Raw genomic sequence first — 576,716 nt, 5'->3', positions numbered from 1 at the left:
TACACAATTATTACTGCAGTTATAACCAGCAACATTTAAGTATGTATAGAAAATCAATTTAAAACTGCCGCTGCAATAATTCACTAAGATGGCGGCTAACATAAGACAATCACTTATCGATTCTGCTTCAGGCTGCGTTTTACTCGTAATAAATAATATATATTAAATCTTTTCTCCTCTTCACTATATCCATTAACATTTGAAAACATTTCTCAATATTACAAGACACATTAATATTCACCAATTACCAGTAAACTGCGCCGTAGATCAATAGCGCTAATGGCTGCTCTCTTTCGTAGCTGAGCAGAAAACTTAACATTTATATAGAAATTGCAATGAAATAAAACTACAAACAAAAAAGTTTCATAAAACTTTGAACATAGCTGCTAAGGTTCAGTGACCGTGTCAGAGTTATATTAGAACAAATAAGTCACAATAATTGTGGAAGAAAATTTACTTCAATTTAAAAAGATCTATCAGATCAACAGATTACCGATTTTATGAATCTCATTAATGTCGTTGTCAAGTACAATTACTTTGAATTCAACGGACAACTGTACCAGCAGTCTGATGGGCTCGCTATGGGCAGCCCTTTAGCCGGCATCCTTGCCGACATCTTTATCAATTCCTTGGAAAAAAAAATCTGTTTAACCGTGTCTCAGCCGCTTCACTAGGTATCCTTTCTTACACAAGATACGTTGATGATATTCTAGTCATCTATAACGGACCCGCCGATAGAATTGATCATATATTTAAACTTTTAACGACCTCCATGAAAAAATTTCTTTCACTATTAAACTCGAAAACGAAAGCCGCCAATTACATTATTTAGGCTTGACGCTTACAAGAGAAGACAATAACATCACATTCAATATTTTTCGAAAAGAAACGTATACTGACCAAATCGTGCCTGCTTCCTCTTTTCATCCACAGTCTCAAAAAATGGCCTTTTTGCACTCTGCCGTCCACCGAGCCACCTCCATACCACTTTCAACAGAAAAGTTTAATGAGGAGATTAATTTACTGAAAACCATAGCAGTCAATAATGAATATAGGCATAACATAGTGGACGATATCCTAAAAAAGAAAACGGCAAGAATTACCACGCTCAACAGCTCATGCACTGAAATTAACCAAAAAAAAAAACGTTTTTCTATTCCTTTCATAGGACCCATTTTCTATCAGATTCAGCACATGCTTCGCAACAAATACAACTGCAATGTTGCCTTCTCTACTAATAATAATCTAAAGAGAAACTTCATTCATAATTTGAAATCCATTCGATCCCCTACAGAAAGTTCTGGCGTTTATAAGATCATCTGCGATACCTGCTCCTCCTATTATATAGGGCAAACTGGACGTGCTTTCACCATCAGATATAAAGACCATCTTTTGAGAAAGAACGGCACCAGTCCCCTAAATTCATCCTTTGCCGATCATCTCTTAATTACTGGACACGTGCCTAAAGCCATAGGCGATAACAATATTCTGCATACCGAAAAGAAGGGGCGTAGGTTAGATGTGTTAGAGGAATTGGAGATTTTCAAACATCTCTCTCGTCAAGATGGCCTCATTCTCAACGAACAGCTGCAGCTGCGAAATAAAAACTTTTTCGACTGTATTAAGCCATTGCTTGATCTTTGATTCAGATTTCCTCATGCAGTTTACCGAAATGTTGTTTTCCTGTCACATCTTTGCTGTTTTCTTGTATGTCATAACTAACGTTTTTTACGTTACAAAATGTACCTCTATTTAAAGCATATAAATATGTAACTTCATCCTATTATTTTTAGTGCTTACGTTATGCCTGAATCAGCTGCATCACAGTTTCATGTGTCTAATTTTGAATGTACAGTAGCCTAGTTGTTTCTGCGGCTGCTAGATGGCGCTCGTAACAACACCATGTTTACTTGCCCACACTTTCTAAAGTGGGCACCTCAGTCTTGTTGCAACCCCTGTTCACAGTACGAGCAGCCCTTAGCGGCTCGCCATCTCACAACTATTCATGACGTCGCCTTTCCGGCTTAGATCTTTTTTAATATGTGACTTGTAAGTACTGCATCTTTTCCAGTCAGTACAAACTTTAATTTTATTAATGTATTATATACCTAATATGTTTTAGAACAGTTAGTCTAATTCTGAAGACGACGCTCATAGTAGCGTCGAAACCTGGTCAATTTTGACTTAATATTTGTGACCGAGGGCTTATTTGTTCTAATATGAAAAAAGGTTCATTTCAGTAACAAATAAACTCTTTTTTCAAATATCGGTTAGCAACATAACAATATTTTCGTACAGCTTTTTACAGACCTCTGTGTTACGAGACATCAATCAAAATCTATGAGACTATAGTTCGAACAAGAAGGAGGATTTTTCTACAAAATCATAGATAACAAAAGATTAAGCCTTTCAGTATCTACTTACACGGGTATTGCGTGAGATACAATTTTTCACAAAATATTAAATTATGTAGTTGATAGTAATTATTTATTATTTTATTAACGATGAAGTCCTTTGTATTAGTATTACAAGAGTAGGATCAAAGCTCAGTCATATTTCACTTACAATGCTGTCGTGAATACTATTTTCAGTAAAATATAGGAATGGATATTACAACGGCTGTAGAAGGAGTGTGACTCAGTATTTATGCTGGGGACTTCAAACGACTTGTGGAGCCGATGCCACGCCGAATCGCTGCACTACTCCAGGCAAAAGGAGATCCGACACGATATTAGGAAGTATCCCATGACTGTCACTACAACATTGTATATGTGGTCTACTTTACACATGAACTACGTGTGCCTAAAATTCTGCCAGTAAACCGTCAACCATTCACCTTCCCTATCACAATCCTCAAATGCTTGTTCCATTTCATATCGCTTTGCAACAATACGCTTAAATATTCAAACGACGTGATTGTGTCATGCATGACACTACTAATGCCGTATTCGAAGATTGCAGGTTTGTTTCTTCTACCCATCCGCATTAATTCACATTTCTCTACGTTTAGAGCTAGCTATCATTCACCACAACAACTAGAAATTTTGTCTGTCATCTTGTATCCTCCTACAGTCACTCTACTTCGACACTTTCCCGTACACCAAGCATCATCAGCAAACAACCGTAGTCTACTGTCCACCCTGTCCGTCAGATCATTTACGTATATGCAAAATAACACCGGACCTGTCAAACTTCCCGGGAGGACTTCTGACGATACCTTGTCTTTGATGAACACTCGCCGTCAAGGACAATGTACCGGTTCTGTTACTTAAGAAGTCTCGAGCTACCCAGATATCTGGGAACCTATTCCATATCCTAGTACCTTCGTTAACAGTGTGGAGTGGGACACTGTGTCAAATGCTTAACGAAATCTAAAAGTATGGAATCTGTATACTACGTTTCATCCATATTTCGCAGGAAATCATGTGAGAAAAGGGAAAGCTGAGTTTCGCACGAGCGATGCTTTCTAAAACTGTGCTGATTCCTGGACATAAGTTTTTCGCTCTCTAGGAAATTTATTGTATTCGAATTCAGAATATATTCAAGAATTTTGCTTCAAACCGATGTTAAGAACATCGATCAGTAATTCAGCGGGTCCGTTCTTTTACTCTCCTTATATACAGGAGTCACTTGTGCTTTCTTCCCAGTCGTTTGTAACTTTGTACTGGGCGAGAGATTCGCGATAATCTGATTTGATCCATTGTAAATGGTTTCTGATAAATGCGGGGTAAGTGAGGGGCTAATGCCGTAGAGTTCTCTTTGTAAACAGAATTGGTATTCCATCCGTACCTGGAGACTTATTTGTTTTCAACTCTTTCAGTTGCTTCTCGAAGCCAGGGATGAATATTAGTACGTCGTTTATAAGGGAGTCTGTGCGATGGTCAAACGACGGTATGTTTGTACGATTCTCCTGTGTGAACAATTTCTTAAACGCGAAGTTTGGGACTTTGTCTTTCGTTCTGCAATCTTCTACTGCCACACTAGACTGGCCAACGAATGGCTGGATGAAAGCCTCAGAGCCGCTTAGCGAATTTACGTCGTGCCAGAAATTTCTCTGAATCTCGGTGCTAATGCTGGTGATATTTGTTTTACGCCGCGCGTAGAACTTTTCACATACTTGCGAGTTTCTAGTGACTTTTGTCTGTCGTCATTTGCGCGTTCTCCTTTGAACAAAGAGTACAACATCATTTGCTTCCTCAATATTTTCCGAATTTCGTAGTTAAACCCCAGTGGGTCTTTTCCGTCCTTAATCTGCACACTTGTGCAGAGCACGATTTACGATCGGTTTAAACTTTGCCGATAATTTTTCTATGGTTACCATTGTAAAACTAAATGATTTCAGTTCACCATGTGAGATGCTAACAACTGCTTATCTAGTATTTCTAGCAGAAACACTCTCCTAGCTTTTTCACTGTTTCATTAACTTTTTAAATCATAGTCCTATGATGACATGAGAATCACTAATCTGTCTCTATACTTCCGCCTTCGATAAGGTCCGGCCTGTTTGTTGCTACAAGCTCTAGGTTTATTTCCATTGAGAATGGGCTGCCGAAATGGCTGCGCAAGACAGCTTTTGGAAAACGTGATGCAAAATACTTCGCAAGACTGTCTGTCTGTGCCCCTTGCAATGAATCAATAGACGTCCGAATCTGTATGTGGTAGTTTTTAAAGTCGCCTCCAACTAGTATTGCATCATCTGGGTATTTACAAGATATTGACAGTAGACTTCCTTTGAGTGACCCTAGAACTGTCACTGCGGCATCGGGTGGCCGGTGAAAAAATCCAACAATTAACTTGGTTTTACCTAGACAAGTTATACGCGAGCAGATGACTTCACTGACACATTCAGTTAAATACTTTTGTCAGCTGCAGCGGTTTAAAATTCCCTTCAAAACCGTGGAGGACCTGCAATTATCTCTTCCGAGAAAACTGGAAGCTGTTTTTAATGCCAACGGTTTTCCAAAACCGTATTGGGCATGATAATTTGTTGAGTTCTTGGTGTTGCCAGGCTTTTTGTCGACTCCCCGTTGATATTGTTCGCCCATTAGCGCAGAATCGTACAGCCACGTGACACATCTTGAGTCAGGAAATGGGAATGCTTGCAACAAGGCACGTATAGCTCCATGGGCAGTGCGACAACATCCGGAGCGCCACGGACTGTCAAACTGGCGACCACTGATGCAGCTTTCCCAGACGCGTCAGCAGAGAGAGAGAGGCACGCCCACTGTGGTGCGCCCAGCGACAGCTCTGGACACAGAAGTGGCGCCCCCTCATATTTTTAGACAAAAAATGGCTCAAATGGCTCTAAGCGCTATTGGACTTAACATCTGAGGTCATCAGTCCCCTAGAACTTAGTACTACTTAAACCTAACTAACCTAAGTACATCACACACATCCACACCCGAGGCAGGATTCGAATCTGCGACCGCAGTAGCAGCGCGGTTCCGGACTGAAGCGCCTAGAACCGCTCGTCCACAGGAGCCGGCTATTTTTAGACATGATACAGCTCTGCGTACAGGACCACGATGGATGTAGCCGAGCAATATTGAGGATATTCAGCCCAGCTGTCGATCTTGTGATTGTTGCCTAACATGTTTCGGGACAGCATCATCCCATTTTCAAGTGCTAAAACCAAGGAAACCAGATAAAACAATCCTCCTTATACCAACAGACGTATATGGATTACCGCCGTCCTGAGTTATAACCTATCTTAAACATTTTTTATGCCATTAAGCCTCGTCACAGCTAATAAATAAGCTGCATAAGTGCATTATCAACACAAATCATAGGCAGTTCTAACTCCTTTCTTGTTAAAGAACCTCGCTAATTTAGAGAGATGGCCCTTCAATACGGCATGACTGTACATCTATCTGGATTTTAATTATTTATCTGGTTATCATGCCTAACTGCTACATCCAACCGATCTATCAAACCAGCGTCAAAACCACTTTCTATCGCTATTTGTCTAAGGGTTTTCGTTTCCTCATTCTTGTTTCCCGTACTCAGAGGTGTGTGCACCGCATATTTGCCGGCCAGTGTGGCCGAGCGGTTCTAGGCGCTTCAGTCTGGAGCCGCGCGTCGGTTCGAATCCTGCCTCGGGCATGGATGTGTGTGATGTCCTTAGGTAAGTTAGGTTTAAGTAGTTCTAAGTTCTAGGGGACTGATGACCTCAGATGTTAAGTCCCATAGTGCTCAGAGCCATTTGAATCATTTGAACCGCATATTTAAAAATGTTAATTTTTGTTTATGGGGTGGGCGTGAGGACTTGGAAATCAGGAGTTACATTTCTGCTGCGTTAAGGCCGCTCAGTGTGTCCTATTTTCGCGTTCTTCGTAACGCAAGACTACCCGTTGCCGTGCTGTCTTGACCTACCCCAATACATTGGAGTTCGAATGTTGTCCCGGCCAGCTCGTTCTCTGGCTCTCCCACCCACTGAAAACATGGTCACGGGTTGCCGACAAATTTGCACGCCATCACTCGCCAGCCACTACGATTGATGAACTCTGGTACATGGCTGAGGCAACATGGAACGATATATCCACAGCTGTCTTCGAAGCCCAGTTCGACTCGATGCCGTGCCAGGTTAGAGCCATTGTTGCTGACATGTGTGAAAGCACTGTGGACTAAATTTCGAACCCTGTACACCTTCCAAATCAGTTACACACTTAACCAGGCCTTTTTCCTACGGTGTCGTCCGAAGAGCCGGGCGAGCGACAAATGAGCGCAGTCGTCGTAGACACGCCCAGAAGAGTTTCACCGCATCTGCATTTTTGCTTGCGCCTGAGCGCAGGGCCGCTCAGCCCATATCCAATCGTCTCCAAAGACGACGGCAATAATTTTAAGTGACAGTAATAAATACTCATGTCATTCCTGTGGATACGGATTGTTACAGTATTAAGTATTTTATCTTGTTCAAGTTGTAATAAATCTAATATGTTGTGCGTTGTAGTATCATCTCAGCCTCCTCCAGCAGTACAGCTAAGAACCCACCACTATATCGATGAGTGTTACTTCGTCCGATACAACGTTTCCCACTGTATTTTATATACACAAGAAAAATTTCGTTTTATTTGCCATCCTTCCTGGTGCAGCAATTTTAATGACCAGATTTCTCTACCTTAGAGCCACAGCAGCGTTACACCTTCCAATACCATTCAGTTTCTTAATCCAGCCAAATCCTCTTCAGCTACACCGTGTCGTGAACACGTACCCACGCCTTTCATCAAAATTACAAACTGTGAACAAAGAAGTTTTCTATCCCCAGTTAACAAACAACTACAATATGGATGTGGCCTCTCTTTTACAGCGCACCGAACGGCTGCCGTTATGACATTGTAGTCGTTTTCAGTAGGCCTTTGTTGGTCCAGAATTAGGTTTTTCATTGTTTTGGTAATTCTCTTAAGGCAACTGCCGAAATTTTTCCTTTGAAAAAGACCAGATCGACTTCTTTCTCCATTTCAAAGATGTGAAATGCTCATCTGCTAGGGAATTGATCATAGAAGATTGTCGAGAATATGTATTAAATGATACTCATAAACTTACTCATCGGCATATAATTCGAACCACACACCCTTGTCGCTATAAAGCAAAATAAATTGGCAACACCGACAAAAGATGATAAACGCTTCGTGCTGAATCATGAGTGATCTTCATAGTGGGTGTGGCATTTTCAAGAAGACGTTGCTAGTCTGCACCAGCCATACACTGATTATGAATGTGATGTATTGAAATTGTGGCCTATGTTATACAGCGTGATTCAGCTACCCCTACCAATATCGTATTATGCAACTCGCAATTTTATATCTGGCCTCCAAATCCACTCGCGAGATTTTCATATCTTTCGCTCACTAAGCGAAAACTATTAATCCTGCAGAAAAAATGGGCAGGACCTTTTTGTAGTAGATTTAACGTACTTAAATTTTTTACTGGCATACTGGAGGGCCGGCCGGGGTGGCCGAGCGGTTCTAGGCGCTACAGTCTGGAACCGCGCGACCGCTACGGTCGCAGGTTCGAATCCTGCCACGGGCATGGATGTCTGTGATGTCCTTAGGTTAGTTAGGTTTAAGTAGTTCTAAGTTCAAGGGGACTGATGACCTCAGAAGTTAAGTCCGATAGTGCTCAGAGCCATTTGAGCCATACTGGTGGTCATAGACTTCGAATTATTCAAGGAAAACTTAGAAAAGTGACCGTCACACGCACCTGCATCTCTACACTCATCCATCATCACTCAGGATTTCTAGTAAGTTGTTCGTAGCACTCACTCCTACCACTTTACAAATATTTCTCACTACACGAACTATTTCCGATATGCGGCCTTTTTGGTTTCTATTGGTTGACGTATTTCTCCACTAGCATAGTCGGCTGTTTCGTTAACATTAATTTAAACGTTCCCGTGGGGGTAATGAAAGTAAAACGACTTTCGTAAACACTACTGTAAAATCAATAACAATGTGTTGAGTATTACATCCAAGCTTAACACGTACAAGCACAGTAGTTTTGTAGTCAGGAGGCCTGACGAATAAAACGATATGAATGTTTATTTTATGCTGTTGAAAATCACAAAAGAATTAAGTAAAATTTACAAAAACGTCAGTTCAGTAATTTTTCAGTGCTCGACTAAACCGGTAGCTAAATAAAACCAGTTAATGACACCAATAAAGGTCGAATATGGGAAATAATTCGTGCAGTCGCAAATTTTTTGTACTGTGTTAGGAGGGAATGCCATGAACAACTGACTAGGAATCTTCACTTGTGGTGGCTGAATGTGGGAGTCAGGGCGCGTATGATGGTCACTTTTGTACGTTTTTCTGGAATAACTTGAAAACCGTGGCCTCCAGTGGAAACGTATCACAGAACAAAATTTAAGTTCATTAAACTTCAAACAAATGGGTTCTGTTCATTTTTTCTGTAAGACTTATAGTTCGCACATAGCGAGGGAGAGATTATGAAAATCTTGCACGTGGTTTTTAAAGGCTATTTATAACAATGTGGATTGCATAAAAGGTCATGGGTAGGATCAACTCAATCAACCTACATGTAAACAAATTGTAACCTACATGTAGTAATAATACAATGTAATGAAACTGTAACCTATTGGCCGCCGGTGTGGCCAAGCGGTTCTAGGCCCTTCAGTCTGGAACCGCGCGACCTCTACGGTCGCAGGTTTGAATCTTGCCTCGGGCATGGACGTGTGTGATGTCCTTAGGTTGTTAGATTTAAGTAGCTGTAAGTTCTAGGAGACTTATGACCTCAGATGTTAAGTCCCATAGTGATCAGAGCCATTTTAACCATTTTTTTGTAACCTATTAGTTGTTGACACAAAGAAGATGCGACGTTAGTAGCAACTCAAATTGTAACCTATATTCTACAGATCTATCATGATAGTGAAAATGTAGTGCAGTTGTAGCAGACATACCATAAAAAAGTAATTGTAATATAAAGGTTACAGACGTAGAAAAGATGTTATTGATGCGTTATAAAACGAAATACTCCCATGTGGTACTACGAGGTACTTATGTTAGTGGTTTTCGTGTGATCAACACCTATTTTGCCTGTTTGAACCTGCATGGAAGACGGGTAGTATTTCTTGTTAGAAACGTACAAGGCGGACAATTACACAGTTACCATCAGCACTGAATGAGAATGACATTATGTCCCTCGTAATTCTTGTTGCAGGAAGGTCTCTGATTGGTTGTTTCATTTTTATGATGGTAAAATACTGAGCTGTAATTGGAAAAGCTCAGTATGTGTGTTGTTTTAGGAGCTCTCTAATTGACCTACTTTCAAGAATGGCGTATGGCTTAAGAAGCCGTTGAGAAGTGTGGTTGAACAAGTTGATAAGGCCAAAAAACACCTAGCTTTGATTGGAAGAGCAAAAATGTATGTTGGCCTAAAAGCTCAATGCAGGGAGGGGAAGGGGTATAGCTTCGGAAGTGGAGGTAAGATGTGGAAGGATTGGGAAGGTACACCAAGGGAAGGGATGGAAGGGGGAGGAATATTGTGGGGAGAGGATGTAGGGGGTGGTAGGGAGGGAGTTCAAAGCTAAGGTCAAAACTCACTGTTCAAAACTGGCCCAACGCTACCATTTGCATTCCTATTTTAATGGATTGCCAGTGTCAATGTATTTCTACCAGAAAAAGAAGAGAGTTATAAGAGCAGTTAAATAGAATGAATAGTGTGTCGAAAAGCGATTATTAATGAACATTAACAAAAGTAAAACAAGGGTAATGTAGTTACTCAAATGAAATCAGCTGATAGATTAGGAAATCCGACGCTTAAAGAAGTTGACTAGGTTTTCCATTTGGGCAACAACATACATGCTGATGGTCAAAGTAGGGAGAATATCAAATGCAGATTGGTAATAGCAAGAGAAGCGGTTTTGAAAAAGAGAAATTTGTTAATACTGAATACAAACTAAAGTCTTAGAAAATATTTTCCGACGACATTTGTCTGGAAGGTAGCCTTGTATGTAAGTGAAATGTGAACAGTAAACAGTTCAGACAAGAAGACAAAAGAATGGATTTGAGATGAGGTGCTACTGAAAAATGATGAAAATTAGATAGGTGCATCGATTAACTGATTAGGAGGAACTGAATAGAATTGGGCAAAAAGATATTGTTGGTTGAGCTTGAGTAAAACAAGGGATGTATCCTGAACCATCAAATAATTGTGAATTTCTAATGGAAGGAAGTGTGAGGGGTAAAACTTCTAGCAGGAGACAAAGGCTTCAATATAGTAAGGGCGCTCAAACAGGTAGGTTGCAGTAGCTATGCAGAGATTAAGAGGCTTGTTTAGAACATACGAGGGGAGTTCAGTAAGTAGTACAACACACTTTTTTCTCGGTCAGTTTCGGTGGCAAAATTCGGAATTTGTTGTGGGACATCGTGAAATACACTCCTGGAAATTGAAATAAGAACACCGTGAATTCATTGTCCCAGGAAGGGGAAACTTTATTGACACATTCCTGGGGTCAGATACATCACATGATCACACTGACAGAACCACAGGCACATAGACACAGGCAACAGAGCATGCACAATGTCGGCACTAGTACAGTGTATATCCACCTTTCGCAGCAATGCGGGCTGCTATTCTCCCATGGAGACGATCGTAGAGATGCTGGATGTAGTCCTGTGGAACGGCTTGCCATGCCATTTCCACCTGGCGCCTCAGTTGGACCAGCGTTCGTGCTGGACGTGCAGACCGCGTGAGACGACGCTTCATCCAGTCCCAAACATGCTCAATGGGGGACAGATCCGGAGATCTTGCTGGCCAGGGTAGTTGACTTACACCTTCTAGAGCACGTTGGGTGGCACGGGATACATGCGGACGTGCATTGTCCTGTTGGAACAGCAAGTTCCCTTGCCGGTCTAGGAATGGTAGAACGATGGGTTCGATGACGGTTTGGATGTACCGTGCACTATTCAGTGTCCCCTCGACGATCACCAGTGGTGTACGGCCAGTGTAGGAGATCGCTCCCCACACCATGATGCCGGGTGTTGGCCCTGTGTGCCTCGGTCGTATGCAGTCCTGATTGTGGCGCTCACCTGCACGGCGCCAAACACGCATACGACCATCATTGGCACCAAGGCAGAAGCGACTCTCATCGCTGAAGACGACACGTCTCCATTCGTCCCTCCATTCACGCCTGTCGCGACACCACTGGAGGCGGGCTGCACGATGTTGGGGCGTGAGCGGAAGACGGCCTAACGGTGTGCGGGACCGTAGCCCAGCTTCATGGAGACGGTTGCGAATGCTCCTCGCCGATACCCCAGGAGCAACAGTGTCCCTAATTTGCTGGGAAGTGGCGGTGCGGTCCCCTACGGCACTGCGTAGGATCCTACGGTCTTGGCGTGCATCCGTGCGTCGCTGCGGTCCGGTCCCAGGTCGACGGGCACGTGCACCTTCCGCCGACCACTGGCGACAACATCGATGTACTATGGAGACCTCACGCCCCACGTGTTGAGCAATTCGGCGGTACGTCCACCCGGCCTCCCGCATGCCCACTATACGCCCTCGCTCAAAGTCCGTCAACTGCACATACGGTTCACGTCCACGCTGTCGCGGCATGCTACCAGTGTTAAAGACTGCGATGGAGCTCCGTATGCCACGGCAAACTGGCTGACACTGACGGTGGCGGTGCACAAATGCTGCGCAGCTAGCGCCATTCGACGGCCAACACCGCGGTTCCTGGTGTGTCCGCTGTGCCGTGCGTGTGATCATTGCTTGTACAGCCCTCTCGCAGTGTCCGGAGCAAGTGTGGTGGGTCTGACACACCGGTGTCAATGTGTTCTTTTTTCCATTTCCAGGAGTGTATTTCCGCTTCAGGCACTATAGTTTCAAAATGGCGTCTGCAACAGAGGGTCGTTCCAAGCAGAAAGCTGTCATTGAGTTTATGATCACGGAAAACCAGAGCATCGCAGATATTATCGGCTCTTGCAGAATGTCTACGGAGACCTGGCAGCGAACAAAAGAACGGTGAGTCGTTGGGCGAGGCGCCTGTCATCATCGCAACAAGATCGCGCAAGTCTGTCCAATCTCCCACGTGCAGGCCGGCCGCACAAAACTGTGACTCTCGCAATGCTGGAACGTGTGGACACTCTCATTCGACGTGATCGATGGACAAAGTAAAACATGTCGCTGCACAATTGGACGTCTGCTGGTAGTGGTGACACACTCGCCCGCCAGCTGGGATACTCAAGGATATGAGCCCCCTGGGTTCCTCTCCGCCTGACAGAAGACCATAAAGAGCAACGAAGAACCATCTATGTGGAATTGCTTGAGGGTGACAAAGGCTGAACGTGGCTATTTTTGTCGAACATCGTCATAGGTGATGAAACATGGGTTTATCACTTCGAACTGGAAACAAAACGGCAGTCTACGGAGTGGTGCTACACCACCTCTGCTACGAAGAAAAAGTTCAAAGCTGCATCTTCAGTTGATAAAGTAATAGCGACGGCCTTCTCGGACACTAAAGAGGTTATTGTACTTGATGACCTTCCGCATGGAGCAACAAACAACTCTGAAGTGTATTGTGCTACCATCCGGAAACTGAAAAAATGACTACAACATGTTCGACGCTACAAAAATGCAAACGAAATTTTCCTTCTCCATAAAAATGCAAGGCCTCACACAAGTCTGCAAAGCCGAGAGGAGCTCAAGAAATTTCATTAGATTGTTCTTCCCCACGTACCCTACAGCTCGCATCTTGCACCTTCCAGCTTCCATCTGTTTATTCCAGTGAAGCATAAACCCCACGGGAAGCAGAACGTGGATACTGGGGAGGTTACTGATGCAGCAAGACATATGCTCCTACGTTAACCAGCAGAGTGGTACCGTGCGGCCATACAGGTCCTGCCAATGAGGCGTCGCATTGAACGGAGACTATGTTGATAAATCGGATTTTGTAAGAATAGTGGGGAATAATATGGTGCATTGGAATCCTGGATAAAAACAACCTCCTTTCAGAAAGAAAAAAAAAGTGCTGGCTTGCTTATTGAACGTCTCCCGTACTAGCGTGAAGAGCTCCACGAAACCACTCTCCCAATTAAAGATCACAACAACAGCATAACGATGGGCCAACGCAACCTCACAACGTTCACGTCTTGATAAACTGGCAGTTCAGGACGTTTCCAGTGGCATTATAGTAGAAGGGCAAATTAAAAACCAGTGCGAGAACAGTGTTGCAGCCATGTTATTCGTATTATTTTGTGCAACCGTTGAATACACACAAGGCATATGTTTAGAAAAATGACTGTGGGGCTGCTGTGTGAGCACTGCCTCAGGTCAGTGCTAGCACCTCGGAAGCTGGCGCGGGAAGTGTCGCCTTGACGCCGCGGTTCCGGAGCCCGCGCCACGTCACGGCCTTGGGAACGTCACGTCTCCCACACATCCTGTTTACCAGAAACACCTCTACAGAGAGCTGCTTTCTGGAAGTGTCTCCACGTATGTCGGCAGATACGCGGAATGGACTGAGAACGTATCAGGCCGTCTTCCGAAAATGGAGATTCTATCCTACTTGGATCTCCTGGTTTTGCATCGATATTATCCTTTAATATCGTCTTCATAGTTGCAAATAGTTGGAAATTTGAAGGTGCCAAGTCAGGAGATTGGAGAGTCTGACGAACAAACCGGATTCACATTAGTGAAGTATAGATCTGATTAGACGAACGGTTTTGAGCATGGCCACTTAGTAGGTGTCGGTTCCCTTCCGACTACAACTCTGTCATCTGATTGCATTGGATCGGCAATCTACAGGAGGATCTTCAAGTTGTACTTTGTACTGGTCTCAAAGTCCGTTCTCTTGTCCCTCAATAACCTGATGAATCTAGCCACTGGCTCATTGCCATACTCCCAACCTGCAATGATATTTAGGGAGACGAAGAACTCATATACCTTGCGAGCTAACATCCCAAAGACGTTCGGGCCCGCATACGATTCCTCTTCGTCGAGATGTCTTGGCTCAAACCCGTCTAGGGGTTGAACCGCATGTGTCGCATTATATTCTCTAAATTAGACACTTGTGTCCCTGTGGTTAAATTGTCTGGTTGATGCCAAATTTGCGAAATTGTATGAAACAAAGTTAATTTAACGTATAATAACAGTAATAATATTATCGGGAACTAAATTAACGACCCATAAATGATGTAAGCCATACAGTTGCGATTTGGTTAGAATAATGTTTATTCAGAAAGAAAACGAATAGCGAAAGTGGTCGTATTTAGAATTACTATCGCACTCGAGCGCATATCCATTTGACACAATTCCTTCATTCACAATCTCATCGCGAAACACAACTCCAATACTCCACCTCGATATTTACACGAAAAGTTAGAGTTCACACCAGGCGCGCGGCTGCTCACCGCTCAGAGACTAAGTCCCGCGATACCACACAATGCGAAATTTTGTAAGTCGTTTCACTTCCTAGCTGCCTAAAAGACCGAGTGTCCGCTTTCGTGTCTCAATCCGAACTGTAACCTTTGGTGTCTCCAGCCGAACTGTCCGCTTTCGCGTCTGCACCAGGACTCCCTCTGCCCGTCCCCGGCTGCGTTTCCCGTGCGCCGAATATCCTCGCTCAACTGACTAGGGGAGTTCCCTTTCCTGAAGCCGTCCATCTGATTGGCTACAGCCTATTCTACATTATTGTACATTTTAACATATTTAAATAATCAAAGATTGACCTCTTTCACGTTCTAAATAAAGTAAAGCGGATGGCAAACAGAGCGCCCAGTGCCCTCTGGGCATAAATACTGGACACGTTCCTCCAATACGGAAGTCTCAGGTAGCACCTGAAGAAGGCAACGAGTTACGTGGCCGAAACATTGTGCCAGAGTGACACAAACATCCAGCAGTAGACCCGATTATTCCACATGTCAAGATCCCGCCGGGAAAGTCTGAAGAGTTACAACAATAATACCCATTACATAATAATCACTAAATTCTTTTGCATAAAACCAATACAATTTCCTTCTTAGCTTTGAATGCCACAGCCAGTATCCTTGCAACAATGTGCTTTCTGATACATAAATAAAGAACAAAAGTAACTATTATGCACTAAACTTTACAACAAATATTCTATTACCTAATGACTCATTAAGGTGTCACGCTGTCATCGTTCAATGCGTTTTGTGTGGAGAAAATTATGATCTGATGCATAACTGAAAATACTGATAATTTAAATTTACTATATCTTTTAAACAAATAAAGCTACAGAGCTGATATTTACAAAGTTTGTCATTTTGATGATGCTCTTCTATATGAAATGTCGATTGTTAAGGTCGATCAAAGCGTTCAGATTTTAGCATTCAGGCCTTTGTTACAAAACTTGTTAATTTCACTTTAACAGTAAATCCGAAACTATTATAGATACGATCAATATTCAAGTTTTATTGGGATCACCATCAAAATTTATGGAGGATGGCAGATTAAAATTACTGTGCCTTCATTCCCTGAATTACTACAGAATTAAGTAGTTTCCATAAATGTTTCCCTTTATGACCGATCTTAGGTCCGCCATATTTAACACTGCTACGTCTCCCTGGCCACAAACGCGTTCTACTGGGTTTCCCTGTGATGTAGGTTCTTGTCTGTCTCACTCGCACACTATAGCGCTTAGGCCTCAATAGACAATAGAAGCCAGTGAGTTTCCACATCTTGTGGTGCATCTGCTCCCTTTGTGGCACACGGCCCTGGTCGACAGGGTTCACTTCACAATTCCTGTAGGCTGACTCTTTCGGCAACATATTTAAATGAGAGCGCAGTGCTCGTTAACTCACAACCTCCAACTCGATTATTGGAATGAGACCTGTGTCGTACCCGTATGACATCTATCGCACTACTCGCAGGCCTCAGATAGTCATAAGACGTGCAACTGGTCGTTCGTATCTGTCACTAATAGAAGAAGCTACCCGATCAATTTTGCACAATCTTAAAATGGTGCAAGGCTCTCTGCCGTAATGTGGAACCAGCTATAGTTCTAGGCGCTTGAACTGTTAAACACTGATCCACATTTATAGCTGTCGACACTCTGGCCAGTGCCATTACTTCTTGTTTGAGATACTCTTCCGGAGTGCTGGTAAATATCCATGACAAAGCGATCATATTCTGCATTATTTTGTCTTAAAATAACCCAAAAACTACCTATAAAAAGTCAATAAAATTGTAGTATTCATATCGTGTCTGATGTAACTTGTGTGTTATTGAAATTGTGGCTGCCATTAACAGAAATTTATCTATCCATGTTGCTACCTATGTGTACGTAAGTCATAAATAAGTAACTCCGACTTCCAAAACGTATTCAGTGTTTAAGTATACTGTATTCAAGCCTTGGGCTCCCTCTATAGCCTCCCCCCTTCCCAGCGGGGTCAGGGATTTTCTCTGCCTCGTGATGACTGGGCGTTGTGTGATGTCCTTAGGTTAGTTAGGTTTAAGTAGTTCTAAGTTCTAGGGGACTGATGACCATAGATGTTAAGTCCCATAATGCTCAGAGCCACATAATCACATAACCATAGCCCCCCCCCCCCATACTTTCTCTCAATCCCAAATAGACAATTCCTTCATGTTCTAGGATATGTTCTATCAACCGACCCCTTTTTCTTCTCATGTTTTGCAATATTTTTTCATTTTCCCATAATTCGACTCAGTATCTCCTCATTAGTTATTCCACCTATTAATGCTTCTGTAGTACCACATTTTAAAAACTTCCATTCTTGTCTTGTCTAAATTGCTTGTAGTCCACGTTTCACTTTAGCGCAAAGCAGCATTTCAGACAAATATCTTCAGGAAAGACTTTCTCACAAAAAATTTGTCCCATGGTAAAAGGTTTCTCTTTCTCAGAAACGCTCTTGATGTTCCTGCCTCTCTACTTCACCCATCATCAGTTATTTTATTGGCCAGGTAGCAAAACTCATCTCTTACTTTTAATGTCTCATTTCCTAATCTAATCCTTTCAGCATCGTCAGTTTTAATTCTACAGCCGGCCGAAGTGGCCGTGCGGTTAAAGGCGCTGCAGTCTGGAACCGCAAGACTGCTACGGTCGCAGGTTCGAATCCTGCCTCGGGCATCGATGTTTGTGATGTCCTTAGGTTAGTTAGGTTTAACTAGTTCTAAGTTCTAGGGGACTAATGACCTCAGAAGTTGAGTCCCATAGTGCTCAGAGCCATTTTTTTAATTCTACTGCATTTAATTACAGAAACTATACACTCCGTTGAACTGCTCCTGCAAGTCTTATACTTTCTCTGACGGAAGGACAATGTCATTAGCAACACCCAAAGTTTTTATATCTCCTTCCTGCTCTTTAGCTCCCTTTCCAGAATCCTCCTTGCTTTCGGTAACTGCTTGTTCGATGTAGAGATTGAATAGTATCAGGAAGAAGCTACAAACCTATCTCACTCCTTTGTTAAATACTTATTACCTTTCGGGTCGTTCAGCTCTTCTAACTACAATTTGGTTTCTTTAAAAGTTATAGGTAACTTTTCGCTCCCTGTATTGTATCCCACATGCCTTTAGAATTTCGAAGAGTGTATTCAAAGCAACATTGTCAAAAGCCTTTTCTGAGTCTACGAATGCTATGAACGTAAGTTTGCCTTTCTTCTGTCTATCTATCGGCCATCTACCGGCCATCATCCTTGTAGCATTACTTAATTTGCATAAAACCCATTACGTTACCAGTAGGTTGTCGATGAAGTCTTTGGCGTGCTTACTGCAAAGTGGGACCTTCTGGCCAAGCACTGCATATCTATGACGTCATTATCACGTGATACACACCACACTCGCCTTTCAGTGATGTGATGATGCCCCCCTTCTCTCCCCATCCCCCCCCCTCTCCCACCGCTCTCCAGCTAATCACAGTGTAGTATTTTAGAACGCATTAAAATGAAACAGCTAATCAAAGTTCAGCTATCAAATTACATACGCTTCAGCTGCACTGAGTAATAATGGCGCTATTTTCAAAGATATACGGTATTTCCAGATCGAAAAATACGTGACTTTCACTTGAATTGCATAAAACTTTACATGTAGATGACTGCTCCGCAATTCACACTTAGGTGCCCGGTACAGGGTTCGTCGAATCACCTTCAGACTATTCCTCTACCGTTCCACTCCCGAACAGCGCATGGCAAAACTAATACTCAAATATTTCCGTGCGAGCTGTGATATGTTTTATTTTATTACGATAGTCATCTCACCCAACGTAGTTGGGCAACAACAAATTTTCGTATTCGGAGGAGAAATTCGTGCAAATATTTCGCCGCAACGAAAAACGCTTTTGTTGCAATGACTGCCACCACAACTCGCATATCATATTCGTGACATTCTCTTCCCCATTTTGGGATAATACAAACGAGGCGTCCTTCTTTGAATTTTTTCGATATCATTCATCTGTCCCATCTGGCAAGGATCCCATGCTCTGCAGCAGTACTCCAGATAGGATGGACAAGCATAATGTAGGCGGTCTCTTTAGTAGATCTAATACATCCTCAAAGTGTTCTGCCACTAAAACGCAATCTTTGGTTCTCCTTCCCATCTACATTTTCTCTGTGATGGTTCCAATGTACGTTGTTCGTAATGGTAATCCCGAGGTACTTAGTTGAACTGAAAGCCTTTAGAATTGTGTTACAGAGTAACCGAAATTTAACGGATTCCTTCTAGTACTCATGAGGATGGCCTCACACTTTTCACTATTTAAAGTCAATTACCACTTTCCACACCATATAGATAACGTGCCTAAATCATTTCATAAATGTATTTGATTTTCTGATGACTTTACTATACGGTAAACGACTACATCATCTGCAAATAATCCAGGATCGGTTTACCATTTATGTATGAGTAGATTAGGAACGGCAGAAGGCCTGTTAAACGTCCTTGGGAAAGGCCACATATCTCTCGACGACTTACTCGATGACTTACCGCCAATTTCTACGAACTGACCTTTCTGACAGGAGATTACGGATCCAGTCGCACAGCACAGACGATGCTCCATAGGCACGCAAACTGATAAGAACTCGCTTATGAGAGACGGTCTCAAAAGCCTTCTGGAGATTTACCATTATGGAATTAGTTTGAGATCCCCTGTCGATAACACTCATTACTTCGTATGAATAAAAAACTGGTTGTGTCTCATAAGAGTGTTTTTTCTGAATCCGTGCTGATTATGTGTCATTAAATTGTTTCCTTCAAGGTAATTTAAAATGTTCGAACATAGTATATGTTCCAAAATGCTACTGCAAATCGATTCAGTGATAGGATCTGTAATTAAACCCATTACTCTTGTTTCCTTTCTTGAGTACTGGTATGACGTGTGAAACTTTCCAATCTTTGGGATGGATCTTTTGTCGAGTGAACGGTTTTATACGATTGCTAAGTGCAGAGCTATTATATCAGCACACTGTTACAGGAACGTAATTAATATACAGTTTGGACTTGCCTTTACTGAGTGATGTAAGTTTCTTTGCTGCACAAGGGGTATCTATCTTCACGTTTCTCATATTGGCAGCTGTTCTTGATTCGAACTCTGGAATATTTACTTCGTCTTCATTGGTGAAGGAATTTCAGCAAACCGTGTTTAGCTACTCCGTTTTAGTGGCACTGACATTGATAACATTACATTGCTACAACGCATTGAAGGTATACGACCAGAATCACTAAATTGCTGCCATTTTCAAAAAAGAGATACAGCCAATACTACAGTATTTTTAAAAAAATTATGTAAGCTTCCTTTGAATTCCATAAAAAATATTGCCAATCGTACAGTATTTCCAAAAAATTAGATAACCTTCACTTGAATTAGCGTCATGTTCTCAACATTGTGTAAGAACCTTCACCTGAACTGCGCAAAACTCAAAAAAGCTTTACCAATGCTATAATATTTTAAAAAAATTACGTAACTTACACCTGATTCGCGTAAATTATATATATGCACACTTCTGTATTTCATCTCTATTTCTCTCTGATTTCATATATAACCCGTATAATGTTTACATCAAATACTATACGACTTACACATCTCTCTCTCTCTCCTACAAAGTAACACACACACACACACACACACACACACACACACACACACACACTGTGAACAACAGAGAATAGCAAGTCACAGTTGGGGAAGCGCTCCTATCTTAGGAGACCACTTGCCAACTAATGATCTTGAGCGGTGGCAGGTCTCTCATCAACTAATAGGCCAAAACTTCTTCGACAAGGTCGATTATGTCATCAGCAGTTTTGAGCACAGATAAGTTAAAATAGTAAAAAATGCAGTGTCTTTAATGAAGCAAAGACATTTGTATTAAATGACGCCTGCTGTAGCGCGTTAACAGTTTATTTGTAGGACGCAACAACCACGGAGCTGCACTACATAACTACTCGTATGTGATTATAAGACTACCCATTCCAAACCCACACGAGGAGTGGATAGCAAGGTGACGATGATCTATCTTCGGGAAATTCCGAAGGGGCAAAAACGAACTATCACACCTTTCGGTAGTCGCAGGGGGCTGCAGAAATAGTGTGAGCTCTCAGTGTTAAGGGTGTTCCACCGGGAATCGAAACTCAGATTTAAGAACCTAACAAGACAAGGAAACGACCAGCCGACGATCACACATCTTGATGTTGCAACTCATTTTTGTTTCCGTATTTGCTTACAGATAAATTTTTATTTTTGGTAAGATCCGTCTTGAGAGAAAATAATTTTTTCTCGTTTTTAGCCAGACATATTTCACTGAGGTTATAGCATCGTAACTGAAGGGTTTCTATTTATTTTTCTGGCTCTTAAATAACAAGAGAGTTGCTCATTACTACCTGTAAATATTGGAATTTTCAGTTTTTAAGAAAGGTATTAATAAATTTGAATACAAATAAAATTTATTTATTCGGTACATGTGGTTTTTGAGGTTTTCTGAATTTTGCGTTATAGCTATTTTTGTTCCTCAGTTTGCCATCTGGACCATAGAGAACTTAATGTAGAAAGTTATTTATATCGTAAACGTAGGACTGGGGATATTATGGGTAACATTTCTATTTTTCTATTTGGAAGATTGTGTGTGTGTGTGTGTGTGTGTGTGTGGGTGGGTGGATGGGTGCGGGTGCGTGAGAGAGAGAGAGACAGAGAGAGCGTTTGCAAGAGTGTGTGACAATATGTGGATTTGTGTGTATATGTGTGTGTGTGTATGTGACAAAGAGAGAGAGAGAGAGAGAGAGAGAGAGAGAGAGTAACTAAGACTGTGCGAGACTGACACAGTAAAACCCGATAGGACAAAAGAAATGCGAGGCAGACTTTAGTGTGTGAGAAAACCACCACTCCACAATGACGGATTATCAAAGGTGTTCTCCAGAGGAAGCAGAATTTGTACAAAGATCTGCGGTAATCGAGTCCATTATATCATCAAAAGTATCCGGACACCCCAACGTAATGCAGAATTGACATCTAGAGGCCATGAAAGGCCGACCTGCCACTAAAAAGGAGGCGGGGTGTACTGTGTTGTCAGTAGAGAAACAGTAACAGTAGAACTGATCTGTCTGGACAGGTCAGTGACTAGTCACTGGATGTCACTCAACTAACAGATCCATCAGGGATATTTCAACCCTTCTAAAACTGCTGAAGTCGATTGTTGGTGATGTGGTTGTTAAGCAACAAAAACAGCTAAACCGAGACCATGCATTACGGGAAACGTTTTCAAAAAATCGCATGAGATTTGCGGAAAGAACCACTCGTGAGTTGCAGAGTGCTACCAGCAGTCCAACTAGCACAATGACTGCGCGTAAGGACTTACAAAGAATGGGGTACAATGATCGAGCAGCTCTTCATAAACTACATATTTCTGTAGTCGTTGCTAAGGTCGTATTACACTATCAAATGTCTTTGTCAATGATTTGATCAAAGGTGATCAAATATTCGTCAACTTTATTTGACAAAGATCTTTGACGTGGTGCTAAAAAGGGGTATTACACTGTCATCATATTTTTCGTCAAAGTTCAAGATGGCTGACAACAAGACCTTGTTATTAACAGCAGCAGTTGCATGCACCACAATTGCACTGTTGCACATGTGGAAGAGAAGCGGGGGAAAAAAAGGAAACATACCTGGGTGAAGTCGTGGGTTATACGACGAGACGATAAAAGCGTTCAACAAAACTTGTTACGTGAGCTTGTAGTGGAGGACGTCAAGTCGTACATAAATTACTTAAGAATGGATGAGCATACATTTCAGTATGTTCTCAGTGAAGTGTATTCTCATATCACAATGCACAATACTCACTTAAGAACTGCTATATCTGCAGAAGACAAGCTCACTGTAACACTCCGATTCCTTGCTACAGGAGAAAGTCACTCTAGCTTACAGTACAGCACTCGAATACCACGGTGCACATTAACGAAAATAATACCTAAAACGTGTGCAGAAATTTATAAAGCACTAAAGGACCAATGTCTGAAGGTGAATAAATGTTCAATACACTTTATGTGCATTGAGAACTATTTTTATTTTATAAACAAATAAAGTACATTTTGTGTCCGAAAACCGTATCTCACGGCTAATGACCTCCGCAATATTTTTATAGCTCTCCAATCTTCTTAATCTATTTTTGTATTCACGGTGCCTTACGTTGTAAAACGCCTCATCAGCTTCATAGATCTCTAATAATTTTGTAGTTGACGGTGCTCACCAATTCTATTTACAGGTCATGTTTATAAACACACTGCAGATGACAGAACGCTGCAGCGATGCTAGCGCTCCACGTGGTCACATGTCACATTGCAGTGAACAGAAGACAAGCGACTTTTATGATCAAATCTACAGCGAGGCCCTAAATTTGATCAAATTTATTTGACGACAGACGAGATTTGACAAAGTGCCCTATTACACCACCAAACTTCTTTGACATAAATATTTGACATATCAATTTTGGCAAAGAAATTTGATAGTGTAATACCAGCCTAATCGACGCTTGAGATGGCGTAAAGAGCGACGGCAGTGGTTGGCTGGAAATGAATGATTTGGATTGACGAATCACACTGTACCTTGTTCCCCTCCGATGGAAAGAAATGGATTTGGCGAAAGCCTGGAGATCCAGTTATGTTTAATGTGAACAGTCAAATACGGAAGAGATGGTTTTGCTATTTTTAACCTTAAGAAAACGCTAAATTCAGAATGATATGGGACATTTTACAGCACTGTGCGGTGCATACAGTAGCCGAACAGCTTGGAGGCGACTATTTTTTTTATATCAGCATGACAGTGCACTCTCTGCAGCGTCTGCAAAGCACTCTTTTGTGAACGATAACATTCCTGCAATAGACTGGCCTGCCCAGAGTCCTCACCTGAACCCAATGAAACATCTTTAGCATGATTCAGAACGTCGATTTCCTTCAGACCCCAGCGTCCACCATCACTACCTTCTCTTGAGGAAGAACTTACTGTTATTTCTCCGCAGACATTAAGACACCTCATTTATACCGTCCCCAGCAGAATTCAAACCTTTAATCAGATAGTGTAAATCTTCCCACGGCGTGACTGAATTGGAACCGAGATTAAATTCCACGATCAGATTCGAAAGTGATGGAGGTCTGAACGTGCTGTAAGCTAAAATGGAGGCAGACTTTTGTGCCAATCGTCACGAACGACTAGCTCCAAGCGGACGAGAGGGCAGACTTCATAAATGTCTCCGTCAGTTTTGTTGCCTAGGAGGAGCGCCTCTGCCGCTCTAAAAACACAGTCAGTGCAGCCAGTCTTACAGATGAGGCTGCACTGACCTCCCCCGTTGCTTATTTGTGATGGGGGGCGGGAATGTGTTACAGGCTCTTACATTTTCAATACCATTGTCGCGGCAGTTCGACGACAGCGAGAAAAAACGTATTCTTCTGGCCTTGGAGCTAGTTTGAACCAAATGGCCTTTCTTTTAACGGCCCAATACATCTTGGGATTTTTTTTCAATGGTACGTTTTACGCATATTAAAATTTTCCTCTGAACTTATCATCTGATGATCGTATCCCTTAGCTACACAGCACTAGTTCTAGAATAATAAACAAAATCAGTTATAAAGAGGAAGTTTTTCAACTCTTTAATATGTCTGCAGTCAACCCGTGACTGCAGCTATAGGACTCGTCACTTCCTTTTCTCCTTGAATCTGTAACTGTATTTTAAATTAATTGATTAAATCTGTACTATCTCTTGGTCTGGGCTGGACGTAATTGCTACTAGCACCTGTCCACCTGCGTGGGTCCTGGAGACGTGTACAACTCCTATAACTGCAGTCTAGTATATGTACAAATTGTAAATAACCTTTCGCCTCCTGTATTTTGTTGCTGCTACTTCCAGAATTTCAAAGAGTGTGTTCTTGTCAATATTGTCAAACACTTTATCCAAATGTATAAACGCTATAATTGTTTCTTTGTCTTCTTTCTGTGTGTCTGGTCATATATTATAAGTCGTAGAGTCGGTATTGTCTCACATTTGCCTTCGTTCATCCAGAACCCAAACGGATCTTTCCCGAGATCGGATTCTACCTTCTTTCCGTTAGTCTGATAGTAATTCATGTATTACATGCTATTATTGAATATTATTCTTCCAGATAAATCGAAACTGGAAAATTGCTTGCTGCTGTGCACGCCTGGTCAAATATTTCTCATTTTATGCACGATGAGTAAATGTGAAATTCCGTCCTAATGTCTTGAACCTCTTTGGTGAGATGTGGGATAAGCACTCACTGTGTGAGTCCGTACACAATCGGAAGAATAAAGTCGCAGGTCGCACACATACCACTGATGTTTAGATATGAAATATGGAGCGATGCGGCGAGTTCGTTACGCTGTGAAGGCAGCTGGTTGTGTCGTGAGTCACGTCCGGAGCGCGCCGCTTGTGACGTAACCGGCTGCGGGGGCAGCAGGTGTGAAGAAGCAGCCGTGGAGGTGTAACAGGGGCGTGCCGCGCCACGCTCCCACGCCACACCTAAACAAATGCAGCACAGCACCTCACAGCACCCCAGCGGCAGCACTGGCGCAATCACACCAGTACTGCTTTCCATATTTCTAGGCCCAATCACGTATTGCACTGCTCTTGCCGACAATGACTACATAAGTTAATTATACCCTGAAGTAACAAAAGTCAGTAGCGATATCCACAGATGACAGTAGTATCGCATACGCAAGGTATAAAAGGGTATATATTGGCGGAGCTGTCATTTGAACTAATTTATCAGGTGAATTTTTCTTTTGTTAGAGCACTTCTTATCACTTTTACTTACGTGCATAAGTAAATATGAAATGGGTTCTTGAAGGGCGGCTGTTATTCATGTACCAACTTTAGATTTTGTACGTGATGACTAAAATATAGTTGCCATTAACTGAATTGAAGGTAATTCTGTTAATTTCTATTTATTGATTGCAAAGCAATGCTCGAGAGAATTACGATTATTGCCGTGGAGCGGCCAAGATAAAACTTACTGAACTCATGGAATCTGTATAATTTAAAAAATGAACTTTAACGTGAATTAATTATCTGTTGCAATTTAAAAAGGTTCTTACAACGAAATCTCTCACATTCACAGTTACTGTTAACACTTTGAAAAATAAATTAATATTTCGGCGTGTAATGGCCGACCAGAGGCTGCATCGGAAGATGAGCTTCCCGCAGCGCAAATTACTGAAAAAAGACTCATTAAAAATAATTAGCCACTGCGACCATTTGAGGTGACAACTATTTCAAAGATATTCATTTTGTGATAACAATAATTACTTTATTTTAGCAGAATACCGAAGAACTTGCATAAAATATGTGCAGCTGCTCAATGGCTGCCTTCCGTATCGCGAAACAAAACAGTGTGAGTACCATAAAGTACGTCCTCCCTCCTCGGCCGTACAATCGCGTTTCTTTACGATCCTTTTATATTTTCATAGACATGTTTTAAATAAAGATGCTACTTTTAAATTATCGCTGCATATCAGTTGTTTCAAGAACATCAACTGTATCTTTTATACTAATTATGTTCATAAAATACGATAAGTGTTAGTTCACCCTTAACACTTCACAATACTGTTCACTGTTTACAACCGATAAAAATGTCAATATTTATGTGAGGTACCGTCACAAACTCATGTGATTCATTTGAAAAAGCTTCCGACGTGATTGGTACCGCACGACGCGAATTGACAGATTTTGAATACGGAATTGTAGTTGGAACTAGACATACTGGACGTTTCGTTTCGAAAATCGTTAGGAAATTCAATATTCAGAAATCCACAGTGTCAAGAATGTGTCGAGAATACCAAATTACAGGCATTACCTGTCACCACGGACAAAGCAGTGACCGGCCGCCTTCGATTAACGACCGAGAGCAGCGGGGTTGTCAGTGCCAACAGACAAGCGACACTGAGAGATATAACCGCAGAAATGAATACGACGTACGACGAACGCATCCATTAAGACACTGCTACGAAATCTGGCGTTAAGGAGCTATGGCAGCGGACAACGGATGCGAATGCCTTTGGTAACAGCACGACATCGCCTGCGGCGCATCTCCTTAACTCGTGACCATATCGGTTTGACCCCAGGCGACTGAAAAACCGTGTCCAGGTCAAATGAGCCCCGATTTCAATTGCAAACAGCTGATGGTAGGATTCGAGTGTAGTACAGACACCACGAAGCCGTGGACACACGTTCTCAACAAGGTACTTTGCAAGCTGTTGGTGGCTCCGTAATGGTGTGGCCTGTGTTTGCATGGAACTGAACCGATGATTTACTGGAAATCGTTCTGTTATGTTACTTGGAGACCATTTGCAGCCATTTGTGGACTTCCTGTTCCCAAAACACGACGGAATTTTTATGGTTCACAATGCTCCATGTTACCGGGTCACAATTTTTCTCGCCTGGTTTGAAGAACATTCTGGACAATTCGAGCCAGTGATTGGCCACACAGATTGCCTGACATGAATCCCGTCGAAAATTTATGGGTCATAATCTAAAGGTCAATTCGTGCACAGAATCAAGCACCAGTAATACGAGTACATTCGCCGGTTACGGACGGCTATAGAGGCAGCATGGCTCAATATTTCCGCAGGTGACTTGGAACGACTTGTTGAGTAGATGTCACCCGAGCTGCTGCACTGCGCCGGGCAAAATGAGGTCCAGAACGATGTTAGAACGTATTCCATGACTGTCGCCTCTCTGTACAGCTTATCAGCTAACGCCATTCCACGATACGCAGGTTGGTACAGCAATCGGTTTTCATAATTGCGTGAGGAGACAGTTTCGGTTGCAAAGCTATTTTATTTTTGCAACCGAGACCGTTTATTTACATCATAGTTTTATTGTTTTCCCAGCAAGTAGCAGAATTCTAGCCTCTGATCCCCCTGTCTTTCCATTTAAACGGGCCTCAAAAACCATATACACACATCAAAATAAGTTTTGTGTCACCTTGTTTCCCACAGTTCCGGAACCTCTACAGAAAACTGGAAGAGAGATCAACATAAACATCATTTCCGCCCTTTTTATTGCTCATCAAAACCACAAATTGCATGTTGTACCACCATACAGCGAGACCTTCAGAGATGGTGGTCCAGATTGCTGTATACACCAGCTCTCTTTTACCCAGTAACACGTCGTCTTCCATTGATGCATGCCTTTATTTAAAAAAAAAAAAATGGTTCAAATGGCTCTGAGCACTATGGGACTCAACTGCTGAGGTCATTAGTCCCCTAGAACTTAGAACTAGTTAAACCTAACTAACCTAAGGACATCACAAACATCCATGCCCGAGGCAGGATTCGAACCTGCGACCGTAGCGGTCTTGCGGTTCCAGGCTGCAGCGCCTTTAACCGCACGGCCACTTCGGCCGGCATGCCTTTATTCGCCGTGGCATACTATCCACAAGTTCATCAAGGTACTATTGGTCCAGATTGTCCCACTCCTCAACGGCGATTCGGCGTCGATCCCTATGTGTCATTGGTGGGTCACGTCTTCCATAAACAGCCCTTTTCAATCTATCCGAGGCATGTTTGATACGGTTCATGTCTGCAGAACATGCTGGCCACTCTAGTCGAGTGATGTCGTTATCCTGAAGCAAGTCATTCACAAGATGTGCACGATGGGGGCGCGAATTGTCGTCCATGAAAACGAATGCCTCGCTCCCGGCCGCTGTGGCCGAGCGGTTCTTGGCGCTTCACTCCGGAACCACGCTGCTGCTATGGTCGCAGGTTCGACTCCTGCCTCGGACATGGATGTGTGTGATGTCCTTAGATTAGTCAGGTTTAAATAGTTCTAAGTCTAGGGGACTGATGACCTCAGATGTTAAGGCCCATACTGCTTAGAGCCTTTTGAACCATTTTTGAATTCCTCGCCAATATGCTGCCGATATGGTTGCAATATCGTCGGAGGATGGTATTCACGTATCGTACAGCCGTTATAGCGCCTTCCATGACCACCGTACGTCGGCCCCACATAATGCCACCCCAAAACAGTAGGGAACCTCCACCTTGCTGCACTCGCTGTACAGTGTGTCTAAGGCGTTCAGCCTGACTGGCTTGCCTCCAGTTACGTCTACGACGATTGTCTGGTTGAAGGCATATGCGACACTCATCGGTGAAGAGAATGTGATGCCAATCCTGAGCGGTCCATTCGGCATGTTGTTGGGACCATCTGTACCGCGCTGCATGGTGTCGTGGTTGCAAAGATGGACTCGCCATGGACGTCGGGAGTGAAGCTGCGCATCATGCAGCCTATTGCGCATAGTTTGAGTTGTAACACGAAGTCCTGTGGTTGCACAAAAAACATTATTCAACATGGTGGCTTTACTCTGAGGGTTCCTCCGAGCCATAATCCGTAGGTAGCGGTTATCCATTGCGGTAGTAGCCCTTGGACGGCCTGAGCGAGCCATTTCATCGACAGTTCCTGTCTACCTGTATCTGCTCCATGTCCAAACATCATCGCTTTGATTCACTGCGGGACGCCTGGACACTTCCCTCGTTGAGAGCCCTTCCTGGGACAAAGTAACAATGCTGACGCAATCGAACCGCGGTTTTGACCGTCTAGGCATGGTTGAACTACATACAACACGAGCCGTGTACCTCGTTCCTGGTGGAATGACTGGAACTGATCGGCTGTCAGATCCCGTTCGTCTAATAGGTGCTGCTAATGCGTGGTTGTTTACATCTTTGGGTGGGTTTAGTGACATCTCTGAACAGTCAAAGGGACTGTGTCTGTGATACGATATCCACAGTCAACGTCTACCTTCAGGAGTTCTGGGAACCGGGGTGATGCAAAACTTTTTTTTATATGTGTATGTTGTCTTGTTTCTTGTGCTTGATACTTGGTACGCATGTTTTGATATTAAACTCAACAGTCCCCTCACCTTTGGTAGGGATAGGCTATGAGCAGGTACTGAGTTTAAAATCAACACACCGTTTATTTAAGTAGTCATGTGCGGGTAGGGAGCAATCTTCTACGCGATGTATCACTAGTTTTTTATGTTTACGGAAGCAGTGTATTTTGAATCTTTGACGAGTACGGAACGTTGATCTCGTTCGCGTGCACTATGACAGCAATTTTATATTTTAATGAGAGGCGTATATTTTAAGAGAGAGCTGTTGAAAGCGGCAGATCGCCAAAATTAGCTGTCTTCTAATAAATCTGTCGCTGTGGCACCTGATAAGATTTAAACGAACTTAATTTGTCGTGAGAAAGTTTGAGCAGAAAAAATATAAGACTGTGGTTCACCACTATGTAAAACAACGTATTTAGTTAGCCTGTCAGCCACGTCTTGGCAAAGATCAGCAATCTTCAGTGTATTGCTGTCCCCAGAAGAGTGCATTATTGACAATTCACTATTCACACATATACTAAATTCCAGAATCAATCTTTCACTCTGCAGCGGACTGTTTGCTGTTGTAAAACGACTTGACATGAAAACTTTGTGTCAGACTGCGACCCAAGCCATTTCTCCACAGTATCCCTCCTTCCAAGAGTGCTAGTCGTGCCTGAGTACCTAAGTGGGTAATAACATTTTCCGCGAAATTTAAAGATCCAAATTCGGTTCGGCTCAGTTTTAAGCCGCCACAAAGTTTCATGTAAGAAATCGTAAATAATTAAAAACTCATCTTATTCTTTCATTTCACATTTCAGATACCTATTAAGGACCCATGTGTAATGGCTAAAGCTCGTCGATAACAACCAAGAAAACGTTGTTTTGGAATTTAAATTCATTCAAAACTAACATACTCCTCCGTAAAAGTGGAGGAAGCAAGTAAGACGTACAGGAGTTATCTTTGTGAACATTGCTTGCGTTTCTTCGAGACAGAATGTGGGATTCCCACAGAAAATAAGGAACATTTAATTAGTTAGCGTCTAGTAAGACGATGCACAACATTGTGGCGTGTATACGTGCCATGCAAATTTTAGCACAAGTGGCTCTGATCTATTCTTAGTATATTTCAGATAAGTGTGTGGCAAATACGTGAATGCCGAAAATATATATTTTTATCGAGTCCTGAGAACTGATATTTTGTAAACTAGCTGTTCTGTCATCTCCGTATCGATATAATATTAAATACACAGACGGGAACACAGTACGTTGACTCGTAGCCCGCCACATAACGAGTACCCAAAAAAGGAGACAGGGCGCCATGCTAGTGGTATGTCGTTGAGGGAGGCTTTAATTTGATTAAACTGCTTTTTTTTTTCGTTGTCGCCTTAAGTGAAAACTTGTAGAATCTTTCATATCGTTATAATGAGTAAAAAAGATCATATGAACTCAGTTTCAGAAATCGCAAATCACTGGAGAGAGTCTCTATCCTAGCTGAGATATACCACTGTGCATCGGGACCTATACCAACACCGTTTCGGTGGAAAGCGCGGAAACTGTACTTGGATAGCCCTCCGTATAGCATGTAGCGTTCTAATGGAAGCTAGTAATATCTGATGAATCCCAGATGGCATCCAGTCTATTCGATCAATCAAATTAGATACATTTGCAGACATTAAAAGGCGAGTTTTGCTTCTCGTAGAGAATATCAACGCAGGCAGTCACAAAATCTTTTTGATTCCTAACTTGCCTTCCGTCGGCAATGAGACTATTGTATACCAGCTTAAGAGTGCACTCATTCTTACTGAAAAATGCATGGGATGTATTTTAACGACCTAAACAAGCCCCACAGCCGCAGAGTGCTTTTGGACCTTGACCACTACTTGCACCGAGCGTCAGCTCTCGCCGCTGCAGCTGCCATAACCAGGAAACCAGAGAGCCTGGTCTCACTCGCTGCACGCTGCTGTACACTATGACCTTGTGGCTGGCTCACATGTGCACGCTGTTCCAGAGTTTGGCTTAAGGTCACGTGGGCAGTCTCGCGTTGCGGGAAGACTTACGCAGAGTTATCGCTCGACGCAGACATGTGCGTGGCTTAAATGTCAGTGCGTCAGCCAGACAAGCACGCGTCGCGATCCAGGCACGTAACATTCAAGATAACAAGACCAAATGAAGAATAAAAAGAAAAAACACGTAAATCAAATAAATTTGGAGATTAATATACTACTATGACTGACTTCTGCTGGCGGCGTCAGGGAACACATGACGCAATACAAAGTACAACACATATTTAATGTAATCAGCGACAAAGTCTGATGCCAACATATTTCTAATCTGCATAAAATATACATTTATGTATTTCAGGAACAATAAAACAAATGACAGAAACCGTTGAATGTGCCACAACTGTGTGGAAACTTGTTTGGGGATTAAAAGAAAAATTGTATTCTTGCAAGAAGGCAGACCCTCTTTAATTTATTATTTTGCGTTTCAAACTAAGTAGAGGATCAAATTTAAATTCACATTACTCGAAAATTGGAAATTTGTTTAATAAGCAGATATTTGGAGGATGTGAAACAAATTGATTCCGTTTTCTGTGGTGTAGCCGTATCGCAAACTGCAGGCGTCGAACAGTGATGCTAGGTAGACAAAAAAACATAAATAAGCATAATATGACTTCCGAACTTTACACTTCGAAAAACCCCACGACAACAAATCTGTTTAAAGGGAAAGATCGAAATGTTTTCTCTCCTACACTGCTTTCGACAAAAATATGATCTACAGATAGCCTGTAATAAAAGATACATTATCAGTGCTGCCCTGTGGTATCATATATCGCAAATTATACTCCATAAATGCAGATAATTTTTTTTACTCAGTAGGATGAAATAGGAGGGCTCAATGTTCCGCTAGTGAAAACCTGGCATTACCTTCCAAAATACTATTATAATCCAACGTTTATCTTTCTAGAAGTTATTTATATCTTTATACAAAATTTCTCAGCAGTGATATAAAACTTTCGTTCTATTGTGGACGAGCTGATGACAAGTGGCCGGGCACACACTAGTGTACATTAATATGAAGTACGTCCACCCTTCACCTTTACGACGGTTTTGAACACTGCTGGGTACACTTTCAATGAGGTGTCAAAATAGCGATGGAGGTAGCAGTGGTGCTGGACGGCGGGACGTTGAGTGAAGTTGATGTTCTAACTCATCCGAAGGGTGTTCAGATGGGTTCAGGTCGAAACTCTGGGTAAACGAGTCCATTTCAGGAATGTTATTCTCCAAAAACCACTGCCTCACAGATCTATCTGTATGAGATGTTGCATTGTCATACTGAAACAAAACAATCATCGTCTCTGAACTGTTCCCTTACCGTGCGCGGTACACACTGCTATAAAGATTGTTACAGATTCTTCCACATTCAGCTTTTCCTTAAGCGCACACCCAAATCACGAAAAACTTCCCAAAACCGTGTGGCTTGTAACGTGGTTGAGGAGTAGAGGGTTAGGTTTTATTGACTGACAGTCGGTTGAGTTGTATATGTCTTTTATTTAAATCTTAATGTATTCGGGACGTTTGCTTCCCGGGTGCTGGGGCCAGCGACTGCTCAATTGCAGAATGGCTGCGGGTGGAATGGAATCAGATATGTCAAACAGTTTATATAAGACTGGGTGGAGGCTATTCCTATGGACATGTCCGAAAGAACAGACACCGCGCAATCACATATAATTGATTCGCCTCGATGGCCAATAAGTTCAGTATTCAGTGCAGATGCACCTATAAATTCGATCTCCAGCAGGAATCTAAAAAGTTAGCGAGCATGGAGGACACGGACAGGGACAGTGGATGGGTGGCGCCAGTTGAGAATGTGAGTCGGCCCGGCCTGGGAATGCGGTAGGGGGGAGGGGGGGGGGGCCACGTGCGATATAGTCCGTGCAGTTGCGTTGAACACCTGGTCCTGGTGGCGCAGTGGTTTACGCGCATGTCTGGTAAGCAAGAGATAACCGGTTCGAATCCCGATCCAATATGCATTTTCACTCGTCGCTGCTGATTCCAAGTCCCGACGCAGCTGATATAGTTATTTCCTTGCCTTTCCTTTCCTCTCTCCCCCCTCAATTTACATCGCGAACAGTTTACTCTGAAGCAGACAAACTGTATAAATAATAGGACTTTTCCTGACTGATGTACTTCTTATGGCAGCACAAACGATTAATCGACCCAAGTAACTACTGATCAAAAACTAGAGGAACTTCCGTCCTAGGCAGATCCCAACAACAGCACAGCGCGCGATTATCAGCAGTAGTTCAAATTCCCGCAGACGTTGAGCACTTTGCTCAAATCCTGCAGAGGTGTCGAGAGTTTAGCAAACGTATTACCCCATTCAGTCGCTCGCGACTGTATATCAGTAATCGAATTCTGTCCTATCTCAGGCATCCCAACCACACCTTCTCCGCAAATGTAGCATGTTATACCAGCTGATGGCCCGTTCTACTGCATTTGGCGGCTCAAGATAGAGTAATTTGAGATGTTGAAGGTATAACGTACACTGACCAAGACGAGAGACTAATTGTCTAACAAGAAAATGAAGACAGCAGACAATGTAGTTATTATTGAAACACGAACAGAAGAGGAAACTAGGAAGCTCAAACAAAACTCAGAGCTAAATAAAGAAATGATACGCGAACCACTTCGCAAGCGTAGGCCGAGAGTGATAGTGTATGACGTCCCAGTTACCATGTCAGAGAGTAAATTAATTGGCTCAATGTATTAACAGAACTTGAAGAGAACTACGGATAGGAAGCAATTCTTAGAATAAATAAGTCAAATTTAAAACAGGTCTACGGGTGAAGCTGGTAGTAAATTACGTGCTAGAGATAAATCCAAAAGTCAGAGCACACTTTGTAAATATACAGCATATTTCTATCAACCACTGTGTACGATTACGTGGAGTCACCAAATACTGTAAGTGCCACAACAATGGGCACATTGTAGAGTTCTGCAAGAAAAACAGACCAATGTACTACCACAGTGTTGAGTGTGACCATCTAAAAAAGGACTGTAAAACTACACATCGAGCTCCAGTACGCATTCCATATGCGAAAAGGAAAAAGAATCATGCAGTCAATGAGGTAAAGACCGTGTGACACACCAAATATTATTAGAGAAGGAAATTCAAAGAACGGAGGATGCATTCTGGTCCATTGCGTAATCTGCTGGGGAGCATTACAGGAAATTAGAGAGTAAATACAAACGCAGCATATATCACGTCTGCTGTCGAATAAGATAAAACACTGTCCAGGAATAAAGGTATTAAATCCGAGCCCACCAATCAAACGGATTATAAAATTACCTGTCATCTTTGTAAGAAACGGAACCCCCGTTGAGAAGAAAGTGAGATACAGAAAGAGCCAATAGATTCTGATGCATTGTGAAGGGTAGAAAGAGATGTAACATAGCGGCACAAACTGAAGATGTGACTGACCACATAAACAAAGGCGATAATGAGATGGACTATGAAAGGCCAATAATAAGGATAATGGAGAGAAGGAGTGTGAAACATCCCCTTAGAAAAATTTTAAATTACTGTGCTGGTAAACTTCTACGTTATTTGATACTGAGATACCTGAGTGAAATTGAACGTACTCAGAGATTTCTCTCTTTACTTATTCTGATCAACACTAAACTGACACACAATATTTTCAGTGCAACGCAATCTGACTTTCAATAATTCCTACAAAAGAATGGTCCAGACTAACAATAACCTATACCTTTCATGAATCACTTACCTCACAAAAATCTTCGTTACTCGAACAACTGCAATACAGCGAGCGCCAATACTGCCAGCTAAATAAAAGATTCTAACTACGGAAGGCACTAGCTACTGATAGGCATAGTTAGCAAATTAAAGATTTTGATAGAGAACAAACAATGTATTTACTCTAATAATGTTCAAAAGTTATCATATATATATCAGTTCATGATATCCAGTCTTACAAATTTCATCTTTCTGACGGACACACGCCCATATCGTCCGCTCTCAAAACCCTGGAATCTGTCCCCACATCCACCACTGCTGGCGGCTCACCTCCAACTGCGCAACGCTACGCTCTGTTCACATCCAACTGCCCAACGCTGTTGTTGTTGTGGTCTTCAGTCCTGAGACTGGTTTGATGCAGCTCTCCATGCTACTCTATCCTGTGCAAGCTTCTTCATCTCCCAGTACCTACTACAACCTACATCCTTCTGAATCTGCTTAGTGTATTCATCTCTTGGTCTCCCTCTACGATTTTTACCCTCCACGCTGCCCTACAATGCTATATTTGTGATCACTTGATGCCTTAGAACATGTCCTACTAACCGGTCCCTTCTTATTCGATGTTTACAAATTTCTCTTCTTCAGAAACGCTTTCCTTGCCATTGCCAGTCTACATTTTACATCTTCTCTACTTCGACCATCATCAGTTATTTTGCTCCCCAAATAGCAAAACTCCTTTACTACTTTAAGTGTCTCATTTCCTAATATAATTCCCTCAGCATCACCCGACTTAATTCGACTACATTCCTTTATCCTCGTTTTGCTTTTGTTGATGTTCATCTTATACCCTCCTTTCAAGACACTGTCCATTCCGTTCAACTGCTCTTCCAAGTCCTTTGCTGTCTCTGATAGAATTACAATGTCATCGACGAACCTCAAAGTTTTTATTTCTTCTCCATGGATTTTAATACCTACTCCGAATTTTTCTTTTGTTTCCTTTACTGCTTGCTCAATACACAGATTGAATAACATCGGGGAGAGGCTACAACCCTGACTCACTCCCTGCCCAACCACTGCTTCCCTTTCATGCCCCTCGACTCTTATAACTGACATTTGGTTTCTGTACAAATTGTAAATAGCCTTTCGCTCCCTGTATTTTACCCCTGCAACCTTTAGAGTTTGAAACAGAGTATTCCAGTCAACATTGTCAAAAGCTTTCTCTTAGTCTACAAATGCTAGAAACGTAGGTTTGCCTTTCCATAATCTTTCTTCTAAGATAAGTCGTAAGGTCAGTATTGCGTCACGTGTTCCAATATTTCTACGGAATCCAAACTGATCTTCCCCGATGTCGGCTTCTACCAGTTTTTCCATTCGTCTGTAAAGAATTCGTGTTAGTATTTTGCAGGTGTGACTTATTAAACTGATAGTTCGGTAATTTTCACATCTGTCAACACCTGCTTTCTTTGGGATTGGAATTATTGTATTCTTCTTGAAGTCTGAGGGTATTTCGCCTGTCTCATACATCTTGCTCACCAGATGGTAGAGTTTTGTCAGGACTGGCTCTCCCAAGGCCGTCAGTAGTTCCAATGGAATGTTGTCTACTCCCGGGGCCTTGTTTCGACTCAGGTCTTTCAGTGCTCTGTCAAACTCTTCACGCAGTATCGTATCTCCCATTTCATCTTCATCTACATCCTCTTCCAATTCCATAATATTGTCCTCAAGTACATCGCCCTTGTATAGACCCTCTATATAGTCCTTCCACCTTTCTGCTTTCCTTTCTTTGCTTAGAACTGGGTTTCCATCTGAACTCTTGATATTCATACAAGTGGTTCTCTTTTCTCCAAAGGTCTCTTTAATTTTCCTGTAGGCAGTATCTATCTTACCCCTAGTGAGATAAGCCTCTATATCCTTACATTTGTCCTCTAGCCATCCCTGCTTAGCCATTTTGCACTTTATGTCGATCTCATTTTTGAGACGTTTGTATTCCTTTTTGCCTGCTTCATTTACTGCATTTTTATATTTTCTCCTTTCATCAATTAAATTCAATATTTCTTCTGTTACCCAAGGATTTCTACAAGCCATCGTCTTTTTACCTACTTGATCCCCTGCTGCCTTCGCTACTTCATCCCTCAGAGCTACCCATTCTTCTTATACTGTACTTCTTTCCCCATTCCTGTCAATTGTTCCCTTATGCTCTCCCTGAAACTCTGTACAACCTCTGGTTTAGTCAGTTTATCCAGGTCCCATCCCCTTAAATTCCCACCTTTTTGCAGTTTCTTCAGTTTTAATCTACAGTTCATATCCAATAGATTGTGGTCAGAGTCCACATCTGCCCCTGGAAATGTCTTACAATTTAAAACCTGGTTCCTGAATCCCTGTCTTACCATTATATAATCTATCTGAGACCTTCTTGTATCTCCAGGGTTCTTCCATGTATACAACCTTCTTTCATGATTCTTGAACCAAGTGTTAGCTATGATTAAGTTATGCTCTGTGCAAAACTCTACCAGGCGGCTCCCTCTTTCATTTCTTAGCCCCAATCCATATTCGCCTACTATGTTTCCTTCTCTCCCTTTTCCTACTCTCGAATTCCAGTCACCCATGAATATTATCTCATCCAAAGTTAATCAGTCGGTACTTTCGCGAAACAGTCCCTCAAATACTCCTCAATGGTACCCAACTACCATACCAAAAAACAGTAAAAGACCTTGGAATAATCTTGGATGAACACCTAAACTGGGAAGAACAAACAGTCACAGCTTGCCGGAAATCGCTCTCCTCCCTATATGCAATTCAAAAATTTAGAAAAATATTTCCAACCCATGTTAAACAAAAATTAGTCCAAACACTAGTCTTGGCTAATCTTTACTACTGTGATGTAGTTCAACATGGCACAAATAATGAAAATTTGAGATACCTCGAGCTAGTGATGAATGCTTGTGTTAGATACGTATGCAACATACGGTTGTATGATCATATCAGTCCTTCATACTCCCAGCTAGTTTGGATACGCCCACATAAGGCACGCGATCTCCACACGATGTACTTACTTCATCGATTTCTTAGCCACTGGTGCCCCCAATACTTATCTTCTCACATTAAACACCTATCATCATTCCACAACCGCAATACCAGATCGGATACGTCTAGCATCTTGGCTGTACCTTTACATAACACAAAATCTTTCTCCGTGTCATTCTCCATCTCAGCCATACGACTATGGAACGCGCTCCCCTGTGATCTGCGTCTTATCCAAAACCACTCAATATTCAAGAGGGAACTTAAGACTTACATATTAGGGACGGTATAGCCACCATTGTTGTGCCCCCCCCCCCCCCCCTCATCTTTTTCTTTCTCCTCTCCATCATAGCTTCGAATTTTACCATTCTATTTCTCTTCCTCTAACCTATCTACCTCTTCTATATCTCTTTCACCCCATTCCATCGTCTTATGTCTCTGCTTGATGAGAATAACTCACAAGCTGCAAGAATATAACGAGAAAATTCCCAACTAGCAATAGGACTGACACTCATAAAAGAAAAATATGTTTACTTTCATATACATAGTCTTTATTATTATTATTATTATCATTATTATTATGCTGCAAGTTTAAGCGTGAGACTATACGCGTCTCTGTTACGTTGCAAACATTAAAAACATTGCCCCACCACGAAAAGTATAACGTTTCTCATTGGATATACAGAATTTTTGTAGGCGGAGCTTAAGGTTAACATTGAGACCCTGACTGGTCAGTTGAAAACACAGCCGGATACCTTTCTCTTAAACCCACTTAAGTAAATTGTAGTAAAGAGAAGTTAGGGGGAGTTGTTTCCGAGACGGCGAGGTGTGTGGAGCTGCGCCGCCCGCCGCCCCCTGACAGTGACTAACCGCCGACAAGGTAATGAACACACGCGATGCACTGATATAGCTGGGGCGTTCGATAATTTGTGGTGACATTCCCTGTTCAAAAGGGTGAAGTACGTGGACCATCCCAAGTGTCTCTATAACAGTATACGATATTATGTACAGATAGGCAAGTGCAATTAGAATGTTCTCGAAAGAAAATTTAGTAAGACATCACCAAAGGTTGCCCACAGGGCTCTTCCTGTTGACCAGTTCAGTGATGTTGGCACAGAGTCATTACGAACCAGCTCCAGCGTATAAGTAAAACTGCATTGCCTACGCTGATGATCTGCTAATTATAGCATTTACCAACAAAAGGGCTAAATTAGAGGAAAACAGTAGGGTAGTTGTTGAAAAACTAAATAACTGGTGCGTAGAAACATTATTAAGATCTACAAACCCCACAATCATAAAAAAAATGACCAATTGTGAGAAAACAATCGACGAAAACCAAAACTTTCATCCACAAATAGAAATCGTCTGCCAGAGAGGCATTAAAATCCTGAACAAAACACCCACAATAGGCAAAACAAGTTTTCAGCTGCCATTAAGTGCAATATGAACATACCACAATGCAGTCTTAATCGCTTTTGTGGCCTACGCATCGAGTTTTTGGGCTCATGGAGTCAGAAACGTAAGGACAGCGCAAGCTCTAAGGCGGGCACGAGGAAGTCTACTTCTCCGCCTGACAGATGTGTATAGAGAACAGCACCGACTGAGGTCCTAATGATGCTCTTGGGCTTGCTACCTCTAGACCTAGCCGTAAGAAAGAGGGGCCCACAATATTGGCTCAGAAAGCGTGAATGTTATAAGGCAAAGGACATGCTGGGCACATGAGCCACATCAAATCAGGAAACAAAGGCATGCATTGATAAAGACTGATAAGAAATCTGGGACAAGACAGAAACAGAGAGTGGTGCACGAGCTGAACTCGCTGACAGCTAAAATATCAGCTTACGAACTGCAACCCTACATGGCTGAGAGACAACCAAGAAGAGGCCATACACCATGGAAACGAGACGCACCATGGCGGAAATCCACCTACAACGATAACCTTCCGGAAGCAGTGAGGAGATGAGTCTCGGGGAGGACGAAGAAGGATATCCTGAGATCCTGACAGCCAATTCCAAGTCTCCACACCTTGTGTGGCACATCTGTGCAGCCCATGTGAATTCTCATTTGCAACGCAGGGCGCCAGGGGCTAACTATTCAGAGAAATGAGAAGTCTAACTTGATTCTGATACCAAGTATAGTAGTGTAGTGTTGTGCCGTGTAGTGCTGTGCAGCGTAGTACTGTATGGTAATGTAAAAATGGTTCAAATGGCTCTGAGCACTATGGGACTTAACTTCTGAAGTCATCAGTCCCCTAGTACTTAGAACTACTTAAACCTAACTAACCTAAGGGCATCACACACATCCATGCCTGAGGTATGGTAATGTAGTACAGAACTATAAATTACAAAATTTGTGGTCCACCAATGCTGCTCGGTGTAGTAGAACAGTCGCATGTGCTTTCTGGATTCCAGATGAACATATATCTGTGTGCCAGATGGCCAAATGTTAATATCTAGACAATATGGTTTTTTTTATTTTTTAAGTTCTTATTATTTTTCTTTTTATTTAGATATTCTATGTAGACTTTTCCCCTTAAATACCACAATGCTTAATTATATTAACACATTTGAACTTATGTTAAAATATCATGAGCTATATTTATGCCAACACACGTGCAACATTTGGTTTGTACTTCTACATAGATAACAAATGAAAAGGAAGTAGCAAATCTATATAAAAAAAATCGGTTGCCTCATGTTTGAAAGATAATCACTTGAGAACAGCCTGACAGATTTGGCTGATTTTGTTGTTGTGTTCGTAATTGTCAGGGAAAGGTCGCATGAAAAAAACTTTTGGAAAATCCACGGGAAAAGCTGGAAATTTGGGTGGTATTTTTGTGTGAAAATCTCCATGAAGAAATGTGACAGTCGGTTTGACAATTCTGCTGTCGTATGTTTTGATAAAAAAAAAGTGTGACGTTTAGTTTGACAGTTGTGCTGTCGCATATTTTCATGATAACAACATAATCCGCATTGAGTAATGACGTTTTTCGAAAGACTGAAAACAATATTTCAGTTGATTATCAGTGGTGATCATGACTTTGGTGAATTGCAAAGATTGCACTGATGTCACTTCGTAGTAATTTGATATGTTGCAGACATTTAATTGACTTCATTTTGTTGTTTACTTCTTTAGAAAAAATACCGACAGTGAGGCGTCGAAATGTCGGTCGACGTACGCACTACGCTGGCCAACTACATGATCGTTGAGTCAATGAGACTGACGAAGAGCTTATACGGCGTTTGGAGGCAAATCAGATAAGAATTATATGATAAACGCTTTCTGTTAAACCGGCTCCGAGAAAGAATATGCTAATCTGTGCTGTGAAAATATGCGGTTTTGTTTTCCTTTTCGCAGTCATGTTTTACAACAAACGGGAAAGTTGTGTTTATGACTAACTTCCTAAATCTGCCTGTTCGTAGATTAAAACCATGCGAAATATTGTCACTAAAGCTACTATGCTCACACGTCTAGCAGCTGTAAAGGCCTTTCTCATACCCCGTGTACTAATTATTCCAGCTGGTTTACCCATTTATTTTGATTTCTATTCTCAATCAGGGTTCCGTTTGCAATAACAGTTATTAAGTTCAGAGAGAGGGGGGAGAAGGAGATAGGGAGGATGAATATAAAGAAGGAGAAGGAGGATATGGACAAAGAGATGATGGCGGAGGAGACGAATAGGTAGAGCGTGGGATAATATATGTACAGGGAGCGGACAGATATGGGGGGTGGGGAGGGGGGAGGATAAGGGGACGAACAAGGTAGGGGGAGGAGGGGAGATATAGAGAGAGGGAGGGAGAAATGAGATTAGGACGTATATCCACTTCCTATACATATTTAGCAATTGCGAATCATTGCCGCGTTCGCTAGTAAATAAATAAATGTAAAGACTAACTGTTAAGTAATCCCCAGGGGACACGTGGGATGGCAACAAGAGGTGTCTGGAAGAGCTAACATCAAGTATGAAGCAAAGTACATTCACTGCTTCTGCACTGAGCCTAGAGCCATTAGTGGAATCTCAGAAAGAAATGTGGGTTAGATTTGGTGGCGACTATTTGCTGAATAGTCAGAGTCGCATACAAGACCATGGGTAAAGTGCCCTTTGCTTTTTGCAGATTAATAATGAGCTAGTATATGTATTTCTGGATTCGGGCAGCGCCATTTCGGATAAATCATACATAAATCATAATCTACATCAGCAGCATTGCAAGTTTCCACCAATGGAGACTGATGAGATTCATTACATTGCAGCTAAAAACGCGCGCGTTGGTGTTTTGAGCACTGTGGTTATCTTATTGCGAGTCGCGGATTTTATCTGGAAGAATCGGTTCAGGATAATCGAAAGTCTTGCCACACAGTTTATTCTCTGATCTGACATTATTGCTAAGATGGGATTACTTCCTAATTCGTCTGATGGTTTCTGTGAATGAAAATTTGGTCACGGTAAGCAGTTTCAGTTCTGTCAACATCATGGAATTACGGGCACCATAAGGAGGCAGAGTAAGGGCCTGGTGCCACAATGTCAGCTGAGCAAGTCAGAGATAAAGGAAAAGTTACAGCATTTATTCACTGAAGATCTAGGTAGGATTCAGAGTTTGAAGTAAATTCGCTGATGTGCTGATAGAGAACCTAGATCTTACACGTCTCATTAAGAATAGAATTCATGTGGCAGACTCCATACCAATTAGGAAACCACAGGTTACTCCCACCACATATGAAACAATTACAGCAAGCTGTTGAAAAGATGATTTTGCGAGGGATAACTCACACATCATCATTGCAGTAGTCAGCTACAATATTTACTCTAGATAAGCCAAAACACATTCGGCTGATCGTTGACCACCACAAACCCAATAAAAAGATAATTTTGTGTTCGGTCCCTCTGCTGCATCTAAACGCGTTATTTGCGTGGTTCAAGAAGGCCAGTATTTTTACAATTCTAGACTTGAACCAAGCGTGATATCACATACATTTTACATGAAGGCACTAAACTGTTAGCAACTTTTAGCCCTGACTAGAATCTGAGTTTATTAGGGTTCCGTTAGGGTTGTCCACCGGAGCTGCAGTGTTGTCCCAGATAAGACTAAGTTTTTGAAGGTATCGAGTTTAACTATGTTTATCATTATTTGGATGATGCATTGGTCTACAGCAAATCTATGGTAGATCGTCTGAAACATTTAGAAGTCGTTTTTGAGGGATTACAGGAAGCTAGGCTAACCGTATATCCCAACAGAGATAAATCTGCATGTCCATCAATGCAATTTTTCGCCCATGTACTCTCTTCAGAAAGTTTGGCAATTGATACCGAGACGATAAAGTCGATAATGAGTTTTCCAACACCGTTAAGCCAGTTTTGTCAGAATGGGGAATTTCTTTCACAAGTTTTATCCCTGGGTTTGTGCAAAAGGCGGATCGTCTCAATTCACTCAGGAAAGAAGGCATAAAATTTGAGAGGACTGATTCCCAGGAAACACCATTTGTTGGCCTCAACGATGCTCTGACTTCAGCTCCAGTGTTGGCGTTGCCAAATTTTGATAAAGACTTTGCTGTGTCAACTGATGCGTCACAGTTGGAGACAGGGGCTGTGTTACTTCAACAGTATGAGTCAGGGCTTTAACCAGTGTTCTTTGCTTCATGCTCCTTCAGCGATTTAGAGCGAAAATGTTCTTTGTGAAAAATGGAGGCGTTAGTTGCTTTGCTTGCACCTAAACAATTTAAGGCAATCTTGGAACATACTCTCTTTGAATTAGACACGGATAAACACTTACATCGGTTTTGGGGTGGCCACGACGAACAGGTTGAATAGTCAGAAGGGGCGACTGCATATTAGCTCTTAAAGTACAAGTGAGGCATATCAAGGATATTTATAATTTCGTGGCCAGTGCCCTTACTCGAATTTTTGCGTCACAGGACCAGCAAGACCGAGAACCTGTCCATAAATCCGAATAGCTGGAAGCGGTTAATGTTATATTGTTGGGATTCCCCACGGTCTATCACATTGTAGAGGAGTATCAGGAACTGGGCCCGAGAATAAACAGCATTAAAGAGAGGACACATCAAGCTGAGAATTTCTATTCATATGTAATGAAGAATCCAGGTAAGACGGTAACCCTAAAGTAGTTGTCCCAGCACAAGTATGATATGTGTGTGTGTGTGTGTGTGTGTGTGTGTGTGTGTGTGTGTGTGTGTGTGTGTGTATGTATGTGTATGTGTGTGTGTGTGACCTCCAGTAGATGGACACCTTTGGGTTTACAAAACGAGGGAGAAGATGAGGAAAAGCTTTATTTGGCGTAAAATTGATGTTGATGTTAAGAACTTTGTCAAAAATTGTGAAATGTGTGCTGTGAGTAAACCTGCGCAGAACATCCATGTCGGCTATTTGGTTTCTAAACCAATGGAGAGAACAATGGATCATGTCTTTGTTGATTTCGTGGAGCCACTGCCACAATCCAAGATGGGACATTACCTTATGTTCGTGGTGGTTGACGTCTTTCCTAGATTTGCGTGGCTTGTTCCAACTAGAGCAGCTACGGCAGCGGTGAGTTCATTAAGGACAGCGTTTGGCACCTTCGGCCCCAGCTATGCAGTAGTATGATAATGCGTCTGGATTCAAGCCGCTCAAAGTCTTTTGCTTTAGTATGGGGGTTGATAACCACTCCGTATCATCCGAACCCATCTTCTCCGGAAAGAATGAATCGTAAGCTGTGTGTGGCGCTTATAGCATACCACCGTGACCATCAGACCGTACGGGATGATACGTGAAGGTGCTTGCCGTATGCTCTTAATACAGCGGACCATAAGAGGCACCAGAACACCCCTGCTCACCTGACGTTCTGATACTCACCCAATCCCCCTTTACGCAGTCTGTGGGGAATTGAGAATTTGTTGCTCTAAAGGGTTTCTCCCACCAGTATTCGAGCATAATGGCGTAAAGCCATGAGTAACATCCGTCCAACGTACAAGTCAGGAGGTCAGGAATAACAGGAGGAGGCAACCTAGTGTGTATAAGGTGGGCAATATAGTGTTCTTGAGGAACTTCGTTGCGATAAGTAAGGTGAGTGAGAAGCTTTCTGAGAAGCTTCTGCCTCGCTTCAATGAACCTTTCATCATAAAACGTTCTGTTACCCCAGTTACAGTACGGCTTAAGGATGAACAGTAGTAGGACGTGTCAGCCTCATCTCTCCCAGCCAAAACGTTTTGAGAACTAGATTTTGTGTTGTTATAAAACTCGACTACTATCTTTATTATTGTGGCAGTCCAAGGTCAGGGGGCGGGGGGAGGGGGTGGAGCCAAATGCTCCTCGTCTGCACCACCGCTAATCGGACAAATGGTTCAAATGGCTCTGAGCACTATGGGTCTTAACTTCTGAGGTCATCAGTCCTCTAGAACTTAGAACTACTTAAACCTAACTAACCTAAGGACATCACACACATCCATGCCCGAGGCAGGATTCGAACCTGCGACCGTAGCGGTCGCGTGGTTCCAGACTGTAGCGCCTAGAACCGCTCGGCCACCCCGGCCGGCCTAATCGGACACAACGCTGCTGAAAGCTGTGGCGCGCCCTACCGACCGTTTCCCGGAGCTATGTTCGAACTCTGCTATAACGAGTGCCACCGAATAGAGTAGAAGTGTCCAACAGCTGGCATCATGTTTGCTGAGAAGTGTGCTTTCGTGATTAAGAGCTGGTGCGAGTCGTGGCATACACTTAGCTCACAAAGGTCATTGATAGCGATAAGCACATATAATGATAATGATAGTATCGCGTACACAAGTTATAAAACGACGGTGCACTGGTGGAGGTGTCATTTGTATTCATGTGATACATGTGAAATGGTTTTCGACGTGATTATGGCCGCACGACGGGAAGTAACAGACTTTGAACACGGAATGATAGTTGGAGCCAGACGCATGAGACATTGCATTTGGGAAATCTTAGAGAATTCAACATTCCGAGATCCACAGTGCCAAGTGTGTGCCGAAAATACCACATTTCAGGCATTGGCTCTCACCGCGGACAATGCAGTGGCCGGCGGCCTTCACATAACGACCGAGAGCAGCGACGTTTGCGTAGAGTTGTCAGTGCTAACAGACAAGAAACACTGAGTGAAATAGAAATCAATGTGGGACGTACCACGCACGTATCCGTTAGGATAGTGCGGCGATATTTAGCGTTAACTGGCCGACGCGAGGCCTTTCCTAACAGCGCGACATTGCCTGCAACTCGTCTCCTGGACTCGTGACCATATCGTTTGGACCCTGGACGACTGGAAAACCGTGGCCTTGTCAGATGCGCCCCGCTTTCACTTGTTAACAGTTGATGGTAGATACAAGTTCTGGCCGGCCGGTGTGGCCGTGCGGTTCTAGGCGCTTCAGTCTGGAACCGCGTGACCGCTACGGTCGCAGGTTCGAATCCTGCCTCGGGCATGGATGTGTGTGATGTTCTTAGGTTATTTAGGTTTAAGTGGTTCTATGTTCTAGGGGACTGATGACCACAGATGTTAAGTCCCATAGTGCTCAGAGCCATTTGATTTTTGAACCATTCATGTTTGGCGCAGATCCCACAAAGCCATGGACCCCGGTTGTCAACAAGGCACTGTGCAAGCAGGTGGTGGCTCCATAATAGTGAGGGTTGTGGTTGCATGGAACGGACTGCGTCCTCTGGTCTAACTGAACTGGAAACCATTTTCAGCCATTCTTTGACCTCATATTTCCCAACAGGTCACCGGGCCATAACCGTTCGCGATTAACTTGAAGAACATTCTGGACAAATCGAGCGAATGATATGACCACCCAGATTACTCGACATGAATCCCATCGAACATTTATGGGACATAATCAAGAGATCACTTCGTACACCAAATTCTGCAGCGGCCACATTTTCGGAATTATTGACGGCTACAGAGGCATCATGGCTCAATATTTCTGCAGAGGACGTCCAACGACTTGTCGAGTCCATCCACATCGAGTTGCTGCACTTCGCCGGGCAATAAGAGGTCCGACACGATCTTTCGGAGTATCCCATTACTTTTGTCACGTTAGAGTATATGAATGTCGGGCTGGTTGGTTTCCTGTTAGTCCACTGGCAGACTTAGTACGACACTGAGTCAAGACCAAGGGTGCTTGTATACCTAGCGGTCCATTGGTGGTTGCGGACTGCCGTGAGTTGTGAGCGTCGCAAAAAGCCGGCCACCTTGTTTAGAGTTTGCCTTCCACATCAGGAACTGAGTAGCCGACTGCCATGCAAAGGCGGTCGACATGTGAGCGAGTGCGTTTTCCGAAGCACAACGACATCACGTCTTGGGAAACTGAATTTCGCTTGCTGGTGTTGTTTCCACAATTACATGAATTTGATGTTTCGGACATGTAGTTATATTGCCGCAGCAAGCCACCTAAAAACTCTGCCGCTAATTGCATTGGTCGGTTCCATGTACCGTGTACTTTCTGCTGTTGATTGACGCCGTGTAATTACTGCCATTGGCATTTAAGCTTGATAGTATTCCTCTATTACAGTGACTGTCCTGAACCCCTGTCCGCTCCTCCGCCCTGTTTGACAAGCCCTTTGGCAGAATTAGGGGTGACTTCTTATGCCGAAAGTCTTCAGCCGCCAATGCTGATTATTAATCAAAATTTTAAAAATGGTTCAAATGGCTCTGAGCACTATGGGACTTAACTTCTGAGGTCATCATTCCCCTAGAACTCAGAACTACTTAAATCTAACTAACCTAAGGACATCACACACACCCATGCTCGAGGCAGGATTCGAACCTGCGACCGCAGCGGTCGCGCGGTTCCAGACTGTAGCGCCTAGAACCGCCCGGCCACCCAGGCCGGCCCAAAATTTAAACAGCGGCGGGATTCGAACCCTGGACCGAAGACGTTTAGATTTTGAATCAAAGACGCTACCCCTTTTTTCCCGATATAGTTCGCTCTGTTTAGTCTGGGCGGACGTTACAAGACATCCGTTCAAGTTGATCGTTGGTTCCTTGGCTTAGGTTTTTTTTTTTATTATTACAGAGAGTTCGCAGCCCTCTGACCGAATACGCTGAGCTACCGTGTCGGCGCCCCTAGACCACGGGAAACTGCCCCTAAAGGCGGAAGAATCAGCAATGATCAACGACATGAGGATGGAGAAGGCAATGGAAACCACTGCATTAAAGAAACGTAACGTGTATCCACAGGACATGTGCCCTGTAACTGAAGACGTGTCGTGATGATCTCTCCATTGGCAAAAGCATCCGGAATAGTCCCCCCTCTTCGGATCTCCGGGGGGGGGGGGGGGGAGGGTGTCAGCCAAGGTGAAGGTTATCATGAGAAAAAGATTGAATAATCAACGGAAGAATAATGTCCTACGAGTCGGGGCGTGGAATGTCAGAAGCTTGAACGTGGTAGGGAAACTAGAAAATCTGGAAAGGGAAATGCAAATGATCAATATAGATATAGTAGGGGTCAGTGAAATGAAGTGGAAAGAAGACAAGGATTTCTGGTCGGATGAGTATAGGGTAATATCAAGAGCAGCAGAAAATTATATATATATGAAAATGGTATATTAGGTTGTTGGCTCGATTTTATTTTATCTAATTTAGTCAGTGGTGAGAATTCTGAAGAGAATGGTTACACACCTCTGGGCGGAAAATTTGTTGTTGTCGTTTGTTTGGCTGTTACTGCTTGGTCTACTGCAATCATTTCGTACGTGGAGATTTTGTCATCCCATGAGGGTTGGTTATTACGCGTGGTGTATATTGGTCGGTACGGCGTGTTCTCTGTGTCTAATTCTAACTGTATCTTAAAGAAGATGCACCTATCACAAACTGTTTGTCAGTGGCAAATAGCATTAGTACGCCGATGACAGTATTGTTCAAAATTAAGGTTTTACATTAAGAATTAATTCACTCACACTAATACCTGTGTGAGAAGAGAGGTGCTAATCCCCACATTTCATTAACGTACAGTTAATATCACGGGCAGCGCCACCTCAGCTAAACGGATTAGTACCCGACAGTTTAAGTAAAACTTGGTATTAATGGCCACCGCCGTTTGCTTAGCTATACTTAGCAGTAACTTAAGGATTACCTAATGCGCACTGTAAAAACATGCACTTATTGTGTTCTAGTTTAGCATGGTGGTGGCGTTATGTTACCAGCAACTTCAGCAACTGGATATATGGTAGTATGATCTAATTTTATTATATTACTGAGGCTTTTAACTAATAGTTACTTGTGTCGATTATCCGTTTGTGTGTGTATGGGAGGGGGGGGGGGGGGGTGCAGATTGGGAACTTTTGAGGAATTGCAAATTTGTTATTACGGCTTTAAGGACACCGACCCGCAGAGATCTAAACTGGATCATTGAAGACAGTTGTTTTCGGTATTTTAGGGAATTGTGCTTGTTTAAAGGCTACTGGTAATGAAAAATTTCCTTCTTTTATCGTGTCACTTATTGTTGAAAATATTTCACCCTGCCTAATCTCAAACGTTGCCATAAGGAGTGTATCAAATAGAAAAGGCCATATTTTTAATACAGTTTGTAAGGTGTATGCTTCGCCGGCGATGGGCGAGGCATGACAGAATCTCTGACCAGAGAGTAGTTTATCGTTAGTTGTTGCTTGTCGCGAGTCTGCGCTAGTCTGCGCGAGTTGTCAGTCGGAGTCTGTCTGCAGTGGTAGTCAGTCGGATACGGTAGTAGGGAGTCGGCATGCGTCGGCTGTGTGCTCTGGTCGCGACTCTGGTCAGGACTCTGGAGGATGAGTATTGTTGTAGAAGGTAAAGAAGCAGCCTTGCGCATATTTAATAATGTATGTTAATTGTAATTTAATTTGTTCAGAAAAAATGCCCCAATAATAATTTTTTTTATAAAGTAACTCTTTTAAAGAAAAGTAATTATTTCAATTTAAAGAATTTTTCCACACTTTTGAAGAAAAAGCATTCATTTCAATTTAAAGAATTTTTACAATGCATTATCATTGCTTCCAAGAATCAAAAAAATATACGCCAACATTGCACGAAGCTGTGTCGATAAATAAGAGCAGATATAGCTGCAGTTTTTATTGAGGTAAGATTTTTGCTTTTTTATTCGGAATACAGGGCCGAAGGTCAGCGCTGCTGTCCTTATAAAATTTACCAGATATTATTATTTCTGTTAGGAGCTTACATTTCGTTCATGGTTCATTATTTAATTAATATTATTGTGTGGTTTTTGGTCAATTTTCATTCCTTAATTTTTGTGGGGAGTATAAGCTTGGCTCCATTTTGCATTATTATTAAACATTATTTTTGTTGGGAGGTTACACTTGGCTCCATTTTCTTGTTTTTCATTTAACATTTCTGCGGAGAGGTTACAAGTTACCTGTTTCAGAGTAAACTGTTTCTCATTTCTGGTTGCATTCCACCCGCATCAGTCTACAATTGAACGGTCGCTGGTCCTAGCAACCAGGCAGCAGACGCCCTGAAGACGAAGCGAACCTATTTTCTATTAAAGATTTAAATAAAGGAAACGTCCAGCTCAACCGAGTCTCAGTCAGTAAAACTCATTCCTGCACTCCCTAACCACGTTATATGGCACCATATCTGGTAGGCGAGTGTGGCATTTCAAATACCCACGGACGATCAGCACCTGGCTCAACTATAACACAAGTTTCTCTGTACTTCACTGTTAGCAATACGTATTATGACAGGTAACTCCATTGATGGCTCTGTGATTGGTTGCTGTAACATGAATCCTACTTGCCTGACTTCTCTTTGAAGTCTACATGGGCAGCAATGGGGAGCAACTCATGTTGTACCGTTACATGAATATGTGTAATGAAAACAGAGTCAGCCGCACTGTACCACAGGTCATTCGATAATGGCAATGTTAGCAGGATCGGATCTGCAGCGAAAGTGAAAGAAATAAGAATATCACACAGCAGCGCGTCTGGACACTCTTTATAAAATATGTCACATATTGACTTATACTACGCTGAAGGTCCTGTGGAATATAAAAAGGTTGGTAATTAATTACATAAAAATACGAAACATCAGTTGTGATTTTCACGGAAAATCTATTGCTCACACCAGAACGGAAAAAAGAAAAGTATTGTTGGTAGGGGGATCTTCGATCAGCTCCTCGCTGCTAATGCACCCTACTATGATTGCGGTTATCCAGAGATAGTCGGCTGAGCCCTGAGAGTGGGAAAATTTCGACACCAGTTTTAGGACGACAAGGGAAGCTGAAGTGTTTGTACAGATCCTGAAAACGAGACCGTGTGATATCACTCAGGGATAAATACTGTTGATGAGGAGAACCTTAGAGAACGAACAATACCCTATCTGAACGAAGTTGGTGAATGAGATCAATTGTGTCATTAACGAATGAACTACCCCAGCATTTGCATTAAGTGATTAAATCCTTAATAATCTGATGTACTTCCTTGAGAAGAAGAGGTAGGCACAGGCGAGGAAAAAGCGTGACAGGTGACATCAGTCAGAAGACTGAAGAAAAGAATCTGGATAGCGGGACGGGATGCTGAATCCGTTTCACTGGAATGCATGTCCAGGTCCTTAATCAGCGCTCCAGCTCGCGCTCTGGCTCCGTGACGTGGAGGTATGTGACTCCATTGACGGTGGCGCGATCGTTGTAGCGTGACGCAAGGTCAGCGCTTCCCTTTGTTATACTTGGCAGTAGATTGTGCACCAGAAATAGATTTCATCCTGTTCATTGCCATATTTATCCCTAGTTACACAAATCAAATACCACACGTCACAAGTATTCACGCCAGTCGCATTTCAGATACCCGTCACCGGAACTAAAGAAGGTCTTCGTGGTGACGGTAGCCGGTTCGAATGCTGATGATAGAAGATAGTTTCACCGCTAGTATTTGGCAAGCAAGTGTAGTTCCTGATCACGACTTTGCGCCAATGTGCTGAAATTAAATCCAAACGTCTCCTTAGTGTCTTAATTAATTAGGGCATGTTGTCGGAGATTCATCTGTTGGTTGTGGGGGGAGGGGGGGGGGGGGGTTAACCTTGGCATTATTCTATCTACATCTACATGGATACTCTGCAAATTATATTTAAGTGCCTAGCAGAGGGTTCATCTAACCACCTAAACAATTCTCTATTTTTCCAATCTCGTATAGCGCGCGGAAAGAATGAACACCTGTATCTTTCCGTACGAGCTCTGATTTCCTTATTTTATCGTGGTGATCGTTCCTCCCTATGTAGGTCGGTGTCAACAAAATATTTTCGCTTTCGGAGGAGAAAGTTGGTAATTGGAATTTCGTGAGAAGATTCCGTCGCAACGAAAAATGCCTTTCTTTTAATAATGTCCAGCCCAAATCCTGTATCATTTCTGTGACACTCTCTCCCATACTTCGCGATTATACAAACCGTGCTGCCTTTCTTTTAACTTTTTCGATGCACTCCGTCAGTCCTATCTGGTAAGGATCCCACACCGCACAGCAGTATTCTAAAAGAGGACGGACATGCGCAGTGTAGGCAGTCTCCGTAGTAGGTCTGTTACATTTTCACATTTTCTAAGTGTCCTGCCAATAAAACGCAGTCTTTGGTTAGCCTTCCTCACAACATTTTCTATGTGTTCCTTCCAATCTAAGTTTTTCGTTATTGTAATACCTAGGTATTTAGTTGAATTTACGGCTTTTAGATTAGACTGCTTTATCGTGTAACCGAAGTTTAACGAGTTCCTTTTAGCACTCACGATGATGACCTCACACTTTTCGTTATTTACGGTCAACTGCCACTTTTCGCACCGTTCAGATATCTTTTCTAAATCGTTTTGAAGTTTGTTTTGGTCTTCTGATGATTTTATTAGGCGATAAACGACAGCGTCATCTGCAAATAACCCACGACGGCTATTTAGATTGTCTCCAAAATCGTTTATATAGATAAGGAAGAGCAAAGGGCCTATAACACTACCTTGGGGAACGCCAGAAATCACTTCTGTTTTGCTCGATGACTTTCCGTCAATTACTACGAACTGTGACCTCTCTGACAGGAAATCACAAATCCAGTCACATAACTGAGACGATATTCCGTAAGCACGCAATTTCACTAAGAGCTGCTTGTGTGGTACAGTGTCAAAAGCCTTCCGGAAATCCAGAAATACGGAATCGATGTGAAGTCCCTTGTCAATAGCACTCAACACTTCATGTGAATAAAGAGATAGTCGTGTTTCACAGGAACGATGTTTTCTAAACCCATGTTGACTGTGTGTCAATAGACCGTTTTCTTCGAGGTGATTCATAATGTTCGAACACAACATATGTTCTAAAATCCAGCTGCGTATCGACGTTAACGATATGGGCCTGTAATTTAGTGGATTACTCCTACCTTTCTTGAATACTGATGTGACCTGTGCAACTTTCCAGTTATTCGAGAGGAATATACACTCTTCTTTCATCATACAACAAAATCATGGCACCGCAATCCACACACATTCATTACAGCCATCTGCTTTCAACAGGTATAGATAAGACACAATTCGTACCCACCACCAGGAATAGAACAAGTGTTCGCGGTGGAGGAAAAGCCTTCCCGACTGGACAGCTGAACCTTTCCATCAGCCATCAATGACGTACTAGTCTTTCTGTCTTTTCTTAACCTTAATATACAGTTATAAAAGCGAAACACTTCGCTGAGGGACCTAGAAAGGTGATAGAGTTTAGCAGACTGGACTCGCATTGGGAGGACGACGGTTCAAATGCGCCTCAAGATTTATTTTTCGCGGTTTCCCTAAACCCGTCCAAGAAAATGCCAGGAATGTCATTTTAAAAGTACACGTCCTATTGAAAGTATTCGTGCCATTGTTATGACTCTAATAACCTCAATGTCGATGAGATCTTAAACCTAATCTTCCTCTCTTCTTTTTACGATGAGGAAAGAAGAATGGTCCTATCTCAGTATTTCAGTGTGTCGTACGAACATATACGAAAATGATCACAGCACGCACGCTGGAATTATTGACTGACAAAGATGGTTTTGCGAAAAGTGAAAGTGAAACGTGTGGCAGGGAACTTGACTGTATATCGTGCCGCACGAAAGAACATTGGCGTTACCAGATCCCTGCCTATTTAAGCTACGGAACCCGCTCTCATTTTCGAGGTCTCCGTCTGTTGCGGTGGGATCGATTCGGCAGTTTTGACCTAGTGGAGCTCTCTTTCAAGGAGCACTTACGTAATGTGTTTCTGATTGAATGACAAACCCTGGATGACGAGTCCACTTTGCTTATGTAACTTTTCTGATGAAGAAATTGGTTCTAGAGAGAGGAAATAAAAAACCGCCGCGGCATATTAAAGATGAACAAGGATCCGTTACACGGCACTATTTCTCGTGCAGAAAAGTCCTTCAAAGCCAGAGGTACTGCAACAACTGAAGTTCCCTCTGATCATTCAGTTTTTTCACGTAAACTCAATGCAAATGGTTCGCTCTCCACTACAATTGTGGAACTGATGCAACGACAGGCACTGCCTCTACTCTTTCAGACTTTTTCTGTGATCTCTATGCGAATAGTTCTCTTTCCAGTTCGCTTTCCATATGTATTGAATAGCGTCGCTCTTTTCAAAAAAATGGTTCAAATGGCTCTGAGCACTATGGGACTTTACTTCTGTGGTCATCAGTTCCCTAGAACTTAGAACTACTTAAACCTAACTAACCTAAGGACATCACACACACCCATGCCCGAGGCAGGATTCGAACCTGCGACCGTAGCGCGTCGCTCTTCTAATGACACCAATAAACAAATGTAGTTTTATGCAAAAGGATAATTCTGTTAGCAAATACACTCCTGGAAATGGAAAAAAGAACACATTGACACCGGTGTGTCAGACCCACCATACTTGCTCCGGACACTGCGAGAGGGCTGTACAAGCAATGATCACACGCACGGCACAGCGGACACACCAGGAACCGCGGTGTTGGCCGTCGAATGGCGCTAGCTGCGCAGCATTTTGTACACCGCCGCCGTCAGTGTCAGCCAGTTTGCCGTGGCATACGGAGCTCCATCGCAGTCTTTAACACTGGTAGCATGCCGCGACAGCGTGGACGTGAACCGTATGTGCAGTTGACGGACTTTGAGCGAGGGCGTATAGTGGGCATGCGGGAGGCCAGGTGGACGTACGGCCGAATTGCTCAACACGTGGGGCGTGAGGTCTCCACAGTACATCGATGTTGTCGCCAGTGGTCGGCGGAAGGTGCACGTGCCCGTCGACCTGGGACCGGACCGCAGCGACGCACGGATGCACGCCAAGACCGTAGGATCCTACGCAGTGCCGTAGGGGACCGCACCGCCACTTCCCAGCAAATTAGGGACACTGTTGCTCCTGGGGTATCGGCGAGGAGCATTCGCAACCGTCTCCATGAAGCTGGGCTACGGTCCCGCACACTGTTAGGCCGTCTTCCGCTCACGCCCCAACATCGTGCAGCCCGCCTCCAGTGGTGTCGCGACAGGCGTGAATGGAGGGACGAATGGAGACGTGTCGTCTTCAGCGATGAGAGTCGCTTCTGCCTTGGTGCCAATGATGGTCGTATGCGTGTTTGGCGCCGTGCAGGTGAGCGCCACAATCAGGACTGCATACGACCGAGGCACACAGGGCCAACACCCGGCATCATGGTGTGGGGAGCGATCTCCTACACTGGCCGTACACCACTGGTGATCGTCGAGGGGACACTGAATAGTGCACGGTACATCCAAACCGTCATCGAACCCATCGTTCTACCATTCCTAGACCGGCAAGGGAACTTGCTGTTCCAACAGGACAATGCACGTCCGCATGTATCCCGTGCCACCCAACGTGCTCTAGAAGGTGTAAGTCAACTACCCTGGCCAGCAAGATCTCCGGATCTGTCCCCCATTGAGCATGTTTGGGACTGGATGAAGTGTCGTCTCACGCGGTCTGCACGTCCAGCACGAACGCTGGTCCAACTGAGGCGCCAGGTGGAAATGGCATGGCAAGCCGTTCCACAGGACTACATCCAGCATCTCTACGATCGTCTCTATGGGAGAATAGCAGCCTGCATTGCTGCGAAAGGTGGATATACACTGTACTAGTGCCGACATTGTGCATGCTCTGTTGCCTGTGTCTATGTGCCTGTGGTTCTGTCAGTGTGATCATGTGATGTATCTGACCCCAGGAATGTGTCAATAAAGTTTCCCCTTCCTGGGACAATGAATTCACGGTGTTCTTATTTCAATTTCCAGGAGTGTATATGATACGCTAATACTACAGCAGCAAGTAGAGACTTTAAGTTGAAAGGTTTTGGCTTGTATTCCCTGATACTGAAATAATTACACCATTCTACATGATATCAGATGACTGAAAACAAATATTTGTTCTCAACTAACATTTTTATGATGATTTCAAGTTCTTGGTTTTCTTCTATCACGTACAGTTCTTTTCTTCCAGAATGAGATTTTCACTCTGCCAGGAAGTTTCAGTTCTTTTCTTAACGGAATAAAGTTTATTTTATTTGGATTTATAAGAATTTTATTAGATTGCCAAGTTAGGTAGACGAAAGTGTCCCGCTTTGTATGTGAGTAGAGCAGCCGGGTAAAGCCATAGCATTAGAAAGTTTTGGTCAGACCGGTGACATTTTTTCCTGGTACCGAAAACATTTTACATGAACCGCCATGCCGGCCGCTGTGGCCGAGCGGTTCTAGGCGCTACAGTCTGGAACCGCGCGACCGCTACGGTCCCGCCTCGGGCATGGATGTGTGTGATGTCGTTAGGTTGGTTAGGTTCAAGTAGTTCTAAGTTCTAGGGGACTGATGACCACAGCAGTTAAGTCCCATAGTGCTCACAGCCATTTGAACCATTTTGAACCGCCTGTAGACAATAAAAAATATTGCCTTCGCTATTACATATCAAACTGTGCTTCGTGAAGCTCTTTCTAACGGCTCTTCCACTACGTAGAGCCTGCTGTAAGAACCTTACTATGAAATTTCCCTTCATCAGTCAAGAAAAGCTGAAAGCATGAATTTTTGTTGGTCCTCAAGTTCACAGATTGATGAAAAATCATGAATATGAGAATACAATGAATGTTAGTATACAAGATTTACGGAGTGCCTTCAGCTTTATTACTGAAATTTTGATAGGTTAGAAAATCACCCAAATTTACAAGACCATTGTCAAAACCATCTTGGAAGTTTTCTAGAAGTTTGATTGTAACAGCAATGTAAAATTCCACTTAACATACGAATATATTGACCGCTTCCCTGAAAATCTGTGTCATTATAATGGAGAACAAAGAGAACGCTTCCACCAGGACATTAAGGAGTCGGCCAAGAGGTGGCAGGGAATATGGAATGAAAGTATAATGGTCGACTGTTGTTAAATGTTGGAGAGGGACAATAAAGATGAAGTTACTGTGAGGGAACCTAAAAGGGGAAGTTTCAAAATCAATGGAGTAGACAAGAGTGTTTTACTTAGAGCATAGTGTACTTAGGAATAAACAATGTTTTGGGTCGGGACTTCAGTCTAGAGGCTGATTTTGGAATCACAGGAACGAAAGGGCACTAGAGACCGCGGTAAGCAGTTTACGCCAATATTTCAGTCTTTCATGTTGTTAAACATGAGGTTGTGATATGCGCAGCATACTCATATTACGCGTCCTACACATTTAAGTGTTGTATATACGGGGTGTTCAAAAAGTCTCTCCGCAGTGCCGTGTGATTGTTAGCCGCGCGTACCGTACGCCGCAGTGAATATACAGAAATGAAACTCAATGAAGTACAAGTTATTAATTTATTGAATATTCATTTTTACTTACAAATTTTCGCATTAAATGTTGAAAGTGTTCCCCCTGTTGTTGAACACACAATTAAATTTGTCTAATCATTCTTCCAAACACAAGATATAACATTTCTTCTGTAACAGAAGCAGTGAAATTGAATACTGCAGTTTTTAATTCATCGATGGATTTTGAACGGTTTTTATAGACAGCTGCTTTCGCTGCACCCCAGAGGAAAAAGTCAGGTGGTGTTAGCCCAGGCGATCGTGGAGGCCAAAGTCCCTGTGAAATTATACGATCACCAAAAACATCAGCAAGCAGTGACATTGAAACGCGAGCTGTATGCGCAGTTGCCCGTTGCACCATCTTGTTTAAAATAACCGTTCAGTATTTCACTTAACACAAGTTCTCCTATGAATGGGTACAAAATATCACTGCAGTATCATTGTGCGTTTATTGTTTCGTTGAAAAATATGGGACCCACAATCCGACGTCTATAAATTGCAATCAAAACTCCTATTTTCACAGAATGAAGTGGTTCCTCATGAATACACAATGGATGTGCAGTACTCTACACACGTGAATTTTGCCAGTTCATGAACCCGGATAAATGAAACCACGCCTCATCAGTGAAAAACGTTTCATTAAGAATATCCTTTCCATTTTGTCGAATGAAATTTTTGAACCATTGACAATAATGCAGCCTCTTGAAATGATCAGTATTTTTCAGTTCTTGCACGACTGTCACTTCGTATGGGAAAAGTTCTAATTTTTTGCTTACAGTTGTGTGGGCCGTTCCGACACTAACGTCGATTTCCTGGGCGAGTTTTCTTACTGTCTTGTTCGGACTCATCGACATTTTATCAGAAATATCGAGTAGTTTACCCTCAGACAAAACGCTAGGACGACCACTTCTCGGAGCGTCTGCCACTGAACCTGTACTTCGAAATTTGTTAATCAGTTTTCGCACAGTATCGCGATGTGGGAGTGTTGTCTCCGGGAAAACTGCATTAAATGTTTGACGAACTGAAACTGTGTATTTACCGCCAGCTTTGAACACTTGTTCGACTAAAAACACACATTCTTCAATGGTTAGTGACAAAAACGAAACAAACGAAAAAAAACTAAACTTGAACGTTCACGTCAACACGTAACGACACACACCAACGATACTACTGACTATAGCTGAGATAAACGAAACAGTGGAATGTTGGGAGAGTGCACTTGAAGGAAAGTAACCCAGGCAGGCGAACAATCATAAGGCAGGCGCGGCTAACAATCATACGGTACTGCGGAGAGACTTTTTCAACACCCCGTATTAAAGGTATTTGGAATGTATTCTTAATTGTTCAGGTACGTATTTTAGAAGTATTTCTGTAATGTCTTAACAGTTTTGCCTGTCTTGAAAATATAAATTTTTGTTTGGTTCCAATGGCTCCTGCATCAAAATGTAAGTAATTTTCGACTGGTTTTTGATAATACTTCCGTTAAATTTTATTTCACTTACTGATTGTTGGTGTGTAACAGAGTAATAATGTAACACACAATTAAATACGATACTGAAAGGGGTTTTCTCGATTTCAATCCTTTTAAATTTCTTATATCTGTTCCTAGGTACATGACTGATATATCTTAGAACACCTTTTCTCATTTGGAAAAAGTTTAATTTTTCAGAATAATTTCTGTAATTTCAGGAAAAAGACTTCAGCCCATAAAAGTGAATGTCGTCATTTTAAAAAAGGAAAGTATATTCAACGTTTATTGCAGGGCTGGCTAGAGGCCAAAGTGTGGGAAATGTGCTAGCGTACAACGCCCTTCCCTACTCATAACGTTATAGAATTTTTAGTAAATCTCTAAAACGAATGCCGGCCGGTGTGGCTGAGCGGTTCTAGGCGCTGCAGTTTGGAACCGCGAGACCACTACGGTCGCAGGTTCGAATGCTGCCTCGGGCATGGATGTGTGTGATGTCCTTAGGTTAGTTAGGTTTAAGTAGTTCTACGTTCTAGGGGACTGATGACCTCAGATGTTAAGTCCCACAGTGCTCATAGCCATTTTTTGAACCATTTTTGAACCTAAAACGAATAAAACAATAACTATAAAATATAGCTCTTGATCGTAATTTTATTTTAGTATTTGTGCTTCAGTTAGTTAAGTCTTGTTGTGAAAAATCCTGACGTGATAGAAGAAAATGAAAGCAATTTTCAGAATCAGCATTACAAATTGACTCTAGAAAACCTACTTTTAAGTAATCATCTGACAGATATATTAAGCAAGTAGGCTTGTATGATCTAATCATTCTACACGCACACCTGCACAACGCACTTCTCGGTTCAGCTGTGGCTCAGGGGACATAGCGTATCGCAACATTTTTATAATATGGTAGTATATGGAGAAATTAGTATGTTATTCAAGGGGTCATGGAAGAATCATTTACGGACTTTTAACACTCCATTAAAATGAACTACAACGTATTTTGATATCTCCCAGTGGAGTCTGTCATACTATGACATAAAAGGCCAGGTGATAAATCGAGATGCTCTTCCGTGAATTTTCTTGCTCCCTCCCGTTATTGCACTTGAGAGAACACCGACATGCAGTATTCTATAATCGATCACACTACATTCTTGTTAAACAGTTTCCTTTCTTGCACAAGCACCGAACGAGATGCTACGGTGGCAAAGCACTGGCCGCATATTCAGGCGGATGGTGATTCAGATCCCCGTCCGGCAATCGATATCTAGTTTTTCCCTTGTTCACCAAAATATGCAAAGTAATCTAGCATGACTATTCTGAACAGAGCACGGCGGATTTCTTATCCTATCCTTTTTCAGTCCTAGCTTGTGCTCCGTCTCTAACGACCTCGTCAGCGACGGCACATCGAACTTTCCTTTTTCCGTGTGTACTGATGTACAACCGTCTATCCGCATTCCAAATGACAGGCATCTCTCTACAATGCTTCTTTGTTATTCGAATTATTGCTTCCAAGGACAGAGTATAAGGGAAACTGCATATGACTAACCGCAAAACGTATGCGGTCGGTATCTGTAGTATTCACTTGAATTTTGATTAAATTTATGGAATAATTGTAAAGAAATTATTTGCCTTATCAATGAATTTTTATATCTCTTTATACGATCCCTGATCATGTAGACATTGTATTATTGGTGCGAGTTCATGTCCCAGAGCTTGATTTAGGAGTTATTCCATCTTTTGTTATTCCTCTTCTGCTTCGTGATGAGCTAGCGAGCAGTATGCGTTCTGGCTGCTCCTGTGATTGTTTTTATTGTACCAAAAAATGATTGTGCTGTCGACTCCGGACTTGAACTTTTAGTATATTTATACTGATGCAAAACACAGCGCCTAGTCATTATAAACAAAAGCCCAAGATAGAAAATGAATTTCTTACTATTTCTGGTTCACTACTGTACTCCAACGTCGAACTAATCTGCGTATGTTTAAGATTCTTTTGTAGTATGGAAATCGTAATCTAAGGATAACCACAGCTGTTGCAAGAGAGGTATTTTATAGCCATTCTCGCATGCCAACACAATTAAATCAGTCCTAGCAAATTATACTTAGAGATGAAGCTACCACATTACTACTAGTTTGTTAGCATGCTCCATAGATAATGTGAATGACTCTTTTATCGAAATGATGTGGAACGAGTCTGTTTACAGGATATGTATAGATGACGAATGTTAACATTGATTAACTCGTTAGTTTTTAGTCTTGATCATGCAAATAGATACAAAAAACAGTTTTTAAACTGGCTACCAATTTTTAGTAATTCGTCAGTGGTATAGAAGGATTTGTCCAGGAGAAATGATTTTAAGTTAGATTTAAAACTGGCTTTACTACCTGTCATACATTAGTGTCGGAGGTACGGACATCACTGTCCTTCTCAAATTGTGATGGATTATTTAAGACAAATTTAATTAGAGAATATATATATATTGTGACGGCTCTACTAAAACGCCTTTTAGAAGAGGTATCTACATGACGTCCTTGAGTAAACACCACATATTACGCTTACTGTTCGCGTTTTTGCAATCAATGCTTTCCTTCTAAGTGACGAGTCAGCACAGAAAATTATTCCATAATACGTTATAGAGTGGAAATATTTCAGGAGGTTGACTTGTTTGTTTCCAGGATTAGCAATTATACGAAGAGCAAAAGTAGCTGAACTTAATTGTTTGAGAAGCTCAGTAATATGCTTATTCCAGTTAAAGGTTTCATTAACATGTACACTCAAAAATTTGGAGCATTCTGCTCTATTTACTGACTCGTGCTGATGTTTACATCAATTGTTGGCTGCCTCCATTCGTTGTAAAAAACTGAACATAGCGTGTTAGGGAGAGTCAACTTTTTGAGAACCACTTTAGAATTCTTTGAAAAATAGCATTTACCGACTCCTCTGTTGCTTTCTCTCTGATGTGATCTATTATTGCACTAGTATCATCTGCAAAAAGGTCATTCATTGATGGAACGAGGGATTCCCCCTTTTGCAAGACACCTTATTTTCTGTTGTGTTTCACCCAGATATGTTTCAAGACTTTTTGTGCTATCTTCAGTGGGTTATTTATTATTTTCTAACGGTAAAATTGTTGTTAACATATTAATATTTAACGAAACATTTGGTACATAATATTTACAACTGTGAATGAGTAATTGTTGTAAATTTATTATACATCATTTGTTCATAGTTCACAGTGGAGATATGTATTAACGACCTGATGCACTGTGTATTGTTTATAACATTATGTCAAAGTTCTATTTATAGCTTAATTGGCGGAAAGAGGGGATGTATGTATTAGATTACATACTTTACATAATGCTATGGGACATTTATTTTGGTAGTTATTCTGCTACACAGTCTACAACTTGTCATATGCGAACAGCAAAACGTAATTTTTGTTTTTCTTTTTATTGTGCATTTACAAAGGAAAATGAGTATATATCACGTTGTTTGTGTGTAACTTACGGTTTTGATATTGTAGTTCTTTCTCATATGTTGGTGGCGTAGCGAATCGACTGATTTCGTGACCTATGGTCGCTTGACACTGCATTTTCTCCGATTTTTCAAAACATAGGCAGAGTTTTCGCCCCCATTACGTGTTGTTGTGGCTGTGTGGTATTCATTTGTTTTGTACCGTGTTTAACTGGGTGAGGCACGCGAGTTTGATGTGTATTTGACGTGTGTGGTGTTTTGTTTGTTTGTTTGTTTGTGTGTGTGTGTGTGTGTGTGTGTGTGTGTGTGTGTGTGTGCACGTGTGTGTGTTCAGGACTGGAGTAGAGAGAGAGATAGAATGGGAGAGATAGAGAGGGAGGAAGAAAGAATTTTTTTCTCTCATGTGTAGTTTTGGTTTGGGTGTTATTTGTATAGTTCTACTGTGGCGAAAAAGGTTTATTGCACAGTGATGCGTATTCACTGAGTACTTTCTTTCATTGGGCCAGTGACCGAACACAGCAACATTGATCTCATTTGACATAATTTCCATGTACACACACATCCCAACAGAAGAAACCATCGAAATCATAGAAAGAAACCTCCAACTATATGGAAAAATACCCACAACAACCGTACAAGAAATATCAGCCCTACTCAGGCTCCTCATAGAGTAAAACTACTTCACATTCAACAACAGATTTTATTCTCAACAAGATGGACTACCAATGGGATGGGATCCCATGGGATCACATTCAGTGGCCTCCTAGCTGACATATTCCTCAATCAGATGGAAAAACAAATCTTTGACAGAATAGGAAGACCAAAACAGTACAAAATAATACCTTGGTACAGATATGTAGATGACATAGTTTGCTTAATAGATGAACCAAAGCCTCACATAAAAGAACTTCATGATAACATAAACTCCATCCACCCACAAATACAGTTTGCCACTGAAACACAAACACATGAAAAACTTAATTTCTTAGATCTTACCATACACAAGAGAAACAACAAACACGAATTCACAATCTACAAAAAATCCACAATCACCAGCACCATTATTCATAACGAATCCAGTCACCCCATAACTCGTAAAGAAGCCATCTTCAGATATTTACGACACAGACTGAACAAAATAGCCATGACCAAACATGATTAAACACAAGAACTGAACACAATAAAACAAACTGCACAGGAGGATGGATAGATGCAAAGAGAGTAGACAAAATAAACTACAAAATACAAAAACAAACAACACAATCATGAAACACACACACAAACAAACACAACACAACACACAACAAATCAGCAGACCGTAAACAACGAATGGCAAATAATGACTCACCACAATGAAGTCACCCACAGGGTGGGTAATACACTAAAGAAACAAGGACTCAATATAGCATACAGAACCAACAACACAATAAAAAGCAGACCTGGAAGAAATACCTCCAACACTGACAAATACAACCAGTCTGGTATTTACTAACTTACTTGCAACTGCCAAACATACAAACATGGGCCAAACATGCAGGAATTCCAGAACCAGGTATACAGAACACCTCAGTGCACTTAAAAGCAATATCTCACATTCAACATTTGCAGATCACCTGATAGTACACTATCACCACCAAACAAACCTTGGAACTGAATTACACATCCTTGAAACTAGTACCACCTTATACCAAAAATTAACTATAGAAGAAAACTATCACAGCCAAAAATCAGTAACCAAAGGAAAGAAAGAACTCAATGAATACACATCACTGTGCGATAAAACCCTCTTCGCCACAATAGAAGTACTATACAAATAACACCCACACCAAAACTACTTATGGAAAAAAAGTTCTTTCTTCATCCCTCTCTCTCCCTCCCACTCTCTGTCCCTCCTCTGTCTCTCTCTCTCTCTCTGCCCCAGTCCGGAACACACACACACACACACACACACACACACACACACACACACACAAACCAAACACCACACACGCCACATACACTTCAAACTCGCGTGCCTCACCCAACTAAACACGCTACAAAACAAATGAAAACCACACTGCCGCAACAGCACGTAATGGGGGCGAAAACTCTGCCTATGTTTTGAAAAGTCGGAGAAAGTGCAGTGTCAAGCGACCATAGGTCACGAAATCAGCCTATTCACTTCGCCACCAACATATGAGAAAGAACCACAATATCAAAACCGTAAGTTACACACAAACAACGTGATATATACTCATTTTCCTCTGTAAATGCAAAATAAAAATAAAATTAAAAATAAAAATAAAAATTACGTTTCGCTGTTTGCAGATGAGAAGTTGTAGACTGTGTAGCAGAATAGCTACCAAAATAAATGTCTAATAGCATCATGTAAAGTATGTATACATCCACTCTTTTCGCTAATTAAGCTATAAATGGAACTTTGACATAAAGTTATAAACAACACACAGTGCATCAGGTCGTTAATACATACCTCAACTGTGAACTATGTACAAATGATGTACAATATTTTACAACAATTATTCATTCCAATTGTAAATATTATGTACCAAAAGTTTCGCTAAATTTTAATACGTTAACAACAATTTCACAGTTATAAAATAATAAATAACCCACTGAAGATGGCACAAAAAGTGTTGAAACATGTCTGAATGAGCCGGCTGGTGTGGCCGAGCGGTTCTAGGCACTTCAGTCTGGAACCGCGCGACCGCTAGGGTCGCAGGTTCGAATCCTGCCTCGGGCATGGATGTGTGTGATATTCTTAGGTTGGTTAGGTTTAAGTAGTTCCAAGTTCTAGGGGACTGATGACCTCAGATGTTGAGTCCCATCGTGCTCAGAGCCATTTGTCTGGATGAAACACAACAAAAAAAAAGTGTCTTGCAAAAGGCGGAATTCCTCCTTCTTTATTTCCGTAGCCAGCACGGACATTACAAGAACTGCAACACCGCAAGATGGTCATTCATAAACATAAGGAATAGGAGTGAATCAAAATTGAACCCTGTTGAACTCCCTTTGTGATTTCTCCCCAGTCACTAAAATTTTCTGTTCTTCCGATATTGTTTGAATTATCAGCGCAACCTTTTGCATTCTATTTGTTAAGTATGATTCAAACCAGCGGTGCCTAAACCCATTAGTTCCATAAAACTTGAGTTTTTCTGAGAGAGTAACGTGATCTCCCCAACTAAATGCTTTGGAAAGATTACATAAAATACCAACTGGTGATATTTTATTATATAAGGCTTGTTCTATTTGATAAGTGGCTGTATAAATAGCAGTCTCAGTATTTTATGTAATCTTAAACGGAAATAATTTACTTAGCAAATCACAGTTTGGATTCCAGACTGCTCTTGAGTTCATTAAATTTTCGAATATTTTGGAAAAAGATGTCAGTAAGGAAGTTGAATGATAATGGCTAAATCTCTCTTGTCACCCTTCTTATGAAGAGGTTCAACAATTGCATATTTTAACGTGGTGCTTTTCGGTCGTCCTGGAAGACTGAAAAAATAGATTTACTAACTATTACTTTCAACTGATATTATGTTACCTACGATATGAAAATAAGAATGTAAAAAAATTAATTATACGACGCCACAAGTCCTCTAAACTTCACAGTGTCATGAGGCGTCATTCGCTACGTCTTAAAGACCCTCCTAATTAGGTACACTCGTTTAATCGCCTAACTATCGAGCCAGAGAGCAGTCGTTAGCACGTTGCAGAGGTGTGGCAACTCATTTCCTTTGCACGTGGATCTCCACGGGCCGTTTGGAAACGCGTCGACTATTCTCGGGCCAAGTGGCACGTTACTACAAGAAATTACCAGCTGTGTTTGTTGCCCGCATTTTGGCTGGAACCCAGAAAAATACCGGTAACTTGATTTCTTTTTGTCACTGTAACCGGCCCGCTTAGCCAAGAATTCTGGCAATAGGATCAGAAAACTTGCAGCTGGCTTTTGTTTTAGAGCGTACGTCCTTGTCACCTATAATATAGCTAAGGCGTTCTGCTCCGGCATATGTTGCGCAGTTGTTGAAGACATTCGATTTGTATTCGGTAATGGCTGGATTCGTGGACACTAAATAAGGTTTCCTGGGGTTTCCCTTAAGCCACTTCAGGCGAATGCCGGGATGTGTCCCCAGACGATGCTGGAAGATAAAGTACTCGTAGAGTACCTAATCGAGATTGCACAAATGAAATGAGCTGGACACGCTCAATTTCGCCAACGTCTCGACAGGTAGTGGAGCATAACATTGGAACCGCCACTGGTAGTCCAGAACATCTCAGCAGTAAATACTTGACGCTGTTCTCTCCGTTGCATTTTACAACCACAGCGTAGCATGTGCCGAATATTGTCATCGTTTTTAATGTTTTACTCTCTAAAGTCAATGTTCCAGTTCCTTTTTTGCTGATCGAATATCATTATGATTGCAATAATTAATTCACCATAACAGTTTGAATACGAAGTGTGACCCGGATGACGCAATCAATTTAATTTAACTCGCTACATCGTATTTGGTAGCTTTTTGAAGTCATTCTAAACGACTTTTGCTGACAACTATGCCTTCTTTTAAAACAAACGATTTTATTAATTGTCATGATTGTGTACTTAGTTCCTCTGTCGAATGAGTGTACTGAAAGGATTTACCGATGCGAATTCGTGTGTTTCCAGTTCAACAGTCATGCCTGTTAACAAGTTGTGCTGATTCGATCTGAGATACTCATAAAAACTGCGTTATCGAATTCTGTGATATATCAAACTGAAGGGCGATCATCTGTTATAACATTGTAGCAGGGGGAATACTTATAGCTGAAGTTAATTAATTGCGGGAATTTGATCTGAACTGTTGTAATGGTCTGACTAGGTAGCTCACGACATGAATGCGAATTTTTGGCAATAGTTGTATTCACTAGGGATGTGGTTATTGTGCTGTGTTGTGGTGTTGAGTCCAAAGAGTGAGCTGATGCACTTCTTTATGCTAGACTATAATGGCGAAATTGTAATAGTGATAGTGTGTCCCTAAGGAAGTACAAAAACAGTCAGATACTGTTTCTTGTTGTTTTCAGTCTGAATACTAGTCACTTCACGCTGTTTAAATCCCGCACAAGTATCTTAATTTCTCCATAACTATTGCAACCTACATCCACTTGAGTCTATTTTCTGCGGGACCGATGACCTTTGTAGTTTGGTCCCTTTCATCTTTAAACCAACCAAACAACCAATCTATTTTCTGCATCCAAGCCTTCATCTCCCTCTATCATTTTTATCCCCCACACTTCTCTCCATTGCCAAATTGACAATTCATTTATGCTTCCTAATACGTCCTACTAACCGATCCCTTCTTGTAGTCAAGTTGTGCCACAAGTTTCCTCTTCAGTTCGATTCAGTGCCTCCTCATTAACATCCGATATATCCATTTAATCTTCCGCTTTCTTCTAAGACACCAGATTTCTTCTAATCAGAAATGTTTATCGTACACGTTTCACTTCCGTCAAATGGTACACTCCAGATAAATACCTACATAAAATACTTTCTAACACTTAATATTCCCATTTCTTAAACGCTTTTCTTGCTATTGCCAGTCTGCAAATTATATACTATCTACTTTGGCCATCATCAATCATTTTGCTGCCCAAGCTGCAAACCTGATCTACTCACGAGAGAATGACCTGAAAGTTCATGGGTTAGTTGGGACAAGAGCGGTGTCAAATTATTCCGATTACAGAACTCTGCCACTTTAGTTCAAATGGTTCAAATGTCTCTGAGCACTATGGGACTTAACTTCTGAGGTCATCAGTCCCCTAGAACTTAGAACTTCGGAAACCTAACTAACTTAAGGATATCACACACATCCATGCCCAAGGCAGGATTCGAACCTGCGACCGTAGCGGTCGCGCGGTTCCACACTGGAGCTCCTAGAACCCCTCGGCCACACCAGCCGGCTGCCACTTTAGTCAGGCTGACTAAAAGTTAATGAAATTTACAGGTTACGACGGGGTTAATGTTGATGTGTCTTTCTACACATTAAATGGTTCGAAATAGGCGCATAGCGTGCCTACGGCGGTTCGCACTAAGCTTAAAATGTTTCGATACGTGTACGTTAACCAAAATTTGCTTCCGGAGTCAGATTGTACATAGTAACAAACTGACCCTTCTAATTATAGGTTGCATGCTGGGATTTGTGTGTGTGTCTTGATAGTGGCAGAAATCGGGTGGAAATGCGGCATCTGTAGGTGTTCCTGAAAGTCAGTCAGTTTACTGTTTTCAGGCTTGCAATTTCAGGATATGCCAACTCTTGTTTTCCTGAACAAGCCCTTCATAGACCGACGGAAGAAAATACCACCAAGAAAGGGTTTTGCGGCATAAACGAAAATTGGTAGACGTGTTTCTACACCTGAAAGGTGATGTCTATTCAAATTTTGCGTCGGTCTCATAAGAGTGTAGCTAATAGTGCCATTTGAGGACGCAGATCAGGACTGTTTAAATACATGAGGTAACGGTCGTGAGCGTTTGTTATCTTAGAGACTCGATGTAGTAAGCTGATATAATTGAAGCATGCGTTTAAGGCGAAAACGACTCCATTATCAGCACCTGAATGAGTTTGAAAGTTGTCACGTAATAGGCCTACGAGAAGCTGCGCGTTCGTTCTGCGATACTGCAGAAAGACTTGGGAGGAATGTAGCCACTGTACTTGATTGTTGGCAGCGGTGGTCTCGAGAATGTACAGTCGCAAGAAGACCGGGCTCCGGACAGCCACGTGGCACTACCAAGAGAAAAGACAGTAGCGTTCGGCGTATGGCTCTGGCGCATCATACTGCATCTGCAGCAGCAATTTGAGCAGCAACTGGTACCACAGTGACACAATGAACTGTTACAAATCGGTTACTTCAAGGACAGCTCCGAGCCTGACGCCCTGTAGCGTGCAGTCCACTGATCACATATCACCGCCATGTGCGACTTCAGTGATATCAAGCGAGAGCTTATTGGAGGGCAGGGTAGAGGTCTAATGTATTCCCGAAACGTCATTACTCTACATGAATTATTTTTTACTGTTCCTATTTCTTTCGGCTGGTGTGTATTATTCACCTCCCCTCTGTTCGACAGCCAACATATTACAAACCGGGCGCTGGTTCAACACTTCTAGACTGATGGTTACCACGTAATTCTTACTTCCGAATGACATCAGTGTCACAGCTTTCCGCACATAATTCAGAACAATGTACTGTGGGAAGCAAACGTATCTCTTCCGACTACCACTTTTTAGCTTCATGTAAGGCATGTCGGTATAAATGCCTTAACGTTCAAAACTTCACAGTTTGCGTATTCGCTCTGCCTTAGGATTAATGACTCTCAGATGAAGCATTTATTATCATCTCGGAAGATCTTCGGTAATGCATATGAATGGAGGCAGTGTAACCAAACAAAGATTGCTGTATGAAAGAAAGAAAAATTTTCTACAAAACTTCTAGGTACATAAAATAACATTTACTACTTCAGTCACTTTTTCTTGTTGTGGTCTTCAGTCCAGACACTGGTTTGATGCAGCTCTCCGTGTTACTCTATACTGTGCAAGCTTCTTCATCTCAGAGTAATTATTGCAACCCACATCCTCCTTAACCTGCTTAGTGTATTCAACCCTTGGTCTCCCTCTACGATTTTTACCCTCCACACTTCCCTCCAATACTAAATTGATGATTTCTTGGTGCCTCAGAACATGTCCTACCAACCGATCCTTTCTTCTAGTCAAGTTGTGCCACAAATTTCTTTTCTCCCCAATTTTTTTCAGTAGTTGCTCATTAGTTACGTGAACTACCCATCCAATCTTCAGCATTCTTCTGTATTGCCACATTTTGAAAGCTTCTATTCTCTTCTTGTCTAAACTATTTATCGTCCATGTTTCACATCCATACATGGCTACACTTCATATAAATACTTTCATAAAAGACTTCCTTACAGTTAAATCTATACTCGATGTTAACAGATTTCTCTTTTTCAGAAACGCTTTCCTTGCCATTGCCAGTCTACATCTTATATCCTCTCTACTTCGACCATCATCATTTATTTTACTCCCAGAGCAGCAAAACTCATCTACTACTTTAAGTGTCTCATTTCCTAATCTAATTCCCTCAGCTCGCCTGATTTAATTCGACTACATTCCATCGTCCTCATTTTTCTTTTGTTGCTGTTCATCTTATATCCTCCTTTCAATACACTCTCCATTCCATTCAACTGCTCTTCCAAGTCCTTTGCTGTCTCTACCAGAATTACAATGTAATCTGCAAACCTCAAAGTTTTTATTTCTTCTCCATGGATATTAATACCTACCCCAAATTTTTGTTTTGTTTCCTTTACTGCTTGCTCAACATACACATTGAATAACATTTGGGATAGGCTACAACCCTATCTCACTCCCTTCCCGACCATTGCTTTCCTTTCATGGCCCTCGACTCTTATAACTGCCGTCTGGTATCTGTACAAACTGTCAATAGTCTTTCACTTCCTGTATTTGATCCCTGCACTTTCGGAATTTGAAAGAGAGTATTCCAGTCAACATTGTCAAATGGTTACTCTAAGTCTAAAAATGCTAGAAACGTTGGTTTGCCTTTCCTTAACCTATCTTCTAAGATAAGCCGTAGGGTCAGTATTGCCTCGCGGAATCAAAACTGATCCTCCCCAAGGTCGGCTTCTACCAGTTTTTCCATTCGTCTGTAAAGAATTCGTATTAGTATTTTGCAGCCGTGACTTATTAAACTGATAGTTCGGTAATTTTCACACATGTCAACACCTGCTTTCTTTGGGATTGGAATTATTACATTCTTCTTGAAGTCTGAGGGTATTTCGCCTGTCTCATTATCTTGCTCATCATATAGTAGAGTTTTATCATGGCTGGCTCTCCCAAGGCTATCAGTAGTTCTAATGGAATGTTGTCTACTCCTGGGGCCTTATTTTCAACGGAGATCTTTCAGTAGTCTATCAAATTCTACACACGGTATCGTATCTCATCTTCTTCTATGTCCTCGTCCATTTCAATAATATTGCCCCCAGGTACATCTCCCTTGCATAAACCCTCTATGTACTCTCTCCACCTTTCTGCTTTCCCTTCTTTGCTTAGAACTGGTTTTCCATTTGAGCTCCTGATATTCATACAGGTGGTTTTCTTGTCTCCAAAGGTCTCTTTAATTTTCCTGTAGGCAGTATCTATCCTACCCCTAGTGATATATGCTTCTACATCCTTACATTTGTCCTCTAGCCATCCCTGCTTAGCCAGTTTGCACCTCCTGTCGATCTCATTTTTGAAATGTTTGTATTCCTTTTCGCCTGCATCATTTACTGAATTTTTATGTTTTCTTCTATCGTCAGTTAAATTCAGTATCTCTTCTGTTACGTAAGGGTTTGTACTAGCCCTCGTCTTTTTTACTTATTTGATCCTCTGCTGCCTTCACTATTTCATCTCTCAAAGCTATCCATTCTCCTTCTGCTGTATTTCTTTCCCCTGTTCTTGTCAATCATCCCCTACTGCTCTCTCTGAAACTCTCTACAAACTCTGGTTATTTCAGTTTATCGAGACCCCATCTCCTTAAATTCCCACGTCTTTGCAGTTTCTGAAAGTTTTTAATCTACAGTTCATAACCAATAAATTGTGGTCAGAGTCCACATCTGCCCCTGGATATGTCTTACAATTTAAAACCTGGTTCCTAAATCTCTGTCTTACCATTATGTAATCTGTCTGAAACCTCTCATTGACTCTAGGCCTCTTCCACGTATACAATCTTCTTTCATGATTCTTAAACCAACTGTTAGCTATGAATTAGTTATGCTCTATGCCAAATTCTACCAGGCGGCTTCCTCTTTCATTCCTTACCCCCGTTCCATGTTCACCTACTACTTTTCCTTCTCATCGTTTTCCTACTATCGAATTCCAGTCCTCCATGAATATTAAATTTTCGTTTCCCTTCATTAGCTGAATAATTTCTTTTATCGCACCATACATTACTTCAATCTCTTCATCTGCGGAGGTAGTTGGCATATAAACTTGTGCTTCTGTGGTAGGCGTAGCTTCATGTCTATCTTGGCTGCAATAATGCGTTCACTATGCTATTCATAGTAGCTTACCCGCGCTCGAATTTTTTTATCCATCATTAAACCATCTCCTACATTACCCTTACTTGATTTTGTATTTATAACCCTGTATTCACCTGACCAGAAGTCTTGTGCCTCCAGCCACCGAACTTCACTAATTCTCACTATATCTGACTTTAACCTACCCATTTCCCTTTTTAAATTTTCTAATTTACCTGGCCGATTAAGGGATCTGACATTCCACGCTCCGATCCGTAGAACGCCAGTTTCCTTTCTCCTGATAACGACGTCCCCCTGAGTAGTCCCCGCCCGGAGATCGAATGGGGGACTATTTTACTTCCGGAATATTTTACACAAGAGGACGCCATCATCATTTAACCATACAGTAAAGCTGTATGCCCTCGGGAAATATTACGGCTGTAGTTTCCCCTTGCTTTCAGCCGTTAGCAGTACCAGTACAGCAAGGTCATTTTGTTTTTATGTTACAAGGCCAGACCAGACAATCATCCAGACGCTGCCCCTGCAATTACTGAAAAGGCTGCTGCCCCTCTTCAGGAACCACACATTCGTCTGGCCTCTCAACAGATACCCGTCCGTTGTTGTTGCACCAACAATACGGCTAACTGTATCACTTTTTAGTTACTATAACGTACCTAATGATGCCAGTGTGCTGTTAAAATGCATCATGCTAGTAAATATTAGTAAAAAGTGACTTTACCAGTAAAATTATTTCACACATTTATAATACAGTCGCAGACCTAAACCAATTTCATACAGTATGTATGAACTTAATTAAAACTTCTAAGTGTCAACAGGAACTTCGCGGTAGCATAAAGCAACTAATTGGTAAACGTATAGTTTTGGAATATTAGTTTATAAGGAACAGGTGCCAATCTTCAGAGCCAAATTTTATCTTTATTTAGATATCCAACGAAAAATGTCCTGATGAACATTTTTGTGACCCCTCAACGTTACAGTCTGAAATTGTGTCGGGTGCTTCTAGACGGAACAAGCAGTGGAGTTCGAGATACTATGGGAGGTCAACGCCTTTCGTGACGGCTTGTGTATTCAACACAGACTATCATGCAAGGCTTAAGTCTTCTGTAGAAGTCACGGAAGGAAGACAACAAGCGGCAGTCGCGCACACGTTAAGACGTAGTCTGCTGGTGCAACCTGCCAATCCACTTTCAGTCGTCCCATACCAGTCATTGTCTCCCTAGGACACTACAAATGAATGATTAATTCACTAAGACTGAGAATAATTCCTTCCATCGTCCTCTTCCCAAGTGACGAATGCTTCCTCTCTGATAACCGAAGCGGACGAGGTGATGCACAACGTTCTAAAAACGCTGTCTTTCTCTGATATTAAAAGTTAGAAGGCATCTGTAGATTTAAGAATATATCTCCTAGCCATTGCTATTTTATGTGAATAATATAACCGAGCGAGATACCTCAGTGATTCAGGTACTGGACTCTCATTCAGAAGGCGCGGGATTCTAATTCACGTCCGACGACTCACATATAGGCACACTGCGAGTTGCCTAGATAGATCAATATGAATGCCATGGTGGTTCTTGATTTGTCCACTCTGATGTGTCTAATCCATCGAGGTGCCGCTGGTACCAGTGTTATTGAGGCCCTGCTCCCAACTTCACATCAGGCACGCCTTCTAAAATCAACGGCTACCGGAACGACAACAAAACAACGTTCCGAAGATACACTTTATTACAAGAAAACAAATACTGAGCTTCCAAGTCCGGTATGCTGTGCAAAGCCGTAACAGTCCTGTCAGAGAGTAAGTCCACTTTCACAAAGCTATCTCTGTTCAGTTGTAAACACTGTCGAAGAGTGTCCCACTTCGGTCCGATGCACGATGTGGCTGGAGCTTCCGTGGTAGTCGGCATACTCACTCGAAGACTCGCACTGGAATACCTCTCGGCCAATTCTCGGCTCCTGAACTCCGGAACTGTACTAGGGAACTACACCACAGAACTGACAGCTAAGCCATGCGACGCGACTTATACAAGTTGAATCAAAAGTCCCGTTCCATAGGACAAAGCCTGCAGTAGTGATTCAATGCTCTTGCCCCATAGGACAATGTCGTATTCAGGGGTGTGACAGGAACGATCATTCGAAGCAAAACAAGTCTAGTAAATATGGGTTCTAAAATGCATACCTTAGTTGCAATGAGCAATTCTTAGTCTTGGATACTGTGAAACAAATCTCTTCTACTACAAGCTCTTTGCTTTCCAGATTTTTGGAGGAGGTACTATGGACCAAAATAAGAAAAAACTGTCAAGTAAACATGGGCTCTAAAATCATACTTTAAAAGCTATGAGAACTTCCTCAGAAGAAGAGGTGTGTTTCACAGTAGCGAAGATGAAAAAGTGCACATAGCTATTAAGGTATGCATTTTATAGCCAATATTTACTAGACTTCTTTGCTTCGAATGATCGTTCCGTCATATCTCTCAATACGACTGTGTCCTATGTGCCAAGACTATTGAATCACCAATGTAGACTTTGTCCTACGGAACGTGACTTTTGAATCACCCTGCATAATAGCGTAGAGCTATGCTATGGTTTAGCGCTGTTGGGTGATGGAACAGAATGATACCACATCTTTGTACTATTGGCTGCACGTGGTCTCTTGCCGTTGGTGATCTTTGTGGAGGCTGCCGCAATACTGAGCTCTTGCTTCGCCTGTTGTGTATACAGACCCGGTTGCTACCTGTGGCTGACGGGTAGACTCTGCAGTAGGGGTTGCGACGCGGGTCGTAACAGTTCCTTTGGAATATGTAAGGCCAGCTTCCTTTCCAATCCTTGTCCTATCTGAGATTGGCTCCATCTTTAATAACATTTTTCTTTCGCCTTTTTTCCTGAGGAATGTGCTGGAAATATTTGAAATAAAGTATCCAAGATGAGACCTTTCAGTTATGTTCGAGGGCACGGATAAATATTGTTGATAGCCATAATTTCGTTACTACACCGTGTGTGATGTTTGGATACAAATCCGTGTGTCATATTTTAGTGTTACAGAAAGGGACTTCCCTTTTTCATGGCATATGTCCTTCACTTTCCTGCCAAGATACTGCTTTTGGTTTTATTAGTGTAGTTAAAGTACATAAATTTAACTAGGGTAGTCCTCAGTCAGTTTTCACAAAATGCACTTTATTTTACTAGACAATGCTCAGGAGACTGTGAGACTGTGTATTTAGGGAATTCCGATCACATATTAATTAATTAAGAATGGAAAACTGAGTGGATATGCAGGAAGGAAAGTACAAACTGTGCTATCGTGTCTGCAGAGCGACCGATGTAGACAGACTGCTGGTTCATCCTCCACCTAAAGAGCCAGTATTGCAATCATATGTCATTACCACACTGTTCTAGCTTTCGTTAGTAATTGACTTTCGAAATCGCAACCGCTCCTTCTTCTTCCAGTAACAGAAGCTTCTGTAAAGTTTGGAAGGTAGGAGACGAGGTACTGGCAGAAGTAAAGCTGTGAGTACCGGGCGTGAGTCGTGCTTCGGTAGCTCAGTTGGTAGAGCACTTGCCCGCGAAAGGCAAAGGTCCCGAGTTCGAGTCTCGGTCGGGCACACAGTTTTAATCTGCCAGGAAATTTCATATCAGCGCACACTCCGCTGCAGAGTGAATATATCATTCTGGAAACATCCCCCAGGCTGTGGCTAAGCCATGTCTCCGCAATATCCTTTCTTTCAGGAGTGCTAGTTCTGCAAGGTTCGCAGGAGAGCTTCTGTAAAGTTTGGGAGGTAGGAGACGAGGTACTGGCAGAAGTAAAGCTGTGAGTACCGGGCGTGAGTCGTGCTTCGGTAGCTCAGTTGGTAGAGCACTTGCCCGCGAAAGGCAAAGGTCCCGAGTTCGAGTCTCGGTCGGGCACACAGTTTTAATCTGCCAGGAAGTTTCATATCAGCGCACACTCCGCTGCAGAGTGAATATATCATTCTGGAAACATCCCCCAGGCTGTGGCTAACCCATGTCTGCGCAATATCCTTTCTTTCAGGAGTGCTAGTTCTGCAAGGTTCGCAGGAGAGCTTCTGTAAAGTTTGGAAGGTAGGAGACGAGGTACTGGCAGTAGTAAAGCTGTGAGTACCGGGCGTGAGTCGTGCTTCGGTAGCTCAGTTGGTAGAGCACTTGCCCGCGAAAGGCAAAGGTCCCGAGTTCGAGTCTCGGTCGGGCACACAGTTTTAATCTGCCAGGAAGTTTCATATCAGCGCACACTCCGCTGCAGAGTGAATATATCATTCTGGAACTTCTAAGTATTTGTCATCTTGCTAAGAGGGGTTGATGGTTATTTATTTATTTAGTCGCTGCGATTACCATATGATCTTTCATCTAGGAGCAATGATTGCTCGAATTAACTCTGTTTGCAATTGTACATTTGTACTCGTTAATACCACGCAAGTAATTAACCAACTGCATCAGTCAGTCATGTGAATTTTGCCGTGTTAGTGTTCTGCAGCACAAACATTACTCGATAAATTAACGTTAACCCTAACCTATTCTAATTAAAGTTATGCTCTAAGAAGAAAAAGAGGCGATAGGAAGATAATAGAAGTTCCTATCACCAAAGCCAACCAGGGCTGAAGGTTTTGAAAAAAGTTCAAACATTGTGCTACAGCTTAGCTGCTAATTTTGTTGTACTAATGGGTCTCTAATGCTGGTAATGTAATTCTAACTTGTAATGCTAACAATATAACACAGTAATCTAAAATCTCATGTATCAGTTGTATCGTCTATTTCATTATATAATATTGCCGTTTACATCTATCTTTATTCTTATTACAGGTTTCACACGGTCTTGGTGGTGAGTAAATAACATCTGTGGATGCAAATACAAACCACTGCTTGCTGCGCAAATACTGGTAAAGAAACGAATCACATTAGGCACAGCAGGTGTTTAGAATAAATGGAAGTCAGACTCGTGAATGACATTTTGCAATGACCATTCTCACTATTCGCCCAAGGGTACTTTAATTTTTTAAAGATTTGTTTTGGCTTTAGGAAACATCGACCATACATCCAGCAATAGCTATAGCTGTATATGGTTAACATATAACCTTGAGCTAAAAAAAATTGACGGAATAAGCTCGTGGACAGAATAAACTCGTGGACACAGGCAGAAAAAGAATTAAACTGTCAGTGACGGACTACTACGATCAGTCTTCTACATTTCTCATAATATTCCAATAAAATTTAAAGAAATTAACTTTGCCAGTCTTGACCCCGCGGCAGAATAAATTATAAAACTAGGAGAGAAAGCTCTCCGCTTTCTTGCCCTTGTTTGATGCAGCCCTCCATGCCACTCTATACTGTGAAAGCCTCTTCATCTCCGAATAAGTATTGCAACCTAAATCGTTTTGAACCTGCTCACTGTATTCATCTCTTGATCTCCCTCCGCAATTTTTACCCCCACACTTCCCTCCAATACTAAACTGGTGATTCCTTGATGTCTCAGAAGGTGTCCTACCACTCGATCCCTTCTTTTAGACAGGTTGTGCCACAAATCTCTTGATCTCCCTCCACAATTTTTACCCCCACACTTCCCTCCAGTACTAAACTGGTGATTCCTTGTTGTCTCAGAAGGTGTCCTACCACTCGATCCCTTCTTTTAGACAGGTTGTGCCACTAATTTCCTTTCTCCCCAGTTTAGTCAATTACCTCTTACTGGTTACGTGATGTACCCATCTAATCTTCAGCTTTCTTCTGAAACATCTAATTTCAGAAGCTTCTATTCTCTTCTTCAACTGTTTATTGCCCACTTTTCACTTCCATACGAATATAAAATCTTAATTTTTTTATTACTTTATTTTCTTTTATGAAAGGTGTGACATATTATCTCAATGAACCGGCTGCCTCTATAAGATTATTTGAACGAAGTGGACATTTAGTACAAATTTTAAATCTGTGCATCCGACTATTTTAAATGTTCAGCTATCAGACGGTGGTTATTTACAACCAGCAGAGTAATTAGGAAACATCTGAAGGTAGGAAAAATCCTTTGCAATCACTTTCCTGATCAGTATTTCCTGCGCTTTCTTGTGATTTGCGTATGTCAATATTATATAATTCAGATCGACCTCACCAGTTTGATCTTGATTTCCAATTTGATCTTGATTTCAGTTCCGACAATAAAGAGTTTTTATCCGATGTAAACATGCAGGGTGCGTCCGTGTCACAGCCTCATACGGCTTCCGGACGTCACATAACATATACTTTGCTTCACATATCTGAGCCGGGTCGAGGAGAGATGTTCGATTGTATGGATGGTGAGTGTCTTCGCTTATGTTGTTGAGGTACATGCTATTCATGGCTTTCTTTATCGTAAGCATGATATTACCATGAGTGATTAGTGTTGGACGGAATTGTCCTTCTGTAATGCTCTTCTTCGCTAGAAGGTCGAATATTTCCTTATGAAAAAATTCCATGATGTCTTTTTTACCCGCAGCAAATCGACGTCCGTCTGTGTGATGGTTTCCGATACATCAAAAATATATCTATTGATCTGTTTGTCGGATACTGAATTCTGTAATTTCTGCGAAACGCTTTGGGGATGCATAAGTATCAATATTAGATTAAAATGTGTATCTGTTGATCTATTTGTTGGGACTTGGATTCTGTAATTTCTGCAAAACGCTTTGGGATTCCGTAAGTATCAATATTAGATTAAAATGTCTGTGTTCTATACTCAGTTGCCTCCCTTACGGCTGATAGCTCCGCTGTACAGGTAGAGGTTTCAGGTAGAAGTACAGTCATTTGACAGGTGCCGTCAGAGGGGCTGATGATGGCGTATCCCACTTCCTACTCTGTGTAAATACAAGCGTAATGTGGCCAATACTGTTCAGTAAATTTCTCTCGTTCGTAGCTGATGTCTTTCCGTTTCTGAAATCGTGTGGCAAGTATGATACGGAGGCTGTAAAAAAGTAAATGTCAAACGGATACTGAAAGCTGGGTAATTTCGTCTCCTGTAAGATTGTCTTAACGTGTCAGGATTGGCGAGGAAGGGAAAGCAGTGGGCATCCGTTGAGGTGAAAAATCAAACATATTTTAAATGCATGGATGTTTAGTGAAGTAGAAAGGAAATGCAGGCCTGGAGAAGCCGCCGAAACTGAATGGTCTGCCGCCCAAGAGAGCAGGAGAGTAGAGCGTCTGGTAGGGTCGGAAGCTGCCAGCAGAAGAGACCAAACAGCATGACCGCTCCCGGCAGCTATCCGCGGTCCCATCCCCACTTGACCACCTCCAAGATTCCCTATTGGTCGGCCAAATCGAAGATGCGCAGTTGGGTAGCGTTCCCTCGTCACAACACGTGAATTTAGCCGCTGATGGTTCAACACGTGAGTTTCAAAGTAGTTATGTCCGGGTTCTTGCAACGTGACTGATCAGCTGCAACTAGCCGCCAGGCAGAAGGCACTGACGAATACCAAGTGAAAAATAAAAATAAAATTTTTATACTAATAAATTCATTCAGTAACGGCCCCCACTGTACAACTGTAAGAGATTTCGGCAATTCTCTTAGCTTTTTAGCTGCAGGGGAGTTCAAAAAAATGGCTCTGATCACTATGGGACTTAACTTCTGAGGTCATCAGTCGCCTAGAACCCAGAACTACTTAAACCTAACTAACCTAAGGACATCACACACATCCATGCCCGAGGCAGGATTCGAACCTGCGACCGTAGCGGTCACGCTGTTCCAGACTGTAGCGCCTAGAACCGCTCGGCCATCCCGGCCGGCAGAGGAGTTCTTTTCGCGTCTTTCTTCTGAGGTGATAGTGTTAGAACTCAAAATTTGGACAATTCTTTTTATGAAGTTCAGATATCGCTAAATGATGCAAGAGAAACATATCTTCAGTGACATTTCGGAAGTTTCCACTAACATTGCATTGGTCGGACGATTTTATAGCGCCAAAGGTTAGGCAGATCGCCCTGTAATGGAGAATATCTAATTTATGCGACGTAGATTACGGTGCATAGTCGCATACGATACCGTAAATTCCAGTAACTGTGACCCCATTTCCGCATTTTTTGTCATGTTGTTTGCTGTGCCTATATTCTTCTCCTTTTTTTTCGAGTGTTTAGTGAAGTGAAAAGAACATTACTATTATTCCAGTTTTTAATTTCAAGTATTATCAAAGTAGATATAAATTATTAGAAACTGGAGCCCAGTCAGTTGCTGACGTTCGTAACTATGTTCCATCTCACATGTGTTATGTTGTCTTACAACTATGGTTCGTATGTTCATTTATTTGAGTAGAAAATGAAAGAAAAGTATTATTCAACACATTTATTTATCAGTTCATGAAATTTAATTACTTACATAAGAAAATAGGTGACACAGGTGTTCACGTTTGAGTTCTTTTACAAAATCTAATTTTCTTTTATTGGACATCTTAACACGGACAGGGTGTGGGCGCGAATTTTTCAAATTACATCAGATTCGTTGGTCATAAGAAGATCCCTTTCTTTAGGTCGTATCCGCAGTTTCCTATTTCTTTCCATCTACCACCCATCTGCCCCAGATGACTGTACCTGCACAGATTTCGCCGTCATATTTGATAATGACAAAGTCTTTAATTTTAGACTCTTGCCTCTGACTCAGTTTCTTTTCAAGTGTTTCTCTTAAACGTAAGTCCGTTGCATCTGGGACATAAGGCTGACGTGGACTCCCACCTGTTCTCTTTTGATTTTTATTGTTCATTTTGTACTGAAGTATAACGTGCAAATTGCGTTAGAGCTGTTTTAACTTCACGTATTTAAATACTGTAGCAGCAGTATAAACTAACTTAAAAAGACCACCAAGTAGATGGAAATTTTGGATCATAGTTACGTCTCAAGTTTAACTTTTTTATAAAGTATCAGATAACGAAAATTTATCAAACATACTTGTGACAGAGCGTTGCTAAATAATAAGAAATAAAAACATTATAAATCGTTACTTAAATTTCCTTAGCCATTTATGGCCACGTATAAAATTTTGGAACAAATTCAAAATCAGGTTCACTCCTCAAGGTAGATCAGAAGCAACTGACGCTTTCCAAACATTCTGATACAGAAATCTGACAGTTTCGTAGAGTGCAGCACCTATCGGACTTCCAAACGTCGAACGGAAGAAATGCAGACGACAGTTGTTCAGCTCTACATAACAATAAAGGTAGGTTGGGCCGCAGTCACCTGCCCGAGCTATAGTTATGAGAAATTATGGTACTCCCGCAGCCGAAGACAGAGTGGATCAAGATCTGATACTGAAACAAAAGTATCATCGGTTCTATTCTCCGCCAGACCCTTGCAACTGTTTTTGATGGATTCGTTCTCTTTAGCAGGTTGTTTATCAGGCACACAGTATGACGACATCACATTAGTTTGCGTCCGCCTCCATAGCTGAGTGGTCAGCACCCCTGACTGCTATGCGAACGGCCAGGGTTCAATTCCCGCTCCTGTCAGGAATTTTTCCTTCTTGGGAGGCCTGGAACGGGGTGCACTCAACCTCGTGATGTCAGCTGAGGAGCTACTTGACCGAGTAGTAGCGGCTGCAGATCACGAAAGCTGACAAAGGCGGCGAAAACGTTGGGTTGACCCCACGAACCTCCAAAGACGCCCCCCTCCCCCCCCCCCCCCCCCCCTCCCGAGACTGGACTGGTCTGCGGAGATGGACAGAAATGGTTTTACATTCTTCGAACTGCGTGAAGTATGAACACCTGCTGTTCGAAATACACATACGGATGCTAAATAGTTGTTGCCCCTAAAGGTTTTGGAACCTTGTGCAGGCCCTGACCTCGAGGCCCCAGTACGTCGCCTGGCCGCTAGCAGTAAGCGAGAGGACATTCTTTGTCTAGCCGCCCCCGTGGCCGCTTTTATTGAGCGTTTCCCTGTGGCGTCAACCCGGCGCCTCCCAGGAGGTCATCAGCCCCAAGCGCCGCCTCCTGCTGCCGCCACAGCCCTCCGCCCACATTTTAGACTGACGAGCGCCACACTTATAGCTTATTCCTATCCGGCAGTGAGAAGCAACCGACACTCTGTAGAAGACTGCACAGGGTTGGACGAAATAGCAATCGTGATCTGATATGGTGTAGCACCGTCTAGGCATCAAAATCAGCGCGAACCCTGCTGGGTTAGAACAACATATGTGTATTAAATGCAGTGGACAAAAATAAAGAACTTCACAGTAAATAAGACCCTTTTAAATCCCCAGTGCTGTGCATTTATGGTATAGTCCCTGAGTGATAATTAAAACAAAAATAAGGCCTTCCTCTTCGCCCATATCTCGGTAAGTATTTTCTTTTTTCTAAGTTCGTTTGCGAATAGAAACTGCAACAACTGGTAATAGTGGAGTGGCAAAACCGTGTGAAAAAATGTGCATAATTGCAATCCGTAGAACGTACCAAAAGATGCACAATATCATAATAAACATGACATGTTATCAAACAAATAAGAAGAAAAATTATGATAGCGGACCACCTGGTATAATTGAATATTTAATTAATGTAGCTTAAGAAATGAACAGAGCCACGGAAAATGGCGTATAGATGTCAAAACACCTTTAAGTGGACAACAAGAAAAAATGGAAAAGGATGTAGTTGCCGACGGAGAAGTTTTACTACAAACCAAATTTTAAATCAGGCATTTCTTGGCCTTCGGATTTCTTACGGTTCCGTTAATTTATATGCTTGCTTTTTGCTTTATGTGCACATTCAAAATCTAAGTGTATACTCACCATGTATTTACACTTAGACCGTAGATGATAATGGCCGCATAGACGTCATTATATTGGAAACAACATCTCGTTTTGCTGACTAGCGGCGGCATTCATTTGTAGGCGACATCTGGAACACTGACAGTTTACCTTAATTGCACCATTTTCAGTAAACGTTTCTTTATTAGAACCGTGAACTCTTGTGTAGCGTTTGCGTGCACCGCAATCTGTCTGAAAGGGAGTAAAATTTTGTTCCACAGCTAATGTTGTTTTAAAAACAAAAGAATTTGCGGATGTATTTTTCGAGGATTAATGAATTTACAGACTGAATCTGCACCAAGCGGATGTGAATGGTTCCAGCCTGAGAGAATTTGTGTCCAAGGGTCATTATACAAGATGAATCACCTAAGCTTGCACCGCAGCTATTGCGGAAATAGAAACTGCTATTGAAGTGTAGTTTTCACAGAATGGATTTCTAGCCAGGGGTTTGTATTGTTAGCCAATAAATACATTGTAATAATACTTAGAAAGGGTATTTTTGTGCAAAGATACACTTTTTTGAATGGACCAATGGCTATTGACATTAAGAGACTAATAGCAGGGTAAATTAGAATGTCAATGGTGTTTATTGTAGTAGTCTAGTGCGAGTCGTTTACGGGATATCGTATTTTGAAAAGTTTCCGCACCGACACTTGTTTGTGTCATTCAACCTGCGTAGTTACTAGGTACGATGTTGTTATATTTGCTTACAACGTGCTTGTGTGTCCCTTGACTGCACTGAGACTTGCTAGTCAGTTAGCATATGACAGTCCAAGCAGTAGCTCGTGAGTGGACGATGGGATTTACCAATGCAGAAAAAGCCGACACGCTCATGATGTATAAAGACTGCAGGAATAATGCAGTTCGCTCTTGTGCGATGTTTGCGGTTAAATATCCCAACAGACGTCAACCATCTCGGCAATTATTTATCAGCCTCTTCAACTATCTGCGTGAAAGTAGTAGTGGGACACGCAGACAACGTAAAAGAATAAACAAACGAGAACAGGAGAAGAGGAAATTAACGCTGTTGCTGCTCTTGAAGCTGATCTGCACGTTAGTTCCTGCTCAGTCGCACAAGAAAGTGGCGTGAGTCAGGCAAGTAGGCAAGTGTCCTACGCATTCTCCGTCGCCATAAGTTACATCCCTATCGCATCTTTCTCCATCAAGTGCTGCTTGGTAACAATTATGAGAAACGTATTAACTTCTGTACATGCGCATTAATACAGGATACTCCAGATGTATGAAGAATCTTGTTTAGTGATGAAGCGACATCTACGAATCAAGGCCAGGAAAACCGCCGAAACAGGCACTATTGGTCTGCTACCGTTGGCTTCGTCAGGTGGAACGTCACCGTCCATGGAGTGTAAAGGTGCGGTGTAGGGTAGTGTGCACCATCAGCTCATAGGCCCATGTTTGATCCACGGAACACTGAACGGGTGCAGGTATCGTAGCCTCCTAACAGGCTATCTTCCACGGATGCTAGAAGACGTTCCCCTGCAGGTTAGGAGGAATCTTTGGAACCAACACGATGGCTGTCCATCCCATAATGCAAGAAGTACTATAGGACGTCTTCACGAATTTTTCCAAGTCGTTGGATTGGAGATAGAGGACTGTAGCTTGGCCGGTCCATTCCTCGGATTTCACGCCTGTAGGCTTTTTTTCTGTGCGGGTAAGCTAAAAGACACTGTCTACAAGGACATACCAACGATATATGCAACGACGTATTACAGTAGTCTGCTCGGACATCTGCGCAGAAATGCTAGCACGTGTGCAGCTGTCGTTCCATACCAGACTGGAAGCGCTTATTGCCGGTGGTCATTTTGAACACAACCTGTGATTGTCAGTTTTCTCGTTACTGGTCAGAATACACGTAACTAGAGTATGCACTTGTGTTGTTCCTTAGCGTGCGCCGTTAAAGGGAATGTACAAGTGTCGGAGTGGGAACTTTTCAAAATGCGATATCTCGTAAAAGATTCGCATTGGACTCCCGCAACAAACACGATTGACAATCTGATTTACATTACTTTTAGTTTGTTAATGTCAATAGGCATAGTTCCATTTAAAAAGCGTGTGCTTGCACAAAAATACATTTTATAAATGTTTTTACATAGTGTTTATTGGCTAACAATACGAGCCCCTGACTACCAATCCATTCTGTGAAAACTGCATATCATCAGCTCTTTCCATTTACGCAATATCTGGAGTGCAAGTTTTAGGAATTCACCCTCTACTTCTGCTTCGTGAAAATACTTTGATCCTCAGGTCTACAACGGTAACGATAACGAAGATTTTGAAACGAGCGAATACTAATATCTAACTCATTGCATGGGTTTTCTATAATCGTTTTGTGATATATTACGCATCTTACTTTGCATGGTTTCGATATTGGTTGTAGGCCGAGCAAAAATGATGAAACTTTAACGGTTGTTTGAAACATTAAGGCTTCTTATGTCTAAGAACCAGACATTGAAAACGGATGTAATTTCTTCCAATAGCGTAATAAGACAGTTCACACGTATTAATGAGAAATCATTAGAAAACTAAATGCCTCTTGTCAAATTACATTTTGTCTTCTTGTCCTCTAAAAGCAGTGAACTAAATGACCCGCGTTGAAACAAATACTGCAATTCTCTGAAGAACTGTTACTCTATCGCTTGTAAAAAGAAAGAGCCGCCAATACAATGTCTCAAACTATTACTATTTCACTTGGCTAAATGTAAAAACAATAACCACCACAATAATATCAGAAATTTCGGAGAAACTAGGTTTAACTGTACTAGTACATGTGTAACATTAATAAAACAAGTAATCCAGCTGTTAAAGTCAAAGCTTGATTTCAGCTAAGAATGAGAAAAACCGTAACTATTTGCTCGCTTTGCATAGCGCTTAAACGAGCGAGGTAGCGCAGTGGTTGGTACACTGGACTCGCATTCGGAAGGACGACGGTTCAGTCCCGCGTCCAGTCATCTTGATTTAGGTTTTCCGTGATTTCCCTAAATTGCTTCAGGGAAATGCCGGGATGGTTCTTTTGAAAAGCCACGGTCGCCTTCCTTTCCCATCCTAACCAAATCCGATGACACCGATGACCTCGCAGTTTGGTCACCACCCCCAAATCAACCCCAACCCCCTCCCCTCCCCCTCCCCCCGATAGTGCTTAATCTTAGAAAATCAGCTTTTTACCCTTGTTGTTGTTGTTGTTGTGGTCCTCAGTCCTGAGACTGGCTTGATGCAGCTCTCCATGCTACTTTATCCTGTGCAAGCTTCTTCATCTCCCAGTACCTACTGCAACCTACATCCTTCTGAATCTGCTTAGTGTATTCATCTCTTGGTCTCCCTCTACGATTTTTACCCTCCACGGTGCCCTCCAATGCTAAATTTGTGATCCCTCGATGCCTCAAAACATGTCCTACCAACCGATCCCTTCTTCTAGTCAAGTTGTGCCACAAACTCCTCTTCTCCCCAATCCTACTCAATACCTCCTCCTTAGTTACGTGATCTACCCACCTTATCTTCAGCATTTTTCTGTAGCACCCTCCAATGCTAAATTTGTGATCCCTCGATGCCTCAAAACATGTCCTACCAACCGATCCCTTCTTCTAGTCAAGTTGTGCCACAAACTCCTCTTCTCCCCAATCCTACTCAATACCTCCTCCTTAGTTACGTGATCTACCCACCTTATCTTCAGCATTTTTCTGTAGCACCACATTTCGAAACCTTCTATTCTCTTCTTGTCCAAACTATTTATCGTCCATGTTTCACTTCCATACATGGCTACACTCCATACAAATACTTTCAGAAACGACTTCCTGACACTTAAATCCATACTCGATGTTAATAAGTTTCTCTTCTTGAGAAACGCTTTCCTTGCCATTGCCAGTCTACATTTTGTATCCTCTCTGCTTCGACCATCATCGGTTATTTTACTCCCTAAATAGCAAAACTCCTTTACTACTTTAAGTGTCTCATTTCCTAATCTAATTCCCTCAGCATCACCCGACTTAATTTGACTACATTCCATTATCCTCGTTTTGCTGTTGTTGATGTTCATCTTATATCCTCCTTTCAAGACACTGTCCATTCCGTTCAACTGCTCTTCCAAGTCCTTTGCTGTCTCTGACAGAATTACAATGTCATCGGCGAACCTCAAAGTTTTTACTTCTTCTCCATGAATTTTAATACCTACTCCGAATTTTTCTTTTGTTTCCTTTACTGCTTGCTCAATATACAGATTGAATAACATCGGGGAAAGGCTACAACCCTGTCTCACTCCTTTTCGAACCACTGCTTCCCTTTCATGCCCCTCGACTCTTATAACTGCCATCTGGTTTCTGTACAAATTGTAAATAGCCTTTCGCTCCCTGATTTTACCCCTACCACCTTCAGAATTTGAAAGAGAGTATTCCAGTTAACATTGTCAAAAGCTTTCTCTAAGTCTACAAATGCTAGAAACGTAGGTTTGCCTTTTCTTAATCTTTCTTCTAAGGTAAGTCGTAAGGTCAGTATTGCCTCACGTGTTCCAACATTTCTACGGAATCCAAACTGATCTTCCCCGAGGTCGGCTTCTACCAGTTTTTCCATTCGTCTGTAAAGAATTCGCGTTAGTATTTTGCAGCTGTGACTTATTACCCTTAGTCACGTGATTTAGATATTGCTTTCAAACCGTAATGTTCCGGCGTAACATCAAGCACTGGCACGTCGGCCTGGAACGATACAGCAGAGAGGGCTGTGAGACGACCTCAGCCAACAGTACGCTGACTAGCACGACACCACGACAGGAGCGCCCCCTACACGAAGAGAATATAAGCGCCGTTCCGTCTAGCCGCGACCACACTAGAAGACGCTTTCTAGAAGACGAGCCGTGACGGGTTAACTGTATTATTTGCTTGCATGGAAATTGTATACATCGAAGGACATTGATTATTTGCATGTCACCATTTGCTTGCGACCCATCTTTGTAAATATGCAAAGTTGTTGTTGTTGATGTTCTTGTTGTGGTCTTCAGTCCAGAGACTGGTTTGATGCAGCTCTCCATGCTACTCTATCCTGTGCATGCTTCATCTCCCAGTACCTACTGCAACCTACATCCTTCTGAATCTGTTTGTGTATTCATCTCTTGGTCTCCCTCTACGATTTTTACCCTCCACGCTGCCCTCCAGCACTAAATTGGTGATCTCTTGATGCCTCGGAATATGTCCTACCAAGCGATCCCTTCTTCTAGTCAAGGTGTGCTACAAATTTCTTTTCTCCCCAATTCTATTCAGTACCTCCTCATTAGTTATGTGATCTACCCACCTAATCTTCAGCATTCTCTGAAACACTACATTTCGAAAGCTTCTATTCTCTTCTTGTCTAAACTATTTATCGTCCACGTTTCACTTCCATAAATGGCTTCACTCCATACAAATACTTTCACAAACGACTTCCTGACTCTTAAATCTATACTCGATGTTAACAAATTTCTCTTCTTGCCATTGTCAGTCTACAATTATATATCCTCTCTACTTCAACCATCATCAGTTATTTTACTCCCCAAATACCAAAATTCATGTATTATTTTAAGCGTCTCATTCCCTAATCTAATTCCCTCAGCATCACCCGACTTAATTCGACTACATTCCATTATCCTCGTTTTGCTTTTGTTGATGTTCATCTTATACCCTCCTTTCAGGACACTGTCCATTCCGTTCAGCTGCTCTTCCAGGTCCTATGCTGTATCTGAGAAAATTACAAGTTCGTCAATTTAATTTACAGTAATAAACTCCATTACTAAGATTTGCTTGAATTGTTGTGTAGCTATCCGAGAAAACAGCTGCCTAGGCACCCTATATTAGACGAGTGAGCCGGACACGACACGTAACATTGCAGAGGTACAGGCGTGCGCGGACTATATGTATATATGGGGCAAACATTTAATATTTACTATATCCATGAATGACCTACGGTACCTATTTTAGCAAGGCGGAGGGAAAGTGAAGGAAATTTGTGTAGTGACTATGTAGGTGGATAATAGCTAATAGTAAGTCTAGCAAAAAATGTAAATAGCAATGTTGGTCAGGGCCTGACCTGGAACTACTTTCCTTACTGACGCCTAATGCGCGCCATTCGTTAGCGAAGCCTGGGTGTACTGGTTTTTCTTTTACTGATTTTATTCCTGGTGCAAAAAAAACGGTATCAGCACAGTAACTACGGTGGCTGCTTGAACTAACAAGTGTGAACGACAGATGTACATTCGAGTAGCCAGTTTAGAGCAGGCACTGTTAAGTTGTGGACGTCTGGTCGTAGGGCATCAACGTCGTTTTGTCACGAATCGCAATGGAGCAATATCTCTAAATCAAGTGATCGGGACATCCTCCAGATATTTTGGAAGAAGAAGAAAGTGAATGCAAAGTTTGTTACACACCTTGAATCTCGAACAATAAAAACGACACGTGGACACTTCCCGCGACTTGATTGCAAAGCAAAACGCTGACAATTCTTTTCTGTAAAAGATCACGGTAGACGATACTTGTCATCAGTGCGAACCTACCACAAAACGACGAAGTGCAAAAATGCACATTAAGGGTCAACGCTTGGATGCGATAGCAGATATTCATAAAACTAGCATCTTCATTTTCTCTATTTTATTTTAATCCGGTGTCGGAACTTTTCGGAGCAACAGATATGTCGTCACTCACGAGACTGTACGGTCAGGTTTGAAGTTTGCTCCCGGACCTGAAGACGAAGTTTGATGATGAGGAACTGTATGGCCCCACCTCCCCTCCCTCTGTTGGCCTAACCCCGATGGTGAAAATTTCTTCCACCCCTGGGATTCGAAGCGGCTGTCCCTGAGGCAAACTCGGCCACCCAAGTGCATGTTAGCGATCTCTGCTCGAGACAGTGGTTGTAACAGCAGTAAAAGTTTTTATGGTTCTTTTTAGGAATTGAGGCTCTAGAACTTGCCAAAGACACACTTGTAAATAATCCATCAGTTAATGATGTTTCTTACTTTTATCATTTCTGACAAGGGCACCATCAGACCTGTTAATCACGGATTTTGTATGTTGTAGAGGGATTTGTCCTGAGTACCTGGCTAGCGGCGTTTCGTGCGACGGCCCCTAGTCTCAGAGAAAATCGTTATTGTTTTATATGTACGGCCTGTATGTGTAGCGCCAGTCGTGTTTCGACCAAGCTAGCGTAGCGCAGCGGTTCCGGTTCGCGGCTACCACGCTGGCTGTGCAATTCAAATCCTGCTCGTGTACTGTTTTCACTTCAATTTATCGCACAAAATATGATTAAATAGCGTATGTCGTGCAACATTATTCAAAATATTTTACCATTGTAATTTTATTAATATATCAATCATTACGACAAACTTTCTTCAAATGTGTATTCCGTTTGTTACAGAATAGGTAACATGATCGTCTTACTCGCTGTCGTTTGCTTTGCTACAACAGAATTCCGGATGGTATTTGTCGTAGAAACAACGGCAACACAAATTCGTAGAGCATCAAGCACATTTAGTAAAAGCTACTCCGTTGCTGGCACATGGATTTTTCAGAAGCGATACCGGAAAACACAGTTCGTTTAAATTCAAAAAGTTTATCGTACTTGTATCAATTTCGAACTGTGAACCAGGCGTACTTGATCACACCTGTGAAAGAAGGTGCACTACATTGATGAAGAATTAAGTAACGTTTCTTGTGGAATCTTTCCTCGAAGTGATGAAACTGAAAGGAGAAATATTTCATGGGCAGGATTTGTACCTGTATCGCCAGCATGGCGTGGTAGCCGTGAACTTTAGCTGATGCGGTACCCTTGCTTGCTCGAAACATTACTAACTTTAGGCCGTATAGGAGGCACGCATAGAACTTCAACATCGATTTTCTCGGAAAATAGAGGCCGTAGCACGTAAATCCACTAGCCACGTATTCACGAGAGGTCCCTCTACAACATAGCTAAGACTTATCAAAAACAATGATTAAAAGTTCTGATGGTCCCCTTGCACCTTCTAACATTTGTTATTATGAACCACCAAAAGTTTTTGTTTGGAGAGTAATGCTTATTAGCTACTAATTCTGATCTTGCGACCGTCATCTGACAGTTTTGATGCATTAACAGAAATGTATTGAGAAGATATTTCAATAAACATCAGTAAGTAGTTAAGTACATACAGAGTGTTTAACAAGATAAGAGTCCTACATTCTTACGGGATATAGTACTAGCCAATCCTAGAAAAAAAATACTTTTTGAGATATGGAACAGCGTGTGCTGTCACGGCATGGCACTACAAGAGAATCACGAACCAGTGCGAAAGCCGGCCGGAGTGACCGAGCGGTTCTAGGCGCTACAGTCTGGAACCGCGCGACCGCTACGGTCGCAGGTTCGAATCCTGCCTCGGGCATGGTTGTGTGTGATGTCCTTAGGTTAGTTAGGTTTAAGTAGTTCTAGGGGACTGATGACCTCAGACGTTTAGTCCCATAGCGCTTAGAGCCATTGAACCATTTTTTGAACCTCGGATTTTGTCACATGGATGAGATACACACTTCTCTAACGAGTGCACGATCCGATCGGTGTAGAATGTACGAGTATCTCCTCTTCTTCTTTCTGGCCTCATTTCTTGTCTTTACGGGGTCGAAGGGCGAAAAACTTTTTCTGGGTGTGTTGTGAATAGTGTAACTGAGACGGAACGTGGTTACCAGCCCAATATTCACACATACGGATGTGGGGAACCGCCTAAACGCCAACCCAGTTTGGCCGGCACACCGACTCTCGTCGGCAATTCAACGAGCGGACTCGATCCGCGGCCAGTGCGCCTCACCTAATCTTGGAAGCGGCATGCTATTCGGGCGAGTCTGGTATCGAATGTGTGCTACCAATGCCTTTAAATGCCCCCGCAGCGAAACGTGGGATGGCTACCGCAATCCCCTGTCATTGCTGTCAATGATTTCGTATATCCAAACCACTGGAACAACCTGCAGAAAATTTCCTTTCAGGTAAAATGTTTCGTTGAGGATGACGTTCGACGTATGACACGTGTCTATTAACGATAGCACAAATATGTGTATACTAGGAATAATAGGGTTTCATTTCACTGTTTACATTGTTCACAGCCTACGGAAACACTAATCTACACTCATGCTTATAAATTATGGATAATTGCAGAATGTGGTGCCACAGCGTCATGGTCGGCCTCACCTTAATGCGGCTGTTAGGCGCTTTAATGTGGGGCTGGGGAGGGCACTGATGGTGGAGGGCATGGATCACATCTCAGTGGTGCCAGTTGGGTCTATCAGTAGATGGGGTTTCACTAGGCATGGCCTGCACCTCAATGGGTATGGGAAGGGGAGGCTGGCTAAGCTTATAGGTGACAGTGTAGTGGGTGGTGGTGGTAGTGGTGTCACTCATGGAAAAATTCCTGTAGTAGTTGGTGTTAGAGCTGCATCTTTTTTAGACTGAAATCAGGTATACCTGCTTAAAGGAAGTCCCTCTAACTAAGGGCTCACCTTAAGAGGATGTAATGTTTTCAAGTAGAGAAGGAATTAGCATATTTCATCAAAATATAAGAGGTATTAGAGATAAAGTTAGTGAACTGCTAATAAATGTTAACTCTGAAATTATTGGTTTATCAGATCACCACTTAAATAATTTGATTATTCAGAGGCTTCCTTTACCAGGCAACAGATTAGCTGGCTGTTTCTCAAGGAGTTCCTTCCGGGGTGGGGGAGTGGCTCTGTACTTAAAAAACAGTATTTCATTTGAGTACATAGACCTATCACGACACTGCAATGATCAGATATTTGAAAGTTGTGCAGCACTAGTTGAATTTAGTGAAACTAAACTTCTAATTGTTGTTGTTTATACGTTCCCTAACTCCAACTTCAGAGCATTTTTGCTGAAGCTAGAGAGGGTTCTTGATTCACTTTGTAGGAAGTACCAGAAAGTAGTTATATGTGGTGACTTCAATATTAATTTTGTATATTATTGTGCAAGAAAAAGGATGTTGGTAGATCTCCCAAATTCATATGATCTGATGCAAACTGTGTTTTTTCCAACTAGGGTGCAGGGGAACAGTAGCACAATCATAGGCAATATTTTTATTCATTCTTCATTACTAGATGGGCATTCTGTTAGTAAAAGGGTGAATGGCCTTTCAGACCATGATGCACAAATTTTACCACTAAAAGGCTTTTGTATTCAAACCAATGTCATATTTAATTACAAACTATGTAGGAAAGTTAATCCAACACCAATAGAGAGTTTTTTAAAACTTGTCAAGGAACAAGAGTGGCAAGATGTTTATAGTGCTGATAATATAGATGATAAATACAATGCTTTCCATAACACATTTCTCATGCTCTTTGAGAGTTGTTTTCCATTAGAACATTCTAAACGGGGTACTAGCAGTAATGGACAGCCCGGTTGGCTGACTAGTGGGGCAAGGATACCACGTAGAACAAAGTGGGAATTATATCAAAATGTTAGAAGTAGTCACAATCAAGCTACAGTAGCCCATTACAAACAGTATTGTAAGGTGCTTAAAAATGTTATTAGCAAAGCAAAGAGTATGTGGTATGCAAGTAGAATAGCTAATTCACAGGATAAAATTAAAGCCATATGGTCAGTTGTGAAGGAAGTGTCTGATCAGCAGCACAAGGTCGATGATACAAAGTCAGTTCGCAGTAATAATATTTCTGTTACTGATAAATCAGATATATGTACAGTATTTAACAATAATTTTCTCAGCATTGCTGGTGAATTAAATAAAAATTTAGTTTCTACAGGAAATCATATAAATTTCTTAGCAAATGCCTTTCCGAAATTGATGTCTGAAATACTCCTCTGTGATACAGACAAGAGGGAGATTGAGTCAATAATTAAATCACTGAAGACTAAGGACTCTCATGGTTATGATGGAGTGTCTAGGCAGAATATTAAAGTACTGTGCTGCACATGTTAGCCCTATATTTAGCCATAATTGTAATTTTTCCTTTAGGAATTATCAGTTTCCTGAGCGATTAAAGTACTCAGTAGTAAAACCGCTTTATAAAAAGGGAGAAAGGGATAGTGTAGAAAATTTTAGACCTATTTCTATTCCATCAGTGTTTGCAAAAGTTATCGAAAAGGCTGTGTATGTAAGGTTAATTGATCATTTTATATCACACGATTTGCTATCAAATGTACAGTTCGGCTTTAGAAATAGTTTAACATCTGAAAATGCTATATTCTCTTTTCTCTGTGATGTACTGGATGGGCTAAACAAAAAGTTTCGAACGCTTGGCGTATTTTTTGATTTAACTAAGGCATTTGACTGTGTTGATCTCCCAATATTGCTCCAGAAGTTGGACCATTACGGAATAAGGGGAGTAGCTCACAATTGGTTCACCTCTTACTTTAGCAACAGGCAGCAAAAGGTCATTATTCACAATGTTGATAACGGCTGTGATGTGGGATCTGAGTGGAGTACTGTCAAGTGGGGGGTGCCCCAGGGATCAGTGTTGGGGCCGCTCCTGTTGATTATTTATATAAATGATATGTCCTCTAGTATTATGGGTAACTCTAAAATATTTGTGTTTGCTGATGACACTAGCTTGGTAGTAAAGGATGTTGTGTGCAACTTTGACTCGGTTTCAAATGATGCAGTACATGACCTCAGTTCATGGCTTGTAGAAAATAAACTAACGTTAAATCACAGTAAGACTCAGTTTTTACAGTTTCTAACACACAATTCAATAAAACCTGACGTTTTAATCTCACAGAACTGCCATATGATTAGTGAAACTGAACAGTTCAAATTTCTAGGTGTTCAAATAGATAATAAGCTGTTGTGGAAAGCCCACGTTCAGGATCTTGTTCAAAGACTTAATGTTGCCATTTTTACTATTCGAACGGTATCAAAAGTGAGCGATACTTCGACACGTAAATTAGTCTACTTTACTTATTTTCATTCACTTATGTCGTGTGGTATTATGTTTTGGGGTAACTCTTTCCATTCGAGAAGGATATTTTTGGCTCAGAAACTGGCGGTTCGGGCAATAAGTAGTGCGAGTTCACGAACCTCTTGTCGACCTCTGTTCACGAGTCTGGGTATTTTGACATTCGCCTCTCAATATGTATACTCCTTATTATTGTTTCTTCTTACCAATATTACTTTATTCCCAAGAATAAGCAGCTTTCACTCGGTTAATACTCGGCAGAAATCAAACCTCCATTTGAATCGGACTTCCTTAACTCTTGTGCAAAAAGGTGTGCAATATACTGCTGCATCCATTTTCAATAAGCTGCCACTCGAATTCAAAAATCTTAGCAGTAATCCACGCGCTTTCAAATCGAAACTAAAGAGTTTCCTCGTGGGTCACTCCTTTTATTCTGTCGAGGAGTTCCTTGAACAATTAAGCTGATTCTTATTGTATTGCTCATAGCGTTTAGTTAAACTTATGGACAGACCTTTTTTCAGGTTCATGAACATTTATTTTTATGTATTATTACTTTTATGTTGTAAGTTCATGTACTGACACGTTCCATGACATTGGAAATTTGCTCCTCAATTTGGTCCTACGGAACTTGACGTGTAAATAAATAAATAAGTAAATAACAACATGGCACTACACAAAACTGGCGCTAATAGCACAGACACTTAGGGAACACACACGACAGAGATCTGTAAGTCCACGGTATTGGTGATAAACCGTCACGAAACACATGTGCTACAAGATGCCATTGTTTCCTACGCATATGCTCCGACATCAGTATGGGGTATGATCATCATGCGAACGTACACAGGCCGCACAACTGGTTGGCATACTCTGTATCAGGTGGTCGAGCAGCTGCTGGGATATGGGCTCTCATTCTTGCACCAGGGCCTCTTGGAGCTCCTGAAGTGCCGTAGGGGTTTTAAGACGTGCAGAAATACGTCGACCGAGAGCATCCCAGACGTGCTCGATGGGGTTTAGGTCTGGAGAACACCACAAGAAGACAGATATCTTCGCTTCAAGGTATTCCTCCACGATGGTAACTCGGTGGGGCCGTGCGTTATCATCCATCAGGAGGAAGGTGGGACACACTGCACCACTGAAAAGTCGGACATACTGGTGCAAAATGACGTCCCGATACAGTTGACCTGTTACAGTTCTTCTGTTAAAAACACTCAGGGGTGTACGTGCATCAATCATAATCCCACCCCACACCATCAAACCACGACCTCCATAAAGGTCCCTTTCAAGAACATTACGGGGTTGGTATCTGGTTCCTGGTTCACTCCAGATGAAAACCCGGCGAGAATCACTGTTCAGACTATACCTGGACTCGTCCGTGAACATAGCCTGGGACCATTGTTTCAATGGCCATGCACTGTGTTCTTCATACCAGGCTTTACGGGCTCTCCTGTGACCAGAGGTCAGCGGAATGCACCGTCCAAGTCTCCGGGTGGAATAAACCTTGTTTGTTCAGTCGTCTGTAGACTGTGTATCTGGAGACAACTGTTTCAGTGGCTGCGGTAAGGTCCCGAGCAAGGCTACCTGCGGTACTCCGTGGCCGTCTGCGGGCACTGATGGTGAGATATCTGTCTTCTTGTGGTGTTGTACACTGTGGACGTCCAGTAGTGTAGCGCCTGAACACGTTTCCTGTCTGCTGGAATCGTTTCCATAATCTTGAGATCACACTTTGTGGCACACGGAGGACCCGTGCTACGACCTGCTGTGTTTGACCAGCCTCCAGTCGCCCCAGTAATCTACCCCTCATAACATCATCAATATGTGTTCTTTGAGCCATTTTCAACACACAGTCACCATTAGCACGTCTGAAAACGTCTGCACACTTACTCGCTGTACTGTACTCTGACATGCACCAACACACTTCTGCGTATGTGGACTGCTGCCAGCGCCACCGTTCGACGACCGCAGGTCGAATGCACCACATGGTCATACCCCCAGCTGATTTAAACCTGCAAACCGCCTATCAGAGCGTTGTTTCACCATGTTTCAGCATTAACCTTAATTTATGAGCATGAGTGTAGATATGCTGTCAGCACAATCTCAGAAAGGTACTTTCCGAATGGCTGATGTACGAGACAACTTTAAGTGCTATGTCTTTGTACAGCACCCTGTTAGTGACCGAGTCCAGAGACAATACAACCATTAAGAAGCAGCAAACGTCAGAAGGAACATAGCGTTTACCCCCGCTAGGGGAACACTCAATGGGTCGCTCTCTGACGAAATCGAAACATCGTAGAATGAAAGAAGGGTGAAAATAAAGGGACGCATATTTTGCAAAAAAAAAATGGTTCAAATGGTTCTGAACACTATGGGACTTAACATCTGAGGTCATCAGTCCCCTAGACTTAGAACTACTTAAATTTAACTAACCTAAGGACATCACACATATCCATGCCCGAGGCAGGATTCGAACCTGTGACCGTAGCAGCAGCGCGGTTCCGGACTGATGCGCCTAGAACCGCTCGGCCACAGCGGCCGGCACCTATTTTGCTTCAGGTGGCAACAAACACTCAATAATTTCCGAAAACAAGACGACCAAAGTTCTGACTCTAATTTATCAGTCCGTTCGTGCGCCACGAATCCGACTGAGGTTGTAGTGGAGCGGTTAGAGAGCTGCTTTGAATTTTTGCACCCGGTGTTCAGATACAACATTGTGATTTTTTTTCCCTCGCGATAATAAGTGACATCAATATTTGTTGTGACATCGTGAAATGCAATAGAATTATTGACAACTAAAATAAGCACTTCAAATCTTATTAAAATAGACCTGATCATCATAAATCTTTAATAATTAACGTTCATTTAAAATGGAAAAAATATATTGTCCATTAAATGTAGTTTTGCAAAAGTGTATGCCGTTCTGTCAACTCTGCAATGTACATTTTTACCGAAAGGTGAAGAAGTTCATTTGGCGATTAAGGAAGTGCCCTTTTCTCATCACATAGCAAAGGGAAATCACAAGTAAAAGTGAAGCAATTAAAATACACCCCTCGATCCATAATCAGTTGCTGGTTTCAGCTTTCGTGAAAATACTTCGATTTGCATGGTTTTCTGCAAAAACTATCGCGAGGTATTTAGCAACGTTAACAAGGCTGCTTTTCCTAAAGACACTATCACTAAAAATATGACTGTGCCATACGTCTCTTCGCACGGTGCTCGTGGTACTCTGAATTTTTATGCTTTGAATGTTTTTATTATAGCCATTACAGTGGGGAATGCACTATTCCTATTGAAACGTAAAAGTAAAAATCGAAGTAAAATCTAAAATACTATAATTGTATTTTCCATTTTGAATTGCTGTTAATTACGTAAGATTTGTGATGACAAAATCTAAAATCTATTTTAATGAGATTTAAAACTTTTATTTCTTTGGCCAATTATCCTATCGTATTTCACGAGGTCACGAAATGTTGATGTTACATGCTTCCACGAAGGAAAAAAAGACATAAGATTGGATGTGAATACTGGGCTAAAAATTCAAAATCAGCGCTCTCAGCCACTGTGTTACAAACTCACTGAGATATGTGGCGCTCAAGCAGAGTGATCATGTACCGTAATGTGAGAACTTACGTCATCATTTTCCTTGGTAACTACTGAGTGTTGGCACACAATAGGTGTGCCTTTATTTTGACTCTGCCTACACCTTGCGAAGTCCCGACTGTTTCAGAGAGCGCCCTGTGGAGTTTCTCCCTCCAAGTTCAAATGGTTCAAATGGCTCTGAGCACTATGCGGCTTAACTTCTGAGGTCATCAGTCGCCTAGAACTTAGAACTAATTAAACCTAACTAACCTAAGGACATCACACACATCCATGCCCGAGGCAGGATTCGAACCTGCGACCGTAGCGGCCGGCCCCCTCCAAGTACAGGTCGTTCACGAGAGAAGTAGGATGGCGCATATCTCAACCAATACTTGTTTCAGGAGGTATGTTTGTTGGGTTCATTTTGTGGATTTGATCAGTACTGTTTCCTGTAACAAAATGGAACACCCTGCATCGTCAGAATAAACGCTAACGTAGGTTAAAGTAAACGTTAACGCAGTAGATTCCGTGGTGACAAATACATAATCACACAGCTGACTGCTGTCACCATATGTGAGGTGGATCTATGGAACAAAATTAACTTGCAGAAATAAAATTAACGTATAAAGTGTCTGACACTTTAATTACATAAAGAACAAGAAATGCCGGCCGGCGTGGCCGTGCGGTTCTAGGCGCTTCAGTTTGGAACCGCGTGACCGCTACGGTCGCAGGTTCGAATCCTGCCTCGGGCATGGATGTGTGCGATGTCCTTAGGTTAGTTAGGTTTAAGTAGTTCTGAGTTCTAGGGGACTGATGATCTCAGATGTTGAGTCCCATAGTGCTCAGAGCCATTTGAACAAGAAATGTATTACGCAAGTGAGCATAAATGTGTGGCGCTATGTCAAGAATTTAAAGTATACGATATTGCAATACAAGCAAGTAAAAAGTTCAAAAATATGATTTTTAGTTTTCTCTGGAACTTATTGTTGTGGACTGACAAGACAGCCAGTCTACAGTGACGGGTAACCGAAAGGCACGCACTTAAACTCACGCAGGATGGCGTGAGGTCTGAAACAGGATACGTAATGAATGCTATAAAGAAAAGTACGTAGCTTCTGGAATACTTAACTTTAATCCATCATTTGTATACATCGTTCTTGATGAGACATGCTTCATGCGATAACTATCAATTGCTATGGCGCCTTGCTAGGTCGTAGCCATTGACTTAGCTGAAGGCTATTCTAACTATCTTCTCTGCAAATAAACGAGGCTTCGTCAGTGTTGCATCGCTAGCTAAGTCGTCCGTACAACTGGGGGGAGTGCTCGTAAGTCTCTCGAGACCTGCCGTGTGGCGGCGCTCGGTCTGCAATTACTGACAGTGGCGACACGCGGGTCCGCCATGTACTAATGGACCGCGGCCGATTTAAAGCTACCACCTAGCAAGTGTGGTGTCTGGCGGTGACACCACACTTATTACTCGAAATTTTCTCTTTGTAAATAAGAACGTGGTTGCTTTTGTAATATCACTTATATGACTGAAAACTTCATCCTACCTCAGCTTTATATAATGTTCCTGTTTCTATTCTCCAACGTTTCATTTGCAACTGCCATTACACACAATGTTTGACATACGACTACTGTAATTTTTGAGTGCCAAGAGAAAGTGACTTCCGCGTTTCGGGCAATACTTTGAACGGTTTCTTTTTTCACTCACACAGGTCTGAGTGCCACAGGTTGAGCAGAAAAGACGCGCAGTGCGCTTGGCGCTGGCAGCTAGGCGACGTGACGCAACGCGTCCATCGACCGCAGGCCTCAGGGTCAGCCGTTAACTACGCGCTCTGCAGGCGCTGTTGGGTCTGCTTGTGTTCTCCTGTCAGACCGTAAACACTGTTCTGAAGACTGCCTAACTAGGCGGGGAGTGTAGAAGGAAGCCGAGGCTCGTAATACTGAGCAAGCTGACACAGTGGTCGAGGCACTGGACTCGCGTTTCAGGAGACTGACATTCGAAATCCCTTCGGGCCATCACGATAGATCTCCCCAGATTGTGACACATTAATAACCAAAGCCGCGGCGGAATTATCGCCCAGGCAAAATCTTTCTGAGGCTCTATATGAAAAATATAGCTACCTAAAAAACGGCAGACAAAACGCTAATCGGAAACGAAAATGTGTTAATAGAAGTGAAAATGTGTTAATTACCTTAATCGTGCTTAGGCGACAAGTAAAATATAAATAACGTAAGTAAACCAGGCAAAATAAGTCACCCCACGAGCCATCACAGTAACACAGTGTAGCATCGTCTCTACCATGATAACAGCCTCAATTCGCCTAGGAAGATCGCACCAAGTTTCTCCACGTATGCCAAAGCCAGTTGAAGTCACTCATTGATGATTAGATCCCGTAGAACCACGAAATTGCGGGGTCGCGTGAGGGGGAGGGGGAGGTATTGAATGGTAAATTTCACCCGCTATTTCAAATAGTCCCAGACATTTTCTCTGAGATTACGATCGGACGACTTAGCTTGCCACTCAGGGTGCAGTAGTGGCCTCTAAGTACTCGTCAAACCAGGAACGTTTTCGTGCAACCCCGAGGACACGGCTGTCGTCATCTCGAAAGCCAGTAGTGTCCTCAATATACCTACCCATCATCAACATGCAACAGAAAGGGCAACATCTGATCACCGTGAATTTTGAAATAAATACCCCGGTTCACGTCCGCGACAATTTGGGGGTGAGTGTCCAAGTCATGATACGAAAAACGCACCGAAAATATCACAGAATATCACAGAATCACCTCTCGCATGATACACAAGCTCCAAACACTGCTTATTAAACACCTCGTTAGGCCCTATGTTCACTCGGCACCTTGCATCATTTAAAAAGTCACTCAGCTGCTGTCGAGTTTTGGTCCATTAAAGGCGTGCAACTGTATGTGCCGCCGTGAGCAGCGATCTGTTGTAAGGTATCCGACTCCAGGTGTCCATTGCGTGTAGTTCCCTTCGCAATGTACGAGGGCAGTTCAATAAGTAATGCAACACATTTTTTTTTCTCGGCCAATTTTGGTTGAAAAAACCGGAAATTTCTTGTGGAATATTTTCAAACATTCCCGCTTCGTCTCGTATAGTTTCATTGACTTCCGACAGGTGGCAGCGCTGTACGGAGCTGTTAAAATGGTGTCTGTAACGGATGTGCGTTGCAAACAACGGGCAGTGATCGAGTTTCTTTTGGCGGAAAACCAGGGCATCTCAGATATTCATAGGCGCTTGCAGAATGTCTACGGTGATCTGGCAGTGGACAAAAGCACGGTGAGTCCTTGGGCAAAGCGTGTGTCATCATCGCCGCAAGGTCAAGCAAGACTGTCTGATCTCCCGCGTGCGGGCCGGCCGTGCACAGCTGTGACTCCTGCAATGGCGGAGCGTGCGAACACACTCGTTCGAGATGATCGACGGATCACCATCAAACAACTCAGTGCTCAACTTGACATCTCTGTTGGTAGTGCTGTCACAATTGTTCACCAGTTGGGATATTCAAAGGTTTGTTCCCGCTGAGTCCCTCGTTGTTTAACCGAACACCATAAATTGCTTGCTCGTCATGTGGCTGAGGGTGAAAATTTCTTGTCAAAGATTGTTACACGCGATGAAACATGGGTTCATCGCTTCGAACCTGAAACAAAACGGCAATCAATGGAGTGGCGCCACACCCACTCCCCCTACCAAGAAAAAGTTTAAAGCCATACCCTCAGCCGGTAAAGTCATGGTTACAGTCTTCTGGGACGCTGAAGGGGTTATTCTGTTCGATGTCCTTCCCCATGGTCAAACGATCAACTCTGAAGTGTATTGTGCTACTCTTCAGAAATTGAAGAAACGACTTCAGCGTGTTCATAGGCACAAAAATCTGAACGAACTTCTCCTTCTTCATGACAACGCAAGACCTCACACAAGTCTTCGCACCCGAGAGGAGCTCACAAAACTTCAGTGGACTGTTCTTCCTCATGCACCCTACAGCCCCGATCTCGCACCGTCGGATTTCCATATGTTTGGCCCAATGAAGGACGCAATCCGTGGGAGGCACTACGCGGATGATGAAGAAGTTATTGATGCAGTACGACGTTGGCTCCGACATCGACCAGTGGGATGGTACCGTGCAGGCATACAGGCCCTAATATCAATGTGGCGTAAGGCCGTAGCATTGAATGGAGATTACGTTGAAAAATAGTGTTGTGTAGCTAAAAGATTGGGGAATAACCTGGTGTATTTCAATGCTGAATAAAACAACCCCTGTTTCAGAAAAAAAATGTATTGCATTAATTATTGAACTGCCCTCGTATGCTCGGAAACTGGTTGAAATGGACCTGCATTCCCTACAGCAGTAATTTCTGTAGGGTTTGAAATCGATTGTCACTGATAAAGCGTGACACTCGTCTCCAGTCTCTGTTGGTTCGGATCTTTTTACGACCACAGTTCTTACATAAATTTACATAGCTCCGAGTGGCACACCATTCCTGCCGGCCAGTGTGGCCAAGTGGTTCTAGGCGCTTCAGTCTGGAACCGCGCGACCGCTACGGTTGCAGGTTCGAATCCTTCCTCGGGCATGGATGTGTGTTAGGTTTAAGTAGTTCTAAGTTCTAGGGGACTGATGACCTCAGATGTTAAGTCCCATAGTACTCAGAGCCATTTGAGCCACACCGTTCCTTGTAGACAAACTGAACAGTTACTTTTTTTAGTTAGTTACATGTTCCATAGATCAGAAACTAAATGCTGCTTCATTTACCATTAGAACAGTATCTGAAATAAGTGACAGTTCAACACGAAAAGTAGTCTACTTCGCATATTTTCATACGCTTATGTCATATGGTATTATTTTTTGGGGTAATTCTTCTGATTCAAAAAGGGTCTTTTTGGATAAAAAACGGGCTGTTCGAGCTATATGTGGCGTAAGTTCGAGAACCTCTTGTCGACCCCTATTCAATAGTCTGGGAATTCTGGCAGTGCCCTCACAGTATATATTTTCTTTAATGTCGTTTGTTGTTAGCAATATTAGCTTATTCCCTAGAGTTAGCAGCTTTCACTCAGTTAATACCAGGCAGAAATCAAATCTGCATGTGGAATGCACTTCCTTGACTCTTGTGCAGAAAGGAGTGCACTATTCTGCTCCATCCATTTTCAATAAGCTACCACAAGAACTCAAAAATCTTAGCAGTAGCCCAAACGCTTTTAAGTCTAAACTGAAGAGTTTCCTCATGGATTACTCCTTCTATTCTGTCGAGGAGCTCCTGGAAGAGCTGAAAAATTAAGCAAATTCCAGTGTTACATTGTTGATTTTCTTTATTTAAACTTACGAATTGTCGCCTGAATACGTTTCTTATATTTCGTTTTATCTGTTTCTACTATCATGCTATAATTTCATGTATTGACTCGTTTCATGACCATGGAGACTTCCCCTTAATTTGGTCCCACGGAACAATAAATAAATAACTAAAAATAAATAAATCTGAACGAATCTTCTATTGAAATAACGCGGAACGAGCCAGTTTACAGGATATGTATACGTGATTAGTATTAACATTACTGAACGCATTATATTTTAGTTCTACTCATGTAATTACACTTAAAAACTCGTTTCTACAGACTACCAGTTTTTAAATAGAAATTCGTCCATGGAATTGGAGGAGCTGTCCAGGAGAAATAGAAGAGCAGATGGAGACGGAAATTGCCATTCTGTTGAGTGTGATTCCAGTGGTTGTTTACCACAGCGACATATTGCTCTGTTGCTCTAAAAGTAGCTAGCATCAAAAGATCATACGACAAATTACTTGACAAAACTTTCAACACGTCTCAAAGGTGGACCGTCGAGTTTAAATTGCTTAACAAAGGAGTTAAAGCAGCATAGAAGCACTTCGACGATCTTTGCGACGACGGTAGGCTGCCACAGCCCGTGTCTGGGCTTGAGGTAACACTTTCTTCATTTAATGATTCACAACATTTATTCGTAACTAAGTACCTGGTTTTACGGAAAGTAATATCTGGTAGACACACAGGTAACAATGTAACGTTTTCTCATATCTACCAGCTGTGCCGAAGATCTTAAAAATGAAAAACTTAAGTTTTTAAATCGAATTTTTTCATGAGATTTCTCTCCTCTTCCGAACACAGCTTTAAAACCGTGCCGATGTATCTAACAGAACTCACGGCTGTTGCATAGCTGACCGTTCTTTTTCCACGCGAAAAATGTTGAGTCAGGAATTAACCAGTTTGGAAACATTACCAATAGAAAAAAAAGTGGCGAGAATGGTGTCAGGCTTGTTTGACTGACGAGAGACTGTGACAGAAATGTTGAAAGATCTTGACTGGCAGAACTCTAAACAATACGCTGCATATCTGCCAAGAATGTGCTTGGAAGCTCCAAGACATATCTTTCAGAGTGGAAACTACGAGTGACCTCCAGCCCCTGTGTGTTTATCCCATAGAAATGGTAAAGAGAAAATTATTGAAATAAAAGCCCACGCTAAGGTGCAGAAACATTCATTCTTCCCACGCCCCATCCAAGAGTAGAGGAGGTGCAGATTTTAATGTATTCTTCAGTAAACATTATCTTCTGCGAAACAGTTTGCAGTAATTCGCACAGTATAGACAAAGATTTAGATGTAAAGGTTTTGTGAAAAATGGAAGAGCACCAAAATTGATTTTTCTAAAATAATGCACGGTTTGCACATACAAAAATGAGGAAAAATTCATGTAAATAAGACAGGAAGTTAGATAACGAAGCAAACATCAAATTAGTAGTTAAAATTTTTCATGGATACCCAAACTTACACTACTGGTCATTAAAATTGCTACACCAAGAATAAATGCAGATGATAAACGGGTACTCATTTAACAACTATATTATACTAGAACTGACATGTGATTACATTTGCACGCAATTTGAGTGTATAGATCCTGAGAAATCAGTACCCAGAACAACCACCTCTGGCCGTAATAACGGCCTTGATACGCCCGGGCATTGAGTCAAACAGAGCTTGGATGGCGTGTACAGGTACAGCTGCCCATGCAGCTTCAACACGATACCACAGTTCATCAAGAGTAGTGACTGGCGTATTGTGACGAGCCAGTTGCTCGGCCACCATTGACCAGACGTTTTCAATTGGTGAGAGATCTGGAGAATGTGCTGGCCAGGGCAGCAGTCGAACATTTTCTGTATCCAGAAAGGCCTGTACAGGACCTGCAACATGCGGTCGTGCATTATTCTGGTGAAATATAGGGTTTCGCAGGCATCGAATGAAGGGTAGAGCCACGGGTTGTAACACATCTGAAATGTAACGTCCACTGTTCAAAGTGCCGTCAATGCGAACAAGAGGTGACTGAGACGTGTAACCAATGGCACCCCATACCATCACGTCGGGTGATACGCCGGTATGGCGATGAGAAATACACGCTTCCAATGTGCGTTCACCGCGATTTCGCCAAACACGGATGCAACCATCACGATGCTGTAAACAGAACCTGGATTCATTCGAAAAAATGACGTTTTGCCATTCGTGCACCCAGGTTCGTCGTTGAGTACACCATCGCAGGCGCTCCTGTCTGTGATGCAGCGTCAAGGGTAACCGCAGCCATGGTCTCCGAGCTGATAGTCCATGCTGCTGCAAACGTCGTCGAACTGTTCGTGCAGATGGTTGTTGCCTTGCAAACTTCCCCATCTGTTGACTCAGAGATCGAGACGTGGCTGCACGATCCGTTACAGCCATGCGGATAAGATGCCTGTCACCTCGACTGCTAGTGATACGAGACCGTTGGGATCCAGCACGGCGTTCCGTATTACCCTCCTGAACCCACCGATTCCATATTCTGCTAACAGTCATTGGCTCTCTACCAACGCAAGCAGCAATGTCGCTATACGATAAACTGTAATCGCGATAGGCTACAATCCGACCTTTATCAAAGTCGGAAACGTGATGGTACGCATTTCTCCTCTTTACACGAGGCATCACAACAACGTTTCACCAGGCAACGCCGGTCAACTGCTGTTTGTGTATGAGAAATCGGTTGGAAACGTTCCTCACGTCAGCGCGTTGTAGGTGTCGCCACCGGCGCCAACTTTGTGTGAATGCTCTGATAAGCTAATCATTTGCATATCACAGTATCTTCTTCCTGTCGGTTAAATTTCGCGTCTGTAGCACGTCATCTTCGTGGTGCAGCAATTTTAATGGCCAATAGTGTATGTACTTCTTTCAAATCATCTGTTCATTCTTTTTTTTGTCTTGTCTTATAGTATTAGATATTACTTCATTTTTCTGTCATTATTCAGTTTTTTAATGAACTAGCTTTTTGTGTGATCTTTCAAGTTTCGTCGGCGCGGTTGGTTAATAGTTAGCTTCCGGCTGTTGTGCCGAATTGTCGCTTCCATTTTGTGCACAGTATTTCGACGACCGCCTCATCCGTTTTCATCAGGTGATGTGAGCGCCATGAGCCTAATAGCTGTTCACCGTCTGATTGGAGTCCGGGCAGAGGGTGTAGTGGGACGTGAAATTGAAGCGTCACCCATCCACCAGTGTCAGCCCAGTTTGCAGGTGAATATAAGTTTAATTTAGTTTTTGTTTATGTATTTTTGTAATATTTGTAATGGTTGTGAATTGTCTAAAGTTTTGTATTTATTTTTTATGTTTCATGTACGGAGAGCGCGGCGCAACGAACGGAGACAGCATCTTCGCTGCCAGGACCAGAGAGAAAATTGCTGGCCACTATACGTCGCGGGTCGACAGCCAAAGAGCAACAGAAGATCCTGAAACCGAGTTGTTGCGTCGTGCTTCTAAAAATTGAAAAATTGAGATTTTTTAATGTTTCTACAACAATAACGTCACAGAAAGTTTAATCATGTTGTAAATGTTCAGTTCTGTTTTGTCAAGGCTCAGGTTCACGTCTATATGTAGGAAGATAATAAACTAGTGGATGCTACTAAAGTTTAAATACGTGTTCCGAGAATTTATTTGTGAAGAATTATGTGAATGAATTAATAATATATTTGACAAGATCATTAATTTTGACAACGTTCATCGCGAGTTTGAGTCTTGAAAGTTTATGCAATGTGGTTCTAATATTTATTAAATCAGATAACTTGCGTTAATATAATTTCTGAGAAGAAACAAACGACATCTAAATTGAAAAAAGTTTGTGCAAACCAATTGGCCTGAGTGACGTAATTCTGCGCATACGACTCAAATGATGATGTTTTAATTACAGTTTCGTTCAAGAACCATTTAGAGACAATTTAAAAAGAACTTAAATAATTCTGAAGTGTGTTGTAACTGATGTAGGTGACGAAGTCTGCACATGGTCATAAATCAAAAGAAAACCATTTGTACAAAACTTACGTCGTTACACTACACCGTGGCGACCTTATAAACAGGACTTGTGTGAAACTAAGGCACACAGGTACGAAACAATTAGAACATCAAGAGTCCTTCGGAAGTCAACGAGAGTCTTCGTGGAGCCTTCACCAGCCAGTGGGGACTTCGCGGGTGTGGGCAACTGACGGAGCGCAGCCTAGCAGTACGGTCACGCAGTTATTCCACGAGAATGCGCATCTGTTGGGCAGCAGCTGAACGCTGCAAACCCCGACAGCCTTTTTCTCCCTAAACTAACAGGCCCAGTACGTCAGCTGGGGGGCGTTCCTCAGGCTGGTATTAGAGGTGTTGCTGAGGGCTTCGCCTGCCTACGGTGCGGCCAGTGACGTCTCCGGTGTTCGACTCAGCGTCCTGCCGGTTGCGGAAGCGGGGTCGCAGCATCTCAGCGGCTGCATCGACGGCTGTTACTTCTGCAGCTCATAGCAGCACACTGATCATCGAGAACTACAAACTAAAATATTAGTGTCCGGTGAGTCTGTTTTAAGTTGGAAGTGGAGTGTTGTACATAGGGAGTGTGCTTTTAATAGGATTGTTGATTACAAGTCTGCTTGTGTAACTAGTTAATATCTTACAATAATGTCGGGAAGTGAAATGTCAGACGAAGAGCAATCCATGTCCGATAGGAGCATGAGATCCCTTTTTTGGGCGATCGCTAAACTGAAACAATCTAACGAAGAATCTACTGCTAGATTAAAAGAGGAATTAAAACAATCTAACGAAGAATCTACTGCTAGATTAAAAGAGGAAATAAAACAGTCTAACGAAGACTCTACTGCTAGATTAAAAGAGGAACTAAAACATGAATTAAAACAGTCTAACGAAGAATCTACGGCTAGATTAAAAGAGGAACTTAAAGGGGAGCTAACAAAATCGACAGACAGGTTACAGGAATATCTTAATGAAACCAGTCGAGAATTAAGTGATAAAATAGAGGCTTCTAAAGTTGAAATGCAGGAAAAACTAATATGACTTAGTAATAAGATTGCCGATAATTGTAAAAGGTTAGAAGAACATATCCAGGAATCGCGTGAGGAAAAAGCTCGCATGCGAAATGATATTACTGACTTAACCGAGAGACTAGATAATGTCAATATCTTAGTTGTAAATGAAATAGAGAAAAATAAAGATAAGTTAAGAGATGAATTTTCTATGCAAACAGAAACTGTTCGTAGAGAATTATTAGAATCTATTAAAGAGGTCTCTACCAAACCTGTAGAGATTTCTTCAATAGATAATGTAGAATTAGAGACATTAACTCATCAAGTAGAAAAAGATCATACTGAAATAGAAAACATGAAATTTTTAATTACCGAAATATGCAGTAACCGTGAGACCTCCAAAGATAATAACATTGACGAAAGTACAGAGCGTTCACATCGTGAACACAGTGAAGAATCGATATTAGCTAACCGCGTATCCAATACAGAAATGCGAATACAGGAAATTACTAAACGGTTATCGGAATTAGATAATAATGAAAACATTTCAAGTAGTAGAAGCAATAACGTAATCAGAGACAACAGTCGCGTCGTGTTTGCTAGCTCGGACGACGACAATACAAATAAAGAAATCATGGCAAGCAAATCCGACGCAACTCCGTCTCTGCAATCTAAACGAAATCCAACTATGTCTCTCGCACAGTGTTTGGATGATATAACGACAAATTCAAATGTAGCAAGTCGATTTCCTGTATTCAAGCCAGGAGGCGAACTTCACCCTATAATCTTTATAAAAGCTTTTGAAACTTCATTATCTCCTAAATGGAGTAATGAAAAACGGATTCAATTTGTAATAGGACATTTAGAAGCAGAAGCTGCGGAATGGGCAGTACTGCATAGAACTGAATTTAGGGACTGGGATGATTTCGTTAAGCAGTTTAAACAAAATTATTGGTCAAGAGGAAAACAACAACACTTAACTTTAGAGTTGTTAGACCCTCCTCCATATTCTAAGCGGTGGGGAGGTTATAGGAATTATTTCGAATGGCATTTAAACCGTGCTAAATTAATTGAAGAACCAATTATTGAAAGTCATCTAATACGAGTCCTAATTAGTAGGTTACCGTATTATGTAAAAGAAAGAATGATAGAAAGGGAATGGTGGTGGTGGTGGTGGTGGTTAGTGTTTAACGTCCCGTCGACAACGAGGTCATTAGAGACGGAGCGCAAGCTCGGGTTAGGGAAGGATTGGGAATGAAATCGGCCGTGCCCTTTCAAAGGAACCATCCCGGCATTTGTCTGAAACGATTTAGGGAAATCACGGAAAACCTAAATCAGGATGGCCGGAGACGGGATTGAACCGTCGTCCTCCCGAATGCGAGTCCAGTGTGCTAACCACTGCGCCACCTCGCTCGGTCAGAAAGGGAATGGTCACAACCTTGTGAATTATTAGGATATTTAGAACAGTTAGATATACTTAATAGAGAACGGGAAGACGAGAAATTTAGATTTGGTAGAAATGACAATCCTCGAAATAATAATAATTCAGAACCACGAAAATTTAACAACAACAATCATAGCCGGTTTTGTTATATAAAACGGCAATCTAAAGATAAAGAGAACCAACAAAATCGTGGTAATAACTCTAAAATGCGGAAATTACACAATAACGATAACGAGATAAATCATCCTCAAGTAATTAATGAAGGTCAAGTTGTAGGTGACGTTATCATAGAAAGTTCGGAAAACTAGTAAAGTCCTTTAGTACGGGTCAACTAAAGGGAACTGTTAGTCAAAATTATACAAGACCCAATTGCAATTTATCATTAAGCTGCCAAAAGGAAGGTGATTGGCAACAAGATTTACTTCAGGAAGACAATCAGATAAGGGAGAATATAACTTATAAACCCGTTATTAAAGGTTATATTAAAGATACCGAAGTAAATATTATAATTGATTTGGGTAGCGAAGTATTTTATCTAAAGAATTATTTCAACTTAAAAGAAAATATTGGAATTTCCCAACCTTACCTGTAACTGGGGTGAAAATTATAGGCGTTACTGGTAAAAGAAGTCAAAATATTACTGAGGAAGTTTATTTAACTTTTGAAATTTCTAAACAATTAATTTCTCACTCTGTACTTGTCTTAGCCAACTTAAATGTGGCCATAATTTTAGGTATAGATTGTCTGTGTAAATATAAAGCTATATTAGATTTTAAAGACTCTTCCTTAACCATCCATAAGCAGGCATGTGCTTTTAAAGTGAGGTTTTCTAATAATCAAGCACCTGAAAATTGCTACGAATCCTTGCAGATTAGGTACACACAGACCATGAACCTATTAACAGATTTTAGTGATCTTGAATATGAAGTGTACCAATGTGAGGCTAGTAATAGTATCGAAACCTTAGTGAAAGAAAAAAGTTATTCTGTGAATTGTCTATCCGAACAAGAAAAGGAAGAGTTGGACTCTTTGTTGTTAGAATTTAGAGTCGTCTTCTCAGATGAACCGGGGAGAATCAAAGATTACGTTTGTAAACTTAAGATTAAAGATCAAAAATCATTCTTTAAGAAACCTTATCCTATTCCAGTACAATTCAAAGAACCGGCTAGTAGAGAAATAAGTAAGATGCTAGAACAAAATATTATCGAACGATCATGTAGTGCTTTTAACAGTCCTTTGTGGATAGTTAAGAAAGCTACTGGTGGGGTACGACTGGTTCTGGATGTTCGTGAATTAAACAAAATTATAGAGATGGAAAGAGACAGACCTATTCCTATGGAGGACGTACTTCTTAAGATTGCTGGTTCTCGTTATATGAGTACAATGGATTTAACTGCTGGCTACCATCAAGTAATATTACACCCGGATTCACGGCAATATACGGCTTTTCTTTTTGAAGGCAGATCATATCAGTTCCAAGTTTTACCTTTTGGACTTATTATATCAGTGTCAACTTTCATTAGGGCATTAGATTCTGCTTTGGGTCAACAATTATTACAAAAGATTATTTTATATGTAGATGATATTTTGGTAGCCACTAAAACGTGGGAAGAACACGTAACGATATTACGGGAATTGTTTAACCGTTTAATTGACAGAGGAATTACTTTAAAATTATTTAAGTCTTACTTCGGAAAGGAGGAAGTGAGATTTTTGGGGCATATAGTGGACAGTAAAGGTATTAGGCCAGACCCAGCACGTATTGAAGATGTTGCTCGATGCCCGAGTCCTAGAAATCGGAAACAACTGAAATCATTCTTAGGAATGGTAGGATTTCTGAGAAGATTTCTTCCAGGGCAGGATGTTGTTAATCCTAAATTACTGGATTTATTAAAAGAGAAATCAGTATGGCTCTGGGGAAAAGGGGAAGAGGAAGTTTTTAATAAGATAAAAGGAGCGTTAACAGAAGCCAAAATGTTATACCATCCAGATTTCAATCAGGACTTTTGTATGTGTACGGATGCCTCTGACTATGGTGTGTCTTGCGTAATATTCCAAGTTGATCTGACCAATGAAAAGGGATTATATCAGCCTATTGGATTCGCTAGTAGAACTTAAAATAAGCATGAAAGAAATTATTTTGTAACCGAGAAGGAAGCTCTCGCAGTAGTATGGGGTTTTCAAAGATTTAGAGGATTATTAATGGGAAGGAAAACAATTGTATATACTGATCATCAGGCTTTAACCTTTTTGAACAATTGTCGGTTACTTCACCGTAGATTATTACGTTGGGTATTATGCTTGCAAGAATTTCAGTACGAAATTAGGTATATAAAAGGATCTCAAAATGTAGTTTCGGATGCTTTGTCGAGACTTCCAGTAGGAATGGAGAATATTAACATGGCAGAAGAACCAGGAACAAATTACCATGTTTATTTCCTTTTAACTCAGGAGAACGAACGTAAGGTTAAACGGATAGTAACTGCTATTAAATGCAATCAAAGAAATGACGATCAATATAGGGAGCTTATACAAAACCTTAATAATGGGGACGACACAGTTAACACCCGGGGTGTGTGGTTATATTTCAACGACTTGTTGTATTGGAAAGCATAGAGGGAACACCAGAGATGGAAAATCTGCATTCCGAAAACTGTTGTGTACGATTTAATTACTTATATTCATGAAGGTTACGGGCATTTTGGAATTCATAAATGTATTAAACACCTAATGAAGTATTATTATTTCAAAAATATGTCCCGTATTGTGAGAAGTATTATTAGGACTTGTGAAACCTGTCAAAAGGTTAAAGTTAATAACAAATCTAAGCGTTATAAATTATATGCTGTAATTCCTCGAGGTCTGTGGGATCTACTGTCATTAGATTTTTTCGGCCCTTTGCCTCGTAGTTCAGGAGGATTCACTTATGTGTTTGTTGTAATGGAATGTTGGTCCAAACATGTGAAGCTATATAATTTGAAACGAGCGAATACCGCAAGCGTTATACGCTGTCTTACCCGAAATTACTTTGTTAACTGGGGCATTCCTAAACGACTTATGTCTGACAACGGTAGTGCCTTTATTAGTCAAAAGTTTCAAGATATAATAAAACAATATGGAATCAAATGTATCTTAATTTCTAAATATCACCCTCAAAGTAATTTAGCAGAAAGAGTCATGAAAGAATTAGGACGATTATGTAGAACTTATTGTGCACATAACCATACTCGGTGGGCCAAACTAATGCCTGAATTCGAAAAGATATTAAATGAATTGCCTCATCTAACGACGGGATGATCACCTATAGAAATTTTAGGCAAACGAATTATAGGTGAGCCTTTACTAGCTGCTCTACCTTGGCCACCAGTAAATGAGATCCAACAATGCATCCCAGACGAAAAAGTTTGCGAACAGATTGTTAAAAATGCTGAACGGAGAATTAAAAGTTATAATCAACATGCTATAGAGCCCTCATTTCAGGTAGGAGATCTTGTATTAGTGCGATCTCATCCTAAAAGTTCGAAGATCAATAAGGAATGTAGAAAATTCTTCTTTATCTTTGAAGGTCCATATGTTGTACATAAGATTGTACATCCCAAAGCGTTACTTCTTGTGGAACCTTCATCAGGTGTCATTAAAGGATTATATAGTGTCGATCAAATGAAACCCTTCATTCCTAAATAAGTTAATATTTAGTATATGTTACATACGGAAGAGCGTTCGTAGTTTATTCATGTGAAGTTTTCGTGATAGTTACGTGTTATTTTTAAAGAAATGACAGGAAGTTTAAACAAGTGTTCTACAATAATCTACCGGTACTTCAAAAAGGGAAAGATAACTAAAAGGGGATTTATATGGAAGAAAATTTTGTTATTAGGTCAGAAGGAATTTTGTATATTTTATATTTACTCGGATAGTAGGAACCAAACGGGATTGTTAATAATTTTAGGGACCATGGGCGTCCAGAGCTATATGGCTCACGAGAACATAGCAGAGTGCCTTTAATAGAGATTTGTAATAGTGTTAATATAGAACACACCAAACGGGGCTCTCTCGCTTGTTTCTCCTAAATAAATTGCCATTACCCAACAAAGTGTCCGAAGGTAAAGAAAGCCGTGCCGAGATTCTAAAGAAAGCTTTGCTTGATTTCTTCTTGACCTCAGCCATAAATAAAGCATTAGGGAAAAGAACGACGTAAAGTAAATAGTACTATTAGTTATTGTGAGAAACTTATTAGTAATATACATTTTTGGAAAGAATAACTCTAGTAAATGAATAAGACTGAAACTGACCTATCACAATTTGAACGCTCTGTCCTAATGTAACAACGTTAAAGAACGTACTAAATTATTATTCACTAGCAACTATTAAATGAAAAGGAGTAATCTCCATATATTCGACTGTGAATTACCATAATAGCACAATTAAAAATAAATGACAAATAGTCACAACAATATTGTCATAAAAGGACTAAATCTATCTAAGAGCAAGGACTCTAGATTACAGAAAATGTGATAAAAATGTATAATATTAACAGTTAAAGATTGTATATAGAAGAAGTTTTATTTTCGGTTAAAACCTGACAAACTGAGCTTGTGGGTGGGGTATGTAGTGGGACGTGAAATTGAAGCGTCACCCATCCACCAGTGTCAGCCCAGTTTGCAGGTGAATATAAGTTTAATTTAGTTTTTGTTTATGTATTTTTGTAATATTTGTAATGGTTGTGAATTGTCTAAAGTTTTGTATTTATTTTTTATGTTTCATGTACGGAGAGCGCGGCGCAACGAACGGAGACAGCATCTTCGCTGCCAGGACCAGAGAGAAAATTGCTGGCCACTATACGTCGCGGGTCGACAGCCAAAGAGCAACAGAAGATCCTGAAACCGAGTTGTTGCGTCGTGCTTCTAAAAATTGAAAAATTGAGATTTTTTAATGTTTCTACAACAATAACGTCACAGAAAGTTTAAAAATGTTGTAAATGTTCAGTTCTGTTTTGTCAAGGCTCAGGTTCACGTCTATATGTAGGAAGATAATAAACTAGTGGATGCTACTAAAGTTTAAATACGTGTTCCGAGAATTTATTTGTGAAGAATTATGTGAATGAATTAATAATATATTTGACAAGATCATTAATTTTGACAACGTTCATCGCGAGTTTGAGTCTTGAAAGTTTATGCAATGTGGTTCTAATATTTATTAAATCAGATAACTTGCGTTAATATAATTTCTGAGAAGAAACAAACGACATCTAAATTGAAAAAAGTTTGTGCAAACCAATTGGCCTGAGTGACGTAATTCTGCGCATACGACTCAAATGATGATGTTTTAATTACAGTTTCGTTCAAGAACCATTTAGAGACAATTTAAAAAGAACTTAAATAATTCTGAAGTGTGTTGTAACTGACGTAGGTGACGAAGTCTGCACATGGTCATATATCAAAAGAAAACCTTCGGTAGTGGGCAGTATTCGTTATGTGCAATCATGCAGTGACGAATAGCTGTTTCATGTGTAGGTATAATGGAAAAAATTGTTTAGATTATATTTCGCTTCACAAAAGAATTTAAATTAAAACAACTTTTTTATTTTTTTAAATAGATTAGGTTAGTACTTGTTCCAGAGATCATTCGTAATGATGTGGAACGTGTCTATGCAAGATATTACATTACAGAAAATATTACATGACACTTAATATCTTTTTAAAATGTGTGTTGGGGAAATTACCCACTTACTATATCCAAAAAATCGTCTAATGAGTAGAAGGAGTTGCCATTAGGAAATTCTTTTAATTTCCTTTTAAATGCTATATGCCTATCTGTCAGACTTTTGATGCTATTAGGTAAGTGACCAAAGACTTTTGTGGCAGCATAATTTACCCCCTTCTGAGTCAAAGTTAAGAGTTAACCTTGAGTAGTGAAGATCATCCTTTCTCCTAGTGTTGTAGCCATGTACACTGCTATTATTTTTGAATTCGTTCGGATTGTTAATAACAAATTTCATAAGTGAATATATATATATTGTGAGGCTACAGTGAAGATCTCTAGCTCTTTAAATAAGTGCCTGCAGGATGATCTTGGATGAGCTCCAGCAACTATTCTGATTATACGCTTTTGTGCAATGAACACTCTTTTACTCAATGATGAGTTACCCCAGAATATGATGCCATACGAAAGCAGAGAATGAAAATAGGCGTGGTAACCTAATTTACTGAGATGTATATCGCCAAAATTTGCTATGACCCTAATAGCATAAGTAGCTGAACTCAAACGTTTCAGCAGATCTTCAGTGTGTTTTTTCCAGTTCAACCCCTCATCAGTGTAAACACCTAGAAATTTTGAATATTCTACCTTAGCTACCGATTTCTGATCAAAGTCTATATTTATTAATGGTGTCATTCCATTTACTGTGTGGAACTGTATGTACTGTGTTTTGTCTAAGTTCAATGAGAGCCCATTTGCAGAGAACCACTTAATGATTTTCTGAAAAACATCGTTTACAATTTCACCAGTTAATTCTTGTCTGCTGGGTGTAATAGCTATACTTGTATCATCGGCAAAAAGTACCAGCTTTGCACCTTCGTGAATATAGAATGGCAGATCATTAATATATATTAAGAACAGCAGAGGACCCATTTCACATTTTGACTCGTGTCAAGGAGAGCGGCCAGGGTAGTGGTGTAGCGTAGTGTGTGTGTGTGTGTGTGTGTGTGTGTGTGTGTGTGTGTGTGTGTGTGTGTGTGAGAGAGAGAGAGAGAGAGAGAGAGAGAGAGAGAGAGAGCAGGTGGGCTGGCTTTGAAAGAATGTGCTTTCGGCGGTTTGTTGAGGTGGCGATAGGGTGGAGTGGGCAGAAGCAAGCATACAAAAAGGGAGAGTGGCCCCACTCCATGTACTTGCCTTGGCGCTCCCATCACTGTACTTCCTCCCCTGTTTACTTCCCTTCCTCTTCATCTACATCTACACTCCGCAAGCCACCTTGTGGTGTGTGGCGAAGGGTACCTTGCGTACCACTTTCACTTTCCCTCTTTCCTGTTCCAGTCGCCAATGGTTCACGGGCACAAAAAATGCCAGGAAGCCTCCATGTGGCCTCGAATCTCTCTAATTTTATCTTCATGGACTTTTTGCGAGATATACATAGGCGTAATCAATATATTTGTTGTCTCTCCTAGGAAGTATTCTCTCGAAACTTTAATAAAACTTTTCAGTGATGAAGAACGCCTCTCTTGCAACGTCTTGCAACGTCGTCTCTGTGACGCTTTCGTGCTTACTTACTGAACCGGTATCGAAACGCGCTGCTCTTCTTTTGATCTTCTCTATCTGCTCTATGCCTCCTGTCTAGTGTAGATCCCGTACTGACGAGCAGTGTTCAAGTATTGGTCGAACAAATGTTTTGTAAGTTACTCCCTTTTTGTTGATGCACTATATTCCTGAGGATTCTTCCAATGAATCTCAGTCTGCTATCTGCCTTATTTGCGATTAATTTCAGGTCGCCCTGTACGCATACTCTTAGATATTTTATGGGTGTAACTGCTTCCACTGATTCATCTCCAATTCTGTAACCATACGATAATGGTCTTTCTGTCTATGTAATTCCCAACACGTTTTATTTGTTTGTGCTGAGGGTCAGTTGCCACTCTCTGCACAGAGCGTAGATCCTATCGGGTCTTCCTGGATTTCGCTAAAATTTTCTAGCGTCGCTACTTCTCTGTATACAATGGCATCATCCGTGGAAAGCCTGATGGTACTGCTAGGTCATCTGTATATATATTGTGAAAAGCTATGGACCTCTACTACTGTCTTGGCGCACGCCCGAAGTTACTTTTAGTCCAGAAAATTTCTCTCCATGCGGAATTACATGATGTATTCTGTTTGCTAGAAACTCTTCAGTCGAGTCACAAAGTTGCTCTCATATTCCGTACGCTAGCGTTTTGTTCATTAGGAGACAGTGCGGAAATGTATCAAATGCCTTCCGTAAATCGACGAACACGTATCTACCTGTGTGCTTGTATCTACTGTTTTCTCGAGGTAGGATTTTACCTGTTCAAGCCATAATAAGTCGAACAATTCTCAGGATGATAGAATGAGCGCTCGGAAAGACGCAGAATACAACGAAACAGAGCATGGTGCGTACTGTCACCATTACGTCTTCAACATCGAGGACTTCTGCATTTTCCAACCCAGTAAACTCTCACTTTCTTCTGATATTTTTGCTAACATCGTTATGTTCGCAAAGCGCAGTTTAGTCAGTGATAAATGTGACACGAGAACATTGCATTAGAGTGGCAACACACTATACGGAATGCCTTTCGACGGCAGCATTAAGAACGTGATGGATGAAGCCATTCGCCGACTGACAGCGAACTAATGGATGGCATCACAATGGCTGCGACAGCCTCAGAATTTCTGCAGCGCGGACTCGGACGTCAATAGACGTGGCGTCGGTGCAGGAATGCGGAGCGACCTCCAGCACTGAGAAAGGTATAGCTGTCTACCAGAGCAACTCTCATAAGCCAATCTGTGTGTAAATAAAAAGAGCTAAAAGAGTTTCATATCGAATCCAAATCCATCGGTGTTTGAACGTTTAAAAATGGCGTGAGAGATGTTTCCGAAGAGAAAAGTGTCTGACAACATAGCAAGAGACATGGCAGAAATATCATATACTGTAGTTTCAATAGTGGTTTCACAACGGGTGCTTGGCACGTATGTCCAGAGAATGCAGAAAGATTATAAGCCAAAAGGTGTGGATCAGAAGTAAATGACTTTTAGAGAGATGATTCACTTTCTTAGTTTTAAAGGAAAGGTTAAGCTGAGTGGGGATATGGGGGAAAAAGGGGGTCGGAGTTTTACGCTTCCTCGACGATTAGTTCATTGAAGACGGAGCTTAGACTGCGATAGGGTACGTACACTGCCGGAAAAAAATCGCAACACCAAAAAATAATTAATGTAGAATGATACAATTTCGGGAATACATTTGTCTAGTTAACATCTTTCAGTAATTAATATTACAAGATCACAGGTTAATGTAAGCGTGAGATAAGCCATAGCAAATGTGAAATCTGGGTACATTAATAGCCATTATAGTCGCCAGAATCCTGAATGTACACATGCAAACGAGCATGCATTGTGTTGCACAGGTGCCGAAAGTCAGTTTGTGAGATGGTGTTCCATGCCCGTTGCACTTGGTCTATCAATATAGGGACGGTTAATGATGTTTGTGGATGATATTGGAGCTGTCGTTCAATGATGTCTCATATATGCTCGACTGGAGACAGAGCTGGTGATCGTGCACGCCAAGGGAACATATCTACATTCTGTAGAGGATGTTGGCTTACAACAGAGGTATATGGGCGAGCTTTATCTGTTGGAAAACAGTCCCTGGAATACTGTTCATGAATGGTAGTACAACAGGTCGAACCACCTGATTGACATACAAATTTGCGGTCAGAGTGCGTGTGATAACTACGAGACTGCTACTGCTGTCATACGAAATCGCATCCCAAAGCATAACTCCAGGTTGTAATGGGACACCCTTTTCTAACATAACCTTTTTGTTTATAGAAGTAACCGATACCAGGATTAATCTCGTATGGGTGAACATTATCCCGTCTGTTTCACTGAAAAAATTTCATTTGGTTTGTATACATTGTATTATATCTCAGGCTAAAACGTATAAAATGAAATTAAAGTGTTACAATCGATATGTTCTAACAGTTAAAATTACTCTTCTTTTAGAAATATTTGAAATTAAGAAATATTTGGCACACTTAAAAATTCCTATTATTAATTGCACAATCTAATGCTAATTATTAAATTTATTTCTGAACTCATTTATAAAATAATGATATAAATTAGTGATGATTCTTCTTTTGTCAAGAAAGTTTGTAAACTCTTTTGTTTTTTAAATTCTTTGGAATATTGCGAGTAACGCAGAATGTTAGTACTTGTGGGCATGTGTCATGGAAACGCATGTATTTTGCTAATCTTGTCAACAACAATGTAACTGACGGTTTTATGAAAATTAAAATTGTAAAGTCGATGTGACATAGAATAATGGGATAAAATAAAACAAAATCATAGCAACAGATAGTAAATCATCAGTTATTTAGTCATCTTGAACCCAGTAAGTCAAAATTGCAGCCGCAAGAATGTTGTACGTCTTGAACAGTATTGGCTAAAGTTGACTGTATCGGAGTTACTGTGTGACTTCGCTTGTTAAAATCAATCACTGTACCGTCAGTGATTGTGTAACGAGCCTTCTTCGTCTTCCTCAGAGGCACATTTGAATTGATAGGAAGCCTTTAGTCTGGAACAACCAGACCAGGACAATTTGTTTCGGGCTATACTGGTGACATTACCATCACCACGACGAGACGTCGAAGCAACCAGCCATCGCCTCCGGTACGCCAGATCATGTCCTTGCAGTTAAGAAGACAGCTTGGTAATGTATGTCCGCAGCACCGGCAGATTAGGGAATTTTGCTAGGTGATAATCAGAGCTCAGCAAGCGCGCCTCTTCGTCTTTTCTAACTTTGTTCTGTCTTCGGTGTTCATTGTCTGAGTTCTCACTACTGTAGCAGCAATTAATGTTGGGTTGGCTGGGTGTTTCTCTTAAGATTTGAGTTGCAAGGAATTGGCCCCACATACGACTTGGTCATAAATGTCACAATCTAGTTTATGGACGACTTCACTTTCACAGCATTTATTTGAGTATCCAATTTGACGTATTGTAAATGTTTCGTGTGTTTTGTTTGTTATTTTGAGTTTAGTCATAATAAATCAAATTGTTATTTTGGACAGAACTTTCATTTTTTGATCGGTAGAGCAACCCTTTCATTTCTCATTACGTTAATGAAACTTTCCTTTATCAAATTAATTTCTATGAAATTAAATTATTGCAGGTGCCAAACTCTTTTCTACTCCACTTGCAGGGCCGATTACAGTCAGTTCGCGTTTCTTCTTAATCCATGTGCAACCCCAAATGTCGAAGTTAGAAAAGGGGGGGGGGGGGGGGGCTTACAGCATCATTTCCGTATGAAGATTCTAGAAGAATTTAGTGTTAAATATACAGCTACCCCCGGCACCTCGCACTGTATTTTCTTTTCTCTGATGGGTTTCTTTGTACCCTGGAACTCTGTTCTCCGGACCACGCAAGTGAACCCCCTGCGCATTCGCTTGTGTTCGCTTCCGAGTAGAGGAGGTTTAAGAAGATGGATAATAAGGGGATGTGCAGTGGTGAGGAGCAATGTACACTACTGGCCATTAAAATTGCCACACCAAGAAGAAATGCAGATGATAAACGGGTATTCATTGGACAAATATATTATACTATAACTGACATGTGACTACATTTTCACGCAATTTGGGTGCATAGATCCTGAGAAATCAGTACCCAGAACAACCACCTCTGACCGTAATAACAGCCTTGAGTCAAACAGAGCTTGGATGGCGTGTACAGGTACAGCTGCCCATGCAGCTTCAACACGATACCACAGTTCATCAAGAGTAGTGACTGGCGTATTGTGACGAGCCAGTTGCTCGGCCACCATTGACCGGACGTTTTCAATTGGTGAGAGATCTGGAGAATGTGCTGGCCAGGGCACCAGTCGAACATTTTCTGTATCCAGAAAGGCCCGTACAGGACCTGCAACATGTGGTCGTGCATTATCCTGCTGAAATATAGGGCTTCGCAGGCATCGAATGAAGGGTAGAGCCACGGGTCGTAACATATCTGAAATGTAGCGTCCACTGTTCAAAGTGCCGTCAATGCGAACAAGAGATGACCGAGACGTGTAACCAATGCCACCCCATGCCATCACGCTGGGTGGTATGCCAGTATGGCGATGGCGAATACACGTTTCCAATGTGCGTTCACCGCGATGTCGCCAAACACGGATGCGACCATCATGATACTGTAAACAGAACCTGGATTCATCCGAAAAAATGACGTTTTGCCATTCGTGTACCCAGGTTCGTCGTTGAGTACACCATCGCAGGCGCTCCTGTCTGTGATGCTGCGTCAAGGGTAACCGCAGCCATGGCCTCCGAGCTGATAGTCCATGCTGCTGCAAACGTCATCGAACTGTTCGTGCAGATGGTTGTTGTCTTGCAAACGTCCAACGCGAGCAGCAATGTCGCGATACGATAAACCGCAATCGCGATAGGCTACAATCCGACCTTTATCAAAGCCGGATACGTGATGGTACTCATTTCTCCTCCTTACACGAGGCATCACAACAACGTTTCACCAGGCAACGCCGGTCAACTGCTGTTTGTGTATGAGATATCGGTTGGAAACTTTCCTCATATCAGCACGTTGTAGGTTTCGCCACCGGCGCCCACCTTGAGTGAATGTTCTGAAAAGCTAATCATTTGCATGTCACAGCATTTTCTTCCTGTAGATTAAATTTCGCATCTGTAGCACGTCATCTTCGAGGTGTAGCAAGTTTAATGGCCGGGAGTGTACCTAGTAAAGCGGCTATCAACAGCGTCATTTGCCGCGTCTGTCTATAACGTACGCTTCAATGTGCGCATATAATATTTAGCGTTGATTTTCGCTGTAGTTTTACAACTGCAGAGTTCATTGTTGGTGGCATAAAGCAGACGTGGTAAGTATTCGTTAAGAAGTTGCAACAAGAATTTTCCAAGCATATACAGTGAATAACCTTAATATTCGGACATTAAGAGATTTTTACTTTGATGCATCATAACTGTATTCTGAATAAAAGAAAAATATAACATATCCACGTATTATATGAAGGTAGATGTCTAGTAAATAATAGTATGAACGATGTTTACACAACGTTTATCACTTGTTAAATAATACGATTGAAATAAAGCGCTTTTGGATGGTCACGTTACTTTAATATCCGGACAGATGGCAGTGCCGCACTTGTTTTCAACCTTCACAGCGGGGTACATACTTCGAGTCAGATGGCATGTGTGTGTTTACTAGCGCGGTCGACTGTTCAGGCGGTACGATGCCACGCAAAGCTAATACTAGTTTTGAGATACGACAGCCTGTGATTTTTTACAACTCGAAAGGTAAATCATATAGAACAAATTGCTGCCATAAGTAAGAGTACTGTGGCAGATATCATCAGACGATTCAAAAATGAGGACCGTATCGACTCTCTACCGCAAAAGGGCATGCCACCGAAGCTGGATGTCCTTAAGAAGAGGCAGTTAGTACGGAAAATAAAGAAGGATCCTACACTCAGTGTACCCAGATTAGCACGTGAGCTGCTAAACGACACTGGCAAGAAGGTACATCCTCAGTCGATTCGCAGAGCATTGATGAAAGTGGCTACAATGCAAGCGCGGCCAGGAAGAAACCGTATGTGAATGAACAGAATCGAAAGAAGAGGTTATACTTTGCCAGGGAGTTTATTACGAAGGATGAAATATGGTGGAACGACGTCATTTTTGCCGACGAAAGTAAATTTAACGTTTTTGAGTCGGATAGACAAAGCATAGTGTGGCGGAAGAAGAACGAAAAATGTACAAATATTAAACTGACTATAAAGCCTGGAGGTGGCAGCGTTCTTGTCTTGGGCTGTACGTCGATATTTGGACCGGGCGAACAGGTGTTCATCGACAGTATTATGGACAAATATGTCTGGTTGAATATACTAACAATTTACGGAAAAGTGCTGAAACCATGGGGATATCAAAAACGTTCAAGTTTTACCAGGACAACGACCCGAAACCTAAGGAACGCAGTGTGCAGAAATATTTTGTACTATTTCCCCAAAGTCTTATAACCACCCCCTCAATCGCCAGATCTCAACTTCATTGAGAATGTGTAGGCAGAACTGAAGCGACGTATTAGAAAAAAGCCAATATCGTCCAAGGAAACACTGAAGCATCGATTAAAAGAAGAATGGGACAATCTACATAAGGACTATTTAAAAAAGATCATTTGCAGCATGCCGCAGCATTTGAAAGAAGAGATAAAATAGAATGGCTACCCGACAAGATATTGAAACATTTAATGTTCCACAAAATCTTGTCTTGAAATGATTAGTTCTGCAAAGTCTCCGAATATTGAAGTAATGTGAAGATAGGACCTAGTTGTATTTAAAGAGTATTATAAAGCAACTTGTGTACGTTATCTTAATAAAGTTTATGCTGTTATTCACAAGACACATCACGGAATATAATACTTGGTTCTATGTTCTGTTTGTTTTGTTACAAATAAAGTTATGCCGGCCGGAGTGGCGCTACAGTCTGGAACCGCGCGACCGCTACGGTCGCAGGTTCGAATCCTGCCACGGGCATGGATGTGTGTTCTGAGTTCTAGTGGACTGATGACCTCAGAAGTTAAGTCCCATAGTGCTCAGAGCCATTTGAACCATTTGAATAAAGTTATGATGCTACAAGTTTAACATGTCATAGTGTTCGAATATTAAAGTGATTCACTGTATACTTGTCTACAGACAGTCAGAAGTAGGAACAGTGTCCCGATGTGGAGCACACCTCTGTGTTGCCAGTTACCAGGGCAGGCAGCTAGAGGAGAGTGTGGCCTGGGTGTGACACAGACAGCACACTCAAGACAGTACAAAGTATTTTCCGCCCTCGCTGCGCAGAACGCTTCACGCAATCGCCTTCTTACTTTCACGCCACTTGATAGCATACAGACAGACTGCACTCGCGAACCTGCCCCATGCTCCGCGGACGGACACGGAAGGCAGATTAATGCCCTGTCGACAGGACGGTCGTTAGAGACGGAACACGAGCATGGATTACGAAAGAAAGAGGAAGGACATCAGCGGTCGCATTTTAAAGGGACTGTAACGGCATTCGCCTGAGGCGGTTTAGAGAGACCACAGAAAACCCAAATATGGATGGACGGACGCAAATCTGATCCGTCATCCTCGCGAATCCAAGTCGAATGTGCTAACCACTGCGCCACCTGGCTCGGTGTCGTTTCGGGCTCGAGAGTCAGTGTCTTACTTGTGTACCATCTTCGTTGGTTGCTGTAAGCAGAGATGCAAAAATTCGCCGTCCAGCGTGCCTGCCGCTATTTCCGCCGCAACCATTAAAGCAGCTCAACCTGCCGCAACGGAGACAAAAGCGTGCGTGTGTACTGAACCCCGGTGGTTGAAGCAGGCCAGCTTCATGAGACCAGTTTAGCCTGCAGCACCTTGATAACATGTTGCGCTATCAGTCCAACGTGACTGGCCAGGTTTATGTTTGTGTAGGTAGTTTCACTGAAGGTCTTTTATCGTTACGGTGGGAGCATCAAAATGAACGAACCAAACTTAAAAGAGAATGAGGAGAAAATAAGAATTGGGGAATATATACCAGTCACAGAACAGAGCGTAAGCCCAGCAGGGATAAAGTTGTCATGTGTTTATGAGGCAAGTTCAAATAAATCGGAAGGTATCTCGCAATGCAAAGTGTGTAAAAAGTTACTAAATACTCATTCAGCAAATTCGAGTATGTTCCGACTTGTTTGGAAATTTGAGCAGCAGTTTCCTCACTCCATAAATATTTTGCAAGCAGACAAAGACTTAGTGGCTGACGAGTGTGTGGAAATGTGTGCTAAGGATTTGAGACCATTTAGGAGTACATAGGCTTTCTAAACTTAGGGAAATAGGAAAGAAATATGGCTCAGTCGATATTAAAAAACACATTCTGATGGCATGCAACACAGTGCTAAGAAAACTTAGTATGAAAGAAAAGCTTCTTATTTCTAATATTCACTTTTTAGATTAACATAATATGAGAAACGTATTTTATGTTTGATAAAATGTATTTGGGGAATTTAGAACGAACTACATACATAAAAAAAGTTTTACATCACCCCGGTTCCCAGAGCTCCTGCAGATAGACGTTGATTGTGGATATTGTATCACAGATACAGTCCCTTTGACTGTTCAGAGATGTGACTAAATCCGCCCAAAGACGTAAAGAACCATGCATCGGCAGCGCCTATTAGACGGAGGGGTTCCGACAGCCGATCAGTTCCAGTCATTCCACCAGGAAGGAGCAGCATGGCTCGTGTTGTCTGTAGTTAAACCATGCCTAGACGGTCAATACCGCGGTTCTATCGCGTCCGCATTGTTACTTTGTGCCAGGAAGGGCTCTCAACAAGGGAAGTGTTCAGGCGTCTCGGAGTGAACCAAAACGGTGTTGTTCGGACATGGGGGATTGGTTCAAATGGCTCTGAGCATTATGGGACTTAACGTCTGAGGTCATCAGTCCCCTAGAACTTAGAACTACTTAAACCTAACTAACCTAAGGACATCACAGACACATATGCCCGAGGCAGGATTCGAACTTGCGACCGTAGAGGTCGCGCGGTTCCAGACTGTAGCGCCTAGAGCCGTTCGGCCACCCGTCGATGACAAGCCTCTCTCAGACCGCACAAGAGCTACTACTGCCTATGGATTATGGATCGGAAGATCCCTGGCAACAACGCCACCATGTTGAATAATGCTTTTCGTGCAGCCACAGGAGGTCGAGTTACGATTCAAACTGAACGCAATAGGCTGAATGTTGCCCAACTTCACCCCCAACGTCTATGGCAAGGTCCGTCTTTGCAACCACGACACCATACAGTGCCGTACAGATGAGCTCAGCCGGCCGGTGTGACCGAGCGGTTCTAGGTGCTTCAGTCTGGAACCGCGCGACCGCTACGGTCGTAGGTTCGAATCCTGCCTCGAGCATGGATGTGTGTGATGTCCTTAGGTTAGTTAGGTTTAAGTAGTTCTAAGTTCTATGGGACTGATGACCTCAGATGTTAAGTCCCATAGTGCTCAGAGCAATCTGAACAAATGAGCTCAACAACATGCTGAATGTACCGCTCAGGATTGGCGTCACGTTCTCTTCACTGATGTGTGTCGCATATGCCTTCAACCAGACAACCTCGTAGACGTGTTTGGAGGCAACCCGGTCAGGCTGAACGCCTTAGACACACTGTCCAGTGAGTGCAGCAAGGTGGAGATTCCCTGATGTTTTGGGGTGGCATTACGTGGGGCCCACGTACGCCGCTGGTGGTCATGGCAGGCGCCGTAACGGCTGTACGATACGTGAATGCCATCCTCCGACCGATAGTGCAACCATATCGGCAGCATATTGCCGCCGCATTCGTCTTCATGGACGACAATTCGCGCTCCCATCGTGCACATCTTATGAATGACTTCCTTCAGGATAACGACATCGATCGACTAGAGTGCCCAGCATGTTCTCCAGACATGAACCCTATCGAACATGCATGGGATGGATTGAATGGTTCAAATGGCTCTGAGCACTATGGGACTCAACATCTGAGGTCATTAGTCCCCTAGAACTTAGAACTAGTTAAACCTAACTAACCTAAGGACATCACAAACACCGATGCCCGAGGCAGGATTCGAACCTGCGACCGTAGCAGTCTTGCGGTTCCAGACTGCAGCGCCTTTAACCGCACGGCCACTTCGGCGGGCGGATGGATTGAAAAGGGCTATTTACGGACGACGTGAGCCACCAACCACTGTGAGGGATGTACGCCAAATCTCCGTTGAGGAGTGGTTCAATCTGGACCAACAGTGCCTTAATGAACTTGTGGATAGCATGCCACGACGAATACAGGCGTGGAAAGTGGAAATGAGCGTTTGGCTTCATTGGCCTGGAGGCCCCTTGCGCGGCAGGTCCGGCCGCCTTGGTGCATTCGACGCCACATTGGACGACCTGCGCGCCGGATGGGGATGAAATGATGATGAAGACAACACAACACCCAGTCCCTGAGCGGAGAAAATCTCCGGCCCAGCCAGGAATCGAACCCGGGCCCGTAGGACGGCAATTCGTCACGCTGACCACTCAGCTATCGGGGCGGACAATACAGGCATGCATCAATGCAAGAGGGCGTGCTACTGGGTATTAGAGGTACCGGTGTGTGCAGCAGTCTGAACCACCACCTCTGGGGGTCTCGCTGTATGGCCGTACAACATGCAATGCTTGTGGTTTTCATAAGCAATAGAAAGGGCGGAAATGATGTTTATCTTGACCTGTGTTCCAATTTTCTGTACAGGTTTTGGAACTCTCGCAACCAAGGTGATGCAAAAGTTTTTTGATGTGTGTATTTTGGCCATATAGAATGAATTCACCGAATGTGGAATACACATCCTGGATAAAGTAGTTAACTTAGGTATAACTGCGGTCCTATTTGGCTAGAGCGCACAAAGATTGCAGGCACTAGACTTCGAAACAGTGTAACATACATATTTAGGTTCTTAGGCGCAAAGGGTCTCGAGTTTCAGAGACGGTTCTCATTATTACATGTATTAAAAGTGAACTGAGGATGGTTCGATTTGAGAAACCCAGTATTAGTTGCAGAGAAAATCGTTCATATCTAAGTAAATAAATAAGCCCGAAATATGTCGAAAAGAAAAAACTGAAGGACAAATAAAATCCAAAATTTTCTGACTACAAATATCCAAAATGAATACATATTTCGTTGACCCATGTCTTGTGATACTCGGATATTTTCATCAACTTCCGAACCCTAGTCATAACACTACAGCGAAAAGATACAGAATGTACGTAGCGTAGCACAGCTGGAAGACGGGCAGGAAAGCAAGACATCTACATCTACATATACATTTATACTCCGCAAGCCACCCAAGTAGTGTGTAAGCTTAGGGACTGATGACCTTAGCAGTTAAGTCCCATAAGATTTCACACACATTTGAACATTTCTTGAACAAAATATCTAAGTATTCCAAAATCAATAAGACGCCTGCTACATCGAGAGACATGCAATTCTGACGTCACTCGCGTTGATGTAATATTGCCGTTAATATATACTCATGTGCAACACGCTGCATAAATATTTTTCCTGTACACTGAATGTGTAAAATCACTGTTGCTGGAACCTGAATTCCTTCCAGCAACAGACTTTGACGTGTCAGAAATAGTTGGATAATGAAATTATTCTATGTCAGCTGTAGCAGAGTGTGCAAATGTTTTTTGTCTGATCAGTACCAACAAAAAGCTGTAGCAATACTACATTTCGCAGAATGAACTGAATAAGTGCTTACAGAATAGCAGGCTAGTTTCCTAACAAACAGAACACAACACGTCAGTTTTAATCGAGATAAATCTTCTGACATAAAAGTAACGTCGGGCGTACCCCAACGGAGTGTTATACGACAATTACTCTTCACTATACATATAGGGTGTAACAAAATATACAGACAAACTTTCAGGAAACATTCCCCGCATAAAGAGGAACAAAATGTGTTATACGAACATGAGTCATGAGACACTTTACTTGCATGTTTGCTCTCCTTTTCCACTTCTCTTCATAATCACATTAATCATGAGAAACACACAGAAACTCAACGTACGGGCATTACGTGAAGCATTTTCTTACGTGAAATGATCAAGACACTCTCATTTTTAGTTACGTTTGGTTAGAATGTACGCTAAGCTGTAATTTTTAGGTTCACCATCATTGTTAGTTGTTCCCAATGAACGAAGGTAACGTTGACATGTTACTAACTTCATTGCATGTGTAGATACGCGACCAGCTTCATTGCTCTACTAGCATCAAGCACATAGGTTCAAATGGTTCAAATGGCTCTGAGCACTATGGGACTCAACTGCTGAGGTCATAAGTCGCCTAGAACTTAGAACTACTTAAACCTAACTAACCTAAGGACAACACACACATCCATGCCCGAGGCAGGATTCGAATCTGCGACCGTAGCGGTCACGCGGTTCCAGACTGTAGCGCCTAGAACCGCACGGCCACTCCGGCCGGCTCAAGCACATATGATCAATTGGTTAGTGTTCATCACGGACTGTACAAGCACAGCATCAACTGTATAGCGTCCATCACGGACTCGGTTTCCGGTACAGATTTGGACCTAGGACATGCCCGTTTGCTGTACGGATTAGTAAGTGGTAATGGCTGTGATACCAGCAGCTAATATTCCTGCACAGGTACGCTTCTGCGAATGGTTCAATTAACAATGTTCCAACCCTCACTTCAGCGCAGATGTGCTGCTTTCGTATGGGGCTTCGTTTCAACGTTATCAGATTGTTAATTTTCATAGTCAGCGTACATGGGCTGTCGAGATCCTCATGAAATAGCGCCATCACTTCATCAACAAATAATTTCTGTCGACGCTCGTGGCAGCAGTGTTGGTGACTTTCAGGGTATTACACTACTGGCCATTAAAATTGCTACACCTCGAAGATGATGTGCTACAGACGCGAAAGTTAACCGACAGGAAGGAGATGCTGTGATATGCAAATGATTAGCTTTTCAGAGCATTCACACGAGGTTGGCGCCGGTGGCGACACCTACAACGTGCTCATATGAGGAAAGTTTCCAACCGTTTTTCTCACACTTAAACAGCAGTTGACCGACGTTGCCTGGTGACACGTTGTTGTGATGCCTCGTGTAAGGAGGAGAAATGCGTACCATCACGTTTCCGACTTTGATAAAGGTTGGATTGTAGCCTATCGCGATTGCGGTTTATAGTATCGCGACATTGCTGCTCGCGTTGGTCGAGAGCGAATGACTGTTAGTAGAATATGGAATCGGTAGACTCAGGAGGGTAATACGGAACGCCGTGCGGGATCCCAACGGCCTCGTATCACTAGCAGTCGAGATGACAGACATCTTATCCGCATGGCTGTAACGGATCGTGCAGCCACGTCTCGACCCCTGAGTCAACAGATGCGGACGTTTGCAAGACAACAACCGTCTGCACGAACAGTTCGACGACGTTTGCAGCAGCATGGACTATCAGCTCGGAGACCATGGCTGCGGTCACCCTTGACGCTGCATGACAGACAGGAGCGCCTGCGATGGTGTACTCAACGACGAACCTGGGTGCATGAATGGCAAAGCGTCATTTCTTTAGATGAATCCAGATTCTGTTTACAGCATCATGGTGGTCGCATCTGTGTTTGGCGATATCGAGGTGAATGCACATTGGAAGTGTGTATTCGTCATCGCCATACTGGCGTATTACCCAGCGTGATGGTATGGGGTGCCATTGGTTACACGTCTCGGTCACCTATTGTTCGCACTGACGGCACTTTGAACAGTGGACGCTACATTTCACATGTGTTACGACCCGTGGCTCTACCCTTCATTCGATCCTTGCAAAACCCTACATTTCAGCAGGATAATGCACGACCGCATGTCACAGGTTCTGTACGGGCCTTTCTGGATACAGAAAATGTTCGACTGCTGCCCTGGCCACCACATTCTCCAGATCTCTCACCAACTGTAAACGTCTGGTCAATGGTGGCCGAGCAACTGGCTCGTCACAATACGCCAGTCACTACTCTTGATGAACTGTGGTATCGTGTTGAAGCTGCATGGGCAGCTGTACCTGTACACGCCATCCAAGCTCTGGTTGACTCAATGCCCAGGCGTGTCAAGGCCGTTATTACGGCCAGAGGTGGTTGTTCTGGGTACTGATTTCTCAGGATCTATGCACCCAAATTGCGTGAAAATGTAATCACATGTCAGTTCTAGTATAATATATTTGTCCGATGAATACCCGTTTATCATCTGCATTTCTTCCTGGTGTAGCAATTTTAATGGCCTGTAGTGTATGTTACTGCACCCAGACCCAACGGGGAATCTTTCACAATGGAACTCTCAATGTTAATGTCGTAGGCTTCTAAATAACAGATTCCGCGACAGATGGATGGGTTGAGGTGGAGCAATACCTTAGCCTCCATGCTCTCCGGACTTAAGTCCACTTTTATTTGTGGGTGACTTTGAAAGCTCTTGTGCTCGGATCCCCGGTACAAGACGAGCACATTCTTCCTCCCCGAACAGTGGAAGGCTGTGAAACAATACGCAGTTTTCCAGGCATACATCTACTCATCAGGAATTGATTGCGGTTGTGGGTTGATGCATGTATCCTAATTAACGGAGGGCATTTTCGACATCTCATTTAGGAAAGTGTTTCATAGTGTGCTGATATGTTTCTTTCCCTGTGTATTTCCCATTACGAAGGTGTAGAAGTGTTGTAGAAACTGAGCTCTTACATAGAAATAAAGCATTTCCGGACCCATGTCCAAATAAGATATTTTCTTCTTCTACATGTGTGGTATGCTTTCTGAAACTTTGGCCACATTTTTTTTGTTACACCCTGTATATACATAGTGGATAACGTCAGAAACTTCAGGAAGCTGTTAGTAAATAATGCTGTTGTTTGTAGAGAAGTTGTAACGATAGAAAACTGTAACGAAGTCCAGAAAGATCTGCAGTAGAGTGAAATGTTCGCTGTTATGTATGACAGAAACGTACAGTCACTTTTATCTATTGATATTGTAAGAGGTCCGAGCAGATGTAATTTCGATGTATTGCTCATGCGCTGCCTGCGATATGCAAGGTCTCTGACCAGAGAGCAGTGTTGACTGCAGTAGGAACTGTGTAGCTGCAGCAGTAACTTGTTGATAGTCTGAAGTCTGCTCTGGTCTGGTATGGTGTATCGTGTTGGCTGGCCCGGTCGCGGTGCAGCGATGTCGGAGCCTGAGTATTATTGTATAAGGTAAAAAGCAGCCTCTCGCATATGTAGTAATATTATCTCAAGTCCCATGTAAATGTATTTAAAAATCTCGTAACAATAATCTTTCTCATAAAAAGTAACTTTTTACAACCATTCATTTCAATTTAAAGAATTTACTAATTTCTCCCATCCACGATCATCCCGATTATTGCAATAGAAAAATCAGTTGCTTCCTTTCATAAATGACAAATATATCGGCCAGCATTGCACAGAGCTGTGCCGGAAAAATTTATTGTAAGAGCAGATATATCCGGCGACTTCATTGAGGTAAGAATTTTTCCTTTTTTTATTCAGAATGATCTGTCAGGGCCATGACGCAGTACTGCTGTCGTCCAAAATTTACCAGGTTAAATTCACAGTCAATTATTGAAAAGTTATAAGTGAGCGACAATTTAATTGAGAAGTTAGATACATTGTATTATCACCAGGTTACTGAATTTATTATTTTTTATTGGGACGTTACACTGAATGTGAACGACATAATTATAATTTTTTACTGTTGAGAGGTTTAGGAATTTTTCTGTTGTGAGGTTACGCTAAATGTGAATGAATTTTGAGCTTAGATTAAATCAGAAAGAATTTTGTGTGGAGGTTAATGTGAAAAGAATTTTGTAGGGAGGTTACACGCTGTTATGTATGACAGAATTGTGCAGTCACTTTTTCTATTGATATTTTATTTTCCTTCATGGCGGAATGGCTGTGAAATTATTTCGGTGCTACAACTCCATCACCAATGCATCTTATTCTGTGCTAGGTGAAAAGTCATATTTAAAAGACAGCTCCTAAAAATGACATCCACTTCTTTTTCTTAACAGATGTTTATATTGTATCTGGTCTTCGCAACTCGAAACACGACAGTTACAGATCGTTATTGTACACAACGCATTTCCGAGCCGGGACGGGGGTGGCGTGGAGTAATTGACCAACTAGCAAGTGCCGCAACGCACAGGAAGACTGCCCTGGTGACCCCGTCTAGCCGGTAAGCTGCGTTCACCTAAATTCGGGCATATACAGAAAAGACACAAAAATACCACGCACATTATGCGGGTCGAAGCTAACTGCTTAGTTAGTTAAGACGAAAATACTCGTCAAGATAACGGCCATCATTCGTCGATTAGAGAAAGACTTGGGGCAACACACACACACACACACACACACACACACGCCACTTTCCCCAGCTCCAGAGTGATATGTTACACCACAGGATACATGCTTGGTGCAGGATTGGCAGTTGATGCTTGACATCAACAAATGTAACAACGCCTTGCGCATGAGTAGGCGGTAGGACTCGTTTCTGTATCATTATGTGACGCGACAACTAGCACTGGAAGCTGTCACATCCATTAAAGTTCCCGGAGTATGAGTACGAAGCGGTTTAAAGTGTGGACGACCACAAAAAAAAAAACAAAAAAACTATAGAAGGGGTCAGGAACGATGGCGGTCTAGTTTAGGCTTCTTCTCCGCATCTCCGCCGCGCATTTTCCGACAGCCATTGAGTGTTCAGTAGTGATCTCAGAGCTTTGCTGTGAATGTCGTAGCCAATGCAAGCAGTAAACGTAATCGTGGCAAGGTATTTAGCGAATTTTTATTTCAGTTGTAGCGAGTTTTTACGGCTGACGGCGGTGGTAAGCGACAAATTCTGCGCAAAAAAGCGAGAGACATAATTTGCAGTATACGAGCAAACTTTCTTCAATCGCAGAGCACTTCTATGTGCTTACCGCAATCGTCGGTTGGAATCGGCAACAATGCAATCCCCGTCCGTGCCTCGAGCTGCGTGAACCGCCATCGTTCGTGGATCGGAATACTATCGTAGTAAAGGCAGATGCCAAACTGAGATTCATTAGTACCGTCAAGAAGTGTAGTCTAACAACGAAGGATGTAGCTCACAGACCGTTGTTCGAGCGATAATTGAATACTGCCCGTCGGTTTGGGATCCATACCAGACAGGATTGCTGGAAGAAATAGACAAGATCCAAAGAAGAACAGCGCATTTCGTCACACGTTTATCTAACAGCGCCACAGAGATGCTCACTCCAACTCTAGTGGCAGACGTTTCTAGAAGGACGTTGTGCTTTACTATTAAAATCCAGCCAGAGTACGTTACAAGAAAGATCAGCCAATATATATATCTTCCACCTATGAATATCTCGCGAAATATCGTGTGTCTATTGACACACAGTCAACATGGGTTTAGAAAACATCGTTCCTGTGAAACAACTACTATCTCTTTATCCACATGAAGTGTTGAGTACTATTGACAAAGGATTTCAGATCGATTCCGTATTTCTGGATTTCCTGAAGGCTTTTGATACTGTACCACACAAGCGGCTCGTATTGAAAGTGCATGCTCATGAAATATCGTCTCAGTTATGTGACCGGACCTGTGATTTCCTGTCAGAGAGGTCACAGTTCGTAGTAATTGACGAAAAGTCATCGAGTAACACAAAAGTGATTTCTGGCGTTCCCCAAGGTAGTGTTATAGACTCTTTACTGTTCCTTATCTATATAAACTGTTTGGGAGACAATCTGAGCAGCCGTCTTCGGCTGCTTGCAGATGACGCTGTCGTTTATCGGGTAATAAAGTCATCAGAGGATCAAAATAATCTGCAAAACGATTTAGAAGAAATATCTGAATGGTGCGAAAAGTGGCAGTCGACCCTAAATAACGAAAAGTGTGAGGACATCCACATGAGTGCTAAAAGGAACTCGTTAAGCTTCGGTTACACGATAAATCAGTCTAATCTAAAAACCGTAAATTCAACTAAATACTTAGGTATTACAATTACGACCAACTTAAATTAGATCGAACACATAGAAAATGTTGTGGGGAAGGCTAACCAAAGACTGCGTTTTATTGGCAGGACACTTAGACAATGTAACAGACCTACTAAGGAGACTGCCTACACTACGCTTGTCAGTCATCTTTTAGAATACTGCTGCGCGACGTGGGATCCTTACCAGATAGGACTGTCGGAGTACATCGAAAAAGTTGAAAGAAATGGCTTGGCTCTGAGCACTATGGGACTTGACATCTGAGGTCATCAGTCCCCTAGAACTTAGAACTACTTAAATCTAACTAACCTAACTACATCACACATATCCATGCCCGAGGCAGGATTCGAACCTGCGACCGTAGCGGTCGCGCGGTTCAGGACTGAAGCGCCTAGAACCGCTCGGCCACACCGGCCGGCAGTTCAAAGAAAGGCAGCACGTTTTGTATTATCGCGAAATATGGGAGAGAGTGTCACAGAAATGATACAGGATTTGGGATGGACATCACTAAAACAAAGGCGTTTTTCGTTGACACGGAATCTTCTCACGAAATTCCAGTCACCAACTTTCTCCTCCGAATGCGATAATATTTTGTTGGCACCGACCTACATAGGGAGAAACAATCAACATGATAAGGGAAATCAGAGCTCGTACGGAAAGATCTACATCTACATCTACATGACTACTCTGCAATTCACATTTAAGTGCTTGGCAGAGGTTTCATGGAACCACAATCATACTATCTCTCTACCATTCCACTCCCGAACAGCGCGCGGGAAAAACGAACACCTAAACCTTTCTGTTCGAGCTCTGATTTCTCTTATTTTATTTTGATGATCATTCCTACCTATGTAGGTTGGGCTCAACAAAATATTTTCGCATTCGGAAGAGAAAATTGGCGACTGAAATTTCGTAAATAGATCTCGCCGCGACGAAAAACGTCTTTGCTTTAATGACTTCCATCCCAACTCGCGTATCATATCTGCCACACTCTCTCCCCTATTACGTGATAATACAAAACGAGCTGCCCTTTTTTGCACCATTTCGATGTCCTCCGTCAGTCCCACCTGGTAAGGATCCCACACCGCGCAGCAATATTCTAACAGAGGACGAACGAGTGTAGTGTAAGCTGTCTCTTTAGTGGACTTGTTGCATCTTCTAAGTGTCCTGCCAATGAAACGCAACCTTTGGCTCGCCTCCCCCACAATATTATCTATGTGGTCTTTCCAACTGAAGTTGTTCGTAATTTTAACACCCAGGTACTTAGTTGAATTGACAGCCTTGAGAATTTTACTCTTTATCGAGTAATCGAATTCCAACGGATTTCTTTTGGAACTCATGTGGGTCATCTCACACTTTTCGTTATTTAGCGTCAACTGCCACCTGCCACACCATACAGCAATCTTTTCTAAATCGCTTTGCAACTGATACTGGTCTTCGGATGACCTTACTAGACGGTAAATTACAGCATCATCTGCGAACAACCTAAGAGAACTGCTCAGATTGTCACCCAGGTCATTTATAGATCAGGAACAGCAGAGGTCCCAGAACGCTTCCCTGGGGAACACCGGATATCACTTCAGTTTTACCCGATGATTTGCCGTCTATTACTACGAACTGCGACCTTCCTGACAGGAAATCACGAATCCAGTCGCACAACTGAGACGATACCCCACAGGCCCGCAGCTTGATTAGAAGTTGTGAGGAACGGTGTCAAAAGCTTTCCGGAAATCTAGAAATACGGAATCAACTTGAGATCCCCTGTCGATAGCGGCCATTACTTCGTGCGAATAAAGAGCTAGCTGCGTTGCACAAGAACGATGTTTTCTGAAACCATGCTGATTACGTATCAATATATCGTTCCCTTCGAGGTGATTCATAATGTTTGAATACAGTATATGCTCCAAAACCCTACTGCAAACCGACGTCAATGATATAGGTCTGTAGTTCCATGGATTACTCCTAATACCCTTCTTAAACACTGGTGCGACCTGCGCAATTTTCCAATCTGTAGGTACAGATCTATCGGTGAGCGAGCGGTTGTATATGGTTGCTAAGTAGGGAACTATTGTATCAGCGTAATCTGAAAGGAACCTAATCGGTATTCAATCTGGACCTGAAGACATGCCCGTATCAAGCGATTTGAGTTGTTTCGCAACCCCTAAGGTATCTACTTCTAAGAAACTCATGCTAGCAGCTGTTCGTGTTTCAAATTCTGGAATATTCCATTCGTCTTCCCTGGTGATGGAATTTCGGAAAACTGCGTTCAACAACTCCGCTTTAGCGGCACAGTCGTCGGTAACAGTACCATCGGCACTGCGCAGCGAAGGTATTGACTGCGTCTTGCCGCTTGTGTACTTTACATACGACCAGAATTTCTTCGGATTTTCTACCAAATTTCGAGACAATGTTTCATTGTGTAACCCATTCAAGCCATCTCGCATTGAAGTCTGTGCCAAATTTCGCGCGTCTGTAAATTTTTGCCAATCTTCGGGGTTTCGCCTTCTTCTGAACTTCGCATGCTTTTTCCGTTTCCTCTGCAACAGCGTTCGGACCTGTTTTGTGTACCATGGGGGATCAGTTCCATCTCTTACCAATTTATGAGGTATGAATCTTTCAATTGCTGTTGCTACTATATCTTTGAATTTGAGCCACATCTCCTCTACATTTGCATAGTCAGATGGGAAGGAATGGAGATTGTCTCTTAGGAAGGCTTCTAGTGACACTTTATCCGCTTTTTTAAATAAAATTATTTTGCGTTTGTTTCTGGTGGATTTGGAAGAAACGGTATTGAGCCTAGCTACAACGACCTTGTGATCACTAATCCCTGTATCAGTCATGATGCTCTCTATCAGCTCTGGATTGTTTGTGGCTAAGAGGTCAAGTGTGTTTTCGCAACCATTTACAATTCGCGTGGGTTCGTGGACTAACTGCTCGAAATAATTTTCGGAGAAAGCGTTTAGGACAATCTCGGAAGATATTTTCTGCCTACCACCGGTTTTGAACAAGATATAGGTGTTCATTCTTTCCGGGCGCTATACGAGATTGGAATAATAGAGAATTGTGAAGGTGGTTCGATGAACCCTCTGCTAGGCACTTAAATGTGATTTGCAGAGTATCCATGTACATGTAGATGTAGAAAAGGCCATGAAGGTAATATTAGAGAGAGTCGAGCTCCCGCGCACCGTTCTTTGCTGGAACAGGAAAGGGAGGGAGTAACAGTGGTACACAAAGTACCCTCTGCCACACACCACATGGTGGTTTGCGGAGTATGGATGTAGTACATATAGATGAAAGGCGCACAGCAGTGCGTCATCGATAAATGCCTCCTTCTGGGTGACAGACTCTGGATTTCCCGTTGCCACACGGCGCCGGACTCGGTGGCCAGGGCCATAACGCGAAAGCGCTTGTGTGTAGCGAGATCTGCTAAAAGCGTCGCGTGCAGAAATAACCCGCAGGGCGACACTGGCTAGGCTGGTGGCAGGCTGCGCCCATCTGGCGTCTCCCCCCACCCCTCGCCCCTCGCCCCTCCCCCTCCACGCCAATCCCTCCAGCCTCCGCCCCCACATAGCAGACGCGACGAATCGGCATCCCTTTCACTCAGCGATGGTAAATGTGGCGCCACTAATCGGGCCGTTGTGCCTGCCAGAGGCGTCAGCTTGGCACGCGGGAACACTTAGCCTCTGTTGTTCTTCCTCGTGGCAGTTACACCAACAGGGCGATGACTCGGGCGGCGTAACTTCCGCTGTCAACCCCGCTGCAGTGCGTACCTTTGAACATTTACCCAGAGGCCTTTACTCTAGACTTAGTGTTGGCGACCGAGTTACATGACCCGATGTCACCTATACTGTAACGATGCAAATACAGAATTGAGTGAAGATGGGTGATGCAGTCGCAATCTCTAAACCGAAATCTGCAAAAGAAAGAAAGAGAACTGAGAGTGTGTGTGTGTGTGTGTGTGTGTGTGTGTGTGTGTGTGTGAGAGAGAGAGAGAGAGAGAGAGGGACAGAGACAGAGATCTTGAATTGTACTACGAATTTATCCGTACAACATTCGTAAATAGATTTCGATTAATTCAGTTGAACCAATTTTTTTTAACCATGTAGCGCCTCTCTCTGCTTAGGGACTAAGAATATTTTAAATACTTAATTTCGTCCCAGACAGAGATATGGGAACAAAAAGGTCATTTTTGATTAATAAAATTCACAAGACATTGAAGACTGTTTGATATTTTCCTTTGATTTTGTAGCATTTATTTCACCAGATCACCAATACACGACCTCAAACAAAAGTTTCTCTGTCATATTTACACTTGACCTGTGTAAACGCGCGGAATGGCCAGTATGAGCCGTCCAGGGTGGCCGAGCGGTTCTAGGCGCTACAGTCTGGAACCGCGCGACCGCTACGGTCGCAGGTTCGAATCCTGCCTCGGGCATGTATGCGTGTGATGTCCTTAGGTTAGTTAGGTTTAAGTGGTTCAAAGTTCTAGGGGACTGATGATCTTAGGAGTTAAGTCCCATAGTGCTCAGAGCCATCTGAACCATTTTTATTTTATTTTTATTTTTATTATTTTTTTTTTTTTTTTTTTTGGCCCGTATGTCTTACTGTATCATTGCTTTACTCGCGAAAACATGTTTACCTCCCGCGTCTACAGAGAGCAGCCGATGGTACACTGACTTAACCCTTTGAGACCTGATTTTTTTCTGGAACAATGAAAATTTGTTTTTACGCTCTAATGCTCTTAGGAGATTTTTATAATGATTTTGGAAGCAAGAACTATACAGATATAAGTAACTCGTTTTCTGCCGGCCGCTGTGGCCGAGCGGTTCTAGGCGCTTCAGTCTGGAACCGCGCTGTTGCTACGGTCGCAGGTTCGAATCCTGCCTCTGGCATGGATGTGTGTGATGTCCTTAGGTTAGTTAGGTTTAAGTAGTTCTAAGTTCTAGGGGACTGATGACCTCAGACGTTAAGTCCTATAGTGCTCAGAGCCATTTGAAGCATTTTTAACTCGTTTTCTAAATATACACGTTTGTGTACACTGGGTCTCAACCAACAATGAAATCACTGTAGACCAAGAACTTTATTTGCATCATGCAACTCACCTCACTGTACTCACCTTACTTTTATCTATATAACCTCACAGTAACGTTTCACACGCCAATCAGCCATTTGCAGTTCAGTCGTTCAAATTCCAGGATTATGTATAGGCTTCGAAATGCGTGCAGGCTGACTGACATCCAGTGTACGAGGCGCAAACTGCATGGAATGGGATCTTTCTGTCCCTACAGGGCTAATGGGCTGTTGAGTTACAGAATTTCACACAGACTCCTAAGTCTCGACAGTAAATAAAAGGTAACGCAGGCCAGTCGCGCTCTTTAATTCCGTTGGGACCTCCTCTCCGGTGATGGGCCGGAGGCGCAAAATTGCTGTACGGTTCCTGTTGTGGCCGAGTGGGAAACTTCTAACTGGCGCCTTCGACTTCCTGTGGGGTTCCCGCTGGCCAGGCCTGATTGTTTACTTTGAGACGCGCCTTAAGAAGGAAGGAAGTCTAAGTGAATGAAGTGGAAGCATGCTGGGCCCGTGAGTTTGGCACATGACATCGAGGGCTATGAAAGCGTTACTCCAGGATAATCACAGAAGAAAATTATTTAGCGAGAACTTCATGCTAAAATTCTTTCTGAGATCTCACAGGACAGGGGTCATTGAACATTCATTCATTGCTGCTTACAATGGTTAATATTTGGTATGTTTGTTTATCAGTATTATTTACTGTGAGTAATAACATTTACCTTCTCTCCCCCTCAGTCGAATGATATCGGCTGAATACTGTATAAAATGTTTTAATTTATCACCTCAGCTGGGGATTTTTTTATAACTACTGTTTGTTTGTTTAAGTTATATGATGATTTCGGGAATGTCAAAGCAGAACATTGTTAGTGCATCGCTTAATCACAACTAGATTTTTGTTTATTTTTTGCTGAAACCTTTATATGTTTCTAAGTATGTAATTGGTATCTCCAGTGTTTTGGTACCTAGATCTTATTACTTGTTTAAATTGGTATTTTAACGACCTAAATATTCTTTTTTTAATTCTCTTTCTTCATCTCTGTTGCAGTTCTGCATTATTGTTAGTCTAACTAATTGCTAGTACTTTCCCAGAAGCTCGATGTCAACATCAGTGCACCAAAAGCATATTTAATCAACTGTCTTTAAGTAAGAGTTGTTTGACTAAGCCATCTAGTAAAAGCCGCTTACTGTTTTTTAATCTCACTTGCATTGTTTAGCTATAGAATGGTTCAAATGGCTCTGAGCACTATGGGACTTAACATCTGAGGTCATCAGTCCCCTAGAACGTAGAACTACTTAAACCTAACCAACCTAAGGACATCACACACATTCATGCCCGAGGCAGGATTCGAACCTGCGACCGTAGCGGTCGCGCGGTTTCAGACTGACTATAGAATTGAGTGAATGTTCTTTTAAGATTAAATATTGAGATATATTTTGTAAGAAATTCCATGTTTGTTATTTTGGTAGAGGACTAAGAAAATCAAACATTCTGCTAATGATGATGATGAGGTCCCATACTCCGAGGTGCGTAGCCGACTACGCAAGGTCCTAGCAGAGGTGGTTTGCCATTGCCTTCCTCCGCTTCTGCAAATATCCTAAAACTAAACTAAATTAAACTCCTCCCGAACAGGCCACGAGGGCCCAAATGGACCGACCGGCCGCTGTGTCAACCTCAGTCCACAGGCGTCACTGGATGCGGATATGGAGACACATGTGGTCAGCACACCGCTCTCCCGCCCCTATGTCAGTTTCCGAAACCGGAGCTACCGCTTCTCAGTCAAGTAGCTCCTCAGAATGCCTCACAAGGGCTGAATGCGCCCCACTTGCCAGCAGCCCAACAGCGCTCGGCACACCGAATGGTCACCCATCCAAGTGCTAGCCCAGCCCGACAGCGCTTAACTTCGGTGATCTGACGGGAACCGGTGTTACCACTGCGGCAAGGCCGTTGGCCTGCTAATATCCCGGTCAAAATTATCTCTAGCGCCTTACCACTTACATGTGCAATGTTCCGCTTGTTCTTTACCGTGATAACGGGAGGCGAAGTAAAGTCCGATCGGGAGCTAAGACCTACTTTTACTTAATACATTAAACGTATTCGCAATTGCGAATATGGACAACCATCAGCTGTATAATGGAATGACGACAACGAAAATTTGCGCCGGACCGGAACTCGAGCGCGGATTTCCCGCTTATCGCGTGCAGCGCCTTACCATTTGGCTGTCGCTTGCAAGACTCCCAGTCAGAGACAAACTGCCAAATATCGTCAACCATGATTCTACAACCTCCATTACGTATATTCCCGTAGAAGTGAGACATTTTACTTAAAAGTCGCTTGCCGGTGTCGGCGGGTATATACGATATTCCAATGGCTGTGTTATTCTGAATTACGATGCAAAGATCCTTTGGACATGTTTGCATGTAATATGTTAAGAGAATAATTTTAGGGATAAGCGTTTTATTATACAAATAGGATACTGATGCATTTTTAAAGCAGTTTAGTTGCTGAGAAAAGGAGAGTTTGATGGGTTATTTCTGCACAGGGTAGTATTAGTTCTAAAGTTGGAGGCGATAAAATTGAATGGATAAAATGTTAGTTAATTTAAGCCATCGAAAAAAATTTCATAGTACAAGACATGTTTTCCATTAGGAACAAGGACAGAGCGTTTGAAACGTCGAACTCAATCAAGTGTTTTGCCTACATTATAAATCAGTTTTTGCTTGCTATCGTGTTCGTGAATGTATCGATTCCACTGGGGAGGGCGTTCATTGCCTAATCTATGGGGATTCAGAAAATCATATGATTATTGGTAACTATACCACAGTCGTATTTCGACAGCTATCGTCCTTCAGCACTGACCGTGACTGCGGATTGACGCATGTTTTGGCGCATTACGTGGCCAACGGCGACAAGAAACTCGTCCGAGATCATTGGACTGCCAACCATCTAACCTTCGACACAAGCACGCCGATCGTGTGTTTTGTTGGTGATGGTGAAATGCTATGATGTCGTCAAAGCTAAAAAGTGCTGTCAAATGAGCACAACAGCGCTAAAACGTGTATACAAGTCCAGTTGACTCGAAAGTTTCTTTAATGTTTTTATTTGGGCATTTAATTAGAAAGTCTATGTTGATAAGATGTTATAACATATCCTAGGAGGTAAATGCTGATTCATACACAACCACATAGATACTTTATTATTCTGACATGCAAGTGGGGCATTCAGTTAATGTATTGTATATATTTAGTATGTATGTTTAGTATGTATGTTAAGTATGTAAAATTTGGTGCTGTTTAATATGCCAAGTTAGCGAGCTAACGTGCCATATTAAGTGGAGGCGTGTAACGTTACGAGTATTTAGGCGAGCTAATCGGCCGCCTAGAATTGTAACCTCGATACTAGCAATGCTAACATTGCGTTTGTGCAGCATATGCTCCAGGAAATGCCGGAGTGCCAGACAATCTTAAGGATAGCCGAGTTACAGCTGTCTGAACGTCGACAATAAATCACAGTTACATATTAAAGCAAATCTGAATACATTTTCGATCTCAGGAAAATGAGCCACATCCAACGACACGACGATATTTCAGTATCTTTAAAACTACAGAAGTTAATATTTCACAGTGAATAAACATGTACACAATGAACATCTGAATTAAAAAATTTTACACTACTGGCCATTAAAATTGCTATACCAAGAAGAACTGCAGATGATAAACGGGTATTCATTGGACAAATATATTATACTAGAACTGACATGTGACTACATTTTCACGCAATTTGGGTGCATAGGTCTTGAGAAATCAGTACCCAGAACAACCACCTCTGGCCTTAATAACGGCCTTGATACGCCTTGGCATTGAGTCAGAGCTTGGATGGCGTGTATAGGTGCAGTTGCCCATGCAGCTTCAACACGATACCACAGTTCATCAAGAGTAGTGACTGGCGTACTGTGACGAGCCAGTTGCTCGGCCACCATTGACTAGACGTTTTCAATTGGTCAGAGATCTGGAAAATGTGCTGGCCAAGGCAGCAGTCGAACATTTTCTGTATCCAGAAAGGCCCGTACAGGACCTGCAACATGCGGTCGTGCATCTGAAATGTAACGTCCACTGTTCAAAGTGCCGTCAGTGCGAACAATAGGTGACCGAGACGTGTAACCAATGGCACCCCATACTATCACGCCGAGTGATACGCCAGCAGGGCGATGACGAATACACGCTTCCAATGTGCGTTCACCGCGATGTCGCCAAACGCGGATGCTACCATCATGATGCTGTAAACCGAACCTGGATTCATCCGAAAAAATGACGTTTTGCCATTCATGCACCCAGGTTCGTCGTTGAGTACACTATCGCAGGCGCTCCATTATGTGACGCAGCTTCAAGGGTAACCGCAGCCATGGTCTCCGAGCTGATAGTCCATGCTGCTGCAAACGTCGTCGAACTGTTCGTGCAGACGGTTGTCTTGCAAACGTCCCCATCTGTTGACTCAGGGATCGACACGTGGCTGCACGATCCGATACAGCCATGCGGATAAGATGCCTGTCATCTCGACTGCTAGTGATACGAGGCCGTTCGGATCCCGCACGGCGTTCCGTATTACCCGCCTGAACCCACCGATTCCATATTCTGCTAGAAATCATTGGATTTCGACCAACGAGAGCAGCAATGTCGCGATACGATAAACCGCAATCGCGATAGGCTACAATCCGACCTTTATCAAAGTCGGAAACGTGATGGTACGCATTTGTCCTCCTTACACGAGGCATCACAACAACGTTTCACCAGGCAACGCCGGTCAACTGCTGTTTGTGTATGAGAAATCGATTGGAAACTTTCCTCATGTCAGCACGTTGTAGGCGTCGCCACCGGCGGGTGTGAATGCTCTGAAAAGCTAATCATTTGCATATCACAGCATCTTCTTCCTGTCGGTTAAAGTTTGCGTCTGTAGCACGTCATCCTCGTGGTGTAGCAATTTTAATGGCCAGTAGTGTAGTTCCCTCATGCGATCTCAACAAGCCATATCTCAGCTGTTGGCATAGCATTATAGCCATAATCCCTGAAAGCTACGTATCTGTACCTATTTTATTTATTGATTTACGATGTCTTTTATATCTTTTTCATTACGGAAATAATCGTAAGAATATCGTATTCTTCACATCTCCACAACAAATGAATGCTGCATGAATACCTCATATTTTGTCATACTTGTCTTTTATTTCATGAATAGTTTACTATTTTGCCGGTAACATTTTTTTAAATGTTGGCTGCAAGTGCTGTTAAGAACCGTGCTAATTTAAAAGTGATCAATCTCACGTGTTAGCTGTCATCACTATTGCAAAGAGTGCCGAAAGACACTACTATCAAGGAGACATAAATAATTGATTAAACAATATTTAGCGATAATTTGTAGTGTCTTTAGAGGTTGAGAACGGGGTATTTTTGGTGAGGACGGCCTTCAGCCAATGAGAGTTGGACAGAGCCGTAACACTGCTGGAGTCAAGTGAGGACTGAGACTTTCCGAGTGAAGCGCTCAAGGGAGATTCTGGGCTCCGTATGTCGAGTGCCGGAAGGATGCAAACCTACTTGTGATAACGTGCGTGATTCGGTCGTGTGGGTGTTTGATTCTGGGCGGTGAACGGCCGCTCTCATACTTCTGAAGCGACAATATAATTCGAGAGCCCTGAATGTGCTCCAGAGTAGAACTCTTTCCGCTTTTCCTGCTTGCAATACGAAACTGCGCATAGATAGAAGATGAGTTACTATTCTTTGTAAACCGTATGTTAATTTGTGAATCATCGTGGTGAACATTTTGAACTGGTGAATCTTACGTGCATTGTGATCACGAAATGGACCTAGTTTTCGCGCGTTGTTATGACTATTTATTCTGCGGATTCTGCTACCATTCTCGTAACGTTCTCAATGTTACTTTACCGCATTTGACAAAGGTATTTTTTGTCTGTATTGTAAATGAATATTGTAGCACCACTTCCCGTTTGTTTTAGATATCCTTTGTTGAATAAACTTTATTCAGTACAATTCTCTGTTGTCTACAGACGTTAGAATAGAACCATTGTTATTAAATTATTTATTTATCTTTTATTTTATATTTCAGTGTGTTTTATTAATTCGCAATTCTAGCCGATGCATATACTATTCGACTGCAGGATCACAGTTACATGTTATGGACATGAGCGTTTGGCGTCATTGGCCGGGAGGCCCCTTACGGGGCAGGTCCGGCCGCCTTGGTGCAGGTCTTATTACATTCGACGCCACATTGGGTGACCTGCGCGCCGGATGGGGATGAAATGATGATGATGATGATGATGAAGACAGCACAACACCCAGTCCCTGAGCGGAGAAAGTCCCCGACCCAGCCGGGAATCGAGCCCGGGCCCGTAGGACGGCAATCCGTCACGCTGACCACTCAGCTATCGGGGCGGACAGTTACATGCTATCATTTGCAGTGAATTAGCTGCGGGGCATGAAAGCAGACGTTCGCGCCTCGACCCAACGACCAAAGCGAACTGTTCCTTTTAAACAGACTCGTGCATAGCCCCAGTACGAGTAACCACAGGTAAAGATACTGTACAACTGATCTGCTTGTAGGGGATGCTGTTAGGTAGAGCAACTACTCAGCAGTAACCCTGACGTACCGTCGCAGTTAAGTACACTAACACTTCCTTGAGTAGCAGTAGCTAACAAGACATCTGAATCAGACTGTTCCATAACCCTACATTTTGCTCCTCCTCCCTTACTTCTCCTTAAACGTATTCACCTTGTCTCCCTTTGGTTAACTGTAAGTTCCTGCATTATGCACTGACTAGTCGTCCACCAGAAACCAACCAACAATCTCAAAACGATCTCTCAAGACGCCAAGTCAACCAAAATTTTTCATAAGTTCAGATTCTCTTTAAGAATGAATAATCATTTACCAAACTCTCTAATAAGCTAATTGTCAAGATAATGACGACTAAAACTCAAAAATTCCTTTCGTTACCATCCGGAGTCAGTAAAACCAGAAATGCAACAGAAAAATATATGTCACAGCAAAATATTGAGAAACGTCTAAAATATCATTATAGAATTGAGACAACTAGAAAGTCCTTGCAAAATCTTCATCAAAAGTAAAGTCCAGCTATTCACAAAAACTTGAATACTTCCAACAATCCCTCAGTATTTTTAACATTAACTCAAACCCTGATTTCCATACAAGGTACCCAAGTTCAGAAAAATTTTCGAAAATCAGCAAATAAAAAATTTAATAGCATTCATTATAAGTTTCTTAGCATTTTTATCACTCTTTAATTGCGCAGAAATACCACCTCAATTAGCTCTGCAAGACAAATTCTCTGAAAGTCTCCATACAGGGGAGGGAGGACTGAGATGGTGGAAGTTTTCATAAGTGCTTTGTTCCAATCATAAAATTTTGATATTTAATGAAGAATTACGCTCTAAATTACTATCAGTCTTTGTATTAAGTACATCACTTGCCAGATATAACCTCCTTTACTAATATATTCCTGTTGGAACCTAATGAAGTAACCACACTTTCTAACTTTTCTTCAGTCATAGAGCTTCATTACAGAGGTATGGAAATGTAGATTAAAGGTGACACAGAGCTTATAAAATAAATAATATCAACACTTGAGAAGAAATCCTACTTTAGTAAAACAAATTAAATTTTCCCCAAAACACAAACTAAAATTAGTATCAGTGAGAAAAATTTACAGAAATTTCATTAGTTCACTTCCACAAAACTTAAATAATGACCTCCTACGCATCAGACACTATACACTTTCATGCTACAGAAATAAAAGATAATTTTCCACTGCATACTTGGCTTCAAAAGAAAATTTTACTCATACCCAACTCACACCAAATCCTGCTAATTTCTTGCACTGCGTCACAATGAATGTTACTCCACATCATAAATTAAACATAAATAAACTACATTCTCTCTTAAGTCCAAATATCAAATTCAGTTGTAGTATCACTGAACTGTACCACATCTTGTTAGCAAGTTGTTTAATAATAGATTCCACAAGTACAAATCATGAATAAAACCAAAAATATTGTAATTACTTTAAGTAATCTGATTATTGAAGATAATCTGAACCCACAAGAAAGGGAATTGCTATAAAGTGGGCTAAAATTGTGGTAAACAACACTGATTAGAATATGCTGGGAAAAAATTTGTGCTCAAGAAATGATCTGAAGGATCCAAATTTCTAAATACCCTGGAAGGGTACGTCAAAAGTGAAACTTTTGCAGACTAAAATATGTGGTGCCTAAGAAATAAGTTTCTAAGACTATCTGTCTCGACAGGTGCCTATAAAGTAATAACACAGCACATACTTTCATCAAATCTAATGCAGCAGAAGAGATAATGGTCTCCTTATCATAAAATAACATTAAATACGTAAGTGAATAACTTCTTAAAACCAAACAGGTTGTCCTAACATCTTAGCTTATCACTGATAACGATCAGCTATGATGTGGGGTATTTAGTTTTGTTGTGTAGGAATCACTTTAGGGTGCAGAACTTAATTAATTATCTGATATATCATTTAATTGAGATCTAGCATCTCTCATATGTAAGAACGATAACAGTTCAGTGACTTGGTGTTACAATACACATCGTACCAGCACCCAACGATACTGCCGCAAATCTCATCAAACGTTATTGAATTTCTGAAAACGAGGAGCTGGCATGCAAAGAGGTTGTCCCTCAAGCTGCAACCATGGCTCACTGGCCGTAAATTTAATCATCGGCATGACACTCACTACAGCAGCTACTTTGCATGCAACCACAACAACAAAATGGCGGCACCCTACTCAAAGCACATTTGAATAAATGATGAATAAAGGGGAGTACATATCTGGAAAATGAGATAAACACAAATGTTGTTAATAATTGATCCATTCAACATTACGAACTTGTACACAACTTATAACCTCATGGTAATAATTGTATCGCCGCGCGGGGTAGCCGCACGGTCTGGGCGTCTTGTCACGGTCCGGGCTGCTGCCCCCGTCGGAGGTTCGAGTCCTTCCTCGGGCACGGGTGTGTATGTTGTCCTTAGTGTAAGTTAGTTTAAGTTAGATTAAGTAGTGCGTAACCTTAGGGGCCGATAACATCAGCAGTTTGTTCCCGTAAGACCCTACCACAAATTTCCAAAAATTTCCAAATAATTCTGTCACATTACTCATTACAAAACCAAGATTCTACCACTGCATACGTAATCCAGTCAAAAGCTACCTTGCACTCTTTGAACAATTGAAGATACTGCAGAATGAAATAAAATTAAAAGGGATACAGTAACCACCCTCCACATACTTATTGATTTGCAACCCTCCGGCGCCTACATCATTCCACATAACATACAGAAGGATACAGACTAATGAAAAAGAAACAGCCTGACTAACCTCACACTGTAAATTGTATTTACTACCGAATATAAATTGCATTGATCTTACCTAGCACCTTGTACATTAAGGAGACTCTCCGTCTAACAAACGTAATTTCATCGGGACATCATGGTTCCTCAGATATGGTTCTTGAACCATACACGTCTTAACGCTTGAAGGTACTGTAAAAAAAGAAGCAACGGTTGACTTCCTTCGAAAAAGCAACTACATATTTTAAACCGCCAAGGCACTCCACTGGCCAAGGACCAACCGTTTGTCGAAAGACTTTCTACTGCTGCAGTGTCTTTGCATACAGTTTATGAAAGTATCTGAATCGATACATTTTGAAGCTTGTTAATGCAATATTTCAAAGAAATAAGTAAAATAAATATTATAAATATTGAAAAAGGTAAAAAAGATGGCGAGGAAATGAGAGAGCCAACCAGCCTGCCCTTTTCAGTACATATGTATGTATACAACCACCAGCCCATCAGATACAAACTTGGCAGACGTACCAAGCTACAGCCTGTACTACTTTCTACCGCTCCTGTGTAACATATATCGATAGGGTATCTTTCGCAAGTCTGTAACGTGCGCTATCTTGTATTTAACGCTCATGAAGTTTGACAGCCATTACAGATTTTTCAGTACGCCCACGAGTGAACATGTGCAATGACCCTCTAAGTGTATGCAAGATTTCCTCCATCAGTCCAAACTATAAAATGACTTTTATCTTAATAATATGAATATTTATATATGTGTTTGGAGACAGAGAGAGAGAGACTGATTTTTGATTGAGATTTTTACTTTAAGTCGTAACTGGTACCTGAATTTTGGTTACTTCCTCCTTGAATGATCAACTTCTGCACCAGTTGGTGACGTATTACAATTTGGAGGAAGTTAAAGTTCTTTAAGGTTTAAAATACGACTCTGTTAGTTACTTGGCCGAATTGCAGATAGCTTTGAGCCCAAGTTTTCGTAGCTTTTCATACCTAAGGGACCACTGTTGTAAGTAAATAAGATCAAACAGCAATCTGCTTTTCGTGAGAAAAGGAGATTGCTTGGCACACAAATTTCCTTCAAACTATACGTCCTGCTACATCAAAATTGGTCAGTGGAGTTCAGTACCATACTATTGTACAAGAAAATAATCCAGTTACTGTAATTAATAAATTATGAGAGGTTGTTACTTATTGAATGAAAACTATAGAGAATGCATTTCTTTTCCTGTATTTTAGTGAACTTTGTACACTTACAATTCTGTCGATTGATAGACGGTGACGACAAAAACAAGATATTTCTATTCTTCACTTCCAGAAAATCTGTATACTTAAATGTTTGGCAACTCTTACACATACTTTACTCGGTTTTATCACTAAAATATCAATTTTCACTAACTGTAACAATACGTTTTGAGCGACGGCCTGGCAACACTTCCTCCTTCCACAAGATACAGATTAACAGTCCTCTTTTTTTTTAGAGTCCACACTCAAAGTTTCACAACTACTATCGTTGCGGGGATTGCGCGCTAAAAGAGTTTCTTGCTGTCCAGCTGCGCTTCACTTCACTTCAAGTACTTTTTGAATCAAATTTACATTTATGGTATTTACGTACATTACTGAGCTTCTCAGAATAAAATCAGGCACAAATTAGTTTAAGAAAAAGGGGGCAGTGAGGCTCACATAACATTACAAACCTGATGTGAATCAGACGTAATTCAGCTACTTTGCAGCGATAGCTGATACAAGGCTACCTCAGTATTCCGACACGTTGTGGCTCATGTGCAGTGCCAAAGAGCAGTGTATCGCGTGACACACCAGCCAGTAGCCTCATTCTACTGCGTCGGTCTGTCGTGAGCGCTTTGTGATGCTTGCCGAATATTTATCGTAGATTTTCGATATAGTGTGGGTGTGCTAAAGGTAGTTAGACACTGTAGTGTTTACCATAGGGGGTATTAAGCTAATACAAGTGCATCAAAGAGAAATAGCGATAGATTTTCGAGCAATTACTTTTTTCTAGGGACAGTCAGAAGAAGAAACAGCTGCCCGATGCGGCGCTTATCTAAACGTTACCGTTTACCAGGACATGCAACAGCTGGAGCCTGTGATTCGGGACAGAGGAAGCACTCTGGCAACGCTGCAAAATATTCTCTCTCTCTCTCTCTCTCTCTCTCTGTGTGTGTGTGTGTGTGTGTGTGTGTGTGTGTCTCTCTCTCTTTCTCTCTCCCCCTCTCTCTCTGTGCATCTCACACCCACCATCTTACTAGCACACCTCTACAGTATCATCTGCCTTCGAATGAACTGATATGATCTTTCAGTTTCATATTCAAGGGCAGCAGCTGTCTCGGATGTATTTTGTAAGACGTGACTGACTTCATATTTCTCAAAAATAATCTGATACTTAAACGAGACGATGTCTTTACATTTAGTAAAACACATAACTCTTCATTTCCCTACATGTAATGTCATTTGCTAACATTGCGCTAGGTCGAAGTACTATCGTATGTGGCTGGACATCTGCACAGTTTATTTCGGAAACACTACAATACTAACAAATGGCGTACTCAGTAAAAATTTTGAGAATGAAACTATTAAAAATCAGAAGTCAGGTCAAATATTCAATCATTTTAGGTTTTTAAATATGGCATCCATTAAATTGAAAGGGACTTGAACAAATATTTCTTCCCAAAAGTGCGTAACGATAACAGATCAGAAAATTCGTTTTCATTGTAATGAACTAATAGTTGCGACGTTAGTAGCAACACTCACTCCGTTTGTGTGCATAGTTTGCTTGTTAGAAAAGAAACCACGTCAGATCCTGCAGTTCGATATTCTTCCAGGTAAAAATCGCACGCTGTCGTTTCGCTACAATGTGGATATCATAAACAAGACCCAGCGCCAAGGACTTTTTTATATGCGCCCCGGAAATGTTGTATCCCAGTCGACGTGTTAACGTGGAAGCAATCTTCGGGAAGTTCGAACAACTGCTATGAACTGACCTATATTTATGCCAGTAGCGCTTTATTAATAAGTTTCGCAGAAACTGAGTCATTTGGGCCGACTAAAAGTATTCAGATCGCATTTCACGAAAACAAAAATTTGGCGCAACGAAAACGTGTAGGTACAGAAAAAATGAAATACAAAAAAAGCCATGTTATATCTGTTCACTGCTACAAAATTATGGAACAGCTTCCCTCGGTGAGGGATCTGGATGCGAAATTCAATTACCTCAGAGATTCTTTGCTTCCTCTCTTGCTTTTTCGAGAAGACTGCATGTTTTGTGAGAGTGACTTATTTCTTTTGAATTCTTTTATCATACTAAATGATCTGCCTCGGTTGACCTCGACGCTCCTGAGGACGATGAAGTATCTGAAATGTGAATGCAGCAATTCTCGTAGTATTTTACGGTCTCTTCAATCTAAATATCACAATACAACAAACAGTTTTACTCCTTTTAGTTTTACGGTTTGAAATTCCAAATCAGAGAACTACATTTTCTCGTACTTACCAGGCTGTGATAGAAGGTGTTACATATTTCAGTTATCGTATCAACATTCTCTTCGTAAGATGGCAGAAGACAGCATTAGCTTAGTCCTCAAAATGCTAACTGCTAATCATAAAACCATGAGTTACTGATCCTTATGATCCTTGATACACAGATACCATTAACATTTTTTTATTCTTCTTTATCATTTTTTTCTACTTCTGTTTCCAAATTTTTTAATTTACGAAACATTTGGTTGTTTCAGTTGCATCTAAATTTGACTTACACTGATGACACAAAACATTGTGACACTGCCTACCCAGAGAGTGGATGCTACCTGATGGTGTTGCAGGCACGTAACACGGTAAGAGAAAATGACAAGAGGAGCAGAGATGAATGAGGATTCATTCTAACGACGATAAGGGACCCAAATGGGGAAATCCAGTGAAAACATGTAGGTACAGAAAAAACGAAATACAAAAATGTCGTTTTATATCTGTTCACTGCTACAAAATTACGAAACTTCTTCCCTCGCTGAGTGATCTGGATGCGAAATTCATTTATGTCAGAGGTTCTTTGCTTCCTTCGTTGCTTCTCCGAGAAGACTGCAAGTTTTGTGGGAGTGACTTATTTCTTTTGAATTCTTTTATCATACTAAATGATCAGCCTCGCTTCGACTTTTAGACCCGGCAGATTGTTACAATCCAGCGCCTCGAAAGAAACTCTTGGAAACAGCGATACTGATCAACGATTGGTACGCTACCATCGTGAGCATCCAAGGAAAGTAGTTGTACGGTGAAATCATGAGTCGGTGATACATCCTCCGGCGCTTACTGGGCGATATCCCGTGGTACGTCGCAGTATCACCGGTTGCATAACCAGTAGGTGTGGTCGTTCAACAGGGTTGACAGCGACGACCTCGTTAAATGGGCACCACAGCTGACGGATTTACGTTGCACGCTTTCCATGGATGCCAGTCAACCGCAGGAGAGCATCAAGTTACGCGGAGAGCCAACGAGCAAGCAATCTGTCATCACGGCCGGCAGCAGCCAGTCACGCGGATCGAGCGTACTCCTCCTTATGCTAATGCAGGGTGGTCAGAAGTATGTGAACATTATTTGAGAGAAAGCATTTACTCAAAGTTTTTGTTAAATAGAGACTCAGCCTGACCACCAGAACCATTAATGCATTCAAACCAACGTTCAATAGTACAACTTAGTGCCAGAACAGATGTCAGACCTTTCATTCTGTCCTTAAATTCTTCGAGGTCTCTCACTTTTGTATTATACATGCGCTCCTTCATCATACCACATAACCAGAAGCCACAGGGTGTGAGATTCGGAGATGGGGCATGCCATAACAAAGGTCTGTCGCCACCAATCCAACGGTTTGGGAACGTTTGATCAAGATAGGCACGAACAGAAGGAGCAAACTGGGCCGATCCACCATCACGTTGGAAATACCTTCTTGTCTAAGTTGTAGGGGACGTTATCAATGGCAAACTCTTTCAGTATTTGCAAGTAGTCTTATGCATTCACCGTTGGGGTTGCAAAGAAAAATGGGCCAAGTACACTGGTAGTGGCCACGGTAAACCACACGTGTTATGACGATTAACGTGACCACTTGTGTGAAAGGCATCTTCGTCAGTGAAAATCATTTCTTAACAATGTCCGCTACAACCGTGGCATTTCTGCCATAATCTCACGGTGTTCTTCTTGCACCTGTTTCTGCCTGGCAGTCAAACCTCAAACGATTTGTAGGTGATATGGTCGCATGCCAAAGTCCTTGGATAGAATTCGCTTAACTGTCGTCTGTGGAATCCCTGCTTGCGGACTCCAACCTCTCGTCGATTTTGGCGCGCTTCGCAATATGGCCTCCTGCACTATATCAATGTTTACTTCATTTCTGCCAATGCTAGGCCGCACCGCATTTCCGTGACAATTGTCTGCTACTGATCCAATTAGCACAATCTGCTGGTAAAGGTGAAAAATTGATAAACGAGTTGGTGGCCGTCTGCCTGGGAATCATTTTGCACATCTTCGACGCACTACTTTCGCCGAATGCACAACTTCCATCAAGCTTGAAACCACTCTTCTCTGCTCCAATGTGACTCTGTGAGCCATGGGTACTAACAACCTGGAACAGAAAACGAGACAGAATTATGATTCTTTACATAACTTTTACTTAGCCATTGGGACTAACGCGGAATAGCAAACGAAACAAAATTAAGATTATGCACATAATTTTGACTCACCCTGTATAAGTTGCGCAGCCGAGCCTCTACAGTCAGTCTACGCTCAGCACACAGCGAGTACAGTGAGTTGACGGCACTCCGTAGTTGTAGTTCGCACCAACAACCAGCGAGCTACCTCCTGCGGCAATCGTCAGTGAGCAATACCACCGCAAGTGCAACGGACCTCCGACAAGCCATCTCGGACTACAACTTTGTAGATACGGACACCTAAGACGAACTGTCAGACGTGCATTGCATTGTCAAGTTGCGGAAAGTTGTTGGCAGTTACCAGTTCCAGGAAGTTATCTGTGTTCAGTTACACCAGAATCCTAAGTGTCGCTTGAGTGTTCTAGTAAATACAGTTATGGTTCATGGATTATTTACTTGTGTAGTTGTCTCCGATATTACACTGCATCTCGACCCAGACGTATTGACTAGAGCAATGCTGGGCATCCTTAGAGGTATGCCGCAACTTCGAAGTCTATGGTTGTCGGACAACAGCATCACATTCTGAAGAACCTCGAGAAGCTGTTGGCCAAGTGTTAGGTACGGGATGCAGAGCTCTATGATCATGGTCTGCCAGCCCTGTGCTCGTATTACGTATCATTTATACTGTACTTTCTAAGTGTGGTGTATGCACTCTGAGGTTATTTTTACTCACTCTTCTGTCGAGAAACGCTTATCTGAATTACAACCCTTTATTATTGATGCAGCCGGCCGAAGTGGCCGTGCGGTTAAAGGCGCTGCAGTCTGGAACCGCAAGAGCGCTACGGTCGCAGGTTCGAATCCTGCCTCGGGCATGGATGTTTGTGATGTCCTTAGGTTAGTTAGGTTTAACTAGTTCTAAGTTCTAGGAAACTAATGACCTCAGCAGTTGAGTCCCATAGTGCTCAGAGCCATTTGAACCATTTTTTATTATTGATGCAAGTGCAGCATGTTCAACAAATCAACTACGTACATCGGCGGAGAAGCGAGCTTCTCAGCATTGCTTCATGTTTCAGTCACCACCAATCGGAATTGCGGTAGCAGTTGGAATTTGCTGACGTACGAGAAGACACTGCAACTTCATCAGTGGAATGTACAGCCAATGATCCTCTCTACCTTTGGAGTTTAGACGACATCTGAACAAATATTTCAAAGTAATTTATTTTGATTGTAGGAAAGAATTACGTTCGGATCAGAACAGGCCATTTAAAGTTCGTGGATAGTGCCACAGAAGGCACACCAACAGCTGAAGACGATGTAAAATTATCGCTGCCTATATATTTCTCTCGACCGCCATTTTATTCTCCGACGGACGTAACATTTCGACACAGCATGTTTTTCCAAGATACGAGGCCAAAATAGCGAGGCAGTAAATAGTAAACCGCAGCTGCTCTACTGGGACATTTGTTAAATTCAGCTTTTTCGAACCGTTGTTGGTCTACCAGTGACAGTGAGATGTCTTTCTTTTACACTGGTGTTGGTGCTTTTTGTGCCCTTTATTAATGCACCGAAACTCGATGAAACACAGCACGTGTGGAACAGTCTCGCAGTAATTTCATTCTCTTTTTGTAGTGAAATATTAGCAAACATTTGCTCTCATACAGATTTGCAATATTTTTTTCGTAAATATACGGGTTCGGCTGCCAAGTGGAGAACAGGACAATATTTCAAGATCAACTATTTTCACTCGTAGGAAAAAACTTGACTATTTTTAAGTCAGAGATGATTATCTTTCAGTGATGATGTTCTCGGTGGCTTACATTCAACATATTTTAATATTTTCACTTCCGTTAATTGCAATAATTTCAAGTCCTGGTATAGTGTAGGTGCTGGTAAAACGATGCATTTTTTGATTTACTAAATATTAAAAAAACTTGCAGCAATATTATATCAGTTGCACATGCAACCACTAGTTTTACATCTTGGTAGCATTGATGTTTCATTGTCATCCAGTTAGTAGTAGAGGAGTAATAAAAGTTTCCATTAAAAATAATGTTGTGTATTCTGTGGGCAAAGCGTACGCATTACGTTATTTTACCCCAAATGAAGGAAAAAAGCATTACAAATAATTACATTGAAAAATAATTTAGGACCTTTATTTTTCGGTGAATTCAAAAAGTAAATATAGTAATGGTCTGATAATAGTCGGGTAAAATCTTTATCGAGGGAACTGCAGTGCTGCGCTGTTGCTTGATTTTCATCCCATGAAAATGGTTTTTGCGAATCGACTGAGGTATTTACTAGCTTTGCCGGTTTTAATAAGTTTTCTTACGGCATCCTCTGAAAACGTAGTAGCTTTGGATCGTTGCCCTATTGAGAAACCATTCTCAATAAGGCCAAGAGCTTGATGACAAAGCGGCTCTGTTAATGGCTGTTGAGTTGATGTTCCAGGTCTGACTCGGGGAGGGGGGGAGGGGGGGGGGGGGTAATGTCACTAAGAAAGACGTGATTGTATTCGAAGTGTGTTTGAGAGGTTTGTATATATAAAAAACCACTACCTAAAGAAAGAAAAACTTCAGTAAAGAAAAGTTAATTAGAGTTCTCTAAGGTAAATAATGAGACATCTAAGGTAAATAAACACCAAGAAAAAATGCTTCAATACGTTAGAAGTCCAAGTACAGCTCATTGGGTAAAATTCGCAAATAGCTCTTGTTGGGGTAAAAGTACACCGTGCGAACTCCTATCCCAATTGATCTATTTTCTTTTACCCCATTCTGCTATTTTCTTTTTTCGCAATCCGCTGATAACTCACACAAATAAAGGCGTAGAGCTCAAGGAGGATACTGGATACTTATAGGCGCCAGTTCCGATACCTAATTTACGTAATTTTTAAACAGATTTAGGTGCACCTAACACTCAATCAAAAGTATAGAAATTTTACATCTAATACATTCAAAAGTGACTTACCGCAGTATTTTCCTGGTGTAGCAAACAGCGTTCTTCAAATAACAACACTTAATTCTCTTGCTTTTTCTAATGAAACTTCTGACGATGATGTTTGTTGAATGTTTGTTACGTTTACATCTTCCTCTCTGGTGTATACAATACCAATATTTTCAATATGAAAGGACCTCATCTGCCGTCGACCGTCTTAATGGAAACGGAGCGTTTACTTTACATTAATTACAGGCCCAGTTCCAAAAATTTTGATTTCAGCTGTTTTTAATTATTGCAACAAAGCACAACGAGATTGTCCAAAATCTGGGTCCCCCATTTCCTCGTGACTGCTGGACGTCGCCTGGAACATCCAGCAACTGGAAATGCAAAGCCACACGCCAACAGAGGACTTCAGTATCGCGTAAACTCCACTTGAAAGAAATTGTAAATATTCTGAAATAAAGTCAACATAAATACATTGAAAAGAGATTTTTTTTTAATGAGGACTCCTTCAGGAGTTGTGTGCACCATGACCACCACACGAGTATTTATAACAAAAGGAGAGCCATCACTGGTTGGTGAAGTAGAAATCTTTATTACTGTTGCAAATCGATTTCAATCACTGTGGCCGGCCGAAGTGGCCGTGCGGTTAAAGGTGCTGCAGTCTGGAACCGCAAGACCGCTACTGTCGCAGGTTAGAATCCTGCCTCGGGCATGGATGTTTGTGATGTCCTTAGGTTAGTTAGGTATAAGTAGTTCGAAGTTCTAGGGGACTAATGACCTCAGCAGTTGAGTCCCATAGTGCTCAGAGCCAATCACTGTGTGGCCATTATCAGTGCTAGTATTAAAGCCCTGTGTACCTATAAACACAAACAGTAAAACAGCAGTGTCTGCACATATCAGTGAATAGCAGTTGTCAGACCGAAGGTACAAATTCAGTTTGTAAAGCCCACACAGAATACTGTGGCCGGTAGATACGTAGACGACAGAGCACGTGTGGGAAGATCTGTAGTGGTTGGGGTTACGGGAAGGCGCTGTAGGGGAAATGCCGGGCGCTGGCTGCAAAGTGCCGTTCTGAACTGAAGCCTACATTCGCATTTTCTGTAAATATTAAGTGGGGACCCTCCACGCCCAGACTCTGTTTGATTAGTATGTAAAAAGAATTCCACCGAAAATGCAGCGATTTATTTTATCATGGCTTGTTAGCCATTTTTAACTTTCAGAGAAGTGTCATGAGTGGCGAATTTCGAGTAAAGACTATACATTATAATTTGCTTCTTTTACCAAAATACAGCGGAGTTTACACAGTCTCACCTCACTCACATGTTCTGCAGTTGCAGTTGTGAGATAATTCTGAAAGAGTGGTTTATTACATTTGTTAAGAAAGCAACTGAGGAAAAATAACGTCAGTATCTTATGAAAAAGCACATCCCCGGTACAAAATAAACGTATAACGTATTCACTTATATTGTTCCAAAACTCACAGCAGTTCTTTTCTCACCAGCTATCGATGGCCCTTAAAATTACATTCTTTCGTCGAAAAAATCTGTAGTTAGTGGAATACCACGTTAGATAATGTAGTTTTGTATAGTAAACATATGGCAAAATACGCCCCTCTTTGCGTGCTTTCATTTGCCAAAATCTCATTTCCATATCTCAAACCGTTTATGAAATATGAGAAATGTTAGGATATTTCACTCTGGCTTTGTCGCTGGCGCAGCGCGATCGCAAATGAGTGTCCTACATCAGATCAATTTTCTCGAGGTTGGTGACAGATAGAGACCTCCGCCCAGTCTAAAGAAAAGGTCAGTATGTTAGCTAAATGTCATACACGGCAACATACACTCCTGGAAATGGAAAAAAGAACACATTGACACCGGTGTGTCAGACCCACCATACTTGCTCCGGACACTGCGAGAGGGCTGTACAAGCAATGATCACACGCACGGCACAGCGGACACACCAGGAACCGCGGTGTTGGCCGTCGAATGGCGCTAGCTGCGCAGCATTTGTGCACCGCCGCCGTCAGTGTCAGCCAGTTTGCCGTGACATACGGAGCTCCATCGCAGTCTTTAACACTGGTAGCATGCCGCGACAGCGTGGACGTGAACCGTATGTGCAGTTGACGGACTTTGAGCGAGGGCGTATAGTGGGCATGCGGGAGGTCGGGTGGACGTACCGCCGAATTGCTCAACACGTGGGGCGTGAGGTCTCCATAGTACATCGATGTTGTCGCCAGTGGTCGGCGGAAGGTGCACGTGCCCGTCGACCTGGGACCGGACCGCAGCGACGCACGGATGCACGCCAAGACCGTAGGATCCTACGCAGTGCCGTAGGGGACCGCACCGCCACTTCCCAGCAAATTAGGGACACTGTTGCTCCTGGGGTATCGGTGAGGACCATTCGCAACCGTCTCCATGAAGCTGGGCTACGGTCCCGCACACCGTTAGGCCGTCTTCCGCTCACGCCCCAACATCGTGCAGCCCGCCTCCAGTGGTGTCGCGACAGGCGTGAATGGAGGGACGAATGGAGACGTGTCGTCTTCAGCGATGAGAGTCGATTCTGCCTTGGTGCCAATGATGGTCGTATGCGTGTTTGGCGCCGTGCAGGTGAGCGCCACAATCAGGCTGCATACGACTGAGGCACACAGGGCCAACACCCGGCATCATGGTGTGGGGAGCGATCTCCTACGCTGGCCGTACACCACTGGTGATCGTCGAGGGGACACTGAATAGTGCACGGTACATCCAAACCGTCATCGAACCCATCGTTCTACCATTCCTAGACCGGCAAGGGAACTTGCTGTTCCAACAGGACAATGCACGTCCGCATGTATCCCGTGCCACCCAACGTGCTCTAGAAGGTGTAAGTCAACTACCCTGGCCAGCAAGATCTCCGGATCTGTCCCGCATTGAGCATGTTTGGGACTGGATGAAGCGTCGTCTCACGCGGTCAGCACGTCCAGCACGAACGCTGGTCCAACTGAGGCGCCAGGTGGAAATGGCATGGCAAGCCGTTCCACAGGACTACATCCAGCATCTCTACGATCGTCTCCATGGGAGAATAGCAGCCTGCATTGCTGCGAAAGGTGGATATACACTGTACTAGTGCCGACATTGTGCATGCTCTGTTGCCTGTGTCTGTGTGCCTGTGGTTCTGTCAGTGTGATCATGTGATGTATCTGACCCCAGGAATGTGTCAATAAAGTTTCCCCTTCCTGGGACAATGAATTCACGGTGTTCTTATTTCAATTTCCAGGAGTGTATTATGTTATGTGAACAAAACGCGTAATCATAGCGACCCCTATTTTTCATTGAAAACTTTTTCGAATTTTGTGCAATGTCATAATGACCTACATCTACATCTACATCTTCATACATACTCCGCAATCCACCATACGGTGCGTGGTGGAGGGTACCTCGTACCAAAACTAACATCTTCTCTCCCTGTTCCACTCCCAAACAGAACGAGGGAAAAATGACTGCCTATATGTCTCTGTACGAGCTCTAATCTCTCTTATCTTATCTTTGTGGTCTTTCCGCGAAATGTAAGTCGGCGGCAGTAAAATTGATCATGACGACGGGCAAGTCATCAGGGACCTAGCGTATAAGGCTACGGCTATGCCGGAGCAAAGGTAGCCCCTGAGAGCCGCCAAGCCATATTACACGACAGAGGACGGGGTTGTCTATGTACAAGGCGCACCAAAAGCACCATGTTAAACACTGGCTATTTACATACAAGATAATGGAAACAGACTTTCCGAGCACTACTTCCTGCAGGGGGAGCTCGAGCCACGGTCTGCAGTAGAAAGCCTTTATAGGGAGAGAGTGGCCAATCGGCCCGTGGCCGTCATGTTTTTACGAGAGTGCGCTCGGGACGTGCAATTAGGTAGCGACGCAAGCAGAAAGCTAGCCACTTCACGAGTAAAATAAGGCATGTGTTTGACACATGAGACCAAAGAAGATCTTCTAGCTTAATACTCGGTACATGATTAAAACAAATGCCATTCGTCTATATTTATATAGGCCTAATAAATTTGTGAGCAAATGGAAGTATCGTGAAGCAGTGTGTATGTCTGCAGAATTTCTCAGTTGACTTTTACTGCCCACTGTTTACGTCTTTCTTCATTTCTTGGGAAAACGAGCACCATATATCTTCACTTTGGTTTTTGCACTCAGCAGCGGAGCAACCAGGCATTCCTCTTGACTGTCCTTGTTTTTGTAATTCATATTATTAGTGACAGCAAATCACTTTAGATAAAAATTTTGCCTCTAAAATTGCTGTGAAGTTCTATATGTATCGTCATAGATCCGACCACCAGAGTGACTGTAGGTTAATTTACGTAAATAGAACCGACAGAGAACATGCAAAAGCTCTTCAAAACCTACTGTATTACAACTTGTACATAGCTGTACAATGGAATTGGCGTTCGAAGCGTTGAAGAGAACCAATAGTACAGAATAACACACAGTATCTATTTATACTCGTACCAAGTCAGCGTCAGTTCGGCAAAAACATGGCGTCCTCGACTCTCTGCAAATCAGCGTCGCTATTACCATTGGCCACTCTCTCCCTTGATACAGGTGCTCTAGGCCTGCAGGAAGTATCACTATGCCATAACCTGATTGGCTGGAGACAGCTATTTAGGGGCTAGAACCAGCCCCAAAGTTCAGTTCACTCCGGATGCCGACCTCGTGGACTTCGAGCGCTGAAGATTACGTCTTCGTCTCTGAACTGGACATTTACAAGTGTGTGTGTGTGTGTTACCACGAACCTTGGTGGAAAATTAGAAGTGAACTTGTGTTGTTCAGTTAGGAGACTTTTACTGGCATCGTTATTGTTGCCTTTCTTTTGTTGTTCAGTCATCAATCTTGTAAACTTACATAAATAAAAGTTGTGTTAGTGAAAAATTGCGAATTTTCAGTCACAACAGCTACAAATAAAGCAAAAAGGAAACTTTTTACCGAATAGTTTCCGAAAAACCATTTGAGGAAGATTTCAGGGCGTGCGCCTCGATTTGTCGTCGCCGAACAGCCGAAAAGTGGCAGACATTGTCGGCCTCCCCTTCCGAACAATCGAAAGAATTTGCCCACCGCTTGGGACGAAAATTGGGCATTGCGCATCGGCCACCTTCGATCTGACGAGTACTGTTCATTGTTATGTGCAGATATTGTAGTTTTTACTGCTTGTATTTAGATGTCCACAGGGTTTTAATACTAGTACGATGATGGTCAGCCGCGCGGGATTAGCCGAGCGGTCTTGGGCGCTGCAGTCATGGACTGTGCGGCTGGTCCCGGCGGAGGTTCGAGTCCTCCCTCGGGCATGGGTGCGTGTGTTTGTCCTTAGGATAATTTAGGTTAAGTAGTGTGTAAGCTGAGGACTGATGACCTTAGCAGTTAAGTCCCATAAGATTTCACAGACATATTTTTGATGATCGAGTTGCAATAGTAATAATGATTTCTACTTCAATGACCAATGCTGACGCTGCTTTTGTTATTAAGAAATGAGAATTTATAAATATTAGGTGTATGCATAAGTTCGTAGAGGTTTTCCATAAGTTTAATAAGCACAACAGATGCGTATAACACAGATTTTAGTCATCAGTAACATATTCTCCTTCACTGCCAAGGCTGGAGTAACTTTTCGATGCCGCGAATGTAGAAATCACGCGGTTTTGAGGCGAAGAACTCGTCTTGTCATGTTTGGAGCTCATTTTCATCCGGAGAAGAGCAGGAAAGATGAAAATCTGAGTGCCCAAGACCAGGTGACAAGGGGGGTGCAGTATGACTTCCCATTCCAACTCCTGCACTCGCGCAGTCTTTTTGTCAGACTAGCAGAATGCAGGCAGGCATCATCGTGGCGTAGCAGGACTAGTAAAGTGGACATGTCATTTTGATTTTTGTAAGTGACCGATGTGCACGTCAGAGAGCGAGCTAGTTATTTTACTGTCAAGTAATCTTTGGTCTTGTAGTGGCACAGTCCTTGCCTCTGGACAGTTTGATACTTTCTCAGGTGAAGTATGGTAGGTGATGGACGTATTCAGTAGTGCTATGTTGACCTGAGATTGTACCTGTTAGAGGAATAAAGATTTATTTTAAACGACAGCAGGGATGAATATGATGTATATACTGAAAGCTGAAACGACTATAAATTTTGAATAATGTTATTTTTTTGAAGAGAAGGTGTTTGACGTAAGACTGCACCACTGCGCAGCTAGTTTACCAGAATGATTATTGTCAGGTAGATAGCTTTTTTCACTTGCTCAGAGCTGAGGGAAGTTCCACCCCCCCTCCCCCCCCCCCCCCACATTTCCCGGAGTTTGCATTAATTTGTCAACTGATTAAACTGTTTGGTTTTTATTGAAATTCTCTGTTAACATTGTACCGTTTTTAAATGATTTTTCACTTTGTTAAGCATAGTATTATTCACACCAATGTTATGTGTGAAGATCTCCATCTTTTTGAATACATACTTTGTTCTAAAATCGGTGTCTGGAATATTATTTCATATGAATAATTACTCTCCCCATCCCACTGTTTAAAGAAGGTTTATCATTGCAGTTCACCACACTGCACCATGTGGTATGCAACAGTTTGAATGTTTTTTTATTTAAATTTTATTTAAAGATAGAAATCTACCTTAGTCGCTGCCTGCTTGCTGTTTGCTGTGTTTTCCATAAATCAATGGTGTCAAGACACGAGGTAAGTAGAAATTTTGATTAGGACCAGATAACTGTCTTACTTCAGTTGCGCATTTAATATAAACACAAGTTGTTATCAGACCATTTACAGTTGAATTCAAATTCTGTTTTATCAAAGATTATCATACGAATCTGAGTTGGATAACAGTTAGTGGGTACATAGCTTTGGTAACGCATAGACTTTTGTAGAGTGGGAGGTAAATTTGGGTTAAATTTCATTCAGAATCACATCGTGGGTAACTTACACCCTTCCCGCAGTCTTCCTGGACGTTGTTCTTGGATTGCGTCTGCAAGACGTTTCAGTGGTTGACAGTAACTGGCAACAGTGATGGTAACACCTCGGGGGAGCAATTCGTGGTACACCACACCGTTACTTTCCCGCCAGATGCACAATACTAGCTTTTGTGGATGCACACAGGTCTCTGTACGATGTGTTGCTGCTTTGTTTCTTCTCATGCATTCCTTTGTTCTTCTTGTGTCAGCGTAAAGACTGTAACGGTACAGGGTAGGAACTGTCAGTGATGCCCACGAGCCAACTGATGACGAACAAGCAGAGATGCCCATACGGCAACCCACTGATTTTTTGGCTGCAACTTGGAGCATGCGGTACCCCTACACCCGATTTTTGAATCTTTTCCATTTCATGCAAAGGTCGCACGACGGTGGAATGATCACAGCTCATCACGTTTGGCAGTTCTCGACATGGATCATTGTGGATTAATGTGTTTAAACGATCTTCATCAAACGCTGAAGGTCTTCCTGAACGTCGAGAGTCGCTAGTGTAAAAACGATGTTCCTTAAAACGAGAAATCCAATTTCTTTCCGTGCACTGTCCAATGGCATTATCCCCATACACGACGCAAATACACTATGTGATCAAAAGTATCCGGAGACCTCCAAAAACATACTTTTTCATATTAGGTGCAGTGTGCTGCCACCTACTGCCAGGTACTCCATATCAGCGATCTCCGTAGTCATTAGACATCGTTAGAGAGCAGAATGGAGTGGTCTGCGGAACTCACGGACTTCAGTTGGGCGATTGAGTGTCACTTGTGTCATACGTGTGCACGCGAGATTTCCACGCTCCTACAAACCCCTAGGCACACTGTTTCAGATGTGATAGTGAAGTGGAAAAGTGAAGGGACACGTACAGCACAAAGGCTTACAGGCCGATCTCGTCTGTTGACTGACAGAGATCGCCGACAGTTGAAGAGGGTCGTAATGTGTAATAGGCAGACATCCATCCAGACTATCACACAGGAATTCCAAAGTGCATCAGGATCCACTACAAGTTCTGGATAGTTAGGCGGGAGGTGAGAAAACTTGGATTTCATGGTCGAGCGGCTGCTCTTAAGCAACACATCACGCCGGTAAATGCCAAACGACGCCTCGCTTGGTGTAAGGAGGGTAAACATTGGACGACTGAGCAATGGAAAAACTTTGTGTGGAGTGACGAATCACGGTACACAATGTGACGATCCGATGGCAGGGTGTGGGTAAGGCGAATGTTTGTTGAACGTCATCTGCCAGCATGTGTAGCGCCAACAGTAAAATTCGGAGGCGGTGGTGTTATGGTGTGCTCTTGTTTTTCATGGAGGGGGCTTGCACCCCTTGTAGGTTTGCGTGGCACTATCACAGTACAGACTCACATTGATGTTTTAAGCACCTTCTTGCTTCCCACTGTTGAAGAGCAATTCGGGGATGGCGATTGCATCTTTCAACGCGATCGAGCACCTGTTCATAATGCACGGCCTGTGGCGGAGTGGTTATACAACAACATCCCTGTAATGGACTGGCCTGCACAGAGTCCTGACCTGAATCCTATAGAACACCTTTGGGATGTTTTGGAACGCCGACTTCGTGCCAGGCCTCTCAGACCGACGTCGATTCCTCTCCTCAGTGGAACACTCCGTGAAGAATGGGCTGCCATTCCCCAAGAAACCTTCCAGCACCTGATTGAACGTATGCCTGCGAGAGTGGAAGCTGTCATCAAGGTTAAGAGTGGGCCAACACCATATTGAATTCCAGCATTACCGATGGACTCATTATCAGCCAGGTGTTCGGATACTTTTGATCACATAGTGTACTTCCGGCTGTCTCTGCTGCCGACTGTCTCCGCTGCTATCACACCTGTACTGAAGTCAAACAGAAGAACATGTCAGAAATGTTCCGGTTTCTCCACTTGGCACTCCATTTTCTAGCGTCCACAACTTCACTCACTATCTCCAAATGACAAAACGATAACTGTATATAACTCACATAGCAACAGTGAACTACAAATAAAAAATGACAGTCGGTAAAGAAACCCATAACAACAGGAATAACAACATGCAAAACAAAAACGCTACTAACCTATGCACCGACCTAATACTTACCCGACGTCTCTCGGGAGGAAAAAACGTTAGTGTTTCCACTAATATTTGTAATTCTACAACCGGCAGCTCAAGGGCCGCCAGGCGAATAAGACTTGCAGTGTCCATGCATCTGTGTTGCGTGCCGAAAGTGGACCAACACGCTACCAGGTGCAGGAAAAAGCCTTGACACAGACGCGGCCTCTGCTGTTTTCTTCGGTTAGTCGACGCATGGGATGAATGTGCTGTTTGTATCTCCGCCGTAACACCGAGCGTTGTACAGTAGCCCCGCTGTGATGCAGCGAGGACGACTCATTTCACAGCTCCGCTGACGTGCGCGGAAATAGACTCTGGCTAAGGTCTCTTGTCTCAAAGATTGCATCAAGATTGTAATCGAACTAGGGAATGAAAGGAGGTCAAAACCTCGACCACGGTGAGAGACGCACTGGCTTGGACTATGCAAGGACGAGTGAAGGAAACGGTAATGACATTTTGGTAGGAATCATCCTGGAATGCTCTTGAAATGATTTAAGAGCCACAGTGAGTTGAAATGCACCCATGGTCTAAACATTGTGCTGGTGATAGCATCTCCTCACTGATATATTCATGGTGTGCCATAGGCTGTCACTTGCGGAGGAAACACGTTCACATAAGCTCAGTAATGTCGTCATTGACACACACTTCGATATTTTGGATATACATCTAAGAACAGTCTAGAAGTGCTGATGAAGAAGAATAAGGCGCCAGGCTCTAGTCAAGTTCGTGCTGTTAAGTTTTCCACTGAGCACGTTGTGGACTTGGCCCCATATTAGAGCACATTAATCGCGAATGTATTCGGTACCGAACTTTCGCAAGTGACTAGGTAAAGGTATGGTCTACTTTTTTCCTATAGGAAGTATGAAAAGACAGACGCGCAGAATTAACGTCCCACTGTCTCAGAGATCTGAACATATCCTGATTTCCAGCATAGTCACATACCCAAAAATCATCGAAGGATTTTAAATAAATATTATTCGTACCCAACGTAACAACACTTTTCACACGTTTCTTCGCACGCCATGAACGTAGGCGAAAAGGAAGTTTTAACATTCCATGATTACCGAAAAGTGATCTACACCGTGCCACATTGTCGAAAGATAACGAAACAGAAGTACATAAAACGTCTTGTGTATGTCAGAAGTAAGACGACGCTATACCTGACAAATCGCATGTCTAAGGAGTCGACATTTTTTTGGTTCAGTGTATTCAGAATTGCAGAAATATTTTGATTAATAGAAAACTCGATAAGAAAATATTCTAACTGATCCTCTTTGTAAAAGCTTGACAAAAATCTGACCTCTGCCGTCGGAAAAGAAACTTTGGCTAGCTTATTATATTGCACATACACTGATCAGCCGGAACATCGTGACCACCGATCTGTTGTCGATAGTGGGAGAGGGGTTCTAGGCTCTTCAGTCCGGAAGCGCGTTGCTGGTACGGTCGCAGGTTCGAATCCTGCCTCGGGCATGGATGTGTGTGATGTCCTTAGGTTAGTTGGGTTTAAGTAGTTCTAAGTCTACGGGACTGGTGACCTCAGATGTTAAGTCCCATAGTGCTTAGAGCCATTTGAACCATTTGTTATCGATATAAACCCGTCCAGGAGACAGCAGCCTCACCTTCCAAAGGATGACTGCTAGTCAAACACACACGCGGTTTATGTAGCATCAGTGGGCGTGCCGTCCGTATGTAGACTGGGGAAGGCTGTGACGGCCCGGAAGCTCAGTATGAGTATTTCGGAGACTGCACGACTTGTCGGCTGTCCGGGGAGTGCTGCGATGAGTGTCTTCAACACGTGGCGAAACCAAGGTGAAACTACGTCCAAACGTCCTGGGATTGGATGGCCACTCCTCATTGCAAATGTCGGACATCGTAGCCTAGGCAGACTGGTAAAACAGAACTGGCAGCGAACTGTGGAGGAACTAATAACAGAATTTAATACTGGGCAGAGTATAAGTGTGTCTGAACACAGTACACTGAACACCGGTAACGATGGACCTCCGCAACCGACGACCCATGCATGTGCCAATCTTAACACCACGGCATCGGCAACTACGACTGAAATGGGCAGTTGACTGTCGTCACTGGACATTGGCTTAATGGCAGAGCGTTTAAGGCCTGATGAATCTCGATATCTTCTGCATAATGCAGAAAGCAGGGTGCGAATCCGTCGTCTTCCAGGGGAACAGCCCCGTGATACCTGTACTGTGGAAAGGAGACAAACTGGCTGCGGCTCCATTATGCTCTGGGGAACATTCACGTGGGCATCCATGGGTTCAGTGGAGCTCATATAAGTCACCATAACGGCCAAGGGGTATCGTGCACTAGTTGCAGATCACGTACATCCCTTCATGGCGCTCATGTTTCTCGATGGCAGTGGCATTTTTCAACGAGATAGTGCGTCATCATGTCTCAAGGCCAGGAGTGTGAGAGTGGTTTGAGTGAGTTTCAGTGCATGTATTGGCCCTCCAACACTCCAGGTCTATACCCGATAGAACACATCTGGGAATTGGCTGAACGTGGCCTGAGAGCTTGTCGCCCCCCTCCCCGGAATTTACGGGAATCAGGTGACTTTTGTACGCAGATCTGGTGCCATCTCCCTCCAGTGACCTACCAATTCATTACTTCCATGCCACGACGCGTCGCCCTGTTATCCGGGCCAAACGTGGATATACCAGCTATTTCAGTTATGTAGGTAGCCATCATTTCTCGCTGATCAGTATATGTGACATGCTTTTATGAGTGTCACTCATTAAGCAAAAAATAAATTATACTTACTGTTCTAATAAATATAGAAGTGGGGTGATGAATATTCTACTTTTAAATGTTTCTGAAACGTGTTTCATACTGACGTAGGATCAATAATAATTTAGGAAATGTGTGCTAACACGCTATGTCACCTCAGCCAGCTTCCGATTCATGCTGAATCACTCACAAACGCACACACCCATGATTCGCATACAATATCTACACTAGTTTTAAACATGTTACTTACATTACAATGTGCTCCCATCATTGCCATGAGATATCACTCCAGGCTCCAATTCTATATGGAACACATGACATTCATGTTTCCAGGCAACTTTCCTGCCGTGCTCTGCTTACATCGCGTAAGTAATATGACAGTGATGATGTTTACTTACTTAACGTTGTTCTCTGAATAATTTTATTCGTGGCGCGTAAACAAAATGCGGTAAGCTAGTCAAGTCGTCTGGCCGTAGTTGTATTTTTTATGTACATATTAAAAATTTTTGTTAAATAACGTTTCCTCTTTGTATATATATTGTGTCCATCCGAGTGGTTACGAGAGCATCCCGTAAAAATTTGAAGTACAGGGTGTCCGAAAAGTCTTTCCCTGATTACAGTTTACAACTATCAAAGTTTTTTTCTGTTTTAGGTTCTTAGCACGTAAGTAGTGGATGAGGTGCAGTGGCCAAGAAGTCATGTTAACCAATCAGAAGAAGGCACAGTGTGTCCTGTGGTACCATGAGACACGATCACCAACCACAGCGCAGAGACACTTCCAGACAACATTTAGAAGGAATCCACCTGGTGTCAAGAGCATTAAAGCCTGGTATGAGAAGTTCAAGAACACAGAATCGGTTGCTGACCTTCCGAGGTCTGGTTGACCAAGAACCTCAGCAGACAGGGTGGAAGTTGTATGGCAGTCTTTTCTGCGAAGTCCGGAGAAATCGGTGCGCAGGGCCTCACGTGAATTACAGATGCCAAAAAGCTCTCTCCATGACATTTTACACAAACGTTTATTGTTTCGTGCATACAAAGTGCAAATCGTTCAGGCCTTGTTGCCCAATGACAGTACACGTCGATATGACTTTGCGGTCGAAATGTTATCACGTATTGAGGACGATGATGGTTATCTCAGACGAATTGCCTTTTCCGACGAAGCTACCATTTTTGTCAGTGGAGAGTAGTGAATCGCCATAATGTGCGCATTTGGTGTTCTCAACCCCCTGGCGAAGTCATGGAGTGCACCAGAGGCAGTCCAAAATGTGAATGTTTGGTGCGCGTTATTGCATTATCTGGACATTCTTCTTCGCTGAGGCTACCATCACATCTGCAGTGTATCTGGACATGTTGCAACTGTATGCTGTTCCTCAGCTGCTTCAGTATCACCCCGATGTCTTGTTTCATCAAGACGGTGCACCGTCTCATTCAGGTTTGGACGTCCGTGCCTATCTCGATATGACCTTTCCTGGGCGATGGATTGGTCATGATGGGCCAACGGTTTGGACTCCACGCTCTCCTGACATAACTCCATTAGACTTCTTTTTATGGGGTTATGTCAAGGACGAGGTCTACCGAACACGTGTACCAGATGTTGAAACCCTGCGGCAACGGATAACCACAGTCGTTGAATCGATCCCTCTAGTGATGTTGGATAATGTGTGGACGGAAATTGAATATCGCCTAGATGTGCTACGTGCTACCAAGGGTGCCCATGTGGAAGTTTACTGATGTGTGAAAAAAACTTTGATAGTTTGTAAACAATTAGACACCGGTTTCATATTTGTATCTTACTTCTAGTCTGAGTTATCAATTTATGTAATCAGGGAAAGACTTTTCGGACACCCTATACATCGGTCAAAAACTTTTCGAAATATTTGGTAACAACGTTAAACGACGTCTTGGCTTTATATAGTAGTACACATAGGTAACATGATTCATTTTTATACGTACATGAATGCGTATTTCCCATTTCCGAGGGTAATTCCAAAAGTATAAGGTCTCCTATTTTTTTATAAGTACATAGACCTGTTTATTTCTACAATGGTTTACATCAGTTTACAGCTTGAACATTTAGCTATTTTTCGACATAATCATCATTTCTGTCGATGCATTTTTGTAGACGCTGTGGCAGTTTTTGTATGCTCATGTCATACCAGCTCGCCGCCATGTTGTTCAGAAAGGCCGGCCAGTGTGGCCGAGCGGTTCTAGGTGCTACAGTCTGGAACCGCGCGACCACTCCGGTAGCAGGTTCGAATCCTGCCTCGGGCATGGATGTGTGTGATGTCTTTAGGTTAGTTAGGTTTAAGTAGTTCTAAGTTCTAGGGGACTGATGACCTCAGATGTTAAGTCCCATAGTACTCAGAGCCATTTGTTCAGAAAGTTATGAATCTCTTCTTTCATCTCGTCGTCGGAGCTGAATCGCTTTCCGGCCAAATGTTCTTTTAACCTAGGGAACAGGTGATAGTCACTGGGCACCAAGTCAGGACTATAGGGTGGGTGGGTGATTACGTTCCACTGAAACTGTCGCAGGAGAGCAACGGTTTCCCGAGCGATGTGTGGGCGAGCGACGGAGAATGTGTACGCTCTTGCTCAACAGTCCTCTTCTCCGATTCTGAATTCCCCATTTGAGTTTTTTCAGAGTCGCACAGTACCTGTCAGCATTAATTTTGGTCCCAGTGGGCATAGAAGTCGACCAACAATATCCATTTCCGACCCCAAAAAACCGTTGTCATGACTTTACCTGCAGACTGTGTTTGAATTTCCGCGGCTTTGGCGAAGAAGGATGCCGCCATTGGCGTGATTGTTGCTTGGTCACAGGTGTAAAGTGGTATGCCCAGGTTTCGTCACCCGTGACAATTGAGTCCAGAGAGTTGTCCTGTTCGGCTCCAAGGCGCTGAAGAAATGCGCGGGAAGTGTCAACTCGTTGCCGCATGTGGTCCTCAGTCAGCATGCGTGGCACCCATCTTGCGCATACCTTCCGGTAGTTCAATGTTTCCGTTAAAATTCACCATACACATAAAGTCAATTGGCGATGGATTTCAATCGGCGCAGTGCCCTTTGCGTTCAAAAACCGAATAACTGCGCGCAATTCGCACTTGGCGGTAACATCCAACGGCAGCTCCATTCTCAACGGCTGCCAAGCCGAGACTGAGCGCCTCAGCGCGGCGTGCGCATGTTTACACACAGCGCGTGAAGCACTCTTCCTAACAGTGTGACCAAGTGCCACATAAACAGAGTTCTGTACTTATAAAAAAATAGGAGACCTTACTTTTGGGATTAACTTCGTATAAATGTCTACCTTATTGCAGAATACTCATTTTATCGACAAGTACATTGATGTTCTATAATTTTCTAAATGAAGATTTGTCTGTGCAAATCGGATACGTTGAAAAGAAACACTTTTACCTTTATTTTAAAACTTATTTTGATACTTAATGTCCATTTTTCGTCATAACGCAGGAAGTATCATATTTTTCGGAGAGCATCACTACTTTTAAAGTTGATTTCCAGTGTAGAGTAACGGAGATATTTCTTCATCTGGCGTCAATTGTATTTATAATATTATCGTGAATGAGCATTGTGCATTATTTTTATGTCGTATTTTTGTACGACGACATTAGCGAAAGAAAAAAACCCTATCTTCGTCTTCAAGATTTTGACGAGGAAAAAAAAATCACTGAAAATAACTGTTTGATAAGCTCCAACACATGCGATATTCAGTTAAATTTTGCTATATGAACACCAAAAATGTAAAATATTATGCTTACTTATTTACTCCTGTCTGATTACTACCTCTCTACTTGGAGGAAAACGGAATATGACGTACGTTTCCAGGTGAAGGAACAGAAATTTTGTTGTAAACGTTTATTACTTCTTTTGAAAATACTATTTCCTATGCCCTGTATTTGCTGCAGATACGTCTATTATGGCAGGTAATAACAATTGCATCTCCTGAAGAGCCAAAGAAGCCGGTACACCTGCCTAATATCGTGTATGGCCCCCGAGAGCAAGCAGAAGTACCGCAACACGATGTGGCATGGAGTCGACAAATGTCTGAAGTAGTGCTGGAGGGAACTGACATCATGAATCCTGTAGGGCTGTCCATAAATCCGTAGGAGTACGAGGGGGTGGAGATCTCTACTGAACAGCACATTGCAAGGCATCCAAATATATGCTCAATAACTTTCATGTCTCAGGGGGTCTGGTGATAAGCGGAAGTGTTTAAACACAGACGAGTGTTCCTGGAGCCACTCTGTAGCATTTCTGGACGTGTGGGGTGTTGCATTGACGTGCTGGAACTGCCCAAGTTCATCGGAATCTACAATGGACATGAATGAATGCAGGTGATCAGACAGGATGCTTACGTATTAGTCACCTGTCAGAGTCGTATCTAGACGTATCAGGGGTCCTATATCAATCCAACTACACACGCCCCACACCGTTACAGAGCCTCCACCAGCTTAAACAATCCTCTGCTGACATGCAGGGCCCATGGATTCGAGAGGTTGTCTCCATACCCGTACACGTCCATCCGCTCAATACAATTTGAAACAACACTCGTCCGACCACGCAACATGTTTCCAGTTATTATCAACAGTCCAACGTCGGTGTTGACGGGCCGAGTCGAGGCGTAAAGCTCTGTGTTGTGCAGTCACCAAGGGTACACGAGTGGGCCTTCGGCTCCGAAAGTCCATATCGATGATGTTTCGTTGAATGGTTCGCACGCTGACACTTGTTGATGGCCCAGCATTGTAATCTGCATCAATCTGCGGAAAAGGTTGCACTTCTGTCTCGTTGGACGATTCTCGTCAGTCGTCGTTGGTCCCGTTCTTGCAGGATCATTCTCCGGCGCAGCAGTGTCGGAAATCTGATGTTTTATAGGATTCCTAACATTCACGGTACACTCCTGAAATGGTCATACGGAAAAATCCCCACTTCATCGCTACCCCGGAGATGCTGTGTCCCGTGGCTCGTGCACCAACTGTAACATCACGTTCAAAATCACTTAAATCTTGATAAACTGCCATTGTAGCAGCAGTAACCGATCTAACATCTGCACCAGGCCCTTGTCGTCTTATATAGGCGTTGCCGAGCGCAGCGTCATATTCTGCCTGTTTACATATCTCTGTATTTGAATACGCATGCGTACACCAGTTTCTTTGGCGCTTCAGAGTAGTAGTATAGATATATGTATTAAAATATATAGCCAATGTCCATCAGATCGTTTATTAGACTATCGTGTAAAAATCTGAACTAAATATGTAAAGAAATGTCAGAGATATTTGTTAACAACGATATATAAGTTATACCGACCGCTTTTGAGGGCATCCTCTAAAAATTTGAATTACATCGGTCAAGAACCTTTCGAAATCCTTAATAACAATATTAAACAACGTCTTGTCTTCATATAGTAGTACAGATAGATAACGCAATCCATTTTTGTACGTACATGAGTGCGTGCTTCCCATTTTTTATGTGTCTTTCATACTGCAAAATACTCATTTTATCGACAACAATTATGTTAATGCTCTACAGTTTTCTAAATGAAAATTTGTCTGTACAAATCGATTACGTTGAGCAGAAATAGTTTTAGCTTTATTTTAAAACTAATTTTCATAATTGATGTCCATTTTTCGTCATAATGCAGGAAGTCTCAAACATATTTTTCGAAGAACATCGCTACTTTTAAAGTTGAATTCAAGTATAGAGTGACGGAGATCTTTCTTCATCTGGCGTCAAGTGTATTTACAATATTATCGTGAATGAGCACTATGCGTTATTTTTGCGTCGTGTTTTTGTACGATGACATTAGCGAAAGAAAAAAATCCTGCCTTCGTCTTTAAGATTTTGACGAGAAAAGAAAAAGAGCCACTGAACATAACTGTTTGATAGGCTCCAACACACGCAATATTCAGTTAAATTTTGCTACACGTACACCAAAAACGTAAAAAATTTCCCTTACTTAGTCACTCCTGTCTGATTACTACCTCTATACTTGGAGAAAAAGGGAATATAACGTACGTTTCCAATGATGGAACGGAAAATTTATTGTAGACATTTAATACTTCGTTTGAAAATACTGTTTCCCATTTCCTGTATTGCTGCAGATACGTCTATTACGGTAGGTAATAAAAGTTGCACCTCCTGTAAAAGATAGTTCTCACTGTACATTAAATTGGACGTAATTCGCTTGTATGGTAAACAGAATTGGATATAAGATCGAACGATTTGGAACTCTATTAATAATATACTCTCTCGATGAGAACTCTCTCCTGTTTCCATTATTTGAATTGTTTATCATAACTTTTGCATTGGTTTTGTTAAATATTATGTGAACACGTCACTAATTCCATGAAATTTCAATTTTTCTACAAAAATTCTGTGACTTACACAAAGAAGTGCCTTAACCGTATCACAGATATTACCGCTAATGTTGTTAGCTGTCAAAACTCTAATTGGCTTCGAAGTGGGGTGTTGTTTATTTCCATGGGTGATAATGTTGGACGTAAAGTCGAAGTACGTAGAAATATGGTAATAGTTTCCCTGCAGACACAGAACTCTCTCTTTCTCCATTGAATTGTTTGTCAAGTTCCTGTTCTCGTTTTTGTTAAATATGACATTTACCAGTTGCTTTCTAAGTCATTAGTTACATAAAACTATAGCTTCTCTAGAAAATTTCATGAATCACAAAGTCGTGTGCCCTAGACATACCACGAACATTGCCACTCCTCAGACAATGGAAGTCAAATTAGGTGCCCTTGGGATGTGACCCTTCTTGTAATAGTTTCTGCTCCACTATCGTAGTTCCTCTGTAGTTGTTAGCGTTTGTCTTATTGCACTGCTCCTACAAAACAAAAGGCCAGGCGCCTTCCCACATGCATGAGTCACCTCTCGGAACATTAACTCCTTACCAACATGTATTCCCGGATACCAGGAAGCCGTATTTCCCTCAGTAGGGTGCTGTGTGTTCAGCCCAAGCCGGCCGAGTGTGGCTCGCCAAAAGTTTACGAGTATATTTGGATAGCACTGCTGCTTGCAACTCAGCGTTGTTTATCGGCCGTACCCTATGCAAGCTAAGCGCTTTTTCGTCCGGCCATCTACTCCAAGAATACCTTTCACCAAATTTCCAATTTTTGGGGCGATATCGATGTAGCGCAGTTGCAGTCATGAGAATAAAGCCCTACATTTCAGTCTCAAAACACCTACTAGAAAGACAGATTATTCTCGCACGAGGTCTTTGCTTATTGTTGATTAAAGGCGAGTTCACGTCTGCCAGCCGTCGCATTAAGTCATTTGAGATACGAACATGTCACAACTAGATAAGTAATGACGGAAAGCAGTCCACTGTGTACTTTTAGCTGAAAAATTAACTACCTGTCTTACACAGAGGAAAAATTCATTTGGTTTCCTCAAGCCAAACAAACGTAGGTTTTGCTCATCTAGCCTAAATTGATCACTTCCGAAAAAGGCATATTTTAACTGATGATTAGCGTTTGAGCAAGTGGTCACTCACGGACCCACAGATGTCTCTGTATTGCCACATTTTAGCGAGAGAAAGTGTATGAATTTCAGCATCTAACGTCCTCACTGACTAACTTCAGTGTTAGCTTTTCACACTCTTTGTGGTCAACCTGTAGCGTCTTTCAAGACTACTCGGTTCTTTCATGAAAATTCATATCTACATCTGCATCTACATGGATACTCTGCAAATTACATTAAAGGGCCTGGCAGAGGGTTCACCGAACCGCCTTCACATTCTCTATTATTCCAATCTCGTATAGCGCGCGGATAGAACGAACAGCTATACCTTTCCGTGCGAGCTCTGATTTAACTTATTTCATCATGGTGATCGTTTCTCCCTCCCTATGTAGGTCGGCGACAGCAAAATATTTTCGCATTCGGAGGAGAAAGTTGGTGATTGGAATTTCGTGTGAAGATTCCTCCACAACGAAAATTGCCTTTGTTTTAGTGATGTCCATTCCAAATCCTGTATCATTTCAGTGACACTCTCTCCCCTACTTATCGATAATACAAAGCGTGCTGCTCTTCTTTGAACTTTTTCGATGTACTCCGTAAATCCTATCTGGAAAGGATCCCACACCGCGCAGCTGTATTCTAAAAGAGGACGGACAAGCGTAGTGTAGGCAGTCTCTTTAGTAGGTCTGTTATATTTTCTAAGTGTCCTGCCAGTAAAACGTAGTCTTTGATTTGCCTTCCTCACAACGTTTTCTATGGTTTCTTTCCAATTTGAGTTGTTCGTTATTGTAATTCCTAGGTATTTAGTTGAATTTACGGCCTTTACATGTGACTGATTTATTGTGTAACCGAAGTTTAACGGATTCCTTTTAGCACTCATGTGGATGACCTGACACTTTTCGTTATTTAGTGTCAACTGCCAATTTTCACACCATACAGATATCTTTTCTACATCGTTTTGCAATTTGTTTTGATCTTCTGATGAATTTACTAGTCGATAATCGACAGCGTTCTCTGGAAACAACCTAAGACGGCTACTCAGATTGTGTCCCAAATCGTTTATATAAATAAGGAACACCGATGTGAACAAAGTCATGGAATAACGATATGCACATATTCATAACGCGGTAGTATCGCGTACACAATATATAAAAGGGCAGTACATTCACGGATCTCTCATTTGTACTCAAGTCATTCAAGTGAAAAGGGTTCCCAACATCTGGCCGTACGACAGGAATTAACAGATTTTAAACGCGGAATGGTAGTTGGAGCTGGACGCACAGGACATTCTAATTCGGAAATCGCTAGGTAATTCAATATTCCGAGATCCACAGTGTGAAGTGTGTGGCGAAAATACCAAATTTCTGGCATTACCTCACACCACGGACAACTCAGTGAGCGACGGACTTCACTTAACAAACGAGAGCAGCGGCGTTTTCATGGAGTTGTCAGTGCTAACAGACAAGCAATAACCAAAAAGAAGAAGAAGTGTGGGATGTACGACGAACGTGTCCGTTAGGACAGTGCTTAAGTTGGCGTTAATGGGCTATGGCAGCAGAGTTTGTAAGAGCTTATGGCAGAGTTCGAATGTGGTGCATACCCCACGAAGCTATGGTCCAAATTCGTCAACAAGACACTGTGAAAGCTAGTGGTGACTCCATGATGGTGTGGGCTTCGTTTGCACGGAATGGACGGGGTTCTCTGATCCAATTGAACCAATCATTGACAGAAAATTGTTATTTCGGCTAATTTGTGCAGTTATTCGTGGACTTCAATTTTTGTGGATGATGAAGCGCCACTTTGACAGGCCAAAACTACACAATTATAACCACATGAGTTTATCAGTGGTGAGGGAGGAAAGGTGCCCTAGCAACTGGAGTCAAATTCTGCATTGGGCATAGAGCCAGTGCTGTTATACAGGTAAGTGAAAGAAAAGATTGGCACTATGTCGATAATGTTTTGTAAAGATCGCATGGTCCTCGAATGCGAGTCAGTGCGAAGGAAATGGTATAATTTTCTGTGAACAGCATATCAATTAAACGCACTTATATTGTACTTTTCTTTGTGACCGACATTGCTAAATAAGCAGTTAGCAGAATCACAGACAATTATTTCGATAAATCTGTCAGAATACTGACATGAAGTGGATGCCTGTGATGACGGGCATAGTCTTCGTTTATGCAGACGACAAAACTGTGAGTGCATGGTTTGAGCACAACAGAATCTAGGAGAGACTTACTTGGAGCTAGGAAATGCGCATTGCGTATGAATCTAACAATGGTAAAGCTGCTTATTGGCAGTGTGCAACCTAGTATATTTTATGTTATGAACAGAAACACAGTGCAGCAGTTCATTGTGATATGTTGAGGCATACAACTACAACACAGTTTAACACTGAAATACTGCACTTCGAATTTCCATTGAGTAATTAATTGCTCCACCTAATCCAGTTCAGCTTATCATTGAATTCTTCAATATGGATTCGCAAACGAGACACACCTAACCCATAGTGAAACTGCCCAAGTTCCAGCAGTCATTTATCAACATCTTTGTGTGGTTCCATCGATCGACACCACCTCACTGGCGTCCCACAGTTGGTAACGGCGACGCAAGTTCCTGTCAGACGACAATAGCGGTCATGCGGAATCTGGCAGGCCCAATGGAGCATGCCCACTGCACCTCGACTCAAGCAGCTCTGTACCACGAGCTCCCTCTGTTGCTGCAGCCGATATACAACGAGGCGTGGCCCAGTCGCTGCCCTGTCACTATGGCTCGTGCTTTGCTTGAGTGTCTCTTCCTACAGTGTCCTTGTTACTATTCTATTAGGCGGACTTCATTGCTGCATTCTCTTTTGTAAAGAGTCTTTGTACGCTTGGAGAAAGCTACCAGTAAAATGAGGCTTCTGTTTCCTGTATTTGCTTGTTCGCTAATCACTTTTGCCCCTACCCACCCTTCCTATGACGATAGCTGCTGCACCACTCTGTAGCCCACCTCTCCTTAGCTTTTTGTGTACGAAGTAGTACACAACACACTGGACACGTCACAGCCACGTTGGTACAGACAGTTCCATCCAGCCGACTCTTACCTGGGTGTAACAGCGGTTTCGATCACCAACCACACAGTGAGACAGGATGTTATTACTGTGGCATCAAGGCCACGTTCTTGCTGTCTGTAACAATCATCCTCCCAACTCGCTAACCAGCTGGAATGTCTGCGCATCAAACGTGGGCAACCAGAAATAGATCCTATTATGACCTCGTCATGGAAAATACTTTTTACTTTTTCTTAGCTGTTGGACTGCCAACAGCAAACGAAGAGGACTCAACACTGTTCGGCAGGTGAGAGTTGTAATGGATCCGGCCAAGGAGAGAGATGTGGACGGTTATAGAGTAGGACTAACACATTTTTTCCAACATTATGAAGATTGGTATGCATGTATTAGCAGTTTTTGAGAGACTGTTTTAACGCTGACAGCCCCTGATGAAAGCCTTCAACACGAAAAGGGTTCCTGTCTTACGTAATCGTTGCTTGAGTATTGAATTCCGCTAAGCTATAACAGTCTTTCTACTTTTCTGAAAGACTTACAAACAAAATTTGCCTGCTAATTAATTTCTAGTCCATACGCAGTTTATAACTGATGGAGGAGTCTGAAATGGAACAAACGTTATTCAATAGAACGCTGGTAACAGTACTAGCAAACACAACAACTGCGCTGGAGGGAATAAAATCTTAGTACATCAGTAGCGCTCGTTTCCAATTAAAGTTAGTCTCTGATCCGAAGAAATATGTGAGGAAAGGGCTTCTCTGAAACTTTGTACTTGAGAGTCACTCTTACCCACTGTAAATAATAAATGTGTAGGCATTAATAATAATAATAACCACATTGAAAGTGGAGGTTGGAAACTAATAGAACGAATGGAAAGGCAAGCTTCTTACTGGTGAAGTTCCTTCTTCTTCTTAAACAACTTTGTCATCAAACACTACTTGGATTGTACTTTGTACGATAGGACCGATGGACTTATTATGGCACTATAATGCAAACTGCTCGCATGAAACTATGAGAAACACATCATAGAAATAGGTATGCATACGAAATGTGAGTCAGCAGGTGACTGAATCACACAAACAATTGACCTACCTGGCCATTTATTTTATAAATGCATGGTGACGCAGGAGGAAAGTTACACGAGTGATAGTATTAGTGATTCTGAACAAAACAATACTTCATATGGACATATCCTTATTTCGAATGGTTTGCGAGGTAGAACACATTTAATATCACTTTTGTCCATTTTCTTGAATAACTCTAAAACCACACCCTCCAGCAAAAATGTGTCGCAGTAAAAAATTAAAGTACATTAAATTCCTACAAAAAAAGGCCCCATTCAAGCGCTTGCGTAGAGAGAGCGATGTGCAAGCGCTGTAGCTTAAGTAGTTTTTTTAGGCCGATTTGAGGCTGTTTCCCGGCTTGATAGAGCACAAGTATCCGGTCTCGTCTCAACTCTTTCATCAATGCCTGTCAGAGCTGCTGCAGTGTCGTAGCGGTTTGAAGACGTGCAGCGATACGCCGACCGAGAGCATCCCAGACATGCTCGATGGGGTACAGGTCTGGAGAACAGGCAGGCCACTCCATTCGCCTGATATCTTCTGTTTCAAGGTACTCCTCCACGATGGCAGCTCGGTGGGGCTGTGTGTTATCATCTATCAGGAGGAAGGTGGGACCCACTGCACCCCTGAAAGGCAGATATACTGGTGCAAAATGACGTCCCGATACACCTGACCTGTTACAGTTCCTCTGTCAAAGACACGCAGGGGTGTACGTGCACCAATCATAATCCCACCCCACACCATCAAACCACGACCTCCACACAGGTCCCTTTCAAGGACATTAAGGGGTTAGTATCTGGTTCCTGGTTCACGCTAGATGAAAACCCGGCGAGAATCACTGTTCAGACTATACGTGGACTCGTCCGTGAATGTAACCCGGAACCTCTGTTCCAATGACCATGTACTGTGTCCTTGACACGAGGCTTTACCAGCTCTCCTGTGACAAGGGGTCAGTGGAATGCACCTTGCAGGTCTCCGGGCGAATAAACCATGTCTGTTCTGTCGTCTGTAGACCGTGTGTCTGGAGACAACTGTTCTAGTGGCTGCGGTAAGGTCCCGAGCAAGGCTACCTGCAGTACTCCGTGGCCGTCTGCGGCCACTGATGGTGGGATATCAGTCTTCTTGTGGTGTTGTACACTGTGAACGTCCCGTACTGTAGCGCCTGGACACGTTTCCTATCTGCTGGAATCGTTGCCATAATCTTGAGATCACACTTTGTGACACACGGAGGGCCCATGCTACGACCTCATCAATATGTTTTCTTTGAGCCATTTTCAACACAGTCACCATCAGCACGTCTTAAAACGTCTGCACAGTTACTCGCTGCACCGTACTCTGACATGCACGAACACACATCTGCGTACGTGGACTGCTGCCATCGCCACCGTGCGACGACCGCAAGTCAAATGCTCCGCATGGTCGTACCCCGAGGTGATTTAAACCTGCAAACCGCCCACCACAGCTTTGTTTCGCCATGTATCAGCATTATCCTTAATTTATGAGCATGAGTGTATGTGTGTTACAAGCTTCGCCGAGCTCTATTACATGGCAGTGACACATCGTGCCAAATTTATAAGGGATGATCAAAACGTTTCCTTCCGAAGGCCGTACAGTCCAGAATCGGTATGGCAATGAGGCAAAATCGCCGTGATTATTGAGGCAGTCACCCCACCGACGCACCAGGTTGAGGGCAACCGTTTGGTATAACAGTCTCCTGCTGCGTGAAGAAGTCCATAACTGCTTGCTGCCAATTCTCGTCCCACAGGAATCTACGACTCTTCAAGACCATTTTTACAGAACTGAGGGTGTGATAATCGCATAGGAAGAAATCAGGACCATTGAGCCGGTGTTCCCACTAGAGTTGACGAAACTTCTGCGTTACGACATTTGCGAGATGGAGACGTTCGTTATCATTAATCGGCAACACCCTTTGCCGCACCATTCCACTAGGTGGGTTTCGACAGACATGCTGCCTCATACGCATTCTTCATTATGTGCTGGATGTCTATCTGCGTTTAGCCGGGCGCTGTGGCCAAGCGGTTCTAGGCTCTTCAGTCCGGAACCACGGTGCTGCTACGGTCGCAGGTTCGAATCCTGCCTCGGCCATGGATGTGTGTGATGTCCTTAGGTTAGTTAGGTTTCAGTAGTTCTAAGTCTAGTGGACTGATGACCTGATGTTAAGTCCCATAGCGCTTAGAGCCATTTGAACCATTTTTTTTCTACCTGTGTTTGTTCTTCGACAGCCAAGAAAATAATATCAGCGCGTAGGTCCTCTTCGGACGCATTTTCTAATAACGCAAATACACGAATGCCAAACTAATCCCTTGCCTACATGTCAGTGCTTAAATGCCCAAAAAATGGTTCAAATGGCTCTGACCACTAAGGGACTTAACATCTGAGGTCATCAGTCCCCTAGACTTAGAACTACGTAAACCTAACTAACCTAAGGACATCACACACATCCATGCCTGAGGCAGGATTCGAACCTGCGACCGTAGCAGCAGCGCGGTTCCAGAGTGAAGCGCCTATAACCACTGGGACAAAGCCGCGCTTAAATGCCCGCATCGGAGTCGCCCTACATAGTAGACCTATAAAATGGTTCAAATGGCTCTGAGCACTATGTGACTTAATATCTGAGGTCATCAGTCCCCTAGAACTTAGAACTACTTAAACCTAACTAGCCTAAGAACATCACACATATCCATGTCCGAGGCAGGATTCGAACCTGCGACCGTAGCGGTCGCACGGCTCCAGACTGAAGCGCCTAGAACCGCTCGGCCACCTCGGCCGGCGCAGTAGACCTATATACATTGCAGCAACGCCCTCATACGAAAAGCTGAAGCTTTGCATACCAGTGTAAACAGCGGACGACACGCTATAAAAGTTCTTTTTCTTTTAATGAAAGATCGTGGACCACTCCATACTAACAAATCTGCCCAGTTTCGAAACAGTTTCGATTTCTCAGAATTGATGTAAAGCGCGTCTTCCTTCGATGGACTGTAAATTTACTTATGCCGCTATTCAGAAGTACTGATTCAAGTATAACTTATTGCATAACGAATATGATAATGCGTTTAAAGACAGAATTATTTTCATGTTCCATTCTCAGTGTTGTTGTAGAACTTGACTGTTTCCTTTCTTAGCATTCCGACATGCAGAAGGAAGTTTGTGGTTTAAAATGTAGTCAGCATGGAGCTCCTGAGCGACGGAGTACAAGGATGAAGAAGGAAATGGGGCACGCCTTGGTTAGAGGAACCACTCCGGCAGTCGCCTGGGCTGATTTACGGAAGTCACGGAAAGCCTACATCTCCCTAGCCGGCCGGGAACTTCAGTGACGCTCGTCCCCAAAAACGTAGGCGAAGAACTTTCACATTTTCCAATACGAGTAAAAAAAATGTATTCACCTTCATACACAACTTTCTTGCAAAATCATAATGATTCTTTGCCAAAAACCACAACTCCGAGGTCGAAAAGCGATAAAAGTTGTTTGCCAACAGAGAACATCTCTCTGTTAAGGGAGTTTAGGTCCGGGTGTTACGCAAACATCTGTTCTTTTTGTACTGAGGTGACAAAAGTCGTGACACACCTTCTAGTATCGTGTCGGACCTCCTTTTGCCCGGCGTAGAAGCAGCCTAAAGTGTCATGGAGGCAACAAGTCTTTGGACGTGACTTCTGAAATTTTCCCGGCTATTTCTTCTTCTAATAATTTCCGGGTATGCAGTCGGATCCCGTCGACATTCTGCCACGATATTTCGGCCCACAGACGTCCGGCCATCATCAGATGAGTACACAACTACTGAAGAGCCCAGATGCGCGAGATTCGGCATAAATACCGCGACTGCACCTGGGCTCTTCAGTAGTTGTGTACTCATCTGATGATGGCCGGACGTCTGTGGGCCGAAATATCGTGGCAGAACGTCGACGGGATCCGGCTGCATACCCGGAAATTATTAGAAGAAGTCTTTGGACGTCCACTGCAGCAATACTGAGCCGTGCCGCCTCTGTAGCTGTCCCTAACTGAGGAAGTGATGCCGGTGCAGGATTTTGTGCACAACTGACCTCTCGATTATGTCCCATAAATTTTCCATGGGACTCACGTCGGGCATTCTGGGTCGCCAAATCATTCGGTCGAATTGTCCAGAATGTTCTTCAGACCAGTCGCGAACAGTTGTAGCCCGGTGACGTGCCACATTGACATCCATAAAAATTCCATCGTTTTTTGGGGAACATGAAGTCCATGGATGGTTGCATATGGTCTTCAAGTAGCCGAACATAACTACATCCAGTCAATGACCGGTTCAGTTGGACCAGAGGACTGACTCCATTCCACGTAAACACAGCCCACACCATTATGGAGCCACCACCAGCTTGCACAGTGTCTTGTTGACAACTGGGTCCATGGCTTCGGAAGGTCTGCGTCACACTCGAACCCTATCATCAGCTCTTACCAACTGAAATCGGGACTCATCTGACCAGGTCACGGTTCTCTAGTCGTCTACGACCCAACTGATATAGTCACCAAATCAGGAGACGTGCAGAAGGCGATGTGGAGCTGTTACCAAAGGCACTCGCGTCGGTCATTTTCTGCCATAGCTCTTTAACGCCAGATATCGCCGCACTGTTCTAACGGATGCGCTCGTCGCACGTCCCACATTTTTTTCTGCGGTTATTTCACGCAGTGTTGCTTGTCTGTTAGCTGTGACAACTATACGCAAAAGGCACTGCTCTCGGTTGTTAAATGAGAGGCGTCAGCCACTGCGTTGTCCTTGGTGAGAAGTAATCCCTCAAATTTAGTATTCTCGACACACTCTCGAGACTGTGGATCTCGGAATATCGAATTTCCTAACGATTTCTGAAATGGAGTGTCCCATGCATATAGCTCCAACTACCACTCCACGTTCAAAATCTGTAACTCATGATCGTGTGGCCACAATCATGTGGGAAAACTTTTCACATGAATCACCTGAATACAAATGATATCTTTACCAATGCACTGCCCTTTTATAACTCGTGTACCTGGTACTACCGCCATTTCTATAAATGCATATCACTGTCCTATGACTTTTCTCACCTTAGTGTAATGTTGGTTGTTGTTGTTTTTTGGGGGAAGGAGACCAGACAGCGAGGTCATCGGTCTCATCGGATTAGGGAAGGAAGTCGGCCGTGCCCTTTGAAAGGAACCATCCCGGCATTTGCCTGGAGCGATTTAGGGAAATCACGGAAAACCTAAATCAGGATGGCCGGACGCGGGATTGAACCGTCGTCCTCCCGAATGCGAGTCCAGTGTCTAACCACTGCGCCACCTCGCTCGGTTTCAGTGTAATGCCCAGACGTGTTGCAATCCCTTTGCGCCATCATAGGTGGGTACTTTGATTCAGTTCTGTAAAATATAAACATATTTTAAGTATTAATTATTGTTAGGAAATGAGGTCTAAAAACATTTTCTGCCTGGTGTGATTATTACCTTGTTTTCTAGAATGCTAGTTTCCGTACACCCTTCTTTACGTTATTGTACAGCTTCCCATCTGCAACGAAATCATGTTGTTGTGAGTTTGGTTGGCGAACTTGCTTTACATATTCAGAAATGTAAAATTATACACTCCACAAAGCGAAAGAAACGTAATATCGCTTGACTACAATATCAGTGAGCCACAAGTGGAATTAGTCAATTCATACATACACCTGAAGTAACAATTTGTAGGGATATGAAGTGGAACGAAGTAGATGGTAGACCTCGGTTCATCGGAAGGATACTGCTAAAATGCAGTCATTCTGCAGAAGCCATTGCTTACAAAACACTCGTGCGACCCCTCCTAGAGATACTGGAAGCCGTACCAAACAGGAGTAACAAGGGACACTCAGTGTGTACAAATGAGGGTAGCACGAATGATCACTCTTTTTGATTCGTGGTTGAGCGCGACAAGTTGCTGCAAAAACTGAATTGGCGTACGTTCGAAGAGTGACACAAACAGTTTCGAGAAAGCCTTCTTACTGAGTTTCAAGAACCAGCTTAAATAGGAAATCTAGGAATATGCTACAACAACATGACTGCCGTATGGATCGTGAAGACAAGAACTAGCAAATCGCAGAGCGCACAGAGGCGTTTAAGCAATCGTTCTCAATCTTCCTTTCGCACTCCGTACGCGAATGGAGCGATCAGAAGCTGTAACGATACGACGCGAAGTACAGTCTGCCAAACACTTCGCAGTGATCTGCAGAGTATAGACGCACATGCAGTTGTAGACCTGAATTCCCTTAATTTAGTCTGCTGTCGTTAGAACTAAAACCAAACAATGATTAGAGGCTCTATCATTCAAAAATTGACGGCTGTAAAGGTGACAATAACAAAAGATATTAAGGGTCTTAACACTCCTCTGTGGTGTTCCATGGCGTCCTGTGTCACCGTTTGGTGTCTTTTCAGCCATAGCACATCACTCGCTGTTGGCGTCGTGCGGTCGACACAATGTACCGCAACTTCCGCGTCCTGTTAGCGTTGTGAGGAAGCCGCCGCTAGAGCAAGTTCGACTGCCGCAGCCATCTGTGAGGAGGCTGTGGAACCACTCGTTCCTCCTCACCCGGCCTGTCGCCAAATCCCGGCTCCTTTCAGTTCCCCCGTAAACAAAGCGCCCTCGTAAAAACGACTAAGTAGTTAACGTTTCCTAAGAGAATTCAGCAACAGAACTGGTGTTTCCCAAATCTCTGGAAATGAATTTGCATCTTCATAAGCTAGAACATAAAGATAAGAAATAATGTTGTAGGCGTATAAACATGAATTACAGGTACAATTCGTCACAGAAGTAGAGAATAGATACGAGTATATATTATAAAAATGGGTGTGCGTATATGTCTATGTACGAGGGCAGTTCAATAAGTAATGCAACACTTTTTTTTTCTCGGCCAATTTTGGTTGAAAAAACCGGAAATTTCTTGTGGAATATTTTCAAACATTCCCGCTTCGTCTCGTATAGTTTCATTGACTTCCGACAGGTGGCAGCGCTGTACGGAGCTGTTAAAATGGCGTCTGTAACAGATGTGCGTTGCAAACAAAGGGCAGTGATCGAGTTTCTTTTGGCGGAAAACCAGGGCATCTCAGATATTCATAGGCGCTTGCAGAATGTCTACGGTGATCTGGCAGTGGACAAAAGCACGGTGAGTCGTTGGGCAAAGCGTGTGTCATCATCACCGCAAGGTCAAGCAAGACTGTCTGATCCCCCGCGTGCGGGCCGGCAGTGCACAGCTGTGACTCCTGCAATGGCGGAGCGTGCGAACACACTCGTTCGAGATGATCGACGGATCACCATCAAACAACTCAGTACTCAACTTGACATCTATGTTGGTAGTGCTGTCACAATTTTTCACCAGTTGGGATATTCAAAGGTTTGTTCCCGCTGGGTCCCTCGTTGTCTAACCGAACACCATAAAGAGCAAAGGAGAACCATCTGTGCGGAATTGCTTGTTCATCATGTGGCTGAGTGTGACAATTTCTTGTCAAAGATTGTTACAGGCGATGAAACATGGGTTCATCACTTCGAACCTGAAACAAAACGGCAATCAATGGAGTGGCGCCACACCCACTCCCCTACCAAGAAAAAGTTTAAAGCCATACCCTCAGCCGGTAAAGTCATGGTTACAGTCTTCTGGGACGCTGAAGGGGCTATTCTGTTCGATGTCCTTCCCCATGGTCAAACGATCAACTCTGAAGTGTATTGTGCTACTCTTCAGAAATTGAAGAAACGACTTCAGCGTGTTTGTTGGCACAAAAATCTGAACGAACTTCTCCTTCTTCATGACAACGCAAGACCTCACACAAGTCTTCGCACCCGAGAGGAGCTCACAAAACTTCAGTGGACTGTTCTTCCTCATGCACCCTACAGCCCCGATCTCGCACCGTCGGATTTCCATATGTTTGGCCCAACGAAGGACGCAATCCGTGGGAGGCGCTACGCGGATGATGAAGAAGTTATTGATGCAGTACGACGTTGGCTCCGACATCGACCAGTGGAATGGTACCGTGCAGGCATACAGGCCCTCATTTCAAGGTGGCATAAGGCCGTAGCATTGAATGGAGATTACGTTGAAAAATAGTGTTGTGTAGCTAAAAGATTGGGGAATAACCTGGTGTATTTCAATGCTGAATAAAACAACCCCTGTTTCAGAAAAAAAATGTGTTGCATTACTTATTGAACTGCCCTCGTATGTACGCATGTCTCACATCGCCTCCTAAACCACTGAACCGATTTTAACCGTACTTGGTACACGTATCACTTAGTCTACTATCTGGAGACAATCGCTGTGGGGGTGGTAAGAAACTCTTACCAATAAAAGGAGCGGGGGTGGGAGCGGGAAAGTGGTGCAGCTCACGACAGCCAAATTCGCGGACTTTATTCACCCGGAATTTGAGTATGAGAGCACTTAGTGGTTTGCAACAAACTTTACACGTAATTTCAAACCTTTATGAAATTTTATCTCGCCGACAACTCCCACAATATGATCAAAGGAAATATGTTTGTCGCTTACCATATTTTCGCTGTTCATGCAGTAAAACTGCCGCGTCAAGCACGATGTTTAAATTTATTACTTCTCCACTACTAACTGTATTGCGAAACATTTTGCAAACACTATTCAAATATATCGCTGAATATAACTGCAATAGTATATCGTTGTATGACACATAGTTCATGAGATAGCGGTGACCGACCGGTTCTAGGCGCTTCAGTCCGGAACCGCGCGACTGCTACGGTCGCAGGTTCGAATCCTGCCTCGGGCATGGATGTGTGTGATGTCCTTAGGTTAGTTAGTTCTAGGGGACTGATGACCTCAGATGTTGAGTCCCATAGTGCTCAGAGACATTTGAACATTTTTTCATGACATATGAAGTCATAAATGCTGAGATCCTTGACAAACTGCAACATTATGCGTGGCATTTCAATTTATTACTTCTCTGCTACAAACTCCAATAGTAACAAATTTCGCTGATAGTATCCACATATGCCGTTGAATGTACCTACAAAATTATTTCACTGTATGGCACAAAGTTCAGGAGATAAGACATCAGAGAGATTGATTGAGCTGTGTGAAGTCGAAACAGTAGGACGAAATTCGTAAGAGACACAGAAACATATGTATACAAATACGTCCGAAATTTGTTGAATATTAAGTTGGTGCATACTTTCGAAGCGCTTTTGATTTGCATGTTGGTACTCCGTGAGCCGTGCTCACGCCGAACTATATGTTTCCTTGAACTTGGCTATATATCTGTGTTAGGTTTCCCGCCAATGTTGTGGTTATGCCGTGGTTCTTGCTCCTTCTACGTGTGGCAGCAGCGATGTGTATCGATATTGCACCTTGTACCATCTTTGGTCTTGTACATATACACTACTGGCCATTCAAATTGCTTCACCACGAAGATGACGTGATACATACGCGAAATTTAACCGACAGGAAAAAGATGCTGTGATATGCAAATGATTAGCTTTTCCGAGCGTTCACACAAGGTTGGCGCCGGTGGTGGCACCTACAACATGCTGCCATGAGGAGAAAAAAAATGGTTCAAATGGCCCTGAGCACTATGGGGCTTAACTTCTGAGGCCATCAGTCCCCTAGAACTTAGAACTACTCAAACCAACTAACCTAAGGACATCAAACACATCCATGCCCTAGGCAGCATTCGAACCTGCGACCGTAGCGGTCGCGCGGTTCCAGACTGTAGCGCCTGACATGAGGAAAATTTCCAACCGATTTCTCATACACAAACAGCAGTTGACTGGCGTTGCCTGGTGAAACGTTGTTGTGATGCCTCGGGTAAGGAGGAGAAATGCGTACCACCACGTTTCCGACTTTGATAAAGGTCGGATTGTAGCCTATCGCGATTGCGGTTTATCGTATCGCGACATTGGTGCTCGCGTTGGTCGAGATCCAATGACTGTTAGCAGAATATGGAATCGGTGGGTTGAAGAGGGTAATACGGAACGCCGTGCTGGATCCCAACGACCTCGTATCACTATCAGTCGAGATGACAGGCATCTCATCCGCATGGCTGTAACGGATCGTGCAGCCACGTCTCGATCCCTGAGTCAACAGATGGGGACGTTCGCAAGACAACAACCATCTGCACGAACAGTCCATGCAGCAGCATGGACTATCAGCTCGGAGACCACGGCTGCGGCTACCCTTGACGCTGCATCACAGACAGGAGTGCCTGCGATGGTGTAGTCAATGACGAACCTAGGTGCACGAATGGCAAAACGTCACTTTTTCGGTTGAATCCAGGTTCTGTTTACAGCATCATGATGATCGCATCCGTGTTTGGCGACATCGCGGTGAACGCATATTGGTTACACGTCTCGGTCACCTCTTGTTCGCATTGACGGCACTTTGAACAGTGGACGTTACATTTCAGATGTGTTACGACCCGTGGATCTACCCTTCATTCGATCCCTGCGAAATCCTACATTTCAGCAGGATAATGCACGGCCGCATGTTGCAGGTCCTGTACGGTCCTTTCTGGATACAGAAAATGTTCGACTGCTGGCCTGGCCAGCACATTCTCCACATCTCTCACCAATTGAAAACGTCTGGTCAATGGTGGCCGAGCAATTGACTCATCACAATACGCTAGTCACTACTCTTGATGAACTGTGGTATCGTGTTGAAGGTGCATGGGCAGCTGTACCTGTACACGCCATCCAAACTCTGTTTGCCTCAATGCCCTGGCGTATCAAGGCCGTTATTACAGCCAGAGTTGGTTGTTCTGTGTACTGATTTCTCAGGATCTATGCACCCAAATTGCGTGAAAATGTAATCACGTGTCAGTTCTAGTATAATATATTTGTCCAATGAATGCCCTTTGATCATCAGCGTTTCTTCTTGGTGTAGCAATTTTAATGGCCAGTAGTGTAGTTCCGGCTAGGGGGTCTGCAGACAGTCGGTCGGTTGGTGCCAGGGAGGATATCTCCGTGCGGTGCAGTCGGCTCGGTCCGCTGGCGGTCCCTGCACAGTGTTGCAGCGTGTAAAGAACTGTCCGATCTCTATGAGCTTCGTGGCTCATCGACCCAGGACATCAAAGTTGAGTGGTGTGTTAAGTACCCAAGCCACGTTCGTTCATGTTGTGTCGTTCGTTTCGGTGGTTCGTTGTTGGGGAGCTTTTCCTGGTGGTGGTGGTTAGTGTTTAACGTCCCGTCGACAACGAGGTCATTAGAGACGGAGCGCAAGCTCGGGTTAGGGAAGGATTGGGAAGGAAAATCGGCCGTGCCCTTTCAAAGGAACCATCCCGGCATTTGCCTGAAACGATTTAGGGAAATCACGGAAAACCTAAATCAGGATGGCCGGAGACGGGATTGAACCGTCGTCCTCCCGAATGCGAGTCCAGTGTGCTAACCACTGCGCCACCTCGCTCGGTGAGCTTTTCCTGTGAGCAACACCGAGTGTTTATATTAGTGATATCGGGCCACCGTGCAGTGGAATTAACTATATTGGTTCACTACAATTCAAGTGCGTCAGCGGAATTTTCTGCCTTGTGGCCGTTAGTATTCTGGTTACCTGCCCTGCCATTGACGTAAATTCAAGCAGTGTTCGGTTTTGGTGACGTTAACTATATTACCTATATTTCAAGGACAGGCCCACCCTATCAACCCCCTGGAGGCGTCTGAGTGCCGTCGTCTATACTGTCCTTTTCATGGGTGTTTAATGGTCTGTTAGTAATCTCTTATAGCCAATGCTATAAAAGAAATTTTTTAAATTGTGTTTTATGTAAATCAATTTATGTAAATCAATAGTGGGCCTTCATCCGCTTAAAACCTTCTTCTTAAATTTAGTTATTGTGACTGCGTTGCTTTTTCATTTAGTGTGCGTCCCCCCATTGAAAAGTTAAAGGTTAAAGTATTTTTGAATTTTTGGAAAGTCACTTGTGGGCCTTCAACCGATTAAAGCTTTATTCTCAAAATTTCCCCTTAAGCGAAAAACATTGTGGCCTTCTGCCTTAAAAGATTATGGTAATACATTTTAAAATTTTGAAATTTAATTGTGGCCTTCAGCCGTTTCTATTGCACCTTGTATATGTTTGTTCTATCCCCTTTTGCCTTGGGGCTTTCCGCCTAGGTATTTGCAATTTTAGCTCCATGTCTTCAGTCACTTGAAATTTATCTTATTCTTTTTAAGATTTCTGGTTTGGAGGCCTTCAGCCGTGAAAGAATTGGATTTTGAAACTTGTAGTTGTAAAGGTTCGGCTAGGTGCCGTTTTGGCTTAAATGTGTTATTAAATTGCAATAAATTACAATTTTGAAGTGAAACTGACCGCCACCTTATTTGGCCCTTTCCACAATCCTAATCACCCGTTCTGCCCAGCGGGTTTAGCGGGCGTCTCGCTCCGGTTGCTAAAGGTTTATTTATCGCTTCTCATTTTTTATTGTAGTTCACTGTTGCTATTTGAATTTACGTATTGTAATTTTGTCACTTGGAGATAGTGAGTGGAGCTGTGGACGCTAGAAAATGGAGTGCCAAGTGGAGAAATCGGAACATTTCCGACGTATTCTTCTCTCTTAGGTCAACAGACTGTTGACAGCAGCAGAGGCAGCCAGATACATTTACGCTGTGGATGGAGATAATACAACTGGACAGAGCGCGTTTTAAGGAGGACCGTTTTGACATTAGTGATTCTCTACGTTCAGGAAGACTTTCAGGGTTTGACGAAGATCGTTTAAACGCATTAATCCATAATGATCCGCGTCTATGTACTCGATAATTGGCAAATGTGTTGAACTGTGATCATTCTATCATCGTGCAACATTTGCATGCAATGGGGAAGGTTCAAAAGTCAGGTTTATGGGTACCGCACCCTCTAAGCCAAAATCACAAGAAAATCAGTGGGTGGCCATAAGTGACCTCTACTTGCTCGTACTTGCTCGTCATCTATTGGTCTGTGAACAACACCGACTATTTCTGCCCTGTATCGTTACTGGTGACGAGAAATGATAGAAATTTTATCTTTGTGCTAACATAAGGAAAAGAAAGGAATGCTTGAGCTCAAACAAAGCAGCTACTGTGTAGCAGAGACCTGCATGCATCCACAAAAGATAATGTTATGCATCTGGTGGAACTCTGTCACCATGGTCTATTACGAATTATTATTCATGTGCACGTCAAGTAGAAATATATGCTAATATAGTAGTGACAATAAAATAATCATACACACACTGGTACAATAGAGTGTTAATAAATCAACAACAATAACAACACATTATAGTAATCACATATACAATAGTATCACACATAATTATGTTTCAACTTAAGTACCAGCTAGAAAAAAGTGAAATCGATTATACATGCCACACACACCTAGGCGTAGTCCATAATGTAGTTATCAGCTGCTTATTGCTTATGTTCTGGGTATCACTGTTTAGAAACCATCAGTTGAGTAGTATGGCTTGCATTTGAAGCACACTTCTATGGTATGCTTAAAGCTATTCGTGGGTAGATCGCACACTGCCTTTGGAAGTCTGTTATATAATTTCACAAGACTTAGATTACTATTATTTCGAGTATTATGGAATTGCATTTGAGATTTTAGGATAAAATTCTTTATGTTTCCTTTAACACATATTAGACAATTGTAGATATACATACTAGGCAATACCATTATCTCAAGTTTGCAGCACTGTCTTAATGCTAGCCTAATATACACTATGCGATCAAAAGTATCCGGACACCCCCAAAAACATACGTTTTTCATATTAGGTGCATTGTGCTGCCACCTACTGCCAGGTACTTCATATCAGCGACCTCAATAGTCATTAGACTTCGTGAGAGAGCAGAATGGGATGCTCCGCGGAACTCACGGACTTCGAACGTCGTCAGGAGATTGGGTGTCACTTTGTCATACGTCGGTACGCGAGATTTCCACACTCCTAAAAATCCCTAGGTCCACTGTTTTTCATTTGATAGGGAAGTGGGAACGTGAAGGGACACGTACATCAAAAAAGCTTACAGGCCGACCTCGTCTATTGACTGTCAGAGACCGCCGACAATTGAAGAGGGTCGTAATGTGTGATAGGCAGACATCTATTCAGACCATCACACAGGAATTAGAAACTGCATCAGGATCCAATGCAAGTACTGTGACAGTTAGGCGGGAGGTGAGAAAACTTGGATTTCATGGTCGAGCGGCTGCTCATAAGCCACACATCGCGCCAGTAAATTCCAGACTACGCCTCGCTTGGTGTAAGGAGCGTAAACGTTGGCAGTGGAAAAACTTTGCGTGGAGTGACGAATCACGGTACACATTGTGGCTATCCGATGGCTGGATGTGCGTATGGCGAATGCCCGTGTTTTTCATGGAGGTGGCTTCCATCCCTTATTGTTTTGCGTGGCACTATCACAGCACAGGCCTACACTGATGTTTTAAGCACCTTCTTGCTTCCTACGATTGAAGGGCAATTCGGAGATGGCGATTGCATCCTTCAACACGATCGAGCATCTGTTCATAATGCACGGCCTGTGGTGGAGTGGTTTACACAACAGTAACACCCCTGTACTGGACTGGCCCGCACAGAGTCCTGACCTGAATCCTATAGAACACCTTTGGAATGTTTTGGAACACCGACTTCGTGCCAAGCCTCACCGACCAATATTGATACCTCTCAGCACTCCGTGAAGAATGGGCTGCCATTCCCCAAGAAATTTTCCGGCACCCGATTGAACGTATGCCTGCGAGAGTGGAAGATGTCATCAAGGCTAAGGGTGGGCCAACGCCATACTGAATTCCAGCATTACCGATGGAGGGCGCCACGAACTTGTATGTCATTTTCAGCCAGGTGTCCGGATACTTTTGATCACATGGTGTACATATTCCTGCTATCTTCTGCCATTTGAAGATGGTACTTAAACCCACTGAGTTACCCAAAAGTAGTATTCCATACTGCAGTTGTGACTGAATGAAAACGAAGTACGCGGAAATTTACTAATTATGTGTCGCACCTTGTGCATTAGGAAGAGTGCATGAGTAAGTCTACCATGTATAATGGAGTCCCAAAAGAAGCCTGAATTATTGTTTAAAGGCTATGTATTTTCAAATTGTTTGCTCCCTTTGTTTTATATGGCGCTTGTGCTCAGCACAACACTCCGCAACCCTGCGAACTGTTTGTCTGATATACATGTTGACACAGTCACAGTGAACTCCTGACGACGATGGCAGAGATGGTCATCGAAAGCTCTAGGATTTTATTCGAATCGACGCCGCTTGAAAACGGAGAACGTTTTATTCATGTATGCCGTCGCGAAAAACTCCGAGGACACAATTTTTGTAGTTATCTTTAGAAACGGCTGACAGCTCCTGCCTCTTTTTTGCTTGACTTCTTCAATGTTGTCAAATCGGTGTCCTTTCATGCCCATTTTCACGTGTGGAAATAAGAAACACTCGCACGGGGCCAGGTCAGGCTAGTAAAGTGCGTGGGGCAGCGGAACCATGCCATTTTTACCCAAAAACTAACAGAGAGGTGTGCAGGAGCGTTGTCATGGTGGAAGAACTAGTCTCCTGTCCGCCACAAATCGGGTCATTTTTGACGAACACTGTTGCACAATCTTTTCAAAACTTCCAAATAAAAGTTTGATTGACGGTCTGACCTGGGGGGAAAAACTCTGAATGATTCGGGCAGTTGATGGACGCCCAGAATGAGGTTTGTCGTCAATCGACATGTCGCCATTCTTAAATCGAGACAACCACTCGGACACTTGGGTTTTTCCCATAGCTTCATCTTGGTAAGCTGTTTTCGACAGTAAACAGTTTCAGCAGCATTTTTACCAAGTAGATGCACGTTGTTCACTTAAACCTGCTATCTTAAAAAACGAAACAAGAACAAAACAGCGCCAGCAAAAACAAAAAAACAATGCAGCGGAACAGAACAAGCCAAGTTGACAACAGAGGCGGCACTGAACTGGCAATGAGCTGCTCTATACACACCTAGTGGCAGAAATGCGTACTACAGAAGCTCCGTCCAGGGCAATGTTATTCTGATTTTTCTTTTTTAGGTCCCACCTCGTAGATAATTTGCCTGCTTATCCCAATTAAGTTTTTGATCTACATGTAATCCCAGTTGTTTGACTTCAGAGTGAAGTAAATTTCTTCAGTTTTTATTTTCTTTGTACATAAAGGTTGGCCCTGTACTAGCCACTGCACATTTCAGTTCCTACTTTGTTGTATTTTGTTCTTAGAAGACAATGTTGGACGTAGAAACATCCATGTTGATTAATACTGTGTGCCGGGCTGGGACTCAAATGAGGAACGTTTCCAGTCTTTCTGAGCTACTCAGACACGACAACTGCACCCCCCCCCCCTCTCCACTCCTCTACAACCTCATAAACTCACTTTCGGCAGTACCTCTCATCTTCCAAATTTCACAGGAGTTCTCTTGCATAGTTTGCTGGACTAGCACTCCTGGAAAGGACACCACAGAGAAATAGTTTACCTACAGTTTAAGAAACTGCTTCCAGATAGAATTCTACACTCTGCAGCGGAGTGTGCACCGTTTTGAAATCCCCTGGCGGTTTACAGTTGTGTGCTAAACCACGACTCAAACCAGGACATTGCCTTTCGTGGACAATGCGATGGTGAAAGATAAAATTTTGATTTCAAGACTCAGAGCGTCACACAGTTTTAATCTGCAAGTGAGATTCAAAATAGTGCTAACTCCGCTGCAGAGTGAAAGATTTATTCTGGTCTGTATTGGAGTTAATTTTTATGAGGTAACATCGGTTCTTCGACTTTGAATGCACAGAACAGCAACACAGAGTGCACAGTGAGGGAAACTAGATCTACTTGATCAACAGCAACAACTCTCTAAGGACTGTAGCTGGCGTGGATAGCAACACACAATATACATTACCTGATGAAAAGAATCTGAATACTCCTATGTAACACGAGGGGCAGATCCGCTAGAACCGCACGATTTGAGGCGCCATGTCACGGACTGCACGGCTCCTCCCACTGGAGGTTCGGGTCCTCCCTCGGGCATGGGTGTGTGTGTGTTGTTCTTAGCATAAGTTAGTTTCAGTAGTGTGTAAGTCTAGGGACCGATGACCTCAGCAGTTTGGTCCCTTAGGAATTCACACACATTTCAACATTCAACAAGATCTGCTAGTATAAAAGAAGGTGGAGAGTATTGAATTGTCAACAGAAGCAGTATCATCGGAATGGCTCGGTAAGGAGGGCTCAGTAACTTCAAACGTGGATTAGTCATTGAATGTTACCTGAGTAACAAATCCATCAAGGGCATTTCAACCCTTCTGAAAATGCCCAAGTCGACTGTTGATGATGTGACTGTAAGTAGAAAGGTAGAGGAAGAACCACAGCTAAACCGAGACCATGTACTGACGGACGGCAACGGTCGAGCATTGGAGAGGGTGACTGTAACAAACGGCATCAAATCAGCGGAAGGAATCACTCGTGTCTTCCAAAGTGCTACCAGCAGTCCAGATAGCGCGGTGACTGTGCGTGGGGACTTACGAAAGAGTGGGCTACAGTGGTCGACCAGTAACTCATAAGCCATACATTTCGGTTGTCAATGCTAAGCGACACTTTAGATGCTGTAAACGGTAAACTTGCTCATACATTCTTCTGGACAGAAGATGACTGAGAACGACTGATTTGGAGTGATGACTCACGCTATACCCTGTGGCAATCCGATGAAATGATTTGGGTTCTGGGAAGCCTGCTGAACATTACCTGCCAATGGGGCTTGTGTTACGGTATTGAGGGGGGGGGCGGGGCGGTTGATAGTGAGAGTGCGGTTCCCTCACTGCGCTTAATGTGGAAGTATATGAACACATTTCACAGCATTGTACACCGTGTACAGTTGCGGAACAATTTGAGGGCGGAGATTGTTTATATCAGCATGACAATGCACCTTTTCATAAGCAGCGTCTGTGTGGCAATGTTTTGTGGACAGTAACATTCTTCAGATGGAGTTGCCTTCCCAGAGTCCCTCCCTGATCCCAGTGGAACACCTTTGGGATGAATTAGAACGTCCCCCAGCGTCCAACACCATTATCTTCTCTGGTTTCGACTCTTGAGAAAGAACGGCCTGCCATTCCTCCATAGACATTCAGCCACCTCACTGAAAGTGTCCCCAGCAGCAGAGTCCACACCGCCCTAAAGGCGAAGGGTGGACCCACCCTATATTAATGTCTACTAATAGGAGTCTGGATACTTTTGATCGGATAATATACTCTGAGCAATACTCCGCAATGAGGTAAATTATGTCTACTCTATAAGGACAATACCTAGCGTGGATAGCAACAGACAATATACACTTGGCGAACGATTTGCAGAGATCTGCAGTGTTGAAGAGAGAACACTTGTCACCACAGCGAACCGAATAGGCCGGTGAGTCACGTTGCTTGGATGTCACCACATCGCGTACTGAACACTCGCGAAACCGCCGAATACAGGATGAGGAACTCTTGTGATGTTAGCCTATTCGACATGGCCATACGGTCAGTACGTGACACATGGAGCACTACATCTCCGAGGTCATGATTGCTGCAGAACTACCGTCATCAAAGTCAGCTGCCATGGAGAACATTGTGCCAGTGATGGGGGTCGCTGTAGACCATCACTGATTAAAACAGCGAAGTACTCCATAATTCCAAACTGGATTAGCCATTCCATGCCAACAGAAGAGCAAAATTCTGGTCCAAAATGGTAATGCAGTGCCATTCCTTCAGAAGAAACCTCAGTCGGGTATATGGAAGGAGTCAAAGATGAAGCACTCATCTGACTTCTTTAAATTCAGTTATCCAGTGAGGAACCATCTTAAGTGCTGTTACAAAGTCTTACATAGCTGCTTCATCTCAGTTTTGTACACAGTCCAATTTTTGAAACATTTCTTATTGTACAACACATGTGACACCAAACACTTAAATAGTTGTTAACAAACAGCTGTATGCTGCATCTATACGAAAGTTGTAACAATCTCGTTACAAAAATCACGTATACCAAGAGGTGTACCTTCCACCAGAATTTCCAGTTTATTATTAAAAAATTTACCAGAATTTTCCGTTCACCCCTTATTACTCGGTAGTGTAAGCAAAAAGGAATTAAAATTTATCTTGTAAGTTATGAATAAATCCTCTCACTGCCCATCACTGAAAGAAATTTTATAATATTTGCGTAGATATTGAAGAGGAATGAACACAACCCTCATTGCCGATACCTTGTCAATGGTGCTTCTGGCGGCCGAACTACGTCCATACATCCATCTTCCTAAAAACCGCTAGAGGGCAATTGTTACTAAATCTCTATATAGTAGGGATGATACCTTCAGGTAAATTTATAGGTTTGTAAGATATGAGCGCAAATGGATAACACTTCTCAACTGTCTTCTCAAGTCAGGGTGTTAAACAGACATTCTATACAAATATGAATCTGGCCCTGTAAGGCAGTTAATATTTGGTGTGGGTCGTAACAAATCAATTAGAAATGCTGCTGTCATGCAACTAGAATTTATGAATTAATAAAAGTGAAAGTTTGGGATCTATTCTAGAAAGACAAAACAGCTGTTCCTCTTTTCATTCTACATATAATTTATCAACTGTGCTTTCAGGGGTCAAGTGATACACAACAATCATGCTCAATTACTTTCAACACTCACTAACAAAATATTTAACTCTGGGACACATTGAAATGGCAATTATTAAATCGTTATCTCTACAAATGAAAATGTTATCACAGGCAAGAATGATCAAAAATCTTCATTTATTGAATATACTTCTACGATATCGTATGGCTTCAGCCAACTGCCATCTCGTTACAGGTGAATTTTTATTTTTCTTGCCGGATCGTTGCTAGCCTTGTTAAAGCCGTGCAGCCACTTACCCTCGGTCCCGGCCGTATTTACGTTGAAAGGAATAATGTATTGTTCTGGCCTTATCCCTTTCTGCGCTGAACCTCGGCGTTCTCTTGTTAAGTGGGATTTACCAATGCCATCAATCACCTGCTCGATTCGTCTCCAAAATGCGTTTCACTTTAACTTATTTATGCATGCCCCTGTCCTTATATTGGTAGATATTGTTTTGTTAGATTTCAGAACATGAGATTACTGCAATTGCTTTTTGTTGGTAATATAGTTTTCTGAGGATGTCATACTGTATTGTACTGTCGTTATGCACTGAGCTCATGTAAGGTCCATAAAATCCGGATGCTGTGACGCCTTACAAGCTTTATTTTATTTGCTATCAATTTCAGTGTTACATTACACCATCTTCAGACCCCTCTGTGATATAAGGTGATCACGCGGATAGAGGGTAATCATAGTTCTACATCTTATGTTGTTGTCGTGCTCTTAACTCCGAAGAATAGTTTCGATACAGCTCTCCACTCTAGTCTATCCCGTGCAAGCTTTTTCACCTCAGCATAACAGCTGTAGCCTAAATCCATTTGAACCTTCGTGCTGGAGTCATGCCTAGGTCACCCTCTACAATTTTTCCCCTCCTTATTTCCCTCCAGTAGCAAGCTGACTAGTCCTTGATGCATCCGGATGTGTCTTATCAACTGATCCCTTCCTTTAGTCAAGTTGTACCGTAAACTTATTTGTTTTCTCCCCACGTGTGATTCAGTACCTCTTCATTAGTTTTTCGCTCTACCTATTTAAGTTTCAGCATTCTTCTGTACCAACACATTTCAAAAGCTTCTGTTCCAAAACTTCCTGACATTAAAACTGTGCGCCGGAGCGAGATTCCAACTTGGAACCTTTGCCTTTCGCTGGCAAGAGCACTTGCTCGTAAAAGGCAAAGGTCCCAAGTTCGAATCTCGGTCCGGCACACAGTTTTAATCTGCCAGGAAGTTTCATATCAGCGCTTACTCCACTACAGAGTAAAAATTTCATTCTGAAAACATCTCCCAGGCTGCGGCAAAGCCAAGTCTCCTCAAATCCTTTCTTCCAGGAGTGCTAGTTGTGCAAGGTTCGCAGGAGAACTTCTGTGAAGTTTGGAAGGTAAGAGACGAGATACTGGCGGAATTAAAGCTGTGAGGACGGATCGTGAGTCGTACTTAGGTAGCTCAGTTAGTCAGTCTGCCTTTGGCAGGCAGGGCAACAGAGCGGAAGCGTCTGTGTTTTCCGTGTGCGGAGCGCGAACTCGCCTTTATACATTCTGATCGCCATTGCTTAAGCGCCAGCTTACTGTCTACGATACATGACGAACCGTTACTGTAAACGTACACTCCTGTCTACTTTCTGCAATGATTATGCCCGACACAAAGTACTCGTGGTGGAGCATTTTCTGCAAGAGGAAGTAAAGATCCCGGCGAACGATATTATCGGAATACATTTGTCGATCGTGAGCAGCATGGTCTATGTTAAAATCATTAACGACGCGACATGTGAACGCATTCTACGTGCGATCAAACAGGGACTCCGCTTCTGTCATGCTGATGGCAATGTGGGGGGCGGTAACCGTCGACCACGCGGGCTTAGGTACTCGTACGACATACATTTTCGAATTTCCATTCTAACTTCCTGCAGAGGAAGTCGTCGCGGCACTCTGACCATACGGCACACACCACAGCCATTCTGCGGAGAAGTGGACACATTTTCGGACATATCCTGTCCTAAACGGCGTTCGACAGGTCACCATTGTTCTCCGAAGTCACGTCCCGTCCTAAGAGATCGGCGGATGCCTTGCAATGATTTTATATGAAGGCCAGCCTCGGACCTGTTCCGGGTGTTGCAAAGAAGGCCACCTTGGATCCGAATGCTCACAACAGCTTATTACGCAACTTACAGCTGTGGAAGGACCACCCTCGCTGTAACCTATGGCGCTACCAGTGACATGCGCCGCTGCTCTTGCTTCTCCTGCTGCTTTGCCGCGCCTCCCGGACGCCACAAACGAGCCCAACCCTACCCCGACGGAGAGTGCCTCGGATGGCCAGCGGCCTCAGCTGGCTATCGAACCGCTCTGACAGTGCCGATGCGGCCAGCCGCTGACACAGTCCTCAGTAACATGGTGGAGATCGACTCGCTCACCGCCCCTTCGGAGGCCTTCCTGCTAGAGCTACGAAACTCCCTTCCGTCGTCGGACACGGAAGGTCGCATAAGGAAACAATGTTCTCCAAAATATCGCAAGAGAAGGCGTCGCACGGTTTCTGGCCAAGAGGAGACGTTGAAGGTCGAGGACGGCGCCGCCGTCGACACGTACGAAGCCTCCGAATCCACTACTGCCGACGAAGACGTTATGAGTGCGGAGACATCCACCGGTGTGCCTGCGCTCGTCTCTCCAACGCCCCATGCGGATGCTAAGCTATTTAATGGAAATAGCGCAGCCAACACTACACCACGAACCACTACATAATATTCTGAAGAGAAAATGGACGATACCTCCACGGTGTGGCACGAGGAGGAAGTCAAGGAGCAGGACCCGTTACCGGACCCTGCGCTGTTGGGGCTGATCCATTAATCATAATCTCCCCAGAATCCCCTTCGGGCGAGTGAGATAATGTTCCACTGCGACGCCCATGCCCTCGCGCTGACGCCAGAGTGGACCAGCTTCCACCAGTCCGCCACCAGGCCTACCGGATACCAACCATCAACACCAACAAACATCCATTTCAGGGTGAAAATCTGCCTTACGCAGGAGACGTTCTGGGCTTCTGATATTGATTTCGCACATCTGTAGGAAGTTCACTTGGCCAGTCTCCTGGATTTCAATGGCTATACCGCCCACGGTTCTGCAAGTGATCCTATGGGCCACGGAGTGGCCATCTACATCTGCCACTGGATTTCTGTCACTGACATCACCTTCCTTGCATCAGCTTGGGGCATAGCTCTCACTGCCATAGGGACACACTTCATTTATGTCTAAGCTCCTTCAGGCACCGACCAACGACATGAACAGGCCCAATTTTATTCAGAGGAAATCGCCCCCCTGTTTTTAGAGTGATACGACCACCGCCTACCAGGTGGCGATTTTAACTGCGTTCTACATCCTAAAGAAAAAGTTCCACGCTGTACTTCATGACAGGAAGTACATATAGTGGTGCGGAACCTCCTGCTCCACGATACCTGGGAAGTCCAACTTGGCGACTGTTCTGGCCATACCTTGCCTACCAACCATTCCGCAAGCCATCTAGACAGGATATATGTCTCACAAACTCTTAGACCTGCGATACGGGTCGCTGAACACTGGCCACTGGCCTTTTCTGACCATTGTGCTTATATCTGCACGGTCCTTCTTCCACCGCAATTTGTATGGCGCAGCCATGTGCCATTGAAACTAAACACTTCTCAACTGCATGACCTGACTTGTCGCCAGCAGGTCACTGTGACATGGACAGTCTGTGAACGACGCCTTTCCTGCTACTGCTAGACATTGACATGGTGGATGGACTGCGCTAAACCATCGAGGACGATCTGGAGGCCACTGATGAGATACGGGAAGGACTTGGCCGTTTGGCATCGCAACTCCATTTTCTACAATGCGATTCTCCGAGATCTGGACACTCAGACACCAACCCCAAACAAGCAGTTGGAAAGGCAAAGAACTAAGGCGCTGTCACACCGGAAATTGCAAGGGGTGGTGATATGGACGCAGCGTCACGATCATGGTGGTTTGGAAATTCCAGCCATGCATAATAAAGTGTCCAACGAACGACGGTGTCGTCGGCAGATCATCAACACTCTGACCACGCCTCATGGCCCACAGGCGACCAATCAGAATGACATTGTTCACGCATTCGTCGAACACTATCGTCGTACTTGCTGGGAAGAAGATGCTGATATTGAAGCACACGACTCCATTTTGTGTTACGTCACCCCCCCTCCCGCACCTCCCCCACAGAGGTGGATACTTTGACAGTGGCGTTCACACAAGATGAAGTCGACAACGCAATCGACAAGGGTGCAGTCAACAGACGCCCAGCATTGACAGCTTACCAATTGAGTTTTATCGTGCCTTCCATGACCTCATGGCACCGTTGTGGACGACTATGTATCAAGAACTGATGAAATCTGACCAAGTAATCCCATCTGCCCTTTGTTGAGGGCATCATCATTCCGGTCCACAAACCAGCCCGTGGTTCGACAGACATGAGTTACAAACCGCTCACTCTACTCACTGCCGATACAAGATTTTCGCTCTCTTACTGGCAATGTGTCTCTGAACAATACTCCCTCATATCCTCTCCCCAGAGCAAATGACACCTGGGGGACAGGTTAACATACAGACTGCCACAGAGGAATGCCGCGAGTTAATTGCAATGGCGGCGGCCTGCAGACTCCGCGCAGCTGTTGTTGCTATAGATTTAGATAGAGCCTTCGATAAAGTGCGCCGTCGTTTCCTGTTTTCAGTGGCAGCCCGAATGGGCATCCCCTCTCCGTTCCATCGACGTTGTCCAGCGTCTGTATAACAGTGCCAGCTCATGAGTCCAAGTCAATGGACGTTTAGCAGGGTTGGTACTCATCTGCCATTCCATGCGGCAAGGATGCCCCCTCTCTACCCTCCTGTATACCATTGCCCTAGAGCCCATCACTGTGGGCTTGACACCCAAGCTCTCCAGCCTCAGCCTTCGCCAACACACTTTTCACTGTCGGGCATATGCTGATGACCTCCTCCTCCTCATTTGCTCCAGCTCTGAGATTGGAGCAGTCCTCAAATTGGTCACACATTGTGAGGCTGCCGCTGGCAGTTCCATGAATGTCGCCAAATCTTCTGCATTGTACATTGGACGAGTTCTCTGGGAAGATGAAGTGGCACCCCAGCCACTTGTGTGGACGTTCTGGTACATGGACATTACCTTTACCCCCACGGTCTCACGCACAGCGGCAACAAATTTCCATCGCCTGTCACACGTCATCCGCAACGACTTCCACCAGAACTTCCTGCTCCACCAGGACACACTTCAATGCACTGAGTTTCTTAATTGTTATGTGGCATCAAAGTTGGACACATCGCGTAAGTTCTCTCTCTGCCAACGGCGATTGAGCACTGGACACATTGCATAAGTTCTCTCTCTGCCAACGGCGATTGGGCACAACCTTCAGGCAGCCTTTGGCTATTATCTCACGATTGGTTCCATGTTTAAAGTCCGTTATGAGACTCTTACCTTGCCCCCATGGGATGGTGGCTTCAGGCACGTCAATGTCCGTATGCGAGCTGCGGCCTTATATACGAGTACCACGAGAAGACAATGGACAGTATGGGGCACATCTCTACATCTCTAACACGTAGTTTGCTTGATATCCTCCTACCTGCATCCACCTCACCACCGGTGTCTGTCGGCCACATCGTGCTTCATTTGACTCACATTTCGACCTTTTTCGTTGACTACGGTTACACACATACCAGTCTCCCAGATATGCGCCCACCCATGACTAAGGATTTTTACAGCCTACTATAGCGCCGTGTTCCCCGGAATGTGATGGAGACCAAGCATCTATCCATCCAGTGTCCCATAGTATGGACTACTGTCCACCAGCCCTTCCTCCCTACGGATTTCCGGGCACACAGTCAACAGGAAATTTGCCATGGAACAGCGACTGCACAACATTGGTTCGTCAGATTCCCCTCTGTCTCCTTTCCCAGCAACTCGACACTGATGACCACCGTCTAACAAGTGCCTTTTCGCAAGATGCCTGGCGCTTCGTGCCTGCTACCTCCGACTGCCACCAGACACAATCAAACCGCGAATGTTTCTATACCCGAAGGACAAACATTTCCCCCCCCCCCCCAAAATGCCATGCAATTACGTGGGTCAAGGGTGGCCAGTCGCTTATCTCTTTCATGTGGGACCTAAATCCGGCCTCGACTTCTGGACCTATTTACGAACAGCCCAAGCAGCTCTCGGAAACACGCCACGTTACCGAACATTATTTGCTAATTACCTTTGAGGGGTTTTTGTTAGACCTCCACTAAGTTGGGGGGTGCCTGGATCTGAGGGCACCTATTCCTCCCCCTCACACCTTCCCCTCCCCCTACCCCTTCCCCTCCCCCTCCCCCCGTGGTGTCTAAGCCACCTACGATCTATTTGACTCTGCCTCCGACCTCTGTGGAAGGGAGAGCGCGTCGTAGATTGCACGGATTTTATTTCTGTTTTCCTTTTTCATTTCTTTTTCTTTACCCAGCATTTATATTTTTTCCTCTATCGCTGATGTACGTTCCACATAATTTCATAATAATAGCAAATATTACAAAAACAAAATGCACATAAATAAACAACAACAACGCCTTCCACTTCTGTTGATTCCTGTGTCTCCCACTTTCCTGGGCTCCACGGGGCTGGTGGTGGTGAGGGGACACTACGGCCAGGCCTCGGGTTTTGACCCCTGCGCGCTTTTCCCCCCGAGCCCCCACCGGGCCACTATACCTTAAAAAAACGACAGAGGAAAAAAACATTTGAAAAAAGTTGGTAGAACACTTACTCGCAAAAGGCAAAGGTCCCCAGTTCGAGTCTCAGTCCGCCACACAGTTTTAATCTACCAGGAAGTTTCATATCAGCACACACTCCGCTACAGAGTGAAAATTTCATTCAGCTTCTATTCTCTTCTTGTGAAAACTGCCTGTCATCCACTCTTCACTTCCGTACAAGGCTGCACTCCAGCCAATTACCTTCGGAAACTTAAATTTATATTCGCTTTTAACAAAATTCTCTTCTTCAGAAACGCTTCTCTTTTCATTGCTAGGCTACATTTTATATCCTCGCTACCTCGGTCATCATCAATTATTTCGCTGCCCATAGCAAAACTCATCCACTATTTTTAGCGTCTAATTTCATGTTCTAATTCTGTCAGAATCGCCTGATTAAATTCAGCTACATTGCGTTACCCTTGTTTTACTCTTCTTGATATTCATCTTATAACGTCTTTTCAAGGCACTATCCATTCCGTTCAGACGCTCTTCCAAGTCCCTGACAGAATTACAACGTCATCAGCGAACATGGAAGTTTTTATTTCTTCTCCCTGAACCTTGCTTTATTCCCTTTCTAAATTTCTCCCTGCTTTCCTTTATTGCTTGCTCAATAACAGCACATCACTGAGTTGATGTGCTACCACTCCTCACACTATAAGCAAGAAAAAAAGTTTCAGCATAGCACATATCAGTCTTTTGTGCCTTCTATGACGTTATAAAGATCATTTCCCGGTAACCAGGTGATTATCAGGTATCAAAGACAATCCCGAGGACGGTATAACGCAACACCTAAATCGACTGCAAATAAAATAAGACCTATAAATACAACTAAGGTGTCATACCTGCTACATGAAGACCATCATGATAGTTCCAATGACCGCATTCCGACCAGAGGTGGTGTCTACAAGGCGACGATCTCACTGAATCACAGACTCCAGTGCTGCTGTTAACCATAGCCACCCAGCCATCACGACTGAAAGAAACTTTCAAAAAGGTAAAGAGCAGTCTGAAGAAGTCTTGTTCTTATTCGCCCCCATTGCCATCAATACCTCTTGCGCTGTTCATTATTCGTACGACTGTGCTATGTCTCTGATCTATGCTTCAGGTTAATCTTATGAATTTTCGTAATTGTACTAATGTATGTTACATTTTCTTTCGACGAACTCGTGGCCTTGTCAGAAAATTACCTATTTGTGTTTGCTTCTTTCTCTTATGGCCGTGTCTTACATTGTTTGTCCATTCTACTTTGCACTATTACTGTGTCTCTCTTCTTTTTCATAAAATTTTGTACTTTCAACAAAATCTCGCTTACCTCAGAAAATGTTGGTAAATTCGTCAAAGGAAGAAGAAAACTGCGAAAGATAGGAGTAACGGACGGGACATTATATGCCTGGCGAACCAAAGGAAGTCAGCATTTTTCTAAAAGCGAAAAGTGTGACATTCGTCTGTAGCATAATTCAACTTGGGAGTGAGAACTGGAACCTCAGATAGGCTGAGAAACAGCAAGCAGAGACGTTGAGGACATGTTTTAGGGGACTGCTAAAGATAGCACGGACAGATACGGTGACAAATCAATGAGTCAGGGAAAAAAGATAAAAAATATTTTAGTCAATATACGATACACAGTTTTTTTGCACATATTGAACTAAAATACCTCAGTAAAACTAAATTTCTGTTTTGTGGCCCGCAGCTAGAATAAGCTCGATTTGCACGCATAATGTTCGTAATGGTAAGCGCTAAGTCGCATCCCTATTCGACAAACGAGGAAAAAGCGTTGTCCCATCCTTGAGCACCATATTAGGTAACAGTGCTCTGCTTAGCTCGTACTAAGGCTTCAGCCTTAATAAGAGCATCTATAAGCCCTTGATTAGTTGAAAATGTCGACTTATACGTCAAAAAATGTATGTAGTTTTCGTAAGTCCTCCTCCTGCGCGAGACTCCGTTGGTTGTTGTTTTTCTCAGATGGAGGAGAACTCAGTTAAACAGACATTTAGAGAAAATGCAATATCGTGCAGTCCCACACCTCACCCCAAAAAACACAAAAGTGCCGCAACTAGACGAGGCATGGACTCGACTAATATCTGAAGTAGGGCTGGAGGGAACTGACACCATGAATCCTACAGGCTTTCCATAAATCTGTAAGAGTACGAGGGGATAGAGAACTCTTCTGAACAGCACGTTGTAAGGATCCCAGATTTGCTCAATAATGGTCATGCCTGTAGAGTTTTGTGGCCAGCGGAAGTGTTTAAAGTCAGAAGAGTTATTCTGGAGCCAGTCTGTAGCAATTCTGGACTTGTGGGGTGTCGCATTGTCCTGCTAAAATTGCCCAAGTACGTCGGAACACGCAATGGACATGAATGGATGCAGGTGTTCAGACAGGACGCTTACGTATGTGTCACCTGTCAGAGTCGTATATAGACGTATCAGGGTCCCATATCACTCGAGCTGCACACGCGCCACACCATTACAGAGCGTCCACCAGCTTGAACAGTTCCTTGCTGACATACAGGTTCCATGGATCCATGAGGTTGTCTCCATACCCATACACGTCCAACCACATGATACAACATGAAAGCCGGGCGGAGTGGCCGAGCGGTTCTAGGCGCTTCAGTCTGGAACCGCGCGACCACTATGGTCGCAGGTTCGAAACCTGCCTCGAGCATGGACGTGTGTTATGTTCTTAGGTTAGTTAGGTTTAAGTAGTTCTAAGTTCTAGGGAACTGATGACCACCGATGTTAAGCCCCATAGTGCTCAGAACCATTTGAACCATTTTGAACAATATGAAATGAGACTCGTCAGACCAGGCAACATGTTTCCAGTTATCAACAGTCCAGTGTCGGTGTTGATGGGACCAGGCGAGGAGTAAAGCGTTGTGTCATGCAGTCATCAAGGGTACACGAGTGGGCCTTTGGTTCAGAAAGCCCATATCGATGATGTTTCGTTAATGGTTCGCACGCTGACACTTGTTGATGGACTGCACTTCTGTCACGTTGAACGATTCTCTTCAGTCGTTGTTGGTTCCATTCTTGCAGGATCTTTCTCCGGCAGCAGCGATGTGGGAGATTTGATGTTTTACCGGATTCCTGATATTCACGGTACACTCGTGAAATGGTTGTACGGGAAACTCCCCACTTCATCGCTACCTTGGAGATGCTGTGCCGACTATAATACCACGTTCAAACTCACTTAAATCTTGATATCCTGCCACTGAAGCAGCACTAACCGATCTAACAAGTGCGCCAGACACTTGTCTTACATAGGCGTTGCAGTATTCTGCCTGTTTACATATCTCTCTATTTGAATACTCATAACTATACCGGGTAGAAGACAGAGTACTCTCTTGCCCTTAGAGTGGGACACCACTCCTAAAGGCGGATGAGCCTGGCAAGGCAACACCATAGGGGCAAAAGAAAAGGTCAAACCACTGCATTGAGGACCCATGTGGCAACGCTAGTCCCACTGGACTGTGCTCTGAAATTTGGTTGTTCCTGAAAAGAAAAATTCTGTATTATACCCACAATCTGATCTCCAGGTGGACCTTACCCAAAAGAACAGTGCACCGAATTAAACGAAGATAGAATATGTGAAGAAAGAAATGGAAAGATACAATGTCAGCCTTACAGGGTTAAGCGAAGTTCAACAGGAAGGACAGGATAATTTGAATCCCCAAAATATAAGATAGATTATAAAGGGTTGGAAAAGAAGGGGGCCGGCCGCGGTGGTCTCGCGGTTCTAGGCGCGCAGTCTGGAACCGCGCGACTGCTACGGTCGCAGGTTCGAATCCTGCCTCGGGCATGGATGTGTGTGATGTCCTTAGGTTAGTTAGGTTTAAGTAGTTCTAAGTTCTAGGGGACTGATGACCACAGCTGTTAAGTCCCATAGTGCTCAGAGCCATTTGAACCATTTTTTGAAAAGAAGGAAAATGGAGTTGTATACAGGGAAGAGCTAGATAAGAACATAGTGATGATCATTTCAGTTAGTTACAGGGCGTTACCAGTGAAATTAAATAGTAGGCCTGTGGATACATTGATTATTCAAGTTCACAAATCAATATCAGATGAAAACGAAGAGGAAGTGGACAAAATATATGAGACTGTGGAAGTCTACAAAGAAAATGGAAAAGGACCAGTAATAACTTTAAAGGTGGGAAACTGGAATGGTATAATGTGAAAGGGTAGATGAATGTAGGTGGAGCTTTGAAAGGGGAGAAAAAATTACAGCCTTCTCTGAACGATTTGATCTCTAGACTGTTAATATTTGGATTAAACATCGTCAAGGAAGATTACATACGTAAAAGATCCAGGTGATATTATTAGATATCAAATGGACTTTATCATAGTCAGCCAGGGAGTTAAAACACTCTTCAGACAGCAAAAATCCTTCATGAAGCAGACGCCAATACAGGTCATGAGCCAGCTGGGGTGGCCGAGCGGTTCTAAGCGCTACAGTCTGGAACCGCGCGACCGCTACATTTCTAGGGGACTGATGACCTCAGCAGTTAAGTCCCATAGTGCTCAGAGTCATATGAACCATTTGAACAAGTCATGAATTACTCATAACAGATATGAGGACAAGATTAAAGCATATGAAGAAAAGACAACAGATCAAGAAATAAGATGTTGGGGAACTGAAGAATGAAAACTTCAAGAAAGAGTACAGTAACTATGTAGAAAATATATTGGAACATTAGGGCAGAACAGTGGATGACAGGAAATATGTTGGATAAAATATATGAGAATAGGAATTGCAAAAACAACAGTCTCAAAGAAGTCAGTACAGAAAAAGGAACAATGAAGTAAGAAGGTTAACTGACCAGGCTAGAGAGGATCAGACGAATAAACAACATGAGTAATTAAAAGAATTGGAAAATAAAATAAAATTGGAAGAAATATACAGAACAGTGAAATGTTTAAGAAAAATAGAAGAAGAAAAAATAAGCAAACAAGGAATGATAAATAAACATGGGAAGAAGACTGTACATGTAGAAGAGGAAAGAAAGTTTGAATGCATTATGTGGAACAGTTGTATAGAGCTTAGACAAATAACACCAGTCGGGTTTTGGAAGATGAAGGGGAATGGAATGAAGTAGAATGAGGTCCTATGATACTGAAATAGGAGTTGTAGAAAGCAGTTCAGGATCTCTGGGAAAAAAAAGTAGTGGGCTGTGACAGAATACCAACTGACACACTGAAGTCTTAGATCGAAATTCAATAGCCAAATTGACTGAGGTAGTAAACAAAATTTATAACACAGAAATTTTCCCCCATGATCTTCTTGAGACCATTCTAGTACCTTTGTCTAATATTTACAACACAAAATAACGCAAAGACTACAGGGCATAAGTTTTGTCAATCACATTACAAAGGCTGTCACAAGAGTCATACTAAACAGAATTGAAAACAGAAGTGGAGGAGTTTGGTTTCAGTAAGGGTAAATGAACAAAAGATGATATTGATTGTCTGAGGATGATTGGAGAAAGAATGACAGAAATGAACACAGAGGTGTAAATTTGTTTTATCGACTGTGAGAAGGCATTCGAAAGAATAAACTGTAGTATACTGCTGAGAATTTTAAAAGATTTTAGCATAGACTATAAATATTGAAAGTTGATAAAGGAGATGTACATAGAACAGAAAGTATCTGTTAGAGCAGGGAAAGAGGTGACAGAAGTTCCCACTCAACTACACTGCCATATGTTCGACTTATTGCACATGTTCCAGACATATTGTTCTTGTATCTACATACAGAACTGGTTGGCCTGCTACCTCTCCCATGACTTTCCACACTATATGATGAGATGGCCAGAAATTTTCCCAATGTAAAATCAGAGAAGAAGGGCATGGCTCGTGCTATTGCACCTGAATGAACCAGGCATTCAGCTACTCTGAGTAAATGACGTGACCAGAATCACCAATGTGTTCTGCTTCATCACGCAGCCATAGGTATATTGTAATTGGATTTATAGCAGACTAACAGTGTTCGAGTGTTTCTCTGCTGGATGTTGACGATGGAATGGACAAAGAAGGCAGAAGGCAACAAGTCAGATGATAGAACCCTTTATTGATGAACATGACCTGGTATGGTCCAGTGTGTCTGAGGCAGGCACCTGCAGATGATGGAAGATGGTCCTTGGATCCCAGCACACAGATATGGGCGTATCTCGTATCTCCATGGACGGTAGCGGCAGCTCAGCTACCAAAACATGCTGAAAGATGACAGATGACAGTTACGAAGTGGCCACGCGGCAAGGAGGCGGCGTCCCCGTATCTGGGTAGACACTCAGGCAGCAGTCGTTGGTTCGTGATACACCAGAGGCAGTGTCACAGATGCAGTAATAACCGACACAGGCTATGTGTCACCGGACGGCCCAGATGTGACAATTTGCTGACGTATTGATCCTAGTGGTTTAAATACCATTTTCACAATGTATAAAGGCCATTCAAAACTTCTGGAGAGGCGTCGATGGCCTGGCGTGGCGTAATCGGTAGGTCAGTCGATAATGGGACTCGATTCCACATGACATCTGTCTCGTCGGCATGCAGAAAAGCCAGCTGTGTATGCCATGTCTGCTGACTCTCCTGAGCTGGTAGAGCACTGGCTGACATGGTCAGGGTCTGGGTCCCACTTTCGACTGCTGGGCTCCTGTTCCAGCTGCTGATGCCTGGGCCGCTACATTTCCTTCACTCCTTAGATTAAACCGGTCCTCCAGTTTCCTACTTTCGTTGTCTGACTATAACAGAGACAATTGCACATCTATTAATGTTCCAATGTTCCTTGATTGCTCAAATAAACCTTTGGCGTGTCTTCGTTTTTGTTTTTATTTTACACTAGATACAGTATCTCAGTGCTACGATGCTTAAGCAAGAAGTTTCTGTATCTCTCTGTGCTTTTTTCCCCTTCTCTTCTTTCGCAGCTTATTACTGTTCACTGTGGTGGAATCACTTCTTCCCTGGTACTAGTATGGTGGAACCACAGGTTGAAGGAAGAAGGGCGGGATTTGGACAACTCTACGTGTGAGATAGCAGTACACAATACTTATTATGATCAATATTACACAAACTGCTGATGTGCTAGTCCCTAAGTTATGAGCTGGTGGCGTCGTTCGTTCCGACGTTTTGTTTTGTGATCGAGTAGATGTTCCATTGTCACACGACCGTTCTCTGCTTGGCCCAGGGTAGGTAGAAGAGTTGGGTCTAGCGTGGCGTTTAGGAAAGTTAGGTTTTCCTTGAGTAGGATTTCGAAAGGAGGTCTGATAAGAAAATTAATGAGTAGCTGGTATTTACAGTTGTGGTTCTAGTAATGGTGGCAGGTAACTGGAAAGTGGGACCTGAAATTTCGCGCTGTGTACCATACATCAGCAATCCCAGACCATGTAACCCTATGCATTTGGCTGTGTCAAAATGTCCTTGGACGTAGCAGGTGCCAATGACTATTATATGTTTCGTTGCAGCCAGAGTGACCCTATCTTCTAAAAAAATTGTTTTCACTTGTAATGATCTCCAGGAGCAGATAGTCACAGGCTTCCCAGTACAAAACAGAGAATATTTGCATGATTCAGGTACAGTGTGTATTCGATTTCTGGGGCAAACAGTGACCTGCCTGGATCAGCACTGCAGTGATTCCACAGTGGATAGTAATACTTCTTCAAATTCCTCATCTTCTTAAATGACTGAATTGACCTATAAGGTAACTGTTTTAAGGAATCTTCAACCTTACAAAGTTATATGCCAAAGTGCATCACATATATACTCACTCATTCTCACTTACTACCAACTGCTACTTTCTGTGTGCTTATCTATTTCTATACCAACGACATATAAAAGAAAACAAGTGATTTGTATCAGACATGCTAATGTTCTATTTATAGTTCTCTAACCTGTTACCTACGTGAAAATTTTCCCTCAAATCTTTTCTCATACAACATACAATAAATATAACGATAGTACCAATAAATAATAAGTAATTGTAAACATTCAGTTTTTGAAATCACTTCGTGATCTTAAGTTGTATGTATGTGTTAAGAACAGTCTCAGGTATAGTCTGGTTCACTGGTTTATTTGTACTTTCCTTTCTTCCGCTTTCTTGACCCAATTCCCTTGCCCCTTTGGAAGGAGCTGCTAGCAGTTGAGGCAGTGCTTCCAGTTCATTTTGAAATGGGAGGATTCTACTCATATAGACAACCATGATTTGGGTGGGGAGTTGTATTTTCATATTAACTGGAGATGTCGTTTTGACTACTTGGTGGGATCCTTGCTGCTGTGGAATGAACTTCTTTGTTTTAGCCTTTGGAACATGAGGGTTAGGTAACATATTTCATTGCCCAAAATTCTGCTTAGGTAATTTTTTCTTTTTTCGTGAGTATTTTCTTGTTTTTCTAGAGCCCTTGTGTTCATTTTTATCACCTGACGATAATATCCCTTTTCACCCCTTTGGTAAAGTCCCAAACACAGGAGTAGGTTGACATAACTCAAAAGTGGAGGGCATTTTCCCACCAAAAACAACCTCATGAGGTGATAGACCCAGGATTTCATGGATTTTCTGAATTGTACACACAAGATACTGTATTAGAATGTCCCACTTATTGTGCCTACTATTCACATAAAGAAGTAAGAAGCAATTGAGAGCAGTTTTCAATGTCAGTGAATCTACAGAAAATTCGCTTAAAATCCTGTACTCAATGCCCCAAACTTAAGGAAGATAACAAAGGTAAAGATGATGTGACACCGAAACAAATAATGTCAAAAGGAATTTGAAAATATTAAAGAAATCTTGTGTAATATGGAGATACTTCACAATGCCAATTTTACCAATGACTTCTATTTGGGTACAGACAGTTCGGATTACAGGCTGGGCATACATTTATATCAAGTGGAGAAAAATAAGGATAGCAGAGTGGAAAAACTATAGCACTTGGTAACAGAAGTTGGAATGCATGAGAAAGAAAATATTCTGTTACCAAACAGGAAGAATTAGCAGTTGTGAGGGGCTTCAAACGATTCAGTTACTATTTCCATATATGACATCAGATAACAGAAAACGAAAAGTTATTTAGATTTTGCAGTAGCAGAAGGGAGCTGATGCCTGCATTGTATATAGATGAGAAGTTAAGTTTCTGACAAAATATCACAAAATTATACTACAAGTGTAAAACACCAAGGCCAATGCAGTACATAGTGAAACATGTCTTACTCGAGAAACATCACCTACACAAAAACTAAGGTACTTACCAACAGTCTACGATGGTAGAACCCCCTACAAAATTAATGCACTTTTCAAAGCCACAAATATTCAACTAGCCTTTCGAACCAATAACAACTTTTCAATAAAATTACATTCTGCCGCCATAGAACAACCAAATATCGTAACCCAGGCATATAAACAGGGTGACAATTATTGAAAATATGAAAAAAACGTGTCAAAACATAGATGCTGTCGATGACCTCCTGAAAGGCTGCTTTCAGCTCAGCTATGGTTTGGGAGTGTATATATTTTGTATGTTCTAGCTCACTAGCTCACTCACTCAATCAATACTGCATTTTCTAATTAACTCAACTGGTTTTTTTAAAATTCAGTCTATTTAATTAACTTAACTGATTTTTAGCATTACCTCAATACCTAATTTTTTTATTAACTCCATCGATTTTAACTAATTACCTCATTATCCATGATAAACAACCGATTTCTGAGTTCATTATTTCATTTTAAACACATTCGTAAGAAAATAATTTAATGACTCATTTCCCTAAGTGACTGTAAGAAAATTAAATAAAATGAATTAGTTAACAAAGGTAAATTATATTAAAAATTTCAGTTTTTCACTTTTCGAAATACTTCGAAAGGAAATGTAAACAAGAAGTTAACACTTCTATAACTTTTTCTAGTTTTATATTCATTTACATAATTAAAAACTTTCAGTAACTACTGTATGTTGTGCATCGTATGTAAGATTCTTCTTACCATACATAACTACATAAGCAAGTGTATCATTTGGAATTTTATTGTTTAAAGTTGCACAAAGTTTCATATAGTTATCTGTGTAGTTACAACATTCTTTTATGAGTCATATTGATTACATAAATTGGATAATTCATTTAGAAAGTAAATGGGCTAATAGCAATACCTGATTTTAGTAATGTAATTCGTTTAAAATCTAGAAATGCGTCATATCCTTGAGAAAATTATTTGGTGGATTAATATTCCACATTTCTTGTAGAACAATTTCGTTTCTACCATATTTCAAATATAGATTCTGTAGTTTAGCACGATCGAATAATGACGAGTCAACTAATTAATTATTTTTGTGATTTGTATGAAATGCTACAAACAAAAAATATAATTTATCAAATTCTGTTGAGTTATAGTAATTCGTGATATCGAGTTCAAAGCTCTTCTTGCCAGATAAGCCAGCAACTTCAGTTTCGATTTCATAAAAAGAGATTGGATATTTTGGATATCTCAGATTATTTTCTCACTGTTCAAGTTCGTAATTTGTTTCATATTTAACAACAGGAATACGAATCTCCATAGATTCTACAACAATTTTTCCTTCTTTTGGAAGTGTATCTTTTATTTAAATAAAAACATCATTTTTATAAGACCATTGAAGAATTGCATCTCCAGAAGTTGAACTACATGTAAATATTACAGTTAAATCTCCTTCCCACCTTATTTCTTTGTAATCTTTAAAAATCCACCAAGCATTGACAATGGATAAAGTACTTCATTTCTCTTACTATTTATTTTTCCATTGTTAAGAATATGTCCATCTGAACTTAATTTTGTCACTGACAGATGAAGTTAGATCCTTTCTTTATCGTTATGAAGTCGAACAGTTTTGCTATATAGTTATCGATTAATTTTTTATTTGATTTTCCATTATAAGTTGGATAATCTGTACCATCATTTCCAATAATACAAATATTCATGTACAATTGTGCTTGATCTGGATGAAGCCAACCATATCCAATGTTTATTTCAGTTTCTGTATCCTTGTTAGGAGCACTTAAATTATTTTTAGTTTTCTCATTCACAGGGAATGAGCAAAATTGATAACACTCAATTTTAGTCATGATTTCTTAAGGAAAAAATTTATTAAGACATTTCTAAAACAACTGTTACACAAACACCATTAATGTCAATACAGTTATTATTTTCATCAGTTACACTAATTTCTAAGTCTTCAATAGGATCAAAAATAGGAATATTTCCAGGATAATGTGGTTCATGATTTTTTGGTCCACCAAATTCTGCAATAATATCAGTTTCTCTGTGAAAATGATCATTAGGTTTTACAAACATTCTATCAGCAAGATCGAAATTTATATTGATTAATTTGAATGGAATAATTTTAGGAACATCTTTAGCCACAGCTTTTTCTTTAGCTTCAACGACTTGATTACTAAAACCAAGCAAACTTCCAATACTATCTGCTATATCCATATACAATTTTACATTCAAATTCTATTTGATGTGCAATAATTGGACTGAGTGGATGTGGAAAAACAACATTAATGAATTATACTTATATTTTAGATCCAGGATGGCTGAATTGAAATAAAATTAATCATTTGTATGTTTATTCAAAAAGTTTAGATCATCCAAAATATCAAAAATTTATAAAAACATGTGAAGAAATTGAAGATAAAATTAATGAAAATATTGTCAGTTTTATTGAAAATAGCGAAGAAGTCATTCCATTAGATGAATCTCAAGAAAATTCAGTTGTTTTATTTGATGACTTCATTCTCAAAAAAAGATATCATTAGAGATTATTTCACTAGAGGTAGACATAAAATAATAGATTGTTTTTACTTACTCAAAAATACCTAAACAGTTGGTCAAAGATAACCTAAACTTTTTAATTATCTTTAGACAAGATGATACAAATTTAAATCATATTTACCATGAGTTTGTTGGAGAAGATTTAAAGTTTGATAATTATAAAGAAATGTGTAGCAAATGTTGGAACATTGAGTTCAGATTCTTTGATAGACATGACTAGAAAACCAACTAAAGGTATGGTCAGAAATAAAATACATCATTTCATATCAACATAAACATTAAACATAAATATTAAACATAACATTTATTCTTCCTTAATCAATGTTTGCAAAGTACGATGAAGAAGTTGTTAAAAAAGCTACGCAAAATAGAAAGAAAGCTGAAGAATTGAAAGAGCAATTCAAGAACACGGTATGAAAAATATAAAAAAGGAGATCAACCTGTTACTGATGCTATTAAAAAAGTAAAACAAGGAACGGAAGGTTTGGGTGATAATGTTTATAAAGCAATTGAAGAAAACAGAGAAGCTGAAGAACAGATGATTCCATTTTGTCATCATATAGAAGATTTTGGAGATTTATCACTAATTACATGACTAAAAGATTGGTCTCATGATGTTCCTAGCAAATATGACTACACACTAAGTGAATCAGAAATTCAGGATCTATTGTATAAATACCAAGAAGAGAAAGAATCTCAGCACAATGCAGCAATTGCCAAATGAATCTAAAAAGATAAATGTTAGAGACAGAATGTTAAAATATATTAACCACAGTGAAGATAAAGTTTTTGAATTGAAACCTGTTGGCATCTTTAAATATGTTTGTAATTTACCTGTTGAATTCAATGAAGATAAATTAAAAATTGGTGAAAGACTTATGAAGCAAATGATGGATAATGATAACTGAGAACTGGATAACTGAGAAACAAATTGCTATGGATGATATGAATGAAAAGTTCGATGGTGTAGATTTATCAAATTACACAGATATATTATACAATTGAGGAGTATTATGTTCCGACAATAATCCAAATAAAATAAGATCAAGTAGAGGCAACAAATATTAATATTTGATAAAAACGATTATTGATGACTATTTTCCAAACTTATGACGAAAAACTTCAGATTCTCCAGAACTAAGTTCACCTGAAAAAAGAGGTGAAGATTTAATTAAAAAATATACAAAAAACCAATTGAATATGTTTGGATGAATGATGATCGACAATTAATCAATAGATTAGCAGTAATCCATGGTGAAGAAATAGCTGGAAATAAAAATTATCGCAACGAAAAAGTTAAGATAACACACATGTTAACAAATAAATTTAGTGATTTCATAATCAATAATCCACAAGGAATTTCATATCTGATTAGATTTTCGAGTAGTCTTCCTCACACATTTCTGAAAAGTGATAAATATGGAAAAGGATTAGTAAACACTTTGATTAAAAATTACCATTCGAAATGCATCTTAATGGTTATCGATTTTGTGGCCCAGGAAGGAAATTAGAAGAAAGATTAAGCAGAGGAGATGAAGGAATAAATCCATTAGATGAAGCTTATAAACAACATGATATTGCATACAGAGATCATAAAGATTTAGAATCTAGACACCAAGTTGTTAAAGAACTTCAATTAACTGCAAAAGAAAGAATGTATGCAAGTGATGCTTCATTAGGAGAAAAAGTTGCAGCAATAGCAGTTAGATGAATAATGTATAGGAAACGAAAATTAAGAATGGGTTTAGATCTTGATGAAAATGGCTGGGGATTATGAAAATCATTATAAATTTTTAATCTTTATTCACTTTTTAATCATTATTACCTTTTAATCTATATAAATGAATAACTTTACGATCGATTATACTTTGCTACCTTGTGGCAAGACCGAACCAAAATCAATTAAATTGAAATTGAATAACGAGCAATTAAATGCAACTGAAGTATTTTTGACTGATGTTCAAAAGAGTAAAAAGCAAAGAAAGTTGGTGGAAATATATATGTTACATTAGCTATTCCTGTTGTGAAAAAAATTATTGAATATCTAACAAAAAAGAAAGAAGGAAAAGGATTAACACAACATGAGGTGGATTTCTTCCATTATTATTAGCTGCATTACCATATCTAGCAACTATTAGTTCACTAGCTGGTGGATCTGCAGCAATTGTAAATTCAGTATTAAACAAGAAGAAAAATGTTAAAGAATTGGAAGAACAGAAAAGACATAATCAAGCAATGGATAAAAAAGCTGGACACAGTCAAGAGACAGCTTCAGCTGGCGCTGGAGCTGGACTGAAAAAAGCAAAAACAATTTCGAAGAGTTGCTTGAAAAATTTAATAGCCCTTTATTTAATTTTGATATAGAAAAACGTGCTTTGCAATTGAAAATGAAACACACCTATAATACATCTATAATACTGAGAGAATACAAGATGTGGTCATTTGTGTCTATCTGTTTTAAAATTTTTATGCATGAATTATAATTTTAATTATATTTTAGGTTTAATAAAAGGACATTTTGGGAAATAAAACAGGTCAAACTAAACAAACTGAAGTGCCTAACGCACCTGCATTCGATCTAGAAAAATCAAAAGTGAAATTGGTCCAAAAATAGAAAGTATGATAAAACAATTTCAATCATCAATAGCCCCAAAGATAGCCAATGCCATTGAACAATTTCAGAAAGAATTTAATGCTATTTTTAAAGTAACTAGAGGTTACATTGCCGTTAAAGGAAGTAGACTTGCGAATGTAAATGATCCGGTTGATGCAAAGGATGCAATGAACAAACATTACTTTGATAATAAGTTATCAAGTTTTGATATAAAACCTGAATATGCAAGTATTCTAACACAGTTCAATAACTATGTCACCACTACACAATTTAATGGAAAAATGAATCAGATCCATCAAGATAACTACAACACTATAATGAATTTCTTTACAAAAAAAGGAAGTAGAAAAGGTTTTTCGGATTATTTCTCAAAAACAGATTTAGCACCATTTATGGATGATTTAAGTAATCTTAAAAATAAACTATATGATAAACAAATAATTGAATTTATATTTATGACTGGAGGCGAACAAAAAATTCATAATTTCGAGTACAGGTTATTGGCCAAAATATAAATAAAGAACTAACATTTAATGATTTCAATACTTTTGTAAGTGTTTATATAATCTTTATGCATTAACTTCTTCTAATCAGTCAATAATAGTAAATAACTCAAGTTTTCTGATGCTAACATTGAAAGATACTGTCATAACTGTTCCTGTAGATGTAAAGTTAATTATATTTGGTGAAATCATTTAAAATTTTTTATCTATATAAATGGAAATTCACACTTCGCATTTAGTCCTTAATGTTGATCACATTTATTGTTTGAAGTGTAAAAAATTTGCTGAAACACACAATCCATGCAGACGAGCAACAAAAAATGTAAGTGAAGAATTGAAGGTCTTTGTACAACATGTAAATCTAAAAAGAACAAATTAGCTTAAAAAAATTTGTACGTGGAGAAGGTTTAAATAATATTAGTGAAGAAATAATTAATGAAACACATAAACCGATGAGAAAAAATTTTTATAGAAGAAATGTTATTTCTTTATTATTTATGGCAAGCTAATCTAGTCGAAATGGACTAGAGTAATTTGAAACGAATTTCAAAAATTAACAAAGAATACAAATATTTATTGACAATTATTGATGTCTTTTCAAAATTTGAATGGGCTGTTCCTGTTAATGACAAAACAGGTAAAAATGTAGTTGATGCATTTGAAAAAAATTTCATTCTTAGAAAGACAAAAAGTTTACAGACAGATAATGGTAAAGAATTCTACAAGAAAGAATTTCAAGAATAGATGAAGATATTCAACATCAATCGTTATTCAACTTTTTCAGAATTAAAAGCATTGTTGTCTAAACATTTAACAGAACAATGAAAGAGAAGATGTGGAAGAAATTTCCTCTTCAAGGAAATTATAAATACTACAATTTAGTTAAAAATCTAATCAGTGAATACAATAACAAAAACATTCAACTATAAAAATGAAGCACCATAGTATATAATGAAAAAGCTAAATTTTAAAAAGGTGACAAAGTTAGAATTAGTAAACTTAAAGGTCTTTATGAAAAAGGATATACAGCCAATTGGTCAAAAGAAATTTTTGAAATTGAAGATGTTATTCATTCTAATCCAATCACATATAAATTGAGAGACTTAATTGGTGAAGAAGTAAAATGAAATTTTTATGAACAAGAATTGCAGATGACAAAATATCCAGATGTGTATCTCGTTGAAAAAGTTTTGAGAAAGAATGGAGATAAAGTACATATAAAATGGTTAGGTTTCGATAATTCACACAACAATGGGGTAAATAAACATAAAGTAATTTCTTAAGACTTACGTTTCTAATTTTTCATGCATACAATTAATATCACTAATCAACTCTTCTTATAGGTAGGTACCCAAAAGATTAAAATAAAAGATCAAACAATGGCTAAGTTTTCTTTCATTCTTTGGTATAAATGGATTGAATTAGGATTGTAATTTAGTCTTAACAGTTCTTCACAATTAGGATGTCAATCTTCAATTTTATGTAGATGTTTTCGTAAATTTTTCCTCTGAGTATTAATCCCATAATAATCATATTCACATTCATCATCGAATAATTTTAAAAGAATGAATGTTGGTCTTAAATTTTCATCATCTGTTTGAGGAACAACAGGTAGTAATAAACTATTAATTTTCTCGTTCCTATTACCTATTATTTCTGAAACAGTATGAACTGTTCCTCTCAAATTTTGCATGTGATTATCTTTTATTTTAATTCTATCATTTTTATTTTCATTCTAACATCTTTTAATTGAGTTATTTTTGGGTTTAACTTATTCAATGCTTGTAGTTTTTGTACAGAATTATTTTCTGTTTTATTTGATCTTTGTAAAAAGTTTTAATTTTATATTACCATGTTTTCGAATTGTAGGTAAAACTTCATTAATAACCCATCTTTTAAATTGTTTAGCTTCTTCTTTTTCTGATTTTAAAATTAAGGAATATAATCCAGCTTCAGTAATAAATATTGAAGATTTTTCATTAACTTTCAATCCCACTTTGGAGGCTTGGTTTAAAATATCTTTATATTTTACTTTATCTTCATTATTAACATTATTTCTAACAGCTTTGTCAGTGTCTTTATATTCTAATATTTCAGCAACATTTTTGCATTAAACCATGGATATTTCTTATCAATTATCAAAAAACCTTTCTTATTCTTGTATTTAAGTTGTTGTTAGATCTACAAACGACTCCATTTATTAAGAAAAAAATTTTATTAGTTTTAGAAAAATAAATTAGTAGATGAAATTTGTAGTTTTTATTCACCATATTTTTGTAACCCACTTTTTTTAATTGTTCACCAACTGGTAATTTTGTACTCATAACTAAATGATTAATTGATGAAAATTGTTCTTTTTTATTTTCTTTACAAATGTAATAAAAGTTATTTCTTATAAATGGAGAACCTAAACGAAGTGCAAGCTAAAGCAAAAGCTAAAACTTATGAACTAATTGAACAATCAGAAGACATGGATTGTCTTATTTGTTTAAGTGATAAAAATAATAATCAATTCGTCAAAACATGCTGCAATCATATTTTAATAAAGGTTGTATTCATGAGTGGTTAAAGGAAAAACAATCTTGTCCATTTTGTAGGAAGATTATTAAAAACAGACCATTAGAAAGAGTTGTTATAATTGACATTTTTCCTTTGATGGCTGCTCAAGAAGAAGCAGCATATTTTCATGATGTTTATGCATCTGATGATCGTGAAGACTATATAGATTAAATTACAAAAATTTCCTTTTTCATATATCTAATAAATTTTTTCTGTATAAATGGAGCAGGTTCCACAAGAGTCTTCTGTGAAATCCAAATGTGTAAATATTGTAATACAGAGAAGTTAATTGATAATTTTACTTTACAGAAATACACAAAAGATGGTTATAGAACTATGTGTAGACTATGAATAAATAAATATAATGTAAAAAATTACAATGAAGGCTGAATTCCTTGCATATGTCAAAAACGTGTTGCAAAATATTATTACAAAGAACATTTACGTCGAATTCGGAGTGAAGAACATTCAAAAATATTATCATCAATGAATAACACACAAGCTGTCACTGAAGAAACACCCACATCTACAAAGAAATGTAAAAGTTGTCAAGAGATTAAAGATTTAAGTTGTTTTTATATAAATCCTTCACATAAAGATAACTATAACAATACATGTAAGAAGTGTACTTTAGATTACATTAAGAATAAGAAAGCTAAAGCAGTGGAAGCATCTTGAATTTCATGACTTATTATCTATTAACTAATAATTCTTTATTTTTTTATCTATTAAGTAAGAATCCTTATCCATCTATTAAATAATTACCTTTTCCATCAATCTGTGAAAAAAATACTTCTACAAATCTAATAAATTTTTTTCATATAAATAGAAGTGCAAAATGGAAAGATACACAGCTGCTCAGCTTCATGAACAAGTGGAGCAATTCACTGTTGCTCAACTTAGTCATTATTGCAAGAGAAATAATTTATGAGGATATAGTAATTTAAGAAAAGCTAACTTAATTACATTTATTTTTAAACATTCGACACATAAAGTGAGTGACAATCTTGGGAAACAATCATCCTATCATAATACTGAAAATGATATTTTCCAACTAAAGAAGATAAACCATTAAAAACAATACTTACATTTTCTACGCATGTGTTTGCTAAAACTAAAGAAGATAAATCATTGAAAAAATTACTTTCGTTTTCTACAGTTGTGTTTGAGAAACAGAAGACTAGAACCAATAAAGAAGTACTATTTCCCTTTTACACTGCTTTATTTGTGAAATCAAGAGACAGAAAAGCAATTAGAGATTTCATAGTTGATAAAGTATTTGCAAGCAGATTACAAACTATAGATTTTGAAAATAGTATAGACTCACTTGAACCTTATCATTTCTTGTCTGCAATCAAGACAAAAATTCTGAAAATTGCGAAAGACAACCTAAGAGTATATCGTAGTTTGAAGGTAAGTTACAATTTATTAGTAAAAATTGCAGACGAATGATAAAGTTCAAGAATTTGGACAACAAACACAAAACTATACCATTATGACAGAGAAAGATTTTAGTAAGAAATTCGGGCGTGGGAAGCAAGATATTTTAGCGAAAATATCTCATTTTCAAGCACGAAGATCAGGATGGACATTAAATAGAATTATTGGTTCAGGATGGACATTAAATAGAATTATTGGTTTATGACTAGCAAATCAGAAATATGTTCCACCTAAGAGGATCATCTTACATTGAGTTACCTGCAGAAATAAAAAAAAACAAAAAAGCTTGCATCAATGTACAAAATGCTGATCAAAAATGTTTTCTGTGGGCTATAAAATCAGCTTTGTATCCTGTAGATAAAAATGCTGAAAGAGTAACAAAATACAAAAATGGTTGTCTTGATCTTGATCATAAATTTGAAAATATTGATTGTCCTATAGTGGTTGATAATATTCCAAAAATAGAAAGTGGAATTAATGTATCTATCAACATGTATTCATTTGATGAAAAATATCAAGTGTATCCATTAAAAAATACGAAAAGTAAGAAAGAGAAAAATGAAACATATCACGTGTATCCATTAAAAATCACAAAATGTGAGAGAGAGAAACATGTAAATCTTCTTTATTTTAAGAGAGAAGGTAATTCACACTATTGCACCATAATAAATTTTTCTCAGCTAGTTTCGAGTCAAATCACCATACATACCAAAGCAAAATTTATTTGTGGTTTATGTTTACTCCATTTCAATAATAAAGAAAAATTAGATAATCACACATCAAATTGTTTGACTAAGAAGCCATTAAATGTTGAAATGCCAAATAAAGGATCATATTTAACTTTTAAATGTTATCATTACACACAAAAAGTTCCATTTGTTATTTATGCTGATTTTGAAAGTTTACTTTTGAAGAGCGACAACTGTCAACCAAAACCAGAAAAATCATATACAAATAAATATCAAAAACATGAACCAATCGGATTTTGCTGCTACATCAAGTACATAAATAGACATTATAAAGATCCTGTTGTTGATATAGGACCAAATTGTCACAAAAAATTCATAGAATGCATAAAGCAAGAGGTTGAAGAGATTGGAAAAATTTATTCTTAAACTGAAGAAATCTAAAGTTTGTACACAATGTGAATGTCATTATACAAGAAATAATTGAAAAATTCGTCATCATGATCAGGGAAAAAGCACTGCTTGATTGTGCAATAATTGTAATTTGAAACTAAAGCATCCTGACTTTGTACCTATTTATTTACATAATTTATCTAGATATGAGTCTCATCTCTTTCTGAAACAACTTGGTTATGATGATAAAGAGAGAGACCTAATCCCACACAATGAAAATAAATACATCAGTTTTGGTAAGAGAACAAAAAATTTGAAAATGAGATTTGTTGACACTTTTAAATTTTCAGCTTTGTCACTTCACAAACTTTCATCAAATATGAAAAAAAATCAAATAACAAATATTAGGAAATTTTTCTCAGCAGAATCATGTAATCTAGTGATCAGAAAAGGTGTATATCCATCTCAATACATGGATCCTTGGAAGAAATTTGAAGAGACACAATTAATAGAAAAAGAAGAATTTTACAATAAACTGAATGATTGTGACATAAGTGAGTGAGAGGATTATGAATATGCAAAAATTATTTGGGAAAAATTTAATACGAAAACTTTTAGTGAATATCATGATTTGTACCTGAAAACTGATGCTTTGTTATTGGCTGAAGTGTTGAAAATTTTAGAAAAACTTGTATAAAAGCATATTATTTAGATACATCTTGGTATTTTACAGCACCAGGTTTATCTTGGGATGCAATGTTGAAAATGACTAAACAACCAGTTGATTTACTACATGATAACGATATGATTCTGTTGGTTGAAAAAGGAATAGATAGTGAATATCTCAATGTTGCAAGAGATATGTAAAAGCAAATAATAAATATTTGAATGATTTTGATGATACAAGATATCAAATTATTTACCATATTTAGATGCAAACAATCTGTATGGTTATGGTCAATATTTACCATATAGTGGATTTAAATGGGATGAACCAGCTAATTTTCATTGTAAAAAAGTAAGTGAAATGTCAAACACTTGTCGAGATGGGCATACATTCGTAGTAGATGTAGAATATCCAAAAGAATTGCATGTTTTACATAAAAATTTTCCATTAGCTTCTGGAGAAAAAATTGTACCAGGGACGAGTGAAAGCAACTTGATAACTACTTTGAATGAAAAGCATAATTATGTAGTTCATTATAGAAACCTTAAACAATATCTGTCTCTTGGAATAAAACTCACAAAAATTCATAGAGTTTTAAAATTTTATCAATCTGATTGGCTAAAGAAATATATAGATCTGAACACACAGATGAGGACTAAGGCTTCAAATGACTTCGAAAAAGGTTTCTTAAAATTGATGAACAATTCTGTGTTTGGTAAAACGATGGAAAATATAAGAAACAGTGTGGATATAAAATTAGTTTCAGGCAGAAAAATATATGGTAAAGGGTTCCTAGGAGGAAGTTATTGTCTGTTATATGAGTTTATGGAATAGGAGGCAAGCTTCTGCAAGCAATTAAAGGTCTTTATATGGATAGTCAGGCAGCAGTTAGAGTTGACGGTAAATTGAGTTCATGGTTCAGAGTAGTTTCAGGGCTAAGACAAGGCTGCAACCTGTCTCCACTGTTGTTCATATTTTTTATGGATCATATGTTGAAAACAATAGACTAGCTGGGTGAGGTTAAGATATGTGAACACAAAATAAGCAGTCTTGCATATGCGGATGACTTAGTTCTGATGGCAGATTCGATTGAAAGTTTGCAAAGTAATATTTCAGAGCTAGATCAGAAATGTAAGGACTATGGTATGAAGATTAGCATCTCCAAAACGAAAGTATTGTCAGTGGGAAAGAAATATAAACGGATTGAGTGCCAAATAGAAGGAACAAAGTTAGAGCAGGTGGACGGTTTCAAGTACTTAGGATGCATATTCTCACAGGATGGCAACATAGTGAAAGAACTGGAAGCGAGGTGTAGCAAAGCTAATGCAGTGAGCACTCAGCTACGATCTACTCTCTTCTGCAAGAAGGAAGTCAGTGCCAAGACTAAGTTATCTGTGCACCGTTCAATCTTTCGACCAACTTTGTTGTATGGGAGCGAAAGCTGGATGGATTCAGGTTACCTTATCAACAAGGTTGAGGTTACGGATACGTAAGTAGCTAGGATGATTGCAGGTACTAGGAGATGGGAACAATGGCAGGAGGGTGTCCACAATGAGGAAATCAAAGAAAAACTGGGAATGAACTCTATATATGTAGCAGTCAGGGCGAACAGGCTTAGATGGTGGGGTCATGTTACACGCATGGGAGAAGCAAGGTTACCCAAGAGACTCATGGGTTCAGCAGTAGAGGGTAGGAGGAGTTGGGGCAGACCAAGGAGAAGATACCTGGATTCGGTTAAGAATGATTTTGAAGTAATAGGTTTAACATCAGAAGAGGCACCAATGTTAGCACTGAATAGGGGATCATGGAGGAATTTTATAAGGGGGTTATGCTCCAGAATGAATGCTGAAGGGCATAATCAGTCTTAAATGATGATGATGATGATGATGATGATGATAGACATTTCACACCACACAGTCATCCGGCGAGGGTGAAGAGACTTCTCGATCATGAAATACGGATTCTCAGTCCCCCAAACGTGCCAGTTTTGCTTACTGATGAACCCATCCAAATGAAAGTGGGCTTTGTCGTTAAACCAAACCATAATGCGCATAGTAATTCCCATCATGCCCTGCAGCCAACTGTGGAGTTTGAACGTCCTAATACAAAGTGTTCAAAAGTTATGATGATTTTATTTCATATAGTTCAATAATTTTCACCCTGTACTATCAAGTGTTGCAGCTGTAACAGTTTTCACATTGGCCAAACAGGAAAAGATATTTTAACGTCAGATACAAAGAATACATTAGAAGCAGCGAAACTAATCAGTCGAGCTTCTTTCTACGTTTGAAAAATCAACACCACACAGCTGATACAATCGAAAATGCACTACAGATTCTGCACAGGTTTTGCAGTGAACATTCTTGAAGAATTGGAAATCCATACACACATGAGAATATACGAAGGAATGTTAAATGAGTATACAGAGTTTAGACACAAGTACTACCCTAAAAACTTTATTGAACTTTCAGAATACAAAAATGGATATATTGGAAGTAACATGTGCAACAACCGAAGACAATCGAAAAAAGGCATAATCTTAGTAAACATAAAGCGTCATAAGAACTGAACAGTCAGACTACTGTCAAAAGATAATTAGAGCAACCAAATAAATCAGATCATCGCTGCTAATTTTCCAAAGTTAATCTGTGTTACATTGTGTGTGAGCTATTTTTTCATCAAGATCACAAGCTTTGCATAGTTTTTGATAGCTGGTGGGTCAAGAGACGTTGACAGTGGACCTTTTGCAGAGGGAGGAGGTTCCCCCTATAGCGTCCCCAGTGCTATATTACGAAAAGACTTAAAAAACAGTACTTATGAAGAAGAGACATTTAAAAATTAAATAATATATTTTTATCATGTAGCCTTAAAATAATAATTTCTCTGGGTTGGTTTCGAGTGCAAGGAAATGTAACAAAATCATCTAAAGAGATGACAAGATACGCTCTTTTGTTAATTTTTTAGTCGTCTTCTCTTCCTCTCTTGCCTTGATTGTATATAGACGGACATCTTGCGAGTGCTGGCAAATGTAAGCATATTTGTATGAGTTAAGCATATAATACATTCATTTAATATTATTGTGCACTTTTAATTTGTAAGAGGTGATCCCGATTTCATTTCAGCCTTCCTTGAATTAACCTGCATTCAAGTAATTTACAGTTCAACAATCGCAGCGGCCGATGCAGCCAACGACGCCATTACGTGGCGATATTAACTTATGAAAAATTAGCGGAAGCGAAATACTCGCCCACTATTAACATAATATTAATTTTTCTCCACAGCCGCACGAAGTTGGAGAAATACGTAGCTTTAAGATTCTTATTTTCAGTACCATAGCCGAGAGCCAGAGCCAGGACTCCGACTACAATACAATGGTTAACGGAGGTAAGAAAAATACTCTCGCGCGTGTGTGGGCCGCAATTGTAATTAATAATTAAAGATTTCTTGCTTTAAAGTGAACTGAGTAGCCGAGGGAATTAATATGAAAAGTTTATTACATTGTTCAGCTTATATGCTCATGTTTTAAGATGCAGCAAGTCTAACATTCATTAACGTAACAAATAATTTGAGATTAATATTGTTAAAAAGGAGAACTTCAGGAAAGCATTTAATCGTAAATCAAAATTAAATAAAATATCATTTTTATTAAGGCCCACCACATAAGTCAGCAACAATCAAAAAATAATAATAATAATAATAATATATTAAATTACGACAGCCGACGGACGCGAGATTGGCGCCGCAACTTTGGGTTCTGATCAAAGAAAATACGAACTTTATTAAATCTGACTCTATTGTAATGAATGTAATTATGTATCTGTCTAATTGTTGTTAAATATTAATGCTTATATGAATTCTTTTACATGTACAACAGCAAAACCACACCCTAAGGAGATCTGGAGAAGAAAAAGTGTAGAAAAGAAAAAGGATTGCAAGAAAGAAAAATAAGTAAGGTAAGCCCTATTGTGCAAGCATCCTGTGTAGCTCTGTGCGGAATATCGAACCCATGTGCACATGAGATACCTTCGGTGTTTTGTGTATTTATGTGTTTATTTTTGGAGGGGATAATTATTCGTTTTGTGTATTTATATGTTTATTTTTGGAGGGGATAATTATTCTTGCGTGTATCAGTGTTAAAGATTCGTCAGTGGCTTAAAGTGAATTTATTATGTGTAAGATAGGACAAGCTAAAGCATCTGTACCAGACGAACAAAATTTTGTTAATATGGAAAGTGAGGGTCATTTGCAATACGTAAACGAATCCCAAGCCACCGCCTCGGATAACATAATTTCCGGAGCGGGGGGGCCAGGATCTGTGGACGGTGAATGAGGCTCCACAGCAGAATGGGAATAGAATAACAACAACTCCACTGCCTGGGCAGGAGGGCCAATCGAGTGCTAGATTAAGCGGGGCACCAGTATGCTCACTGATTGCAGACCCATTTGCAGGATTTCTGCGCAGGTTAGAAGAAAGAGATAGGGAAAAAGAAAGAATGTCAGAACAGAGGGAAAAACAAAGAGACGAAAAACTGGCTCAGATGCTCTATGAGCAAGAGCAACAAAGAGAACAGAAAGAAAGGGAAAAAGAAAGAATGTCAGAACAGAGGGTAAAACAAAGAGACGAAAAACTGGCTCAGATGCTATATGAGCAGGAGAAAATATTAACGCAAATGCTACATGACCAAGAGAAAAAATTAACGCAAAAGCTCATTGAGCAAGAGCAGCGCAGTGAAGCGAAGCTAGACAGTATCCAAAGCGAACTTGCCGAGATGCGGGACACTTGCAAAGAAAACCCGATCTTCTGCAAAGCTTAGCCGGTGAGATGCAAAAATTACAAATATCGCAGGCTAGGCTTGAAGAAAATGTCCAGACTTTAACCAACCGCGTGGATAATGTGGAAATAGATAAAACCAGAGTCATACACAATATCAAAATACACCATCGGGGAGGCAGGGCGGCCAACCCAACAGTAGCAACAACAACCAGAACCACAATGTGAGGTTAGTGGAAGTGACAGACAACTGTCAACCCACTAATGCTCATTCGTTAAACTGAAGACAGCCACAATACGCTCTCTGTTGTTGGCTGCAGGATGGTGTAGTGAGGGCACATTCACGGATGACAGCCATAAACTTTGTATGCTGAGATACAATGTGGGAACAAAAATTGAAAAGGAACTTGTAGACATACTGCAGAAATGTAACCGAACCGACAAAAGTGTTGTGCAGGCTATATTGCAAGCAGATATGTACGGAGCACCAATACAGATAATAGTCAACAACGGTGCGTCAACCAATCTCATGAGTGCAAATTTTTACAAATACTTGAGTCAAAATAATAGAATACCAGTATTGCCAGTGAAGAATTGTCGTGTAAAGGTGCAATAGGTGCACAATCTCATATCATAAAGCACCAGGTGCAAGTCGAGTTTATGGTAGGAAATGAAGCAATGAAAAGCTCGTTCCTAGTAGTTAAAGGATTAGGTGTTGCTTGCATCCTGGGGATGGAGTTTTTACGCCAGAGGGACGCAAAAATCGACCTCTTGTGCGGGGAAGTAAGCCTTATGAATGAGGGTAGACGGGTAATTTTGCCGTTGTTGAGGACACGGGAAGTGCACGGTAAATATTGCCGGAGCTTTCAGTCGAGATTCGAAGGAATACAGATAACGAATTTATATTCTGACTTAAGTACAAGACAAGCATGTTATAAAGAGTTTATTACTGAAGACAGAGAGAAAAAAAGGAAACTGATAGCCATGAAAGTCAGGGAGTCAGAACATTTGACTGAAGCACAACAAAACGAATTGACTCAGCTCCTTACAGATTACGAGAATGCGATTTCGGAAAAACCCGGTGTTATCGAGGGCCACACCTATAACATCGAAGTGGTACCTCACGATACTTTCTGTCACGCAAACTACACCATCCCGTGGTCAAAGAAGGAGGCAGTTACGAAGGAAATAAGAATAATTCTTGATTGAGGGATAATTGAACCATCTCTATCCCCATACAGCAGTCTGCTCGTGGCCGTAGCGAAAGAGGACGGCAGTATACGTCTCGTGCTTGATGCGCGCGATATTAACAAAATAGTTGTACCTGCCAGAACGCGACCAGAAAACCTGGATGAACAGATACAGAAGTTTTATGGAGTTAAATATCTCACCTCTGTCGATATGCGTTCGTCGTATTGGCAAATCCCACTAACTGAATCATCAAGAAAGTACACTGCCTTTGTGTTTGCCGGCAGAAGTTACCAATTTAAAGTTTTACCATTTGGATTAAATGTTAGTGCAGGTGTCTTCATTGCAGCGCTCGATACAGTATTAGGACCAGATTTGTTGGACCGAGTAACGTTGTATGTCAATGACTTATTAATAGCTACTCCCGATTGGGAAAGCCACATGGACACGCTGAGATGCGTACTAAAAAGATTTTCTGAGGTAGGCGTAACAGCAAACCTCGCAAAATCCAAATTTGGCAGGGAGAGAATAAAATTTCTTGGCCATGTAATATCACCTACAGGTATTGTGCCCGATCCGAAGGAAATGGCAGCAATTGAGAACTTCCCTCCTCCTAGAACCAAGAAACAGTTAAAGGCATTTCTAGGTCTAGTGTTATTTTTCAGGCGATTCATACCTGACCAGCTTTTAAATGATAATACCCTGTTAAACTTGTTGAGAAAGAATGCACCCTGGATATGGAATGAACTGTGCCAGCAGTCATTTGAACAAATACGACAAGCCCTTCTAAATGCTAATCCACTGTCACATCCCGACATGTCAAAGGAATTTTGCCTTGCTACAGACGCTTCCACTGTCGGACTAGGCGCTTGTTTATTCCAAATCGATGAGGAAGGTGGAAACAAGAACGTAAGAATAATCGGTTTCGCAAGCCGAGTGTTGTCAAGTTGTGAACGATCATATATAGTCACCGAACTCGAAACACTAGCAGTAGTATGGGCCATGAAGAAGTTCAGATATTATGTGTACGGAAAAAATGTAAAAATTTTCTGTGATCATCAGGCCTTAAGTTTTTTTGCTGACATGCAAGTTAATGCACGACAGGTTGACTAGGTGGGTGCTTGCTCTGCAGGAATATCAATTTCAAATAATGCATATAAAAGGTTGTGACAACGTAGTACCTGATGCTTTGTCAAGGTTGCCTTAAGGTCTGCCTGAGCTAACAACAATACTAGAACAGGCAATAGAGTACAAAATTTTAGTTATGAAAGACCCTACTTGTCGAAAAAAGTTCCTGCAGGCGTGCAAGCAACTGCCTAGTTTACAGGACGAAGATCCCGCCTTGGGAAAAGTCAAACAAGAACTCCTATCTTCGGGTGGAAATCAGATAGGTAGCCATTATTCTGTGCAAAATGGGGTATTATATTTCCGGAAGGATGTTAACAAGGACTTGTGGTGTATCTGTGTACCGGAAGTATGTATCAGTGATTTAATCTGGCACGTGCACCTTTCGTGGGGACACGTGGGTATTGAAAAATGTAGAGCACTTCTCGCAAGACAATGTCATTTTAAGAACATGAAAAGAATAATTCAGAATGTTGTAAGGACATGTGTAGTTTGTCAAAGGACAAAACCTACAAATCTGCCCACTTTAAGTGAATTGCACCCTGTTGTTCCTGACAAACCATTACGACTAGTTTCTGTTGACATTCTAGGGCCACTACCCACTGGCAAAGGTGGTGTGAAATATGTATTTGCTGTATATGATGCCTTTTCCAAATTTCGAAAATTGTATCCTGTAAAAGCTTCAACGGCCACACCCCTCATTCAGAAATTACGAACAGATTATTTTGTTAATGTTGGAAAACCACAGATCATATTATCCGAAAATGCCACCTATTTTACCGGTCTCAAATGGAAAACGTTTCTACAAGAGCAAGGTATTAAACACATTTTTGTAGCTCGATTTCACCCAGAGAGCAGTCTTGTAGAGCGTACCTTTAAAGAGTTGAACAGGTTCATGAGAACTTACATTCCGAATCGCCACACCAAGTGGACAGAATACGTTTCGACTTTTGAGGAACTCCACAATAGATTTCCACATTCAGCCACCGGTTATACTCCACTAGAAGTCATATTTGGAAAGAATGAAACCGACAGCTGGCTGTCACCATTACCAACTGTACCACGACAAGTTGTACCTCACGAACAAATTATAGCTGAGACTTTAAATAGCTTAACGAGGTGCGCGGAGCGCCGAAAGGAGAAGCATGACAAGAAAATAAAGACGGTAACAGTGTATCAACTAGGTGACTTGGTGCTAATAAGGACTCATCCCAAGTCATCCATGTTAGCGAAAAAGAATAAAAAATGGCAACCGGTGTATGCCAGGCCCTACAAAACATGCCACATAGATGTAGCTATTTGTTGGGTGACATAGAATCAGAAGAGATTAAAGGACTCTATCCATACAAAGACTTAAAGAAGTTCGCTCAGCAGAGCAACGTTTACATTTGTGTGTAGTAGGTTAAGTTTAGAGTGTATTTTTTTGTGTGTGTAAATGTTCAGATTTTAGTGTAGCATTTAAAGACAATGAGGCGCACAAGATTAGTGCGATTCAATTTTGTAGATGTTAAGGAAAACATAATTTTAAGCAATTGCATTTTGAAAAAAAAGTGAACGTATGTTTAAAAATATTTTACAAATTTCATGTTTAAAAATGCTTTTAAAAATATTTTAAAAAATCAACAGCATTTAATGATGAAAGAATTTTTCATTAGTGTGTCATGAATATTTTTGAACTGTAGTAGTAATGAAACTTATGAAATTCAATATTATAGAGTATATGTTGTTCCATGTATTTATAGACATACCGATCTTGAAATATGCTCAATCATAATTTACTAAATATCATGATTGCAGGGTGTACATCACCCAAGGTACCTCATGTGTTGTGGACAAGGTACAAAGCAAATCAGTAAACGCGACTACCGCTAAGCACTGTTAAAATATATTGCCATCTGCTAAGGCAGAGATTTGCACGAATTTATCGTGTAAACAAAAGTCACAAACCAACATTAATCTAGGAACTTGCACGCAAGGCCTAGATTATAAAATGTGTACAATAATGCGAGAGGCAAAGTTTTGTAAAGTCGAGCCTGGCTCTGGAGGGCAAGTACGCAATGAGTGGGCAGACATGACATAGGGACTTACCTCAGATGAGACAGAAATACAATTGTATAGTCAAAAATTCTGAAGACAAGTACGACTCTAAGTGGAAAATGAAAAGAGATAATTAGTGCGAGAGACTGGTAAAATCCAGCACGAGCCAAAATCCAGTTCAGACTGAGTGAAATACATTAGTGTTTGTGAACTAATCAAAACAGTTACTTTAAGCAGTGTGAGAAACTGTGAAGGTGAAACTGTGATACGGACAGTGAAGTGCTAGTATTGAACGTTCAACAGTGGTGAAGACGCCAAACGCCAATATTACGCACTAAAAACTGTGAATTTGCTTACAAATGTGAACTGTTAACGTGAAGTGAACCCACAGTCAATATTTTTGGGACAGACTGTAATTTCAGTGAGTACAACAATGCGAGATTGGAATGCGATGCGTGGACTGTTGCTAAACAGCGACCGCAGAAACGGCGAATGTTTGTGCTAAGCTCGTATTGGGACACTCACCAGTGCCTGCGAGTGCGGCGAAAACATAAATAATTTTGTCAAGACAAAAACACGTGTAATGGAAACAGTATTGCATCAAAACTGCATTCACGGGAGAAGATCCATGTCATGTATTCTGCGGGACAGTGACACTCGGAAACTGGCGAAAACCTAACAACAACTGCCGCACTAATAAATGCTTCTTTCCCACTAGCGTAACCATCTGCAGCGGGAAACAAATATTACGTTGGTTGTGTGTATGTTTCATGTACTACGTCGGAGATGCGTAGCAGAGCTGACTCCTGCCAACAAGCGCGGGGGGCGGATATCATCCCACTCCGCCACGCCCGGCCGAAACAGAAACGCATCGCCAACGGTGCAGCCTATCAGCTGATTCTGACGTTCCGCGACGGCGAGAGACACGCTGGCGTCGAGCGGGCGTTGACCTCTCCGGAGCCGCCGCAAACGCCGAGCACCGAACACACCAACCAGCGCCGTCGCGAGCTAAACGTCGCGGCGTAGATCACCAACGACACCGCAATCAATTGTTATAATGACCTCATTTCTTTGCATACTGCAACAAAAAAAATATTTGTAATGTATGCACATCCTGTACTCCAATGACATCCCAGAAACAATTAAGTGAAAGTGACTAAAGCAGTTAGTCTGTCGCTCCGCCGAGGTTTTCCCCAGGGCTTCCCTACGGCCACGCCAAATGGGGAGCGAACAGTTGACACCCCTGGGACTTCAAATATTCCGGACTAACTCGTGATTGTATACCTTTGAACACTGCAAAAGTTGCAAACCTAAAAAGAAGCAGCCAAAATGAAACTAATTGTATTCTATGTCCTTTTGTACATGACTGTATACGTAACCAATTGTATATTATATTGTTATGTAGATAACTTCATCTGTATTACACTTTGTGTGCAACACACCTCAGTAATAACAACGGTTTAAACATGCGATGTCACATATGTAGACTGTGAAAGAAAAATCTGCGTGTGGACATTGTGGACATGAAAGAGGACATATTTATGTCAAAAAAACACGAACATTTGTTATGACATAAAAATTTCGGGGGGCAATATAGCGTCCCCAGTGCTATATTACGAAAAGACTTAAAAAACAGTACTTATGAAGAAGAGACATTTAAAAATTGAATAATATATGTTTATCATGTAGCTGTAAAATAATAATTTCTCTGGGTAGGTTTCGAGTGCAAGGAAATTAACAAAATCATCTAAAGAGATGACAAGATACGCTCTTTTGTTAATTTTTTAGTCGTCTTCTCTTCCTCTCTTGTCTTGATTGTATATAGACGGACATCTTACGAGTGCTGGCAAATGTAAGCATATTTGTATGAGTTAAGCATATAATACAGGGTGATTCAAAAAGAATACCACAACTTTAGGATTTTAAAACTCTACAACGACAAAAGGCAGAGCTAAGCACTATCTGTCAGCGAATTAAGGGAGCTATAAAGTTTCATTTAGTTGTACATCTGTTCGCTTGAGGCGCTGTTGACTAGGCGTCAGAGTCAGTTGATGCTAAGATGGCGACCGCTCAACAGAAAGCTTTATGTGTTATTGAGTACGGCAGAAGTGAATCGACGACAGTTGTTCAGCGTGCATTTCGAACGAAGTATGGTGTTAAACCTCCTGATAGGTGGTGTATTAAACGTTGGTATAAACAGTTTACAGAGAATGGGTGTTTGTGCAAAGGGAAAAGTTCTGGACGGCTGAGAACGAGTGATGAAAATGTAGCACGCATCCAGAAGGCATTTGTTCGCAGCCCAGGAAAATCGACTCGCAGAGCTAGCAGAGAGCTGCAAATTCCACAATCAACTGTATGGAGAGTCCTACGAAAAAGGTTAGTTATGAAACCTTATCGTCTGAAATTGGTTCAAGCACTGTCTGCAGCTGATAAGATTAAAAGAATCGATTTCTGTGATTTTATCCTTGCTCAAATGGAAACAGATGAATCTTTCGTTTCAAAGATTGTGTTTAGTGATGAAGCAACTTTCCACACTAACGGGAAAGTCAACCGTCACAATGTCTGTATATGGGGCACTGAGAATCCGCGGGAAACAACTCAGTATGAACGTGACTCGCCTAAGGTGAACGTTTTCTGTGCCATTTCTGCCAATAAAGTTTTTGGTCCCTTTTTCTTCGAAGGTGCTACTGTAACTGGACTACAGTATCTGGAGATGTTAGAGAACTGGCTGTTCCCTCAGCTCGAACAAGACGCACAACAATTCATATTTCAGCAGGATGGAGCGCCACCACATAGGCACTTATCTGTCCGTAACTACCTGAACGTCAACTACCCGAGGCGATGGATCGGCCGCCAGGCAGCCCGTGACAGAGCACTTCATCACTGGCCTCCAAGAAGCCCTGATCTCATCCCCTGCGATTTTTTCTTATGGGGGTATGTTAAGGATATGGTGTTTTGGCCACCTCTCCCAGCCACCATTGATGATTTGAAACGAGAAATAACAGCAGCTATCCAAACTGTTACGCCTGATATGCTACAGAGAGTGTGGAACGAGTTGGAGTATCGGGTTGATATTGCTCGAGTGTCTGGAGGGGGCCATATTGAACATCTCTGAACTTGTTTTTGAGTGAAAAAAAACCTTTTTAAATACTCTTTGTAATGATGTATAACAGAAAGTTATATTATGTTTCTTTCATTAAATACACATTTTTAAAGTTGTGGTATTCTTTTTGAATCACCCTGTATATTCATTTAATATTATTGTGCACTTTTAATTTGTAAGAGGTGATCCCAATTTCATGTCCGCCTTCCTTGATTTAACCTGCATTCAAGTAATTTACAGTTCAACAATCGCAGCGGCCGATGCAGCCAACGACGCCATTACGTGGCGATATTAACTTATGAAAAATTAGCGGAAGCGAAATACTCGCCCACTATTAACATAATATTAATTTTTCTCCACAGCCGCACGAAGTTGGAGAAATACGTAGCTTTAAGATTCTTATTTTCAGTACCATAGCCGAGAGCCAGAGTCAGGACTCCGACTACAATACAGTGGTTAACGGAGGTAAGAAAAATACTCTCGCGCGTGTGTGGGCCGCAATTGTAATTAATAACTAAAGATTTCTTGCTTTAAAGTGAACTGAGTAGCCGAGGAAATTAATATGAAAAGTTTATTACATTGTTCAGCTTATATGCTCATGTTTTAAGATTCAGCGAGTCTAACATTGATTAACGTAACAAATAATTTGAGATTAATATTGTTAAAAAGGAGAACTTCAGGAAAGCATTTAATCGTAAATCAAAATTAAATGAAATATCATTTTTATTAAAGCCCACCACGTAAGTCGGCAACAATCAAAAAATAATAATAATAATAATAATATATTAAATTACGACGGCCGACGGACGAGAGACCCCTCCCTCCTCCCACCCATATACACGCTCACGATTTTCAGAGGGCAGAAGCTCTCGATAGTTTGAGTGTGGAGGTAGACCAAACATCAAGACTGGCATCAAAGTGTATGCTGAACCAAAATAAAGACATGAGGAAGAAAAAAATGGCGATCCCAACTCATCTTCATCAACAAACAAACGAGGTATCGAACCGGAACATCACTCAACCCAGGTGTAACAGATACTTATTCCTTACACAAACAGAGAAGTTCCATTTCAGAGACGGCAGCTCCGCTGTCGATGATTAATTCAGTCGTAGTACAAGTATTGAGAGAAACACAAGTCACTCAGAGTGGAATTCTGATTCCTCAAAATGTGTCTACTGTCTGTGATCAAAATAAAACCAACAGAGATCAAGCTCAACACTGCTCGTCCTTTCTATGTGTTTGTCAAGGCAGTCAGTGGTAATGTTAGGAAATACTATTCCATGGCTTTGGAAAAATTATTACTCATCTCATACACTGTAATTGAAAATATAATTCGGAATCTCAAGGCTGTTGGGAAGAGCAGAGTCCGCATTGATTTCGCTAAGGGACACTGCCAATAAATTGGTAGACGACAACCCTCTAGGTCAAAAAAAGAAAGAAAAAGTAGTTTATACACTGAATCATAAAAGTCACCACCAGGGACTTGTAAGAAATGTAGATGTTTATCTGTCAGAGCTGGAGCTGAAGGAAGCCATTAAGTCCTCAGTTCCCATGACTCATGTACACAGAATGTTCAAAAGAAAAAACTACTTGGGTACAGTAACTAACGGCCCTCGAAAAATATATGTTACCACATTCTCATATAGACATGCTTCCATTGTCTAAAGATATGGCCATTTAAGTAATCAATACCAGTCAGAGATACATTTGATAAATGTGGAGGTAGCCATGAAGAGTCAATGTGCTCAAGACAAACTACATGCTGTATAAATTGCAAAGGCAATCACAAGTCACTGAGACAAAACTTGTCCAACGTATCTAAAACAGCAAGACAATACAAATGCATCACCTGTTCTCAACATTTCTTTCAAAGAAGCTGAAAAATATTTTAACCACAGACATGCCTCAGTGGCAGGAAACCAGGGTAAAAGTAAACTGGATTGTTAGAAGGAATTTCCTCTACCACGAGCTACACAGCACAGGTTCACAACCATCATCCACCCTAACAGACCTAAGCCTACAAAACCTACGCCGACTCCTATCCCCCCCTTTGTAAATGCAAGTTTACCTGCATCCCCCCCCCCATTATAGAGAATCCTTATGCTCCACATCATCACAATGGTGCTCCCAAGTTACCAGACACATGTGGACAACTTCCCAGAGGGAAGGACAAAAACTCTGCGTTCATTGATAAACTAGTATCTGAAATATTAAATTTAATAACTCAGTTAACATCTTCCAAAACACACAATCTAGAGCAAGCAGAAATTTACAATATGATTTCCTCTGTTTTATCCAAGAAACGAAACATGGTTCAGAACCAGAAAGAAGCATCTTCTCACTTCAGGATGGCCTTTAATATATTACAATGGAATGCTGGGTCAGCAATTTCGAACAGGGAAATACTGGAAAAAGAACACGATAAACAAAATATCTCTATTGTGACTCTACACGAAATGTGGTTCAAACCGCAAACGCCAGTTCTTTTCAAACGACATAATTTAGTAAGGTCAGACAGAAAAGATGGTAAAGGAGGAGCAGCGTTCATAGTTAAGGACACATTTAGTTACAATGTGATACATTGAAACTTAAATAATTTAACATTTCAAGTAGCAGCTGCAGAAAGAGAAACACTGAAAACTTCTGTATTGAGTTCATATATACAGCTCCCCAGACTGTAACCAACAGCAATATGCGGCAACAACTGTTTACTCAGTTTCATCCACCCTTCCTTATCTGTAGGGAATTTAACTCTCATCCCAGTGCTTGAGGCAATGCTGTCAACGATCCAGAAGGTTGTCGCCTCTTCAGTACAGTAGAGGATCTAGACTTGGTCATTTTGAATAACAGATCTCCAAAAGTGTTTCCTTCCCTTTATAGACGACCATCTGCAGTGGGATTGAGTCATGTGTCGCCGGATTTTCACAAAGTTCCTAAGTGGTAGTCCTTAAGGTACTCGATTGGATTAGACCATTACCTCATTAAAACAGTGGTGTACTTCGATATATAAGTTAGAGAAGGAGGTGTTACTTAAACAGCCCTTGCAAAATAAAGGATGCCTGCTGGAAAACATATCAACAAACTAAGCAGGAAGTAATCTGCAACTGTATCTAGTATGGACACCACAGAAAGCCTACACAGCTCTTATGGCAGCCATTGATCCATTGGGTTGCAATGCAATTCCCGAGAGGAAAAAGAATTTTCTCTGATAAACCACAAATTTTTAGTGGGTTGCTGAATGTTCCAAAGCTGTGGCTAAAAAAAGATTAGCACTAACTGAATGTTGTAGGGAACAGACAGTGCATAGATTCCTAGAGTTCGAAATAATTGATGCAAACACCAGGAGATTCTCAAAGGAAAAGAAAAAGTTGACTTAGATCAACTATTGTAATGGACTGAAATAGCACCCTAACATATCATAAATGCGGAAGACAATTGGCTTTCTAAAACACCTTCTTGCAATTGGATCTTTGGTGGTGGAACCTTTATGGTTAGAAGGCTTTGTGTCATAAGTAATTCCTCCATCTTGTTCTGAAGCCACCATGGCTATTCCACAGGAAATGGGTCTTAATCGTCTTCTATTAGCCTCATTCTCCAGACATGAGTTGGAGGTGGCTTTGAAAAATTCTACAAATACTGCTCCAGGAATTGACTACTTCCACTATGTGATGATAGAAAACAGATAGAATGGTCTTCTTCTTTGGATATTCAATGAAACATGGGGAAGAGGAGAGCTTATGGAAGAATGTACTATGCAGATGACTATGACTATACTGAAACTAGGGGAAGATCCCAAAAATCACACCTCTTACAGGCCAGTTGCTTTGTCTTCTTTTGTGAGGAAAACTCTTGAAAGACTTGTCAAAAACTGTCTTGGGCTTGGCTGGTAACTAATGGGTTATTACCTTGATCCCAGTTTAGCTTCATCAAGGGCAGAGGAATGTTGGACAACTTAACAATGTTGAGCAGTGACATTCTATCTGTTTTTCATGAAAAGAAGTTTTTAATATTATTATTCTTAGATGTGACATCAGCTTATGATAAAGTTCCGGTCTGAACTGAACTGGTCTTCCTATGAGTATGTATAGCATTAATGCTTTCCTTGAGGAGAGATCAGTCTGTGTAAAATACCAGAACTACTTTTGGGGATCTATGATTCATTCCAGTGGCTTAACGCAGGGAGCTACCCTTAGCCCTTTACTCTGGGAACCTAGAAAATATTATTCCTCCTAACTTTTATACTGTCCAGTATGCAGAAGATGTATGTCTATACTCATCTGACGAAGGATTCCACAGTTAGCAATCTGACAGAGGCAGTTTTAGATGTGGATGATTGGTTACAGGCTAATGACCTAGAAATCTATTTTTCAGAGTCCTCAGTTATTATATTTTCAAGACAAAAGTGTACTATAACGAAATTCACTCAAGGAGCTATACAGTCCTTGTCAAAACTTCAGCCAAGTTTTTGGGAATGTGGTTTGATTCCATACTCAGTTGGATTCCTCACATTCAGTCCATTATTGATATTTGCCTTCTAGTCATGAACATCAGATCTTTAAGTAGAGTATGGTGGGGTGTGAACCCTAATGTCCTATTGACCTTATATTAACATTAATTAGGAGTAGGGTTCAGTATGGTTGCACAGTATATTGGAATGTCAGTATCAAGTATCTCCGTAAGTTATAGACATTTCAATATAGCTGCGTCTGGATTGTTTAGGAACCATGAGATCAACTCCTACCAATGCGCTCTTAAGGATGCACTGGCAATGACTTCACATCTTAGGCACCAATGGCTCGCTAACAAGTCTATAATGGAAAGTTTAGCACTCACATCTCACCTGGTAATCAGTAAATGTGATGCACTACACACTATTTTCATCTGAATTCTGTCAGACATAGGGAATATAAAAATGAAAAAGCTGGCATACTGTACTTACTTTCACTCCATAATGTCATATAAGATTATTTTTTGGGCAAATTCATCAAGCCAAGATGAAGTTTTCCGGGCACAAAAACGTGCAATAAGAGTTATACATGGTATAAACTCAAGATCATCCGGCAGAAGCCTGCTTCCCAATATATTTATTCCTTAATGAAATTTGTCATTAAAAATATATTATTTTTTTTAAACCAACAGCTCAGTTCATGGAATCAGTACTAGAAATAAGAGTAATCTTCACAAGGATTTAAAGTCACTTACTCTTGCACAAAAAGGTGTGCATCATTCAGGAACACACATTTTCAATAACTTGCCAGCAGCCATAAAAAGCTTAACAACCAATGAAATTCAGTTTAAGAGAAGCCTAAAAGATTTATTGGTGGCCAACTTCTTATACACCATTGATGAATTTCTCAGTAGAACCAACTAATTTGTTCATTGTAAATAAGTATTATAATAGTTCTATTATATGTTTATTACCTTATAAATAAAAAACATTTTTTTAATTTTAAATTCAGTGGATTAATGCGACCACAGTAAATGAGTTTTGTAAAATGATCCTTTCATATAGCATTCATTTAAAAAAAAAGACGATCATTCCACTTGGGACCTGTGGAAGCTACATTAGCTTATTTGTTTCAGTTGTAAATATTTATCATGTATATTGTTTTCTGACATGTTCTACATCCTGTAGGACCTCACTAGGGATCAATTGGAATGAAAGTAAAAAGAAAGAACTATTTTGATCAACAGAGTCTAATACCATCCACCAGGTTTTTTAGAAGTTTGCTCTCATTGTAAAACCTCACCACAACTATTATAAGATCAAAAAGACTTCCTATGTATGAATGGCCTTTTCGAGTGTGTTCACCTCCCACTCCAGGGCTTTACTTATAATTTGGTGACTGCTATGACAGCAACCATAATGCAATAACAAGCGCGTACCTCCATGAAACATGGAGCGACACTCTCCAAACCTACACTGATGGATCACAAATTGTGGCAGAAGGTAAGGTTGAGTGTGCTACCTTATGTTCACAAATGGGTCACTAAGAACAACACACGTTTCCCTAACAACTTCTTCTTATATGGCGGAAGCACTAGCAATCATGAAGGCCATCAGATTCTTGGTAACACAGAATTACAAAAGGATCCTAATTATCTCAGACTCAAAGAGCATTCTGACTGCCATAGAGAGCAGAAATTGCGACAAGTACAGTAGTAAACTGGTCAGAGACATATGCCAGGAAATAACAGTATGCTCTCGACATAAGAAGTATATTTTTATCCTGAGGATTAAAGCTCATAAGGGTATTTTATATGATGAAACTCAGGACAATCTGGCCAAGGAAACTGCAATGTCTGGAACCTTCTTGAATATTCAGTTACCTTATTTGGACCTTTTGTATCACATAAAAATAGAAATCAGAACCCAGTGCGAAGGGGAATGGCAACCATCTGCACCTAAAGGCAAGTATTATAAATGGATGCAGTCCCACTTACTAAGATTATCTTGGTTTCACAATATGCATGTACACATAAGAGCGATCTCTACAATTAAAAGAATGAGTCTGTAGCGTCTCTGGTCGAGAGCGCCCTATCTTTGCGACTTTGCTTCTTTGGACTGCTTTGTTCCAGTGTTAACTTTTGTCACGTTACATGTTCAACTGCTACGTTTGTTCCATACAAGTGATTAATAAATGTGTATTGAATGCTTAGTGTGTGTTATCTCTCAACTAATCCTAAGTGATAACCACAGCAGTGACACCGACACCATCATCGTCTCATCACGAATTACTTTTTGCTTGTTTTCGTCATTTATGAACTTTGTGTGCCATCCCACATTGTTTCCGCCACAATGGATCTACCAGTATCTTTCAGTGCAAGTGTAATGGGCCCCATTAACTATGCCGCTTGTGACCACGAGTGGACAAGTGTACCTACCTCGAATTTGGTTAAAAGTGAACAATTATTTACGCCCGGATGTGCCAGCAGCCAATTAACCTTACCCGGTTCAACATGGCCCACGCCTAGTGTGGCAGCACAACAGCAGCCACAACATGGACAGTGCCTGCCACCTAATCACAATGTGGCTGACCTTCCAGTAAAAGACATTGTGGTTTATCCTTCATGTACATCGTTACCTTCGGAATGGCTTGACCTACTGACAGAGTTCCAGAACTGTGACTTGAACATTTATATGCATAGGGTAGTACATTCTAATATACATGGTGTGGCAGCAGCCCCACACGCCATCTTGGCGACGCCGATCGCCTCGACCGTGTCGTTTTCCAAGGCCATCGTACCATTACCATGGTTGCACCACGACCGCATTCCGCTCGGCTTCGTAATGGCGCAGGCCATTTCACCCTCGCTGGTTACTGGGTCAGCCTCCCCTTGGCTCCACCGTGACCACTCCCCACTCGCTGCTGCAATGGCACTGGCCGTTATACCCATGCCACATACTTCATCAAGCTTGCAGATTGGACACACTGTGACGACTTATACACCCGCTCACTCCTCACCATGTGCTGCATGCAGCCACCACCCCACACAAACCTCAGGCGACGCACCGTTCACCACTACCGCACATCTGGCATTGCAGGCATCCTGCTCTGCCCGCACCGATCCCCATCTGCTGGTGCTGCCTCAACATGTATTACCTGGCAGGTTCCCTAAGCTACTTGCATTACAAAAACACAATCCAAGAGCTTGGTTCGCATTAGTAGAGCACCTACTGGACATCCATGGCATTTTGGATGATGACACCCGTTTTGTCTGCCTGGTGAGCCACCACACATACAGAGGTCATCAGCGACTTGCTTCTCTCACCATCCATCTCCCACAAGTATTCAACGGCCAAAGCACTGCTTATCAAGCGAATTTCCCCTCCTCCAGTGGAGGTTATGCATCACATTATTCACGAGGAACATCTCGATGATCATACCCCTTTGCAGCTTTGGCGGCGCCTACGTGCATTAATCGACGATAAAGCTTTACCTGATGCCGCACTTTAGACGTTGTGGATGGTCAAAATGCCTTCGGATTTGCAACTTCATCTACTGTCTCACGTTACTGATTCACTCGAGGTTCAGTTACACATGGCGGATAAGGCTTACACTATCATTTGTCACCGCCACCGCCTGTCATCCACAGTCGGCACTCTCTCGCCTCCGGTTCCACGCCCTGTCGACAGAGGCCAGCAGACTCTCCTCGGCTGCCTGTCAGGCCTACAGGACATACTGCCAATGGGCTCCTGACAGCAGTTATCTGCGACCCCCTCCCGTACCGCACTGCCACACCAACCGGCCGACCTGCTGTGCTGGTTCCACGCTACTTATGGGGACGCCACCCACAACTGCCGCGCGCCTTGCGCCTACCCAAACGAGACCGATGGACACGTTTAGGTGCCACGTCCCGCCACGTACCTTCATGGCGCCTATCGTCCGACGCTGCACCATCTGCTTTAGTGATGAGACGCCTCTATGCCACAGACATATCGGTGAGCGTCCGTTTTCTCGTCGACACTGGCGCCAACATTAGCGTAATCGCGGCCAAGCACACTGACGACACGCTATCCGCGTCTACCTTTGCCTTGATCGCCGCCGATCGTTCTCCCATTGTGTTCCATGGCTCCATCAAGATGTCACTTCACCTACCACTGTTTCACACTTTCCCTTGGACCTTCCACGCTGCCGACGTGGATGAATCTGTGATCGGGTTGGATTTTTTACACAATTACGAACTTTCATCAGACCTGCAGGCCGCCACGATCTACCAAGCATCAGGCTCTACAGTTCGATGTTCACATGAGTTCAGCATGACTTCACTGTCCCCCTCCTTGGCTATTCTTTCCACATGTGTGTTCCTGGCCGAGCGCAGAACAACACAGCTCTCTGATCTGTTGCAGGTGCGCTCGACGAACTCCACACACAGAACGAGACCTTATGCACATGAATCGCCTCTGCCTCTGCCGAATTGTCACATCCATGGCATACCATAGATTGCCTATCTGCAGCCCCACAGTGAGATGGACCATCACACGCCTCTACAGCTTCTTCTCACCAATATGCTCCTGTGTCGAGCATTCCATTGCCTGCTGGTTTTTTCACACCGCTACAGACGAATCTACAAAATGCACCTGCATGCGCACCTCCAGATTCTTTGCGCCGCTTCGCTCCTGCATCACGCCTTCTATCGCCGACTACAGCTAATGCCCCGCCCATGCCGCCCCAGTTCACCAAGGTCAGTGAACCGACGTTGCCTGTGGATACCTTCTTGATCCTTCTTGTTGACCCTCCTACTCGAGTATTGGCCATCAGTAATGGCATTTGTCATAGGATTCGCACCACTGCCAGTCCGCCAGTCAACACTTCTGTACACCAAGGAGATCATTCAGGGTCTGTTGGCTTCAGGCGTGCTCCACCCTTCCAATAGCAACTGGTCTTTACCTATTCACCTTGTTCCCAAAAAGGATGGCACCTTACACATGTGCGGGGACTGCAGGTCCCTTAATGCTTGCACCATTATCGATAACTATCCCATTCCATATTTCCAGGATTTCACCCAATTACCCCATGGTTCTACCTTTTTCTACGTTTTAGTTTGTTTGAAGGCATATCATCAGATTCCCATGCATCCACTGGATATTCCGAAGACAGCCATCATCACACTCTTTGGCCTATTTGAATACTGTTACATGCCTTATGGATTGACAAATGCTGTGTAGACGTGGCAGTGGTTCATTGACTCCACTTTGCTCCTTCCTCCATTTGTCTGTGCTTACTTCGATGATATACTTATCTTTGCCTCGTCTGCTGAGGAGCAACAAGTTCACCTCGATGCAGTCCATTCGGCCCTCACTGCCAATGGCGTGGTGATCAGCCACGATAAATCTCAACTGTGTTCCACATCCGTTACCTTCCTCAGCCATTTTGTCTCTGCCGACGGCCTCAGACCGACGAGTTCTCCTGTAGAAATCACACTTAGCTTTCCTCTCCCCAAGGATTGCACTCAGTTCCATCGTTTTCTGGGTATGGCAAACTTTTACCGCCACCATATTCCTCAAGCTGCCTCCATCCAAATGGCTCTCACTGACACCCTCTCCGGCAAAAACACCACTGGAAAATGGAAGTCGGAGTGGACCAAGTGTCTCGATCACAACTGATGCCAGTGACTCAGCTGTGGGTGCTGTTTTACAACAACATACCGCTTACTCCACCCAACCCTCCACTTCTTTTCCAAGAAACTGCCTAAGAGCCAGTGCAAGTGGTCAGCTTTCGACCAAGAGCTCCTCACTGTGTACGAGGCGATTAAACATTTCCACAGTGACCTCAAGGGCGACCCTTCACGATCTATACAGATCACAAGCAACTCGAGGGCGCTGTTCATAAGCCAGCTAAGAACATTCTGCCGAGGCACTACATCTGTCAGCAATCTTCCGACGCATGCTATATCCGTGATGCAGAGAACATTTTGGCATCTGCGTGCTAACTGCACCACTGAATCTGGAGGAGCTCGCCTGACTACAAGCTGACAACAATGATACATAGCGAATAATATCAGACAACGACTCATTGCTTTCTGTCCAGCCCCATATACTACCTGGTTCGACGATCCTTGTCCTTTGTGGGACCTCTATGGGCACACTCCGTCCCTGGTCTCTGCCACCCTTCATCATAGAGTCTTTACTGCCTTTCACAGCTTAGCTCATTACAGAGCACATCATCTGGCCTGGCATGAAGCACGACTGTCGCACTTGGAGCTGTGTGTGCGTCCCATGCCGGTGCAGCAACGTTGGCAGGCATGCTCAACCTCCATTGGGCAAGTTTGACATTCTGAATGGGTGTTTCTGGCACGTCCATATCGTCCAACAGAGATCAAGCTCAGCACTGCTCGTCCTTTCTATGTGTTTGTCAAGGCAATCAATGGTAATGTTAGGAAATACTATTCCATGGCTTTGGAAAAATTATTACTCATCTCATACGCTGTAATTGAAAATATAATTTGGTATCCCAAGGCTGTTGGGAAGAGCAGAGTCTGCATTGATTTCGATAAGGGACACTGCCAATAAACTGGTAGACAACAACCCTCTAGGTCAAAAAAAAAGAAAGAAAAAGTTGCTTATACACTGAATCATAAAAGTCACCACCAGGGACTTATAAGATATGTTGATGTTTATCTGTCAGAGCTGGAGATGAAGGAAGCCATTAAGCCCTCAATTTCCGTGACTCATGTACACAGAATGTTCAAAAGAATAAACTACTTGGGTACAGTAAGTAACGGCCCTCGAAAAACATACGTTACCACGTTCTCACATAGAACCAAGGGTTATGGATACATCTTATCGATCATCGACCATTTGACCCACTGGGTCAAGGCAGTCCCCCTTACTGACATCACAGCCGAGACCGTCGCCCGCTCCTTTGTCTCGGTGTGGGTTGCTCACTTTGGCTGTTCTCTGTCTCTCACAACCAACCAGAGACAGCAGTTTGAGTCCCCCCTCTTCGCACGCCTCTGCGAACTCTGTGGCGTTGCCAAATTTCATACCACAGCCTATCACCCACAGGCGAATGGCCTATTCGAGCAGTGGCACCACACACTCAAGGCCACCTAATGTGCCATGGAGGCCTATGGTCAGAAGCCCTTCTGTAGGTCCTGCTAGGTATTCGCTAGGCCCATAAAGAAGATTATAACGCTTCACTCGCTGAGGTTCTATATGGCGAGCCTCTTCTTCTAACTGCCAAGTTCGCCAAGATTAGGTATGCACACACATCGCACACCACCGCACCACCTTGCCCTGCCCCCACACCACCCCGACCACACACCATCCTGTACATGTTCATCCACAAGGACCTAGCTATGTGCGATTTTGTTATGCTGTGGGGCGACACTGTGCGAGCAGCCCTGCAGCTGCCTTATTTGGGCCCTCACCGCATGCTACATTGTGGTATGAACATGTTTGTCGTCCACCTCCACAGACGGCCACAGTCAGTGTCTGCTAATTGGCTGAAACTGGCTTGGTCACTCAACGATCTACCTCCCGACACAGCCACCCTGCCTTCGGCTGATTCGTCTCTGCCCCTGCAGCTGTTGGATCCATAGCACTGCTGCACCACTGGCAGTGATGCCCCCACTTCCCACACCAGCCATCGCCTACAACCGCCTCGTTGGCACCATGACTACGAATTCGTGTAATGAATCTTCCCTCTGCCCTGCTCCGCACTACGGGGGGGGGGGGGGGGGGTTGGCGCCTGTGGCGTCTCTGACATAGAGCACACTATCTTTGTGACTTTGCTTCTTTGGACTGCTTTGTTCTAGTGTTAACTTTTGGCACATTACATGTTTAACTGCTATATTTGTTACATACAAGTGGTTAATAAATGTGTATTGAATACTTAGTGTGTTATCTCTCAACTAATCCTGTGTGATAACCACAAGTTTCAATTAAAGAAGCATTCCTGCTCATTTGTTCTGCCTTCATCTTTGGACTTCAGACACTTATGACTGCAACGACTCAGATGTGCAGACGATAATCATCTCATCTTTGCTTGTCAAAAGAATGATCAACATAGGAAAAAAATTCCCCTGAGCTGGGACATTCTGGGATTCCATTCCCTTTCAGTATTACTAGTCTACTAATAACCAATGATTATGCATTGCTTTGATGTCTCGTAAGACTCATTTTAAGGATTTATATGAAAATTTGGCCAACGATATACAAAAACAGTATAATGACCATTTTTCCTATGGAACTAATTACAAGCGAAATGTGTCTGGGTTTATTAGAACGCTGCATAGAAGATAGGCTTGTATCATAGCTGCTGCACTTATCCGTAGCTAAATAGTGTTTACTGTTGAAACCCAAATAAAATAAATAAAAAATCATAATTAACATATTATTTTTCAAAATATGTATCATTTACCATGATAGTGACTGTTATAAGACAGTTCTCTAATGAGGTAATATGAACGTCACATTATTCTACGAGGACTTGACAATGGTAATAAATGCTGCTGGCTCTAAAGAAGAAAAAATTGGGTGAAAAATACAGTTATTTATAACTTTATGAATTACGTAAGAAAAAAACACATTGTATGAGGAATATAGGCTCTATTTAACCCTTTCTTTGGTCATTAATAATATTTATCGTTGTTTACTTCTCAGTTCCAATACTATACTCTGTCTTTTCGTATCACCGATGGTAACTCATAACTTCACTTCCAACATTCGGTAACTGGCTAAGTGTAAGCGACTTAACGTGACGTGACTGACAGTTAGCGACTTGACGTGACGTGACTGACAGTGTGAACACACCCTGTTCATGACGGTGCTGTGACGTGATATGACGTGACGGTCAAAGTGAATTCGTCTTTGTGCAGAACCATATGATTTGTTGACAACTCTAGAGGCAACATAAAACTTGCATGTTGCGCTCAACTTTTAGCAAAGATATGCGAAAGCTTTGTATGTCTACAAAGATCATAGGTTATGCAGATATCTCTGTGGGTTTTCAGTCAGCTGTTTGTGTCAGAGCATGAAGAGTTTAATCTGTTTATATAGTGTTTGATACGTGAATCGTGAAGTTTTGTTATGATGTGGAGAAGTGAGTGACGGACTTACACAGTGGTTGAAAGAAGATTTTTTTTTCATTAGTTGAGTTGAAGTTGTATTCGTATCCGTTTTGTGTGAAATGTGAAAGGATTCGTAGTAATGATTCGATTTCTGGAAGATGTGAGGACGGGTATTGTAGACCCTAAATCTTTTGTGTCTGTTGAAACCACCAAGAGGTCGTACAATCTCCAACTCAGCAGGCACCGGGACGTAGAAAATGCCCATACAGCAGGTGTCAATTCCCTAGATGTCGATGCTGTACAGGGCAAGTACCTTATATCAGGATCGGCCGATGGGACAATTCATTTTTACGATTTGTTTAATTATAGTGGCTTACCACACTTCACTTCAAAGTTGGTGTACAAAATTAGCAGAAAGAACAAAAATGCCCATAAACATAGTATAGAATGTGTTCAGTGGTATCCATTCGACGCTGGAATATTTCTGACCAGTGGTATGGACAAGCAGCTCAAAGTCTGGGATACCAGTTGTATGACTCCGGCGGATTTATTTCGTTTTGAAGGCAAGGTCTTTCAGCACCATATGTCGTCCGTAGGCTCCGGCACGAAGCTTATTGCAGTGGCAACGTCCATCAATCAGGCGATACTTGTTGATTTAGTTTCTGGTTCATACACCCATGAATTAAGGGGACATACAAGTGCAATACTGAGCTGCCGCTGGTCTCCAAGAGAAGAACATGTTTTAGCTACAGCGAGCTGTGATAACAAGATCATTTTATGGGATGTACGAGCAGCGAAAAGCTGTTTGATGGTATTGGATCAACATAATGGTAAAGGGCGATCAAGCAAAGAAAACTCAGATACTCATACAGCACATGATGGTTACGTCAATGGTTTGTGTTTCACATCAGATGGACTTTTTCTTTTGTCTCTGGGTACTGACAACAAAATGCGTCTGTGGAATACATATAATGGCAAAAATGAAAGAGTTAATTTTGGATCAATTTCAAGTGAAACCAAGAAGTGTGTCCAGTTTGATGTTGCCAAAATTTCAAATCCTCGACTGGTCTATGTCCCATCAGACGGCAATATTTTTGTGTATGAGATAGAAACAGGTGTGAAAGTGAGCACATTATCTGGCCATTACAATTGTGTGAACTGTTGTGTTTATCATCCACATTTCCATGAACTGTATAGTGGAGGTAATGATAGAAATGTTCTGATCTGGACTGCAGATCATTGTCAGGATTCAGCATATGACGAGTACCTGAAATCACAGAACAGTAAGACTGATTCTTCTGACAGGCGAAGAATAATACCTCATAGGAATGTCACTGTGGATACGTGGAGCAGTGATGAAGATTAATCAGTTAGCTACAAGAAACAAACACTTGGTAAATGTAAGGTACATCAAACAGAATTATAGTAGCACCTGGAATTTTAGTCACATGCATGTACACTTTTATGTTCATATCTCTAAAAAAGAGATGAATGGCTGTGATGAAGTATTTGAATGCCCTCTTTTTTTTTTTTTTTTTTAAAAAAAAAAAGAAGAAAACATTGTATTCCTTATTGAATGCTTTGTATTTATGTTTTATACATATATTATTAATTAATTAATTTACCTTGCAAAAATTGTACAAGACATATTTATTGAAGCTTAGTAAAATTTTCATATACCTATTATCTGTGTTGTTTACTGCAGAGGTAGTCAGATTTCCTACGGACTTTTGTGTAAATGTTCTGGAGATATGTGAGAAACTATATTGTACAAAGTGGATGCATTTCTATGTTGCAATACCCAACGCAAATTTTTGCAAGTGAAGTGATTATTTTTATTTGCTAATTAAGGTGCCATGATACTAGATGTTGGTCTGTGTCATTTGTAACTAATTAGTTGTCAAAAATTGTATTAATAGAATACTAATGAGAAAGTTTTGGTATTTTCCAAAACAAAATGAGTCTGTAAATGTCATATGTGACTGTGTCCCTCCTCAAAATCTTAGTTGTGGTGGCAGGCTGAGTGGCAGCATAGTCAGAGCTCTTCTTTGGATTGGAAGGTGACAGTTTGGTTGTAAGCTGGCAAAGCCAATGAATGTGTACAAAATTGTGGTGGTGGTAACAGGTTGATGTTTAGCATATCATGATGTCCATATTAAACATACAGCTACTTTCCTTTAAAACACTAAAACTAACATGTAAATTCAAAATATCTATTACATAGTAGATAATTCTCCAGCAAGTATTTTGTGGCCCGTTATGTATCATGTGTGCTGTACATCAACTTCAAAATAAAGAGTCCACTGCAAGAGTCAGTAACATTTATGAGTAAAAGTTACTTAGTGGAGTCATCTCCCTCCTCCCCCCCCCCCCTTTTCACTTTTTGCAGTCTATTTATAGTACATGGGGAAGAGTTATGTTGCACATCCCCTCACTCTTGCATTTTTTGTAGTTTATGTAGACCTATGAGGGCCTACATCCGATACAGCTTTTCCAAATTTATCTTGCAGTTTTAGTATTTATAGTGAAAAATGCATTAAATATGACACAAGTGTAGACACTGGGCTACATGACAAATCCATCTGTCCCACAAGCTTTATTGTGAATTCACATTTGTTGACTTCACTAACTCGCAACTGACTGATCACCTTTCAGCCTAACATAGACCCCAAGATAGGCTAGTGATTAATCTGTAGCACTTATCACGCTGAAGCATTTCTGCTACTGTCAACAGCAAATCATGGTGTGTAGCATACCCTAGGTAAACAAAACTTCAAATTACTCTCTGGTGAGTTTATTTTGATAAACAAATGCTCCGTTTCCAATGCACAAATCTTGATTTTGTTAGTTGGTGGTGAGTTTTTGCCATCCATGCCGAAAAGAAAAGAAAGAAAATATTTTGATTGAGTTTTGAATATAACACATATCTCTGTGAACTAGATGTATATCAGCTTGGTGTCACACACTGAAAAATTATCGTTATAGTCTATCTCTTATTAAAACGGTGCTACAAAGTGATTGTGTGCATGATTATTAAGATCGATGAAGAATTTTTATATATTGTTTTCTTTAGTATCTTTGGATTATAGTTCCCCAATGTATAAGCTTCTAGCTGTCTGAATAATTATTTTCATCTGTCTTCTTTAGAAGCATCTGTTGTCCCAAAAAATACCATTAGTGGAAGATAAATAAAAGATAATGTGTTTCAGTAATACAGTTCTACATAACTTTGATGTATGTCAGATGTGATAAGAGTTATGTAAGTATTTATACTACAGTTACTAACAGTTACACAGCCTATTTGAAGACACATTTCTAGGTATCCATGCCACTGACAATTTCTCTCTATTTCTACAATCATTAGTTGCAGCACCTGATGAAAATTGCGAGGTCATTCATTGAAATATTATACATGGACTCATCAGTGTGGTTGGACATCCAGAAATGTAACAGCCACAGAGTAGAACAGAAATCACAATATAGAGTGCTGTTTTGGTAGATTTTCCAATGTAGTTGGCTTGAATATACACTTTGTTGATTTTTTTTTTTTTTTTTTTATTGTAGGAATCAATATCTGGTCTAGCTTTCCCATTACAGCTAGGGCTGTCTAACTACTGTATATCAGGAAAACATTGCCATTTCTGAAAAGATTAACTTTTTTATAAAGTTATTCCACACACACACACACACTGTTGTAGAGTGAAAATTTCACTCTGGTAAAAGGTCTCAAGTTCAAGTCCCATTCTGGCACACAGTTTGAATCTGCCAGGAAGTTTCATATCAGCATTCATTCTGTTACTCTACCATCCCTCTCTTATATAGCATGTGGGGAAAAATAAACGCCTAAACCTTTCCAAGTAAATTCAGACTTCTCTTATTTTGTCACGATGGTCATGGGTGGGAGTCAACAAAATATTTCTGCATTCAGAGTGAAATGAAATGATCGATCGTATGGCATTTTTAGCCAGATACCTCATCCGGGGTACTTGGCCACCTGGTGCAAAATCTTTTTAGTTGATGCTGCTTCAGCAACTTGCGTTTTGGTGATGATGAAATGATCAGTAGTTGATGACGGAAATTTCATGAAGAGTTCTTGAGGCAGCTAAGAATGCTTTTGTTTTAATGATTACCACCCCAACTCACTTATTGTACCTGTGACACACTCTTCCCGTGTTTGTGATAATACAAAATAAGCTTCCCTCTTTTGAACTTTTTCAGTAGTATTGAATTCATAGGTTATGCAATTATTAGGCTAGTTGGTGAGTCATGATGACATTAAACCTCTCAGGATGAGGAAGACACTAAAACTAAAAAAATTCTAAGAGATTATGGCATCCCTAACACTCCTGGGGGTGGGGTGTAGGCAGCAGAGGGAAAAGGGCGACATGTAAGCATAACTCTGGGACCTATAGGAAAATTTCAGCCGTACTTATTACACATATTGATTACTAGGCCTATGTAGAAAAAATTACCTTGGTGGTAAGATAACCATATCTGTGCCAGGAGTGAGGGCAGGAACGAGGAAGCTTACATGTAAAAATAATTAAAAAATTACATATGTTAGTTAAATCAACAGTTTTCAGCATTGTTACAATGAATGAGAACAGCACCAATGACATTTCATTCCTGGCTGTATGGGTAGGGATGGATAGAAAGTGACATGTAAAAATAATGACAGTTATCAATTGAAATCCACTATTATGATTTTGAAAAGATGTTTCATTGTAATTTGTATACAGTCTTTGTGCTTTTAAAATTATGTGTATAAACCCAATTTAGTTGTACACTGTAGTCAGCTTTCATCCCATTTCATATCTAAATAATATTAGGATAAATACGTAAATTGGGCAGTGCTATGTAATTAGCTACTAAATAAATAAAAAAGATTATTACCAGAATATCACTGCTTGCTACTGTCAGCTAACGAACACACTACACCCCACTGTCTGCTTTACGGTAGATATTCAGTGGACTGTACCTTAAGACCAAATTGCTCACATTATTGAAATCTGATGTATTATTTGGCCCACATCAAAACACGGCATGTGTGCAAGTTGTTTTCTCTGTTGCATGGTAAGCTAGCACAACCTCATATTTTCTGCTACTGTAGTGTAGATCAGAGAAGAAATTGTTTTTTGTTTGCAACTGGGTGGAATGAGAAAGAAAGAGGGTGTAAAATATATTGGGGGCACAGTTTCAATAAGATTTACCATCTACAATTTGATAATCTTATTTCTAGATTTGATGAAGGATAATGACAAATTTTTTCCAATATTGTGAAGTGACCCACAAGAAATTTAAATCCCTTGTTGATACATTTTTCTGTGATCTAGCAAGGTGGCTGGACCATAAGAAAACCTACCACTTGCTTTAAAGTACATATGTTTACTTTCAACCATACAAACGTAACTGAGTGCAGCTATTTTTAACGTAAAACGTAAGGGGCAACGTTCAGTACTGTCACAGGTGTGGATGTACTACTTTCTTTTTTAATTTTGGTAATCTTTGTCTCTAGCATTGAAATGGGTTATAATGATTTTGTATTGACTTTTATTTCTGTTGCATTTATTGTGACTATTACCTTTTTCTTTTTATCCCAATTTGATCTTGCAGTTAACCATTTTCATCTTATGTGCTATACTGATGCAGGCATTTTAAGCTGATCACCATTTTTTCTGTTTCAAATATTACATTATTCTTACTTTCCAGATATCCTCAAAGAATGTGAGTTTTATACTACAGTCTCAATTGGATTTTCTTATGTACTGCAGTCTAAAAGACTGGAAATATTACTAGACTATCTGTTTGTCATAAATGTATTGACTTATTTCTGCAATTCATAATACTCCAGCCAGAGGCTGAAAAGTGTGGGACAGCTAGTGACCTGTACCGTCATAATTCAGATAAGAAGATAAAAATTATAGTTCTGAAATTTGGAGCTGAAATCGTTGTTGCTATCTGATCATTAGTCTTTCTGAAGATTCAACAATTTTTGATATTTTCTCACATGCCAATCTATTGTTATCGACTCTTCTTCTCTGGAATAAGCCATAAACAATCATCATGTTAACTCACTTAATAATGGTAAGTTTAAAGTATTTATTCCAAAATCAGTTTTTAATTTAGACATATGAGGAAACTGTTGATGTCTTTGTTCTTTAACTATGGCATGAGGAAGCTACCTGTGATGCCATTTGGAGATGTGCACAATGGTTACGTTTTCCAGCACCCAATGGCAGGGATTCATATTGAAAAATAATTTTGCAGTTAGTGGATCTTTCTTGTGTCAACTGGTGCCACTGGAGGTAAACAGATTCAAATTGAAGTACCGCATAATTCCAATTCTAATTTCTTGTCTTATGATAACTGTTTCATATTGTTTTCTATTCAGAAGGGAAATTTTCAGAAATTGCAGGTTGGGGAAACCTTGTGCAACAATGCAGTATATATGCATGCCTCTAAACCTCTTCTTTGACATGGAATTCAGTTGTATCACATCATTCCTCATTGGCCACAGCAATGAGGAGGGGAAAAAAACAGAATGGCCCCCAGGTCATGCGAATTTGTGAGCATCCCATTGAAGTCATACAGTTGTGGTTGGGTGTGGGGTTGGAGGACCTGGGGTCCTCAAGGTGGGCTCAATAACTGTAAGTTTTGGGCATTGCAATCACTGTGCAGAGTCAGTGGAAACCTGTGTCACGGGAAATGAAAATCATGGCTTAACTACCTGAACTGTGAGAATACATTATTTTTTACAATTTAATTTGAAATGTGATTCTTCATTGATTCATAATTGCTTTGATTTTTGTCATGGCCAAGCAAAAAACTGTTACAAGAACAAAAGGTGAGGCAGCCTGAGAGCTGATCAATGGCAGGCCACATGCAACCCTGGGACAATGGTTTGTGCTTTCTCGATATGAACCAAACTTTATTTTTGTGGAGTCTTGGAATGAATAACTCCCAATCCAGAAAACCTTATCACTCTCAATGGAATTGGTGCAGCATTTGGTAGCAATAATTCCTATTCAACGAAGAGGGCTTCAGGTAGCCACTGAGAGCATCAGTTGAAAAAAAGATGCTTGCTAATAGTACAGCATTGCTCAGAATGCTTTTTTCATTGCCAAAACAAGGGTAGACAATTTGAGACGATGTCAAATTCATGAAGGCCAGCAATGTATTGTCAGAACACTAAAATCTATCAAGTGTTTTACAAATGGGGCACTTCCAATCAATACTGCTAATTCCATCAAAACGAGCAATTGAATTATGGTAAACTGCTTGTTAATTTCTCAAAAGCAACAGGACTGCTCAACACTTTCCACTCTGTCAAAGGTAGTGTGTCTTGTAGAAATTTAATACACTACTGGCCATTAAAATTGCTATACAAAGAAGAAATGCAGATGATAAATGGGTATTCATTGGACAAACATATTATACTAGAACTGACATGTGATTACATTTTCACGCAGGCATTGAGTCAAACAGAGCTTGGATAGCGTGTACAGGTACAACTGCCCATGCAGCTTCAACACTATACCACAGTTCATCAAGAGTAGTGACTAGCGTATTGTGACAAGCCAGTTGCTCAGCCACCATTGACCAGACGATTTCAGTTGGTGAGAGATCTGGAGAATGTGCTGACCAGGGCAGCAGTCGAACATTTTCTGTATCCAGAAAGGCCCGTACAGGACCTGCAACATGCGGTCGTGCATTATCCTGCTGAAATGTAGGGTTTCGCAGGGATCGAATGAAGGGTAGAGCCACAGGTCGTAACGCATCTGAAATGTAAAGTCCAGTGTTCAAAGTGCCGTCAATGGGAACAAGAGGTGACTGAGACGTGTAACCATTGGCACCCCATACCATCACGCCAGGTGATACGCCAGTATGACGATGACGAATACATGCTTCCAATGTGCAGTCACTGCCAAACACAGATGCGACCATCATGATGCTATAAACAGAACCTGGATTCATCTGAAAAAAGTGACATTTTGCCACTTGTGCACCCAGGTTCGTTGTTGAGTACACCATCGCAGGTGCTCCTGTCTGTGATGCAGTGTCAAACTGTTCATGCAGATGGTTGTTGTCTTGCAAACGTTCCCCTCTGTTGACTCAAGGATCGAGATGTGGCTGCACCATCTGTTACAGCGATGCGGATAAGAGGCCTGTCATCTCGTCTGCTAGTGATACGAGGTTGTAGGGATCCAGCACGGCATTCTGTATTACCCTCCTGAACCCACCGATTCCATATTCTGCTAACAGTCATTGGCTCTTGACCAACGCGAGCAGCAATGTCATGATACGATAAAACGCAATTGCAATAGGCTACAATCCGACCTTTATCAAAGTCGGAAATGTGATGGTACACATTTCTCCTCCTTACACGAGGCATCACAACAACGTTTCACCGGGTAACACCGGTCACCTGCTGTTTGTATATTAGAAATTGGTTGGAAACTTTCCTCATGTCAGTACGTTGTAGGCGTTGCCACCGGTGCCAACCTTGTGTGAGTGCTCTGAAAAGCTAATCATTTGCATATCACAGCATCCTCTTCCTGTCGGTTAAATTTTGCATCTGTAGCACGTCATCTTCTTGGTGTAGCAATTTTAATAGCCAGTAGTGTAAATGTTAGTGTGCAGGCGCTAAAAGAAGAGTAGGAATCAGAAGAAATAAAGCACTTGAAAATATTATAGAGTGAGTGAATGAAATACTCAAGAAAGCAATCACATTTGTGTCAACTTACAATTCATAGTCATTGCTTTAGTATATTATGACTAGGGTTTCTCACTATAAGATAAGGCTATACATATGTGACTCTGAGTACTGTACTGTCAGCACCACCAGAGGGATGAAAATGTGAGAGAATATTGACATCTTGAGGTGGTGTGTATTCTGCTGGATATCAGCATTGTTCTTGCCGAGTATTTTGCCAGTGTGTGTCGTTATCTTCACCAGGTGCTACATGAGACTGCTCACCGAGTGGAATGGGCCCAATATTTATAACTACACTCTTCCCACTCCATTGTCAGTTCCAGGCACTCCATTTACTGTCTACTCCCACTATCAGCATCTTTAGGCATTCTCTTGGGTCCGAAGTGGCAGATGGTGATATCCGGCAGAAAACTTAATCCCCCAAAATGTCAACAGATTGCCAGGAAAGTCTGAAGAATTACATGGGGAACTATTCCAACCATTACACAAAAAATGAAAACACACACACACGCACACACACACACACACACACACACACACACACACACACACACAAAGATCCCTAATCCTGTATGAACTGTTCGGATCTACACAGTTTTTGTTCGTAAGAATTTCTTCACACTGATTTCTACAACTGAATACAGCACAAATACATGAACCTGCAACTGCACTTCCAATGGCGTAATTACTGCTAAGTCAGTGAGCTCAACATAGCCAACAGAGGTAGCAGATAAATGAACACCACTGACTGCAAATTAATCCCACCAGGCAGACAAAGAACAATCAGTGTACCTCCAATAATGAAATTGCAGTCATCTCCATTGCAGAAGAAACTGGTGATATAAAACACAAGTCCAAAGCCCTCACACCCCTGTTACTGTGGTCCTGAGTGACAAGTCAGATTATGATACAACCATAGATGACATGAATACTGAAGTTTGCCCTAAGGAACCAAGAAGCTCCTTCAACAACCCTACATCCATTGCCATAACTCCACCTTGAAGGAAAGGCAAAATAATTCTTAACCATTAATCTGCATGTCAATGTGTGCTTGTGTTTAAGCACAGTTTAAATTATCTGACACACCTATGGTAAGGAATTATAGCCTCCAGAGGAAACTTGACCTCAGTGAGATGTGGGCTACTGGATGTGGTGATCACTTTTGTGCATGATGGATACCAGTCCTTTCATATCCCTTCTCCACTATCTTACAAGCAATTACTTTAGCAGTGCAACTACATCAAAAAATAAGCAATGGTTGTCTCTGCTCTTTCATTTACTTGTGAGCCAGAGGGTCTTTTTAACCTCATCAAACAGCCCTCTTGCCCCTTCCAGATTAGGGGCATTTTAAAACACCTAGTGTATTATGGAGTACTGTTATAATTTTACCCTAGAAACTAGCTGTTGAGAGCCTCTTGTTTACAGAGGACCTATGTCTTTTGAATTCACGGCAAAGCAAGCACTTCAAAACAGTTTCCGGTTTGTTGTGCTTAGCCATCGGTCTTTCATTACTGAGTGGGAAGTCAATGATATACACTCTGTTCCCACTTTCTGTCGTGGATACACCTGCAAGACAAAGCAGTGCCTTAGAGCAAGCTGTCCATTTGGGTACTGGACACTGTGCAGTCAACTGGATCTGTTTGAACATGAAGATAGCATCCAGGATAGTGTGGATCATAGCACTAGCATGTTCCGCAATAGCTTGGTCTCTAGTGGAGCGCAGAATGTTGTTACAATCAATGACAGTGAGACCATCTGCTGAAAATCTTGCAGCCTCTTGGCTACCAAAATCAAAATGCCATTGTATTAGAAAACAGAACAAGAAGAGAGAGTGTCACATACACTATCCAGTCACATTAATGTGACCACCTGTCAAAAGCCTGAGGAACCACCTTTTGCAGTGAGGACAACTGTGAGATGTACAGGAAGAAAGTCAGTGAGGTTCTGGATGGTACTGGCAGGTATCTGGTGCCATGCCAATTCCAGTGCTGTGGCCAGCTGCATTAGGTTTCTTGGTTGAGTATCTATGGTGCGAACAGCTCGATTGAGGTAGTTCTGCAGGTTCTCAACTGGGTTTAAATCTGAGGAATTGGGTGCCAGGGGAGTGTGGTAAACTTATCCTGTTGCTCTTCGAACCAAGCACATACACTGTGAGCTGTGCACCATGTTGCGTTGTCCTGCTGGTAGATGCCTTAGTGCCAAGAAAAACAAACTGTATGTAGGGGTGGAAATGGTTGCCAAGGATAGATGGCATACTTGTGTTGATCCACTGTCCTTCCAAAATGACAAGATCACCCACAAAAACATTCCCCAGACCATAATGCTCCCTCCTCTAGGCTGTACCCTTCTGACGATTGTTGCAGATTGGAACATAAAATGGATTCATCTGAAAAGGCCATGTGTGCCACTCAGTGGATGTCCAGTGGCAGTGTTGCCATGCAAATTCCAGCCTTTGTCATCAGTCAGCATGAGCGTATGAACCAGGCCGCTGCTACAGAGGTCCATATGCAGCAATTTATGCTGAACATTTGTTGAGGAGATACTGTCAGTAGCCCCTTAGTTCATCTGGGTGGTCAGTTGCTCAACAGTTCCATGTCTGATATGATTATGTGGAGAGCGATTTTGCATAGTGTCCATTCACCATTATTGTGAAAGACTAGGCCAGCTGTATAAGTCAATTTTCTGCAGTCAGCTTGAGGGATATCTGCAGTACTTAAACTGAAAAGAACTGGTGCAAATATAGAACTCTATCAGAGTCCACCCTTGAGAGAAACAGGAGCTCTTCCCTCCGCCAATGTTAAATCGTTATTATAAACATTAAACAATAGAAACTCCTGGTTGGAATATCAACAATATAAGGAAAAGACATACTGATACAGTAAAGATGACATGTTTGGGACACAGACAGGTACAACTTAAAGCCACTTACACACTAGCTTTTGGCTACAGTCTTGTCAGAAAAGTAAATACACACACATTCATTCTCACACGAATGCCATCTCTGGCAACTCGAACCAGAATAGAACAGAAGCAGCAATTTAACAATAGTTGACAGCAAGAAAGTAACTAAAACCTTTAACACAAGTTTTCAGCTGGCACATCTCAAATGGGTTATAGTGGTCCACTAAATGACACCACAATTACATTCCAACACATCTTCCCCTTACTTTCAGCCAAATGGGTGTAATACTTCTATGGTTGTTATTAGTATCTCCAGCAAGATATTAAAAATTATGCTATAAAGAAATTTACAAGGTCTGAACTCGTATATGTAACACGTACTTGCAATCTAGGAGTACTTCCAGAGAGAAAGGAATATACTTTAGTCAGGCACCTTAACCAACCTAAAGACGAAACAAGTGTCAGAAACTATCTCTCTCTTGACCAAATTTTCAATAGTTCTCATTAAGTCATTACCAAATGACAATTTGTCTTTCCGAAAAGTGTGTCTACACATTCAGCCATTTTCTCATTCACAAATGATATCTTGGAGTCACTGAACAATAAAAAGTTCCCAGTCGGTATCTTCTGTGATCTAATTGATGCATTACATTGTGTAGATATTTATAAAGCTCACCATTAGGGTATCACTACTCTTTTTTTTTAAGTTGTATCATGAAGAAAGGAAGCAGAGGACAGTTCCAGATGTCTCAGATAAGATTTCACAAGGTGCAATGTTTTCTGAGTATAGCATAGATTTCCTCATGAATCTGTCCTCAGGCACTGATTTTTTATTATTATTATTATTATTATTAGACTGCTTTCACATGTTACATCTGATAAGACAGGAAATTAATCTGTATAACTGTAAATGTGAAGTAGTTGATTGGAAACATACACTCACTATCTCTCTCTCTCTCTCTCTCTCTCTCTCTCTCTCTCTCTCTCTCTCTCTCTCTCTGTCAGTATGCAAAACTTACAATTTTACTATGATTACTGATGACATAATATGATCCCGAGGACATACTCAAAGAAGTTAGGGTGTGTTTTGCTGCCAACTCACTCTTAATAAATTTAAGTAAAGTTGGTTTCAATCAGATCCACGCAATCCACAAGAATCAAGTAGAAACTGGTGTTATAAATAATAATAAATTAACGGAGAAATATATTTTTCAAAAATTTTTGGTGTTCACATGGACAGTAAGTTGATTTGGGAATGTCACATTCTTCACATATTGAAAAGATTATCATTTACCTAATGGACTGCAGCCTAGAGCATATCAAATTTTTTATGGTTACAGTAGTGCAGTCGCCGTAGTGTTGTGATTATGATACTAGATTGTTGCATGGAGGGTCATGAGTTCAAAACTCACCTGAACTGAAACATTTTAATTTATATATTTGGTTCAAGTACATTTTAGAAGTATCCAGAAATGGCAAGAATCATTGTAGTGGAATGTTCTGTAGCTGTATATATACCGTATGTGTTCTGGCCGGAGGCAGTTCGCTCCACGCTCTTGTATGTGCAAGTGCTGAATAAACCTTTATTAAATGAAGTTAGTGTTCGCCATTCATCTAATTACATCTCCTTCTCTGTGACATTATTCTGATGGAGGTGCTGGGTATTGGAACTTGTGACAACGCACATTGCCGGCCGAAGTGGCCGTGCGGTTAAAGGCGCTGCAGTCTGGTACCGCAGGACCGCTACGGTCGCAAGTTCGAATCCTGCCTTGGGCATGGATGTTTGTGATGTCCTTAGGTTAGTTAGGTTTAACTAGTTCTAAGTTCTAGGGGACTAATGACCTCAGCAGTTGAGTCCCATTTGAACCACGACGCACATTGTCGACGACACAGTGGCTCCCATCAGGCCACAACAGAGCCACCATTTACGTGACGAGAGACCCGAGTTCGAGTCATATTCAACAGATCACAGTCTATCAGAGACAGAAGAAGAAGAGGACATTATGATGACAGCAAGTGTGTGCCACCACATGACACACCCTTCCAGGTTCTCTGGTGACGATGGCCAAGATCCAAAGAAGTGGCTGAAGGTATATGAGAGCATAGCCAAATTTAACAAATGGGATTCCAACGTGTGTTTGGCTAACATATTTTTCTACTTAGAGGGCACTGCCAAGCAATGGTATGAGAACAACGAGGAGAAGTTCACAAAGTGGGAAGTATTCCAGGCGGAACTGTGCAAGTATTTCAGCAATACACGACAACAGAAGTGCAATGCTGAAGATAAATTAAAGTGCAGGACACAGCGTCCAGGAGAAACTACAGCATCCTACATTCAAGACATCTTGGAGCTGTGTAAAATAATGGATCCTAGAATGAAGGAGGAAGATAAGGTTGCACATATCAAGAAGGGTGTTGCTGAGGACATGTATCAAGCCCTACTCTTGAAGGAGGTTTCGACAGCAGATGACTTCATAAAATGGTGCCAGTATATTGATACAATGGATCAAAGAAGAATTACATGCAAGAAGTTTGAACAGATTCCAAATGTCATTTCGATGTCTTTGATGGAGGAAGCAACTGATTTCACAAGTGTCCTTCATCATATAGTGAGAGAGGAAGTTCAGAAGGCACTTGGATCGCACGGCGAGCAAAAAACCAAGATGCTTCAAGAGGTCAAAAGGGAGGAAGTGAAACAGACATTGAACCCCATCTCTCTTCCTTCATTTCCCTTTAAGATGGTGAAAAAGTCTAGACCCAGGTGGAGTTATGTTCCTACATTGCCGAATGAGGAACCTGTTTGGACACCAAGGAAGACTGGTGTCTGGAGGACCCAGGATAACCAGCCAGTACATTTTCACTGTGGACGACCGGGACATGTGGTTCACTATTGTCAAGAAAGGTAGCGAGTATTTGACGATGCCCACGCCAGAAGACAGCAGACCGATCTTAGACAACGCCAACTCCGGGACGACGAAGATGAACAAGAAGATGTGAGTGCAGGACGACGTAGGTCACCATCACCGCAAGCTAAACTCTGGAAAGGGCATCCCTAAACACGCCGATCACCTAGCCGCCGCAACCTGGAAAACTAAAGGGTGCGACCTTCCTTGGAGGTGAGGCCGCCAAAGAGAAAAATCCTCCACCATCGATCACTACAAAAATGATAGGAAACTACATTGACTATGGATGGCCGACCAGCCCAAGCTCTTGTGGACTCTGGAGCATCATATTCAGTCATTTCGGAGAAGTACCGGCGCCAATTGTATAAAACCGTATTTATCAGCAACAAAATATCTGTGTTGAAGGTGGATAACGGGAAATACGTAAAACCTACAGGAAGATGTGTCATTCATGTGGGCATAAGTGGCCATACACAGCCCTTAGAATTCATCATCTTACAAGAGTGTAGTCATGACATCATTCTCGGATGGGACTTTTAGAAAGCTTCTCAAGCAATTATAGATTGTGGTCGCTCAAAGATTACGCTAGACAAGATGAGATAATGTGGACAGGAAGATGCACATCCAAATGTGTGGAGACTATGTGTACTGGATGAATTGATCATTCGTGCAGTCAGCACTAGAAAGGTAGCTGTCATGTGTCAAGCCATGCATCAACCTGTGGATTTTGTAGTGGAATGTAAGAGAAGCATATCACTGAAGAATAACTTGGTCATCCCTGCCTCTGTCATCTCGTTTAAGAACGGATTCGGTGAATTGCAGATAGTTTACTGTTGCCAAGAACCGCAGATCCTTCTGATGTGCATGTGCGTAGCAAATGCTGAGCTGTTAATTGAAGAACAACTGAGCATCATAGAAACCTCCCATGCCGAGTCTGTGGGCGAAGTTAGTGCTACCATTATGAGACGAGATCTTCTAGCTCGACTATCACCATATCTCACTAAGGAACAACAGAAGAAGCTACTTGCCATTCTTCAAGAGTTCTCTGAATGTTCAGGCAACAGGTGAAGAGCAAATTAAACAAATCAATGGTGAAGCACCAGATTAGCACTGGAGACCATCAACCAATAAGCCAGAGAGCAAACCGTGTGTCCCCGGAATGTCGAATAATTCGTGATAAGGTAGAGAAAATGATGAAGAATGACATCATTCAGCCTTTGCAGAGCCCATGGTCATCCCCAGTGGTGCTCGTCAGGAAGAAGGATGGCAGTTGGCACTTTTGTGTTGATTACAGGTAGCTTAATAAGATAACTAAAGAGGATGTTTACCCTCTTCCACAAACAGATGATACACTAGATTGTCTGAAGGGGGCTAAGTTTTTCTCAACCATGGACATGTATTCAGAATACTGGCAAATTGAAGTAGATGAGGCTGATCATGAGAAAACTGCATTCATCACCCCTGAGGGCCTGTACGAGTTTAAGGTAATGCCGTTCGGTTTGTGTAACGCACCAGCAACTTTTGAACGAATGATGGATAATCTTCTAAGGCACCTGAAGTGGATGATGTGTCTTTCTTATTTAGATGACATTATAGTGTTCTCAGTGACATTTGATGAACACATAGAAAGACTGAAGGCCATTCTTAAGTGTCTCCAACAAGCTCGACCGAAATTTAATCCAAGAAAGTGTCTCTTTGGAGCAAAAGAAATCAAAATACTTGGGCACTTTGTGTCAAATGAAGGTGTGCGGCCAGAGACAGAAAAGGTGAGAGCTATAATGGAATTTCCTATTCCTAAAAGTGTTAGAGATGTGAGAATCTTTCTCAGATTGTGTTCTTATTACCGTCGTTTTATCAAAGACTTTTGTATCAAAGCCAGGCCACTCCAAGAGTTGTTAAAAGCCGATACGAAATTTATCTGGGATGGTGCTCGACAAGATTCTTTCGATGTTCTGCGAAAAGCTCTGACGACTGATTCTGTACTTGGTCTGTGTGAACTACATACAGATGCCAGTGGGTATGGGATCGGTGCTGTTCTGGTGCAGATTTTGGGTGGAAAAGAAAAGGTTATAGCCTATGCTTCTAGGACACTTACAAAAGCTGTGAGAAACTACTCAACTACAGAAAGAGAATGTCTTGCTGTGATCTGGGCCATGTGCAAATTTCGGCAGTATCTCTATGGAAGGCCATTCACAGTTGTTACAGACTGTCATTCACTTTGTTGGTTGACAGGCCTTAAGGATCCAACAGGACGACTCGCCAGGTGGGCACTACGTCCTCAAGAGTATCTACATCTACATGGATACTCTGCAAATCACATTTAAGTGCCTGGCAGAGGGGTCATGGAACCACCTTTATAAAGATTTCATTCTATCAGTTACCACTAATGCCAACAGTCTTGCCACATTAGATACTCTGGTTCTTCCTGATCACTGAAGTTAAGCAATGTTTGGCCCAGTTGGTATTAGGATGGGTGGGTGCCATTCTTTGAAAATTGATGTCAGATTCTGCTGTTCTTTTGTCTTGGATTACTTGGGCTCATTTGTTGGGAGGGGGGGGGGGGGGGGGGGGAGACCTACTGTTTGTCTCTTATAGGAATGCAGCCCACCTAGGAAATTCACAAACAGATAAATCACGAATTAAAGGTACCCTAGGATAACCTAGTGGGACTCCAACTAGATTTCACTCAAAATTCTCTATTTATAAAAATCAAAAAATAGGATTTTTGTGAAAGACTAGTCACAGACAATGTGGAATGTAGAAATTTTGACATACTGATGGTGACATAACTATATTGCAAGCTGGATATGGGATTAGAGCGGTGAGGGTTTTCAGCCTCCTGTTAGAATTTCCAAATGAGGCAACTGTGAGATACTTTGGAAAGTTTAGAACAGTATTTTCAGTAACCTATGAAAAATGATGGGTGCTGCATTTAAAAGTATAAAGTAGACAACAGCTTCAGAGAGGTTCGTATAAATTTGAAGAAACGTATCCCTCATTCCTAATTATTGTTGGACATTAGGGTTTCACTTCATACAATGGAAAGCCACAGACATTTGCAATTCATAATTTGCTCAACAAATATGTGCAATCTGCATGAAAAGGAGGCCAGAACTACATCCTCATGACAACACAGGCAATAATGCAACAACATACATGGCAGTGGCTCATGTGCTACCTGCCTAGTACTAGTTCCTCAGGACAACACAGGCTGTAGTGCAACAACATATGTGGCAGTGGCATGTGGTATCCGCCCCAGAAATCACATCAGTTGGAAATAGGCAGCTGACTGACACAGGGAAGACACCACAAGAAAATTCAGACCCAATGCCATTGCAAAGCGGTCCTACCGAGTGCTCTGATGATGGCGTGCACAACAACAGCAAAACAACTGCGCTGCAGTGAACAGATGAGCACACAGTCACATTATGTTCAAAACTTCAGACATTGTTAAAGCCAAAGAAGCTATGGAAGTCTACAAAATAGAAATAATGGACAAAAAGTGTTACAGGATTTAGGTTAGCATCTCACTTTTGTAGAGCAGAAATGGAGAAAGGAGGAGTTGCCACATTCATCAGGAACTGTCATAAATTTAAGAACAAAGACATTCACAAATTTTGCCTAGAACAGGATATGGAAGCATGTGCAACAGAAGTAGAATTAAAAAAAAACTTCATAATATTAAGTGTACATCGAGCACCTGCAGGTAACTTTAATCTGTTCATAAACCACCTTGAAGCTGTTCTGGTGCATTTAACAACCAAAAACAAAGAAATAGTGGTTGCTGGTGACTTCAGTGTAGATTTCCTTAAAAACTTTCCCAATAAGAACTTATTCGAGTTAGTAACACTGTCATTCAACTTAATTCCCACTGTAAAGTTCCCCACTAGGGTAGCCAATTGCTCACTAATAGTCATTGATAATATCTTCATAGAAAAGTCCAATGTACAAAATTATATTACAAAACCAATAGTCAATGGCCTCTCAGACCAAGACATGTAGTTCCTTCTGTTAAATATCAGTACTGAAAAGGATATAAAATCTGTTAAATCTGAGCTCAAGAGGGTAATCAATAAGCTAAAAATTGATTATTTTAGGACACTCCTCAGAGACATTCGCTGGTGTGATGTTTACAGTGCTCATGGCATGAATGAAAAATATAACACTTTTGCTAATAAAGTGCTTACCTTATTTGAACACTGTTTTCCCCCAAAAATGACCAAGGTTAGAGCAAAGTCTACAAAGAAGCCATGGATTACTCAAGGAATAGAGGTATCTTGTAAAACAAAAAGAAAACTGTATCTGTCAATCCGAAACAGTTCTGCAAGAAATACTGCAAAATATTAAAGACTGTAATATGAACATCAAAGCAAATATATTACAAGGAAAAGATAGTCATAACAGATAACAAAATAAAGACAATATGGGATATAGTGAAGGAGGAGACCAGTAGAACCAGACATGAAGAGGGACAAATAGCATTAAGACTAAATGATACATTGGTGACAGATATGTATAGTGTTGCAGAACTTTCTAACAAACATTTTATAACTGTTACTGAAAAGATGGGATTGTCAGAGTATGTAGATGCTGCTATGGAATACCTCAGACCAGACATTTCAAGTAACTTCCGTAATATGAATTTGACCCTCACTACCCCAGCAGAAGTAATGTCCATATAGTGAGTATGATGAAACATCAACAAAGTTAATTAAGGAATGTGATTCTGAGTTAAGTAACATATTAAGCTATCTGTGTAACCAGTCATTTATCAGTGGAATATTTCGTGAATGGTTGAAATACGCTGAAGTTAACCCACTGTTTAAGAAGGGAGATAAAGAAATAGCGTCAAATTTCCATCCAATTTCACTTTTTCCAGCATTCTCAAAAATTTTAGAAAAGGTAATGTACAACTGGCTTTACAACCATCTTATCATAAATAACATACTGTCATAGTCACAGTTCAGATTTCTGAAGGGTTCTGATATTGAGAAGGCTATCTACATTTACAGTGAAAATGTACTTAATTAATTAGACCAAAAATTGCAAGCAACTGGTATATTTTATAATCTTTCAAAGGCATTTGACTGTGTAAATCACAATATCCCCTTTAAATAAATTAGAATATTATGGTGTAATAGGAAAGGCTGCAAAACGGTTCAAATCTTATATCTCTGGCAGGAAACAAAGGGTGTTATTAGGAAAGAGACATGTATTAAGCTATCAGGCATCATCCAACTGGGAACTAATTACATGTGGTGTCCCACAAGGTTGCATCTGAGGGCCCTTACTTTTTCTTGTGTATATCAATGACCTTTCATCAGTAACATTACCAGATGCCAAGTTTGTTTTGTTTGCCAATGATGCAAACATTGCAATAAATAGCGAATCATGTGTAGTCTTAGAGAGATCAGCCGATAAAATATTTCTCAACATTAATCACTGGTTTGTAGCCAATTCTTTGTCTCTAAACTTTGAAAAAACACACTACATGCAGTTCAGAACTTGTAAGGGGAGTCCCACGAGTATATGCCTAACATACAACGACAGGCAGATAGAAGATGTGGACAGTGTTAAATTCTTGGGATTACAGCTTGATAATAAATTCAACTGGGAGGAGCACACCACAGAACTGCTGAAGTGTCTTAACAAATCTCTATTTGCAATGTGACTTTGAATATGTCTGCTTGTGTCTGTATATGTGTGTGTGCGCGCGCGAGTGTATACCCGTCCTTTTTTTCCCCTAAGGTAAAGTCTTTCCGCTCCCGGGATTGGAATGACTCCTTACCCTCTCCCTTAAAACCCACATCCTTTCGTCTTTCCCTCTCCTTCCCTCTTTCCTGACGAAGCAACCGTTGGTTGCGAAAGCTAGAATTTTGTGTGTATGTTTGTGTGTCTATCGACGTGCCAGCACTTTTGTTTGGTAAGTCACATCATCTTTGTTTTTAGATATGTTTTTCCCACGTGGAATGTTTCCCTCTTTTTATATATATATATATATATATATATATATATATATATATATATATATATATATATATATTTTTTTTTTTTTTTTTTTTTTTTTTTTTTCAGTGCAGTATTTTTCCTACGTGGAATGTTAACTTCTGCACCATTTCAGTGCAGTAATGTGTCCATTCGAAATAAGTATTGTTGTAGTTCTATTATATGTTTATTACTTTGTAAATAAAAAAAACATTTTTTTTATATATTTTAAATTCAGTGCATTAATGCGATCTTAGTAAATTAGTGTTTGTAAAATGATTCTTTCATATCATGTTCACAGAAAAAAATGACGATCATTCCATTTGGGACCTGTGGAAGGTACATTAGCTTATTTGCTTCAGTTGTAAATATTTGTCATGTATTATTGTTTTTCTGACATATTCTTCATCCTGGAGGACCTCCTCACTACGGATCAAATGGAATGAAAGTAAATCTAATCTAATCAAACACTGAGCTATGCAAACTGAACAGGGAATACACTGAGACACAGCACAGCGTTAAATATGAAATACAGCAATATTTTGCAGAATTCTTCCAGAGGAAAACTCTGCAAAGAATGTGACTAATAGTCTCCTGCATGATGTGGCAAAAATCCTTATAGAGTCTACAGCTCAACATACATTTCAATGACAATGAGCTTCAGCTCAATGTGCACTGAGGGTGAATCCAGGATGAATGTCACATGGAACTGACAGTCTGCCAGGGAATTCTACCTAGAATTCTGGAACCTCCTGAGAGATATCTTTCTACAAATCACAAATGGAATATATGCCCCAGCACAGTTCCTCAAAGGTGAAATTGTCCTAATCCCAAAAAATTAAAATAAGTATGAAATCAAAAGTCTTTGGCCCATCACACTTCTAAACCATGACTAAAAAACTATAGCCCAATGATTTGCAGACATCTCAAGACGGTGCCAATCGCTTAGGGAAACGCAAGTCACTGAAGTGGAGTCCAGTTGAAAGACTTGTACCAAGCCACTGAGCCAAATGACATTATTATTATTATTATTATTATTATTATTATTATTACCTACCATTACATTTACACTTGCAATTGATTAAGACAATAAAGTGAATGTTCATCCATAGGAACTCATCACCGCTTTGCATTCAGGCGCATATATAAAGTTCTATTACAGTAAACAACAGGCATTTGAAGTAGATAGCTTCGTGTAGTCAGTCATAAGAATAATCCCAACTGTATGTAGACCATGCCCAAAGACATAATATTTAATTTTGAAGTAATGTTAACAATGTATATTAAGAATACTGATAAATATTATGGAGAGATAGTGACAGTACAAGAACACAAGTAGATGCTACTTGCAACTAAGAACAGTTTTAACTTTTTACTGTGGTTTTCCAAGACAATCACTCTACAATAAGAATCTTTGTCTGCGTATGAGTTTATTATAAACCTTTGCCTCTAATTCTTCTTTGTGTCTATGATTCCATTCAAAGTGATGATGGTATTAATGGTACATTCATTCAGTTCCAGCAATCATGGTTGAAGAAATTGATCATGACTTTAAATTGCAAAACAATTCTGGCATTTCCAGAATGAGATTTCCGCTCTGCATCAGAGTGTGCACTGATATGAAACTTCCTGGCAGATTAAAACTGTGTGCCTGACTGAGACTCGGGACCTTTTGTGGGCAAGTGCTCTACCAACTGAGCTACTCAAGCATGACTCACGCCCCGTCCTCACAGCTTCACTTCATTTTCATATCAGTTTCTTCAAGTTTCATATCAGTGTACACTCCGCTGCAGAGTGGAAATCTCATTCTGGAAACATCTCCCAGGCTGTGGCTAAGCCATGTCTCCACAATATCCTTTCTTTCAGGAGTGAAAGTTCTGCAAGGTTCGCAGGAGAGCTTCTGTAAAGTTTGGAAGGTAGGAGATGAGGTACTGGCAGAAGTGAAGCTGTGAGGACAAGGCGTGAGTCGTGCTTGGGTAGCTCAGTTCGAGTCTCGGTCAGGCACACAGTTTTAATCTGCCAGGAAGTTTCAATTCTGACATTTGTCTGGATTATTTACAGAAATCACGGTAAATGAGCAATATTATTCACATCAAACTCACTTCATGAATATTAAAAGCTGCAGCTGTGCTCAAAGGCAGTGACAACTTTCAGTCTGTGTTGGTTTAAGTTAGGAATTAGTTTCCAAGACAATGGAGTTGTGTGAGCTGTTAAACCAATTCAGCTGCCACACCTGTACCTGCAGGCATGTTCCAGGGAAGTTTATTGTGAGACAAACTGTTCATGTTGTATATTAATAACCTGTCACACGATACCAATAATAACCTCAGAAGTTTTGCAGATTATGCAGTTATCTTTGATGAAGTACTATCTGAAAAAAGGCTGCACAAATAGTCAGTCAAATGTCAACTAGAATTCAAAGTAGTGCACATGTTGGTAAGTTGAAACTTGCTGGCAGATTAAAACTGCTTGCCAAACCTGGTCTCAGACCTCAGACCTTTGCCTTTTGTGGGCACATGCTCTACCAAATGAGGTACCCTAGCATGAATCATGACCCCCCCTCCCCCCAAGCTTCATTTCTGCCAGTATCTCTGTGCTGCCTCCTAAAATTGCAAATGCTTTAAATGTACAGGAAAGTAAAACTGGGTGATCCACAAAATGAAAAAAATCCAGTTTAGTGTGATTATATTATCAATGAAACAATATTGGCATCAGTCAGTTCCGGTTGTAACAATTTGTGGGGTTATTAAATGAAATGATCACATAGGCACAATAACAGGTAAAACAGATGGTAAAATTCATTTCATTTGTAAGATACTGTGAAAATGCAATCAATCTGCAATGTAAACTCCTTACAAAACACGCCTTAGCCCCATCCTAAAATATTGCTTACGTGTGTGCGGCCCCCAGTGGAGAGGACTAACACGGGATATTGAACATATACAGATGCAGACAGCACAAATAGTCACTGGTTCATTTAACTCATAGGAGAGTTATAAAGTTTCAAAAACTACTGTTAAGTGCAGAACAAAGGAGTATACATCAGTCCCCTGAGAATCACTGCCTTAGAGAATGCAAAAATACTGTTAGGCTAATCACACTGCTCACAGAGGCATTTCAACAGCCATCCTTCCTGCACTCCATATGTGAATGAAATGGGAATGAACCCTAATGTGTGGTACAATGGACAGTACCTTCTGTCATGCACTTCACAGTGGTCTGCAGAGTATGAATGTAGGTGTAGATCTGAAACATACACTTTCATTTAGCTGTTTACAACAATTTGGCTTTCCACAGTTACTCTCATGTTTGACAAAATCTAATTTGTGCACACTGATTTTGCATACTGCAGATGAATTTTATAAGTCCTCATTTTCTTCCCAAGACAAGCTTTCTCACACTTTGTATTATTTCATTTCCTCCTTGGATGGCAAACCAAGACAACTATGCTGCTCAACAGAAGAAACAGTTTTACTGGAAGAAATTACTGCCAAAATAAAAGAATATCTTTTCATTTCAGGGTTTAACCCATTGGCATACAACTTTTTATTAACATTTTCACACAGGTCTACTCTTATTTTTGACAACTGCTGATGGTCTCTGTAGAAACATACTATATGTTATTTTACAGTCATTATTTTGTTATATATGGACATTATACTTTTCTAAGGAGGTAAAACAATTGTCCACGTGTTGAAAAATTTGCTTTGATCACATTTAAAGCAGGATTCTCAACATTTTCCTCTATCATATAACACACTTTATGTTCTAGTATGGGTTGGTTTTTTTTTTTTTTTTTTTTTTTTTTTTTAGTGAATTTTCTGCTTGACTTTTTCCTTGATCAGCCACTTGCATTTCTGTTGGGTTCTTCAAATACTAGCATCTATGTTACCTTCATTATTGGTGTTGCTAATGTGAGGGCTATTCCAAATATCCCACTTCTACTCATCAGTAATTGTCAGCAAAGTTGCTTTTGGTTCTTATAAGTTGCCTTCATTATTGTGTGCACTATCACTAATACCACTGTCACTAAAGGCAGTTTTCGTAAAATCACTGTTTTCAAAATCTATTTCTTCACCAAAATCATTTAACTCACTTTCTTCAAGCAACAGTCATATTCTTTCAGCTTCAGCTATAGATCAGATGTTACTGATGCGTTAAAAACAAAGCCAACTTTACCCCACAGTGAATGTCCACTCATGAAAATCACTGTCCTATTTCAACACATACAGCTTCTGCCATCTATTGACGGTGCGTGTGAACGAATGTCACAGCACCTGATAAAGCACTGCCCTGCTACAGTGGCCTGTTACAAGTTGGTTACACAGTGATGGAAACGTTCATCATTGTATATTAATACACGAGTACAATGATGGATGTAATCATCATTGTATATCAATGGGTTACAATGTTCTTATAGTCACTATAACTGACTGCTGGGATTTCCCCTCCAGAGTCGACACTGTGCTAGCCTCGCTCCTTAAGAAAGAAATGAGGTTGATATTGTGTGGGGATTCAATACAAACTTTTCTCCAGAGAAAAGGATGTTGAGGATTTATTTAAACCTTACAACTTGGTACAGACAGTACACTTTCCATCTAGAATTCAGAGAAACCAACAGTATGATCACAGACAGTATCATCATAGGTTTTGCTCTGGTTGATGGGTACAATATGAAAAAAACTAGTAATGGCCTGTTGGGTCATGATGCACAGATAATTATAATCCATGGGATCATGGCAAAGTCATATCCCAAAGTAGTAAATAAAAGATTTAGAGACACGAGTGCACCTGCAAGGCACAACTTTAAAGCCAGTCTCGAAGACTTAACTTGGCAAGAAGTCTACAATGCAGATGACTTAAACAACAAATATAACACATGTCTTCCAACCTGTATCACTTTCTTTAATTGCTCTTTCCTATTAAAAAACTTCGGGTGGATAAGCAGTAACAACAAGTGGCTGATTTAGATAACTAATCACATTAGAACACCACGTATGAGAAAATGGAGGCTGTATCATGACGTGAAGGACAGTCAGAGCACTGTAATGGAATTTTAACATGAAAAATTTATTTAATAATCACTTCTTGTCGACAGTCAGCAAGTTAAATCAAAATTTAATTGGGACAGGTAAATGTGTACGCTCTTAAAAGTTGGAGTTCACTGATGACTACATCACAAGCAGCTATAGGAAACAAGCAAAGGCAAAATTGCATCAATTATTACATCATTAAAGAGTAAAGACTCCCATGAGTATAATGAAACTTCAGTTAGGTTTATGAAGATCAGTCACCTGTGCAATGCGTCTTTCGCATAAGGTCAATTTCCTGACAGACTGAAATACTCATTAGTGAAACCATTTTGTAAACAGTGTGAAGGAGATAATGTAAACAATTACTGGCTAATTTCTTTTCTGCCAATGTTTTCAAAAGTTTTTCAAAAAGTAACGTATGACATAGTAGTGTCACATATCAAGACACATAATTTGCTCTCAGACTCTTAGTTTGGCTTCAAGAAAGGAGTAACCACAGAAACAAGCTATGGTATTTATTCTTTTGTGTGTGAGGTAGTAGCAGAGATAAATGATAGGTTGAAAACAATAGGTATTTTCTTTGTCTTAATACAATCATTTGTTTGAGTGGACCATACAATACTTTTGGATAAATGGGATATTGAGGTGCTGAGGAAAAGGCACAACAGTTGTTGGAAGGTAGGAAGCAGAAGGTCATCCTCCAATGTCAACAAGCAGTGAACAAGGTTTGAATCTGAGTGGGATCATGTAAAGTAGGGGGCGTCACATGTTTTTGTTCTGGACTAATTGCTCTTTTTAGTGTATATCAGAGATCTGCCACTAAACATGACAGACGACACAAGCGTTATTGTGAAAGAGAGGGAGCATAATATAAATTATGTAGCTAATGGAGTAGTCAGTAACATCAGCATGTGGCTTTCAGAGAACAACTACTAACACTTAACTGCAACAACACACAATACATACAGTTTCTGACATAGAACTCTTGTAAAACAGAAATTGTACTGTACAACGGTGATCAAACAATCAGTGAAGTCAACCATTTTAAATTCTTGGGACTGATGGTACATGGAGGGTGTTATTGTATCACATTAGAGATCTTGTGCTGAAACTGAATGCAGCTCCCTTCACTATAAGAATGATCTCCACTCTCTCTGACAATGAATCATAATGATTGTTTACTTTGCTTATTCTCTCTCTCTCTCTCTCTGTCTTTTTTTTGTTTGTTCAGAGACTGGTTTGATGCAGCTCTCCATGCTACTCTATCCTGTGCAAGCTTCTTCATTTCCCAGTACCTACAGCAACCTACATCCTTCTGAATCTGTTTAGCGTATTCATCTCTTGGTCTCCCTTTACGATTTTTACCCTCCACGTTTCCCTCCAATACTAAATTGGTGATCCCTTGATGTCTCAGATAATGCCCTACCAACCAATCCCTTTTTCTAGTCAAGTTGTGCCACAAACTCCTCTTCTCTCCAATTCTATTGAATACCTCCTCATTAGTTATGTGATCTACCCATCTAATCTTCAGCATTCTTCTGTAACACCACATTTCAAAAGCTTCTATTCTCTTCTTGTCCAAACTATTTATCGTCCATGTTTCACATCCAGACAAGACTACACTCCATACAAACACTTTCAGAAACAACTTCCTGACACTTAAATCTATACTCGATGTTAACAAATTTCTCTTCTGCAGAAACGCTTTCCTTGCCATTACCAGTCTACATTTTATATCTTCTCTACTTCGGCCATCATCAGTTATTTTGCTCCCCAAATAGCAAAACTCATTTACTACTTTAAGCATCTCATTTCCTAATCTAATTCCTGCAGCATCACCCAATTTAATTTGACTAAATTCCATTATCCTTGTTTTGCTTTTGTTGATGTTCATCTTATATCCTCCTTTCAAGACACTGTCCATTCTGTCCAGCTACTCTTCCAGGTCCTTTGCTGTATCTGACAGAATTACAATGTCATCGGCGAACCTCAAAGTTTTTATTTCTTCTCCATGGATTGTAATTACTACTCTGAATTTTTCTTTTGTTTCCTTTACTGCTTGCTCAATATACAGATTGAATAACATTGGGGATAGGCTACAACCCTGTCTCACTCCCTTCCCAACCACTGCTTCCTTTTCATGCCCCTTGACTCTTATAACTGCCATCTGGTTTCTGTACAAATTATAAATAGCCTTTTGTTCCCTGTATTTTACCCCTGCCACCTTTGGAATTTGAAAGAGAGTATTCCAGTCAATGTCATCAAAAGCTTTCTCTAAGTCCACAAACGCTAGAAATGTAGGTTTGCTTTTCCTTAAACTATTTTCTAAGATAAGTCGTAGGGTCAGTATTGCCTCATGTGTTCCAGCATTTCTACGGGATACAAACTGATCTTCCCCGAGGTCGGCTTCTACAAGTTTTTCCATTCGTCTGTAAAGAATTCACATTAGTATTTTGCAGCTGTGACTTATTAAACTGATAGTTCAGTAATTTTCACATTTGTCAACACCTGCTTTCTTTGGGATTGGAATTATTATATTCTTCTTGAAGTCTGGGGGTATTTCACCTGTCTCATACATCTTGCTCACTAGATGGTAGAGTTTTGTGAGGCCTGGCTCTCCCAAGGCTGTTAGTATTTCTAATGGAATGTTGTCTATTCCCGGGCCCTTGTTTCGACTTAGGTCTTTCAGTGCTCTGTCAAACTCTTCATGCAGTATCATATCTCCTATTTCATCGTCATCTACATTCTCTTCCATTTCTATAATATTGCCCTCAAGAACATCGCCCTTGTATAGACCCTCTGTATACACCTTCCACCTTTCTGCTTTCCCTTCTTTGCTTAGAACTGGGTCTCCATCTGAGCTCTTGATATTCATGCAAGTGCTTCTCTTTTCTCCAAAGGTCTCTTTAATTTTCCTGTAGGCAGTATCTATCTTACCCCTAGTGATAAGCACCTCTACATCCTTACATTTGTCCACTAGCCATCCCTGCTTAGCCATTTTGCACTTCCTGCCGATCTCATTATTTGAGATGTTTGTATGCCTTTTTGCCTGCTTCATTTACTGCATTTTTACATTTTCTCCTTTCATCAATTAAATTCAATATCTCTTCTGTTACCCAAGGATTTCTACTAGCCCTCGTCTTTTAACCTACTTGATCATCTGCCACCTTCCTATTTCGTCTCTCAAAGCTACCCATTCTTCTTCTACTGTATTTCTTTCCCCCATTCTTGTCAATCGTTCCCTAATACTTTCCCTGAAGCTCTCTGCAACCTCTGGTTCTTTCAGTTTATCCAGGTCCCATTACCTCAAATTCCCACCTTTTTGCAGTTTCTTCAGTTTTAATCTACAGTTCATAACTAATAGATTGTGGTCAGAGTCCACATCTGCCCCTGGAAATGTCTTACAATTTAAAACCTGGTTCCTGAATCTCCGTCTTACCATTATATAATCTGTCTGAGACTTTTCAGTATCTCCAGGCTTCGTCCATGTATACAACCTTCTTTTATGATTCTTGAACCAAGTGTTAGCTATGATTAAGTTATGCTCTGTGCAAAATTCTACCAGGCGGCTTCCTCTTTCATCCCTCAATCCCATTCCATATTCACCTACTACGTTTCCTTCTCTTCCTTTTCGTACTATCGAGTTCCAGCCACCCATTACAATTAAATTTTCATCTCCCTTCACTATCTGAATAATTTCTTTTATCTCATCAGACATTTTATCAATCTCTTCGTCATCTGCAGAGCTAGTTGGCATATAAACTTGTACTACTGTGGTAGGCATGGGCTTCATATCTATCTTGGCCACAATAATGCGTTCACTATGCTGTTTGTAGTAGCTTACCCGCATTCCTATTTTCCTGTTCATTATTAAACCTACTCCTGCATTACCCCTATTTGATTTTGTATTTATAACCCTGTATTCACCTGACCAAAAGTTCCTCCTGCCACTGAACTCCACCAATTCCCACTATATCTGACTTTAACCTATACATTTCCCTTTTCAAATTTTCTAACCTACCTGTCTGATTAAGGGATCTGACATTCCACGCTCCGATCCATAGAACGCTAGTTTTCTTTCTCCTGATAACGACGTCCTCCTGAGTAGTCCCCGCCCGGAGATCCGAATGAGGGACTATTTTACCTCCGGAATATTTTACCCAAGAGGACGCCATCATCATTTAACCACACAGTAAAGCTGCATGCCCTCGGGAAAAATTACGGCTGCAGTTTCCCCTTGCTTTCAGCCGTTTGCAGTACCAGTACTGCAAGGCCGTTTTGGTTAGTATTACAAGGCCAGATCAATCAATCATCCAGACTGTTGGCCCTGCAACTACTGAAAAGGCTGCTGCCCCTCTTCAGGAACCACATGTTTGTCTGGCCTCTCAACAGATACCCCTCTGTTGTGGTTGCACCTACAGTACGGCTATCTGTATCGCTGAGGCACGCAAGCCTCCCCACCAACTGCAAGGTCCATGCTTCATGGGGGGCTATTGTCTCATATGATGTTATATTTTGGGACAATTCTGTGCACTCAACAAGAATATTCTTAGCCCAGAAAAGGGCAGTCGGACTGATCTGCAGTGTCAGTTCATAAACTTCATGTAGGCTATTGTTCAGGTGTCTTGGACTGCTAACACTGTACACATATCCCATTATGGGATTGATAACACTTCCTTAAGCATTGTATAGAGAGGTGTGCACCATTCAGGAAGTTTTATTTTCGATAGGCTTCCAGCAGCACTGAATATATTGAGTGATAAAGGCCAAGTATTCAAATCTATGTTGCCAAACATGGTGGAATACAGAACTAACATAACAGCACACACAATTATATCCAAGATTTGTAACATATGGAATAAAAACACATATGTATGTTTACATCATTACACAATCTTCCCTTTCAGCACAATAAGTCGTACTATACAATATGTGTCCATGTTGGTATCGTGAGTTAACCTAGAAGTTGGCATGTCAATTTTTAAAATAAAAGTTATGTACACACAGGTTATTGTGCTGATTACAAGTGCTCACATTCATCCCCACTTTACAACTGACATATCCCAGTGTAAACATTCTAAGTGATGCGTGTACATCAGATGGTGCAGTACTTATGTATCCCTAAGAATTTTTACACTGGGATCTGTCAGTTGTACAGTGGTTATGAATGTAAGCACTTGTAACCAGTGCAATAAAATGCATGTACATAAAAGCTGTTATTTTAAAAAGTGACACCCCACCTTCTGGTATAGCTCATGATACCAACATGGACATACTTTGTATAGCACCACTTCCTGTACTGAAGGCAAAGATTGTGAAATGATATAAATATAGATATGTTTTTACTCCATGCATTGAAAATATTGGATATAATTGTAAGGGCTGTTATGTTAGTTGCTGGATCCTAGCATTTTAGGTTCCATCTTTTGCAGATCTGAAGATGGCAATAGAGAATTGCCAACACCAGTAATCTGTATGAATAAATGATTTTAGCGATGTTGGCAGCTGATTACAAGTGCTCACATTCATCCCCACTTTACAACTGGCATAGCCCAGTGTAAACATTCTAAGTGGTGCGTGTACATCAGATGGTGCAGTACTTATGTATCCTTAAGAATTTTTACACTGGGATCTGGCAGTTGTACAGTGGTTATAGATCACCTTCACATTGACAATGTCAGAAGTGTGTAGATTAAAAGTTATCAAAGCCTTGCTTTAAGGTAACTTACAAATTTCACCTAAGTGTGCAACATGTCCACTGTTTAACAACTGATAAAATAATTGCCTTAGTATAAGTGAACAGAACACAACAAAGCCTGAAAGTAAATGGGAATATTGTTTGAGATTTTTCAGACTGCTTTCATTTTGCTATTTCATTCACCACAGAACCATCACTCTTGTTTCTATATCAGTAATTACTGAATATTATAGACACACGACCATTGCACAACCAACCACCCAGGAACAACATAATTCTGCGACAAAAGTAGCACATTTACAGTTGATGACTTGGAAATCTGTGTAACCTCCCCCTCCCCCCTTTTAAATTAACGCTACAAAAAACTCACTACTCTCCTTCATACATTATGTTATAATAATCTTCAATGCACATATTTCTTTGATTGGAATCATTTATTTACAATAAAGTATATCATCAAACCAAGTGGATGAAGTGCTGTGTCATACCACATATTTCAAACATCAAAAAGAAAGTACATCATCAGTAGCAGAAATGCGCAGCATCACTTAAGGATTGTACAAATATCAAAAATTAAACTGACATTAAACAGATATAAACTTTTATTATTTCTTCTTTAATTTTGTGATTTTACACAATCATGAAATGCCTGGCACTGAAACAAACAAGTTTACAAATTATAGCCCATTTTTCAAAAAATGGGAATTTATTGCACATAATTCAATGTTTAAATGTTTATACAGTTCTACAAATTATTTACAAAATGTCAATATTAAGCTATTTAAATTCAAGCAGAATACAGACAATGTGAACCTGAATTATTCTTATTTTCTCTTTTTCTGGCGCACTAAGGGTCTCTTTAAAAAAAAAAAGATTTTAAAAAATAAACAACAGCACTTGCAGGGTTTGAACACATCTGCAAACACTATTCCCATTCCTTCATTACTCTCTCATAGTCTTCATCATCAATGAATGGTCGATCAATAGACCTGAAATAAAGAAAATGTCATAGTCAAAATATCTTAGAATTGCTTGTTTAGATTTCTTTGATACATCCAGCTTTCATTGGCAATAGCGATCATCACTCATAAGTTGCACTTGTCATGATTAAAATTCTAGATGGCAGGTAAAAAAATACGAATATTAGACAGGAAAAATGCACACAAGCAGCCCTGAAGAACGTTAACATTATTTCTTGAGAAGGAATATATGAAGAATGGAGCAGCAAATGTATGTATGAAAAGAATGGTGCAGTAGGGAATTGGGGGGGGGGGGGGGGGGTTGAGGAGGTTTGCATAACTGAAGACAACTGGAAATAGCGGAGGGAAAGGATTCACAGAACTATAAGAAAAGGAGAAGATTCTTTGAAATTATCAACTGTATAAATGGAAATAAAATAAAACAAGATAAATTGATAATTGGAAATGTGTATTATTTGCTGAGAGAGTTACCATCACATAATCTTTTCTGAATAACAACATGTTAGTGAAGGAGATAAGGTTATAGTTTAAAGATGGCATGAACATAACTGACAGTAGATGAATTGCTTCGACATTTTTCTTTAATCTGACCTGGTGGGTCTCCCAAACACTCTAACAGTACTCAAGAATTGATCATTCTAGCATTCTATATACTGTCTCCTTTATGGATGTTACACCTTCCCAAAATTCTGCCTATAAAACGAAATTGAGCATTTGGCTTCCCTACTATCGACCTGATGCGTTCATTCCATTTTATATCACTTTGCAGTGTTCTGCTTAGGTATTTAATAGAAAGTGACTGTGTCAAGCTGCACCCTACTAATGTTGCATCGAAACATTCTCCTACTCATCCTTACTAACTTACATTTTTTATTATTATTATTATTATTATTTACATTGGGAGCAAGATGCCATTCAACACACCAACTAGAAATTTTGTCTAAGTCATCATGTATATTCCTACAATCACTCAATGACAACGGCTTCCTATACACCACACACCCATCAGCAAATAGCCATAAATTGCTGCTCATCCTGTTGGTCAGGCCATTCCTGTACACAGAGAATATCACACTGCCTTGGGGCACTCCTGATGATACACTTGTCTCTGATGAACATTCGCCTTCAAGGACCACGTACTGGGTTCTATTACTTAAAAAGTCTTTGAGCCACTCACATATCTGGGAACCTAAACTGTATGCTTGTATCTTCGGCAAAAGTCTGCTGTAGGGCACCATGTCAAATGCGTTCTAGAAATCTTGCAACATGGAATCTGCCTGTTGCCCTCCCTCCATGGTTTGGAGGAAAACTTTTCCCTTTGCTTTCTTCTACTGCCACCCTAAACTGGTCAACGTGCGACTGGATAGAAGTCTTCGACCCACTTAGTGATTTTATGCATGACCAGAATTTACTTGGGTTCTTGGCCAGATCTTTCATTAAGGGCTACTGGTGGAAGCTGGTTATGCTTCACGCATTGAGCTTCTTAATATGAATGCATGAATTTCAACTAACATTTACCTGTCCACATTTGTGCTTTTTTTAACTGAGACAACAACAATGTTTGTCTCCACAGCATTTTCTGTGTATGATTGTTAAACTATGGAGGGTCCCTTCCATTCTTAATCCACTTACTTGGCACATATTCTCCAGAGTGTGATTTACAATCAGTTTAAACTTTGTCAATAATCCCTCTACATCCATCATACTTAAGCTAAATGGTATTTATTTATTGTCTAAGTGGGATGTTAACAACTGCTTATATGCTTTTCTAGCATGAACACCCTCCTGGCCTCCTTGATGGATTTATTAACTTTAGTAAGCATCATCACTACGGTGACATTATGATCACTAACCCATCTTTCTACACTGACACTGTCAGTAAGGTCAGATCTGTTTGTAACTACAAGGTCTAAAATATTCCCATTGTGTGTGTTATCTAACTAATTGTTCAGGGCAGTTTTTGGAAAATGTGTTCAGAAGTACATAAGAGTGTCTGTCCCTAGCTCCTGCAGTGGATCCACAGATGTTCCAGTCTATACTCAGTCAGTTAAAATCACCTCCAACTAATATTGTATGATATGGATATGTCTGCAATACGGGTTGTAGACTATTATGAATGACTGTCACAGCAGAATCGGGTGGCCAGTAAAAGCATCCAGTAATTAACTTGGTTTCACCTAGAACTTCCAGATAACTTCATTGTCACACTCAAATTTGCCCTACTAGAGACAATATTTTTGTCAACTGCAATGAACGCTTCCCCTCCTTTGGTATCTAATCTGTCTTTCTGATATACGTCCCATGAATCGCTAACTATCTCAGAGCTTTCTACTATGGGTTTCAGTCAGCGTTTGGTCCAAAGAAAAATTTGAGTGTGAGAAATTTCCTGCAAGACAGTAAATCCTGGAACTTTGTTACAACCACTTTGACAATTTACTGTTAAAATTTTGACAGTCGAAATGTCACTACTTTCTACACAATCTGATTTCACTCTCTGTGTTTTGACTGGTGAGATTGATCAGAAGAGCTCAAACTACCACGTAGCCTTACAAAAAAAAAAACACAACATGTGCACTCCACGAGTACTCTGCTACCCAAGTAGCTGCTTTCTTTTTGTAGTGCACATCTGACCTATCAAGAGGAGTCCTAGAACACTACACTTCCCCTCAGCTCGAAACCAAAGGACTCTGGGTACAATGCTGCAAACTGTGAGCTCTACTTGCACCATGAGAGTGAGTCCAGCAGCCTTCACTATTTCTGCCAGATGTCTGCAACAACTGTGAATGTCCTCAGAACTCAAGTGACAGGCATCATTGGTACCAATACGGGCAACGACTTGTACACTACTGCACCCTGCATAGCTGCAGGCGATATCTCCACATCTCAGAGGCGGCTCTCGGCAGACACACTGAGCGCACATTGCGCTTCTTTCCAGCCCTGGACATTATTTCCCTAAGGGGCTCCATAATTCACCTAACACTGGAGCTCCCAATAACTAGTAATTCCCCCTGTGTGCCTGCTCAGACCCTGCTAAAGGAATGGTCACCTGTCTACTCACAGAGTATATGGGTGAGGCCAGATGGCCGGTCTCCATACTGACTCTCCTCTTTGAGTGACCCAACAGTGTAGCAACCCGCGTCTCACCCTGTAGTGAGTACTGATTCCCAATGTCAGGTATGCTGGAAGGTGCCTTGACAGCAGAGCACGTGGGTGAAACAAACGACACCTGACGTGTCCCATGCAACGCACCAGTTACTCTGTTATTGCAATACCCTGAGGCAGCAGCCTGTAGACTGCTAATTGTGACCATAAGTGTCTTCAGCTGTTTGAGAACTCCAGCTAGCACCTCCTGCATCCACACACAGCATGCATACATCCTATCCATCAAACTACTAGTAATTTGAGAATTAAATATGAAAACAAACAGAAAAAGCTAAATATGTGACTCACTAGTCTCCTGGTGCTTCACCAATGGAGGCTGGTAGTTGACTGAGCTGTGGCCAATAGTTACTGGCCATCCAAAAATGAACAAACAAATGATGGCTGTGCAAATACACATGTTACCATTATTAAAATGTGATTCTATACCTCTAAAACATGTAAGTACACGATGAATTTAAGAATTAAACTTCACAACCTCAGAAAAACACAAAAGAATTTAAGAATTAAATGGAGAATACCGAGAAGCTAATATGCTACATGCTAGTCTTCTGGTGCTTCACTCATGAAGGCTGTTACATATATACCATTAGAAAATACTGTCTACGACATAAATTGTTCTGTTTGATTGTATTCATGTTCTCATATTTGAATTAAATCAAACACAGAGTATGCAACATTGAAAAGCATGCTCTTGTGAGACAGCAGTTTCTTCCACCGACCCCTGTAATTATTTGTAGGATTCCAGTTAGCCATTCAGTCAGACAGCTGTCATTATGGTATGGATTTTTGCGAATATATTTTGTCATTATTTCTGAGTGACAGAAGGGTACTAGAGAAACAACCCAAGGCATGCCTATTCACTGATGTCTCATTGTATGTCACACCCACATGTGTAAACAGTTAGCCACAAGCTCCACTCTTAAATGTTCCACAATACTGGGGACCCCCGAGATGGGAGACAACACAGACATATATTTAGCAATGCAGTAGTCTCAAGATTTGTCTAAATGAAAATCAATCTATTGGAACTGACTTGCATTCATTTTGTTGGCAGTCATAAATTGTTAGCAGTCATAAATATTCTATGCAAGCTGTAAATTATGCACATTGTCTGTCTGCCCTTGAAAAAGTTACAATGACTTCAGAGAGGACTTATGCTTATGGAAAGCTGGGCTACACATGATTCTATACCAGTGTAGATCATCTTTCGGCTAGTGAGTGCTGCAGTATAGGGGTGGACACTGACCTGAGGAAGAATGATTTGTCATATTGGTTAATATCATTGTTTGCTGTAATAAGCAAGTCTAACCTTATTCGAAAGGTCACTGTAATGTGCAGTGTTGATGGTGGATCACTCATGCAAGAAATCATTAAGACCAACACCACAATAGCAAGAAACACACACACACACACACACACACACACACACACACACGCACACACACATTCATTTGTAAACAACTTGCTAGCTGACAAATGAGTCTTGGCTACCAAAGAGGCTGCTTCAGCCTTTCTATGCCACTCTCTATTGATTTGTTTTTATTTGTGCATTTACTGATGTACTCAAGATTCATCAGGCCACAATGTGACTCAAAAATGCTTCCTCTTTAGCTGCAAATGTCCCTGAAACTCTTTCACTAACCTGAAGATATTTAATCTCCAGTTCTTCAACTCTAAAGTTGAGGGGGTGGGACTGCACTTTACAGAGACCTAGTTCTTTCACAACAATGGTTCGACAGCTCCCATAACTTTAACTAACCTGAGAAGCAATTTTGGATACTGTCAAATGTCGACTGCCTTCAATGCAATCACAAATGGCATTCATTAATGTTTTACAACCTGTTTTGAACTTCTTATTCCAAGCACACACAAGAAGTCTTGGATGTGTTTCAGCACTGAAAGGTGCTTTCAACCCCATAACATTTCTACTGCTTTCACATCTTCATGAGTAAGAAATTTGACAATGATGCACTGCACAGTTGTACGATGCACCTGTTGCTTAAATATAAGAAGCATATGGTTATGCGAATGCTTACTGTCTCCAATCTTCACCAACACCACACAGAACTCCGCTGCTCTCTTCATCTACAAATATGCAGAATAGAAAGCATCATTAATATCTGATCCGCCCTTGTATCTCTATCAGAAAGTAGAGCCTGTGGTTAACGATGCTATAAAAGGTGCTGTATGAAACAGCACAACCTGACAAAACACCATACAATATAGAAAACAGTTACTCCTTCCAAAATGTTTTTAGTTTTCTCCCGTCATTTGAAAATAATGTTAGAGTACGTCATTTTAAAATAATGTTAGAGTCGATTGCCAGATTTTCATATGGTGTCAAGAACTTTGTCTGACTAGGTGCTAACAACAATTCAACACACAGCCATGCTGGGAAAGCATCAAGTGTTACTTGTGGTAATTAATTATTTGTTGTGGCAATTTTCTAGCATTCTACAACATAAAAGTTGTTCACCATCAGTTTACTGTGATGTGTAGGGTATGGACTCCACGGTCCACTTCAGTATTCCCAAATATACTCAGAGCAAATATTTAATGTGATGAATGTAAAATCAGATGTGTTAAAATGGCAGTCCCTCTTTTTAATGATTTAGATGTTTTCACACAGGAAAAATTACAAATGATTTGTATAAAGGCCTTCAAAGCAGACATAATGGAATATGGGTCATGAAACACAATGGTGGGAGGGAGCAGTGAAGTGAAACTTGGGCGATGATCATTGCAATGATACTGCCTCTAGGTGTATGTACTGGAAACTTCAGAAATTACTGGAATGTTGACATGTAGAAAGAGCAGTCTTTAACAAAAATTCTTTGTCTGCAAAACTGTTTGCCATCACCGTATTTTGTGCATATTTTCACTTAATCTTCCATTTGCATACTGTTCTCCTGAAAATCAGGCACAGCCTTTAGTTATTTATGGTATCAGCACTTTTCCATACCATGTGATCTTCCAGTAGCACAATTAATCTAGACTAGTGCTGTTTCCCCCACCCATTTCAATCTAAATTTTCTTTTCCCTCCTCCACTTTTTCCAGTATATTTGAACATAAATGAGCTCCCTGACTGATAGACTAAAAGTGTCAATATTCTCTTCATCTTAATGCTGCTGTTTCCTGCAACAAACAGATTCTGTTTGAACTGAATAGTCCCCGCCCTTTAACCCTCACCACATTACCTCCCTAGACTACATTTTTCTTCAGCTTTTAGAGACATCAACTGGTTCTCTGAGTTAAAGTTTAATTACTTTAAGTATTCTGTACTGCTATTTTCAAAGTGTTCAGCACAAGGTGTTTTTTCAGTCACTGCCCGTATGTGGAAATTGGGCACTGGTACGCAGAGGTGGGCTCAGTTGGGCAAACAGCTAATGCATGGGCAGTCATTTCTATGTACATGACAAATCTGGTTAGTGAGATAATTATTACTGAGTTAAAACAATTGTAACAATGATTGTTTAACAGAAAGATACAATTCATATATAAAATACTCAAATTATATTGCATTCGTGGAACATGAGGTTGGCCCACTCAATAGAGACTTTTGTGGTTTTGCAGCAGCGTGATTTCCCTATCACAGTACCATTGTACAATGGTTGGAGCAATGATTTGAAGACATCTTTGTGGACCATGATGTGAGAACATTTGTTCAAAGCTTCATGGATGAAAACTGAGTGGGAAACAGATCTTGGCTGTGTGGTCTTGAAGCTGTTGTATCAATTGTGGCTGTTCTGCTATGGATGGCAAGTGTGTGTGTGTGTGTGTGTGTGTGTGTGTGAGAGAGAGAGAGAGAGAGAGAGAGAGAGAGAGAGAGAGAGAGAGAGAGAGAGAGAGGGAGGGGGGGCATTGTCTGCCAGAATATGTGACAGCTCCCCACACATCGTTTCTGCTAAAGATGTTCCAATGTCCAGCTTACGCACTCTGCAAAGGCATAAAAGGGCCAAGGGAAGAGCCTCTGTCCATTTCTCATGGTGGAATGGGAAAGTTGCCTTTAGGGCCCATCCCATTGCTGGCTGGATGTAGCTTCTCACATGATGATGCTAGATGCTACATAAATTGGACTATTCTTGGAACAAAACAGATTTGAATAGGTGAAGCTGATCTGTAGTGATATGGAGGGGGCAACTGTCATGCTGTCTATTTGGCAATGGAGGTCTTTGTTGTTGTTTTGACAGAAATGCTGGTGATGTGTATAGGTTCCACATATTGAATACATCTCTTTACAGCTGTAAAAGATAACTGCAGCTATCAGCAGGAAGGGGACGTATGGGACTGATGTGGACTTGGGATAATCTTGTTGGAGAGCCCTGAAACTGCCCGATATCAGCATGTATATGTCATTCCGTGGTGGCATTGAATACAGAAGCATGCTCTTTTGTGAGCATCTTTTTCAATCAATGGCCACATAAAACGGTCAGTCAGTAACTTGATGGTCAATTTGCTCCTGGGTGTTACAGATTGTAAAAATCATCTAAAGCAGCTTTGCTGTGTTTGGTGAAATGTAGTGCCTTGGTTTCTGCTAACAGATATAGCATCACAGTGTGCTTGACCCCAGAATCTGGGTAAGTCACCATCCTGTGGAAAAGATGGCCAATAAATGCTGCAGCTTTGGATCTGAAATCTGAGCAGCAGCAAGTTCTTTGTAGTCCATGGTATTTTCCAAACCACAGATGTGCAAGAACTAATTATCCCTAAAGTTTTCTGCTCCTTTTATGTGGCTCACATCTGTCATAAACTGGCTGACAAACTATGTACATCTGAATGTCTAGGACACTTGTCAGTGGTGTCCTGGCATGCAAAGACTATTAGTTGGTTGTTGTTACAGTAAATCTCCAGAGCATAAACTTCTATTTGTGCCCAGAAATATTTAACAGCTTCATAAACTGCAAGCATTTCTCTGCCATAAGTGCTCTAGCACTGTCACACTGGTTGCAACTTTTTGGAAAAAAAATTAATGCTTGCCAATATTAGTAGATTTGTTGGTGTAAGGCTACACAGATGGCACTGGTGAGTGAGGGGCACTAGTTAGGCTCACCTTAAGATCACAGAAAGTTCTTCCCATCTTTGTGGTCAACTTGAGGGACTGCCAGCCTGTGGTGCCATGTCCTCCTTGCTTATTTGTAAGCTGCCTCATTGCTGGGAGGTGGCAGTGATAAAAGTTGACCATTTCCAGGAAACATCATTACATCTGGTATTGTATCAGCTTCACATGAGCTTGTAGAGCTTCTGCTTTCTCTAGCAACAGATAAATGCCACATCCTGCAACCATGTGTCCCAGGAAGGTCACTTCTACTTTGCCGATGACACACTTCTTTTTATCCAGTACTAAGCTGAAGTTATGCAGTCACTGATACACTTCCTGCACTTGTCATTCATGAAGCAAGGTGTTTCTTGAGAATGCTAGAATGTCATTAAGATATGCAAATCAAAATGGAAACTCTTTCAGCACTTGATCTACAAAATGTTGCCATATCTTTGTGACACTTTTGGGGTCACATGGCACAAATGAAAATTCAATTACTACCACCGCTGGGATGTCACAGAATGCCACACGTATTTCATTGTATGCTCTGCAGCAGTATATGATGATGAAAACTTCTGTTCCAGCTAATGCACACATAAAATAATCTTGAATGTTTGGTATGTGATATCCATTTGGGACTATTCTTGCATTTAAAACACAATAAACACCACAGTGGTGCCAAAACCGATCCTTCTTGTAAATGAGGTGCAAAGTTGATGATCGCATGCTGTCAGGACAACAGATTATTCTAACTTGGAGCATTTATTCAAATATGACTTTCGTTTTTGTCAGGCACTCAGGGGAAAATACATGGGCATACTATGAAATGAGTTGGCCAGGTGTGGCACATATATGTTACATAGTGTTGTATCTGATGCCGCTGTGGTGTGCTGGTATCCATAAATCAGTCAGACTATTTCTGTGTGGTGTTGCAGGTGTTGGGTGTTCTCTATCCTCTATCCATGCTGTAGGTGAAGTATCCTCATATGCTGCATACTGTACTGCTCGTAATGCATAATGTGCAAGGAAGTCAGTGCCTAATATAGGTTCAGGAATGTTAGCAACTACAAATGTCCAAGTGAAGATGATGGCAAGGCAAATGTCAATTGGTACCTTGTGGGCGTAGGTGGCGGATGCTAAGTTTTTTACAGCTCTCAGGTGTGACTGGTCAACTAGCTATTTTCAGGTGCACACCAGGCTGGAAATGTGCTGACATCTGAGCCCAATGTCAAGCAGGAAGGTCTAGCCTAACAAATAAAGAATGACAGAAATTCCATAATACCAATTTATTTTTCGATATAATACCTGTGTACACTAATACACTTGTGGGTACGCTCAGATAACTTCTGCGAACCATTCAAATAAAAGTTCTTCCAAGCATTTACAGCATCAATCACTGCATCATCATTGTCAAATCATCATTGTCAAATCATCATCCTTTGAGATCCTTTTTTAGGTTTGGGAAAAGAAAAAGTCTGATGGAGGCAAATCTGGAGAATATGGCAAATGGTGTAACAATTTGAACCCATAGTCACATACAGTTTCCAGTGTTGCGAGGACTTTGTGTGGCGGTGCGTTGTCCTGATACAAAAGAACTCCGCGCGCTAATTTTCTGCACCTTTTTTTCATCTCTTCTCTCAAACAGTGCAGAAGGGTGCAGTTGCATGATGCTGTGATAGTTATGCTCTTTTGCAAGTGATCCACCATAATTACCCCTTCTGCATCCCAGAAGACCGATGCCATCACCTTACCGGCTGATTTTTGCACCCGGAATTATTTTGGGGGAGAGTATGAAGGATGTTTCCACTGTTGTGGCTGTTGTTTTGTCTCAGGATCAAAGTGGTGAACCCACATTTTGTCCATTGTCACATACCTTGCAAAAAAGCAGTCTTCATCTGCTTCTAATTGGTGGATGATTTCTTCACAACACTGCACACACTCCCGTCTCTGATTTGCATTCAAGTCTTTCGGGACCCACTGAGATGAAACTTTCCACATTCCCAAAATATAGACAACAATGTCATGAGCACGCCAATGGGATATTCCAAATGTGTTTTCAATGTGCTGCAACACTGTTTGATGATCCTGCAAAATCGTATCACGAATTGCAGTCACTGTTTCATCAGTGGCAATGGTGACAGTCTTTCCGCTCCTTGGTGAATCTTCCACACTCGATCTTCCACAATTGAAGTCGGATACCCAGTTTTTCAGTGTTGCATAAGATGGAGGAATGTCCTTCATTGTATTCTACATGTCCTCCGCAATTTCCCTGGGCATCATTCCCTTAATGAAGACATTCAATCGCAGCATCGTTCTTGATTCTCTCGATATTCACCCTTGTTCTTACACTATGATATACAACACATCCTAGTGGCAAAACTAACGAAGCTGTAGCCATGAAATTTGACTTGCATACCCACAAATGGTCACAATAAAACAGTAGGTGGTTTTGTTTGTGAGAGACACCATGGTAACTAGCTCAGGCTAAAAACTATTCGACCACCCCTTATACTTAAAACCACTGTGATACAGTGGGCTTTGTCAGTGGCCGCAGTATTAGTGAAGGTTGCGTAGATATCATACTGCTGCCACAGATGTACCAATGGTTATGGGTGGTTTCTTTACTGCTGTGTAATGTTGTCCCACCTGTTGCTGATCTCAAGTCCAAATTGTCAACACTTTTTACTCGATTTGTGATCTGTCGCACCTAATCCAGATTCTGATCATTGTTTGGTTAGGTGCATGATATAGTGGATTTTGATGCTCGCCAACTGGACTGACTGTGTTATCAACAAAAATTAATAAATTTGCCCCCAAGTTACTACTGGAGTCAGACCTGTCTGCCCAGAACCTCAACTGAGGAGCATAAACTCCACAGCTCCTCAGAAATGTTTGGCAGGAGGTGGGACATGATGGTCGTGCCAACTGATGTTGTGTCTTCAGATAGGTTTGGCATCTTTTGGTTGGAGTAAGCTGGCACATTGTCTTTCGATGATGTCACAACAACTACTGCTGGCAACTTCAATGCTGCATATATTCTACCAGCCACATTTACAACTTGTATATTGGTTTATCATCATGCCCTACCACTGCTAATTGTGCTTGTGACAGTAACTACTGTTGCCAAATATGCAACAACAATTTGTCCTAAACTGTAACTGTGTCTATCATAGTTTGTAGGTGCCACCAAAATTCTTAAGGGGATTTGTTACCCACTTTTTTCTTTATGTAGTGCTTTTCTCAGCTTTTGGTCTGTTTATTTGGTACAGCAATCAATTAATTCAGGTTTTAAATCAAGGTAAGCTTTATGACATGGTGGGTGCACAATAATATTTGATACCAATGTTGTCACTCGCTGGTCTAAATTTCTGATCACTAACATAAATTTTTCATGATAATTGGTAACTTGGTAGTGCACAAAAATATTTTCCATGACTATGAATCAAATTTGAGGTTGATCAAGCATCGATGGGGCCCATAACTGCAAAAACAATGCAGAAGAACAACTTGAACCATTGGACAGGCAATTCCTTGGTCTTCTACATCTACATCTACATTGATACTCCGCAAGCCACCCAACGGTGTGTGGCGGAGGGCACTTTACGTGCCACTGTCATTACCTCCCTTTCCTGTTCCAGTCGCGTATGGTTCGCGGGAAGAACGACTGTCTGAAAGCCTCCGTGCGCGCTCTAATCTCTCTAATTTTACATTCGTGATCTCCTCGGGAGGTATAAGTAGGGGGAAGCAATATATTCGATACCTCATCCAGAAACGCACCCTCTCGAAACCTGGCGAGCAAGCTACACCGCGATGCAGAGCGCCTCTCTTGCAGAGTCTGCCACTTGAGTTTATTAAACATCTCCGTAACGCTATCACGGTTACCAAATAACCCAGTGACGAAACGCGCCGCTCTTCTTTGGATCTTCTCTATCTCCTCCGTCAACCCGACCTGTGCAGTCACAATATGGAGGGAAAAAATAAATTAAAAAAATAAAATAAATTAAAAAAAAATCACCAGAACAGTCAGCATTTTAAAATCTGGCTTAACATCACCTACTATGGCATAGTGTAAAGACCAAATGCACAGTGGGGTGTAGTTGGTATTGGTGTCTGTGTTTATTGCACACTGTTTCAGTGTTCAGTTGTTAGCACTGTTCAGTGTTTAATTTTTGCAATATACAAAGGGAGAGCTCCAAAATCTGGATTCCACTGCAAACTTCTTGAATCTCGTCACTGATAGTGCACAACTATTTGTGAATGTCTTCCCCTGTCGTGGCACCATATTTAACTGTCCACAAAATAAACTGTCAGCACTTATATTTGTTTCCCCGTTGTTGTGTTGGGGTCAACAATTATATGGGTAAGGTATACCCACAACATAAAATAACATACACAGAATTGAAGTGCATGTAATTACTTTTTATTTCTAGCAACACCGATACACGCCCATAAACAAACACAGGAAAGTTGACACAGTGAGTACTTCAAAGATACTTTTTGTATAGGAGGCAACAGACACTACAGTCAGTTACTGGTTCGATTGTCCCACATATGGATTAATTTATCAATTGTTAATAATCAGTAGACTATACCCCTGTCATTTTAAGTTATTAAAACGTTTGATTACATCTGAAAGAAAGACTATGAGCACACAACAGAGCAAGGCACAACCCAGCTGCCATAGGGCCATCTGGCACACAGTCCAACACCTGTGCCCATCTGGCATGCAGTCCAACACCTCTGTCCATCTGGCAAGGCAGCTGCCCCATAGGGCAGAGTTGAAACAGTCTAACCTAGAAAATCATAATGCAATACACTGAGTCACTAATATGTGTATCCTATAGAACTCCCTAGTATGCTGGAGTAAATAATTATGAGAGACATACTTTGGCCTACTTTCTGCTGTATAAAAACAAGGAAGAAAATCTAAAACAACAGTGAACCTAATATTACAATTTTATGACATATTATACACTTTGTCAATCACATGAATCAGAGATTGTTTACAGAGCATATCCTGAAACTGCCAAAAAATGGGTAAGGTGTAAATTATCAGCCTGGTAGTGAAGCGCTGTACTCTTTAGGTCAATAATACATTTTTTTAGTATGATCCACTTTTAGGTCAAAGAACTTTGTCCAACATTTTTCCAGTGAAGAGATTCCTGCCTGAAATACATTTCTCAAAGAGTCCCAATGTAGCCATCCTAAGCTGCCATGATATCTTAACACAACTCAGAAATTTTTCCAGACACAAATTTATTTTAATGTGGGGATACGTGGAAGTCAGGGGGTGATTGTTTTTAAGTAATTCACCCTTCAAATTGCCCCACTTTCCCACTGTCAAACAACATACTTCATGGCCCACCCAATCTGCCAGATCATTTGTGTGTGCACAAAATAATAGCAGTCCTATCACACTTCCCTGGGGCACTCCTGATGGTACCCTTGTCTCTGATGAACATTCGTTTGAGGAAAACATGTTATTACTTAAGAAGCCTCTGAGCCACTCACATATTTGGGAACTTATACCATATGTTCATACCTTCATTAACAGTCTGCAGTGGGGTACCATGTCAAACGCTTTTCAGAAATCTAGAAATAAGGAATCTGCCTGCTACCCTTCCTCCAGAGTTCACTTTGTATCATGTGAGAAAAAGCAAAGCAGAGTTTTTACACTTTTTTCCAGTCACTTGGGACTTTGCACTTGGCAAGAATTCACGATTAATGCACGCTAAGTAAGCAGCCAATGTTGCAGAGTACATTTTGTAAAAATTAATGCAGGACTGTGTCCAATGGTCAAATGAGGGTATGTTTGTAGTCTTCTCCTGTGTGAATGATTTCTTCAATGCGAAATTTAAAACATCAGCTTTCATTTTGCTATCTTCTTCTGCCACACCACCCTTCGACCTGATTACCGACTTTACACAGGACTAGAATTTTCTCAGGTTCTCAGCCAGATCTTATGCTAATGTATGCTGGTGTTAGAAGTTGTATGCTTTGTGCATAGATCTATTCACAGATGCATGAATTCCTACTAACCTTTGCTTGTCATCATCGCTGGGACTGCAACAGCCTTTGCTTCCTCAGAATTTTCTGAATTTCATTGTTAAATCAAAGTGGATCTTTTCTGTCCTTAATCCACTTATTAGGCACGTACTTGCTCAGAGCACGACTTACAATCTGTTTAAACTTTGCCCATAATTCCTCTATGTCCATCATACTGGAACTAAATAATGTCAATTCATTGTCTAAGTGAGATGCTAACAACTGCTTATCTGCTCTTTCTAGCAGAAAAACTCTCCTACACCTTCTTGACTTATTTATTGACTTTAGTAACCACAGTCACTATGATGACATTATGATCACTAATCCCTCTCCACTGATGCCATTGATAAGGCCCAGCCTGTTTGAAGCCACAAGGTCTAAAATTTTCCATTGCCTGTGGGTTGCTGAACTAGCTCCTCAAGTCAGTTTTCCGAAAATGTGGTCAAAATTACTTCACAGTATTATCTGTCTATACCCTCTGCAAAGAATACAAAGGTGTCCCAGTCTACATATACTTGGCAGGTTAGAGTAACCTTCAACAAGTATTGCATGATCTGGGTATTTACACACTTATACGCTACTGACCATAGACTTTTTCTGAAAGGCTCTAAAACTGTCACAACAGAATATAAAGCCCAGTAAAAACAACTGTCTATCACTTTGTTTCACCTAGACCGGTTACACACAACCAGTAACTTCACTAGAAGGGACAGAATATTTTTGTTAACTGCAGTAAACACTCACGCTCCTATGGCATCTAGTCTGTTTTTCCAATTTCATTCCACTGAATCACTAAATATGTTAGAGCTTCCTACTTTGGGTTTCAGCTCTTGGTCCCAACAATAATTTCAGCTTGGGAACAGATGAATTTGTCCTGATCAGCAGTTAACAAATGCAGCATCCATCTGGCACAAAGTTTTCTCTTAGACAATTACTGATGTAAAACTTACTGTACTCATTTTTTTCTGAAATTCCTATACTATCATGTGTTTCATACATATTCAATTGCCATTATTCAGTATGATATTGGGTATTTTTTCAAAGAGATGTTTTTGTTACAGGTTCATAGCTGATACAATTTCCACAAATAAGTCTTTCTGAACTATAATTAATTTATTTTGTCACAACTAGTTTCAAAACTGCAGCTCCACTGTCAAGACAGCTCCACTGTCAAGAACACTTATTCATAGAAGCCAGACACAAGCTGTCATAATACTACTTGGTACATAAGTGAGAGTGAGAGAGAGAGAGAGAGAGAGAGAGAGAGAGAGAGAGAGCACTGAGAAAGTGTACTATGATTGTAAAACTGACTTGCTCCACAGCAAAGTGAGAGATTGCAAGGACAGTCGATGCAACATGCAACCCACAGACAGCACTACAATGTCTTTCCCCAGTCCTATCCTGCTGTCCCTCTCTCTCCCCATCCCGTGCCTCTCCTATACACCCACTATCCACCCCAGATGAGATTGCTACTCACTGCAGTCAGGCCTTAGCTCCTGGAGACGACACTGGTCATGTGTGTACAAGCTGTGATTTGTGTGAATGTGGGTGGGGTTTCTATGTCTGATGAAGGGCTGAAGGCTCTAGTCAGATGCTTGAATGTATCTGTCCACAACTCAACACTTCTTCTAAGTGGTGAACAGCAAACTATGCTTTGCATATTGTAATTATCATGTTTGTATGTTATCAGAAAATATACAGGACAGATTTCATAATACATTATTGAACAGCTATGATTCATAACAAATAAAAATATGAGATGTGCTCAAAAAGTAATGGGGATTTTTTAATTCCACAGGCTTAATATATACTATATTCATTTTTTAAAATATATCTTGTGGATGCACATGTTCCTGATGCATATTTGCATTTTCAGCTGTTTTGAATATTTAGTTTATTGTTGGTGGTTGAAAAGGTTACATGTATTTTTGGCTGCTCAGCAAATTTTTATGCACAAAAAAGATGGATCAAAGAAAATGCATTAAATTTTGAATGAAAAATGAAATGAAAGCGCAGCACCACATTCAAAATGTGGCAAATCTACTACGAGTAAGATAAGAGTTTACAAGCCCTGGACACCCTAGCACAACAATTACTGATGACAATGTGGAAGAAGTCAAGAAAATTATCCTGGAAAATAGCTGTATATGGAAAATCACTGTATCACTGTCAGAGAAGTTGCTGATGATGCCAAGCAATTTTTTGGATGTTTTGGGCATGAAATGTGTAACAGGACCATTTGTTTCAAAATGGTTGAATTTTGACCAAAAGCATCTTAACTTATAGACATTGCTCAGGAATTGCTCCATGAAATCGCCAACAATCCAGAACCTTTAAAGAAGATTACAACAGGTGACAAAACATGGGTATAGGGGTGTGACATCAGAAACCGAGGCCTAATTGTCCTCATGGAAACTGCCTGAAGAGCCACAACTGAAGAAAACTCGACAAGTTTGATACAGGTGAAGGTTCTTGTCACTGTTTTCTTTTATTACAACGGGACAGTGCATTATGAGTTGCTGCCTTGTGGTCATACAGTCAATAACGAATACTAGCTGGAAGTTGTGCACCATTTTCATGAAGCAATCCGAAGAAAAAGACCAGAATTGCGGCAAAACCACTCTTGGAAATTGCATCGTGATAATGCTCCCTCTTACCCCTCACTGGTTTTTTTGTGATTTTTTGGGAAAAAACAAAACTGTTATGTTGCCTCAGCTACCGTATCCATCAGAAATGGCCCACTGTGACTTCTTTACATCCCTGAGGCTGAAGAAAATGATGAAAGGAGTTTGTTTTTCCATCACTGATGAGATAAAAACAGAATCGCTGAAGAAGCTGAACACCATAATGAAAAGTGAGTCCCAGAAGTGTTTCCAAGATTGGAAAATGCACTACCACAAGAATATTACATCAGGGTTATTTGGAAAGTAAGGAACGATCGATCGCAAAATGGAAAATACAGTGAAAATCTGATGAACCTTTGCACAGATGCATTGGGTACTGTGTCCAGTATGCCCAGCAAGTTCATCGTGTCACTCTTTTCAGTTCTGAGCTCACAGTGAGAATGTAAAGATGGCTAGAAATTAGCGTCTCCCGCCAAGTATGAGGGCCTGGTGAAAGATTTCGCCTGAAGCTATGCAATGCACATAACTTAACTGTCATGCGGTTCACTCTACACGACAATTCTCAGCCGCACTCTTCAGGGCCAATGAAGATGCTCCTGCAGCGTTTTCGATGGGAAGTGTTTGATCCCCCACAATACAGCCCATAATTGGCTACCCCGAGGTTCATCTCTGCTCAAATGAACCGCTGGCTATGAAGACAATATTTTGACACAGACAACGGGCTGCAGTCCAGGGTAGAAAACTGTCGAAAAGTGGCTGTCTTCTATAACAAGGGAATTGAAAAGTTGGCACAACGCTATGACAGATGTCTACGTCTAAGCGGCGACTGTGTAGAGAATTAGCTGGAAGGTGTAGCTAACTGTTGCAAATAAAACAGTTTTGATTTTCACTGTGGTTTCCATTTCATGACCTATCATTCCTCACTTTCCGAACAGCCCTCATATATGAGGGGGATTACTTTGAAGGGGACAAAGCTGACAATGAATAAGTGTACTTTAAGAAAAACAAAAACTGCCATTACTTTTTTATCACACCTTGTACATCACATATAATTTTCACAAATCAAAAATCTGGTCACAGCATCAGTGTGAGTGCACTTTCCTTCTGTTTCCTCTGTGAAGTGCTGAGACTTATACATTTGTTTTGTGACATAATTAATTGATGGTGTGAGGCAAAAGCTTGATAGCTGTGCATGTCACTGGCTCCAGCCCCCCATTTGTTTGAAAACTGGAATAAAAGTGTTCTAGCAAAGTATTGCTCAGTCAGTTATGATTGTCTTTTAATTAAAAACATATACACTATGTAATCAGAGAAGAAAGAGATTCAAAGATATCAATGTTATATAAATCATACGTTAAAGCAAAAGTGAAGAAATTTAGTAAACATTTCACCACAAGAACATAAATGTTTGAGGAAGAGATGTCAGTGTTAAGGTTGAAATGTAATATGATTGCTATGGTTAACAACAGCAAGAAAGATGAAAAAGAATTTTGAATTGAATGGGTAAAATAACTAGCAAACTTTTTAGACTGAAACAATTAAAGAAAAAGGTGAAATGTGGTGAATACTGCCAGGTATGACAATAGAAACTTCTTCAATATTGGGGAAGGTACAGAACAACAAAAATAAATAAGTAAAAATAGGAAATGGGATAAAATGAACTCGACATAGTGGGATAAAGGTTACACAAACAGCCAAGTCAAGCGAGAGATTCAAAGTAGACTGGTATAATCAAAATAAATTTCCAAGTCTACTGGTACAAACATTAACGTGGAATTGAAGTTTCTGAAACTGTATATCTGTGGTACAGTACTGTATATAAATGAAACATGAACTTTAGGTAAATGAGGGAACAAGAAAATGGAAACATTTCAGTGTGGAGCTACAGAAGGATGTCAAAAATGAAGTGAGGATGGGCCCATTAATCACAATATAGTTTTCTTTTCTGCTGTTATTTTTTCTCTCCCCCTTCCTCCCATCTGTCACCATTCAGTAGGATGCACTATGAACTGCAAAAGCAACACTTTAATAAATTCCATGTACATTGGTTCTTCTACTGTTGAAAGAATATGTTCATAATGGTATCATTTTCTGACTTTGATAGGTACAGCTTTTTATATCACCAACAGTTAATTGACAGCAGCTGTCAACATGAAGAATAGTTGCTTCTCATTTGATATTTATTATTGAAATGAAATCTGCATTGGAACACAAACAATATGTGATACTACGTACTCACCTAATCATGTATTCTCCACAGTACAAACATTCTGATGCAATAATACTGTCGATATCAGCCTTCAATTGGTCCCTTGCAGACATGGTTGCTGAACCCAGAGAAACAGCATCATCTCTGCCAGACATACTCTGCAGCTGTCGCTGTGGAATGCATATAAAAATTGTAACATTGGAATGTTCATGAGAAGATAGGATGTGTCATGTCAATAATCAGTGAGAATTAGAATCTGATCAAAATCACCAGTGTGCATGTCACATCTTAGAACTTCTCCAGTCGCCTGAACATCATGCGTGAAGTTTCTGTTGACACTAATGGGCTGTAATAAGTGTCAGTTTGTGTGGAGTGTTTAACTGTGCATGTGTGTATCGTGACTGGGTCCTGCCCTTTGTGAATTTCACTACCACTGGTCATAGCAGACAATAATATGTTCCCACCACAGTGGCAGTCTGCTTACTATTTGAGTACGCCTTAGCTGAGAAGCAGCTGACACTCATTGCTGTAGCGCCATGAGACAGACATTAACTAACAAATAATTTTAATTAGTTTACAATGCTAGTTTTGCATTAACTGGGACTGTAATGTCTCACTGCTTTCCTGTAGATAGTTGCTGTCAATGATCACATGTACAGCGATAGTGTAAGAGTATTGTGTGAAGTGGAGAACTGCACACTTTACAAAGGCCCCTTGAAAGATATTTGAATCCTTGCACTCAGTTCTCAAAACATATCTGTGTTTGTAGATAATAATAAAAATCAGTTCAACTGATCGCAGTATCTGACAAGAAAAGACAGAAGGATAACCTGTTGTACTGTGCTGGGCTGCCCAGCACAGACAGAAAAATGATTTATACATACACTTTTCCTACCTTGTCTAAGGTTCAGAGCAATGTTCTGCATTCTGGTGCTGCTCTACAAAAAGTTTCCAGCAAACACGAAGCAAGAATATGTAGATGTCTCTTGTTCTTTTACATTTATTATTGGAGTTGTACATGACTGAATACTATCAAACAATAGAAACTCCAGATTGGAATATCAACAATATAAGAAAAAGATAGACTTTTACTCACCATAAAGGTGACACGATGCGTTGCAGACAGCCATGACAAAAAGGCACTTACAAATTAGCTTTTGGCCAGAGCCTTCTTCAGAAAAGGAAACACATGCACATTCAGACCAGTCCAAGTTGCCTGAGACGACAGTCAGTGTGCGTGAGGTGTGCTTGCTTGTGTGAATGAATGTGTGTGTGTGTGTGTGTTTTCTCTTCTAAAGAAGGTTTTGGCCAAAAGCTAATGTGCAAGTCTTTTCACTGTACTTGTCTGCAACTCAATGTGTCATCTTCATGGCAACCTATATTTTCCATATATTGTAAATGCTTAATATAATTTATTCAAAATGTGCTTTTACTGTTATTATGAATTAACATTAAATAGCTATAGCTATGCAAATTCCGATTTTTCCATAGGAGTCTTCGCATGACATCTGCATAATGTTTTACAGAACACCATTTTGCAAATTCAGCCACATTTTCTGAGGAAATTCTACTATAAAAATTATTTGATACTAATGATATCTCCAGATACAAACTTTTATTTTATATTAGCATTTTAGTCAACTCTCATTTAAACATGACAGGATGAGTTTTTCCATCACTTTAGAGCTAGTGGGCTAGTCTCTCAATCAACAGCTTCTAGGCGCTTCAGCCCGGAACCGAGCGACCGCTACAGTCGCAGGTTCGAATCCTGCCTCGGGCATGGGTGTGTGAGATGTCAAATGGGTTAGTTAGGTTTAAGTAGTTCTAAGTTCTAGGGGACTGATGACCTCAGCAGTTAAGTCCCATAGTGCTCAGAGCCATTTGAACCATTTGAACCAACAGTTTCTCTAATCATCAATATGTAAGTGACCTTGATTGAGCACATAAAATCTGGAAAATCATTTACTTATACTGTATTTTAAGGATTAAGAAATGAAAATCTTGGCTGGAATATAAACAATGGAATGATACAAGACCACCACCCACCGGATGTGGGAGATGTTGAACCAAGGATAGGTTTTTATGCTTGTGTACATGGAAAATAAGTAATATTTATAAATTAATTTGATTTCTGTATACAGATATGGAATTAGTACTTCTCTAGTTTGGAAATCATTTTTATTTCCAATACACGTAAGGCAGCAATTACTTCAGTGCATTCTCATCTATTATATAACTGACACCAGGTCACAGGAACTGTGATCTCTATTGTTATAAGAAATAAAGAATCACTTCTTTTGTTACCGACTACTGGTTTTGATCTGCACAACAGATCTACTTCAAGTTGGAACAGAAAAAAGAGGCAACAGCAATGAAAATTACAAAAGTGTGATATTACAAACACTATCATCAGAGATGGCAGAATTAGCAACAATCGATTATGAGAACCCAAAAACATCTGTCACCACAAAGTGCAATTGATCAATGAACATTAAATACAGAGGTAGTGGATGGGGTTAATAAAATTTAAAACTGTATGAAACAAATGATCAAGGAATCTCTTTCACACATCACATGACCATACAAAATTTTTTTACGCCATCTGCAACTTTATATTTCATGTTAGATGACATATTGTGCTTTGTGGTGCCAAACACACACACACACACACACACACACACACACACACACACACACACACACACAAATTAAAAAAAAAATTGGTGACTGGTTGGGGGTAAGGAGGATGCTGGGGCAGGGAGGAGGAGGGATAGCTGGGTAGGGGTGGAGGACAGTGAAGTGCTGCTAGGGAGCATGTAGGGATGAGGTGGGGAGAGGGTAGGGGAGCTATGTGCAGTCGGGAGGTTAGAAAGAGGGCAGGGGAGAGATGGGGAGGGGGGATTATGGAAAAGGAGAGATGTAAAACGACTGGGTGCGATGGTGGAATGAGAGCTGTGTAGTGCTTGAATGGGAACACGGAAGGGGCTGGACGGGTGAGGACAATGACTAACATAGGTTGAGCCCAGGAGGGTTACATTAACTTCAGATATATTGTAGGGAAAGTTGCCACATGTGCATTTCAGAAAAGCTGGTGTTGGTGGGAAGGATCCATATGGAACAGGCTGTGAAGCAATGATTGCAATGAAGGATGTCATGTTTGGCAGGTTGCTCAGCAATGGGATGGTCCTTTTGTTTCTTGGCCACAGCTTGTCGGTGGCTATTCGTGAGGACAGACAGCTTGTTGGTTGTCATGCCCACATAAAATGCAGCACAGTGGTTGCAGCTTAGATCGTAGATCACATGACTGGTTGCACAGGTAGCCCTGCCTTTGATGGGATAGGTGATGTTTATGAACGGAAGGGAGTAGGTGGTAGTGGGGGGGATGTATGGGTCAGGTCTTTGATCTAGGTCTATTACAGGGATATGAGCCATGAGGTAAGGAACTGGGAGTGGGAGCTATGTAGGGATGGACTAGTATACTGTGTAGGTTTGGTGGACAGTGGAATACCACTGTGGGAGAGGTAGGAAGGATAGTGGGAAAGACATTTCTCATTTCAGGGCACAATGGGAGGTAGTCGAAATCCTGGCGGAGAATGTAATTCAGTGGCTCCAGTCCTGAGTGGTACTGAGTTATGAGGAGATGGTCCTCTGTAGCCGGACAGTGGGACTTTGGGAGGTGGTGGGAGACTGGAAAGATAAGGCATGGGAGATTTGTTTTTTTGCAAGACTGGGAGGATAATTACAGTCTGTGAAGGCTTCAGTGAGACCCTCAGTATACAACCTCTGACAATAAAGTTCGTCAGTAGTCTTGTAATATTAACGTAGATGAACTATGAACTACAGTTACCTTACTGTCCTTCGAAATAGTCACCTCCCATAACTATGCACTGCTGAGCTCTGTGATACATGTCCTGGAAACTTTGCACCAAGTCTTCCTTTGGGGTGGTGTTCAAAAGCCGCATCACATTTAGTTGGATGTCAGGAATATCACCAAATCTCTTTCCTTTCAAAGCAAGTTTGAGTTGAAGAAATAGGAAGAAGTCTGGAGGGTTGAGATCCGGCGAGTACAGTGGATGTTCAAGTTGCACCACCCCCTTTTTTGCCAAGTACTGTTTGATGATATAGGCTGTGTGTGGGCGAGCATTTGCACCACCCCCTTTTTTGCCAAGTACTGTTTGATGATATAGGCTGTGTGTGGGCGAGCATTGTTGTGAACAAACAACTAGGAACACTGTTGTGTGTACTGGGATCATATCCTGTGTAGACACTGCATGAAACGGGTCAAAATTTCAATGTACCATGCAGCATTCAATGTCGTTCCCTAAGGTAGAAATTCCTATCAAGAAAGGTGATGAGCTTTGTTTTGATGCGTGATATTTTGGCTCTAACCTTTTCCTGATGAAGTGATGTCAGAGAATGCCATTTCATGTTTTGCCATTTCATTTCAGGATCGTACCAGAGACACAAGGTTTCATCATTAGTGACAATATCGTTCAAAAACTTGGGTATTGCATCCACCATTTTGACAAAACCCTGTGAAGCCTCTAAACAGGCCTGCTTCTGATCATCAGTCAAGTGATGTGGCACAAGACAGCCGGCCGAAGTGGCCGTGCGGTTAAAGGCGCTACAGTCTGGAACCGCAAGACCGCTACGGTCGCAGGTTCGAATCCTGCCTCGGGCATGGATGTTTGTGATGTCCTTAGGTTAGTTAGGTTTAACTAGTTCTAAGTTCTAGGGGACTAATGACCTCAGCAGTTGAGTCCCATAGTGCTCAGAGCCATTTGAACCATTTGGCACAAGACAACAACTCGTTTTCCTCCTGGGTAAGGCTTTATTGCACAGATTCACATTTTATCTACAGTTCATCCGCTTTCATGAGCACAGTTAATTGATGGTCATTCATGATTAATGTCCTCACTTTCTCAATGTTTTAGTCACTGACGGCAGTCGCTGGTCATCCACTATGGGGATTCTCAGAAACAATTTTCCGGCCTCCTTGAAAACAGGTGAACCACCAGTACACACACTTCATGGACAGTGCTTGATACCCATAAAATGTACTATCATTACATGCATTTCTTTCAGTGTCTTGTCAACCTTAAAACAACACTTTAAATTGATCCTTTGCTCATTCATTGTCCTATTCTCAGTTCAGAACCACCGCACCAAACAAGCACTTCATCTGACAGGTCTAACATGGAACACACACGATGCGCAAATGTATTACGGTGAAGCCAGATTGTCAACACCGGCCACTATGCAGTTGCAGCATTGTGAGTCACTAATGTTGCTCAATTGACCATTCTGACTTCATTCACAGAACTTTATTGACAGAGGTTGTATTCCAAGAGGGACCGCTCATCACTGCAGATGCAACAACCATGGGTGGCTAGGCTGTATGGATGGCAGTTCTCAGTATGTAAAGGTGGCAGCTTCAAAGTGGAGGTATTGCTGGTGGTTAGTAGGTTTGATATTGATGGAGATACTGATGAAGCCATCTTTGAGGTGGAGGTCAACTTCTATGAAGGTGACTTGTTGGGATGGGTAGGACCAGTAGAAGCAAATGGGGGAGAAGTTGTTGAGTTTCTGGAGGAAAGTAGATAGGGTGGCCTCATCCTCAATCCAGATTGCAAAGATGTCATCAATGAATCTGAAACAGGTCAGGGATTTAGCATTCTGGGTGTTTAGGAAGGATTCCTCTAGATGGCCCACGAATAGGTTGGCATAGGATGGTGCCATGCAAGTTCCCATAGCCATACCCCAGATTTGTTTGTACTTAATGCCTTCAAAGGAGAAGTATTGTGGGTGAGGACACAGTTGGTCATGGCGACTAGGAAGGAGGTTGTTGGTTTGGAATCCGTCAGGCATTGGGAAAGGAAGTGTTCAATAGCAGTAACACCATGGGCATTAGGGATGTTATTGTAAAGGGAGGTGGCATCAGTAGTGACAAGCAGGACACCGTATGGTAAAGGAACAGTAACTGTGGAGAGTCAGTGAAGGAAATGGTTGATATCTTTTGTATTGGAAGACAGACTGGGTTTAACAGGTTGAAGGTCTTAGTCTACGAGAGCAGAGATTTTCTCAATGAGTACACAGAGTGGTAGGGGTGTGTAGAGAGACAGACTCCAGGATGGGCCTAAGGATTAGAGAAGTGACTGGAGATCCTGCTGAATTTCTGGAATGGGGTCACTGTGTCAATGTTTGTAGGTAGAAGTATGTAACAGCTGGTGGAGTCCTTCTGCCAGGTAATCCTTGCGGTTCAAAACAAGAGTTGTGAATCCTTTGTCCGCAGGTATGATTATAAGGTCAGAATCAGTTTTTAGATGGTGGGCTATAGTTCTTTCTGTGGATGTAAGGTTAGTTCACATGTTGAGGGAAATCCCCAAATCCCTCAACATGCAAACTAACCTTACGTCAGCAGAAAGAACCGCAGTCCACCATATAAAAACTGATTCTGACCTTATAATAGTACCTGCAGACCGAGGCTCCACCACTGTTGTTTTAAACTGCAAGGATTAGCTGGCAGAAGGACTCCACCCGCTGCCACATACTTCCACCTACAAACCTTGACACAGTGACCCCATTTCAGAAATCCAGCAGAAATCTCCAGTCACTCCTCAAATCTTTAGGCCCATCCCAGAATTTCTCCCCGGAGTCCATCTCTCTAATCACCCCTCCCACCCCCACACTCATACCTTCTACATGGTTCCTAAAGTCCATAAAACCAACCACCCAGGAGGTCCACTTTTGGCTGGTTACTGTGCCCTCACTGAGAGAATCTCTGCTCTTGTAGACTAAGACCTTCAACCTGTTACCCACAAATTTACTCTTCAATACAAAAGATACCAACCATTTCCTCCACTGACTCTCTGCAATTCCTGTTCCTTTACCACACTGTGTCCAGATCCTCACTACTAATGCCACCTCCCTTTACATTAACATCCCTAATGTCCATGGTTTTACCGCTACTGACCACTACCTTTCCCAATGCCCAATGGATTCCAAACCAACAACCTCCTTCCTAGTTTCCATGACCAACTACATCCTCACCCACAATTACTCCTTATTTGAATGTATTACCTACAAACAAATCTCGGGTATGACTGTGAGTACCCACCTGGCACCATCCTATGCCAACCTATTCATGGGCCAACTAGAGGAATCCTTCCTAAGCACCCAGAATCCTAAACCCCTCACCTGGTTCAGATTCACTGATGACATTTTTACGATCTGGATCGAGGGTGAGGTCAACCTATCGACATTCCTCCAGAAACTTAACAACTTCGTCTCCATTTGCTTCACCTGGTCCTACTCAACCCAAGAAGCCACCTTCCTAGATGTTGACCTCCACCTAAAAGATGGCTACATCAGTACCCCTGTCCATACCAAACCTACTAATCACCAGCAATACCTCCACTTCGACAGCTGCCACCCATCCCATACCAAGAAATGCCTTCCATGCAGCCTAGCAACGCACGGTCATTGCATGTGCTGTGACAAGCGTTCCTTCTTGAAATATACTGAGGCTCTCACTGAAGCCTTCACAGATTGTAATTATCCTCCCAATCTTGTACAAAAACAAATCTCCCATGCCTTAGCTTTCCAGTCTCCCACTACCTCCCTAAGTCACACCGTCCAGCCACAGAGAAGCATTCCCGTCGTAACTCAGTACTACCCAGGAATGGTGAAACTGAATTTCATGCTCCACCAGGGTTTTTACTACCTCCTGCCATGCTTTGAAATGAGAAATGTCGAGCCCACTATCCTTCCCACCAGTCTCACAGTGGTATTCCACCATCCACCAAATGCTGCATTTTATGTGGGCATGACAACCAACAAGCTGTCTGTGAGCATGAATGGCCACCGACAAGCTGTGGCCAAGAAATAAGTGGACCATCCCACAGCTGAGCAAGCTGCCAAACATGACATCCTTCATTGCAATGATTGCTTCACAGCCTGTGCCATATGGATCCTTCCCACCAACACCAGCTTTTCTGAACTGCGCATGTGGGAACTTTCCCTACAATATATCTGAAGTTCCTGTAACCCTCCTGGGCTCAACCTATGTTAGTCATTGTCCTCACCCATCCAACCCCTTCCGTGTTCCCATTCCAGCACTACACAGCTCTCATTCCACCATCGCACCCAGTCATTTTACTTCTCTCCTTTTCCACTACCCCCCTCTCCTCACCTCTCCCCTGCCCTCTTTCTATCGTCCTGACTGCACATAGCTCCCCTAACCTCTTTCCACCTCCTCCCTGCATGCTCCCCAGCTGCATTTCACTGTCCCCCACCCCTACCCTGCTATCCCTCCCCTTCCCTGCTCCAGCCTCCTCTTTACCCCTGCCCATTTGCCACACCCATCATGCATTGGCACTGCTGCTCACAATATGGCTTTAGTTGCCAGCAGAGACTGCAGTCGTGTGTGTGTGTGTGTGTGTGTGTGTGTGTGTGTGTGTGTCGTCTATTTTTGACAAAGGCCTTACTGGCCGAAAGCTTTATTTGTGACAGTTATGCCTATCTGCAACCCAGCATATCTGCTATATGGTGATCAGCAACTTTCCTTTTCATAATATTTTTACATTCCATCTTAGATTTTTCATTGTTTGATTCTCATAATATTTTGATATAAAACAAGAACAATGTACCTGTAACTCATGTAACTTATTTCTCTTTCCTGCAGGTAAGACAGGAGTGACTTCAGCCAGTAGACAATCACCATGGAAACGATGACCACATGGAAAAAGGTAAAATGGACGCATCAACAGCTGTAGTTCACATTCACAGCAAACATCTCGCACTTGCACACGAGCATACCTGAAAGATAAATATCTAATATTAGAATGAGAGAGGTAGAGACTATACCACAGAGTCCTAGATGAAGAGTAAGTAATTGTAAGGAGCTTAACTATGTTAATGTGAAATTCATATTAATATTTACCTGTTTCGGAAAGCTTGGATTTCTTCTCTAATAACTTCAGCTGATTTGGTTGCTTCTTCCATTTCTTCTTTAAGATCCTGAATATGCTGGTTATATTCCTGCAAACAAAACAGAATTGTTGCTTTGGTATTTAGCTCCTTATGAAGCACTGTCACTATCCATCATGTTCTACCCTCCACTTCTACAGTCTCGTTTCCATGAATTTTTTTTATTTAAATTTGATATATGATCAGTAAAAATATTTCCTATCATGTAAGTAAGAAAATTTAAATTATTTTTAATAGGTTTACCACAAGTATTAAGAAAGTATAAATTATTTTCTCTCCTTCCTTACATTACTTGTAAAATAATCATTTGGCCTGAGAACTCTTAGTGGACCCCATTTAAGGCATTTTCACCGAAGAAAAAGTGGACATTGTTTCCAGGAATCAAAACCAGGTGCTAAAGTCATCTTCCAGAAACACTAGACCATGGAGACAGTCAAAGTAACTAAATGACAATTTAAGTGTAACAACATATTGCAAAACTGACGTCTTCTAAGTACTAACATGTCATTACTTAAGGTAATACTTTGAAAACATAATGAATATAGAGCAAACTTACACAGAAAATCTGAATACATTATCTGGAAACCAAAAATATACTTTTGTTCATAACAGAATCAGTTATCTCTATAGTTGCAGTGGAGATAAAATTCAATACATTGTCTGGGGTGTGGTAACGGGTATATAGTGTACAAGAATCATTTCATCCCTTTGTTGTTCCACTAATTGCTGGCTTTACAGTACTCTTGGTACATGCTTGAACTTATCTACACTCCTGGAAATGGAAAAAAGAACACATTGATACCGGTGTGTCAGACCCACCATACTTGCTCCGGACACTGCGAGAGGGCTGTACAAGCAATGATCACACGCACGGCACAGCGGACACACCAGGAACCGCGGTGTTGGCCGTCGAATGGCGCTAGCTGCGCAGCATTTGTGCACCGCCGCCGTCAGTGTCAGCCAGTTTGCCGTGGCATACGGAGCTCCATCGCAGTCTTTAACACTGGTAGCATGCCGCGACAGCGTGGACGTGAACCGTATGTGCAGTTGACGGACTTTGAGCGAGGGCGTATAGTGGGCATGCGGGAGGCCGCGTGGACGTACCGCCGAATTGCTCAACACGTGGGGCGTGAGGTCTCCACAGTACATCGATGTTGTCGCCAGTGGTCGGCGGAAGGTGCACGTGCCCGTCGACCTGGGACCGGACCGCAGCGACGCACGGATGCACGCCAAGAGCGTAGGATCCTACGCAGTGCCGTAGGGGACCGCACCGCCACTTCCCAGCAAATTAGAGACACTGTTGCTCCTGGGGTATCGGCGAGGACCATTCGCAACCGTCTCCATGAAGCTGGGCTACGGTCCCGCACACCGTTAGGCCGTCTTCCGCTCACGCCCCAACATCGCGCAGCCTGCCTCCAGTGGTGTCGCGACAGGCGTGAATGGAGGGACGAATGGAGACGTGTCGTCTTCAGCGATGAGAGTCGCTTCTGCCTTGGTGCCAATGATGGTCGTATGCGTGTTTGGCGCCGTGCAGGTGAGCGCCACAATCAGGACTGCATACGACCGAGGCACACAGGGCCAACACCCGGCATCATGGTGTGGGGAGCGATCTCCTACACTGGCCGTACACCACTGGTGATCGTCGAGGGGACACTGAATAGTGCACGGTACATCCAAACCGTCATCGAACCCATCGTTCTACCATTCCTAGACCAGCAAGGGAACTTGCTGTTCCAACAGGACAATGCACGTCCGCATGTATCCCGTGCCACCCAACGTGCTCTAGAAGGTGTAAGTCAACTACCCTGGCCAGCAAGATCTCCGGATCTGTCCCCCATTGAGCATGTTTGGGACTGGATGAAGCGTCGTCTCACGCGGTCTGCACGTCCAGCACGAACGCTGGTCCAACTGAGGCGCCAGGTGGAAATGGCATGGCAAGCCGTTCCACAGGACTACATCCAGCATCTCTACGATCGTCTCCATGGGAGAATAGCAGCCTGCATTGCTGCGAAAGGTGGATATACACTGTACTAGTGCCGACATTGTGCATGCTCTGTTGCCTGTGTCTATGTGCCTGTGGTTCTGTCAGTGTGATCATGTGATGTATCTGACCCCAGGAATGTGTCAATAAAGTTTCCCCTTCCTGGGACAATGAATTCACGGTGTTCTTATTTCAATTTCCAGGAGTGTATTTTCCTACTTGTGGTCATGCGAATTTTATGTTTATCCATGGAGAATCTGCGAAGCTGATGCTGTTGTTTTTAGAGAAGTCATGCCACAAAATTGTAAGAAAATGTAGGAAGACCTGCGGAGAATTTATATTTCCTGCCTGCATTGCCAGTTGAGCCGGAAAATAAATAAATGTCAAATACTGCACATAAATGTGATGAAAGACTGATTATTGTTTGATTACATAACATGCAACTGAACTTTCACTACCTGGATGGCCTCCGTGAAAACGAGTGTTCATAGAACAATGAAACTTAATAGAAACTTATGTAAGGTCATGCAGAAGAGAAATACTGAATAAACCTAAATGTTACTCAATGCGATGACCATCTGCTTCCACAACAGCCTGGACGTTTGTACAGATACCATTTCACAATTGTTCACAGAACTTTTCAAATGGTGGACCATGGGAAGTTCAGATGGCACGCAACAAGCTCATGCGCTGCTTGAAGATTGGCCACTCCATCCATTATTTTCAGCCATGGAAACAGTAACTTCTTCTACAATGTATGGTGCAATTGGCCTTCAGCCTCTCCCAGGAGAAATTCCAAAACCACTAGGTAATTCAAACTTCCAAATCCTGTTTTTCAATTCCAGTGCAAAAAGAGGACCTCTCTGTGATTATTTAACGCATTGACACTCATGGAAAGCAGCAGCACTATTGCTGTTGTTTTCATAAAACAGTTTTATCTGAGTAAGGCCCTGCTAACCTTGTGTTGACTGTCTGCAAATGTAAATGCGCACTGATGATTGTGTTTCAACCTTACATTGCTGTACTGGTGCCAGCACCTAACAGTAGGTCATGACACTAGCACTACTAGCAATCAAATCCTGCTGTGCACAGTCTGAATATCACTCCTATAAAGTTGGGTACCCATATGGTAAATAGATCACCATCTACACTGGCTCAAGTAACCTAAGTTTCATTATAAACACCCTGTACCTTACGGTATGCATATGGAGCAATTTAAAGTGGAATAACCATATGAAACTAACTGTATGAAAGACAGATGCCAGACTGAATTTCATTGGGGGGAATTCTAAGGAAGTTAACCCAACCACAAAAAAAGTAGCTTATAAAACCCTGGTTTGACAGATTATTGATTATTGCTCATAAGCCTGGGGTTGTTGCAAGATAGTATTAGTATAGCTGATAGGGTAAGAAACATAGAAGAGAAAAGCATTTCATTTTACAATTGGATGCCAGGTCCAGCCTTAGCGGCCAGTGACAGTGGTCACATATGTATGAGGTGTGAAAGAGAGAGAGAGAGAGAGAGAGAGAGAGAGAGAGAGAGAGAGAGAGAGTTTTATCTACTTTAGAAAAAAGGTCTTTTGGCCGAAAGCTCACTTGTTTAGCAGTCTTTTTGTTGTGCTGTCTGTGATTCAACATTTCCACTATATGGTGAGTAGCAATCTATCCTTTTCATAACATTGTCAGAATACCTATATCAGTTACTTAGCCACTACATCACTGATGTTACATCTGCCTTTACAGTGGTACTGTACCTGCAGTGAAGTGCAGATTGCATCCTTAAAGTGATCAATTGTGACAAAGTCTGAAAAGAATGGAAGGATGTCTTCAATTTTGATGAGATCACATTCCTGAAGAAACTGCATAGCCTGCTGGATATCATTCTTCTCACTGACCACATGCTGAGCTGTAAAAAAACAAATTAAATTAATAGACCCATAGAGAAAAACATTTTTCTCAATAACTGAGAAGTTTTCTTTCTCATTAAGTGGAGGATTTGGCTGAGTCACATTATATACCAGAAAGAGAGGTATATCATTTTGTTAACATGTTGTTACTTAGTACCTGTAGATAGGCACAGTGGTAAAACATAAGACTCACATTGGAGAGGATTGTGGTTCAAGTCCCTACCCAATCATCCAGAGTTAGGTTTGCTGTGGTTTCCATAAACCACCTATGGAAAATGCCTGGATAGCTTCTTTGAAAAAGACATGACTTTCTGTACTTGTGTTGTATGACCTTTTTCAATATTACAGGAAGTTACCTTGTTTACAAAAAGGGAAGGAGAGTAAAAATGTTGCAACCACAGAATTCAGCACATGTTCACTGAGTCAGATCCATAATACAAAACACAGTAAATTAACTAAAGAAATATCAAATATTTTTACTGACAGTAATAATATCAATATTATTACGTTGAAAGAGAATGACCTATTAGAGTTTGGAAGTGATGGATGGTGAGAAGACAGACAGAGATAGAGAGAGAATGTGTTGGTCTTTCATGGATTAGCACATTACTTGAAATATTAGTAGGAATTTTCATGCTACATGGTGAGCATTAAGCCAAATGTAAATAATTGCCCGATGTTTATTTTTGTACTATGTGACAGTTTAGTATCCGGGTTTGACTAAAGTGCCAGGCAGGAGGAAGTTGTTGCAGCTACAAGGTCACATGAAGCTCTAGTAACCTTGGTGGCTGGGTGGGGGCCTAAGCCTCCAAGCAAAGGACGACCCAGCCCAAGTCTAATGCCCTGGGGGCACATATATAAGACAATTCAGGCGGTGCACAGGCAGTACCCATCCCTGCACTGTGAGGTGGCACAATGAGGCTGCTGGTAAGTACATCACAGGTGTTCACAGTTTACACTTTTGAAGAAGCTGCTTATAAGGAATTTGTAAACTGAATTACGAAGCAAAGTTGGATGATTGTGCAACATAAAGTACATAAACTACCTATGAGCCTCCATTTTATAAAGCCTTGCGGAACTCATACTCATGAGAAAAAATTTAAGTGAGTGAGGGACAATAATTTAGTTTTATAAAATATGTGAGTTGGTGATTATAATTATTTCTTGCCTTGAAAGCTTCTCTACAACAATACTGAGTGAAGATTATATTGTACTTACTTCTTATACTGATAGATGTATTGCAGATACTGATAGGACATTTGTGTGTGTGTGTGTGTGTGTGTGTGTGTGTGTGTGTGTGTGTGTGTACATGCTTATTCATTACAGCATTGCATATTAAAAAAGATCTCTAAGAATACATTCACTGAAAGAAAAAAGATTCCAATAATCTGCTTATTTTTAGAGTGTTTATATTATTAGAGGAGATATATCAGTTCAGTAAATATTTTTTGTGACATTAATGTACAGCAGTTGGGTACAGCTAATGACAACATCTTGTATTTTCTGCTTTATTAAAAATCTGTAGCAATACCTTTATGGTTTAGTATTTACTAAGATATTAACAACTTAAGAGTTTTTCTTGTGACTGCTCTGCTGGCATCAGAAGCAAATTTGCCTCAAATACCACAGTCATTTAAATCTTCAGATAAGTTTATTTCCTAATCCTATTATCTAAAGTGAAAAATATATTCAGTTCATGTTAATATATGTAATTACAGGCTCTGCTGTGTGCCTTGATGGCATTGTGTGCCGGAGACCCTGTAATCCTGCCACCACTGGCGCCATACAATGCACTGGGCTTTGGTGTTCCACACTCATATGCAGCACTTCCTTATAACTACCACGTTCCCCCACCTGTGGCAGCAGTGGCTCCGCCATTGAGCCTTAAAACACAGTATCATGCACAGGATGAGTTTGGACAAGCTAGCTATGGCCATACAGAGCCATTCCAAGCCCACAGTGCAGTGCAGGTATGAACATTTTTGAATATTCACTTACATACCTCTTGCATTTACTAATAATTGAGCCGTATTTAACAGCATAATTTTTTTGTTAGCTACCTACAATGGTATTGACACAGGTTTACTAGGAATGAGAGAGAGTGTGTTTTGCAAAAATAGGGCTACAGAAATATACATATTTAACAGTCAGTTGTGTTTGATGGGCTGTACAATTGAAGGTATAATGTTGTCAGTGCTCAAACTCTGCATCATCATCTTCATCACAGAAGTAGAATTCAGCGCAAAGTTAAAACAGCAACCTTTTAGGAGTGCACAGCTCACGTGGTAGATTAAATCATTATGGTTAGTATTGTGTAGGTAACATACATACATGGTCCATCAGTTTATTAAGTACAGATGTAGATGTACATATATGAAGAGTTATGATGATGATGACAATGATGATGACATCAATTTATGACTTGCACTGATCTATACAATCTGTGAATGAGGAAATAGTAAATCACGCTAATATTATTACTTATCTGTATTTTAGAATTAAGTCTGCTATGGTGTGGATTGTTTGTATACTACTTTAGTTTTAACAGTTTACTCTGTGGATTAGTAATATGGCAAGTAAGAAACGAAGCAAGTAATGTATACTGACACACATACGTGCAGTTTTTATTTCCAGTACAAAGGCCATGCAAATCCAAATCTTACAGTGCAACAGCCATATTTTTACATACATATATTTCTCTACAGCCGTATTATTAACTTGCAATAAAACTGTTCATATTCAAAGCTCACTGTAAACAGCTTATGTATGATTTAAAGAAACTTACAGTTAAGAAAGTGTTGTGTCTTCAATGTTAATACTCTTTTTGGAAAAAAATTATAAGGAATATGAACCACAACAACTAAATACTAAGAAGATTCATTGTAGAACACCAGCAGAATATGCCCGACGTGTCATTGCCGACGCACATAAAAATGACATACAAGACAACAGCAAGAAAAGCCTCAGTTGCAGCAAAGATAACATTTTTATTTGTTGATACTACTGAATGTGCATTAAAAGTTTTCATACAGTATGCTGTATCCTAAGCAATGTATGTTAAACTGTTATACTGTACATTGGTTTCAAAAAATGGAGGAATTAACAATGCATCACAGACTGCAGATAATTGACCATATTATCTGATACAGCAAGATGGCATGGAGTTTAAGGATATGACTGGCTGCACTACTCAAGGAATTACTGACATTTAATGGAAACTTAAGCTGGAAATGGCTCTAACCAAGCTTTTGAAGCTCAGTACAGGAGGATGGTCATGATGAAATATATTTTGGGCAGCAATAACACTGTTCTACTGATTTTATTGTCACTTTGAAAGGTTACTGCAAGAAGTGTGTGAAAGACGTTCACTGACTCTCACTTCGTACCACAGAGGTATTGTTCTATTTAGATTCTTAAATGGTGGCTGTTTACCAGTGATTCCATCCCAAGGGTGCATGTTTCTAGAAGCCAACAGACCAATAGATCAATGCAGACACTATGTAAACTTGGAAAAATTTCTCCAGTAAGTAATTCTTCGCACAGGTATTCAAGTTTGAGTCAGTTGCTGTTGCCTTATGTTATTAACTCATGGTTTGTTGTGAATGATCACGTCCTTTGGAGTTTCTCATGGCCAACAATATCAACTGATGTCAGTTTTACTGAAACACTATGGTGCATTATAATGGCTAGGGCAGTAAGTTCACCCCCCAGCCCCCTTTTTCTCCCTGCAGTAATTGAGAAGTCTCCAGTTACATGTTGCTATATGTGAATGACTTGTTTTGATTAGTGAGTACAATTGTCTAAATCTTACATAAAATGTTCACTGGGAGTTGTCATAAACATTTCAGTTTGTTTGCTATACCAAGTACTTTTCATTTAGAATGTTAATTGTGACTGTTGCATTATTGAAGTATGTAGAAAGTGTACTATCAATGCCTGAACATTCTTAGTGATTAACAAAACTGGTTGTGCCAACGAAATATTGTATCACTGGAGCTGATTATTCAGTATTGTAAATGATAATCTGTGCATAAAAGTTAAAAAGCTGGCACATATAGGTTATATATATGTTCCATAACATCATATCTGATCATGTTTTGGACAACACATCAATCCAAACTAAAGTTTTCCAGGTCCAACAGTGTGTAATATGAACTATTTTTGGTGTGAATTCAAGAATGTCCTGCAAGAAACTCACAACTCTACTGACACATTTCTTAGCAGAACCAGTTATGTATCTATTATTAATAATATCAAATAATGTGAATGTTACGTAAAATCTGACTTCCGCACATCTTCACTGCAGTAATGTGCTTTCTGTCAGTAGGTGTTTAAAACTATTTTCTGTTTGAGAGGCTACAACAGTAGCCTGAGAGTTATGCTGGTCAGAAACAATACATTTAAAAGTTTATGGGATGTTTCATACTAATTTTTAAGCAGAAATGTGTTTCAGATTTTGTACTTATTCAACATTCATTTCAGTTAGACTCTATGGAAGAAACACTAGCATATCTGTTCTTTCCTAAACATGTAGTTTTGTTTTTATGACATTTTTTACTTCCATAAGGATCTCCTTGCCATGGATCTATGGAATAAAAAGTATGTTTATTTATCTATGTATCTTTCTAGTCATTCAACTTTGAATAATTCATACTGGCTACACTTGGCACAAATGGAAAAATATCTGTTCAGATCACATAATAATCAGTATGTGATCCTGTATATTAGTAAAGAAAAGAAAAATGTCAACAGTCAGTGTTACTAGTTAATGAGCAAATGTATATTGCAGAGTAGGTGGATGAAGCTTCCCACACAAAACTGTCAAATCTTAAAGGAGATTTATGCTTCCATTGATCAGTATGCTCTGTTTACGTGTATTTGTTGAAACAAACAAACACACACACACACACACACACACACACACACACACACACACACACACACAGAGGTGCTATTTCCAGCTGTAATGTTGTTGATTCCATGGCAATGGATATTGGGGACTACCACTGTAAATTATTTTGCTTTGGAGCGCAAAGGGTATTTTAAACTAATTTTCCGCTCAGCCTTGTTTGTTGTTTACTTTACTTGCAATCAGTTTTTTAAATCTTTTATGGCTTCACCATCAGGGAACTTGAAATAATATACATCTACAAATACATTCTGGATGGTTGGTCGGTTTGGGGGAGGTGACCAAACAGCAAGGTAATCGGTCTCATGGGATTATGGAAGGACGGGGAAGGAAGTCCGCTGCATCCTTTCAAAGGAACCATCCCGGCATTTCCCTGAAGCAATTTAGGGAAATTACGGAAAAGCTAAATCGGGAAGGTCGGACGCCGGTTTGAACCGACGTCCTCCCGAATGTGAGTCCAGTGTGCCAACCACAGCACCACCTCACTCGGTTGTATATTTTCCGGCAGTAGCTCAGCGTCCTCTAATGTGTCTCGTATTTACCATACAGACGACAGTGTAGTACTGCAACAGGACATAATTGTGGGTGTCTACTAATAAGATGACCAAACCAAAGTGCCTTAAGATGAAGTTATAACACTGTCACCAATGTCAAGCTCGGTTTGAATACCACAATGCTTTACTAGGCACAGTCCTATTGAATAGGGGTACCTAAAGTTTAATGCGGACTGTGAATGACAGTACAACTAGGCTTTTTTCACAGACTATTCCAGAGGTGAAAAAAGCGACAAACAAAAATCATAGGGTCGATCAAGCATTGAATCTGAGAGCTGCAGAATTACGGTTTTTGCCACTCTACTGTTAAGGGCTTCGAAACTGAGTTCAAATAAAATAGCCACAACTGAGGGGAAAATTAGTAGGAAAATACCCTTTGTGCTCCATATCTCAGAGTAGTTTTTGGAAGTCGGATGTGGAAACATAGGTGGCAATGGAAATTTCAGTCAGACCTTTAGGTGTGGTCATACAGCCTAAAGGTAAGGATGAAATGTTTAAAGCTTTCCCGGCGTACTGATTGTTCCATAAAAAAAGGGAGAATTTTTGGTGCAGAGTCTTCTGGCCATCTTCAGGTGAGTGCCACTGTAGTAGTACTGGTGAGTACGCGCTGAACTCCGCTATTTAAAGATGAAAATCGACCTGATACCGATACGCCAGGCTTTCACAGTGGAGGGCGTGAGGCGCAGTGCACGGAGGTGTTACGAACGCGCACGCTGAGCAGCGCACGCGCAATGTCACCTCAGTACGGCTTCAAATAGCGGAGCTCAGCGCGTACTCGCCAGTACTACTACAGTGGCACTCACCTGAAGATGGCCAGAAGACTCTGCGCCGAAATATCGTGGCAGGACGTTACTGATATCCGGCAGTTATCCCGTGTTCTTATGGAACGGTAAGGACGAATATTCCGTTCTCACTACATCTCGACTAAATAATGGGTAAGGCATGTCGGTGTGGCAGGACGCGGCGGGCAACAAGCTGGGCACGTACAGCTACGTGACGCCGTCGGGGCAGGTGGTGCGGCTGGACTACGTGGCGGACGGGCTGGGCTTCCGCGTGGCGAGCAACGCGCTGCCGGTGGCGCCCGAGCCGCCGGGCCCCGAGGCGCTGCCGCAGCCCGTGTCCGAGACGCCCGAGGTGGCGGCGGCGCGCGCCGCGCACCTGGCCGAGGTCGCCGAGGCGGAGGCGCGGTCGCGGTCTCGGCGCGCGCTGCGGCCGCGGCTGGGGCTGGGGGGCCCCGAGACGCCGGCCAGCACGGCGCCGCTGCCGCTGCCGCCGCCGCCGCCCCCCTCCCCGCTGCTGGCCTACGCGGCCGCGCCCTTCGCGCCGCTCGGGCCCGGCTACGGCTACGCCTACGGTCCCGGCCTGGGCCTGGGGTACGGGCTGGGGCTGCCCGCGCACCCGCCGCTGGTGGCTGCCGCCGCCGTCGCGGTGCCCACGGCGCGGCGCGCCTCGCTGTCGCGCGTGGTCAACAACCCCGGACACGCCGTCTCCTACAGGGTCGAGTGAGCTGGCAGCCCGCCACCGCGCACTACGGCTGCCGCAGCTCGTGTCGCCCACCTCGTCAATGTACTCCTTCGGATACCACCCGCCCATATACTCTGCTTTCAAATACATACATTCAAAACCAGTCTCCAGTCTATTTCATTCTCGTAAAAACCTTTGCGAGGTACCACACTCTCATGGCTACCTTCCGTTTTTAAGACCCACTCAACAACACTCAGAAATCTACCTCACACGAATTCGAATCTGAAACCTCCCTCCTACACTCCAACTCCCAAAGACTATTTAATTTCCCTCAAGATTATTAACTCATTAATAACTTACCACAGTATTGATCTGTACGTCGTATTTGTCAGCCGTGGACGCAATTACTGCTATTCCGTCGAAAACTGGCGTGCTGAGAAGGTGCCTGCGTAAAAATACTGGTTAATTCTTACAACAATGTAAAAGGAGCAACTAGCCACGATTAATAATAATATTTATTAAGAACAAAGAGCGCCGTTACCGGTTTCGAACTGCAGGTTCATCATCAGACGGTTGCCCGCTTTTAAAATTACGTACCGGGTGATCGAAAAGTCAGTATAAATTTGAAAACTGAATAAATCACGGAATAATGTAGATAGAGAGGTACAAATTGACACACATGCTTGGAATGAGATGGGGTTTTATTAGAACCAAAAAAAAATACAAACGTTCAAAAAATGTCCGACAGATGGTGCTTCATCTCATCAGAATAGCAATAATTAGCATAACAAAGTAAGACAAAGCAAAGATGATGTTCTTTACAGGAAATGCTCGATATGTCCACCATCATTCCTCAACAATAGCTGTAGTCGAGGAATAATGTTGTGAACAGCACTGTAAAGCATGACAGGAGTTATGGTGAGGCATTGGCGTCGGATGTTGTCTTTCAGCATCCCTAGAGATGTCGGTAAATCACGATACACTTGCGACTTCAGGTAACCCCAAAGCCAATAATCGCACGGACTGAGGTCTGGGGACTTGGGAGGCCAAGCATGACGAAAGTGGCGCCTGAGCACACGATCACCACCAAACGACGCGCGCAAGTGATCTTCCACGCGTCTAGCAATACTTCGTTTTTTTGTTTTTTGTTTTATTTTGTTCTAATAAAACCCCATGTCATTCCAAGCATATGTGTCAATTTTCATCCCTCTATCTACATTATTCCGTGGTTTATTAAGTTTTCAAATTTAAACTGACATTTTGATCACCCGGTACATGCTCAAGATCGTTTCTACCATTACGCAAGACTTGGCGGCCGCCTAGGGCGGCAAAGGGGTGAAAGGGGGGGGGGGATTATTTTGAATTCAAACAGCGAACAAACTGAGCAAATGAGGAAAAAAAAAAAAACGAAAAACAGGAAAAATTAAAATATCGAATTGTCTTCAAAACCATACAGAACAGTTACTCAGTAAGTCTTTGCTTACTTTGACGAAAGTAGACACATTGCCTCTACCTACCTCAAAACTTTAGCAGCCGCTATTGAGTATGAAACAGAAACAAACATGCCCTTAATTCTTCTCACGAAATGTAATCGCAGTTGCGAATACGGACTTGAATCAGCTGTATAATGGAATGACGAGACCCAAAATTTGTGCCGGTCCGGGACTCGAACCTGGATTTCCCGCTTATCGCCAGCGTTCGCCTTCCCGTTTTCTTTTTTTTCCCCTGTTAGGTCTCATTTTGCTCTATATTGGTCGATGAATTTGTTCGTGGCGGACGTCCGATGACAGCCGTTCAGGTTCTTTGTTGATCCGTTGACTTAGTTTTTTTTTATTACAGAGGGTAGCTGAACCTCTGACCGACCACGCTGAGCTACCGTGCTGGCGCTCGAACCCAGCCGCACAGTCCATGACTGCAGCGTCAGAGACCACTCGGCTAATCCAGCGCGGCATCCCTCTTTGGCTGTCCGAGCACGTCTCAGGGCCAGACCCAATCTTCCATACGTCGTCAACCACGTGCCTACATCCTGTACTCGTACATCCATTATGTATATTCCCATACAGGAGAGGCATTTTGCTTGAAAGCCGCTTGCCCAGTGTCGGCGGATAAATGCGACTTGCAGTGCCTGTGTTATTTCGAATTACGATGAAAAGTTCTTTTGGGCATGAACGAGTACAAGACGTCGGCACATGGTTGACGACATAAGGAAGTTTAGGTCTGGTTGTGAGTCGTACTCGGACAGCCAAACTGTAAGGCGACCGCTCGCGATAAACGGGAAATTTTCATTGTCATCATTCCACTGCACTGCTGTTGATAGTTTGCAATTGCGAATACATTTCATGTCTTTCATAACGGCTGTAGTCGCTGCAGTGCTGGTTCCTTCCGACATGTATCCATCTCTGAAGTAACTTTCCATCGTTAGTTCGGAATACCACAGGCACCGCAATATCAAATTAATTTATCTCTGTCGAGCGCTTGAAAGGGGCATGGTTTGCGATCATATTTGATACAATACCTCCCTCAGTCCCCCTTTTTGTTCTTCTCTCTCCAGATCACTTGTCAAGCATCAGTTGTCTTGAGTGGTTCTGTTGATGTTTTTAGTTCTACCATTATTTTCTGTGGATAATCGATCACGTATTCACAAGCTAGCTTTTGTACCTCTCTTTCATCACGTCTAAATGGAGAAAAAGTAAGTGCAGTTCATCATACCCGCACATAATAATGAGTTGGCGTCTGTAAGTCTGTCTCTGACTGATTCGAACTCATACCTATCTTGGGCAAATGATCAGAAGCAGATCGCTTAGAGCATTGAGCCACCGGGGTGGCTAATAAAAGTTGTAGAACTCTCAACAGAAAATGCAAACAAGTCGTCATTTATTTATTTAATCGCACGAAAGTGGATGCTGAAAAAGACGGGATCTATTCCTCACTCCACAAATATTTCAATTAAAACGGAAACGATTATCCAACTATCTAGTTTGATGCTTTGTCATGTCTCCCACCAGTACAGGATTGTTTCTAAATTCAAGAAAAAAAATTATTTGCACCAGAAAATAGTTCCACACCTTTATTAGTCAATTTTCTTGCAATTAAATAAAATAAGTAATTGATGGAAAATTTGGTTGCACTGGTATATTCAGCTGAGTTCTTCTTTAAAATGTGCAGCAAATTTTTCCTGTTTCAATTGTTTTGGGAAATTTCAAAAACTGAAAAAATTAGAACATAGAACAGTTTTAAAGGCACTGAGGACTAAGCATGAAAACTGAGAACTGACGCCAGAAAATGGGGACGTCAGGTCACCTTAGTTTAATGATATAAAGTATAATAGGAGAGTTACAGCGTTGTGCCGCTGGGGGATGGAGGGGGGTATCAGGAATAGCGATGGTAGTAAAAAGGAGGGGGCGTCATCTTTCGGTTCTCGCCAAGGGGAGCAAAACACAGCAACGGCCCCGTATATGTTGCATAATTATGCGATGTTGGCTAATTTTCATTGCAATGAAACCTTTGTTTTTTTGGAGTAGGTGTTCTATAGCAAAAAACCACGTTTTTTGGGTAGGTGTTCTATAGCAAAATACCACGTAAGAGAAAGGACTACTTTACTGGAATTGGATCCAATATTGAATTAAAACAAAATAAAGAACTATCTAAAAGAGCTGAGTTAATTCATGACATTGAAAACCAAGCGTCTTTTTACACAACTATTCATTTATTTGGAAGTAGTGCATCTTTCGCCGACTAGTAAGCAAGATTTAACACTTACAATATTGCTCTTGTACGTAGTTAACATTACCTGTGGACTGGCTGCAATATGAAAGTTTGGAAGTTATAACTGGTGTTTACAAATATGTAGTTGGAATTTAAAACATTTTAGGTTAATTAGACTCTGCATTTTAAATATACATATTTTCACATTGCTAGTGCTAAATCTGAATCCACAGATGGAACTTCAATCCAACAGTAATTATCGCCGGAAAAAAATTGAAAAGGAGTTCGGTATTCAAATACATACCCTGCTAAGCAAACAAGTGATCTTTCTGTTTAAATTTCTTTCACAACCAGTGTAAATATAAAGAAACACACAAAACACAAGAACAAAGTAAAATTTAGCGTATGTAAACACGTAAAACGCAACCAGTCACTTTTTTGGATAGTTAATTATTATTCCATAAACCAGTTTTCGGACCTTTTCAGGTTCATCTTCAGATGGTTTTTCGGAATTTATATATCTGTTTCTAGCATAATGCCGAATGCAGGGTCTGTGAAAATATGATGGAACATGCTTTAATGTACCGCCAAGAGTATTTTTTATCTGTTGATATGGATGCAAAAAAAGCACCCAGCATTGTGCTACAAACAAACTCAAAAATTTTGCATCCATATCAACAGGTAAACAGTACTCATGGCGATACATTGAAGCATGTTCCACCTTCTTGTCACTGAGTCAGCACCCAGCATTACGCTAGAAACAGATATGTAACTTCCTGTAAAGCATCTTAAGATGAACCTGAAAAGGTCTGAAAACCGGTTCATGAAATTATAAATAACTATTCAAAAAAGTGACTGTTTACAGTTTCATGTATTTACATTCAATTAACAGTCACGTGTTCTAAAATAGACGTATTGGTTAAACTTAATCTGTAAAATTTAGCGTTCATTATGGAGTACAGTGTGATACAAACGGAAACATGGAGATACATAGCCCATGAAACTGAAAACATATGCTCGGATTGATTTCATGATTTACCCGCAGAAAAATCTTTCATAACGACAGAAACTGCGAAAATAGTACGATAAACGTGTAATCTGAATTGTCATCAACTATTTCGTTCCTATCATCTGCTGACTCGTCACGGACTTTGCAAATCATTTGGTGCAGACGTTTCGCCCGTTCACTGCTCATTCTGAACACAAAATCAACGCAAAGCCTACAAAATACACGAGAAAGAGAGAACTTGAAGGACGACAGCTAACAGCTACGAAACAGGAGACGATGACAAAGCTTTCAAAAACGACGATACCGCTACCAGAATCTAGCAAGAACTACGAAGCCTGTAGACCTAACATACGTTTGCGGCAGCATAAACATATGTTTGAAACTGAGGGAAATCATTATAACTGGCTCGAAATATTACGTCCTCCGCACATTCCCATTTCCCGCAAGCACCGTAATATTACGTCAGCCGGATGCTAGTAAGTGTTAACACTTTTGAGGATTCTGAACTTACAGATAGCGTAGAGCATCATGTACTAGCTAGTACCTAAGGCTGGTTCCTAAGGCCTTGTTTAGCTTTATCAATTCACGCTCTTTTCAGTACCACAAGCAGAAACGTCTGTATCACTCATCTTTGCCGGGGAACGACAACTGCAGCATCTTCCACAAAACAAAGAATTTACGGCACGCCAACAAAAAGACACCGATAGGAACAGTTGAAATACTTTCATTTACTATAGAGAAACGCTCAATAGGAAAACTGGCTAGAGGCAGAGGACTGCATCCAGACACTTCTATTCTTGAATAACGCACACGATGCAGTTCAGTGAAATTCACGTTCATGACAAATGTAACATTACGAAAAAAGTCTTCCAAAGTTTCTTCGGAATCATGACACGAGCAAAATACGTGCAACTCTGTAAAATGTATCTGAACGGCACATTTAATAAACCTAGGATGGATCAATCAATCAATCAATCAATCTCAATCTCAATCTCTCTCTCTCTCTCTCTCTCTCTCTCTCTCTCTCTCTCTCTCTCTCTCGCCCCCTTCGTGAATTTCTCAGTGAAAGCAACCAGAACTATGCCATAATAGTTTTGAAATGGCGAGTTCAAGTTGCAGAATTAAATAACAAACCAGCGGTTTTCACAAGTGTAAGAAAGCTTCATGTCACATACAATAGCCGACCGTGGTGGCCACGTAGTTCTAGGCGCTGCAGTCCGGAACCGCGCGACTGCTACGGTCGCAGGTTCTAATCCTGCCTCGGGCATGGATGTGTGTGATGTCCTTAGGTTAGTTGGGTTTAAGTAGTCCTAAGCTCTAGGGGACTGATGACCTCCGATGTTAAGTTCCATAGTGCTCAGAGCCATTTGAACCATTTTTGAATCACCTACAATTCCTCCTAAGCTCTTCTTTCTGTATAGCTGCTTTTCCCACTTTCTTTACAGATTACACAGGTGAAGGATTCAAGTGCACCTGGTAGTTTCATTTTGTACATGAGCAACAAGTTTATCTTCCTGTTTTATTTATTTATCCCAGCAACATTATGTCATTAGGTCCCCTCTTACACAAAACCAGCCATTTTTAAACACGCGAATCGGAATAAAATACTGTAATGACTTCTGTAGGTGTCAGTATAATCGACAACGTCAACGACTTTTGGGGAATGCAGAATTTTTTATGAATTACAGGCAACAATTAAATAATTCCCATATTAATTAATAATGAGAAATACTATGAAAATGTCACCTGGTTTTAAAACCGTCAGTTGGATAGAAGTGAGACACATACCGTTCAAAGAATGGTTGCAGTATCACCTGAACGTACTCATCCCTGTAATTTGCAGATACCAATGTTTCAACTTTATCAGACACAAATTCCAAATAACTAATGAAAACGATGGTATTAACTCTGACAACCGTTAAAGGTTACTGATATTACAGTGTCGGAACTGCCACAAAGCCGAAACCACCACCTACACTTTTACTGTGTGTCAAAACTATAATAATACGATCTAAAGTACCTTCTACTTTAAACACAAATTGAATGCTTGAGTTGTGACCGTGAAACTAGGGTAATGTGAAGTTTGTTCTGCACTGTTAAAACAAGCAACACTCGCTTTTCACAGAAGAAAATCGCTAATGACTTCCTTGTGACATAAATACGACGTTTACTTCAGAAGACGAAACAACAGACATAGGAAAGTAAATGGATTCTCAATTCTCAAACTAAACGATGAGATCTTTTTTCTAATCACGATACAATTGTACATGAAGCCCTTTTTGAGTTTATAAGCGACAATAATAGGAATATATACCGCACTGTCAGACGATCAACACTTTAATCATTATGAGTTTTTTTACATGTTTAAGGGTCGCAGTGGGTTATCAGGGACAAGTGACTTGTGCGCAAAGCTGGGGTCTGATAGTGTCCCATAAGCGTTCTACCGGGTTCACATTAGTCGAACTTTGTGGCCAAGATATCGACGACAGTTCATTATCATACTTTCTGAACCAATTTAGGGCGATTCTGGCCTTGTGACAGGGACAATTATCCTGCCAACGGAAAAGGGGAGGGGGGTGTAGTGTCACCATCGGGGAAGCGGGGAAGACACCAGGCTTGAAGAGATGCAGACGGTCAGCAATAAAGTTCACTTGGCCCACGGCGGTCTGCGTCCGTGGCATAGTGTGTGATCCACACACGACCATCGACCGCGGGCAACAAGAAACGTGATTCATCAGGCCAGGTGAAACGTTTCCATTGACCCACGGTCCAATATTCATCTACATCTACATGATTACTATGTAATTTACAATTAAGTGTCTGTCAGAAGGGTCATAGAGCCATCTTCAAGGTATTTCTCTACCGTTCCACTCCCGAACATCGTGCGGGAAAAACGAATATTCATATCTTTACGTACTAGCTCCGATTCCTCTAGCTTTATTACATTTTATTACGATGATCGTTTCTCTCCATGTAGGTGGGCGCCATCAAAATATTTCACACTTTGAGGAGAAAGTTGGTGATCGAAATTTCATGAGAAGATTCTACAGCGACAAAAAATGCCTTTGTTTCAATGATCACCGCCCTAATTGGCGTATCATACTCATGGCACTATCTCGTACGGTTCGCGATAATCCAAAACAAGCTGCTCTCCTTCGGACTTTTTCGACCCACACGATGCGGAGTTCACAACGCACAGCAATACTCCAGAAGAGTTGGGATAAGCGTGGTGTAAGCAATATCTTCAGTATACCAGTTGCGTGTTCTGCAAGCATAGTGTAAGCAATATCTTCAAGTAGACCTGCTGCATATTCTAAGTGTTCTGACTAAAAAACCTCGTCCTTATTTGTTTTCCCGACAACGTTATCTATGTGATCGTTTCAATTTAAGTTATCCGCGCTTTTAATCTCTATGCATTTAATTGAATTTACAGCCTTTAGATTTGTGTTATTTATCATTTAACCGAAATTTAGCGGATTCCTTTTAGTACTCATGAGGAAGACTACATAGTTTTCATTATTTAGAGTCAACTGCCACTTTTAAAACCATACAGATGGCTTGTGAAAATCATTTTGCGATTGGTTTTGATCATCTAATGACTTCACACAACGGTAAATGACAGCATTACCTGCAAACAGTTGAAGAGGATTACCGAGATTCTCTCCTAAATCATTTATGTAGATCAGGAAGAGCAGAGGCGTACAACACTTTCTTGGGGAAATCCAGATATTATTTCTGTTTTACTCGACGACTTTCCTTCAATTATACGATCTGAGACCTTCCTGAAAGGAAATACAAATCCAGTAGCACAAGTGAGACAATACCCCGTAAGCACGCAATTTCATTAGAAGTCGTTTGTCAAGAATGGTGTCAAAAGCCTTCTGGCGATCTAAAAATATGGAATCAATTTAACATTACTTCGCGAGAATAAAGAGATAGTTGAGTTTCACGAGAAAGATAATTTCTGAATACATGTTGACTACTTTTTAATAAATCGTTTTCTTCGGGATAATTCATAATGTTCGAACACAGTATATGTTCCAAAATCCTACAGCAAATCGACGTTAGCGGTTCACCGTATTACTCCTATTTTCTGTCTTGGGTACTGGTGTGAGTTGTGCAACTTTCCAGTCTTTAGATACGGATCTTTCGACGAGCGAGCGGTTATGTACGATTGGTAACTATGGAGCTATTACATCATCATACTCTGAAAAGAACCTTAGTGATATACAATCAGGACCGGAGAACTCGCCTTTATTAAGTGATTTGGGCTGCATCGCTACATCGCGAACCGAGCGAGGTGGCGCAGTGGTTAGCACCCTCGAGGACGACGATTCAAACCCGCGTTCGGCCATCCTGATTTAGGTTTTCCTTGATTTCCCTAAATCGCTTTAGGCAACTACCGGGATGATCCTTTGAAAGGGCACGGCCGATTTCCTTCACCATCCTTCCCTATTCCGATGGGACCGATGACCTCGCTGTTTGGTCTCCTCCCCCAAATCAACCAGCCAAAGTCGCGGATATCTACACTCCTGGAAATGGAAAAAAGAACACATTGACACCGGTGTGTCAGACCCCCCATACTTGCTCCGGACACTGCGAGAGGGCTGTACAAGCAATGATCACACGCACGGCACAGCGGACACACCAGGAACCGCGGTGTTGGCCGTCGAATGGCGCTAGCTGCGCAGCATTTGTGCACCGCCGCCGTCAGTGTCAGCCAGTTTGCCGTGGCATACGGAGCTCCATCGCAGTCTTTAACACTGGTAGCATGCCGCGACAGCGTGGACGTGAACCGTATGTGCAGTTGACGGACTTTGAGCGAGGGCGTATAGTGGGCATGCGGGAGGCCGGGTGGACGTACCGCCGAATTGCTCAACACGTGGGGCGTGAGGTCTCCACAGTACATCGATGTTGTCGCCAGTGGTCGGCGGAAGGTGCACGTGCCCGTCGACCTGGGACCGGACCGCAGCGACGCACGGATGCACGCCAAGACCGTAGGATCCTACGCAGTGCCGTAGGGGACCGCACTGCCACTTCCCAGCAAATTAGGGACACTGTTGCTCCTGGGGTATCGGCGAGGACCATTCGCAACCGTCTCCATGAAGCTGGGCTACGGTCCCGCACACCGTTAGGCCGTCTTCCGCTCACGCCCCAACATCGTGCAGCCCGCCTCCAGTGGTGTCGCGACAGGCGTGAATGGAGGGACGAATGGAGACGTGTCGTCTTCAGCGATGAGAGTCGCTTCTGCCTTGGTGCCAATGATGGTCGTATGCGTGTTTGGCGCCGTGCAGGTGAGCGCCACAATCAGGACTGCATACGACCGAGGCACACAGGGCCAACACCCGGCATCATGGTGTGGGGAGCGATCTCCTACACTGGCCGTACACCACTGGTGATCGTCGAGGGGACACTGAATAGTGCACGGTACATCCAAACCGTCATCGAACCCATCGTTCTACCATTCCTAGACCGGCAAGGGAACTTGCTGTTCCAACAGGACAATGCACGTCCGCATGTATCCCGTGCCACCCAACGTGCTCTAGAAGGTGTAAGTCAACTACCCTGGCCAGCAAGATCTCCGGATCTGTCCCCCATTGAGCATGTTTGGGACTGGATGAAGCGTCGTCTCACGCGGTCTGCACGTCCAGCACGAACGCTGGTCCAACTGAGGCGCCAGGTGGAAATGGCATGGCAAGCCGTTCCACAGGACTACACCCAGCATCTCTACGATCGTCTCCATGGGAGAATAGCAGCCTGCATTGCTGCGAAAGGTGGATATACACTGTACTAGTGCCGACATTGTGCATGCTCTGTTGCCTGTGTCTATGTGCCTGTGGTTCTGTCAGTGTGATCATGTGATGTATCTGACCCCAGGAATGTGTCAATAAAGTTTCCCCTTCCTGGGACAATGAATTCAGGGTGTTCTTATTTCAATTTCCAGGAGTGTATTTCTAAGTTACTCGTGTTTGCAACTGTTCTTGATTCGAATTTCGGAATATTTATTTCATATTCTCTGGTGAAGCAATTTCTAAAAACTGTGTTTAGTATCTCTACTTTAGTGGTACTGTCATCAGTTACAATACCACTGTTATCTCACAGTGAAGGTGTTGTTGTGGCTTGCTGCTGGAGTACTTTACATAGGATCAGAATCTCTCTGGGTTTTCTACCAGATTTAAAAGCAGGGTTTCGCTGTGGAAATTACTAAAAGCGCTACATTTCGAACGTCTGTAAAACTCGACCAATCTTGGACGTATTACGTTCATTTGAATTTGGCATGCTCTTTTCGTTGCTTTTGCAACAGTGTTCTGACCTGTTTCGTCGAATCTCAATGATCCCGTGCGCACTGCAATCGCAACAGACAATGTCGTCAAAATGGATCAACTTGGGTACCTGTAGGGGTCGTCTGCTGCAGGGTCTCATGTTCAGCAATGGGCGCTGTACGGTGTGCTCCGAAACACTTGGGCCTGCCACAGCACCTAACTCTGTCCTCACGTATGCCACAGATCGCCGATTATACTGCTTCACAGACCAGGCAAGCCTCCGAACTTTGTGTCCTGTGATGATGAGTGGCTGTCCAACACTTTGGCTACTCGTGGTTTAACGGTTCTTCAACCACCTGTCATAGATACTCGCGACAGTAGCAAACGAACATTCGACCAGCTTCGCAGTTTCCGAAATGCCCTTTCCTAGGTGTGGGTGCATATCAATCTGCTCTTTGTCAGGGTCGCTTTTGTTACTGGATTTCCCCCTTTTTGGCTCCTATCGTTCCTAGAATTATTCCCCATTTGTCTCTGCTTCGCTTCTATACCGTCCACGCCCGCAACACTATCAGGCAGCATTAAATCTCGCGGTGGGCAGTGCCATGTTTGGGCTCATCAGTGCATCTGAAATACACGTGATTATATGCTTTCTGTAACTACTTTCCAGTAATACTGGGGTTTGGTTGTACTTACGCTATGTGATCAAAAGTATCAGGACACCCTCAAAAACATACTTTTTTCATATTGGTGCATTGTGCTGCCACCTACTGCCGGGTACTCCATATCAGCGACCACAGTAGTCATTAGACATTTTGAGAGAGTAGAATGGGGCGCTCCGCGGACTCCGGATTTCGAACGTGGTCAGGTGATTGGGTGTCGCTTGTGTCATTTCCACACTCCTAAATATACCTAGGCCCACTGTTTCCGATGTGATAGCGAAGTGGAAACGTAAAGGGACACGTACAGCACAAAAGCGTACAGGCCGACCTCGTCTGTTGACTGACAGACCGCCGACAGCTGAAGAGGGTCGTAAAGTGTAATAGGCAGACATCTATCCAGACCATCACACATGAATTGCAAACTGCATCAGGATCCACTGCAAGTACTATGACAGTTAGGCGGGAGGTCAGAAAACTTGGATTTTATGGTCGAGCGGCTGCTCATAAGCCACATATCACACCGGTAAATGCCAAACGACGCCTCGCTTTGTGTAAGGAGCGTAAACATTGGGCAATTGAACAGTGGAAAAACGTTGTGTGGAGTGACGAATGACGGTACACAATGTGGAAATCCGATGGCAGAGTGTGGGTCTGGCGAATGCCGGGTGAACTTCATCTGCCAGCGTGTATAGAGCCAACAGTAAAGCTTGGAGGCGGCGTTGTAATGGTGTGGTCGTTTTTCACGCAGGGGGCTTGCACCCCTTGTTGTTTTGCATGGCACTATCACAGCACAGGCCTACATTGATGTTTTAAGCACCTTCTTGCTTCCCACTGTTGAAGAGCAATTCGGGGATGGAGATTGCATCTTCCAACACGATCGACCACCTGTTCAGAATGCACGGCCTGTGGCGGATTGGTTACACGACAATAACAACCCTGTAACGGACTGGCCTGCACAGAGTCCTGACCTGAATCCTACAGATCACCCCTGGGATGTTTTGGAACGCCTCACAGACCGACATCGATACCTCTCCTCAGTGCAGCACTCCGTGAAGAATGGGCTGCCATTCCTCAAGAAACATTCCAGCACCTGATTGAACGTATGCCTGCGAGAGTGGAAGCTGTCATCAAGGCTAAGGGTGAGCCAATGTTCAACATGAAAGCAAATATAAATTGGCGGAGAACGTCCCGTCATTCACGACACACTACTCGACAATGGGGGTCAACAACTTCCAGTTAACAGTACTCCTGCTATTGTTTATCACAAGTAGGTAATATTCGCTTGTTGAATGTGGTTTTTCTGCAACAAGGAGAGACCGTGAGTGGTTGGGTTAACAGAGTTACCCTCTTTCAACAACTGAAGCACGTGAAACTTGCCTTTCCTTTCAAGCCAGTAGTTTTCATACTAGATTACCTCCCACACACATACCTTGCTTCGCAAGCTGTACGAAGCTGAAGCTTGTGCCTTCAGAAAGCAAACAGCTAAAGAAGCCACAGTGAAAGAAAACAGACTGCTGCTCATAATCAGCGCCCTCTATTAGCGCTAACGTCAGAATGCCGCATAGGCGAGAAGTGGTTAGAGGAACGTAACCGCCAGAGCGCCCCTCGTAACATGCGGCACGCCGTTGCGAGAAAAGAATGGTAACACCCCGTATCAGTGTATGAGCAAGATTATCTAGTTAATGAAATATGTTATATAAACAGAGAAGGAACTAGAAAACAGTAGAGTTATGCACACACAACGTAAGAAAATGAAGTAAATACTCGTATGTAAGGCACTCTATACTAGGTGAAACGATCAGCATAATATATTAAACACAGGTGTATAGTATTTAAAGTAGAACATTATCAAACAAATCACAGTACGCAGTGGACACAAAATTTACATTTTTGTGAACGATTTCGAATGTAAATGTTTTGCTTCCACAGCTAAAAGATAAAAAGACTTATTATAAACCGTATGACAACACTTTATTACTGATAAAAGGCGACACCAGGGAGGTCAACGCATTTGCCCAAGCAGTAGATAGCATGCACCCAAAAATAACCTTTACTACTGAAGTTGAAAAAGAGAGTTCCGTTAACTACCTTGACCTTACTATTAGGAAGGTCGACAACAAACATAAGTTTTCGATTTTAAGAAAACCTACCTGTGCAGACAGTATCATCAATGCCAGTTCTTACCATCCTCCCCGATACAAAAAAGGCCTTCTTCACCTCCATGATTCACCGGCTCCTTCGTCTACCTTTGCAGAAATCGAAAGCAGATGGCGGTAGCTAACGGTCTTCTGTAAATGACGTCACGCGCCCTTACAGTAGGCTAAAGAAACGTATAACAAACAGCAGGTACCACACAATCACACAAAATAGAACCAGTAAAGAAAGAACGAAAACCATTCCTATGAAATTTAACGGCAAACTGTCCCTGCAAATAGCAAAACGTTTTAGGAAATCTGATGTCAGATGTGGCTTTCAGGTTATGAACACCCTAAAACTGCGAGTCAAACATAAACTGAAAAGAACGTATGACTAATCTGATGGCTCTCGTGTATACAGGACTGATTGCAGTTACCTGTGACAAATATATCGGTCAAACGGGCCGCCCTGTTAACTTAAGGTTTAAAGAACATTCACAGCCACGGAGCAAAGCTGCTTTGGGGCAGTACTTACCCGAAACTGCTGATCCTATAGGGAACATTGAGAACAGTATCCATATTGTCCACTGGGTGCAAAAAGGCCGTGCTCTTAATTTGTTAGAGGAGCTTGAAATTTATAAAGCGAAACAGAAAGAACCAACAAAACTGCTTAATTGGCAGAGGAATTTCGTGTCGAATGTCTGCTTTTCTTTTTTTTCCCATTTTGCTCATTATTCTTTGTTGTATTTGATCGTAGCGGACGTCACGTGACATCCGTTGAAATTCGTTGTTGACCCCTTCACTCAGTTATTTTATTACAGAGACCAGCCAACTCACTGACCGGATACGCTGAGCTACTGTGCTTTACATTTCGCTGATAGTTTCACCTAGTATAGAGTGCCTTACATATGAGTATTTACTTCATTTTCTTACGTTGTGTGTGCATAACTACTGTTTTCTAGTTCCTTCTCTGTTTATATAATATATTTCATTAACTAGATAATCTTGCTCGTACACTGGTACGGGGTTTATCACTCTTTTCTTGGAACGGCGTGCCGCATGGTACGACGGGCCCTCTGGCGGTCACGTTCCTCTACCACTTACTCGCCTGTGCGGCATTCTGGAGTTAGCGCTAACAGAGGATGCTGATTATGTGCGGCAGTCTGTTTTCTTTCATTGTGGCTTCTTTACCTATTTGTATTACAACTTTGTATTACTCTGTGTACTCTGAAAGCTGGTTATTATTTATGTCACTATCTTTAATATTGCCACTTGAGGTATGTCACTTACAGTCTCTTAACTTTTTCCTTTCTAACAATCTAAGGTTCGTCGTGTTTCATTTCACCGCTTTTTATTACTGTAATGCTCTGACACCTTATAAGCCCATTACTGACTTTACTGAATGTATCCCCCCTTATTTTACGTTGAACAATTAATCATTGAAGAACATGTGTATGCCTGCAGTCGCGTCATCTGGTGAACTTGCAACACAAACTTTTGTGGCTACTTTACTGCAGTTTGTTTTGAACAATAGTGCTGCTAGCAAGATGACTCTTGCATATGCTGTTGTTATTTATATATTTGACGACGACGCTGCTGATTTTGTGTTTAACCTTTGACGATGCCACTGTGACCCCAGTACGTGGGCATGTTTTTACGACTATAAAACGGGTATGCCTCTTCATATTTAAAGCGCGCAAATGCACATGTATGTCAGTATTACTTTTCATTATGGTCTATTTTATTGTTTTAAGCTGTAGACAATCTGTTAGTGTATTTGTGTTTTACCCATATTTTGCTGCAAAATGGCTCTGAGCACTATGGGACTCAACTGCTGAGGTCATTAGTCCCCTAGAACTTAGAACTAGTTAAACCTAACTAACCTAAGGACATCACAAACATCCATGCCCGAGGCAGGATTCGAACCTGCGACCGTAGCGGTCTTGCGGTTCCAGACTGCAGCGCCTTTAACCGCACGGCCACTTCGGCCGGCATTTTGCTGCAGATCTGAAGCGAGATCCAAGCGAGTCAGCACTAACGCCCGATAAAGGAGGAGAAGAGTGGAACGATCTGCACCCCAAGAGGTGTGGGCAAAGAAGTGAAGTACACTGAGTTTACAGAAACATCCTATTTTCAGAAATCTGATATGTGGCTGCCAAGTGAGCTTGTTGTCGAAAAGAAGACCAAGGAAACGAAAACTGTGGCACCACAGGTAATCGTTGTGCATCGAGGTAGAGCTCCGGATTGGGGTGCACCGTAGTACGGCGACACAAGTGGACCACCCGCGATTTTAAAGCCCACAATTTGAACAAGGAAAGAAATTTACCTTGCAGGAAACATTTCTTACATAGGCATGCAGTATAATTGAATAGTTAAAGGAAACTACACAGAAGAGCCAAATAAAATGGTACACCTGCCTAATATCGCGCAGGGCCCCCGCGAGCACGCACACTTACCGCAACTCCACGTGGCATGGACTCGACTAAAATCTGAAGTAGTGTTGGAGGGAACTTACATCATGAATTCTGCAGCGCTGTCCACAAAACTGTAAGAGTACGAGAGGGTGGAGCTCTCTTCTGAACAGCACGTTGCAATACATCCCAGGTATGCTCAATAATGTTCACGTCTGGGGAGTTTGGTGACCAGCGGAAGTGCTTAAACTCAGAAGTGTGTTCTTAGAGCCATTCTTTAGCAATTATGGACGTGTGGGGTGTTGCATTGTCCTTGTGGAATTGCCCAAGTCCGTCGGAATGCACAATGGACACGAATGGATGCAGGTGATCAGATAGAACGGTTAAGTACGTGTCACCTGTCAGAGTCGTATCTAGACGTATCAGCGGTCCCATATCACCCCAACTGCACATGCCGCACACCATTACAGAGCCTCCACCAGATTGAAAGGGTCCATGGATTCATGAGGTTGTCTCCATACCCGTACACGTCCCTCCGCTCGATACAATTTGAAACGAGACTCGTCCGACCGGGCAACATGTTTCCAGTCATCAACAGTCCAATGTCGGTGTTGACGCGCTGAGGCGAGAAGTCAAGTTTTGTGTCGTGCAGTCATCAACGGTATACGAGTGGGCCTTCAGCTCCGAAAGCCCATATCGATGATGTTTCGTTGAATGGTTCGCACGCTGACACTTGCTGATAGCCCAGCACTGAAGTCAGCAATTTGCGCAGGGGTTGCACTTCTGTCACGTTGAACGATTCTGTACAGTCTTCGTTGGTCCCATTCTTATAGGATCTTTTTCCGGCCGCAGCGATGTCGGAGATCCTGATATTCACGGTACATTTGTGAAATGGTCGTACGGGAAAATCCCCACTTCATCGCTACCTCGGAGATAATGTGTCCTATCGCTCTTGCGCCGACTGTAACACCACATTTAAACTCACTTAAATCTTGATAAACCGCTAATGTAGCACCAGTAACCGATCTAAGAACTGCGCCAGACACTAGACACTTGGTTTATATAGGTGTTGCCGACCGCACCGCCATATTCTTCCTGTTTATATATCTTTATATTTCTATACGCATGCCTATACCAATTTCTTTGGCGCTGCTGAACCTGTCTTTACTATTAACACGACATTTAATATTTCAAGCCAAAAAGGAACTGACGCAATTAGCTGCCAGTGGACACTGATTTATATTAATGGAGCAAGTTGAAAGTTTGTGCCGGACCAGGATTCGAACCCGGGTCTTTTGCTTACCAGGCACATGCGCTGACCACTACGCCATTCGGACACAGTGGTCACCAAAACCATACGTAATAAAAGCACGCCTTCCGTCAGTGCCAATTTCTCAACTTATACAACACACTACAGCTGTGGTGCCCCTGCTCATTAGCCTCATCACTCGCGGTATCTCGCCGATTCACGAAAGAGTTCGAGCTTGGTTTGTACCTGCACTGAAGGAATCATTAGCCGTCATCGCCTTAATTATATATATATGGTGTCTATTCTGTCGGACGTGTGCGAATAGATGGTTCAAATGGCTCTAAGCACTATGGGACTTAACATCTGAGGTCATCAGTCACCTAAACTTATAATTACTTAAACCTAACTAACCTAAGGACATCACACACATCCATGCCCGAGGCAGAATTCGAACCTGTGACCGTAGCAGCAGCGCGGTTCCGGACTGAAGCGCCTATAACCGCTCGTCCACAGCGGCCGGCGTGCGAATAGACACCAGTGGCTGTATGATCAAAGTGGTGTCTGTTCTTTCGGACATTTAATATTCCATCTCAAGCTCACGGGAAAATGTAACTGTTTATGGCTCATGTGGGAAGCAATGAGTAACACACTGGTCGTCGAGAGACGTTTTGCGACATTCTACATAACATGAGTCGCTCCTATTTCTCTGAATCGCTTTAATCGAATCTTATCTGCACGCCAGGTCGACAAAAGGTGCGGGCTAGCCCTACATACTGACATAACTGCGTAACAACAGCAAAGAACGTACGCACTGAAACTGTCTTCTTATTCTCATATTTCATATCAATTTAGTTTCCCATCTTGTTACGTAACATTTCATGCAAAGATCAAGAAGAACTGTATAGTGTTCATCAGTTACGAGTTGTAGCAGAAAAATAACGACACTGGCATTAATGGAAATACTGAGAATTTAATCTTCCCCACAGTTCCATACCAGTCCATTCTAGATTCAACCCTATCTTTTAGCTGCGTAGCTGTACAGCGCGGCATAAGTAAAGTTTTATTTTTGTCTGTGTCACGAGAAATGGAAAAACTGTTGAATACGAGGGTTTGAGGACTTTCGGACAACTTCTAGTAATAAATACCTTTACGGGACATATCAACAACGCACTTACAACTTCGACAACACGAAACATTTAAGCGCGCGTTACCTGCATATATGACTTCTAGCGACTTTCGTTGGTGATCTAAGCACAAGACACGAGAATAACAGCGTGAGAAAACCGGAGTTTGGACCAGCCACAGCGCCGTCAATGGGATGCCCACAGTTCTCTACACCTCTTATTACTATTCAAGAAAAAGTTTTACAAACGCCGTCAATGGGATGCCCACAGTTCTCTACACCTCTTATTACTATTCAAGAAAAAGTTTTACAAATGAATTACTTTGCATTACAAAATAGCCAACACTGATGTGAGATCAAAACTTTGCGTCGTGATGGCGTTATTCACTGAGGAAGGTGAAACGCAATTTGCAGAATTCTCAAACCAGATGTCAAGGACAGAGGTCAACGTATCATCATCGCTGAGGTCATTAGAGATATACTAGTAAACCCACGATACTTTCAGGGGTCCTGTTCGTGAAAAATGCCAAAAATTTAAATGAATTATTTCTGGTGTATGAAATGAGCATTTCATGCCAATTACAAAAATCTATAGTTTATGGACATTTTCATTTTCCGTTTGTCCATAAACTTAGTTTGAATGCAATGCTGAAAAGGTACCACGCCACTCTCATTTTAAAGTGTCTACGAATGCATGATGTATTTATCTTTTCCCTACTTTTTTTCAGTTTTTAGATATGGATCGTAAACGTATGTGTATTCTAGAGGGCTCTGACTACTGGGATATAAGTATTTGCATATCTAGAAGGCTGTGGCTTAGCTGCAACCAATGATCTTATTTTTGTTTTTCTTCTTGCTTTCGAAATTTGAAACAAATGTGGTTAGTAGTTGTGTGTTCTGTGTTGTTCTATTTCAGTGTATGTGTTTTCTGTGTTAGAAATGCCGAGAATGAAGAAATTTAACACGAAGCGCTGATTTTCTTAAGGGTATTTTCCAGTTCTCTCCCAGAACAAATGGTTCAAATGGCTCTGAGCACTATGGGACTTGACTTCTGAGGTCATCTGTCCCCTAGAACTTAGCACTACTTAAACCTAACCAACCTAAGGACATCACACACATCCATGCCCGAGGCAGGATTCGAACCTGCGACCGTAGCGGTCGCGCAGTTCCAGACTGTAGCGCCTAGAACCGCTCGTCCACTTCGGCCGGCTTCTCCCGGTATCCCTAAGAAAGCTGCATAGGGGAGCGAGTATCGAAAACTATTTTTCGGGCTAGCAGTGTTGAAGAAAAGGTATTAGATACATTAATAACGTTCATTGAGGGGACAATTTCTAAGATTCATGTTCTGAAAAAGTGCGAAATCCAGATTGGAAGGAATATGGTTTATACCCTAATTGTTATTGTTCGGTTGTGAGTAACCAAAGCGGAAGGAGCTGTAGAAGCTCTTACCAAGGAGGCTAGGATAAACAAAAACAACACACCGCTCTCCCGGCCGTATGTCAGTTTACGAGACCGGACACGAACCTTCTCAATCACGTAGCTCCTCAGTTTGCATCACAAGGGCTGAGTGCACCCGCTTACCAACACCGCTCGGCAGACCGGATGGCCACGCATCCAAGTCATGGCCTAGCCCGACAGCGCTTTTTTACTGCGGTGACGGGAACCGGTGTTACCACAGCGGCAAGGTCGTTGCCCGATGTGTGGGATTACTGATATGAATTTTTAAATATATTTCATAGTAAAATAAATTTTGTGTATTTTTCTTCACAGGTTATCATCAGAAGGGGAAACTGGAGGTATAACACATTGTCCTGAATACTTTCTGCAGCCTGACGGGTTTTCTGAGCTGCGCAGTCAGTAGTGCCAAAAAATGGTACCTCTGTTAAAGAGTGTTCTGTTGTTGTTGTTGTTTTTTAGCCTTTTGTAAATGTTGTTGTCAACATCACAATATAATAGATATCAAACCGATTTTCTCGGATATACTTCGACTGTTAACCCTAACTGCATGTACAACTATGGAGCTACTTCTGCTTTATAATAGTAATGCGAGGGCGGAGAGACCGTTAAAATCATAGCCTGTTCAGGGATGGTTCGCTTAAAAAATCGAACTCCCATGTATAAAACAGCTTCAAACGTCTGATTACTTTACTAATGTGTTAAGCATTTAACTTCAAGCAAGTAACCGAGGAAAAGTTCAGGAAAGGTTTGAAATTATGCTTAAAGTTGGTTGGAACTCACTAAGTGCTCTCATTATCAAACACTGCATGAATGTAGTCTGGGTAATTGTTGCTCTATTTCAAGGAAAAATCTAGTTTTTCACGCTTTTCAATGTTTATGATGTCATGTCTCGTGAACTGTGTGTCGAAAAAAAAAAATTCATTGATTTATGTAGTAGATACTGCCTGTAAAGCGTGTTGCGAATAGAATTAGTAATAGAGAAGTAATAAACGGAAACGTCATGCCTAATGCTGATGTTTTACTGCGCATCGTTGTAAGTGAAAGATAGTTTTTCCAAGCATCCGTATGTTTATGACGTTTTATCTCCTGAACTGTGTGTCGTACAAAGATAAAATTTTGCCGGTAAATTCAGTGATATATGTGGAAACTGTCTGCAAACTGCGCTGCGATTAGAGTCGGTAGTACAGAAGTAATAAATTAAAACGTCATTTTACTCCATGGACGGCAAAAGTGTAGTAAGCGATGAAGTTATTTGCTTTCATCATTCTGAGGAGAGGTGGGAGGGGGTGACAGCGAGGAAATGTTTCAATGAGGTTTGAAATTATATGTAAAGTTTTGTTGGAAGTCGCTAAGTGTTGTCATTGTCAAATACTGGATGAATAGTATGGGTATTGCACGCCGTCACTTACGCTGCCTCAAGGCAACACACAATTTATAATTGCAATACTTGTTATGTTAAAAATTTAACGTAGGATTACACCTCTTAACGGGTAGACAGCATTTTTAATGTTTAAATTCGACCAATAATTACGCGAAACATTGAAAATCAAATTTTGCTTGCCCGTGGAAGGTGTTAGATAGGCAACCTGCAATTCCCCGACATTACACCACGATACACCGCGCGTGATTCTTGGCAATCGCCAGTGAGCAACGCGTTAATTTCGTTCCTTGTATTTCAGTGGTGAAGCCAGTATCAATTATTGAAAGCTGGGTTATCACAAGGTTTGTGCCCGAAGTTTTGACTATGTCCATTAGAAACTTGAAGGAAACAGTAGCTGATCTTTTGAAGGACTACAACGCGGTAGGCCAGAAGCTATCACTGAAAGCGTGGTGAGATCTGAATTCATCCCACTGAAGAGTCCAATCTATGACAAGGCGTCATGCACATCTGCCGGGTAAGAGCTAGAGAGGACTGAGCTGTCAAAGCTACTGCCACAAGTTCTCCTTCCGAACAACAACAAAATTTCTCCGGACACCACGGACAAAATTGGACCACTGTATTGTAAGGTTTTGACACATCCAGACATCATTCTGGATCTACTGTGACCCAGTTGTCGCTTACTCAATTTGTTAATAGCGAACCTTCGGAAAAATCATGTCCAGTATCAGAGTTTGAGGCAAGAAGCTAAGAGGCTTGGTTAGGAAACGAGACAAGGATTTGTACTCTGTAGATAACGGTGGCGTATTTCAACAACGGTATAAAAACCATACGGAATGGAGGGGATTACATCCAATGACAACGCATTCACAAACAAGAGAATCGAAAATTTCGCGCAAATTCAGCACATTTTTTCAGAGATACGAGGGATGTTACTTTCTTAGAGCCCTTACTGTTAATAATGTCAAAACTATGAGTACCTGTTAGCGTTCAGCAGCATTTCCTGAATGTGTGGAGGGACGTGAAATACTGTTGAGTGGTTTTATTTGCTTTGAAAATAGGCCAAATAGTCTATGGCGTTACGCAAACCAATGGTCCGACGAAAGGCGCGTGTCCTCGGCTGTAAAAAAATGAGTCGGTGCAATACGGCACGACTCACCTGACGAGCCAGCAGCATGTTCTCTGGTTACGGCCGACTGCAAGGGTCGAATTACACAAAGTGGGCCGCAGCCGTTGTCGGAGATCACTAGCAAGGCAACACCCCGATGGTATACGGTTTCTTCCATACAGCAACGCCAATAACCGGAATCGATGGTCAATACTGCTGTGGCAGGGACAGTCGCGAACAGTGCCCTGAACGCTGGACGGAGGCATACAGAGTGATGGAAGTATTCCTTCCTACCCCTTTATTTACTGGCGGGACTTTGAAGTCTCGGCAAATTCCGTGTAAAATTCTGTACCTCAACAGCCCATTAGACCTATAGGGACCAGAAGCTCCCATTCCATACCGTTTGCGCTTCCTACGCTAGATGTCAGTGAAGCCTGTACGCCATTCCGAAGCCTGTTCATCAGCCTGAAATCTGAACGGCTGTATTGCAAATGGGTGTTTGGTGTGTGAAATAACGCTGCAATGTTGCATAAGTAATAGCAGTTATATGTGAACTGAGGGTAGTGATAATTTCTATGTAGCTATCTTTATATATAATATTGTTAATTTGGATAAAATACCGATACAATACCCTTGTAACATTCAATCATGACGTAAAAATGATTGGGACTTAACAGTCCCGTCAGATACCGGGCAGTGACTTCACAAGTTGAGGTTACATTGACTTTTGGTTGCTTAGCTTTGATATTTATAGCTTTTCCTGCTGTAAGGACCTTTTGTAGATAAAAACATATAATTGCTTAAGATTATTGACGTTTAATTTTATTAAAAAAATATCAACAAGGCGTGAGTTGTAAAACATAAGTGAACTTCGTTAGATTCTGTTTTGTTTTAGGCTTTGGCCGCCTATTACGGAAGGGGTCTTACAGACGAAGAAATCCGTACTCAAACAGAAAATCCTCCCGATGATATTGGTACATTGTATTAATGTAGTAATGACAGTGAAGATGAAGTGTTGTGTAGCACTATGCGGAATAATAATGCAAAAACTCTCCATGCGTGTGCTAGGACTTCACAAAATATTACAGAACCTGAACTAAGTGCTAATGATGAATAGGAAGACAATGAAAAATACGTGCTAATTGTAACTCTTCCGGCATGTGCTACTACTTCACAGAATATGGATGGGCAATCGTGCATTTCGCTTTCTTTCAGATTATCGTGGACATGAAGTATACAGTGTACCCAGAACCAGAAACATGGAACAAAGATTGACAGCTGTACGAGATTATAATGACATGACTGGCCTAGATGAAGCTGACATGTAAGGTCTGTTTATGAAACAGACACAGTGTCAAAAACTTATTGATACAGGCTGTTTTATGCATTGGTGGGACTAAGTCCTGTGAATTCCTATATTTCATACTGTGGAGTAAAAGGGGCACTTCGACTGATTGACTTCAAACATAAAACTATATCTGGTATACTCACAACTCGAAAGCAAATGCCCACAGCATGGATACTGCCCAAAAGGGTCGAAATTATTCTCTTTCAATTCCGAAGAGAAGAAAGCAGAATTTTCGGTACCCAACGACCTATGTTTTCGGAACAGAAGTTCTTACTGGTCAATGTTTCTCAGTTCAAGAGACAAATGTGAACTATGCTCTTACACAACGGTACAATCTAGCTCCCAGCACCAGGCACAGCGATTCTGTGGACTGGTGTTTACCACTTTCATTTCTAGCTCCTTGTATTTCCGGACGTTCACATACAATTGAAACAACGTGAAGATGGCATGAAACAAATGTCAAATTGGAACGAAGTGTTCTACATGCTTGGCTATGCTAATGAGCAGCATTTCGATACAACCGCACAAAGTAGGTGGCAGTAATGCCATCTACATTCTGTATATAAGGAATGATTACGTAGTGGGTTTGCCAGCCAGAAATTGCATTTGAATGTTGTTTGTGAGACGATGTGTCGGAGTCCAACAGCAGGGTTGTGATCTATCGAGATTGCAGTTTATCATTCCACAATATTGTCATGTTGATTAATCGGGTTTATGCCGGGAAAGCTTGAAGAATTCCACAATATTGCTACTCGCATTGAGCGAGATACCGTGTCAGTCACGCAAATACTGAGTGATTATAATCAAAGTGCAGCTACTCACAGAAGTCCACAGTGGGCTGTAATTAGCGCATGGAAGAGAAATATGGCAGATATTCTAATGCGTTATGCGGTTCGAGTTACGCTGCAAAAAATTAGTTCCAATTTTTGCCACCAGGTGCAAATCTGGCGCTGTACAGCATCTCGTTGACGTCTCCGGTGTTCACATTTAACAAACTGTGTAAGCGGCGGTTAATAATAACATCAACATTATGCTATTCTCACTTGTTTGGCCTTCTCTGCCCTCACCCCATTCTTAATCCAGTTATGTTGTTAAATTAACCTAATTATGTCATGTATTGGAAAATTCGACTCGTTCCACATCATTACGAAATATCGTATTCATGATCCATGGAACTAGTATTAATCTAATCTAATCTAATCTAGTAGACATGGAAACATTTCTACAAGTGCGTCTTGCATTAACAGCGCCACATTTGCACCTGGTGGCAAAAATTTGAACTAATTTCTTTCCAGCGTAAGTCGGTACCGCACTAGGATACCTACCATGTTCCTTGCTATACGATAATTACAGGCCACAGTGGACCTCTTTCGTTATAACCACCCAGTATGCAATCGATGGATTTAGGAGAATGATATTCACGCCATGAAGGATATCAGCGATCATGCGATACTAGCGCTCGAGAGGGCAGACATATTGTTCCCTCGGCCGTGTAGGATCGTACAGTCACATCACGTAATCTGAGTGACGAAACGGGACTGTTTGCAGGAAGACAAGAATCCATATGGGCAGTGCGGCTCTCCTGGGGCACCACGGACTGTCAAGCACGGCGACTATCGCTGGGCTACCACCTGACGCAGCAGCAGAGAGAGGTACACCGACAGTGGTGCGTCCAATGACAACATCGTCGTTGAAGTCGTCTTTTCAGACGAGCCTCTGTTTTGCATACAGTCACGATGGATGTAGCTTTGTGTGGAGGCTCCAGAGAAATGCACGTTGCCAGACTGCATTCGTCATTGTCATCCGAGCCCAGCATTTGGCATGATGATATGGAGTGCTACCGAATAAACAACACGACGTGAAAACGTTATTCAGAGGCCGCTACATGTCACAAATTTTGTTGATATACTTAGGATATTTAATAAAGGAATATTTATCGAAGTACAAACCTTATCTTCAGGGTACAACTGCAATATAAAAAAAAATAACAAAAGTATACAAAGATATTTAAACTGTTCGTTACGGTCTTGGCGTATGCTGTGGCCATCCTGTCCACAAAGAGAAGGATAACCTAATATGGGGCATTATTCACTTCGGTTGTTGGTTTGTTGATCAACGCCGGCCGGGGTGGACGAGCGGTTCTAGGCGCTACAGTCTAGAACCGCGCGACCGCTACGGTCGCAGGTTCGAATCCTGCCTCGGGCATGGATGTGTGTAATGTCGTTATGTTAGTTAGGTTTAAGTAGTCCTGAGTTCTAGGGCACTGATGACCTCAGAAGTTAAGTCCCATAGTGTTCAGAGCCATTTGAACCATTTGTTGATCAACTTCGCCACTTACATCAATCCTTACCTCACCCAAAAGGGCGACTGTTCTTGGACAGCATAACACTTGAATCTCTTAAATAGTTTTTTTCCCCCTCATATTTCTTTATCGTCTCCAGTACCTCAGTGCCATAGGGTTCAAAATGGTTCAAATGGCTCTGAGCACTATGGGACTTAACATCTTAGGTCATCAGTCCCCTAGAACTACATAAGCCTAACTACCCTAAGGACATCACACACATCCATGCCTGAGGCAGGATTCGAACTTGCGACCGTAGCAGTCCCGCGGTTCCGGACTGCAGCGCCTAGAACCGCACGGCCACCGCGGCCGGCAGTGCCATAGGGCATCAATGATATAATGGCTGTTTTATATACTTTACTTGGGTTCGAATGGGCGGTTTTTGATCATGTAAGACTCCGGTGAGCGTGTCCCTACTGTTCGTAAACATCAATTTCAACAACCAATCGCTGTGTTCCTCAGTCACTACGCTCTGTTCCTCAGGCACTACGGCTAAAAATATATAATCTGTAGTTTGAAAACAGCGCTCGTTACAGATAAGATTGCGGGATCCACGTGGAGACAGCGTAGACACATCTTATGCAGATGTGATGACTACGCCGTGAGGACAAGCCTTTCCGTTTCAACAGGTATTAGAGGAAGATGCAGGCCTCTGGCGATCTGGTCGACAAAAGTAGAAAGGGAGGTGAAAAAGCTGGGTCGTCGAATAATATGGGCAATGGCGCCTCAGGGAAGCCGATATCGTATAACGTGACAAAGAACGAAGGAAGGTTGGTTTAGGGTTTAGCGTCCGATCGACAATAAGATTATTAAGGACAGAATACAAGCTCGGATTTTGGAAGGAAACTGACCGTGGCCTTTCAAAGTCGCGGTATTCATCTTAAGCAATTCGATCTGAATGGCCGGCAGAGGATCTGAACCGTCGTGCTTCCGGATGCGTGTCCAGTATTGTGCGACAGAGCCACCTCGCTCAGTTGTAACGCAACAGTGCGAGGAACAGGAAGTAGCAGCTTCATCCTGGCGAATGACAAATTCTAATTCATCGAGGCCAGAATACGCCAAACAGACGAAAATATTCGAGATACTGTTCTTAACGTGTCTGAATCTCTTCGACAGGTCTGTTCCGAGTCGACTGGTGTGCGCGGTCTTAACTAACATGCAAGAAGCAGTGAGCAGCACTAAAGGGGCCCGCCCCAGAGGCACGTCAAAGTAAATGAGCTGCCTGGCCGCGTCAGCGCTGTGTGTGGCGCGTGCCGGGGAGACGTGTGTAGCGGAACTGCGCCGTTCCGCTCCGCCACAGCATACAGCAAGGCAAGGCTAGGCAAACTGTTTTTCGGCGACGCCCTGCCTCACGCCTGGGCGGGGCGGCCTCGCCCTGACTTGTGACGCCTGCTCATTGCGAGGCACGCGGCCTTGTCACCTGCCAGCTCCCTGCTATAGGCCTCTTTTCAAGTTAGCAGGTGGCAAGGCTCCCTGCAAAATACTTCAGTTTCATCACATGGTCTGTCCACCGAATAGAGCGTAGACTAACCATAGGTCTCCGAGTGGGACTGAGAAAAACGAGGCTTAAGTCTAGATCGCCATGTGCCTTTGCTACATGCACACTGAGGTGACGAAAATCGAGGGATACTTCCTGATATCGTGTCGGACTTCCTTCCGCCCGACGTAGTGCTGCAACTCGACGTAGCACGGGCTCAACAAGTCGTTGGAAGTCCTCTGCAGAAATACTGAGCCATTCTCCCTCTACAGCCGTCCTTAATTGCGGAAGTGTTGGCAGTACAGGAGGTTGTGCACGAGCTGACCTCTCGATTATGTCCCATAAATGGGTTGGGGTTGGGTTATTTGGGGGAGGAGGCCAAACTGCGAGGTCATCGGTCTCATCGGATTAGGGAAGGATGAGGATGAAAGTCGGCCGTACCCTTTCGAAGGAACCATTCCGGCATTTGCCTGAAGCGATTTAGAGAAATCACGGAAAACCTAAATCAGAATGGCCGGACGCGTCCCATTAATGTTTGATGTGATTCACATCGAGAAAACTGGGTGGCTAAATCATTCGCTTGAATAGTTCAAAATTTCCTGTGGCCTGGAAACAAGGCGCACTGTCATCCATACAAACTCCATCATTTTTTCGGGACATGAAGTCCATGAGGGCTGCAAACGGTCTTCAAGTAGTCGAACATAGCCATTTGCAGTCAGTGGTCGGTTCAGTTGGACAAGAGGATCCAGTCCATTCCGTGTAAACTGGGCGAACACACTATGGAGCCACAACCAACTCGCACAGTGCCTTGTTGACAAACTGGATCCATGGCTTCGTGGGGTCTGCATCACACTCGAATCCTACCATCAGCTCCTGCAAACTGAAATAGGGAATCATCTCACCAGCCCTCAGTTTTCCAGTCGTATACGGTATAACCGATATGGTGAGGAGGCCAGGAGACGCGCTGTAGGCAATGTCATACTGTTGGAAAAGGCGCTCGAATCGGTCGTCTGCTAAATTTCGCCCCACTGTCCAAACGGTCGGAGTCGGTACGATCGTCGTTTGTTGCATATTGATTTCTGTTAGCACTGCCAATTTTCTTCGTAAACGCCGCTGCTCTCGGTAAAGGACGTCGGCCACTGTGTTGTCCGTGGTGAGAAGCAATGCCTGAAACTTGGTATTCTCGGCACAATCTTGACACAGTCAGCTAGCAGCCGCCGACCAAGGCAAAGCAATAACACGGAAGTAACCGATTTTGTGAAATTTTACGAGTTCCTATCGAAGAGCGAATTATAGAGTTTCATCTGCGTGCTTTGGTAGTTGAGTTTTTTAATTTCTGCGTGTTAATATAATACACAACTGGCCATTAAAATTGCAAGACCACGAAGATGACGTGCTACAGACAGGAAGGAGATGCTGTGAAATGCAACTGATTAGCTTTTCAGAGCATTCACACAAGGTTGGTGCCGGTGGCGACACCTACAACGTGCTGACATGAGGAAAGTTTCCAACCGATTTCTCATACACAAACAGCAGTTGACCGGCGTTGTCTGGTGAAACGTTGTTGTGATGCCTCGTGTAAAGAGAAGAAATGGGTATCATCACGTTTCCGACTTTGATAAAGGTCTGATTGTAGCCTATCGCGATTGCGGTTTATCGTATCATGACATTGCTGTTCGCGATGGTCGAGATACAATGACTGTTAGCAGAATATGGAATCGCTGGGTTCAGGAGGGTAATACGGAACGCCGTGCTGGATCCCAACGGCCTCGTATCACTAGCAGTCGAGATGACAGGAATCTTATCCGCATGGCTGTAACGGATCGTGCAGCCACGTCTCTATCCCTGAGTCAACAGATGGGGACGTTTCCAAAACAACCATCTCCACGAACAGTTCGACGACGTTTGGAGCAGCATGCACTATCAGCTCGGAGACCATGGCTGCGGTTACCCTTGACGCTGCATCACAGACAGGAGCGCCTGCGATGGTGTACTCAACGAAGAAACCTGGGTGCACGAACGGCAAAACGTCATTTTTTCGGATGAATCCAGGTTTTGTTGACAGCATCATGATGGTCGCATCCGTGTTTGGCGACATCGCGGTGAATGCACATTGGAAGTGTGTATTCGTCATCGTCATACTGGCGTACCACCCGGCGTGATGGTATGGGGTGCCATTGGTTACACGTCTCGGTCACCTTCGCATTGACGGAACTTTGAACAGTGCACGTTACATTTCAGATGTGTTACGACCCGTGGCTCTACCCTTCATTCGATCCCTGCGAAACCCTACATTTCAGCAGGATAAAGTACCACCGCATGTTGCAGGTCCTGTACGGGCCTTTCTGGATACAGAAAATGTTCGACTGCTGCCCTGGCCAGCACATTCTCCAGATCTCTCAGCAATTGAGAACGTCTGGTCAATGGTGGCCGAGCAACTGGCTCGTCACAATATGCTTAGTCACTACTCTTGATGAACTGTGGTATCGTGTTGAAGCTGCATGGGCAGCTGTACCTGTACACGCCATCCAAGCTCTGTTTGACACAATGCCCAGGCGTATCAAGGCCGTTATTACGGCCAGAGGTGGTTGTTCTGGGTACTGATTTCTCAGGATCTATGTACCCAAATTGCGTGAAAAAGAAATCACATGTCAGATCTAGTATAATATATTTGTCCAATGAATACCCGTTTATCATCTGCATTTCTTCTTGGTGCAGCAATTTTAATGGCGAGTAGTGTATTTAATAGACACAGTTCTCGGGTTTTCGTTTGTGTCGGAAAGCAACTGATTTTGTGACATTTTACAAGTTCCTATCCAGGAGTGAATTATTTAGTCCCATCCGTGTGCTCTGGTAGTTTAGTTTTTGAATCTCTCGGTAGTAATCTAATTTACTAGACAGTTCTGGCGTTTCGTCACTTTCGTAGCGCGTGTCGACAGTCGTTTGCTGTCTGTGTACTGCTGTTTTCCACCGTCTTTAGTACGGATAGGGACTGCGATTAGTGTACGCGGATGCGAGCAGAGTTGGTGACACTTAACTCTCTGTTCCAGGCTGTGTTGGCTTCGGTTTCACAGCTTGAAGCTGCAGTGTCATGGGCATCACTGTTGTGGACCGACCGTGGGGATCCAACGGACGTCCAGCACGACCCACGAGTCGGCCGATCAGTCCGCACCAGTGGCCAGCCCAGTTAATGCTCGCACTGAGGTTGACTCCTAACTCCTGATCGAGTAGGAGGTCGCATCAAGCCGTGGCAGGCTGCGAAAGGCCTTCAGTGGGTCCGAACGTAAGGCCTCACTGGTTAGTCTGACAAACAGGTTCCAGATGCTATCTATGGCCGACAATGTCCCTCTGCCAGATGCTGTCGCTTGTCCTGTTTCAGAGGAAACCTCTCAACCTGCAAGATCCGGGCAGCCACGGAGGGAGGGATGATTTGTAGCTGGGAGCTCCAATTTCAGGCGTGTTATGGGGCCTCTTAGGGATATGGCTGCCAAGGAGGGGCAGAAGGCTAACGCACACTCCGTGTAAGTACTGGGTGGTGTCATTCCAGATGTGGAACGGGTCCTTCCAGATGCCATGAAGAGCATAGGGTGCACCAAGCTGCAGACGTCGTTAGGGTACGTTGACAGGACTGATTGCGGACCTCTGGTACACAGGCGAGTGGACGGCTTGAATCAGTCTCACACGGTTCTGCAGCGGTGTAGGGTGCAGATTCCTCGACTTGCGCCATAGAGTGGCGTACCAGGTCGGGTTGACAGAGGAGATAGATAAGACCCGAAGAAGAGTGGCGCGTTTCATCACAGGGTTATTTGTCAAGCGTGATAGCATTACGGAGATGTTTACGCAAACTCAAGAGGCAGACTGCAAGAGAGGCGCTCTGCATCGCGGTGTAGCTTGCTGTCCAGGTTTCTAGAGGGTGCGTTTCTGGATGACACATCGAATATATTGCTTCCCCCTACTTATACCTCCCGAGGAGATCACGAATGTAAAATTAGAGAGATTCGAGCGCGCGCGGAGGCTTTCCGGCAGTCGTTCTTCCCGCGAACCACACGCGACTGGAACAGAAAAGGGAGGTAATGACAGTGGCACGTAAAATGCCCTCCGCCACACACCGTTGGGTGGCTTGCGGAGTATAAATGTAGATGTAGAATGCTGGGGTTTCGAGTTCTGCTATACATCTCAGGAGCCAGAGCTACTACTTAATGAGCAAAGTGATTTTATGCACAGGAGTTATGAGATTTTTAAAGACATGTTTTAGGCTTACTTCTGAATTGAACAGCACGCTCCAGCAAGAACCAGCTGCAGCGGAACGGCCCTCAGCCTACTGGCGGCGAGGTGAATTGGGCGAGGCGGAAGAGGACTTGGCGTGGCGCTGTATACGTTCTGACGCAGGGAAATCCTCTCCACCACCAATCAATACAAAGAAGATGTAACGCACATTTTCGAAAGAATATATATATATATATATATATATATATATATATATATATATATGTTTTAATTATATTTTTAAGTTTCTTTAAAAAAATTTAAATTAGTGTAAATTATTTCAGTTCAAGATTATTTAAATGTTATTTCTTTAAAAAATTGTCTTACTATTAAAAAGTATATTCGCCATTAATATGTATGGTGAAAAAATGACATCTTAGTACATATGCACATTTCTTACAGATAGAGGACACTTTTTACTTTTACCAATCAGGTTTCTCCAAACTGTGATATAAGATTTTAACAGACTAAAGATTACTTTAGTTATGACAGCGAACCAATAGTTCTGTACTGACAGGTTACTCTGTAACTGCAATATATGGTATGCTGACATTTAATACATTCCAAAATTTCTTTTTGTAAACTAACATAGTTCTATCAGTAACTATATCTCTCTTGTTAATTATATTTTTAACTTTATCTAACAGATCTGAAGATGGGCAGCTAGCCGAAACCGGTCATTGAAAATAAAAAATAGCGATCAAAGACTGAAATGCCATATTTTTATTCAAAGAGCAATCACGGCATCCCAATAAGACAATCATGTCTAGTTTTGATGAAGTCGTAGGATACTCTTAGCAGTTCCAGTCTTGTTGACAGTTCGAGCGGCGCGGTCTATTGCCCGACGAATTTGTAGCAGTTCTGAAGCGAATGCCGTGAAGCGTTTCCTTCAGTTTAGAAATCGAGTTGAAATCACGAGAGCTTAAGACAGGGGAGTGCAGTAGGCGGTATAGCACTTAGCAGACCCATCAGTCAAACACCACTAACAGCTTGCATTGTACATGCTTGAGCATTGTCCTGCAGAAAGTGTCATCACTTCTCTCTCTCTAAGCTGGTCGTAGGTTGTGTTCCAAAAATGAACAGCATAGAGACAGAAGCGATAACACTTTCCGCAGGACCTGATCATCATGTTGCAGGACAATGCTCAAGCACGTACAGTGCAAGCTGTTACTGATTTGTTTCACTGATGGGGCTGCTAAGTGCTATACCACCTATTGCACTCCCCTGACTTAAGCCCTCGTGAGTACAACCCGATTTCTAAACTGAAGGAAACACTTCACGGCATTCGCTTCAGAACTGCTACAAATTCGTCGGGCAATAGACCGCGCCGCTCGAACTGCCAACACAACTGGCACTGCTAAGAGTATCCTACGACTCCCACATCGCTGACAATGGGTTATACACAATGCTGGTGACTAATTTGAAGGTCAGTAAAACATTGAAACACCTATCTATTTTGTACGAGCTGTAAATAAATACACTCCTGGAAATTGAAATAAGAACACCCTGAATTCATTGTCCCAGGAAAGGGAAACTTTATTGACACATTCCTGGGGTCAGATACATCACATGATCACACTGACAGAACCACAGGCACATAGACACAGGCAACAGAGCATGCACAATGTCGGCACTAGTACAGTGTATATCCACCTTTCGCAGCAATGCAGGCTGCTATTCTCCCATGGAGACGATCGTAGAGATGCTGGATGTAGTCCTGTGGAACGGCTTGCCATGCCATTTCCACCTGGCGCCTCAGTTGGACCAGCGTTCGTGTTGGACGTGCAGACCGCGTGAGACGACGCTTCATCCAGTCCCAAACATGCTCAATGGGGGACAGATCCGGAGATCTTGCTGGCCAGGGTAGTTGACTTACACCTTCTAGAGCACGTTGGGTGGCACGGGATACATGCGGACGTGCATTGTCCTGTTGGAACAGCAAGTTCCCTTGCCGGTCTAGGAATGGTAGAACGATGGGTTCGATGACGGTTTGGATGTACCGTGCACTATTCAGTGTCCCCTCGACGATCACCAGTGGTGTACGGCCAGTGTAGGAGATCGCTCCCCACACCATGATGCCGGGTGTTGGCCCTGTGTGCCTCGGTCGTATGCAGTCCTGATTGTGGCGCTCACCTGCACGGCGCCAAACACGCATACGACCATCATTGGCACCAAGGCAGAAGCGACTCTCATCGCTGAAGACGACACGTCTCCATTCGTCTCTCCATTCACGCCTGTGGCGACACCACTGGAGGCGGGCTGCACGATGTTGGGCGTGAGCGGAAGACGGCCTAACGGTGTGCGGGACCGTAGCCCAGCTTCATGGAGACGGTTGCGAATGGTCCTCGCCGATACCCCAGGAGCAACAGTGTCCCTAATTTGCTGGGAAGTGGCGGTGCGGTCCCCTACGGCACTGCGTAGGATCCTACGGTCTTGGCGTGCATCCGTGCGCCGCTGCGGTCCGGTCCCAGGTCGACGGGCACGTGCACCTTCCGCCGACCACTGGCGACAACATCGATGTACTGTGGAGACCTCACGCCCCACGTGTTGAGCAATTCGGCGGTACGTCCACCCGGCCTCCCGCATGCCCACTATACGCCCTCGCTCAAAGTCCGTCAACTGCACATACGGTTCACGTCCACGCTGTCGCGGCATGCTACCAGTGTTAAGACTGCGATGGAGCTCCGTATGCCACGGCAAACTGGCTGACACTGACGGCGGCGGTGCACAAATGCTGCGCAGCTAGCGCCATTCGACGGCCAACACCGCGGTTCCTGGTGTGTCCGCTGTGCCGTGCGTGTGATCATTGCTTGTACAGCCCTCTCGCAGTGTCAGGAGCAAGTATGGTGGGTCTGACTCACCGGTATCAATGTGTTCTTTTTTCCATTTCCAGGAGTGTAGTTGCCACTATTAAAGTTCCAACCCTCGTATGTAAACAGGCAGAATACGGCGCTGCGATCTGCAACGCCTATATTGGACAACAAGTGTCTGGCGCTGTTGTTAGTTCGGTTATTGCTGCTACAATGGCAGTTTATCAAGATTTAAGTGAGTTTAATCGTGGTGTTATAATCGGCGCATGAGCGACGGGACATAGCACCTCCGAGGTAGCGATCAAGTGGGGATTTACCCGTACGACCATTTCACCAATGTACCGTTAATATCAGGAATCCGGTAAAACAGCTGTTCAGTGTAAGTTCAGACAAAATTTTTGCGAAGAACCTAACAGTGTTCAGAAAGAACAGGCTAAATACAGGTTGGCGGTGGCGTATTTGTTGCTGTTAGTAGTACTTTATCTTGTAGCGAAATTGAAGTAAATACTGTAGCTCCTGTGAGCCAGTATGGGTAGAGGTAATTACAGGTGGTGGTGACTTCAATTTATCGTCGATACGTCCGCGAAAATAGACGTAAAATCCGGAGGTACGCATAAAATAGCATGTGAAATTGTGCTAAACGCATCTCTGAAAATTATTTCGAACAATTAGTTCGTGAGCCCATTCGAATAGTAAATGGTTGTGAAAACACACTTGACCTCTTAGCAACAAATAATCCTGAGCTAATAACGAGCATCAAAACGGATGCAAGGATTAGTGAACACAGCGTTGTCGTAGTGAGACTGAATACTGTAGCTTCCAGATCCTCCTAAAATAAACGAAAAAGAAACCTAGTCAAAAAAGCAGATACAAATTCGCTTGACGCTTTCCTGAGAGACGATCTCCACTACTTCCAAATTAACAAAGTAAGTGCAGACCAGATGCGGCTGGAATTCAAAGAAATAGTATCAACAGCAATTGAGAGATTTATACCAAATTAACTAACAACGGAGCTGATCCCCTATGGTACACAAAACAGGTCAGGATACTATTACAGAAACAACGAAAACAGCATGCCATTTTAAACGAACACAAGACCCCCCCTCCCAAGACTGGCCTCCTACTACAGAAGTTCGACATTTAGCGCTGGCTTCAATACAAGATGCTTATAAGAGTTTCCACAACAAAACTTTGTCTCGAAACCTGACACAAAATCCAAAGAGATTCTGGTCGTACGTAAAGTATACTAGCGCCAAGACACAATCAATACTTTCTCTGTGCGATAGTAATGGAAGTACTATTGATGACAGTGCAGTTACTAAACACAGCCTTCCGAAACAAGTTTGCGGTCATTACTGTACGGTAAGTTAAAGCAGGACTCGTCCAAAAACACTCCATTTTGCCACTCAGCGTTCTTAATATTTCTGGCTTTACAGTCATCATATTCTCCTACAAGACTCTGTTCTTAGAGCAATTGAGAGGGTCGCAGTAGGAAGATGACGTATGTGGAGGACGCTGACAGATGGTTTATTCGGTACCTGTATCGTGAGAAAGACCGCCTAAATTGTGGTCCTTCTCCGTGATTGGCTGCTATATTCTGAAGTAGCGCGCCAAAATGATAAAGTATTAGTTACCAGTAGAATGATAAACAATCGCTAAAAGAAAATTAGACGAAGCACCCTCTAATTTCCATGGCGGACGAAGTGGTTCGGCTGTCACAAAAATTTTTACGAACAGTAGTGTATTTCTTGAGCCGAAAGTGGAACGATTCTCTTCCTTGCTATTGGATTCGAGGATCTTTACTTCCCATGAAGGTTGTGGTGACGGACTGATCTGTAGCATAGCCCCCGGTACAGGTTAGATGGAAAGGTGACAGTTTCGTTGTGGGTCGGCAAAGCCATGTGTCACGAAAAAAGCAGCTTCGTCTTGGAATGGATGCTCTGGTGACAGATCTGTAGCGTAGCCGCTCGTGATCTGGATTTGAGAGTTAACGAAGTCAAGGAATGTGTACGTAGAAAACAGCTTTGTCTCGGAATACAAGGCGAATTTCTCATCTATATTGACGTGGGAGTGACAATATTCTTTCGTCACTTGCTACGAAATACGTCGTCTGGTCGCTACTCTTTCACGTCCGATTGGAGTTGCTTTCTTATACATGATCGATAAAGCTCATGATATTGCAACAGAACAGCATCCCTTTTAGATTCCTGAGGTTGTAACCAAGCGAGCAGCAATAATAAAGACTCTGGCATCACCTATGGGAGCGCAGTTCAGAATCCCGTCCAGTATTCCAGATTTATAGTCAAATGTGTGTGAATTCCTAAGGGACCAAACTGCTGAGGTCATCGGTCCCTAGACTTACACACTACTTAAAATAATTTAAATAAACTTACGCTAAGAACAACACACACACACACACACACACACACACACACACACACACACACATACACACACACACACACGTCTGAGGGAGGACTCGAACCTCCGGCGGGAGTAGCCGCGCAATCCGTGACATGGCGCCTCAAACCTCGCGGCCCAGAATTATAGTTTCCGCGTTTTATCAAAATCGGTCAAGTCAAATGCAGGGATGGTTACGTTGTACAGAGTAAGGTCAATTTCATTCCCAATCCTCATTCTATTACGGTTAATGATATAGCCGTTGACGAGACGTTAAACCGTACACTCCTTTCATTCCTACTGAGATGATTGCGATAGTCATCATCTCATAAGAATGGGAACGTAGCACCCAGAATCCATGAAGAAAGTTTATTCTGTTTCACAAATTAACTACCAGTTTCTGGATCGATGGAGGCGGCTTTTTTTTCCATTCCGCCTGACGCATTTGAACTGGTTGGACTGATGTGGTACGCTATATGTGGTACGCCCTATTTCATCCCATCAATGTACCACAGGAGTCACTCTGGTCTTTGATGATGTCACTCTAGTAAATTCATTCGATTACTCTAGTAAATTCAATCGATTTCCTTCGAGTAGCGGTGTAATGGTCCAAGATGAAACACAAAATGTCTAATTTTAAAGTGTTGGCGCAGTCTAAGAAGCATGTAATTTTTTAGACAAGGTTTTCACGATTGTCTGCTTTCATTTGCTACTAATAAAAACGAATGGTTTGAGGCCAAATCACGGGAAACAGGGCAACACCATCAATTAACTCCACTGAATTTCATTTGGGTTAACACCGTTAGCCAGGTCCACATATATTGATATCAAGATTATGTGACGTGATTCATCACTCCATGAAAAGTTCCTTCCAGTTTTCCCAAATGCAAGGTGCCCATAAACTGTTTTTACAGCTTAAGACTTTAATAACTTTAAAACTATACTTTATATTAACAAATACTTTCAACATATCATAAGACAACTCCTACAGTTTTTTATAGTTTCCAGGTGACGTGATTCTCACGCAGAATTGAACTTGAAAACCAGATAAAACGTGGACGCCATAAGAGAAAGCTCAGTGTGTGGCCTGGTCCATACAGATGACGTCCGATTCCCTAGTGGAACGAAACGTTCGAGTACGGTATAAAAGGCAAACACCGTCCCGACAACCATTCGGGCTCGGCATATATCATTTATGGAAATAGGAAGCGTTCCCCACAAAAAGGGGCGGGTCGTCCATATGTTTCAGATGACAACGTGAACAAGGTACGGCAGGCGTTTGTAACGACGAAATCGGTACGTATGGCGGCCAGTGAGTTGGAAATCAGATGATCAAAGTGCACAATGCCTTAAACAAGAGGTTACGGCTACATCTCTACAAGGTGCAGGTATTAAAGCTTCAGGTGTTAAAATCTACGGTCAAACGTCACCGGGCAGTCTGCAGTAGATATGCTAGGCAAGACTGATGCAAACAATGACTTTTTGGAAAATATTTGTTTCTCCGATGAGGCAACCTTTCATGCATCCGGCAAAATGAACGGTCATAACGTTCACATATGGGGCTCACAGCATCCTCACGTTAAACGTGAACTGGAAAGAGACGTCCAAAGGTGAAAGTTTGGTGTGGAATGATGCACAATTTGTACAGTTCTATCATTCGTCCTTTCTTTTTCATCTAATCTGCCGTCAACTGTGGTGTTTACCTGGATATGTTACAAGAGTTTGCTGTGCCAGCAGTTGGAACACCTATAACTTAGAGTCATACTCCTGCAGGATGGGACATCACCCCGCTGGTCCCTAACTGTCCGTCCATTTATAGATGAAAAGTTTTCAGTCAGGGTGGACTGGGCGAGGTAGTCCAGTATGATGACAGCCACGATCCTTTGACATCACACCACTAGACTTGTTCCTGTGGGCTTTTGTAAAGGATCCGGTGTACCGAACCAAGGTTAGACATCTTGATGGCATACATTCGCAATGCATTTGAACATGTCACCGTGGATATCTTGAATCGTACGTGTAAAGAATTGCAATTCTGACTAGACATTATCCGTGCCACTAAGGGTCCACATATTGATGAAACAGAACTTTATGAGGTACCACATGCTGAAAACCATCTGTTAATACCTAGTATTGTTTTAAAGGTATTAAAGTCTTCTTAAGTCTTGAAGATAATTTATGAACACCCTGTATACTCGTATATCATTTTAGAAGACATTGAGGTTTCGTTCTTGCGATCACTAAGCTCTGGACAACGGCACTGCAGTGGAAGAGGCAACAATCGTTGTCCACTGACTGACGTGTCATCCATCTCTGTACCAGAACTGCAAGGGAAACCTTCTGGAATAGCTGACACTTGTTCGTAAAGTACGCTTCACTGATCTGCGTTCATTTTCTGATAGTTTCTTCGGTCTACCGGATCGACTTCTCAACTAACTGTTGACTTGGTCGCATTTAAGTAGATTTCTCTGAGGGAATATCTGGATTTGCGAGCCTCTGCATGTATACCACGTTATACTCCACTCAGTTCTTTATGTTGCTCCCCTACGACCTCAAGAAATATTGCATCTACTTGACTGATCTGTGGTTTTCAGAAAGTCATAAGAGAAAAGAGCGAGTTGAGTTTCAGCAGTACCTAAACATCTTCCGATGATGATTCCACGACAGGAATGTTCCGGCGTGGTTGCGGTCGTGTCATGTATACTATGGGCGTGGTATAGGGTGGTGGGGGGTACGAAGGTGGCGGGGGGAGGGGGGAGGCGTAACAAGCGGGCAGCCGACGCTCTGTGTAGAGCAGGCGGCAGCTCCAGTTCTCAAGGACGGACGTCGTCGCGTCTGCGACCACGTGAACGCTGACCCGCTTGGTATCCGAACGCTGCGCAACGGATTCAAGAATCGCAAGCTAGCGCTGCTGCTAACGGCTGTTCTACATCGAGCAGGAGAAGTAAGGCGTCTCAGTTGTCGGATAGTACGGACACGTTTCCAGTCCCATTTTCTTTCCTTAATCCTAGCAATACCAAGGCATTTTCCATAAATCACATTGCCAAGAAGGGCATGTGGACTACTTCACGCTCACCCGAAAAAAAAATTTAAAACAGTAAAATTCATTAAGTGTACTTGAATTGTCTTAACAGCATACTTTTTAAAGAGGTACTGATGTGTGAGTAGGGTCCATAACCCGAAAATACAATTCAGCTCACTCTTAGTATCAACGCACTTTCAATAACGTGTTCTAACAGCTTTACGATAAACACAAAAAATTTAAAAAACGTAAATTTCATTCACTTGACTTTTACTCACAATATACTTATTAATGTGATACTGATGTGTAACTAAAGCTCCAAACCTCGAAATACATTTTGGGGAAACTGACATTGCTAAGGGGACTGACATTTTTGGGTTACGCTTACCTGAACAATGTAAAACAGATATGGAATCTCGTAGAAGAATTCATTAAATACAACAAAAATTTTTCTTTCAAAATTTTAAAATATAAAGTAAGTGACTAGATTACAATTTTTTCAAAAGGTGGCACAAAGTACCCCTCTTCCCAGCCACTCCTTGGTACTCCGAGGGTTAACCATCAGTAGATGTTTCATCGCTTTTTTAGTGTTCAGTATACAGTTGCCAGGCATGACTCTTTATTTTTACCAAACGTGAAACGTATCAGTGACATAATGTCACAGAACTCAAGACGGAAAAACGAATGAAAATAACGAAACATGAAACTACTAACATCTGAAATGCAAACAACGCTGGTACAACAACAACAAAAAGAATTCACTTCAGTTTACAAATTTTAATGACGGAAATTGATGTGGTAAAGTTTCGGCTATATCCTTCTCACGTGAAAAACTATGAGCACACAATCCATCAAATTAACAGTACTGTCTGCTAGTCCATTCATTTTAATGAATACATTCTCATAACACAATTAAGCAGATCGAAAACATTCCTGCAATGAACTATACGGGTTTGCACAGCGACGATTTGTCATTAACTGCATTCAAACTCATGCGTAAGCCTCTTGCAATGTACGCTGAGGGCTACGTACTTTCCTAAATAGTAGTTACAGATATTTTCGCAATATGAACATCATTCCTCTATCTTCTCTTCACTGAGCGGAACCTTCTGCCGAACAGAAATATGACAATCTGGTAGACGTACCGAAAAAGTTAAATACAGCCCTACATGACATGAATTAACACCGCTCATGGAGATGACACTCTTTCGGCTAAAGAATATTCTTCCCAATTCAGCTGAGATGGCTTAAAGTATCTTTCCAAATGACATCAAGGAATGAAATTATGCAAAGTGTACATGTTTCGGTGTATCACTAGTGCTGGCCGTGAACAACATTCTGATCGTAAAGGCCGCTGTATCAGCTTTGGCAAGAGCTCGTGTATATATGCCCGTCTACCTCAGTCCCAGAAAACGTGTCTCCTGCTTCACTAATCGTGCTACCACTGTAATAAAATTAAACATCAATAAGAACACTGTTGTATGAAACTAGATGCACAAGTTTCATTGGAATTAAGAGACCGACTATCAGCTGTGACCAGGAATTCCTTTTCTGTGAAACTAGATTTTGTATGTTATTTAATTTCTGAGTTGAGTCTAAAACAATTATGCTTTTATGCTTGTGAGCTCCACTCACTATCTTCAAATGACAAAATAGGAATATGTAAACTCAAATAGCAACAGTGAACTACAAATAAAAAATGACAATAGATAAATAAATCCACAGCAAGCGGAATACCAACATGCAAAACAAAAACGCTACGAATTTATGCACAACCTACTATTGTTGTCGTTGTTGTTGTTGTTCGACATATGTGCACTACCTGCCGTTGCAAAGCTCATACTTTTAGCTTCTGTAACATCACGTACATATTTGCAATAAACGTAACTTTAAATATATGAGCATTCCCATTTCTTTAAGATGGCGTAGCTACACTGTTGGTGCCACACTGAAATTCACTGTTTCAGTACCCCAACAACTTAAAACCAGAACTCAACAGGAACGAACGAGACTGAGTCCGAATCACTCGTACCTAGGTGGAATGGAGGAACAATGGTTCCATTACAAACGACCTTTTCCAATTTTTTACCAGCGTCTGTATCAGAGATCGCTAACGCACGACTGTACTTTGGCGCTTGGCTCGAAGGCGTGTATTTGAAATCCTGGGAGTGGAAGTAATTCTCTTCAAGGGGGTTGGGGTTCGGGGGAGGTGATGGCGGACTGTGCACGATCACCATACTTTGCTCCAATGACCTCCACAGCGTCTCTTGGACGGCGCGTGTGGCTGAAGGTGATCCGTACGTCGGATGGGGAGCCTTAGCCCATATGGCCTCCTTAGCGTTATTCCAGGGGAGTGAGCTGTGTGTCGGTAGCGGCTTTCATCCTCTCCCTTCTCACATCATCACAGAACACAAACATCGAACTAAAGTCTATGCGCACTCATAGTCTCTTTGGAGAGATACACTACAGGCACAAACATACATTTCGTGAGACAAAATTTGGCACAGTGCGCAAGGAAGCAAAGTCTTTTCCTATTACGTGGCTCAACAACCGCTCGTGGGCATCTCTGTTAACGATGTCATACGACTTTACTTTTTTCGAGTTCGTTGGCGGAAATATTCCCTGCAATTGTGTTATTGTGGTCTTCGGACCGAAAGCTGGCCTGATGCAGTTCTGCAAGTTAACCAATCAAAACAAGCCACTTCTTCTCTGCATAACCACTGCATCTTACATCAATTTGATCCTGCTTACTGTACTCACGTCACGGTCTGTCTGTACAATTTGTACCACTCACATTTCTCTCCATTACAAAATTTGCTCTTCTGCATGCCCCAGGATGTGTTCTCACAACCGATCCCTTGTTAAGAATTTATGTAGGCAAATGACTACAGCAGTGAAATATTAATAGAAAAGCATTTTTATTTACCAGTCGGCTGTATAAATTATATTTATTCGATTGTTTTCGGTCGTTTCAGTTACCATCAGCTGGGAGATCTCAACATACACACGGAACTACATGTACTACACGCAGACACGAACTAAAAAATTGGAGTTGTACTTCTGAAAACCACATCATATGCAGTACTTACAAAATTATAACATCTGTTCGTTTACAAATGCGTATTTCTCACAGAAGACACATTCACGTACCAAATGTAGCAATGGCAACACGCACAACGCAACACAATCAGCTTTTGGCAAAATCGTACAATACTTAGAAAAATTATACATACACTCCTGATAGTAAACACGTGACTGACATCTCAGGCCATGTGGTGCTGTGAACAAACAGCATGTTATGTTACATATAGTTTCTTTTGTTCGTTCAGTTCTTCCAGTTGAAGATGGTTGAAAAAACCGAAACCGGTCCAATAAATGTGATTTATACAGCTGACTGGCAAATAAAAATGCTTTTCTATAAACGATCGCTTGTTGTAATTAGTTTTACCATACATTTCTTTTCTCCTCGATTCGATTCCGTACCTAGTCATTAGTTACGCGATCTATCCATCTAATCTTCAGAATTGTTTTATGGCACCGCAATTTAAAAGCTATCATTCTCTCCTTGTTTGTACTGTTTACCGCCCACGTTTCATTCCACATAAGGCTACACACCAGGTAAATACGCCCAGAAATTATTCCCTAACACTCAAAATTGCATTCGATCTTAACAAATATATCATTTTCAAAAACGTTTTCCTTACTACTAGCGGCGTGGCTTTCATGTCGTCTGTCCTTCGACCATGTTCAGTTACTGGGCTAGCCAACTAGTAAAAATCCTCTACTAATTTCCTGGTTTAATTCAACTTTTCTACATTACTCTTGTTTTGTCTTTGCAGATATTCATGTGATAACCTTTTCCCACGACACTACCCATTCCATTTACTGAGCTTCCTGCTCCTTTGCCGTCCCTGACAAAATGACAATGTCTTCTGCAAAACTCAAATTCTACACGTCTTCTCCGTAAACTTTAATTCCCTTTCCAGTTTGCTCCTTGGTTTTCTTTATCGCTCGCGCATTGTACAAGTTGAATAAAATGGTGAATAGCCTATAACCCAGTCTCAGTCCCTTCTCAACAATTGGCTCCCTTTCATGTTCTTCGATTCTTATAACTGCTATCTGGTTTCCGTATATGTTGTAGTTAGCTTCTCGATCCTTATATCATCGAATTATTTACCACTTTCGAGAAATTTATTCATTGACAAATACTGATTGTAAATTATAGTTGGAAGCGGGTAAAAATGTAATTTATTTTCCTCTATCGTCTGTTTGCTGACGGCAGACGAACTGCGGATAAAAGAAGCAGCTAATTGTGAAATAATCGGAACATCTGCTGAGAACAGCGTCTGGGGCGGAGCAGCGGAGGCAGCCACGCCCAACCAACGCCCGAGACCTTGACAATGGCCGCACGCAGGCAGTCACAGACAGACCGACAGGCCGGCTGGGCTGGGCTGCCCGCATTCCGAGACAAAAGAGAATCGGCCGCAGTGCCCCGCGGCGCGGCAAGAAACAGTGTCGACACCGCTCTCCGGGGCAAACTGTTACAATCGCACTGGCTACGTTTCACGACTACGCTTTTATTTACGCGGAGCTATTCACTACTATTTACTGTCTATACAGAGAATCCGATGGAGAAACTCTCAAAAACTGACAGCAATCACATAACAATTAATGACGAAAGTTTACAAAAGATCCGTCTTGCGGATAACATTGCGCTTTTGGGCAAAAATGTAACGACCAACGGAAGGCGCTTCTCCTCCTCCTCCTCCTTCTTCTTCTTCTTCTTCTTCTTCTTCTTCTGTGACTCTGCAGTTCATTGTGAACCTTGGCCTCGTTACCTGTTCCCCGCAAGTTACCACGATCCAACGCTCGAGGTTTCCATCCCTTACAGCACATTTCCTGCAAGTCCGCCATATCTCCATATATCCATCTGGTTCGGCTCATTCCACTTCTTTGATCCCATGGATTTCCATCTACTAACATTTTTGTTACTGCCACGTGCCCCGCCCATCTCAATCTGACTGATTTGACTATTCTTATAGTAGGTGGATCTTTATAAACAGTGTGCATCTCCCTCTAACACAGGTTGGGCCAACGATCCTTCGACGTACCTTCATCTCTAAGACATCTAGCATTGCTCTATCTTACGATGTTAATAATCAAATAATGTGAAAGTTGGTGCATGTGGACGGGTTACTCCTGTAACTGAAATATCAGATCTGAAGATGGTTCTGGATGAACCGAAATCGGTCATATGAAAATAAAAAAAAATTTGCAATCAAGACGGATTATAAGTAACATTATACAATCACTGATTGCTGCTATCCCATCAGACATTATGTCTGTTTTTGCAAAATTATGAAAATGCGTCATATAAGACAGCTACGTCTAGTCACAACCTCTAGATTTATTATATTCTCAAACTCAAACTAGTCTCAGTTTGTAATACGACCACACATGGCGCAAGCTGTCATCTAAAACGTACAATCGTCCGCATCGTTTTCATGAATAAGAAACAGAGAAGCTGCAATCTCTCTACGAAAGAGGTACCTAATTGAACATTTTTACGCCTCCGCAGCTGGGGTCGCTAATGCACGCCGGTGAGATGTAGGTGGTGACTGTGACGAATTTAGAGCGGGTCGAATTTGAACAAGCCTAGGTAGCGGAGAAAATTTTCGTCGCCAGTATTTGGTCTGCAGGGGGAAGATACGTAGCGGTATGAGGTTTAGGATAATCAGACATTACCCCAATATCGTGTATTAAATTTCCGATCTGTCCGCAGTGTATCATAGTGACGTCATCAAACACTACTGAGGTTGAGGTCTTCCTCCACGTCACTCCTTGGGTTATTGCAAAGCAGCAGGTTATGTGTCAGGTTTCTGCATTTTTCTCCTTTTCACTCCACACTCATCCGTAACAATGCAAACACAACACTACAAACGCACTTGTCACAGGCATCCACAATTTAGGGATACAGGCTTGAGACTTCATAATAGATCGCACGAAAGCAATGCGAAACAACCTCCACAAGGACCTTGTCATGGACAGCAAGGCGGTATTCTCGCGTTGTCCCAGTGATCTTCGTTCTTGTGTGGAACCAACATCGACTAGCAGGATTAAGACAACGAAGGAAAAAATACGCAGGCCCTATATAAAGAAGAGCGGCGCAAATTATCATAGGTTGGTTTGACTCGAGCGAGTGCACAGGAACTTCGGAAATATCTGATATGGCGTACACCTGAAGAAAGGCGTGTAATATTTCGCGGAAACCTGGTTAGACATGAAGTCCTTTAGGGAATCTACGACCATGTTCGGTGCTAATAAATTACTCTTGTCTTGATCGCCAATATTTATTTCTATTTTTTTACTCCTTATGATACGTTTCGTTCTCATCATTATCAGATCTGTGGAATAAATATAACGTCGTTATAATTAAACTTTCGCTACTTGATAGGACACCCATGAAAAACAAGTGATCGTACGACAATCGAACTTTGTGGAAACATTTGTAAAGACATGAGGTAAAGGGATAAAGAATATCCCACCCAAAGCAACACATTTTAATTCCCACACGAGAGGGTAACATTTGTTAATTATTTACGTTCTAGGTTGCAAAAGTTGCTCATTGCGATGACCATCTGCATTCAAGACAGCCTGGAACCGCACTAGAGCGTCCATTTCACAACAGTTTGCAGCACTTTTCGAACAATGGACCATGGAATGTTCACCTGTCGGTAACCGCTCGTGTACTCCTTGAAGATTGCACACTGCATTCTCAGCCATGGCAACGGTAACTTCTTCAGTTATTTATGGTGCAATTGGCCGTCGGCCTCTCCCAGGAGCAATTCTCAAATCGCCAGTCAATTCGAGCTTTCGAATCACGTTCTACCCCGGTTCAGAAAGAGGACCTCTCCGTAAATTTCTTCAACGCCCGCTACTCGAGAAGAGCAGCCGCATTATTGATATTGTTTTGCTTAAGAGTAAAGCCCTGCTCTCCTTGTTCAGACCCGTGCTCACTGCCTGCAACCGTAACGCACACTGATGCTTGTGTTTCATCCCTACCGGCGCGTAACAAAGTCATGCCACTAACATTAATAACGACGCAGATCCTGCAGCGCACAGTCTGAACAAAATTCCTATCACGCTATGTACTCATACGGTACATAAGTTTTCCGCCTACACTGGCTCAAGCAGTGACAGGTTAATTATAGCCGCCCTGCACAACACGGGAAAGTATGAAAAACAATTCCCTGTACAATGGCGCAATATAAAAAATGTAACATAAGTTAGGAGAAGAAACAATTGTCTGTACAGGACACAATGCCTTAAGTTGCATACCTTAATGGATACATAGGTATCACTAACCAATTGTAAACACTCTTCCTTAACGTCAGTGGCCAAACTGGCTCGTGCCGTTCGTCATATTACAAAATAAAAATATTTTGCTACAAGCTAGCGTTAGAGGTATTATATATATATATATATATATATATATATATATATATATATATATACCAGGTAGCAAAGTATCTGCGACATGTAAGTGCTTAATTACTGTTAATTTGTAGCCCACTACTGCGTATTCTACATTGTTTAACTAATGGATCACATTTTTCACGATGTCTCTATACATGTGCGTACGAATATATACAAGCTGTGTAGCTAACCTACTTGGAGAATGACAAGAACCTGTTTTGTAATGGTGTTACAAAACTTCTTAAGCTAACTTGGCACTTAGATTGCGCAGAGCCGTTTTAACAGACTTCCCTGCATCAGTAATGAAGAAAACTTTAGATACATTGCACATTAAACAGTATTTTCTGACATTCATATTAAGATATTTTTCAGAGCTAGGGGTACAACAATACTATAACTATATCCTTCAATCTTTCCACGGGCACACTATACAATTCTGCTCTGAGGTGATATCTATTTACATTTGGTTCTATGTTTATACAGCATTTATGGTTCAAATGGTTCTGAGCACTATGCGACTTAACTTCTGAGGTCATCAGTCGCCTAGAACTTAGAACTAATTAAACCTAACTAACCTAAGGACATCACACACATCCATGCCCGAGGCAGGATTCGAACCTGCGACCGTAGCGGTCACGCGGTTCCAAACTGAAGCGCCTTTAACCGCATGGCCACACCGGCCGGCCAGCATTTATGGCTTTCGCCTACATACAATAAAAGTTATGTATTAATGTCGTTCGAAAAAGTGTGAAAGAAACAGGTGAAAACGGAGATGAAGCAAAATACATACTCTGCGATGGGCTAGAGCTGTAGAACATTCTCTAGTATGGCGGCTTTAACACTTATGCAATGAACGCTATTATCACAAAAACGCACGTGCATGGCTGCTCTGTTACTAAAGCGTGTGGTTCGTAATTTTAGTATATTTCTTTAATGGTATTTGTTAACCTTCCTTTTTTACCAGTACAATAATATCTAGTGCAGCTGAACTATAACTAATTCTTTGTGTTTCCCAAATAGAAGTCTAGTGTCTTCAGAAGTAAGAAAGATTTCAGTGGCTTACTTTCATCCAGAATTCAGTGTATTGTGGTATGAAGGGAAGGAAAAGGAGGATTAAGTAGTATCTTGAAACACAGTGAAATCTTAACACAAACTGTCCCCATGCCCCTCACGTAACAAAGGTCGCTTGTATGCACGTAAGTTAATTGGTTCTAGAGCAGGAAGTAAGCAATCGAATACCGGTAACAGAATTTTATCGCCAATTTTAGTCAGCAAAGGAAGGAGAGTTGGCAGCATGCAGTACTCTCTCTCTCTCTCTCTCTCTCTCTCTCTCTCTCTCTCTCTCTCTCTCTCTCTCTCCCTCTCCCTCTCGACATCAAAAACACAGCCCGAAGTCCACACTCTACATTACACGTACCAATTATGGTCAGTTTCATTAAACTACAACTTCGATAGTTTCTGAGAAAAAAGTCGGACTTCATATAAAGATAGCCATTTAATTTTGCTCGGTACCAGAGTTGTGCTTTCTTGAGGCACGCCCGATGTTAGTTTCGTTCCTGTCTAATTTTCATGTCCTGTACTAACAAGTTAAAGTATCTACCAAAGTGTCTCGGAAAACGTTCAACACCTCCTACCAGGCGTCCAAGACAAGAACGCCAAACACCGAGGCAGTACTTGAGGACAGGTTGCACCAGCGTACCGTACGGAGTTTTCTTACGAAAAGCATAGCCCTATCCCCAATTTCTACTCCAAATCTAAGTCTTCCATTCGCCTGCCCAACTAATTTCACGTGTTCACGTCTTTCGCAACGCTGCATGGAATTACTCGTATGTATTTATACGGTGTTGGTGTACGAGCTTATAGACGTTTATCAGTAAAGTTGCTATCCGATATTATCGAGTTTTTTTCTCTTATTTATCGCCATCTTCTTGCACTTCACTCATAGGATACTTACCAGGCATTCACTAACTGGAAATACTGTTCTTTTAGTTCAGCGTTTCCTTTCAGTCATCCAGTAACGATACTTTTCCATAGACAAAGCCTTATCAGCGAACAGTCTGAGAACGCTACTGACCCTCTCTGATAAATCAAATAAGTACCGGGTGATCAAAAAGTCAGTATAAATTTGAAAACTTAATAAACCACGGAATAATGTAGATACAGAGGTAAAAATTGACACACATGCTTGGAATGACATGGGATTTTATTAGAACCAAAAAAAAAAAAAAAAAAAAAAAGTATTGCTAGACGCGTGAAAGATCTCTTGCGCGCGTCGTTTGGTGGTGATCGTGTGCTCAGCCGCCACTTTCGGCATGCTTCGCCTCCCAGGTCCCCAGATCTCAGTCCGTGCGATTATTGGCTTTGGGGTTACCTGAAGTCGCAAGTGTATCGTGATCGACCGACATCTCTAGGTATGCTGAAAGACAACATCCGACGCCAATGCCTCACCATAACTCCGGACATGCTTTACAGCGCTGTTCACAACATTATTCCTCGACTACAGCTATTGTTGAGAAATGGTGGTGGACATATTGAGCATTTCCTGTAAAGAACATCATCTTTGCTTTGTCTTACTTTGTTATGCTAATTATTGCTATTCTGATCAGATGAAGCGCCATCTGTCGGGCATTTTTTGAACTTTTCTATTTTTTTGGTTCTAATAAAACCCCATGTCATTCGAGGCCTGTGTGTCAATTTGTACCTCTCTATCTACATTATTCCGTGATTTATTCAGTTTTCAAATTTATACTGACTTTTCGATCACCCGGTACGTAATTTTAAAAGCGGGCAACCGTCTGATGATGAACCTGCAGTTCGAAACCGTACGACCATTTCACCAATGTACCGTTAATATCAGGAATCCGGTAAAACAGCTGTTCAGTGTAAGTTCAGACAAAATTTTTGCGAAGAACCTAACAGTGTTCAGAAAGAACAGGCTAAATACAGGTTGGCGGTGGCGTATTTGTTGCTGTTAGTAGTACTTTATCTTGTAGCGAAATTGAAGTAAATACTGTAGCTCCTGTGAGCCAGTATGGGTAGAGGTAATTACAGGTGGTGGTGACTTCAATTTATCGTCGATACGTCCGCGAAAATAGACGTAAAATCCGGAGGTACGCATAAAATAGCATGTGAAATTGTGCTAAACGCATCTCTGAAAATTATTTCGAACAATTAGTTCGTGAGCCCATTCGAATAGTAAATGGTTGTGAAAACACACTTGACCTCTTAGCAACAAATAATCCTGAGCTAATAACGAGCATCAAAACGGATGCAAGGATTAGTGAACACAGCGTTGTCGTAGTGAGACTGAATACTGTAGCTTCCAGATCCTCCTAAAATAAACGAAAAAGAAACCTAGTCAAAAAAGCAGATACAAATTCGCTTGACGCTTTCCTGAGAGACGATCTCCACTACTTCCAAATTAACAAAGTAAGTGCAGACCAGATGCGGCTGGAATTCAAAGAAATAGTATCAACAGCAATTGAGAGATTTATACCAAATTAACTAACAACGGAGCTGATCCCCTATGGTACACAAAACAGGTCAGGATACTATTACAGAAACAACGAAAACAGCATGCCATTTTAAACGAACACAAGACCCCCCCTCCCAAGACTGGCCTCCTACTACAGAAGTTCGACATTTAGCGCTGGCTTCAATACAAGATGCTTATAAGAGTTTCCACAACAAAACTTTGTCTCGAAACCTGACACAAAATCCAAAGAGATTCTGGTCGTACGTAAAGTATACTAGCGCCAAGACACAATCAATACTTTCTCTGTGCGATAGTAATGGAAGTACTATTGATGACAGTGCAGTTACTAAACACAGCCTTCCGAAACAAGTTTGCGGTCATTACTGTACGGTAAGTTAAAGCAGGACTCGTCCAAAAACACTCCATTTTGCCACTCAGCGTTCTTAATATTTCTGGCTTTACAGTCATCATATTCTCCTACAAGACTCTGTTCTTAGAGCAATTGAGAGGGTCGCAGTAGGAAGATGACGTATGTGGAGGACGCTGACAGATGGTTTATTCGGTACCTGTATCGTGAGAAAGACCGCCTAAATTGTGGTCCTTCTCCGTGATTGGCTGCTATATTCTGAAGTAGCGCGCCAAAATGATAAAGTATTAGTTACCAGTAGAATGATAAACAATCGCTAAAAGAAAATTAGACGAAGCACCCTCTAATTTCCATGGCGGACGAAGTGGTTCGGCTGTCACAAAAATTTTTACGAACAGTAGTGTATTTCTTGAGCCGAAAGTGGAACGATTCTCTTCCTTGCTATTGGATTCGAGGATCTTTACTTCCCATGAAGGTTGTGGTGACGGACTGATCTGTAGCATAGCCCCCGGTACAGGTTAGATGGAAAGGTGACAGTTTCGTTGTGGGTCGGCAAAGCCATGTGTCACGAAAAAAGCAGCTTCGTCTTGGAATGGATGCTCTGGTGACAGATCTGTAGCGTAGCCGCTCGTGATCTGGATTTGAGAGTTAACGAAGTCAAGGAATGTGTACGTAGAAAACAGCTTTGTCTCGGAATACAAGGCGAATTTCTCATCTATATTGACGTGGGAGTGACAATATTCTTTCGTCACTTGCTACGAAATACGTCGTCTGGTCGCTACTCTTTCACGTCCGATTGGAGTTGCTTTCTTATACATGATCGATAAAGCTCATGATATTGCAACAGAACAGCATCCCTTTTAGATTCCTGAGGTTGTAACCAAGCGAGCAGCAATAATAAAGACTCTGGCATCACCTATGGGAGCGCAGTTCAGAATCCCGTCCAGTATTCCAGATTTATAGTCAAATGTGTGTGAATTCCTAAGGGACCAAACTGCTGAGGTCATCGGTCCCTAGACTTACACACTACTTAAAATAATTTAAATAAACTTACGCTAAGAACAACACACACACACACACACACACACACACACACACACACACACACATACACACACACACACACGTCTGAGGGAGGACTCGAACCTCCGGCGGGAGTAGCCGCGCAATCCGTGACATGGCGCCTCAAACCTCGCGGCCCAGAATTATAGTTTCCGCGTTTTATCAAAATCGGTCAAGTCAAATGCAGGGATGGTTACGTTGTACAGAGTAAGGTCAATTTCATTCCCAATCCTCATTCTATTACGGTTAATGATATAGCCGTTGACGAGACGTTAAACCGTACACTCCTTTCATTCCTACTGAGATGATTGCGATAGTCATCATCTCATAAGAATGGGAACGTAGCACCCAGAATCCATGAAGAAAGTTTATTCTGTTTCACAAATTAACTACCAGTTTCTGGATCGATGGAGGCGGCTTTTTTTTCCATTCCGCCTGACGCATTTGAACTGGTTGGACTGATGTGGTACGCTATATGTGGTACGCCCTATTTCATCCCATCAATGTACCACAGGAGTCACTCTGGTCTTTGATGATGTCACTCTAGTAAATTCATTCGATTACTCTAGTAAATTCAATCGATTTCCTTCGAGTAGCGGTGTAATGGTCCAAGATGAAACACAAAATGTCTAATTTTAAAGTGTTGGCGCAGTCTAAGAAGCATGTAATTTTTTAGACAAGGTTTTCACGATTGTCTGCTTTCATTTGCTACTAATAAAAACGAATGGTTTGAGGCCAAATCACGGGAAACAGGGCAACACCATCAATTAACTCCACTGAATTTCATTTGGGTTAACACCGTTAGCCAGGTCCACATATATTGATATCAAGATCATCCGGTATACTGAGAATGTCAAAGATCCCTCTAGGCTTTCTTGCGGCACCGGCGATATCAATTTCGCTCGCGTGCAATTTTCAGTGTCCTGTACACATTACTATCAAACATTCAGCACTAATCACACATTAGTGAAGATACTCTGTGCGGCTGTATCTATATCATCAGCGAGAACGGGGTACAGTATCTAAAGGAGGTCAGACATCTAGGCAGACTGAATCGACCTGTTCGACTACGTTCACAATTTGCAACATTTCGTGTTTGCGGAAACGGTACGTGCTTCACACACGTGATTCTTTCGTACTCGTCATTTATACTAAACTCGTGCTGTTTGTTTGGTACAGACATGTTTTGCTACCGCGACTATCCGTGAAAACTCTTTAGCTTACACCATAGTTTTCCCCGGTATTTGTTTTCAGATTAATAAGGCGATTAGTTAAATTAGCACACCGACATTAGCAAGCGGACAGACGTTTAGTTAAGGGTAGAACAGTCCAATGCCATCTAGTCAGTTTTCTACACACAGCTACATTAGCGCTGCAGATTACGCATTATTTCAGCGGTTATGTCGTCCAAAACACAGATCTCCATTGTGTTTCCAGTAACTCCAGCATCTCTAGTTCGAATTTCATTCACAGCCTATCAAAAATGGTTAAATGTACGCTGTCTCAGCAGCAAACCGATAGCTAACATACTTACTTGTTCAAAGTAATGAAATGCAACAAAGCACTTGCCAATATATGAACTCCTTCAATGAAGAAGACAAAGTGGAACGACAGTACGGAAAGTGAAGTTACGCTTCCAAGTAGGTCGTTTCTATAGTAAGAACATACCGCCGCATGACGCGCGAGGGGTGGGACGGAGGAGTGGGGATCTGAATTCAATCCGCCAGGTCCAGTTCCAGCGGAGGGTCCCTGAACTCTAAGGAAGTCTCTGTTTCACTGCAAGGTCCAGCGGCCGACCTTGGCGTATGGGTGTGGACTGGATGCTACTGGTATATAAAGGTGTGGTCAGCCGAATGTGAGGCACTTTACGGCAGCAAAGTCCACCACAAAACACACCATGAAGCTCCTGGTAAGTGTCGTCGCTTACGCTGTTAAGTTTTAAGCTTCGTCATATGTATCGAGTAATTAATATAGCAGGGACATCGACGGTATACTCCGCCACTTTTGTTTGCTCGTGTGATTACATCTCACTGAAGTTGGAAGTGAAGTTCTCTTAAAATAACTTTTATATATATTCGTAGAGGGACATCATTTACACTGATGGTAGCAGCTTCCGCGAAAAGTGACAAATTTTGGAGTCTGTCAACTATTTCAGCAAATTATTATTATAATAGTACGGCAAATGAGTCTTTTTGATTTCCCGAATTCTTCGCCATAAACAACGATTGTAGAAGACACGAGGAGAAATTAAATGTCACACACACCTAAAAAAAGTTGCAGTATCACGTAGTTATTTCAAGCAACGTCGACTAAATGTAACAAAACAAAATGAAACCTTTCAGGTGCTTATAGCACTTTCAGTGTAGTTTTTCAGGTTCAGCGCATAAATTTCGGTACATTATCTCAACAATGGAGCATATTCATCCCAGAGAACTTCAGCTGAATAAATGACTTCGTAAAAACTTTCTAAAAACACGAAGTACGGTATCTAACGCAGACCTCTTCAGAAACACTTAGACACTTTTAGTGCACTGTGTGAGATTCGTTACGTCCACAAAACGTGTGCACATTAGTTAAATGACGCACAGATAACGAAGCGAAGAATGATTACCAATGACTGACAACTATTTTACTCGAAGACACAGTATCTTTTATGAGATCACTATCGCTGGAATATTTAATTCTATGTAAAGGCTGGAAATTCGCTCAACTTCAATCGTGTCAAATCCCTGCAGATCGGTTCGAGACAGAACACTTTGCAAGCATCTATCCCGATTATACCTTTCTGGGGTACAACGTAGTGCACCTTAAAAGGTAATCATTTCATGCTCATAACCAATGTGGAGTACCATTTCCATTCAATCGTAATGCTACAGGTACTAGCCTTTCTTAACAGTCAATCGTAAAGCCTGCAGTAGCAATATCAGTGTTTAAAACACCATGTGCTGCTCACCCAATACCACACACATATTCCTAGTAAAGGAAATACTCTGAACAAACGTGAGGTGCCGAATTAAAATCATAAGGACCACAGGTTAGAGACTAACCGAAGCCTTTCAGTATTCGAGTCTACAATCATCATGCAACTTTTTTTGCTGTCCTTACTGAAAATATTTTGCTACTATCTCTCGCTCGGCATCGCTACGAGCAAACACGCCAGTCAATGTAGGACAAGCACAGTGCTTTTTCTATGTAATAGTTAAATTTACATGTTTGTCTGACGCGCATTATGCATAAACTTATTTTATAAACATCAAGTAACAAACTTCGAATTGCCATGGAGTTTAGATCGGGAACCTGTGCTCAATGCTTGTGGCAATTTTTTGTTTGGAAAGCACAGTACAACGTGGACGCCAAAGCACAGCATAATTCCGGATTTTTTAAAATTAAGAAATCACTGCCAGAGGTGAAAGAATTAATAAGTAAGAGAAAAAAACCCTAGGAGCATCAGCACAACTACTGAGAAGATCTTGATAACATTTCTAAGTGGTGCAGAAATTGGTAACTAGCTTTGAATATGCAGAACTGTAAAATTTTTCTATAATATCAATGCGCCAAGATGGAACGGGCGAAGTCGTACAAATAACTGGATGCATGAATTTGTAGAGTTGTGAAAAGAAATGATCACATAGGTTCACTCGTAATTAAAGCAGGTGGCATACTTCGGTTGATGCGCAGAATGGTAGGGAAATGCGGTCATTCTGTAAAAGAGACTGCTCACCAAACACTGTTGATCTGTCCTAGAATACTGCTCAAGTGTATGGGACTCATACCAAATAGATTAACAGGGGACATTGACGTATACAGGGAAGGGCAGCACAAATAGTCACCGGCTTCTCTGCCCCAAGGGAGAGAGTCACAGAGCGGCCGAAGAAACTCAAGAAACCCTCAGACCTTCAATTATTTTGTCAAACCATCATCACTATTTTGACCGTCTCAGGGCGCGTATCTACGTATTGTCAATACTAGAAATACTGAGGAGCAGTATGATGTCTCGCGAAATATTCTTAGTGTTGGCAATATCTACTGAATATGCGATGTCGAGAAATGACAGTTTGCAATATTCTCCATTCGGGTATTGACACAGCTTCATGAACCAGCCACACGGCGTTAGTGTGCACTGTTTATCATTACAGTTCGGCTTTGTGCATATCGTACCTCAGATTTAATTCTTCAAGTTGTCTTTCAACACAAAACAATTTTAATGGACATCTGTGAGGGTAATCATTGTAGACACCACTTTAGGATAGTCAACGGAGGATTCTCTATGACACCGCTCATTTTACTTATTTGAAAAGGTAGTATATGTTGGTGAATCAAATAGCAGCTTGGAGAAATGCTTTCACTTCAAAAAATACCCCATATATCTGCACTGACTAGTAAGAGGTCTGCGAAATGCGTGTCAATTTTACCAAGTTTTTTAGAAAACGTAAAAATAATGTTTTATGTTAATTGCATCAACATATCCTTGCAGGCAGATATTATTTCATAAACTTTTTATTAACTGTGTTTCTTTTATTAACTGTGTTTTTTCGAGCATTCGAATAATCTGCCTGTTGTCAGCAATCTCATTATTCCTAATCTCTCGTCGACTGCAACTGCCTCTCACATTAACGTATTTTGCTTCTCTATTTTACCTCTTGTCATCGTTAACAACTTGCACGGAATCTTTCGAATACGTGGTTCTGATCTGCCAGTAAATTAGCATTTGACCTGTCGCTTCTTTTCTTCAACCATTATCGGACACAGTTCCCCTTTTTCGCAATTTTTCTGTTGCTTGCAAGCTAGTAACATAATTGCAGCACACGCTTTCTTTTGAGTGTTCGGCATCTTAACCTTGTAGAACCGCGCAGTCATCTGTCAGTTTTTGTCAATTTCATCTGTGGCGTGCGGTTGCTTCAAGATATTGAAGGTTCGATAGACTACCATTGTGAATAAATACTGAACGTGTGCAGCTCCCTTAAACTGGCAAACGCCTGAAGATAGACGCAAACAATCCCGGGAGAGCTTACTCAGAAATTATGTAAGTTGAAGGTGGGGGGGGGGGGGGGGGGGTGAAGTAAATGGAAGAGAAGGAACTAAGGATATCAGCTGCATTGAGACTTGTGGATGTGGAATCAAATGGCTCTGAGCACTATGGGACTTAACTGCGGAGGTCATCAGTCCCCTAGAACTTAGAAGTACTTAAACCTAACTAACCTAAGGACATCACACACATCCATGCCCGAGGCAGAATTCGAACCTGCGACCGTAGCGGTGGCGCGGTTCCAGACTATAGCGCCTAGAACCGCTCGGCCACCACGGCCGGCGATGTGCAATCAGCGGCGAGTGAAAATGTGTACCGGACCAGGACTCGAACCTGGGTTCTCCTGCTTACTAGGAAGTCAAGTTAACCACTGCGCCACCCAGACAGCGTTTATCGCAAACGCGCCGACTATCTCGGCATGTTTAACGGCTGACCAACACGCCCACCTAGCGCCCGGACATGCCCGAAAGAACAAACATCACTCATTCACACAACTTATTTGGAAAATTTCTACAACGCTCTACAAATCGTTTATGTAGGGATCGCAAAGACAAGATTAGACTAATTACGGCGCGCACAGAGGCATTTAAACATACATTCTTTCCGCGCTCGAAACATAGATGGAACAGGAAGAAGCTGTAATAACTGGTACGAAACGAAGTACCGTTCTGCAGAGTATGAACGTAGAACTCCAGCCGTTTGTTTTCGCAGCGTGACAATTTGCTACTGGGCCACGGAGCCACACAATGGGGCCATTACAAGTTGGGAGCTGAGTGGTGTGGTGTGTGTTGCATGCAGGTGGTCCTCTCCGCTGTGGCCGCGTGCGCGCTGGCGAAGCCCGGTTTCGTGTCGCCGGTGGCGTACAACACGCTGGGCTACAGCCCGGTGGCCGGAGTGCTGGGCTACGGCGCGCTGCCGTACGCTGCCGCCTACCACGGCGTTGTAGCCGCCGCCCCCGCCGTCAGCGTCGTTGCGCCCGTGGGCCTGCGCACGCAGTACCACGCGCAGGACGAGCTGGGACAGGCCAGCTACGGCCACACGGAGCCCCTGCAGGCGCACGCCGCCGTGCAGGACGCGGCCGGCAACAAGATCGGTAGCTACAGCTACGTGGCGCCCACCGGCGAGGTGGTGCGCGCCGACTACGTGGCCGACGCGCTCGGCTACCGCGTGGCCAGCAACGCGCTGCCCGTGGCGCCCGCGCCCGTCCACACCGCCGTCGCCGACACCGCCGAGGTGGTGGCCGCGCGCGCCGCCCACCTGGCCGAGGTCGAGGCCGTCAAGTCGCGCTCCAAGCGCGGCATCGCCCCCGTCGTCGCCCCCGCCGTGGCCTACAGCGCGCCCGCCGTCGTCGCCGCCCCGGCAGTGACCTACGCCGCCCACGTCGCCGCCCCCGCGGTCGCCTACGCCGCCCCCGTCGCTGCCCCCGCCGTCGTCGCCGCCGCCCCCGCCGTGAGGACGGCGACCCTCACCACGGTGGTGAACAACCCCGGACACGCCGTCTCCTACAGGGTCGACTGAACCCGTTCCCCTACCCCGCCCGTCACTGACTTCTCGATACCGGCTCTGCGTTGACTTACCTTCGACTTCATTTGTGTGTATGTGTGTGTTTTGGGTTTAATAAATAATTATACACTACAGTAGCGCATTTCTTTTTATTTCTCTGTTTGCTGCTTAAAGTTCGTCGATTCCAAATCGTCTTGTTTACTTCTCATTGTTACTATCAACTACGCCACGGCTTAAATATTGCATCAGGGCGACAGTTATATGGTATATGAAGTATGTAAGAAAAGTGATGATACTGATTTTTTTATCTACCAATCTTTATTTTTGAAACAACAATATTGTCTCCTTCAAAGTACTGTATTTCCCTTCGGCAGCTATAAACCGGCTTGCCGTCTTTCCCAGTCAAGATAGCAGCACTGAAAGGCTTCAAATGATAGGGTCTTTAACATGTCGGTTCCATTATTTTGAATGCTCTCCAGAGTACCTAAACTATGTTCAAATGTGTGTGAAATCTTATGGGACTTAACTGCTAAGGTGATCACTCCCTAAGCTTACACAACCTTACACACACCCATGCCCGAGGGTGGACTCGAAACTCCGCCGGGACCAGCCGCACAGTTCATGACTGCAGCGCCCAAGACCGCTCGGCGAATCCCGCGCGGCCCTAAACTATGTCCTTTTACAACATTTCAATTTCGGGAAAAGAAAGAAGTCAAAAGGACTCAAATCAGGCGGATGGGGATGGGGAGGGGGAGGGGGAGGTGAGGGGGTTAACACGAAGAATGCCTTTTGAGGTCAAAATTTCCGTGTTGGAAGTGGCCGTGTGACATGGGGTGTTCTCATGATGCAGCATAGATTTTTCTGCAATGTCCGGTCCCACTCGACTCATCTTCTTCCTGAGCCACTCAAGCACATCTTTGTACAACACTTGACTGACAGTTTGTCCTGGATGAACAAATTCTTTGTGCACGATACCCGCACTGCGAAAAAAGAGCAAGGTATTGAAGCTGAAGGTCTCCCTAAGCGAGATTCACCTTCAACGTGTTCTCGGCCTTCCAAAAATGGTTTGTACCAACGACAAACTTGTGTTCTTGGTAGGGAATATCCCCCATAGACCTGTTTCTATTTTTCAGTGGTCACATTCGCGGATTCCTCAAGTTTTATGTTAAACTTGTTGGCATAACGCTGCTCTAAATATCGCTGTTCCATTTTCCTAACACGCAACAAAAACACAATTTCACTAATGGCGCTATCAAAAATCACGTGATGGCTGGGTGAAGCTGAAGCTCACACTGAGCACCTGGAAGGGATGAACACCCCGGTCTACACGAGAACAACAACACAGCGTTGGCAGATCGCTCGCAGTGTCGTCAGTCTCATTACTTTTCTCACACACCTCGTACAATGTGTCAAGGCTGTCACTACAGACGCCATTATTTGAAACTTAACTATGAAAAACTGTATCAAAAACGATGTGCTTGTGATAGATCATCACTGTGCCGTAGCACTGAAACAGTATCCTCCCATAGCACGCAAGTCAATAAAACAGAAAGCATGAAATATGGCAGGCTTTTAACTACCGACATGTAGTTTGCTCTCATTTAATTATTACAAATCGTACCGAAAACGACTCATTTTCCAGAGAACATCAATGTGCTGGTGCTTTCAAACAGCTTATATTCATTCCACGCACGCTGTAATGCAAAAACCACCAAATGCCTGTTGAACTCTATATGCTGTACTACAATACGCCGTCTCCAAAGTTCTACCTTTGACGTAAAACTGATTCTTCATCCGACTGGCCACCAGGCTGAAATATGACATGGAAGATTCTTCCTTTCACACTTCGCACCGTAGCGGAGCGTGGAATTGCACACTATGACGTCATCAGATCCTCGTCCACGAATGTTTTCGTCCCGTGGGTGAATGCCTTTTTACTTTACGCGAACAGACCCAGAGCACCGCGCGTACCTCCAAAGCTTCTCTTGCACTGAATTCTATTTCCTGCTTCCTGCCGCCAGTCACCCTCTACTTCGACTTGCACCAAGTCGTCCATCTTTCCTTTGGCCTATTTAATGATTTTCTACTTCAGGAAATAAAATGAGTGGAATTGAAAGGCCATCGATGTATGTCCATACGAGTGGCATGACTTGCCCATACAAGCCGTTTCGTTCTCATCAGGCCTACTACATTTGGGCTGTTGTAGGTCTCATCTAGCTCACAGTTATGCCAGATCCCCAATTCCCCAGCATCTAATGTTATACCGAACCACAGATCTTTCTTAAGCATCAAGACGTCCCACTAGGAAACGGGTATATTTTCTCCGGACACTTCAACTTTCGCAATCATAAAGCACTACGGGTTGGATCAGTGTTTTGTACAGCTGGAGTTTGAAGTTTCTTGACAGAATGTGAGACTTAAAAAGCTGACTGAGACGGAAATACAAATGATCTCCGGCTTGTATCCTCGCTTTGATCTCTGCTCCTCCAGTGGACACCTCCTTAAAGTAGCACTGCCCATGTGGGCAGAGAGCTTTGCATGATCAATTTGCAAGCCGGCAAGAACACTGACACAAATCAAAAATGCAATGACTACTTGAGGAAACACGACTTGAAAAATTATTTCTACAAAAGATTGAAATAATACAAGTTTCCTGTAAATTTCAAGTTAACATTGTTGGCAGTAAATTACATTACATTACCTACAAGTTGGGACGCTTCACACGTGTGTTTCATGGACATACTAAAGATGCCGTTTTTCTTGCCGGGGTGGATATGATGCTAAAATTCACGCCGGGAGAGAGCTTAGCTATTGGTAATGTCCCAAGCCGAGCAGGGCTTCGCTGATGAAGAAGATGATGTGTGTGTCACAGAACACTGCCATTCCACTCCGTATACTTCACCTGACACATTTTTAAAGAAAGGGGACGTGAACGTCGACAGCTGGAAGGAAAGCAATTTATCTACAGGAAGGTTACCCCAAAATCAAAACCGAGCGAGGTGGCGCAGTGGCTAGACACTGGACTCGTATTCGGGAGCACGACGGTTCAATCCCGCGTCCGGCCATCCTGATTTAGGTTTTCCGTGATTTCCCTAAATCACCCCAGGCAAATGCCGGGATGGTTCCTCTGAAAGGGCACGGCCGACTTCCTTTCCCATCCTTCCCTAATCCGATGAGACCGATGACTTCGCTGTCTGGTCTCCTTCCCTAAAACAACCCAACCAAAATCAAAAACACTGGACCTCCAGGTTGGAGGTTAGCGAAGGGTTACTACCCCATCACGGAAACTTGATAATGGTTAACAAACTACAAGGAAGCCTGACAGTTTCAAAGCGCTCCTCTTTGCTCAGCCTAATGAAATACAGAAAGTGCAACTGAACAGTATTCTGAGATATAATGGTAAGCATTAATTCGATAACTAGCTTATTTTCTCGTAAAATTTCAATGTAGCACTTTTCTTCAAAGTTTTAAATTAAGCTTTCTCAGAAAGTTATTTTTGACGCAGCAAGCACAGATTTTCTTCAACGTGCGTCGCCATATCCCATTAGATTAAGGTAAAACTGTTCCCATCCACGACATTGACTACAACACTGCGGTACTTTTACTTGCGAAGGCCCTGTTGAGGTGATACGTCGCTGAGGTCCTTCGACTTTTGAGCTGAATGACCCAGACAAATATAGGGTGACCTACAGTTTAAGGTGGACTCCGAACCACCGTGCAACTTCGTGATTTCCACATAGAAAAATAATTTCAAGAGATGAAAGAAGAAATAAGTAACACAAATAATCCTAGAATCGACAGGACTGAACGGAAGATCTTTGATTTGTGGTCCTACGACAATCTACTTAGCCACTGAGCAACAATTATCACGAATTGTTTCAATTAACATCATCATGGGCCGCTTCTAACATTTATGCTAGGTAAGAACCTCATGAACGGAGACCTGACGATACTTGGAATTCTCCGTGAAGCCAAACATACTCGATTAAGCCAAACGTATCATCTGCTAATTGTGGCAGATTGGAAGATACGCTTATCCCAGAGGTGACCTGAAAGTCTTGTCATTGACAGAGGTCCGTGAGGCTGTTCGCCAACGATGCTGTTGTCCGTAGAGTGGTTGTAAAAGTAGAAAACTGTGGAAAATGAATGGAAACGTACAGAGGATCAGCTACTCGTGCAGTGGCTGACAGCTGTCAATCAATCTCAAAAGCATGTCATCACTTTCGTATGCTACTTTCAAGTAAGCACCGATTTCTTTCTCGGTGAAAAGATCGTCTTGTGAAACGCAGTGCATTTCCATCAACTGATGTCTTCAGTCAAGAACTGATTCCCAACATGAAGGTAACAGGTAGAGTTGTAAACCTACCGTAGGCTACTGTAGACCATGAAAAACAAACGTAGACCACGTAAGGTTTTCTAGTAGCCTTGGTCAGTAAAGCTCGTAACCACATTACTTTAACGTTAGACGTGTTGCATACCTATCGGGCGTTACCTCACTTAGATCCCTTTGTTTGCGGATGGATCAGTGTCTTACTAGATTCCCCCAGAAACCAGAAGTGGTTAACCGTCTAGAAACTGAATGAGGATCAATAAAGAGCTGCGTCACCTATAGAACATTTTGTTATACTTAGTTATTCTCCTGTCTGTTGTCTGAAAATAAACTGTGTTTATGGCAAAGTTGAAAATGTCAATGTTTGATTCAGGTTTTATTCGAAAAATGTTGATTTGTAACATCAAACAGAGATGCATTAAAAATTTAAAAAAATTCAGGTTTATCATATAGCGATAGAAAACACAATCCCCCAAACACAGGCAAAGTTTTTAAAAAAATCCGCAAAATAGAAACATATCAGATATGTCGACGAGATTAAATAAAACATGTTTCTGTTCTTCATAAACAACTTTCGCATTTATCGGTTATAGCAGAAAACTTGCCTTTGATGAAGAGCGTTCTATTGGATACAAAATAACAACAAAAATCATATAGATTTTTTTATGTTTGAGCATGTAAACTGTATTTTCATCAAAAATGACTGCTTTGGTTACATACAAACGTAAAATTTGCGCGATCAACTCATTTTTATTAGTTATAAAATGCAATTTATATTTCGTAGGAATACAGACTACACACTGGACTAACACTGAACGATCTGTGGTTCTAATTATCTGAAAAACAAATAAACAAAAAACAAAGGGAAGTCGCCGACTCTCAGTTGCTTCACACACATTCATTTATGTTCCTTTTCCTACCAATGCTACTAGTCCGACCGGTAATCCTACCACTTGCTACGCCATTTATATACTGTAGCAAAACTAGTAAACCGTAGTTTGCAATAACAGGTGATGGGCTGGGCTGTGCGCCCATTTGGCTGAACGCGGCACATCGACAGAGTCAGTTACGCGGTATTGTTTTTCAACGTCGATATACAAATCTTTGCCAGGACTGAAAGATGCGATACGTGACATAAAAAAAAATCCTCCGACCGCATGATGACTGAACCCACATACCTTTGAATTCGTTGCCTGACACCCTCTAGCCACTGAGACACTTATTCACTTGTGTCACTAAAAAGTAAAACATAACGCATCGAAGAGCTGTTACTGATAAGTAATGACTGTGCTGGTGTTTTTGCACATACAAATGGCACAACATTGCAAGATAATGTCACAGCAGGTACATTCTTTTACAAAACGTGGCTGACAACGGTGGAAATACACTGAAGCGCCAAAGAAATTGGCATAGGCATGCGAATTCAAATAAAGACGTATGTAAACAGGCAGAATACGGCGCTGCGGTCGGCAAAGCCTATTTAAGACAACAAGTATCTGGTGCAGTTGTTAGGTCGGTTACTGCTGCTACAATGGCAGGTTGTCAAGATTTAAATGAGTCTGAACGTGGTTTTATAGTCGGCGAACAAACGACGGAACACAGCATCCTCGAGATAGCGATCAAGTGGGGATTTTCTCGTACGACCATTTCCAGAGAGTATCGTGAATATGAGGAATCCGCCAAAACATCAAATCTTCGACATCGCTGCGACCGAGAAAAGATCCTGCATGAAAGAGACCAACGACGACTGAAGAGAATCGTTCAACGTGACAGAAGTGCAACCATTCTACAAACTGCTGCCGATTTCAATGCTCGGCCATCAACAAGAGGCAGCGTAAGGAACCATTCAACGAAACATCAACGATTTGGGCTTATGGAGCTGAAGGCCTACTCGTGCACCCTGATGACTGCACGACACAAAGCTTTACGCGTCCCCTGGGCCCGTCAGCACCGACATTGGACTGTTGCCGACTGGAAAATTGTTGCCTGGTCGGATGAATCTCGTTTCAAATTGTGTCAAGTGGATGGACGTGTACGGGTATGGAGACAACCTCATGCGCCATCGACCCTCGTCTCAGCAGGGGACTGTTCAAGCTGGTGGAGGCTCTTTAATGGTGTGGAAAGTGTGCGGTTGGAGTGATATGGAACACCTGATACGTCTAGATACGACTCTGACAGGTGACACGTACGTAAGCATCCTTTCTGATCACCTGCATCCACTTAGGTCCATTGTGCATTCCGACGAACTTGGGCAACTGAGCAGGACAATGCGACACCCCACATGTCCAGATTTGCAACAGAGTGGCTCCAGGAACACTCTTCTGAGTGTAAGCACTTCCGCTGGCCACCAAACTCGCCAGACATGAACATTACTGAGCATATCTGGGATGCCTTGCAACGTGCTGTTCAGAAGAGACCTCCATCCCCTTGTACTGTTACAGAGTTACGGACAGATCTGCAGGATTCATGGGGTCAATTCCCTCCAGCACTACTTCAGACATTAGTCGAGTCCATGCCACGTCGTGTTGCGGCATTTCTGCGTGCTCGCGGGGGCTTTACACGATATTAGGCATGTGTACCAGTTTCTATGCTTCTCCAGTGTTTCAGCGAACATACGTTACGCCTGTAAGTTTCAAGTAGCAGTGTATCACACAGCAATATCCTTCCTTCTTACGACCACACAAAGCTTAAACTCTGTAGTAAACAGAAGTAATAAGTGTTCTGTGCCTTATCGAGTGCGACTATGTATGCAGCTTTGGTGCAGTTTCTCCTTGTTCCGACACTAGGGACGATTCGTCAGGCAATTTATGACACTGTGTTGCCAAACTCAGCGGCATGACTTGTACCGACCGACTAGTGGTTCCTTAATCTTCTGCCACGGTCACTGTGTGACGGTTCTGGGAGTACTGGATGCCGATGGTGTCGGCATATTTTCTCCTCTTGTCGTTAATATCAGGTCCGCCACACTTTTAAATAGCTCCTCATTCCTCCTGCTCACAGTAAGGTGACCACGACCCAGATGTACAAAGTAAAAATCCTTGGCTCCATTTGTCAGCCTGACGTGCAGACAGCTCAGCAACGTGAACAGACATATCAGTCTCACGCTACAAGATAGCATTTCTGAGAAGGTGTTGCGTTTGTGCCTGGCTACCAGATTCCTCTTCTGCACTAATTTAGACTCTTAAGAATCCCGCCCTCCACCCCTCTGTCCCAGTCAAACTCTCATTGTTATATGCGTTAGTAATTTCAGTATTTTGCTGTTGCAGTGGTCTTCAGTCTGAAGACTGGTTTGATACAGCTCTCCACGCTAATCTGTCCTGTGCAAACCATTTTTTTTCTCTCTGGATAACTACTTCAACCTACACCCATTTGGACCTGCTTACTGTTTTCGAACTTCCATGACTACTAAACTGACGATTCCTTGATGCCTCAGGATACGTCCTATCAACCGATCCTTTCTTTTAGTCAATTTATGTCATAAAAGTCTATGTCCCTCAATCCCTCAACTCGATATAGTACATCCTCATTAGTTATTCGATAGTCTACTAACCATCAGAAATCTTCTGTGTTATTAAACTTCAAAAGCTTTTATTCTCTTCTTGTTTAAACCTCTTATCGTCCACCTTTCATTTCCGTAAACGGCTACACTCCACACACGTATCTCCAAAACACACACCCCAATACTTAAATTGCTATGAGATGTTAACAGAGTTGTCTTTTTCAGAAAGACTTTTCTTGCTATTGCCAGTCTACATTTTATATCCTCTGCACTTAGGCCCGTCAGTTAATTTGCTGCCAAAATAGCAAAATTAACCCGTCACTTTAGTGTCTCGTTTCCAAATCTAACTCCCATAGAATCGCCTGATTTCATTCGATTATATTCCATTATACTTGTTTTGCTTTTGTTGATGTTCATCTTATACATTCCTAACAAGACACGTCCAACCTTTTCACTGCTCTGCTCTGCCCTTTGTATCCCATAGTAGCTAACCTTTTTACGGAAGACTTAGAGGATAAAGCACGTTAGTCAGCGGTGTTGAAACCTAAATATTTGTGTAGATATATGGACGACACTTTTGTTGTTTGCCCACACGGAGCAGCAACGCTTCCTGCATTTCTGGAACATCTAAACTCCCTCCATCCCAGCATTTGCTTCACCATGGAAGTGGAAAAAAAATGGGTGAGGTCCCGTTTCTTGATGTCATGGTCCACAGAAAAGAAGATGGTTCCTTGGGTCACAGTGTGTTTCGCAAACCGACTCACACTGACCTATATATACGTGCTACGAGCTGCCGTCACGCATCTCAACGCAGTGGCGTGTTGCGGACTCTTGTTCTTAGGGCCAGAATTATCTCTGATGCAGGGAGCTTATCAGCAGAGCTTAGCCATCTTCGCTCCTGTTTGCACAAAACGGGTACTCTGATATACAGATCCGTAGTGCATTTAAACCTTCTCGCACTAAAGCTCTAGAACAGCCAGAAGAAACGGAAAACTCCGCGAGGATGGTTTTACTACCCTACGTTGGCGGCGTGTCCTTTAAGATAGGCGGGTTGTTCAAAAAACACCAAATAAAACGTGTCTTCCGCCCTCCAGCACGAGTACAAACTATGCTGGGTTTTGTTAAAAACGACCTAGGTCTAAGGAGACCAAGGATATATAAAATCCCGTGCCAGTGTGGTAAATCATACATTGGCCAGACATTTCGCACTGTTAAGGATAGATGTACTGAGCACAGACGTCACACCAACCTGGGTCAGCCAGCAAAGTCTGCTGTGGCTGAACACTGTCTTGACACGGGACACAGCATGAACTACGGAGAGACCAAGATCCTTTCGTCCGCTTCCACGTACTGGGATTCCACCTTAAAGAAGCAGTCAAAATTCATATAAGTAACGACCTGATCAATAGAGACAAGGAATTTCAACTCAGCAAGGCATGGGAACCAGCACTGGCGGTAGTAAGGCATCGTCGGCCGCAGTCAAACGAATCAGAGTCAACACATACGAATAAACAATGTCCGCACATTTAAATTGGGCGCCAACACGCTGCCCGCACGCACGCTATGCCGCTATTTATGACCGCGCTTTTCCCGCGTCGCGAATGAGAAGCCCGTGGCCTGTTTGTACGGCAGGGGCCACTGGAGGTCGCCGTGCTCTATGATTCGTCTACGATGACGTTATAACCTTAAACCTTGGCGCCTGCGCTTCTCTAGCGAGCCAGCGTATACCGTATATTGGCGAGCCATTGCAGTAACACGTCAGTCAGCACCTGAAGACAACGAGCAGCTGTCTAGTGAAATATTGTGCGGCTTCCACGACATTATCCGACGCGACGCCCGCGAACCAAGGAAGCAGTTACTACGTCGGGAAAGTCTTAAATAGCACAAGTGTAGAACTGTTCGGGTAATAACAAAAATAAATAAATAAAATAAAAATATTTGCTGAATGCACTTTCATTTCGCCCACCACGCATAAGCACATACGTCTTTGGAACACCACTTCATCGTATATGACAATTTGGTAGTAATGATTATACACGTTTCGCTATCAGTAAAATGTCGAAATAAAAAATAAAATAGTGAGCGGGAGGGGATTTCGAAAAAAATTACTTTTTCGACAAATCTTGGTGCACCGTTGTAAGGTAGAGGCGTGGACAAAACGAGCGCGACCCCTCGCCTTTTCGTTATGCTGATCCGCACAGCTTTAAAGTCTTCTACACAGCAAACAGGCAAGGCGACGAAGTGCTACCAACATACTATGCACAGACGTGAAACTGAAAAACTATCCGAAATTTGTGACTGTTTTCAATCATGTGTAAGACTATATCAATGCTGAGTAGTGTCTTAATCACAACACCTAAGTATAAGACATAAATGAAAGAAGAAACGCTAATTAGTATGAACTGTACTAATAAAAATGAATTTCAGCTTATAGAGATAACATAACCGTGTTAGTAAGACAAAGTATCCCAGATCGTTACGAATTAGCAAAATATAATGCGCATTCGGCGGCGAAATGGTCTGTGCCAACGTTCAGACCAGTCATACTGGATTACCGTTGCTGACCTACCATGAAAGTGTGCAAATTTAGCAATTCGTGAAGAATCATAACGAAATTCAGTTTAAAATCATTCAGTGCCACACTTAAGTCAATTCAGTCATTGACAGAAGCGGAAAAAAGGCAGCAACAAGTATGACATTCTACGAGTTTTATATCGACATCCATGGGGCGCCGGTACAGAATAAATGTAGCAATAAAGCGTATTCGGGGTGCGAGAATTTCTTAAAATTCCTTTACTGATAGTCTATCTGCCTCCAACGAGATTAGAACCGAAAACAAACCAGACCTCCCTTGCAAAAAAATGGCTCTGAGCACTATGGGACTTAACTGCTGAGGTCATCAGTCCCCTAGAACTTAGAACTACCTAAACCTAACTAACCTAAGGACATCGCACACATCCATGTCCGTGGCAGGATTCGAACCTGCGACCGTAGCGGTCGCGCGGTTCCAGACTGTAGCGCCCAGAACCGCTCGGCCACTCCGGCCGGCACCTCCCTTGCAGTAGCAAATACCTTTCACTACGCTAGCAGACAACCCAGGCAAATAGCCCTCTATGATTACCCGAGACATGAATAATCCGGCAATTTCGCAATGAAAATGCCAAAATTATCTGCAGTTTCTGTTGCACAGAGCTTTCTGGACTCAAAAATATGAATTGTCTATCTTTATGTCACCGCTTATGAGACAATCATTCTGGATGTTTATCGAAATAACAACAAACTGTTACTAGCGAGTAAATTTAGTAGGATAATTCTGCACCACCCCAGGAAACAAACGGCGACGTAGCTGCCAAACGTATTCTACAATGTTTAGATTTCTCCATTAGACGTGCCACAGCCAGAAAACGTTCATTAGCCGAAGTGTTCCTTAAGGTAGCAAGCAATGGGAATGCTCACGTCTAAAACGCGGTGGTATTAATAGTGGGATCGAATTACCACGTGTATAGGCAAATGGATTTTATTTGCATTCCTGTAAACGTGATTTGGATCGAAAGCGTAGTTACGATTAATATGCTGATGTATCGACTGCAACTAGAACATTTAGAATAAAGAGTAGGCGGAATTATTATGCGGCCCTCATCTTCGGTAACTGTGGTAGCTATTTTCTTTGTTAGGATTTCGTCACGAAAATCGGTAAAAATGGAACCCTACTAGTCTCACTTTCTTGACCGTCAATCTGTCTACCCAACCCTTAAAACCCGTTAACCTCGAGTACGGGTGGACATAATAAGCGGAAATGTATCGTACTTCCTTCGGTATAGGGTCCCTTGGAGGTGTAAAAAAGTGAGCTATGTCAACGCAATCTATAGATACGTCCGTTTGTATAAAGAAAATTTACACTAAAGGTCAAAAAATGACTCTAAGAACTATGCCACCAAACTGATCAGTCCCCTAGACCTAGATCTACTTCAACCTACCTAACCTAACACACATCCATGCCCGGGGAAGGATTCGAACTGACGGCGCAAGCAGCCGCGCGGTCCGGGATATGACGCCGTTGAGCCCACGGCTAATCCGCGCCGGCAAGCTGTTACTATCATCCGCTGTTACTAAAAAGTTATTCACTTCTGGTGAATGATTCTCTGTGCAGTTTATTTAAGAAAGAATACCTAAAATATATCTGATGTTACGGAAGAGGAAGGACGCCTAATTCATTTCCCCTTGTCTTTATTCATGATGTTAGATTCGCAACCTGGGCATACGTAATATCCTAACCACACTTTAGATCCAAGTCATAGCCACAGATATGCGAATACAACACATTGGCTTATACTTGAGGTATTTCGTTTTTCACGAAGTGGTGGCAGACGATGCTGTGGCGTCTTCGGAGCGCGAGCTTCTCCAGCACATCAGCTGAGCGAACTTGATTAGTATGTTGGTAGCACTTCGTCGCCTTGCCTGTTATGCTGTGTAGCAGACTTTAAAGCTATGCGGATCGGCATAACGAAGAGGCGAGGGGTCTCGCTCGTTTTGTCCACGACTAACTATAGAACTTTTTAAAATTTTTTTCATAGTTGTTACTGTCTCAACGGTATTTATTCAGAAATACTAAACTTTTTTTTTCTACAAAGGGACTGTTTCACCTCCTTAACGGTCATATGGACACACAAATACTGTCTCTCACTCATCTTGCTTTACACTACAACGCATTAAAAGCTGTAATCGAAGTGTATTTCTTGGGTGGGTTTACTTGCTCGGTTCTCAACTTCTATTAGGTTAGTCCAACAATGATCACCTGTCTTCCCTTTGTTGGTATTTGTGCATGTGTATGAGAGGGTTTTCTATAAATTTTGTACCCTAAAGTTTCGCCATTTCTGCCGAGTACGCGTACATCTGAAAACGAAATCAGTTAACGACAAGGGATCTTGACATAAGTAACACAAAAGAAGTCATTTATCCACTTACAAAGCTAGTTATGCACTTCCAGCTCGTCATTAGGTCTGTTAAAAATGACAAATCCATTTTCCAGTATCGGTGTTTGCTGTAAGACACCGTCACCAGCTGCAAGAAAGTTTTACTGCAGGCAGAACCGCCGAAATCTTGTGAACACCACAATGTAGATGATACAAAATGAACATGAATAGTCGTCTGAAGATTAAAGTGTCGTTTCAAAACTTGTAATGGGATTATTTCTTACTAAGTAGGAAAGCAACAGAGATGGTAGTTCATTTTTACTTCCAGTAATAATCCACCTGTCAACACAACTCTGTTAATAATAACAGAACTAGAAAGCAATTAAGGTCTGACTAACCTAGCAGAATACGGCGCTGCCGTCAGCACCGCCTATGTAAGACAAGTGTCTGGCGCAGTTGTTAGATCGGTTACTGCTGCTACAATGGAAGATTATCAAGACTTAAGTGAGTGAACGTGGTGTTATAGGCAGCGCACGAGCGATGGGACATAGCATCTCCGAGGTAGCGATGGCGTGGGGATTTTCCCGTACGACCATTTCACGAGTATACCGTGAATATGAGGAATCCAGTAAAACATCAAATCTCCGACATTACTGCGGTCGGAAAAAGATCCTGCAAGAACGAAACCAACGACGACTGAAGAGAATCGTTCAATGTGACACAAGTGCAATCCTTCCGCAGATGGCTACAGATTTAAATGATGGGTCATCAAAAAGTGTCTGCGTGCAAACTATTCGACGAAACATCGTGATATGGGCTTTCGGAGCCGAAGGCCCACTCGTATACCCTTGATGATTGCACGACAAAAAGCTTTTCGCCCCGCCTGGGCCCGTCAGCACCGACATTGGACTGTCGATAATAATTGGAAACATGTTGCCTGGTCGAACGAGTCTTGTTTCAAATTGTATCGAGCAGATGGACGTGTACGGGTATGGAGGCAAGCTCTTGAATTCATGGGCCCTGCATGTCAGCAGAGGACTGTTTAAGCTGATGGAGGCTCTGTAACGGTGTGGGGCGTGTGTAACTGGACTGATGTAGGACCCCCGATACGTCTAGATACGACTCTTCCAGGAACATTCTTCTGAGTTTAAACATTTCCTATGGCCACCAAACTCCCCAGACATGAACATCATTGAGCATATCTGGGATGCCTTGCAATGTGCTGTTTAGAAGATATCTCCACCCCCTCATACTCTTACGGATTTACGGGCAGCCTTACAGGATTCTTGGCGTTAATTCTCACTAGCACTACTTCCGACATTAGTAGAGTCCATGCCAAGACGTGTTGCGGCACTTCTGCGTGCTCTCGGGGACCCTACATGGGCAGGTGTACCAGTTTCTTTGGCTCTTCAGTGTAGATGGACACGTAACTTATGTCTGAGGACGGTAACAGCAAAACATTCACGCTGGCATCTTCCCCAACGATGAAAAACAAAAGAAAGAGCTTGGTAGAGTTAATATAAATACAGAGGCTTCCGCGGGCGACGCCTATCTCACTAAAACCCTTCTGGTTGAACTACAGCGTCATCTCACAAAATGCTAAAATAAACCTACGTTATGGCCAGGTTGCATAAGCCTTCCAATTGCTGCCTATTGCCAGCAAGCCGTGTAAACTACAAATAATCTGCCAAATATCCATTCCCCCTCTCCTACCACCCATCAACGTTATTTAGGAGCAATAAATTACGAAAAATGCACCGTCAGAAGTCTAGCGTCACCTTTACAAAAATCCACTCCTCTGCTAATTGATCTTTGCCAGGAGGCGGGGGGCCGCCGCAAGACTGCCGAAACGTTTAGTTGATTTTAGTATTTTATAAGATGACGCGGCATTACAGCCGGAAGGATTTTAATGATACTGACAGAGCTGGTTTGAAACTGGGCCAGAAAATAAATTACAATAAGACCCAAAATAGTTTGTAATTTACACATCACTAAGATAATTTTACAAATTAACGCAAACACAGATGTAAGGTACCTGGCCGACATCCAACATTGATTGTAGAGGTCGCTGAAGCACGCTTGTGCAGCTCATGACTCCCAGGTAAGCTGCGATCACAGTGGCACCGATGTCAGTGGATAACGCGGACGACCAACATTGGCCGATCTTTTCACATAAGTATGCCACTACGAGCGCGGTCACAATGTAGTCGATCTCATCGCCCGAGCGTACAGATTTCGGACGACAATCGGTGGAATCCAAATCTTTCGTTTCCTTTCTTTCTTTCCTTTTTTGTTATAATGGCAGACACGACACGAAACATGGACTGTGAGAAACTGACATTTTTAGTCAAAGGAGCAGTTTGTGGTATACTCAGGATGAAAATATAATAATTGGGATAGAGTTAGGAAACTATGGACTGAAATCGCAGATTTATTGGAAAGCACAAATAGGCAAAATCTTCATCCGAAATTTCAAGTTTACGTATAACCTCGAAAAAAAAATTTGTTCTGGTGACAAGGATAGCGAATTTTATGCTTAAAGTTACTGCAATGGATCTTTTTAGGTTGTGGTAGGTGGACATTAGCTGTCTACACATTATTAATACTACTTAGTCTCATTTTTGTAAACTTTGTCTTTGTCTTCCACAATTATACTGAATAACAGTCACTGAAAGTTAATTGACGTATGATGTGTCGACAGAAGTGCCGACACAGTGTGGTTTGAGGAGACCGAAATGCACGCTATAAGCTCACGCAGGATGGCGTGAGGTCTGAAACAGGATACGTAATGAATGCTATAAAGAAAAGTACGTAGCTTCTGGAATACTTAACTTTAATCCATCATTTGTATACATCGTTCTTGATGAGACTTGCTTCATACGATAACTATCAATTGCTATGGCGCCTTGCTAGGTCGTAGCCATTAACTTAGCTGAAGGCTATTCTATCTTCTCTGCAAATAAGCGAGGCTTCGTCAGTGTTGCATCGCTAGCTAAGTCGTCCGTACAACTGGGGTGAGTGCTAGTACGTCTCTCTAGACCTGCCGTGTGGTGGCGCTCGGCCTGCTATCTGACAGTGGCGACACGCGGGTCCGACGTATACTACCGGACCGCGGCCGATTTAAGGCTACCACCTAGCAAGTGTGGTGTCTGGCGGTGACACCACAAAGTATGTCTGCACAACTTCAAATAAATTCAGCAAAACAGATTTCGAATACTTGTAGAGGTGTGATTCGAGCTCTATTAATAAATCTGAAATTCACATCAAAGACGCAGTTCTGCATCAAGTAAAACTAGAAGTGACATACTGATATGTGACGTATGGCGATTCCATCTTCCGATAATTAGTCCTATACGACGTTCTGAAAAGCACAGTTGCGAAGTTTTTGTACGATATTTTGGATGCTGTTTACGATGTCTTAAAAACCAATTTAAACGTTAATATTTTCACTCTTGCACCCCAAGTACTACGAAATTTTTAATTTATTCTACACAGAATTTGGAGCTATGCGTCGTGCAAGTGCACTAGAAGACACTGTAATATATTTGATTTTCTTTATTAAAAGCTTCCCTGAATCTGAAATAATACTGTCACCAGAAATTTTGTTACTTGCTTTTTCAAATCCTCTTGGCAAGAGTTAAAGAGCAGTGAAGTTTCCGGTACTAGAATCTGATTATCTGCATATACTGCCAGTACTATACTAATTTTCACCATTTTTAGAATAAAATGAACCGCTGTGAAACCACGAATCTACCTTTCATTAATTAAATAAACTTGTTTATTCACACAGAAATTTTATCCGTGCACCATACAATGGAAATATCTCCTTTCACCATATAAATTAACCATAATGTGCTCATAGCCTCATTGACAAAAACTTTGTGCACATCCTGCCACTGTAGCATAATAAACCATATTCTGGGCAGCGTATTTTTGAGAGATCCTTAGTGTGGTGTATCACTGGAACTACACATTTTCATAATACACGCATATAGATATGTAAGACAGCATGTTAGCTTCAAAGGTGACACCCCTTTCTGACGCTAATTGGTGGTGAGAAAGGAACGTGGCTCGTGGCTTCACAAAGTTAAAGCGTTATTAACATTTGTGGCATGGTATTTTTTCCTTCATCTCATATATTTGTAAAACTTGACTGGTAATTATAAAGATTGAAGACAAAGTGTACAGTACTCGTCACATTCTTTTCGGGACAGATATAGCTCATTTACATATTTTCAGTATGTTTTTAAAAGCATTGCAGCACTCGTCTCCAAGCACAGAGGCGTCGTGGTATCCATCCCACTGTTGGAGGTTAAAATCGAACCTGCTTCATACTTAGGATAGATTCTAACCTAACCTTACCTCTTCGACCTCGCCAATAACTGGCAAATGAGACCGTGACCAAGTTGCCGACCGATGTTACCGTTGCCGATACCACTGTGAACGCAACCTTAGACTATTCCAGCTCTGTAAGCGACTGAAATTTTTATTGCTAGTATTTGATCGAATATAAGAGAGGCGATAAACTACCAGACCGCGCGGCCCGGTCATCACCGCAGCAGCAGGAGCATAAATTTGACATCTATTGCTGGACAAAGACTTGCTCTTGACTTCGCGCACTGTGTTCTTCATCTTTACACAGCCATATTGCTCCAGCATTTTATGTAATATCATCTGAATACCTTCCCCTGGATGATCGTCTCAGTATTCTATTAACTGTTGGCATCCATGTACCATCCATTCACCTGGCTACATGACCGCCCACTCAGTTTCAATTTCGTTACAGATATACGTAATTAGGTCTTCCACCGCCCTACTCTACAATTCTACTGAGCCGGGGCGTCGTATAGAGAGGAAGCACAGGAGCACGAAATATGGTGCTGAAGCAGAGGTCCTGCGGCCTATTATGCTATTATGCAAGCCGGGCGGACGGAGTCTCCGGCAGCGTGTCCTGGAGCAGCCGGTATTTCCACGGCTAATTCCCAAGGTGAGCCACGGGCGTGGCAGGGCCAGCTACGCCGACGCCGTTACCGGCCTGGGGACCCCACTTTGTCGCGTCGCGACGCCGCTACTCCACTTGCTCCTACAACACTTGCAACGAGCAACCGCCACCTCTTGTGCCTGGCATACAATGGCCAGTACGCACTTGCAACACTTGGCAGTGAGCGCAGATAGTACGAGAGGAAAGATTAGGTTCTCGGCCTGGCACACAGATGGTGGTGCATCAATCACGCTGGTAGGCATTGCCCAATTACGTACGTCAAGTGTTCGCTTGAGCCGCGGAATTGCTTCGTTTACAGTGAGTCCAAAAAGTATTCGTCTACCTGTATACATTTTAAACACTAATTCTGTAGCACGTGAAAAGAATCGAAAATAAAGAGGAAAGCACCTCAGCAAATCATTTTTATTGAAAAACAAGGTTAAAAATTAAAAAATTCTATACAAAGCTTGCACCATCTGAATAGTCTAAAATTCGCGCCCTAGTGTTGGCTGACCCACGGTATACACTAGCATCAAACCTCCGCAGCCACAGACGGCCACATGTTTTTAGCGGCGCCGGGATAGTACAATTTGCACCATGGTCCATAAGGCTAGTGGGACGACCCTAACTGCAACAAAACTTGTTCCACGCTTGCATAATAAATGCAAATCCTCTTACGAGCAATCGGCAGACCTAGACTGACTGTTCAGTCGGTAATATACCGCTTCTGCTTAACCGTAACATTGAGAAACCAGCCACAAACCGGAGGTCCTCGCTCGTTGACCGACAAAGGCGTGAGGTTTATCGTGAAGGAATTTAGGAAAAATCCTAAAATCAGTGCTCCTATGTTGGCTGGGGAGTTAGAGTCGAGGAGCAAGAAGTTAGGCGTCGCCACAGTCACGAATACCTGCAAGGAGTACCGACATAATAACCTGGTTTCTCGTAAGAAATTTTGGCTCAGTGAAAAAAAAATCAGAAGTAGAGTCTTCATTTTAGTTTTATTTTCTGATGAAAGTAAATATAACATATTCCAGTCAGATGGGAGCGAATATCGTGGGTTTAATAAAGGGCACAATGGATCACAAGATATGTGTCAATATCTTAACGGAAAATACAAATGCTAGTGTCGAAAAAATAGGTCTCCAAAGAAACTACACCTTTCAACAGGGCAAAAACGCGAAGCGTACGGCTAGAAATACGAGGATGTGGCTCCTATACAACACACCGAAACAACTCAACAACCCTCCTTACAGCCCAGATATTAATTTCATTCAAAATCTTTGGAAAGTGCTGGAACAGAACATCACAGCAAGACCCATTTCTAAGAAGAAAGGCTTAAAGCAAGCTCTTCAAGAAGAATGGAACAAAATTCCATCCTCTGCCACAGCAGATTTAGTCACCTCTATGCCCAGACAACTGCAAGCAGTTAATTTCTGCAACTTAAAGCATGCGAAAGCTCTAAATGTCAAAAATATGAGTTAATGAGTGCTTTGTGAAATAGCTTTTGTATGAGATTTTCCATTTTGTTAACCTTTTTTGTCACTAAAAATCATTTACTGAGGTACTTTCCATAGCATTGGCCATTCAGATTTTGTATTCACATCTTTTCACATGCCACAGACCTACTTTACAAAAAAATATACAGCTAAATGAATACTTTTTGGAGGAGTCACTGTACACAGCTTTTCAAAGTACTCATAGTGTACATGATTATTTCAAATGGATAAACTGAATGTTCATATAAGGCAAGCTCAGAAACTGCGCAACACTTTATTCAGCGAACAGCCTTAGAGATGTTTGAAAAAGCTGGCAAAGTTGGCGTATTGAACGATAAGAATTAATAAAGTATATTTTTCCTGAGGAACTGTCTTTGATAAAGCTTTTCCCCATAGTTGTGGTGGTGTAGTGGGTAGAGTGATAGTTCCAGTCCTGATTTCCTGTGTAGGAACAGGAATTTTTCCTCGTTTCTGTCCCTCTAAGGGGGTCCGAGGTCAACCCATGTGCTGGAAAAGTCATGGCAAGTGTTTTCCAATTACCTCACAACTGGTTAAGCACTAATTAGGAAATATTAGCCAAGGTTTCTGCTGGAATGGTTTGGAGACTGATTTGTGACTAGCATGGTACAAGGCATGCACCTAGAGTCCAACTTCAGGTGGAACCCATGCACTTTATGGAGCAGTTCTCATTGGGCAGGCATGACATAACTACCGGTATGTCATATGGCATGCCACATTACTGCTAGATAAATGCAGCATGCTACTGACAGTTTACAAACATTTCTGCTTTTGCTTGTGTGACTGTCTCTGTATCCAGGAAAATGACAGATGATCCTGAGTTCAACAGTCATCTTTGTTGGTGTACTGGAAAAATTTTCTTGTATCTATGATCACAGCAGTGCCGAATACAGAAACAGGAATGATCAAAATATATCCTGGGAAAGGATTGCAATTGAAATATTATAGCTGGATGCTGTAATTGAAATTCATTTAAACTGTTTCTTGGTGACACAGAAGATATAGAACAAAATACAATTATCTACGATAATGATGGAAGCTGAAGAAATGAATTAAAATTTGTGCTACAGTCAGGACTGGAACCTGGGTCTCCGTGTAACTAAGCAGGTGTGCTAGCCATTACACCACCATAACAGTATAGGTAACATAGCCACATGGACTCTACCTAAGTCCAAAGCCCTCCATAACAAAAACTTCAATTCGAGTTTTCAGCTCCCTTTGCCAGCTGTTGCACAAATTTTAATTTATTTCTTTAGCTTCCTCATTATCGTAGATAAAGTTGAGACCTATATGTCTCAACGAAAATTTAATTATATCAGATCTATAAATACAATTATGTAAGTTGGTTTCCTTAAAACATGTCTTCAGCTTTTTTACTGATTTGCTGTATCTGATGTAATGCTTGATCCTTTTGGAATGTAGCTACGTACTTAGTTATGACAAGACAATGCTCCACTTGGCCTAAAAAACAAACTACAGGGCTGATTACTCTACCCTATAGTATTGTTTGTAGTTCGCTGTTGGTTTTATGGCTTTTGATGTGAGTTCTCAACAGGGTGGTCTAACTGGTGCTGTACAGATGAATTAGAATATACAACATCATGAGTCCATATAAAATTATGAAAGAAACAAAAAGCTTGAACAATCACTTGGGTTTTATTCATATCACACTTTACTGAAGTATCCAACACCCGGATCTTTGACACTAGCATATCAAAACAACATCCTACAGACCTTCTTCACCTAGATAATCCCTAATCAAATATATGCCTTTCATTAGTTAATTTTCTACAAGTATATGGCCACATAAAATAATCTGTAAGAGGAAAAGCTTCATCTGCAGCAAAATAGTAAGCAAATTTACTGTTTCTTCTGGTAAAGGTTTAAGTTTAAAGCAATTTCATCTACATCTACCTCTACATCTATACTCCGCAAGCCACCTGACGGTGTGTGTCGGAGGGTACCTTGAGTACCTCTATGAGTTCTCCCTTCTATTCCAGTCTCGTATTGTTCATTAAAAGCAAGATTGTCAGTATGCCTCTGTGTGGGCTCTAATCTCTCTGATTTTATCCTCATAGTCTCTTCGCAAGATATACATAGGAGGGAGCAATATACTGTTGACTCCTCAGTGAAGGTACGTTCTCAAAACTTCAACAAAAGCCCGTACCAAGCTACTGAGCATCTCTCTTGCAGAGTCTTCCACTGGAATTTATCTGTCATCTCTGTAACGCTTTGGCGATTACTACATGATCCTGTAACGAAGCGCGTTGGTCTCTGTTAGATATTCTCTATCTCTTCTATCAACCCTATCTGGTACGGATCCCACACCGGTGAGCAGTTTTCAAGCAGTGGGCCCATCTGCTTTACCTACAATTAATTTTATATGGTCTTTCCATTTGAGATCACTCCTAATGCCTACTCCCAGATAATTTATGGAGTTAACTGCTTCCAGTTGCTGACCTGCTATATTGTAGCTAAATGGTAAAGGATCTTTCTTTCTATGTGTTCGCAGCACATTACACTTGTCTACATTGAGATTCAATTGCCATTCCCTGAACCATGCGTCAATTCGTTGCAGATCCTCCTGCATTTCTGTACAATTTTCCATTGTTACAACCTCTCGATATACTGCAGCATCATCCGCAAAAAGCCTCAGTGAACTTCCGATGTTATCCACAAGGTCATTTATATATATTGTGAATGGCAATGGTCCTACGACACTCCCCTGTGGCACGCCTGAAATCACTCTTACTTCGGAAGACTTCTCTCCATTGAGAATGACATGCTGCATTCTGTTATCTAGGAACTCTTCAATATTACTTTGTTCATTAAACGACTGTGGTGAACTGTATCAAATGCCTTTCAGTCAAAGTTGTCAATACAGTTCCGTATATTCCAAAGTTCCCAGTAATGATCAGCTGTTTTATTTCAGAATTATTGAGTTAGTGTTGGTAAGCAGTCAGGTGGCAGCTGTTCTTGTGTTGTCATTCATATTTCAGGCACAATTATTTGAGTTATAGTATGTCTTCATATAAAATAAGAGAAAAGTGAGATACATATTCAACTCTTTAAACATCTTAAAGCTGCGTTCACAAGAGTGGAATGTTTATGGAACAGCAACTGTGTGGTAAAATTTTGAGATGTTGTTGTTGTTGTCGTCTTCAGTCCAGAGATTGGTTTGATGCAGCTCTCCATGCTAATTTTGAGATACACCTATATTAAATCTTTTGTATGTCCATCCTTTTGACTGGAGGCCTGGGGGACCACGGCCGTTCACTATTGTAAGAAAATGAAATGCCTATAGCTGTCCTTGCAATCTTATTTATTGTGTAGCTACCAGTTTCGGCACTTCAATGTGCCATCTTCAGGCCATAGTTGATCCTGAAGGGGTTATCATGATCCATACATACAATGCATCAGTAGCCAACATAAAAGGTATATGGAGACTGTCTGTAAGCTGTGATGTCATATCTCCAACCATCAACTGTCAACTGTTTTGCCTGAAGATGGTGCACTGAAGTACTGAAACTGGTAGCTACATAATAAATATAATCATAAGGATGGCTTTAGGGGTTTCATTTTCTTACAATCAAAATTAAAGTTTTGACAGTAAGTTATGAAAAGTTTGGGAAACCCATACATTTCTCCTGCTGTTGATATGTTACACTGTGCTTCTTCCAACACAACCTAGCAAAAAGACAAGTTTAGCTGCAATTTTGAAGCAATCCAATAACAAGTTTTTGTTAAATGCAACTTGTCTGACAACATAACTAAGTAGGCTTTTGCAGCTAGTTTCATGATGATTAAAATTCTTCTGAGTGTTGTACCATGCCATTAGGGCAAGACTAGTTCTTGAGGAGGAAAAGTGGCTCTATTTATTGCAAAAGATGAGTGTCAATACACCTAAAAATAATTACATAAATAAATAACAAAATAACCAACTTCATTGGCCCTAGAGTACAATAGGCTAGTCATGACAGCAGGGTGAAGATAGGAAAGAAGCTTTTCGTATGCTACTCGGCTTGTCAGTGAATGGCGGCAATTGGCATATAAGCACTTGGCTTCTGGTGAGCCAATTTCCTTCTTGATGTGTGCAGAAATGCACTGACTTACCTATAGGTGATTGTTTGGGCTATTGTGTCTGTGACCTGTGAGTCTTTTGTACCACGACCACTCACAGCCCATTGGACTGGGATAGCTAGTACCCAGGACGCTGGAAGTTTGTAGCCGTCTTCTCTATTGATCTTGTCAGGCTGCTTAATAATTTCATTTGCCTCTTGAATGTTGTGTTGCATAGTTCATGACTCTTTCATTGGCAAACGGGCCTCCTGGAACAAGATAGGCTATCCACAGCCATAGTGGTATTCTGCTGTCACCAATTTGTTATGCTGTGCTAATCGCACATAGTGTTCCTGTTCTGATACTTGTGTGCCAACTGGTCTCCCTGTCTCTGTTATGCAGGCAGCTCCACACTCCCAATGTAGTTCATATACTACTGCAGTATTTAGTTTGTTGACTGCTTCCTTGGTGGAAAATATCATGTTGTGGATCATGTGGCTGTTGCTGTAAATAGGTTTCAAACATTGTTGATGGAGTGTACTGCCTAGCCATTCAGTGACACCCTTTGCACATGGTAAGTGCAGTAGCATAAGGTTCTCTTCCTTGCCAACTTCTCCCATTTTATTTCTGTTGGCCTTGATTGCCTTTCTTACAATATTGTCATAACTGTTGGTGCGAAATGTGTGGTGCAGCTACCTCAATTCTTCTTCGATGTTGTTAGTGTCACTTAAGCAGCAAGCACAGGCAGTCAGTGTGTGCAGAAATGAATCCTTCTGAGCTGGGTGATGGTGGCTCTCTGCATGCAGGTACCAATTTGTGTGGGTTGGCTTCCAGTACACTTTGTGTCCCAGTGCACCATCCAGTCCTATAAACCTCCAGGTCCAAAAATGGTAATGCGCCATTGCTTTTAATTTTGTGGTTGAACTATACATTGTTATGCAGGCTGTTTAAATACTGAAGGAAGCTTCCCAATTCCTCCACCCCATGTAGCCAGATAATGAATGTGTTGTCTAAATAATGTAGCCAGCAATGGGGGTGTGATGGTGCGGAAGCTAGGGCTGTTTGCTCAAAAGCTTCTACGAAGATGTCTGCAGCAACTGGGGAGAGGGATGAACCCACTGCCACCCCATCTAATCGCTCTTAACATTATCCCACCAGCTGAAGTACAATGATTAGGCATAAGCATATCAGATCATATATATGTGGTGATATCTGCTCCTGCAGGATGCAAATGGTCTCCTCTATAGCTTTGTCGGTAAAGAGAGACTTGATATTGAAACTAATCATAATGCAAGTTGGCTGTATTCATTGCTCCTTAATTAGTTGTACAAAGTGGGAAGAATTCATCACATATGAATCTGCTTGTCCCACAAGATGGCACAGTTTAGATGCCAGATGTTTGACTGTGTAACAGGTAGATGAGTCAGTTCTGTTCATTACAGGACTTAGCTGGTAAACTCTATTTATGGAGCTTATGCACTCCAAACATTCTATGGAGCACAAGAACTTTGGTGGTGAGCCTCTTTGTTGTGTTAGGACGAATTCTTGAGTCTTTTATGAGGGCACAATCTGCAACTGTTTGCTGACATGTGATGATACTGCAGTGTAGGGGAAAGTGTCATCATTGATTGACTGTAGGAGAGTATAGGATGAGCTGGATAAATTTCTAGTTGGTTGCAGACAGCTCTATATGTGAAAATATGTAGGTTAATGCAGATAAGTAGGAAAAGCAATCCTGTAATATTCAAATATAGTATTAGTGGTGTGAAACTTGACATATTCACAGTCACCTGGATATCAAAGTGTAACACTGCAAAGCAACATGAAATGGAATAAGCACATAATGTCAGTTGTAGAGAGGATGAATGACTGACTTTGATTTATTTAGCGAACTGAAAGAAAGTGGTGATTGCTGCGGTGGCTGAGCGGTTCCAGACGCTTCAGTCCGGAACCACGCGGCTGCTATGGTCGCAGGTTCGAATTCTGCCTTCGGCATGGATGTGTGTGATGTCCTTAGGTTAGTTAGGTTTGAGTAGTTCTAAGTCTAGGGGACTGATGACCACAGATGTTAAGTCCCATAGTGCTTTGAGCCATTTGAACCTTTTGAAGAAAGTGTAGCTCAGCTGTAAACCCATTAAGCAGTATATTCCAAGTGTATGACAATATGTATGGAACTCACTGCAGTCGTGAGCTCATGCCTATGATCCAACAGAAGATAGACACTTTGAACAATATGTGCAAGATGTTGTGGACCATTTTTAAAATGTAGCAAATGATGATTGTAATAAAGAGTTCTTTAAACTAATATGTTATGGTGGCATCTTCACAATTTGAAACTAAGCATGTCTGGACACAGAATGACAAAGTTTTCTTTTCATTTTTATGCGAGGAAGCTGACCCTCAAAACTGTTCACCATATTCAAGATATATTGTAGATAATGTTGGTAGCTCTTCAAGGCTGTTTACAAATGATTCAACTGCCTACAGGAAAGACACATCAGTGGAAAACTGATGATGCATGCAAAAAGAACTTCAGATTATCAATTCCTGACATAAACACTTCCAGTTAATCCTCAAATAAGCACATGTAATGCATCTAAATAGGCAAAAAGACCCAATATCACTTTTATCTATACTATCACCGATTAGTCACAGGAATCTGTCACTCTTGTCAAATATCTACTGGGCAGCAGTCTCAAGCAATTAGAGATAGAACACCTGTACAAATATAACTATGGGGAAGGCCAATACCAAACTTTGATCTAGTGAATGAATCCAAAGTAATTTATTAATGAAGGATACTGCTTCCATAAGCCATTCCTTGCTGATTTTTGGGCATAGTTCAACAGTCTGGGAACCTCCCTAAGTTGGTTTAACGTACGATAAAGAGCGAAGGGAGGAGATCAAGGTGGCAAAATTTGATTCATTCAGTGTTATTGAGATGTACTGACAATCATTTTTCCTTTGTGAATGAAAAACTGTGTACTGCACTTTTGTTAAGCAGATTTCACTGAAAATTTCTAGAAAGGTACAGAAATTCCCACTTTTCAGACATTATCTACATGTCTTCACACGTTGCATTCACTAGTATAGCCTCAAAAATCACTCTGTGAACACCTCCATTTTATGCCTGCTAACGAAATATATTTAAGCAGGCAGAGCACCTTCCTACTTATCATACAGTGGAGATGCAGAGTCGCAGATAGGCACAAAAAAAGACTCATAAAATGAGCTTCCGGCCAACAAGGTCTTTGTCAAAAATACACAACAGACAGGCAGGTTCGCGCGCGCCCGTGCGCCCGCCCGCCCGCCCGCCCACACACCCGCCCACACACACACACACACACACACACACACACACACACACACACACACACACATACATACATACACACACACACAAAAATCACATGCACATGAGCACAGTCCCTGGCTGCTGAAGCCAGACTACTTTCTTTTAGTTGTAGAAATAAGTCTCATATAGTCAGGTAGGAGCTATAAAATGGATGTGGATGTATAAAAAACAAATAGGTCACAATTTAACTTACTGCCACAGTAACTGCAGGAGCAACACTATCTTGCATTGGCCAGAAAATCGGCTTCCACGTTGTTTGTGGACCTATCCAATTACAAAGATTTAGCAAAGTCCTGGAGAATGTAGAAAAAGAGTGGCTGCACGGGGATTTGAATCCCGGTTCTTCCAAATATGTGTCCAACTGTGCCTCTTCCTTAGTGAGTACAGATGTGTGTCCATTCAGAATTCCACAAAAAATATGCGTGTTGCGTCTACCTTACAAGGAGGCATACCGTCATTGTAAAACAATACCTCAAACTTCAGTTGTTTCTCCCAAGTTATATTCAAAAATCTTAGGAATGCATACTGCATCATTCTACACCAAGATTACTGTCCAACCTTCTTCATTTGTGATTGTGGAAGTGTGTACACCCTAAGCAATTCAAGCATACAACATTCTGTTGCTCTTATTCTTTGCGCTAACCACTTTCATTGGAGAAGCATCACTGAGGGAAGCCAGGTGCATGACTGTTGATTGCCTTTGAGTCAAATACAAACAGCCATGTTTCACTATAACATGTGTCACTGAATGTTGATTTTGGCACACCAGAATTAAACCTACTAGGTTTCTGCTGACACAACATCAAATGCAAATATCCCCAACATAAGAACCTTCAAGTAGGATACAAAATGCAACAGCTAATGAAAAACCCATGACTCAAGTGAATTTCCTGGTAGGTTTGTGGGTACCACTTCTGTAACACACTGAAGATAAAAATGTGATTTCTTCATTAGTGACTGCTGCTAGGTACTTGAGAGGATTTTGGTCATCGAAAAAATTTCTTTTTGCCTTGATAGACCCAATAAACAATGATATTATGGGAGAAGTACAGCCCCTAAATACAAAATTCAACTGCATAAGGCACTGATTCTTGGTTAAACTCATTTTTAAATCACAAAAAAACCATTACACAAAAATTTTTATATTTGAAATCCATGGGTAATTGTAGCTGCACTGTCTGTCTGCGCTAAGCATAAAAATGTAAGTTCTTCCAGCACTTATCTGGTATAAGTGCTGACTTATTTATTAACTTACTTAAGTATGCTATCTGGTGTAACGTATCACTGACATTTGGAACAATATAATTCTGCTAACAGCTACATTTCTTTGCAGTATTGCAGTGCACCAAATGCAAAATTTCTCAAAACTTCCTGTTGCTTAGAAAAAGTCTTAAGCAAACATAGCACGAATGTGTAACTTAACTGTGTGTTGCTTACCACACACAGAACATTTAACACACTGCAAATTACAAAGTTGTCGACATTACACTAAATCATAAAATGTGGCACAAATGCTACAACACAATGGAGACCAACATTCATGTTTTGAGATGACATATTAACCAATATGCTTCCAATGTTTAGCTGGGAGAGCAACTGGATGCAATAAGTATTACATTTATGTGTCTTCATTTGTATTTGTACGTAACATGTTTCTTTATTCACAAGAGAGGAGGCCCTAGCAAAATTTTAGTGCAGGCTTTTTCCATGATGTACAATGGCTTCTGTATATGTTTGTCCTACAAATCTGTGTTGTGATTTATTGTGACACTCCAGTTGTACCTAAATTAAAATATGACAGGCCGTGCAGATTCTGCTTGGATCTATTATATTTATCTAATTAATGCGGCTATATGGGTTTCAAACCAATGAACTATATTCAAGAATTAGTCCCTTGAGGATTTTGTAACGTCTTTCAGTGAAGATTTTATTATACATTGCTTGAATTCCAATTGTAGATCCCAGTACTTGAAGCAACATGAACGAATAACGTCCCAGGTGACTTCTATGAACTAAAATTATCTGTTAGGCTACATCATACCATACCCCATCAAAAAGGATCATCACAAATGGAGGGCTAATAGTGTGTGTCACAGTTACTGAAAGGGCAGGGGACTTTTTGTTTACTACGAAGTTCAGTTATAAAGTAAAACTGGAATGAAAATTGTTGTGAGACATTTATAATAATTAGCTGAGTTTCATTTTTCATCACTTCTACAACCAAAGTGTAAGGGGGTATCATGCGTCCCCTTCCCCACCCCCCCACCCCTCCACCCCCCACCCACCGGCCCCTTCTCCACCCGATCCAATTATTTTCTTCTTTTTCTTTAGGAAATATCATCAATGGCCAATTTCTAAAACTCCTAATTCTCACTGCAACTTCATTTTCTTCTACTATGCAAAAATATTATCATTCATTTGTAGCTCATAATTAGTGTTTTTATACTCGGGTCCACACGGCATTTACAGCATACCACAAATTCACCATACAAAACACACAAAAATGAAACTTAGAATTGTTATTTTGTCAAATGATGACTTAGAACTGTTCTCTCCTTACTGCCAAAGTGATACAACCGTTCTAAAAGCTCTTTGAATTTTATCCTACGATAAGGATTAGGAAAAACAACTTAGAAGAATGAAAACATAGTCAGTCTCTCCCTACCTTTCTGAGGATTTTGGCCAGACTGACCCTGTTGATGGGGGTGGTGACAGTCCAATTTTTTTCACAGTCCAATTTTTTTTCACAGTCCAATTTTTTTTCACAGTCCAATTTTTTTTCACAGTCCAATTTTTTTTCACAGTCCAATTTTTTTTCACAGTCCAATTTTTTTTCACAGTCCAATTTTTTTTCACAGTCCAATTTTTTTTCACAGTCCAATTTTTTTTCACAGTCCAATTTTTTTTCACAGTCCAATTTTTTTTCACAGTCCAATTTTTTTTCACAGTCAAATCTAGCCACTGTCACTAATGATGAGGATGATGATGAAATGAAGAGGACAGTACAAAAACCCAGTCCCCGGGCAGAGAAAATCCCCAACCCGGTCGGGAATCGAACCCGGGACCCTGTGATCCAGAGGCAGCAACGTTAGCCACTAGACAACGAGCTGTGGACGTTGATGAGGGTGAACATATGGGTTGAAGGGAAGCTGTGCAATGCATCCAAGATCAATGACAGCAAGTCCTTCCTCATTTGTGTTTAAAAAGTATGGACCATCAGGTCAGCCTCTGCGCTGGAGGTGCAGCGAAAAGGAGCAGTGGTCTGATTGTCGATGTTGTTATGGCAACAGAAGGCCTGGAACAGAGTCGACATAAAGTGGACTCCACTGTTTGACATCCTAAATGGTGAAAATCCACTCAATGACTTGCATGGGAAAGGACGTCCACCAACAACAGCCCTACAGCTCCCTGAAATGGCCCAGTAAAATCAACATGAAACCTGTCCTTTGAATGGTCATGTGGGACCATGGTGAAAAACATTGTGCTGGTGATGATATTTGGCCCCAGGACAACAGACACCCCGCCAGGCCAATGCCTTCAAGTGAATCATCCTCCAATGTGCTGCATGAAGAAGCTAGAGGATTAGGGACCAAAGCAGGGTGGAATGACGACACAGCAAGCAGAGTCCTCCATGACCAACATTAAAAGCCTTGAGCTAGTAGTGTAGTGCGAAATAATTCTTAAGAACTGGTTAGGAATGGTGGGAAATACGATCTGGTCACCCTTTCTGGATTGCCCACAAAATCTTCACATGACTTGGTTGTGGGACAATGCTGATGTTATCTCATGCACTATAAGTGGCAATTCATTCAGGATCTTTTGGAGGTCTTGGCCCAGGTAAACAAACAGTTCTCTGATGGTTAAATTCCCCATCAGGGTCAATAGATAAGTGGGAAATGGTGTCTGCATTGGTGTGTTGGTCAGTGGGGTGAGAGTGAATTTCGTAGTGGCACCATATTATGAACAGCACGCAAAATTGCAGGGTTGCACAGTCTTATTTGGGAACTCAGAATAATGCCCAAACATGAAAACCAAGGTTTCAGGATCTGTCAACAGGTGGAATACACTAGAAATTTCTTGAATCCATAAATAACCGCTAAAGCCTCCTCTTCAACTTGCAAATAGCTGAGCTGTGCAGCATTTACTTTTTGAAGACAAATACAATTGGGCACTCCAGACCATCTGACAACCAATGGGACTAAACCACCACAATGTCACACTGGAATCCATTCGTCACTAGCTTCAACAGCAGTGGAGTGAAAGGGTGCCTAATCTGTGGCACCTGAGAAAAACTTGGTATGCTATATGATTTTTCCCAGAACAATTGTTTAAGGTTAATAGGAGCTGGCATGTTGATTGTCATGTCAACGTGGTCACGGGTGTGTTGACACTATTGTGACTAAGAATGTGCCCAGGGTATTTTATATTAGGTACAAAGAAACTGCACTTTTCCAACTGATAGCATAAATAATTATCCAGGAGCCATTTAAACAGGGATTCAAGATTCTTGCAATGTTCCATGCATGTTGGCCCAATACTGATACCATCATCCAAATAATTAACACACTGCATAATGCTGTGAATCAATTGTTCTAAGTACTTTTGGAAAATGGAGTGTGCAATCACACCCAAAACGGTAAACAATTCTACACGAATAAGCCAGATGGCGTATTTAAAATTAGCAACTGACATGAAGCATCATCAAGAGGGAAAATGAGATACACATGTTTTTATATCTATTTTCAAATAATGCTGCACCCGTCAGTTTAGACAAAAACTCTATGGGCAGGAGATAAAGATAAATGTTACAATGGGAATCAACAGTAGACTTAAAATCACCACAAATACATAATACCCATTTAGTTTTTTAATGACCTCCATAGCTACTGCCCACTGACAGGTGAAAACAGAGGAAATATCGAAATGGTTCCGAAGAATATCGAAATGGTTCTGAAGCTACATGAGTTCTGGCTGAACAGCCTGAAGAACCACAAAAAGAAGTGGGTGAGCTAAGCAAAATTTAGGTACCACAAAAGCTTTCAGAGAAATGACAACTATAAAGTTAATCAAACAATGGAAACTCCTGGTAGGAATATCAACAATGTAGGAAAAAAATAGATTGCTACTCTTACTATAAAGAAGACACGTCAAGTTGAAGACAGGCATGATTACACACACACACACACACACACACACACACACACACACACACACACACACACACACACCAGCAAGCACACCTCTCGCACATATGACCAGCAACTCCAAGCATCTCAGGCCAGAATGCAACATCATGTGGGACGCAAGCAGCAATCTGGAGGGGGTGAGGAAGAGGAAGGGCCAGGGATAATAGTGTATGGGTGGGGAGAAAGATCCACACTGTCTGGTGGAGTGCACAGAGACTAGAATGTCAACATGGGCAGTGTCAGGCAGTTGTGGGACAGGGAGGTGCGAAAAAAAGGAACAAAAAAGGAGACCAGTGGAGAAAGATGGGTGGATGCATTGGCAGAGGGCTGCAAATAAACAGAGAGGGAAAAGAGAGTGGGGAGGAGATGATAGGACAGAGGGGGTGGAAACTGTTGGGTGGAAGGTATGGGGAAAATATGTTACGGTAGGTTGAGGCCAGGAAATTACGGGAACAGAGAAAGTATTGTAACGAAAACATCCATGTGTCCAGTTCAGAAAAGGAAGTGTTGTAACGATGACTCCCATCTGTGCAGTCCATAAAAGCTGGTGGTTGAGGGAAGGATCCAGATAGTTTGGGTAGTGAAGCAGCCATTGAAAGTGTGTCAAGTGTATCAAGCGTGTTATGTTCAGCTGCATGTTGTGCCACAGGGTGGTCTACTTTGGTCTTGGCCATGGTTTGACAGTGACCGCTTACCTTGGTGGATAGATGCTTGGTAGTCATACCAGTATAAAAAGCTGTGCAGTGATTGCAGCAGAGCTGAGAGATGACATGGCTGCTTTCACAGGAGGCCTGGCCCCTCATGGTGTAGGATAAATCTGTGACAGGACTGTAATAGGCAGTGCTGGACGGGTGAATTGGGCAGGTTTTGCACCTGGGTCTTCCACAGGGATATGATCCTTGTGGCAAGTGGTTGGAACTGGGAGTGGCATAGGGATGGATAGGGATGTTGTGGAGGTTGGGTGGGTGACAGAACACAGGTGGGATGGTAAGTATCTCAGGTAGAATGTCTCTCATTTCAGGGAACAATGACAGGTAATCAAAGCCTTGGCAAAGGATGTGGTCCAGTTGTTCCAGTGCAGGGTGGTACTGGGTGACAAAGGGAACACTCCTTTGTGGCTGGTTTTTGGGAGTGCTGGGAGGATTGGGATTGTGAGGGGAAATGGCATAGGAGATCTGTTTGCAGACTAGGTCTGGGGGATAGTGCCTATCTGTGAAGGTCTTGGTGAGACCCTCAGCATACTGAGCAAGGGAGTTTTTGTCACTGCAGATACACCATATGGCCCTGGGCAGCCAGGCTACATGGGAGGAATTTTTTGTGTGTGTGAAAGGGATGGTAGCTGTCAAAATGTGGGTCATGTTGGTGGTTGGTGGGTTTAAAGTGGACAGAGGTGCAGATGGAGCCATCGGAGAGGAAATAGTCAACATCTAGGAAGGTTGCATGCTGGTTTGAGGAGGACCATGTGAAGTGGTTGGGAGAGAAGGTGTTGAGGTTGTGAAGGAATAAAGATAGGGTGTTTTGTTCCTGGGTCCAGATCATTAAGATATTATCAATGAACCTGAACCAGACTAGGGGTTTATTGTTTTGGGGGGGCTAGGAAGGTCTCCTCTAGATGGCCCATAAAAAGGCTGGCATGTGGGTGCCCATGTCTGTGCTGCAGATTTGTTTATATACCTTTCCTTAGAATGAGTAATAGTTGTTGGTTAGGATAAAGTTAGTAACGTGTATGAGGAATGAGGTTGTTATTATTATTCTTCAATGATTATGGATCACAGTGACTACCTGACAGAAGGCTTCTGCCAATTGTCTGACTTCTCCACCTATAAACTTTGCCAGAGTAATCCATCCCAGAAGTCCAACACAAATTCCAATCCCTGCTTAAAGCCTTAGGACCTCCCAGAACACCTCCCCTGTATCAATTGCTCTCCTCACCCTTAATGACACATCACACACACGCCTTCCATATGTTCCCCAAAAACTACAAACCCAACAATTCTGTATGCCCCATTGTGGCTGCTTATTGTGGCCCCACAGAAAGACTTACAGGCATAATTAGATGATAACGAGTTGTAATCATCAGTTAATTGTTGTTTGTGATAGTAACTAACAACATGTTAACCTGTAATCTTAATAGTAAAATCATGCTGAGCTGCCACAGCAAACCTTGAAGGATTTAGCAATTTTAAGCACTTCACCAAGCACTAGCATCAGACTTGGTCAAACCTTTTGCTGTGACCTCTCTTTCAGAAGCAAGGCAGTGATTAAACTGTATAATCTTGCCACAATAAGTTTTGGTGATAATAATTGTAGTATTCAGTTAACAGAGCACATAGGTCACTGAAAGACAAATCTCTAGGGTCCACAAGAGGTTGTAACTTTTAAATAACTTCATATAAATGACTGCTAGAAGACAAAAGTAAGTGACATTCCCCCTGACCAGAAATGAGATAAGAAACTAATGAACATTGGATAGTTATTGTCGAGACAGAATATTCAGAAGAGTAACCTCCTGTTCTAGTTGCAGCAATAGCTGCCGCTGCTGCTGCTGCTGCTGCTGATGATGATGATGATGATGGCAAATAGCTGCTGCTGCTGCTCCTGCTGTAGCAACATCTGTTGTTGCCGAAATTCAAAAAAACTTGGTCTCTATGACACTAGCATAGAGTGTGAATGTGTACTGAAAGCATGGTAGGGTAAGAACTCATCACCACTAAAGTGTTTATGCCTGAGACTAATGCATAATCTACAAATAATGCTAAGGTCATCGTGAGCAGAGAACTCTATAAAAACCAAGAACATAAGTCGACAAGTTAATGCCCAAAGCAGTGTCAGTATCAGTATAGAAGCTAGACGTGATCTGTCAGAGCTCATGTGGTGTGCAATACCAGACTGAGCTGTGGCAGATGGCTTAACCTGTGGCTGTCAGTAGCTCAGGCCACATGACCCACCTTTCACATTTCTGGCAGAGTTCCTCAATCATGAGCTGCAATGTCAAAGATCTGCTTTCGATATCTTACTCTGGTGGAGATATTAAAATGGGCAATGTATGTGGTTCTGCTCCAGTTTTTCCATCAATACGAGAAACTGCACTAGCAGCACTTGGTGCTGTTATAGAAACAATACCAGGAATAGACATGGCTTTTGTTGTTTCACTGCTCAGTGGCACAATTCTGCCTCCATTGTCAGTTGTCCTATTTCCTGAAATGACAGAGGACTGATACATCTATTAACAGCACCTTCAACACCATTCCCAAGTTAGTCCGGTAATCCATCACAAATACAATGTTTCTTGTTTCTGTCTGGACATTCTGTACTAGTTACATAAGTTAAATAACTTATATTCCCCTTCACTATTTACAACAGTCTGCCTGTGCTGTGGTAACTTTTTGTTTCCGCAAATGTATAAATCATGTGGTTTTGAGATGAAAACTTGTCAAGCCATGTTCAGAATGCAGTTTCATCTGGAAAGGAAGTTTCTTGACGGTTGTTCAATAGAAAGTGGAAAAGGTGAACGTCTGAGTGCGCAAGATCGGGTGAATAAGGTGGGTGCAGAATTACTTCCCAACCCAATTCCTCAACAGTGTCTCTTGTCACTCTAGCAGAATGTGGGCAGTGTTATCATGTAATAGCATCACTTCATACAGTCGTACTGGTCACTGCTCTTGGATTTTGTCCGCAAGATATCACAGCTGTTGACAATAAATGTCAGCAGTGATGGGTACACCTGGGGGGAAGCAATTTCTAGTACACCATACCGACACTGTTCCACCAGATGCATAACATTATCTTCTGTGGATGTGGATCAGGTCTTTGTACAGGGAGTTGTTTTTTTTGGCCTCAGCCATTCACTTATTTTCCTTATGTGAGCATAAAGACACCATTTCTTGTCACCAGTAGTGGTACAAGATAGGAATGGTCAGTGTAGTTCATGAGCCATTCCATGATGAGCAAGCAAGGATACACATACGATTACCCACTGATTTTTGTGATTCTGGCTTAGAATGTGCCGTATTCATACACCTGATTTATGAACCTTTTCCACTCCATGCAACTTGAGTATACTGACATGCCTCATTGTAGATTAATGTGTTTCAATGATCTCCATCAAACCCCAAAGTTCTTCCTGAATATGGGGAGTAAGTAACATCAAAATGGTCATCTTAAAATGAGAAAACCATTTTCTTGCTGTGTTCTGTCCAATGGCATTATCCCCACCAAATATTTCTGACTGAATCTGCTTTTGTCACCCCTCTACTGAACTCAAACAGAGAAAATCTTCTGATTTCTCAACTTAGCACTCCATTATCTTGTGTCCACTCACTATCTCTGAATAACAAAATGACAACATATAAACTCAAGTAGCAACAGTGAACTACAAATAAAAACATGACAACCTATTTATAAACCCATAGAAATTAGAATACCAAAATGGAAAAGAAAAATGCTACAAACTTATGCATCAACCTAATAATTATACTGTTGCTGGAATGGAGGTTCACATCGCAGCATACAAACTATCACCTCCCCGTTTGGAGGACATTTTGACAATTGCTCAAGTTTTTGAAGATGCCCAAGGTCTTGAACTGCAAGGTAATGCATAAATAGGAACACTGTAAATCGGCTAACATCCAACATCATGGAAGTCTATGGAGGTAGCAGATCTCACAGTGATCTAAATGGGCTAACAATCAACATAATGGAAGTCTATAGGAGGTATTAGATCTCTCAGTGATCTATGGCAGAAAACACCACGATTCACAGATACCTAAGAGTGAGGAATCATAGCATTGTTCCATTTCATCCACATTATTCACTGAATATTCCTTCCCACCAGTACAACCAGCATTTTTTCTATGAAGAAAGAAATATCACCCAGCAAAAATGGCTGTCTTGCTTTACTGTTCTTTTGAAGTGCGTTGCATGTGAATGCCAGTAAAAAGATGTGGGGAGGGGGAAAAAGGAACAAGCAAGGAAAAAGAAGGAAAGAGTAGAGAGAGAATGCACATAATGCTGCAAAACTTTGCACTTTGTGCAAATAACACACACCATCACAATTTGAATACATGAATAATCTACTTACAGATAAATCTAGCTGTTTGTTCTGTTCTATATAAGCACATGTGTGTGGTCTCTCTATTTACTAGAACCCTGATTCAGAGTTGGACCAGAATATGACACAATAGTTGATAATAGAGTGAAAGTAAACAACATAAATAAGCCTTCACATTTCAGTGTCAGAGTCAGTGGAGGTCATTCTTATGGTGAAGATCACGGTATTCAATTTCTGCACAACATCTTAAATGTGATACTTCCAAGTAAGCTTTCCATCTACCCTCAGCCCTAAGAACTTAAAATGACTGATCACTAACTATTTGGTCACTTTGGGACAGCAAAATTTCACTTTTTAAGAGTTCTGTGTCAGAAACTGTATGTTTTGTCCTCTGTTGCAGTTAATCTGTTCTCTGAAAACCACATGTTGATGTTACCAACCTGCCCTGGTAGTGAGATCTTTTAAATTACATGCATTATCTGTCATGTTTTTAGAGACAGTCTGCCATGAGGTAGCTCTGTGTGTGTGTGTGTGTGTGTGTGTGTGTGTGTGTGTGTGTGTGTGTGTCTTCAGTCTTGTTTATGTGCCTACTGATGACTCAATGTGTCAACTATTCCATGAGTTGTCACATTTAGTCCTAAATTATTTATTAGCTGGAATAAATATATCAATGATATTCACTGCATTAATCAATTCACTTAAGTTATTACAAGACTAGCTATTACCAAAGAACAAAATAGGCTTTGTTTTTATCATTAATAATTTTTCAGTGCTGTAGCTGTGATGCTGAGCAGCTTGTCATACAAAGTTTTGCCAATTACTGTGATTTAAAGCATGTAGTGAACAGCCAGCAGTCATGTTACAGAACATATGTTGGGAGAAATTGTTTCATCTTGAATATTAAGATAGGTTTTTCAAATGCAGCTGTAATTTATAAATTGTACACAACATTAAGGTGAGAACTGAGTTGGTTTCTTTGTTTACCGGTGATGGTTTGAAAGTTTGAATGTCTCTGTAAAAGAACTACCAAGTTCTAGTAGGACTGTTCTCTTAAATGTGATGGCCACTCATTTGGTAACAGCAAGAATATCACAGTAATTAGATACACTGTATAGTGAAATGGGGGAAGAGGGGGGGGGGGGGGGCGGAACTTTCTTCTCAGGAGAAAAAAGACAATTCACTAAGAATTAGAAACAGAGCATACATGCCCCAAGGCAAATAATGCCATCCAATGAACACTGAGATCACACAATTACAATACTCCAGTGCATCAGTCACAAATTTGTGATGACTGACTGGCTGCAGCAGGCCTGAAAGTTCTTCAGCACCCTTGAGAAAATTTGATACACAGCATGAAGCATTTCTACATGGAAAAACCTCCTGCTTGTGAGGCATGACAGGTGATCACAGTTGCCAGAAGTTATTTGTAAACGTTGTCTCACTAGTGATTAAGAAGACTACAGATATTCACTGTGTGTAGCAAGAATTATTTTAAAAATGTAGAATAATCAGAGTTGTGTTGTAAAAATTTCCCAGTACACTTTGTACAGTATTTTGAATCCCACAATCAGCTTTATGACCAAATCAACTTCCCCGTTTCTCTGCATCAGATTTTGGCACATACCAGTAAAGGGCATATGGGGCTAGGGACATAGGAGCTTATAATCTGTGGACTTCTGCAGATTCATCTTTATTCTTAATGTTATGCAGAAGTGACAGTTCATCCCAAAATCACAGGCATCCAAAGACAATGAAAGTGGAGTTGTGAAGCAGGGAGCTCAAGCTGGTCTTTGCTTCTCTATTCTTTAAGTATTTGAAATTTGTCATGTACACATAATTTTCTGTGGTTTCATGGAAGTAAACCATGGATGCAAAAAATAAAATAAATAAATAAATTAATTAAATAAAAACATAGGGCAGTTTAGATTTTAATGTCCCGTCAACAATGAGGCCATTTGAGAGGTAGACAAAGGTCAGACTGAGGGTGTATAGAGAAGCAGTTGTGTCTTTTTCATAGTAACTATCACAGTATTTTCTTACATGATTTAGAGGAACTGTAGAAATCCTAAATCGGGCTGGTTGGTTGGTTGGTTGATTTGGGGGATGCGACCAAAGAGCAAGTTTATTAGTCCCATCGTATTAGGGAAAGGATGGTAAAGGAAGTTGGCCATGCCCTTTCAAAGGAATTATCCTGGAATTTGCCTAAAGTGATTTAGAAAAATCTTGGAAAACCTAAATCAGGATGGCTGGACGTGGGTTTGAACCGTCATCCTCTAGAATCCGAGTCCACTGTGCTAACCACTGTGCCATCTTACTTGGTAAATTGGGTTGGCTGAACAGAAAATGGGATCTTGACCCTCCAGGACAAGAGTCCAGCATCTTAACAACTGCATCAGTTTCCTCAGTCATGTAATCCAAAAAAATAATGAACACTAATCAATGACCTATTACTGAGCAGTTTCTAAAATACAAGCACATGCTGCAAGCACGTGATTATACAACTACAAGATATCAAAGTAAAGACACTTACCAATTTTCAGCCACAACTTTTTACGCAGATCACTGTCTGCCTGAGGTAAATTCGCCGTTTGCTTTGCCAGTCCAACATCCACAGTCAGTGCAAGGTCTACTGCTGCTTCCCACAGGCCAAGCAGTGCTGACAACTGGACACAGGCCTCAGTCAGGTGAAGCTCACGACAAAGCCGTAAGGCGTAGTGAATATCATAGCACACCATACTTGGTTCTTGACCTGTTTTTAGATAATGAACATATTTTTTGTCATCAAATCATGTATGGTATAATAATATGTAGTGTATCATTGTGTCTAAGAAGTCTCCATACAACCGTAGACTTTGTACATCTGGGGAAATAAGTAGTTATTTTATTGGTATCCTTGCTTGAAAGTTGACAAAAAGCATCTCTGACAATCTTGTACTGTTTTGTTCCAGTATTGCACTGTTTCAGTTGTGAAGCCATGGCTAATGTAAACAGACAGTTACACTGTTGAAGAGTGATTAGCACGTGCATGCAAAACTGTACTGAGGTGATCCTGTGACCCCGGCAGAGCTGCCAAAACTGTCTCCCCCCCCCCCCCCCCCCAAAAAAAAATAACTTCAAAGATTTAGTAAATTTTATAACTTCAAAAGTAGGTTTAACAAAAATTAAAAATTACTAAGAAAAATATTATACATATTCATGACACTGAACATAAAAACCAAAATATATCATTGTAGTAAATAAATTACAAATTGTATGCACTTTCTAAAAAGATTGTAGTAAAAGAATATATGAATCTTATTGTTTATGGCAGCTAGTGTACACTGTTTTAGTATGATGTATTATAAACAACAGTTTTCATCTGCTACTCATAAATTATTATTAGTGGATAAATTATTAAATATAAACAAAAATAGCTATAATTAAGAGTTGCAAAAATATTCCTTTCCATAAATTGTGTTTTTATTAGAATTCTGCTTTGCATTTCCTTGCTTTGGGTGCTTTTACCTCATTGATTATACCACTGAAGTTCAGTTTAGCAACTGTGTCTCATTTTATCAACAAGATCGATGAATCTGACAGTCTGCTTCCACCTACATAGGCTAACCAGCTCTTAACCCGTATTTTGGGGATAAAAACACCTTCAAAATATTCAAATGAGAAGCTGTATAAAAAATAATAATAAAAAAACTTCAAAATATCCAAATGGGAAGCTGTATCAAAGCTTTTCATCAGCTGGCACTTGAAAACAGCTATTTTGCTAATCAGTTCTGCTATTTCAATGTCTGCTATTTGGCTCCCACAGCAGTTCATTTTTCACAATGTGATATAAATTTTTTTTTAGGCATTTCCTTAACCAAAACTTAAGGTCAGTTGAAATGGTGTGAAATATGAGAGATCTGTTTTCCATTTCGCGTATTATTTTATTAAATATTTTGAAACACTCTAGCTCAAACAGTCTCACTTCAGTCCCAGTCAGGATAAATCAGAAGCCTTTGGCCATATAGCAGATTTGCTTCAGTACCAGCTTTCTGACCTCTGAGATCCTATAATACCACAGTGAAGTAGCAGCAAGAATTTCAATGTGGAACCTGAGTGAGCTGTGTAGGTGGCACATGTGTGAGCCAAGCATATTGTTGCAAATCATATGAGGTCTGTTCAAAAAATTCTGGAACATACATAATTTTGCACCAATGGATGTGTTGGGGCGAAATGTGGTAGGCATCCCTGCACATGCCTGTGTTTAAAGTGCAACTGCTGGAAGTTTCATCGTTGCATGTCTGTTAGTTACTGTTCAGTGCTGTATTGAGTAGAATGTTGTGTTGGACAGTTTGCAAATTTCACAGTGGAAGAGTTAGAGGAACACGGCATCTACTTTAAAGTTTGCATGAAACTCAAGATGAAGGTGAATACGTAAGCTGTACTCACTGTTACGAGTGGTTCACACAGCATGTCAGGAACATCAACGAAATTGTGCATTCCAATCAAAGACTAAGTGCCCAAGACACTGCAGAAGAATGTGACATTTCAGTTGGATCATGTCATGAAATACTGACACAGCATCTTGCAATGCACCATGGCTCATGAGTCAAGACCAGAAAGACCTGCACCTTTCAGTCTGTGAAGGGCACAAATGAGAATAAGACATTCCTTAAGAGAACAGTAACTGGTGATGAGATGTGGGTCTATGATTATGATGTTCAGACCAAGGTTCAGTCTTCACAATTGGTTGGGAAAGATTCTACAAGATCTAAAAAAGAGGACCTTAACAATGTGTGTGAATTCCTAAGGGACCAAACTGCTGAGGTGATTGGTCCCTAGACTTACACACTACTTTAACTTACACTAACTTACGCTAAGAACAACACACACACCCACGCCCCAGGGAGGACTCAAAGCTCCGGCGGAAGGGGCTGCACAATCAGTGACGTGGCGCCTCTAACCATGTGGCCATTACGTTAATATATATCTACATTTTGTCCTTTCTAATTCGACAGTGGGATGGGCTTACCTATAATTAACACATTTGCTGCAAATGATATGCAATTTGTCTATACTTACCCTGTGAGGCAAGATAATGCATAAGCTCATCTGGCTTCATTCTAGCGTAAAGTGACAGCAGATAGTTGTGGATAGCTTGTTGTTGGCAGTGTAGGGTATTAACACAGAATTCAAGATATCGTATAGCCTCATTAGCCTGAAAGGAGGAAAAATACATTTATGTCCACATTGTCCTGCTACTATCTACAGCACTAGCATAATTCTATGTACTTAATTTTATTAATGGAAAAAAATCTAGGTATGAGCACATGACACTTGGTACTTAAAAATAATTTACATTAATTTTTTTTATTTGCTTGTCATTTCGTGACATGTTTTGGTTATTGCCATCATTGTATACTTTTCTTTGGCACTTGAGGATACATTTTCATTGAATACTCTTTGTTTTGACTGTTCTATGACCTGCTTCCAATGATGGATGGCAACAGCAAAATAATTCCAAATGAAATTTTAAAAATCCTTCAGTTATATAAGAAGATCATTTTGAAAAGATAAGATCACTTAAGCCACAAGTCCTTTATTTATACACACAACCAGTTTCGTAGTTTTCTCCCCCCCCCCCCCCCTTCCCCCCAATCTGAAAATGACTGGACTTTGTAGTATTTTCATCCTGTATATACTTTTTCATTTTATTTCTGTTTTCTTGCTACCTTATGTGAGTATTGGTCTACCAGTTTGTACAGATTACACCTGATGATAGAGAATACACCTCATGTTTCAGCTAAAATGCTGTGGAACTGGTTGTGTCTATAAATAAGGACTTACAGCTAAAGCAGCCTATCTTTCAAAATGATATAACCAATCCATGGATGCTCTGACTGCTGCCCTGACTGCAAAGTCTGCTGCAATATAAAAATTATTTATTTGTGTGAACTCCATACTTGAAATGACAATAAATCATTGTGTGTGTTGCTCAGTATCATACACATACATGTTTACTTCAAGCTTTTCTTTCCAATAATGGTTTTGTTTAAGTGAAAAACTCAAAGCAAACAATGACAGGGATGACACCACCTACACGACCTCATAAAATAATATACTGTCAGTGACAAAGTATAATTATGTCTTTCACAGACATTTCAGCTGTAACTGCATCATTAGTCAGCAGAATGAGCAAAGTGAAGATGGGTCACACCATGCAGTATACCTCCATGAAACAACTATCACCAGAATCAATTGACAGGACCACTTAAACATCCTTCATGATGAGTTAGAAGCTTTTATTTTAATTTGATTTTCTTCTTTTTTAAGTCCTCAGTCTTCCTCCTGGTTTGATGCGACCCACCATGAATTCCTCTCCTGCACTAACTTCTTCATCTCAGACCAGTCCTTGCACTTTATGTCCTCAATTATTTGTTGGATATGTTCCAATCTCTGTCTTCCCCTGCGGCTTTTACCCTCTATTGTTCCCCCAAATACCATGAAGGTTACCCCCTGATGTCACAGCACATGCCCTATCATCCTGCCCCCACTTTTTGTCAATATTTTCCAATTTTTCTTTGCCAATTCTGTGGAGAACCACCTCATTCCTTATCATATCAGTCTACCTGATTTTTAACACATTCTATTGTAGCACCATATTTGAAATGCTTCAGTTCTCTTCTGTTCTGGTTTTCGCACTGTCCATGATTCACTACCATACAATTCTGTGCCCCAAATGTACATTCATAGAAATTTCTTTGATACTAGTAGACTTCTCTCGGCCAGGCATGCCCTCTTTGCCCGTGCTAGTCTGCTTTTTATGCTCTCCTTGCTTCATCCATCATGGGTTAGTTTGCTTCAGAGGTAGCAGAATTCCTTATCATATACGTCATGATCGCCAATTTTGATACTAAGTTCTAATTTCTACTATGTCTCATCACCTCTGTCTTTTCCTGTTTACTCTCAATCTATAATCTCTCCTCATTAGACTGTTCATTCCACCCACCAAATACTGTAATTATTCATCACTTTCACTGAAGATTGTAATGTCATCAGCGAATCTTATCATGGGTATCCTGTCGCCCTGAATTTTACCCATGATAAGATTCGCTGATGACATTGCAATCTTCAGTGAAAGTGATGAATAATTCCACTCTTGAATCTTTCTTTTATTTTCATCACTGATTCTTCAGAGCTATAGGTTGGACAGCAAGGGTGAAAGGTTGTATCCCTGTCCTATTCCCCTTTTTAATCCAAGCACTTCTGATCCCCCAATCTCATTGTTGTCTCTTGGTCCTCAACAATATTTTATATTACCTGTCTTTCCCTACATCTCACTCCTATCTTTTTCAGTACTTTAAACATCCTGCACCATTTTACACTTTCAAACACTTTTTCTAGACTAAAAAATCCTATGACTATATCTTGATTTTTCTTCAGCATTGCACCTATTACCAGGTGCAAGGTGAGAACTGCCTCTCTGGTGCCACTGTCTTTCTAAAGTCAAACTGATTGTCATATAACATATTCTCAATTTTATTTTCCATTCTTCTGTATATTATCTTTGTCAGCGGGTGCAATGCATGAGCTGTCAAGCTGATTGTGTCATAGTTCTTGTACTTATATGTCCTGTTAGCTTCAGAAATGTGTGGATGGAATTTTTCCAAAAGTTCAATGGTATGTCACAGCTCTCACAGATTCTACACATTAATTTGAATAGTGATTTGGTTGCCTCTTTCCTCAATGACTTTACAAATTCTGACAGAATGTTACCTATCCTTGTCTCTTATCTTATGTCAAGCCTTCCAAAGCTGTTTTATGAGGGCAAGTCAAATGAAAACCTTAATTTTTTTTAATATTATTTTTTGTGCAGAAGTGGTACAAAGCTGTATCACTTTTCAACATAATCTCCCCCACGCTCAATGCAAGTCCTCCAGCACTTACAAAGTGCATAAATTCCTTTAGAAAAAAATTCTTTTGGTAGTCTGCGCAACCACTCATTCACCGCATGGCGTACCTCTTCATCAGAATGGAACTTCTTTCCACCCATTGCGTCTTTGAGTGGTCCAAACATATGGAAATTACTTGGGGCAAGGTCTGGTCAGTATGGTGGATGAGGAAGACACTCAAAATGCAGGTCTGTGATTGTTGCAACTGTTGTACGGGCAGTGTGGGGCCTTGCATTGTCATGTTGCAAAAGGACACCTGCTCACAGCAATCCACATCGCTTTGATTTGATTGCAGGCCGCAGATGATATTTTAGGAGATCTGTGTATGATGCACTGGTGACAGTGGTCCCTCTAGGCATGTAATGTTCCAAAATGATGCCTTTTTCATCCCAAAAGAGAGTCAGCATAACCTTCCCTGCTGATGGTTCTGTTTGAAACTTCTTTGGTTTTGGTGATGAAGAATGGTGCCATTCCTTGCTCACTCTCTTCATTTCCGGTTGGTGGAAGCAAACCCAGGTTTCATCCCCAGTAACGATTCTTCCAAGGAAGCCATCACTTTCTCATTCAAAGTGCCGAAGAAGTTCTTCACAAGCAACAACACGTCGTTCTCTCATTTCAGGAGTCAGCTGCCATGGCACCCATCTTGCAGACACTTTGTGAAACTGTAGCACACCATGCACAATGTGGTGTGCTTACCCATGACTAATCTGTAAACATACTGCAATGTCATTCAGTGTCACTCAGCGGTTTTCCTTCACTATGGCTTCAACTGCTACAATGTTCTGTGGAGTCACAACTCGTTGTGCCTGACCTGGATGAGGACCATTTGCGAACTTCCTACTCCATTCATAGACTTGCTGCTGTGACAAACCTGCATCACTATACCGAACCTTCATTCGTCGATGAATTTCAATAGGTTTCACAACTTCACTACACAAAAACCTAATAACAGAAAGCTGTTCTTACCTGGTGCAAGTTGCAAGTGGGGCAGCCTTCTTTATACTGATACTGCGATAGTATGTGTGCATCTGCACTATGCTGCCACCTACAGGCCATTCTGCATGCTGTTTGTAGCACGCTTACCAACTTACAGGATAACGGCATGAAATTTCGATTTGTTATTACAAATTTAAGGTTTTCATTTGACTCACCCTCGTAAATTCTGGACTCTAATACTGAAACCCCCATATCTTTCATACTGACTCCGATTTCTTCTTCTGTCACATCACCAGACAAGTCCTTGTCCCTCATAGAGACCTTCAACGTATTTTTTTTCAACTATTAGCTTTCTATCGTGTGTTTAACAAGAGTATTCCCATTGCACTCTTAATGTTACCACCCTTGCTTTTAACTTCATTGAAGGCTGTTTTGACTTTTCTATATGTTGAGTCAGTCCATCATTTTTTTTTTTTTTTATTTTTAATTTATTTTATTTTATTATTATTTTTTTAAAATTTCTTCCCATCTTTCCTGTGGCCATTTTCCCTTGGCTGTCCTGCACTTTCTATTTATTTCATTCTTAATGTATTTATATTGCTGTATGCCTTTCATTCCTTGAAAATCTGTGTACTTCCTTCTTTTGTTGCTCTATTGAAGTATTTCATCTGTTACCAAAGGTTTCTTTGCAGTCATCTTCCTTGTATCTATGTTTGTTTGCCCAACATTAGTGACTGCCCTTTTCAGAGACATTCACTCCTGTTCAACTGACAAGGGGACCGCCAGACCTGTTAATCACAGATTCTGATGAGACTTCGGTACGTTGTACAGAGGCCTGTCCTGAGCAGTTTTTCATGTTAGTTTCTTTCTTTTTTTTTCTATCAAACAGAACTTCATGAAATAGTACGTCATGTAAATTATTAAAAAAAATTTCTTTTTAAAATTCAGTCTTGATCGCACCACATATGCTACAAGAACATAGATAACCGGTTTCAGTCATATCACATGACCATCATCAGACCTGTAATTTAATTTAGAAAATTAATAGAAACCTTACTAGACTGACAATAAAATATGACAAAATGCTTATAAGGATAAAATACAATAAGACTTGTTATACCCATGGCATCCTTCGAATACTTTATAATGGTCCAAAAGATGAAATCGATAGGTTTACTACAAAATTGAACTCTGTACATCCAAAACTACAATTTACAGTTGAACATGAAAATCAAAAATGTATTAACTACCTGGATCTCATTATATCCAGTAACAATGGCAAGCATTGCTTTGCCATATACAGAAAACCTACAACTTCGGATGTCATTATTAATGCTAGGTCATGTCATCATGACAAATATAAGAAAGCATTTTTTAAGTCAATGATCCACAGGATGCTAAAATTACCCCTTGAAGAAAATGAGATCAAAAAAGAAACAACTATTCTAAAACAGATTGCGAAGATCAATTCTTTTGATACGAGTCAAGTTGACATTATGTTTAATAAAATGCAACAATCACAAAGTACACCACTAATAGGAGCTCATAAATACACAAAAATGACGTACATGGGGGTAATTTATTTTTAGAATTCTGAAATAACAATAGCATTTGAAACTAACAATACTTTGGAAAATAAATTAAGACATACTGTAGGTAACGATAACGATAGATTTCTCAGATTTTACAAGATCCAATGTGGTGATTGTAGTAAAATATACATTGGCCAAACGGGCCGGAGCTTTACTATATGATACAAAGAACATACATCAGGTACCACATGAGCAAAATCAGTCTTCGGCCATCACATAACTTTTAATAAGCATGTCGAAGAGATGGTACAACAGAATTTGTGAGTCCTTCATTAGGCTAATAAAGGCTTATTATTAAATATTTTGGAGGAGATCGAGATATATGCCCATTATAGAGATGAACCGTCAATGCTTCTCAATGAAAAAAGTTTCTCGTGAAAAACATTTTTATGATCTCTTTGACGAAATTCTATGAACACATATGTACTCTTTCCTTCAGAACATCATAGGACCCAGTTGTATCCATGGCAGAAACATACCTTAGAACAGCACGTAAATATTTATATCACAATCTTAAACTTCCAACTAGAAATATTATGAAATATGACTCCATTTTTAATAAATCAGTTTTATGACATTTTAAAAAGTGTGTGTAATATCATAGCACTCTGCAGCTGATCATTCCATTATTACATATATCACCAGTGGCAAATAAAGTTAATACAAGACAGACATACTGAATCTAGCATAGGTGTATACTTGCAGTCAAGTTACAACTCACATATCGATATGACGCCGCAATGTAATGTAATGTATTGTGAATACATAGAAAGAAGGATCCTTTATTGTATGACTATATGATAGCGGAACAAACACTGGTAGCAGTTACTTCTGTAAAATATCTGGGAGTATGTGTGCAGAACGATTTGAAGTGGAATGATCATATAAAATTAATTGTTGGTAAGGCAGGTCCCAGGTTGAGATTCATTGGGAGAGTCCTTAGAAAATGTAGTCCATCAACAAGTGATTATTGCTCATCAGTGTGGGATCCGTACCAGATCGGGTTGACGGAGGAGATAGAGAAGATCCAAAGAAGAGCGGCGCGTTTCGTCACAGGGTTATTTGGTAACCGTGATAGTGTTACAGAGACGTTTAGCACACTCAAGTGGCAGACTCTGCAAGAGAGGCGCTCTGCATCGCAGTGTAGCTTGCTCGCTAGGTTTCGAGAGGGTGCGTTTCTGGATGAGGTATCGAATATATTGCTTCCCCCTACTTATACCTCCCGAGGAGATCAAATCGGAGAGATTCGAGCGCGCACAGAGGCTTTCAGACAGTCGTTCTTCCCGCGAACAATACGCAACTGGAACAGAAAAGGGAGGTAATGACAGTGGCATGTAAAGTGCCCTCCACCACACACCGTTTGGTGGCTTGCAGAGTTTAAATGTATATGTAGATGTAGAATGCCAAAGACCTTCACATCTCTGACTTTGAAACCATTGTGGTAGTACCACCATAGCCCATAGAGGGCACACTGAGTATACATCATCTTTACAGTTATTTTAAAGCTTTTAATTGATATTTTATACAATATTTAAGTAGTTCCATGGTTGTAAAGAGATACTTTATACATAACTATTTTTATGTTATTATTGTACTTTTTTTACATTTTGACAATTATGTGAACCCATTTTACACTGATTGGATGACGTGAGGTAGAGGGAGAAGAGGTAGGCGGAGCATCTTCGTATTTAAGCGTATGCCCGCCACTTGCTGGCACCACTTGACATCACAGCAGCTGAGAAGGGTGCTCCACCTACCATCTTCGAAAGATGCTATGGGTATAACAAGTCTTATTGTATTTTATCCTTATAAGCATTTTGTCATATTTTATTGTCAATCTAGTAAGGTTTCTATTACTTTATAAATTAAACAACAGGTCTGATGATGGTCATGTGATATGACCGAAACCGGTCACCTATGTTCTTGTAGCATACGTGGTGCGATCAAGACTGAATTTTAAAAAGAAAAATTAAAAAAAAATTTTTTTGGTTGCTGTTCCAAAAATGTTTATTAAAACTGTTCATGCAAAATTATTACAATCTAGTCATTTTTACCATAGTAATTATTTTAATAAATCAGTAACTACAAGAAACTTTCTTCAAATATGTATTCTGTTTGTTACAGAATCGCTTTACTTGCTGTCGCTTCCCATGCTAAAACAGAAATAGAAGCAACCATAACACCAATCTGTAGAAAGCCATGCACATTTAATGAAATCTACTGCCTTGCAGGAACAAGGATTTTTCCAAATCTATACTGGAAAACACAGTTCATTTATTTTCCAAAAGATTGTTCTTCCTTTGATGTGACTGATGCATACTTGAAGATTACTATGAAAACAGGTGTACCAAATTGATGCAGAATCAAAGAATGAATTAAAGGAATCTTCCCTCCATCCATAGACAAAGCTTGTGGAATGTAATGACTGAAGTTGGTTTCCCAATTAAATTGATAAATCTCTGCAAAGTATGCATGGATGAAAGTACAAGCAGGGTTTTACTAAATGGATTAAAGTCTGATCATTTTAAAAATAAAACTGGGTTAAGATAAGGAGATTTTTTGTCCCCCCTTCTTTTCTATGTAGCTTTAGAAAGAGTAGTTAGGAAACTCAAACTGGTACCTGCTGGGATCCACCAAGAAAGCAAAATTAACATGTTAGCATACGCAGATGACATAGTGAAATAGAGATTAGGCAATTATTTGTAGAGCTTGCAAGAGAAGCGTCAGGACTTGGCCTGAAAGTAAAAATGAGAAAACGAAATACATGATAGTTCAAAGATGTAGAGATAACCAATCACATCTAATAGTTGGTGAACACAAATTTTTGTGTGTGGAAAAGTTCAAATTTCTGGGCTCAGTGATAGATGAACAAAATCCGAGACAGATAGAAATAAAAGTGAGACTGCAAAATGCTAACTGAGCCTATTATGCAATACAAAATTTCTTACGCTCCAAACTGCTGACTAGGAAAACTAAAGTAAAGTTATATAATACAATCATTAAACCAGTTCTAATCTATGGGGAAGAAACATGGAGCCTAACAAAAACAGAACACCACCATTTACAAGTGTCTGAGAATAAAGTTTATAGAAAAATCTTTGGGTCACATTATGACAATGAATCTCAATGCTGGAAGAGAAGACACAACATAGAAATCCATGAGCTATCACAACAACCAACAATAGTAAATATAATAAATGCCAGAATACTGCAATGGGCTGGACATCTGATGAGGATGAAAGAAGACCAAATTGTACAGGGAGAAGCCATATGGCAAAAGACCAAGGGGGAGATCCAGGAGTACTTGGCACAATGAAATTTATTGCACATGCAAAAGATTGGGAATAAATAACTGGCAAGAGGCAGCACAACACAGGAGCATCTGAAGGAATCATGTAATATCGGCATGGGAGCTTCGAGTCCCTTAGAAGCCTACTACTACTACTACTACTACTACTACTACTACTACTACTACTTCCCTCAAAGCGATTTCCCTGTTAGTCTTTAGCAAGTCAGAAGCATTTTGAATTTTTTTGTGAAAATTTTAACTGCCTGTAAAAGTAAACATTACAGGGCTGACAAATCAGTACCACAAGCACGGTACCCATGAACCTTAGCCACTGCGGTACACTCACTTGGTTTAAACGTGTCAAATGTTGCAAATATAGGAGGTACTCATAAAACTCCAACATTGATTTTCTCCAAAACTAGGGGCCATCGCATGAAAACCCACTAGCCAGGTACCCAGGCCATGTCCCTCTACAACGTACTGAATACTCATCAAAATCCCTGATTAACAGGTCTGTGGTCCCCTTGTGAGATGTCCACTCCTCTTCAATTGAACTGCCTACTCTGGTATCTCTTATTGCAGTACCCACAACGTTAGTGAACTTCAAAATATCTCATCATTCCTCAGTACTTCAGTAACCCACTTCCTTCAACACTGATTCTTCCAGATGAGTCTCTTAGACTTCAACTTACCCTTCATCATTACTAAATTGTGATATGAGTCTATGTCTGCACCTGGTTATTCCTTATAATCCAATATCTGCCGTTGGAATCTGTCTGGTCCTGATGTAATCCAACCGGAATCTTCCTGTGTCTCCGGGTCTTTTCCAAGTATACTTCCTCCTGTTGTGACTCTTGAACAAATAATTCACTATCATCATCTCAAATTTGCCACAGAACTCAATTAGACTTTCTCTTCTCTCATTCCTACTTTCAAGCCCATATTCTCCTGTAACCCTTTCTTCTATTCCTTCACCTACAACCACTTTCACGCCCCCCATGATTATTAGATTTTCATCTCCCTTTACATACTGGATTACCCACCCAGTACCCTCATATACTTTCTCTCTCTACATCTGCTACCTGTGATGTTGGCACATATACCTGAATTATCATGGTTGGCACTGGTTTGCTATTGCATCTGGTGAGAACAACACTATTACTGAACCGTTAACATAACTCATTCTCTGCCCTAATCACAAATCCTACTCCCATTATTGCATTTTCTGCTGCTGTCGATATCCCTATATTTGTCTGACCAGAAATGCTTATCTTCTTTCCGTTTCACATCACTGACCCCTCCAATATCTAGATTGAGCCTCTTCATATCCCTTTTTATATTTTCTAGCTTTTCTACTTTATTCAAACTTCTGACACTCCATGCTACGACTCATAGAATGTTTTCGTATCATTGGTTAGTTACTTTTCTCCTCATGGTCACCTTCCCATTGACAGTCCTGGCCCGGAGATCTAAATGTGGGACAAATCCAGAATTTCTTGCCAATGGAGATATCTTCATTACACATTTTCAATTATGTGCCTATAATGCAGTGGTTTCCACTGCCTTATTTATCCTCATGCCATTGTTAATATCTGGTTCTTCAACCTTTTAGGGCCAATTTCCTGCCACAAGAGCAGTGAGTGTCCTGGACCTCTGTCAGCTGCTTCACCCTCTTTGATAAGGCTGTTGACATAATGAGGGTGACTTCTTAAGCCAGTAATCTTTGGCCATCATTGTCGATGATTTTTATTCAAAAGTTAAGAAGTAGCTGGCTTCAAACCCAGTACCCAGGATTAGCGCTCGAAGATATAACCTAGACCATGGGTAAAGCCATGAAGCTTCTATACGCATTGTGAATTATTACACAAATAATCTTGATTATGTTGAGCACTGCACTAGACATTAATTTAATGATAAATGAAAACTACCTTACCTGGATAATTAAACATTTATTGTGGTATGGCCGGTTTTGTTCTTGGAATATCTTCAGGTTGCCAAGTTGTGCTGATGTTATCATATAAATGGTCTAGTTGTCATTTGTAGGCTGAACCTGAATCCAGAAACAATAATCACAAACATTCTGCTGACTACCTGGTGGTAGTACAGTAAACACGCACAGCATGCTGTGTCATTCTGTAGTGCCTGCTCACCATACTTTTGCCAAATACATATGACAAGATAATTTATATCGTGACTTTAGCACAACTCGGCAACACAAAGATGTTCTACGGATGAAACCGGTTGTAACACAATAAATCTAGAATGAAATTTTCACTCTGCAGCAGAGTGTGCACTGACATGAAACTTTCGGGCAGATTAAAACTGTGTGCCAGACTGAGACTTGAATGAGGAGACGAGATACTGGCAGGAGTAAAGCAGTGAGGATGGGTCACTGAGTCGTGCTTGAGCACCTCAGTTGGTAGAGCACTTGCCCACAATGGCAAAGATCCAGAGTCCAAGTCTCAGTCCAGCACACAGTTTTAATCTGCCAGGAAATGTTTATTAATACAGGTGAGGTAGTTTTCAGTAATCATTAGTATTACACAAATGTTATTTCTAAGGTTTCCCACATCATCCCACAACTGAAAAGACTATATTGTCATTCTTTATCAATGATAAGGCATTCCTTATCAATGATCTCTCGATGCAACAAAACATTTGCATCCTTAATACAATAATTACATTCAGCTTCATCTTAAACAGTCAACAGTAGTCAGTATGCACTGGTACTCTGTTTGTATTCAGAAATCCCTGGCAGTAATGAAAATGTCAAAAAGCTAACCCCAACCTTACCTCTGCAGGATGAACAGTACCAACAACCAACACCACTGGTCACCTCAAGTGGATGTTGATGGAACCAGTGGTGGGGTATCAGTTCTAGTCAACCTCCCTTCACTGTCACTGTGGAGGCACAAACCACTGTTAGTCGTGTGTGTATTTAAGTGAGGAAGGGTTGTAATATCTAAATATATTGATCTCAGTCACATGATGCAAGTGGCACAACTATGGACAGAGCCACTGCAGCATTCATTTCTCGTCTGTCAATCTAAATGTGCTTCTGACTGCTTGTCCCAGAAGACCATAATTACATCTGGGCACTGATCATACCTTTTCAAGGGGATTGTGTATGAGCTGCAGAAGGACTTCTGGTGTGTCCCTGCACCCTCTACCTAACTAGTCTCAAGCAGTGTGGATATTATGCCATACTATTCCCACTGTCATAATTTCACTTCTGCAATTTCTAATTGGGTTCCATGGTCTTCACAGTTCTTGTGCCCAATAAAACTTTGACTATGGCAGGAGGAAAATTCCAAGCTGCATTTAATTATCACAGTGTTGCGCTAGTTAAGTTGCTTGAATTGCAGCATCATTTATGAAAAAAAGGTGACAAAAAATTCTCCCATACCAAAATGAGATATTCACTCTGCAAAGTGGTTGCTGAATACTGGCATACAGTGACAGTGAGGAAGAATGGGGAGAATGGGAAAACAGAGAAGCAGTGAGGGATGGGGAGGAAGAGTGGGGGACAAGAACACAAGGGAGGGGGAGAAAAAATAATAAAGAAGGTGTGTGTGTGTGTGTGTGTGTGTGTGTGTGTGTGTGTGTGTGTGAGAGAGAGAGAGAGAGAGAGAGAGAGAGAGAGAGAAAGAATAGTGAAGCAATGGGATGGAGAGGGAAGGTAGGAGACAAAACACAAGAAAAGAGGAGAAAGAATAATAAAGAAGGTGTGTGTGTATATTTAATTCCCAAGAAGAAGTTCTTCAACAATACTTGTAATACCATAAGCTATGCTGTCATTTCGTGTGTTATGTGTAGGATAGATTCTTTCATTTTCTTTTAACTATAGAGACTATTACAGTTCTGGTAAAATTAAGTCAGAATTTCTAGCCACTACTTCCGCCCAGGAAATGAAATTTGTTGTACTGCTGACACATATAAGAACAGAAATCACACTACTTCTATCCTCAATACAGGTGGGTCTGTCTCATTCTGGGATAAGAGTGACCTACCCTTCCTTTTTAACTTTCCTCACTCTGCTCTCTCTTTTCCCAAAGGATGGAACTATTAGTTTCTAAAGCTAGGCAGTGTGTCATTTCTACTTTTATCTACAGCCAGTACTACATATTTCTTGACCTGAAGGTTCTCGCCAGCAGTCCTGTCTCAAATTAATTATTTTATTGATTGGATTTTCCTTCAATACCCTGATATTCCATTTTAATAAATATTCTTTCAATACCTAGGAACTTTCAGTTTTACAAACCTGCTCACGGTCACAGCTCACAAGTGCTGGCAGTAGTTTAGTTGGACTAAGGCTTCGACCTTTTTCAATGAGGACTTGCACTGTTTCTCGAGGAATTGCCTGTATTAGCACGGGTGTAAACTGGTAAAAGAGTTCCTTCCTGTTTTGAGTCTTTAACACATCAAGTGCTGGAAGAATGAGTTATGTAATTAACACATTGAAAAATAAAATTCTATCATACATATTTTGCATATGGTAAGTCAATTTTGTACTTATGTTTGTTCAAACAAAATTATGATAGGATAAGAAAACATCACTTAATAACATTTATAGAATAGTTCTCGGTGCTAAGGTTTTCACAGACAGCATCAAAGATGGATGTATATGGCTGAAATACAATTTTATCCATTTTTCCCCCTACCAAAATATAATATCACAAAACAAAACAGTCCTACTTTCCAACACACATTATTGTTTGTTGCGAAAATTTTAATACACAGGAAGGATGGCCCAGATCACTCCCAATTCAAAAGATGTGCTGAACAGTGCACCAGCAATAAGTAATTACAACTGCAAAGAAATGATCTGCACACAGGCACTAGTGCCCTTTCTTACAAGCCTAGAAATGTCTGTTACAGTAGCTCATTTAATAAAAATCCAAAAAATAAAATAGAAACGTAAAGCAAGTGATGTCAAAGTCTGTGAGATGGGTTTTTAATATCACGATATGCTGCTTGGCAGTCAGGGGAGGAGAACCAGTGGGTAGGAAAGGATTGTACACATGAACAAGTAAGTATAACAACATGCACTGCGATCACAGCACAGCAGGTCTCTCTGCATCAATTGTCCCATTCTATCTACTGTGGGCTGGGATCATAAAATGTATGCCATTGTGTTAGTTTACATTGTCCCAAAACAGAGAAGACATTCCACTACAAAGTACACTTTCATACTGTTCCTATTAAACTGGTTGGCAAAATCTTGGTACAACTTGTCCTAAAATGATGTACTTGGGTGTTACATGTAAGTGTGGTGATATCAATATTGCAGCCTCCATTGCTGAGTGACACAGCAGACAAATACCAATTTGGTTGTTTAGGAGGCCATTATACAAAGCATGTAATCTAGATTCATATGTATTGATAGCTACGAAGACAGGAATCATTGCTATTATGGCCTGAAAGTTCACTTGCCCTATCACCTGCCAAATATTTCTAGGCCATAGTTCATCAACAACTTTTTCACTGCAGTTCTCCAGCAGTCATTGTTGGTGTTGGTGGCCTCTCTGCCAAACTGTGTAGAGAGCAGTTCACCAGGAACATATCCAGCCCATCTTTCGTTACATACTACATTTGGAGGCCCTGGCTGCTGCACATGTTAGCTACTCTGAGGCAGGACTCATGTTTAGTTCTCCAGTACTACATGTTTAAGTATTACCATATATCTAATGCACTGACAAAATTGGTTTCAATAGATTAAATTAATTGTTGTGACAATTATGTGGTTTGCTAGACAGTCAGCTGCAAATAAAGATTTTTTAAATTTTCTCAATAGTTTCTTGCGAAAACAATGTCGTCTTTCCTCCAGGGTCTCCCATTTGAGTTCCCAAAGCATCTCTGTAATATTTATGTGTATACTGAACCTAATATGTACTAGCAAATTCAGCAGCATGCCTCTCAACTGTTTCAATGTCTTCCATTAATCTGATCTGCTGGGGATCCAAAACACTCAAGCAGTATTCAAGAAGAGTCACATTAGTGCTCTGTACTGCTCTGCAGAACCTAAGAATGAGGCAGGTAAAGTAACATAATATATTAACTCCTCAGTAAAAATGAATGAAAGTGAGGGGGCTTGCTGCCAGAGGTCTGCAAGTTGTGCACAGAAAGGTTGGTGTCACATGGAATGAGGTCAGCATAACTACAGCTGGTCCTGCACCATGAAGCAGTTGAAGGAATGGGGAAAGACTGTATTTGTGTATCAGCAGGCCATTACAGTGCACTATGGTGGTGTACTTCATTACAGCATGACCTGGAGACAAAATACGGATAACTACACATGGAGAAGAATCATCATGAAACAGGGAGAAAAACAAAGTTCACCAGTGTAGCTCAACAGGATTGAAAGGCACACAGTCTCACACTCAGCAGTCACACAGACACTGCATGCCAGTGGTCTCTCTGCCTGATGACCAATAAACTGTGATCTGTTAACACCCACACAACAACAGCACTATTTGTGATGCAAGAGCAAATGGATTGGATGATCAAAGAGGATTGGTGTCATGTGCTCTTCTCAGTTGAGAGCAGATTCAGTCCGAACAGTGATTCTGGATGTACTCTCATATGCTGAGAGGTGTAACATATAATGCACCCATGAACATCATTGAACAGGATCATTTGGGTGGTCCAGGTGTTATGATGTAGGGAGACATCAAGTTGCATGGGCGTACCTCCAAATTTTTGACCTTCTCCTCTCTGATGGCTCCATCCACACCTCTGTCCACATTAAACTCACCACCACTGCATTTTGACAATTGTCATTCCTTCAATACCAAAAAATTCCCTCCCATACAGCCTGGCCACCCGCGGATGGAGTATCTGCAGTGACAAGAGCTCACTTGCCCAGTATGCTGAACATCTCACAAAGACCTTCTAAGACAGACACTATCCCCCAGACCTAGTCTGCAAACAGATTTTCCATTCCATATCCCCACATACCCCAAATCCTCCCACAACCTCAAAGAACCAGGTACAAAGGAGCACCACCGTCATTTTACAATAACACCCAAGACTGGATCAACTGAATCACATCTCTCATCAGAGCTTTGATTATCTATCATCATGACCTGAAATTAGGGATACCCTAACCAAGATCCTTACCACCTCTCCTGAAGTGGTGTTCTGTTGCCCATCCAACCTCCACAACATCCTAGTCCATCCCTATGCCACTCCCAAACCCAACCTCTTGCCACAAGGATCATATCCCTGTGGAAGATCCAGGTGCAAAACCTGCCCAATCTACCCATGCAGCACTCCCTATCCCAGTCCTGTCATAGGATTATCCTACCCCTTCAGGGGTCAGGCCAACTGTGAGAGTAGCCATGTTATATATCAGCTCTGCTGCAATCAAAGCTCAGTTTTTTATGTTGGTATGACTACCAAGCAGCTGTCCCCAGGATGATAGCCACCACCAAATTCTGGTGAACAGCAAACTGGACCACGCTGTCACATAACATGCAACTGTACAAAACATGGCTGATTTCAATAGCTGCTACACAATCCTGCCCATCAGGATTCCCCCCCCCCCCCCTTCTACCACCAGCTTTTCCAAAATGTGCAGATGGGAGTTATCCATAATCCTTACAACACATTCTGTGCTCCTGAAAACATTCAGCCTCAACCTACAGTAATCTGCTGTACCCACAACCTCCTCCCAACTGTTTCTGTCCCCTCTGTCCTGTCACTTCCTCACTATTCTCTTCGCCTCACCCTCATTGTGCACTGCTCTCTGTTGGCATACCTACTAATCTTTCTTTCTCCCCTTCTCTGTCCCTCTCCTTTTCTCTGCCCCCCCCCCCTCACACACACACACACACACACACACACACACACACACACACACACACACACACACACACAAACAAGCACTCTCTCTCTCTCTCTCTCTCTCTCTCTCTCTCACACACACACTCTCTCTCTCTCTCTCTCCCCCCCCCCCCCCCCCACCCTTTCCCCTACTGCCTCTCAATGCTGCGACTGGTAGCCTTGTCCTGCTACTTCTAGTCCCTGCACACACTGCCAGGCAGTGCCAATTCCTCTTCTCCCACCCATACCCTGCTACCCTTCCTTGCACAGGCCTGAATTGTTGCTCCTGTTTGATGCCTTTCTGTTGCAGTCTGGCTGGAGTGGTCAGAGATAATCATCACGTGTGTCTGAAGTGTGCTTGCTTGTGTGAACGTGAGTATGTTTCTCTTTTCTGAAGAAGCCTTTGACCAAAAGCTTATATTTAACATCTTTATGGTGAGTATATTTTCATAATGTTGTTGATATTCCAACCTGGGATTTCCATTATTATTTATTTAATCGATATCACTGTGTCCAGCAGCACACTACTAATACTGTATGCAGATATTAAAGAATTGTTTTCAGACGCACCTGCTTTAACTTATATGTTTCTACATTTAGAACACTGTTCATCACACAAAACAGAAATTCTTTCTGCATCATTCTACATCCTCCTACAGTCACTCAACAATGACACTTTTCCTTATACTACAGTATCATCAATAAATAGTCACAGGTTGCTGCTCACCCTATCTGCCATATAGTTTATGTACATAAAAAACAAGAGCTGTCCAATCAATATTCCCTGGGGCACTAGTGACGATATTCTTGTCGCTAATAGAGACTTGTCATGCAGGACAGCGTACTGGCTTCTATTACTTAAAAAGTCTTTGGGCCAATCATATATCTGAGAAGATATTCCATGTGCTTCAATCTTCACAAACTGTCTGCAGTGAGGCACTGATCAAACACCTTCTTCTATGGTTCATAGGATACTGTGCAAAAAATGAACAAGCTGAGTTTTGATGAGCTATGCTTTTTAATTATTATGGGAATTAGTGAAGTTCGGTGGCAGGAGGAACAAGACTTTTGGTCAGGTGATTACAGGGTTATAAATACAAAATCAAATAGGGGTAATGCAGGAGTAGGTTTAATAATGAATAAAAAAATAGGAGTGCGGGTTAGCTATTACAAACAGCATAGTGAACGCATTATTGTGGCCAAGATAGACACAAAGCCCATGCCTACTACAGTAGTACAAGATTATATGCCAACTAGCTCCACAGATGACGAAGAAATTGATTAAATGTATGACGAGATAAAAGAAATTATTCAGGTAGTGAAGGGAGACGAAAATTTAATAGTCATGGGTGACTGGAATTCGTCAGTAGGAAAAGGGAGAGAAGGAAACATAGTAGGTGAATATGGATTGGGGCTAAGAAATGAAAGAGGAAGCCGTCTCGTAGAATTTTGCACAGAGCATAACTTAATCATAGCTAACACTTGGTTCAAGAATCCTGAAAGAAGGTTGTATACATGGAAGAACTCTGGAGATTCTAAAAGGTTTCAGATAGATTATATAATGGTAAGACAGAGATTTAGGAACCAGATTTTAAATTGTAAGACAATTCCAGGGGCAGATGTGGACTCTGACCACAATCTATTGGTTATGAAATGTAGATTAAAACTGAAGAAACTGCAAAAAGGTGGGAATTTAAGGAGATGGGACATGGATAAACTGACAGAACCAGAGGTTGTACAGAGTTTTAGGGAGAGCATAAGGGAACAATTGACAGGAATGGGGGAAAGAAATACAGTAGAAGAAGAATAGGTAGCTTTGAGGGATGAAATAGTGAAGGCAGCAGAGGATCAAATAGGTAAAAAGACGAGGGCTAGTAGAAACTCTTGGGTAACAGAAGAAATATTGAATTTAATTGATGAAAGGAGAAAATATAAAAATGCAGCAAATGAAGCAGGCAAAAAGGAATACAAACGTCTCAAAACTGATATCGACAGGAAGTGCAAAATGGCTAAGCAGAGATGGCTAGAAGACAAATGTAAGGATGTAGAGGCTTGTCTCACTAGGGGTAAGATAGATACTGCCTACAGGAAAATTAAAGAGACCTTTGGAGAAAGGAGAACCACTTGCATGAATATCAAGAGCTTCGATGGAAACCCAGTTCTAAGCAAAGAAGGGACAGCAGAAAGGTGGAAGGAGTATATAGAGGGTCTATACAAGGACAATATTATGGAAATGGGAGAGGATGTAGATGAAGAAGAAATGGGAGATATGATACTGCGTGAAGAGTTTGACAGAGCACTGAAAGACCTGAGTCAAAACAAGGCCCCGGGAGTAGACAACATTCCATTAGAACTACTGACAGCCTTGGGAGAGCCAGTCCTGACAAAACTCTACCATCTGGTGAGCAAGATGTATGAGACAGGTGAAATACCCTCAGACTTCAAGAAGAATATAATAATTCCAATCCCAAAGAAAGCAGGTGTTGACAGATGTGAAAATTACCGAACTATCAGTTTAATAAGTCACAGCTGCAAAATACTAACGCGAATTCTTTACAGATGAATGGAAAAACTGGTAGAAGCGGACCTCGGGGAAGATCAGTTTGAATTCCGTAGAAATGTTGGAACACGTGAGGCAATACTAACCTTACGACTTATCTTAGAAGAAAGATTAAGAAAAGGCAAACCTACATTTCTAGCATTTCTAGACCTAGAGAAAGCTTTTGACAATGTTGACTGGAATACTCTCTTTCACATTCTAAAGGTGGCAGGGGTAAAATACAGGGAGCGAAAGGTTATTTACAATTTGTACAGAAACCAGATGGCAGTTATAAGAGTCGAGGGGCACGAAAGGGAAGCAGTGGTTGGGAAGGGAGTGAGACAGGTTTGTAGCCTCTCCCCGATGTTATTCAATCTGTATATTGAGCAAGCAGTAAAGGAAACAAAAGAAAAATTCGGAGTGGGTATTAAAATTCATGGAGAAGAAGTAAAAACCTTGAGGTTTGCCGATGACATTGTAATTCTGTCAGAGACAGCAAAGGACTTGGAAGAGCAGTTGAACGGAATGGACAGTGTCTTGAAAGGAGGATATAAGATGAACATCAACAAAAGCAAAACGAGGATAATGGAATGTAGTCAAATTAAATCGGGTGATGTTGAGGGAATTAGATTAGGAAATGAGACACTTAAAGTAGTAAAGGAGTTTTGCTATTTAGGGAGTAAAATAACTGATGATGGTCGTAGTAGAGAGGATATAAAATGTAGACTGGCAATGGCAAGGAAATCGTTTCTGAAGAAGAGAAATTTGTTAACATCGAGTATAGATTTAAGTGTCGGGAAGTCGTTTCTGAAAGTATTTGTATGGAGTGTAGCCATGTATGGAAGTGAAACATGGACGATAACTAGTTTGGATGAGAAGAGAATAGAAGCTTTCGAAATGTGGTGCTACAGAAGAATGCTGAAGATTAGATGGGTAGATCACGTAACTAATGAGGAGGTATTGAATAGAATTGGGGAGAACAGGAGTTTGTGGCACAACTTGACAAGAAGAAGGGACCGGTTGGTAGGACATGTTCTGAGGCATCAAGGGATCACAAATTTAGCATTGGAGGGCAGCGTGGAGGGTAAAACTCATAGAGGGAGACCAAGAGATGAATACACTAAGCAGATTCAGAAGGATGTAGGTTGCAGTGGGTACTGGGAGATGAAGAAGCTTGCTCAGGATAGAGTAGCATGGAGAGCTGCATCAAACCAGTCTCAGGACTGAAGACCACAACAACAACAACATGCTTTTTAAAGGTTTGCTGACTTGTGACAAAAGCTTTTCTGTCTCAGGGAAATTTACTATAGTCAAACTTAGAATATGCTCACAAATTTAGCAGGAAACCAACTTCAGGGATATTGTTATGTAATTTTGTATGTCTTTCACCATTCTTATAGACAGTGGTCTCCCATGCTTTTTTTCCAGTTACTTGGAATGTTGCACTGGGCAAGATATTTGTGATAAATGGCAAAGAGTACTTTCTGTAAAATCGAAGTGGGATCCCGTCTGAAGCAGGTGACCTCTTTGTTTTTAAATCTTTCAGTTGCTTCTCAATGCCACAGACACCTATTTCTATCTTCTCCACACAGGAGCCTGTGCAATGGTCAAACTGGTATATCTCTACAATCCTCCTGCTGGAATGATTTTTAATTGAAAAATTTAAATCTTTAGCTTTCTTTTTGGTGTGTTCTATTTTCACAGAAGACTGCTCAACACATGACTGGATACTGGCTAGGAGCCTTCAAACGACTTAGTGATACTTTGTAGAACGAGAATTTTCTCTGGTTCTCAGCAAGATCTTTTGCTGAGGTTTGACAATGGAAGTTGTACGCGTAGTGATCTGATCTTTTTAGAGATGCAAGAATTTCTAATGAGCTTTGCTTGTAAACATTTCTTCACTCTTTTTTTTAACCAAGGGTGCAACAATCACTGCTTCTTCAGCTTTTTCATAATTTTGTTACTAAATGAAAGCAGGTATTTTCCATCCTCAATCCACTTATTCAGCAGATGCGTCTCCATGGCTATAAGAAAAGGCTGAAAAGTTCCTGACTGCCAGTAGGATACTGTATTTTTAGCAAATAAATTTATATTTTCTCCCCAATACAGTCCACTTTTCGGCCAATATTGTTTGTCCAAGATTTTCTCAACGAGCAGATTCCACCACAGTAATGCAATTCTGAAAGTACTGCAAAATACCCAACAACAGTTTTCATAAACTTTCCTTGGACTCAAAACATTTTTGAGCCATAAATTGTTTTTAGATTTGGGGAGGTGAAAAACAGAGGGTGCAAGTTTTATCAACAGAATGAATTTTCCAACATTTTGTATTTTAAACTCCTCAGCTTTCACACTACCAAAATACCTTTTGTGTAGTTGCATTGACATGAAGAAACAGGGTTCTTCACCTTCTCTTTTATTTTCTCACTCAGACAACAACCATAGTATTTGCCTGTTACTGTATTTGTTGCCCATTGCAAGGTAATAGTAGCTGTTTACTGAGGCTGGATGAACAGTAATGTCTGCTGCTCATTCCAAATCAGCTGCAAAGTTAACTTCACATGCCAATCTTCTGTTCCCTCAACTGTGGTGGCATTGGGCTGGTTCTTAGCTAGCCAGGATTTCAATTACTAAATGAAAACTTATTTATATAGGGCAACAGAGGAATGCTACAGCCCAGCAAACAGACAAATCTGGTACATAATTCAGATATATTCACCATAAAACACATGAAATGTAAGGTAGCTTGTTTTCCTCTATATGAGACTGATCACTTACAATTAAAGAAATCACCTGGCATGCCAACATCCTGTTGCAGGACAAGACGAAACAAAATTTCAGGAACTGGAATATGAATTACTTGTGCAGCCCGTTTGGGAGTGTGCTAACAGAAAGTCATGAAGATAATTTAGAACTTTTAATCAAAGGGGAAACAGTTGACAAACATGAGCTCTGCATTTGAACTATAGTGCAGACAGAGCAGTACAAACTAGCTTATCACATCTGCACAGAAAAAGTCATCCTGCTTGTTGATCTTTGTGCAAAGAGTTGCACTACTTGGAAATCATGATTGATATTAATGAGAGCATTTTATTCAGAAACCGTGGTAGTAAACCCAACTGCTCTAACTATGGCTGCTACCAAGTAAGGTATCCAAGCACACTGGCTCTGAAAATGGTGCTACACCCTCACTGCTGCTACCACAGTAGGGTGGTCCCATCTAAGAACTGCAATGAAATGAGGTGCTGCGAGCACCTCTCAGCACTTTTGTAGATTCGGGCACCTCACATAGACTCATGCACTTCACCACAATCGCATCTGACAACAGAGAGAGGGTCCTGTAGCCAACCTCTGACTACTTTTGGGAGACTGAAGTGGCACCAATTCTGCGAGGGTGTGAAAGCCTTGTATCATAGTGCTCCGAAGTAGCGACAGCTCGAAATTCAGTGTAACATCTTAGACACACTACAGAATTTTGCCATCTTGCAAATCATTTGCAATAATTAATCCAAGATCCTGAAAATTTCCCTGCCCCAACCAGTCAATAGGCCTCTATTCTATTCAGGCAGTTACCTTTCAAAGAATACCTGTTAAAAAGAATCTTTATCAATCCAAATATGTGATTGGAAATGTAACCTAAATTGAATTAGCAACTCTCTCTCTCTCTCTCTCTCTCTCTCTCTCTCTCTCTCTCTGTCATGGACTGGACTGGGCATCAATCATGGCTTCTCTGCCAAGGGCGGCCAGTTATCATGTGCTAATGTGCCACAGCAAACTGCAAATACCACACTAACATTATGCCATTTCTCTTCAAATGTGAACCAAGTATCACACTAAAATTACACTATTTCTCTTTTAATGTATTCTAGTATGCAACTAAAACATATGAAGATATGTTTTGTGGTGCTCTCTTCACAATAATTAGAAAGCAGTGTCGACTGCTGAAATGATGGTCAGCCATGCTGTGATCATCTCAGAGAAGGAATCTGCTTTCTATTATGTATGCTCTGATGTGACTTCTGGCACTATGAGTACTACGTTTCTCAGAGCAAAAGGTCAGTATTTTTCTTTCAAAAAGTGTGTGTAGCATACTGTGCAAATGCAGAATATAAGGGATTTTTGAGTAGCGGTTGACCTAAAAGTGATGGGGCCGAGTGGTCAGGTACACTGACTGGCAATTCACTGGCTCAAGTTTGATTCCCATTGCGATCATCATCTTTTTTATTCCTCGTAATGTTAAATTATTAATTGTAAAATTTAAATATATTTAAATAGTTCAATTTTGTACAATGGAAAATTGCTACTCACCATATAGCGGAGATGCCGAGTTGCAGATAGGCACAACAAAATGACTGTCTCAAATAATAGTTTTTGACCAGTAAGGCCTTCGTCAGAATTAGACAGCAAACACACACATACACACTCACATAAACGCGACTCACACACGCGACTGCAGTTTCAGGCAACTGAGGCCACACTACAAGCAGCAACATCGGTGCATGATAGGAGTGGCAACTGAGTGGGGATAGGAGGAGGCTGGGGGGGGGGGGGGGGGAGGAGGGGGAGGGATAGTAGGGTACGCGTGGCTGACAGTGACATGCTGTTGAGGAGCACGGAGGGACAAAATGAAAAGAGGATAGGGCAGCTATGTGTAGTTTGTGTAGTTGGGAGGTTAGACGGAGGGGTCAGAGAGGCGGGGAGGGGGACAGGGGAGGGGGGGATGCCTATCTGTAACTCAGCATCTTCACTATATGATGAGTAGTAACTTTCCTGTTGACAATATTGTTACAGTCCATCCTGGATTTTCCAGTCTGATAAACAGTTCAATTTATATAAATAAAATTAATATATTCAATTTAGTTATGATTACTGCCCTTGTAAGTTAAAAGACTAGAGGCCACCACATTGTTGCGCAGTGGTAAAATTCTCCACAAGCTGTCACTGATGTCTATGCTTCTTGTATAGCAGAAAAAAGTCTGTTACATAATCATTAAGAAAAATCTTTCGTATCCCAAACAACAGTAACATTTTTTAAATTTGAAATCAGTCTCATCTTTTCAGAGCAAGGCCACTATGTATTATACACAATAACAACTTGGCAGATTCAATAATTCTGATAATTTCATCTGCAATTGCAGTTTTTTATGACCTTTGTTAGGTTACATTCAAAAGAATATAGTCACAACTGAATTTAGCCACCATTTTTCTTAACTCTTGAATAGGAAGGAACAGATATGTTATAAATCTTCATCACTTTTGTATGCCAAATTTTTTATGATGGAATCACACACACACACACACACACACACACACACACACACACACAAACAAAACCAGGAAAAAAGCTCTGTATACAAAACTATTCCCAGATCAATCTGATACCTGTGCTACTGCCCAAAACATTTAATTGATGTCAACACCATCTTTTCTTGTGCAGTTCCATATTTTAAACTGACAGGCAGCCTGCATTTTTTTTCCCCAAAAGCATGCAGTAACACACAGAATTAATGGTCTTTCAGTCTTTGTCAAAGTCAATAAACTTTGCTTTTAAAACCAAAGAAATAATGACACATCTTTGCACATTAACAAACAAATTCCACATTGACTGGATGCTGTTCACCTCCTTTCTCATCATCTCTTGCTGTTTCTTTTTGGATCTGTTGCATAATGATTCAGGTAACATTTTTTTTATCCCCTTCCATATCATAGTGATCATAAGCCTCTGACAAACTTTGATGTGTGTGTAATGCTACAGTCACAGCTGAGTAATTTCTGTAAATTTCATCTCTTTTTATGGATAGCGTATTTCAGAACTACTGTGAACTTTCCGTTTTATGGCCGTAACCATCAACTAATGACTGCTCCTAATCAGGATACTGTTTCAGTGTTACAGTGAGTAATACAGTCATTGAGCTGGTGACAATGGCTCATTTTCTGTACAACGTCTGGCGCAGAGTAAAAAAAATTTATTATTAAAGTTGACTTGAGATTTTGACAACACTGATTTTGAGTATTGCCATGTCTCCCCCAAATTACCTTCAACCCAACATTTGTCTTCACGAGTAATTTTATAACTATATGTAACATAATTCCACTTAACAGTTAATTTCCATTCATCCTGGAAGGCACAAAATGAACACAGTTGTGGACATTATACAATAAAACAATGGTGGGAGCCTCCTAATATGCCTGACTAAATGTGAGGGTCCAGTTCCCCTTGTAGGTCACTAGAGCAAACGAAGGCCAGTTTATATTTCACGTACATTCATATAATGATCTGATTTTGGTAGTTGAGTTTGGTACATCAAGTTTCTATTTCATACCTGGCATAGCATTTCACCTGTAGTTATACTGGACACTTTAATATATTCAGTGTTTCTCCTATCATCAAGTAATGAGCAGTTGTCAGAAAACTGTTACACCTCTGAAGACAGTCAGTAGATGTCTAAGTAGCCTACCAGTTTGATGAGCAGCAAATACACACATCGAAAAAAGTTTTGCATCACTTCGATTCTGAGAGTGCTGGAACCTGTTCAGAAAATTGGGATAGAGATCAACATAAACATCATTTCTACCCTTTTTACTGCTCATGAAAACCACACATTGCATGTCGTACCACCATACAATGAGACCTTCAGAGGTGGTGTTCCAGATTGCTGTACACACCGGTCGGTACCTCTAATACCCAGTAGCACAACCTCTTGCATTGATGCATGCCTGTATTCATCGTGGCATACTATCCCCAAGTTCATCAAGGCACTGTTAGTCCAGATTGTCCCATTCCTCAACAGTGATTTGGCATACATCCCTCAATCTATCCCAGACATGTTCGTTAGGGTTCACATCTGGAGAACATGCTGGCCGCTCTAGTCGAACAATGTCATTATCCTGAAGGAAGTCATTCACAAGATGTGCATGATGGGGGCATGAATAGTCATCCATGAAGACGAATGCCTCACCAATATGCTGATGATATGTTTGCACTATCGGTCAGATGTGGTGTCACAAGGCTTAGGCCTGTCCCACACCTCATTAAATCGACCAAGACTTATACGAATAATTGTAAGAACAGTTATTATTATTATGTTCTTTAAGTTTGTTTTTGGGTTTTCAGAAATACTGTGGGAATAAAGTTTATTTATGTTGCAGATAACGTGGAAGACATTGCCCAACGATCAACACGAAAGTTCAACGTAGCGGCAAGTGGGCAAGGAATAAAACGAATGCTGCAAACTACCGCGAGCCACGGATGAGCCTGGGCCGCGAGGGCGTCGAGCTTCCTAGATCGTTGTTGGACAACGTCAAAGGAAGAGACATTCTGCTTTCTCTTTGTAAACAGATCGATCGAGTCTTGAAAGGTTCATGTAAAACGTATAGGTGGGTGACACATTAGGTGGGACCCAATGCCTGTAATACTTCCACAGTTATTAAAAAGTTGTTAAATGGCAAAACCAATAGTTCATCATTTATATAGATAAAAAGTAGTAAAGATACAGGAAAGGAAGAGTTGAGGCGTCAGAACGAAAAATGATACATCGCTCAGCAACGAAGAAGGACATATACAACGGGCGTTACATGGTGAAAACAAATCAACTGATAAAATAGTAAGTCTGTAATTAAGCATAAAGCCACGTAACACTGCACAGAGGATGGCATTCATGTACCGTACAGGTGTTATGGCGCATTCCATGACCACCAGCGGCGTACATCAGCCCCACATAACGCCACCCTAAAACAGCAGGGAACCTCCACCTTTGCTGTACTCACTGGACAATGTGGCTAAGGCGTTTAGCCTGACCGGGTTGCCTCCAAACAGGTCTCCGACGATTGTCTGGTTGAAGGCATATGTGACACTCATCAGTGAAGAGAATGTGATGACAATCCTGAGCAGTCCATTCGGCATGTTGCTGGGCCCATATATACTGCACTGCATAGTGTCGTGGTTGCAAAGATGGACCTCGCCATAGAGTTTGGAGTGAAGTTGCGCATCATGCAGCCTATTGCACACAGTTTCAGTCATAACACAACGTCCTGTGGCTGCACAAAAAGCATTATTCAACATGGTGACGTTGCTGTCAGGGTTCCTCCGAGCCATAGTGGTCATCCACTGCAGTAGTAGCCCTTGCGCAGCCTGAGTGAGGCATGTCATCGGCAGTTCCTGTCTCTCTGTATCTCCTCCATGTCCGAACAACATCGTTTTGGTTCACTCTGAAACGCCTGGACACTTCCCTTGTTGAGAGCCCTTCCTGGCACAAAGTAACAATGCGGACGTGATCAAACCATGGTATTGACTGTCTAGGCATAGTTGTATATCCTTCCTGGTGGAATTACTGGAACTGATCGGCTGTCAGACCCCCTCCATCTAATACGTGGCTGTTGGACCCCCTCCATCTAATACGTGCTGCTCATGTATGGTTGTTTACATCTTTGGGTGGGTTTAGTGACATCTCTGGACAGTCAAAGGGACCATATCTGTGATACGATATCCACAGTCAACGTCTATCTTCAGAAGTTCTAGGAACCGGGGTGATGCAAAACTTTTTTTAATGTGTGTATGTGATTAACACCTGTATGTGAATAACATTTGCCATGCATTGGAGTGAAGGAAAGTTCTAAATTCGTTATAGGAATCAAAATATTTTTTCTTACTGCAATACAATCTTTATTTACATTACAGACATGTTTTGCTGTTTATATTAAATGCATATCAGTGGCCTTTTTTATCCTACCAAAACCTGCACAGATTTTGGCATGACATGTAACTAAAAAATCTAATAAAGATGCCTTGAACATAAAAAGGCAAATGCATCTAGAATGAAAACAAATTTTATAGTGCATCAAGAAAAGATATTTGAATTTATGAAAGGAATATTTATATATGTTACAGAGAACGGTCACACCAACAACTATGAAGCATGAATCTTGCAGTGTTGTGACACATCTGTGGTTCCTAAAGAAGAGCACAGCATCCACTCCATTAATTTCAGAGGCAACAGTCTGTATGACTGATTAATTTGGCCTCAGTCACCATGGCCTTGCTATGTGGTGCTGAGGACAGCTGCAAGTAACGAGAAACTACAGCTGTTATTTTTCCTGTGGATATGCAAATCTGCTGTGTGGCTTAATGAATGGCATCCTCTTGGTTAAAATATTCCTGGGATAAAATAGTCTCCATTCAGATTGATGGGTGGAGACTACTCAGGACAACATTGTCATCAGGACAAACAAACTGGCATTCTGATACATATCTCACAGAATTTAAAAAGGGTAATTGATAGGTTGAAGTTAGATATAGGGGAAATAGTGAAGTATGGTGGCATGAAGAAAGGGATTTCTGCTCGGGTGAGTAAAGAGTCAGAGGGGGAAGAAAAGAGAGGGATGAGGAGGAGGTGGACAGAGTGAGGGCGGAAGGATGAGATGAACAGAGGGAGGGAAGGAAGAGCTGGGAAGAGGGAGGAGCAGGATGAGCTGGACAGAGGGAGGAGGAAGAAGATGGAAAGAGAGATGGGGGAGGATGGGAAGGACAGAGAGATGGGGAGAAGGCGATGGTCGGGGAGATGGAGGAGGTGGGGATGTACAGAGAAGTGGGGAGAAGAGGACAGAAAATTGGGGGCAGGATGGGATGGACAGAGAGAGGGGGAGGAAGAGATGGAAAAAGAGAGGGGGGAGGAAGAGCTGGAAAAAGAGAGAGGGGGTAGCAGGAGACATGTGCAATATATGCGACAACCATATACATGATCAAAGCCATAGATAAAAAGCTAGTAATGAAAAAAAATAGGAAAGCTAGTAATAAAGCATATGAATAGCTACATGAACTTATGATTGTGGCCAAGACAGACATGAAGCCAATAGGCTTCCCTGTAGATCAAGTTTGTATGCCAGTTAGCTCTACAGATGAAGAGATTGAAAGAATGTTTGCTGATATAAAAAAATATTGAGGTAGTTAAAGGAAAGGAAATTTTAATTGTGATTGTGGCAAGTGGAACAGGAAAAGGTGCAGACGGAAAAATACACTGGAAAGTTTCAGGTACATTACACAACAGTACGACAGAGATTTCAAAACCAGATTCTAAACAGCAAAAACATTTCCAGGAGCAGATAAGGGCTCTTAGTTATGAATAGTAGATTAATACTGAAGAAACTGTAGAAAGGTAGGAATATTAGCAGATGGGTCACAGATAAATTGTAAAGATGAGAGTCTGTCGAACATTTCAAAGAGAGTTTTATGTAATCACTGACTGAAAAGCAAAATGAACACAATAGATGAGGAATACGTAGCTTTAAGAGATGAAATAGTAAAGGCAATAGAGGATCAAATACGCAAAAAGACAGGTTCCAGCAAACATCCATGGATAAGACACAAGAAATATTGAATTTAAGGAGAAAATATAAAAATGTAGCAAATGAAGCAGGATAAAGGTAATACAGAATCTAAAATGTGAAATTCACAGGATGTACAAAAGGGCTAACCAGGAATGGCTACAGCAGTAATGCAAGCACATATGCCTGTGGGAAAGATAATTACAGAGACCTACTGGGAAAAAGAGAGGCAGCTGGATGAAATTGTATTATTACATTCTTCTTGATTTATGAAAGTATTTTTCCCATCTCATATAGCCTGCACACCAGGGGGAATAGTTTTGTTATGTCTAGCTCAGACGACAAGCCATTACTAAGCACAGATGGGAAAGCTAGATGATGGAAGGAATATATAGGTGGGATATACAAGAGAAATGAACTTCAAAACAATATTATACAGAAGAAAGAGGAAGCAGATGAAGATGAAATGGGAGCTAATTGCTACAAGCTTTTGAAAGAACACTGAAAGACCTAATTCAAAACAAGGTGCCTGGAATATGTGACATTCCCTCAGAATTACTTATAACTTGAGCCAGCCTTGGCAAAACTATTCCACCTGGTGTGCAGGACATGAGACAGGTGAAATACCCTCAGACTTTGAGAAGAGTGTAATAATTCCAAATTAATTCCGAATACGAAGAATGCAAGTGCTGACATGTGTGACTACCATAGCACAACAAGGGTAATGGTATGTAGTCATATGAAATCAGGCAATGCTGAGGGAATTAGAATAGAAACTGAGATACTAAAAGTAGTAGATGAGTTTTGATATTTGGGCAGCAAAATGTGTGGCAAAACTGAAGTAGAAAAGATATAAAAAGCAGACTCGTAATAATAAGAAAATCATACCTGAAAAAGAAGATTTTGTTAACACCGAATACTGGGAAGGCATTTGCACAGAGTGCAGCCCTGTATGGAAGGGAAATGTGAATGATAAACAGTTCAAACAGGAAGAAAATAGAAACGTTTGAAATCTGGTTATGCAGAAGAGTAGATGGGTAGATTGAATAACTACATAGGAGATACTGAATTTCACTAAAAGAAGGGATTGGTTAATATGACACCATGATGGGGCACCAACAAATTGTCAATTTGATAATGAAGGGAAGTGTGTGGGATAAAAATTTGAGAAGGATATCAAGGATTGAATATAGTAAGCAGCTTCAATTGGATGTAGGTATATCTATGTATTTAAAAGGTCCCATGGAATCATGCAAGCCATAGCTATTTGGTCATGAAATGAGGTAGTACATAATTTACAGAATGCTGTTTATTGAATTTGTAAACAAAGAACGAAAGTATTAACAAAACACAAAAACAGAGAGTACATGTATAAATAACGCATTACATAGGAAAGTCCTCAGCTACTGTGAGGAAGTCCTGTACACGACAGAAGTAGCATCTCACAAGGAAACCTTTCAACTTGGATTTGAATACTTGTCATTTACCACTTAATTTTTTCAGATCATCTGGAAGTCATTTGAACATTAAACATGTTGAATATTGTGAAACTTTCTGTACACTGCTGGAGGAAGCATTTTCAATGTATATATGGTATTTTCATCTACTGTTCACTGAATGAATGTTGCAATTTCTTCTGAAAGAGTCAAAAGTCTAATCAACAAATTCCAAGATGGAATATACACTGAGGTGACAAACATAATGGGATAATGATATGCACATATACAGATGGTGGTAGTATTGTGTGCACAAAGTATAAATGGGCAGTGCATTGGTGGAGCTGTCATTTGTACTCACGCAATTCAAGTGAAAAGGATTCCAACGTGATTACGGCCACACAACAGAAATTAACAGACTCTGAACATGGAATGGTAGTTGGAGGTAGATGCAAGGGACATTCCATTTTGGAAATTGCTATGAAATTCAATATACCGAGATCCACAGTGTCAAGAGTGTGTCGAGATACCAGATTTCAGGCATTATCTCTCACCATGCACAACGCAGTGGCCGACAGCCTTCACTTAATGACTGAGAGCAACGGCATTTGCATACAGTTGTCAGTGCTAACAGGCAGGCAATAATGAGTGAAATAACCACAGGAATCATTGTGGAACGTATGACAAATGTATGCATTAGAACAATGTGGCAAAATTTGGTGTTAATGGGTTATGGAAGCAAATGACTCACACGAGTGCCTTCACTAAAAGCGAGAAATTGCCTGCAGCACCTCTCCTGGGCTTGTGACCATATTGGTTGGACCCTAGACAACTGGAAAACTGTGGTCTAGTCAGATGAGCTCAAATTTCAGTTGGTAAGAGCTGATGGTAGGGTTTGAGTGTGGCGCAGACCCCACTAAGCCATGGACCCAAGGCCAAGGCACTCTGCAAGTTGGTGGTGGCTCCATAATGGTGTGGCCTGTATTTACATGGAATGGACTGGGTCCTCTGGTCCAACTGAACAGATCACTGATTGGAAATGGGTATGGCCACATAGCTGTAGACCATTTGCAGTCACTCACGGACTTCATGTTCCCAAACAATGATGGAGAATTTATGGATGAAAGTGTGCCACGTCACCAGGCCACAGGACATTCTGGACAATGTGAAAGAATAATTTGGCCACCCACATTGCTTCATATGAATCACATTGAACATTTATGGGACATAGGCAAGAGATCAGTTTGTGCACAACCTCCTGTACCACCAACACTTTCGCAATTACAGATGGCTGTAGAGGCAGCACACCTCAGTATTTCTACAGGGGACTTCCAACAACTTGTTGAGCCCATGCTACATCAAGTTGCTGCATACGCTGTGCAAAAGTAAGTCCAATTCGATTTGACATTTGTCACCTCGGTATATGTACAGGAATGGAAGAGTTATAATTCAGAGACACCTGAGCCATGGTCTACAAGAAGTTTGCAAAATGACATTGCAGATCAGTTTGACAGACCTTTTCTGAGCTAAGAATGTGCTTGATGAGCGCACAGAGTTACTCCTAAATTTTTGAGATAACAGAGCAAAAATAAGTAAATTAAACAGGTCTTTGTATTTTTGTGTCGGAGGCAGTGGACATCATTCTTATCGTGAAGATAGCACCATTCAGTTTCTGCAAAAGATCTTGAATGTGGTACTTCCAAGAAAACCTTACATCTATTCTCAGCCCTACAAATTTAAAATGATTGACTTCACTTGTGGTTTAACCAACTTTATACAATAAAATTTTGCTTTTACAAGAGTTTCACGATAGAAATGCATGCATAGCATTTTGTTACAGTTTGGCATCATCTGCTCTCTGAAAGCTACATGCATATGTTGCTGACTCCCGTAACAGCTAAATCATTTATATTATGTTCATGTCTTTCACAACACTTGGGTCATTCACAAAGAGAACAATTTTTATGTTATCTGTCAGGTTTAGTGACAACAAATTATGTGCCCTGAGATTTGTCATTACTCTCCTACATAATACTTTCTCAAAACCTTTTGAAAACAATGACAGCAAATAAATTAGTTGTTAATTGTCTATGTATCTCCTTCACCCTTTTTAAAAAATTTTATTATAATCATATGAGTTAGCATAACATATACATGCACATAGGCTAATGTTCAAATTTTACAATCAGATCGCAGCACATGGTGTCACTTCATCCAAGTCTTTCAGACCACATTTAAAATGATGGAGTCGGCAGTTCTCCACAATATATGTTAATGATTGTTTCCCTACACCAGAGACACACACACCACTTTCACTATAGCCACTTCTTCAAGACTGGTCAAATCCCCATTGTCCCATTAAGATGTGGTCGAGTTATGACCATTCATATTGGGGAGATCGAACTGCAACTGCCCTCAATGGGCTTTGAATTAGATATTCTGGGGTGGATATTCATTCCAGCATTGTTTCCATTTCTCACTGACACTGTATGTGGCCCAAAGATCAGCCCATGGTGGCTTGAGTGACTTCAGGTGCATAGCTGTTAAGATTCTGGAAAACGCTAAGTAGAAATGAATTCTTATGCAGTCCTATCTTCTTGAGAATTTGCACCTTGCCAACTTTTCTTCTGATATCCAGAGTGGAAATGTTGGGCAGAACAGGCAACCACTGACTGGGAGTAGATGTAAGTGACAATAATGGTCCTCTTGGCTTCATTTAGAATACAACTATCTCAGTTGTAAGTGTGCTGTTTTCCCATGCAGTAGCACAACATTCAGCAGCTAAGTAAACGAGAGAAACTGCAGCAGTGTGTGGTGAATATACATTTCTTCCAGTGTTATTTCCACTTACTTTGTGGAGTAGAATCATTTGAGCCAAGCTTCTTTGACAGTTTCATGCCATGCTGCTCAAATGATAGTGTCCAATCGAGGTAACATTAAGATATTTATGATCCTGTCACATAACGTGTATCTTCCAGTTGGTCTCTGTATTATGGAGATGGAATGCTCTTACCTCTGTTTTACTTGGGTTTGGTTGGAGTTCAATTTGCAAAAATACTTGTTCAGTATAGTGAGATCACTTAAGGGTATAATTTTACAATGCTTGATATCTTTGTTCTGATATACTACTGTCAGGTCATCTGTACAGTGGATTTTCTTGGAGCTAGCAGCTGGAATATTGTTGACATATAAATTATGCAATACCAGAGTTAGGACTGATCCCTGAGGCAGGCGTGTTCAGGCTTCTGCATCTGGTAACTCTTACACTCAAAAAACTGAAAACCTTCCATCCTTGCTCACTCCTAACATGGAATTACATCAACGAACTTGAGCATCAGCTCTTCTCCCAATACAACTTCACGTATTGCCATCATGACGACAAAGCTGCTGCCAATTTGACACTTTCCTGAAATCCAGATTCAACCAATGTTGTGAGCATTAGCACTTGATGTCAGCAACTCTGATTATTTCTAAGGCCACCCTGCTCAATTGGGACTATTTTATCAATTATGTGTTGGATGCAGCTGAGGATTAGTTTCTCCAGTAATTTATATTTCATGCTGACAAGGGAGACAGATTGATACTTAACTGCATCAGTTCCTTCTTTGTCTGGTTTCAAAACAATGATTACTTTTGATTTCAGGAACATCTTTGACAATTTTGCAGTTTGCAGTATTTTGTTGAAGAATTCTAGGAGCCATTGTTTTGTCTAGAGGCCTACAGCTTTCCTTGAATACACCCCATCAAATCCTGCAGCTTTATTTGTCCTCAGAGAGTTCAGGAATAAGGAGGGTTCACGTATGTCAGAGTCATATGCATACTGAAGAAGAGATTCCAAACAAGATTTCTTTGTGTACAGCTGTTTCTTCACAGTTTTCTATACAGTGGTTTCACCAATGAGTATTTCAATTTGTCTGGAGACTGATCACATCAAAAAGACACGTTGAAAAAGCGAATGAGTACAGAAGTAATGTATGGTATGGTATGGTATGGTACAATTCTACTTGAAAGTTCATCACACTCATGCTAATCTATAATGATGTAATACTTTATTGCTGTGGTTATATAGAGTTGAAGGGTCTTGCACAGAGTAGGCTAGTTTGGAAAGCTGTATCAAATCAAATCACTGGACTGAAGATTGAAGACCACCACCACCAACAACAACAACAACATAGAATGAAGTTACACACCACTGATCATTAATCTAAATTATTCCACAGTTTAACATACTCTTACAGTACCAAGTTTGAACATCTCATGCAGAAAGAATTCTTAGTCAAATAGTTGAACCCTAAAGTCAACATTACTGACATGCATATAAACAATTTTGAGTTTAGAATAATATCCATTTATAAGATCAGAATATAATTGTTCGAGCAACCAAGATTATTTTTAAAATGCATAATAACATATTGGAATGTGTAAGTAGCTTGTACTTACAATAACCAAATAAAATTATACCTACAGCTGAGAAAAATTTTTACAGCTGAAACCTTTACCTGCCAAATAGCTATTTTCATTGATATGATGACGAATTACTCTTTCAAAATCCTTGTTCATTATTGTTAGCCTTATAAGGTTGTGCTTATCACCATGGCTCGCCATAAGGTCATAAACAGTACCTCTGTTGTTTTTGACACATTCCTAAAAATAAAATACTGAAATTACTATGATACTTTTACAATCACTGATGGAAAAATTAATTTTAATCTGAAATTGCATTAGTTCACAAAAAAGATCTGAGAGTTATCACAGTGAAGAAATTCACAAACACAGTGATGGTTCCTTTACACAAAGTCACACTTCCTGAGTGGAATTCCCATGTGTAATATGTAGTTTTGCATATTTTCATGTTGTAAAAATAAAGTACTTGATACAAAGAACAGTCAACATTTCAACTATCACCTAGAAAACATAAAGTTACACAAATACTTCTTTATTTGTTTACAGTCCTGTCACACATTGAAATCCCACACCATACTACATGAAGTGAGGAATTTGGTGTAAGGAAGGGGGGAAGGGGAATGTGGGATGGGATAAATGTGAGGTGAGGGGAACTGTAATGTGGGGAATGGAGGAAGTTCAAAGAAGGGAGGGAAATGGGTGGAAGAGGAAAATTGCAAGGAATTGGGCAAATACGGAAGAGGGGGGGAATGTGGGAAGAGGGGGGGGGGAATGTGGGAAGAGGGGGGGAGGGGAATGTGGGAAGAGGGGGGGGAATGTGGGAAGAGGGGGGGAGGGGAATGTGGGAAGAGGGGGGGGAATGTGGGAAGAGGGGGGGGGAATGTGGGAAGAGGGGGGGGGGCAATGTGGGAAGAGGTGGGGGAATGTGGGAAGAGGTGGGGGAATGTGGGAAGAGGGGGGGATGTGGGAAGATGGGGGGGGGAATGAGGGAAGAGGGGGGGTGGGAAGAGGGGGGGAATGTGGGAAGAGGGGGGAATGTGGGAAGAGGGGGGGGGGGGGAATGTGAGGAGAGTGGCAACATGTGGAGAGAAGGGGGGCACGTGGGGAGAAGGGGGGCACGTGGGGAGAAGGGGGGCACGTGGGGAGAAGGGGGGCACGTGGGGAGAAGGGGGGCACGTGGGGAGAAGGGGGGCACGTGGGGAGAAGGGGGGCACGTGGGGAGAAGGGGGGCACGTGGGGAGAAGGGGGGCACGTGGGGAGAAGGGGGGCACGTGGGGAGAAGGGGGGCACGTGGGGAGAAGGGGGGCACGTGGGGAGAAGGGGGGCACGTGGGGAGAAGGGGGGCACGTGGGGAGAAGGGGGGAACGTGGGGAGAAGGGGGCACATGGGGAGAAGGGGGCACATGGGGAGAAGGGGGGCACGTGGGGAGAAGGGGGGCACGTGGGGAGAAGGGGGAAATGCAAGGAGAGGGGGGAAATATGAGAAGAGGGGAAAATGAGTGGGAATACAGGGAGAGGGTAAATGCAGGGAGTGGACAAATGGGAGAGCAAGAAAGGTGGGAAGGAAGGGTTGGTTGGTTGGTTGTTTGGGGAAGGAGACCAGACAGCGTGGTCATCGGTCTCATCGAATTAGGGAAGGATGGGGAAGGAAGTCGGCCGTGCCCTTTCAGAGGAACCATCCTGGCATTTGCCTGGAGTGATTTAGGGAAATCACGGAAAACCTAAATCAGGATGGCCAGACGCGGGATTGAACTGTCGTCCTCCCGAATGCGAGTCCAGTGTCTAACCACTGCGCCACCTCGCTCGGTTGGAAGGAAGGAGGAAGGGATGTAAGGAGGAAGGGATGTGGGGAGGAAGGGCATGTGGAGGGAAGGATGAGCAAGGGAGGGATGTGGATAAGGAGGGGTGTGGGGAGGCGGAATGTAGCAACGTGGTATGTGTGGAAGGTAGTTGTGTGGAGTATGGGGAGACAGTGTGAAGAGGAACAAAAAATGGAATTGGGAGGAACTGATGGAAATAGAAAAATACACATCAAAAAAATTTTGCATCACCCCAGTTCCCAGAACTCCTGAAGATAGACGTTGACTGTGGATATTGTATCATAGACACAGTCTCTTTGATTGTTCAGAGATGTTACTAAACCTACCCAAACATGTAAATGACCATGCATGAGCACTGTCTATTAGAGTAGTAATAGACGGCAAATCATCGAGTAAAACTGAAGTGATATCAGGTGTTCTCCAGGGAAGCGTCCTGGGACCCCTGCTGTTCCTGATCTATATAAATGACCTGGGTGACAATCTGAGCAGTTCTCTTAGGTTGTTCGCAGATGATGCTGTAATTTACCATCTAGTAAGGTCATCCGAAGACCAGTATCAGTTGCAAAGCGATTTAGAAAAGATTGCTGTATGGTGTGGCAGGTGGCAGTTGACGCTAAATAACGAAAAGTGTGAGGTGATCCACATGAGTTCCAAAAGAAATCCATTGGAATTCGATTACTCGATAAATAGTACAATTCTCAAGGCTGTCAATTCAACTAAGTACCTGGGTGTTAAAATTACGAACAACTTCAGTTGGAAAGACCACATAGATAATATTGTGGGGAAGGCGAGCCAAAGGTTGCGTTTCATTGGCAGGACACTTAGAAGATGCAATAAGTCCACTAAAGAGACAGCTTACACTACACTCGTTCGTCCTCTGTTAGAATATTGCTGCGCGGCGTGGGATCCTTACCAGGTGGGATTGACAGAGAACATCGAAACGGTGCAAAAAAGGGCAGCTCATTTTGTATTATCACGTAATAGGGGAGAGAGTGTGGCAGATATGATACGCGAGTTGGGATGGAAGTCATTAAAGCAAAGACGTTTTTCGTCGCCGCGAGATCTATTTATGAAATTTCAGTCACCAACTTTCTCTTCCGAATGCAAAAATATTTTGTTGAGCCCAACCTACATAGGTAGGAATGATCATCAAAATAAAATAAGAGAAATCAGAGCTCGAACAGAAAGGTTTAGATGTTCGTTTTTCCCCCGCGCTGGTCAGGAGTGGAATGGTAGAGAGATAGTATGATTGTGGTTCGATTAACCCTCTGCCAAGCACTTAAATGTGAATTGCAGAGTAATCATGTAGATGTAGATGTAGATGGAGGGGGTCCGACAGCTGCTCAGTTCCAGCCATTCCACCAGGAAGGATGTACACGGCTTGTGTTCTCTGTACTTCAACCATGCCTAGATGGTCAATACTGGGGTTCGATCACGTCTGCATTGTTACTTTGTGCCAGGAATGGCTCTCAACAAGGGAAGTGTCCAAGAGTCTCAGAATGAACCAAAGCAATGTTCTTCGGGCATGGAGGAGATACAGAGAGACAGGAACTGTCGAAGACATGCCTCACTCAGGCTGACCAACGGCTACTGCTGCAGTGGATGACCGCTACCTATGGATGATGGCTTGGAGAAACCCTGACAGCAACACCACCATGTCGAATAATGCTCTTCGTGCAGCCACAGAACATCGTGTTAGAACTCAAACTGTGCGCAATAAGACTACATGATATGCAACATATCTCCCGACATCCGTGGTGTGGTCCATCTTTGCAACCACGACACCATGCAGCGTGGTACAGATGGGCGCAACAACATGCCAAATGGACCGCTCAGCTTTGGCATCAAATTCTCTTCACTGATGAGTGTCGCATATGCCTTCAACCAGACAATTGTCGGAGACGTGTTTGGAGGCAACCAAGTCAGGCTGAACGCCTTAGACACACTGTCCAGTGAGTGCAGCATGGTGGAGGTTCCCTGCTGTTTTGGGGTGGCATTATGTGGGGCCGATGTTCACTGCTATACAATACGTATCTGCTGTACAATACATGAATGCCATCCTCTGACCAATAGTGCAACCATATTGGCAGCATATTGGCGAGGCATTCGTCTTCATGGATGACAATTCGCGCCGTCATTGTGCACATCTTGTGAATGACTTCCTTCAGGATAATGACATCACTCAACTAGAGTGGCCAGCATGTTCTCCAGACATGAACCATATCAAACATGCCTGGGATAGATTGAAAAGGGCTGTTTCTGGATGATGTGACCCACCAACCACTCTGAGGGATCTATGCCAAATTGCCGTTGAGGAGTGGGACAATTTGGATCAATAGTGCCTTGATGAACTTGTGGATAGTATGTCATGATGAATACAGGCATGCATCAACGCAAGAGGACGTGCTACTGGGTATTAGATGTACCAGTGTGTACAGCAATCTGGGCCACCAGCTCTAATGGTCTCGCTGTATGGTGGTACAACATGCAATGTGTGGTTTTGTTTCACAATAAAAAGGGCAGAAATGATGTTTATGTTGATCTCTATTCCAGTTTTCTGTACAGGTTCCAGAACTCTCAGAACAGAGGTGATGCAAAACTTTTTTTTGATGTGTGTATATGTCACTGGGAACAGGAACACACTATGCTGCAACAGTATAATCCGTTCTCCCTGTACAAGAAAAATTTGGAAAAATTTATGTACGTGAATTTTCTCAACATAGTGTTGCTTTTAAACAGTCACAAATTGTTAAAGGTGATGGGCTGAAGTACTTGGAACCTGTTTTTAGTACACATGACCACTTTCTACTTGTAAGACACTGAAATGGAAATGACTGAAAATTACAGTATTATACCACCATGCATTCTTTTTTCCTAGTGCACTGAAGTTGAAGCGAAGAGAATTCAAGAAAATAAGAATATTTCAGAGGTGATGTATATCTTACCTGTACTTGTTGTTGGTTTAAGAAACTGTCTAGTTCTTTCTGCAAACTGCTGTACTGTTGAGTTCTCTCTTTCCCTTCATCACGTAAACAACCCAACTGGTTAAGAAAGAGTTCCAGGACCCACATTACAATCATTGTGACTTGTGTTTTGTCTTGAGGCCTCAGGCCTTCCAATTTCTGCAACAAATATAGAAATAATATGATAAGTTGCAACAGGAATTGTGTAACTGCAACAGATATTGCTGGAATGCTCAAAAGGGTGACAACAGTTTTAAGAGAAAAATGGCTTAATTTTTCTACCAGACTCTATAAAAATTGCAAGTCAACCTTTAAAAAAATTACTTGTCAAAAGATTTTTAATCCATGATTTGGATAATATCAAGTGGCAAACATTGAGAAAAAAGGAACATACAATGCCAAAACTTTTTTAGTTCACAAGAATGAATGAAATCTTCTTTGAAACTTTTTCCTCATCTAAAGACATGACTAAAATAGAGTGCTGCTGTTAATAGATGAACGACAGTGAATAAGTACGAGTAAACTTGGAATAATATTTCCAGTATGTCACAGGTTGTATATTTTCTCTCTTTCTCTTTCATCCCTTTAATATAGAACAATTAATACTGTAATCACCACTGATTTCTTTCACATGGTCTACATCATGCTTTCCTAGCCACACACAACCATAAACCCCATGTCTCTTTTGGGTTAATTGTGATATCTTCGTGATCAGGTACAGGGCCAATCTATCCCTATACCCTCACAGCCTCAACACCTTCTGTCCCATACACTGTCAAACATAGAAAATGTTAAAGTAGGTATGCCTCAGGGATCTGTACTGGGCCCCTTCCTGTTTCTGATAATGATCAATGACCTCCCCTCATTTATTAGATCCACCACTGTATTGTATGCAGATGATACGACTTTTCTTCATAGCAGTAACAATCTTAATGATCTTAAAAACTGTGCTGAAAATACACTCACTCACGCAGCGTATTGGTTCAGAGCAAATGGTTTCCTGCTAAATGAAAATAAAACTCAGCAGATAATCTTCACTCTAAGAGACAAGCCACTAACTGATGGCCCTAGTTCTGTTAAATTCCTGGGAGTTTATTTAGACGAAAAGTTATCCTGGGGCCAACATGTAAACTATATTAGTAGTAAGCTATCTAGAGTAATTTATTTATTAAGACAACTCAGAAATTGTGTACCTGAAACATACATCAGATCATCTTATTTTACATTTTTCCAAAATATAATATCCTACGGCATTATCTTGTGGGGTAACTGTAGTCATATACATGACATCCTATTATTGCAGAAGAAAGCCATTAGGATAATTACAAATTCTTCACATAAGGCTCACTGCAAACCCTTATTTACTAAACAAAAAATTATGACAGTAATAAACCTCTATATATACAATGTCTTAATCTTTATGAAGAAGAACCTACAAGATGTGAAACGTAGAGAAAATGTACATTGTTACAACACAAAAAGCATCAAACATATATACACGCCTTACCACAGATTATCAAAATCAATAAATAGCTATGAAGCCACAGGGTACAAACTATTTAATAACCTGCCACATGCTATACAGGATCTTTCTGAACAAACATTCAAAGAAAGACTTCATGAATGGTTTATTGCCCACCTGTTCTATGATATCAATGAATTCTTCAACTGTAAAATGCGGTAATCCAACAGATGACCAACTGTACATTTATTGTAATATAAGCTAAATTATTTCAGTAGTCAATACCTTATCACACTGTATTATAAATTGTATCTTCATCTGACGTTGTCAATTGCTGTAATGGCCTAAAGACAATTAAATCTTTATTATTATTGTTATTATTATTATTACTTCACCTGGTCCTCCTCTGCCCAGTATGCCACTTTCATGGATGTTGATCACACCTCTCTGATAGAGCTCTGCAAACTCTGCACACATCATGCCCACTGTGAACAACTACTCCATATTCATTCATGTCATCTTTCCCACATTAAAAAGTCTCTCCCTTGCAGTCTGGCCATGCCTGGATGACATATCTGTACTGATGAGTTACACCTTCCCCAGTATGCTACAGGTCTTTCAAAGGTCTTTCCAGACATATTCTACCCTCAAAGCAGATCTCCTATCACATGTCCATACCTGACCCTAATCCTCCAACTGCTACTACAAACCAGCTACACGGAAGTACCTGCATCAAACTCCATGTCATCATGGGCTAAAACAACTTAACCACATCCATTGCCAAGGTTTTGAATATCAGTCACCATACTCGTTAATGAGCAACATCCTACCCACATACAACACTACACTCAAAGTGGTATTCTACCACTCACTGAAGAAATATCTGGATTCATCCTTATGCCACATCCACTCCCACTCTCTTGCCACATAAGTATACACCTGTGGAGACTCAAGAGCAAAAACTGTCCTATCCATACACCCAGTACACATTATTCCAGCCTTATCACAAGCATTTCCTACACTGTCAGAGGTAGGGGCATACCTGCTCTTCTTTAACTTCTGCATACCCCTTTATGTTGGCATGGTCACCAACCATCTGTCCACCAGTATGAATGGCCACTCCCAAACTGGGACCAAGAGTAGAGTTCACCATTATTGGCAGAACAGCGTGGTGAACACAACATACTTGGCTGCTACACAAATCCTGCAATCTGTCTCCCCCCCCCCCCCTTTCCACCCAAATCTAGATCTCTGAATTCCATAGTTAGGAACGGTCCCTACAACACATCCTTCAGTCCTGCATGCCTCCTAGCCTGAATTTCTAATAAGCTGTCTTACACCCATCGTCTAGGCCATTCCCATGCCCCTCTTCGCTCATTCTTTACTCACAATCTCCTGTCCACAGGCTCCTTCTTCTGCTGTTGTATCCCCCTTCCCTATCCACTTCTCCATTTCATATTGTGCCAGGTGCACCAGAGCAAGTACACCTGTGCCACATTTGTATCACGTCTCTTTGCTACTTCTCCCTCAGCAAATTAGTCACATGTCAACAGATTAAACAGAGCACAAAAGCCACATTGTCTCACTCATAATTGAAAACCTGATGTACTCTTATGGACTGCATAGTAAATACAGGTTTATCTTTTTTACCTCCATTAATTGGTCATTTCCTATGGTCAATATGCATATGAAGGAAGAAATTTCTGAAAAGTGTGTGTGCGCCACCCACCCACTTTCACCCTTACTTATTCATGTCATACTTTAGAAGTTTCCAACCTATCAGCTGCAGCAAATACTTCAGTGACAAGATTGTTATCACCACACACACAGTAACAAAAAATAAGTGCTATATGTTCTCATTGCTCTCAAAATGAAGGGAAAAAGTGGCACAATTATGTTATCGAGTGATGCATCATGTAGTACACATCATCTTTTGACTGTGCATCTCTGTTTCACTCACCTTCATAAATTCAAACCTCTCTACAACCCTACACATACGTAAAATAGGGATCTCACATTATACTCACAATTTGTCACTAAACACAATGACTGGCAAGTGAGAAATTAAATACTAGACTGACTGAACATAACATCTGAGGACTTGCAGGATGAACACTATGTTCGAAGCTGTGAGGTCACTGTGATGCACAAGTTTAGAAGAAAACACCAGTAGGAGGGTTGCCCAGAAAGTAATGCACCACATTTTTTTTCCTTCAACAATTCTTTATTGAACATAATGAGAATTACAAACACAAAAGAATGGTGTTTTATCTCCACATCCTATTTTTCCATGTAATCTCCATCCAATTATACGCCCTTCCTCCAGTGCAAAACAAGGGCATGTATGCCACTAACCCTTGTACTGGTGGCGGAGCCAGTGCTTCACTGTGTGAATCACCTCCTCGTCGTCCTCAAAATGTCTTCAACAAATGGCATCCTTTAATGGCCCAAACATCAGCTGCCTGCAACACGTCAGGTGTGACAGCCATGGATGGTCTCCCCGACCACTGCAAATTGTAGACCCCCACTGAACCGCCTTCTGATGACCTCACCCTCTGTTCCCAGCAACTAACTGTGCTTCAGGTGACAGCAGATGCTCCATAGACTTTGCACAAGCATTTGTGAATATTCCTCACAGTTTCTTGCTCTGCAGTGAGAAATTCAATGACAGCACTCTGCTTGTAACGTATATCACCTAGAGACGCCATTTTGTCCTGCAGCTACACTATCTGTTGGAAGTGACAGAAACTTGGTGTGCTCACTCAGAAGACTTCAAATAATACATACATAACATTTTGGTTTCGTAGCACTGTTTTCGACTGAGAAAAAAATTGTGGTGCATTACTTTCTGGGCAACACTCATATATATTTCTCTCATAGTAGTTTTCAATGAAAAATGCTGAAGGAAATTACTTTCACTATCTAAGTAGAGGTTATTGCTGGTGTTATTGACATATGATGTCAAAGTGACTGTTGGCAAATCACTTTTTTGTGACTTCTTGCCAGTCTGTAACGCATCCAAATGATCCTTGTGGTGCTGGTAAATAAAACCTCTTGTGGCTGCTGTTCTTTGAGAGCTATCAAACTGAAGCAACAGTATGAGAGCGAAGTAAAATTTCTAAAACAACATGTGTTTGGGAATGTTCAGCAGTAACTTATGTTCTTTGAGAGCTATCAAACTGAAGCAACAGTACGAGAGCGAAGTAAAATTTCTAAAACAACATGTGTTTGGGAATGTTCAGCAGTAACTTATGTCCCAGTGGATTCTGTTCCATTACCTAATTTCAGTTGTTACTTTCTCCCTATAAAGGAAGGTAATTCATAACTTCCTTCTCCCTTCTTAGAAATGGCACCAAGTGTAGCAATCATCTTGTGTCAGATTTTGTGAACACCATTCCATAACCAGACATTTTTTCCACTTCTGTACACTGTTGTATCATCACTCTTTTGAAGATGTAGTTCCCTTCTTGCAAGTCCTCTGGTACATCATTATGTCTAGTCCATCTTCCAAAGATAGGTTAAGTTACTGAAAAACAATCTCTCTTCACTGTCAGATATTTTCTTTAAGCTTTCTGATAAATATGGAATCATGAATTATTACTTTTCTTCGCTCTTTGGGTCTCCCCCTTCAACCATGGACCTTGCTCTTCGTGGGGAGGCTTGCGCACCTTAGTGATATAAGCAGCCGTACCATAGATGCAACCAAGACAGAGGAGTATCTGTTGAGAGGCCATACAAACATATGGTTCCTGAAGAAGGGCAGCAGCCTTTTCAGTAGTTGTAGGGGCAACAGTCTGGATGATTGACTGGTCTGGCCTTGCAACATCAACCAAAACGGCCTTGTTATGCTGGTACAGCGAACAGCTGAAAGCAATTTTTCTCAAGGGCATGCAGCTCTACTGCATGGTTAAATGATGATGGCATCCTCTTGTGTAAAATATTCCAGAGATAAAATAGTACCACATTCAGATTCTGGGTGGGGAGCGCTCAGGAGGATGTCATTAGCAGGAGAAACAAACCTGTCATTCTAAGGACCAGAGTGTGGAATGTCAGATCCTTTAATAGGGCAGGTAGGTTAGAAAATTTAAAAAGGGAAATGAATAAGTTACAGTTAGATATAGTGAGAATTAGTGAAGTTTGGTGGCAGGAGGAACAGGACTTCCAGTCATGTGAATACAGGGTTACATATACAAAATCAAATAGGGGTAGTGCAGGAGTAGGTTTAATAATGAATAAAAAATAAGAATGCAGATATGAACAACATAGAGAACGCATTATTGTAGCCAAGATAGACAAAAAGACCACACCGATCACAGTAGTACAAGTTTATATGCCTACTAGCTACACAGATGAGGAGGAGATTGAGAAACCATATGATGAGATAAAACAAGTTATGAGGCACATGGTCACGTTTATCTGATTGTGAAGTACGTTCTTCCAGTAAAACCATCAAACTTGAGTCTGGTATTTGTAGAAATATCTTAACAAATTTGCGTGATAGGTACAGCCACATTACACCTCATTTGCCACAGAAAGACAACTGCTCTTCAGAGAAGAATAATACATAATTAGGTTTCTTTACATCTGTCTCCATGACAGGACACATTTTATACTTTATCATTGTAGCAACTTAGGTTTCTTTACATTTGGCAAATCATGTGCAGACATTTGCTTTTTTGGTGAAGACTGGTGAGGTGGTATGTAATAATTATTATTGAACAACAGAGCGATGTGTCCACATGTGGAGAGAATAACAGGAGTGCACCATCACTGAGAGAATCATATGTGAAACAGAAATCTACATTTAGAATTGCAGTGGTTCAAGATGACCATCTCAGCAACACAAAAGGTACAGTTTGCAGCATCACACCACAGTACACCAATCAACAGTCACAGTAACAAACGCAAGTATGACAATAACGCCAATTTTATTTAGTTTGAAATTACTGCTGTAGGTGAAACTTTTGAATTATTTGCTTGTGAAAAATTTTGTATGGAAGAAGTTAGTTAGACCTGTGTTTTGTACCTTTTGACTTTCAAGTGAAAAAACATCATCACAAATGGGGCAAATATCAGTTTCTTGGATATCAGTTTGATAAAGAAGGAGAACATGATAGGGTAGGATTCAAAGATTTACACTCCGAGGACATAATTATAGTAACAATGAAGGCAATAAAACTATCTTAGGAGGAAACTGCACAATAATTTTAAAAAAGTCAGAAAGAAATCTTGAAGGAATTAGGAAGCAATTAAATCTGCCTTTAAGGAGGCTCCAGAGGAAATAGTGAACATGTCTGAACAGAGACAAAAAGAGGAACACACAGATGGTGTATTGAAATGCAAAATGCACCAACTACTCTTAAAGAACTTCCATTACCTACATAGTCACAATCAGAAAAGCTACTTTCAACATTGACTTGTTAACTGAAACACCTAGTTTTGAACTTAACACATCAAGCAGATTGCCAACTACAGCAATCTCAGACAATAACAAAACTAGTACATGGTCAGATGGTCACAGTACTGAACCACATGCTAACATTTTCAGTATGGATTCAGATGTGCTGTCAAAGTATAAGGGTTTGTTACATCATGAGAAGGAACTTGAAGATATGTTGTCTGGAAAATAAGAAGAAGAAAGTTTGTTGTACACAGAATTTGACAATATGTTTTTGGAAAAGTTCTTCAGTATAAGCATGAAAGAAGCGAGTTTAAATTCTGATCCTTACTAGTAGGAGACATGACGAAATGTATTGAGAAATTTTGTGAAAGGAATTAAGAAGAAATCGGTGTTTTGAAGTATGGTATAAAAAAATCGAATTGTATGCAGGGTGATGCAGTGGCTAAAGTTTGTGGTCTTCTGCCTACATCAGTAATCGTAACTGTAGAGCTGGCACTACATTGATTAGCACAAATTACAAGAGAGAAGAAATAATGGGAGTCAAGACGAAAAGCAAGGAAAAAAACGAGAGAAGATATGAATACGCATGAGATAATTACGGCCTGTTGACTCACAGACAGAAACAGGAAGAGGTGGAATGACACAGTATTAGCTAACGTCAACTGAGAGTGTATGGAAAGGCACTAAGGAGAATAGGCAGAAATGAAATGGCATATTGTCTTATATCAACGTTCATAAGGACATAAATATTATGCAGTGGAAGAGGAAATGGATGGAGAAAGTGAGGAGATTGACATTGGTGCATTAGTGTATGTTGTAGACCTACAAAAAGAAAGACTGGTACTCACAAATAAATGAACTGTCAAATATTCATCAACAGTGATTTATTTAGTAATTCTGTATTCTTTGTTTTAAAATACTTTAAATGAGTTATGCTAGCAATGATGTAGGCTGTCATTATAATGAACAGGGATATTTTACTTCTTTTGGCCTTTTGTGATTCCAACACTGTAGGAGTGTTACACGCTACGCACATTTTGGTTTTGTTGTCATGCATATAGATTCTCAGCGCTACTTGTTCACATGCTGACTGCATGAGTGGCCAAGAAAGGGAGTCCAGGACCAGTGTCCAGCACCACCCTGCCCCTGCTGCTTCCACTGAGACTCAACGGCACAGTAGAACTGTGCATTTATCTCCTTCACTTTCTGCTGTCCAACCTCACAGCCACCCGCTACTGACCTGCCTTCTGCATAGCCAGTGACTAAGACAATACCCATGCTGCCTGTTGCTATGACGTGAGAATTGGCGACCTTCAACTGTGCTGCCGATTACTGTGCAACAATTGACAATTGCCACACTTGCCTGGTGCCTCAGTAGGAATAGAAATCTCAAAATTAGCTGCTACAGCAACTTGTCACTGAGTGTGAACATTGCTCGAAGTGTTGTGCCAAAAAGTAATATGTCAATTATGTAAGTGTTTGCAAGAGTTTGTTTCAGCTAACTAATCATTACCTTGAATTTCTTTATGTTAAATATGCATTTTCAAATTTAAAAACCAGATTCTTTGCCTGTCTTACATTACCTACATAAATGCTGTGATAGTCAATATACTTGATTTTTATGGCAAGTTTTTCAAAATTATTTGATTACCATTTGTGTAATGACATAGCATTTGATGCACTGTTGTAAGACACTGTACCACATTAGGTAACTAATTAGGTTCCAGTTTATTATTATAGTTTGGATTTTATTAATTTCTTCTATGTACTGAGAAGCAGTTATACATATAACAACATCCGTTTTACATACTCTGATCACTGTTTGTAACTAAAGAACAGTTGAGGTAGCATAATTGCTTGACTTATGGAAGTACGGCTGAAAGTCACACATTATTACAGTTAAAGAAGTTTTTTCAGTGATGTTGAGCTAGAGAAAAGAAAAGTATACAAAATTTTAAATTGTTTGAGAACTGATGAAATCATAATTGCACTGTCTTTTGCATAATCTTTGCATGTAATGTCTACAGATCTTGGTGAATGTGCCTTTATCATAGTAACATATGATCCTGTTTAATGGGAAAAACTAATTATTGGCATGAGTTGTATGCCACAGAACATTAATTGACGTACAAAGGAATTCTGATATACAAGATGGAATCCAAAATTTTCGGGACTGGTGCTGCCATCTGGAAAGTAGGAGCAGTAGATCTTTGCACCACTAGGTGGCGAGAGCTGCATATCTGATGAGTCGGTGTGCAGAGTGGTTTACAGCTAGGAGGACGTGTTGTGTGTCCACAGTGATTTCTGTAATACTCTATGTTTGGTGTGTGGCGATTTTATGATGGATCCGTGAGCAGATCAGCGCGTGTGTATCAAATTCTGTGCGAATCTTGGGAAAAGTGCTACAGAGACCCTTGCAATTATTCAACAAGTGTTTGGGGGACAGAGCATGACCCATATGTGTGTGTGTGTGAGTGGAAGAGCCTGGGCTCTCCAAGATCCAAAAAAGCAAGACAGGTGAAGAGCATAATCATCGTTTTCTTTGACATCAAGGGAATTGTGCACAAAGAATTCGTCCTACCCAACCAAACAGTGAAAACATGTGGTGATGATGGCCCAAACATTGGCATCAAGGGAACTGGCTGCTGCATCATGACAACACACCCTGTCACACATCCGTGCTCACCAGGACCTTTTTGGCAAAAAGCAACATGACGGTTGTACCCCACCCACTGTACATGCCAGATTTGGCACCTTGCGACTTTGCGCTATTCCCAAAACTGAAACTCAAGTTGAAAGGCTGTCGGTTCAACACTCTAGAGAGGATTGGAGAAGCATTGCTGGCGGTGATAAACACCCTCCAAGAACAGGACTTCCAGAAAACGTTTTACCAGTGGCAGAAGTGCTGGGACCGGTGTGTACTTGATGGGAACTACTTTGAGGGTGATGGTGACCATTAGTCCAAAGGTAAGGTTTTCAACAAATGGCAGCACCAGTCCCGAAAATTTTGAATAGCACCTCATATTATCCCCCCCTCTCCTTTTGCCGTCATCCAGTTTCATTTCTATGAGCGTTGACTGCCCACTTGTCACATACATTAACCAAAATATAAGCAACTGTAAATTTTTGATATAAGGTTAAGGCAGTGTGAGGTGTGGCTGATATTTTTAATGTATTATAGTATAATAATAGAGGAATGAGCCATTATTGGGTTACTTGCAACATCTGGTTATTTGTTTTCACGGCGATCTTGCTGCGGGGCCAAAATTTCTGTAGGATTTCTATTTCTTTTTGGGTTTCCAAAAACCTTTTTTCTCACTTTTTTGAAAAGATCTTATTGGTGGTGAGGGGGGAGGGGGGGGGGGGGGGGAAGGGGCGGGCGAGGATGTGAGGAGTACTGCTACCTCTGATATCATAACATACTTATATTGTATTCCTTACTTATCGCTGTCTTCTGGAATTTTCGAAGCTGAGCAGGGCTTTTCCCTGGACAGAGTATTGCTTTGCTGAATAATGTCAACAATGCCCCAGCAGTAGTGACTATGCATTGTCTTGGTGTGTGTGACAGATTCACTGTTAGCCTTCATCACGGAGCAGTCATGTGCAGCCGCGTCACAGATAAACAGTACGGGAAATTTGCTATAAAGTATAAATGAGAGTTGCAACTGTTATGTTGGTCTGTACACAAAAAGTGTTTGAGAAACACTGTTGTTTCGCAGAAATGTGCATGAGATTTATGGTTGAAACAGTATTGTGCTTTTTAATCAGTAACTTTTGTGGAATGTAAATGAAAAGGCTTCCATGATCAGTGATTATCTGTTTAATTAATGTGGAAATGCTATGTAGCAATAGTTACTGCAGAGTGATTGTGAAACAAGCTTAAAAGTTAACACACGACTGGATAAGTTTAGGCATTTTAGGGAAGTGTTTAACATGCCAAAAGGGCAATAAAACAAAAAATTGACTTGTACTGTTATTATATTTCAAAGTGACATTTTCCATTTTTAATCTAAACAACTTTAATATTCAAAAGGTGCAAGAGGCGTGTACATATTAGGCACAAGGTGAGGTTTGTTTCCTAACAAACTGCATTCTCTCAGTAAAGCCATCGAACTTCAGTCCGACAGCTGCAAAAATATATTAACAAATGAGAGTGAAAGATCTGGCCATATTACACTTGGCTTACTGTGAAAATACAACTGCTTTCAGTGAAGAATAGTAATTAGGTTTCTTTATACCTGTCTCCATGACAGGACACACATGTTAGCACAGTAGCAATTTAGGTTTCTTTAGAAATTCTCACTCTGAAATAAAGTGTAACAGAAATTCATTGCTCATACCAATTAGCAGCAGAGAGAAAAAATGTGTCTCAAAACAACCTTAATCTCTATTACCAACATAATTTCTGATGTTATCATTTATCTTATCAGTATCAGTGCCACAGAGTTTAAAATAAAGTCTCAGTAAAGTTTAGCTGAACAAAAAAAGAGGTACTGAAATGTGGAAGTTGGATACTGACTCGTGGGGCATACTCTCATATGCAAGTTGATAAATTATTGGCTGCAGCAGGCAGATATTTGAATTCAAATACTACAGAGTTTCAGATACTTGAAAGGAGCTAGCTGGCTGTAAGCAACAATGAAATGAAGTTTACCTTCTTGAGAAATGTGTTCAATGCTTCAATTTGCCAAGCTTGTAGAAATTTCAGAGCAATTTCTTCAAATGAAGAATGTGTTTCTGCATAACGGATAGCACTCTTCTCATATCTGAAAAATAGCAGATTTCAACATGTATATGTCAAGACCAAGTTCATATGTACAATATAAAAATCATGGTAATGCTATCATGTCACTTTCCCAAATTTTAAAAAAAGTAGTAACAAAACAAAGAACACACTGGTTGTCTTCCGTCGGTTCTAATCATAAACAGAACAAATTAACTCACAACTTCAATGTGTGAATCCATTTTCCCCTTAACCAAACAATGGAAAATACAGGAGGGTATGTAACCATATTATGAAATGGATAGTTGCTATGCACCATACAGCGGAGATGCTGAGTTGCAGATAGGCACAACAAAAAGACTGTCACAAAATAAGCTTGTTGACAAAGGCCTTGTTGGCTGAAAGCTTATTTTGTGACAGTCTTTTTGTTGTGCCTATCTGCATCTCTGCTCTATGGTGAGTAGTAACCAACCTTTTTCATAACATTTTCCCCTTAAATTGTATGTATGTGTGTGTGTGTGTGTGTGTGTGTGTGTGTGTGTGTGTGTGTGTGTGTGTGTTTGTGTGTGTTTGTTTTAGTCTGTCAATGGTCATTCCTATTAACAGTATCTGTACATTTCAAATTTTGTGTAGTGTAAAACTGATGGGTGACAAAAGTGGAATGTATATTAAGAGATAAACTGTCTGGCAAAAAAAAGTGAAGCACCCACAAGGAGAAGAGGAAATGAATTGAAGACTCACAGGTTGAGAAGGAATGTGATGATGTTTCAGTGATTACAGAACTGAGTCAGATTTACAAGGAACTTAGTAGTATGAGCCCACTTGTCAACATTACGTTGCATCCCCTCTGGTCTGGATGTATGCTATGATTCATTTGGGAAAGGTGTCATAAAGCTGCTGTATTCTCTTCTGAGAAAAGCTGGCCCACATATGTTGTAACTGGTCCTCGATATCCTGGGTACTGACACAAGGACAGAGTTGACATGTGACCTAATTTCACAAATGTTCTATCAAGGATGGATCTGGGGATCTTGTTGGTATCATCCGGACAGTACAAGAGGCATGTGCCACATGTTGACGAGCATCGGTCTGTCAAAAAATGGCACCAAGATACTGTCAGATGAGAGGCAACACAAGAGGATGCTGAATGTTTGTGACAAACCAGTGTGCTATCAGGGTTCTCTCAATCACTACCAGCCATAAACTGAAGTCATACCCAATGGCTCCTCACACAATGATGCCAAAAGTAACACTGCTGAGCCCCTCCAAAACATTGGAAGAATGGAATTTCTCCCCAGGTAGCCACCACACTAGCTGATGATGTTCATTTGGGTTAGTGCAGCAATCCAATTCATCGGCGAGCACAATGCGACGTCATTCGTCAGCAGTCCCCACCAAACACAGCCGTTTCTTGTGTTGTTAATGGCAGCCTATGCATGGAACAGTAATTCCCTGATCCAGGTGCTCCTAGTCTCTGACTACTGGAGCGAGACTACCCAGAATGTTGCGGAGGGCCCATTACTTGTTCTCACATGGCAGGCACAGATGTGAAGGGGCTATGATGTGCTTGATGCACAAAACAGCAATCCTCTCTTGTGGTCAGATGTGGTCAACTGAACCCTGATGATCAGTATACCTGCCCTCATATTCCCATACAGTCCAACATCAGGCCACCATCACATGCAGATGTCCCACTGTTCTGCCGTATGAAATTACATTTGCCGGCACAATGATGAGTTCTTTGGTTTGCTCTGGGAGGAGATTGAGAGGAACTATAACACATAAATTATTAGTTCACTTTATTGCAACATAGGTATGAAGATTTACTTAACATTGTACAATCCAGTTCCACAGGAAAGTTCTGAATATTTACAACTGTTTCTGAATATTAAAAGTAGCACATGATATAGACAATTTTGCAAGAATAACTAACATAGTGTCCATATCAATTTCTGTCTATGACATTTAACGCACTGGTGGCATACTTAAGATGAAGTTGTAGTCTTGATCGTTGGCTACAAACTGGAATGAGTGTTCCTTTGCTCAGCCATTGCAATCGTGTAGCATAGCTCTAGGAGATATGGCTACATTACAGTTTCTCACTCATTGGTGCGGCATGCAGCAAATGTAGAGTCTGTGCACAATATAGTGGCCAAACCGCAGTGACCAATTTTCACACAAAGCACTGGGGGAGTTCATTTGTTTGTTCAGAAGGGGAGGCCAATATTGATTGCTCACTTTTGGCAGTCAGCTGTGTCCTGTGATGACACAATTGGCTCTGCAATCTTTCTCAAATGATTTTACAGAAACTATTTGGTACAAAAATTTCATTTTTGTGTTACTTTTCATGTTACATGTCAGCTTCATGATGACATGTCCCTCATTTCATTAATGGTCATTGTTTTTGTGATATCTGCTTTCAAGTAAGGCACCATGTAAAATTTAAAAAGTTTGCAATGAAAATTAGAGGTCGCTATGATCTTCCATTTGGTGCACATCACATAATAAGTTGCTGTGTACAAAATTTAGGTAATTGAATTTTTCTTTAGACTTGGATGGAGATCTCGATCTGTCACCAATCTTGAGAAAATTGATCTGATGTAGCACACTCATTTGCAGTGCACTTGCCAGCCATAAAGCCAAAATGAAATATCCACAACATTTCTCATATTTCATAAATAGTTTGAGATATCCAACTGAGATTTTGGCAAATGATAGCATGCAAAGTGGAGAGTATTTTTCCACATGGTTATTATGCAAAACTTCGTTATCTACCATGCTGTTCCACTAGCTACACACTTTTTCAAGGGCCACAGAAATGCTGTGAGTTTTGGAGCAGCATGAGTGAAGACATTACACTTTTATTTTTGAACGTGCTTTTTCATAAGCTATTGGCCCTCCTTTTCTTCAGTTTCTCACTTAAGAAACTTAATAAACCACAGTTTAAGAATTCTCTCATGACTGCACATTAGTGAGATGACTTTTTCTAACACTGCTGTGTTTTAGCAAAAAAAAAGCAAATTTTAACATGAGAACAAGATAAATGAAGGTTTTATTACCCAAAATCACTCATAACATTTCTCTGAAAGTTACATATGGTTAACAAGTAAGGTGAAAATAAATTACTGCTTTTATTGCATTTTCAGCAGAATTCTTTCTAGATACTAACCAAAGCAGAGGTAACAGGAGATCTTTTCGAATGGTAACCGTGCAAGTGTGGGCGTGGAGGGGCTGCACTTAATATTACTAAAAATGTGAGTGCAAGCTTCAGTTTAGGGCACCACTTCTCCTCCAGTGCTCGGCATTTCCCCTACAGCACCTGCCTTCAACCTCCAACACTACCACTCTCCCCATGAGTGCCCTCCCAGTCTTGTATCTACCGGACACATCATTCTATGTGGAATATACTCTTCCATGGTTTCAGTGCAAGGTGCTTACCTTGCTTTTGCACTTCGCTCTACAGACAACACCACAACCACAAATCTGGATATTGTACGATTCGACCAGCCCATGAAGGCCCAAAATGAGGCCCATTTCAAACTCTATCAAGTGCTGATAAAACCACTTCACATAAATAAGCAGCATCTTAATGTCTTTCAGAGAGCTCCCTCAATATCTGATACTATTAATACCCTACCACACCTGGTAACAGCACTATACAATAACACTAATACAGTCTGGTAGCTGTTCTTCCTGTCATAGAGAATTGCAACTCTAATAATTTGCATACCTGCTGATGATGTGTAAATGTTTACATACCTACTGATGGTGTGAATGTGTGCGAAGCTACACTGGTATCTGACCATGTTTTCTAGGTACTTCACTTTCTTTTCAGGTATTATATTATATTAATTGTATTAAAGAAAAAAATCAACAAAAAACTATTAAATTGTGGGACCAAATTGTTGTTCAGTACTTACCTTCAGGGGATGAATTGTATAGTATTGCCAACACATCCACCTCTCTTAGACGCCCCCCTCACACACACACACACACACACACACACACACACACACACACACACACACACACACACAGCCAGTCACTGTTGACTCCAGGTGCTGAGGCTCAACTACGGTGAGTAGTAATCTCAGATGGATTGAGTAGTGGCACTACAGAATAGGTGTGAGACAGAGAGGGAGACACAGCAGGGTATGGACAGAGAAAGATGCTGTAAGCTGCATGTGGCAGTGCGTAGGGATGTGACAGGGACAATACAGGGGGCTGCCGGCGGCAGCATCGGGAGGCTGTAGTGGATGGAAGTGAAAGGGTAATAGTGGAGAAAGGGTAATAGTGCAGGTGCACTGGAGAGGGGGAGGGGGGGGAGGAGGGGTCCGAGGCACGTGTAAGACTGGATTGGCAACAGGGAAGGGGATAGAAGCAGGTGGAGGGCAAGGACTAGAGAAGGTTGAGGCTAGGGAGGTTATGGAAACAAAGGATATCTTGCAGGGAGAGTTCCTACCTGAGCAATTTAGAGAAATTGGTGTTCGTGGGAAGAATCTAGATGGCACAGGCCATAACACAGTCATTGAAGTAGAGCATACCGAGTTGGGTGGCACACTCAGCAATTGAGTGGTCCAGCTGTCTACTGCCCACAGCTTGGCAGAGGTCAGACAGCATATAAGTGCCACACAGAATGCTCCACAGTGATTGCAGCTGAGTTGATAGACCTCGCTGCTGCTTTCACAGTTGGCCCTGCTGTAGATGGGGTAGGACATACCTGTGAGAGGACTGAAATAGTGTGTGTGTGTGTGTGTGTGTGTGTGTGTGTGTGTGTGTGAGAGAGAGAGAGAGAGAGAGAGAGAGAGAGAGAGAGAGAGAGAGAGAGAGATATCAGTGCCCTTACACACATTAAAAGAAACGAATGTGGATAAAATTACGAGTATGCTATCGTACATGCTAAGAAAGAAGAGAAAGAGTAAAAGGTACTATACAGGAGATTATAACACAAGTAAAACAGAGGAGCTAAAATAAAGGCACAGGGAAATGTCAAATGTCACTTACAAAAAACATGGGTGAGACAGTCACTCTGTTAACACATTAAATCCATCTCCCTAAAATCTCGGTAAAAATGTTGAACAATTGACAAAACTTTAAAACTCTGACCACACTCATCTAAATGTTGTCTTAAATAGAGGGCAGACCCATTGGCAAACCTGCTGTGACCCACTGATCACAAAGTAAACACAGACCAGTAACATGTGGCACACCATTATCTGTAGGCTTTGTAGCCATGCTTTGGTGCCCTTAAGCCACAATTTTAATAAAAAATAAACTTTAATTAGTTTAGCCATAGTATTAAGTATTAGTTATAAAAAAGGAATACAATATAATTCTAAGAGAGTAAAGCAGTAAGAATTCTCTAGATTAGAATTCATTTGCTTGTATAAAGTAATAGGGACAATAGTGTCTCACTCTCACTATGTTTAGATCTGTTCTGTAAGAATCTTTTCCATTACCACTAATCACTTTGACATGATGTGTAATTGTAAACTGGAAGTTGAAACAATATATCAGTATTGCTAAAATAATGTTTTACCCTATTTATTCCAAAAAATGGATTCGCCGTGTGGTCAGCATCGATTCCAAAGATGAGTCTTTCCCATGTGTGACAAATCAGTTAAAGAAATAGAAAGTCTTATTTTTCGGGATAGTTAAAGAGACTGAAATTATTAACAGACAAAGAATATAGATTATGAACAGCATTGCAATGATAATACTTGATATTCATTTCCTGAAATTTTAACATAGTGAACATGACACTAAGTGATAGACCATTGTTCAATAATCGGCGAATATTAACTATTAGCCTAGCATCTCTGGTTGCTGTAGAAAGCAAGCATTGAAATCATTTTTGTTATGAAAAAGTATTTTTAAAATATAACCAAAATTTATCCAGTTTGCTACACCCAAAACTATAAAACCAGATAATGAAAGACATTTTTTATCTGTGATTGATTTCTATCAGAGAAGTAAATCAACAATGTTTAGTACATGAAAAAGTAAACTGTATTTAACCTGAATCCTGGATAACTTTGTCTTCTTCCATGTCCCTGAGATACACTGATGTATGGTTCAAATGGCTCTGAGCACTATAGGACTTAACTTCTGACGTCATCAGTCCCCTAGAACTTAGAACTACTTAAACCTAACTAACCTAACGAGATCACACACATCCATGCCCGAGGCAGGATTCGAACCTGTGACCGCGGTTCCAGACTGTAGTGCCTAGAACAGCTAGACCACCCCAGCCAGCACACTGATGTATGCTTCATCACAAAATCGACTGCTAGAACTTAACACGAAAGAAGCCTAGTAAGCACATCAAGCTTTTAAAATCACCATAAACAAAAAATTAGCCAAAAGAACACCAGATTAAATAGTCACAAGCACCACACATTGGAGGGTCCTCTCGCTGGACCAAGAAGTTGTGTGTCATAGGGATGTGGACTATGTGAAGACAAGTAAGAAGGACTTCATCCCCTTGATGTGGCTGGAAGGAGGTACACCATGTCTGCACTGTAGGCTTTACTACACGAGCTTATTATCTGTCATCTCACTAATGAATCACTCTGGATCTCAACAGCGAGGCTATAGTATGCTGAGGTATGGCACACTGAAATAACTTCGGATCAAGACATGCATGCAACCTTGGCTGCTTGCTCGTCCCTTTTGTTCCCTAGAATAACCTTGTGCCCTGGTACCCAGCAGAAAGACACCGCCTTCCCCAGATGTTGTAGTTGCAGGAGGGCATCCTGGATATTCTGGACTACCATATCTGCTGGGTACAAAAGTTGTAGAGAGTGAAGGGCACTCAGAGAATCAGAACATGAGGGCACAATTTGAGAAAATGAAGAGTGGATAAGACAGAAGGTGGATAAGACAGATCTTGTACTTGGGTCTCCCAAAGTGGTATAACCCATGTACCAAGAGTTTGGGAGTATGTGTGGCAAAAGGCTGGACTAGTATATTTTGTAACTTTGGTGCTCAGCAAATTCCCCCCCCCCCCCTTCCCCTCCCCCATACTCACCGTCGTGAAAGGTGAGGAAGTTTATGGGAAGGATGTTCATCATTTAATGACACGATGAAAGGTAGTCAAAGAATTGGCAAAGGATGTGGTTAAGTCGTTACGGCTAGAGGTGACATTGGGGAATGAAGAAGTGCAAAGGTTCAGCCATTTCATTGGGCTGGTTGGATAATTAAGGTCACATGGTAATATGACACAGGAGATGCGTTTTCAGTTTTACACTATGAAAATAGTGCCTGAATGTCAAGCCTTAGTAAGATCTTCAGTATAGTGAGCAAGGGATTGTTCGTCATTGTACATGTGACATCCATGGGAGGATAGATTGTATGGAAGAGACTTTTTAGCTTGGAAAGGATGACAGCTATAAAAGTGAGGTACTGTTGATGGTTGGTGGAGCTGATACAGTCAGAGGTTTTTATGGAGCCATCAGAGATGTGAAGCTCAACATCCTGGAAGGTGGCACACTGAGCTGAGTGACCGATGGTGATGTGGCTGGGAGAGAAAGTGTTGAGGCCATGGAGATTTGAGAACAGAGTGTTTTCCGCATGGTTATAGACCATAAAGACAAATATGAATGAAATTGAAACACACACATGGTTACAAAGGTTATCTCTAGATGGCCCATAAACTAAATGGCAAACAAGGGTGCCATGTGAGTGCACATGATTGTACAACAGTTTTCTTGTACATCTTCCCCGGATAAAGAAGTACTTATCGGTAAGAATATTATTAGTCAGTTATGTAAGTAATGACATGGTGGGATTGGGGTCATCATAACACTGAAAAAAATGGTGCTCAGTGATGGGAAGGCCAGGAACATAGAGGATGATACTGTGTAGGGAGGTTGTCTCAACAATAACAAGTGTAGATCAAGATGATAATGGGATGGGAATGGTTGAATGGTGATGAATGAATTGGATCACATTCTTGAATAATAGGTAGGTAGGTTGAGGATTGTGGTTGGAAGTGTTGTTCAAGATGAGCCAAGATTCCCTACATTGAAGCACAGTAACGAGGTACAATGATGTGGTTTACGGATCTTAGGTAGCATGTAGAAGATGGGTGAGAAGATAGGAATGGAAGAGACTTATTTGAGTCTAGAGGTTTCGGGTTAAGTGCATTTCTCAGACAGGATCACTATCCCCCAAGGCTTGCAGGTGGAAGAGTTTCACAGTTAGCATATATCTGCCACTGAACAGGAGAGGTTAAATAATATACTTTTCCTGTTTACTTCTCCTGGTGAGTGGCACACAAGATCCGGTCAATTTTCTTCTTTGCTGCCAAGGTACTTGGATACAAGGGCATTTTAATAAAAGTTAATTGGCAGTACAGTTTCAAACAACTTCGAGTTCCTAACAGCTTCTTCCCTTTGTTACTGTAAATCTAGAATCACTGCCAATCCCTGAATGTTCAGCTTCATGTTGGGATTTACAGAACACTATTCTGAATTGATGGAACAACAAATGAATATGTTAAGTAATGTGTACTTCCAAAATTTCCACATCCCAGTCCAAGTGTCTTTTGTGAAGAAATTATTTAGCCACTTAATAACTCTCTTTACTTCACCAAAAGAAATGTCAGAACAAAAGCAGAAATGTAACAACCACTGTACCAGAATAATTTGTGTTGATATATGTAAAAATCCACAACCAAAGGAGCTTTCAAAAAGGTACTTACTCTTTTTTATTGAAGTACATTTCAGCTTCCTTTACAAGTACTTGGTCCAAATGTGCTGGGTTGTCTCTACAATATTGCTTTGCCAATTCAAACTCCCCTTTCTTCGCAAATATCTTTAAAAAAAAGAACAAAAAGTTTATTTCTTTCTGTGAGGAAACAAGTAAAATTTAATTTACAAAAAGGACATTAGAACACTGTAGAACAATTTGGTATGGGAGAGAAGAGATCTATTTCTGAGATTTATATTTTGAATCTAGTTATTAAATATGCATTACAATGCTTGTGAAAGGAAGATAAAAACAAAAGCACACAAAAAAGAATAACTCTTTTTAAACCATACTGCATTTTCTATTACATGCTCTGTATGTTGGAAACTTACTTCCAAGTATTTAAACAATTTTATCCAAAATGTTATATAAAATGTATGAGTTCACACAGTCCCTAATAATTCAAAATCTTTAATTATCTAGTAGCATGAAAAGCGTTAACTGCTTTGATTCACATGTTCAATTTCATTAATTTTTTTTCGAATTGTGCAAAAATTTATGTACAGATTATTCTCTTTCGTTTATAGGACAAATCAGATGGAAATTTGGTTCAGCATGGTGTATCCCACTTCTGAGTTTACAACACTTAATTTTCTCAAATTATAACTCTCAAGTGCAGTGTATCACATTCAACAGATTATCCTATCTGCAGTGGTGGAAAATAGTTAAGGCAGAATCCAGAATTCGATAAATGTTAAAATCATTACACAAATAACACAAGTTCATTTACAAAAGAGGAAGGTTACATCTACATGCATATACATACTCTGCAAGGCACTATACAGCGCATGGCAGAGGGTACCATGCACCACTGCCAGTCATTCCTTTTTCCCGTTCCACTTGCAATTGGACCAAGGAAAACAGAAGTGTGTATATATTTCCATATGAGCTCTGATTTCTCTTATCTTGTCTTCAAGATCCTTCACAAGATTTATGTTGGTGGTGGTAAGATTGTTCTGCAACCTGTTTAAAATGCCAGTTCTCTAAACTTTCTCAATAGTGTTTCGCTGAAAGAACATAACCTTCCCTCTAGGGATTCCCATACGAGTTCGTGGAGCATTTCTGTAACACTCATGTATTGCTCAAACGTACCAGTAACAAATCTAGCAGCACGTCTCAGAATAGCTTTGATGTTTTTCTTTAATCCAACCTAATGGTTATTCCAAATATTCAACCAGAACTCACGAATGGGCCCCCACAAGTGTTCTAAAGTGTGCTACTCATGGTCTCCTTTAAAAATGATCTACACTTTCACAGAATTCACCCAATATACTGCAGTTGACTGTTCACTTTTCCTATAAATGACCTTATGAGCTCATTCCATTTATTGTCACTCTGCAACATTACACTCAGATAATAATTTAATCAACTGATCATTTGTGTAGCTCAGTTATCATTTTTTTCTGAACAGCCAACTACACAGTTCATTAAGGTATCAGCATCCCCTGGTGACACATCAGGAGGGTAACAGTTGCCTATCAAGGGAAATTTCAGTTTTATAGTTTACTCCTTCAGTTAGTTTTTCTAGGATGGATAGCAGGTGTGCTTGCTGTATGCAGATGCAGGAGGATCTGGCCACAGTTCACGGACAGATGAATGTGGTTTTGGCTACAGCCACCTGCCTTCAGGCCGCTCTCTCAGGATGTAGTGGTGGCAGATAATGTGACATGTTGCATGGGACACCTCTGGTGTCACCTGTTTCACACATGGGCTCTGCTGCTGAAGCACTTCCTATTGTACCCAACATGGTGGATCCCCCTTCACAGCAGGGTGAGTGAAGGTGTGAGTGGTGTTGATATCACTTGAGACGAAGGGTCAATGGGAGGCTAGCCATTTGGCCTTGTCAATTTGCCCTGTGAGTAAATAGGTGGCTACTTCTTCAGTAAGGTCCAAGCAGACACATGGGCAGGAGCTTGCTAGATATCAGGAGCTCCAACATTAGGCATGGTATGGACACATTAGGAGGATAGCGTTCACAGCTGAAAAGAAAGCCAATGTGTGCTTCATATGTCTGCTGGGGGGCCTCATTTTAAATGTGGAGGCATCCTTACCTGCAGCCATTGTAAGTGCAGAGTGGAGTTGTCTGCAAGATATGGCTTATGTCAGCACCAATGGCACCTGTTGCATGGCTTCTGAGACTATCCTCAGTTCATGTAGGTGGCTGGTGGTGGGGGTGAAAGCTCCTGGCCTCATGCATGGGGTGCAATTGGCAGCATTGTTCCCAGAGTTGATCAGGATCATTTGTTTTGGAGCTGAGTGAAGGGTCTCGACCAAGGGCTTTGTCAACACTCTGATGATCTTTGCTGGAGATTTATAAATGTGCATTACCAGATGCGGAATTGTAGGACTCCTCATGATAGGTCCAGAATGCACTACATGAAGGAAGCAGCTACTCTGACAGCAGAGTACTTGTGGAGGGCACATGGGGTTCTCGTAGGTTAGGCTGTAGTTTGAGGCACTCTAATGAACATCCACCAGTCAATATGCAGATAGGGGCATCAGGCAGCATTTAGAGAAAATACACTTTGACTGTCAAGATTATATCAGTAAACTGGTGAAATATTCATAACAAAGTTTCTGGAATTACTGCTCTCCAGGAAAGTTCTCACGCTAAAATTACTCTTGAGACCAACAGCTGGCTAAAACGCAAAGTAGAAAGCTCTGACATATATTTAGTGAGTTATGGACATTTATCGGAAGGACAGATTAGATGCCATAAGAAGGGAAGCATTCATTGCAGTTGACAAAACTATTGTCTCTGTTGAGTTTGAAACTGAGTGTCAGAGTGAAGTTATCTGGTCGCATATAACAGTGAAAGCAAGTTAATTGTTGGATGTTTTTACCGGCCACCCAGTTCCGCTGTGGCAGGTCTAGCTAGAGTCATCCCATGAAAGTCTACAGTCAGTAGAAAGTAAAACCCTAATCATGCAATACTAGTTGGAAGTTGCTTTAACATACCGATTATAGTCTGGGACATTTATGGATTCGTTGCAGAGAGTGCAGACAGACAGTCTTGTGAAATACTTTAGAAAGCGTTTTCCAAAAATTGTTCTGAGCAGCTAGTTTAGCAGCTCACACACAGAGGAAATATCTTAGACATTACAGCTACAAACAGGCCAGACCTTATAGAGTGTGTCAGTATAGAGATGGGGACTATGGATCATGATGTAATCAAAGTGACTACGTTTTTGAAAGTTAATAAATTGGTCAAGAAGGGCCCGACAGCATTCCTGCTACAAAGAACAGATAAGCAGCTGTTAGCATCTCACTTAGACAACGAACTGCAATAATTTAGTTCCAGTATGATGAACATAGTAGTAGTATGGGCAAAGTTTAAGCAGATTGTATATCATGTTCTGAACAAGTATGTGCTTAGTAAATGTATTAAGGACAGTAAAGACCCACCATACTTTAACTATGAAATTCAGAAAATGCTGAGCAAGCAAAGACTGTTGTACTCTTGGTTCAAAGGAGTACACACAAATAACAAAAGCGAAGACTAGCAGAGAGTTATGCATCTGTGGAAAGGTCTATGTGCAAAGCTTACAACTACCACCAGTGTACCTTAGCAAAAGATCAGGCCAAGAAACCAAGAAAATTCTGGTCCTATGTAAAATCACTATGCAGGTCTACAGCTTCCATCCTTGTTGACTAGTCTGGGGTGGTAGTTGCAGACAGCAAAACAAAAGCCAAAGTTTTAAAGTTCATATTTAAGAAATCATTCACGCGGGAGAATCATCATTTGACTGTCACACAGAGTCCCATATGGACAATATAGTAACAAGCATCCCTGGCATACATAAACAACTGAAAGAGTTGTAAACAAATAAGTCACTGGATCCAGACAGGAACCCAAATCAATTTTACAGCACTGGCCCCTTACTTAACTTGAATTTATAGTGAACCTCCTAGCCAGCACAAAGCCCAGAGCAACTAGGAAAAAAGTACAGGTGACTCTTGTATATAAGGGGGGTAAAAGAACAGATCCACTAATTACAAAACAATATCCTCCACATCAGTTTTCCGCAGGGTTCTCAAACATATTCTGAATTTGAATATAATAAATTTCCCAGGGACTGAGAAGCTTATGTTCACGAATCAGCAAAGTTTTAGAAAGCATCATTTGTGTGATCCTCAGCTTGCTCTTAGTTCTTAGAGGACTCGCATTTGAAGATGACTGAAAAACAATCCTATTGACACCAACACAAATTTCACTTAAGTACCATGAAGATAAAACATGAGAAATTAGGGTTCATATGGTGGCATAGTGACAGTTGTCCTTCCCTCACTCTGTCTGCCAATGGAACAGGAAAGGAAACAACTAGTAGTGGTACAGGCTACTCTCCATCACATGCTGTATGGTGGCTTGCAGTGTCCTCAGCACAGAGGCATAGATTGCTGTTCACCCTGTCTGTCAGATCAGTTACTTATATACAGAGTGAGAGTGGTCCTACCAGACTTCCTCAGGGCACTCCTGATGATACCTTTGAAAACCCGCTGCCCAGGACACATACTGGGTTCTACTAAAAAAATGTTTGAGCCACTCACATATCTGAGTACATATTCCATATGCTTCATTAACAGTCAGCAGTGTCAAATGTTTTCTGGAATTTAAGGTATATGGAACCTGCCTGTTTTCAAACAACTTATGGGAACTGAGGCAGGTAATATTTAGAGCAATTGTTGATATTTCAGTGGGAGTACACCTCGCCATTTACAAGGCACAAACTGCAACGGATAGGCAATGTACAAGCAAATTTAAAGTACAAGCAAATTTGAAGTAATTCAGGAAAGATGACACACACACACACACACACACACACACACACAAACAAATGAACACTAGTGTCACCAAAGATGACCAAAGTCACAGAGTCACAGGTATCGAAGTGAAAGACTACGAACTAGCAGGTGAAGTAACACTGACTCTGTCCCTCTGTTTTTTGACAAGGGAGAGAGCAGAGTTTAAACAAAAACCTCCATCCCTGTTTACAAGGTTGCTCACTAATTTAATCTCAACAGCTTCCTTAATAACATTGACCCAATAGCTGGATGTGCGTGCCAATATCTCGATATTGTTATATAAAACTGGGTGACCAATATCCAAAAAATGTTCGACAGTAACAGAACTACTTGGCTGCTGCAATTGTGGGTGCCATTTATGATCAGTACATAGGTCCTCCATAGTCCTGATAGTCTGACCAATGTATGCCATGCCACAGCTACAGGAAATGTGATAAACGCTCACCTTATGCAAACCAAGATCATCCTTAACAGAAACCAAAAGCACTCTAATTTTAGATGGAGGTCAGAAAACACATTTCACATTGTATTTCCGTAAAACACGACCAATCTTGTTGGAAGTGCTTCCTCCGTAAGGCAAAAAGGCAGTAGACTTAGGTGTCAACTCAGTATTATCATGAGTCACCCAACGCACAGTTGGTCAATTGCATAACGCACGTTCAATCTGTCTTTCATTATAACAATTCTGACGAAATGTAACTTCAAGATGGGCCAGCTCAGCTGGCAAAGTCTCAGTGTCAGAAATGACATGTGCTCTGTGTACCAAGGTACGAAGTACCCCTTCACGCTGAACGAGATGGTGACAATTATCAGCCTGTAAACACAAGTCAGTGTGAGTACATTTCCTGTAAACTGCATGTCCCAATGATCCATCAACCTTCCTCCAAACCAAAACGTCAAGAAATGGAAGACAACCATCCTCTTACACATCTATTGTAAAATGAACGTTCTCGTGGATTGATTTCAGATGTTCTAAAAAGGCATTCAAATTCTCCCTACCATGACACCAAACAACAAAAATATCATCAACATATCTGAAGAAACAGGCAGGTTTCAAAGGCGCTGACTCCAATGCATGTTCCTTGAAGTCTTCCATAAACAAATTTTCAGTCACAGGAGACAACGGGCTACCCATCGCAATTCCATCTGTCTGCTCATAATACTGATCACTGAAAAAAAAGTAACTGGTTGTCAACACATGTCAAAAGAGAACAGTTAATTCAACATCAAATCTAACCTCAATGAACCATAATGAATCAGACAGAGGAACACGAGTGAAGAGAAAGACTACATCAAAACTTAATAAAATATCAGTCATTCAACCACATTCTCTCCAAACGACATAAGAAATCAGCTGAGTTCCTGATATGATGTTCACACTTACCAAGTTGTGGGCTTAACAGAGAAGCAAGGTGCTTGGCTACAGGATATGTTGGAGAGCCAATATTGCTAACTATAGGGCACAAAGGAGCCCCTCCCTTGTGCACCTTCAGAAGGCCATATAACTTAGGGGGAACAGCACTGTAGGTGTTAAGACTCTTGATAGCATCCTACGACAAACCACTTTTCTTCAGGAGGCTGTTGGTCTTTCTCTCAACACTTTTTGTGGGTCAGCACCGATCCTATGATACGCTCAATCAGATTGTAAACATTGCATCTTTTGTACATAGTCCTGTTTGTTTAAAACAATGGTGGTATTGCCCTAGTCTGCAGGTAAAATAATGATGTCAGGATCAACTTTGAGAGAGCGTAAAGCAGCCCTCTCCACTGCTGTTATATTACTCTTGGGTGGACGAGCCCTAGCCAACACATGACATGCATCCCTCATAACTTCCTCTGCAGTATCGGGAGGTTTGCAAACTGTCTGTTCAACTGAACTAATAAAATCAACTACCGGCAAACTCTTCAGTGTGCGAGGGAAATTTAAACCCTTCCTTAGCACAGATAAGATTGCGTCATCAATAGATTTCCCTGTGAGATTTATCACAAAACATCGAGATATAAAATCAGACTCCAAGCGATGGAAACATTCAAACTTTGCCAAATGCCGAGCAGTAACAGAATTGTATTCCCAATCAGCTTGAGTCAATGAGGCACCATCCAACTAATCCCAAGTGAAATCAGACAAGTTTGAAGCAACCATTAAATGAAAATGAAACAATTCTTTGGAAACAGAATCCAAATGTCGACAAGTAAAACGGATCCCTTCACACATAAGGGCCAAGCCAACACATTGCTTGATGTAACTGGCGGCAGGAGAATTAATATGGTGCACAACCTTGGCAAATGTTGGGACACGGTTTTCATCATGCCACCCTAATAAAAATGACAAAGCACATTGCATTCCAACTCGACAGATACGAAGTTTATCCAACTTCATACACACCAAAACATTTCCTCCCTGTAGAGGTAAAAAGTTGTTTGAAAATTGTATATGCCAGGAGAAACTTATGCCTCAAATCTGCCTGTTTCCCTTCATCCATGGTTTGCAGGATATCAGCAATTTTATTATATTCTTTTTGAATCATCCAGTATAATTTCTGATCATTCAAGACCTTTTGATCGGAATGTCAGAAACCAGCATGAAAGTGCCATTTAATAAATTTTACACAAATATGCACTTAATGGAATTTTGATTTTGTTTTAAGACAAGCTACAAGGAGCAGAATGGCACTGAGTTCTCACCCAGATTTCTGCGAGTGTTCTGTAAAATGTTTCGAGCTACATCTTGTAGTAATACTATGACCAGGAAATTATGGTACTGACCACCTTTCAGGTGGCCGCAATTTAAAACCCATGCGCTGCCAATCACGCCATATTTCCCACACCCACCACTGCGGCATGAGGGCACTGCCACAAACCTCTATGCTGCTGCCAATGATGTGCAAGCATCCCCTCTCAAAGCTCCAGTGGCAGGTCTACTTAATTTCAAGCACTGATGCACAGAGCCCGTTTTGCATATTGTGTGTTTACCATTTCATAACAATTACAGACTTTCATAGCAGTCTGGGCTCCTCACCTCTGGTTAGTTACTGTATTGGAGAATGACCAAATTGTCAACCTTTGTGTGCATGTGTGAACTGTAAACCTTTGTGTGTGTGTGTGTGTGTGTGTGTGTGTGTGTGTGTGTGTGTGTGTGTACACTATGTGATCAAAAGTATCTGGACACCCCCAAAAACATATGTTTTTCATATTAGGTGCATTGTGCTGCCACCTACTGCCAGGTACTCCATGTCAGCAACCTCACCAGTCATTAGTCATAGTGAGAGAGCAGAATGGGGCGCTGTGTGGAACTCACATACTTCGAACATGGTCAGGTGATTGGGTGTCACGTGCGTCATGTACACTGTTTCCGATATGATAGTGAAGTGGAAAAGTGAAGGGACACGTAAAGCACAAAAGCGTACAGGCCGACCTTGTCTGTTGACTGACAGAGACTGCTGACAGTTGAAGAGGGTCGTAATGTGTAATAGGCAGACGTATACCTAGACCAACACACAGAAATTCCAAACTGCATCAGGATCCGCTGAAAGTACTACAACAGTTAGGCAGGAGATGAGAAAACTTGGATTTCATGGTCAAGCAGTTGCTCATAGCCACACATCATGCCGGTAAATGCCTAACAACGTCTCGCTTGGTGTAAAGAGTGTAAACATTGGATGATCGAATAGTGGAAAAACGTTGTGTGGAGTGACGAATCATAGTACACAATATGGCAATCCAATAGCAGGGTGTGGGTATGGTGAATGCCCAGTGAATGCCATCTGCCAGTGTGTGTAGTGCCAACAGTAAAATTCGGAGGCAGTGGTGTTATGGTGTGGTCATGTTTTTCAAGGAGGGGGCTTGCACCTGTTGTTGTTTTGCATGGCACTATCACAGCACAGGCCTACATTGATGTTTTAAGCACCTTCTTGCTTCCAACTGTTGAAGAACAATTCGCGGATCGAGCACCTGTTCATAATGCACAGCCTCTGGCAGAATGGTTACATGACAATAACATCCCTGTAATGGAGTGGCCTGCACAGAGTCCTTACCTGAATCCTATAGAACACCTTTGGGATGTTTTGGAATGCCAATTTCATGCCATGAATGTTATTTTTTAGTGAGACAATTCTGTTATGCCTTGTGTAAGAAGAAGAAATGCACAACAGCATGTCAGCCACACACAATTCCAGACAGGATCTTAGCAGCTCCACATGATTAGTGCCTGTGAGGACAGCCACACTGTTCACTCAGCCATGCAGGATTGTACAGCCATATTACATACCTCGAGTCACAAAGGGAGTTTGTTTGCAGCAAGAAAAGTAGCCACACAGACAGTGTGACAATGTCTGTCAGCAAGGATATCACTGTTGCAGCTTCTTTTGCCATGGTAGCAGAGAGAGGGATGCCAGTAATTTTGTGCCCAATGACAAGACTGGACACAGCAGCGGTACCACCTCACCTTTTCTGATGAGTGTTGCCAACTGCATTCTTCGTCATCGCATAGATCCAGCACCAGGTGTGATGGTATGGGGAGCCATTGAGTACACAACTCAGTCTCCTCTGCCTCACACAGCTGATACTTTGGACAGTAACCATTACATTTCCGATGTTTCAAGGCTGGTAGTTGTGGCCTACCTTTGAAGTCTCCACGACATTATGTTTCAACAGGCTGCAATGCCACATGTTGTCCATGCTGTCCTAGCCTGTTTCTTATTTCAATACCGAGGGCATTCTATTGTTTTTCTGAACAGATAGCTCTTCAGGTCTCTCAGTCACTGACAAAATCTGGTCGTGGATTGCTGGGAGACTGGCAAGCCCTCACTCAACTGATGAACTCTGGCATAGGTTTGAAGCAGTATGGAATAACATACCCATGTCTGTCATCCAAGCTCAGTTCAACTTAACCCCCAGCCAAGTTTAATCCATTGTTGATGTTAGAAGGGAGCAGCTCTGTGTATTAGTCTTTGCAACCTGTGTACTTCCAAATCACCTACAAATTTAATCATCCAGTCACTATATTGTATACGCACAATAAGTAAAATTTCATTATTTGCTACCATACCTGGCATTGCAATTCTAATGACAGCAGTGTATAAGGGCAGATAATTTCCTTCTGCACTAAAGCATTGGTTGTCTTTCACACTTGGCATTACCCAGAAGAACAGTTAACTTATAAAATACTACAGATGCAGAAGCATCATCCCACACAAACTACAGACACGTAATGCCTTGCGCAGATGCTTTCTACACTAGTATTTTCTCTGTAGAGCATATAGTTGAAATTTGGTTCTGACAGACCCCTACTCGATGGGTGTAAAGGAACCTCAGATTTGAGAATTTCTACTGACTACAGTTACTCATGGCCCTTATAAAACTTTGAACTGCTCCCTTCCAGTAAGTGATACAGAGGTGCATTCCATCTATCTACATATGTAAACACACTCATGAGGAAGTCAGTTTTTCTTAACATACCTGCCACACATTTCTTTCTTCCTGTGTTACTTTGTAACGAAACACAGCTTTTTCTGTATATACCCAAATGGTGCCTCTAATAGGATCCTTTGTTACGCTGACTAGTTTTCCTACACTCTGCAAAAAAAAAAATTACAGCTAAAAGCATAAAAATACACAAAAGAGAACAAATATCTAATCTGTACTAAAACTATAAATATACTACAGTAATACAAATTTTATTGCAATAACATTAAGAAAGTGCAGCTGAACATGTCATATCACATAGTTTTTCAAGGTGTCTAATGTTTTACATTTTAAGAATGACAGAGGCAACAAGGTGACTCAACTTTAAACACATTCAGCAGTTCTATTAATGTCCTGCATATTGCATATTTCATCAGTAATACTGATGTTTAGAAGTGGTGACAATTATACACCCTTCTCCCATTTTTCAATGTCATCAAGAATTTTGACAACTAGCTTATAACAGAATGACATTTCTGGCAACAATCTTTTAATGAATGTTCAATTGGAATTACATGTTCGATTCGCTATAGAGAAAGCAATATGTGATCTAATCAAAAAACTTTAAATAAACAAGAAAAGCTATCCTATTGACATTTTCTGTGAGCTCGTCAGAGAATCTAAAATGTTACAGTGTCAAATGCATCACCATTCTGGGTGGAATCAGATGTTAACAACAAACATCTGAGGATGACGTTAACAAACAATACCACAGAAGTAAAACAAAATTAAGATTGAAGAAACATTAAATACATTGTCCTGTAATGCTCGGGACTTGGGTCATGCCAGTTTTGATATACATAAATGATTTACCAAAGACATTGCAGGTATTTTCAAAAATTGTCATGTAAAGTTTAGTAGACACAGCCAAGAAAATAGTGGAACAGGCTTATAACCGGTTCATAGCAAATAGCTAAATATTTAATTCTACAAAAACTATTACTATGCAGTTGTGTGCTTCAATGCAATAGGGACCTAACCCATAAATTGTTAAAAAAAAGAGTTACTGATATATTTGGATGTTACTCTTACATATTTATTATACCACAATATATGAATAATTAATATCCACTTTTACTCTCCCACCATACAAGAGAAAGATTTTAACAACAAACATCTGAGGATGACATTAACAAACAACACCACAGAAGTAAAACAAAATTAAGATTGAAGAAACATTAAATACATTGTCCTGTAATGCTCGGGACTTGGGTCATGCCAGTTTTGATATACATAAATGATTTTACAATGCAAGAGGAAGCTAAGAATTGTGAATTATGATTTATTAGTCCCACAACACTGAGGTTTGCCAATGACATCGCAATTCTGTTAGAGACAGTAAAACACTTGGAAGGGCAGTTAAACAGAATGGACAGCATCTTGAAAGGAGAATATTAGGTGAACATCAACAAAAGCAAAACAAAGATAATGAAATGTTTTTGAATTAAATCAGGCCATTAGGAAACAGGCCACTAAAAGTAGTAGACAAGTTTTGCTATTTGGGCAACAAAACAACTAATGATGGCCAAAGTAGAGAGGATATAAAATGCACACTTGCAATAGCAATAAAGGCATTTCAGAAAACAGAAACGTGTTAACATCAAACATAGATTTAAGTGTTAGGAAGTCTTTTCTGAAAGTATCTGTCTGGAATGTAGGCATGTATGGCAGTGAAACATGGATGATAAACATTTTAGACAAGAAGAGAATAGAGGCTTTTGAAATATAGTGCTACAGAAAAATGCTGAAGATCAGATAGGCAGATTGCATAACTAATGAGAAAGTACTGAACGGAACTGGGGAGACAAGAAATATGTGGCACAACTTGACTAAAAGAAGGAATTGGTTGATAGGACATGTTCTGAGAAATCAAACGATCACCAATTTAGTATTGGAGGGGAGAGAGAGAGAGAGAGTGAGAGTGTGTGTGTGTGTGTGTGTGTGTGTGTGTGTGTGTGTGTGCAGGGGGGGGGGGGGGTTAAAAAAATCATAGAGGGAGACAAAGAGATGAATACAGTAAGCAGAGTCAGAAGGCTGTAGGCTGTAGTCAAGTCATTATTTGGAGATGAAGAGATTTGCACACAATAGAGTAGAACATGGAGAGCAGTATAAAGCAAATTTTCGGTCTGAAAAAAAAAAAAAAAAAAAAAACACACACACACACACACACACACACACACACACACACACATACACACACACACATTTGATTCAGGTACAGGAGACTCATCAAAATTGTAGTAATACTTCGTAATACACGTAGAACAACTGATGCCAATAATAATTCAATTTTGTTATAAACATAATTTAAAAAATATAACACTATGTTACATCTTGCTCAAATTCTGTGAATCTTTATAATCTGCTGTAGCCTTATTTTTAGAGTATCTGGCTTCATATTAAATATATTTTTGCCCATTTATTTATTATACTTCGTCATCCTCATATTCTGTTGTGACCAAGCATATAATTTCTACTGATGCGTGGGTAGCATAAAATTCTTTTTATTTCTCTTCTCAAATAATTTTTTTCTGCAGTCTAGGAACATCATAACTTCATAAATGTATATGGAGGGAACACACATCCAAGATTACACTGTACAAGCACTCGTTACGGTCATCCACACAACACAGGTACACGTTTGACCCTTCATGATAGCTTGGAAGAATGCAACAGCTACACTTGGACCTTGTCATTAGCAATGATGCAGGATTCTTGCATCTGCTCCCCCTACACTCATTCCCTGAGTATGAGACTATACAGAGGGAACAGGTATGATTCGTAGTTTCCAAAATAATGGGCGACAGGCTTCTTTTTGCTGTACAGTACACATGTACACGATAATTTTCTTCCCCCAAAAATTATACCATACATAATGACAGATTTAAAACAACTAGGATATGCTATTTTTTGTGTGCTCATTTGAGTAGAATTTGCTATTATTTGCATTTCAAATTGAAACTGTTCAATTTATTAGATAGGAAGTCAATACATGTATTCCAGCTTAAGTTCTTGTCTACATTTAGTTCAAGGAATTTGACTATATCAGCTTCTTCCATAAGTTATTGTTATGTTATATTTTAAGTTCCACACATTTTGAATGTTTGTTTAGAAAGGTACCATATGGCCTTTTGCAGTGTTCAGTTTCCGACCATTTAACTGGAACCAGTTTTCCAGGGTAGCCAACGTGCTCACAATAGAGCTCCGAATTTTTTCTGCCCTTTCATCTTTAATTAAAACAGAAGTATTATCGATGAACAGAACAGATAGGAAATTTATATTTGCGGATAAGCCATTTATACACAATAGGAACAGGATTGGCCCTAATTTGGAGCCTTGAGGCACACCCAGTGATACCCTACTCCATTTAGAATATTAAGTCACTGAATTTGTAGTGATAGCTACCCTTTGTGTTTTCTGTTGTACAGGCATTACATAAGCCATTTCAGAGTATTGCCCTTAATGCCATATTTATCTAATTTTCAGGTAAGCAAGATGTGTTTTATCAAGTCAAGGGATTTTGTCAGATCACAGAAGATACCTAAAACTTTACGTCTCTGGTCCAATGCTTTGCATACATTTTCAGTAAAGTTATTCACTGCATCCAGAGGGGTTTTTTCCCATTGTTGAAATCCAAATTTGTTACTTGCAATATCATTTTTACAACAAATTTTAAATTTGGTTTGCGGCTACTTTGTCTAATAATTCCAACAGGTTAGGAAGACAAGAAATAGGGTGATAGTTTCCCACGTCTTCCCTCGATCCTTTTTTTAACAGAGGTCTGACTTCTTCATACTTCAACACACCAGCAAAGCATTCTTGTTCAAAAGATCAGTTCATTATTTGAGTTAGTGCAGGTGCTATTATGTGATATACTGCTTTACTCACTTTAGTGGGTATCCCACCCCACCCAGCAGAGTCTTTATTTTTTTTAAATACTATAATATTTTCCACATCCTTCATTGAGACTTTTTTAAAATTTGTGAGACACTCAGCTTAGTCAAAGAGTAACATTATGTCAGCTAGTGGAAGCCAATGGCACACATGTTTGTAGTCACATGTTTTAGTGTCAATATCATGGCTGGTAGTGACATGATTTTGTGTCTAGCAGCTGTGACAGATCTAGAAAACATGAAAGAAATTAAAATGACTGGAAGAAGAGAAAGTGAAAAAATTAACAAAGCTGTTCCAGGGAGGAAACAGGGTTGTAGCTGTGAATGTGCTATGAAGTCTATGAAAGCTAACACCAGTTGGTGAGTATCACATACTTATGGACAATGATAAGGACAATCACTTTGCTGAGTTTTATAGTCTATGAAAATATAATCTGAAAAATGTTTTTTTGTACAGTGTTGTGCACGGTAAACCAAGCAATAGAGTTTATAGAAACAGTGCAGATTTTGACAGTGATATTAAAAGAAAGTTATCACGTGCATATTGCATAAAGAATGTGAACAGTGTTTCAGTAACAGTTCGTGCTAAAGCATTTTGCGATATATTTGTGATATCTAGGTGGCATTTATCTATTGCTACAGGAGGCCAAAGTGCATAAACATCTCACACTCATCATGAAACACCTAATGACACTGATTATTCCGGTGACAAGACTCACAATGCAGAAATGTTAGAAAATGAAGCCTATAAATACCGAGAGAGAGAGAGAGAGAGGGAGAGGGAGAGGGAGAGGGAGAGGGAGAGGGAGAGGGAGAGGGAGAGGGAGAGGGAGAGGGAGAGGGAGAGGGAGAGGGAGAGGGAGAGGGAGAGGGAGAGGGAGAGGGAGAGGGAGAGGGAGAGGGAGAGGGAGAGGGAGAGGGAGAGGGAGAGGGAGAGGGAGAGGGAGAGGGAGAGGGAGAGGGAGAGGGAGAGGGAGAGGGAGAGGGAGAGGGAGAGGGAGAGGGAGAGGGAGAGGGAGAGGGAGAGGGAGAGGGAGAGGGAGAGGGAGAGGGAGAGGGAGAGGGAGAGGGAGAGGGAGAGGGAGAGGGAGAGGGAGAGGGAGAGGGAGAGGGAGAGGGAGAGGGAGAGGGAGAGGGAGAGGGAGAGGGAGAGGGAGAGGGAAAGGGAGAGATTCTGTGAAATCTGTAGCTGAAATGCACTGACTTTACAAAAATGAAGATAGACGAAATGGTTTGTGGTGCGATGAGTATAATACTGTCAGAACAATATTCACAAGAAAATTTAATATAGGTTTCAAGCTGCCTAATACCAATACATGTAAGGTGTGTGATGCATGCTTTCCCAACAACAGGATATAATACATCTGGTTGTTCATATACATCACACTTATACTCTTCTGAGACAGTATCGAGTCGAATGTTGCACAGAAGAAAGACTTTTGTTTAATAAATTTGGTTTGACGAAAACTCGTTCAACACCCAAGATATCTGCTTACGTGGTGTACTGACACAATTTTGTGTATACAACTTTGATATCCACATATGTACCAATGATGGTGGTGTTATGTGTAAATAGTATGAAAACATGGCTTCAAGAGGTGCTTCAGAAATCATCTCTTGTTTGTTTACTCGATTCCTGGGCAAATCTTTTTGTCTTCTCATAGTGACTTTGGTGTTGTTAAGAAAGAGATCAGGAAAATGGACTACGTTGTTACTTCAGAGGACTGGTAAAATGGCCCAAGTGAAGAGTCCTTTGCCTGTGCAGAGGGTGACAAAGAAAGATATTTTAAGATTTACAAGCACCAACTTAAAAGCTAGCTAAGAAACAGATGAGCACATCTGGACAAAAGATGGAATTGCATCAAATTTTTGTCATGAAAATTGAGGTCAGGATACCTTGCATTATCCAATTTAAAGAAAACTACTTTCCACTGTGTTTTTTTGAAGGAAGTTGAGATTCTTAACAAACATATTGGAAAACCTCAGAAAGAGGACACCAACAGATTTCAACATTTCGAACTCATCACAATTTATTAATGCTTGTAAAATGAGGACCACTTGTATTCTGGTGGCAGAAAGATTGCTGCTGCAAAACACAAGGACTTGTTGTCTCTGCTTCCTTACATCCCTGAAAACCATCATGCTGACTACCACACTCTTTAACCAGACACGCATGGTGCAAACAGTGAGGAGGAAGAGTATCCAGGTGGCTGAAAGTAAGTATAAGTTTCGATGTACGAGGGTGATTTGAAAAGTTCTCAGAATCACCACTAGAGGTCAGCACTAGCGCAATGAGTTGTTCACATGATACTCATTGGACTGTTGCCTGTAAACACGTGCCACATAAGTGTCCTTGGAAGAGAGTTGTGGTAGTGACGTGGCTCTGTTGTTATTCCCAAGTAGTGATTTGCAAAGATGGAAAAAAAATCGAGATTCGAGCAGTGATTAAGTACTTCATAAAGAAAGGTATGAAGGCAAAGGACATTCATGCTGATTTCCAGAATACACTGTGGGACTCCGCCATTCATATTCAACTGTTGCCAAGTGGACAAATTTGGTTGGGAGATCTTAGATGATGATCCGCCCAGTGGTCAGCCAAGATGTGTCTACTCCTGAAGTCATTGCAAAAGTGCACGAAATGGTCATGAAGGATCACCTATTGAAAGTGCTTGAAATTGCTCACACTTGCCAGATGTCCTCTGAAAGAGTATATCACATTTTAACTGAAGAATTAGAAATGAAATCATCTGCAAGATGGGTGCCGCAACTCTTGATGCCGGATCAAAAACGCAGGAGAATGGACATATCAGAACAAAATTTGGCCCGTTTTATGAGAAACAAACAAGATTTTTGTGCTGGTTTGTGACCACAGATGAAACTTGGGTGCACTATTATACCCCAGAGACAAAACAACTGTCAAAGCAGTAGAAATATGCTGATTCTCTGCCGCCAAAGAAAGCAAAGACAATTCCTTCAGAGGGAAAAGTCATGGCAACAGTGTTCTGGGATGCGAAGGGGATTCTGTTTGTAGATTATCTCCCCACTTGGCAAACAATTACTGGAGAATACTATGCTAACCTCCTAGACAAATTGCAACAAAAGATATGCAAAAAACAACCAGGTTTAGCAAGGATTAAAGTCATGGTCCATCATGACATTGTGCGCATGCACACATGTGCTGTCGCCATGACAAAATTACACAAACTAAGGTATGAATTGTTGCCACATCTGCCTTATTCACCTGATATGGCTCCCACAAGACTTCCATTTCTTCCCAAAACTGAAAATTTTTCTTGATGGGTGAAGATTCGCTTCAAACAAAGAATTGATAGATGGAGTTGACAACTATTTTGCAGGTCTGGAGGAAACTCATTTTTGAGATGGGATCAAGACACTGGAACATCGTTGGACCAAGTGCATTAATCTACAAGGAAACTACATTGAAAAATAAAGAGAGTTTCAGTGATGTAAGTACTTTTTTTCTATTCTGTTTTGAGGACTTTTAAACCATCCTCGTAGATGAATGCTTAATGTCAGTGTGATCTGGACACAAGACACTTTTAGTAAGCCTTGAATGTTACAAGAAATTCATGTTGAAGGAAATCTTAACCTAACTGCATTTTAAAACAAATTATGAAAATTGGAATGCTGTAAGAGCAACACATTTTTTAATTTTTTAATTTTTTTGGTGATTTGGAGCTCATAGTTTTCAGATAAATAAGGGATATAAGTAGATCATTTTAATTCTTCTGTATATTTTGAATATAAATAATTGTTTATGAACCAAAAAAGTGACTGTTAATGTGCTCAATTTCACACAACAAATGCAAAACTCAAAATATTTCAACTCCCTCTCACATTCTAAAACCAAACTAAAAAGCATGACTTAAGGTAACAGGAGTATAGTTCAATAAGCACAAACTAAATGAAACACCATGTGTGTAAAATCCCTACATTCAGAGATGGCATCAGCATGTGGATTAGTTAATCTAAAAACTCTGTTCTGCATGCTTTATACTTAGAAATCTCTCTCACTGTGACAACCACGCGACAGGATTGCTAGCATACTTTTTCCCTCAGGTTGTACCATTTAATAATTTTCTGGGACAAAGCAGTTAAGGTCAAAAGTATATTTTTTCTATAAAAGCATGCAGTCAAAAATTGAACATCTTGCAATAGCTTCCTCAAAGACATTGGGTTTCTTATGCTCATATGTCAATAAATTTACTCCGTAATGGTGTTTTTGATTAATAATGAATGTGAATGAATTCTGAAATTCAAATCCACAACACTAAAAGTACAAATAATTTCCATATAGACCATGCTTCATTGTCTAGGGTTCAAAACAGAGTGCCCCCCCCCCCCCCCTCCATCCCTCTATCCAGCCCCTACCCACCACACACACATACAAAGAGAGAGATATCTAGCTTCATGTTTAATCTTGCAGCAACACTTCTGCAAGTAAAAAGAGAAACCACTGAGTTGGTCCTCTTTATTTAAATTCAAAAGAATGTAATGAAAATTACACAAATAAAGCTAAGGGTTGAGAGTTAAAATGCTGCAGGAAATGATGGTCATCTTTATCTTCTCTAATTCACGCCCCCCCACGTCCACCCCGCATGCGCACGTGCACACACACACACACACACACACACACACACACACACACACACACACACACACACACACACATTTCTCTCTCCATTTCAAAACAAGAACTTGGTACTACTTCAGTATTCTGATGTAACTACAAGTAACCTGCCTCTCTTATGTATTTGATAATTTCAAGAGGTCTTTTGAAGTGCAAGTAAGCATCAATCAAACAAGCAAAGAATGAACTAGCGATTTATAAACAAAATGCAAGGTTCTGCTGAACATGTTGTATGAACAATTATACAGTTGGTCAGAATTCACTAGTTAATCAAACTGCTTAATGGAAGAGCAATATCTGCTCTCCAAGAATGTACTCCCCCATATATATGAAGGTAAATTACCAAAATAGCTCCCACACACTGGTGTCAGTATTCAACAAAGAAACAAAATTCTCAGTTTCATGCAAATACAATTACAAAAGATTTCTTCTTGTCTCATCTAATCATAAAATGTAAAATCTACATAGAAAAATCCAAATTAAAGTGCAACAAAGAAGATGATAAAAAATGGACCACAAGTGTATTTGGATTGCTAACTACAACTTCAAATTTTTTGAGTGTTGCTGCTCAGTATGTGATAACTGAAAGTAAAATGATTAAAAAATTAATATTATCAAATATGAGAACCCTCACCTCACTGAAGTAGTCTTCAAATATCAATTCATGATTTAGCAAGGAAACTCCCTTCACATGGTCTGCAAAAAGCAATAATGTATGAAATTCTGTGATGACAAATGCAAGTGGAGCCCCTTCAGATGGTGCAGGGTAATGCAGCAGCTGGCTGTTGCTCAGGACAGAATCACTATTGCTAGTGTCAAGCTGTAGAGAAAAGAGAAGGTCAACTGATAATGAACACTCACAGGACTAGAAATATTTATTACATATTAATGAATAGCCTATCAGAGACTGATGCAACATTTCTACATGAACCAGTAATACACCTGTGAGGTAAACACATAAAAATATTTTTTCCATTGCCAGTATTATAAGTAACCTCATAACAACATAAAATATGGAGAATGCAGGCGAGTTTTGGGCTTCTGCACTTCGAAATTTTTTTACACCAAGGCTACGTAGATATATACACTTTTCATTCCATAGATCCAAGACAAGGAGCTCCTTATGAACAGAGAACATGTAACAGATTTATACATAAAGCAGCATCTTTATATTTAGTATCATACACTGAGTATCTAATATCACGTCTTGTTGTTCCAAAAATTAAAAATTTTATCTGTACACAATTATCTCAAGTTTCTAATTCAAGATTGGCACATAATGTGTGGAGCAGATAACAACAAAATAAATACAATGCACTGAAGAATACACTTGACATGAAAAGGTTCAGCACAAAACAACATACTTTCTCTCATTTTACAAAATACCAGTCCAAATATATCATGCAAACCACTGTATCAGTCACTTCTCTCCTATTGCACTCACAACTGAAGTGGATGACAGATCTGCATCCGTATTCCTCTGTGCACACCCTAATTTTGTGCGTACTGTTCTTGTGGTCCTTACACTAATTGTACACAGATGAGCCAAAACATTATATCATTGCCCACCATTAGATTAATTGCTCTCTGGTCATATTGTGAGCAAGTGAATCAGTAAGGAAAGTGTATAACTTGAGTGGAGAAAAATGGTAAATTATTTTAGCAGTAGTTCAGACCACAAATGGAAATCCACTGACATTAATGACTTTGAAACGACAGATTGTTATAGACGATTACAGTCCAGTGGCTGGGAATGGGCATATCAGCAATGTCAAAACATTCTACTGGTGTGAGCATTTACGGAAAGTGGCTGAAGGATCATGAAACCACAGTAGGCAACATGATGTTGGACATCCATGCCCCATCAGAGAATGAGGTGGTCACATGATTGCCTGCTCTGTAACACAGATGTGGCGACAGAAAACAATGCTGGTGCAGTGTTCAGAGCACAATGTTCCTTGCAGCTGAACATGTAGCTCCATAGCACATGAACCTTACATACACCTATGTATGTTGACCCAACAGCACTAGGTTATGACTGTAGTGGGCACAGGATCATTGACGGTACCCCACGAATCAACAGAAACATGTTGTCTGGTCAGATGTATCACATTTTCTGTTAACCATGCCGATGGTCATGTCTGGATACACTGACATACAGGTAAATGGTTACCAAAACAGATGCAAGTGGAGGGTTTACTATTATCTATGGAGGATTTTCATATGGACTACCATGGGATCTGTGGTAATAACTGAAGTCATCATGACGGCTGTGGAGTATGTGAATCTTACTGCAGACCTCATTCATTCCACAATGCTTGATGTCTTTCCTGACAGCAATGTAATCTTCCAGCAGGATAACTTTCACCACAAGGCCAGAATCACCTTAAAGTAGTTTCAGGAGCTCGATAGTGAACTCACATTGACGTCTTGGTCACTAAATTCATCTGATCTGATGGAACACATCTGGGATATTATCAGGTAGAATCTGTGTTGTATTGCATTCCAAAGGGGACCAACACATTATTAAGCAGGTTGTCACAATGTTTTGGCTTATCTGTGTACAACAGGAGCTTGCATGCATATGATGCTTTACTTAGATGTCTGATCTATATCTGTAGCAATATTGGAAATTCCTGGATGGAAAAATTAGTAAAATAAGGGAAAGGCAACCACTTACCTATAGAGGATTGGTGCACAGCACACAGAAACAGTGATGGTGGTGGTTGTGGCAGCAGTGCTGGTGATATGATAATGGCAATGACGAAGAAGCATAAATCATCAAGCAACTTTGGGACTAGCATCAGAGTTTAGAATGTAACCAAACTTAAAAGTTAATTGCAGGATAATGAACAGATAAAATCACCAGACAGAATAGCCACACTAGATATTAACAAGTGAAAATGAATATTAACTTCATGCAAATGTGGTACAGTAAAAGAAATATCTAGGAACACAGTTTAGTTCAGTAGTTAAGTCAGACTACTTTTCCTGATGATTGTCCAAAACACTTATAACTTAACATATACGAGGGGCTTTCAGCAATTTAAGATGACAATGTTATAATTTTGCTCCTTAAATTACACACAAATTAAGATCATTTATGAGTAAAGGAATAAAATAAATTTACTATTTGTAGAACTGAGCCATCTCCGAAAAGTCTTCCGGGAAAACGGGTACAGCCACGGACAGGTGTCACGCACTATATCTAGTGTGACACACAAGAAACACACCAACAGAGAACACCACCTAAGAAGAAAGCAAGAAACTTGTGTTTTTGTCTTTCTGTGGTACAGTGATGGGAAGGATTAGCCGGCTCCTGAAGAGATATAACATTTCATCGGTGTTCAGGCCCTCAGCAAAAATCCGACTGCTCATGAGGCCTGTGAAGGACAATCTAGGACAAAGTGTACAAGATACCATGTCAGTCTGGCTGTTACTACGTTGGCCAAACAGTACGTACTATGGAGCAATCCCAGACGGAACACGAGAGGTGCTTATGGCTATGCTATCCAGAAAAATCAGCTGTGGTAGAACACGTCTTAGAAAATGGACACCGAATTCTATTCGACGAATCATCTGTCGTTATGAGGACGAAGGGATTTTGGGATAGCGTCATAAAAGAAGCTATTGAAATAAAAACCTCTGAAAACACCATCAACAAGGACAGTGGTTTGCACCTCAGCACAGCCTGGGACCCGGCCACCACAAGGTTAAACCGCGGGATGAAAACATTACCATATATGGTGGGGAAGAGAGTACTAGTGATGTCACAGCCAGCAGTGCGGCTATATAATGACGCGGCCACGGTGACACAGCAGTTATTCTTACCACTTCACAATGACTGAGGAGAGCTTGGTTGAAAGCTCTTGGGATTTTAACCACCTGACATGGCTGGAAGCCCGAGAAAATTTTATTAATTATTATTTGTATGTTCAACTTGTGAAATCAACATGGAATGCAACATTACTGCATTAAAAACACACAAAGATAATTTGCCAGAAAATAATTTGACTTGTCTTGGTATCCGAGGTTAAACAAAATGATCATCATTTGTGCCATTGCTTCAGCTTATTAACAACATTTGCACTACTCATTAGCTTCAAGACCAGAACATAAAACCAGGAATTGACAGACACATGGTATACGCTATGCTGCAGCCCTTACAAATACATTTTCTTAAGACTATAGGTATGCTGCTTCTTTATAATACCAGTACAACACTGCAATAATTTCTTAAAACATTCAACATTCAGAGTCTGCTGCACTGATTTGCCATAACTGTCAGAAAAGGATAAAGAAATTTAATTTTTACTGAAAAGTGATGAGGAGCCAAGGTCTGCTACGCTTTGTTTGGATACATGAATAACGCCTATGCAAATATTCTTGCCTTCTGTTATGTTGCATCATGAATAGAATGTACAGTTTCAAAACTAAAACAAAATTAAATCTGTCTGCCTATTAATTTTGCACTTCTACTCACATTCCTTTGTTTTACATATCACAAGAAAAGAATTGCAACCATGGCTGCAAAAAGCTCATTATGACACCTACCTCTGCCACACTTAATCACTTAAGCTTTCAAACCATACAAACATCTTTCGACTGAAGTGTTGTTCATGCTACAATATGGTCAACATAAAAAGTTTCAGAAATATTTTTCACTTATTTGTCCTTTTAATTTGATCACGCAACATAATTTTCTCATCTCTACTGTATATGATTGTTTTTTTATTTATTTACCTGTCCATAAAATATTCCAGGCTCAGTTAGCCAAGCGATGATTTTTGGGAGTCCTTTAGGTGTCTGGTAATGAAACTCTAGTCTGGAATATTTCAAACTGCTAGGGATTTCTTGAAATCGTTCTGAAATAAATTCATGAAGTTCATCTAATAAGTAAATATCTCATACTAACCTAGAAAAAGAACGTTATTCTTTATTACCTGGATTTGATATATAGCTGCTGAATATCTGTGTGAAAAATAATTTTTCTTCAGCATTTGTCACACTGCCAATGAACTGATACAAGCGACAAGGAGTTGTCACAAGAATGAAATATGTATCTGTACTAGGTATTCGATGGAATTCCAATCCTGTTATTGGTACATTCTCTCCTTTGCCAATATCAAACACCTGTTACATGAACAATTATTTCAGTTTCCAAGATGTGATATTTGAATAATTTCAATATACTGCATTTGGCCGGGAATATAAACTTAATTTAGATTGAAATTTACAGTGACAACACAGAAATTAGAACTATCACCAAAGTAAGACCTAACATACATAAAAATATTTATCAGTCACTGGTTCATTGCAGAATGATTTCATAGTCTTCTGCTAACAATTGAAATAAAATAAATTGTTAGATGTTGAACAGACACAGCTCATACACACTTTCAAAACAATGAATTTAGAATCTGTTACTGAAAGTTTAATATCTCATTAACACAGAGCGCATCAGAAAATCTGGAAGAATTGAGAATAATGACAGGTCTCCTGTCTCTCAACAAGTCATTGAAGAATTATGGACTTCTACTGGAAGCATGGTTATTTTTGGACAGAGCTATGGGTTACCATCTTACTGTAACTATATTTCTTTACATCTTAATGACTGCATTCTCCTTTCCATAATTATTGTTCATATGAATTGGACACAGTCATACTATGATAAACTGCACCTGTTTTTTTAATCGACAACAGAAGCAGATGTGCTATACATTGCAAGTAAAAGATATCACACCACTTGGTTTAAACTTGCTTTGTTCTAAAGGTTTCTTAAAGGTGTCATTAAAGTAAATTGAGATGTTTATCAGCAATTATAACCTATCTGATAACATGACATGTTTTCCTGGTAAACTCCAATGAATATCACATGGAGTAAATCACCACTCCAGATGTGGCCATTCTTCCTGCTGCAGTAACCCGTTCCACATGAAGAAGGTCTGGGGAGTAAAACATGTGCAATAAAGTAAAGATTAGAGAACATCTGAAAAAATAATGCAAGATTCAAAGTGACGTAAAACCAGTTTCTCTACCCTTTTTTTTGTTTATTTATTTTATTTGGCATGCAGTCACTAACTCTTCAGCACCCTCCCCTAGCATAATCAGGGATGAATTTGGTAAACTATTGCCTACCAGACACTAAAAAGATATTCACACAAAAAGAACAAAACATAAAGCAATTGCATATTAAATTGCCTCCCAAAGAGGAAAACAGTTCGAGACAAATGGCAGCTTAAAAACAGGTATGTGGAGCCACCTGATCACTAACAATGAATGGAAAATCCAAAAATTCTGTATTATACTAAAATCTGCCTCCTATCTGTTTGGGAAAGACTCCTTATATATAAAACTTCAAAAAATGCACAACTTCCAACTCATCCTCAACTAAAATTGAATCTACAAGCATTGCAAACTGTTGGCTAGGATGGGAAAAAGAGCCAGGGCAGGGCTCACGTGCAATGAGAATTTCTTGAGCATCAAATTGTTATGAGTAACATTAAGACGGCTCATAGTGTGTGCTATTATCAATTGATAACCAGTCAAGCAACAGTAATGTATCAGGGGACTCACTGCAGGGAACTTTTGCTGCCAAATCAAATTTACTGGTTTGGAACATTCTGGTGTATTCATAAGCAATTCTGCTTTTCCCTTTCTACTATTCCATTAGTTACTGGTCATAAACAAGATTGTTTTGGTACCATGTAAATTCAGGAACAAAAACTTCACTATTAATATATGAAAATGAAAGCTGCAGAACTGCAATACTTCAGTGGAGATGGAGATAATGCTTACCATAACATCTGCACTACAAACCTTTAGAATGTTACTGAAAAATCAACTGTTGTGTTTCTTCACTTAAAGTTACGCAATGTACTGAGTAACAAAACAATGAAATCCATTTATAGCAAAGAAGGAATTTTTATTTAAATTTTATACTTCTCCTCTCAGATGAATGGAAATGACAATAATAAATGTATGAAGCACTGGTATTCTTGATCATTTTCTTCCGTGAATCTATACTCAAAAAATCAGAAAGTGTAATTGTGAACTGTTCATGGCAGCTATATATTTCCACAAATGGTAGATAGTTAAATACGGAACAAACTCACTAGCTGCTGTACTACATTCAACTTGTATAACATATTGTGAAACTATCATTTTAAGAATTTTGCATTCAAATAAAATCTCAAGCATTATGAGTTAGCACTAAAATGCCCTTAACTTCAGACAATGTTGCAGCACAACTAGCTGCTCTATGGTGTAAGAAATCTCTCATGAGCCTGCCCATGCCAGTTCAAAAACCTGTGCAATGGCTGTGTATTTTCTCATGGCTAGGATCCGGTAGATTGAGGGTGTTGGCTCAGATTTTCTGATTGTTCATGTTCAGTAACAGCCTTTCCTATATAAGGATATCTGCATACATGTTGCCACAGTTATCCGTCATGCAAGTGAATTCCCATTATCCATTGATGTCATCATGTTAAGCAACTCATTGTAAGTATAGCTGTCCTGGTTGTTCCAAACTCTGGAAGAACTGCAGTCATTCAGATATGATCTGTGACAAGGGGCTAGGTCACAGTTGTGGATTAGTCTGTCCACAAGCTCATCCAGGGTGAGGGCAGAAGACTCTGGCCGATACAAAACAAGACCATATTTCCATCATCGGGCAGCGTCTATGACGTGTGTGACCACAGATGATGGACCATGTGTGCTACCCGTGAACTTCAGTCCTAATGAGTGCTGTCAAATGCCAGGAATGGTGCAAGCATGGTCTGTGTTGAGATGGGTGGGGTTACCACATGGTAGGTCAACACCTGCTCCAAGAGTTGCTGTAGTTGCAGCTCCTGACATTTAAAAATCAGCTGTTGTTATTGTATCTGCCAGTGCTGTTTCTAAATCTCTGTCACTGAAGGGGTCACAATGTAAACTTATGTCCTACTACACTATACATATAATATATCCTTAATATCTCATTGTCACTTTGAGGTCTTCCACATCAAATAATGTCTGACAGGATACAGTTAGTTTATCTATCATTAGGTACACTTACGAAAAAAAAAAAAAAAAAAAAAAAAAGTCCTTCAGTCCACGAAAACAGCATAAAATAATAGTTCAGGAATTGTACTTCTAGACAAGAAATATTATTCGGGAGACTCTGACACCTACTCAATTCTATAGCCAGTAATTGACAGCACTTTCAATACTGGTGCAGATTTACAGTCTATCAGGCAATGCTACTTTGTACGAGCCCAGGCAATTTTACAAAGTTAATCAGCTGCCAGTAAGCAGCATGGATGAAATTAGCTCCAGGGGCAGCAGCAAGGTGAGGCAAAAGTGGTGATGTGTAGTGGAATACTATGTGATGGCAGATGCTGGTGGCACCTGGCTGGTCTGGTGCGAAAGGCTCTCTGACATGCACTGCTTCAGTTCTGTTATATGTGGGTGAAGATACAGCCCTGGAGACATTTTCAAATGATTCATCACCTCCTTTTATAATCAAGAATGCAATCTAACATGCTTGTGTCCTGTTAAAATTGGTGATAGCTATCAGCTGTGACTGCTTTTGACAGCAAAGTTTTCTTAACTGGTTGTGTCAGAAGGTGTCCCAGTGGTACAAATACTCCTCTGAAAGACTCCCCCCCCCCCCCCCCCCCCCAAACACACACACAGAGTCAATAGGACCCTTGGTATTCCCACAATGGAAATTCAACTTAGGCAGAGCTCTGTACACTTGATACAGTGAAATAGTGCAGTGATGCAGTGCTTAGCACACTGAACTCTCATTCAGGAAGAGGACGGTTCAAATCTGTGTCCGGTCACCTTGATTGAAGTTTTCTGTGATTTCCCTAATTTGCTTAAGGCAAATACTAGGATGGTTCCTTTGAATAGGTACAGTCAGTTTCCCTTCCCATCCTGCATCAGTCCCTAATTTTCATTTGTCACTTCAGTCTGCATATGAATATCATAGATGTTTAAGACTTCAAAAGATCTCTGGAACCACATAGTTTCATGCGATTAAAGCACCAAGGCTTGGGTTTCAGGCAGAATCCTCCATTTCATTTGATACTGGTGTGCTATTACAATACAGTTAGAGAGCCTCTGCAATGCTGTTTGAATTTAGGGGGAATACCAGTAGGCTGGAGCATTAATATGGAATTTGGACTGAGGAAGGAAGCATACTAGAGTAGTCCATGCAGTTGCACAAAGTCACTGTGCCCACACAGCGTAGTCATTAGTTAATCTGTCTAGGGAGCAGGAGACCCAGGTTCAAATCCCAGCCTTGGTACAAATTTTCATTTGTCACTTTAGTCTGCTAATATACATCATAGACATTTGAGACTTAAAATGCTCTGTGGAACCACACAAATTCATAAAATGTTTTGGAATACCTGGAAATCCTTGCAATTAAGCTAAGTAATTCAATTTTTTTGAAAAACAAATTGTGTAATAAGAACATGCACTGATCACACACACAACCTACCAGACCATCAACTTCTCTAGTTCCGTACAGAGGCAGATAGCTTGGGAGCTGCGTCCAACACAAATAATGGTTAGATTAGACATTTACAAATTAAAAATTTATTTTGTGTATAGTTCATGCATCACACAACTCACATGATCTCATCCACAGAATTATATTTTAGAAACTTTTTAAATTAAAGTACTTATAACTGTAGTATGTACATGGGCTGCTTCAATCCAGACACAAACCTACATGCAGAAGAGCTGGATGGAAAGCAGCCTCTAAAATGTTTTTGTTTATGGAATGAATTATAGTTTTGCAAAGGATATAGCAAACACTTTTCATAAATATCATAATTATCTCTCTCTTTTCTGATACAATATCATCATCTTATTGTATCTGGGAACTAACAGTCAACCAGTTCTACAATGCAACGTGTCAAGTGCAATGCCTTTATATTTAAAAAAAAAAAAAAAAAAAAAGAGTAGAAAGACTTAACACAAACAAAGATTTACAAGACAATGAATGTGAATATCACACTTCACCAGATGGAAATATATGAAACTAAAGACATTGTCACTCAGACTGTTTCTATGAGGCATCTGCTCATCATCTTCAAGTGCAAACACAGTTAGCTATTGTGGCTTGCCAATTTTTATGATGATTTGCTACAAAAGTGAAGCTGCCGACAGGTACAGCTGTAACATTACTCCACAGAATGTTGACATCTGGAGCCCCTTGGCAGAGAAAGCAATCATGGACTCCCCACGTGTGGCATGGGAAAGGCAGGCACAAGTCTCGGACTCAAGAACATGTCTGCACTCCAGATGTTAGTGCCTGGTTAATCCAGCATGCCTTCAATTTCCCATCGGTGTTACCTTACTGAAATCCTGTGTCTTTAATAGTGCAAAATGTCTGGCCAATGTATTATTTCCCACACTGCCTCAGTGTCTGGTATATTCATCGTATTCTTACACCTAAGCCATCTTTTATGGATCCCACCATCATTTGCACTTGAACCAGAAGATGGAAGAGAAATTCTGTTTGGTGCTTCCTGAAGTCTGCTGATCCTGAAGGACCAACCACCTACATACTGCAGAAAAGCCACTCTAATGGAGGTCTCCCGTTCTTCTGACTCCTGGTTTAATGAGTGCTTGGCTGAAATGCATTGTGAATTGGCTTATTGGAGAACCCATTTTGGAAAAATGCAGATTGGATATGGCTAAGATCTGCTGACGAACACACTCCATCAGATACAGCTTGAACCCTATGAACGAGTGTCTGCAATACACTATTCTGTTAAGATGGGTGATGACAGCTTACAGATATAGGTTGATATGTATTAGTTTCCTAAAAACACTGTGACCCAAGGAGTCATCCTCTTTTCAACAAACCCTTACATCCAGAAACAAGAGGTCTCCATTCTTCTCCAATTTCATGATGAAACATGTATTCAGATAGGAGTGAGATTAAAATGTTCTAAAAATGAAGGAAGTCCAATGTGGCCTTATCACAGGCAGAACTATTGCACCATTGGCCACAGACAAACGAATTCGGTGAGATAACACTGATATGGAATTGACAATTGGACAGCTAAGCCGGGCACCAAAACCTTGCCTATGCTCATATTCTGGAGTCTGTGGATTGCAGCTGGACTTGCATGTGCTGCACATGTATCATCTGTGGCTTGTTTCTCTAGCAGGGGATTCTGGAGTCAATGCTCCCTGAGATGTCGTCTTACGTGGTCCAGTCACATTGATGTGGCCACTGCCTATGTTCAACATCAACAAGCAATAACCATTTACAGAAAACAGTTGATGGCACTAGCAGAGGAGGGTATATAAAGCATGTTGGGTAGATACAGCAAACAGTGCAGTCATCATCACAATGTGGAAATGGAGCAATTTATCTGCCATCCAAAAGGACTGATCATTGGCTTTCGGGACAAGGGTAAAAGCATTACTGAAATGGCTAAGTTTGTAAACTGTTTGTGTGCTGCCATTGTTAAAGTATACTGTGCAGGGCAAAATGGCACCAAAACTGGTGCCAAGGCAACTGTGGTGCAGCATGGGCCATAGATGACAGAGACGTGTACAAGCAAATAGACATGCAACTGTTGAGCAGCTAAGTGCTCAGGAACCAAGGGGCTATTCAGCAAACATTTCTATTTACAGGGCCTTTGCAACATGTGCCTGGTTCATTCACCCATGCCAACTGCTGCTCATTGGCAACAAAGACTGGAATTTGCTTAATGGGTGAGAAACACGGAGAAAATGCTGGCAAGGACAACAGATCCCAATATCTAGGTGGTTCCAGACAGCACAGGTATAATGCAGTCTTCTGCTATCTGTAGACTTGCAACAAATATTTGGCTATTATCTGAAATTTGGCCTATTCAGCAACTTTTATCCTATTTGGTAGAACACTGAATATCTAAGTACGAACATCTAGGTACTATTCGGCTCAATATCAAATACGTAAGTAAGATATTTGGTTGTAGTCAAATACTGGTAAAATGAAAATATTGATTTATTTTATAATAATAATAATGTATTTTCCTTGTAATCATTAAAGAAATCAAAGGGATGTAATCAACTTTTGTATTATAAAAATTAACAAAAAACTAGGTATAAAAAAATACATTTATGTAATCCACGAGCACATTTTTTAAAATAATGAAGTCTATGCACTTGAATTCTCACAATTAAAAATTAGAAGTGGAAGATAAGGTGAAGAGAAATTAATTTTTCTGCATTTTTGGCAATAGTTTACTCATTTTCTCCTCATAGATATTCCCAGCTTCCGAGAAAAGGCATTCTTAATAAACACTACTTCCTGGTAGCAACAAACATTTTGTCGCAAGATTTACCAAACACAGTAATTTATCTTTTTCTTGCTGGCCACCATGTGTATGGATTGTCATGACATGATATGTTCTTAATTTATTTCAGTTCATGATATGTTTTTTTTTCCCCCCAATCATCTCTTCAAAGCAATCAATAAAAGATGAGTGAATAGTCTGGCTTAGATTGTGCTCTTTGGTTCTCATCCTCTTGGCCCAAATAGAGGAAAAGTTTGTGCTATTGTCGCTGCTTGTTTCAGAGTTCCTCTTTAGGCTATCAATCAAAATATACTGCCTTACTTTTTCTCTTTGCGGTTGACTAGTGAGAACATTCATTTTAAAGCATGGGTCTAAAGCAGTAGTAACCAAATAATTTTTACTTCTTGTGATGTCTTCAAATCATTCGTGCAACCCTTGCTGTATGACAAGAATCAACTGGCTTAATTTGGGTGTTAGTTCTGATATGCTCAATTTATCACATTATTGCAGTAACATACAGAAAAATTTCAGAAACACAATCATATCCAGAATTCGAAATATTTATTTCCTCAAATGGGTGTAATAATTTCCAAAGCTGCTCTAAAAGCTCCCCCTGTACAGCAATCAGATTGGCAATATCACAGACTGCGAGATAGTGTGAAATGGCCACATTTTTGTTCCATCAGCCTTGCAAACATACAATTCCACTGCATATTGATTGAAATGGCCACATTTTTGTTCCATCAGCCTTGCAAGCATACAATTCCACTGCATATTGATGCCTTGCACCAATTCATGCTGAGGGAGATCCAAATCTTTTTGGACAGAATGCAGTTTTTCCTGTGTAGTGCCAGAATGATTAAAACTAGTTACGATCCTCCTACCTGTTGCTATCATTTGAGTCACATTTGATGGAGCCTTCAGACAATCATCAACAATTAAGTGAAGAGTATGAATGAAACAATGCACTGAGGCCAACTCTGCATTACTAACAGCTCTCACTATGTTTCATCCATTATCAAGAATAACGACATGAATTTCTACGAACTGGATGTCCCACAAACTTGCAATTTCCAGTAAACTAATCATTACGTTTTCAGCTGTGTGATGTCCCTCAAAATGCTTGATGTTCAATACTATATGTTTGACATTCAATTCACAATCAATAAAATATGCAGTAAAACTTAAAAAAAAAAAAAAAAACTGTTTTCATTATGCAAGCATGTTGCATGTCACGGAAAACTTATCAGTCTCTAAAAGTAGTCTTTTAACTGTCTCAACCACCTTATGATATATTTCTGGAATTATTTTGTCTGAAAAGTAAGGGCAGCTTGGTATTTCATACCAAGACAAAGCACTATCAATCAGATCAATCAGTCTTCTAAAATCAACCCTTTCTACTGTACCTACTGCCTCATTGCAAGCGCTATCATTCTGGCAATTAAGAGAAGGTTTTTTTTTCCGTGGGGTCATTAATATCCCATGGTTTACACATTTCAGCACATTCTTCAAAAGTCAGTTGCTTTTTTGATGTCGAAAGTTAACTTACATCTGTATCTTAATCCATAATTTTTTGCCCCTTAGGAAGTGTAGGCTGCAACTTACGATGTTCACTGCTGCATTTATTTTTCAAATGATTTATCATTCCTGAAATAGTTGCCTTCCTTCCAATGCCACCATGAGAATTTTTTATTTTGCTCAGTTTACACACAACCATTTCACTTTTATGCAAATTAAAAAATAGAGACTACAATAAACTATGCTTACATATTGATTAGGTGTATCAAAACTAAACTTGTCAACAAAACAAGCAGCACAGTAACAACCAAGTGCGTGGGACTGCATGGCACGGAAGGGAGGTAAATACATTTGAGCAAGGAAAAAACATGTCGATACAATTTTCCTGCCATGTGTCAGACGAATACTTTTGCCTGATATTCTGCTACAAAGCCCGCACAATACTCGGTATTCGCATATGGCCAAATATACTATTCGTTGCAAGTCTTGTTGTCTACTACAAAGGTAACTTCACAGAAACCTCAATGACAGGGCACAGTCACCATCATTAATGCATCCAAAATGTAACAGCAGCTGTCCAAATTACTGGCTATACAAAACAGAGGTAATCATGTTGGGTACCCAATAGCAGCCTATACTACCACAACAGGCGCTAGGCCTCTATTATGATGATGAATACAATCTGGCAATGCTGAATCTCCTCAGAGCCTCCACAAATAGATACAGTACTGTAAGCAGAATTGGCACTTATCTGAAAAGATGATGTGTTGCCTTGCCTGTGTCCAGGTTGCCACTGAGGTGCAACACTATCAACACACTTCTCTCTGCTTTTCCATAAAAGGATGCTGCAACAATGGTCAACATGCTGACAGTCTGTGGTGCTCCAGACACTGTTGTACTGTCCATGTGGATACATGTCTCACTGCAAACTAGACCATTTCCTGACTTGAGGTACGAAACATGTCAGTAAACTATCCACAGCCATGTGAACAATACGTCTGTCCTCTTGGGCACCAGTCGTGTGGAGGCACTGAGAACCTACGTGGTGATGAGTATGGTTCATCTTCCGAAGCCACTAATTCCATATTCAAATGACAGTCACAGAATCCTGACCAATGCAGCAATATTGTGGAATGATAAACCATAATCTCAACAGGCAATTCTTCTACTGCTGTTGAATTCCAAGATGTGCTGAGAGATGTTTCTCTTTCTTAAGTGAGGTATAATACAATCTTTTCACAAACTATCAAAATAAAGTTTGATTTCTGAATGACATGCCCTTTGTGCAATCTTTCCTTGTATACTGAATGTAGATGGTGTTCCCCATAACTCCTTTGTGCAATTGTATTGAAATGCTAATCATTTGCACATTCTTCTTCTTCTTCTCCTCCTTCTTCTTCTTCTTGCGTTACGGCCTCTGTAGGACCACGGGTAGCCCCTTCGTGGACTGCATTTTCCTCTTCTTCTCCCAGAACCTCTTCATTCTTTCTCTTCTCCTCTCCCGTTCTTCTTCCAAGATCTTCAGTTTCCGTTTCTCCTGGCAACTCCACTGGTGACGTTCTAATCTTTTCCTGTATTCTTCTCTGTCATTGATCTCCGGCATATTTGTCGGTGTATATTTGTTCCTCCAATTTTCTTTTCCTTCGACCTTGATCTGCACACTGAAGCTGTCAAATTGATGTTTGTCCAGGGTGTATATGCAGACAAGGAAAAAAATTCCAGGATTTTTCCATATTTCCCAGTTAAAGACACACTTTTTCCCGGGTGGAAATACACATTTTTCCAGGTGAAAATGCACATTTTTCCGGGTGAAAATGCACATTTTTCCGGGTGAAAATGCACATTTTTCTGGGTGAAAATGCACTTCATCCAAGTTAAGTGACAGTACACTTTCCCTTGGAACTTTAAAACTTATCAATTCTTTGAATGGAAAAGGTTTTATAAACCGGCATAGAACTTCCCAGTACAGCCCAGCAAAAAAAATAATGCATTTTGGAAGGATTTTTGATGCACAGTAACATGTACACTGCATATTTTTGTATTATGAAAATATAAAGATGAATTCCATCAAATATGGAATGTCAGTTTCTGAAGCACTGAATCAAGATTGTGATGCACTTCTGGCAGCCAGTCACAGTTCACGTAACATTATCTTGCCAGAAAATGACAGCAGGTATTCAGAGCATAGGACACGAGACGTAGTCAGTCTATACCAACATCACTGTTAAGTAACACGAACACAAATAGGAAAAGTTCATGGTTTAAATTAATATACATATAGTATAGCTACAAGAAAAGCTAAGCTTTCACATGTAATATTCATCTTTTTTGGTGTATGTTACTATTTAACATACATCAAACACAAATGTGCCAGCATAATTTAAATGACATAAATGTCTGGTCTTCTGGGCCTGAAATTTTTCTAAGACGGTGGTCCTCAAAGTGTTAAGTTTTGCATGAGAGTCAAATGCTCTGTGATTTAAGAAATTCATCGCACATTCTCACAAGTAATGTAATTCATCTTGCGTAAAAGGAACTTTACTTTGAAGGGAGCACTTCTCAAGCCACCATTCGCAATATTCTCCCATGACCTGTTATAATGAATACAGTTGTGACATCATGCTCAACGAAAGCAATTTGTTGTTATGAAATATTGTACAATCTTCATCCTAAAGCCTTTGACAAATTTTGCTGTCATCAAAGCATGCAGGCACAGTGTGCTTTGTTGTTGTTAATGGCACATTTTCTTTACAATGTAAGTTTGATATTGCTTCTCTCTTGTTTATATTTTATTGCTGCAGTATTGTTCTGCAGTAGCGGGCTAGAGTAAAATTCTATGTTAGAATATCAGTTCTCGCCAGGCAAAAATTACAAAAAATCAACTCAAAACTAAAACAACAAAAATTTCTGGAATTATAAAAAGATGCTGGGTTTTTCCCAGTTTTCTCCTAGATGAAAAAATTCCCATGTTTTTCCCCAATTTCCCAGGTGTCATGGGGCGTATACACCCCGAGTGTTACATGCTGTCTTCACGGTGTTGAAATTTTAATGCCCTGTAGTGTATTAGCTTCATTGATCATGTCAATAAGTTAAGATGATTTCATTTTCAATTAGGTAACATTTCAGTGATCTTGAACTCCACACATCACATGTTTTTATGCATTAAACATAGTATTGTCTGCTAACTAAAGTTGGCTGTGCAAGGATATTGTAAATACCAGTCAAGACCACTTTATTTCTGTTGATACATCTACCTGGATCACGTAGGGCATTAAGTGCATCCTTAAAATGTGTGTGTGTGTGTGTATATATATAGGATGAACATTAATAAAACCAACATACTGCAGGGACAAATTCCTGTCTGGAAATGGAGGAAAAAAAGGCCTGTGAAAATGGGTCCAGAAATGCATCACTCCCATGATAGATGGCACTGACCAATGACAGTACCTCTGACCACTTGCTGTGTAGTCCTTGTGTGTTGAAGGCTGTGTGATTGACACAGTGTACTGTAAGAAGTACAAGCTCCAGACAAGTGGCCCACCAATATGGTGCAAGCCCAAGTACAATTATGTGTATCCTGCATGACAACTGCTACTACCCCTATCACCTGCAACACACATGGAACGAACAGCCCATGGTCAGAGGAACTGTCATTTGTCAGTGCCGTCTACTGTGGCAATGAGGCAGTTCTGGACACAAGTTCACAGGACATTTTTCCTCCATTTCAAGTCAGGAATCCATCCCTGCAGTTTATCGGTTTTATTAATGTTCCCCCTGTATTACAGAGGTAAGTGTGAAAAAGAATTTCCTTCTGAAGAGAGAAACTTTAATGAGATATGTGTGTGTGTGTGTGTGTGTGTGTGTGTGTGTGTGTGTGTGTGTGTGTGTGCGTGCATGCGGATATTTTATTAGTCAATAGTTCATTAGTTAGTGAATAGATAGCTCACTTATAGTAAATCGCAAACACTCATTTAAGCAATTGAGAAGCTAAAGAGTTAACTGTTGCTATGAACAATAACTTTTTACACAAGGCTTAGTTTGAACAAACCTGTTTCCAATACTGCTGTCCCGTCTGGAATATTTTGTCACCTTCAAAACTCATTTCTGCTTCAAGGATTAATCCTTTTGATGTCCCAAGAAGTATTGGCCCAGTGACTGACTCAGATTCATTAGCATGATTCCATCCAACAGCTGTGACTTCATGGTTCTTGTTCCTACTAACCTGTTAACAAAAGTATTATCAACTAGCAATGCTTCGCAACTGCCAAAGATATATGACAATTGGATATATGTCCTAATCTCCTCCTCTCTCTGTCCATCTCATCCACCCCCTTCTCTTTGTCCATAGTTTCCTCCTTCCCCTCTCTCTGTCCATCACATCCTACCACCCCACTTATCATTGTCCGTGTCTTCCTCTTCCTCTCTCTGCCCATCTACTCCTCCCTCTGCCTAAGTCTCTCCCCCCCCCCACCACCACCAAAAAAATTGATCTCCTCTTCCGCTCTCTCTCTCTCTCTCTCTCTCTCTGAACTTGACCCTTGTTTACTGTTATTTCAAATGAAACCTTGATTGGAAATTGGGGTTGTGGTGTCGTTGAGTACTGAGAATGGCACACAGTGCAAGAAGTATCGACTGATGGAGAGATACTGCACAGCAAACTGGTATCACCAGGCACCAATGAGGTATTAGGAAGAAGTCCTGCCTAGAGTAGTTCCACGCACCACTGCCACGCCTCTATCCTGAAATAGCTGTGCCAGTCAGCCAGTCAGTAGGAGGACAGTTCTGTTTGAGGTCAGATCCTGCCCCCTTCCAGGAAGCTCCTGTCAGAGTAATGTCACTGTGCTGCCTACTTGCCGTGACACAGCCATGTCAGCCATCAGGGAGTGAAGGGATTTCCATCTCCTGTGAACTGTGCTCACGCAACAAAGCTCTCAGAACTGTGTTAACAAGTGTCTTCAAACTTCTGTTTTTTAGTGGCTGTAGTGAAGCTACAGTAAGGCCATTCTGAACTTGTATCAATTTTCCACTCAGTAATTGTGCTCATTTACTGTGTTCTGAAGCGCAAATCCACTTGTGCAGTTTCATAACTACAGCAAAGATAAGTTTTACTGTAATTAATGAAGTATTACTTATTCATAGTGTTCTAATTAACTACATTACTACTAGCTACCTCATCCAAGAATTCAGACACAACAGAATTTGCTTAGAATGAATGGATAAAGCACTTGAAATCATTGGTTAAAGGGTATGAGAGAGATCTATCCAGCTGCGGGGTCTGGGAGGATAGTGGTTTCAGTAGCAATATTTTGCGTATGTTTAATCTGCAAGTGTGTAGGATTACAAACTTTTTGATAGTTCAGATTCCTTGGTAGTATTCTATTCAAATGCCCATAAGCCATAAATACAACTTTCCTCGATTATGGAAAACTGACTGTGAGGAAGAAAACACATTTAAATAATATGTATATAATTTTTGCTTAAAATTATATGTATTTGGACAAGAAATATACAGGGTTACTCTAAATGATGGACTCATTTGCAAAACTTCACATTTATTCAAGTACAAATCCAAAATGAACAAACTTTATACCAATGAAAAGAGGAAGTTTCAAAGTTTTCTTTCATAATGTTCCAAATAAATTTAATAATTTGTAATTATTTTTTAATAATTATTTAATAATATGAAATGTTATAAATGTTCAATGTGGCCACCGTCTGCTGCACGGAAAGCATTGACGCAGTAGCCAAACTCATCCCACACACACGAAAGTGTATCTGCTGTTACTGAGCGCACGGCAGCAGTGATCCATTCTGCAGATAGTTCAGAGCAGTTGGTAGAGGCGGGGAAATAAACAGCTTCCTTCACATAACCCCATAATAAATAGCAGCAGGTTGTGAGATCAGGAGATCTCAGTGGCTAGAAGTGCAGAACCAGGTCCTCAAGTCCCCTGTGGCCGATCCAGCACCTGAGGAAGGAAGTCATTCAAAAAGCCTCGTACATCACGGTGCAATGGGGCGGAGTTCCATCCTGTTGGAAAATAAAGTCCTAGGAATCTTCCACAACTTGAGGGAACAGCCATTGTTCCAACATGTCCAGGTACGTGATTCCCATTACAGTTCTTTTCGCAAAGAAAAATGGTCCATAAACCTTTGTATGGGATATGGCATAGAACATGTTGATCTTCGGTGAGTCTCTTTCATGGTGCAATGGTGAATGCATATTTTCAAAACCCCATATGTGAACATTGTGCCTCTTGATTTTTCCACTAGGGTGGAACATCACTTCATTGCTAAAAATTACAAGCTGCAGAAATGCAAAATTGCTAGCACATAACCACAAAATGTGAGATGCTTCTCTTTGTCATTGGGGTTGAGAGCCAGCACAAGTTATAATCGGTAGGGCTTGTACAGCAAACACTGTCTCAGAACTTTCCATACTGTTGGTTGGGGTATTCCAAGTTCTCAACTGGCTCTATTGGTAGATTTACTGGGGCTACGTACAAAACTTTCTTGAATCTGTCAGATATCATCCTCTGACATATGCAGTTGGCCTGTGCTTTTTCTTTTGCACACACTCCCAGTCTGTTTAAATTGCTTAAACCAGTGGCTAATGCTTTTGGGAGTTGGGAGTTGAATACTGAATTTGGTACAAATTGCCCACTCTGCACTGCAATTTGCAACTCACTTTTCATGAACTCAAGAATGCAGAAAAGCTTGTGCTCCACAACTGCCATCTCACTCACCACTGACAGTGAAACAGAATGATGGCCCCGTTGCCACACAAACTCTACTGACCACTTCTGAAACCATCACCGCCTGCCCACCACTGCCTGCCAAAAACTTTAAAAATATCTCTGTCCATTAATATAATGCTTGTTCATTTTTGATTTGCACTTGAATATGTACGAATTTTTGAAAATGGGTCCATCATTTAGAATAACCCTTTATATAACAATGTGTCTAATAATTTAAATGACCTGCTATCACAAGTAAAACAGACTGCATGAAAGGAAATGAAACCACACATTTTCACAGCACAATACAGTATTTTTCCCTTGCAGTTTGTTTTAACAGAAAACCCATACATTAATGTCTTGAAGAATTGGATGTACTGATGTTGGTCTACATCTTCACAGCATGATATTTTGATGTCATAGCTCAGTGTCTTCATCGTGCGTTTCCTGTGCTAGGCATAGTTGAACAGTGTCACACGCCAGCAAGAAGGTAGGCACACAACGTGCCATCCAAGCCGTCATGGTAGCAGGGCTGCTGAGCAACATTTTCATTGTATTTGTGGCATCAAGATAAATGAGAAGTTGGGGTGGAGTTTTATAACCTTTATTTGAAAACATTTACAAAATGTGCTCAAAGTTACTCCCTCCTGCTTGCATTCTCACCGTGCAATGACACTGGAGTGACTGTTGTACTCTTTCAAACACTACTAGCAAAGTGGAAATTGCATCAGAGGCTGCCATAATGTGCACTATCACCTCTTCATCAGTATCAATGGGTGTTTCATAGACAACAGATTTTAGGTGGCCCCAGAAAAGAAAAATGAATGGGCATCAAGTTGGGTGGAATGTGCAGGTGATGCCACCAGCCCACTGCGCCCTATCCAGTTCTCACGAAAGATTTCATCCAAATTCATTTTTGCTGCATGTGCGAAGTGCCAAGGCGCACCATCGTGTTGGCACCACATTTGTTGTCACACACTGAGTGGAACATGTTCCAACAACTCTGGCAGAATTTCTCGTACAAAGATTAGGTATCTGTTCGTGTTCAGTTGCTGAGAAAACATGTATGGACCAACCAGATTATCACCCACCAAGCCAGCCCAAATATTGACAGTGGAGCAGTCTTGGTGACCATAAACGAAGGCAGCGATTTTTCCGAGCCCAAACGTGTTGACAGAGACTGTTGAACATACCCTCTTGTGTAAAGGATGCCTTATCCATAAAAATTACATGGTTTGGAAAGTCCAGTTGAATAGCACACTTTTGCAAAAACCACTGGCAGAATTCAATCTGACATGGAAACTTGTCTGTGTTAACGGCGTGAATCTGCTGAAGGCAGTACGGGTGCAAATAATCTTCATGCCACATCCATTTCTCGTGCAAGACACACCGAGCTAGTTATGGGTGTGTTTTCCAGCAGTGCCAATGCCTTCTCTTCAAGCCCTGGTATACACACTGTGCACTGACAACCACATCCATCACGCCTTCGCATCTATAACGCAAAATGAATACACCAGATTTTGAAGTAGGCCTTAAATGTGCATGTGGCATTATGAGAACGAGCTAGTGGAAAACATACCTCAAGTGAACCTGTCTGTCATAGGGACCTGTGAATAGCAGTAAATGCACCTGGATCTGACACTCAAGATTTGGAAACCACTGAATGTACAAACATTGGGCAGCATCAACATTTCCATCCGCCACCCCATATGCATAGTGTATGTCTGCCCCCCCCCCCCCCCCCAATAATAGCGCTCCATTTCCTCTCTCCTCCATACAGTAACAAACACAAGAGTTTCCCTGTTTGATGGCAGAGTGACACAGGGTGAACCAGACTCCACAGCGTGCACATGTGTTGCTTTGTATGCAACACCTACCAAAGAGGCATTTGCATGTCCCAGTGAGAGGCAGAAAACCTGTAGTGTTGTCCCGCCTGGAATATCCGCAACTATTTTGACTACAGTGTTTGCAAATAAGGGTCTTGAAACTTCAACCTGACGTCTCTTTTACCTTGATGTTACAAGTATATTGAAATCATTGCCCTGCAGACCTCCTACCATGTTGGCTAGGATGGCACGTTGTGTGCTCATCATCTTGGTGCCAAACGACACTATTTAATGACGCCTAGCACCATTTCTTATGACCCATTCTACCAGCCCTCTCACTTTCTCCTTTCATTTCAGATACACCCTTTGTGTGTGTGTGTGTGTGTGTGTGTGTGTGTGTGTGTGTGTGTGTGTGTGTTTTCTCAACAGATGGCAATCCAGTTGGTATACAAACACACATGCATATTATAATGCTATGCTGGCTCAAAACTTCAAATTTCAAATCAATCAGTGGGAAAAATTCGAAGATTTAAGGTTTCGAGCAAACAAACATTTACATTTTTATTTATGTAGATGATGCTGCCAAGCATGAAACAATCTATAATACTTCTGCTATGTCACCACTACTACAAATATCAAAATAGTATTCCTTTTAAAAAGGAAGTTACTTGTAAAAATGTCTTTTTGTTTAATACGGAAAAGCTTACATGCTGTAATGAACTAAGGGCAAAAGTGACAAAGCATTCCCCAGTTCTGCAATAGACTACATTGATACTCAGTAGGGCAGTGGTTCTCAAATCTGAGCATAATTAAAGCTAGAGGAGGGGGGGGGGCGGATTAAACAGCTGTTCATTATGGTTTAATACTGATCCTAAATTATTATTTTTCTCAAATAACCTCTATTACCACTATTAGTTAGAATCTATGATTTATTACACCATCATCAGCCATTTAATGTCAGCTGCTAGATAAAGGCTTCCTCCAGAAACTTCCATAAACTGCACTTCCGGGTGGCAATAAACACTGGTGCTTCCCCTGCAGGTTTACTAATTTGACCTACCAACCTTCCATTACAACTTTTCTCATCTCTTTACACCCAGTAAGGGTGTTCCTTTTCTCATCTACCATTCATTCAGCTATGTCTCGTGCTCACCCCCATTCCATCTTCCACTATAGTCTGTTCCCTGTTTCATTTCTTTAATTTCCTGTCTGCTAGTAATCTACAATATGTGTCTCTCCATTTCTCACTGAGTAAATCTCAGTTCTTGAATGGTTTTTGCATATCAAATCAAATCCACCTTTATTTTGAAAATTCTATTCAGTTAATAAATAAATAAACGAAAACAAAAAAGTTATTCCATGTCACTTTTAATCTTCTGTTCATTTCTTTTCAAGTGCATCCACTCATTGTTGTCAGCACTTGTCATCAGCAAAGCTTTCAACTGGCAACTATTTTCCTGACTCAATAAATCAGCAAGTAAATGCTGGTAATTTAGGATAATTTTCAGGGAATGAAGGATATTTTCAGAAAAGTGAAATTTGAGGCAAAGTGCAATTATTTTCAATTCAGGATCACTGTAAGCAAATTTTGATGAAATACAAAAAGTGTCAAGTATGCGATTCTGCAATCTGCAGTTGAGAAAAGTATTCTTGACTGGAAGTGGAAACAAAACTGAAGAATCAAAATGAACTTGGTGTGTAATTTATAATGTTCATTGGTTGATTCCTCAGTGAATATAAGAAATGATTGTTAGAAATAATCAAGACCAAACTTCTCACTGACATAATTTCAATGGTTTGAAATGTATAAAAATGTTAATTTTATTTGTTTGATTTCTGGCTAAATATTATTAATCTTCATGTATTTAAAAATAGAAGGAACAGCTGACATAACATGAGGCCGTTCTCCACTTCATGGAATATGAATGAAGAACCATTGATGGAGACATTATTTGAGTATTAATTCTGACTGACCTACGCAAGACTAATCTGAATGGTATCTTATGTCACAAAATACTGTTACTGTATACTCATTTACACATTTCTTTTCTTTACCAATTCATTATCTGATTTTTATTAGGAAAAAATGATCTCTTTTTGAGACAGAGAGTGAAAGGAGGGTGTGTGGGGGGTAGAGTATATAGTGATAGTTTATTATAGTTAAATATTGCATTTTTTGGGTCACTAACATACAAACTGCTCACTGAAAAAAGATATATTACCTATTGTTAAGTAATGGTTTAATTTCATGATGTTTTAGGCACTAAATCCATATAAGAACACAGTTTCTTTCTATAACATACAGTTTTGTCACAATATGGCTTTGTCATGAACTAGAAAATAAGCAAAATACATGGAACTGGAATCAATTTAATTTTTCAATATGAACTAATATTTTATTGAAGTGTTAACATGGCAGCACCTCTTTATTACATAGGAATTATGCATCAGCTGGTTTACATTTCCTTTCTGTGTTCTCCTTACAGCATCTAACATAGCTTTTTCTCTGATGAACTGCATATTAATGTCTTAGTAATGTGACTCACAAGAGTCTCCCATAATTATTTGTATTCCAGCAGCCTTGATAGCTTGTTTCCATCACTCTGATGCCTTGGTGAAATCACTCACGGTGTTCCTTACTAACATTGCCCAAATTCAAGGTGACTGTTCAAAGAGTGAACCCTATGGCTCACCAAACAACCTAACTTACTGAAGTTTTACAACATGGTGACGACTACATAAATAAAATGTGGGTCTGTTTTGTTGCCTACGAACTTAGTAATGACTTCCCTCTCCAATCATTTTTAATTCAAAGTTGGAATCAAACATCAAGTCAAAAGTTACTTTCAATTTACACACACATTCTTACACAAAACAGTCGTCCCACAAGGCTTCAAAGATTTTCTTGCACGTCAATTAATTCCAGACCAATATTGGTCCCTTGGTCCACTATCTTTCTAACATTAATTGAAACACTAATCATTAAAACTATTAAAAATGAATTTTTTAAATACTGTGTGTTAATTGCTGTTTTTATCATCACAATAGGATTTAGCACACTAAAAAACATGAATAGACCACTTTCAGTAAAAAACAAAGAAAGATTTTCATTAAAACATGGAAAAACTTTACAAACACCCACAAACGTGTGTGCAATTTTGTGGAACACAGCTGGAAGGTCACCTTGTAATTTATGAAATGAACAGGAATTCTGCTGTTTTGGGCACAACCTACCTTACTAGGTTTGATAGATTTCTTTGAAAGATAAAACAGTTCAGAACCATGATCTGTATGCCGTGAAATCATGCTCAGAAGTACATGGTTTCCTGTTGGATCAAGGAACAGACCACCAAGCTTGAACTGGTTTGCGTATTTCCCCAGATCTATTTCTGCAAATGAAACATTTATAAAAATGAGTACTGCTCTGCATATAAAACATACATACATATATAATAAATTTAACAACAATAATCAGTTTTTGGAACTATATAATGTTACTGAATGAATAAAAAATTTACTCACCAAGCAGCAGCAGAAGAACACACGTATAAAAACATACTGAAATTTGCAACCTTGTGGGGGAGGGGGGGGGGGGGGGGGGGGGAGTGGCGAGCAATCAGATCAGGAAATAAAAGATAAAGGAAACTAAAAGAGAGTGAAGAAAGGAATAGTTACTGACAAGGACTGCTGATACGGAAGAAATTAATGTAAATTAAGACCAGGTGGGCGGTGAAAACTGAGGACATGCTGTAATGCAGTTCCCACTTGCACAGAGTTCTGAGAAATTGATGCCTGGGGAAGAAGCTAGATGGCAAATTTGCTGAAACAGGCATCAGGGTTGACTGTCACATTGTAGAGCATGCTCTGCAACAACATAGTGTGTGTTGCCAGCATAAACCCTCTGCCTATGCCCATTCATCCTAACTGATAACTTGGTGGTAGTCACGTTAATGTAAAAGGCTGAACAGTGTATACATAACAGCTGGTACATGATGTGTCATTTCATAAGTGGCTCTCCCTTTGCTAGTATATGTTTTGCCAATTACAGGGCTGGTATAGGTGGTGGTAGGAGGATGCATAGGGCAAGTCCTACAGTGGGACAGTACCAGCAGTAGGAGCCATAGGGTAGGGAAATGGGTTCAGAAGGAGCATAGGGTCTGACATGGATAGTGCAGGGATTGGGAGTGTGATGAAAAGATATTCTAGGTACAGTGGGCAAAATGTTGGACAGACTGAGCTTGGTGAGTGGAATTTTTATCTACCCAATTGCATTATATATAATTATGTTCCCTCCCCCCCTCCCCCCCCATGAACCATGGACCTAACCATTGCTGGGGAGGCTTGCGTGCCTCAATGATACAGATAGCCGTACCGTAGGTGCAACCACAACGGAGGGGTATCTGTTGAGAGGCCAGACAAACGTGTGGTTCCTGAAGAGGGGCAGCAGCCTTTTCAGTAGTTGTAGGGGCAACAGTCTGGATGATTGACTGATCTGGCATTGTAACACTAACCAAAATGGCCTTGCTGTACTGGTACTGTGAACGGCTGAAAGCAGAGGGAAACTACAGCTGTAATTTTTCCCGAGGGCATGCAGTTTAACTGTATGATTAAATGATGATGGCGTCCTCTTGGGTAAAATATTCTGGAGGTAAAATAGTCCCCCATTCAGATCTCCGGGCGGGGACTACTCAGGAGGACGTTGTTATCAGGAGAGAGAAAACTGGCGTTCTACTGATCGGAGCGTGGAATGTCAGATCCCTTAATCGGGCAGGTAGGTTAGAAAATTTAAAAAGGGAAATGGATAGGTGAAAGTTAGATACAGTGGGAATTAATGAAGTTCGGTGGCAGGAGGAACAAGACTTTTGGTCAGGTGAATACAGGGTTATAAATACAAAATCAAATAGGGGTAATGCAGGAGTAGGTTTAATAATGAATAAAAAAATAGGAGTGCGGGTAAGCTACTACAAACAGCATAGTGAACGCATTATTGTGGCCAAGATAGACACGAAGCCCGTGCCTACTACAGTAGTACAAGATTATATGCCAACTAGTTCCACAGATGACGAAGAAATTGATTAAATGTCTGACGAGATAAAAGAAATTATTCAGGTAGTGAAGGGAGACGAAAATTTAATAGTCATGGGTGACTGGAATTCGTCAGTAGGAAAAGGGAGAGAAGGAAACATAGTAGGTGAATATGGATTGGGGCTAAGAAATGAAAGAGAAAGCCGTCTCGTAGAATTTTGCACAGAGCATAACTTAATCATAGCTAACACTTGGTTCAAGAATCATGAAAGAAGGTTGTATACATGGAAGAACTCTGGAGATTCTAAAAGGTTTCAGATAGATTATATAATGGTAAGACAGAGATTTAGGAACCAGGTTTTAAATTGTAAGACAATTCCAGGGGCAGATGTGGACTCTGACCACAATCTATTGGTTATGAACTGTAGATTAAAACTGAAGAAACTGCAAAAAGGTGGGAATTTAAGGAGATGGGACATGGATAAACTGACAGAACCAGAGGTTGTACAGAGTTTTAGGGAGAGCATAAGGGAACAATTGACAGGAATGGGGGAAAGAAATACAGTAGAAGAAGAATAGGTAGCTTTGAGGGATGAAATAGTGAAGGCAGCAGAGGATCAAATAGGTAAAAAGACGAGGGCTAGTAGAAACTCTTGGGTAACAGAAGAAATATTGAATTTAATTGATGAAAGGAGAAAACATAAAAATGCAGCAAATGAAGCAGGCAAAAAGGAATACAAACGTCTCAAAACTGATATCGACAGGAAGTGCAAAATGGCTAAGCAGAGATGGCTAGAAGACAAATGTAAGGATGTAGAGACTTGTCTCACTAGGGGTAAGATAGATACTGCCTACAGGAAAATTAAAGAGAACTTTGGAGAAAGGAGAACCACTTGCATGAATATCAAGAGCTTTGATGGAAACCCAGTTCTAAGCAAAGAAGGGAAAGCAGAAAGGTGGAAGGAGTATATAGAGGGTCTATACAAGGACAATATTATGGAAATGGGAGAGGATGTAGATGAAGATGAAATGGGAGATATGATACTGCGTGAAGAGTTTGACAGAGCACTGAAAGACCTGAGTCGAAACAAGGCCCCCGGAGTAGACAACATTCCATTAGAACCACTGACAGCCTTGGGAGAGCCAGTCCTGACAAAACTCTACCAACTGGTGAGCAAGATGTATGAGACAGGCGAAATACCATCAGACTTCAAGAAGAATATAATAATTCCAATCCCAAAGAAAGCAGGTGTTGACAGATGTGAAAATTACCGAACTATCAGTTTAATAAGTCACAGATGTAAAATACTAATGCTAATTCTTTACAGATGAATGGAAAAACTGATAGAAGCCGACTTCGGGGAAGATCAGTTTGGATTCCGTAGAAATACTGGAACACGTGAGGCAATACTGACCCTACGCCTTATCTTAGAGGAAAGATTAAGGAAAGGCATACCTACATTTCTAGCATTTGTAGACTTAGAGAAAGCTTTTGACAATGTTGATTGGAATACTCTCTTTCAAATTCTGAAGGTGGCAGGGGTAAAATACAGGGAGCGAAAGGCTATTTACAATTTGTACAGAAAGCAGATGTCAGTTATAAGAGTCGATGGGTATCAAAGGGAAGCAGTGGTTGGGAAGGGAGTGAGACAGGGTTGTAGCCTATCCCCGATGTTATTCAATCTGTATATTGAGCAAGCAATAAAGGAAACAAAAGAAAAGTTCTGAGTAGATATTAAAATCCATGGAGAAGAAATAAAAACTTTGAGGTTCGCCGATGACATTGTAATTCTGTCAGAGACAGCAAAGGACTTAGAAGAGCAGTTGAACGGATTGGATAGTGTCTTGAAAGGAGGATATAAGATGAACATCAACAAAAGCAAAATGAGGATAATGGAATGTAGTCAAATTAAGTTGGGTGATGCTCAGGGAATTATATTAGGAAATGAGACACAAAGTAGTAAAGGAGTTTTGCTATTTGGGGAGCAAAATAACTGATGATGGTCGAAGTAGAGAGGATATAAAATGTAGACTGGCAATGGCAAGGAAAGCGTTTCTGAAGAAGAAAAATTTGTTAACATCGAGTATAGATTTAAATGTCAGGACGTCGTTTCTGAAAGTATTTGTATGGAGTGAAGCCATGTATGGACGTGAAACGTGGACAATAAATAGTTTAGACAAGAAGAGAATAGAAGCTTTCGAAATGTGGTGCTACAGAAAAATGCTGAAGATTAGATGGGTAGATCACATAACTAATGAGGAGGTATTGAATAGGATTGGGGAGAACAGGAGCTTGTGGCACAACCTGACTAGAAGAAGGGATCAGTTAGTAGTACATGTTCTGAGACATCGAGGGACCACCAATTTAGTATTGGAGGGCAGTGTGGAGGGTAAAAATCGTAGAGGGAGACCAAGAGGTGAATACACTAAGCAGATTCAGAAGAATGTAGGCTGCAGTAGGTACTGGGAGATGAAGAAGGTTGCACAGGATAGAGTAGCATGGAGAGCTGCATCAAACCAGTCTCAGGACTGAAGACCACAACAACAACATAATTATGTTGTAATTTTAATGTTCTCTTTAGTAGCCAAGAAGTCTCTCTTTGGTACACTATCAAAGGAAAAGATACCCTGAAAATTTTATGACAAAAGAAAAGTTGATACAGTGGTTAACAAAACATTAAATATTGCAGCTAAGTCATTTGTTCATTAATTTCTGTAATCAAGAAGCCAAAGGTACTTGGGGCAACAGATATTTATTTTGTGTAAGCCATTTCCACAAATTTGAAATTACTAGGAAACATAATAATTTACACAGTTATTTATCTCATTTGTGCAAAAAGTATCTGTAAAGTATCAACACTGAACCCTTTTCCTGACAAGTAATTTCTATTGATAATATTAAAATATTGTCATTCATTTTGTAACAGTATTTATTGCAATGACGATTATGACGGTCTGTAAGAATTCTCTAGCACTGTTATTAATTCTCATTACAGAATAATACAAAATGAAAGTGGCTCAAAATGTTTAAAAATTTCATTTTTGGAATGTAATACATTTCTTATAATGTGATTCATTCTGTGTCCTTCTTGCTTGTATTCTCTCACATAATCAATGTCAATATCATATCTTTAAAATTCAAGTACACTGCATTAATTGCTTTAAAGTAGTAAGTCAGAAAAATTTGGAGAAGTGATCAATGATAAATGTCTGCAGGAGCCACCCATTGGCATTTGTTGTTGATTACATAAAAGATAAAATTATATAAGAATAATGCCCCACAAGGAGTCACTACTCAGTGATAAGAGGTAGTTCACCAATCTCAGTACTGAGGAGGAATATTGAGCTGGTTTTAAAAGTGCCTTTATTAGCAAACCTACATCATGGTGTACACCACAGAAGATCATGTTCTGCCTGCTCCACATTGAGTGCACTGGTTTACAGTACTCTTAGGTGTGACAGCAAATTTAGCTTATCATAAAACAGGAAGCCCAGAAAAGCTTAAAAAATTCATCTGTAATTCTAACAGCTTAAAATACAAGGAAAATGGCAGTTAAATTGAATTCACTGACATAAAGCAGATGTAGGAAATAAATGAAGATGCAAGGACATGAAATAATACCAGTGAAGGTACCTTCAGAAATATTTATTTCAATGAAAATTGGAAATTTGTGCTAAGTTTTGTGGGACCAAACTGCTGAGGTCATCGGTCCCTCGGCTTCACACACACACACACACACACACACACACACACACACACACACACACACACACACACCAATGCCCAAGGGAGGACTAGAAACTCCGACGGGGAGAGCCGCGCGAACCGTGGCATGGCGCCTGAGACTGCACGGCTACCCTGCACAGCTTATTTCAATGAAACAAGAGGAAAAAATCAATGGCACCAAAAAATTTAAGGCAGGTGATCAATTGTCAACAGTACTTCTTTATGACAGTAATGCAGCAAAATCTTTGATTCCAGCTTGAAATATGATTTCCACTGATGTTATGGGATCCTGACCTTGATACTGTGGCAATCAACAATTCAGTACCTCTGTCTGATTATTTTATTTTCCTCTGTAGTTAGATACCAGCACTTGGAACTGGCACCATGAAATGCTGTGAGGTTCTGAGCAGATGGCTTGCACTTCAACAGGTCGGTCTACGATTTCATGATACACTCACAAAACACAGGCAACATCTGAATGTATCCTGAGATCTCTGGAATGAATTTAACAGCAGATTGTTGAATTTTGTGTGTAATATGTTTCACTGTACCCTGAGCACAATCTTATGATTCAAATATTGTCATTTGTAACAACTAAAACAATCAATTTTTGACAAAATAATTTAATTGGATAGATAAAAAAATCTCCTCGCCAAGCAGCAGCAGAACACACACATAAAATAAGGTTGTAATTCAGCTAGCTTTCAGAGGCAGTGGCTTCTTCTGCAGGTAGAAGGGTTAAAGGGGAAGGAAGAGGGGTGAAGGAAAAGGACTGGAGAAGGTCTAGGAAAAAGTGGCAGATATCGGGAAAGTCACCCAGAACCACAGGTCAGGGGAGACTTATTGCACAGGATGAGAAGGAAAGGCTGATTGTTGGGGACTGCATCAGATGAGAATTAAAAACCTGAGAGCTTAAAGGTGGAAGACAGGGTAATATACAAGACAGAGATTACTGCTTAAACATCATACATGAGTTAATAAGAGTGAAAAGCTAAATGCATTGTACGTAACAGAGGTGGCATGGGGTGGTGAAAAATAGACGGGTAGGATAATGAAATATGTAGAAAACTAAAATGGAGTGAAGAAAAGAGTAGTTACTATTTATAAATGCTGAGGCAGAAGAAATAAATGTAAATTAAGACCAGCTGGGTGGCAAGAACCAAGGACACGTTTTAGTGGTAGTTACCACCTGAGGAGTTCTTAGTTCAAAAGCAGATTTCCTGGGCCATCACATGCAATCCTGGTACTGCTGATCCCTCCAAAAAACTACTTCCCTGACTTCCTAGAATTATGCCCTGAAATGAAATCCATTCTGTCTGAAATCTTGCCCACCGCAACTATAGTAGCTTTTCATTGCTCTCCCAATCTCCGCAATATTCTTGTTAGACCCTATGCTCCTTGTGCACCCATCTCCCCACCCTATGGCTCCTACCCCTGTGACCATCCCCACTGGAAGACTTGCACTATGCACCCTCCTACCACAACCTATGGCAGCTCTGTAACTGGCAAAACATATGCTATCAAAGGGAGACCCACCTGTGAAACAACACGTCATACACTAGCTGTTCTGTAAACACTGTTCGGCCTTTTACATCGGCATGACTACCACGAAAATATCAATTAGGATGAATGGGCATAGTTAGAGGATGTATACTGGTTAGCATGCAATATCCTGTTGCAGAGCATGCTCTACAACATGACAATTGTGGCCTCCATGCCTGTTTCACCACACGCACCATCTGGATTCTTCCCCCAGACACCAGTTTCTAAGAACTCCGCAGGTGGTAACTAGAATTACAACATGTCCTTGGTTCTTGCCACCCAGCTGGTCTTACTTTACATTAATTTCTTCTGTCTGAGCATTTATTCATAGTAACTACTCTTTCCTTCATTCTGGTTTAGTTTTCCACATCTTTCATTATCCTACCAGTCTATTTTTCACCGCTCCCTGCCTCCTCTGTTACGTACAATGCATTTAGCTTTTCACTCTTATTAACTCATTTATGATGTTTAAGCAGTAATCTCTGTCTTGTTATTACCCTGTCTTCCACCTTTAAGCTCTCAGGTTTTCAAATCTCATCCGATGCAGTCCCCAACAATCAGTCTTTCCTTCTCATCCCAAGAGGTTCTGGGTGACTTTCCCGAAATCTGCCCCTTTTCCTAGATCTCTCCAGTTCCTTTCCTTCACCCCTCTTCCTTCCCCTTCAACCACTCTACCTGAAGAAGGAGCCACTTCCTCTGCAAGTTTGCCTAATTACAACCTTCTTTTACGTGCGTGTTCTGCTGCCGCTTCGTGAGTATATTTTTTATCTATCCAATTAAACATTACCATTTGAGTGACTAATGTCCTGTCAACTTTATGTAGAATCCTTCCTGGAGGTCTTGGTTCTAGGTAATGCTTTAGCTGCTTCATGCTGCCTATATAAGGCACACAGTTGGAGGAGTGTAATATGAGTTCCGACCCAGTATTGGCTGGATAAACGGCCCCATAGATAACTCCATCCTTACTTATATTAATGTGAGATAAAACAAAAAAGGTTTAAATAAATAACATACATGTTTTGTGGGAAAAAAATCAAAATAGGGGCAAGATGAAATCACTTGCAGTTGAATACATAAATCTTTATAACAGAGTAATAAAAAACTTGACTCTCTGTTAAGACTAGAGGAGGAATGTTCAGACACCAAACATTGTAAAATTATGATTCAGGTGCCTGGTTAAATTTCACAAAAATAAAATATGAAGCAGCCTCTCAGACACAGATTAATCATCCTACCCAGTAATCTTGGCAATGTACCACATAGTGCACATTTTAAAATGTTTTCCATGTGCATTCCATTGTCACATAAAACAAGGTAAGCTATTTTCTAGACATACTGCCATCCTAAGGACAGCAAGTCTATGTTTTTCTCTGCTGGAAATATCTTTCTAATACTCTAAAAGCACTTACAGAATCAGAGCAAATGAGTATACAGTTCCATTTATAATAACTCATCTGCCCCACTGCCTTTGAGTTGTTTGTCAAAGACTAAGTTTGTTGAAGGAAGAATGCTATAAACACTGTCAAGTAAAACTTCTGAACAACCAACATTATTCCCATGCTTAGATCCATCAAAGTATACAGCTGTAAAGTTTCACCACTTGACTAAAAATATGAAAAAAAAGCTTGTTTAAAAATAAATTCTGGCGTATTTGATGTCTTGTACTTCTCCAATGTTAAAAACAACTCAGAACTCAATACCAATCAGAGAAGAAATATGCTTCAAACTCGTCAGGATATTGAGTTCTGTCACACTGAACTTAACGAGCTGCTCTTTTGCTTGGACAGAAATTGGTGTTTTTCCCTTCTATGATTAGATTCACTTGTTCCACTGATGATCAAGTAGTAATAGTCAAGTCAGGGACTGAACAGATATTACATGCTTATTACAACATACACTCACGTGTTGGGTGGTCAAGTGCTATTTCCCAAGTTGGACACAAAGGTTAGGTATTGGAATCATAGGTTCTCACCATAAAATGAGAGTCAAGGTCTTTAGGTAGGATTATCATCCAGAACCATACATACTGCAGCCATAGCTCAGCCACAGCTCATCAATATCACCTGTCTCCCCATCATTATATGTTGATAAAATACTAAGAAATTTAGTGACTTCAGGGCTCTTGTCTTGACATTCTTCAGGCATGACAAACATGTGTGTTTCTCACTGAAAAAGAGGTCCACGAGCTTTACAGATTGCTCAAAACTCAGTACATTGTCACCCAGTTATAATTTTGGATTGATTATTAACATGATATACATGCATGATTAAATTATCCACACCCAGTGAACAACAGAAAAAGTGCCGCAGTGTAGACACTATACCATTAACTGCTATTGGAAACATGTTAATGGTAAAGATGTTCACTTGATAGACACTATTCTCCTGGATTGCTAATGCTAAACATAAAACAACATTCTGAATGGAAGGATTGCGTTACAACAAAAGACAACCCCAGAAACTCCGTACACATAGTAACTGTGCAATATGGTGTTGCCACATGGCATTGCAAGCCTCTGTAATGTCAAAAAAAAAAAAATCCTATTAAATGTTGCCTATGAAAAAGGCTTCTTTTATTGTTGCCATTAAGTGAATAAGATTACTGAGTGTGGAAGATACTTTTCGAAACCACTCTCATAGTGACAGAGAGCCAACAAGTAGCTGTTATTCATTCTAATGATTTCCACACAAGTGCTACACTGGATAACTAGTGCAATCCTTAACTGGTTTCAGGAGCAGCATCACAGTTGCTACTATCCAGGAATTGGAATATTGTCATTCAGCCAAACACTGTTTAAAAGTATGATGAGGTAGCACTTGGATGTGGGGTTTAGGTGGCGTCATGTATCTAATGCACCCTGCCTCTGGTGCTGGATTGTGAGCCACATACAAAGCATGTTCTCATTCCCACACAGTAATTGGAAACCTGTACTCTTCAGTTTCGTTGTAGCTTAAATTCAGCCCTGCTCTCTGATAATTTCTGTCTGTGTTGGAATGTGTGTTCTAGGCTGTGGATGCCCTACAGAAATATTGTAGCCATAACATAGTTACTGTTGCATTGTGCTGCCAGTTAGTTTACTTGTCGTTGGGAAGTGACTAATAAGGCAATCTTGGTCTTTAGCAGCTATCATTGTGCTAACATGGTTTGAGTTTAGGTAGTTGGTGCAGTAACGTGGATTGTGGAAGTGTTTTCAATGAGTTACTAAGGTCTTTTTTGTTTATTGTTTGGCGTTCTTGTTAGGTCTGATTAGTTTGGTGTTTGTTGTGCAGAAAGAAGTCTAATTTTTTTTAATTGGTATTCAATTAGGATGCTTTAGGAGATTCTTTTGTTTTTTTGTGTGTGTGTGTGTGTGTGTGTGTGTGTGTGTGTGTGTGTGTGTGTGTGTGTGTGTGTGTGTGGGCGCGCGCGCGCACGTGGCCAATCTAGGTGGTACTGCTGGAGGCTTTTGTTGGTCAGTAATTTTTGTTTTGGTTTTATTCTACAGTAATTGTGATGTTGTGTCTGTTGTATATTTACAGTAGGTAGTTGTGTTTTAATTCATGTACTAAATATGGTGTATTTCGTTTTTTAAGTTGGCGGGTCTTGGTTCCACATATTTGGTTTTTTGTTATCGATAGTTGCAGTTGAGCTATATAGGTCAAGCAAAATGTGCCATACCACTTTTTGGTATCGACATCTGCCATTGAGCTATAAAGGTCAAGAAAAATATCCGATTCCTGTGGTTTTGTTGGTGTGGCAGAATGGTGCAATTTAATTTTTTTATTTTATTTGTTTTAGGATGGTGCGGTAAGTTTTTATTGTTGTTTATTTAGCTTGTCCCCGCCCTAAACCCCCAATTTCTATGGTTGTCCTGTTAGTTTAATTTTATTTTTGGAGTGAGACATTATTGTGTCACTTTTATTTTAGCTCACATTTGTTGGCATCTGTATGTAGTGATGTCATTGTTGCTGTATCGTATACGCTGGAAATAGGTGATTCCACCATATTGGTGACTTCATGAGTCAAAGTAGATGGATAGTTCCCAGAATGAGATTTTCACTCTGCAGCGGAGTGTGTGGATAGTATCGGACACTTCTGTACTGCCAAATGTATATGTAGGTGTGGATTATGTGAGGAAGGTGATATTCATATGATTGTTTCACAAGCTGTCACCTCTATCACACTGTCTCTCACATTAATGCTGCTATTTCACTAAAAAACGTAATTATTGATAATTTTTGTAACTAATATTACAGTCTTACTAAACAGAGATAACAGTAATGATCTTTCAAAAATAAGTCAGTTTTGTGACAGGATCACAACTGAACATTTTGTTGTTATCCATCAGAAAATTACAGTTCATCCCTCAGTGAGTAATTACACCTAGATAATGCTGAAGATGATCTAGATAAGATACACAAGGACCAAACACTCCTTCTGAATAGTATGTGGCTGTTTGAAAAACTGAACTACTGTGCACCTATGTTTTGTTACAGAAGAATGGCACTCTACTTTGTTACTGGCATCTGTGGCAATAGTTTGCAGACAGCTACAGATTTATTAACGTGATCATGTGTTTATATGCTTACCTATTGCCTGTGTTAGTGTGGATTTAGCGACTTTTACAACCACTTTCCTTAGAGTTGTGGCAAACAAAATTGAAACGTCACAATTTTGCAAGATCATTAGATGAAAATTTGTTTGAACACTTTAATTTCATTTCTTTTCCATTAAATATCAAAGACTTCTTGTTCCAACCAGAGAGTATTTTGTGCAGTTTATGCAAAACTCTGGCGTAACATGCAGTGATCCTGCCTAACAAGGATCCCCCACACATTTCTCACCTTATGCCTTGCAATTACACCCTGATGTGATGTGTCCACATATCAGAAATTTAGAGCATTTTATTGTGCCAATGTATGAAACATTTGCAAATTATCCCCTTTTAAAACCGTGCTGGTATGCCATCAAGAGTCATAAAGCGAAAGAGTGCGAAGTCGAGAGGTGAAGGTCGGTGCACCAACACATGGATGTCCCGGTATACGAGTAGTGCTGGCTTGTTAAAGGAATTGCATTGGTTTGAGTTTTGGACTATGGCAGTGCTTACCTGGACTGGTGGCTTAATCTGCACATGGAGATGTCTTATAATCGTGAATTGAGAAGGAGAATATTGAGGATTATTGAGCTTCCTTACAGGAGTAAAATGATACTATATTTGTAGTCTGCAAAGGATTAATTTGGTACCTTAACTTGAACACTCCTGCATCCAGTACTTCTGCTGTGCTGATAAACATCCAGCACTGGGTGGCTTAATTTACTGGTGTATTATAAGTGCAAAAATTATTCACTCTATAAATCATAATGCCAACAGGCATATTATATCAAGTAATTGACAGTATGTGACATTGTTATGTACCATCTAATGTTTTTCTCATCTCATTCTAGTCTTTCTGAATTTCACAATGTTGCCTACATCTGTTGATCCAATAAGGCACATGCTACTGTATGTGGGGAAGGTATCACGAGTCCAAAAATTTGTACTACTTGTTAGCATTAAGGACACAGAAATTTGTAAAAGGCTGCTGCTAGGATGCATAGGGTTTGATTATATACTGTATGTTACATATGTGTGAGTTTACCTAAAACTGCTAGTATCGTGTGAGTGTTTAACTCATCATGGACACCATCATGTGATTACTATGATTAACGAAATCGAGAATGAGGAAATCCTTGTTAAGGCTGTCATTGTAATTATCTTGTATGTTGGGACTCACGGTGGTTATCAGTTGTAAGCCTTTTTCTTTCCAAGTGTTACCTATTGTTCTTTTCAAGTTGTGTACAGAAATGTGTGATTTATGAGGTGTTGGATGGGCATTGGAGGTCCAGTAAATGTTCGGCTTTGAAATAATCAGATGTCAGTTGGCACCGAATGGGAACCCATGGGTGTTAGCAGTATCAGGCTTGCTGCAGATGGGGGCTGCTTGATTTTGTTGAGCGAGGTTTGTTCATGGGAAACTAACTTACTTCAGTGGAACCTTGTATTTTATAATAGTTTAAACGATTTTCACTGCATTTGATTGTATCAAAAAACTTTGAATATTTACTTTCTCTCAAGATGCATAAATGGACTTTAAAAATTTATTGTTTAATACTTAATGATTACTAATGGAGTTTGTATAAATGATTAGACTATGATTCAAAAAACATACGAGTACCTTTAACGGCGTGTTTTAAGAATTTAGAAATATTACAAGGAGTTACTGTTGTGTAAATGTATAGTTCTTGTGAATGATTTTTAGTTTTATGTTTTTGAATTTGATTGACTGGAAGTAATGGTTCTTTTGAAAGATCGTGATTATTTTAGTCCACTTAGATGTAAAAATTTACAAAAGTGTAATTAACATCTAATTTTAATAAATGTTTGAAAGTGTTAGTCTGGCTTTTGATGCCCAGTCCTCACGCTTCTGCCCACTTGTTACAGTATCATACTATGTATGTAAAGTCTCACCTTAAGGTGAAAAAATCCTGCCCTGATTTGCTGAGGAAGGATAGGGAAACTGAATGTTATGACGGTAGTAGCAGTCTTCTGTGTCTCACCATTACACTGTTATACCATCCATTTCCCATCCCATATATACTCAAGCAGTATGCATGTCAATGATGCCTCCCATCACTAATGAGTCCCTAGCTGAAATTAAGTGTGTACGTATTTTCTCCTGCTAGTAGCAGGTAAGTAGTAATGGCTTCAATAAGAAGCATTCCATTGTGGAGTCTTAACTCATTTTACATTATCAACAATACCTTCTGAAGTCTCATCAATGCAGAAAGGAGATACCTTCTGATCTGAAAATAACACAATCCCCTTTCTTCCTTTACTACAATAAATGCATACTGACACTCTAGCACACTTGTTACAATCTCCAGCTGATTTACTGAGCGCATTTCTTGTGCAGTTGTTATGTCCAGCCCTCTTGCAGTAGCATGTACTACAGGACTGATGGTGCTGACTACAATTCGGTTCTGGAACCCTGTATTTGTTATCTCTCAATGAGCCCCCTGGGGGCACATAGTTTTGGTCACTGTAGAAATTCCAATTCACGAGGAATATTCAAGACGAGCCGTCCGCTTTGGCCAGTGGCATAATGTTAATGGCTACTGTGACGTCACATTTTCAAACATATATTTAGAGTTTTGTTGTTAGATGGCAAAGCCACAAAATGTGAAAGCAAGAGATTATGATGACAGATTGTGCTGCAGTTTAGCCTGTTTTATGAAAATCACCAGTGACATCACGTTATAGTTGCCATGCTGTTTACGACGTTTGTTGCATGTTTCCTACAACACTGGTAAAAGCTAACGACTCTTACTGGATAGTCCTCTTTGTCCGAAATTCCATTCCCACAGATGCACTTGCCTGTGTCTGTATTATTCTCCAAAATGAAATTACTTGTCATTCAGATATATTTGTACTGACAAACTGCTATACTACTTTAAACAATCCAAAGGACTTTCATTATTCTCTTTCGCAGCTCGTTAATACGCTTGCATCAAAAATTCAAAATCTAAAGGCGTACAATCAGTTAAAGAATAAACATATTTTTTTATAAAAATCATACAACTACAGAACTAATTTGCACATTAGACAGTATTGAAGCTTTCTTTGGTTTACACATAAAAATGGAATTCACTGTGCATTGGATAGTTTATTACCTTCTTTCTTCTCTGGTGGCTGAACACTAATTCTTAAAAGCACATAATTTGCCATGGCTACTACAACGTGATCATTACTGACAGCTAGATGTGTTATACTTTCCGCAGGCGAAAAATTGACTTTGTGTTTACTGAATATTGGTGTTTCCTCTTCCAACTTCATATGTATGAAACCTGTTGTACTCTGAAAACCCAATGAGTGTCAAGTTATATTTAGCTGATAGAAAAATGTGGTTATTTACAAGTGTTGTATTCTTTTACCATCTCTGGGCGAATAATTGGTGCGGTTGTTCCTCTCACACGCTGAGAAGCTTGTTCATACTGGTCAAATAACGAAGTCATTTTGGGATACTAGATTCCTGTTAATTTTAACTTTCAGAAAAATATAACGGGCTTCGCACATTCACTTCACATTAGCTTTAAATAATAACAATCCTAAACTGCTTTAAATAACCGCGAAAATAATAGACAGGCACCGAACTGATGACTGTCACCACTTAAACCCTCCGAGTCCTTTCAGAATTACTTTCGAACATATCAATAGCACACCGTCGTAAACCCACTGCAAGCACACATGTGTTTTGACAGCAAAATTTGTTGTAGTTTCTTTTTGACAGTTGGTACAACTATTTTCATATGATGTCAAAGATACTCAATGAATAAACAAAACCCGCAAAGGTTCCTTTTTTTGGGGGGGGGAGGTTTTTTTTTAATTATGTGAAGTTCGTGACACAGTGTCTGCTGTTCCTGTTTGGTTGCTGTTCAAGGAAGATCTCTTTTCTGACAGTAATATAATTTGCTAAACGGAATCGAAGTTAAACTATTGTCATTGCGTTCATTCACGTTATAGTAAGCTTTATGTCTTGTTAATCTTTACAGTACATTCTAGCTTGCTTTCTCTCGTGACATATTGCAAAAGGATGATTCTCACACAAAATAAAAGTAATATCTGAAAGCGAAAAATTAAAGACCAATTCAGACTGGCCGTCACAGCTACGTCAAGTCCGGGTTTATTCACAATGTCCGTCAGGACACGGCAAATCAATTCAAGTCACTTGATCTAAAATCAAATCGCTGTCCTCAACTGTTCTTTCGCTGGCATGGTGGCACAGTCTACCACAACACTCCCGACACTTCGTCTTCATTTTGTTGCCTACTGTGCCAGTAGTGCGCCAAGCGACCAGAAAGTTAAACTGTTGAGATCGGCGCGATCGTGAAAGCGGAAGCAAATAGTAGTTGTTTATTTTGGTTTGTACAATGGCTTTTACAAATGTGAGCATAGCCTAGCGCGGTAGATTGCAGCAACGACAAGAAGAAGGTACCACACCTTTCCTAAGGTCCCTGAGAGGCATATACCATCATGTTACTAAACTTTATTGTCAGGATTCGCTTGCAAACTTCGTGTATATTGATGATTACTGCTTCGTTTTAGGAGCAGAAAATGGCTAGTGTATGGCAGATGAGAGGATCTTGCGAAAAGAGACCCCATTTACCTTTATATTAATGTTAAGTTTTGTCCGCTACACGTCGAACAAAGCCAGACAATAATAAACTCGCGTGGAATGCAGTTAACCACATTGTTTGACATTCGATTCATGGGAATAGATAAATCTATAAACGAAAATGAAAAACTAAACATTCTTCTAAATGAGAAGCTATTTGTCCAAATTATCTCAGACTTCCTAAAAATGAAATTAAGTACCAAAAGAGTTGGAAACAATCAATTATTTAAATCAATGCAAACGAGAAAAATCTTACGCAATGTCTAGCGCTGTCGTTTAAAAACACATTAATTTATTTCAATTTACAAGGTTGGCGCTTATGCACAGCAGACAACTGATTTATTATCTATGACTCGAAAGTAAAGCAACGCAAACCCTCTAGAAGTAGCCAATACTTTTAACAGATATTATATTACTGTAGCAGACGAATCAATAAGTCAAAATAAAACAAATGCAGTAAGTAAATTGTTAAACCCCCCACATACAAATCATACTATGGTTTTCATACTTACAACAGATGCAGAAGTGTCAAACCTAATAAAACAACTTAAAATTAAACACTCTTCTGGCTTGGATGGTGTTAAATCACATCTCATAAAGGAATGCAGAGAATGTATATTAAAACCATTGACACACATGCTGAATGCTGCGATAGAAGAAGGTATATTTCCAGATTCACTGAAAGTAAGTAAAGTGAAGCCAATATTTCAGAAAGGGAACAGGGACGAATTAGGAAATTACAGGCCAATATCATTGATCTCAACATTTGCTAAAATCTACGAAATGATAATAAAGAATAGAATTGTAAGTTTTATAACAAAGTACAGTATACTGCATTCATCACAACATGGTTTCAGAGAAGGGAAGTCAACAAAAACAGCATCAACAGATATAATTGAGCACATTCTTAATTTACTTGACAGGCAACAAAAGACTTGTGGGATTTTTATGGACCTACATCTACATCTACATTGATACTCCGCAAGCCACCCAACGGTGTGTGGCGGAGGGCACTTTACGTGCCACTGTCATTACCTCCCTTTCCTGTTCCAGTCGCGTATGGTTCGCGGGAAGAACGACTGTCTGAAAGCCTCCGTGCGCGCTCTAATCTCTCTAATTTTACATTCGTGATCTCCTCGGGAAGTATAAGTAGGGGGAAGCAATATATTCGATACCTCATCCAGAAACGCACCCTCTCGAAACCTGGCGAGCAAGCTACACCGCGATGCAGAGCGCCTCTCTTGCAGAGTCTGCCACTTGAGTTTATTAAACATCTCCGTAACGCTATCACGGTTACCAAATAACCCAGTGACGAAACGCGCCGCTCTTCTTTGGATCTTCTCTATCTCCTCCGTCAACCCGACCTGGTACGGATCCCACACTGATGAGCAATACTCAAGTATAGGTCGAACGAGTGTTTTGTAAGCCACCTCCTTTGTTGATGGACTACATTTTCTAAGCACTCTCCCAATGAATCTCAACCTGGTACCCGCCTTACCAACAATTAGTTTTATATGATCATTCCACTTCAAATCGTTCCGTACGCATACTCCCAGATATTTTACAGAAGTAACTGCTACCAGTGTTTGTTCCGCTATCATATAATCATACAATAAAGGATCCTTCTTTCTATGTATTCGCAATACATTACATTTGTCTATGTTAAGGGTCAGTTGCCACTCCCTGCACCAAGTGCCTATCCGCTGCAGATCTTCCTGTATTTCGCTACAATTTTCTAATGCAGCAACTTCTCTGTATACTACAGCATCATCCGCGAAAAGCCGCATGGAACTTCCGACACTATCTACTAGGTCATTTATATATATTGTGAAAAGCAATGGTCCCATAACACTCCCCTGTGGCACGCCAGAGGTTACTTTAACGTCTGTAGACGTCTCTCCATTGATAACAACATGCTGTGTTCTGTTTGCTAAAAACTCTTCAATCCAGCCACACAGCTGGTCTGATATTCCGTAGGCTCTTACTTTGTTTATCAGGCGACAGTGCGGAACTGTATCGAACGCCTTCCGGAAGTCAAGAAAAATAGCATCTACCTGGGAGCCTGTATCTAATATTTTCTGGGTCTCATGAACAAATAAGGCGAGTTGGGTCTCACACGATCGCTGTTTCCGGAATCCATGTTGATTCCTACATAGTAGATTCTGGGTTTCCAGAAATGACATGATACGCGAGCAAAAAACATGTTCTAAAATTCTACAAGAGATCGACGTAAGAGATATAGGTCTATAGTTTTGCGCATCTGCTCGACGACCCTTCTTGAAGACTGGGACTATCTGTGCTCTTTTCCAATCATTTGGAACCCTCCGTTCCTCTAGAGACTTGCGGTACACGGCTGTTAGAAGGGGGGCAAGTTCTTTCGCGTACTCTGTGTAGAATCGAATTGGTATCCCGTCAGGTCCAGTGGACTTCCCTCTATTGAGTGATTCCAGTTGCTTTTCTATTCCTTGGACACTTATTTCGATGTCAGCCATTTTTTCGTTTGTGCGAGGATTTAGAGAAGGAACTGCAGTGCGGTCTTCCTCTGTGAAACAGCTTTGGAAAAAGGTGTTTAGTATTTCAGCTTTACACGTGTCATCCTCTGTTTCAATGCCATCATCATCCCGTAGTGTCTGGATATGCTGTTTCGAGCCACTTACTGATTTAACGTAAGACCAGAACTTCCTAGGATTTTCTGTCAAGTCGGTACATAGAATTTTACTTTCGAATTCAATGAACGCTTCACGCATAGCCCTCCTTACGCTAACTTTGACATCGTTTAGCTTCTGTTTGTCTGAGAGGTTTTGGCTGCGTTTAAACTTGGAGTGGAGCTCCCTTTGCTTTCGCAGTAGTTTCCTAACTTTGTTGTTGTACCACGGTGGGTTTTTCCCATCCCTCACAGTTTTACTCGGCACGTACCTGTCTAAAACGCATTTTACGATTGCCTTGAACTTTTTCCATAAACACTCAACATTGTCAGTGTCGGAACAGAAATTTTCGTTTTGATCTGTTAGGTAGTCTGAAATCTGCCTTCTATTACTCTTGCTAAACAGATAAACCTTCCTCCCTTTTTTTATATTCCTATTAACTTCCATATTCAGGGATGTTGCAACGGCCTTATGATCACTGATTCCCTGTTCTGTACATACAGATTCGAAAAGTTCGGGTCTGTTTGTTATCAGTAGGTCCAATATGTTATCTCCACGAGTCGGTTCTCTGTTTAATTGCTCGAGGTAATTTTCGGATAGTGCACTCAGTATAATGTCACTCGATGCTCTGTCCCTACCACCCGTCCTAAACATCTGAGTGTCCCAGTCTATATCTGGTAAATTGAAATCTCCACCTAAGACTATAACATGCTGAGAAAATTTATGTGAAATGTATTCCAAATTTTCTCTCAGTTGTTCTGCCACTAATGCTGCTGAGTCGGGAGGTCGGTAAAAGGAGCCAACTATTAACCTAGTTCGGTTGTTTAGTGTAACCTCCACCCATAATAATTCACAGGAACTATCCACTTCTACTTCACTACAGGATAAACTACTACTAACAGTGATGAACACTCCACCACCGGTTACATGCAATCTATCCTTTCTAAACACCGTCTGTACCTTTGTAAAAATTTCGGCAGAATTTATCTCTGGCTTAAGCCAGCTTTCTGTACCTATAACGATTTCAGCTTCGGTGCTTTCTATCAGCGCTTGAAGTTCCGGTACTTTACCAACGCAGCTTCGACAGTTGACAATTACAATACCGATTGCTGCTTGGTCCCCGCATGTCCTGACTTTGCCCCGCACCCATTGAGGCTGTTGCCCTTTCTGTACTTGCCCAAGGCCATCTAACCTAAAAAACCGCCCAGCCCACGCCACACAACCCCTGCTACCCGTGTAGCCGCTTGTTGCGTGTAGTGGACTCCTGACCTATCCAGCGGAACCCGAAACCCCACCACCCTATGGCGCAAGTCGAGGAATCTGCAGCCCACACGGTCGCAGAACCGTCTCAGCCTCTGATTCAGACCCTCCACTCGGCTCTGTACCAAAGGTCCGCAGTCAGTCCTGTCGACGATGCTGCAGATGGTGAGCTCTGCTTTCATCCCGCTAGCGAGACTGGCAGTCTTCACCTATCTAAGGCATTTGATTGTGTGAACCACTCAAAATTAATGATGAAATTATATCAGTATGGAATTAGAGGAAAATGCTATGACATACTTAAATCATACATTACAAATAGGAAACAATGCACAGAAATCAGACATACTAGTGGGGGAAATAGAACAAACTACATTTCAGAATTACAAACAGTTAAACACGGTGTGCCGCAAGGGTCTGTGCTTGGGCCAATACTATTTATACTCTACGCAAATGACTTCCCTAGCTATATAAATCAGAAACTTATAATGTATGCTGATGACACAACAATCATTTGCACAGCTGACACAAAGGAGGAGCTTGAGAAGGAAGCACTCCTGACTATTGGAAATGCAAATAAATATTTAACACAAAACAACCTGTTTATGAATCAGTCTAAAACAATGAATGTAGTATTTCAGACCAAGCATAGTGAAAACTATAATATAAATGTTAATATAAATGGAAAGACTATTAAAGAAGTAACCAGCACAAATTTTCTAGGAACTATAATAGACAAACATTTGGCATGGGGGGAGCACATAGATGCACTGTGTAAAAAGATAAACAAACAGATCTTCATCATGCATAAAACAGCTAAGACTGTGGATGATAAAGTCCTCAGATCAATGTATTATGGACTTGTCTTCCCACATTTGTCTTATTCAGTTCATATATGGGGAAATGCACAAGCTGGCTACCTAAAAAGAATATTCACAATTCAGAAAAGGGCAGTGAGATGCATTGCAAAGATACCACCAAGACAGACCTGTAGGCAAGCTTTTGTACACTATAATATTATGACAGTATATTCACTGTATATATACCAAAGCATAATGGTGGTAAGGTCAAGTGATAAACACCTCCTAAATAAAGATATATACAAACACGGTTCAAGAGGAAATGAAAATTACTACATGATAAACAGAAATCTAAAACTGTCTATGACTGCCCCAGAAGAAGCAGGCAAAAGGTTTTTTAATAAACTCCCCAAAATCATTAAAAAAGAAACAGATCTAAAATGTTTTAAAAATCATTTGAAACTATATCTCACAGAGAAATGTATATACAGTTTGAGTGAATACTAAGATGGTGTTTAAATATATCATCACTGAAATGTACCTGTAAAAATTATCATTTCTGTATGTTTTTTTGGTTTGTGTGTACGTATAATGTGAAACATGTAAAACCTTTGTATGATTATGGACTATTTCTGTTTAATCATTTGTTTCATTTATATATATATATTGAAATCAAGTTTGATGTTAATAGGCTATTGTATGACACACCCAATACTCTCAGCTGGATTTTCAGCTGGAGTCCATGGGCAAAGAATAAATAAATAAATAAATAAATAAACATTAATATCTATGAGCAACTTATGACGTCATTGGTCGACCCCAAAGGAGCCATATCAACTGACGATGAAGAGCAAACTGCCACAAAGGTGCGACAAAGCATCTAATGTTGTAAAACACTCCCACGGCAGAGAATCAGCCAGTTCCATATATAAGTGCCAGATTCGCCTGCTTTGACGATGAAGTGGTAAAATTAAGGGCAGTTATTCGTGCCTAGAAAAAGATACAGAGAGCAATAGAAACTGTATCAGAAGGATCAAGTGAAGAAGGACAAACAAATTTTGAAGACTATAGGATCTCGATATTCAAAAATCGTGCCGTTGACTTGTTGATAAGCCAGATTAGCAAGCCATCTGCAAGATGGAAAGACGAAAATAAGTTGTTTGCTCTAAATTTATTATATTACAGCACTCAAGCATACAGACTTTGTCAGAATCTTTTATGTTCCCATCAGTGTGTATATTACAGAGGTATGTGGAAAGCATACAAGTAAAATATAGGATAAGTGACAATGTTTCACCTTTTAAAGCAAAGGGTAGAGCATTTTTCTGGTACTGATAAACGAGTATGTATGTCATGTGCTTCTTATGTATGAATCTATGCATTTATATTCCGTTGATATGAACGTGGTAAAGTGCAGTTCTATCCAACATCACAAGTGTTTCTTCATGAATGTGTTGTAACTTGCGACTGGATTCATGATTTTCATCCCTACTTGCGTGTATTTTAGAATCATTTTTGGTACATCTCCGTCTTCTGATATCATACAAACTCTTGGAGGCAAAAAAATAATTTAAATATTTCGTAAATCTCGTAGGAAAGATATGCAAAACAAACATTACACTTACGACGCATCTGAAGTTCTCGTCTCTCGCCGCTTGGAGCGCTAGTGTCGCTCCAGCTGTCAAACAGTAGCAACTTCTACAGCAGTGAGTGTCGCGACTGTTATGTTAGACTGTGATGGCGCTCTTCGCAAGTGGCTCTCAACTGTTTTTATGCGTGAGGTACACATACCCATTTACAGTGCGGTAGCCTGGATGCTGAACCCATTCACAGTGCGGTAGCCTGGATGCTGAAGACTACACATGTACGAAATTATCAATCACCAGACTCAAACAGTTTGCAGCTTGCAGAGATACCTTGTATGATAGAGTAGGAAGACTGAACTGTGGAACAACCAAAAAAAAAAAGGATGGAGGGTCCGAAAAATGTCATTGCGTGGTACAGAAAGGGAATTTCACACGCTCTAGAAGAAGATTTAGGAATTAGGAAGAGAAATTTACATTTTGTAAATGTTTTAGAAAATCGAAGCATCGCTGTTTTCATTTGTTACATCAAATTGCACCCAGACTTACTAGAAAGAACACAGTGTTACGAACTGAGATCACACTCTGTGAAAAATTGGTTTGTTTAAGTTTAGTTACAAATTTTTGTACATTGGTCACATCTCCCTCAATACCTTTCTCTTCAAGATTTATAGGTTTTCCTTGTGTTTGAGAGGCTGTAGTTAAATTACATCACAATATGATGAACAAGTTTTATGATTTGAATAAAACAATGGTACTTAAAAACTGAAGACGCAGAATTTCCTAGAAAACAAAGCAAATACACCGATGGAAAAAGTTGCATCACCAATAAGGAGCTGTGTGACAAACAAAAGCTGGTAGGCGTGTTTTTACATCTGATAGATGATGTCTATTCAAATTTCACGCCAGTGGCACCATGATGATGCAAATTAGGTTTGCTGTACACAAACACCGCAACAGTCGTGAAAATTAGTTTCTTTTGTGACTGGAAGTTAGTCAAGGATGCCTTTAAGGTGGCAAAGACACCATTATCAACATCTCACTGAGGCTGGGTAATAGGATTAAGAGAATCGTTTGTAATGGTACTTGAATTACATAACCATTACGGCACCTCACCTGAACCTCTCGATACCAGTAATATTCTTCTGTGTTTCTGTAAAGTAGTTGACATATTTCTGAGACAACATTCAGATTTGATTTCTTTAATGTAGAGGTACTTTGATACATCGATATGTTTGTATTGCAATGATATTATTCTTATGTGTATTCTTTCTTTTGTCACTATGATCTTTGTCGTACTTGTAACTCTGATTTCTGGGCGCATAAGCGACTATTAGTTAGTTGTTAGAGAGTCAGACCTTGAAAAAGTCAAGTCTTGGACGTCATGTTGGAAAGACGTATTTTGTAGTCAGCTTATAAAATGTGAACTTTAACAGTGACTGTGAGGAAGATGTTTTCAAGTATGTTTTGTATTGTGAAGTGATGTTTAGTGTGTTATGTGATATTGCAATAAAAGCAATAAAATGGAAGTGTAACTTAAATTCGGAGTGCTGATTACTTTTTTACATCACCATTGTCCTGCAAAAGTGTAATCTTCAAGAATGGTTTGTGAAGCGCATCTACAAAACTTTTGAATATAGCAGAATAAAACCTAGGCCTCTTTGCATCTGAGCTCGGAATCATCACCACCTAGATTTTCGACGGTTGAGCCATGATTTTACAACGAGACAAGCGTTGGAAACACGAAAAGATGAGTGCCTAGTTTATTCATTATTACATGAAATGACTTTATTAACTGTGCTCTAATGACACCTGCCACATAATAACTTAGTTGTTGCCCGAAAATGCAGTATTTAGCAGCGTGAGCAACACCACAATCGTTATTAAGTTTTTACCTTTGTTGTGGTAGGGTTGTTAGAGGTTGCAAGCTACTGGGCTCTGGACGGCCATTTGGCATTGCTAAGAGAGAAGACCATCTTGTTTGGCATATGTTTGTTGGCATCGTACTGTATCTGCAGCAGCAATGTGGCACCACTGTGACGTAACAAACTGTTACAAATTAGTTACTGCAAGGACAGCTCCGAGTCGGATGCCCTGCAGCGTGCATTTCACAGTCCCCAAACCACTGCTATTTGCGACTTCAGTGGTTTCAAGCCAGAGCTCATTGGAGGAAAGGTGTAGGTCTGTTACGTTTTCTGATGAAAACCGATTCTGCCTTGGTACCAGCGATGGCTGTGTGCTGGTTAGAAGAAGGCCAATTGAGGGCTTGCAACCAGCCTGTCTGCATGCTAGATGGACGCTCGTCGTTATCCCATGCACCCTAACTGTAAAACTTGTGATTCGACCTGTTGTGCTTCTACTCATAAATAGCATTCTGGAGGTGTTTATGAACATGATAAGGCTCGCCCGCATACTGCTGTTGTAAACCAACTTGTTCTACAGAGTGTTGGGATGCTGCCTTGGCCTGCTCGATCGCCAGATCTTTCCCCAATTGAGCATCATTGGACAAGAACTCCAACATAATCCTCCAATAGCATCAACTGTCCCTGTATTGACCTACCAAGTGCAACAGGCATTGAACTCCATTCCACAAACTGACGTCTGGCACCTGCACAACAAAAGCCATGCACGTTTGCATGTTTGCATACAACCATTCTGGCGGTCATACTAGTTATTTCACATTTACAACGGCTTATTTCGCGCTTACATTAACCTGTGGCCTCGCAATGTTAATCATTTAAATATGTTATCCAAGCAAGCGTATTCCCAGAGTTTCATTACTCTACAATAACAATGTTTTAGTGTTACGATTTTTTTCCACCAATGCATATGGAAAGGAACAAAATACAGTATGCTGGTTACACGGACACTGGTCAGAAGTGGCAAAGATAGTAAAACATCAGTCATACAAAAAGAGTATATCAACACAACAAGCTGTACTATGCAAAACTCCATTTCTTGTTTGCTGTATTTAAAGACATAATCGATAACGATTGACAATTAATTTGTCTGCCAATCTGTCTTCTGACTTAATGTTAGAAACAAGAATAGGGCCATCATTTTATTTATTTATTTTTTTCATGAATTTAACGGTACTCTGTAACGATGTGTTCAGTCTTTTTATAAAATTCTTTGTTTCTTTTTTAGTGTAATGTACTTTGGCTGTCCACAAAGATTTGTGTTGGTTACTCCATGTTAAGTCCAAGTTTCTTTAAGAATGTACAGAGCCATGCGATTTAGGCAGCTGTAGAAGATGCTGCATTGTACACTGCTTCTTTCATGTGTCTGGCAACACATTTTTACCTATGAGATACCCACCTGACAGGTCTACTGGTCAGTACATTGACACATCCTCCTGTTGAATGCTGAGGATCGATATCAGTATCTGAATACATATGAAGTTTAAGCTTATTACCACTGTATTTAATACCTTTGCCTCTTGTACTTAAGACGCATTTAGCAGCAGTCCAATGCTCAGGTCAAGGGTTGTTAAGAAACCGCCTTACTTGTCTGATAGAAAACATTATATCAGGTCTTGTCACTGTGGCAGCAAGCATTAATCCACCTAGCGCAAAACAAAATGGAACATTTTCATGGATTTCTTGTCTTCACTCGCTGGATGCTGTCCTTAAAACAACTGTAAGTTTCAATTGGCGTTCAGTTTTTCGGGTATTTCCAAGAATTGTTGTCTGTCGTATGAGCGGGCCCCTAAGAATATATATATCGAACGTTAGACTCGATGTGAATGAGACATTCACACGATCTGGTGGAGCGAATTTTGGTAAATATTTGGTGCATTGCCAGGGGAACATAGTTTACTATTTTCGGCTGTCATAGTAGAGTGAAGTCGTTGGAGTTTCGAGTGCCAATAGTCTCAAGTGGCGAAATCTAATTTCTCGGTTATGTAGTACTCCCAAATGAGCTAGCAGGAATTACATAGAATGTCATGAACCCAACTCCGTGAAACTTCGCAAAAAAGGTGCAGATGCTGATTTTTCTTTGCAGCTGTACTGCTTCCAATGTCGGAAGACACCATCTATAAAAAGAATACAAGGTCTGACATTTAGAAGTTATCGATCGAGAAGAACATCATTTTCTTGTTGGACAAGAGACTATACGCTATAAGTGACAGCTTCTGAAACACAACTGTCCACAAACACTGTTTGTGTGTTTTTGCTGAGAAGTACGTTATCTCACAGTAACGAACAGTAGTGTTCCAATCGGTGGAAAAAAACAAGGTTGGCGACATAGACGACTCTCTTATAGCAACTAGGAAATACCAGAGAGGGCGATGAATAGTGATGTGTGTGGGGACGAATAATGGAAACTGGTTAATAATTGCTGCTTGAATAACTGAAAAAAAGTTGATTGGAAAGAACAGTTGAAAGAAATTGGAAGGTAATTTATAAATCTGCACACATGTACTGGGTGAACTTTAACTGATACCAGTATCAACAAACCTTCAGTATCAATATATTCAAGGTCAATATTCATAATTTTCGTTACATACTGCTTCACATTAATTTCATTGTGGGTAGTCCTGATTATAACAATGCCGATGCAGGATCGCTCCTTCTCTGCTCGTGAAGATTTCTCTTGTCTGCTCCAAACCTCCTGATGCAGGATCTCGGCGGCGGGCGAAATGATTAACAGACAGGTGTGGTCATCGTGAATGTACAAATAAACTTTGCTTTCCTAATAACTTTTTATAACACTTTTAATGTACAGTTGAAATACACATTTTTTAAGCAAACTGGTACGACGGATCTAATGATACGTCCGCCCGCTACCACTTATAGAAACAAACAGCTGAAGATACAGGCATTAATAAATTGAAGAACGTGTGGGAGTCGCCAGCAGAACATCTGTAGACGCACAGTCATAGAGTAGAAATATCTCTGGAGTGAGCATTGCGTCCTGCGCATGTTGTCAACATTAAACTGGAATTGTCACGTGATGTAGGCACGTCGTCGATTGGTTAGCGCCAATTCGCTTCCGCCATGAGGTAACGTCACCTCTCGTCATATAACACCAAAACATTCTACAATACCTTTCGAATGGAGGCATTCGCACAGGTTGTCAACGGAACGCCACGTCATTTCACGGTACGTCAAGGTTTCTAGGGAAGAAAATTTTAACGGTACCATTCAGTTAACATCTTAAGTTAACCTATTTTCACCGCGCTCATTCTCCTTATAATAGTGGATTTTGTACTGTTGTATCTTCATAATCTTTATTTTATAATAGCGCTTTGTTTTAGTGACAAATTGGAGATGTTCCATGACGACTGGGATATTTTTTCCACTTTCTTACACAACCGAGGTCGTATATCTGAAGGCGAAAAGTTATTTAGGTTTTACGATAACACAACGGCGCTGACGCCCACAATGTATATGTATAAGAACATAAGTAGACGAAGCAAATTCCACCATATGACATTTTAAGCAAAAAAGTCAGCTTTAATGAAGGAGTAGAATACAGTTGTTTATGACATTATTAATGACATAAGAAAAAACATAATAGATAAGTTTAACAGGGTTCATTAATTCGTTTGAAGCTTTCTTTGATGTGTATGAATGTACATATTTTCCCTAACAAATAATTGTCGATGTTATGAAACGTTGTCTCACTTCTCAGTAATTTACCAAACATAATTGATCAAGAACATAGGTTATAAAGTTTGCTTTGGCCATTGGCAAATTTTGTCGTTGTTAGCTCCTATACTCTAACATTTTATGCATATTAGGGATGGTGACTCAAAACCCCAATTTCGCCGTTCAGTACAGTGTTAAGTGACTTGACGAGATGTGACATGAAAGACATTGTAAATATCTGCTGACGTGAAGCTTCTGTGACGTCATGCTCGTTCATTTTGCTCTTCAAAGCTAAGAGCCCAATCTATTTCAAATATCAGACGTAAACTGCTATGGTGCCTGCAAACGTCTATACTAAATCCACAGCACTTACGAAGGGAATCTGTCTTTACTAGCGATATGACAACATTCAAAATTTATAAGACAAATGTCGGACAAATCTACGGCGTCCCGAGATCACATGACCATTGTGGCAACGTATGTTGACAACACAAAATCTGTTCTGCGCATGTGAATGCTCACTCCAGAGATATTTCTACTCTATGCGCACAGTGAAGGATAGCATCATTCTGTTGCGGCGCGCACAAGGGACATATTGTTTATTCTTTGATGATGTATAATAGTGCTGTTGTTACTGATTAAATGTTAATATGAGCTTTTCTTTGCAATAAAAAAATAAAATATTATAGCCTAACTACTTCGTGATTCTTTCTGAAGATTGTAATAAGTAGTATTTGACTAAAGTGGTGACCCCGTATAAAGAATTTCGTAGTAGACGAACAAATGCAGCCCAGTTCAATTTCGTCTACCAGGAGATCGGCGAGTCCGCGTGGCACACAGAGTGTTACGGATCGGCGGGACGTTTTGCTAAAGAACATTGAGGAATTACGACGCGACATTGAAGAACAAGAAAACGCTGTGTTGAATTTTTTTGCGCCATCAAGTAACGGCCTTTCGACAGAGAACAGTAGCAAGATGAAATTACGCCCACCGCAGTTCATACCTGATAAACCTGAACTGTGGCTTGCAATGCTTGATCTGACTTTCCGGCATCATGGCATTTGAAACGAAGAGACAAAATTTACGATCGCCGTTAGTGCACTTGACAATAAAACAGCAACGATCAGCGCTGATATAATACTTCAGCCGCCCGCCACGCAAAATTACACGCGTTTTAAGCAGTTACTCATTGAAAGACTACGTCGGCCGGTGGAACAACGTGTCCAGCAAGTATTGCACGGTGAAAAGAGAGGAGATAAGTCGCCTTCGGAATTTTGGCGGCACCCGCGAAGTTTAGTCAACGACACCGAGTTGCCAGATACGACACTGCAACGTGTATGGCGTGTGCAGTTGCCAAGAGGCAGTTAGAACGGTTGTGGCGCTCTCAGATGCCAAGATATCTCGTCGTTGATCTCATTAGCCGCCAAGGTCTACACCTCGTTAGACGCAGCGCATACGTCGACGGTGATGTTCGGACACAACAGTACAGACTCTCAGCAAACGGCGGCGATACAACGACGCCAACAGCCGGACGTTTCTCAACAACTGGGTTACCTAAGAAAACAAGTTGACGGATTGAAGCAGCAGATATCGACGTTGCTCGGAGGCAAGACAGGCACAAACAAGAAGAGCAAGGAAGATGACATTGTGTCTAAGTAGCGTATCTGCTGGTACCATCGACGATTCGGAAGCGAGGCGATGCGCTGCACATCACCCTGCAATCACCCAAATGGCGACAGCGGCCGGCGTCAGGCGCCGCCGGTCGCGAGTTCGAGCACCAGCGCCTACTGTTACGAGGTGAGATCGACGAGGGGCAGCTACGGGTGAATAACCTTTCTTCTTTACCTTCACTGTCCCAACGGCTGTTTGTTACAGACGTTAAGTTCGGCCTTGCTTATCTAGTAGACTCAGGTTCGGACGTTAGTGCATTGCCTGTTAGAAACTGTGATGTGAAGCTCCCTCCATCTCAGTCGAAACTCACAGCAGCAAACCAGACGTCGATAGCGACTTACGGAAAACGTCAGATAGAGGTAGACCTCGGGTACCATGAAAGTTTACCATGGACTTTCGTAATTGCCCGATGTGTCAGACGCAATATGGGGTGCAGATTTCTTGTTTCATTATGCATTTGAGGTATCTATTAGCTCAGTGAGCATTCGACGGGGGACACAGTGTATTAGAGGCGCCCTAGGATGAAGCCCTATGTCCACGTCTGATTGCAGACAAGTAGCAAACTGCGAATCCATGTCTGGTGGGCAGACAATAAAGCACAATACGGTACATCACATCAGGACTACACCCGGTCAACCAGTGTCTCAACGACCACGCCGGTTAGCTCCAGATCGTTTTGCTGCAGCGAAGGCAGAGTTCGAAGAATTAGGCCTATTACGCTCGGGAATCGTCCGTAGATCCGACAGTCCGTGGTCGTCGCCACTTCACCTCGTAAAGAAGAAAGATGGGACTTGGAGACCATGTGGAGATTACAGGGCACTAAATACTCGTACCATCCCCGATCGTTATCCGATACCACGTATCAGGGAGTTTACGCACGCACTTGCAGGCGCGACCATTTTTAGTGTCATTGATTGCAAAAAAGCGTATCACCAGATACCGATCGCACTTGCTGATATACCAAAGACGGCTGTCACGACACCATTCGGTTTATTCGAATACCTCCGTATGCCGTCCGGGTTAAAAAATGCGGCATAAACTTGGCAGCATTTCATTGACGAAGTTCTCAAAGGTTTACCACATTGCTTCGCGTACTACGACGACATCATGGTTTTTTCGTTGTCTGAGTAATTACACGAACTACATCTAAGGACTGTTTACCAACCTATTGAGGCATATGGCATTTCGGTCAATGAATCAAAGTGTTTACTGCGACGACATCAGGTGCCATTCTTGGGCTACTCAGTGACAGCAGCCGGTATCAGCCCACTGCAAGACAAACTCGACCTTATCGAAGAGATGACTCGCTCCATCGACTATCGCCAACTACGCCGGTTTCTTGGAGCAGTTAACTTCTACAGACAACATTTGCCTAATTCGGCGGCCATTCAAGCACCTTTGACGTCAGCACTAGTCGGCAAGGATTCAGTAGGCAAACGACCTTTACAGTGGACATCAGAGATGCTGATGGCATTCGACAAGATCAAAACCTGTCTATGTCAGGCAATAATGTTGGCACATCCGGTTCCTCAAGCTCGACTGGCAATTGTTGTGGTGTGAGCCAGCAGGCAATAGGTGCAGCTCTACACCAGAAGGTGGGAAACAATTGGCAGCCCCTAGGTTTCTTCTCCCGCAAGCTTACATCATCACAAGTAAAATGGAGTGCCTATGACAGGGAGCTACTGGCATTTTATGAAGCCATGAGGCATTAACGACCGCAAGTAGAAGGCAAACAATTCACTGTTTTCACAGACCACAAGCCAATTGCCTTCGCCTTCAGTAATAACAAGGATGGTTGCTCACCACGACAATTTAGATAACTCGAGTTTATCGCCCAGTTTATGACAGACCTGCAGCACATAAAAGGAGCTGAGAACGTCGTGGCAGATTTGCTGTCTACATTGGAAACAATCTCTCAGACTATTGACTGCAAGGAAACAGCTGCAGCACAAGAAACAGACCAGCAACTTGCTAAATTCTCTCGTGATAGTACGTCCGGGTTACGCTTGCAACAAATACAACCTACAGGTGAACACTTCCGAGTTTGGTGTGATGTATCGCAAGAGAAACCGAGACCGTTCGTACCTGAGAGATTGCGACGACAATTATTTGATAACATCCATGGACTGGCTCATCCAGGAATAAACGCCAGTGTCAAACTAATGACAGACAGATTCTTGTGGCCCGGTATAAATAGAGACTGCCGTAATTGGACAAAAACGTGCCTGGGCTGTCAGAGGGCCAAGGTGGGACGACATGTTCACAAAGCGGTAGGAAACTTCCCACTTACCACACAACGTTGACACATGTGCACCTGGATATCGTGGGGCCGCTTTTGCCGTCGGAAGGATACAGTTATCTCCTCACTGCGGTGAACCACTTCACCAGATGGGCAGAGGCGATTCTGTTATCGCATATTTCAGCAGAAACGGTGGCACGCGTATTTCTTTCATCTTGGATCGCACGTTTTGGCTGTCCTTTACATGTCACCACAGACCAGGGCCGTCAGTTTGAATCGACGTTGTTCTCAGAATTGGCCAACCTCTGCGGGTTTCAACATCATTGCACCACAGCATACCACCCAGCAAGCAATGGGATGGTGGAACGATGGCATAGAACATTAAAAGCTGCATTAATGTGCCATGCACAACCTTGGTCGTCAGCGTTACCACTAGTTTTGTTGGACCTACGCACAGCATTGAAAACGGATTTAGGGGCATCCACCGCAGAATTGGTTTATGGTGAACACTTACGACTGCCTGCAGAATTCACCGATAAAGAAGGGGCACGACAAACCGATTTGCCGTTTACATTGCAAATTGTACGCGAGCATATGGCCAGACTTCGCCCATCTCCTGTCTCGAGACATGGAGCGGTGAATACGTTCGTGCACAAAGTTCTAGACTCATGTACACATGTGATGCTATGGACAGACGCTGTCAAGTCACCACTGCAGCCTCCATATTCTGGACCTTACAGAGTGCTCTCACAGGATGAACATCCCATGCAGATAGATCTAAATGGAAAGAGTCAAGTGGTATCATTGGAACAGCTCAAACCTGTACATATGTTACCGACTCAAGAGGACACAGAGGTCAGGCACCAAGCGCCACCTTCCACACCACTGGACCAGGATGACACCACCTCACCACCACAAGAGGAAGCGGTACCGTCACTACCACCAACAGAAGCTGAAGTAGTTCAACAAGAGCTGGGCGTCGGGTGGAATATAAATACCCCTACATTCCCGGAGCTCTGCTCTATCGGAGGGGGGCTGTGTGGGAGTCGCCAGTAGAACATTCGTAGAAGCACAGTGAAGGATAGCATTATTCTGTGGCGGCGAGCACAAGGGACAGATTGTTTATTCTTTGATTATATGTAATAGTTGTATTGTTATTGATTAAATGTTAATATGAGCTTTTCGTTGCAATAAAAAAAACAAAATATTATAGCCTAACTACTTTGTGAGTCTTTCTGAAGATTGTAATAAGTAGTAAGTGGCTAAAAACGTATTTATTCTTCCTTTTTTTCATGAAGATGTATCAAGACATTATCCTTGCCACAAAACAATTCGTTAATTTATCTTTGTCACAGTCTATAGGTCATTCAGTTTACATATAGCTTACATTTATAAAAGGAAAAAAATAATACGATTCAACATAGCGACCGTTGAAATATGAATCTGAACATATTTGGTTATTTGGTGGCATTGAAAGAGAATCCTGCAAGTGCTTTATACCTGTATTTGTTCAAGGGGGAAGAAAATTTTAGTCCAGTCATTAAAGGTAACTTTTTACTAGTCATGGCATCTTTCTCCAACTAACTATGTTTGTTTCAAATAACTGGTGTTCCACCAAGAAGTACAATTTTATTCTAAAAATAACAGAGGCAATAAAAGTTACTTTTTGAACAAAATTATACGAGTAGGTCGAACACTATCTATTTGAAACAAAAATAGTAATTGGTACAAAGATATTCTTACTGGTGAAAAGTAACCTTGATTGACTGTCTCTGTGATAATGCACCTTATACTATCAGGCACGAAGTGATAACATACAGCTTTAAGTCATACAAAACTTTAAAGAAACAAGGATTTCAGCATGAATCTGTGAGCATTCTGTTGAATTTGTGTCATTGGGTGATCCATCTACCCACACACAGAACATCGAGCACTTGTACAAATCCGTCAAATCGTCGATAAAAAGAGACGGGTGTCCATCAGACAGGGATGAACTCCACCTCTTCCAAAGGTTATACTTCCGCAACTTGAGGTTGCTTGGAAAAATTCACCTTCCATAACTCGCACCACAAGAGTCGTATGGTCGACATAGAGTCGCACGTTCGATTCTTGGAAATTACCGATTTTTGTTCTTGTACCAGTGCGGAAAACACATTGTACAAACATGTAATAACGCCTAACCCGAGAATAAACCCAGGATAACTAAACCGGTGATTCTGACAGGGTTAGTGATGTTAAACAGAGAATAAGTTCTGGCAATGGCAGGAACAGTCGCAGAATTAATGATGACAAGATTGCATGTTAGAAAGAGGAAGGAGAAGAAATGGGAACATCACACAAAAATGATTTGGACGAATATGACTATTCCAAATTTATATAAAAATTTCTTACTACTGTGTTTCGATCTCAAGCTTGAGAAACTGGTGCATATGAATGAAATGTGAAACTGTTTCCTAACATAAGACTTTTTGCATGTAATAGGCCTAATAAGCATCTGATATTGGTACTTCTTGAATGGTATTCTGTCACATTATTTGTGTTAATGAGGTAGATAAAAATGATCATTTGTTCCAAAACAGTCTCGCTTGTTTGGCGTGTGTTACAACTGCTGGAATATTAGAAAGTCCTGTTTCGTTTTATCTAGCTGACAGTGACAAAATAGATGTAATCAAATCGAGAGATCATACCACTCTTGGGTACTATTCGTATTAACTGCTTTTTCAGTATTAGACAACGGTATTTTGATTTTTCATTAGCAAAACGATGGACAAACTCTGATAAAGTAATAGACTCTTTCGCAGAAAGGAAAGCACACGTTATAAAGCTGTAGGAAGAGTAGAAACAAAAAAAAATGCTTGGACCTAAGGATTGAAGAAATGTGTACTGGCTTGCTTGTCTCTTGTCTTTGCCGGTTTTATACTTCCTATATTGAATTTTATGTCAGACAAGAGAGAAAATTATTAGCTAATAGGCAAATTTTCCCAGTCGTAAATAATTTCACCCACTACTAGCCACTATCAGCCATCTGGGACCATGAAATATTTTAATTTACACTGTCCTGAATATAGGTTTGATGGCTTCTGTTGCAAAATATACACATTTGAATTCCACAGAGCCAAATACAGTGACGTGCAATAGATGAATGCTGTGTGAAGATGGGTGGCACGTCTTACATTTCCTCGAGCATACACATTTTATATATCAAACTTTTCAGAAAAACATGCACTACAAAATTAACATATTTTTGAAAAATCGATTTTTTTTTAAAATTTTTAACATCCTATCTCAAACGATCGAGTGGGAGGGGAGGGGGGCGCCACCATCAAGTTTTTCCCTGGTTTGGAAATATCATGGATGCAGGGCTGATAAGACAGTGGTTACTGATACTATCTGTTGCAATAAAACAACGGGAAACGTCGTATAGGTGGTTAAAGAATTTTAGTATTCTGTTATTATTGCATCGTAGTCCATGTGTTATTAGAGTAAAGCATTCTAAGGGAATGGAACACTGAAGATTCATGAAAAACGGGTCGTTCTCGTTGGGGTATGTTATAATTAAAGGTAAATTAAAAACATTTCGGTGATTAAGGTCTATAGAAGAGTATAAGACAAAATACAGAGAATCTGATAACGAAACTACAGCATAGCATAGTGAGTAGAGGCTCTATTTTATGGAGCAGATGTTGGGTCGCTATAGGGTTAGAGTGCTGTTGTATCACATTTCTTTCCACCTTTGCGCTGACCAATTCTTTCTCGAGACATTTCATGTGCTCGTGTTTAGAAACAGCAAATATTTATTGAGTGTAAGGCATAACATAAAACCCACCGAATATGGGCTTCTAGTGCAGGCCTCAATTGTTTTACTTGCCTAATTTCGCTTGCCTACACTTTTCCTTCTCCTGTTCCATGATGTTAAACTTTTCAAATAATAATGCTCGCAATTCACCATCCGGTAGTGGTATAGCTTGAGAATTTCTGCCCCTTGCCTGAAGGAATGTTATCATTCACTTCTAAAGGATTAACTGCAGGAATGTCCATCTGTGTAGACAACTCCTCAGTTCCTTTTTCGCTCGGAATATCAGGTAATAAATCGTTATCATCTATATTTACATTATCAAGGACTAGCACTGAAGTGTGGAAAGACTGACCTATATGAGGATCTGATGGCATTTCTGCATCAGCATGCTCATGCGACTGTACTCCCTTCGTCAGTCTAACCATGTTTGACAATAATATTGCACAAAATATGTCACTAACAATAAAAATAATGCCCACAAAATATCTTTCAACTAACACTTATACAAATAACAATAGCTAAATGGGTGAAATGTATCTATAAAATATCTACCAGAAAAAGTATATTTGAAAATATACTCACAGCTGGAATACTGAAGCACTGACATTTAAGGCTGCTGTTACTTTCACTGGACTGTTACTATTTTTGACAGCACACACGCTACTAATGCTAACTTCGTGTGTGTGTGTGTGTGTGTGTGTGTGTGTGAGAGAGAGAGAGAGAGAGAGAGAGAGAGAGAGAGAGAGATCGTTTATCGAAGTTAATGCTACTGTTATTCAAGGTGGCAACACTCTTCTTTAAGAAAAATGAACAGTTTTGTCACACAATAACACAAATACACAACACTAAAATATTTCATAAAAGTTGTTACAAAATAACCAGGCTTCATACAGCAGCAGATAAGAATTTACATGAAAGATGTTGTTTGCATTCATAGACGTTCAACGTATTCACATTCTAATTGGAATTTATTATCTCAGAGTGGGTCCCTGGCCACCAATACACAATTATTATCGCAGTTACAACCAACAACATTTATTTCTGTATAGAAAATCAATTTAAAACGACAGCTGTAATATTTCACTAAGATGGTGGCTAACAAAAGACAATCATTTATTGATTTTGGTTCAGGCTGTGTCTTACTCCTAATAAATAATATATATATTTAATCTTTTCACACCTTCAATATTTGTATTAAAATTTTAAAATTTTTCTCAATGTTACAAGACTGAATATTCACCATTTACCAATAAACTGCACTGTAGTTCAGTAGCACTAATGGCTGTGCTCTTTTGTAGCAGAGCAGAAGACTTAACATCTATATAGGATGAGAATTACAATGAAATAAAGCTCCAAAAAAAGATGGTTCATTTCAATAGCACATAAACTCTATTGTCAAATATCAGTTTGCAACATAATACAGTTTTTTACAGATCTCTGTGTTACAAGATCTCAATCACATCCTATGAGTACAACAGTTCGAACAAGAAGGATGATTTTTTACCAAATCATAGATAGTGAAAGATCGAAATTTTCATTCTCTTTTCACATGAGTATTGTCTGAAATATAATTTTTTACGAAATATTAAATTATGTTGTTGAAAACAATTATGTATTATTTTACTAACGATGAAGTCCTTTTTATTAGTATTACGAGAATAGGATTATAGTTCAGTCACATTCCACATACAATGCTGTCGTGAATATTATTTTGAATAAAATATAGGGTTCGATATTACGTCAGCCTTCTCAGTAGTAGCATAGGATCCTTGGTCTTGCACAAATTCCTGTTCATTTACAACAAGTTATTTAACTTTATTTCCTTCTGCATCCGTCAGAAAGTTGTAATAGTAAATCATGTTGTTCAACCTGAGTTCTGTAGGCTAGCCTGTGGTATTTTCATTGAATACCATGTTTGTGAAATAGTTGTTTTCTTTGTTGCAAGATCATGCAGCCCATAATGGTAAGAGTAACCACTGTATCCAGCCATTACCATCTTCCTTGATTTACTTTGATATTTGTATCTAAACGGTTTGGGAGTACACATAAAGCATTCAGCACCAAAATATCTTCTCATATGAGTTTTCTTCTGGAACCATTTTTATAAGGCACCTCATCACATTTAGGCTTACACCGACAGTGATTTAATTTATAGGCTGCTGTTTTGACAGCTACTGCCCAAAGTAAGTCTGGGAAAAGAGACTCGATATGAATTGTGCCAGTACTTTCCACTATAGATCTAATTTCACATTCAGCTCTACCATTATGCTCTGGTGTATGTGGTAAAGTGGTTCATGAGTTTCAGGAGTGCTAGTTCTGCAAGGCTCACAGGAGAGCTTCTGTAAAGTTTGGAAGGTAGGAGACGAGGTACTGGCAGAAGTAAAGCTGTGAGTACCGGGGGTGAGTCGTGCTTCGGTAGCTCAGTTGGTAGAGCACTTGCCCGCGAAAGGCAAAGGTCCCGAGTTCGAGTCTCGGTCGGGCACACAGTTTTAATCTGCCAGGAAGTTTCATATCAGCGCACACTCCGCTGCAGAGTGAAAATCTCATTCTGGAAACATCCCCCAGGCTGTGGCTAAGTCATGTCTCCGCAATATCCTTTCTTTCAGGAGTGCTAGTTCTGCAAGGTTCGCAGGAGAGCTTCTGTAAAGTTTGGAAGGTAGGAGACGAGGTACTGGCAGAAGTAAAGCTGTGAGCACCGGGCGTGAGTCGTGCTTCGGTAGCTCAGTTGGTAGAGCACTTGCCCGCGAAAGGCAAAGGTCCCGAGTTCGAGTCTCGGTCGGGCACACAGTTTTAATCTGCCAGGAAGTTTCATATCAGCGCACACTCCGCTGCAGAGTGAAAATCTCATTCTGTATTAGGAATATTTATCTCATTTCAGAAATAAGACAGCCTTTACTTTCCACCAATTGTTGAAACTCTAAGAATACAGGAACGACATAACTTTTGTTCTTGAGAAAATGTACGGACCTGTATGACATACAGACATCTTTAAATACAACAAAACATTTAGCTCCAACTTCTATTAACCCATTAACTTAACAATATTTTTTCCAGTAGTCAATCCTGTATTTACTATCTAAATTTACAGAAATCAGCATATTTTGTGTTACATCTTTCCTCAAGATCATATACATTTTTGATAAGAATTCTTTATAAATCTATCCTTCGCATTTACTTGAAGTAATGAGGCGTGAAGATAATACTGTTTGAGGAGGTTTTGTTGGGTGATATACCTGAAAAAATACAAGCATGTGCAATGCTACTAGACATTTCTCACACAAATACCATGCATCTCTTTTCTTATTTCTTGCTTTACACGCTACACTACTTCTGGAGGGTGTTTTCTTGATGGGATTGAAGGGGGCGATAAACCTAACAAAACCCGAAAACGCTTCCTTATAACCCGCAAAATATCCTAAAAAATCGAGTGTGTTACGTTTATAACTTATAGTTCTGGAAATAATTGTTTTTTGTGTTAACTTTATTTTTGTGTTCAAAACAAAAGACATTTTAAAATGCGCTGTAAGAGATCGAGAATTCAGTTGTTTTATTGTTGGAGGGTGAAATTGGTCCTGTAACAAAAAGGAAAATTCCAAATAATAATTTTGAATCTGAAATACAGTGTTTTTCTGATTAATTGTACAAGAAGACCAACAACTGGTGACCCCTACTTGATCTAAACAAGGAACACGTATGTGGCAGATGGAGGGAACAGTAATGTCCCAGACAGTAATATGAAAATTGAAGTGGCCAAAGTTAGTGTGAAACTTCCACCCTTCTGGACCTAAAAGCTTGATTTATATGCTTTACTTAGTCTGAAGCACAATTTACAGTCATGGAAATACAGACTGAGGCACCAAAATTCAGTTAATTGCCAGCACAGTTAGAACCTCGATTTGTCGAAAATATATGGGATCTCATGAACAGTGACGAAAACAACCAAATTTGTATTTATTATTCCTTAACTAAAGAAAGACTGTTAATGACTTTTAAGCAAAGTGAAGAATGTGAGATTAAGAAATTAGTTAGCAAATTAGAAACTGGTGATATGAAACCCAGTTTGCCACTTTGGAAAATGAAAGGCTATGGAGGAACGACCTTTCAGACAAAATTTTAGGGACTCTCTGTCTAGACAAACTTCCAGGTAATGTCCCAATTATTTTAATAATCTCAAAAGAAAATCTATACAAACTAGCACAAATGGCTGATTGGACGATGGAAATGCGAAGCACTCACGAACTTCAGTCATCCTCAACGGTAGTGTCCCCTGTGACTTGTGATTCTTCTGTATCAGGAAAAGATTTTCTGGTAAGGATTGAAGAACTGGAAACTGAAGTCCGATAATCCAGATGTAAGAAGCGACAGTATCAATTGCAACGACTTTCTCGTAGCAGAGGCCGCAGCAAGCCATGATACAATAGTTCATTTTTGTTACGGCACAAAATGCAGACCTGAGAATTGTGTCCAACCTTGCCAATGGAATAGTGAGGGAAACTCAAGTTGGTAGACACAGTAGCTGCTGAGTGTTCTGCCGCAACGATTGTACCAGGCCGCCAATATCGATTGTTTGGGAGAGACAGAACTTCATTTTGCGTTTCCTGGTAGACAGAAATGCTGATTTTTCCGCTATGTCAGCGTATACCAAGGATAAGGTTAAAAAAGCGGACTACAAACTTTATGCTGCAAATGGATCTGAGATTACAACTTATGGATCAGATCTATTGAATCTTGATTGAGATTTAAAATAAATTTTTGAGTGGCCTTTCATTGTAGCTGACAGAACAAAAGGTACAATCTCCCAGACTTTCTTCATTAGTTTGGCTTATTGTTAGACCAGAAAAGAAAATTATTAGTTGGCAGCAATACTTAGTTACATGGGACTGCACTACAGTGTGCACCTGATTTGTCTAATTCCAGCAGTTCGCTCCATGCTAACTGAAAATACTCTGAACTACTTAAAAAATTGCGTGACCTGATAAAACCCACCCTTATGGCAAAAGAAATTAAGCATGATATTAAACATAATACTGCAACCAGCAGTGCCGCACCAGTGTATTCAAAAGCCCACAGGTTATATCCATAAAACCTAAAGTTCGCTAAACTAGGCTTCCAGTCCCTAATGAATCATAATATAAGGCACCTACCTAAATCAAACTGGGCTAGTCCGCTGCACATGGTAGAAATGCTGGATGATTAGAGCCGCATTTGTGGAGACAGCCAACATCTTAATGACCAGACCCTTCTGGACCATTAGCCAATTCCTCACAAAAATGATGTAAATTCCATCCTTGTGTGCAAGAAAACATTTTCTTAAGTCTATATCTTCAAAGAATATTACCAAATCCCACTAGCTGAATGTGCTAAGGAAAAGAGTGCTGTGATCACACAGTTTCATGTCGTTTGGCTTCAGGAATGCACCCAGTATCTTTCGGAGATTTATTAATGACGTTTTCTATGATTGAGATTTCTGTTATGAATACTTAGATGAGGTGCTGATACCTTCTAGCTCTCCAGAAGAACATACTCAACGTTTAATGTCCCGTTTGAATGACTGAACAAGTTTGGTTTGAGGATTAATGACGGAAAATCGATGTTTGAAGTCCTTAGAAATTAATTTTTTTTTGGTCATGTGATTACTACAGAAGCTATCAAACCAGACCCAAAACGAATACAAGTGATAACTAAATTCAAACTCCCAGGGACTGTGTCAGAATTGTCATACTCAATTTTTATAGAAGGTATTTGAAATGTGCCACAGAACATCAAGCTATTCTAAATGCTTACTTGAAGAATACCGAGATAAACGACAAAAGAAGCAATAAAAATGTTTGAGAAGTGCAAAATGGACCTTGGAAACTAAGCTCTTTTAACATTGCCAAATATAAACAATAATCTTGCATTATTTGCAGACCCTTCAAATTTTGCATCAGGTTCAGTGCTGCTACAGAAAGAAGAAGGAATATAGTTACAGTTACTTCCTACTCCAAAAAGTTCGCACTATCCCAGCAGAAATACTCAACATACGATAGTGAACTTCACAGCATGTACATGGCAGTAAGGTATTTTAAATGTATACTGACCATATTGCTTTGACACATGATTTTAAACAACAAAACGATAAACCAACACCTATGCAACTGCTTCACCTACAATTCATATCACAATTTATGACAGATATCAGACACATTTCTAGGAAACCCCTGGTGGAAGATTATTATGGTGTGGTGTATCAATAAGTAACATATGTCCTTACATTCCTGAATAATTTAGATATTCCGTTTTTCAGCATTACCATTGTATGAGACATCCTGGTATAAAGTCTTACATGAAATTACACAATGTAGATTTATTTGCTCAAACATAAGGTGAGATATGTAAAACTGAGAGAAATCTTGAATGGCATGCCAAAAGGTCAAAATGACTAGACATCCTATATCTGTTATTGACCAGTTTCCAAGCACAGATGGACGATTTAAGGTGATACAAATCGATCTAATTGGCCATCTGCCTCCTTCAGATGAATTAATGTATTGTTTAATGTGGGTCGATTGGTTCCCTAATTGGGGCAGAAGTCATCCAGTTCCATGTTGTTCGAGTAGAAACCATGGCATGAGCATTTTATAACTCCTGAATCACTAGATTTGGAGCACCTAACCGAATAGTGACTGACCAAGGGGCACAGTTCCAGTCAGATCTGTTCCATGCATTAGGTATGATTTGTGGTTCTATATTAACTCAGACTATGGCATACCACCCACACTCAAATGAGAACATCGAGAGATTACATCGAACATTGAAGGCAGCTATCGGAGCACGTTGTAAGAATAAATAGAGTGATGACTCACCTAGGACTGCATTGCTGTGTGAGGGAAGAAAATAGCTCAATAGCCATGAAGATGCTGTATGGCACAATTCTAACACTGCCTGGTGATTTCATTGTAAGGTTCGGAAACAAACTAAAAGTAGATCTACTAGCATTCAATTCTCAGCTACGATTTACAACCGTACGTTCCCACAAGGATAAGGAAACACCATTTGTTAGAAAAGATCTGCGTAATACAACTCATGTACTTGTGAGGATGACAAAATGAAAGTCAAACTAGCGCCTCCCTATGAAGGCCCATATGAAGTCCTGGAGAGAGAAACAAAATATTTCACTGTGAAAATTAATAATGTACCAACAAACAACTCACTTGATGGATTGAAACCATCCTACAACCTTGTGATCTCAAACACCAGTGATCCACAGGATAACTTACAGTGCACTTTACCAGTGAATAAGTACCCAAAGAAAGTTGCCCGATTAGTGAAAGTGTGCAAAAAGGTCAAGTAATTGACTTATAAACCTGCAGTTCTGTAAATAGTCGTTCTTTGTGTTAAATTCATTTTTCTTTATAGAAAAAATGACATTTTGAAATGCACAGAGAAGAGATCTGGAGTTCAGTTGTTTTGTTGTTGGAATGTGATATTGGGCCTGTAACGAAATGGAAGTTTCCAAATAATAACTTCGAATCTAAAATATCGTGTTTTTGTGATTAATTGTACAAGAAGACCAAAATTATACACTACTAAATAGATCGGTTTTTCAGCTTTCTAATGTTATATAACATATCATGCCATCTATTAGCAGAGAAGAAGAAACACTAAGAAGAAGCTAGAGTTTCTCAGCACATCTCACAGCTGGCAACGTAATAGTGGACTGAAAACTGCAACCAGCTGTGAGCCACCTGTAGAAGCCAATGAGTTAAATTGCTTTGCAAACACTGATCCTGATATTTATTTCTTTTCAATTGTCTTTAACAACAGCGAATGTGGCTGCCATTTCTTCAGTCTGTGACAAACTTTGTTCTTCTTCCAGTAACCTTGTTGTTAAATTATCTGAAGTGTGCTTGCTTTCGTCACATGAATCCCAAGTTGTAACAAACGAACCATATTTTACCAAAGTCCACCTAAAATTTAAGCAATCTTGTCTGTATCTCCTGTTGGTTCACCAACATCTGTGAGGGACTGTGCCAATGCTTCAACTTAACTCACATGTTGCGCACACATATTTTCGCAAGAAAATAACTTTCCATGTTTTGAAATGTTGTTTCACTTCTCAGAACTTTGAAACACAAATCTGATCAAGAGTTTAGAGTACGGAGTTTTCTAAGGCCACTTACGGCTATTA

At 41.2% G+C, this 576,716-nt stretch overlaps 3 protein-coding genes, 1 non-coding gene and 1 pseudogene across 5 annotated transcripts; 2 read left to right on the top strand and 3 right to left on the bottom strand.

Annotated features, from left to right (window-relative positions):
- Window positions 1–143,513: 143,513 nt before the first annotated feature.
- LOC126459382 (5S ribosomal RNA) lies at window positions 143,514–143,631 on the bottom strand (annotated as a pseudogene).
- A 112,034-nt stretch (window positions 143,632–255,665) lies between these two features.
- On the top strand, window positions 255,666–257,386 carry LOC126457974 (DNA excision repair protein ERCC-8-like). Its single transcript, XM_050094735.1, has one exon. The coding sequence runs from the start codon at window positions 255,997–255,999 to the stop codon at window positions 257,221–257,223; it is 1,227 nt and encodes a 408-aa protein (XP_049950692.1). The 5' UTR covers window positions 255,666–255,996; the 3' UTR covers window positions 257,224–257,386.
- A 30,283-nt stretch (window positions 257,387–287,669) lies between these two features.
- On the bottom strand, window positions 287,670–548,095 carry LOC126457972 (vacuolar protein sorting-associated protein 18 homolog). 2 transcript variants are annotated; one of them, XM_050094731.1, is made up of 21 exons: window positions 547,721–548,095; window positions 547,460–547,643; window positions 532,710–532,864; window positions 524,964–525,137; window positions 516,595–516,642; window positions 512,051–512,240; window positions 511,851–511,972; window positions 507,742–507,927; window positions 498,558–498,674; window positions 488,251–488,363; window positions 479,478–479,589; window positions 467,943–468,119; window positions 463,274–463,418; window positions 440,917–441,083; window positions 427,969–428,104; window positions 425,441–425,659; window positions 319,873–320,024; window positions 316,091–316,188; window positions 315,798–315,966; window positions 307,180–307,319; window positions 287,670–288,079 (listed from the first exon to the last, which is right to left on the bottom strand). In XM_050094731.1, the coding sequence occupies exons 1-21, from the start codon at window positions 547,799–547,801 to the stop codon at window positions 288,016–288,018; spliced, it is 2,949 nt and encodes a 982-aa protein (XP_049950688.1). In that variant the 5' UTR covers window positions 547,802–548,095; the 3' UTR covers window positions 287,670–288,015. The 2 variants fall into 2 exon arrangements, with proteins under 2 accessions (XP_049950688.1, XP_049950689.1); XM_050094732.1 differs by lacking the exon at window positions 516,595–516,642.
- Trnat-ggu (transfer RNA threonine (anticodon GGU)) lies at window positions 344,399–344,471 on the bottom strand. The gene has a single exon. It is a non-coding gene; the product is annotated as a tRNA-Thr (tRNA).
- Window positions 381,251–386,160, top strand: LOC126457973 (cuticle protein 16.5-like). The gene is made up of 3 exons (XM_050094734.1): window positions 381,251–381,403; window positions 385,319–385,478; window positions 385,902–386,160. The coding sequence occupies exons 1-3, from the start codon at window positions 381,392–381,394 to the stop codon at window positions 386,036–386,038; spliced, it is 309 nt and encodes a 102-aa protein (XP_049950691.1). The 5' UTR covers window positions 381,251–381,391; the 3' UTR covers window positions 386,039–386,160.
- Window positions 548,096–576,716: the final 28,621 nt, after the last annotated feature.

Source organism: Schistocerca serialis, chromosome 2, assembly GCF_023864345.2.
Source record: "Schistocerca serialis cubense isolate TAMUIC-IGC-003099 chromosome 2, iqSchSeri2.2, whole genome shotgun sequence".
Lineage (NCBI taxonomy): Eukaryota > Metazoa > Arthropoda > Insecta > Orthoptera > Acrididae > Schistocerca > Schistocerca serialis.
Note: the sequence above shows the minus strand (reverse complement) of the source record. Positions and strands in the feature narration are given on the sequence as shown.

Excerpts from the sequence above, each read along its gene's own strand:
- LOC126457974 (XM_050094735.1), top strand. The coding sequence starts at position 255,997 with ATGATTCGATTTCTGGAAGATGTGAGGACGGGTATTGTAGACCCTAAA.
- LOC126457973 (XM_050094734.1), top strand. Across the intron at positions 385,479-385,901 it reads CGTTGTAGCCGCCGCCCCCG|TCGCCGCCCCCGCGGTCGCC; the intron begins CCGTCAGCGTCG and ends ACGCCGCCCACG.
- LOC126457972 (XM_050094731.1), bottom strand. The coding sequence starts at position 547,801 with ATGACTTCGTTATTTGACCAGTATGAACAAGCTTCTCAGCGTGTGAGA. Across the intron at positions 468,120-479,477 it reads TGAACACATTTCTCAAGAAG|AAATTGGAAGGCCTGAGGCC; the intron begins GTAAACTTCATT and ends TATTTGTTGCAG. Across the intron at positions 425,660-427,968 it reads GCATTATCTTGCCTCACAGG|GTCAAGAACCAAGTATGGTG; the intron begins GTAAGTATAGAC and ends ATCTAAAAACAG.